This window comes from Scyliorhinus torazame, chromosome 2, assembly GCF_047496885.1.
Source record: "Scyliorhinus torazame isolate Kashiwa2021f chromosome 2, sScyTor2.1, whole genome shotgun sequence".
Lineage (NCBI taxonomy): Eukaryota > Metazoa > Chordata > Chondrichthyes > Carcharhiniformes > Scyliorhinidae > Scyliorhinus > Scyliorhinus torazame.
The window spans coordinates 379,811,347-380,388,062 of record NC_092708.1 but is presented as its reverse complement, the minus strand read 5'-3'; the positions used below and the strand labels follow the sequence as shown (position 1 = coordinate 380,388,062).

Genomic DNA, 576,716 nt, shown 5'->3' with positions numbered 1-576,716 from the left:
CCACATCCCTACCCTCTGGGGGCATCATAATCACATTAACAACCTTCTTACGTTGGCCGCCAACTGCCTTCCTTTAACAAATCCCGTCTGGTCCTCCCCAATTCTGTCCGGAACACAGTCCCACCAACTGCCTACCCTTAACGAATCCAGACTGGTCCTCCCCAATCCTGTCCGGAACACAGTCTTCAATCCTGGAGGACATAAGATTTTGGGCAGCAATTTGGCATCCATATTTAGTAGGGAGATCGGCCTGTAGGACCTGCGTAGCTCCAGGTCCTTATCCCGCTTCAGGATCAATGAGATTGTGGCCTGTGACATCGTCGGGGGAAGCACCCCATGTTCCCTTGCCTCATTGAATGTCCTAATCAACAGCGGCCCCAATATCCCAGAGAACGTTTTACAGAACTCCACTGGGTACCGGTTGGCCCTGGAACTTTACCCGACTGCATGGCCTTCAGCCCCTTTGCTATTTCCTCCAACCCGATCGGGGCCCCCAGCCCTTCTACCAACCCCCCCTTCGGGAAATTCAGCTCCCCTAAAAAGTGCCTCATCCCCTCCGGCCCAGCTGGGGTTTCCGACTCATAGAACTGCAAAACTCCTTGAACGCCCTATTAACCCCTGCTGAATCTCTGATCAGGTTCCTGTCCCCGTCCTTTACTTTCCCCATCTGGCTGCTCCTCCCCGGCTGCCTCACTCTTTCTAAGCTGTTGCGCAAGCATTCTGCTAGCCTTCTCCCCATGTTCATAGATCCCCCCTTGCCTTCCTCAGCTGTTCCACCACCCTCACTGTAGTTAACAAGCCAAACCCCGCCTGTAGCCGCCGTTGCTCCCTTAGAAGCCCTGCCTCTGGGGTCTCCGCATACCTCCTGTTGACCTGCAATATCTCCTTTTATCAGTCGGTCCGTCTCTGCTCGGTCTACCTTCTCCCTGTGGGCCTGTATCGAGATCAACTCCCCTCGAACTACTGCCTTCAATGCCTCCCAGACCACTGCCGCCGGAACTTCACCCGTTCATTGACTTCCAGGTAGTTCCGAATAAATTTCCTCAGCCGCCCACACACCTCTTCATCAGCTAAAAGTCCCACATCCAGCCTCCAGTGCGGGTGCTGGCTACTCTCCTTGCTAACCTGTAGGTCAACCCAGTGCGGGGCATGATGTGAGATTGTGATCGCCGAATACCCAGTGTCCACTACCCCCATCAGTAGAGCCCGGTTCAAAATTTAAAAAATCAATCCGGGAGTACACTTTATGCACGCGTGAGTAGAAGGAGAATTCCTTCACTCTCGGCTGCCCAAATCTCCATGGGTCCACCCCCCCACATTTGCTCCATGAACCCCATTAGCTCCTTTGCCATTGCTGGCACCCTGCCCATCCTAGAGCTCGACCGGTCCAACCCGGGTCGATAGCGGTGTTACAGTCCACTCCCGTGACCAACTTATGAAAATCCAGGTCCGGGATCTTCCTCAACATCTCTTTATAAACTCCACATCATCCCAATTTGGTGCGTACACATTCACTAGCACCACCGGCAACCCCTCCAGCTTCCCACTGACCATAATGTACCGGCCTCCCACATCCGCAACTATTCTTCCCACCTCAAATACCACTTGCTTATTAATCAGGATCGCGACCCCTCTAGTCTTCGAGTCCAGCCCCAAGTGAAAAATCTATTCGACCCATCCCTTCCTTAATCTAATCAGTTACTTTAAGGTGCGTCTCCTGTAACATTACCACGTCCGCCTTCAGTTCCCTCAAATGCGCGAACACGCGTGCCCTCTTAACCGGCCCATTTACCCTCTCACATTCCATGTGATCAGCCTAGTTGGGGGGCTCATCGCCCCCCCATTGCCAATCAGCCATCACCTTTCTTGGGCCAGTCTCCAGCCCGCGCCCCACGCATCTGCCGGCCCGCCCCCAAACAGCCTCCGCCCCCGACATCCTTTCTGTCCCACAGCAAACGTCCGTCCCCCCAATCAGCAGAACATTTCTCCCCCCCCCCCCCTAGTAACAGCACTATGTAAACCAATCCCTTCAACAATCATAAAATCTGCTTACCTCCCCACTGCACTTCCATGAGCTAGCCCGCCCAGCTAGCTGGGTGATCTCCGCCCATGGCGCCAGACATTCTCCCACCTGTTGTTCCCTACCCCCCACTCAGACACACACATTCAAAAGTAAAGCAATCCCATCACAATTGCCCGAAAACCCCCCCACGAGAAACAAAGAAAAGATCAAACGGAAGATCCAACATCTAACAAACACACCTCCAACCCCCATCAGTGCAAATGTAAACTTTAACTCACTCAGCTCTGCAACTGGCCCCAAATCAATACAGAAGGCATTACAGCTAACGTCCAAAAAACAAGAAACTTTTTAAACATAAGCGCTGCAGCAAAGTTCAAAGACCTCAGTCCGCCCGCCACCAGTCCTTTCATTCTCGAAGTCCATCACTTCCTCGGGCGACTCAAAATAAAAATGTTGGTCCTCATACGTGATCCGAAGGCAGGCCGGATACAGCAGTCCAAACTTCACCTTTTTCTTAAAAAGGGTCGACTTTATCTGATTGAACCTCGCTCTTCCCCTGGCTACATCCGCACTCAGATCCTAATAGATCCGCAGGATACTGTTCTCCCATTTACAACTCCGTGTCTGCCTGGTCCACCGTAAAATACGCTCCTTGTCCAAGTACCTGTGGAATCTCACCACCATTGTCCTCGGGGGAGGGGTCCTACAGGTTAGCAAGGAGAGTAGTCAGCGCTCTGTGAGCCCTGTCCACCTCCATGGGTCAGGAGAATGTCCCATCCCCCAGTAACTTCTCAAACATGCCCGCCATGTATGCCCCAGCGTCCGCTCCTTCGGACCCTTCCGGGAGACCGACGATCCTCAAGTTCTGCCGGCACGACCAATTCTCTAGGTCTTCCACCTTCTTTATTACTCATTGTTGATTACAGCATCCCTCCATGACCAATATATTTACATTGCCTCCTTGCCTATTAGTCAACCTGCATGAAGTGTCATTACCTATGGTGTGCGTAGGTTAAAAGGAATCACACCTGGGGGCCAATCTCGCCCGCAAACAGATAATTATCACCAACTAGGATTATGGATTATAACTGCCAATAACGATAGGACCAGTCGCCAGCACATCTGTTCTTTTCTCAAGAATCATTTTTTAAATGGGCAGCACGGTGGCGTAGTGGTTAGCACTGCTGCCTACAGTGCCGAGGATCCAGGTTCGATCCCGGCCCCAGGTCACTGTCCGTGCGGAGTTTGCACTTTCTCCCAGTGTCTGCGTGGGTTTTACCCCCACAACCCAAAGATGTGCAGGTTAGGTGGATTGGCCATGCTAAATTGCCCCTTAATTGGAAAAAAAAAAAAAATTGGGTTCCCGAAATTTATAGAAAAAAAATTGTTTTTAACACCAGCCCAAATGTTGGTCCTTCCCCCCTGGTCCTACCATGCTATGCATTTGACCCTCTTCATGCAACCATTGATCGCATTTTAGAATGCAGCATCCTCGCAACCACCAGTTCTCACTAGGCTAATGGTATTTGGTTGGCATATTACACTGTGCAAGTGTTGAGACTCATGGAATAAGTCCTCGTGCCAAACCATTTACCCCACTGTGCTAGAAAATGCATGCAGGAATGTTCTCCATGATTATTCATCATCATCCTTTCAATATTCACTGTCTAGACTCTCTCAACAAGAACAGTAGGACCCGGGAGACTAACAGCACCTGTGCAATCATAATGCCAGCATAGGTTACTGAAGAAGCAGAGGAAGTTATCATAGTGTGCCATCACTCCTTTCATACGTACATCCAAGAGAGCCTCTCTGAGCTCCAGTGTCCTTTCTACCAGTGTACCATGCTCCTTCAAGAAAGTGCACAAGAAGAGACTCAGGTTCTGAATAAAGTTCTGCTCATCATCCTTTCCATTTGCATATGCAAGACGAATGTTAGTATTCACAGGTAGCATCTGAAAGAGATTAAAGCTTGGGGATTGAATTGAATAAGCACATCCACTATTATTTCTATTTGTCGCAATTGTAACTCAAAATGAATGAGCACTGGCGGAAACGTATAAAAAACAGTGATCAATGGGCGGCACGTGGCGCAGTGGTTAACACTGGGACTATGGCACCGAGGACCCGGGTTTGAATCCCAGCCCCGAGTCACTATCCGTGTGGAGTTTGCACATTCTTCCCGTGTCTGCATGGGTTTCACCCCCACAACCGAAAGATGTGCAGGTTAGATGGATTGGCCATGCAATTAATTGGATGGGGGAGGGGGGGGGGAAACTCGGGGACTCTAAATTTATTTTATTTTTTTTAAACAGTGATCAGATTTTGTTCTTTTAAAAAAAAAAAAATCAATGGAGTTCTTTTTTGATATCCTCATCCTCGAGTGGAATGTGTCAGTAATTGCAAATGACTAAACGTACAGTGTCATTCCGAGGACAGGTCCTTTGGAGCCAAGTTAAACGCAACACGTTATGCAAAATCTGTTCTATCGAGTCGGGAAACTACCATTTTGCTGATAAATCTAAATCAGATTACGGCACTGGGGTTCACAGAAAGCATAACCTTAAGGCAGAGCACTTCACAATCAACAAATCATAATGGTCCAATATTACATTTCCCGAGCTTATTGAGTGCATCGTTTTACACCTTTACCCAACTATACCAGAGCATCCTGTAATGAGCTTCTGGGTGGCAAGAGATACGAAAGGAACAATTGCAGACAGCTCAGGAGTGGACCCCCAAAGCAAATCCTGGAAGTCAGCTTGGTTTCCCAGGCTTTCCATGACAGCAGGCAAAAGCGAGCATGGACTGGGGAGTCTTGGCACATTGCAAATTAAGTGAGTTCTGAGATTTCTCTGATCAGATGCCAGGCCACAAAAAGTCCAACGTACCTGTTTGAGCTGAATGAGTGTTAATGTAAACAACGAGACGAATTGTTCATCATACTGACTGACACTAACGCCAGCAATTTCCGTCAAACACTTCAACGTCACGTTTCGAAACATGGGCACATTCAGAAACTAGGCAAAAAGAGTGGGGGGAGGGGAGAAAAAGTTAAAAGAGGCAGTTATCTTTAAACGTGTGCAGGTTTTGCATCCAAGGCACTTTCTGGTCAAATTTACCATTATAAATTCCAAAATCAAATGGAACACGTGGTGCACACGAATTCCTGGCACAACTTAAAACTTTAGTAATTCTGGATGTACACATGGTAGAATCAAACTGTAAACAAAACTTGAAAGCACAAGGCTTTCGTGTTGATGTTGTTGTTAACAAATCCTGTGTTAAATGGTCATGAAATCCCTCAGCATCAGAATTTTCCAAACTCATTGGAAAATTCTCCAGTTGATGCGGAGGGATTTCATAAACATGAACACAGCAACAACATTAACATTAAAAAATACCTTAAGAATTACTCTATCAGGTGCAGTTTATTGCTTTGCTATCACGTGCATATCCAAAAAGTTGCACAAACACTTTCTAAATGCCCTGTACAAACTTGCAATAAAATAATTACAATTTCCTACCAGTGGAGATGCTGCACCATGATGCTTTGGCCATTTCTTTATTTTATTTTGTTTTTAAAATAAATTTGGAGTACCCGATTCTTTTTTGTTTCCAATTAAGGGGCAATTTAGCGTCATCAATCACCTAACCTGCACATCTTTGGGCTGTGAAGGTGAGACCCACGCAGACACTGGGAGAATGTGCAAACTCTACACTGACAGTGACCCAGGGCCGGAATCGAACCCGGGACCTTGGTGCCGTGAGACAGCAGTGCTAAACACTGTGCCACCATGCGGCCCCTGCTTATGCCATTTATAATGAAAATACAAATAAAGGCGGCACAGTGGTTAGCACTGCTGCCTCACGGCACCGAGGTCCCAGGTTCGATCCTGGCTGTGGGTCACTGTCCGTACGGTGTTTGTAATTCTCCCAGTGTTTGTGTGGGTTTCACCCCCACAACCCAAAGATGTGCAGGGTAGGTGGATTGGCCACCCTAAATTGCCCCTTAATTGGAAAAAATGAATTGGGTCCTCTAATTTTTTTTTTTTAAATACAAATAAGGGAAGAACATATATAATTTCCAAAAAGGGAGTTAACTATATTTGTGTTTTCTTATCCAATTACCTCCATCATCTAACCCCACTTCACCTGAAGAATACACTTGGTCTGGATGCAATACATAGAACATAGAAAATACAGCACAGAACAGGCCCTTCGGCCCACGATGTTGTGCCGAACCTTTGTCCTAGATTAATCATAGATTATCATTGAATCTACAGTGCAGAAGGAGGCCACTCGCCCCCCCCGAGCCCGCACCGGCCCCCGGAAAGAGCACCCCACCCAAACTCAACACCTTCACCCAACACCAAGGGCAATTTGGACATTAAGGGCAATTTATCATTGGCCAATTCACCTAACCTGCACATCTTTGGATTGTGGGAGGAAACCGGAGCACCCGGAGGAAACCCACGCAGACACGGGGAGGACGTGCAGACTCCGCACAGTCAGTGACCCAAGCCGGAATCGAACCTGGGACCCTGGAGCTGTGAAGCAATTGTGCTATCCACAATGCTACCGTGCTGCCCTTGAGAACAAATAAATCTACACTACATCATTTAACCGTAATCCATGTACCTATCCAATAGCTGCTTGAAGGTCCCTAATGTTTCCGACTCAACTACTTCCACAGGCAGTGCATTCCATGCCCCCACTACTCTCTGGGTAAAGAACCTACCTCTGATATCCCTCCTATATCTTCCACCTTTCACCTTAAATTTATGTCCCCTTGTAATGGTTTGTTCCACCCGGGGAAAAAGTCTCTGACTGTCTACTCTATCTATTCCCCTGATCATCTTATAAACCTCTATCAAGTCGCCCCTCATCCTTCTCCGTTCTAATGAGAAAAGGCCTAGCACCCTCAACCTTTCCTCGTAAGACCTACTCTCCATTCCAGGCAACATCCTGGTAAATCTTCTTTGCACCTTTTCCAAAGCTTCCACATCCTTCCTAAAATGAGGCGACCAGAACTGTACACAGTACTCCAAATGTGGCCTTACCAAAGTTTTGTACAGCTGCATCATCACCTCACGGCTCTTAAATTCAATCCCTCTGTTAATGAACGCGAGCACACCATAGGCCTTCTTCACAGCTCTATCCACTTGAGTGGCAACTTTCAAAGATGTATGAACATAGACCCCAAGATCTCTCTGCTCCTCCACATTGCCAAGAACTCTACCGTTAACCCTGTATTCCGCATTCATATTTGTCCTTCCAAAATGGACAACCTCACACTTTTCAGGGTTAAACTCCATCTGCCACTTCTCAGCCCAGCTCTGCATCCTATCTATGTCTCTTTGCAGCCGACAACAGCCCTCCTTACTATCCACAACTCCACCAATCTTCGTATCATCTGCAAATTTACTGACCCACCCTTCAACTCCCTCATCCAAGTCATTAATGAAAATCACAAACAGCAGAGGACCCAGAACTGATCCCTGCGGTACGCCACTGGTAACTGGGATCCAGGCTGAATATTTGCCATCCACCACCACTCTCTGACTTCTATCGGTTAGCCAGTTCGTTATCCAACTGGCCAAATTTCCCACTACCCCATGCCTCCTTACTTTCTGCATAAGCCTACCATGGGGAACTTTATCAAATGCCTTACTAAAATCCATGTACAGTACATCCACTGCTTTACCTTCATCCACATGCTTGGTCATCTCCTCAAAGAATTCAATAAGATTTGTAAGGCAAGACCTACCCCTCACAAATCCGTGCTGACTATCCCTAATCAAGCAGTGTCTTTCCAGATGCTCAGAAATCCTATCCTTCAGTACCCTTTCCATTACTTTGCCTACCACCGAAGTAAGACTAACTGGCCTGTAATTCCCAGGGTTATCCCTAGTCCCTTTTTTGAACAGGGGCACGACATTCGCCACTCTCCAATCCCCTGGTACCACCCCTGTTGACAGTGAGGACGAAAAGATCATTGCCAACGGCTCTGCAATTTCATCTCTTGCTTCCCATAGAATCCTTGGATATATCCCGTCAGGCCCGGGGGACTTGTCTATCCTCAAGTTTTTCAAAATGCCCAACACATCTTCCTTCCTAACAAGTATTTCCTCGAGCTTACCAATCTGTTTCAAACAGTCCTCTCCAACAATATGGCCCCTCTCATTTGTAAATACAGAAGAAAAGTACTCGTTCAAGACCTCTCCTATCTCTTCAGACTCAATACACAATCTCCCGCTACTGTCCTTGATCGGACCTACCCTCGCTCTAGTCATTCTCATATTTCTCACATATGTGTAAAAGGCCTTGGGGTTTTCCTTGATCCTACCCGCCAAAGATTGTTCATGCCCTCTCTTAGCTCTCCTAATCCCTTTCTTCAATTCCCTCCTGGCTATCTTGTATCCCTCCAATGCCCTGTCTGAACCTTGTTTCCTCAGCCTTACATAAGTCACCTTTTTCCTCTTAATGCTACAGATGGGCATGTGGAATTCAAAATGTGGTTAAAATGTTAAAAAACCGAATCATAAAACAAAATTTACCAGATTTCACGCAATAATATACAGAAGACATGCGTCAACCTTGTTCAGTTGTCTCCTCAGAGGGACGACTGGGATAAATTCCACACACGTCAGTAAAATCCAGCTCCAATTCTTCACATTGCTCAAGTGTTGTCAGATTGCTTGTCCAACGTCTATGCTTTTTTTTAAATAGCCACAATACCCTCCAGTTAAATATTGAAAAATCAAAATCACCACCTTCGGCTGCAAAATGCCAGGGAAAGATTTTCTCCAAGTGCTGCATCGAATCACGGAGCGGTTACAGCACAAGGCCATTCAGCCAATGGCGTCGGCCCGCTGCAGGGGCAATGCACCTAGTGCCACTCCCCTGCTTTTCCTCCGTGCAATGTTTTCCTTCTCAAATAATAATCCAATTGCCTTTTGAAAGCCTCAATGGACTCTAGCACCTCACTGCGTGAAAAGGGTTTGCCTCAATTTGCCAATGACCTCAAATCTGTGCCCTCTAATTCCCAATCCTTCCAGTTTCTCATATTTACACTGCTGAGATCCCAGAGCACCTATTAAACCCTCCCCCCCTCTATTAAACCCTCCCCCCCCTCTATTAAACCCTCCCCCCCCTCTATTAAACCCTCCCCCCCCTCTATTAAACCCTCCCCCCCTCTATTAAACCCTCCCCCCCCTCTATTAAACCCTCCCCCCCCTCTATTAAACCCTCCCCCCCTCTATTAAACCCTCCCCCCCTCTATTAAACCCTCCCCCCCTCTATTAAACCCTTCCCCCCCCTCTATTAAACCCTTCCCCCCCTCTATTAAACCCTCCCCCCCTCTATTAAACCCTCCCCCCCCTCTATTAAACCCTCCCCCCCCTCTATTAAACCCTCCCCCCCTCTATTAAACCCTCCCCCCCCTCTATTAAACCCTCCCCCCCCTCTATTAAACCCTCCCCCCCCTCTATTAAACCCTCCCCCCCTCTATTAAACCCTCCCCCCCTCTATTAAACCCTTCCCCCCCCTCTATTAAACCCTTCCCCCCCTCTATTAAACCCTCCCCCCCTCTATTAAACCCTCCCCCCCTCTATTAAACCCTCCCCCCCCCTCTATTAAACCCTCCCCCCCCTCTATTAAACCCTCCCCCCCCTCTATTAAACCCTCCCCCCCTCTATTAAACCCCCCCCCCCAACCACCTCTTCTCCAAGGAGAACAGTTGCAGCTACTCCAATCTTTCCACTTTAATTGAAGTACCTAATTTCTAGAACCAATCACGTGAATCGTTTCGATAATCTCTCGGATGCCTTCATACCCTTCCCTCAAGTGTGGTGGCCAAAACTCAACGCAATACTCCAGTGCAGGCTTAACCAGGCTTAATCAAGTTCAACATATAATGTTCTTGCATGTTTTCTATGCCCCCAATGATAAAGCCCAGGATGCTGAATGTTTCATTCACTGCGCTTTCAACCAACCTCACCACATTCAATGACCTACGCACAAATACACAAAAATGCAAGTTGTTGGTATCGAGTGCATAGTCCAGGCAGAGTCATCGGAGACCAGGAATAAACATCCCCAGAACTTGCCCTCAAAAGATCACTAGAAATCTTTATTTTCGTTGCAGCGTTTAGCGTATGCCTACAACTTGGTGTGTGTTTGTGGCTGTAACAGCAGTTACGCTGATACTACTCAACAGCCAATTTACAAGATAGGCTAAGGCACTCTTCAAAAAAAAAAAAAACCAAGTGCAGGAGTTTCCAAGAGAAAAAAAAATCTAATTGCCTCACACTGTTCTCCAATGTGCCTGGTTTTATTGCTCCTCATTGAACAGAAGTCATCGGTAGCCAAAATGGCATCAGAAAACAGGATATCACTTCCGGGTGCGGCTATGCAGAGCTAGGTCGCATATTCGGCAGCTCCTGCTTGGAACTGACTTTTGGGCTCTTTTACAGGGCCCCCACGGCATTTGTTTGACATTTCCCGGTGTGGGAAGAAGGCTGCAATATTCCCCCGACAGTGTCCCCCAGGAAGGGTATGTCTCTGGGTTGCCAGACACGGCAGAAACAGTAAAACATTTGGCTGCAACTGCAGGATAAACAGGGCCTCTTCCAGCATGCAGGCGGGGGAAGGGCAAGCTTAAAGCTGCAAGCTGACCTGAGGGCCTGTATCAAAGGTGAATTCTAGCAGCAGAGGGAACAACTGTGAAAAGACCTCATCAAGGCCACTGAAGGGACTTCCGGTTGCGGTGATGCCTAGCTAGCCGCACGCTTCGGCGGCTCCAGCTCCGACGGACCTTCAGGCTCTTTTAAGAGCCCCAACGGGGAATTTTTCGACGACGCAACCCGGTGTGGGGTGTGTGAGAAGGGAGTCCCCCCCAAACGAAGGAGGAAAAAAACGGCGGCGGCGGCTGCAGCGCGAGGAATTGTCGACCAAAGAGTCAGAAAGAGAGAAGTACAAGATGGCGGCGGAGAAAGCGCAGGCGACATGGGGGCCTGAGCAGGATGAAATTGTGAGACGGTGCGTGGAGCTGCTGAAGAGGGAGGTGCTGACACCGATGCTACAGGCAATTGAGGGGCTCAAGGAGACATTAAAGACCCAGGAGACAGAGCTCCGCGTGGTGGAGCAGAAGGTGACAGATATTGAGGACGAGATCCTGGGCCTGGCGGTTAAGACACAGACGCACGAGGCACTTCATAAAAAGTGTACTGAAAGGATCGAAGCCCTAGAAAATGGAGCGCGAAGGAAGAACCTTCGGATACTGGGTCTCCCTGAGGGTGTGGAAGGAGTGGACTGTGGAGCGTACGCAAGTACGATGCTGAGCTCACTGATGGGTGCTGAGGCCCCTACGGGCCCCTTGGAGGTGGAGTGGGCAAATCGGAATCCGGCGAGAAGACCAAAAGCGGGAGAACCACCCAGGGCGATAATCGTGCGATTTTACCGCCTTAAGGATAGAGAAGAGGTCCTGAGATGGGCTAAAAAGGTGCGGAGTAGCAGATGGGAGAATGCAATCGTAAGGGTATACCAGGATTGGAGTGCGGAGGTGGTGAGAAGGAGGGCGAGCTTCAACCGAGCCAAAGAGGTGTTGCATAAAAGGAAGGTGAAGTTCGGATGCTGCAGCCGGCAAGACTATGGGTCACGTATCAGGAGAGACACCATTATTTCGAGACGGCGGAGGAAGCATGGACCTTCATCAAATAAGAGAAATTGGATCGGAACTGAGGGACTGATGCTGCAGGAAATGTTATTGTTAATGTTATGGTTGAAGTTAATTGAGAAGTAAATTGGGAAGGGGGGAGACATTGGGGAAATGTGGGTTGCTGCTGCGGAAATCCAAAAGGAAATGGCTAAAGAGTGGGTGGGCAGGGATGGTGTGCAACGCTGGGGGAGCGAGCGGGAGCGCGGAGGCGGGATATGGGACTGGCCTAGCTAGAGAAGGTAATGGCTAGTCGACACGGGAGGGGGGCATGTAGCCCCCTAGTGAGGCTGATCACGTGGAACGTGAGAGGCCTGAACGGACCGATAAAAAGGGCCCGAGTGCTCGCGCATTTGAAAGGACTAAGGGCAGACGTGGTTATGCTCCAAGAGACGCACCTAAAGGTGGCGGACCAAGTTAGGCTAAGGAAAGGATGGGTGGGACAGGTGTTCCACTCAGGACTGGACGCAAAGAATAGAGGGGTGGCCATTTTGGTGGGGAAACGGGTAGCATTTGAAGCAAAGAACATCGTAGCAGATAGCGGAGGTAGATATGTAATGGTGAGTGGCAGGCTGGAGGGAATGGAGGTCGTGTTGGTTAATGTGTATGCCCCAAACTGGGACGATGCGGGATTTATGAGACGGATGCTGGGGCGTATACCGGACCTGGAGGTAGGAAACTTGATTTTAGGAGGGGACTTTAATACGGTGCTGGACCCGGGGCTAGACAGATCCAGCTCGAGGACCGGAAGAAGGCCGGCAGCGGCCAAAGTACTTAAGGGGTTTATGGACCAAATGTGGGGAGTGGATCCATGGCGATTTCTTAGACCTAGGGCTAGGGAGTTTTCCTTCTTCTCTCATGTCCATAAAGTGTACTCCCGGATAGATTTTTTTGTTTTGGGAAGGTCGTTGATCTCTAGGGTGGAAGAAGCTGAGTACTCAGCCATAGCGGTTTCGGATCATGCCCCACATTGGGTGGACCTGGAATTAGGAGAGGAAAGGGAGCAGAGAACACTCTGGCGATTAGATGTGGGACTGATGGCGGATGAGGGAGTGTGTGCAAAAGTGCAGGGGTGTATTGAGAGATACCTGGAGGTCAATGACGACGGCGAGGTCCCTGTGGGAGTGGTATGGGAAGCACTAAAAGCGGTGGTCAGAGGAGAGCTGATCTCCATTGGGGCCCACAAAAGGAAAACAGAGGCCAAGGAAAGGGAAAGATTACTGGGGGAGATTTTAAGGGTGGATAGGGAATTTGCAGAGACCCCGGAGGAGGAATTGTACAGGGAGAGGAGACGACTCCAGACGGAATTTGACCTTCTGACCACCAGAAAGGCGGAGGTACTGTGGAGGAAGGCACAGGGGAGGAGGTATGAATATGGGGAAAAGGCTAGTCGCCTGTTGGCTCATCAATTGCGAAAGAGGGCAGCAGCGAGGGAGATAGGAGGAATTAGAGACGAAAGGGGAGACACGGTGCCAAGGGCAGGAAAGATAAATGAGGTGTTCAAGACCTTCTATGAGGAACTGTATAGGTCTCAACCCCCAGAGGGAGAGGAGGGGATGCGGCAGTTCCTGGACCAATTGATGTTCCCGAAAGTGGAGGAGCGGGGGGTGGTAGGCCTGGGGGCACCGGTTGGGATGGACGAGGTTATTAAGGGACTGGGAAGCATGCAAGCAGGGAAGGCCCCAGGACCAGACGAGTTCCCGGTGGAGTATTACAGAAAATATGTGGACTTGTTGGCCCCGTTGATGGTGAGGGCGTTCAATGAGGCCAGGAAAGGGGGGACACTACCCCCGACGATGTCGGAGGCGACGATATCGTTAATTTTGAAGAGGGATAAAGATCCGTTGCAGTGCGGATCCTATAGACCCATTTCATTATTGAACGTGGACGCCAAATTGTTGGCAAAGGTACTGGCATCGAGGATAGAGGACTGTGTCCCGGGGGTGGTGCACGAAGACCAGACAGGGTTCGTAAAAGGGAGACAACTGAATGTTAACATGCAACGACTATTAGGGGTGATAATGATGCCCCCAGTGGAGGGGGAGGCAGAGATAGTGGCGGCAATGGACGCAGAGAAGGCATTTGATAGGGTGGAGTGGGAGTATTTATGGGAAGTGTTAAGGAGGTTTGGGTTTGGGAACGGGTTTATTAGCTGGGTTAGATTTCTTTATGGGGCTCCAACGGCAAGCGTAGTTACAGGTCGACATAGATCGGAGTATTTCCGACTATATAGGGGAACAAGACAGGGATGCCCGCTGTCTCCATTGTTGTTCGCGTTGGCAATTGAACCTCTGGCCATGGCGTTGAGAGACTCCAGGAAATGGAGAGGGGTGATTAAAGAGGGAGAAGAACACCGAGTCTCGTTATACGCGGATGACCTATTGTTATACGTGTCGGACCCAGCGGGGGGGATGATAGAGGTTATGCGAATTTTGAGGGGGTTCGGGGATTTCTCGGGGTATAGGCTAAACATGGGGAAGAGTGAATTATTTGTGATACATCCAGGGGACCAGAGTAGAGAGGTAGAAGGCTTGCCTCTAAGGAAAGTGGAAAGAAACTTCAGATACCTGGGGATTCAGATCTCTAGGAGCTGGGGAACCTTGCACAGACTTAATCTGACACGGTTGGTAGAACAAATGGAGGAGGACTTCAAGAGGTGGGACATGCAGCCTCTATCGCTGGCGGGCAGGGTGCAAGCAATTAAGATGATGGTCCTCCCGAGGTTCTTATTTGTATTTCAATGTCTCCCTATACTAATCACCAAGACCTTTTTTAATAAAATAGACAGGAGCATCACGAGCTTCGTGTGGGCAGGGAAAGTTCCGAGAGTAAGGGGGGAGTTCCTTCAGCGTAGTAGGGACAGAGGAGGATTGGCACTACCGAACTTGGGCGATTACTATTGGGCCGCCAATGTGGCAATGATACGTAAATGGATGATGGAGGGTGAGGGAGCGGCGTGGAAAAGACTGGAGAGAAAGTCCTGTAAAGGGACGAGTTTAGAGGCGCTGGTGACGGCGCCGCTACCGATCTCACCTAAAAAGTTTACCACAAACCCGGTGGTGGCGGCAACATTGAATATCTGGGGACAGTGGAGGCGACAGAGAGGGGTGCGGGGAGCCCTGGTGGGGTCCCCAATCAGGAACAACCATAGGTTCGCCCCAGGAAGAATGGATGGAGGATTTCAGAGCTGGTACCAGTTGGGAATTAGGAGGGTGGGAGATTTATTTATAGATGGGACTTTTGCGAGCTTGGGAGCATTGGAGGAAAAGTATAAGTTGCCCCGGGGAAATTTCTTGAGATATATGCAGGTGAGGGCGTTTACTAGACAACAGGTGAGGGAATTTCCGTTGCTCCCGACACAGGGGATACAGGACAGGGTGCTTTCAGGGGTGTGGGTCGGAGAGGGCAAGGTGGCAGAGATTTACCGAGAGATGAGGGAAGAGGGGGAGGAGTCGGTGGGCGAACTAAAAAGGAAAGTGGGAAGAAGAACTAGGGGAGGAGATAGAGGAGGGTATGTGGGCTGATGCCCTAAGCAGGGTAAATTCCTCTTCCTCATGCGCCAGGTTTAGCCTGATTCAATTTAAGGTGCTACATAGAGCACACATAACGGGAGCAAGATTGAGCAGGTTCTTTGGAGTGGAGGACAAATGTGGGAGGTGTGGCGGGAGCCCGGCAAACCACGCACATATGTTTTGGGCGTGCCCGGCACTGGAAGGGTATTGGAAGGGAGTGACGGGAGTGATTTCGCGGGTGGTGAAGGCCCGGGTCAAACCAGGCTGGGGGTTAGCTCTATTTGGAGTTGCGGAAGAGCCGGGAGTGCAGGAGGCGAAAGAGGCCGACGTTGTGGCCTTTGCGTCCCTAGTAGCCCCGCGCAGGATCCTACTCATGTGGAAGGAGGCGAAACCCCCCGGACTGGAGGCCTGGGTAAATGATATGGCGGGGTTCATTAAACTGGAGCAGAAGGGTATTGGAAGGGAGTGACGGGAGTGATTTCGCGGGTGGTGAAGGCCCGGGTCAAACCAGGCTGGGGGTTAGCTCTATTTGGAGTTGCGGAAGAGCCGGGAGTGCAGGAGGCGAAAGAGGCCGACGTTGTGGCCTTTGCGTCCCTAGTAGCCCCGCGCAGGATCCTACTCATGTGGAAGGAGGCGAAACCCCCCGGACTGGAGGCCTGGGTAAATGATATGGCGGGGTTCATTAAACTGGAGCAGATAAAGTTTGTCCTGAGAGGATTGGCTCAAGGGTTCACCAGGCGGTGGCAATCGTTCCTCAACTACCTAGGGGAACGTTAGAGGGAAGACAGATGACCAGCAGCAGCAACCCAGGGGGAAGGAGGGGGGGGGGGGTTAGTTTAGTTTAGGTCAAAGATAAAGGGGTTTTGTTACTTGTGTATTGTTAAAAATTTCTGTATTGTTATTGTTGCGTTTGCTTTGTAAGAGGGGAAAAATTGTTGTTTGGGAAAAAAATTTCAATAAAACATATTTTTTTAAAAAAGAAAACAGGATATCTGGTTATATCATGGGCACTTGGACAGGCAAAGCAATCAACAAATCTCACCTTGTACACCAAACTGGAGATTAGTTTAGTTTCAAAGATGTAACCTAAAGGGATCCAATTCAGAAACCGCAGCAATGTCTCCAGTGTTGCGTGGACTAAGGGGGCATTCTGGGAGTTCTCCTGCAAGTATTTAAAATATATAAAGTATTATGACACGGGATTGCACAGAGAAAATAAATACAGCGAAAGAATCTGGCTTTAGACATCATGAAGTAGGCTTCCAGTCTGGAATATGTTAACAGAAAGGCTTTATCAACAACTTTAACTAGTACAGGTTTACAGTAGATGGGTAGATGGGAAACTGACCACAGGTTCTAGGTCTCAACCTAACTGTGGCCATCTCCAGGCTGACCCTGGGTCAGGTGTCTTCTTACATCACTACGGGCAGGACTCAGTCCCATATTAACCCTTTATGTACTAGACCCTTCTACTACATACAAGATGTTAGAAATCTCAATTTAAAGAGAAACAGATAGAAAATGGGCAGATGACCTGAAAGTGAAGGAAGGAAGATTTGAAGTTTCAAGTCGGGTGGGTCTGATGAATGGCTACTTTCCACTTTACTTGATCCAGTAATATTTACTCACCATCACAAACTGACAGAGCTGAAATATCTGCGAGAATTCATTGCACATACTGTGGGAAGACAAAAATGAAATATAAGAAAGACGATGACAAAGCTCTTCAAAAAACAAAAAAACAGGCGCTGTCAAACAAAGTTAGAAAGCAGGGTAGGGACTATCCAGCAGCTCACGCCGTTGGGATCTTCGCTCCCACCAATGGCGCATCACTGCCGCGGGTTTCCCGGCAGAGAGGGGTGCATTCAACAGGTAGCCCCGTTGAAAATGGCAGGGCCAGAAGTTCCCACCATCGGTTAACAGCGGGCCACCTCCCACCGCCATGAAACACATGGCGGGTAAATCCCGACCATGGTTTTGCTTACCGATTCTGGTGGTACGGGGGAGACAAGACTTTACTCCATTAATTGGCAAAACCCAGGCACAGGCACTCCAAGTCCAGAGGGATGAACCCGAACTAAAGCACACCCAAAGTTCACATTCCCAATTGCTGGTCTCGGGACCTCCAACTGCAACTATCCATACACATACAGATTTATGCTGGCCCATCGTTAGACAGGGAGACAGACCTGTTCAGTTTCCCTGGCCAGTCTCAACAAAACCCCATCCCTCCCCCACAGGGCCACTACTGTCTCTCGCCATTCAATTTGTTCTCACTCGAGCACGGACCTCTGATCTTCTCGCAACACATTTTGCTACCCGACCTTTGCACTAATAACATTCTTCAGTTCCTATTGGCACCAGTAACAGCCACTTCGTCTCAAGTCCATGACATCTTTGTCAATTTCTCCTTAGCTCCAACCCGTCACTGACATTCCATTCTGCCCCTCCAACTATCTAATTGATCACATTTCTATCCCTCATCAGTTCTGTCAAAGGGTCATACGGGCTCGAAATGTTAACTGTGTTTCCCTCTCCACAGATGCTGCCAGACCTGCTCCACCATTATATGTTTTTGTCTCGGATTTCCAGCATCCGCAGTATTTTGCTTTTATTGGACAATACTGGAGGAAGAGAGTTCACCACCCTCGAGAGAAGACATTTCTCGTCATCTCAAGTCTTAAAGTGGGCGACCCCTTATTTTTAAACAGTGACCCCCTAGTTCTCAAATCTCCCACAAGAGGAAACATCCTCACCACATCCACTCCGTCAATACCCCTCAGGACCTTAATAGGCTTTGATCAAGTCACCTCTTACTCTTCTAAACTCCATTGGATACAAACCCGAACCCTCTTCAACCTTTCCTCACAAGACAATCCCTCCATAACTGGTATTTTGAAAGTTGTCTAATTAGCCCCACTGCTTTTTATTCAAGCAGGGGGTTGCACATTTGTCCTCCAAGTACATAATTAATTGCCTTTCAAATGTCAACTACGGTATCTGCTTCCATCACCCTTTCAGGCAGGGTATAAATCCTGCTCAACTATGGCCAGGCCAGATCGCTAGTCCTGGATATGTTTCCACCCATAGTCAAGAAAGCCTGCAGCAGAGCAACAACGACTGATCGCATGAGGAAAGATGCAGGAAGCTGGCAGGGGACCAGCCTCCCAACCCGAGCAGCCGCTTTCAGCTTGGGGGGGGGGGGGGGGGGGGGGGGAAGAGAGAGAGAGAGAGAGAGAGAGAGAGAGAGAGAGAGAGAGAGAGAGAGAGAGAGAGAGAGAGAAATCTTGGGGAAGGGGAATATTTGACGAACCTGTCTTTCAAATGCTTGGCTTTCACCTGCGTCATCTGCCCGCTGGAGAAATCAAACACCTCTTCGCTGAGCAGTTTTAAAATGACCATGTTGTTCTGGCACAGAGATTCACTGGTTTTGCTTGCTCCTACTATATCACTTATGAACGTGGGCCAGTTTTTGGGCCATTCATGTTTAAGTATCTGCAATTTTTAAAGAAAAATGGAATTAGGTTAACTAAAATCCCAAAAGAAATTCCACATTCCTTACCGCCCAGTGATATTTCCGGGGAATTCCATATTCTATTTATCCATTATCACTTTTTAAAAATAAATTTAATGCACCCAATTCTTTTTTTTTTCCCCCCATTAAGGGGCAATTTAGCGTGGCCAATCCACCTAAACCTGCACATCTTTGGGTTGTGGGGGGGCGAGATCCACTCAGACACTGGGAGAATGTGCAGACTCCACACGGACAGTGACCCAGGGCCAGGATCAAACCTGGGTCCTCAGCGCCGTGATGCAGCAGTGCTAACCACTGCGTCAGCGTGCCGGCTATCCATTCGTCACTTTCACCAGCTTACATCTGGCAAAAACAGAAGTCAGGTGGCGATGGCAGCACGGTGGCACAGTGGTTAGCACTGCCACCTCACGGCACCAAGTTAGACCCCGGCCCCGGGTCACTGTCCGCGTGGAGTTTGCACATTCTCCCCGTGACTGCGTGGGTCTCAACCCCACAACAACCCAAAGATGTGGCAATGCATTTGCTGTGCCGACTACATGAATTCCACTTGTATCACCTGTGGTGTTTGATGGGGTGTAGGCTCTTGCTATGGCGCTCTGTAAGTCTGGCCCACAACACCATCCCCACCCCAGAACATGAAAAAACAAGCACATGCCCATTTTAATTTTCATGTCCCATGGTCCAGCCTACTCAAGAGGGCCACTCGAGGCAGACAGGTGGGGCGGCCTCATGTGGACCAGTAGAAGTGGCTGCGCAACTGCAGGCCGTCTGAAGCGGACCCCGGTGACAAATTGCAGGTCGGAGCTTGGATGAGCACAGCTCCCGTGTTTAAGCTCATACACATGTAATCCAAACTTGGACCTGATGTGATGGAAACCATCATGCGGCATTAAAAGGATGCCAACATTTACAGAATTATCTTTTGAAATCTCCGGTATAAATTTAGCACAAGTACATTCAGATCAGTATGGTATCTCAATGCTTATGCAAGCTGAGTGACATTGTATCACGACACCCTGGGCTAGCATGCAGTCAATTCCAGCCCCACTTTGCATCAACTTTGAACCTCATGCTCAAAAGGCACATCCTGATTATGGATCCATGTACCAAAAATAATAGAGTAAAATGGGAACCAAGGAAATAAACAGGAAGGACACTTACACTTTCCAATATTCTCCCTTCACACTTTCCAATATTCTCCCTTCAACTCCAGAGGACTGTGTTGGGAGTCCAACTCCCCAGGGGGAGTTGCTCCCACAGCATGTTGTCCATGTAGCCATTCTTCATGGCTGTATGAAGGGCGTCATGTTCAAGTACAGATGAACATTCCAGAAGCGAAGCGCATTGTACAGCCATGAGGAGGGAGATCTCCAGGTGTTTAGACCTCATACAGGTAAATTGTAGCATCATCACCAAAGCCAACAGATACCAATCAAATTCAACACAGGCCAAAAATATGGATATTTGGTTATGGCTCCTTCTCACATTGAAGAGTGCCATGACCAATTAATTGGAGAGCATACTCACAGATTTTTATATTTATGATACCAGCAGAGTTTCGTTGTGGCACCCTGGATGTAGGGAGAGATGGCAATCTCTTCATCCACAGGTAGGCAACAATTAGCGAGGCCGAACGTTAATAGAAGCCAAACCTGTCCCCCAAACCCCAAACAAGAGAATGCAGATTCATGAAGTATCCACACCGCACTATTTGCTCACATTAAGGCAGCTGGTCAAAACTGACCCTGCTCTGGTCAAAACTGACCCTGCTCAGTCCCAGGGGCATCACCCAGGAGGGACAAAGCAGAAACCAGGCAGCCCTGTCCTGAAGTTAAACATACCACAGCAACATCTCAACCCAATCTCCCCCAAAGCGTCAACGCAAGATCCACCAAACCTGCACACTGTAGTTTGCAATATAACACTTTACCAACCTGGACAAGAATCATATTCAGTTTTCCAAGATAAACTTTATCTTTCTAGAAAAATAAAGAAAAGGTAGAAACGTGTTAGATATTGCCTGCAAAGAAGCCTATCTGGCCTCCGTACTCATTTTTAATTTAAACATACATCCCAGTAAAAAAAAAATATAGCGGCAAAATTACTTCCATTCTGAGCCAGAGTAACAAGAGCTCTTGCCCCAAACATGGATGTGAATGACAGACAAGGAAAGGATCCAGTTAAGATTTTTGTGTACCCATGGTTCTAAAGCCTGCCGTGTGCTCAGCACTTGGTAACCATATCGTGAAAGCAATGGAAACGGCAAGGATCAGATGGGAGTGATGGGGAACCGGGGAAAAATCCAAGATTCGAGATTTAAGAAGGAATTAGCAAAAATAGCACACTGACATAATACAAGAAATGGGAAATAATATTTACTTTACCTCCAAGGTCTCTGAAGATGTTTTAATGATTAAACCAACAACATATTTTTTTATTCCTGAAACAAAAAAAAAAAAAAGGTGGGAAATATTGAAGAGTGGCTTTTTTTAAACTTAAAAAAAAATTCCTGGAAAATAATAGGAAAACGGCACAACTCACCTTCACATTGGTTTCTTGGAAGTATTTTCCAACGGGTTTTGATCACATTTTCTAGTATCTGCAAGGCGTAGTACTGAGAAAGAGATTTTAAACCATCAGTGTCACTTTAAATGTCTTTTAGGGAAGGAAATGAATAGAAGAATGAGAGGTGACCTTATTGAGGCATATAGGATTCTCAGGGGGAATGCGGGGAGGATCATAGAACATAGAAAACACAGTGCAGAAGGAGGCCATTTGGCCCATCGAGTCCACACCGCACACCGACCCAACCAACCCCTCACTTCCACCCCATCCCCGTAACCCAATAACCCCTCCTAACCTTTTTTTGGACACTTTAAGGGCAATTTATCATGGCCAATCCACCTAACCTGCACGTCTTTGGACTGGGGGAGGTAACCGGAGCACCCGGAGGAAACCCACGCAGGCACAGGGAGAACATGCAGACTTCGCATAGTGACCCAGCGGGGAATCGAACCTGGGACCCTGGCGCTGTGAAGCCACAGTGCTATCCACTTGTGCTACCATGCTGCCCTCTTGATGGTTCCTCTTGTGGGAGAGTCCAGGACCAGAGGGGCATAATCAAAGATTATAGGGTTGCCCAGTTAAGACAGAGAGCAGGAGGAATTTCTTCTCTCAGAAGGTAGTGAATCTGTGGTATACTTTACATTAGAGGCTGGGTCGTTATGTTCAAGGCCGACATTGACAGATAAATCGGTAAGGGAATCAAGGGTTATGAGGGTAAGGTGGGAAAGTGGAGTTGAGAATTATATCAGATCAGACATGATCTCACTGAACAGCGGAGCAGACCCAATGAACCAAAAGGCCTTCTTCTGCTCTTACATCTTATGGTCTAAATCTGCATCTTTACATGTGACTCCAGGCCTACATCAATGTGGTTGACTCAAATGCCCTCGGAAATGGCTGAGCCAGCCACTCAGTTCAAGGGCAATTAGGGATGGGCAACAAATGCTGGCCCAGCCCAGCGCTGCCCACATCCCACGCAAAAACTACCGGCCTCACTTTTGATCCACAACCCACCTACCCCCCAACAAAATGCAGGTCAACCTGAATAGCTATCCCCGAACAGATCATGCGCCAAGTGGTAGCATCAGATCAATGCTGCCACTGGTGGGGAGATAGAATTACGATCATTCAGAAGGTGATCAAAGAAGGGTGGCTGGAGGGGAATTCCTCAGTTAAGCTTTTAACACACCAACTAAATTACTACAGTGTATCAACAGCCGAGGCAAGACAAGGTCACATTTCTCCTCTCTTCCTTCCCGACTTATCTCTACTATTCCAAGCTGTTTGGGCAAGAACTTTCACAAAGACATCCCAGCATTAGTTGTCCATGCCGACAGCCATGTTACAAGCATACAATGAGATCAGCCGTGATTTGGCGATCAGTGACCTACTCCTAATTCGTAACAGCAACCCACATCCCCACCCCCACCCCCGGTATCTTGATAAGCAAGGGGGTGAAAGGTTAAGTTAAAATACAATTGTAAACTTAAATATTTACAAGTTAAAAATGTTTTACAAGTTAAAGAGGACAGATGCTCGCCATCTTACAAGGCAGCCCATTCCTTAGCCACCTTTAGACTCTTGGCATTGGCACTCTGTTTATCAAAGTGCTGGACAAGTGATCCCAGAGAGAGAGAGATGCGATAAAATCATCCATCGGGCTACTCTTCAGCTTTAGCTGAAATCCAAGAGAGCGCGAGGTGGCAGATACTGGGTTGGCATTCCCCGAGTATACCAAAATTCCCTGAGTATACCAGAGTCGGGGACGATCGCACTGCAGCATTGAAGGGTTTGATAGCTCAATCAACACCGTTCATCTGTAAGGTCTTCTAGGCTCAGAGATCAACAACTTTAGATCAGAGCCTCTGCCTCCATCTTTTTCAGTCTGCTGTTTTTTTTGTTTTGATAGCCTGTTTCTTTTTTTTTTTTTAAAAAGAAAAAAGGTCCTTTCACGTTGCATTCGGATAACTGCTAAATAGCCCTTCACGCACCCCTCATGTGGACGCAACCTTGGTTTACTGTCCCCATCATCACTCTCTTTAACTTTTGCTTAATCTCCACTGCCCTCCACCTGGTCACAAGAGTTTCCCTTTTTTGTTATTCCCAGCCCTCCCCTCTTCCGACTTAAAAAAATTCAATCTACACGGGGCAGTGGTGCACTGCTGCCTCATGGCACCGAGGACCCGGGTTCGATCCCCGCCCCGGTTCACCGTCCGTGTGTAGTTTGCACTTTCTCCCCGTGTCTGCATGGGTCTCGCTCCCATTTTTTAAAAAAATCTTTCTATTGAACAGTAATCAATATGAAATATTGACTACATCTCTCTCTTCACAATTGCTGCCTGATATGCTGAGTATTTCCAGCATTTTTGGTTTTGGGATTTCCAGCATCCGGCGGGGAAAAATTCCCCTTGGTCGGGAGCTCAGAACAAAGGGAGGGGGGGGGGGGGGAGAAATAACCTTGGGTGGAAGGAGTTCAAACATTTGAGTTCAGCCATAATCTTACTGAAGTGACAGAACAGTCTTTGGCCCCCTGCCGTTCCTAAATTGAAGATCCGTACCCCCTAAATATTCCAATGGAAATATATGGTTGAAGCGTTACTGCTGGAAACTGTAATAGAGCTTTTTAAACCAACAGTCACAACATAACTGGGCAACAGTGCAAGGATTTATCAAGCAATCTGCTGCATCTGTTGGCCGTTTTTGCAACCCCTCTTTTTGCTGCTGTTTAGCAGTTCACCTCAGCATTCCCGCTCGCATCCTTCAAAAGTCGCCACTTGCAAAAGCAGCGAGGCGTTGAGCTATTTTTCCCCCTCCCCCCCCAAAAAAAAGTTAACAGGGTATCTTTTGCTTTCCCTTTGGGAGGTTTTGTAGCCAATACAGTTTGCACTTTCTTACTTACCTTCGTATTCATGTTCTGGGAAAATTCTAGAATGGTATCTACCCTGGTCCAAGCATCTGGATGCTCTTTTAAATGAGTTAATATTTCTTGTGCCATTCGTTGCTGGGGGGGGGGGGGGGGGGGGTAAACAGAAAAGCACAGAATTTAGGAGAGTACATTTATGTCTTTGAAGCCAAAGTCAAGTGCCAAGAGAAAGATCACCACTCTGGTCACCCAAGGGTGTGGTTACTCTTACCTGTGGGCCCTCTCCATGATACAAGCAATTTACAACATTATCCAGCAGATTAATGTCGAGCTTCTGATTGAAGTCCAGAAGCTGACGTGCAGGATGGTCGGTTGTCATAATTGTTGGCATGGGGTCCTGCAAAATAAAAGTTAAAAGAAACCGGTCAGACAACAGTGCAAAGCTGCCCAACTAAGACACTATTTCTCCTTTTCCTTGCTGTCCCACCATTACCCAATTTCAACCCCTCTTATTTCAGGTAATGTACAACATCACTACACCTCAGAAGTACTTCATTGACTTTGGGAATCCAAGACATTATAAAATTGCATTTCTCTTCTTTTTCTGCTCTACAGGCTTAGGTTTAGACAGAAGAGAGCAGCCTCCATGAGGGGTATTCCGATCCCAAGCCAGTTGAAGAATGAAACTATACAAGGAGAGGTCATAGTAATAATTTTCTTGATAATAGATTTATTTGTTCACAAGGAAGCATTACATGTGTCTGATTTTTACTAATCCATTCAATGTTGCAGCATTCTCTTTTGAGTCCGCCAGTAAAGTAACCATTAACAAATTATCTAATTAAACAGCCAATGAGTTCCTTCTTCGATGATCACTCGCTAACGAATGTCCACCTAAGAAACTCCAGATCATTGGTCATGGGTTCGGGGTGTCCTTGCATGGCTGGTGAGCCTGATCCGAGGACCACATCTTCAACAGCACACTTGAGCAGGTGTTTCTGGAAGGTGGGATCGGTCCTTGCACTAGAGATAGTTGGTATTTCTTTCCCAGGCTCCTGTTCCAGGTCTCGTCGGGTGCCCGCAAAGAATTGAGTCCCTTTAAGTCAAGAGGTTCCTCCAAGTAGGTCTCTTCTGAGAAAGGGTCTCCCTTTGACATCTTTGTTGTATTTCTTCAGGCAAGCCTCCAGGGTGTCTTTGAAGCACTTCCTTTGTCCTACTCTTGTTTGGGAGCCTTCCTTGAGCTGAGGGAAGATGATTTGCTTTGGCAGTTGGGACTCTTTCGTGGTCGGGCCAGCAGAGTTGGTTTCAGATTATCATGGCTTTGATGCCGGTGCAACTGATTCCTTCAGGAACGCTAATGTTAATATGCCCACCCTCCCAGTTGATGCAGAGAATCCGTCTCAGACAACATTGATGGTTCCTCTCCAGGGCCTGGAGGTGGGTTCCGCAAGCAGTCCAGGTTTCTGAGCCGTACAGAAGATGACCGCCTTGAACACGAGGACATTGGTGTCAGCACAATGTCATGGTTGTCAAAGACTCTTGTCCTTGGGCATCTGAAGGGTGCGCTCATGGATTAGATACAATGTTAGATCTCTGCTCCGATGTCAGGTGGCTCCCCAGCTAGGGAAGTGTTCCACGTTTGGGAGGGTTCCTCCATTGATCCTGCCAGTAAAGTAACCATTCATAAATTATCTAATTGAGCAGCCGACTGGCCCTATTGTTGGGCACATCAACAATAATTTTTTTAAAATAAACAAGTTTAAAATGTTATTTTCTGGGTTGAGGAAGCATCGCAACCCCTGCAGTGCCCAATTGTCACAGAAGGCTTCAATTCAAGCGTGACAGTAGCCACTACATGCTCTCTGTCCAAGGACAACCAGCCGTGAAGGCAGCGTTGCTCTTATCTGCCTTAGTTTTATTAGCTCTAATTCTCTCACCTTTGCTCACGAGTCGCCAGGTATCTTTCTGATACCGCCACGTGGTTCAAGTTCAAGTGATGATTAATAATGCAGCACACCGCTTAGTAAGAATTAAATCAACGGTCATTTATTATAGACAGCAATTAATACTTATACAATAATGCTACTTCTAGACTAATACCTACAACTAACAGGCCAATACTTAACTTTGGGAATGGCCCACCAGGTCAGGGAAACGAATGGTTTTTCCGAATTGGTCCTGAGCCCGTGGGATTCAAAGGCTGATAAAGGTCGATGGTTAGGAGCGTCTATCGGGTAGCGATCGCTGGAGTCAAACTTACCTTTTGTTTGACGAAGGTTCTTGCAAAGGTTGCGAGCAGGAAGAGAAGGGTCGATCTGAACTTGGCCCCTAATTCTATAGTTCCTAGGGGCTTCCCGCCTCTCGGGGCGGACCTTGACCCTGGTTCCAAGTGATTGGACTTGGTCCCAATCACTCGGTTCGATATGCTCCAATAATGGGGCGATTCCTTGATCGGGGGGTGGTTGCCCACCTTTCTTTGTGTTAGCCTCTCTTGGTGCCGAGAGGTCTGGAGTAGCTTTATGTTGCTAATGTGTAGCAATTGTTCCCGGGGATGGCTGTTTACTATGCAGATGGCTGGATTGTTGTGATGTTAATGGCTGCCAGCATCGATCTGTCTGGATTCCCCCAGAGGCGAATACACTGTTTTACCTGCAGCCGTCCGTTTGAGTCCTGTTGGCTGATTTTCCCATCAGCCTCTGCCGTTCGCCATTTTGGATCGGGGTTTGACCAATTTAATCGGGAATCAGCCATTTTACGTGGTTACAGCAGCCACGGAAAATGGGCAGACAGTCAAGCTGGAAGAAGTCTCTCTTTATACTTTTGCCTCGGCCCTCGACTTACCAACAAGTGTCTCAGCTCACCTGACCCTCTTTATACTTATAAACGGTGGGGAAAGTAACAAAATAAATTAAAGTGACAGCTCTGCTAGTCTAAAGGGCACTGTAATGAATGACAAAACCTGAAAGGAAACTGGTGGGATCAAGAAATGTTGCTTTGGAGGCTCCACGGTCATAGGGGGCTTCAAGCATACCGCTGGACACCTCATGCTGCCTTTCCAAAGATACCCCGTTGCGAATGTAGCTGTGGAAGAGGGTGCCTGGAAGAAGTCTTTCTTTACAAGTGCTCCAAATATTTAATTTGCCCTTCATTTGTGCGTTTGAACAATATAACTAGCATACCACGAACAAGGAACATTATGCGGTTAAGAAAGCAACAAAAGTTCCTCACCCGATCAGCATGTATGAGGAACACCACTTGTATTTGGCAATGCTATATTTACAACTGGAGTACACTGCATCGCTTACTAAGGCAGATAGAGCCAAGATTTTTAACAAGTTACTTGACCTTAGATGCTGGCGAGTATGGAAGATGGGGTGGTGGAAGGAGGGAAGCACATTTGTCTTGCTTTTCCTTAGAATCATAGAATTTATAGTGCAGAAGGAGGCCATTCGGCCCATCGAGTCTGCACCGGCCCTTGGAAAAAGTACCCTACCTAAGCCCACACCTCCACCCTATCCCCGTAACCCAGTCACCCCACCCAACCTTTTTGGACAGCAAAGGGCAATTTAGCACGGCCAATCCACTTAACCTGCACATCTTTGGACTGTGGGAGGAAACCGGAGTGCCGGGAGGAAACTCCTTGACAAGGGGGATTCCCTGATATTACGATCCCAGACCAGACCCCAACAGCAGCTAGAATACTGGACAGGAACTCCATTATTTATTTCAATTTTGTAAGACTGTGAGGAAAGGATACTTCGCTCCGGGAGTGATTGCATAAATAAATAGGGATATGATATTGTTAAAACAAACTTTATTACTAACACAGTATTACAATCTTTATCACACTAGAAAATAACTTATAATTATCCCTTAAATAATATCCCTTAAATAATGCTACACAATATCGTGACTGCAATACCCTTAATTGCCATCTTTATTCCCACTTAAATAAAAAAGGGGGAAAAACATCTCAGCTCACAATCCACTGTAGGAATTCAAGAATACTTGCTTTACAGAGATGTTCCTTGAGAAAGAAAGGGAGATCTCTTGACTCTGCTTTAAGACAAGATCTGACTCCTGTCAGACTCATGCAGAAACTCTGGCTGTATAATCTGCACTGACCAGGTTATCCTACAAAATGCTTGATGCCTTAGCTCCATCCAGTAACGACATCACCGTAACAAGCTGAAATCTAATTAATTCCACAGGGAATACCCTTAATCAAAACAAAGTTCCATTACCCCAAGTTTTTCCGGGTGTTTAATTGCACCGCTGGCTCTCTTCCTTTCAAACCATGTGGCATCATTTGTGGCCAGTGTCCCTGAAAAGGGGGCATGCAGCACCCACGGGCACTTCCATGCCAGGTGGGCACCGCAGGGTCTGTGGTACTTTGCAGACTTTTAAAATCACATTTTGGTGTGAATTCTTAACTTTCCCTTTTCTCTGTGCTTGTTTGGGCAGTGCCCCTTTAAAGGGCGTCCCCTCTTAATTTATCCCTTAATTTGTTTCATTTAGTTTAATTTAGTTTATGGGCAACATGGTAGCACAGTGGGTAGCACTGTTGCTTCACAGCACCAGGGTCCCAGGTTCAATTCCCGGCTTGGGTCACTGTCTGTGCGGAGTCTGCATGTTCTCCCCGTGCGTACGTGGGTTTCCTCCGGGTGCTCCGGTTTCCTCCCACAAGTCCCGAAAGACGTGCTGTTAGGTGAACGGGACATACTGAATTCTCCCTCTGTGTACCCGAACAGGCTCCGGAGTGTGGTGTCTAGTGGCTTTTCACATTAACTTCATTACAGTGTTAATGTAAGCCTACCTGTGACAATAAAGATTATTGTATTATAAACGGTTGAATTCAAAAGAGTTTAGACCTCGATTCTTTTAAACAGGACTGCAGCAGTCGAACACTAATCCAGGCTTTTAGCCCTCACCTGAACCAAACAATAGTAATATAATACATTTGTCACACTGGAAATCAACCTGACATGAAAAACCACCAGCAGGTCATCTGGAATCACGTCTGTGCTTGACCAACAAGGACAGGGGCAAGCGCACCTAATCCTCCTTCCACCAAGTCAAGAAACAGCAGCACTGCCCCCACCCACCTGGAGTAATGATCATATCGCTTGCTTTAATGATGGTGGTCGAGGAGTAAATATTGAACAGAACGCCAGAGAGAACTTCCATGAAAGAGAGGTGTGGGGTCTTTTATATCCATTTGAGGAGGGGTGGGGGGCAGGCAAGGCCCCAGTTCCTTCAATATCCAACAGTGCAGCATTCATCGAGAAGTGCACTCAATTGTCAGTTTGGGTTACATGCTAACATTTTTCGAATGGGACTTGAGCCCACAACCGTCTGACTCAGAAACAAGAGTGCTACCACTGTATCAAGGTTGGCACGTTGACAGCAAACACGTGACACAGCCAAGAAAAACAATGGAGCATAAAGAAAACAAAATTTAATCTGGGTTAGATTAATTACTCGTGTTTCGATTTGCAAGTTACAATGGTATTCTATTGTAATATTAAAATGTAGCCACCACCTCTCAAATCCGATTTGGAGCAGATAAACTAGATGCTACAATCAGCTGGAAAATGTGAATAATTTTTGGACAAGTGCACACAGAAGCCCAGTCATTGTAAATTGTGTCTTGGAGTTTTGTAAAGCCACCTACTAGAGACAGCAACTTGAAATGGTTCTCAGTTATTCCACCCTCTCCTTTTGTATTATACTTCCACTTAATAAATAAAAAAGTGCTGCATTTTCCTGCCTCTTTGTTTTAGAAACAATGACCACAAATAGTCACGGCAGTGCTCTAGATCCAGAATGCAGAGCAGCGATCATCTACCAACCAACCCCACAAATGGGGGCTCCACAGTTCAGGTAGACAAGGGATGGTTCACCCACTTACCCTTGTGCACGATGATGAATCAGGCTACAGAAGGGAGCTAGATCACTTTGGTTGCATGATGTACCGAAAACAACCTCTCTCTAAATGTTGGAAAGACCAAGGAACTGATCATCGACTTCAGGAATCGCAGCACTCCCATCTACATCAATGGCTCCGAAGTGGAGATGGTCGATATCTTTAAGTTCCTGGGGGTCACCATCACCAATAGTCTGTCCTCGTCCACTCACATTGATGCAACAGTCAAGAAAGCCCAACAACGTCTCTACTTCCTACGGAAACTAAAGAAATTTGGCATGTCTGCATCGACTCTCACAAACTTCCACAGATGTGCCAGAGAGAGCATCCTATCCGGCTGCATCACAGCTTGGTATGACAACTGCTCTGCCCAAGATCGCAAGAAATTGCAAGAGTGTGGTGAACTCAGCCCAACGCATCACACAAGCTTGCCACCCTCCCATTGATTCTGTCTACACCTGCCGCTGCCTCGGGAAGGCTCACACACAGGCGTCGGCCTCTTCCAGACCCTTCCATCAGGCAAAAGATACAGAAGTCTGAAAACCCGCACATCCAAACATAGGAACAGCTTCTTCCCCACAGCTACTAGACTCCTCAACGACTGTCCCTCGGACTGATCTTGCTTATGTATTGCTTGTGGCGGCCCTTGTTCTGCACTCTAACCAATCACTATTTGTTGATGTACCACTTGTCAATGTACTCTCTCGATTATTCTTTTGTCTACTATGTACGTACTGGGATGTTCCCTTGGCCGCAGAAAAATACTTTTCACTGTACTTCGGTACATGTGACAATAAATATCAATTAATCAATCTCCGAATGTGGCAGTTACCAACAGCGGTTCCAGGATCAAGTTTAAAAAATCTGGGTTATCAGGAGCAACACTGTCGTCTTCTTTCCTGGATTAAAAAGCAGTCAAGCAAACTTGATTCTCGCCCCTCTGACTAGAGGCGAATACAAAAACAAAATCAACGTATAATATTGGGTGCCAAAATCTCTCTATTGTGACAGGAAGCCTTATCCTGAATTTTTCTTTTTAAAAGTAGATCGGTACGTCCAAACAGATGAGCAAAGAGCAGGCCAGAGGCTAGGAATTGGGCAGTGAGTAACTCATCTCCCCACTCACCATAGCCTGTCCACAAGAGACAAGTCAGGAGTGCAACGGAATACTCTCCACTTGCCCGAGGAATGTAGCTTCTACAACACCCGAGAAGATCAACACCCTCGAGGATAAAGCAACCCGCTTGATGGCACCCGATCCGCCACCTTAAAATCTCGCTCCCTCCGACAACGATGCATCGTGGTACCAGCATGCACAATCTGTAAGATGCACTGCAGCAACTCACCAAGACCCCTTCGGCGGCACCTTCCAAACCCAAGGCCTCTACCACCTGGAGGACATGAGCAGCAGATGCATGGGAACACCACCCCTCCAAACCCTACACCATGATTTGGAACAACTCGACATTTCCACACTGTGGCTGGATCAAAATTCTGGGGCTCCCCTTCCAAAGCACTATGGGTGTGCCTACACCACATGGACTGCAGCAGTTCAAGGTGGGAGCTAAGCACCACCTTTTTTTCAAGGGCAATGAGGGTGAGCAACATGGACTGCCACAATTCATGGCAGCCGCTCACCAGGGCAATTAGGGATGCGTGATGAATGTAGAATTTGGTATGCATTATATTTAATATTTGTGGCAGTAATGTTATTTAAAACCCTGGTGTGTCTACGAAAGCTGTAGTTAGGGTAATGTAAAAAGTGAGGTAATTACTGATGGAACACTTAGGTGGTGGTGAGCTGCCACCTTGAACAGCTGCAGTCCATGTGGTGTAGGTACACACCCAATGCTGTTCGCATGAGGAGCTCCAGGATCTTGATCCAGCCACAGTCCAGGAATTTTGAGACAGTTCCAAGTCATGGCGGTGTATGGTTTGGAGGAGTGATGTTCCCATGCATCCGGATTCCCTGGAGTGTAGATGGTTTATGAGGGAGTGGTATTTAGTCCTAGCTCAGCAGACCATGGAACTCAGTGGGATACAGATAACGCAATTAACGAGAGGAGCCAATAGCTTTGCCATCCACTAAAATATTTTATGTTGAACAGCGGATAGGATTTGAGCCCGACAAAACGATAGCACAAGTGGATAGCACTGTGGCTTCACAGCACCAGGGTCCCAGGTTCGATTCCCCACTGGGTCACTGTCTGTGCGGAGTCTGCACGTTCTCCCAGTGTCTGCGTGGGTTTCCTCTGGGTGCTCCGGTTTCCTCCCACAGTCCAAAGATTGGCGATGCTAAATTAGCTGGATTGGCCATGCTAAATTGCCCTTAAGTGTCCAAAAAGGTTAGATGGGGTTATTGGGTTACGGGGATAGGGTGGAAGTGAGGGCTTAAGTGGGTCGGTGCAGTCTCGATGGGCCGAATGGCCTCCTTCTGCACTATATGTTCTATGTAAAACAGAAGAGTACTGGATCTGCTTCTGAAAGGGTCTCTCTCTAAAGTATCTACAAAGAAGATCACATGTAAACCTGTTGTGTTAACTTCAAAGTGGCATTTGAATTGTATTGGTTTGCTCAATTGGAATTAGTGGCAGGTGTAGATAGTAGGTCCCCCCCTCCCCCTTTTGTTTAAGAACTGTTTAACTGGTAATTGTCAAACTATTTTCCTTGACATTAATGTGGCAAATTCTGCGTTTCAATTAAAGTTTGCTTTAACATAAAAAATTATCTTAATTGGTCCTTTCTCACAGTTTACAAATAGAAAGATTGTTTGAGGTTCCCATCTGGTATCCTAACAAAAGCTGGGGTCTGGTATCCTAACAGATGGGCAACATGGAATGCAGCACCACCTTCACAAGGGCAATTAGGGATGGGCAACAACCACTCATCTTGCCAGCCATGCACACATTCGGTGAAAGATATTTTTAATAATCCAAAAAAAAAAAGGGAGAACATCACTGGAGTTCCATCATGTTGTAGAATATTGGCATGAATACAATTTCCTGCAATATAGAGCCAGATTGGAATTCTACAATTTCACAGTTCAGGATGCTATTCGATCTGCCTCTGCCAGATCACTCAAAGCAACACGTTCATTCCTCTTGCGTCATCACCACGCCACACCTTTTCTGCTTCCTTTTTTAAAAAAAAAAGTTATAATGGATTCTCCATCACTACAGTCCCTGGCGGGAGATTCCTAGTGCCAACAATGCACTTTGCATTAAGACGTCCCATCACTCCATTCTTTTCATAACTGCAAATCCACTTTCCAACCAGTGCATCTGCACTCACCGCCCAACTTTTTTCAAAGTTAATTCAAAGTGGAGTTTTATCATATTTCTTTATCCTCTGTAAACATTTCTCCAATTCCTCTCCGTAACTTAAGCTTCACATGGCTGAAACCACATTTAATCTAATTTTTCACCTCTCCAGTCTTGTCACTGAACTTAATGTGCCCAAAATTGAACCCATTATTCTGACTGAAAAACCAATTCAAATCATTGATTAGTTAACGTCACTTTTTGTTTTTATGCTGCCTGCATTCCCCCCCCCCCCCCCCCCCCCTCCGTGGCACTCACCTAAACAGCTCCCAGTCTGCCAAGGTTCCTAGGCTGGTTTTTAAATCCCTCCACTTCTCTACTCACCTCCTCCTCTTCCAATACTACAGCCTTGCGATCACGCTGCAACTCCACCACCACTCCAGTTCTGGACTCTTGTACGTTCACCGCACCATCTTGGATTCCAAGCTCTGAATTCCAATCCTCAAAGCCCCTCTCTCTTCTTTCAAGATGCCCTTTAATATTACCTATCTCACAGTCTTAATGTCTTGTGTAGCTCAGTATCAAATATTGTTTGAGATTATTCTCGTGAAGTAACTTGGGACATTAAAAGTGGGAGCATTCCACGCCCTGATTTACAAAACTATTATCCCATATTACATTTTTAAATTATATCAAAATCTCCTTTTTGACAGATTTGTATATCTAATCCCAAGTTCCTCTGCTCCTCCATGTTTTACAATGGTATACATTGTCCCCATTTCTCCACCATCATTACCTCTCTTAGAGGTTCATAAGATTTTTAATGGGACATGGGTCAGTGAAAGATGTAGCAGAAGCAATCAGCTGTGCGTGACCTATTAAATAGTATTTAGGGGACAGAAACAGGCTCTTTGGATCAACTGGCATATGTCCCAGATGGGCCTCCTCCCTCTTCATCTAACCCCATCTACATTTTGATTCCTTTCTCCCTCACGAGTTTATCTGGCTTCCCCTCAAGTGCATCTTTACATTCATCTCAAAATTTTCCAGATAGGTATGAGCTCTTTTAAGCTCTAGTTTCATTCTAACTGTGCAGGTGTGGTTGGATGCATCAAAGGAGTGCAGCCAGCAGAAATCATTTCGTTAAAGAGTTTGACTGATTTGGGAACCATTTCTGCTAATTCAGGGTAGTATTTGGAATACGGAATGACATTTCTGGGAGCAACGCCAATTCCAAACCAGTAGGGCCAGTGCAGAAACACCAGCAGCAGTACACACCTAGAAAGACAAACACCCTTTCCGCGAACCCATTTGTCCGAAGGGAGAACACAGTCCAAACATTGCCCATGCATGTATTTCTACAAAATTTTAACTAAGACAAGAAACCTTCATTGAAATGTCACATCAGAAGATGTGGAACATGGAAGCCATAATAATGTCAGGACAAATAAAACCCAACATTCTTCAGGGAATATATATCAAAAAATAATTAACTCCTCCCACGACAATCATGCTTCACCCAGGTATACAAGTCCTCAAGGCAATGGCATCTGTCCAAATTGTTGTTTTCCCAAAAGCTTGCCAATAGGTCAATGACTTTTATCAGTACTTGAAAGATTAATCTCAGTTTTTCTCTCCAAAGAGGTGTTTTCCTGCACTTTTCCCTCTTATATTTGATCTATTGCATCACATGTGTAAAACAACACAAAACACTTCAGGGAGGGTCAATTGAAAGCAATTTGTCCTCCCAAGCCCCTGGCTTATCAGGCAATGTTTACTTATTCAAATGTAACATTTAAATGAAACCATGTCTGGGTTCACACAAAGAACCTGCTGTAAAACATTTTTTTTTAAAAACAACCAAGGACTAAATTGGTTGGATTACACAACATGAAATCCAAACAATCTTAAATATTTAAGACAGCACAGATCTCAGGCTGCAACATAGATCAGAATGCTCAGCGATACAATTTCCCAATTAAAATGGGGCAGCACGGTGAGGCAATGGTTAACACTGCTGCCTCACAGCGTAAGGGTGGAGCTTGCACTTTCTCCCCGCAAGAGTTTCCTCCTTCGCACAGGCCAAAGATGTACAGGTTAGGTGGACTGGACATGCTCAACTGCCCCTTAGGGCGAGTTCCCAGGAGGGGGGTTATGCCTAGGTGGGGTGGTCTCCCAAAGGGTCGGTGCAAACTCGATGGGTCGAATGGCCTCTTTCTGCACTGTAGGGATTCTATGATTCTAAAAGTTGCTCATGCTGTGATCAGTCACAAATTAAATTCCCAGGCGGTATAATTTGACTCTTTATTTCCCCATCTTCAGAGTCTCTCACTTATTAATTAATACTCCATTTCACAGGAAAGAACTTCTTACTGTTGCATAGTGCCTTTCTGAGGAAAAAGGTCAGCACAGATGTTACCACACCTATTTTATTGTGTGCATTGCTGGTAAAAGAACAGTAAACTCTTCTGCGGTACTGGAGAGAGTACAGAGCTCAGGTGGGTGTAAAATATCCTATTTTGAAGGAGGTGACGGAATCATCATTGGTGTCCTGACTAATATAGGAGTCATATCGGACTCGAAACATTAACTCCTTTCTCTCTCCACAGATGCTGCCTGACCTGCTGGGTTTTTCCCAGCGTTTTCGGTCTATATTTTAGATTTCCAGCATCCGCAGTATTTTGCCTTTGAGGGTATAATTTGACCAACTGGAAATCTTTTCAAAATTGAAAACTTAGTGGAATGGGAGAATGTCCCAGTGGTACACTATGCTCAACTTCACAATCAAGGAATTAGCAACTCAACATATTTAGCTCCCCTCGGATGTATTGTAGCAATAAATTAGACATCTCAAGTTTACAATTCTCCCCAATTGTAACGGAAACCCATTTCTTTTAATGAAGTTGCCATCAGCTTCGAGAGCAGAAAATCCATGTCCTCATTTTCCAAGCAGACAGGTTGGCTTTACATGAAGGGCAACCTCCATTGAGAGATTGGTATTACCTAATTGTGACTAAGTAACAAGAAATGCAATCACAGGCAACAGTTTCAGTTTTCTCACAGTTCAGTGTCCTAGATTAGAATGTTACATCAAGAGAGGGAGGATAAATTATTCCAGTCCCAATTATTTTCACTACAGGGATGGGGGCAATTTGCATCAAAAGTACAATTCCGGGCAGCACAGTGGCTAGCACTGCTGCCACATGGCTCCGAGGACCCAGGTTCAATCACAGTTCCGGATCACTATCCGTACTATTTTCCTGGTCTGTGTGGGTCTCACCTCCACAACCCAAAAGATGCGCAGGGTAGGTGGATTGACCATGCTAAATTGCCCCTTAATTAGGAAAATTACAATTTTGAAAAAATAATTTCCTTGCAAGGGGGAATTAAATGCTTGTAAATAAAAATAGGCACAGAAAAAGAAACTAGTTTAATGCCAGAGTTATGATGAGATAAATTATATGGGATTTTCTCCCCCGTGTAAACTAGTACCTTGTACTGGTCCTATTTTATTTGTAAGCATCTAATTCCCCCTTATAAGGAAATTATTTTTTCTAAATTTTAATTTTTCTAACTAAGGGGCAACTTGGCATGACCAATCCACCTACCCTGTACATCTTCAGGTTGTGGGGGGTGAGGCACACACAGACACGGGGAGAATGTGCAAACTCCATACGGACAGTGACTTAGGGCCCTCAGTGCCGCGAGGTAGCAGTGCTAACCACTACACCACAGTGCCGCCCCTTACAAGGAAATCATGAACCGAGTTTCAAGAATAGGGGTGCACTGTGGTTACGCATCAGGGACACAGGCTAGACTCCGACCTTGGTTGACTGTGTGGAGTTCACCCAGTGTGGCCGTGCTTTTCCTCTGGGTGCTCCGGTTTCCTCCGACAGTCCAAAGATGTGCAGGTTAGGTGGATTGGCCGTGTCAAAATTATCCCTTCCAAAAAGGTTAGGTGGGGTTACTGGAATAGATTGGGGGTGTGGGCCTAGGTAGAATGCTCCTTCAGAGGGTAAATGTAGACTCGATAGGCTGAATGGCCTCCTTCGGCACTGTAGGGATTCTATGGTTCTAAGAATACTTGTGACAAAGAATTCCATTATAACTACCTTTTTAAAAAAATCCTGGGGCTGGTTTAGCACACTGGGCTAAATTGCTGGCTTTTAAAGCAGACCAAGGCAGGCCAGCAGCACGGTTCAATTTCCGTACCAGCCTCCCCGAACAGGCGCCAGAATGTGGCAACTAGGGGCTTTTCACAGTAACTACATTGAAGCCCACTTGTGACAATAAGCGATTTTCATTTTCATGTTGCCTTCTTTTTGAGCATTGCTGGGGGGAAAAAAAACACTGTGTTGGAAGATTTTTTTCCCCCCAGTCATCAGGCCAATTGGCAAGAATACCAAATGTAAAGGGAAGAACAATTGATACTGCATAGGAATGGCATTTGGCTGGCAAGTGGACTCTGATTCGTAGAGGTGTTGCTACGGAGAATGCACCAGTTAACTGATGATAGTTTGCTTTGAGAATGATCTTAAATTTTTACCCTCATTATCATCTCATTGATTGGTCACAATAATTCTTCATAACCCTTAGGATCTACATCAGGTTACGAATTTACCTTCTGTTATGGTCCCAGTTGATGTTATAACTGGGTATGAAGATCCCAGAATGGAACCCTAGCTCAAAAGACCATATATTTTACTTTAGTTTTATAGAACATGGAGGAACAGAGTCACGGGACCGCTAATTAGTTTTAACAAGAAAAAAATTGGATGATCCAGTACGCCTTTATTCCTTGCAGTTTAACAATTCCACACAGGTTTTAGGATTAACAGTGATTACAAAGTGCATCTTAATCTACAATGGTCCCAATTCCTTTTCAGCACAAAATAGGATTGCAGGTGAATACACTCTCCACTCTGAACCACGAGTGAATGTTTGTGGATGTCTCCTCCCAGATGATGGTCATGTCACATGAGAATTTTCAAATTTCGCTCCCAAAAACACACTTTAAAATCTTCTCTTGCAATAATGCTTTCCCTTAGCGGTTTGCATTCTGAAATCCAACCCAGGTTTTCCAAATTGCACTTTTAAACAAAGCCTCCACTACAAAGCTTCCATTTCACTTAGCAGGGGATCCAGTCCAGGATTTTATATGAGCCCCCCTTTTTAGTTTTCCTTTGTCTGAACTGCTTTTGCACAAACTCTGAGATTCAGTCATCAATTTCCACAGTTATTTCAACTCGCATTCCACAGGCTTAGCAAAATCTCAAACCTGAAAAGAAAATGCAGATTTCTTTCTGGTGCTGACTTCTTCTCAGTTCAGTCTGTCTTTACCGAACAGTGCTCTGTTAGAGTACCTTTAATCTGCGATATCTTAGAAACTTCTCTTTCTTTCTCTAGTTTCCTTAATTTCAGATCTCTGCACTTTAACTGTTACTCCATGGTATGGTTTTTCTTCTAGCAAAGCAAAGAGCGATAGCCTTCTAAAGCAAATGGTTCTAGCAAAGCTGCCTTCCCTCTCACTACCCATCTCCAACTGCCCACACATTCAGCTAAAATTAGAAAAAAAGTTCTCAACCTTACAAGGCCCCAGTTACTAAGCAACCGCTGCTGGTTTATTTATTCTTCATGCAGTAGCCTTCTCCAAGCACAACAGAAACACAGTTGGAACTAACCAACCTCCACACATACAGCCACCTATGTCCAGCATGAATCTAACAGCCACCTATGTCCAGCATGAATCTAACCATAAACCTTCCAGGCACAGAAACATTAAATTAAACCAATGTTAAACTATATCTTATTTTTAATGTTTACCAATACAAACTTCCTTTGCTTTCTTAATACTTCTACCCTAACCTTTCCAGTCCCTCTTCACAACTGAAACAACCTCTCAAGTCTTGACAGGTGTCCATGTAAACAGGCAAGCAACATTTCCATTATTTTTATAATTCCTGTAATTTGGTGCCCAAACTTGCTTATTTCATCTTCCATACAAAACACAGGAGGAACACCAATAGCCCTTCCCACCATCCAGGGCCCTTAACATCCCCATATATCAACCATTAAGTGTACGGATTCCAAATTCACATAACCAAAGCTCAAGTATAGCAGTCTCTCATAGATGAGTGGCAGATCAAGAGCAATAAACGCTGGACTAGTCAGCAACAGCTACATCACTTGAATAAATAAAATCTATAATTTTATTTGCCTTTTTACACTCAATGATATATGTTGCCACTTTTAATGGAGGTAGGTACATAAATATCACAGTACCATTGCTGGTCTACTCAAAGTCTTTAATCGTGCTTAGTACTTCTTAAGTTGAACTGTATCTGCCATTCATCTGCCCACCTATGCTCCAGATTTAGCTTTTCACAATTTGAGCCCACAATTTATCAAACACTCCATTTGAAACAGTAAATTTTCCCTCAATCCCCAAATCCAGATTATTTAAACTTTACAGTAATAAAAAGGTACAACAGATCTTGAGACGGTGGTGGTGAGCTGCCTTCTTGAACCACTGTAGTCGCGGAGATGTAGGTACACCTACAGTGCTGTTAGGAAAGGAGTTCGACCCAGCGACAGTAGAAGAATGGCTTTATAATTCCAAGTCAGGGTGGTGAGTGACTTTGGGGGGGGGACGACTTCCAGGTGGTGTTCCCACGTATCTACTGCTGTTGCCCTCATCTAAATCATGGATTTGGAAGGTGCTACATAAGAACTTAAAGAGATCAAGGAATATGGGGAGGGAGGCAGGATCAGGATATTGCATTTGATGATCAGCCATGATCATAATGAATGAAGGAGTTTGCATATTCTCCCCGTGTCTGTGTGAGTTTCACCTCCACAACCCAATAGGTGTGCAAGGTAGGTGGATTGACCACACTAAATTTCCCCTTAATTGGAAAAATTAAATAATTGGGCACTCTAATAAAAAAAAAAAAAAATTTTTATTTTTATTTTTTAAATGATCATAATGAATGGTGGAGCAGGCTCGAAGGGCCGAACAACCTCCTCCTGGTTCTATTTTCTATGAGCCTTTGTGAGTTCCTGCATTGCATCTTGTAGATGGTACACACTGCTGCTACTGTGTGACAGTGGTGGGCGGAGTTTGTGCAAGGGATGCTAATCAAGCAGGCTGCTTTGCCCTGGATGGTGTCAAGCTTGTTGTTGGTGCTGCCCTCATCCAGGCCAGTGGAGAGTATTCCATCACACTCCCGACTTGTGCATTGCAGATGGTGAACAGGCTTTGGGGAGTCAGGAGGTGAGTTACTCGCCGCAGGATTCCTAGCCTTTGACCAGCTCTGGTAGCCACAGTATTTATATGGCCAGTTTCTGGTCAATAGTAAACCCCAAGATGTTGATAGTGAGGATTCAGCAATGGTAATGCCATTAAATGTCATGGGATGATGGTTTGATTCTATTATTGGAAATGGTCATTGCCTGGCACGTGTGTGGCACAAATGTAACTTTCCACTCGTCAGCCCAAGCCTGGATATTGTCCAAGTCTTGCTGCATTTAGACATGTATTGCTTCAGTGTCTGAAGAGTTGAGAAAGATGCTGAACATTGTGAAATCATCAGCAAGCATCCCCACATCTGACCATATGTTGGAAAGAAGGTCATTTATGAGGCAGCTGAAGATGGTTGGGCCTGGGACACTATCCTGAGAAACTCCTGCAGCGATGTCGCAGGACTGAGATGGCTCACCACACTTCGTTTGTGCTAGGTATGACTCCAACCAGTGGGAAGTTTCCCACCACATTCTCATTGACTCCACTTTTGCTAGGGCTCCTTGATGCCTTACTTTTTTTTTTTTTAAATATAAATTTAGAGCACCCAATTCATTTTTTCTAATTAAGGGGCAATTTAGCGTGGCCAATCCACCGACCCTGCACATCTTTGGGTTGTGGGGGCGAAACCCATGCAAACACAGGGAGAATGTGTAAACTCCACACGGACAGTGACCCAGAGCCGGGATCGAACCTGGCCCTCAGCGCCGTGAGACAGCAGGGCTCACCCACTGTGCCACCGTGCTGCCGTCTTGATGCCTTACTCAATCAAAAACTGCCTTGATGTCAAGGGCAGTCGTCACTCTCGCCTCACCCCTGAAATTCTTTTGCCCATGTTTGAACCAAGGCTGTAATGAGGCCAGGAGACGAGTGACCCTGGGTTGTACACAAACCGAACGTCAGTGAGCAGATTATTGCTGAGTAAGTGCCGCTTGATATCACTGTTGATGATCCACTGGGTGACAGCGCTGGTGTGCCCATTAGAATAATACAAAGTATGCTTCCATTTTGACCGACTTCCCTTCAGCCTCAATTCCTCGGTCAGTTTCGAACAGTAGGATATGGAATATGGCACCTGTAACAATCACAAGGTCTTATCTAAAGATCGGGAGAGGAGCATTCAAATTCCATAATAGCTGCTGAGCAATTTAAGTCCGGTTAATAAAAAAAATTGGAATAAGAAGCTAGTATGAGCAATTGTGATCATGTAACTAAAGGACGGGCATAAAAACCTATTGGTTCACCTAAATCCTTTAGAGAAGGTTGGCAGTTACAGCAGGCGGTGAAGAAAGCTAATGGCCTTCATAGGGAGAGGATTTGAGTATAGGAGTCTGGATGCCTTGCTGCAGTTATATAGGGCCTTGGTGAGGCCACACTGAGTATTGTGTGCAGTTTTGGTCTCCTAGTTTGAGGAAGGACATTCTTGCTATTGAGAGTGTCCAGCGAAGGTTCACCAGCCTAATTCCCAGGATAGCAGGACTGACATATGAAGAAAGACTGGATCGATCGGGCTTGTACTCACTGGAGTTCAGAAGATTGGGAGGTGTTCTCATAGAAACATAAAAATCCTGAAGGGACTGGATAGGCTAGATGCGAGAGGAATGTTCCCAATGTTGGGGACGTCCAGAACTAGGGGTCACAGCCTCAGAATAAGGGGCAAACCATTCAGGACTGAGATGAAGAAGAACGTCTTCTCTCAGACAGTTGTGGAATTCATAGAATTTATAGTGCAGAAAGAGACCACTCGGCCCATCGAGTCTGCACCAGCTCTTGGACAGAGCACCCTACATCTCCACCCTATCCCCGTAACCCCACCTAACATTTTTGGACACTAAGGGCAATTTATCGTGGCCAATTCATCGAACCTGCACATCTTTGGACTGTGGGAGGAAACCCACGCAGACACGGGGAGAAAGCGCAGACTCCGCACAGACAGTGACTCAAGCCGGGAATCGGACCTGGGACACTGGATCTGTTAAGCAACCACAGAAAGCTGTTGGGGCCAGTTTGTTGGATATATTCAAGAGGTTATGGAGAGAAAGCGGGAGTGGGATACTGAATTTCCATGATCAAATTGAATGATGGTGCAGGCTAAAGGGCTGAATGGCCTACTTCTGCACCTATTTTCTATGTTTCTAAAATATACCACTCTTATGTGGTTTGGCCTACATCTGACTCAAGACCAATAACAATGTGGTTGACTCTTCAATGCCCTCTGAAGTGGCCTAGCAAGCCACTCTGTTAAGGACAACTATGGGCAATAAATGCTGGCCTTGCCAGTGATACCCACATCGTCAATGAACTACCTTTAATTTAATTCTCACTTCCTTTGAGAAAAGTATACATGGAACCTTACCAAATTTTAAAAATCAATACCAGCCACTCAATCTTTTTCCAAGGAATTCTATCATACATACAAAAAAAGTAAACTTCATTAAAAAGACCTTCATAAACTAGACACAGTGTTGAGATAAAAGCACCAAATCCTACATTGCAAGTGTCAGAGTTTGTTATACTCTCACCCGAGGGGCCCACTCCAGATGTTTGAGCAGATAATAGATTGATACTCCTACACAATACGAAGGGCACTGCTGGAGATGCCATTCCTTGAAACAGGATATTAAATGGAAGTCCCGTGTTCCCCCTTAAATGGGTATAACAGATCTGTGGCACCATACAGGCACCCTACGCAACATTTATACCTCAAATCAACACCACCAAAATCCATGTGGTTGTTGTTCTCACTGCAGCACGCAACTTGGTTGTGATTCCTTACATTTGTTGACCTTGGGTAGGGTGCTCTTTCCAAGAGCCGGTGCAGACTCAATGGGCCGAATGGCCTCCTTCTGCACTGTAAATTCAATGATAATCTATGATTAATCTAGGACAAAGGTTCGGCACAACATCGTGGGCCGGAGGGCCTGTTCTGTGCTGTATTTTTCTATGTTTTTCTATGTAATTACGAAATGTGACCAAACTTCAATTCAGACTTCTAGTGCTTAACAACATCCGTTGCAACTTTTGCAAACTTATGCTGGGAACTGGTTTCCGCAATATTGAATGTTAATAGCAGCGAACGCCCTGCTGGCTCAGCTGGTAGCCTATAGATTTTCTTCTCCTTTATAACACAAACATATACACATGCAAATACTTATACAAGCACACACGTACTTTGCAACAGAAGTGCCCTGCACAACCAACAGCAGGAACACCGTCCAATTCTCCCTTTCCCTATGGCGAAGGTCCAAAGACCAATTGGAGTTCCCAAACTATACCACAGCCCAAAGCTCAAGTTATCTAACAACAGATCAAGTTTGGTGTCTTACGATCTATGCTTCTCAGTACAACCAGGCATCTGTTTAATACCTTCAACTATCAGGGAATTCCGTGGACAACATGGTGGCGCAGTGGTTAGCACTGCGTCCTCACGGCATTGAGGACCCGGGTTCGATCCTGGCCTCGGATCATCGTCTGTGTGGAGTTTGCACATTCTCCCCGTGTCTGCGTGGGTCTCACCCCCACAACTCAGGGATGTGCAGGGTAGGTGGATTGGCCACGCTAAATTGCCCCTTAAATTGGGAAAAAAATAATTGGGTACTCTCAATTTATTTTTTTTAAACTATGACCTACAATCAAGGTGATGTTGGTTGTAACTAGGCAAGAAACAGTACAGGAATGTAATTAAAGTGGACTACTCCACTGCCGTATGTCTACTTCTGCCTTGCTACCCACTGGATATCAAATACAGTATATTCTCGTTAGTTTATCTGGCTTCAGACAAAAGAATCATAACTCTCCAATATCCTGACGCATAACGCCATGGCCTGGACCCACAAATGGCAAAAGGGACAAACTAGCTCCCACCACTAACACGAAGCCATCTCAAACCTATCCGAATTGCATTATTTCAGATACAAAGCAATACGAAGCTTTGCGAATGCTGGCCCGTGCTAAATAAACAGGTGTCAGGAGCCACCTCTTTGCAGCATCGCACCGTAAACTCTCCCGTATCAGTCCTGCAGGTGCCTTGGCTCTTGAACTCCAGGCAATAACAACCTCTTTGTAGTCCGTAAAACAGTAATAAAGTGACATTGTGAACTTCTATCCAAGAACGATCTTAGCTTCACATTGAATTGACATCCTGATTGTTTACGAATATCTCTTTCTGAAATGTTCTATGCCAGATACCTCAAGTTTAACAAAGTATCCATCTTCTCTGGAGTTGGCCGGTTACCTTTGGGACAGAAACCGTCCATTGTTCCCTCTCCCAATACGCGGATTGCTGTTAGGATCTTTCATTTATCAATTTTTTCTTACCACCTCCTCATTGCCTTCCTGTTACCATTCACCTTGAAGGTGCTTTTTCATACGGTATACAATTATTAACATTTGTGTCGAAAAGCTGTACACATTGGCCTCGAGAAATCACGGGGTCAAGGCGTAGATTCTTAGAAATCGTTTCGCAGTGAAAGGATTTATACATTCTAGCACAGCTGTTCTTAAAAGTCCTTAACTACAAAAATGAACTAACCCAGTCAAAGCAGAGCCATGTAGATGGGTGAACGTGGAAAACAAGAAATTTGGAAGATTAATTAAATCATGCCAGTGTTTTTCAAAATCACAATTTAAGTAATCAAAACAAACAGGAAAAGGTGTACATACATAGAAGCTCAACTGTTGCAAAATAAATTATATAATTTCTGACATGATTATTTCAGAAAACCGTGGAAAGTTCTCGAAAATAGTGAAAACCTGGTGAGTGCAAAACCTGCAAGGTTCTAGAGTTTAAGAAAATGTGCTTGAACTGTTAACTAATAACGTAAAGAAATAACATAATGCAAGGTCAGTTAAGCTAGGACGAGGTAAAACAACAGACAAGACCAGGAAATTCTACTCATCCTGCACACATCCGAGTTGAGGCCCTGGTGTTCCAGAGCAAGGCTAGAGTGGGCCACATCACAACAGCCAACCTACAAAGCTGGAGGTTGTATATTGTATGGTCATGTCCGAGGGATGGCCCAATGTTCTGACAATACATTGAATGTATAGTGCAAATTTAACCATGGTAAATCTACAATCTTGAGCGGTGAATACAACTTTATAACTGAGCGAAGCTCAGCCAATTCTGCAATACTATGATAATTCAGTCACCACGGTGTCGGTAATGTTTTTTGCTGGTACACATCCAATTATTTGTGTGTGATTCACATTAGTCAACATTGAGATAGTTTTACAGTAATCATAGATGTTAACCCATAAGTAAAGATGCACTGGTTAATACATGGCTGCCCAATTACATAATTGTTAGCTTTGTAAATAGTAGCCTATTTACACTTTGCTCAAGTGTTGTATGGAGTCCTGGTGTAAATGATTTGCACTGGTTAACTACCAATAAGTTGAACTGGGATGTGCGGGCAAATTCAATTACAAATCTTATAAACTCAAGGCATCTGTATTTGTTGACTAAGGAGAAAAGATTCAACTTGTCACTGTTGTACGCAAATCAGTCAAATTTTGGGCACATTTCACAGCATTTAGCATTGAAAGGCTGACAAGTGAAACCATATGAAAATCGAACTGAGCCGCTGGGAATGGGTTCCGGTATTTGCAGGCGAGGGATTTTATCCGGAAGCGGGTACCGTCCTTCCCTCACCTGCCGCCCCAGGGGCTACAGGACAAGGTGGTATTAAGAACAGGGGTGGGGGGTGGGGGACGGGGGGGGGGGGGGGAAAGAGAGAGGAGGACTTCCGGTGACGGCGGGCGGGAGGCAGCCGCACATTGGAGGGCTCCCGTTCAGGAACGGCATTTTCGGGGGTTAACGCCCGGTCCTAGGGCCAGCGAAGGCAGTAAAAGTCGGGAGACAGCACAGGGGAGGGGAATGTCAAAGACCAGCAAAACAACGGCCGTGAAAAAAGCGGCTGAAAGTCCGTCGGGGAGTGAAAGGTCACCGCAGGGTCAGTAATGAAAATGGAGGCTAGAGCACCAGGGGAGGCCGCATTGCTTACGGCTGAAGAAATAACTACGGTGATGGCTGCGGAATTCGAAAGGCAGTTTGCAAAATGCATGGAGACGGTGAGGAAGGAGATGAGGGAGGTTTTGAGTGCGCTGGTGGAGGAGGCGATTTCCCCGGTGACTACGGCGGTGGCGAGCGCAGTGGTGGAGGTGCGAGAGCAAGGGGAGGCGCTGAAGGAAGTGGAGGAGACGTTATTGCAGCACGATGATCAACTTGCCTCGATGGGGAAGGAGATGTGGAAGGTGATGGACATTATCAAGGATCTGTGAGGAAAAATGGAAGACCTGGAAAACAGATCCAGGCGACAGAATTTGAGGACTGTGGGGCTGCCCGAAGGAGTTGAAGGACCGAAGCCGACTGAGTATTTTGCCGCGATGCTGGCAAAACTATTGGGGGAGGATCCCTCCCGATATGAACTGGATCGGGCTCATCGGTTGTGGAGGCCTGTACCAAAGGCAAGTGAGCCAAGGGAAGTGACTCTGTGCTCCCGTAGGTACAGTGTGAAGGAGAAGGTCCTGTGCTGGGCCAAGCAGAAGCGGGTGGTGCAGTGGGCTGGAGCTGGTATACGTGTATACCAGGACTTTACGGTGGAGCTGGCGAGGAGGCGGGCTGCCTTCAACCCGGTGAAGAGGGCACTGTACATTAGCAAGGTGCAGTGCGGCATTGTATATCCAGCGAAGCTGAGGGTGACATATAAGCTCAGGGACTTTTATTTTGGAACGGCGGAAGCAGCGGAGGAGTTTGCGAAGGCAGAAGGACTGTGGCAGAACTAAAAAATGGCCATGTGCCGATGTAACCTCATGACTGTATTTTCTTCTTTTTTGTTTCACTGTGTGCGGGTGCAGGGGCTAAAGGAGCCAATATTGTATATATTTGGACAAGGGAAGGGATGGGACTGTCACTCGAAATGAGGGCTCTTTGGGGTGTAGGTGGATATGTGGGGTGTGTGTGCTAAAAGGGGGCTTTCCTAGGGCCGGGCAAGGGGGAAAGGGACCCGGGCGGGGGCCTCCACGCTGGCCGGTTTAAGCCGGCCAGTGAACGGGAGTGAGGTGGGGGGAGAGGCTGCAGCCATCGGAGCCTGGCAGAACAGGGTCCGAGGGGTCTAGCCGGTGGAAAGTTGGGGGGGGAAAGGAACCAAGGTTGGGAGGAGGAGTTTTACAAGAGGCAGTGGACGGGAGGAGCTGGAGACTTTTTTTGGGGGGGGGGGGGGGGGGATGTACAACTCTTGGGTATCATGTACGGTACTCTTTCAGAGGCTGGATGGCATTGAGTGTAGGGGGGGGGGGGGGTGGGGGGACTCTATAGGTCAATGGTGACCATGGACGGTCCCGGACTCCTTTTTCTCCTTTGTTTTTTTGTTTCCACCGTGGGAGGGTTTGGTTTATTGGATGCATATATTGACAGGTGGGCTGTTGTTTATGGTGGTGGGAGGATGGGATAATTGGCATTGTTAAGGGGATTGATTTTGTATTTGTTGGGAGGTTGCAGCCTTTCATCGACTTCTTCGAGAACAGTTAAGATGTCAGCAGTTGGGGGAGGTTTAAAATGGGGAGGTATGGGAGCTGGGGGCTGGTTGGTGGGGTGTTAGGCATTTAGTTGAGTTAGTTATTTGCAGCCCTGTTGGCTTGTTTTGTTCTGTAATTGTGTTTGTTCTATAAATGCCTCAATAAAATATTTTTCAAAAAAGAAAGGAAAATCCAACAGACCCAGGTCGAATGGGTGACTGTCTTTTGTGGAGTTTGCACTTTTGCCCCATGTCCAAGTGGCTTTCCTCCAAAATGTCCAAAGATGTGAAGGTTAGGAGGATTTGCCATGTTAAATTGCCCCTTTGTGTCCAAAGGCATGCAGATTAGGTAGGGTTACAGGGATAGGGCATGGGAGAGTGGGCCTTAGGTAGGGTACTCTTTCAGCGGGCTGGTACAGACTTGCTGGGACGAATGGCCTCCTTCTGTACTGTAGGAATTCTATGGTTATAGAACTCCAGAAGTGCGTAATTCCATCAAACCAATTTGAAAATAGTGCACCTAATAACAAAACATTTAAAAAACTATTTAACCCATTATTTATCAACTTCATCCAACACTGCAACTTTCTATTCCAGTGATTGTTAGATTGTAATTGAATTCCAACTAATTTGCGGTCATAAATTCATTACCAAACAGGATCATATCAGTTATATATTGCTTCAGAGTCAATGGCCCAGATCTTCCAGTCTCCTGTGGAAGTGCTGACACAATAGCTCCATGGGAATCACTTGGGAAGGTTGGGGAAATTAGCCTGCTGTCAGGCAGCCTCTGAAAAGTCTTCAACTTCGAGTTAGAGTTAGTTGGTTCTGACTTACTTCTGCTCAGGAAGAGCAATTGCCTTGCACTGGGAACCTTCTGAAAAAGCAATTGTAATTGCAAACTTTGGATGGTTCTGATATTACATCAAAGTAAACCCACTTCTAGCTTCTGGGTACATCCCCCAACTGGCACCCCAACAGGACTCTTTCCTCCAACCCCCCGCCCCCCCCCAAATCGAGCCAAATGCCAAATCTCCCCCAACTGCTGACCGACCTGCCACTGCCCCCAACCACCCCTAGTTTCAGAGGTCCTGGAAATAAAGGGACATGTCTAATGTACCTGCGATCGAGCAGCCCTCGGGCATGTGCTGCACGACACACATTTCACCAGGCTCCAAGTTTGAAGGTCGGGCGAGATATTGCTTGCCTGGAAATCCAGGCAATCCTATCTGGCAGAGTGCCAATCGGAGTCGATTGCCACTCTATCGAAAGTTATGGCCCATGATGTCTCAACAACACAAAGTAAAGATACTTCATTTTCTAGTCACCTTTACTCTACAATAACTCGCATTATTAAATACCATGAATATTGTCAAACATCCCAAGGCACTTCACAGGCAATTCTGTAAAAGATGACATCAAGCCAACCAAATATTACAGGAGATATTAGAGCTGAGGAACAAAACCTTGTAAAATAATAATCTTTTTAGTGTCACAAGTAGAATTTCATAGAATTTACAGTGCAAAAGGAGGCTATCCGGCCCATCGAGTCTGCACCGGCTTTTGGAAAGAGCACCCTACCCAAGGTCAACACCTCCACCCTATCCCCATAACCCAGTAACCCCACCCAACACCAAGGGCAATTTTGGACACTAAGGGCAATTTATCATGGCCAATCCATCTAACCTGCACATCTTTGGACCGTGGGAGGAAACCGGAGCACCCGGAGGAAACCCACGCATACACGGGGAGGTTGTGCAGACTCCGTACAGACAGTGACCCAAGTCGGAATCGAACCTGGGACCCTGGAGCTGTGAAGCAATTGTGCTATCCACAATGCTACCGTGCTGCCGTAGGCACACATTAACACTGCAATGAAGTTACTGTAAAAATCCCCTAGTCGCCACATTCCGACGCCTGTTCGGGTACACTGAGGGAGAATTCAGAATGTCCAATTCACCTAACAAGCATGTCTTTCGGGACATGTGGGAGGAAACCGGAGCACCCGGAGGAAACCCAGGCAGACATAAGGAGAACGTGCAGACTCCGCACAGATAGTGACCCAAGTCGGGAATCCACCTGGGACGCTGGCGCACTGTGCTACCATGCCGCCCATAAGAGACAGGCTTTAGAGACTACCTTAAAGGGCGGCACGATGGCGCAGTGGATAGCACTGCTGCCTCTCGCCGTCGAGGACCCGGGTTCGATCCCGGCCCACTGTCCATGTGGAATTTGCACAGTCTCCCTGTGTCTGCGTGGGTCTCACCTCCACAACCCAAAGATGTGCAGGGTAGGTGGATTTACCACGCTAAATTGCCCCTTCATTGGAAAAAAAAATTGAATCGGGTCCTTTAAATTTATATTTTTTAAAGTATCCGTGAGGGACCAAAAAATTGGCAGATGTGGGGTTGCCCATTTTGGCAGCAAGAACAGAAAAACAGAACCTTATCTAAATGGAGAGAGATTACAGAAAGCCAAGGTACAGAGAAATCTGGGGGTCTTTGTAATAAATCACAAAAAGCTAGCATGAAGGTACATTAGAAAGGCAATCAGAATGTTGGTCTCAATTACAAGGGGAGGGACCGAGTATAAAAGTGGAGAAGTCTTGCTACAGCTGTACAGACATTGGTGAGACCACCTAGAGAGCGGTATACAGCTTTGGTCTCAATACTCAAAAGGAGGGACAGTTATATTGGAAGCTATTAAGGCAGCACGGTCGCGCAGTGGGTTAGCACTGCTGCCTCACAGCGCTGAGGTCCCAGGTTCGATCCCGGCTCTGGTTCACTGTCCGTGTGGAGTTTGCACATTCCCCCTGTGTTTGCGTGGGTCTCGCCCCCACAGCCCAAAAATGTGCAGGGTAGGTGGATTGGCCATGCTAAATTGCCCCTTAAATTGGAAAAACTGGATTGGATACACTAAATTTATTTTTAAAGAAAAATGTTGGAAGCTATTCATAGAAAGTTCACTAGACCCACTCTTGGGATGAAGGTGTTAGGAAAGGTTGAGCAAGCTGTGCCTGAGTTTAGAAGAATGAGATGTGATCTTATTGAAAAGATTCTGAGTGGGCTTGACGGGGTAGATCCTGAGGACGTTTCCCCACGTGAGGGAATTGAGAACTAGAGGGCATGGATTAAAAACATGAGATCTTCCATTTAAGACAGAAATTAGGAGGAATTTCTCCAAGAAGGTGATTAGTCTTTGGAATTCTCTTCTCCATAAAGAAATGTAGGCTGAATCATTTTTGAAAAATAAATTTAGAGTACCCATTCAATTTTTTTCCAATTAAGGGGCAATTTGGCGTGGCCAATTCACCTACCCTGCACATATTTAGGGGTGAGACCAACGCAGACACAGGGAGAATGTGCCGAAGATAACTAGTTAGCGCCAGATTTATTTATTTTTTATTTGACAATTGTGTCAAGGGTTATGGGGGAGGAGGCAGTCAGGGAAGTAGAGTTGAGGCCACAATCAGATGATTGAATGGTAGAGCAGTCTGAGGGATAGAATGGCCGACGCTTGCTCCTAATTCTTATGAACATTTGATACCGACATATTAAGGCAGGTGAGCCAAGGTTTGATCAAACCAAGGAAAAGAAGTGGAGAGGTTCAGGGAGGTAATTCAAGTCCACTTGTCACTCCATGGCCACCAATGGTTCAGTGATTAAAATTGGGGATACACAAGAGGTTAGAATTAGAGAAGTGCAAATATTTTGGGAGGGGGTTGCAGTTGGATGAGATTATAGAGATAATAAGGGCAAGGCCATGGAGGGGTTTTGAACAACCTCAAGTTAGTGGAGGATAGAACATGGAAGGTCAGCCAGGAACAGAATGGAATAGTTAAGCTATTTTGCTGGTAGGGACAGCTGGTTTTCAAACAGTCGTGCCAGACTGGCTTCAGCAGTCACAGGATGTGGAATTTTACGCTCGTTGAAGAGAACGGAGAGGTCACTCTCAATCTTGCTTTTTGACTTGAACAATTTTTCATTGAAGAAGGGTTTAAGAAGTATGACCTGAGGGAGGGATGTTGGAGAAATAGAACTAGGTATTCTTAGTGGATGGGGTTGTGGGCTCAAATACAAAATCGAGTTGGCAAATGGCTGGTTCAGCCTCATTTGCCAGGGAGAGTGATAGAACTGGTGAATAGGGAACAGAGTTTGCCATGGGGACCAAAGACCTGTGGGGAGATCACTGGGCCAGCAATTTGTAGGTCCAGGATCCTGGGTTCAATCCAGAATTGAATGATAGCTTCATACCATTACTGATGCCATCATCAATTGTTGTACAAAGCCATCTCATTCACTGATGTCCTTTGGGGAAGGAAATCTGCCGTCCTTACCCCGTCTGGACTACATGTGACTCAGTTGGCTGGACAGCTGGTTCATGATGTAGAGAGGCGTTAACAGCGCGGGCTCAATTCCCGTACCAGCTGAGGTTATTAATGGAGACCCTGCCTTCTCAACCCTGCCCCTTGCCCAAGGTGTGATAGTCCTCAGGTTAAATCGCCACCCATCAGCTCTCCCCCTCAAAAGGGGAAAGCAGCCCACGGTCATCTGAGACTATGGTGACTTTACTTACACGTGACTCCAGTCCCACAACAATCTGGTCGACTCTTCTGCACTCTAAAATGGCCTAGCAAGTCACTCAGACCAAGGGCAATTAGGGATGGGAAACAAATGCTGCTCTTGCCAGGGACGCATCCCAAGTGATATATAAAACAAAGGCTTTGGTTTTCCCAATACCCTATTTGATTAGAGGACATTTCATCCAGTAGAACAAAGAAAAGTACAGCACAGGAACAGGAACAGGCCCTTCAAGCCCGTGCCGACTAAACTAAAATCTTCTACACTTCCTGGGTCCGTACCCCTCTATTCATGTATTTGTCAAGATGCCCCTTAAATGTCACTATCGTCCTTGCTTCCACCACCTCCTCCGGCAGCGAGTTCCAGGCACCCACTACCCTCGGTGTCAAAAAACTTGCGTCGTACAGCTCCTCTAAACCTTGCCCCTCTCACCTTAAACCTATGCCCCCTAGTAATTGACCCCTCTACCCTGGGGAAAAGCCTCAGACTATCCACTCTGTCTATGCCCCTCATAATTTTGTAGACCTCTTATCAGGTCGCCACTCAACCTCCGTTGACCCAGTGAGAACAAACAGAGTTTATTCAACCGCTCCTCAGAGCTAACGCCCTCCATACCAGGCAACATCCTGGTAAATCTCTTCTGCACCCTCTCCAAAGCCTTCACATCCTTCTGGTAGTGTGGTGACCAGAATTGAACACTATACTCCTAACTAAGCTTCTGTACAGCTGCAACATGACTTGCCAATTCTTGTACTCAATGCCCCAGCCAATGAAGGCAAGCATGCCGTATGCCTTCTTGACTACCTTCTCCACCTGTGTTGCCCCTTTCAATGACCTGTGGACCTGTACACCTAGATCTCTGACTTTCAATACTCGAGGGTTCTGCCATTCACTGTATATTCCCTACCTGCATTAGACCTTCCAAAATGCATCACCTCACATTTGTCCGGATTAAACTCCATCTGCCATCTCTCCGCCCAAGTCTCCAAACGATCTAAATCCTGCTAAGTACTACATGCAATCTGACAAAAGTGGAGTTGAGGGATGCCGACGGATAAAAACTGACCAAGGCACTGCAGAGAACTCCCCTGGTCGTCTTTGAATAGCGTCACAAGATCTTTTGGCGCTGCTCGAGTGGGCAGGTGCAATTTTGGTTCAATATCTCACACACAAAACCGCACCTCCAGTAGTCCAATTTATCTTTTGTCCTTTTGGAATATAATAAGTACATTAAACTTCTGAGTTTATCATGCAGGGGCAGAGAAAATAGCAGAACTTGGCGTTCTGTTTCTTTTAGTAGCGAATTGGGCTTAAAAACATTGGTTACAAGGGTTAATTTTTTTCATTTAAATGGCCTGATAAGGCTGAAAGGCCCAAGTGGTTTTAATTGGTTCAATTTGTATCACCATTCTGCAATCCCAATTATATTGTTTGAGGAATTAGAAATATCATGCATAATTTAAAGAGGGTCTTGATTATTCACCAAGTACTCATTTTTCAGGCTTCGTTGCTAGCGTAGCTCAGGCCATCAATCTGAACAGGGAAAAAATGTGCACCCGTAGCTTTCTTCAGCCTAAGAGTCACTGAGCCCTTTTTCAAACTCCCAACAAACAAAATGTTGTTTCAGTAAAACATTTTTAAAAAGGGCATCTGAAATCCACTTGAATTGTGAAAAATAAACACTCAGGAATATAATTACAGATTTTTTTTAATTTGGGTGGCACTTGTATCTGGAGAAAGCAATTTGGACTGTAAAATAAATAAAGATGAAGTAATGGTCCTTGCCGGTCCATTAGCCACTACAGGTAATTTTTGAAGCAACTTAAGCCAATATGCTTTATTTTTATTACCTTGAGTATTATTTCACTTATTGCGAACAATCTTCTGAAGGAGCTGAGTGACAACACTGACATGTGCAGAACTCTGTCGCTGAGAGCTGGACGGTCACACACACACCTCCACTCGAGAGCAGCACATAACACCAGTTGATATTTAGTTGAGGGACAACTACCTGCATTGTTGGAGCTGCCATTATTTAGTCAAGGAGAGAGAGAGAGAAAAACAAAGCTAACGTTTAGAGTCTGTCTGATTCTTCTTCAGGGCGAAGTCATACAGACTCGTGTTAACTCTGTTTCTCTCTCCAAAGATGCTGACGGACCGGAGTCTTTCCAGCATTTTCTGTTTTTGGTTCAGATTTCCAGCATCTGCAGTATTTTGCTTTGACTCTACTGCCTAGTTTCAGTAAATCCCCATTTGAAGAGAAAGAAATTCTTGTAACAACCTAGCCAGCAGCTCTCCATTGGCAGACACCTGTCTAGTCACCTCATAGATGCATAGAACATACAGTAGAGAAGGCGGCCATTTGGCCCATCGAGTCTGCACTGACCCACTTAAGCCCTCACTTCCACCCTATCCCCATAACCCCTCCTAACCTGTTTGGACACTAAGGGCAATTTAGCATGGCCAACCCACCTAAGCTGCATGTCTTTGGGCTGTGGGAGGAAACCAGAGCACATGCAGACACGGGGAGAATGTGCAGACTCCGCACAGTGACCCAGCGGGGAATCGAACCTGGGACCCTGGCGCTGTGAAACCACGGTGCTAACCACGTGTGCTACCTCGCTCTTGTATGCAAAATGGCTGCCACCACTGCCTGCATTAACAGCAATTCTATTCCCAGGAGTGTTCTGTTTGAAGGCAGGTCCTTGGTTCATTCATCCTGTTTCCTGTGCAAATTATGGTTTCGCCATTGCCTTCTACTCTTTAGGCTGGGCTAGGAGGCAGACCCAAAATCTACCTCAGCCACAATGGGAAATTCTTTGTAAAATCAATTTACAACAAGGGTGGCACAGTGGTTAGCACTGCTGCATCAAGGTGCTCAGAACTCGGATTTGATCCTAGCCCCAGGTCACCGTCCGTGTGGAGTTTGCACATTCTCTCTGTGTCTGCGTGGGTCTCATCCCCACAACCCCAGAAAATGTGCAGAGTAGGTGGATTGGCCACGCTAAATTGTCTCTTAATTGAAATAAGAGTTAATTTATGAGATGTCAGTGTCACTGGGCCATCTCATCGGGCATTTAAGAGTCAACGTCATTGGAGCCACATGTGGACCAGACCGGATGAGGACCTTTCCATTCATGAACCAGATGGGTTTTTAATGACAAATCCACAAGGGTTTCTTGGATTTTTATTTGATTTCAAATTCCCCTATCTGCCGTGATGGGATTTGAACCGCAATGTCCAGAGCATTACCCTGGGTCTCTGGATTACTAGTCCAGTGTTAATACCAGCACACCCTTTAAACCCACGGGCATTATTCTCAATCACAACTGCACTTCAGAAATATACTGGAGTACATTTGCGGGGGGGGGGGGGCTTAGAAACAAAATGGTTCATAAAATGTTTTATTGATTCTTTGTGCAACTTCCACAATTGGGTGCTCCCACCACGTTAAGAATTAAGGCATGCCAGAAGTTGAACTAAATGCAAACCTTTTAAGGTGCAGAATGAAGTAGCATCAGATTAGTCCTATTCCTTACATGGTTTGGGTCCTCGATGAAGGACTTAATGATAATGTGTATCGGGTACCTCAAGTGCCTGCAATGTAAGAATAGTGTACTGGTTCGTAATTTCCATAACCCGAGTGTGTCATTACATGGTTGTATGCAGTGTGTTTGTACCATTACCTGGCTTACATGCGAAATTTTCAACGCAAGGCACAACTGCAATCCAGCATTTGGCTGGTCCCTTTGCATTCATTCAGGCCACACCAGCTTCACACTGGAACTGTGCTCCGAGTAACTGATACACACGCGGTCCAAAAACGACCATTTGAACATGGTACCATTAAAGACTTGGATTGTTTTCATGTTGATTTTAAGAGTATGAAGCTACTATAAAATATTCGATTTACAGCATGCAGTTACACTAAACCGTAAACGGGGCAGCACTAAAAAGTTTAATGAATTTGCCACGCCTGTTTGCATTTGAAATGTTTTAAAACTCACAGGATTGCCAAGAACCAGTTAACTACACGTGCGCAGACACTGCAATGTGGCCTTGCACACCAATAAGGATTTGAATTCAAGACTTCCTTGCGCAACTTTGCGGCGAGGGTGATCCAACCTACTGGAGAGACCGACAGCTGCAGGGCCAGCCAGAGACAGCGTACAAGGAGGCACTCTTAAATAAAAGACCCAATAGACAAGGGCCCGGAAGGCGGAAACTCCTGCCGCACCCCCGAGTTTGGAACGCCTTGTCTGTAATGTTCAAAACGTGGTTTTAAAAGGAGTTTTCACAATAGCTCCAAGGAGCGTCACCGAAACCGCGCAATCCAAGTCCCACCCGGGGGAGGAAAGAAACACGAGTCTCAAAACAAAGATCAACTAAAAAAAAATACAACACAAACAAGGGCAAATAAATCAGAACCATTCATCTCCACCTTCCTCCTTGGATTGTGCATTTGTCTTTTTTTTAAAGTAGCAAATTCAGGACAGGATTCTAACAGGAAACAGTTTTCCTTGTGTGTTTTTTTTTTAAAAAGGAGACACAAACAGCACCAGAGCTACATTACACAAATAACTAGTCTGCAAAGAGCATGCAATGCACAAACAGTAATTAAATTAAATGAAAGTTTATATAACCGTAGTAAGGGGTCCAGGTCAAAAAGTTCAAAACAAAAGTGCAAAGTTTAAGTAAATCGGAGACTAACAGTTGCCCTAACCAGTTTTTTTTTGGGTGGGGGTGCATAAAGAAAAAATACTTTTTAATACACTTTATAGGTTAATCGCAGATAGTAGCTGCAACTTCATGTTCGTGCAGGCAGGATTTTCAAAAACGTTAAAAAAAAAAACATACAAATTAAGGTGAGTTTTAAACCATTCATTTTTTTGTATCGTTAATAGACCATTTTTTCAAAACCCACACTGGTTGTACAGCACACAGGCGGATTTCAATTAAGCCTTTTTCTTTCGTCAAGGATTGAACTGCTATCACCAGAATAATGGGAAAATAGTACTCTGCAGTTGATAAATGAAATAATCTACACAGGATATATTTTTTAAAGGCACGACTCGTGCTTCTCTGAGGGCATTTACCGCCCTCCAAAACAAACGATAGTGAAAACGAAAGACACTCCCCTAAACGTGTCGAGTGCCAAAATACAGGCCCCATTCCCCCTGAAATAAAACCCCATGCCCGATAGAGAGCCAAGTCTTCCACTTACCTAATGGTTGTAAATCTCTCCTGGAGATTGTCCTGAATGGAGTTACAATTTATCCCGGACGAGGAATAGATTTTTTTTTAAACACCACACAAATCAAGCTGCCCTCCAATTCAGGAGCAATATAGAAAGAAGTATCTTTGGTCTGCAGTAAGAAGTCTTCACTTGGCAACAGTTGCACCAATAGATGATGATAACATAGAAGATATTTTTTCTCTGGTGTCACGCGTGCTGTTTTCCTCCCCTCTCCTCTCTCTCAAAGCAGGAGTTGAAAATAAATTAATCTTTTAAAGATGTGCACAAACTTAAAGAGTCTCGCTCCAGCTCCTTGAACCTCCCAGTGGATCTGAAAGCTGTTTTTTTACACAAAGTGCAGCAGGATGGTTTATTAAATAAAAACGTATCCGTGCCTCCCGGACTGACTGTAGGTAGCTTTTTTTTATCCCCCTCTCCTCGATGCTGCTCGTCTTTTCCCCTCACACAAAAAATCCAACAACCGGTTGCAACCAGTTCTCACTGGGAGATTCCATCTTCATGTAGTCAGCCGGAAAAAGACGGAAACACACGAAGCTCCACCGAAAGCCCCGCCAATTCAAAACCCCTAATTTTTTTTCCCCTCAGAAAATATATCCTATTTGCTAAATGCATTTATTGTTCCGGTCCAACATTTTATTTGCCCCCCCCCCCTCCCCCAACAAGAATTTATTTTTTTAACTCCCAGTTACAATTTATGAGTTAGGTTTTAATCCACACACCCATTTCCCAAACCTACGCCTGGTGAAATACATGTTGCACCTATTGCAAGACGAATTTATGTGTATTTTTTCATAAATCACCCCATGAATGATGCATTTGGATACAACTGATGGTGTGGTGGGAGCTCATTTGTTATTTTTCAGTCGCAGGTTTTTACCGCGCTACATTGTAGCAGCCGCCACAATTCCACACATGCAGACGGGTATTTTTTCAGTCATTTTTTTTGTTGTTGTTGCTGGGGATGGATTGCTTGGCCTTTTTTAAAAAAATAAATAATTATATTTGTGCATCTAGTCTGTTCCAGTTTCATCCACTTCACTCTCTCTCGCTCCACCCGCGCAATTTATATAAGGTAACAATCACACCCCGCTCTTACTCATGAATGGGACTCGTCACGAGTAACGCATAAGCTGATTTTATAATGTAACGTTGGGAGGGGGAAGGAAGGAAGGGGAAACACTGGACTACATCCCACCGATTGCAGAAGCCTTTCTTTCTCTCGTGCCCAGGCGTGTTGTTTGCCATGAATCAGAGGTTTTTGTGCGGTTTGGGGAAAGGGTCTGCACCTCTCGCTACCCCTGCAATGGAAAAGGAGCCTTTGAGATGTGGTTATTTTGTGTGGCGTTACTTGGTGTTGGCTCAAACGCTGGCGCACACACGCTGGCACGCCCCCGGAGATACCAATCGTCCGAAGTTATTCTGGAGTCGTCAGGAATCAATTACCCTTGCAGTGTGTTGTAGCAAATATAGAGGCATTAATCACAATTTGTATGTTTTTTAAATTCTCTGATTGCTTTGCTTTTAGTTGCAACTTTTTTGGGGGGGAAATTACTGAGTGGGTGGGGTTGTTGGGGACTGTGAGACACACAGCTACCTCGACGGACCCCCCCCCCCCATGGCGTGAATGCAGAGTGGGGTGAAAATGGTATTGCTTCCAGTACCAGCCTCCCCGAATAGGCGCCGGCCTCCCCGAATAGGCGCCGGAATGTAATTTCATTTGAAGCCTACTTGTGACAATAAGTGATTTTCATTTCATTTCAAATACTAAGGATATCTTTTGATTTGTTGTGCAAACTTGTCTTCACTCAAATGTGTTTTGATATGTTAATGCACCACAGTTTTTAAACGCACGTGTTCTTTATGAATCAACTAAAACTACCCCTCTGTTGGCAATGAAATGAGAGATCAAAGTGCAATTTTTTTTTAAAAATCATTTATGGGATGGGGACGTCGCTGGTTAGGCCAGCATTTATTGTCCATGAGCTGGCTTCTTGAACCACTGCAGTCCATGTGGTGTAGGTACACTCGCAGTGCTGTCAGGGAGTTCCAGGAATTTGACCCGGCCATATTGGATTGGATTGGATTTGTTTATTGTCATGTGTACCAAGGTACAGTGAAAAGTATTTTTCTGCTAGCAGCTCAACAGATCATTAAATACATGAAAAGGAAATAAAAGAAAATACATAATAGGGCAACACAATGTATACAATGTAACTACATAAGCACAGGCATCGGATTAAGCATACAGGGTGTAGTGTTAATGAGGTCAGTCCATAAGAGGGTCATTTAGGATTCTGGTGTCAGTGGGGAAGAAGCTGTTTTTGAGTCTGTTCGTGCGTGTTCTCAGACTTCTGTATCTCCTGCCCGATGGAAGAAGTTGGAAGAGTGAGTCAGCCGGGTGGGAGGGATCTTTGATTATGCTGCCCGCTTTCCCCAGGCAGTGGGAGGTGTAGATGGAGTCAATGGATGGGAGGCAGGTTCGTGTGATGGACTGGGCGGTGTTCACGACTCTCTGAAGCTTCTTGCGGTCCTGGGCCGAGCAGTTGCCATACCAGGCTGTGATGCAGCCCAATAGGATGCTCTCTATGGTGCATCTGTAAAAGTTGGTACGGGTTAATGTGGACATGCCAAATTTCCTTAGTTTCCTGAGGAAGTATAGGCGCTGTTGTGCTTTCTTGGTGGTAGCGTCGACGTGGGTGGACCAGGACAGATTTTTGGAGATGTGCACGCCTAGGAATTTGAAACTGCTAACCATCTCCAACTCGGCCTTGTTGATGCTGACAGGGGTGTGTACAGTACTTTGCTTCCTGAAGTCAATGACCAGCTCTTTAGTGAAGGAAATGCGATATATTTCCAAGTTGGGGTGGTGAGTGACTTGGGGGGGGAACCTCCAGGTGGTGGGGTTCCCAGGTATCTGCTGCTCTTGCCCTAGATGGTAGTGGTTGTGAGTTTGGAAGGTGCTGCCTAAGGAACATTGGCATGTTCCTGCAATGCATCTTGTAGATGGTACATAGGGCTGCCACGTCGGTGGTAGAGGGATTGAATGTTTGAGGAAGGAGTAGCAATCAAGTGGGCTGATTTATCCTGGATGGTGTTGAGCGCCTTGAGTATTTGGAGCTGCACCCACCCAGGCAAGTAGAGAGCATTCCATTACACTCCTGACTTGTGCCTTGTATATGGTGGACAGACTTTGGGGGGGCAGGAGGTAAGTTACTCATCGTAGGATTCCTAGATTTAGGAGCAGCACGGTAGCACAAGTGATTAGCACTGTGGCTTCACAGCGCCAGAGTCCCAGGTGCTCCTGTTTCCTCCCACAGTCCAAAGATGGGTTATTGGGTTAGGGGATAGGGTGGAAGTGAGGGCTTTAGTGGGTCGGTGCAGACACGATGGGCTGAATGGCCCCCTTTTGCACTATGTTCTATGTTCTAGTCTTTGACCTGCTCTGGTAGCCACAGTATTAATATGGCTAGTCCAGTCCAGTTTCTGATCAATGGTAACCCCCAGGATGTTCATTGTGGGGATTCAGCAATGGTATTGCTATTGAATGTCCAGGGGCGTTGGATAGATCCTCTCTTGTAGGAGATGGTCATTGCCTGGCACTTGTGTGGCATGAACGTAACTTGCCACCTGGATATTGTCCAGGTCTTGCTTCATTTGGACATGGACTGCTTCATTATCTGAGGAGTCGCGAATGGTGCTGAATATTGTGTAGTCATAGAACATAAAGTGCAGAAGGGGGCCATTCTGCCCATCGAGTCTGCACCGACCCACTTAAGCCCTCATTTCCACCCTATCCCCTAACCCAATAACCCATCCCAACCCTTATGGACACTACAGGTAATTTAGCATGGCCAATCCACGTAACCTGCACGTCTTTGGACTGTGGGAGAAAACCGGAGCACCCGGAGGAAACCCACGCAGACACGGGGAGAACGTGCAGACTACGCACAGACAGTGACCCAGCGGGGAATCAAACCTAGGACCCTGGCGCTGTGAAGCCACAGTGCTAACCATATGCTACCGTGCTGCCCACCTCTGCCAACATCCCCACTTCTGACCTAATCATGGAAGGAAGGGGGGTCAGTGATGAAGCAGCTGAAGATGGTTGAGACTAGGACACTAACCTGAGGAACTCCTGCAGTGAGGACCTGGAGCTGAGATGATTGACCTCCAACCACCACAACCATCTTTGTGCCAGGTATGACTCCAACCAGAGGAGAATTTTCTTTCTGATTCTCATTGTCTCCATTTTACCTAGGACTCCTTGATGCCATACTTGGTCAAATGCTGCCTTGATGTCAAGGGCAGTCACACTCATCTCACCTCCGACATTCAGCTCTTTTGTCCATGTTTGAACCAAGGCTGTAATGGGTCAGGAGCTGAGTGACCCTGGCAGAACCCAAACGAAGCGTCAGTGTGCGGGTATTGCTGAGTAAGTGACATCTGCGATGCTGGGGACCTCCTGAGGAGACCAAGCTGGATTATCCACACGGCACTTCTAGCTGAAGATTGTTGTAAATGCTTCAGCCTGATCTTTTGCACAGATATGCAGGGCTCCTCCATTATTGAAGATCGGGAAATTTGTTGGGATTCCTCCTCCAGTGAGTTTTTAATTGTCTGCCACCATTCATGGCTGAATGTGGCAAGACTGCAGAGCTTAGATCTGATGTGCTCATTGTGGAATCGCTTTGCTCTGTCTCTTAATTGCTGCTGATGCTGTGTGGCACACAAGTAGTCCTGTGTTGTAGCTTCACCAGGTTGGTACTTCATTTTTAGGAATGCCTGGTGTTGCTCCTGGCATGCTGCCCTGCACACTTCATTGAACCTGAGTTGATCCTCTGGCTTGGCGGTAATGGTAGAGTGGGGGATATGCCGGGCCATGAGGTTGCTGATTGTGGTTGAGTCCAATTCTGCTGCTGCTGATGGCCCACAGCGCCTCATGGATTCCTAGTCTTGAGTTGCTAGATCTGTTCAAAGTCTAACCCATTTAGCACAGTGGTAGTGCCACACAACGCGATGGAGGGTATCCTCAATGTGAAGACAGGACTTTGTCTCCACAAGGACCGTGCGGTGGTCACTTCTCATGATACTGTCATGGACAGATGCATCTGCAGCAGATTGGTGAGGATGACGTGAAGTCTGTTTTTCCCTCTTGTCGGTTCCTTCACCACCTGCTGCAGTCCCAGTCCAGCAGCCATGTCCTTTCGGACCCGGCCAGCTTGGTCTGTGGTGGTACTCCCAAGCCAATCTTGTTGATGGACATTGAAGTCCCCCATCCAGAGTATATTTTGCGCCCTTGCCATCCTCCGTGCTTCCTCCAAATGGTGTTAAACCTGGAGGAGTACTGATTCATCAGCTGATAGTGGGCGGTACGTGGTAATCAGCAGGAGGTTTCCTTGTCCATGTTTAATCTGAAGCCATGAGACTTCATGGGGTCCAGAGACTATATTGAGGACTCCCAGGGCAACTCCCTCCTGACACTGTGCCGCCACCTCTGCTGGATCTATCTTGTCAGTGAGATTGTCTTTGTGTTTTTGTAGCAGTTGAATACAACTGAGTGGCTTGCTCGGCCATTTCTTAAGATACTTAAGAGTCAACCACAAATATACTTTTGCATAGAATATATCTGAACCTACCCAGGTCATTGTGATATTGATTTATATAATTTTTAATTGCAATCCATCCAGTGAGAATTTTTAATTGAAACACCCTACTTCCACTTCGCATTAAACTTGTGCGAGAGAAATGCTTTTTGGTGCCAATCCTGAAAAATAAACTTGCCCTTCTAGTCCGTGAACTTGAGCCAAATTTAATCTCAGTGGGTAGGACGCGTGCCTCTGAGTGACAAAGTTATGGGTTCTGTCATGACATCCACATCAGCATATCATGGTGCAATCACACACACACACTGATGGACAGGTAGTTGGACCAACCAACACACACACAACATCGCAGCCAATCACCAGTGAGAGCACACGCACTATAAAACAGGGAACACCACAGTTCCCGCTCATTCTACCAGGAGATAGCTCTGAGCACAGAGCTCACAGCGTGCCACTCAGACATAGACCATGTGCTGAGTGCCTCACTAAGATAGTGATGGGGCTGGGTCCACAGGTTAGCTGGTGAAGTACGAACCACAGCCAGAAGTTAACAGTTATTATTGTACAGACTAATAAAACAGAGTTGTACCATCTACAACCGTGTTGGTTCGTTTGTGTATCGGAACACCCAACATGACATGATACCAGGACTGGAAACTGGCCAGCGACTGTGAGACCTACCTGCACCTCTTCAGAGATCCGCCATCCTGTGCCATGGACACCATAAGCCCGCCGCAGCCGCTCCAAATCGCTGGAAATCTCAGCGTCAACTGGAAGCTGTTTAAACAGCGCTTCCAGTTCTTCCTAGAAGCCACAGACAGGGAGAATGCATCGGACACCAGGAAGATCGCCCTCCTCCTCTCCACGGCGGGGCAACACGCCATCCACATCTACAACTCCCTGGCAGTCACGGAAGGCGAGGACAAGATGAAGTACAAGACGGTCCTTCTAAGACTTCCAGTTGCGACTATGCGGAGCTAAGTCGCACATTTGGCGGCTCCCGCAAAAACGGACTTTTGGGCTCTTTTCAGGGCCCCCAACGGCACTTTTTCGACGTTTCCCGGTGTGGGAAGGAGTCGACAACAGCTCCCCGTCAGTATATGGCTTCAACTAGGAGCGGGGCGACAAAAAAGGTGGTGGTGGACCCAAAGAAGGTACGAGGGAAGAAGAACAAAATGGTGGCGGGCAGAGACCAAGCAGCGTGGATGCAGTGGCTGGAGGAGCAACAGGAGGGTATCCAGCGCTGCTTCAGAGAGATTAAAACGGACCTGCTAGAGCCAATGAAGGCTTCTATTGATAAGCTGCTGGAGACACAGACGACCCAGGGAGAGGCGATCCGTGAGGCTCGACAAAAGATCTCCAACAACGAGGACGAGATCTTAGGCCTGGCGGTAAAGGTGGAGGCGCACGAGGCGCTCCACAAGAAATGGCAGGAGCAGTTCGAGGAGATGGAGAATCGGTCGAGGCGGAAGAATCTGCGGATTCTGGGCCTCCCGGAGGGGCTGGAGGGGCCGGACGTGGGGGCCTATGTGGTCACCATGTTGAACTCGCTGATTGGAGCGGGGTCCTTCCATGGGCCCCTGGAGCTGGAAGGGGCCCATAGAGCGCTGGCGAGGAGGCCCAAGGCTAACGAGCCTCCGCAGGCGGTGCTAGTGAGGTTCCATCAGTTCGTCGATCGGGAGTGTGTGCTCAGGTGGGCCAAGAAGGAGAGGAGCAGCAGGTGGGAGAACGCGGAGGTTCAGATATATCAAGACTGGAGTGCGGAGGTGGCGAAGAGGAGGGCCGGGTACAATTGAGCGAAGGCGGTGCTGCACAGGAAGGGGGTGAAGTTTGGCATGTTGCAGAGCCGGTGGGACTGTGGGTTACCTACAAGGACCGGCACCATTATTTTGAGTCTCGGGAGGAGGCGTGGGCCTTTGTTCAGGCCGAGAAGTTGGACACAGATTGAGGGTCGGGACGGGCGATTGGGGACTGCGGTTGATATGCTATGTTTATTTTTGTTTCGAGGGGGGGGCCTTTGTATTGCTCCAGGTTTCTCTTTCTTTTTCTCTGTGTTTTTCTCTTTCGGGTCGGTGAGGGTGGCTGGGGCGGGTTGGGCACTGTTTTGGTTGGGTTGGTTGGGGGGGCTCTTTGAGGGGGGTAGGTAAACGGAATGGGGGGGGTGGACGGCGGTGAGATGGAGCCCCGTGGGGGAGGGGGAGGGGGAGGGGGAGGCCCGAGTCGGGGGGGAGGGGACCGGGCCTGTAAAAGGAGCTGCGTCAGAGGTGGCGGGACCTGGTAGGTGGAAAGCGGCGGCTTTTTCCTGCGCTGAAGACTGGAGGGGGCGGGGCCGGGGCGGGGAAGCGAGGGTTGTTTCCCGTGCTTAGAATGGAAGGGGGAGGGGGAGAGCCTATGGATGGGGACGGGAGAGGAGGGTGTGCCACACAATGGGAGGAGTCGAAGGAAAGGCGGGTGTGGCTGGGGTCAGCAGGAGTCAGCTGACTTGCGGAAGTGCAATGGGGGGAGTAAATCAGCTAGGATGGGTCCTAGCCGGGGTAGGGAGTGGGGGGTTGGGTAGGGGGGAATCGAGTTGCTGCTGTTATGGTCAAGGAGGAGCTGGAGCGAGGGGGGGGGGGGGGTCGAGACGGGGGTATGCTGCTGTGGGGAACGGGCCGTGTGTGGGGTGCGGGCGCGTGGCTGGCCGAGGAGGGGTCATGGCTAGTCGGCGGGGGAGGGGGGCGGGTAGCCCCCTGATTCGGCTGATAACCTGGAATGTAAGGGGACTGAATGGGCCGGTTAAGCGGGCCCGCGTGTTCGCACACCTGAAGGGGCTCAAGGCGGTTGTGGTTATGCTTCAGGAGACACACCTGAAGGTGGCAGACCAGGTAAGATTGAGGAAGGGGTGGGTAGGTCAGGTGTTTCACTCTGGGCTCGATGTCAAAAATCGAGGGGTGGCGATCTTGGTGGGAAAGAAGGTGTCATTCGAGGCGTCGAGCATTGTGGCAGATAATGGCGGTAGGTACATAATGGTAAGTGGTAAGTTGCAGGGAGAGAGGGTGGTACTGCTCAATGTGTATGCCCCGAACTGGGACAATGCGGGTTTTATGCGGTGTATGTTGGGTCGGATCCCAGACTTGGAAGTGGGGGGCCTGATAATGGGGGGAGTCTTTAACACGGTGCTGGACCCGGCACTGGATCGCTCCAAGTCTAGGACGGGTAGGAAGCCGGCGGCGGCTAGAGTGCTGAGGGGGTTTATGGACCAGGTGGGAGGGGTGGACCCTTGGAGATTTGCAAGGCCGGGGGTTAGGGAATTTTCATTCTCCTCACATTTCCATAAGGCTTATTCCCGAATCGACTTTTTCATCTTGAGTAGGGTGTTGATAGCGAGAGTAGAGGATACTGAGTATTCGGCAATAGCCATTTCGGACCACGTCCCGCATTGGGTGGACTTGGAGATGGGGGAGGAGAGGGACCAGCGCCCGCTGTGGCGCTTGGAGGTGGGGTTGTTGGCGGACGAGGAGGTGAGCGAGCGGGTCCGAGGAAGTATAGAGAGGTACCTGGAGACCAACGACAACGGGGAGGTCCGAGTGGGGATTGTATGGGAGGCACTGAAGGCAGTGGTGCGGGGAGAGCTGATCTCCATTAGGGCCCACAGGGAGCGGGGGGAGAGGGAGAGGCTGGTGGGGGAGATGGTGAGGGTAGACAGGAGGTATGCGGAGGAGCCCGAGGAAGGATTGTTGAGGAAGAGGTGTAGCCTCCAGGCCGAATTCGACCTGGTGACCACAAGGAAAGCGGAGGTGCAGTGGAGGAAGGCCCAGGGGGCGATTTACGAGTATGGGGAAAAGGCAAGCCGGATGCTGGCGCATCAGCTTCGGAAGCGGGACGCAGCTAGGGAGATCGGGGGAGTTAAGGACAGGGGAGGGAGCGTGGTGCGGAGTGGGGTTGGCATCAATGGGGTCTTCAGGGACTTCTACGAGGAATTGTACCGATCCGAGCCCCCACTGGAGGAGGGAGGGGTGGGCCGCTTCCTGGACTAATTGAGGTTTCCAAAGGTGGAAGAGGGACTGGTGGTGGGATTGGGGACCCCGATTGGGCTGGAGGAGCTGACCAAAGGGATGGGAAGCATGCAGGCGGGGAAGGCACCGGGGCCGGACGGTTTCCCGGTCAAATTCTATAAAGAATTTATGGACCTGTTGGGCCCACTGTTACTTAGGACCTTCAATGAGGCAAGGGAGGGGGGGACTTTGCCCCCGACGATGTCCCGGGCACTTATCTCCTTGATCCTGAAGCGGGACAAGGATCCCCTGCAGTGTGGGTCTTACAGACCGATTTCCTTGCTAAATGTAGATGCCAAGGTGCTGGCGAAGGTCTTAGCCACGAGGATTGCGATTGTGTGCCGCAGATCATTATGATGACCAGACGGGGTTTGTGAAGGGGAGGCAGTTGAACGCGAATGTGCGGAGGCTTTTGAACATTATCATGATGCCGGCGAGGGAGGGGGAGGCGGAGATAGTGGTGGCGATGGACGCTGAGAAAGCCTTCGATAGGGTAGAGTGGGGGGTACCTGTGGGAGGTGCTGAAGAGGTTCGGGTTTGATGAGGGGTTTGTCAGATGGGTTAGGCTGTTGTATGAGGTCCCGATGGCAAGTGTGGCCACAAACAGGAGGAGGTCCGAGTACTTTCGGTTGCACCGAGGGACGAGACAGGGGTGTCCCCTGTCCCCCGTGCTCTTCGCACTGGCGATTGAACCCCTGGCTATGGCACTGAGAGAGTCGAGGAACTGGAGGGGGTTGGTGCGGGGTGGGGAGGAGCATCGGGTGTCACTTTATGCGGACGACATGGTGCTGTATGTGGTGGACCCGGTGGGAGGAATGCCGGAGGTAATGAGGATTCTTAGGGAATTCGGGGACTTTTCGGGGTACAAGCTCAACCTGGGGAAGAGCGAGCTGTTCGTAGTTCAGCTAGGGGACCAGGAGAGGGGGATTGGCGCGCTCCCACTAAAAAAAGGCGGAGAGGAGCTTCAAGTATCTGGGAGTCCAGGTGGCCAGGAGCTGGGGGGCCCTGCATAGGCTTAATTTCACAAGGCTGGTGGAGCAAATGGAGGAGGAGTTCAAGAGGTGGGACGCGTTGCCACTGTCCTTGGCGGGTAGGGTGCAGTCAATCAAAATGACGGTGCTCCCAAGGTTTTTGTTCCTGTTCCAGTGCCTCCCCGTGTTTATCCCGAAGGCTTTTTTCAGGCGGGTTAACAGGAATATAATGGGGTTTGTGTGGGCGCGAGAAGGGTGTTCCTGGAGCGGAGTAGAGATAGGGGCGGGCTGGCGCTGCCCAACCTCTGTGGATACTACTGGGCCGCCAATGTGACGATGGTGCGCAAGTGGGTGATGGAGGGAGCCGCATGGAAGAGGCTGGAGACGGCATCTTGTGTGGGTACGAGTCTGGGGGCGCTGGCAACGGCGCCGCTGTCGCTCCCTCCAAGGAGGTATACCACGTGTCCGGTAGTGGTGGCTGCCCTCAAAACTTGGGGGAGTGGAGGCGGCACGGGGGAAGTGGGGGCCTCGCCGGGTACCCCACTACGGGGGAACCACCGGTTCGCCCCAGGAAGATCAGATGGAGGGTTTTCAGGGTGGCACAGGGCAGGGATACGAAGGTTGGGGTACCTGTTTGTGGACGGGAAGTTCGCGAGCCTGGCTGAGCTGGAGGAGAAGTACGGGCTCCCCCTGGGGAACACCTTCAGGTACTTACAGGTAAGGGCGTTTGCCAGACGGCAGGTGGCGGCATTCCCGTGGCTACGGCCACGCACAGAACAGGACAGGGTGCTCTCGGGGGGGGGGGGGGGGGGGGGGGGGGGGCGGGGGGGGGGGGGGGGGGGGGGCGGGGGGGGGGGGGGGGGGGGGGGAGTGGTGAAGATCTCGGAAACTTACCAGGTGATGCAGGAGGAGGCGGAGGCCTCGGTGGTGGAGATAAAAGGTAAGTGGGAGGAAGAGTTGGGAGAGGAAATTGAGGAAGGGACGTGGGCAGACGCCCTGGGGAGGGTGAACTCTTCCTCATCGTGCGCGAGGCTCAGCCTCATACAGTTTAAGGTGCTGCACAGGGCACACATGACCGGGACAAGGATAAGTCGGTTTTTTGGGGGTGAGGACAGGTGTGTTAGGTGCTCAGGGAGCCCAGCAAACCACACCCATATGTTCTGGGCATGCCCAGCGCTGGAGGAATTTTGGAAGGGCGTAGCGAGGACGGTGTTGAGAGTGGTAGGATCCAGGGTCAAGCCGGGCTGGGGGCTCGCAATATATGGGGTGGCAGAGGAGCCGGGAGTGCAGGCGGCGAAAGAGGCCGGTATTCTGGCCTTTGCATCCCTGATAGCCCGGCGAAGGATTCTTCTTCAGTGGAAGGATGCGACGCCCCCAAGCGTGGAATCCTGGATCAACGATACGGCGGGGTTTATTAAGTTGGAGAGGGTGAAATCTGCCTTGAGAGGGTTGGTACAAGGGTTCTTTAGGCGGTGGCAACCGTTCTTAGACTTCCTGGCAGAACGGTAGACATTGGTCAATGGTAGCAGCAACTCGGGAGGTGGGGGGGGGGGGGGGGTCACTTTACTTTTTTGTTTTTGTTATTTCTACTGGAGGGTCTGAGGGGGTGTATATACTTGTTGTATTAAGTCGGGGTGTTAATGTTAATTTATTATTTATGTACAGGGTGGGAGGGGGGTATGGAGGGTTGTTTTTCTGGACTGTGTTTTGTACTTAACCCTGTTGGGTTTCTTTTTCATTTTGTTATTGTTATTTTATGAAAACCCTTTAATAAAAAATTATTTAAAAAGAAATAGACGGTCCTTCTAAAATTTGAGGAACACTTCAGCGTGGAAGTTAATGAGAGCTTCGAGAGGCACCTGCAGGGTAAGGATGAGCCTTTTCAATCTTATTTGACATACCTCCGTATCCTCGCGCAGTCCTGCGGCTATGAGGCCGCCTCCGACTCCATGATTCGGGATCAGATCGTTTTTGGGGTCACCTCAGACACCCTACGCCAGCAGCTCCTCAAAATAAAGCGCCTCACCCTAGCCACCGCCATCGAAACCTGCGTGCTCCACAAAAATGCGACCAGCCGGTACTCCCAATTCCAGGCGGCCGAATCGGCACAGCAGGGGTCCCACGAGGCCGAGCGTGTCCAGTCGATCGAGCTCCCCCCAGCCCGCGGCCCGGACGAGGGCAGCCATTTTGCGCGCTTTCCGAGGCCTCCCGCATTTGTACGCGCCAAAAGAGTGGACGTCGACGCAGAGGGACGTGATGCGCAGGCGCGCTCCACGCAGGACCGCACCGCGCATGCGCGGTGGCGCAACGAACGCCATGACATCACGACGTGCGGCAACTGTGGATCCGCACACTTAAAGCGGCAATGTCCAGCCAAAACGCGACTGCCTCCGCTGTGGCAGGATGGGCCACTACGCTGCCTGCTGTCGAGCAGCTCAACCTGCCAACCCTCAGCAATTCTGCCAGCCTCGCAGGGACGTGCGGGCCATTCAGCCCACATACACTGAGTCATACCATGATGACGTGCAGACCAGTGATACCGACGACCGGGAACCCTTCCGCGTTGCAGTAATAAACAAGAACCGGATGTCCCCAAGTAGGACCCACCAGCCGATGCCAGTGCACAGTATTTATCCGGGTGATGAATGGTGTGCCACCCTAACGGTCAACCGATCACCAATCACATTCCGCTTAGACACTGGTGCCTCCGCCAACCTGATAGCATGGTCAGCCTTCCACACCTTGAAGGTCAAACCACCGATTCGGCCATCCCACTGTCAGCTGGTTGATTATAACGGTAACGTTATCCCGGCCATGGGGTCCTGCCAGCTCGAGGTTGCACACAATTCATACACAGCCACACTGTCTTTTGAGATGGTTGGATCCTCGAAGGACTCCCTGTTAGGCGCACAGGCGTGCAAGATCCTCCACCTCGTTCAGCGGGTACACACTCTGTCTCCAGAAGGCACGTCCGATTTCCCGGATACAGACTTTAGGGCGCAGCTCCACTCGCTCCTCGCCCACAACCAGGAGGTTTTCGAGGGCATGGGCACACTGCCCTACACTTACAGAATACGGCTCAAACCGGACGCCACCCCGGTCATTCACGCACCTCGTAGAGTCCCTGCACCACTCGAGGACCGCCTCAAGCAGCAGCTGCAGTACCTGCAGGACCAAGGAATGCTTTCCCGGGTCACGGAGCCAACGCCATGGGTCAGCTCCATGGTGTGTGTAAAAAAGCCCGCCGGCGAGCTCCGGATCTGCATCGACCCGAAAGACCTGAACAATAACATCATGAGGGAACACTACCCCATACCCAAACGGGAAGAAATCACGAGCGAAATGGCCCGGGCTAAAATTTTCACCAAGCTTGATGCCTCAAAGGGCTTTTGGCAGATCTAACTGGATCAGTCCAGCAGGAAGCTGTGCACTTTCAACACTCCCTTTGGCAGATACTGCTATAATAGGATGCCGTTTGGCATCATCTCGGAATCCGAGGTGTTTCATCACATCATTGAACAGATGATGGAGGGCATCGAAGGGGTACGCGTCTATGTTGACGACGTCATCATCTGGTCCACCATACCACAGGAGCACATCAGTCGTCTCCAGCGTGTCTTTGCACGGATAAGAGAACACGGCCTGCGCCTCAACCGAGCCAAGTGTTCTTTTGGCCAAACTGAGCTAAAGTTTCTGGGGGACCCCATATCCCGGTCAGGGGTGCGTCCGGATGCTGACAAAGTGGCAGCTATTGCAGCCATGCCGCAGCCGGCAGACAAGAAGGCAGTGTTACGCTTTCTCGGGATGGTCAACTTCCTGGGGAAGTTTATTCCCAACCTGGCCTCGCACATAACAGCTCTTCGCCACCTGGTCAAGAAGACAATGGAATTCCATTGGCTGCCCGCACACCAGAAGGAATGGGAGGAGCTCAAGATCAAGCTCACCACCGCCCCGGCATTGGCGTTTTTCGACACTACTCAGGACACAAAGATTTCGACTGATGCCAGCCAGTCTGGCATTGGGGCGGTACTCCTGCAACGGGACGACACTGCATCATGGGCCCCGGTCGCCTATGCCTCGCGGGCCATGACCCCCACAGAACAGCGCTATGCGCAGATTGAGAAGGAGTGCCTGGGTTTGTTTACCGGCATCGATAAATTCCACGATTATGTGTATGGTCTTCCGCAGTTCACTGTGGAGACCGACCATCGCCCCCTGGTCGCCATCGTTCAGAAGGACCTCAACGAGATGACCCCTCGCCTCCAGTGCATTCTGCTCAAGTTCCGGAGGTATGACTTCCAACTTGTCTACACCCCGGGAAAGGACCTCATCATCGCGGATGCCCTGTCCAGAGCAGTGAGCACACCGCCCGAATCGGAGGGGTTCGTTTGTCAGGTCGACGCACAAGTAGCCTTCACATCGGCCAATCTGCCGGCTACTGATGCACGTCTGGTCCACATTCGCCGTGAGACTGCGGCTGACCCATTTCTACAGCGTGTAATGCGCCACATGACAGAAGGGTGGCTCAAGGGGCAGTGCCCACAATTCTACAATGTCCGGGGCGACTTGGCCGCCGTTGATGGTGTCCTCCTAAAGTTGGACCGGATTGTGATCCCACACAGCATGCACCGGCTTGTCCTCGAACAATTACACGAAGGCCATCTCGGGGTTGAAAAGTGCAGGCGGAGGGCCCGAGAAGCTGTGTACTGGCCGGGCATCAGCGACGACATCGCCAACATGGTGCTCAACTGCCCCACCTGCCAAAGGTTTCAGCCGGCGCAACCCCCTGAGACGCTTCAGCCCCATGAGTTGGTAACGTCCCCCTGGGCAAAGGTGGGTGTGGACCTCTTTCATGCGCTCGGCAGGGAATACGTCATAATTGACTATTTTTCCAATTATCCGGAGGTCATAAGCCTGCACGACTTGACATCATCAGCTGTCATCAGAGCATGCCAAGAAACCTTCGCTCGCCATGGCATTCCGCTCACTGTCATGTCTGACAACGGGCCCTGTTTTGCAAGCCAAGAATGGTCTTCTTTTGCCGCTTCATATGGCTTCACACACGTGACGTCCAGCCCTCTGCATCCCCAGTCGAATGGCAAGGCGGAAAAAGGCGTCCATATCGTGAAGCGGCTCCTCTGCAAGGCTGCTGATGCCGGATCCGATTTCTGTTTAGCCCTGCTGGCCTATCGCTCGGCCCCACTGTCCACAGGCCTCTGGCCAGCCCAGCTGTTGATGGGTCGTGCCCTCAGGACCACTGTGCCGTCCATTCATGTTCCTAAATCCGGCCATGCTCCAGTACTGTAAAGGATGCGACAGCAGCGTGCTCAGCAGAAGGTGGCACGTGACGCTCGGGCAACTGAACTTCCTGCCCTGACGCCCGGAGACAACGTCCGCATACAACTACCGGAGGGTGGCTGGTCGGCAACCGCTGAGGTTCTCCGCCGCGTGGTTCCCCGCTCGTTCCTGGTTCGCATGCCTGATGGCTCCATTCGCCGGCGTAATCGGCGGGCCCTTCGGCTGCTTTCGCGCTCGCTATGTGATCATGCCCCGGTGCCAAGCCCTCCTGTTGTCCCTGATGTCGACTTCGTGCAGCTTCCTGCCACTCTGCCTATTCCTCTCTCGCCCGTGGCCAGGCCCATTCCTCAGCCGCCGGATCCTGACCCACCCTTGAGGCGGTCAACCGGAATTCGTCGCCCAACTAATAGACTGGACTTATGAGCCTGTTTGCACATTGGACTCCCTGAATTGTTTTGCAATAATGTTAACGTGTTTCTTTCTTGTCGTTCCAGAAGTTCTCTGTCGATATTTGATGATTGCATTTGTTTGTGATACAACCTCTTTGCTCTGTTGCACCTGACACCTTCCTATGTATATAGTTTAGCCTCATGTACATGTTGTAAATATTGCACACACATACTCAGATGCACTCAGTACACACCAATATTTATTACCATGTAGGCACATATCCTTGTGAAAAGAGGGGATGTCATGATATCCATATTAACATATCATGGTCGGCGCAACATTGAGGGCCGAAGGGCCTGTACTGCGCTGTAATGTTCTATGTTCTATGGTGCAATCACACACACACACTGATGGACAGGTAGATGGACCAACCAACACACACACAACATCGCAGCCAATCACCAGTGAGAGCACACGCACTATAAAACAGGGAACACCACAGTTCCCGCTCATTCTAACAGGAGATAGCTCGGAGCACAGAGCTCACAGCGTGCCACTCAGACATACACCATGTGCTGAGTGCCTCACTAAGATAGTGCAAGGGCTGGGTCCACAGGTTAGCTGGTGAAGTACGAACCACAGCCAGACGTTAATAGCTATTATTGTACAGAATAATAAAACAGACTTGTACCATCTACAACCGTGTTGGTTCGTTTGTGTATCGGAACACCCAACACGACAGGTTCATTTCAGGGACTTGAGCACAAAATGTAGGCTGACACTTCGGTGCCAGCTTTGAGGGAGTTGTTGGCTTTTAGATGCAACATTAAATTGAGGTCTTGTCTGTTCCGTCAGGTGGACATAAAAGCTCCATAACAGCATTTGCAAGAAGAGCAGCACAGCACCTCTGTGTCTCATGACCAATATTTATTCATCAACTAAGCCTAAAAAAACAAGCGACGCAGTCATTATTCCATTGATATATGTGGGCACCCTTATTGCGTTAAAATTGGCTGTCGTCTGCTACTTTACAAAAGTGACCACACTTCATTGGGTGTCAAGTGCTTTGAGAACTCCTGCGGTAATTAAAGCCATTATATGAATGAAGTCTTTCTTTCTTGCCCCATTGACCTGCTTCACGAACAAATTGAATATTTCTCTTTTTAAAGCATACTCTGAGGAAACTGAAACTGAGGTTCATCTATTTGCCAAAAAACACTCCCATTACCTTGGAAGCCTCTCCACCTGTCTAGGCATAGGTTGGGTAGAGAGAAAGAACTGATATTTATATTTATATTGTTATTCATTCATGGAATGAGAGGTAAGGCCAGCATTCAATGCCCAATCCTAAATTACCCTTCAGAAAGTGCTGAGCTGGCTTATTGAAGTCCTACAGTCCGTGAGCTTTGGGTACTTCCACGGAGCTGTTAGGTAAGGAGTCCCAGAAGGGCAGCACGGTGACGCAGTGGTTAGTACTGCTGCCTACGGCGCTGAGGACCCGGGTTCGATCCCGGCCCTGGGTCACTGTCCGTGTGGAGTTTACACGTTCTCTCCGTGTCTGCGTGGGTTTCACCCCCACAACCCAAAGATGTGCAGGCTAGGTGGATTGGCCACGCTAAATTGCCCCTTAATTGGAAAGAAAATAACCAGGTACTCTAATTTTATTTTTTTTAAAAGGTAAGGAATCCCAGGATTTTGATCCAGTGGCAGTGAAAAACTGGTGCCATATTTCCAAAACAGGACGATGTGTGACATAGAGGTAAACTTGCTGGTGGTGGCTGCTGCCTTTGTTCTTGTAGATGGGGGATTTAGGAGGTGTTGTTATAGCAGCCTTAACGAATTGCTGCAGTGCATTTGGTATATGATACACACTGTATACGATACACACTGCTGCCGCTGTGCACCAGTAGGCAACTGCTTTGTCCTGGATGGTGTCAAGTTTCTTGAGTATTGTTGGAGCTGCTCTTATCCAGGTAAGTGGAGAGTCACGTGTACATTGCAGGTCAAGGAAAGACTTTGGGAAGTTAGGAGGTGAGTTACTCACCACAGAATTTCCAGCCTCTTTCCTGCTCTTGTAGCCAGAGTGTTCGTGCAGGTGGTCCAGTAAAATATCTGGTAATAGTGGCCTCTAGAATGTTGAAGGTCTTTGATTTAGCAATGGTAATGCGACTGAATGTTAAAGGAGATTGTTGACCACTTGCTTCTTGGGAAATGGCCATTACCTTGTGTGGCACAAATGATAGTTCTCATTTATCAGCCCAAGCCTGAATCAAACCTGTCCCAAGCTTACTGCATGTGGACGTGGACTGCTTTGGTGTCTGAGGAGTTGCAGATGGTTTTTTAAATAAATTTAGAATGCCCAATTCATTTTTTCCAATTAAGGGGCACTTTAGCACTTTAGCGTGGCCAATCCACCTACTTTGCACATTTTTGGGTTGTGGGGGCGAAACCCACGCAAACACGGGGGGGGGAATGTGCAAACTCCACACGGACAGTGACCCAGAGCCGGGATCGAACCTGGGACCTCGGCGCCGTGAGGCCACACTGCGCCACCTTGCTGCTCCCCAGGAGTTGCAGGTGTAACTGAACACTGTGCAACCATTAGCGAATCATGGAGGGGAAAGTCATTGACGAAGCAGCTGAAGACGGTTGGACCGAGGAGAATGCACTGAGGAACCCCCAGCAACGATGTTCTGGGGCTGAGATGTTAGGCGTTTCCCCCTTGAGTCTCATTTACTTCAATTTTGCCGGGATTCTTCGATACCACAATTTGTCAAATGCTGCCTTGATGTCAAAGACAGTCATTCTTCCCTCTTGAGTTCAGCTCTTTAGTCCATGTTTGGTCCAAGGCTGTAATAAGATCTGGAGCCAAATGGTCCTGGCAGAACTTAAACTGATCATTGATGAGCAAGTTGTTGCTGATGACACCTTGCAGATGATTGAGAATAGGCTGATGGGGTGGTAACTGACCAGATCCAATCAGTCCTATATTTTGTGGAGAGGACATATCTCAGTGACGTTCCACTATATGGGGTTGATGCCCGTGTTGTAGCTGTGCTGGAACAGCTTGGCTAGAGGTGCAGGTAATTCTGGAGCACAAGTATTCAGCACTACAGCCGGGATGTTATTTGGGTTCCCGACTTTGCTGTATGCAGTGCCTTCACCCTTTTTTGTATTGTGTGGAGTGAATCAAATTGGCTGAAGACTGGCATCTGTGATGATGGGGACCTCAGCAGGAGGCCAAGATCCACGTGTCACTTCTGCCTGAAGATGGTTGCTGATGCTGCAGCTTGTTTTTAGCAGCCAAGTGCTGGGATCTGCCATTATTGAGAGTCGGAATGTTCATTGAGTCTCATCCTCCCATTGTTCAATTGTCTACCATCATTCTTGGGCATTGAAGTCTGCCACTCAGTGAATATCCTGTGCTTTTGCCATCCTCAATGCTTCTTCCAAGTGGTGTACAGCTTGGAAGAGTACTGATTCATTAGCTTAGGGAGGGCAGTATGTGCTAATCAGCAAGATGTTTCCTTGCCCATGTTTGACCTGATGCCATGAGATTTCCTGGTTATACGTAGTCAATGTTGGGGACTCCCAGGGTAACCCCTTCCTGACTCTATACTACTGTGCTGCCAACTCTGGTAGGTCTGTCCTGCCATTGGGATAGGACATGTCCAGGGATAGTGATGGAGGAGTCTAGGATGTTGGCTGTATGGTATGATTTGGTGAGTCAGTCTGTTGTTTCATTAGTCTGTGCAACAGCTGTCCCATTTTGAGCCCAAAAAGGATTTTGCATGCTTGATTGGGCCTGCCATTGTTGTTGCTGATGCCTTGCTTGATTGATGGCAGGTGGTCCTTCTTATGTTATTCTTAGTCAACTTTTTCATTGTGGCTTGCAGTCAAGGTCAAAGCTATAGTGATATCATAGTTGTGTTGTAATTCATCGACTAACCACTAGGAGTCTCATTAGTATACAAATTAATGTTAGAGTCAGGTGACCTCAGACTGTCTAGGGAGCTGGAAGAGAGTTTGCTTGTGCATGTTCATACTGTTATTCATCTGTTGTTTTGTATATATTTGACCCACAGTTAATGTTAATAAATCATTTATAGCTTTACCTACAAGTGTTCTTGTAATATAAATCAAGCCATCCGACAAGAACACTACATGGTACCAGGACTGGATCGTATTAAACACTGAGAAAAACTATCAGCCCGCCACGAGGTCCACAGGGATTTGCAGATTTTGCAGATTGCAAGAATGAACCACATGGAGTCATTGAAGCCACTAATGAGTCGCATATTTCGCAGATAATGTGGACAGCAACTACCGTGTGTTTAAACAACAATTTAATCTGTTTCTTCCTGCAGTAAATTTAAGAGATCAATCAGATTTGCGTAAGGTAGCGATGCTCCTAACAGTGGCAGGGCCCAAAGCAATTGCTGTGTTTAATATGTTTAAATTTGCAAACGATGAAGATAGCAAATATTTTAACGAAGTAATTCGAAGAGTTGATGAAAATTACACCTCCAGAAAGAATGACATTGATGAAATCTGTGTTTAGATCACGTTTGCAGAAGACAGAAGAGTCCATAGATCATTTCATCCCTGATTTAAAGTTAAAAACTAAAGCCTGTAATTTTTCTGCGGTCGAATCTTCCATGATTCGCGACCAAATTGTGTTTGGTGCGAATGAAAATAAGCTAAAGGTACTGTTGCTGAGGGATTTGGAGCTATCCTTGGAACAAACAGTTAAGTTTTGTCAGGCTCACGAGCTAGCAGCACAGCATTCTAAAATGTTTCTCAGTAATGGCAGCATCTTCTTGGAGGAAAGCACACCGGTTGCTGCCCTTTTTCCAAAAAGGCGGGAAACTTCCGAAAAAAGGCGGGAAAGTACCTGCAGCTCCTCATAAACCAATAAACAGGTTAAAGATCAGGACAAGTATTTCTGTGTAAAAGATGTGGTCAAAGGCTCAAATTAAGGCAGTGTTCAGCGTTTGGTGAGTTTTAACATAGATAGACATAGAACAATACAGCGCAGTACAGGCCCTTCGGCCCACGATGTTGCACCGAAACAAAAGCCATCTAACCTACACTATGCCATTATCATCCATATGTTTATCCAATAAACTTTTAAATGCCCTCAATGTTGGCGAGTTCACTACTGTAGCAGGTAGGGCATTCCACGGCCTCACTACTCTTTGCGTAAAGAACCTACCTCTGATCTCTGTCCTATATCTATTACCCCTCAGTATAAAGTTATGTCCCCTTGTGCCAGCCATTTCCATCCGCGGGAGAAGGCTCTCACTGTCCACCCTATCCAACCACCTGATCATTTTGTATGCCTCTATTAAGTCTCCTCTTAACCTTCTTCTCTCCAACGAAAACAACCTCAAGTCCATCAGCCTTTCCTCATAAGATTTTCCCTCCATACCAGGCAACATCCTGGTAAATCTCCTCTGCACCCGCTCCAAAGCCTCCACGTCCTTCCTATAATGCGGTGACCAGAACTGTACGCAATACTCCAAATGCGGCCGTACCAGAGTCCTGTACAGCTGCAACATGACCTCCCGACTCCGGAACTCAATCCCTCTACCAATAAAGGCCAACACTCCATAGGCCTTCTTCACAACCCTATCAACCTGGGTGGCAACTTTCAGGGATCTATGTACATGGACACCTAGATCCCTCTGCTCATCCACACTTTCAAGAACTTTACCATTAGCCAAATATTCCGCATTCCTGTTATTCCTTCCAAAGTGAATCACCTCACACTTCTCTACATTAAACTCCATTTGCCACCACTCAGCCCAGCTCTGCAGCTTATCTATATCCCTCTGTAACCTGCTACATCCTTCCACACTATCAACAACACCACCGACTTTAGTATCGTCTGCAAATTTACTCACCCACCCTTCTGCGCCTTCCTCTAGGTCATTGATAAAAATGACAAACAGCAACGGCCCCAGAACAGATCCTTGTGGTACTCCACTTGTGACTGTACTCCATTCTGAACATTTCCCATCAACCACCACCCTCTGTCTTCTTTCAGCTAGCCAATTTCTGATCCACATCTCTAAATCACCCTCAATCCCCAGCTTCCGTATTTTCTGCAATAGCCTACCGTGGGGTACCTTATCAAACGCATTGCTGAAATCCATATACACCACATCAACTGCTCTACCCTCATCTACCTGTTCAGTCACCTTCTCAAAGAACTCAATAAGGTTTGTGAGGCATGACCTACCCTTCACAAAGCCATGCTGACTATCCCTGATCATATTATTCCTATCTAGATGGTTATAAATCTTGTCTCTTATAATCCCCTCCAAGACTTTACCCACTACAGACGTGAGGCTCACCGGTCTATAGTTGCCGGGGTTGTCTCTGCTCGCCTTTTTGAACAAAGGGACCACATTTGCTGTCCTCCAGTTCTCTGGCACTATTCCTGTAGCCAATGATGACATAAAAATCAAAGCCAAAGGTCCAGCAATCTCTTCCCTGGCCTCCCAGAGAATCCTAGGATAAATCCCATCAGGTCCCGGGGACTTATCTATTTTCAGCCTGTCCAGAATTGCCAACACCTCTTCCCTACGTACTTCAATGCCATCTATTCTATTAGCCTGGGGCTCAGCATTCTCCTCCACAACATTATCTTTTTCCTGAGTGAATACTGACGAAAAATATTCATTTAGTATCTTGCCTATCTCTTCAGACTCCACACACAATTTCCCATCCCTGTCCTTGACTGGTCCTACTCTTTCCCTAGTCATTCGCTTATTCCTGACATACCTATAGAAAGCTTTTGGGTTTTCCTTGATCCTTCCTGCCAAATACTTCTCATGTCCCCTCCTTGCTCGTCTTAGCTCTCTCTTTAGATCCTTCCTCGCTACCTTGTAACTATCCATCGCCCCAACTGAAACTTCACACCTCATCTTCACATAGGCCTCCTTCTTCCTCTTAACAAGAGATTCCACTTCCTTGGTAAACCACGGTTCCCTCGCTCGACGCCTTCCTCCCTGCCTGACCGGTACATACTTATCAAGAACACACAGTACCTGATCCTTGAACAAGCTCCACTTATCCAGTGTGCCCAACACTTGCAGCCTACTTCTCCACCTTATCTCCCCCAAGTCACGTCTAATGGTATCATAATTGTCCTTCCCCCAGCTATAACTCTTGCCCTGCGGTGTATACTTATCCCTTTCCATCATTAACGTAAACGTCACCGAATTGTGGTCACTGTCCCCAAAGTGCTCTCCTACCTCCAAATCCAACACCTGACCTGGTTCATTACCCAAAACCAAATCCAACGTGGCCTAGCCTCTTGTTGGCCTGTCAACATATTGTTTCAGGAAACCCTCCTGCACACACTGTACAAAAAACGACCCATCTATTGTACTCAAACTATATCTTTTCCAGTCAATATTTGGAAAGTTAAAGTCTCCCATAATAACTACACTGTTACTTTCGCTCTTATCCAGAATCATCTTCGCCATCCTTTCCTCTACATCCCTAGAACTATTAGGAGGCCTATAAAAAACTCCCAACAGGGTGACCTCTCCTTTCCTGTTTCTAACTTCAGCCCATACTACCTCGGAAGAAGAGTCCCCATCTAGCATCCTCTCCGCCACCGTAATACTGCTCTTGACTAGCAGCGCCACACCTCCCCCTCTTTTGCCTCCTTCTCTGAGCTTACTAAAACACCTAAACGCCGGAACCTGCAACATCCATTCCTGTCCCTGCTCTATCCATGTCTCCGAAATGGCCACAACATCAAAGTCCCAGGTACCAACCCATGCTGCCAGTTCCCCTACCTTGTTTCGTATACTCCTGGCATTGAAGTAGACACACTTCAAACCACCTACCTGAACACGGGTCCCCTCCTGCGACGTCAAATCTGTGCTCCTGACCTCTATACTCTCATTCTACCTTACCCTAAAACTACAATCCAGGTTCCCATGCCCCTGCTGCATTAGTTTAAACCCTCCCAAAGAGCACAAACAAATCTCCCCCCCAGGATATTTGTGCCCCTCAGGTTCAGATGTAGACCATCCTGTCTGTAGAGGTCCCACCTTCCCCAGAAAGAGCCCCACTTATCCAGAAATCTGAATCCCTCCCGCCTGCACCATCCCTGTAGCCACGTGTTTAAATGCTCTCTCTCCCTATTCCTCATCTCACTATCACATGGCACGGGCAACAACCCAGAGATAACAACTCTGTTTGTTCTAGTTCTGAGCTTCCATCCTAGCTCCCTGAAAGCCTGCCTGACATCCTTGTCCCCTTTCCTACCTATGTCGTTAGTGCCAATGTGGACCACGACTTGGGGCTGCTCCCCCTCCCCCCTAAGGACCCGGAAAACACGATCCGAGACATCACATACCCTTGCACCTGGGAGGCAACATACCAAACGTGAGTCTCTCACGCTCCCACAAAATCTCCTATCTGTGCCCCTGACTATAGAGTCCCCAATTACTAATGCTCTGCTCCTCTCCCCCCTTCCCTTCTGAGCAACAGGGACAGACTCTGTGCCAGAGGCCCGTACCCCATGGCTTACCCCTGGTAAGTCCCCCCCCCACAAGTATCCAAAGTGGTATACTTGTTTCTCAGGGGAACGACCGCAGGGGATCCCTGCACTGACTGCTTTTTCCCAGCCCCTCTTACAGTTACCCACCTATCTCCAATCTTTGGTGTAACTAATTCCCTGAAGCTGCTATCTATGACCCCTTCTGCCTCCCGAATGATCCGAAGTTCTTCCAACTCCAGCTCCAGTTCCCTAACTCGGTCTTGGAGGAGCTGGAGATGGCAGCACTTCCTGCAGGTAAAATCAGCAGGGACACTAACTGCATCCCTCACCTCAAACATCCTGCAGGAGGAACATTGCACTCCCTTCCCTGCCATTCCTCTAACTTTCTACCAAGATCTGGCTAACAACTAAATTAAATTTTTTATAAAAAATAATAATAATATAATAAAATATGGTACTTACCTCAGACCAATGGGTTTTATTGTTAGGTTAGAGGAGGAGGGCGGGTGGGAGACACTACACGTGTAGTGTCTCAGGTTTCCTCTCCACCAGAATTTATTGGTGAGGGTCTTCCCAGACGTCCGCGGGTCGACTTCCTGTTCCCGCCTAAAACAGCTCCTGCTGAAATTGACTAACCAGCCAGCTCCACTCCCGCCGAAATTGACTGGCCTGCCCCTGCAAAGACAAGTGCTTTTAAAGGACAGACTTACCTCCCAGCAGCCACTTCCGCACTGCTCCCGCTGAAACTGACTCACCAGCTGTTCTCCCGCCGAAATCGACTGGCCTGCCCCTGCAAAGACAAGTGCTTTTAAAGGACAGACTTACCTCCCAGCAGCCACTTCCGCACTGCTCCCGCTGAAACTGACTCACCAGCTGTTCTCCCGCCGAAATCGACTGGCCTGCCCCTGCAAAGACAAGTGCTTTTAAAGGACAGACTTACCTCCCAGCAGCCACTTCCGCACTGCTCCCGCTGAAACTGACTCACCAGCTGTTCTCCCGCCGAAATCGACTCCAGATTTGTTCCAGATGCAAAGGAAACAATCACTTTGTTCAGAATAGTTACTCTAAGCTCAACCCCAGATCAGTCAGCACAGTGGAAGACACACCCGCCAGTGATGAAACATCATTGTTTGTTGGAGTAATAACAGAGATGAATAATTGTTTGGAGACATCAAAATTTCTCCACCACTTAAACAAAATGGAAACTGATGCAACATGAGGACAAATGGCTGCTACCACTTGAAGTGAACGGTACAGTGGTCCAATTGAAGTTAGACACCGGTGCCAAAGCCAATTTAATCAGCATTTAAAAAATCAAAACATTCAGCCGATTTGAAGCAATCACAAAATATCTCTGAGAGATTATAATGGTTCAAGCATGAAATGTTATGGTGCTTGTGACCTGAGTGTGGTATTGAAGAACACAGTTTATTCAGGCCCATTCTATATTGTATGCAAGGGCTTTGATTCATTATTAGGTGATCAGTCCTATGATGAGTTAGGTCTAGTGCAGTTGGTATATAGCATCCACAAAAGATTGGATAAACACTCCAACGGTTCTGAGAACATTTTCAGCAAATTCAGCAATGTGTTCACTGATTTTAGTGCACTACCATTCACCAATGAGATACAATTTAAAGTTGATGCATTATCCAAAGCAATGATAAAAACTAATAGTAGTAGTGATATTGCTGAAGATGTAGATCTGCATAGCAAACTCATTAAAATTAAAAAAATTTTTTTAGAGTACCCAATTCTTCTTTTGACAAATGAGGGGCAATTTAATGTGGCCAATCCACCTACCCTCCACATCTTTGGGTTGTGGGGGTAAGACCCACGCAGACACCGGGAGAATGTGTAAACTCCACACGGTCAGTGACCCAGGGCTGGGATCGGAACTGGGTCCTCGGCGCTGTGAAGCAGCAGTGCCAACCACTACGCCACCATTCCGCCTCGTCAATCTCATACCACCGTATCAGATACAAAACCACAAGTTATCAAGCAGATAGATTAACCTATCAATGGGGTAAATACCATGGTATGTTTGATACAAAAAAATGGTGATGTTCGCAGACGTGGCCATGCTTCAGGGGACACATCTGAAGGTGGCAGATCAGGTCAGGTTAAGGAAGGGATGGATAGGACAGGTGTTCCATTCGGGGCTGGATGCGAAGAATAGAGGGATGGCAATATTGGTGGGGAAGCGGGTGTCGTTTGAGGCCAAGAACATAGTAGCGGACAATGGAGGCCGATACGTGATGGTGAGCGGTAGGTTGCAGGGGACGGAGGTGGTACTGGTGAATGTATATGCCCCGAACTGGGACGATGCTGGATTAATGAAACGGATGTTGGGGCGTATTCCAGACTTGGCGGTAGGGAGCTTGATAATGGGTGGGGATTTTAACACGGTGCTGGACCCAGCTTTAGATCGCTCCAGGTCGAAGACGGGGAAGAGGCCGGCTGCGGCCAAGGTGCTTAGCGGGTTTATGGATCAGATGGGGGGAGTAGATCCGTGGAGATTTGCCAGGCCTTTGGCCAGAGAATTTTCTTTTTTCTCCCACGTGCATAAAGCCTACTCCCGGATAGATTTTTTTGTTCTGGGCAGGGCATTGATCCCGAAAGTGGAGGGAACGGAGTATTCGGCCATAGCCATTTCAGACCATGCCCCGCATTGGGTGGAGCTAGAGCTGGGGGAGGAGAGGGACCAACGCCCGTTGTGGCGGTTGGATGTGGGACTGCTGACAGACGAGGAAGTGTGTGGGAGGGTGCGGGGGTGTATCGAAAGGTATCTGGAGGCCAACGACAACGGGGAGGTGCAGGTGGGAGTAGTATGGGAGGCACTGAAGGCGGTGGTCAGGGGAGAGTTAATCTCCATCAGGGATCATAGGGTGAAGAGAGAGGGCAGGGAAAGGGAGAGGTTAGTGGGGGAGATTTTAAGGGTGGACAGGAGATATGCAGAGGCCCCTGATGAGGGACTACTCAGGGAGCGATGAAGTCTCCAGATGGAGTTCGACCTGTTGACCACAGGGAAGGCAGAGGCACAGTGGAGGAAGGCACAGGGGGTGATATATGAATATGGGGAGAAGGCGAGTCGGATGCTGGCACATCAGCTCCGTAAGAGGATGGCAGAGAGGGAAATAGGTGGAATCAAGGATGGCAGGGGAACTACGGTGCGGAGTGCGGTGAAAGTGAATGAGGCATTCAAGACCTTTTACAAGGAGCTGTATAGGTCCCAGCCCCCATGGGGAAAAGAGAGGATGCGACGATTCTTGGACCAACTGAGGTTCCCGAGGGTGGAGGAGCAGGAGGTGGCTGGTTTGGGGGCGCCAATTGGGGTGGAGGAGCTGGCTAAAGGACTGGGGAGCATGCAGGCAGGGAAGGCCCCGGGGCCGGATGGGTTCCCGGTGGAGTTTTATAGGAAGTTTGTAGACCTGTTAGCCCCGTTGCTGGTAACGACCTTCAATGAAGCAAGGGAGGGGGGGACCCTGCCCCCGACAATGTCGGAGGCGACAATCTCTTTGACCTTGAAGCGGGATAAGGACCCATTGCAATGTGGGTCGTATAGACGGATCTCGCTCCTTAACATAGATGCTAAGTTGCTGGCAAAAATGTTGGCTATGAGGATTGAGGACTGTGTCCCGGGGGTGATTCACGAGTACCAGACGGGATTCGTAAAGGGTAGGCAACTAAACACCAATGTGCGAAGGCTCCTAAATGTGATAATTATGCCATCGGTGGAGGGAGAAGTGGAGATAGTGACAGCCATGGACGCGGAGAAGGCCTTTGACCGATAGAGTGGGAGTATCTCTGGGAAGTGTTGAGGCGGTTTGGGTTCGGGGGAGGGTTTATTCGATGGGTTAAGCTCCTGTATAGAGCCCCGGTGGCGAGTGTGGTCATGAACCGGCAGAGGTCGGAGTATTTCCGGCTGTATCGAGGGACGAGGCAGGGTTGCCCCCTGTCCCCTCTGCTGTTTGCATTGGCAATTGAACCTTTGGCCATGGCGTTAAGGGAGTCAGGGAAATGGAAGGGGGTGGGCCGAGGGGGAGAGGAACATCGAGTGTCGCTGTACGCAGACGACCTGTTGCTGTATGTGGCGGAGCCAGTGGAGGGGATGGTTGAGGTCATGCAGATCTTAAGGGAGTTTGGAGATTTTTCGGGCTATAAGCTCAACGTGGGAAAGAGTGAGCTCTTTGTGGTGCATCCGGGGGATCAGGGAAGAGGGATAGACGACCTACCGTTGAGGAGGGCGGAAAGGAGCTTTCGATACTTGGGGATTCAGGTAGCTAGGAGCTGGGGGGCACTGCACAAAATTAATTTGACGCGGCTGGTGGAACAGATGGAGGAGGATTTTAAAAGGTGGGACATGTTGCCACTCTCGCTGGCGGGCAGGGTACAGTCAATTAAAATGGTGGTCCTCCCAAGGTTTCTTTTTGTGTTCCAGTGCCTTCCAATCGTGATCACCAAGGCCTTTTTTAAGAGGGTAGGCAGGAGCATTATGAGTTTTGTGTGGGCGAGCAAGACCCCGAGGGTAAGGAGGGGGTTCCTGGAGCGTAGCAGGGATAGAATTTGGGTGGCTACTACTGAGCAGCCAACGTGGCGATGATCCGTAAGTGGGTGATGGAGGGAGAGGGGGCGGCGTGGAAGAGGTTGGAGATGGCGTCCTGCAAAGGAACGAGCCTGGGGCCGCTGGTGACGGCATCGCTGCCGCTCTCGCCGACAAGGTACACCACGAGCCCGGTGGTGGCGGCAACGCTAAAGATCTGGGGGCAGTGGAGACGACACAGGGAGTGCTGGGAGCCTCGGTGTGGTCCCCGATTAGGGATAACCATCGGTTTGTCCCAGGAAGGATGGACGGGGGGTTCCAGAGCTGGCATCGGGCAGGGATTAGAAGAATAGGGGACCTGTTCATTGATGGGACGCGTTCAAGTACATGCAAGTGAGGGCGTTTGTGAGGCGGCAGGTGAGGGAATTCCCGCTGCTCCCGGCACAGGGGATTCAAGATAGGGTGATTGCGGGCGTATGGGTCAGAGAGGGCAAGGTGTCGGTGATATACCAGGAGATGAAAGAAGAGGGGGAGGCTTTGGTAGAGGAGCTGAAAGGTAAATGGGAAGAGGAGCTGGGGGAGGAGATTGAAGAGAGGCTGTGGGCTGATGCCCTAAGTAGGGTTAATTCCTCTTCCTCGTGTGCCAGGCTTAGCCTGATACAGTTTAAGGTAGTGCACAGAGTGCATATGACAGGGGTGAGGCTGAGTAGGTTCTTTGGGGTGGAGGACAGATGTGGGAGGTGCTCAGGAAGTCCGGCGAACCATGTCCAAATGTTTTGGTCATGCCCGGCACTGGAGGGGTTCTGGAGGGGAGTTGCGGGAATAGTATCTAAGTTGGTGAAAGTCCGGGTCAAGCCAAGCTGGGGGCTAGCACTATTTGGAGTAGTGGACGAGCCGGGAGTGCAGGAGGCGAAAGAGGCCGGCATTCTGGCTCTTGCGTCCCTAGTAGCCCGGCGAAGGATCTTGTTAATGTGGAAAGAGGCGAAGCCCCCCAGCGTGGAGGCCTGGATAAATGATATGGCAGGGTTTATCAAGTTGGAAAGGATAAAGTTTGCCTTGAGAGGGTCTGAGCAGGGGTTCTACAGGCGGTGGCAACCGTTCCTAGACGATCTCGCGGAGCGTTAGATGAAGGTCGGACAGCAGCAACAGCAACCCAGGGGGGGAGAGGGGATATCTTTCATGGGTGTGGGGGGGGGGATGGTTTTTTTTTTTTTCTGGGGGGCATTTGAGCAGGAAAACACATGAACGATCCGGAAAACTGACACGTACGGGAGGAATCCAATGTACAAAGTTCTGTATCATATTGATTTGCCATGTTCATGTCTGGCTGTGCGAGCATTCCCTTTCTTTGTTGTTACGGGGGGGGGGGTTGTTTGTATGGCTGAAAATTTTGTTTAAAAACTTTTAATAAACATATTTTAAAAAAAAATTTTTTTTTAAATTGCCTCTTAATTGGAAACAAAATAAATTGGGGACTCTAAATTATTTTTTTAAAAATTGTTATTATTAGTGATGAAATTGCGAGAATAGATGATTCAGGCAGTTGGGCGAGAAAAGCCATTGTACTTGAAGAAGTAGCAACTCATTCCTACAATGTACAGACAGAGGAAGGGCTGGTTTTAAGATGAAATCGTCGCACACTCTTGAAAATCGGAGAAGATTTTCACAACAACGTGATGGCTGACGAATCTGTGCCAGAATCAACATCATCTGCAGTGTCAGGTAGTTCAGCAGTCCCTGAGCATGAGATTCTCATGGAGAACATTGTCATGGAGAACATTGAATGTACAAGTTCTGAGCAGCAAGATCAAACCTTGAGTGGAGTCAGAAGAAAACCTGATCGACTCAATTTGTAGATTTATACTAATTGTACATACTATGCTTGCTGTTCTTGTGTGTGTGTATGTGTATATATTTGTAAAACCAGTTTTAAAAATAAATTAAAAATTATAGTGTTAGAGTCACAGGATAATGATATCACATGTAAATATACCGATGATAATGTGTTAATTTATTCCTTCAAAGGAAAGGGGATGGAGTGATATCATGGTTGTGTTGTAATACAACGACTGATCACTAGGAGTCTCATTAGTATATAAGTGAATGTTAGAGTCAGGTGACCTCAGACTGATTAGAGAGCTGAGAGAGGTTGCTTGTGCATGTTCATAATGTTATTCATCTGTTGTTTTGTATATATTTGAGCCACAGTTAATGTTAATAAATTATTTTTAGCTTTAGCTACAAGTGTTCTTGTAATATAAATCAGGCCATCCGACAAGAACATTACAAAAGTAGGCAACTCACCAAGGCTCTTTCAACAATATCTTGCAAACCCAAGACCCCTACCTTCTAGAAGGCCAAGGGCAGCAGATGCATGTGAACACCAACACCTGAGTTCCCCTCCAAGCCACAAACCACCCTGATTCAGAAATATATTGCTGTTCCTTCACTGTCACTGTATCAAACTCCCTTCCTAACAGCACAGTGGGTGTACCACATGGACCCCACTGGTTCAAGAAGGAAGCTCGCCATCACCTTCTCAAGGGCAATTAGGGATGGGTAATAAAATCTATGGCCTAGCCAGCGACACCCACATCCTGTAAATGAATATAAAAAAAGGGGAGGCTGGCAAATTTTTTCCCCAAAGGATGTTAGTGAACTCGATTTTTTTTAATGACAAACCGGTTGTCTGATGGTCACCATTATGGCTACTCGATGTTTATTCCAGTTTATAGTTAATTAAGTGGATTTAAATTTCCAGCTGTTGTGAACTTGTGTCCCTGGATATTTATTCCAATTCTCTGGATCAGCTCAGTAACAAAGATACTACTGCTGTAATGTTTTTGATATTTGCACTCAGGGGGTCCCCACAAACAGCAACGTGATAATGAACAAACAATCTGTTTTAAATAGGTTATTGTAGGATAATAATAGGCCATAACACCAGGTGAACTCCCTTGTTCTTCTTAATAGTGTCATAGTATCTCTTAGGCCAAGGTTTTGGTCGTCTGTTGTAATTAAAAAAACATTAATTTATTATTTAAAAAAAAATTCCAATGAAGGGGCAATTTATTTATTTATTTTATTTTAAATTTAGAATATCCAATTCATTTTTCCCAATTAAGGGCAATTTTAGTGTGGCCAATTCACCTACCGTGCACATCTTTGGGTTGTGGGGGCGAAACACACGCAAACACGGGGAGAATATGCAAACTCCACACGGACAGTGATCCAGAGCCGGGATCGAACCTGGGACCTCGGTGCCGTGAGGCAGCAGGGCTAACCCACTGCGCCACCGTGCTGCCCTCTGAAAGGGCAATTTAGCGTGGCCAATCCACCTACCCTGCACATCTCTCGGGTTGCTAAAGGTAGACAAGTCTCCTGGCCCTGATGGAATGCATCCCAGGGTACTAAAAGAGATGGCTAGGGAAATTGCAAATGCACTCGTGATCATTTACCAAAATTCACTAGACTCTGGGGTGGTCCCGGCTGAATGGAAATTAGCAAACGTGACACCACTGTTTAAAAAAGGAGGTAGGCAGAAAACAGGAAATTATAGATCAGTTAGCTTAACTTTGGTAGTAGGGAAGATGCTGGAATCTATCAAGGAAAAAATAGCGAGGCATCGGGATGGAAATTGTCCCATTGGACAGACGCAGCATTGGTTCATAAAGGGCAGGTCGTGCATAACTAATTTAGTGGAATTTTTTGAGGACATTACCAGCGGTAGACAACAGGGAGCCAATGGATGTGGTATATCTGGATTTCCAGAAAGATTTTGACAAGGTGCCACACAAAAGGTTGCTGCATAAGATAATGATGCATGGCATTAAGGGTAAAGTAGTAGCATGGATAGAGGATTGGTCAATTAATAGAAAGCAAAGAGTGGGGATTAATGGGTGTTTCTCTGGTTGGCATTCAGTAGCTAGTGGTGTCCCTCAGGGATCAGTGTTGGGCCCACAATTGTTCACAATTTACATAGATGATTTGGAGTTGGGGACCAAGTGCAATGTGTCCAAGTTTGCAGACAACACTAAGATGAGTGGTAAAGCAAAAAGTGCAGAGGATACTGGAAGTCTGCAGAGGGATTTGGATAGTTTAAGTGAATGGGCTAGCATCTGGCAGATGGAATACAATGTTGACAAATGTGAGGTTATTCATTTTGGTAGGAATAACAGCAAAAGGGATTATTATTTAAATGATAAAATATTAAAACATGCTGCTGTGCAGAGGGACCTGGGTGTCCTAGTGCATGAGTCGCAATAAATTGGTTTACAGGTGCAACAAGTGATTAAGAAGGCAAATTGAGTTTTGTTCTTCGTTGCTAGAGGGATGGAGTTTAAGACTAGGGAGGTTATGCTGCAACTGTATAAGGTGTTAGTGAGGCTACACCTGGAGTATTGTGTTCAGTTTTGGTCTCTTTACCTGGGAAAGGATGTACTGACACTGGAGAGTGTGCAGAATCACAAGATTAATACCAGAGTTGAGGGGGTTGGATTATGAGGAGAGGTTGAGTGGACTGGGACTGTACTCGTTGGAATTTAGAAGGATGCAGGGGGATCTTATAGAAACATACAAAATTATGAAGGGAATAGATAGGATAGATGCGGGCAGGTTGTTTCCACTAGCGGGTGAAAGCAGAACTAGGGGCATAGCCTCAAAATAAGGGGAAGTAGATTTAGGACTGAGTTTAGGAGGAACTTCTTCACCCAAAGGGTTGTGAATGTATGGAATTCCCTGCCCAGTGAAACAGTTGAGGCTCCTTCATTAAATGTTTGCAAGATAAAGATAGATAGTTTTTGAAGAATAAAGGGTTATGGTGTTCGGGTGGGAAAGTGGAGCTGAGTCCACAAAAGATCAGCCATGATCTCATTGAATGGCGGAGCAAGCTTGAAGGGCCAGATGGCCTACTCCTGCTCCTAGTTCTTATGTTGTGTGGGGCGGGGGCGGGGGGGGGGGGGGGGGGGACCAAGCAGACACGGGGGCAATGTGCAAATTCCACACAAGACAGTGACCCGGGACCGGGATCGAACCCGGGTCCTCAGCGCCATGAGGCAGCAGTGCTAACCACTGCACCACCGTGCGGCCCTTGCTGTAATATCTCTTGCCTAGGGTATAGCACGGTGGCGCAGTTGTTAGCATTGCTGCCTCACGGCGCCGAGGTCCCAGGTTCAATCCCGGCTCTGGGTCACTGTCCGTGTGGAGTTTACACATCCTCTCCGTGTTTGCGTGGGTTTCGCCCCCACAACCCAAAGATGTGCAGGCTAGGTGGATTGGCCACGCTAAATTGCCCCATAATTGGAAAAAATGAATTGGGTACTCTAAATTTATTTTAAAAAATATCTCTTGCCTGACTCAGTGTTAGATTTTGTTTGATAAATCTTCAATGGGAAATTATATTACATTAAAGGTACGATATACATCAGAGATCAGTTTCCGTCACATCTCAGCCTGACCTGATAGTTACACACACTTCCACTGAGAACCACAAAGAAGCAGGAGTGGCTAATTTACCCCCTTTCATCCAAGGGAGGCCAAAATGTGTAGGTCTTTAACTGGAAAAATATACAGTGCATGAAAATATTGTGTCTATCATTTATATATGATTTGGCTGGATAGCTGGTTTGTGATGCAGAGTGAAGGCAATGGTGCTGGTTCAATTCCTGTACTGGCTAAGGTTATTCATGAAGGCCCCACCTTCTCAATCTCGCCCCTCGCCTGGGGTGTGGTGATCCTCAGGTTAAATCACCACCTAGTCAGCTCTCCCCCTCAAAGGGGAAAGCAGCCTGTGGTCACCTGTGAATTACTTTTAATAATAATCTTTATTAGTGTCACAAGTAGGCTTACAGTAACACTGCGATGAAGTTACTGTGAAAATCCCCTAGTTGCCACACTCCGGCGCCTGTTTGGATACACAGAGGGAGAATTCAGAATGTCCGATTCACCTAACAGCACGTCTTCCGGGACTCGTGGGAGGAAACCGGAGCACCCGGAGGAAACCCAGGCAGGCACGGGGAGAACGTGCAGACTCCGCACAGACAGTGACCCAAGCCGGGAATGGAACCCGGGTCCCTGGCCCCGTGAAGCAACAGTGCTAACCACTGTGCTACCGGACCTTAACAGCGATGTAAAATTATTTCGAATCAAACAGGCCATTCGGTTTTAATGATGGGGGCAACATTTTCATGTAGTCTATATATTTATTTCAGCTGAACAGCTACAAAGCCTAATATTCAGTGAGCTGGCAGCTACCAGACTGTCAGAAGCGATGTTAGCATCCTTTGGGTGAAGGGGGGGGGGGGGGGGGGGGAAGGAATTAGCCAGACTTGCTGTCCTGTTAGACCCACTGCCCTGCTCTTCCCCCATATCTCTGAAGTCCGTTCGTTTTGAACGGTTACTCCAGTGGCGATTGAATCTGCGCCCATCATTATGGCGAGACAGCTCGCTGCACGGTAGGGTGGTGAGAAGGAAAGGCCAGGGAGCGGGGTTGTGACAGCGGCCTGGCTGCAGGAGGCGGCAATGTAGCAATGTAGCGGAGGGGGCGGGGCTGCCGCGGCGCAGGCGCAGATGGTGTTGGACGCGGCGGCGGCTGAGGGGCAGTGAGAGGGGGAGGGGGGCAAGGCCTAGGACCCAGGGCCTGCAGCCGCGGGTCACCAGCCGGCACTCTCGGTGCGTTCTCCCCAGTAAGTCTGCCCTGACCTGTGTTGTTAAGACATTGTCTTTTTAATCCACTCAGTCGGAAGGAGCACTTGTTATTTTGTATATCTGTATCATTGTTTTCATTGGAAACCATGTTACCAATAGAATTCGTCCTGTGGAGATGTTAGCTTCCTCCCTCTCCCCTCACCCACACTGTGCAACTAGACGGGAATTCAGAACCTTACTCTTGCCTCGGCGGGGGGGTTGGGGGAAGCACCCTGTCAGAGTGGGGGGTGGGGGGTAGCACCCTGTCAGAGTGGGGGGGTGGGGGGGTAACACCCTGTCAGAGTGGGGGGTGGGGGGGTAGCACCCTGTCAGAGTGGGGGGTTGGGGGAAGCACCCTGTCAGAGTGGGGGGTGGGGGGTAGCACCCTGTCAGAGTGGGGGGTGGGGGGTAGCACCCTGTCAGAGTGGGGGGTGGGGGGTAGCACCCTGTCAGAGTGGGGGGTGGGGTGGTAGCACCCTGTCAGAGTAGGGGGTGGGGGGGTAGCACCCTGTCAGAGTGGGGGGTGGGGGGGTAGCACCCTGTCAGAGTGGGGGGTTGGGGGGGATAGCACCCTGTCAGAGTGGGGTAGGGGGGGTAGCACCCTGTCGGAGTGGAGGGGGGGGTGAAAGCACCCTGTCAGAGTGGGGTGGGGGGGGTAAGCACCCTGTCAGAGTGGGGTGGGTGGGGGGGGGGGGGTAAGCACCCTGTCAGAGTGGGGTGGGTAGCACCCTGTCAGAGTGAGTGGAGTGGAATGGGGGGGGTGGGGGGTTAGCACCCTGTCAGAGTGGTGGTGGTGGTGGGGGTAGCACCCTGTCAGAGTGGTGGTGGTGGTGGGGGTAGCACCCTGTCAGAGTGGGGTAGGGGGGGTAGCATCCTGTCAAAGTGGTTGGCGGAGGGGTAGCACCCTGTCAGAGTGGGCATCAGAGCACAGGCGATCTACCAGGAAGCTGAGCTTAAGATGGAGAAGCTGGGTTTGCCCTCCCTGTGAGAGCAGATTTAATAACGAGTACATAAGAGTTTATGGGTGCTCAGAGGTTTTGGTAAAGTAAGGAGAAACTTTTGCCACTGGCAGGTGGGGCAGTAACCAGTGATTTGCCATAATTGGCAAGAGGACCGGGGTGGAACTTGATTTTTGTTTAATGGGTGAGAGGTCATGACCGGGCGTACTCTTCCCTAGAAAGGGCGAAGGAAGCAGATTTGTGAGGAACATGCACAGAGGGGAAAGGGGGCAAGAGCAGGGTCCTGGGGCTAATGGAAGAAGGCTTTGAAAGGGCCAGTCCAGACACACGGGGTCATATAGCCTCCTGTTGCAATGTTACGATTCTATAACGGCGGAGTTCTTGTGTTTGTTTATAGGGTGTCGTGCAGTGATAAGCAACCTAGGCCAGTGAGTGGGCTGCATGAGTGGCCCTCCTTCATCTCAGTCGGCCACAAGATTGAAATCGGGCTTATGCACTGTTCATGACCCCGTGGATAAGATTAAATGTATTTAATACATGTTGAATATTTCATAATGAGTTATAGAAAATGCTTAATGATTTATATATTAATACTACCATCAACTTCAAATGGTTAAAAACAAAGTAAGTATTTATGCTTTGGACACCGCGAGTGTGCGACTCTCACAGTCAATGTTGTAAACAATCAGCACGCATCTCAGTTCACTCGCCCTCGCTTTACGTTCGTATCACTTCCAGTCATACCGGTTGGGAAAAAAAAGCGAAACAAAATCAGCAAAATCTGGCAACCCTGCACGTGGTGGGCCTCACTCAGAACCCAGGTGGGCCGCATGTGGCCCCGGGGGGATTGCCCACCACTGGTATATTGTCTCTTACAAGGGCAGAATTTATTGTCCATCCCTAATTGCCCTTGAGAAAATATCAGTGAGCTGCCGCCTTGTTGAACCACTGAAGTTTAAGTGGTGTAGGTGCACCCACAGTTATATTCTGGAGGGAGTTCCAGAACAGGCCCAGTGGCAGTGAAGGTGTTTCTGGTGCCTCGGTTAATGTTGGGTGGTCCATCCAATTTTATTCTTCAACTTTCCTTGTAGCAATTTGATACAATGGCTTGTAGGGCATTTCAAAGTCAACTACATGACTTTGCATCTGAAATCACAGGTAGGCCAGACCAGGTAAAAATGGCAGATTTCCTTTCCCGAAGAAAATTAAGTGAACCGGATGGATCTTTACAACAATTGATGATAGTATCATGGTCACTGTTTTATGATCATTATTATTGAGATTAGCTTTATATGACAGATTAATTAATTTAATTTAAATTCTTGCGGCTGCTGTGGTGGGATTTGAACTTGTGTCTCTGGGACATTAGTTGATTTGGATGAAAATGTCGAACAGGAAAAGACCAGCTTGTTCATGTGGCCTGTTCTGTGCAGTTGTCAGGGCAAGTAACTCCTAATGCCCTTCCTTGGAACAGGTGAAAAACCAAATCAGAAAGCATTAAGATTCTGAGCTTTTACTTACTTAATGCCATTTGCCTTTCTTATTTTCACTAACCTTCTCCCTCTCTCTCAAGGGGACATAAGTGGGACCACGGTTCCTCAGTTCCTCTGATCTCTGGAACCTCACAAATTCTCAATTGGTCAATGTTCCCCTTGACATCAATGTCAGCTAGCAGTTTGATCTTGAGTGAGTTGGAAGGCATCATAATAGAGCCCCAATGCTGTCTTCACCATATCTCCATATTCTCTCTCAGGTTGCAGGACAGTGATTAAAAATGTGACCCTAGGCTGATCTCCCACTACCCTGCTGCCCCATGAGTGCTTTGACGTGAATTGCAGTTCACTCGCTTGCTCTTTAAAAATAATTAATGACGGAAATGCAACAGCCATACACACAGCAAGATCCCACAAACAGCCCCAGGGTAGTAACCAGATCATCTGCTTTGGTGTTGCAGGCTGAGATATAAATATTGTCCAAGGAACCTACTCCTCTTCAAATAGTGCCACGGAATCTTTTGCATCCACCCGCGAATTCACGCAGATTTGGTTTAATACCTAGATAAGAGATGACACCGCAGCACTTGTTCAGCAATGCACTGGGAATGTCAACCTGGATTACATGCTTACCGCTCTGACTTGGGGGAGAGAGTTCTGAGCCATCACTGATGCCATTGTTTTGGGATGGCTGGATTGTGAAAGTGCCACAGCAATGAGAAGGAGTGGGGCTGAGATATTGATAGAAATCAGATTTTGTGGTTAGCTATAGATGAGATAGATAGAAGGTTTAATGAAGAAATCCTGGTTGGAAAAATCCTTTAATCCTTAAGAGTAATTAACTAAATCAAAATATATTAACCATGAGAGTGAGGAAAAAGCTGACTAGCTGTGAACTGATCAGATAAGACACACCATTCTCACATTTTGCAAGTTGTTTGAAGACCGCTAGCGAGTGCAAAGCCAAATAGCAGAAAAGACCCTTTGCATTATGGAAAACTGGGCTGACATCCCAGTTCCGTTTCGATGGTAACGGCTAGTCAGCCCATAGTGATAATTTCTTGTGGGAAATGTGTTTCGCTCAGACCATCATGGAAAATTACAGCAAATCGTTTATCTCTTAAATTTGACAGACAGACACTTTGGTCGAATTAAGTGAATTATAAATTAGCTAAAGCCAATCACAGCCGTAAAGAGGGAGAAACTTTAAGCTCCTTAAAAGATAAGTTGTCGGGACGAGAAAACACTTTTCTATTGCGGAATCATTCTTACCTAATCTCTGAAACCTATTCTCTTGCTTGCTTTGCAAATCACCATTTTTGCTTTTGTTTCGTTTTGTACTGTGCATCTTGATTTGAAGAAATTATCACCAACTATAATTGTATTTTAAATTCAATTCAACTATCTGTATTTGCGAAAGTCAATCAATCTGACTAGCTTGCTGCAGGGCTAGTCGGAACTTCCTAAATTTTGTACCTGAAATTGACTTTACCAGTAGACACTACAAGCTGATAAAAATAAAGTTTCAAATAACTTTAGCAATATTGCAGTCTGGAGTCTCTGTCATTTGGGAACTGAGAAGGGATGATGCATATCCAGGGTTCCGAATAGACACACAGATCCATCAATTGGCGTAGTCGGCGAAAGGAGGGAGAAGTTGGCGTAGGTCGGACAAAAGGAGGGCGAAATTGGACCAAGGACCGTGCCGTAGAAGAGATGCCAATTCGTTAACGAAGAGGCCCGAAGGCAGAATCGCAGATTGGAAGACCGGAAGACTTCGATCCGAAGTCTGGGGTAGAGTAACGCACTATGCTACACCTGACCTGTGACCAGAGTGAGTGCGAGATGCTGACATTAGGTGTCTGGAAGGGGAAGTGCTCCTATTCCCTGATCCTGTCTACTTTCACTTTGAGCGGTAACACCTCAATTTCGTTACGTTTTGTTTAAGAGATTTTTCTATTTCAGCGAGGCATGCCTTGAAGATCAGTAAAGAGTGTTAATGCGAAGAAGCCTCGCCAAAGAAAACATCTTCTTGTATAATTGAGGTAAGAGTGCCTTTGAAAAGGCTGTGCCTGAGTCCCAAAAGATGTGGTTTGAGATGGTACAGAACAGGCAGTGTGTTAACTTTTTTGAAAAGGAAAACATTGTACTAGGGCAGTGTGGGGGGGGGGGGGGGGCTGAGACGTATTATGTAGCTCCTCTTACAGAGCTGGCAGGGAACGATGGGGTGAATGGCTTCCTTGTACAAGGTTGGCACAGTAGTTCGCACTGCTGCCTCACAGCACCAGCGACCCGGGTTCAATTCAGGCCTTGGGTGGCTGTCTGCGTGGAGTTAGCACGTTCTCCCTGTGTCTGCGTGATGGGTTTCCTCCAGGAATTCTGGTTTCCTTCCACAGTCCAAAGATGTGCAATTTAGGTAGATTGACCATGATCAATGTGCAGGGTTACAGGAATAGGGTGGGGGATTAGGTCCAGATAGAGGGCTCTTTCGGGGACTCGATGGGCCTAATGTCATCCTGCACTGTAGGGATTCAATGGTTCTGTGTGTAAATTTGGTGCAATCTATATATTTACTACCTTGAGACGTTTTAATAAATTAAAGATGCTTTATTGGGACATGTCTGCATACAATATAAGAATCCACAGATTTTCCAGCTATTTCTTTGGAGGGAGCAGCAACTTATGGAACGGAGAAGCTAAAATTCTAGGAGCCTACTAGAAAACAAACAACTGTTACAATCCCGTTCGGGACCAGCAGCTTTATGTTCAAAGTAGACAAAGTTTGAAAACCCCATTGCCTGTTGTGGCTCCATCTCTTCTCGTTGTTAACCCCTTAAGTAATTTATAGCCCAACCTTTTAAGTATTATATAGACTCCAAGCTGATTTATCCCATTTTGGACAGTTAAACTTTAATCATCCAAAAACTAACATTGCCTCTAAAATATGGGCGGCACGGCAGCACAGTGGTTAGCACTGCTGCCTCACAACCCCGGGGACCTAGGTGCAATTCTGGCCTCTGATGTCTATCTGTGTGGAGTCTGGACCCTCTCCCCGAGTCTGCGTGGGTTTCTTCCCAGTGCTCCGGATTCCTCCCACAGTCCAAAGATGTGCAGGTTAGGAGGCTTGGCCCGTGATCAATGCGCATGGTGTGGGGATGGGCTTGGGTGGGGTGCTCTTTATGAGGATCGGTGCATACCCGCTGGGCCGAGTTTCCATCTCCTGCACTCTAGGGATTCTATTGACATGAACCATGAAGTAAATGCTTTCACACAACTAACAACACCTTACCGATGAGAGTTATAAAACTGGCCTGTGAGGAGGTGCAGCATGTGTACCTGATTGTAACAGTTGTGCTGGAAGCTGTAAACCATTAAGCCACCTCTGGCACCTCTCCTTAGTGGAATGAAGTTACCGTCTACGATACCTTTCCCAAGAAGTCATTATGTTCGTCTGTGCTTGTTGCCGATTTAGTCGTGCCTTTCAAGCAAGGGGCACCTCGATCATATCCTCCCCGTCATCCCACACACCTAGAGCAGGAGAGGGGATTGGAAGGGTGTGTCCCAAGTGATTTTTTTTTTTTTCACCTCTCTTCCCTAACTAGAAATTGCTGAGGTTAATTAAAATGCTCAACCCACCACCGGCATCCCATTGGCTGAGATCAACTAAACTTGCCGCAGAGCTCAGTGATTGCAAACCATGACCCATGAGAGGAACCGTCATGCCTTTCAAAGTTTAACAATAAAGCAAATTGTGTGCTTCTCTTTCCAGAAATCCGAGGCTGAATCTATGTTGTCAGATGATCTAGAATCCAAACCCGAGGTAAATTGCAACACCGTTTTAATTTATTGACTCAAGGTTCCAGTTCATATTTCAAGGCTGTTCAGTTAAAATCCATTAATCGCAGGATGTTCCAAACGCTCAACAAGTCAATGAAATACTTTTGAATTGCAGACGCTGTTGTAAAGCAGCAATAGATTTGTGCACAGCAAGCTCCCACAAAGAGCCTGGAGGGGACGCCAGATAATCTGTTCCACTGATGACTTGGTTAGGACACTAGGGGAGGGGGGGGGAGAGAGAAATTCCCCCGCTCTACACCGAATAATGCAAGAGCATCTTTTATATCCATGCAAAGGGACAATTCAATGCCTCTTCCAAAGGATGGCACCTCTGACAGTGCAGCACTCCCTCAGTAGTGCACTAGAGTGCCAGCCTAGATTGTGTGTGCAAATCATTGGAGTGGGACTTAAATCCATAATCTTCTGACTCTGAAGTGAAAGCGCTGTCTACTGAGGCATATACAAACACAGATATTCAGATATTGAAACACAAGAAGCCCACAATTGGTTAATCATTATTTGGCAGATTTGGCCTGAATGATGTCAAGCATTATCACGACCATTGTCCTCTGTTGATTCCTCCGAATGCTCTAGGATTATTCTGGAATTTTGATTAATGCCTCTGTGAAGTGGCCTGGGGTGTTTTTGCTATATCAAAGGCGTTATATAAATGCAAGTTTATTTTGTAGTTGTTGGAGGAAGGCCAGGAGTAACCACTTCTTCAAATTGCTTTCTGCTACCCACTCCATGGTGAACTCCACTATCAAGAGCTCATGGATATCTTTGGAAGCTTCACACCATGTGTCTGCTGCTAGCTGCCCTTCCTTGCCCGATCCTCAACCTCTTCAGTACCTCACTGACAACCTCAGGACTGATATTTCCAGAGCCACAAATTTATTTATTTAATTATTTTTAAAACTTTAGAGTGCCCAATTTATTTCCAATTAAGGGGCAATTTAGCGTGGCCAATCCACCAACCCTGCACATCTTTGGGTTGTGGGAGTGAGACTCACGCAGACACGGTGAGAATGTGCAAACTTCACATGGACAGTGACCCGGGGCCAGGATCGAACCCGGGGCCAGGATCGAACCCGGGTCCTCGGCGCCGTGAGGCAGCAGTGCTAACCACTGCACCACCATGCCGCAATGCCAGAGTCACAGTTGACATCTTTGTAACTTCTTTGTTGACCGCAGCCTCCCTACAGTGTTTGTTATCATTGTATTGTACAGCACAGAAGAAGGCCATTCAGCCCAACCTGCCTCTGTTGGCTCTTTGTAATGAACCTACCCATCCATGGGCAGCACGATAGCATTGTGGTTAGCACAATGGCTTCACAGCGCCAGGATCCCAGGTTTGATTCCCGGCTTGGGTCACTGTGTGCAGAGTCTGCACGTTCTCCCTGTGTCTGCGTGGGTTTCCTCCGGGTGCTCCGGTTTCCTCCCACAATCCAAAGATGTGCAGGTGGATTGGCTATGCTAAATTGTCCATCCTATCCAAAAAAGGCAAGGTGGGGTTACGGGGATAGGGTAGAAGTGTGGGGATAGGGTGGAGGTGTGGGCTTAGGTAGGGTGCTCTTTCCAAGAGCCGGTGCAGACTCGATGGGCCGAATGGTCTCCTTCTGCGCTGTAACTTCTGTGATCCTCTTCCAGTCCAATCTGGAGAGTAGCACTTGAATTCGTAACTTTCTGACTCTGAAGACACAATGCTGGCACTATCAAGTAATGAGACCTAAACCAACCTGGAGAGTAAAGGAGACGTGGCTTCAGATATTTTCATGACTGCAGCATCCGTGATTTAATGTAACCTTTTGAATTGAATTCTCAGTCTTGGCTTAGTTTTATTTTTATTATGTCACTGGTTATCGGAGACATTGCCGTGTGCTTAGGTCTTGCAGCTCATGTCCTGACCTGTTTTATTTGCAGTTGCTGGTACAGTTTGTCCAGAATACCTTCATACCCTTGGGCAAAGGGTTCGAGGAGCCAGAACAGGGCGCTGCCCGACGTCTGCCTCCAAGCAAAGCCAGTGAGAGCACGCTAGAAAACCAAGCCCCTGTCTCGGGTAAGTGGAGCGAAATTCTCTCAGAAGTGGCAATGTGAGAGCCTCTATTAAGAAGCAGGGTATATTAAGGGCAGCATGGTGGCGCAGTGGGTTAGCACTGCGGCCTCACGGCGCCGAGGTCCCAGGTTCGATCCAAGCTCTGGGTCACTGTCCGTATGGAGTTTGCACATTCTCCCCGTCTTTGCGTGGGTTTCGCCCCCACAACCCAAAAATGTGCAAGCTAGGTGGATTGGCCACACTAAATTGTCCCTTAATTGGAAAAAATGAATTGGGTACTCTAAATTAATAAAAAAAGAAAAAAAAAGAAGCAGAGTAGATTTAGATCATTTTTATGAGTTGCGCTTATTGCGATGATACCGCCAGTGATGGGCAATGGGCCGGTGTTTGACTTTGACCCCCCCGGCCCACTCTTGGCTTTGAGGCAATGTTTCCGACATTCCGAACCAACAATGTGGCAAACGCCCCTTATTCCACATGGCCTCCCACGGCCTCTCCAATCAGAAAGGTCAGTTTGCGAGAAAGGAAAGGGCAGAAGTACAGAGGAGACAGACAGACAAGTTGGAGATGAGGGAGCAAGGGAAGAAAGTGAGAGCACGCAGGAGACCGGAGGAGTTGGTTGTGTGGTACACAGATTGAAAGCAATACAAAATGGATTGGAAGTTGGGTGTTTAATCTCCGTTCAACCCCATTCAAAATCTGCTCCATTAAACTCTTGTGGTCAAAATGGCCAACGGCCTGAATTTTAGGCCCGACATACGCTTACAGTTAAGAGTTGGGCACTTTTACATTAAAGCCTCAGTCAGCACCACAGGCAGGCCTGATGGGAATTCGGTCAGCCGAGTTCGAATATACTGGACACAGACTGACGTGTCTGGGCCTGCCCTGTAAACAAGACATCGGATGGTAATCGGTCCCATTCAAATGGATCGATTGTTGTGGATTGCCCAGATGAAGCCAGACTTTCCCCCCCCGCCCTGAGACATCATTGGCCTGAGGGCCAGGAAACTTCTGGAAGGGCGTGAAGAGGGGGATAAGAATCCCAGGGACGCTCCCCAGCGAAGACTTGACCCGATCTTAGGCACGTTATAGTTGGGATCATTTGGGGGGGGCTAACTGTTTTAGGGTTTGAAAAGAAACTTGGGTTAAATTGTGAACTTGTGTCTGTCCTTTGTTCATCGCACAATTGAGGGTACCCGGGTAAAACGTTTGAATAATAAAGCGATGAGTCTGAATTCCGTTGAGACAACAGTGGCGTCACTGGGCGGGAAGCTTTAAGACCATATCCTTCAGGGGCTTGCCTTGCTGGTCTACCACATAGATGCCACACCCTGGCTTTCTGTTCTCTTTCCCCACCCTGGATATCTACAGATATTTTGGGAGCCTGTTTTTCTGCTTCCCTGGATCCTCCCCCCCCCCCCTTTTGCTTTGGCACAAATGGCCCCTTGGGGTTGCTTATTGTCGGGACCAGGCACGATCCGTAGCTCAAGTTTTCCACTAAGAAGGTGGGGGCTCGGGTAGGCTTTACTGCAGTGTCGTGGCCCTGGAGCACGAGGGCCCAGCACACTATATGGTTTTGACTAACCATCCCGTCTTTAATCCGGCTGGCCAACAATAATCGTATGGGGGTGTGCTCCGTGAGAATGGTCAATGGGTTCAGGTTAAAGACATCGCTGAAATGTAGCGCCCAGAAAACAGCTGCAAGGTGCTTCTCGCAGGCTGAGAAACCCGTTCGACTGGGGTTAGGAGCCGGGTGGCACAGGCCACCGGTCTGAGTCCCCAGTGGCGCTCTTTGTACAAAAAATCTTTTTATGCTCCTCATTTTCAACAATCTCATCAATAAACAACCAAAGAAAAAACAAATAGAATAACAGACCCTCACACACAAACTGCTTCCCCCCCCCCACCTCTCAATATACAGACCAAAACATCCACCCGTACATTCCAGGTTAAAAACCCCCCACAAATTAACAATCAATCCGTAAACAGTGCAACCAAAGACAATGCCTCCAACCCTACCTTCCCCCCTTCCTAATGTTCAATGGCAAAGAATTCTCAGAAGTGCATAATACACAGCCCCCATGAGTTGTGAAACCCTTCCTTTATCCCCTTCTGCTGAGACTTCACTTTCCCGAGAGTGAAAGAAATATAAGTAGCCCCCCCCCCCCCCCAACTCTCCGGGCAATCAGCGAGGCAAAGGCTAACTACCTCCCGAAAATGGCTTCTAGGGGCCCTGGTTCCAAGTTCACGAGCGCTACCCCCAAGATGACCCTGAAAATCCTCCCTCCAACAAACCCCTCGCATTCCACATACTATCCACCTCCCATCCACCATCCTCATAACTCCAGGCTATGCCCACTGGGCTCGGTCTGCCCTGTCCCATTGTTACCATCGAGCCCCCCCCCCCCCCCCCCCCCCCCCCCTCCCAGAATCCTCCCATCCACTTCCTCTCAAAAACACCTCACCCAGTAGCAGTCCCCTCCCCCAACCTTTGTCCCGTGGCGCTCTTGCAGAAGTATGGCTACAAGTGCGTTGTCCGTGGCCACTACCTCCAGCGAAAAGGGGATGTCTGGGATGGGTACTTGCACTGCTGGGGTCTGTGCTAGGGCCTGTTTTTGCTCTTGAGACAGCGTGGTCCATTCCCACAGGCATTTTTCTTTCGGAGGTCTGAAAGGGGAACGGCTTTGGTGGCGAAAGCGTTGATGTGGTTTTGGCAGTACCCCACCAAGCCTAGAAAAGAGCTCGGGCAAGCCTAGAAAAGAGCACAACGAGCTCATGTGTTTGACAGGGGAAGACATGTTACAGATTCGATCTGTTTCCTCGCTATTTCGTGCTTCCCCTCTGTCACTACTTTCCCCAAGTACGAGATCTGTAATCTCAATCTGGCCTTTCTTGGGGTTAATCTTTAGGCCGAACGTCGTGAGGAGGTTCAGCAGATCTTCCAACAGTTTAGGATGTTTCCCGTTGGGGAGGCGGTGGCCTGATGGTATTGTCACTGGACGAGTAATCCAGACACCCAGGGTAATGCTCTGGGGAAGCGCGTTCGAATCCCTCCACGGCAGATGGTGACATTTGAATTAAATGAAAACTCTGGAATTAAAAGTCTAATGATGATCATAAAACCATTGTCGATTGTCGGAAAAACTCATCTGGTTCGCTAATGTCCTTTAGGGAAGGAAATCTGCCGTCCTTACCTGGTATGGCCTACATGTGACTCCAGATCTACAACGATGTGGTTGACTCAGTTCGAGAGCAATTAGTGAAGGATAACAAATGCTGGCCTTGCCTGCAATGCCCACATCCCATGAAAGAATAAATGAAATGAAATGAAAATCGCTTATTGTCACAAGTAGGCTTCAAATTAAGTTACTGTGAAAAGCCCCTAGTGGCCACATTCCGGCGCCTGTTCGGGGAGGCTGGTACGGGAATTGAACCGTGCTACTGGCCTGCCTTGGCCTGCTTTAAAAGCCAGCTATTTAGCCCAGTGCGCTAAAGGGGCTGGTTTAGCACCCCCTAAAGGGGGGATTCCGATCTGGAGAAGAAGATCGTCTACTTGCTGAACCAAACATTTGGGTTTTGAAAACCCTTCAGACCCTTTGTGAGTCTCTGGTGAAATGTGGAGGGTGAGTTACGGAAGTCCTTAGCCAGGCACGTCCAAGTATATAGTTGCTCCTGAAAGGTGAAGGCAGACTTCTACTGGCATTGCTGGTCTAGGGAAATCGACTAAAAGCCATGGCTGATGTCCAACACCGTGAAATACTTGGCGTGCGGGGCTTGCCTCATTGTGGCTTTGGGGCTGGTCGCTACTGTGGGGCAGTGATTGGGGTGGTTAGATTCAGTTCCCGGTAATCGATAGTCAGCCTCCGCGAGCCATCCGATTTTCTTGCCGGCCAAACTGGGGAATTATTGGTGGAGGCAAGGGAACACAGGACTCCCTTTGCAATAAACTGTTGATTACTTTGGCTGCCTCCCCTCTGCTTACTTGGGGAAGTCAAATTGTCTTTGGGGTTTTAGATCGGGCCCTTCTATAATGACGTCCCCTGTCATCTGGCCACAGTCATGTTTGTGGCTTGCGAATGCCTGTGTGTGCTTTGCGAGGATTCTCTGGGCACCCGGGTCATCCATCATGTCGGTGGGTTTTATCCATACCTCCCTGATGGTGGAAATCTGGTCTATGTAGTGGCTACTTCTGCGGGGCCTCACTTTTCTGGGCCATCAACCATATGCAGCTGGGTTGAAAGAGAGATTACATTTCCGCATGAAATCGGGACCCAGGATATGTTCTGCTTCGTGGTGAAGGTTGACAAAGATGGCTGAGTGATAGCACACCACGTCCCCCCAATCTGAATTCTAAAGGGTCTGTCTCGGACCCTTCCTGTCAATGTCCTGTAAAGCCACTTAAAGTGATCTTCTTGTGGGTGCACCACATGTTATCCAAGGTGCAGAATGTATTAAGGGTAGTGTTGGGATCCTCCCATGTCCCACAGGATCACAACGGGGCGGCCTCCTACCTCCCCTTGTACCAGGGGAATCCCTGCACTATCCCATTTGGCGTTCCACACCCACGTCGGTGAGGCCTGGCACCGTCATCCCCTGGGCTCTTTGTCTAGCCGAAGGTACAGGCTGTATAGGTTGTCGGTTTCCTCTGTCGGGTGGGTCCCTCCGGTGGTCTGGGTTGGGATCTTTGTTCTGGAAACCGCTGGTGTATTCGCAGCTGTTGGCAGGGTGCCCTACACTCTCAAACATAGTGGGCCGCCTGGCCACAATTGTAACACCGCCCCTGCGGATGCCTTTCATGAGTCAGTGCAGACTCAATGGGCTGAAGGGTCTCTTCTGCATTGTGGTATTCTGTGATTCTGTGAATACCTGAGGTCCCCTCGGGGCTGATCTCTGCTTCTAGCGTTGGGAGATTCATATGGGGGCCGGTATCCTCTGTAGTTACCTCCCCTGTTCCTGTTTCACACACCCCTCATTCCACCACACCGAGCTGGGTTGGGTTTTTTTTGGACGGGGTACATTTTACTCGCCCTCGTGTTTGGTCTTTTCCACCTCCTGTGTACTTCCTCCTCCCAGGCGAGGGTGATTGTCTGGATTGCCCACACTTCATCATGTGCGTCGTCGGCTGGGTCAAAATTCTTACATGCCTTCCGACTCCCTTCGGTTGCATGGGAGACGAGCGTGGATCGGATGTGTTCATTCAACTGGGCTCAGGCCAGCTGCCCAAATTGGCATAGATTGCATCCACAGGCGACTGCCGTATGCTGTCAGGTGTTCCTCTTTTTATTTTTGCCGAGACTTACTCAGGCTGTCCACTGGGTCCACAGCAGTCAAAATTGCCGCCTTCATTTCATCTGGTGTCTACCCGGCTACATTTTGGGGATTGGGCAAGGTGGAGTGTATCGTGCGGTACTCTTTGTGGTACTCCTTCTTGCATTGAACCCAAATTGATTCTTGTGTAGACGGCTGGCTTGGATCGTCTGCCCTCGCCCCTCTTACTCACTTTACAGTTTCACCCACTGTCTGGCGTCACCTAATTCCTGTTTAAATTTTAAACTCGCCGCCCCCGGCAGAGCTGTTCCAAACAACTAGCGATCGCAATCGCCTTACTTATCGTGGAGGCCCATCTGCCCAACTTTTTATGGGCGTGGTCCCAACAAATTTTTCCTTCAGATCCCAGGTCCGGTATCCGGGTGGTAACCCATTTGGGCCATTTCCTGTTCAAATATCTCCTGAATGTTCCTTTCCATTCGGCACGGTTTGCCATTTTTAACACACTCTCTCTTCCCCACGGGTTTGTCACGGGTGTGTGGGTAGGGGTCCAGCTGTCACTGAATTCCCTCTACAGAGTTTACACAACTCCCTTGACTATCCTAGTTGCAACTACGTAGTCTGTTCACCTCATGTGGCAGACATCTGGTTTATGGCCCAATTTACTGAATCAGGCCGGAGGTCTGTACTCTCGTCCACCCACTTGAATACTGGCCGTCACGTGGGGTGACTGCCCTCTTAATTCAGGTTCAGGCTGTGTATAGCCTGTGGTATTATCAGGTATTGCAGTACCCGAGAGGCTGAAGACCATTGGTTAAACCTAGGAGTTTACGACCTCGTTTTACTAGTAATTGATCATGCATCAATGTTGGAGAATACAAGGTTGGTGGGTTCGAATTCGGAACAACTAGATCACTTCTTATCGAACCCCCCAGGGTCGCCACCCTGTGGATTCAGGACAAGCACTGATTTAAATTGTACCCGTGAAATTCGCAATCTGGAAAGTGATGTCACCCGAGTAGCATATCGGGGAGAGGAAGAAGACTGTGTCAAGACCTCGCTAAAACAATGCAGGGTGGGGCGTCAACGCGCAGCGTCGCCAGCACCGCACCCTGCATCAGGCCACACATCCCTGCTAGGATAGGTTTGATTGAACGAGCAGATAGACACCAGAGAAAGAAAGTGGTGATGAACTCCAGCAAGGAACTCGGGCCGACTCTGGGAGAGTACTTTGAAAAACATGACACGGGTATGACACTTCTGCTGGAGAAATTGCAGCAGGTTCGGACACAGTTGGCGCACAATTGGCGCACAGGAGGACCCCCATCAAAGTGGTGCAACAAACTGGGGCAATCAAAAGAAACATCAGTGAGATCAGAGTCACTACCTGGTGGGAGGACTTCTGGGATTGGGGCTCCAACATACAAATACACCTCTGGGTTCAACTTCCGTTGCACCAGGCTATAATATGCATCTTACCCATGGTTGTCTATTTAACCATCCTCACGACAAAGCTTGCCTGCTGGAAAAAGGGACTAAGGTGCCTGGATGCAGGAACAGCGTACCGGCACCGCAACCAAAGACTATATGAAGGACTCTCTCATCTGAATGCTTTTTTAAAAATAATTTATTTTCTTTGTACTATATGTCTTTCAACCGAATTATTTGAACATAAGCAGCTTAATTTAGTATTTTGTTTCTGCCTATGGAATGTATATATGTTGGGTTGGGGATTAGAATTAGGATTCTGATACTTGCCCGTATTGGAACTCGGTTAGAATTGTGTGATCCGGTTGGCTGACGCTCACTGGATCAATAATCGGTCCCATTCAAATGGATCGATTGTTGTGGATTGCTCGGATGAAGCCAGATTTTCTGGAACCTAGATTTCCCGCCATTACCACATATCGGATATGTTTACATGCAGACAGTGTGTCTGAGGTTGGACCCTTGAAGGGGGGGTGGGGTGAAGTTCCTTGTGTCCTGCAGAGTTGCAATTGGCAACTCCATTGGGTGCACGGGGAGAATGTGCAAACTCCACATGGACAGTGACGCGGGGCCGGGATTGAACCTGTGACTTCGGCGCCGTGAGGCAGCAGTGCTAACCCACTGCGCCACCGTGCTGCCCTATGGATTCTATTCCAAGAAGTATTTGAGGTGAATAGTGTAGATGCATTCAGGGGAAGCTAGATATAAAAATTTAAAAGAAAGGAATAGGAGGATATGTTGATGGGGTTAGATGAAAGGATCTGCTGTAGTTGTTCCACAAACATGTGCCATGGTATCTGTCCCTCTGTATGTAGCACTCTATGTGTCTCCAATCACAATCAGCCCATTCTCACCCAGCTTCATTGCCCGGATGTGAAGTCCAGTTCTGTCCTGTGTTAGTATAAAGGCCTATTTGTTTCAATTAGTTGCTGTATAGTTTTCAAACTCACTTGCGTAATAAGATCGCAACAAATGCCTGCAGCTGGGCTGGAAGTGATTTTTGTTTCTGACAGGCTTTCATTAAACCCTCTCTCCTGGAGAGTTGGGGACATTTAAATAGGGAAACTTGCAATCAGCAAATTGCTAATTTTTTTTGAAAGCAGAAAATATGATTTTAATATCCCACTCCTCCACCCTGTGATTTCCTCTGATTGCTAAAGACCGTAGTTCTCGCTAGACTGTTCAGCTGCCTGCACTCGCAACCAGTTAGGCCTTAACAATGGCCCCGTCGGCTCTCGAACAAATGTCACAAAAATCTCATGGTACTATTTTGGAGAAGATGAAGGGAGTTCTCCCCGGCGCCCAGGCCACGATTTATTCCTCAATCAACATCACACTCAAAACGCAAGACTACCCAGTCGTTATCACAGTGCTGTTTGCGGGAGCTTGCTGCGTGCAAACTGGCTGCCGCATTTCCTACGCTTGAACAGTGACTGCAGTTCAATAAGTCGATTTCAGCGGGAGCGGTGCGCAAGTGATTTCTGGGAGGTAAGTTTCTCCTTTAAAAACACTTACCTTCACAGGAGCAGGCCAGTCGATTTCAGCGGAGCGGTGCGCAAGTGATTTCTGGGAGGTAAGTTTCTCCTTTCCCTGAGTGACAGAGATACAGACAGTGAGAATTTGCTAGTTTGGTGCAGTAAGGTAACCAGGAAAGGTAAGTGGCTAATCTAATTGTGCTGTTTTTCAGTTAAAAGTGCAGGGTAGTGTCTGATTGGCTGAAGCTGCCCCCACCATAAACTTAAATTAAACTAATTAATTAATTAGTGATGGCTGGTCAGGTGATGTGCTTGCGCTGCTTGATGTGGGAGCTGGCAGATCCCATTGCGAGCTGCAGCGACCACATCTGCAGTAAGTGTTGGCTGCTCGAAGAGCTACGGCTCAGAGTTGATGAGCTGGAGTCTGAGCTTCAAACACTGAGGCACATCCGGGAGGGGGAGACATACCTGGACACTGTGTTTCAGGAGGCAGTCACACCTGTCAGAGTAAGTAGTTTAAATCCTGCTAGTGGCCAGGGACAGCAAGGTGTGACTGCAAGTCAGGCAGGTAAAGGGAACCAGCAGTCAGGAACTCAGGAGCCTCAGCCCTTGACTCTGTCCAACAGGTATGAGGCACTTGCTCCCTGTGTGGATGGCAAACAGTGTTGCAGGAAGGATGAGTCAGCTGACCAAGGCACCATGGTTCAGCAGGCCATTCAAGGGGAGGGAGTAAATAGGCAAGTTGTAGGGGATTCTATTATCAGGGGGATAGATAGTATCCTTTGTGAGCAGGATAAAGAGTCCCGCATGGTATGTTGCCTGTCTGGTGCTAGGGAGCGGGACATCTCTGACCGGCTTGAAAGGATACTGGAGAGGGAGGGGGAGGATCCAGTTGTTGTGGTCCATGTCGGTACCAACAACATAGGCAAGTCTAGGAAAGAGGACCTGTTTAGAGATTGTAAAGAGCTAGGATTCAAATTAAAAAACAGGTCCTCAAGGGTCATAATCTCCGGATTACTGCCCGAGCCACGTGCAAATTGGCATAGGGAGGCAAGAATAAGGGAAGTTAACATGTGGCTGAAAGAGTGGTGTGGGAATGAGGGATTCCTTTTCATGGGACACTGGCATCAGTTTTGGGACAGCGGGGACCTATACCGTTGGGATGGTCTCCACCTGAACCGAGCTGGGACCAGTGTTCTGGCGAAAAGAGTAAATAGGGTGGTCAATAGGACTTTAAACTAAAGATTGGGGGGAAGGGAAAGTCAGGGAACCAAGAGGTGAAGTAATCAGTGGGAAGCGTAGCTGCTTAGGAATACAAAAAAGCACGAAAAGACAAAACTCAGGAGAGGTTACGATAGTCCCCATCCCACAAAATATGACACAGTGTATGGAAAGGCTCAGTAAACCAAGGTCCACCACACTAAGAAAACAAAAAGGGACGGTCAATAGAGAATTAAAGGTGCTATATTTAAATGCGCGCAGTGTACGGAACAAGGTAGATGAGCTTGTGGCCCAGATTGTGACTGGTATGATGTGGTAGGCATCACAGAGACATGGTTGCAGGGGGTTCAGGACTGGCATTTAAACTTCCAGGGATTCACAACCTATCGAAAAGACAGAGAGGTGGGCAGAGGGGGCGGGGTTGCCTTGTTAATTAGGAATGAAATTAAATCAATAGCACTAAACGACATGGGGTCGGATGATGTGGAGTCTGTGTGGGTAGAGTTGAGGAACCACAAAGGCAAAAAAACCATAATGGGAGTTATGTACAGGCCTCCTAACAGTGGTCAGGACCAGGGGCACAAGATGCACCACGAAATAGAAAGTGCATGTCAGAAAGGCAAGGTCACAGTGATCATGGGGGACTTTAATATGCAGGTGGACTGGGTAAATAATACTGCCAGTGGACCCAAGGAAAGGGAATTCATTGAATGTTTCCAGGAGGGCTTTTTGGAACAGCTTGTGATGGAGCCCACGAGGGAACAGGCCTTTCTGGACTTAGTGTTATATAATGAGCCAGACTTGATTAAAGATCTTAAAGTAAGGGAGCACTTAGGAGGCAGTGATAATAATATGGTTGAATTCAATCTCCAATTTGAAAGAAAGAAGGTAGAATCAGATGTAAAGGTGTTACAGTTAAATAAAGGTAACTACAGGGGCATGAGGGAGGAACTGACGAAAATCGACTGGGAGCAGAGCCTAGTGGGAAAGACAGTAGAACAGCAATGGCAGGAGTTTCTGGGAGTAATTGAGGACACAGTACAGAGGTTCATCCCAAAGAAAAGAAAGGTTATCAGAAGGGGGATTAGGCAGCCATGGCTGACAAAGGAAGTTAGGGAATGCATCAAAACAAAAGAGAAAGCCTATAATGTGGCAAAGAGTAGTGGGAAGTCAGAAGATTGGGAAGGCTACAAAAACAAACAGAGGATAACAAAGAGAGAGATAAGGAAAGAGAGGATCAAATTTGAAGGTAGGCTAGCCAGTAACATTAGGAATGATAGTAAAAGTTTATTTAAATACATTAAAAACAAACGGGAGGCAAAAGTTGACATTGGGCCGCTCCAAAATGACGCTGGTAATTTTGTGATGGGAGACAAGGAAACAGCCGAGGAACTGAACCATCTTTGAACTTGAACTGACTAACTGGTTGTGTGGTCATTTGATCGATATACGGGAAAGCCTTGTGGTTCAGTAAGAGAAATAGAAACACCCACAGTATTGGCGACGCTGTTGGGACATAACATCATATCATAAAAAGAGCCTCAGTGTCATATTGGCGACTCTAAAGAGCAACATTATTGGTGACGCTGGTGGGGTAGTATTTCCTTAAATTGGCAGCACCAGATAGGAGGAGCCAGGTCGGGGAGTCCAATAAATGTGACACCAGGGGCGAAATTCTCCGGTATCGGCGCGATGTCCGCCGACTGGCGCCAGAAACGGCGCAAATCAGTCGGGCATCGCGCCGCCCCAAAGGTGCGGAATCCTCCGCATCTTGGGGGGCCAAGCCCCAACCTTGAGGGGCTAGGCCGGCGCCGGACTAATTTCCGCCCCGCCAGCTGGCGGGAAAGGCCTTTGCTGCCCCGCCAGCTGGCGCGGAAATGACATCTTCGGGCGGCGCATGCGCGGGAGCGTCAGCGGCCGCTCACGGCATCCCCGCGCATGCGCTGTGGAGGGAGTATCTTCCGTCTCTGTCATGGTGGAGACCGTGGCGAAGGCGGAAGGAAAAGAGTGCCCCCACGGCACAGGCCCGCCCGCGGATCGGTGGGCCCCGATCGCGGGCCAGGCCACCGTGGGGGCACCCCCCGGCGCCAGATCGCCCCGCGTCCCCCCCCCCCCCCCAGGACCCCAGATCCCGCCCGTGCCGCCTTGTCCCGCCGGTAAGGTAGTTGGTTCAATCCACGCCGGCAGGACAGGCATCCTAGCAGCGGGACTTCGGCCCATCCGGGCCGGAGAATCGCGGGGGGGGGGGGGGGGGGCCCGCCAACTGGCGCGGCGCGATTCCCGCCCCCGCCGAATCTCCGGTGCCGGAGAATCCGGCAACCGGCGGGGGCAGGATTCAAGCCAGCCCCCGGCGATTCTCCGACCCGGCGGGGGGGTTGGAGAATCTCGCCCCAGCTCAGGGTTATACCCACTGGAGTTTGTGGACAAACTCCTCTCAATCTGTCCACAAGCTAATTAGATCATGAAGACGGGCAATTAACTGTCTCTTCAGCGCCACATTCTGGCTTGAACAGCCAGCACACCTGTTTTCTGAGCTATCAGAATTCACCATGGCGCCTGAGGTGAGTTCACAGGGGGCAGAGCATCATCTGTGAAACTGACAGGCTAGGAAGCATTCGACGAGTGAAAGTGAAGAGCTGCAGCCAAAGCCAGTTGTGAGGCTCCTCTCAGAGCCTGCTGCTGTTGTTCGACAGGTGATCGCTCACCTGGACCTCTGTTTCCCTGCTCCCAGCCTGCAGGAAGGGCATACTGGCACTGGAGCGGGTCCAGCGGAGATTCACACGGATGATCCCAGGAATGGTAGGCCTAACATACGATGAACGTCTGAGGATCATAGAACATAGAACAATACAGCGCAGTACAGGCCCTTCGGCCCACGATGTTGCACCGAAACAAAAGCCATCTAACCTACACTATACCATTATCATCCATATGTTTATCCAATAAACTTTTAAATGCCCTCAATGTTGGCGAGTTCACTACTGTAGCAGGTCCTGGGATTATATTCATTGGAGTTTAGGAGGTTGAGGGGAGATCTAATAGAAACTTACAAGATAATGAATGGCTTAGATAGGGTGGACGTAGGGAAGTTGTTTCCATTTGCAGGGGAGACTAGGACCCGGGGGCACAGCCTTAGAATAAAAGGGAGTCACTTTAGAACAGAGATGAGGAGAAATTTCTTCAGCCAGAGAGTGGTGGGTCTGTGGAATTCATTGCCACAGAGGGCGGTGGAGGCCGGGACGTTGAGTGTCTTTAAGACAGAAGTTGATAAATTCTTGATTTCTCGAGGAATTAAGGGCTATGGAGAGAGAGCGGGTAAATGGAGTTGAAATCAGCCATGATTGAATGGTGGAGTGGCCTTACTATGTCTTATGGTCTTAAGTACTTCACTGCCTGCAGAGTGCTCTGAGGAAACCTGACAAAGGTGGTGTATATATGAGCTTATCTTTGTCTTTTCCAGGTGACCCCACTGCCTCTGACCCTGCGGTGCCGATTCGAGCTGAGGCACCTGATGCCAGGAGCGCAACTGCTCCCAGTGAAAAAGCGGATGGGAGCGCCCCATGGTATCTCCGAGTGCAAGAGTTGGCGCATGACAGTCTCGTAGCTGCGACCAGGGCAGAACTGGTGAAGGACTCAAAAGGTTTTTTTTGGTCACGTATGCTGCTACTTAAACCCCCCCCTAACCTCACCCATTCCCAACGATGCAGTAATTGCATCCCGTACAAGCACTATGAATTTATTTTTTGTTTTTAACTTCAGATTTTCGGACTATTATTTTGGCATCGCTCACGATACGGTTATTTTTAACACCCTGTTCTCTCTAGCACATCCTCTCCTGTTTCCGCTGTCACTTGGTTGATTTGCTCAAATCGCACCCCTACCCCTCTGCATCCCATCTCTCCTGGGGATGCAGACTTGCTTAAGGCGTGGGCCGCACTCCAGTTTCTCCCTTGCAGGAGCAGTCGTTTGTGCCTAGGGGGCGATTCCACATTGGGGGTTATTGCTGCTGTGTCCAAATTGCTCATTGTCCATGGGCAGGTCCCCTTTTTTTTTTAAGAAATAAATTTAGAGTCCCCAATTATTTTCTTTTCCAATTAAGGGGTAAATTTGTATGGCCAATCTGCCTACCCTGCACATCTTTGGGTTGTGGGGGTGAGGCCCACGCAGATATGGGGGCAATGTGCAAACTCCACACGGACAGTGACCTGCGGCCGGATCGAACCCGGGTCCTAGGTCTCCCTTTTCAACATTGAACCTTGGATTTGGTCTTTTCACCCTGCACCCCTCTCCCCCAAAGTTTTTTTAAAAAATGTTTCCCCTCTAAGACGTAAAAGAGAAAGAACAAACTTCTGTCTCGGATCTTTCACCGCTCAGGAGAGCCCCAAGGTGCCTCTTATTATTGGCTGCCCCTCCCAATCCAGTCGAGTAGCCATTGAGTCCCCACTGTTGCAATTTCCCACCACCCTCCCATTGCATTTGCAGCAATCTGCCCGTCCGCTGGTTGTCGGTGTCCCAAGGCTGCGGTTCTGATCTGAGCTTTGCGTTCGCAGGAGGGTCCGCAAACAACGGCAACGCATCCAGCTGTAAGGAGGACCTGACACCTGACCTGCAGCACGCCCCTGCACCAAGTGAGAAGACCCTCAAGTGCTGTTACGATGGATGTAGCAGGACCTTTCTCTGGCACGCACACCTGAAGTATCACCTGAAAACACACAAGTGAGTTCAAAAGCTTATTTCCTGGCCACGAACCATGGCTTTGCATGCGGTTGGGAGCAGGGGGTCAATATATGCCCCCCCCCTCCCTGGTGAGCTCCATGCGTGGTTTTCTCGGGGGCTGTTGTTTGATTTCTAGAGCTAAATGATTTAAGCTAGAAAACGAGCTGTTTCCCGGAGCGGGGATTTGCATTCTCATTCTCGGCCTCCAATGCAGGATTTTAAAGAGACCGAGAGATGGTGCTGGACAGGTGGCCAAGAATCCAACAACAATTAAAATGGTTTCCTTCCACTCGCCCCCACCCTGCCACTGTACCCCCGTGGCAGGTATTAAAGAAAACTCGAGGTCTGGAAGCTCGGGATCTTCTGATCGGACTGGTCTCCCAACTTTGTCTACACTATCTCCCCCCCCCCCCCCCCCCCCCCCCCAATTAAGGGGCAATTAATTTAGCGTGGCCAATTCACCTAGCCTGCACATCTTTTTGGGTTGTGGGGGTGAGACCCACGTAGATGCGGGGAGAATGTGCAAACTCCACACGGACAGTGACCCGGGACCGGGTTCGAACCCGGGTCCTCGGAGGCGCGAGGCAGCAGTGCTAACCACTGCATCACCGTGCCACCCTCTTTTTTCTACACTATCAAAACATTTTTTTAAAGCAGAAAACAGGCGCATGATGGTAGCCGAAGAAAAATGTACACCGCCACACACTTATACAGCAGAAGTTAAGGGACGCTTTATAAATAATCGTTTTTTAAAAAAAGAGCCGCTTCATTGTGTCCCATCCGCAGTGTCTGCCCAAGAAAAAAATCCTCACCTTCCCCCCCCCCCCCCCCCCCCCCCCCCCCCCACACACACAATAGAAATCATCAGATTTTTTTTAACTTCCAAAGCGAGGGGGTAAAAAGGAGTCTACTATCCATTGACTCTCACGCTCTATGGTTCTGCTCTGAAGAGAATTGTTTCCATCTCTTTCTCTCTCTCTCCAACTTGTGTAAAAGTGTATTTGTTGTCTCGATCTCATGCTCACTGTTCCAGTTCCTCCAATAACAGGTTCCCTCCCGCTCTCCTGCCTTTGCTGCTCCTCCAATCATAAGAACCTATGATAATGGGGGAACTGGGCAATTACGGTAGTGCAGTGATTAGCAATGTTGCTTCGCAGCTCCAGGGTCCCAGGTTCGATTCCCGGCTTGGGTCACTGTCTGTGCGGAGTCTTCACGTTCTCCCTGTGTCTGCGTGGGTTTCCTCCGGGCGCTCCGGTTTCCTCCCACAAGTCCCGAAAGACGCGTTGTTAGGTGAATTGGACGTTTGTGTACCCGAACAGGCGCCGGAGTGTGGGGACTGGGGGCTTCTCACAGTAACTTCATTGCAGTGTTAATGCAAGCCTGCTCATGACAATAAAGATTATTAAGTTAAACCATGCTCATGAAGGAACTATGATCATGATTATGATCTCAGATTCTGTCTCTCCCATGCTCTCTGCTTTTCCAGTCAAACTCTGCGTTATTTTCCTGCTCTCAAGGATTGTACCTGCAATTGTTCAGCTCCATTTGGACTACGCAGGAGCCATAATGTAAGTTAATATGTATGGGGGGGCTTTGCCCTGATCTTCGATATTTCGCAGGTTACTTGTGAGGTTCTATTAAGGGTGAATTCTCCCGTTGCCCATGTTCTTTCAGCATTGGTTGAGCGGGCTGGGTGCTTTTTCTTTCAAGAGAAACCGATGTGCTGGCTTTCGTTTTACTCGGGAATATTTTCTCCTCCTCTGTTGCTTGCGGTTCACGAGTGAAGAAAACAGGGGTAAACCCATCCCCAGGCCTTTACCATGTGGCCGAATGTATAGAGTCACCAGGAGTTGCACAAGTCCTCGGGATATTGGACTCGGCAGTGAGCTCTGCCACCACATCATTCTCTCTTACTGGCTTCATGTAGTTCTTTCCATCCACCAAGTAAATCCCATCTTTCCACACAGGAACGATCGCTCCTTCACCTGCCCAAAGGAGGGATGCGGGAAGAGTTTCTACGTGCTTCAGAGGTTAAAGGTCCACATGAGGACACACAACGGGGAGAAGCCCTACATCTGCCCCGAGGCCGACTGTGGGAAGAAGTTTACAACAGCCGGCAACTTAAAGAACCACATGCGAATTCATACTGGTAATTGGCATTAGCACGCCAACATGTTTTTAACGACACTGGCGGCACGGTGCTGCAGTGGTTAGCACTGCTGCCTCATGGTGCTGACTACCCAGGTTCTACCCCGGCCCCGGGTCACTGTCCATGTGGGGTTTCCACATTCTCCCCGCGTCTGCGTGGATCTGACCCCCATAACCCAAAGATGTGCAGGGTAGGTGGATTGGCCACGCTAAGTTGCCCCTTAATTGGAAAAATTTAAATGTAAAAAAATTGTCAGAAAAACCCGTCTGGTTCACTTCCTTTAGGGAAGGAAATCTGTCGCCCTTACCCGGTCTGGCCTACATGTGACTCCAGACCCACAGCAATGTGGTTGACCCTCTGAAATAGCCTAGCAAAGCCACTCAGTGCTGGGGCAATTAGAGATGGGCCACAAATGGGCAACCTTGCCAGCGACGCCCGTATCCCATGAAAGAATGCATTTTTAAAAGATCCCTTTTTGGCCAGTTATAATTTGCTGCTGTGTTTTTCTTTTTGTTAGGGGAGAAGCCATTTGTTTGTGAAGCAGGAAGCTGCGGGCGCTGTTTTACAGAATACTCCAGTCTTCGTAAGCACATGGTCATACACTCAGGTATGGAGCTCGCGATTTCTGTGAGATTAGCAAGACGTTAACCGGGGAGAGGGACTGCTTCTGCCTCCTAGACTAGAGGCACTAGGGAAGAATGCCCTGTTACCGAGAAATAATTAGCATTACCTCATTTCCTTCTTTTTAGTCCCCCTTCCATGTTCCTTATTTTATCCTTGTTGCTCCTCCTATCCTTGTTCCTCAGGCTCCTGTTATTTTTGTCTCGCTAAATTGCAAATAGTTAAAAATGTAGCTGCCCACCTTGAGTTATCCGTCCAAAAATACCTAGCACCTTCGACCAGCTGCAATTTCCTCCACTTAAATTTGGGAAGACCAAAGCTATCCCACTTCAAACTTTGCCCCTCTCACCACTGCCTCAGGTTTGACCAGAGTGCTGGCAATCTGAGCACCCCATGTCCTCCATTAATGAAACCACCTACTTACACCTGTATAACATTAGCCACCATCATACTAGCGGGTTGGGTACAGGTGGTTAAAATGAATGTGCTGCTGTGATTCCTGTTTATTTTTCAATGCCTGCCGATTTTTTTAGAGAGATTGACGGGATGATTACCTCGTTCATATGGGGAGGGAAGGTGGCCAGAATTAGAAAGATTCTACTACAGAGAGGTAGGCAGGCAGGGGGTCTGGGTCTTCCGAACCTGATGTATTATTACTGGGCGGCGAATGTGGAGAAGGTACGGAGCTGGGTCAGAGGGGTTGACTCCCAATGGGTCAGAATGGAGGAAAGTTTGGGTAGGGGGTCAGGATTGAAGGCGCTAGCGACAGCGCCGCTCCCGACGGCCCTGGGGAGATACTCAGGGAGTCCGGTAGTAATAGCTTCGTTGAGAATTTAGAAGCAGTTTCGACAGTACTTTGGGTTGGGGGCAGGGTCAAGGGAAATGCCGATTTGGGGGAACCATAGATTTGAGCCAGGGAAGTGGGATGGAAATTTTCGGAGATGGGAGGAGAAAGGAATTAGGATACTAAAAAAGATTTGTTTCTTGGGGGTCGTCTTGCGGGATTGAAGGATCTAGGAGCGAAGTATGGGCTGGAGCACGGGGAAATATTTAGACACATGCAGGTTCGAGACTTTGCCAGGAAGGAGATACAGAGCTTCCCAGTAGAGCCGGCTTCCACATTGCTGGAGGAGGTGCTGACGTCAGGGGGACTGGAGAAGGGGGTAGTATCGGCGGTTTATGGGGCTATTTTGGAGGAGGAGAAGGCGCCGCTAGAAGGGATCAAGGCAAAGTGGGAGGAAGAGTTGGGAGAAGGTATGGAGGAGGAGTTCTGGTGTGAGGTGCTCCGGAGAGTGAATGCCTCCACCTCGTGCGCGAGGTTGGGGCTGATACATCTGAAGATGGTGTATAGAGTGCACCTTACAAGGGCGAGGATGGGCCGGCTCTTTGAGGGGGTAGAAGATGTGTGTGAATGTTGCGGGGGGGGGTGGCCCACAAACCACGTTCATATCTTTTGGTCCTGTCCAGAACTGGAGGATTACTGGAAGGAGGTTTTTAGGGTAATCTCTAAAGTGGTGCACGTGAAACTGGGCCCTCGGGAGGCCATATTCGGGGTGTTGGACCAACCGGCTTTGGAAACGGGCGCGGAGGCAGATGTTGTAGCCTTCGCCTTGTTGATCACCCGAAGGCGGATCCTGTTAGGGTGGAGATCAATCTCTCCACCCTGTGCCCTGGCATGGCGGGGGGACCTGTTGGAATTCTTGACGCTTGAAAAGGTCAAATTTGAACTGAGCAGAAGGATGGAGGGGTTCTACAATTCATGGGCGTTGGTCATTATGCACTTTCGAGAATTGGATAACATCGAACATTAGGGGGGTTGGGGGCTGGGGGGAGAGGGACTGTATGTGTTAATGGCGACTATGGGTGATTCCTGGTTCCTTTTTGTTATTTGTTTATGTTAACATTCGGGCTAATGTCTGGGGTTTGGTGGGAGGATGGGATCGTTGTTATTGATATGGGGGTTGACATTACATTCGTTACTGATTATTGTTTATTATGTGCAAATTTGGGAGAAAATGTGAAAAAGGAGAATAAAAATATTTTTGAAAAACATTAACATCATCTCTAACTCATCCCGTCAGCTGCTGAAGCTTTCATCTGTGCCTTTGATACCTTTTTAAACGCAATCGGGTCAAAGTATCAACTTTAACCGTTCGGTACTGTCCGAACCAGTGCCCCATCCTCCACATTCTGTAAACTTCAGCCACTCCATAACTTTGCTAATGCCCATGTCCTCATCCACACCAAATCCCTTCTGGCTTCATGCTGCAGCTTGAACTTGCTGTGATGGGGGAGAGGGACATTGAATTGTGTAAAATGTACAGCACAGACCCAGCAGTCCATTCTGACCGTATCCTTCTCTTGGACCTCCTCCCGTTCTTCCCCCTCCAATACAGAACCCTCCATTCCCTTCTCCCCCACATGCCTCTCGCCTTCCCTTAAATGTATCTTCACTGCTCGCTGCTACAACACCGTGCTAGCGAGCCCCACGTTTCACCAACCTGAGTAAGGGGCATTAAACTACTTGCGTACGGAGAGCGCCATGCTCGGTGGAATGTGCTGTCAATGAATAGCACAAAAACAGGATCGTAAAGAGATGTGTGATTGAATTACAGGTGAGAAGCCGTACCGGTGTAATATCTGCAGCAAGACTTTCTCTCAGAGCGGCAGCAGGAATGTTCACCTGCGGAAATACCACAATGTCCTCGTGCCCCTCAGCGACCAAGAAGAAACCACAGGTGGGCGGTGGCGGAAGGGGGCCGGTGCATTTAGCGAGGGATCCCAGTGGTCAGGAAGGGATCATTTGCCCACTTATTAAACCCTGTTGCCTCCAACCGTCTAGCATTCATAGATCATGTGCATAAGGAAGTGAGACTTCCCTTTACCCTGCCCAGACAATGTGCTTCTACCCTCACACCCCTCAACTCAGGCGAGCAATCCCTAACTGCCTCAGTATGATTTTTTTTGTTTAAATCTCTTGCTTCAGACGAGTGTATGACCTTTGTAGTGAAGCTGTTCATTCAAGGCCAGTTCATCTTAAGTTAAACTGCTCGAGTAACAAGGTTAACCTATCATACCAAATATGATATCCAACAGAGAGATGGTCAGATTTAATCTCAATATGGAAAGGAAGAGGACCCTAGACCCCAAGATGGCTAATGCAGTACTTGCATGTTATTTAACGCATTCATTGGATAAGAACCTTGCGGGCAAAGGTCAGCATTTATTACCCATTCCTAATTGCCTCGTGGTGAGCCGCCACTTTCAACCACTGTAGTCCCATCTGGCCCCACAGGGCAGTAAGGGAGGGACTCCCATCCAGCGACAGTGAAGGGACGGCCAATATGTTTCCAAGTCAGGAGGGTATGTGACTTGGAGGGGAACTTGCAGGTGGTGGTGTTCTTGTGCATTGTGTATTGAGGTGATAGAACTCATGGGTTTGGAAGGTGCTGGCCAAGGCAGCTTGGGAGCTGCGGGGCATCTTGTAGACTGTACACACTGCTATCACTGTGTCAGTGGGAGTGGAGGATGGAGGTGTTGGATGGGGAGCCATTCAAGTGGACTACTTCGTCCTGGATGGTTTTGAGCTTCTTGAGGCGTGTCAAGACCAGTGGTGAGTACCGGTACACACGCTCAAGTTGTCTGAAAACGGGACATGTTTTTGAATGTGCCATACATTTTTCTTCACTTAACTTAAATTACCTGGACAATTCAACCTGACTGTAGACCTGTTATCCACTTGGCCTCTTGCACTCCTGCCTATTTGCACGCTCCATAACCCGGATTGACCCGAATCACCCATGGCCCGAAATCCTAGCATAGCCTTGGTCCCAACGCTGCCGGTTTGGAGAGACTGTACTTGTATTCCACCACTCATTTGAGCCTTGTAGATGGTGGACAGACCTTGGTGAGTTAGGGAGTGTGAGAATCACTAGCCTCTGACCTGTTCTTGTAAACACGGTTATTTATCTGTACGGCTAAGTATCTGGTCAACAGTAACCCCTCCCCAAATATTGGTGGGAAATTCACTGATTTGCGATGATGGTGAGTGTCAAGGGTGTTACAATCTCTGTACAGACTGATGTCCTTTTCTAAAATAAATTAATCTTTACGAAAGCAATGCAAAGAAAACAGATTTATAAAATTTCCCTTTTTAAACACTTTTTACTGTGACAAACTTTCTAAAATCAGCATTATTCAAACATTAACAGGTGAAGGATATTTCAAATAAAAAGGTAATTTTCACTTTAAATAGTCGGTTCAGCAAAGCAACTCCTTCTGCAGTTACAAGCACTCTCATTACTTCCCACACAAGTGTGGAAACGTGCAGTCTTTCCAATTCTGCCTCCACTATGTAGTTCTCTCACTTCCCGTCCAAACATTTAGTCCTGGAGTCGCAATCCCTGGCAGCCTTTTCCTCTTTGCACTAATGTATCCCGAGCTGCCAAACAGGAAAGTGGCTGACACAGCCCCACTGAAATTAGCTTCCTATTTACCCATTGCGTCTTAGCTGTTCTTCCCATGGCAGTCCCAGGTCACCCCAGCATTTCTCGGATGTCATAATCGGGGAAACCAAGTGGTCCTCTTTCAGGATGCTCTCCAGCCCACTTTGGCCTTAGAGGGACTTTACACAAAAGAAAACCTGCATCTGAAAGCGTATGGGTTGTCACAAGGGGAAGTACCCAACCCTTTGATCCCTCCTTATCAAATTGAAAGAAAAGGCAAGCAATGCTACAAAGATTAATGAGGGCCAGTTGGGAATTTTTAAAGAAACCACGACTTAGAACATAGAGGGAGGAATGCAAAAAAATTAAAAAAGGCAATTTTTTGTGAGTATCTAAAAAGGAAGATACTTGGTCCCTTTGAGGATGAGAGTGCAGGATTAATAATGGGTTCACAAGGAAATGGCAGGAACTTGGAACAAGCATTTTGTGTACACTGTAGAAACATGAGGCACCCCAAGAATAATACAAATTCAAGATGCAAAAGAGAGAGAGAGGAACTTAAAACAGTCACAATCACGAGAAGAAAACGTACTAGGAAAGCTAGTGGGAATCAGGTTAACGATAGGTCAATATTAGCAATAATAATATAATCTTTTATTGTCACAAATAGGCTCACATTAATACTGCTATGAAGTTACTGTGAGAAGTCCCTAGTCGCCACATTCCGGCGTCTGTTCGGGTACACAGAGGGAGAATTCAGAATGTCCAAATTACGTAACAGCACGTCTTTCGGGACTTGTGGGAGGAAACCGGAGCACCCGGAGGAAACCCACGCAGACACAGGAAGAACATGCAGAATCCGCACAGACCGTGACCCAAGCCCGGAATGGAACCTGGGACCCTGGCGCTGTGAAGCAACAGTGCTACCCACTGTGCTACCATGCCACAATAGGTTGACCAGTCCCTCTATGCGTTTGGATAGCATGCAGGCAGAAATTGTAATACAAGAGCCAAAGCATATTCCTCCCACCCCTAGCATTGGAATATTTATCAACATTAAATACATTTTCCTTGTTAGTTGTCATGAACTGATTCCAAATCTGGCACCCTTATCCCAGCTGAGATCAGTTTACCCAACAGCGAGTGAGGATTGTATGTGGGACCTTTATGTGGGGAAAATTGAACTGAGATCACAATCAGATTGGGCCATGATCTTATTGAATGATGGAGCAGACTCAGGGCCAAATGACCTACACTTGCTCCTGTGATCTTATATTGCCATTGTTACAATCCCAGTTCATATACAGGGATGGGAAGATCACAGAAAGGCACTTTGGCTCGAAAGGCTAACTTTTTATTTATAAAACATGAGGAACAGAGTCACAGGGTCGCTAATTATTTTTAACAATAAGAAAAAACATGAAAAATTTGGGTTATCCTACAATAGTCTTTACTTCCCCCTTAGCTTAACAATTCCACACAGGTTTTAGGATTAACACAGATTACAAAGTACATCTTAATTTCCAATGGTCTCCTCTCTCAACCCCAAGTGAATGTGGATGTCTCGTCAGAATTCACCCCCCCCCCCCCAGATGATTGTCATGTGAGAGTTTCTGAACTTCACTCCCCAAAACACACTTTGAAATCTTATCTTATAATTATGCTTTCTCTTAGCGGTTTGCATTCTGAAATCCAGACCAAGTTTTCCAAATGACACTTTTGAACAGAGCTTCTGCTCCACTTTTAACAATGAGTCCAGTCCAGGCTTTTACACCAACCCCTTTAGGATTCCTTTGCCTTGACTGCTGTGCAAACAGCTCAAAATTCTTTAATTCTCAATTCCCCGATTGTATTAAAATTGTCCGTTTTAACTTTGAGAGGATGTTGACACACTTTAAATCTAGGCCGGAATTCTCAGGCTGTTTGGATTCCCTTTTCTCACCAGGAGCGTACCCCCGCCTGTGGGTTACCCGGCGGTGTGGGGTGGCTTCAGTGGGAAATCCCACGGACAAGCTGTGGGAGTAGAGAAACCTGTCGCCAGCGAACAGCACGCCGTCTAGGAAACATGCAGCCGCAGGACCGGAGTATCCCGCCCCTGGTTACTGCAATTGTCTCTTTAACTCAGAACACTTTGTTAACTCTTCTTTGAATTCGTCTGAACAATACCTTGATCTTTGTTCACTGAACTCCAGACTTCTTGGACACTTCTCTTCATTTTTCTAGTTGCCTTAACTAGCTAAACTTTAGGGGCGCAATCTAAACAAATTGCAACAGAGTCCTGTGTAAAGCCCGTTTAGTTGGGTGTTTCACAGTGCTCGCAGAACCGAGAAAGGCCACGCTATCGAACAGGACTCTGTTGCAATCCGGGAATGTCCCACCGCGGACGCACGTAGACCCATTTCCTGCATCGAAGAGCTCCGCTTGCCGGAGCTCCTCAGTGTAGGAGGAGATCGGGCACCATTTAAAAATGGAACCCTGATCACCCTGCGTGATCCCAGGACCCCCAAACGCTGAACTCCCCTCTTAAGAGGGTCCATCTGGCACAGACAGGGCACCCCCAACCCGGGCATAATGCCAGCCTGGCACCTTTGCACTGCCAGCCTGGCACCTCAGCAGTTCCTCGTGGCAGGCTGGCATGTGGGTGGCATTGCCAGGATTCCGGTTCCCAGGTGGCACCAGCAGTGCCACCATGCCCTGAGGCCAACCTCCAATCCCTTTGGAGACCCCCCCTCCTAAGTGCCATTCCACCTGGTCCCCATTTGTGGGGACCAATACTGAACGGCACTCGCCTAAGGCCTCCGAAGCGAAGGGGTTAGATCCCATTGCCTCGGGTAGATCAGGTGAGCTGCATATTAGAGTGAGGCCAGCGCAATGGGCAGGATTCAAATCACGACATCTCGTGAGATCCTGTTATCTCTTGCGAGGCGTGGCGAGCCACGTAGATCCCAGAAGAGGCCTCTCCTGGCATATACCAGCGGTGTTGCAAACGGGGGCGTTATGCAGCTGGTAGATCGCGCCCTAGATAGCCAACATCTGCTTTTTTAACCATTGCTCTTTAGTGTGGCTTTTATTCTAGGAAGGCTGAGAGAGATGTTCCCTCTTTAGCCTTCTCAAACCAACTACTTCTAGCAGAGCTGTGCGCGTGTCCTTCTCTCTTACAACCTATCTCCCAACTGCAATCAAATTGGCTAAACCAAAACCTAAAAGCTTCTCTCCCTCTGGCACCAGGTCCCTGTCTGTGTGGAGTTTGCATATGCTCCCCGTGTCTGCGTGGGTCTCACCCCCACAACCCAAAGATTTGCACGCTAAATTGCCCCTTAATTGGAATTTTTCTTTTAAAAAGCCTCTCTACCTTACAAAGCCCCAGTTGCTAAGCAACCGCTGTTGGTTTATTTATTCTTCACGCCATAGCCTTCTTTAAGCACAATAGAAGTACAGTTGGAACTGAACCAACCCCCGATGCGTACAAACACCTTTGTCCAGCATGAATCTAACTATAGGTTTTAACTTCCGAGCACGGAAACATTAAATGACACTTTAAAAAAAAAAAAATTTAATTAAAAAACAAAAACTTTTAGAATACCCAAATCATTTTTTTTTTTCAATTAAGGGGCAATTTAGTGTGGCCAATTCACCTACCCTGCACATCTTTTTTGGGCTGTGGGGCTGAAACCCATGCAAACAGGGGAGAATGTGCAAACTCCACGCCGACAGTGACCCAGAGCCGGGATTGAACCTGGGACCTCGACGCCGAGGCAGCAGTGCTAACCACCTGTGCCACCGTGCTGCCCTATTAAATGATACTTTATTTCCAATGTTTACCAATACAAATATAAATCCCTTAAAACTACCTTTGTTTTCCCAGCACTATGTTTGGATAGACTCAATGAGCCACCAAAGGAGAGTCTGTTGTCTGAGAAAAAGAGTGCGTCACTGTCCTTCCAACTAGTTGTCTTTCGATAAGAGTTGCCTGCAGCATAGTGCCCGCTGTATCTTACAGAAGGTGGTTATATCATACGTGACAGTTCTTTGTGGTGACCTTCCCATTCTCCCTTCTGTTTCTTCAAAAGCAAACCCACTGGCCGACACTGATGCGGCAAATGAGCCAGAGTTACCTACTGGACTTCCGGTAGCCACGGCTACTGTGGCACCACCATCAAGCCTGGAAACACAGCCTTTGGTGTTACCACACAGTATACTTGGAGCGGAGGAGGGTATGTGCTCAATCACATTTACCAACTCGAGTTGAAAATTGAAGAGTTATATGCTTTGTTTATGCCATTTTTTTTTTTTTTTGTTCCCTCTTCCAGTGTTGCGCACCTTGCCTGAAGGGTGCACTGGGAAACCTACCTGGGTTCCTGAGCTGGTGGCTACTCTGCAGCTGCCTATAGGCTGACCTGCTCGATCATTCTTCCCTTCTCTCCCTCCCGTTGAACAAGCCCCTTTGTTGAGGACTTTGCCCCCGGATGAAATGGTTTCTCTCAAGCTACCCTGTCCACTCCCTTAAACGCGTTAAATTAGATCACCCCCCGTTTTTTTGGTGTTGAAGTCTATATGCAGCTGAAAGCAAAAATACTACAGATGCTGGAAATATGAAATCAAAACAGAGAATGCTGGAATCAGGGCAGCACGGCGGCGCAGTGGTTAGCACTGCTGCCTACGCTGCTGAGGACCTGGGTTCAAATCCCTGCCCTGGGTCACTGTCCATGTGGAGTTTGCACATTCTCCCCGTGTCTGCGTGGGTTACCCCCCACAACCCAAAGATGTGCAGGGTAGGTGGATTGGCCACGCTAAATTGCCCCTTAATTGGAAAAAAATATATAATTGGGTACTCTTTTAAATTTATTTAAAAAAGAGAATATGTCGGAAACACTCCAGCAGGTCTGGCAGCATCTGTGGAGAGAGAAAAACGTTAACGTTTCGAGTCCAGATCGGCCTCCTCTTTCGAACTCTCGATGTAACCCGCCTCTTTCGAGGCGATTGTATTGAAAATGTTTGTCTGTTTTCTTTTTCTCCCACCAGGAGTGCTACCTGAGACTTCCCCTTCGATTTCCTGCACGGCGACCACGGCATCCGTCGTGGTTCTACCCCAGCCGCACCACCTGGTTACCATAGCGACCACTGGACATTCTTATGAGGAGGTGGTTACCGTGATAATACAGTGAATGCCGGTGGGCTCTTTTTATTTTGAGCTGGAGGCGGTGCGTTCCACAGTGCCTGAGGGATGTTGCAGTGGTTAAGCTGCTGCCTACGAGAAGCAGACTGTCCTCCTTGATCCCAGCTTCACTGCTTCTCTCGTTTAATAACATGACTAACTTGGGCATGGATTCACCTGTGAGTATGCAAGAGAAAGAGAGCAGTAACAGTGGGTATGATTCTCTTTATCTCGTTCTTCCTGAAGTATTTACCCATGAATGCAAAATCCTGATGACGTGCTGCATGAACGAAACTAAGCATATTTTGACCACTTTTCTCCTTGGAGCAGTGAAGACAAATAACTTGTCCAGTATTTATTTGCTGTGAGCCATTTGCTTCCACTCGCTGAGTTACAATGAACTTTCGTTAGCCAGTGACATTCTCAGCAACTCAACCTGTGGATCCGGTAATGAGTGGTACTCGTCGAACCCTCGGTATATCCAGTCCTCCATGGCCCAGGCTCAGTAAGTTGTCCTCTTAAGGTTTGTTCCTGCGAAGCCACTCGTGCCATCCTCCGAGCTGTGTACCTCCACCATCCCAAGAGCTACAGCAAGCGTGGAGGAGTGTGTGGCCTGTGACCCCCAAGTGAGGGAGCTGCTGACTGTCCCTTTCCAGCGAACAGGTAGGTTTAGTGATGGATTTCAATCAAGGCTTTGTGCGCACCTCATTAAATGTCCCCTCCCCTCCCACCCCCAGCCCCCAACTAGAATCCAGTTCAAATGGGCGGCAATGTAGCACAGTGGTTAGCACAATTGCTTCACAGCTCCAGGCTCGATTCCAGGCTTGGGTCACCGTCTGTGCGGAGTCTACACGTTCTCCCCGTGTCTGCGTGGGTTTCCTCCCACAGTCCAAAGTGCAGGTTAGGTGGATTGACCATGCTAAATTGCCCTTAGTGTCCAAAACGTTTGGTGGAGTTACTGGGTTACAGGGATAGGGTGGAGGTGAGGGCTTGGGTGGGCTGCTCTTTCCAAGGGCCAGTGCAGACTTGATAGGCCGAATGGCCTCCTTCTGCACTGCAAACTCTATGATTCTATGAAATGCTAGCTGCATGTGTGTGGCTCTAGAATGATAGGTACAAATGAGTTTTGCTATACTTATGTTGAACAAACGATGGTCATGCTACCAATCTTGAGACCAGCATTCAGAACCCCTAAGGAGCCTGACCCGCTCAAGTGTAATATGGTTAGGGGTGTGCGCCTCAGAGTTCCCCTTCACTGCAATCTACACTGAGCTCTGGACCAAATTATGTTGAAGGGCAGCAAACACATGGGTGCTCCTGCCCCCCCCCCCCCCCCCCCGCTCCCCCACTTGAACCTTCTTGATGTGGTCCAACAAGTGTCAAGAATTGGATAGGAATAATAAAGAACAAGATGGAACAATATGGAATAAAAACAATGGCCCTGCTTGGCTAGCTGGATGAATGTCAGTGAGCCATACAGACTGAATTGCCCAAGTCTCAACCCTGTTCTTGCCGAGATCGGTAGTGGGACGGGTATCAGTTGCCAGATCAGCTGCGGTGGGGGTGGGGGGGGGGCTTCTCCTGAGCATGCTTCAGTGACTCCCTGATTAAATGTGAATGCGAAATGACCACCGAATGAAGCGGGGCTGTGATTTCCCTCTTGGAATAGCCTGACTCACAAATGAAGAATGGTCACTAGCATGAACGGGGTCGTGACTTGTCCAATGGAATTGTCCCCTCTCAGCACAGGTTGGCTTGGCACCTTCGGGACAGGGAATTAGAAATGCAAAAATCTAATGTTTCAGGTCTAATGTCCGCGTGACATCTTTGATTGTTCACAAGAAAAATGGCACTGCAGAATTTAGAAACACAATTAGGAAATGTATATATTGTACCCCAGTAATGGAGGGTCCAAAAGCCTCTCAAACCCTTGCCTTGTAACTATGAGATGGTCATCAGTTTCTAGTTGCAATATTCCGTGTGAAGGAATTTCGTTCTGCGTTTCAATAACCGTTAAAGTTTCCTAAACGGTTGAAGCCATTGGGATTCCAAAATCAGGAACACTGACTGACTGACTGGGAGCAGCATTGAACTTTATTTTGGCCATGCCGAAGTCTGATCTCTCTTGGAAGACTTCATTTATTTTTGGTTCTAATCACACTCCTGTTTTATTTTGTTAAGAGGCGTGTCACTGTCCTCGGTGACGGATGGGTGTACCTGCAATGAGCAGGAGCACTTCATATGTCTGCAATATGCTTTTGAAGCAGATAATTTGTGTTTGGACAACTCAATGGTACCAACGTCCACTTTTCTAAATAAATGACTGTAAATCTGAAATGTTGTTCGGCCTCTGTAAAGTTTTTTCTTTTAAATGTTAAAATTGTGTCTCCCTAACGCTTTTAAGCACGGTGGGCCCCAGAACACTTGTGGGCGTATAGACGGTTGAGTGTTGGAAGGTGATTATCTGTGGAGTTTCTCGCTGTCCTCGTCTGACAACCAGGGGTGCAGGAGGTCGGGCCCTGTTTCCTTTTCTTCCTCCCTCCAGGTTTAGCTCTCCAGCACCGCTCTGGTTACAACACCGGACTCTGCCAACGGAGGCTGCAAACCGTCTACCTCGCCCCTCAACTGTGACCTCTGCTCTGGAAACTGCTTTGAGGTGTTACTTGGCCGGTGTGAGTGCTTCGGAAGTGTATAATCTTGGGGGCGGCACGTGACGCAGTGGCTAGAACTGGGACTACGGCGCTGAGGACCCAGGTTCGAATCCCGGCCCTGGGTCACTGTCCGTGTGGAGTTTGCACGTGTCCGCGTGGGTTTCACCCCCATAACCCAAAGATGTGCAGGTTAGGTGGATTGGCCACGCTAAATTGCCCCTTAATTGGAAAATATAATAATAATTGGGTACTCTAAATTTATATACATAAAAAAGAAGTGTACAATCTTTCCCCAGTTTCAGAATTCGGCTTTGGTAACCATCAACTAAGTTCCGGTGAAATTCGGATTGGAGTTCAAGCTATTGTCCTCTCATACCCTGCGTAGCTTTCTCATGCGTGGATAGCACATTTCAGGAGGTGGCCATCCCACAGAGGGACTGTGTGACATAGCCAGTCATGCACAAAAGAGCAAGTGGGTGGGCCGTTCAGGAGTATTTGGTTCAGAGTACTGATGGAAAGAGGTTTCCTCCAGTGAGTGCAGCCCGGGCAAACAGATCCTGGCAGCATTGAAGGCTCCGCTTTCCAGGGTAGGAATAGGAATATCAAGATTAATTAATAATCTTTATTGTCACAAGTAGGCTTACATTAACACTGCAATGAAGTTACTGTGAAAAACCGCTAGTCGCCACACTCCGGCGTCTGTTCAGGTACACAGAGGGAGAATTCAGAATGTCCAATCCACCTAACAAGCATGTCTTTCGGGACTCGTGGGAGGAAACCGGACCACCCGGAGGAAACCCACGCAGACACGGGGAGAACATGCAGACTCCGCACAGACAGTGACCCAAGCCGGGAATTGAACCTGGGACCCTGGCGCTGTGAAGCAACAGTGCTAACCACTGTGCTACCGTGCTACCCAAGCCATAGTTATCATGGATTCCAGAGTTAGAGGAGCAGACATGCATTTCTGTGGCAGCAGGTGTGATTCCAGGATTGTTGCCTCCTTGGTGACAAGGTCAACCAATCATTTTGGAAGACATTGGGAGAGAGATGGCCAGAGTCCCTGGTCCATAACGTAGAAAAAAGATTGGGGTCATGCGGGCACATTTTAAGGATTAAGAAACCAGGGTTACTCCCAAGGCCATGCACTCGTGAATACAGAAACAGGAGCATAGAGCAGATGAAGGTGTCTGGAGAGGTGATGCAGGAGGGTGAGTTTTTACATTCAGGCATTGGGACCAAATGCGGGCAAGGTGAGATCGGTACAGGCCCAATAGGTTCCAGCTCAACAAGGCTGAGGTCGCTATCCTTATGGGAAGGTTTGCCCTGAAAACGAAAGGCAGAGAATTAGCGAGGTTGAAATTAAAGGAAAAATCAGAGCATGAAAGAGTACAGGCGTGGAATGCACTAGTACAAAGCGCAAGAGGAAAGAGTAGACTCGCAGAGACTCGATGTTTGGAGGTGGAGGATTCAGGTAAGGTTCTTCATGAATACTTTGCTGTTCTCTTCAAAAAAGACGGGGCTGATAATTATGTCATTGTTAAGAAGAAAGTGAAATATTGGATGGCATAAACATTGTAAGAGGGAAGGTAACAAATATTTTGACATCTTTGCAAGTAGATAAACTGCCAGGCCAAGAAATATATTCCAGGTTGCTGGAAGAAGCTAGGGGCCATCCTATTTTAATCCTCCCTGGCTCCAGGCATGGAGGGTGTCAGACATTTGGAGACCGCGAACGTTGTACGTTCGGTTAAAAAAGGGATATTTTGTGGGATGTAGTCACTGCTGGCAAAGGCAGCATGTGTTGCCCATGAGAAGGTGGTGGTGAGTGTGCTGCCTTGAACTGCAGGCCATCTGGCATGGGTACTCCCACAGTGCTGCTGGGAAGTTCCAAGATTTTGATCCCGTGAAGGAATGACTATTATCGTTCCGAGTCTTAGTGGTGTGTGGCTTGGGAGGGAAGCAGCAGATGGCGGTGTTCCTAGCCATGTGCTGCTAGTGTCCTTCCGCGGTGGATGTGGTTTACGTGAGGTAATGCATATTCAAAGGTGCAATCAAGCTAGAGAATGCACAATACCTGGGATGATATTGCATAATGTGGAGGATCAGTGGTACCTTGGAGTATTTGTCCACAAATTCTTAAAGAATGAGGTGTTTAAGAAGGCATAGGGCAATCTTTCCTTAAGCTGAAGCATTGTGCGTAAGAGCAGAGAAATTATGCTAAAACTTGCAGCTTGACTACTGGGAAGGGTGACTTAATTGAAGGGCCTAAAATTATGAAGGGCTGAAATAGAGTAAATAGACATGATTTATTTACCTTGGCAGATGCGGCATACATTTAAAGAGATCAGGAAATATTTTTTCACCCACAGGGTGGTAAGGATCTGGAACTCTGTCAGAAAGAGTGGTAGAGACACATACCCTCATCACATTTAAAAGGATGCTTTGTTGAAGAGTCGTGATGTGTAGGGCTATGGACCCCATGCAGGAAGGTGGTGCAATGACGCTGGATAACTGCATCAATGCCATTGACACGATGGCCGAATTGTAGCTTCCTGTGTCGTAACGTGTCTATGCCTGTAATTTGCCTGTGCAAAATTGTATACTGTGCCCAAGGTCTATTGAGTCAGAAAGCACACCGTTTCTGCTGTTGAATGATATATGATTCTGGGACCAACTTTTGAGTCTCGATTAGTGTTACGATGTTGTAACTGGACAGGAAGATCTCAGAATGGAACCCTGGCTCAAAAGACCATAACTTCTTTAAAAATAAGACATGGAGGAACAGACTCAAAGGACCATTCATTCATTTTAACAACAAGGAAAGACATTAATTAAAGGCAAAAATATTGAATTATGATACAATACGGCCTTACCTCCCCCCCCCAGCTTAACAATTGCACATGGGTTTAGGACTAACAAATATTACAAAGTGCATCTCAATCTAAAATGGTCTCATTAACACAAAGTCCCTTTTAAGCACACAGGATGATTGTGCATATACACTATCCACTCTGAACACCAAGCCAAAAGGCCGGAATCGAACCTGGGTCCCTGGCGCTGTGAGGCAGCACTGCTAACCACTGTGCTACCCTGCCATGCTGAGTTGAAACGTTAACTCCTGTTTTCCCTCTCTGCAGGTGCTGCCAGACCTGCTTGAGTTTTTCCAGCATTTTCTATTTTTGTTTCAGATTCCGGCATCCGCAGTATTTTGCTTTTATTCAAGGGAAGGAATGATGGAAACAGACAGTAGCTGGACATCACTTTAATTATATAGATACAATGATAATTGCTTTTCAGAGTGAGATTTTGAGACTGTTAAAATTAAAATCAGTCTTGCTAAATGAACCAACACAGGAACAACTGATCAGAACGGCAATGATCCGTATCTAAGTTGCTTAATTCCATTCTGTGCATTTGACATCTGATCTTATTCTCCTGCCAAACCGATGGTTCTAAACTTGCGCAAGTGTTATCAGGATCCAAATTTTGAGCTATAATAATGTACCTTTGATTAGGGTCAATTTATGATATACAATATATGTCATAATATACACCAGTATATCATGGTGCGGACACACAGTGGGACCAATCTCAACACACAACACCGCAGCCAATCACCAGTTAGAGCACACGCACTATAAAGACAGGGGGCATCAGAGTTCCCGCTCATTCGAGTTGCAGCTAGCTAGGAGGACAGAGCTCACAGCCTGTAACACAGACATTCACCATGTGCTGAGTGCATCGACTGGTTAGGACAAGGCAAAGGTCTTCAGTTAAAGCTAGTATTGTGTTAACCCACAGTCAGAGTATGTTAAACAGTTAATGATTCAATAAAATAGTGTTGCACTATTTCAAGTGTTGGTGACCTGTATGTGTTCCACGGATCCAGAACACCCAACACAACAATATACATATTCCATAGAAAACAATGCGAGTTGACCATCTTACAAACATGGATGTCTCACTGATGAATGGATATGGTGTTATTTTTCAAGATAACTGTCAATCACAACAATGACATCAACAAGAAAATGGGCAGGAAACAAGAATGTTAACAGAATATAGCTGTAGTGGACCTTTCTGCATTCTTTGGCAAGAGCCTCATTCAGAAAGCTTCTAAGGTTAGCACAAAGGTGAAAATACAGGCCTCACAATTTTCACGCCACTTGTTATGACTTGCCAAAGAGTTCATATTTGCATTAGTGTCTTGATAATAAAGTAGGAATTTTCAAGTTTAAAAATTGGATCAAAACACTAAGCCCCCCCCACAATGTATATCAAAAGTAAAGAAATTATTTGGGACAAGTCTTTTATTTTTGGATGGCAAATCAGTTCAAAGATTTTGCTGAGGCAAACTCTGGAAAAAATTATCTTCCTGGCCTGAGGACGTGACCTTTGGAAATAAAACTCGGAGACATTTGGATGAATAAAGGGACGCAGCTTCTGACATAAAGAGCTGAGATTATTACAGCTGATGCCATGGAGGAGATTTTGCTTGATAAAGATCCTGTCAAGCGCCTTGGGCTATTTTGCTGCAACAAAGGTGCTATGTAAATGCAAGTTAGAGGATCAGAGCCCAGAGAGAATAATGCACAATTCAACAGTGTTGCTACTGTGCTCAGAGCCTCCTCGTGTAAGGAGCAAAAAAACCCACAAACAATAAAATGTATTTTCTTATCCGTTACAATAAATATAATAGCATTGCTGCTGCCGCGTGCTTATGTGCAAAGAATATAATTTTTGAAATGTTGCATCTTATTTCCCAGTTTTGACGCGTTTGTGAAGCCTGACTCATTCTTTAAACCTTACCTCCACTTTTCAGTCTCCACAGCAATAAGGATTATTTTCTTCTCACTGCAATTTAAAAAACCTGCTTTGAATCAGATCAGAAAGGTCGAGTCTTTCAAATTAAAATAATTTTTAAAAAAAGTTTTGAATGGATAGTTACTCAATTAAAAAAAAAAGGTTCCAGTTAAAGTTATTGGATGGGTGTCTTAAACAATAAATATTACTTCCTGCAGCCAAAACCTAGGAACTAGTAGCCTAACAGGATTTAGCAAACCATAGCCAGAGGAGAAGCCTGCTTATTAATGTACTGGAACTGAAAGTGGTGCAATTGCAAGGGTAATTAGTAATTATTAGTATTATTAGTAATAATAATCTTTATTGTCACAAATAGGCTTACATCAACACTGCAATGAAGTTGCTGTGAAAATCCCCTAGTTGCCACACTCTGGCATCTGTTCGGGTACACGGAGGGAGAATTCAGAACGTCCAATTCACCTAACAGCATGTCTTTTGGGACTTGGGGGAGGAAACTGGAGCACCGGAGGAAACCCACACAGACACGGGGAGAACGTGCAGACTTGGCACGGCCGTGACCCAAGCCTGAAATCGAACCCAGGTCCCTGGCGCTGTGAGGCAACAATTGTTTCACAGAGGCCTAAAAGATATATTTAAGGCTAGGCCGAATGATCCAAACTGCAGGAAGGAAGATGATAAAAGGGATGGCAGCCCTCCATCTTGTGAGATGATGGTTCGCGCTGGGATGGTGAACTCTGTTAAGCATCATCTGCTGTGACTCAGGGGCCCTACTTTGGCATTTTCAGTGTCTGCCGTATTGCAGAGGAAGACAGTGGGCTGAGAAGATGCATGATTCTCTGACCTCTGTTTTCTCGAGGCTCAATTCCTGGTCAGCTGAGATTTTTGTTTCTGCTTGCCTCTTACAATGTCCTTGAAAACAATCAGCCTCCAGAGGTCACAGCCATCAATGATTGTATCCCAGTTGTCAGTGTCAATTTCCGCCATCTTCAAATGTCACTTGCAGGTGTCCTTGTTGCTGAGATATTGATGTCCAGGAGGTTGTGATCCAGTGGCCAGTTTATTATACAGATGGTTTTAATTATATGGCCTTCATCAATCCGATGAATGTGGCTGAGTCAGTGCAGACACCATTGGCTTAGCAATGAGTGTAAATTGATGGAATTAACACACTCCAGGACCACTGAATCGGTGACCTTGTCCTGCCGAGAGATGCCAATGATACGGCAGAGACAGCAAAGATGGAAACTATTCAGCCAATTCTTCTGCCCAGTAAATGTTGTCCAGGTCTCACCAATATCGAGGAGTATGCTGAGAACATGGGCTTGGTACATTCTTTGTTTGGTGTCCTCCGTTATGTTGCTATTAGTTAGCCTGTGGTGATTTCAGCATCAAACTACAGAATGCTAGTGATTGTGGAAACAATCAAATATCTCCAATGTCATGTTGTCACTGCTGATAGATGGTGGTATAACATCCTGGACCTTGGTATTTGTCTTCCTGATGCTTATGGCCAAACCAAAACCTTTACGTGTATGAGTATCTGTCCGTTTGCTGCTGAAGGAATGAAAGGGGAATCCTTAAGTTTTCTTCAACAATTGTGTGATAGGATGGAGAATTACTGATTAAAAAGGAATTTTCGGAGTTTATTGGAAATGTATTTTGTACCATTATGCAATAGAGCGGCTGAAAGTGTAATATTTTCAGTGATTTGGTTGCTTATTCATTAAATGTGATTGCAATCAGCAAATTTGTCTTTTACGATTAGGGGGCAATTTAGTGTGGCCAATTCACCTACCCTGCACATCTTTTTGGGTTGTCGGAGTGAGACCCATGTAGACACGGGGCGAATGTACAAACTCCACATGGACAGGAACCCGGGGTCTTCGTTGTCGTGAGGCAGCAGTGCTAACCACTGCGCCACCGTGCCGCCTATGGAATCATTTTAATGTTAAGGAAGGATAGGAGAAATTTGAAGGGCTGTTGGGAAAGAATGGGGAGTGGGTCGAATTGGATAGCTCTTGCAATCTGATGGTGTAATGGTCCAAATAGCCTCTTTCTATGAAACAGCATACTTTGCTTCCAGGTTTATCGACATTTTCCAAGGGTGGCCTGTCACACACATCAGATGCAGAACATTACGTTAAGTAGGTAAATAAGATAACCCAGAGATTTGGATGTCCAATCAGGTACAACTTGTGAAATATTACATTAACTGATAAAAATGAAATTCAATGGTTCATCAATGCTATCTCGGCTCTAGAAAACACAGTATTTTAAGGTGCATGTGCTTGGACTTTGGAGTGACCTATTTCCCAGAAATGTTGGTAATAGGCTCACTGTTTTGTTTGCTAATGTATTGAAGCCAGAATCTACAAACTGGAGGACTGCAATTGTTTCAGTACAAGGCAAGAAGAGTCTCTCGATGTACAAAGGCAACAAGAGACGGTTAGAATTATTCGTACTATTCACAGGTTTAATTTTATCTTACGTAAGAATTAAGACTATTTTGCTTGTCAGAGTAGGAATCGTCCTCTTGCTCCCCATTCTCTTCACCTTCGCCCCTGTTCTGAATATTTATTTCTTCATCTATTTCCACTTGTTTGATGCTTTCCAAACACTCGCTCGTCTCATAACTCTCATGCTTTGCTCTGCAATGGATGAAAATAAACTGTCTTTAGTTCTTGATTGGATTCAAGGAGCATTAGTGGGATCTTCAACAGGAACAGTTAATATGAAATCCATCCCATCACTGATGCTAACTTGCCATATTTTAGATGAAGATTTGTGTTTTTCCTTGAAAGCACAGCTCTGAATCTTGTCACAACTTGAGGTTTTGAAAATTCAGAATTGAATTTTACAAAATAAAACACGAGTCTCCATGTAAAACATATCAAATTGGCATCCATGCTCAGTAAGCAAAACTGAAGAACCCAACAAGTTGTCATTCCTATTTATGACTAAGAAATTCTGTATATCAATAACTTTGCACCCCGACTTCCGGGTGCGGCGATGACCAGCTAAGTCGCACATTTTGGCAGCTCCCGGTGGAACGGCCTTTTGGGCTCTTGATAGGAGCCCCAACGGCAATTTTAACGGCTAAAAACACCGTGCGGTAAACCAGAAGGGTGTTCCCCCTGGACACAGATGGAAAAAGGAGAGGAAAGTGGCCGGATTGCAGCGGATCCTTTGGAACAACGGCAAGGAAGGCAAGCAAAAACCAAGATGGCGTCGGAAGGTGGCAGTTTCATATGGGGCCCTGAACAACAAGAGTTCTTGAAATGCTGCGTGGAGGAGATAAAAAAGGAAATGAAGAAAGAGTTGTTGGCCCCGATACTACAGGCGATCGAAGGGCTAAAGGAGGAACAAAAGACCCAGGAGCAGGAGCTTCGGGTCGTGAAGGCGAAAGCAGCCGAGAATGAGAATGATATACAGGGCCTGGTGGTGAAGTCGGAGATACAGGAGGCACATCAGAAACGATGTGTGGAGAGGTTGGAGGCACTGGAAAACAACGCAAGGAGGAACAACCTGAGGATTCTTGGCCTTCCTGAAGGTGTGGAGGGGGCGGACATCGGGGCATATGTGAGCACGATGCTGCACTCGTTAATGGGAGCGGAGGCCCCGACGGGTCCGTTGGAGGTGGAGGGAGCGTACCGAGTTATGGTGCGAGGATCGAGAGCAGGAGAAACTCCCAGAGCCATAGTGGTGAGATTCCTCCGTTTTAAGGATAGAGAAATGGTCCTTAGATGGGCGAAGAAAACTCGGTGCAGTAAATGGGAGAACGCGGTGATCCGCGTTTATCAAGACTGGAGTGCGGAGGTGGCGAGAAGGAGGGCGAGCTTTAATCGGGCCAAGGCGGTACTTCATAAAAGGAAGATAAAATTTGGAATGCTGCAACCGGCAAGACTGTGGGTCACATATCAAGGGAGGCACCACTACTTTGAGACGGCGGATGAAGCGTGGACTTTTATTGTAGAAGAAAAACTGGAATGAGTGGACTATGAAAAAGAACGTTTGGACAAAGTGGTGGGGCGAATGTGGGGGGTGAAGAGGGGTTTTATGTTCTAATCCTGCGGTATGGTAACTTTTCTTTCTCCCACAGGTGGTGATGGGGGGAGGTGGGGAGGGAGAGGAGATGGGGCGTTGGCCATGGGAGGCGGGGCCGAGGGAGAAGCGCGGGCTTGGTTCCCGCGCTATGATAATTATGGCGGGAATAGAGAAGCAGGAAGGAGGGGGCGTCGCACGGTGCGAGCCGTGGTCACGGGGGGAAGCCGAGGTCAGCCAGAGTTTGCTGACTTCTGGGAGCAACATGGGGGGAGTGATTACGCTAGCGGGGGGTCTAGCGGGGGGGGGGGGGGGGGGTGGGAGGGGGGAATTACTGGGTTGCTGCTGCTGGGGAAAGGGGGGAGTGGGTACGGGAGAGGATGGGCGGGGGGGCACCGCCTGGGGGAGATACAGCTGCGTGGGAACTGGGTGAGAAGCTGGAAAAAGATGATGGCTAACCGGCAAGGGGGGGGGGGGGGGGGGGGGTGGGAAGCCCCCCAACTCGGCTGATCACGTGTAACGTGAGAGGGCTCAACGGGCCGATAAAGAGGGCACGAGTACTCGCACACCTTAAGAAACTTAAAGCAGATGTGGTTATGTTACAGGAAACGCACCTGAAACTGATAGACCAGGTTAGGCTGCGCAAAGGATGGGTGGGGCAGGTGTTCCATTCGGGGCTGGATGCGAAAAACAGGGGGGTGGCTATATTAGTGGGGAAGCGGGTAATGTTCGAGGCAAAGACTATAGTGGCGGATAACGGGGGCAGATACGTGATGGTGAGTGGCAAATTACAGGGAGAGATGGTGGTTTTGGTAAACGTGTATGCCCCGAACTGGGATGATGCCAACTTTATGAGGCGAATGCTAGGACGCATCCCGGATCTAGAGACGGGAAAGCTGATAATGGGGGGAGACTTTAACACGGTGTTGGAACCAGGGCTGGATAGGTCGAGTCCAGGACTGGTAGGAGGCCGGCAGCAGCCAAGGTGCTTAAGGATTTTATGGAGCAGATGGGAGGTGTGGACCCGTGGAGATTCAGTAGACCTAGGAGTAAGGAGTTCTCGTTTTTCTCCTATGTCCATAAAGTCTATTCGCGCATAGACTTTTTTGTGTTGGTAGGGCATTGATCCCGAAGGTGAGGGGAACGGAATATACGGCTATAGCCATTTCGGATCATGCCCCACACTGGGTAGACTTGGAGATAGGGGAGGAAACAGGAGGGCGCCCACCCTGGAGAATGGACATGGGACTAATGGCGGATGAGGGGGTGTGCCTAAGGGTGAGGGGATGTATTGAAAAGTACTTGGAACTCAATGACAATGGGGAGGTTCAGGTGGGAGTGGTCTGGGAGGCGTTGAAGGCGGTGGTTAGGGGGGAGCTGATATCAATAAGGGCACATAAAGGGAAGCAGGAGAGTAAGGAACGGGAGCGGTTGCTGCAAGAACTTTTGAGGGTGGACAGACAATATGCGGAAGCACCGGAGGAGGGATTGTACAGGGAAAGGCAAAGGCTGCATGTGGAATTTGACTTGCTGACTACAGGCACTGCAGAGGCACAATGGAGGAAGGCGCAGGGTGTACAATATGAATATGGGGAGAAGGCGAGCAGATTGCTGGCACACCAATTGAGGAAAAGGGGAGCAGCGAGGGAAATAGGGGGAGTGAGGGATGAGGAAGGAGAGATGGAGCGGGGAGCGGAGAGAGTGAATGAAGTGTTCAAGACATTTTATAAAAAATTATATGAAGCTCAACCCCCGGATGGGAGGGAGAGAATGATGGACTTTTTGGATCGGCTGGAAATTCCCAAGGTGAAAGAGCAGGAAAGGGTGGGACTGGGAGCACAGATCAAGGTAGAAGAAGTGGTGAAAGGAATTAGGAACATGCAGACGGGAAAGGCCCCGGGACCAGACGGATTCCCAGTTGAATTTTACAGAAAATATTTGGACTTGCTCGCCCCGGTACTGACGAGGACCTTTAACGAGGCAAAGGAAAGGGGACAACTGCCCCCGACTATGTCTGAAGCAACGATATCGCTTCTCTTAAAGAAGGAAAAGGACCCGCTACAATGCGGGTCCTACAGACCAATTTCCCTCCTAAATGTGGATGCCAAGGTCCTGGCCAAGGTAATGGCAATGAGAATAGAGGAATGTGTCCCGGGGGTGGTTCACGAGGACCAAACTGGGTTTGTGAAGGGGAGACAGCTGAACACGAATATACGGAGGCTGTTAGGGGTAATGATGATGGCCCCACCAGAGGGTGAAACGGAGATAGTAGTGGCGATGGATGCCGAGAAAGCATTTGATAGAGTGGAATGGGATTATTTGTGGGAGGTGTTGAGGAGATTTGGTTTTGGAGAGGGGTATGTTAGATGGGTGCAGCTATTGTATAGGGCCCCAGTGGCGAGTGTGGTCACGAATGGACGGGGATCGGCATATTTTCGGCTCCATAGAGGGACAAGGCAGGGATGTCCTCTGTCCCCATTACTGTTTGCACTGGCGATTGAGCCCCTGGCGATAGCGCTGAGGGGTTCCAAGAGATGGAGGGGAATACTTAGGGGAGGAGAAGAACACCGGGTATCTTTATATGCGGATGATTTGCTACTATATGTGGCGGATCCGGCGGAGGGGATGCCAGAAATAATGCGGATCCTTGGGGAGTTTGGGGATTTTTCAGGGTATAAATTGAACATGGGGAAGAGTGAGCTGTTTGTGGTGCATCCAGGGGAGCAGAGTAGAGAAATAGAAGACCTACCGTTGAGGAAGGTAACAAGAGACTTTCGTTACCTGGGGATCCAGATAGCTAAGAATTGGGGCACATTGCACAGGCTAAATTTAACGCGGTTGGTGGAACAGATGGAGGAAGATTTCAAGAGATGGGATATGGTAGCACTGTCAATGGCAGGGAGGGTGCAGGCGGTTAAGATGGTGGTCCTCCCGAGATTCCTCTTTGTGTTTCAGTGCCTCCCGGTGGTGATCACGAAGGCTTTTTTTAAAAGGATAGAAAAGAGCATCATGGGTTTTGTTTGGGCCGGGAAGACTCCGAGAGTGAGGAAGGGATTCTTACAGCGTAGTAGGGATAGGGGGGGGCTGGCACTACCGAGCCTAAGTGAGTACTATTGGGCCGCTAATATTTCAATGGTGAGTAAGTGGATGGGAGAGGAGGAGGGAGCGGCATGGAAGAGATTAGAGAGGGCGTCCTGTAGGGGGACCAGCCTGCAGGCTATGGTGACAGCCCCATTGCCGTTCTCACCGAGGAACTACACCACGAGCCCGGTGGTGGTAGCTACACTGAAGATTTGGGGACAGTGGAGACGACATAGGGGAAAGACCGGAGCATTGGGGGGGTCCCCGATAAGAAACAACCATAGGTTTGCCCCGGGGGGAATGGATGGGGGATATGGAATGTGGCAAAGAGCAGGAATAACGCAACTGAAAGATCTATTTGTGGATGGGAAGTTCGCAAGTCTGGGAGCGCTGACCGAGAAATATGGGTTGCCCCAAGGGAATGCATTCAGGTACATGCAATTGAGGGCTTTTGCGAGGCAACAGGTGAGGGAATTCCCGCAGCTCCCGACACAAGAGGTACAGGACAGAGTCATCTCAAAGAAATGGGTGGGGGATGGTAAGGTGTCGGATATATATAGGGAAATGAGGGATGAAGGGGAGACTATGGTGGATGAACTAAAAGGGAAATGGGAAGAAGAGCTAGGGGAGGAGATCGAGGAGGGGCTGTGGGCAGATGCCCTAAACAGGGTAAACTCGTCGTCCTCGTGTGCCAGGCTAAGCCTGATTCAGTTTAAGGTATTACACAGGGCACATATGACTGGAACACGGCTCAGTAAATTTTTTGGGGTGGAGGATAGGTGTGCGAGGTGCTCGAGAAGCCCAGCGAATCATACCCATGTGTTTTGGTCATGCCCGGCACTACAGGAGTTTTGGGTGGGGGTGACAAAGGCGCTTTCAAAAGTAGTAGGAGTCCGGGTCGAACCAAGCTGGGGGTTGGCTATATTTGGGGTTGCACAAGAGCCGGGAGTGCAGGAGGCGAGAGAGGCCGATGTTTTGGCCTTTGCGTCCCTAGTAGCCCGGCGCAGGATATTGCTAATGTGGAAAGAAGCCAAGCCCCCAGGGGTGGAGACCTGGATAAATGACATGGCGGGGTTCATAAAGCTAGAGCGGATTAAGTTCGTCCTAAGGGGGTCGGCTCAAGGGTTCACCAGGCGGTGGCAACCGTTCGTCGAATATCTTGCGGAAAGATAGATGGGGGAAAAAAGAAGGCAGCAGCAGCAGCCCAGGATTTGGGGGGGGGGGGGGGGGAGGGGGAGGGATGGGGGGGGGGGGCGGGGGGGGTGTAGCCTGTGACAAGGCAGTTGCCAATTAGGGCTAGTTTTCATTTTTGTTATTTAATATTTATTTATTTTTTGTTTTTTGTTTATATAAAAAAGGTCATTGTTATCTGTATTGTTATAATGTTGTGTAAAGGATGCACAATGTACTGTGTTGGTTGACCAAAAATTTTCAATAAAATATTTATTTAAAAAAAAAACTTTGCACCCTGTTTGCCATATAAGATAATGTAAATTGCAAGACTAAAGGGTAGAGAGAAACTATTCCGGTTTGGGAAATCAAGAGGGAACATATAAGCTGGGATTCTCCGAGCCTCCGCGCCGCAATCGCGCCCCGCCGCGGGGGCGGAGAACGGGGCTTCGGACCTGCGACGCCTTCCCGCGATTGTCTGGCGACCGGAGAATCGCCGCACGAGCTCGGTCGACGTGGCGCCGGTTGGGGGCCGTTGAAAGAGGCCCCCGCAGCAATTCTCCGCGGACGACCGGCTAACTTCCCACCGGCAGGGTTCACTTATGGTTCCACCCGGCGGGAGCTCGGAGTCGCAACTGCGGTGGCCGTCCTGGTGAGGGGGGGGGGGGGGGGGGGGATCCATTACCAGGGGGGGCCTCCACGACAGCCAGGCTCACGATCGGGGGTCACCGATCAGCGGGCGCGCGTGATCTGGGGGGGTGGCCAACTTCTTCGGTGCCAGCCCGATGTGTGGGTCCACCATGTCACACACGGGCGGCCGCCACGCACATGTGCGGACCCGCGGCTGGAAGTGCAGGGCTCTGTATCAGCAGCCGGAGCAACGTAGAGCACTCTGGGGCCCTGGAAGCCCCCTAAAAAAAAAACGGAGAATCACCCTGGACTTTCTAGAATGAAGTCCGGAGTGGTGATTCGCACCCATTTTCTCGCGGGCGTGGTGATACAGCCCCATTATTGGAGAATCCCACCCAAAATCTTAAAACTAGAGCTAGGGCATATCAGAGTGATTTAGGGACAGGAGGGTGGTGCAATGGTAGCACTGCTGCCTCATGGCGCCGAGGTCCCAGGTTCGATCCCGGTCCTGGGTCACTGTCCGTGTGGAGTTTGCACATTCTCCCCATGTTTGCGTTGGTTTCTCCCCCACAACCCAAAGATGTGTAGGGCAGGTGAATTGGCCTCGATAAATTGCCCCTTAATTGGAAAAAATTAATTGGATACTCTTAATTTTTTTTAAAATGACATTTTTTTTTTTTTAAAAGCAAGCACTTTTTCTACACAAATGTAATGGAAGTCTGGAATTCTCTCCCCAAAAAATGATGGATGCTGGAAGAATGGAGCTTTCAAGGATATTGATAAAATATTGCTAGGTAAAGGTATCATGGAACTAAGGGGCTTGAGTGGAGGTACAAATCATCCATAATGTAATTGAATGGAAGAGCAAGTTCAAGTTATTAAATGGCCTCTTCCCGTTTCTGAAATATATAAATGATTGTACAGTTTTATTTGCGTTGATTGATACAAATGTAGCTGCAACTTTATCCTTCCTGGATCTATATATTTTAATTGGGAAACCCAAGCGAAGGTTCAGCTTCAACCTTAGTTCTGTATAATACCATACAAGTGGCCAGGAACTGGGATGCCCTGTACAGGCTCAACTTAACCCGGCTGGTGGAGCAGATGGAGGGAGAGTTTAAAAGGTGGGATATGCTCCCGCTTTCCTTGGCGGGACGGGTGCAGACTGAAGATAATGGTTCTCCCCAGGTTCCTCTTCGTATTTCAGTGCCTCCCCAATTCCATCCCCAAGTCCTTCTTTAAGCGGGTGAATAGGATTGTTACCTGATTTGTGTGGGGGAATTAGACCCCGCGAGTCAAAAGGGTATTCTTGGAGTGTAGCCGGGGGGGGGGGACTGGCTCTGCCGAACTTCTGCAGTTATTATTGGGCGGCCAATGCGGCCATGATCAGGAAATGGATGATGGAGGAGGGGGCGGCGTCGTGTAGAGGCACCAGTCTAGGGGCACTTGTTACGGCTCCGCTGCCGTTCTCGCCGGCGCGATACACCTCTCATCTGGTGGTGACGGCAGCACTAAGGATCTGGGGGCAGTGGAGGAGACACAGGGGAGAGGAGAGGGCCTCGGTGTGGACCCCGATACGGAATAACCACAGATTTGCTCCGGGTTGGTTGGATGGGGGGGTACCAAGGCTGTTATAGGGCAGGTATTAGGAGGATGGGGGACCTGTTTATAGACAGGGTTTCCCCCAGCATGCAGGCGCTGGAGGAGACGTTCGGCCTGCCCCCGGGGAATGCGTTCAGGTACCTTCAGGTTCGGGACATCCTTGGAAAACAGGTGGGGACATTCCCGCAGCTGCCCCCATGTAGGATGCAGGATAGGGTGGTGTCTGGGTAGGGGAGGGGAAGGTGTCGGACATATATCAGGAGCTGCAGGAGGTAGAGGAAGCCTCAGTGGTGGGAGGAGGAGCTGGGCGAGGAGCTGGATGAGGGCCTGTGGGCCGATGCCCTGAGCAGGGTGAACTCCTCCTCATCATGTACCAGGCTCGGATTAATCCAGTTTAAGGTGGTGCATCGGGCGCATATAACTGCGGCAAGAATGAGTAGGTTTTCTGGGGTGGAGGACAGGTGCCCGAGGTGTGCAGGGTGTCCGGCGAATCATACCCATATGTTTTGGACATGCCCGGCGCTTAAAGGATTCTGGCAGGGGTTTGCAAGGGTGATGTCTAGGGTTTTGGATGCTCGGGTGAAGGCGAGACCAGCGGTAGCGATACTTGGGGTGGCGGAGGATCCGGGAGTGCAGGAAGCGAAAGAGGCCGAGGTCCTGGCCTTTGCCTCCCTGGTAGCCTGGAGACGGATTCTGTTAATGTGGAGGGACTCGAAACCCCCGAGTGTGGAGACCTGGGTTAGCGACATGGCGGGGTTCTTCAGCCTGGAGCGAATAAAGTTCGCCTTGAGAGGATCCTTGATGGGGTTCTCCTTTCCTTGACTTCCTAGGGGGGCAGTAAGTGCCAACAGCAGCAGCATCCTGGGGGGGAGGGACGGGGGGTACTGTTGATATAATGTGAGTTGGGCATGGAGACAAAACCCACCTTGTTCTGTTTAAAAAAATATAATTCTGTTTTGTAAGTAGTTTCATTGTAAGCTTGGGGCTATGTTTATTGTTATTTTTTATTACTATCTGTATTTCTATTGTTGTTATATAAAAACGCTCATTGGAAAAACTTTAATAAAACATTTATTAAAAAAAAAAAAGTTCTGTATAATACCCGTCTCTCTTTCTCAAGCCTTATCCTCCTGTTTGGAAAGACCACATGGCAATATTTGATGGTGGGCAGGAGACCATCTTCAAAATACCACTATATTTGCAGACTTCTGTTGTCCCCAACCTTGTTTGGTTCCTTGTTCTCGTGTTGAATTCTCACAGTGATTGTCTCTTGGGGTTACTAGCCCATTATCTCCCCGTACCTCCCAAAAGCCGGACACCATAATGTGCTGTAGGAGCCAGTGTCCGACACTTCAGAGAAGATTTAATGGAGAAGGTTATATTGTGTAAGGGTTTGGGGTAATTTTTTATTGAAAGCACTGGCCCCGAGCCTCAGCGGGGTTCTGCTGAACTCCTGCTTGTGGCTTCCTTGGTGAACAGCAGAAACCCACCAAAACTGAGGTTAAAAAGGGTGGCACAGTGGTTAGCACTGCTGCCTCATGCCACTGAGGACCTGGGTATGATCCCAGCCCCGGGTCACTGTCCGTGTGGAGTTTGCACATTCTCCTCGTGGGTCTCACCCCCACAACCCAAAGATGTGCAGGGTAGGTGGATTGGCCACACTAAATTGCCCCTTAATTGGGAAAAAAAAAGAACTGGGTGATCTAAATTTATATTAAAAAAAGAAATGAGGTAAATAGCCTTTGAACAGGTAACAATGTTTCTGCAGGGCCTCTGTTGATCTCACTGGAGAATATTCCATGCACCCCTTTCCATTCTCCCCATCTTTGAAACCTTGAAAAAAGAAAGTGTACAGTCTGTTATCTGACAGGATACAACTTATTATTTCCCTCACCGAGACCTACTATTTTGTTCTCTTACAGGTGGATCTGACCTTAGTTATGGGTGCTTGGGGAATGAAAAGTGACTATTTGTTTCAACTGCTCACAAGATGATGCCCCCCCCCCCCCGCCCTTCCGAGTGATGAGACCTTATTTCCAGTAATCTGATACGGCAGAAATTCATAATGGAGTTTTCTTTCACCAGCACCCCGCACGATAGCTCGGAAATCTCTAATGCGTACGGACAAAATGTTCTACCTGCATTCACCACCAAAACTACTGTCTTCACCATCAGATATTGACAGAGGAATATCCTCTGCATTTCTTCCTTTATCCTGGACAAATTCTTCATCCACCCCAGCTTGCCGCAATGTTTCACGGTATCGTCTCTCAGCTTCTGATGCAGCATTTTTCTGAAGATAGAAATGAACATTGTAGCGCTGAGCAGAGATCAATGGCGCACTCTTTCACATGGAGATGTTAAATTTAAATAATTTTCAATCTGCTGTTTAATTATCTCCCCTTCCCCCTCCTGTATGCATTGACTTCCTTGTTCAATAATTTTACTGCTGATGGTGATACTGGGTGGCACAGTGGTTCCCTCACAGCGCCAGGGACCCGGGTTCAATTCTGCCTTGGGTGACTGTATGGAGTTTGCACATTTGAGTTAGATATATATCTGATAAAAAATGGGTTAAAGGGATATGGGGAACAGGTAGGGAGCTGGGTTTGAGACCAGGAAGAGATCAGCCATGATCTGATTGAATGGTGGAGCAGGCTCGAAGGGCTAAATTGGCTACTTCTGCTCCGAATTCCTATGTTCTGCCCATGTGCGTGGGTTTCCTCCGGGTGTTCCAATTTCCTCCCACAGTCCAAACATGTGCAGGTTAGGTGGACTGACCATGTTAAATCGCCGCCTAATGTCCAACTGTTAGCTGGGGTTACAGGAATAGACCTGTGAAGTGAACCTAGGTAGGGTTCTATTTCAGAGGGTCAGTGCAGACTCAATGGGCCTAATGGCCTCTTTCTGTACTGTAGGGATTCTATGGTCACCTATGGGCACCTCAAGTGGCCATACTTCTAAGATCCTCTCAACAGGTTTTTTTTAATAGAAAATATTTTATTGAGGCATTTATAATGTTAACAATTTTAAACATCAAATTTCAACAAAAAAACAATAATATAACCAACAAACCCCAGCGAACATAGCTTACACAAACAATGCCACCTTCCTCAACCACTCCTCCGTTGGTTCTCCTAGCCGTACTCATCTCTCCCATGCCTCTCTCCCTCTCCCCCCCTCCCCCCGCTGCTGACAGTTTAATTTTTCTCAAAGAAGTCGAAGTTGGTTCACAAACTTGTGACCTTACATGAGGCCACCTCCACCCGCTCCCATACCGACCCCTCTCCCACTATCCACTTGAAAAAATGAAAATCGCTTATTGTCACTAGTAGGCTTCAATGAAGTTACTGTGAAAAGCCCCTAGTCGCCACATTCCGGCGCCTGTTCGGGGAGGCTGTTACGGGAATTGAACCGTGCTGCTGGCCTACCTTGGTCTGCTTTCAAAGCCAGTGATTTAGCCCTGTGCTATCCTGACCATCGCAATATTCACCGCCCAGTAGTACGAACCGGTGGTTATCACATATCGGCGCCCTCACTCTCAACAGGTCATTGATCCGAAACATTAACTCTGCTTCTCTCTCCACTCCAGGTGCTGCACGGTCTTCGGAGTACTTCCAGAACACTCTGCTTTTGATTTCAGGTTTCCAGAATCTGCAGTATTTTGATTTTTTATTTGTAGCTCTGCGCTTTATTCCTCACAGCCATTTAACTCCTCACCTGAGTGACTTGTTCAAAGAGGTAGGGTCTGCTGCGGACTCGTCTCTTCATCTCCTCCAGTTCCTTCTCATACTCTTTCGTCCTCCTGAGATCTCTCTGCCTAAAAACAAAATGACAACTGATTAATTGGAGTTTGGGGACATCTAGTTTTTGCAAACTACAAGGACAATGAAGGACTAGTTATTCCGCCTTTGGTGTTGGTTGACAAAGGCCCATCTTTTGGTAGAACTCTCTGGCTTGTGACTGAAATAATGCCATGCGATCTTTTACATCCAACTGAACAGCGATCATAGTAATTAGACATGATGTACATTAAGTGTATAAAGTAAGGAGAAATTCAGTTTGCCCCCTGGAAACGCTTTCAGATATCTTCAGGTATGCGCCTTCCTCAAAAAACAGGTGGTGACATTTCCGTTGCTACCCCCACGCGGAATACAGGATAGGGTGGTCTCCAGCACCTGGGTAGGGGAGGGCAAGGACATCTACCGGGAACTTCTGGAGGCGGAGGAAGCCCCAGTGGAGGAGCTTAAGGGCAAATGGGAGGAGGAGCTAGGTGGGGAGCTGGATGCAGGCCTATGGGCGGACGTCCTAAACAGGGTCAATTCCTCTTCATCATGTGCCATGTTTAGCTTAATCCAGTTTAAGGTGGTCCACCGGGCACACATGACGGCAACCAGGATGAGCAAGCTCTTTGGGGTTGAGGATAAATGTGCGAGGTGTGCGGGAAGCCCTGCAGATCATGTCCATATGTTCTGGGCATGCCCGCTCTTAAGGGATTCTGGCAGGGATTTGCGAAGGCAATGTCCAAGATCTTGGACACGCGGGTGGTGCCGAGTCCAGAGATAGCGATCTTTGGTGTGTCAGACGATGCGGGAGTTCAGGAAGCGAAAGGGGCCGGCGTATTGGCCTTTGCCTCCCTGGTAGCCTGGAGACGGATCCTTTTAATGTGGAGGGACTCAAAGTCCCCGAGTGTGGAGGCCTGGATTAGTGACATGGCTGGGTTTCTCAGTCTCGAGAAAATAAAGTTTGCCTTGAGAGGGTCCATGACGGGGTTCTCTCGGAGGTGGCAGCCGTTCCTCGACTTCTAGGAGAGCAGTAAAGGTCAGCACGGGGGGGGGGGGGAATTGTTCCAAAGTATTGTTCCTTTTTCTGTATATATGGTTAACATTTATTTTATGTTAAATGTTGTTAATGGTTATGCAAAAAATTATGTTTTGATAAAAATTTGAATAAAAATAATTGTTTTTAAAAAGTGTATATAGTAGATAAGATATTTTAAGATATTTGTATTTCTATACAGCAAAATAAAAATGGGATAGCAAGAACCGAACAAACCTATACTGCTTCAATGTTTTTTTGTAGGTCTCTGCTAGACTTTGATGAGGATCCATAGCTTTAGCCCGCGTCAATAATGTTTTGCTCATGTCTTGGGTATTCACTTTGTACTTCTCCATCCATTGAGCTTTCTCCAGTTCTTGCTTGTCCCGGTTTTCCAGGGATTTTCTATGGGACAAAATCAGATCAACTAAATGACAATGTTTCCAAGTGCTTATTGATTGCGTGCCGACCCAAAGGTGGAATTGTCATTTTGCCCTTTCTGCCTGCCAACATGTTCGTTTTATCAGATTTTAGCCTAATTAGCTGGAAGAATGAGCCCAACAGAATGGAAATGTGATGCAAATAATGGATAAGTATTTAACTATTAATTTCCATAATTTGCATCATTTTCTTTCTTTGTGTGCCACACACTATTTCTGCACCAAGAGTATGGATGTGCTATTTACCTTTTGGTCTCCGGTTAAACTATCAGTTTTCATCTAGCAATGATTTGTCCTGGGTGAACCAGATCTATCTCCATCTCATTCTCAACAAATAGAAACCAGAGCAAAAACCAGAAATATCGGCCGCAATATTTACAGGGCTGTATGTTCAGAACTGGGGATGGGATATTGGGGGGAGAAATTACATATGGGGAAACCTGGAAAACAAATGTCTTGGATTTTTTTTCTATAGGTTTCCCGTACAACATCAAGCCTGCCTGACATATTGGCTGCCTTTTGGGTAGCAAAACACTGCACCAGAAGGATAGGTTGGAGGAACTGGTGGAGAGGGATTGCTGTAGCAGGATCTAATGGGGATAGGAGAGATCATTGGTGGGAGTTGAAAAAAATGCTATTGAGAGACAGAAATCAGGTGAGTCTCATCATGCCAGGGATGGGGAAACAGATCAGAGATAAGAGACAGGGTTAGATAGATCATGGATTTACAGGTTATTGATCTGAGATGAGACACTCCTGCTCCTCTAGGCCCACAAGCAGTGCTGGAAAATAGCTAACCTAATATCCAACCCTTCTTGGATCCTTTTACCTGTCAAGTTTCCTCGGGTCAGGAAAACTGCGTTTAAAATAAAAAGTTTGTTAAAATGGAGGCACACAGTCTCTTTAAAAGGTTTACCAACTGATCCGCCCCCGAAAGTTGTTTTGATTACCTCGCCTCCATTAAAATTTAAAGTTGGCAGTTCCACATCAGGTTTGAAATCTTAAATTTTTACTTTTTATGTGATCCAAACACACCTTTTTTGGGAGCGTTACCTCACACGGTGCCGGAGATGTCAATTCCAACCCCTTTTTAAAATAAATTCAGAGTACCCAATTATTTTGTTTTCCAATTAGGGGCAATTTAGTGTGGCCAATCCACCTAACCTGCACATCTTTGGGTTGGGTAGGGTGCTCTTTCCAAGAGCCGGTGCAGTCTCAACGGGCCGAATGGTCTCCTTCTGCACTGCAAATTCTATGTCTAAATTCTATGACACGGGGAGAATGTGCAAACTCCACACGGACAGTGACTCGAATCCGGGTCCTCAGCACCATAGGCAGCAGTGCTAACCACTGTGCCGCTTGCCGCCCCAACCGCCTTCCTGACTGCTCACTCAGGCTGCCGCACAACATCAGTGTCCTGTTTGACTCCCAACTGAGCTTCAAACCTATAACATCCAATGTGTCTCCAAAACTATCTTTTTGCACCTTGAAAGCAGCACCTACATTGCTAACTCAGCTCGCTGTCACAAAGTGCCAAACACGTCTTTGGCAACTCAAGGCTCCATTTCTCCAGTGGTCTCCACTTGCCACCTCAGATCCATTTTGCAGAAACTCTATTTATCTATCATTCTGCCAATGGTGTGCTACCCTATCCCATGTCCCATCTACCTATCATATCTGTTCTTGCCATTCGCCAGTGACCCAGACTTTAACATCGTTATTCACGTTTTTAGGTGCCTGCATGGCCACACTCCAGTCCACCTCTACCGCTTTGTTTTAGCCCTACACTCATCCTGCACGTCCCTCTCTTCTGAATTTGGTCCATTATGTGTCACTACTCATCACAGTGCATCCTTAGGAAATGAAAACTTGAGCCATCAAATCGGGCACCTAGAACTCGATTCTAAAATCTCTGCACTACACATTATGCCTTCAAAATCCTCCTCAAAACGTGCAGCTTCCACCGTGCCTCTAATCACACCCTCCAAACTCTCCCATTTCCTACTTGGTGCTCTCTAAATTCCTGGAAAGCCATTTGTGCTTCAAAGGTGCTACATAAATAGATATATAGGTTGTAAGCTGATATCTAAATTTAAGTGGTTGGCTGCTCAAAGTGTAAATTGTAGTTGGCTGATATATAAATATGAATTGTTGTTGGCTGTCGTGCGAGAGTTAGTTATTGTTGGATGTTTCCTGAGTGCAAGTTATATTTGGCTCCTATGTATTTCAGTTTTTGTTGGCAGTAATATAAGTTAAAGTTGCTTTTGTTGTTCCTGGCTGTGTAAGTCTAAGTTGCTAGCAATTTTGCAAGTAATGTTGATATTGGATACGATACGTTGCTGTAAATGCAAGCTGTTTTTGGCTGCCAGGTAAGTAAGTTGTTGCTGAATGTTTCATACGTGTGAGATGTATTTGGCTGCCATTTAAGTGTAGGTGTTATTTGCGGCTATACAGGTGAACACCACTGATGTTGTTGCCTGATGTACGAGCATCTCCCAGCTTCACTTGTCCAGGAGACCCACTTCTTGCTCTCTCCAACCTATTTTCACCAAACTACTTTAAAAAAAAATTTTAGAGTACGCAATTCATTTTTTCCAATTGAGGGGCAATTTAGCATGGCCAATCCACCTTGACTGCACATCTTTAGGTTGTGGGGGCAAAACCCACACAAACACTGGGAAAATGTGCAAACTCCACACGGACAGTGACCCAGTGCCGGGATCGAACCTGGGACCTCGGCGCCGTGAGGCAGCAGTGCTAATCACTGCGCCACCATGCTGCCTTCACCAAACTACTGACCACTCAACTTCTTCCTGAACTATTCTAGCTGATATTGTTAGCTTTTCCCTCTCCTCAGGTACTCCTGCTCCCTTCTAATTTGCCATCATCAACCTCCTTCAAAGGAAACTCATCACTGACTCTGTATTGGGGTGGTTACTGTAGTTTGTACGGCAAAGGCAAAGTACTGTGCTTGCCACAATTTGAATTATAAACAAAAAATGCTGGAAATAGCAGCTGAGGCCTGTAGCACAATCAATCACTCACGAGGCGAGATGAGATGAAGTCAATCGATGGCTTTATTACGCAGATTTGTTCCCCAGCAGCTCGATTACAGAATGCGGCTGCTGGGAGATCCTGGGTTCTTATACTCCGTCTTACTGGGTGAGCCAGTAGGCGGCAGATCCAATCAGGACCCAGTGTCTATCCACCAATGGCCTCTTGGCATCACAGGGTACTGTAATACCCCTAATACATACCACCATATTCACTCCTTGTTAAAAAATAACCCGACGGGGTGGTGGGTCGTATGGTGGTAGGGGTTTACAAGGTCGGTACTGGGATTCCCTTATTACAGTGGCTATGCATCGATATCAACTGTTAACTATTTACAATATCGCTTTTACTGGGCCACTGAATTATTTACAGATCTTGCTTTGTCACGCAGATTCGATGAGTCGAATGGGTGCCCTGGTCGTCCTTGCCGATCGTCTCAGCCCCGGTGGTGGTGCAGGTGCTGGCTCGGGCACTGTCGTCTCTGGGAGCGTCGCGATGTTTGTTCCTGTTTCACTACTCCTGGGCGGGCACGGGAGAAGGACCGATCCACCCGGGAAGGGAGCGGCTGTGGGGTGCGCCGGCGGGAGGGAGGGGGTGATTGGTGTTGGGGGTGTGTGGGCAGCTCCGGCGGGCACTAGGTCCCACAGGGAGACCGTGTCCTGTCGGCCGTCGGGGTATGCCACGTAGGCGTATTGAGGGTTCACATGGAGGAGATGAACCCTCTCGACCAACGGGTCCGATTTGTGCGCCCGCACATGCTTTCGGAGCAAGATGGGTCTCCCGGGGCTGCCAGCCAGGTCGGGAGTGACGTTCCAGAGGAGGACTTCCTAGGGAAGACAAGGAGACGCTCGTGAGGTGATTGATTAGTTGTGGTACACAGCAGTGACCGGATGGAGTGAAGGGCATCCGGGAGAACATCCTGCCAACGGGAAACTGGGAGACTTCTGGACCGTAGGGCCGGTAGGACTGTCTTCCAGACTGTTCCGTTCTCCCTCTCTACCTGTCCGTTACCCCTGGGGGTTGTAACTGGTCGTCCTGCTCGAGGCGATGCCCTTGCTGAGCAGGAATTGACGCAGTTCGTCGCTCATGAAGGAGGACCCCCTATCGCTATGGATGTAGGCGGGGAAACCAAACAGTGTAAAGATGGTGCAGAGGGCTTTAATGACTGTGGCTGCGGTCATGTCGACGCAGGGGATGGCGAAAGGAAAACGGGAGTATTCGTCAACCACATTCAGGAAGTACGTGTTGCGGTTGGTGGAGGGGAGGGGGCCTTTGAAGTCCAGACTGAGGCGCTCAAAGGGACGGGAAGCCTTTATCAGGTGCGCTCTATCTGGCCTGAAAAAATGCGCTTGCACTCTGCGCAGATTTGGCAGTTCCTGGTGGCTGTTCGGACCTCCTCGATGGAGTAGGGCAGGTTGCGGGTCTTTATGAAGTGGTAGAACCGAGTGACCCCCGGGTGGCAGAGGTCCTCGTGGAGGGTTCGGAGACGGTCCACTTGTGCGTTGGCACATGTGCCGCGGGATAGGGCATCGGACGGCTCGTTCAGCTTCCCGGGACGATACAAGATCTCATAGTTATATGTGGAGAGTTCGATCCTCCCCCGCAAGACCTTGTCGTTCTTGATTTTGCCCCGCTGCGCATTATAGAACATGAAGGCTACCGACCGTTGGTCAGTGAGGAGAGTGAATCTCCTACCGGCCAGGTAATGCCTCCAATGCCGCACAGCTTCTACTATGGCCTGGGCTTCCTTTTCCACTGAGGAGTGGCGGATTTCTGAAGCGTGGAGGGTACGGAAGAAAAAGGCCACGGGTCTGACCGCTTGGTTTAGGGTGGCCGCCAGAGCTACGTCGGATGCGTCGCTCTCGACTTGGAAGGGGAAGGACTCGTCGATCGCGTGCATCGTGGCCTTTGCGATATCCGCTTTGATGCGGCTGATGCGGGCCTCTGTCGACAGGGGGAAGGTAGTGGACTGAATTAGCAGGCGGGCCTTGTCCGCGTAGTTGGGGACCCACTGGGCGTAATAAAAGAAAAAGCACAGGCAGCGTTTCAGGGCTTTGGAACAGTGAGGGAGGGGGAACTCCATAAGGGGGCGCATGCATTCAGGGTCGGGGGCTATGACTCCATTAAGCACTACGTAGCCGAGGATGGCTAGACGGTCGGTGCTAAACACGCATTTTTCCCTGTTGTAGGTGAGGTTCAGGGCGTTAGCGGTCTGGAGGAATTTGCGGAGGTTGGCGTCGTGGTCCTGCTGGTCATGGCCGCATTTGGTGACGTTGTCGAGGTACAGGAACGTGGCCCGTAAACTGTGCTGGTCAACCATTCGGTCCATCTCCCGTTGGAAGACCGAGACTCCGTTATTGACGCCGAATGGAACCCTTAAAAAGTGGTAGAGCCGCCCGTCTGCTTCGAAGGCAGTGTACTTGTGGTTGCTCGGGCGGATGGGGAGCTGGTGATATGCGGACTTAAGGTCCACGGTGAAAAATACCTTGTACTGTGCAATCCGATTGACCATGTCGGACATGCGGGCGAGAGGGTACGCATCCAGCTGCGTGTACCTATTGATGGTTTGACTATAATCTATGACCATCCTCTGCTTCTCCCCGGTCTTTACAACTACCACCCGAGCTCTCCAGGGACTATTGCTGGCCTGGATTATGCCTTACCTCAGCAGCCGCTGGACCTCTGACCGGATAAATGTTTGGTCCTGGGCGCTGTACCGTCTGCTCCTAGTGGCGACGGGTTTGCAATCCAGGGTGAGGGTCGCAAACAGGGAAGGCGGTTCAACCTTGAGGGTCGCGAGGCCGCAGATAGTAAGTGGGGGTATAGGGCCGCCGAATTGGAACGTTAAACTCTGGAGGTTACACTTAAAATCTAACCCCAGGAGTGTGGGAGCGCAGAGGTGGGGGAGGACATAAAGTTGGTAATTCTTAAACTCCCTCCCCTGCACCGTGAGGTTTGTGATGCAGAACCCTTTGATTTCTACAGAATGGGATCCCGCTGCCAGAAAAATCTTTTGAGTACTCGGGTGGATCGAAAGAAAACAGCGTCTTACCGTATCCGGATGGATAAAACTTTCCGTGCTCTCAGAGTCGATCAGGCATGGCGTTTCGTACCCGTTAACCAGCACCGTCGTCGTTGCCGTTTGGAGCGTCTGGGGCCGCGACTGGTCCAGGATCACCGAAGCCAGTCGCGGTTGCTGCATCGGGGCGTTTTCTTCAGGCCCCGTGGAGCCGTCCATGCTGGGGTCCTTGGCTGTCAGCCAAGATGGCGGCGTCCACGGATCGCACGCGGTCGGGGGCAGACAAGATGGCGGCACCCATGAATCGCATGTGGCCGGAGGAGCACAAGATGGCGGCGCCCATCCCCCCCGCATGGAGTCCGGGGCCCAAAATGGTGGCGCCTGTTGGCCGCACATGGATCATTGGGGGGGGGGTTGAGTCTGTGGTCCCAGTTCTCAGAAGATTGCGGTGACCCCCCGGGACTGGCACACCGCTGAATAGTGCCCCTTCTTGCCGCAACTTTTACAGATGGCCGAGCAGGCCGGGCAGCGCTGCCGGGGGTGTTTCGAATGCCCGCAGAAGTAGCAGCAGGGCCCCCCTGGGTGGTCTGGTGCTCTGGCCGCGCAGGCTTGCGGGGGGATGGGGGCTGCCGGGGAGTCAGTCGTGGCAGGGGTCCACGGAGCCCAAGGGGCTGCCGTGCGATCAGGGGCGTAAGCACGGGAGTTCTGCGATGCCACATGGAGCGAGGCAGCAAGGGCCCGTGCCTCCGTGAGCCCCAGTGAGTCTCTTTCCAGCAGTCGCTGGCGAATTTGGGGTGAGGTCATACCTGCTACGAAAGCATCCCGGATTAGGAGTTCTGTATGTTCGATAGCCGTAACCGGTGGGCAGTTGCAGTTCCTTCCCAGTATTAGCAGCGTGCTGTAGAACTCGTCCAGCAATTGCCCTGGGATTTGCCGTCTCATCGCGAGTTGGTGGCGTGCGTAGACCTGGTTGACGGGCCGAATGTAGATCCCTCTCAGCATTGTGAGCGCCGTCGGGAAATCCTCCGCGTCTTTTATGGGCGTGTAGATCTCCAGACTCACCCTGGAATGCAGGACCTGCATTTTCTGGTCTTCTGTAGATCTGCCGGTGGCTGTTCGGAGGTATCCCTCAAAACACGCTAGCCAGTGTTTAAAAGTGGCCGCTGAAGGGAAATGCATTTAGATATATGTAGGTGAGGGCTTTTGTGAGGTGACAGGTCAGGGAATTCCCGTTATTCCCGGCACGAGAAATTCAAGACAGGGTGACCTCCGGTGTATGGGTCGGGTAGGGCAAGGTTTCGGCAATACACCAAGAGATGAAAGAAGAGGGGGAAGCACTAGCAGAAGAGTTAAAGGGTAAATGGGAGGAGGAGTTGGGGGAGGAGATCGAGGAAGGTTTGTGGGCGGATGCCCTGGGTAGGGTTAATTCCTCCTCCTCATGTGGCAGGCTCAGCCTGATACAATTTAAGGTGGTTCACAGAGCGCACTTGACGGGGGCGAGGTTGAGTAGGTTCTTTGGGGTAGAGGACAGATGTGGAAGGTGTTCAGGGAGTCCGGCGAACCATGTCCATATGTTTTGGTCATGCTCGGCACTGGAGGGGTTCTGGAGAGGAGTTTGGAGCATTATCTCAGGTGATGAAAGTCCGGGTCAAGCCAAGCTGGGGGCTAGCAATATTTGGAGTAGTGGATGAGCCGGGAGTGCAGGAGGCGAAAGAGGCCGGAATTCTGGCCTTTGCGTCCCTAGTAGCCCGGTGAAGGATCCTGCTATTGTGGAAGGAGGCGAAGCCCCCTAGCCTGGAGGCCTGGATAAACAACATGGCTGGGTTCATAAAGCTGGAGAGGATTAAGTTTGCCTTGAGAGGGTCTGCGCAGGGGTTCTACAGGCGGTGGCAACCGTTCCTAGACTACCTCGCGGAGCGTTAGAGGAAGGTCGGTCAGCAGCAGCAGCAACCCTGGGGGGGGGGGGGGGGGGGGAGGGGGAACGAGAGATTGTTTGAGGGGATGGATGAGCAGGAGATAACCTGGAGGGTGGGGGAAACTGGCACGTGCGGGCGAGAGCCAGTGTATAAAGCTATGTAAATATACCATTTTGCCATGTATACATCTTGCTCAGTGCGATTTTGTGTTATTTTGTTACCGGGGGGGGGGGGGGGGGGTTATTGTTTGTAAGGGGAAACAATTGTGTTGTTAAAAAACTTCAATAAATATATATTTTTTAAAAAATTGGCCGCTGAGTTTGCCGCGTGGGGGCTGATTCGCAGACACTCCGGGGCGATCCGGAGCTCCATAGTCTTTTAAAGTGTGCGTAATAAATTGCAGCACAAGCAATCAATCACGAGGCGAGATGAGATGAAGCCAATCGATGGCTTTATTCCACAGACTTGTTCCCCAGCAGCTCGGTTACAGAATGCGGCTGCTGGGAGAACCCGGGTTCTTAAACTCCGCCTTACTGGGTGGAGCCAGTAGGTGGCAGATCCAATCAGGACCCAGTGTCTGTCCACCAATAGCCTCTCGGCATCACAGGGTACCGTAATACCCCTAATACATACCACCACAAGGCCCATCCCCAATTTCCCTTTCACCTCCAAAAGAATTTGCGCCCAACTTGCCCACAAATCAACGTTTGTAGCCTGAACGCATCAGTTCTGATGAAAGGTCATTGATCGGAAACGCTAACTGTTTCTCTCTCCACAGATGCTGCCTGATCTGCTGAGTATTTCCAGCATTTTCAATTTTATTTCCAATTTCCAGCATCTGCATTCTTTTGTAATAGTGATTAGCAATTGCTTTCTTAAGAATGGGTGGAAGTGTGCCCTGGGGGTCAGTATTAGAGTTACTGTTTTTATATGAACATACAAACTAGGAAAACGCCCGTTGAGCCTGCTCTGCTATTCAATAAGATCGGATTATGGCCTTGTGCTATTTTTCTGCCTACCCCCTATACTCTTTGTCTCCCCTTTAGTCAAGAATATATCTACCTCTGCTTTAAATATAATCACTAAGGGCAACACGGTGGCGCAGTGGTCAGCATTGCTGTCTCACGGCGCCAAGGTCCCTTGGAGAGATCAAACATGGGTTTGCGGCGCTGTGAGGCAGCAGTGCTACCCACCAATGCTACCCACCATGCCGCCACACGTCTAAGCTTTCTTAACATAATTACTGACCCAAAGGAGAATTTCCATAAACTCTAGGGTACTATCGCAAAGTAGTTATGTTATTGGACAAGCAATCCAGAGGCTTGGACTAATAATCCAGAGATGGGTTCAAATCTTATCACAGCAGCTAGGAAGTTTAAATGTAATTCATTAAATTTGGAATAAACAAGTTGAATCATTAAATCATTACAGCACAGAAAGAGACCGTTTGGCCCAAGATTGTCTGAGCTCTCTGTAAGAGCAACTCATCTATCCCACACACCCATTTTCCCCATAGCCCTGTCGATGTTTTCTCTCCAGAAAATTATCCATTCTTTTTTGAAGGCTTTGATTAAATCTGCCTCCACCACTCCCTCAGGCCCTAGATTCCAGATACTAAACAGTCACTGCTTAAGAAAGATTTTCTGCATGTTGCTGTTGCTTCTTTGGCCAGTCACCTCAAAGGAGTGGCCTACGGTTTTTGATCCTCGCGCCAAAAGGAACAGTTTCTCTGTATTTAAAAAAAAAATTAAAGTACCCAATTCATTGTTTTTTCCCAATTAAGGGAAAATTTAGCCTGCCCAATCCACCTACCCTGCACATCTTTGGATTGTGGAGGTGAGACCCATGCAGACACGGGGAGATCTCCCTATCTATTCTGTCTAGACTCTTGATAGTTTTGAACATTTCTATCAAACTTCCTCTTAATCTTTTCTTCTCCAAGGACAGCCCCAGCTTTTCCAATCTATCAATGCAACTGAAGTTCTTCATCCCTGGAACTATTCTCTTCAAATCTTTTCTGCAGCCTCGCTAATGCTTTCACATCCTTCCTGCCAAATGAGTGTTGTGTACAGGTTTATCATAGCTTCCTTGCTTTTGTACTCTATGGCCCTATTTATAAAGCCCAGGATTCCGGTATCACTAATGGTGAATTCTCCAGAAAATGAAACCACTACGCTGTCATATAAAAATTCATCTGGTTCAAATTTCCATTAGGAGAGGAAATCTGCCGTCCTTATCTAGTCTGGCCTATACGTGACTCCAAACCCACAGCAATGTGGGTTCCTCTTAGCTGCCTTCTGAAAATGGCTCAGCAAGCTACTCAGTTGTATTCAGAAGGAAGCTCACCAACAACTTCACAAAGGCAGTGAGGGATGGAAAGAAACGCCGCCCTTGGCAGCAACAGCAACATTCCAGGAAGGAATTTTAAAAGTTCTGTGGGGCAGACTTCACAGTCCATTATTTGGTAAATGTATTTTCGATGGTCCGTGTGGAGTTTGCACATTCTCCCCGTGTTTGCGTGGGTTTCACCCCGACAACCCAAAGTTGTGCACGGTAGGTGGATTGGCCACGCTAAATTGCCCCTTAATTGGAAAAAATGAATTGGGTACTCTAAATTTATTTATTTTTAAATTGTATTTTCGATGTATTGAAAAGAAAGCATGGTTGCACTTACCATGAAGGTTTATGCTTAACTTCCAATTTTGTATTACCTGACAGCTGATTGCCTTTTTCTTGCAGCATCTGTTGTGTAAGTGGGAAGCGTATCAGAAGATAGTGAATTAATGCCACTGAAAGAATTGCTTCTAGTCAACCGAGTCTTTACTTTCTTAGGAGAATCCTGTAAATGAGACAGCAAAGGAACCATTTTATGCTTGAAAAGTGTTATGCAATTTCCATAGTTGTTTAATACACGATCTTAAAAGAAAAAAAGGACCCATTATTACACTTGCCCTGAAGTTGGATAATTAAGTGCAGTTAAATGAATGTTGTTAAAACCAAAGGGAGCCACAAATATGCAATCTGAATCAAGGGCTTCAGTTAACGCTAAAGCCACCTTCTGAACTCTAATATTTGATTACACAGTTTACTCCTGATAATTCAAAATTATATTTTGCATTAATAAACCCTAAATCATCCAATAATCTGAATACAACCATGCAAATAACGCAACAGAATGTCATAAAGATGATGATTTGGATTAGAAAAATTTGTACTAAGAACAGACTGTATGCAAGTTGATATCATGGTGGTAGGGCATGTTGAAGAGAATCAGGGAATATAGAGGCTACCTTTTGCCAAGTGCATAAATCGGCCTGCCTGAGGGACGGTCGGTGTGGCTAGAGATTTTGCCTTCCTTAATGCAGGATCATTGACCCAAATTTGATTTTGCTTTTTCACAATGGAGCTATATTGCAAACCTTAGAACTATCAAACTGCCAGACAGCTGACATTTTAAGTTAAAAAGTACAAATTCTGTTTCTTACTTTCATTCTGGAGTATTTCAGTTACTCCCACAATATTTCTCACCGGAATTCCATCCTACAGCCAGCTTTATTTCACATATGTAGTCCAGAATGGTGCAGATATGACTTCCGGTTGTGGCTATGCGGAGCTGAGTCGCACATTCGGTGGCTCCCGCAAAAATTGACTTTTGATCTCTTTTCAGGGCCCCCAATGGCACTTTTTCGACGTTTCCCGGTGTGGGAAGGAGATTACAACAATTCCCCGATAGTATATGGCTTTTATCAGGAGCGGGGCGACTAAAAAGGTGGTGGTGAACCCGAAGAAGGTGCGAGGGAAGAAGAACAAAATGGCGGCGGGCGGAGACCAGGCAGTGGGCAGAGGAGCAACAGGAGGGTATCCAGCGCTGCTTCAGAGAGATTAAAGCGGACCTGCTTGAGCCGATGAAGGCTTCTATTAAGCTGCTGGAGACACAGACGGCCCAGGGGGTGGCGATTCGCGAGGCCCAACAAAAGATCTCTGACAACGAGGACGAGATCTAGGCCTGGCGGTAAAGGTGGAGGCGCACGAGGCGCTCCACAAGAAATGGCAGGAGCGGTTCGAGGAGATGGAGAATCGGTCGAGGCGGAAGAATCTGCGGATTCTGGGCCTCCTGGAGCTGCTGGAGGGGACGGACGTGGCGTCCTATGTGGTCACCATGTTGAACTCGCTGGAGCTGGAAGGGGCCCATAGAGTGCTGGCGAGGAGGCCCAAGGCTAACGAGCCTCCGCGGGCGGTGCTGGTGCGGTTTCATCGGTTCGCTGATGGGGAGTGTGTGCTCAGGTGGGCCAAGAAGGAGAGGAGCAGCAGGTGGGAGAACGCGGAGGTTCGAATATACCAGGACTGGAGTGCGGAGGTGGCAAAGAGGAGGGCCGGGTACAATCGAGCGAAGGCGGTGCTGCACAGGAAGGGGGTGAAGTTTGGCATGTTGCAGCCGGTGCGACTGTGGGTTACCTACAAGGACCGGCACCATTATTTTGAGTCTCCGGAGGAGGCATGGGCCTTTGTTCAGGACGGGAGGTTGGACACGGATTGAGGGTCGGGATGGGCCTTTGGGGACTGCGGTTGATATGTTACTTTTTGAGGGGGGGTCCTTTGCTCTAGTTTCTTTTTCTTTGTGTTTTTCTCTTTCTGGTCGGTGAGGGTGGTTAGGGCGGGTTGGGCACTGTTTTGGTTGGGTTGGTTGGGGGGGCTCTTGGAGGGGGGTGAGCAAATGGAACAGGTGTGGATGGCCGGCGGTGAGATGGGGCGGAGGCCCGAGACGGGGGTGAGGGGACTGGGCCTGTAAAAGGAGCTGCGTCAGAGGTGGCGGGGCCGGGTAGGTGGAAAACGCGGGCTTTTTCCCGCGCCGAAGACTGGAGGGGGCGGGGAAGCGAGGGTTGTTTCCCGCACTTAGGATGGAAGGGGGAGGGGAGCCTGTGGATGGGAAATGGAAGAGGAGGGTTGTCACACAATGGGAGGAGTCGAAGGAGAGGCGGGAGTGGCCGGGGTCAGTCGGAGTCAGCTGACTTGCGGAAGTGCAATGGGGGGAGTAAAACAGCTAGGATGGGTCCTAGCCCCGGGGGGGGGGGGGGGGGGGATCGAGTTGCTGCTGTTATGGTCAAGGGGGAGCTGGAGCAAGTGGGAGGGGGGTCGAGACGGGGGGGGTCGAGACGGGGGGTCTGCCGCCGTGGGGAACGGGCCGGGCGTGGGGTGCGGGCGCGTGGCTGGCCAAGGAGGGGTTATGGCTATTCGGCGGGGGAGGGGGCCGGGTAGCCCCCTGATCCAGCTGATAACCTGAAATGTAAGGGGACTGAATGGGCCGGTCAAGCGGGCCCGCGTGTTCGCGCACCTGAAGGGGCTGAAGGCGGATGTGGTTATGCTCCAGGAGACACACCTGAAGGTGGCAGACCAGGTAAGATTGAGGAAAGGGTGGGTAGGTCAGGTGTTTCATTCGGGGCTGGATGACAAAAATCGAGGGGTGGCGATCTTGGTGGGAAAGAAGGTGTCATTTGAGGCGTCGAGCATTGTGGCAGACAATGGCGGTAGGTACATAATGGTAAGTGGTATGTTGCAGGGAGAGTGGGTGGTACTGGTCAATGTGTATGCCCCGAATTGGGACGATGCAGGTTTTATGCGGCGCATGTTGGGTCGGATCCCAGACTTGGAAGTGGGGGGCCTGATAATGGGGGGAGACTTTAACACGGTGCTGGATCCAGCACTGGATCGCTCCAGGTCTAGGATGGGTAGGAAGCCGGCGGCAGCTAGAGTGCTGAGGGGGTTTATGGACCAGATGGGAGGGGGGTACCTGTGGGAGGTGCTGAAGAGGTTTGGGTTTTTGGAGGGGTTTGTCAGGTGGGTTAGGCTATTGTATGAGGTCCCGATGGCAAGTGTGGCCACAAACAGGAGGAGGTCCGAGTACTTTTGGTTGCACCGAGGGACGAGGCAGGGGTGTCCCCTGTCCCCCCTGCTCTTCGCACTGGCGATTGAACCCCTGGCTATGGCACTGTGGGAGTCGAGGAACTGGAGGGGATTGGTGCGGGGTGGGGAGGAGCATAGGGTGTCGCTCTATGCGGACGACTTGCTGCTGTATGTGGCGGACCCGGTGGGGGGAATGCAGGAGGTAATGAGGATTCTTAGGGAATTCGGGGATTTTTCGGGGTACAAGCTCAACATGGGGCAGAGCGAGCTTTTCGTGGTTCACCCAGGGGACCAGGAGAGGGGGATTGGCGAGCTCCCACTAAAAAGGGCGGAGAGGAGCTTCAGGTATTTGGGGGTCCAGGTGGCCAGGAGCTGGGGGGCCCTGCATAGGCTTAATTTCACAAGGCTGGTGGAGCAAATGGAGGAGGAGTTTAAGAGGTGGGACGCGTTGCCGCTATCCTTGGCGGGTAGGGTGCAGTCAATCAAATAGACGGTGCTCCCAAGATTTTTGTTCCTGTTCCAGTGCCTCCCCTTGTTTATCCCGAAGCCCTTCTTTAGGCGGGTCAACAGGAGTATAATGGGGTTTGTGTGGGCGCGAGGGACTCCGAGGGCGAGAAGGGTGTTCCTGGAACGGAGTACAGATAGGGGGGGCTGGCGCTGTCCAACCTCTGTGGGTACTACTGGGCCGGCAATGCGACGATGGTGCGAAAGTGGGTGATGGAGGGGGAGGGGGCTGCATGGAAGAGGCTGGAGACAGCGTCTTGTGTGGGTATGAGTCTGGGGGCGCTGGCAACGGCGCCGCTGCCGTTCCCTCCAAGGAGGTATACCACGAGCCCGGTGGTGGCGGCTGCCCTCAAGATCTGGGGGCAGTGGAGGCGGCACAGGGGGGAAGTTGGGGCCTCGGTGTGGACCCCAATACGGGGGAACTACCGGTTCGTCCCAGGGAGAACAGATGGAGGGTTTTTGGGGTGGCACAGGACAGGGATACGAAGGTTGGGGGGCCTGTTTGTGGACGGGAAGTTCACGAGCCTGGGTGAGCTGGAGGGGAAGTACGGGCTCCCCCCAGGGAATACCTTCAGGTACTTACAGGTAAGGGCGTTTGCCAGGTGGCAGGTGGTGGAATTCCCGCGGCTGCTGCCACACACAGTACAGGACAGTGTGCTCTTGGGGGGGTGGGTGGGAGTGGGGAAGATCTCGGAAACTTACCAGGTGATGCAGGAGGAGGAGGCCTCGGTGGTGGAGGTGAAAGGTAAGTGGGAGGAGGAGTTGGGAGAGGAGATTGAGGAAGGGACGTGGGCAGATAATGCCCTAGGGAGGGTGAACTCTTCCTCATCGTGTGCAAGGCTCAGCTTCATACAGTTTAAGGTGCTGCACAGGGCACATATGACCGGGACAAGAATGAGCCAGTTTTTTTGGGGTGAGGACAGGTGTGTTAGGTGCTCAGGGAGGCCAGCAAATCACACCCATATGTTCTGGGCGTGCCCAGCGCTGGAGGAATTTTGGAAGGGCGTAGCGAGGACGGTGTCGAGGGTGGTAGGATCCAGGGTCAAACTGGGCTGGGGGCTTGCAATATTTGGGGTCGCAGAGGAGCCAGGAGTGCAGGAGGCGAAAGAGGCCGGTATTCTGGCCTTTGCGTCCCTAGTAGCCCGGCGAAGGATTCTTCTTCAGTGGAAGGATGCGAGGCCTCCAAGCGTGGAATCCTGAATCAACGATATGGCGGGGTTTATCAAGTTGGAGAGGGTGAAATCCGCCTTGAGAGGGTCGGTACAAGGGTTCTTCAGGCGGTGGCAACCGTTCTTAGACTTCCTGGCAGAACGGTAGACATTGGTCAATGGCAGCAGCAACTGGAGAGGGGGGGGGTCTTTATTTTTGTTTTTGTTATTTACACTGGAGGGTCTGAGGGGGTGTATACACCTGTTGTGTTAAGTCGGGGTGTTAATGTTAATTTATTATTTATGTACAGGGGGAGGGGGGTATGGACGGTTGTTTTTCTAGACTGTGTTTTGTACTGAACCCTGTTGGGTTCCTTTTTCATTTTGTTATTGATATTTTATGAAAACCTTAATAAAAATTATTTAAAAAAAAGAATGGTGCAGATATACATGTTCTTTCCACCTAAAAGCAGACACCACAAACTACTGGAGAGGTATCGCCAGTGGTGGCAAACCAGCTGGCAAGAAAGTCCAACAGCAGCGTCCTCTCTCAAGGCAACCTGCCCAGCAAAGAGGCACTAAAAATCAGTTCCACTGTGTAGGACATGTTGTTTGTATGCCTGACACCAAACTCCTGAAACAACTGCTCGATGGGGAACTCAATTGCAGCAGGAGATTCCCAAGCAGGAAAGCTTTCAGGATGTCCTCAAAGCACATCCCTGCTGACAAAATGGAGGAGGCTCACCCAGGAAGGCACCCGACACATTGAAAACCTTTGTTGGGAACATGCAGAGATGAAGTCTAGACATCGGAAGGAGCGCACAGACCTCCAAACAAGTCATATACTCATCCCTTCAAACACCACCATCATGCATTGTACTTATCAGCTACCTCAGAACCCATCAAACTGGAGTGAAATCAAGTCATGTCGATTCCAAGGGACTGCCCAGAAAGAATGACTTGTAAGTAAAGTCCCAAGGGGAATGTTTCCAGGGTGATTCTCTGCTCTTCTGCCATAGTTTTGGCAGAAGATTGGGTGAAACACGAGAGAAAGGCAGAAACAATGGCAAGAAAACCAAGCACTAATGGTGGGAAATTTACACTGTCATGTTATAGCCCCACAAGTGAAGGTGAAGATCCATCTCTCTGTATCCAGGTAAGGATTTCTGGTACGTATGTGGCTGTTGCAATTAATTCTCATAATACACATGCTTGGACAGGATCTCCAACCATTGGCACTGCAGTGAAAAACATACCTTTGACACAATGTCTTCACTTGTGTGGCTTTGCCGCTGTGCTAACTTTGACGTATGGAGTTCAAAAGGCTCACATTTTGTTGTCTCCTTCACCTGTTGCTTTCTTCTCGATTCTCTCTGAAATGCTTTGGCGAGTTTTGCATAATCTGGAACTATGTGATTTATCCTTGGCTTAAATTTTGGTCTTTCTTCTAGGAATCCCAGCTTTTCACGTTGTGTTTTTGTGGAGCTTGATCTGGCCTGCTCTTTTTTGTAAGGATGAAGATCTATAGGTGAGCAAGCACTTTTCAGCAAGTCGGCAGCTCGCATCTGTATCCGGATCTTTCTGAACAGTTCCTCTTCTTTAAGATTAAAAAGGTAGAAAGAATGTATTTTAACAGAGAGATTCTTCTTTTTACTAAAAAACATTTTATTAAGGCATTTGTAACTTTATAATATTAACAACAGAAAAGAAAGCGAATCCAAATATAAACGTAGTACATACATCATTTCCATCCCTACAAGTCCCTCCTACTTAACAGAAAATAGCCTAACTTCCCCCGCCCCTTTAGATTTTTGCCTCTGCTGACAGTTAATTTTCCCTGAAGAAGTCGACAAACGAGTGCCACCTCCGGACGAACCCTAGCGTTGACCCTCTTGGGACGAACTTGATTTTCTCAAGACTGGGAAACCCAGCCATGTCGCTAACCCAGGTCTCTGATTTTGGGGGCTTCAAGTCCCTCCATGCTAGCAGTATTCGTCTCCTGGCTACCAGGGAGGCAAAGGTCAAGACATCAGCTTCTCTCGCCCCCTGGACTCCCGGATCTTCCAACACTCCAAAAACCGCCACCTCTGGACACGGCACCACTCGTGTTTTTAGTACCACGGACATGACATCTGCAAAACTCTGCCAGAATCCCCTAAGCTTCGGGCATGCCCAAAACATATGGATCTGATTTGCTGGCCCCCCCCGCATACCTGTCCTCTACCCCAAAAAATTTGCTCATCCGGGCCACTGTTATGTGTGCCCGGTGAACTACCTTAAATTGTATCAGGCTAAGCCTGGCACATGATGAGGATGTGTTAACTCTGCTCAAAGCATCCACCCACAGACCCGCCTCTATCTCTCCCTCTAGCTCATCTTCCCATTTGCCCTTTAGCTCCTCTATCTGAGTTTCCTCCGACTCCCTAAGTTCTTTGTACATGTCCGATACCTTCCCCTCTTCCACCCCCTTTCTGGAAACTACCCTGTCCTGTATCCCCCGTGGTGGTAGGAGCGGAAAGGTCGAAACCTGCCTTCGCAAAAAATCCTGTACCTGCAGATACCTGAATTCATTTCCTGCTGGCAGTTCAAATTTCTCCTCTAAATCCTTCAAACAAGGGAAGCTCCCATCTATGAATAGATCCCCCATCCTCTCAATTCCTGCTCTCTGCCATCTCCGAAACCCCCCCATCCAGCCTTCCCGGTACAAACCGATGGTTATTTCAAAATGGGGCTCAGACCGATGCTCTCTCCACTCTCATATGTTTCCTCCACTGCCCCAGCCTCTCAGGTCCGCCACTAACACCGGGCTTGTGGAGTACTGGGCCAGCGAAAATGGGCGAGGTGCCGTTATCAATGCCCCCAGACTTGTGTCCTTGCATTATGCCGCCTCTACTCGCTCTCTCACTCTCTCTCTCTTCCCCCCCCCCACTTCCTAATCATGGCTATATTTGCCGCCCAGTAATAGTTGCTAAAGTTCAGCAGTGCCAACCCACCCCTACCCTCGTCTACGCTCCAGCAACACTTTCTTCAACCGCCCACACAAAGCCCAAAATCACCTTGTTTCACTGTTTAAAAGGCCCTTGTGATAAAGATGGAGAGACATTAAAAAACGAACAGAAATCTGGGGAGGACCGTAATTTTCAGGGTCTGTACCCTCCTCGTCAGTGACTACGGGAGCATGTCCCACCTTCTAAAGTCCTCCTTCGTTTGCTCTACTAGATGGGTCAGTTTTAACTTATGTACTGTCTCCCATTCCCATGCTACCTGGATTCCCAGATAGCAGAAGCTCCCTCCCACCACTCTAAACGGCAGCTCTCCCAGTCTCCTCTCCTGCCCCCTTGTCTGGAACACGAACATCTCACTTTTCCCCATATTCAATTTATACCCGAAAACTGGCCAAATTCCCCTAAGGTCCGCATAATCTCTCCCATCCCCCCTAATGGGTCGGAAATATACAGGAGCAGGTCGTCGGCGAAACCCTGTGTTAACAGAGAGATTCTTAGCAATGATGTTGGATTAATATGTGATATCATGGCACCCGGGAGGGATTAAACAAAGATTCAGACTCCATACTTGAGTGGCACCTCAGCTGTACTGATATGGAGGGTATAAAGCAGAGGCCTCTTCTGTTAGGGATAGTTGTCTAAGATTTCAGTTTGGGCAATTCCGAATCTCACATAAGAATGCTCTTAAGTGCCACATGAAACTGACAAGAGGGTTATTAATAATTAATGATCTAATGTGTTGGGCATTTAACAGCTGTATATAATACAGCATGTGTGTTTGGTTTGTTCCTGAGATTTCTGCAGCAAATTTCCAACCTAAGCCATTTTGTACACTTAAAGAGATTGGATCAGATCAAGGGCCAGAAACAAAATTGTAATAAAGAGCAAAATAAACCTAATTTGTGTCACTGGCTGCTCTCAAGACAGCTCCTATTTCCACCCAAGAGCTGTATAGGCAGATGCTAGAGATCAGGTTACCATCCCATCTGGAGATGGTCTGTGCCATGGGGTATTCTGTTTTGGTTCCTGATGTGTACCATGCCCAGAATATTTCAGCACAATGTAGATCAGCAATTTTAGTGCAATCAGATATCCACCTTACCTTTTAATTTCTCGCTTACTGTTGGATCTTGAACAGACCGAGGAATTTTTTTTATTTGTTTCTCCGATTTTGCTGTTTCTGACACTGCTGTGCTGTGCTGTAGTTTCAATTTCTCCTTGCTCTCTTCCTCCTTCTCTGTAAAAGTAAATGGTTTCTGTGTGGATATCAGAAACTCTCTGCGCTTCTCTCTTTCTCTCCTTCTCCTTTCCTCATTCCGTTCATTCATTTCTTCATAAAGTTGCAGATAAACGTGGGCGGGCACAGGAAGAGCCCGGAATTTCTTCTGGCATTCTTCCTCTTCCTCCTTCTGTCTTTCCACTAGCTCCTTGCGTATTTCCAGCAATAACCTGGATTTGAGAAACTGAGCCTTGTTTTGACCTTCCCGCATCGTCATGTTGAATGGCTGAGGGACTGCACAAAACAATTCAGTTAGAAAGTGCGTAGAGAGTCATGCAACAGTGAGGGATGCTATACAAGGTCTTCTGCAGGTTTTAAACAATCAACAAATCATTTAATGTCTTTGCTATAAATGACAGAAGAATATCAGCCATCAGTCTACACCACAGATTGGGCAGCACGGTGGCGCAGTGATTAGCACTGCTGCCTCGCACCGCCAAGGACCCAGGTTCGATCATGGCCCGGGTCACTGTCCGTGTAGAGTTTGCACATTTTCCCCATGTCTGTGTGGGTTTCACCCCCACAACCCACTGATGTGCAGGGTAGGTGCATTGACCACACTAAATTGCCCCTTAATTGAGAAAAAAAAGAATTGCATACTATAAATTTATTTTTTAAAAGTCTACACCATAGAAACAAGCCATTTGGCTCCATCTGGTCTCTGTGGGTGATTATTCTCCACATGAGCTGGCGCCATCTTTCTTTACCTCACCTGATCAACATATCCTTCTATTCCCTTCTCCCTCACGTACTTAATGTATTTGTATTTCCTTTAATTCATCTATTTTATCTACTTCAACCATTCAATGTGGTAGCAAATTCGTCATTCTAACCACTCTAAGTAAAGATATTGGTCCTGAATTCATTACTGGATTTCTGAACAGAAGAACATAAAAAAATAGAAGCTAGAGTAAATCATTCGACCCGCCAAGCCTCACAAACCGATTTTGGTCCATTTTCCATCCCTATCACATCTGTCCATCCTATTCAGGCATATTGTGCTGAATATTCATACAACAATTATCATTTTATTGCAAGTAATGTGGGGGATGATTGTCATGTGAGTGTCCCTTTAAGAAAAGTTTAGTTTTTTATCATGGGACTTGCAGCACATTGGGCTGTGGCTGTCAGGTGAGAAGAGTTTTTTTTAGGTTTCAGTTTCAGTGCTTTGGACTGCAGAAGGAGAAAGAAGTGTTTTCCCTGTTTTTCTCTGTTTTCATTTTCAAAGCTGTTCCAGTAAAAAGCCCATTGGTTGTGGCTAACTGCCTTGGTAACTTTAAAGATATAGTTGCTTTCCAGAAGGTGTTTGAATCTGCTGTTTGGAACTGGATCAGAATTTCAGGAAATGGACCAGTCCCATTAAAGTGAGAATACAGTGTGCTGGGCTACGCCCTTGAAAAGGGGTTTTGGTTTAATTGGATTTTGTTATTGAATTGGAACAGCTAAGGGGGAATTCATGAAGAGTTATATACATAGATTACTGTAGCTGTGTGGTGTCTTTATGTTTGTAATTGATAAAAATTCTTGCTGTGTTTTTATATATAAATAAATATATATATATATATATATATATATATGTTAACTATATTCTTAGAATAGACCATGTTTTGATTAAAAGTCTGATGAATCACACCTGCAGTGAAGGCTTTTGTGCTCATCCTAGCCAAATTCAACATAAAGGTTGTAGGTCAGGTGAACTTCATAATACACTTTGGAGTTTCTAAGCCCTGGCCCATAACAAAATGTTGGCATTGTGGTAATGCCACTAGACTAGTAGTAATCCAGAGAACCAGGGTAATGCTCTGAGGACACAGGTTCAAACCCCAACATCACACCTGTTGGAATTTAAATTCAATTAATAAATCTGGAATAGAGAGCTAGTCTCAATCAACTCTAATAAAAGCAAATTACTGCAGATGCTGGAATCTGAAACAAAAACAGAAAATACTGGACGCTCTCAGCAGGTCTGACAGCATCTGTAGAAAGAGAAGGGAGCTAACGTTTTGAATCTGGATGACTCTTTGTCAAGGCTTTGATATTTTTGTCAGAGCTTTGACAAAGAATGATCCAGACTCAAAACGTTAGCTCCCTTCTCTCTCCACAGATGCTGTCAGACATGCTGGGAATGTCCGGTATTTTCTGTTTTTGTCTCAATCAACTATCAGTGACCGTCATAAAATTCCAGTTGGTTTGCTAATCTCCTTCAAGGAGGGAAATCTGCGATCTTTATCTGGTCCAGCCTTTGTGACTCTGGACCCACAGCAATGTGGTTGACTCTTAACTGCCCTTTGAAATGGCCCAGCAAGCCACTGACTTCAAGGGGGATTAGGGATGGGCAACAACTGCTGGTCCTGCCAGTGATGCCCACATCCCATGAAGGAATAAATTTGAAAAAAATACATGATTTTAGGTGGCATTGCGAAGGAAAATCCAGCCCCCGATATATTTATTTTAACTTTTGTGCAGGTAGTTATAATTCCTCATTCCCAACTGTTAATTAAGCTACTGGAGACTTAGGCACAATGCTAAAAGCTACTTGGACATAAAATACCTCTGAAATATATATATTTTTTGATATGTCACTCTTAATACATTTCTCAATCTAATACAAACAAAGTTGTTTGCTCTGGAAAGCTTGGTGTCCGTGTAGATCAGTACCTCCCGAGCTGGGGTAACCGGACATTGGGCATCCAAGTAAAAACTTCAGAAGTGTGTGAAATAATGTGAAAATGCAAGCTAGGAGACAGGAGGGAAGAGTGGTCGGTGCAAGTGCAGGTGGGCCGGCTGTCCCACTAACAGGGGAGCATGCATGGCGGAGCGCTGAAGTAGCATGAAAGTAAATACCTGTTTTCCTAAAAACAATATTAAAACATACTTTATATGCAGCACTATGCAGCACTTTCATATTTATGAGTATTACATAGTACAATTTAGAATAGGTCCATGATACTAATCTAACCAAAATGTTTCCAAACCACATGGTATTTTAAATACGTTTGGGAAATGTTTCACCTGTAAACTGCAAGATGCAATCTGAAGTAACACTCTTGGGTCTGTTGGACTTCTTCATCTGCAAATGATTCTTTTTCGCATTCGGCTCTGCATCACCTAAACTGCGGTCTTCATTCATAGAGTAGGAATTTCTCACCATTGTGTGTCTGACAAAGGAAGAATAGCGGAGAGTAAGGTTAAAAAAAATGAATAAAATGGCGAAGCTTGTTTGGCGCTAGTGTATATAACCCAGACTAGATAAATGTGAAAAGTTCACGGTCGTGCTTTCGGTATCATACAGTTTGGAATAGTTGCAGAGTCTGAATGAAATCTCAGTTTGGAAATCCTAGGTAGAGGTTATTGAAGGACATTGTGTGGAAATAAGAGAAAATTGATTTATTACTAAACTACATTATCATTTATTTCAGGTCCAATTTCTCTTACTGTTCTGACTGAAGGACAACTGGAGATAAAGGGATGGTGAGGGAATATAGATAAAACGAACTTGCAACGTTTATGTTTTGATATAGAAGAGACTACGCTATTAACAAAGGAATCTTAGACTAAAAGCACCCAGTGACACTTTGTCAGTTCTCTGCTTTATTTGTAAACATTCACTGAAATTCCCACATGCTGTCAGGTAAGAATTGGGTTCATGGCCACGATTCACGAGTACAAACCCACATCCATCCACTCAGTGGCACAGGACATAAGAGTTCCGAAGTGCTGCATCAACAAAGTCCATATGAGGTCAGCTTTAGCCACATTAAAGCCTTCCGGACTTAACATTGAGTTCAACAACTTCAGACTGTGAACTCTCTCCTCCACCTTCACACCTCTTTTTAAAATTTCTATCAATTTATTTTAATTTCTTCCATTGATCTGTTTTTCCCCTCTCCATTGTTCCCCTTCCCTGCACTCCACTTTGGGCCAACTGTTCCTAGTTGCCCTTTGACACACTGCTCACCTTTGTTCTGCTATTCACACATTCTAATCTCTTTATGTGCCACTATCAGCACCCTTCTTAGCCTTAATCACCCCCATTTACATTCCTTTTGTCTTCTTTGTCAATCTCCTCCTATCGCTGGTCCCCTATCCAGCCCCATCGCTCCATGCCCTCCACCACAATATAAATTAGACCCTATTTCCAGTTCTCTCTAGTTTTAACAAAGAGTCATCCAGACTCGAAACATTAGCTTCCTATTCACTTCATCAATGCTGTCAGACCTGCTGAGATTGTCTAGTATTTTCTGTATTTGGTAGCAAAAAAATATTTTGCTTCAGAGTTTAACAGCTATTTATTTATTTGATAATTAGGATCATAGATTGGATTTGTTTATTGTCATGTTACTGAGGTACAGTGAAAAGTATTTTTCTGCGAGCAGTTCAAACAGATCATTAATTACATGAAAATAAAATAAAATACAAAGAAAATACATAATAGGGCAACACAAGGTACACAGACACTGGCATCAGGTGAAGCATACAGGAGTGTGGAACATTGATGACTCCAAGATTGTTCATTTTAACTGAATGATTAATTGTGCATCCTTTGGCAGCACAGTGGCGCAGTGGTTAGCACTGTGGCCTCATGGCGCCGATGTCCCAGGTTCGATCCCGGTCCTGGGTCACTGTCTGTGTGGAGTTTGCACATTCTCCCCGTGTTTGCGTGGGTTTTGCCCCCACAACCCAAAGATGTGCAGGGTAGGTGGATTGGCCACACTAAATTGCCCCTTAATTGGAAAAAATGAATTGGGTACTCTAAATTTAAAAAAAAAACTGTGCATCCCTGATTTTAGTTGTCGCACCACTGGTGGTTGTACTTTTTGGCCCCAAGTTCTGGAATTCTATTGCTAAACATTTGGACCTCTCTCCCTCTTTTCAGGTTTTTCCTAAAATCTTTCCTTTTAATCAAGCTGTCCTGATATCCTCTGTGTTCAGTACCAGAAAAGTTATTGATGATGCTCTTGTTCGGTGCTTGAGGATGTTTGCTATGTTAAAAACACTATATAAATGCAAGTTGTTGTTGAAGCACCAAGCGTGAACAAAAGGGGCTAAATTAATTAACGCAAGATGGATTTATCTACTGTCACCTCCATGGACTACTTACCCAGGTGAATGCAGCTTGCAGGGACTATTCATCACAGGAGTTTGTCCTTCATTAATCGTGAAAAACTTGTCTAGCTCCTCAGTCAGCTCCGAACTTCTCATGTTACCTTTATGTTCCACATTACACTTATTTTTTTGTTGCTTATAGTGCTTGTCTAGAATGAGCAGCCTCTGCCTACATGCGTTCTTTAAGGTCAAAAGCTCTTCATAGTACTGCTTTTCAAACAGTATTTGATCTTGCTCCAAAATCTCCATTATTTCAGCTTCATAGAACTTGTTTGACCAGCAATCTGAAATGAATCTGCCCGTTTCAGTTATATCCTGCCAAAAGATCACACGGCAATTATCATTTTACCGCAATTAGTAAGAAACCATAAATGTTGTAAATCTATAATAACGAGTTAATCTTTTTGGATGAGTCTAGCACCTTCATCTGAGTTCCCTTTCAAACACTAGGCGTAGGAGCAGAAGTTGGCCACTCACCCCATTTGGTCTGCTTCAGCATTCAAGAGATCATGACTGATCTGATAGGATAATTCACAACACCACTTTCCCGCCTTATCCCCATAACCCTGGATTCCCTCACTGACTAAAAATCTGTCTGTTTCAGCCTTGAACATCCTTAACGACCCAGCCTCTATAGTCCTGTGATAAAAAAAATCCACAGATTCTACCCCGAGAGGAGAAATTCTTCCTGATCTCTGTCCTAAATAGGCGACCCCTTACTCTGAGATTATACTCGCTCCTGGATTCCTCACACAAGGGGAAACAACTTTTCTACCCTGTCAAGCCCACTGAGAATCATACATATCTCACTAAGGTTGTCTCTCATTCCTTCAAATCTCCAAGAAGTACATGCCTAACCTACTCAACCCGAGAGTCCCATACATACCTTAATGTTCTTAGGGCATCTAGTGTCACCCATATCTCATAATTTTTTTAAAATTTAGAGTACCCAATTAATTTTTATTTCCAATTAAGGGGCAATTTAGCATGGCCAATCCACCTAACCTGCACATTTTTGGGTTGCAGGGGTGAAACCCACACAGACACGGGGAGAATGTGCAAACTCCACACGGACCGTGACCCAGGGCCAGGATTCGAACCCGGGTCCTCAGCGCCGCAGTCCCAGTGCTAACCACTGTGCCACATGCCACCCCTCCATATCTCATTATTAATTTAAAAAGTTGAATTAGTTTTAAAATATTTGTGCTAAGAAACTACCATATTTCACCTAAAGTGCCATAAGTTTTTTTTTGAAAGGCAACAGTTTACTTCAGCTTTACCTAGCAGCCTTCATAAAGTGACCTCTCCCCAAAGGTAGGAGTTGGAGACTGACGAGCAATCTACAAAATATTTTCCTCTTCCACACACAAAATGCTAATTTTCCTCAAACTATACATTTCTAGTTACACTAGGATATTGCAACAATGGCCTTAAAGGGAAGGTCAATCAGGGCAGCTAAATATCACAAGTATTTTCCTGGCTATTGTCACACCTCAACCACTTTTGCATCTCTTGATAATTTCCTTGCAAACTTGTTTCCGTGCATCTTTCCCACTATTTGGTAGGCTATAGCTAATTGTCCATCTGCCATGGTCGGATTTGAACTCATGGCTCTGGATTACTAGTCCAGTAAAATAATCACTTTGCTTAGTGTAAAAATTATTTAAAAAAATAAGATAGATAAGAGTGTAGATGCCAGCAATCTGAAATAAAAACAAAATGTGCTGGGAATAGCCCCAGAAAGTCAAATCAGACTCAAAATGTTAACTCTGTTACTCGCCCCACGGATGTTGTCAGACGTTTTCCAGCACTTCCTGCTTTTGTCCCAGGGATCTGTCTGGTGAACCTTTGCTGCACTCCCTCAATGGCAAGCATATCATTGCTTAGGTAAGGAGTACTCTGGGTACAAGGATCCATACAATATATTGGACTATGTAACGTAACTATGTTTCTCTCTCAGCAGATGCAGCCAGATCTGTTGAGTTTTTATAGTAATTTGTTTTTTAATATTTCAGATCTCCAGTATTTTGCTTTTATTGTAATGGTTATGATATTGGGTTGGGACAATAATCCTGAATAAACACAAACATGTACCGTCACGGTTGGCAGCTGTAATTTAAAAAAATATATATCCAATTTAAAAAAAAAAAAACAATTATGGGGCAATTTAGCGTGGCCAATCCACCTAGCCTGCACATCTTTGGGTTGTGGGGGGTGAGACCCACTCAGCCACAGAGAGAATGTGCAAACTCCACACGGACAGTGACCCAGAGCCGGGATCGAACCTGGGACCACGGCGCCGTGAGGCAGCAGTGCTAACCGCCATGGCACCGTGCCACCCCCCCCCGCCACCAGTAATTAAATGTATCGCCCAGATGCTCCAGCCCAGAGTGAACCAGCACATCCATCCTTTCCAAGCCAACTGGAAGGGAGAACCACTCATTACTCAATGGGATGATGCGATTTTCAACATTTTACATCTGGTTTAAAAACATTTTCAAAGCAAATGACAGGTGGGGGGGGGGGGGGGGGGGGTGGGTGGGGGAAAGGGGAACACTTTTCTCCCCCTCCCCCCCCCTTCCAGGTTTGCATACAACAGACTCCCGGGCAATCCTGGAGGGTTGGCAACCCCCTTACGGTCGCCGGGAGGGTGTTTCCATGGCAACCGACAAACAACCCACCCCAGGGACTCTGAGGAGACGGACGGACCGCACCGACCGACGGGCAGGGGCTCGGTAAAAGGGTGGGGTGCAGAGACATGAGGCCGCAGCCCGGGCTGCCAGCGAGTACCGGGCCGTGTCCCGGCCCCGGCCCCGTTATTCAGCTAGAAAAATGGCCGGCTTGCGACTAACGGCCGCGCCACCTTCTCCGCGCCGGCTTCCCACGGTCGCTTTCCCAACCACAAGCCCCGCGGCATCGAAAGGAATAAAATAAAATTCCGAGTCACCTTCAGCCCCGGGATTTAAACCAAACACACCGGCAACCCCGAGCGCCGTCGCCCTCCCTGCCGCCGATTGGCCGGGAGGCGGACCCGAGCTGGACGCCGATTGGGCCAGCGGGCCGTCACTCACGCTCGGGCGCCGCCCCCATTCCAGCCGCCGCAACGGCTATTGGCTCATCCGTACCACGTGCCCCCCCCCCCCCATTCATGAATTGTTTCACACCAGGTGCTTCCTGGTAAGGACTTGCAAGGATGTCAGGGCACTTCGAGTGGCAACAGAAGGTGGGTTAGGCAATTCAATGAGATCATGCCTGAGACTGTGGCCTAACTCCATATACCTGCCCTTGGCCCATATCCCTGAATACTTTTGCTGAACACAAATCTGCCTGTCTCAGATTTCAAATTAACAACGACAGTGTGGTCGATCGGATCAGCTCATAGGACTCCAAGTGGGGTTTAACCAGGGTTTTGTAGAGCTGCAGCATAACCTTTGTACCCCAATCCTCTAGATATAAATGCTAGCATTCCATAGAAGATGGAAGGATGCTGTATGGAGTTGTTGGGCCAATTTCTCTGCTGTTAATGTGTGTATATAGTGTATATACGGTGTATGTATGGTATATATATGGTTATATATGTGAATAACTGATGTTGGTTGAGGTTAAATATTGGCTGGTACACTTGGGAAAACTTTTCTGCTGTTCTTCAAAATAGTACCAGGGGATCTTTTATATCCACCTGCGAAGGCAGATTGGGCCACAGTTTGACATCAGTTTGAAAGTTGATACCTCCAGTAGTGCAGCACAATTTATAATGGGCTGGAAATGTCAGCCTGGATTATGTGTCAGGTCCCCTCAGTGAGGCTTGAACCCAAAGATTCAGAGGGAGTCATGACGTTAAATCACACTGCAATGTTTCAGACTGATATAAATCATGAATAGTACAGCACAGAAAGAGACCATTCAGCCCATGGGAGTCTGTGCTGGCCCTTCCACCTAAATCCTTTAATTTTTCAATGATGCTGACTGTCCACAGCACAGAATTTATTTTTGAATATATATCCAGTCATAAGTGGAAAATTGCAATTAAACGTTTCCTTAAACGTAAATTGCGCCAACACCATTCAGCATTTTCAATACTGGGCTGCTGCGCATGACCGGAAGTCTACTGGTGAAGGTCGCGTTACGATTGGCTGAGTGACTCATCGCCCGGAAGCTAAACTCACTCCTGCCCCGCACCGCCATCTTTGCCCCGCACCGCTGGAAGGTGACCCGTCTTATGGAGGCCACCCACTTGCTGATTCGGTTGCCATGAGCCTGTGGAGAGGAGTGCGTTTGGTTTGCGGCCTCCGCGCCCATGGACGGGCTTGGCTGTCGGCAAGCGGAGGCTGTCGGCGATGCTCCTCCGCGTCGGAGCAGCCGGAGACCGGGCCTCCCGAGTTCTTCGATGTGGTGATCTCGGGCGGTGGGATGGTTGGCACCGCCATGGCCTGCGCCCTAGGTAGGACCCGGGGTACCGGCCCTCCCCATAGACCGGGGCCTCGGAGGTGAATAGGACACGGGCAGATTGTGAATAGGTGCTGGTAACAGCGCTAAACCGGAGGAGCAGCCCCACATATCCTGAGTTGTCGCTTTCCCTGGAACCACCCTTTGAGTTCAGCAACTTCAGACTGTGAACTATTTTCTTCCTTTTGATTTTTTTTGCTAAGTGCCAGTCTGTTCAGGTTTCTGCTTCTGCCATTCACACTGACCCGGGATCCAATGCTTTTGTTTCTTTACTACAGCCATCATCACTCTCTTTGCCTTTTTGTTCCTTGACATCCTTGTTATTTAGTCGCTTCTGTCCTCTCACAGTGTTTTTCAAACTTAACCCACGTCGGCTGACCTTCGCGACCCATCATTTTCTCTCACCTTTAATGCTAGATGTGAGCCTGCTTGGTCCGAACGATCTCACTCCATATCAGGTTCACAGGATAAGAAGGCTGCATATCGGGTGCAGGATTCAGCCAGTTCCTTTGTGCCATCTTCATCTATGTGAGAATGGAAAATCCAACCTTGCACATATAGGTCGTTGTGAAGGGCAAAAGCAACAAAATGCTTGTTTTACTCAGCTCCGCATACTCCTCAGAGACACTACTCCAGAATGCTGACTGCCTCATTGACTTGTGTTGTACTTTTAACGTGCTACCACAGCTGAGGTGCAGAAGTTCAGTTGCTTCATTTGGAGTCAGCTGCAAGTTAAATGATTCTGGAGTCTCAAACTCAAAGGGATTTTTCACCCAACCCTTCTCTCTCAAAATATTCTCCTCTGGGAAGTAACAACAAAACTGTTGATCAGCGCAGCCAAATGCGACTGAATAAGGCTTGCCAATCCATTTACAATTTCCTCACTAATGCTGTTTTCTTCGATGTGCCACAGCAGTGTGGGGTACATGTAGTAATTTTGGCTTTGCACTCGCAATTGCCAAACTTTCAATGACTTTTGGAAAGCTTTGATTTCTTCAGTGCTGAAAATAATCATCATCCTTCCCTTGCAATTTGAGGTTCAGTTCATTTAGAATTGAAAAGATATCTGCAAGGTAAGACCTAGTTAGCATCCAAGCCTCATCAGCAAACAAATCAGCCAGTGGGGACGATTTCTCGAGGAGCAAAGCGTGGATTTGGAACCTCCGTTCGTAAACTCTTGACTAGCACCTGACCCCTTGACAGCCAACATACTTCTGTGTGGAACAATAAATGTGTGTGCTCGATCCCCATATCGGAACACACAGTCTGGTATTGAGTGCGCTGCATTTAATGAAATTCACAACTTTCCCAATTGCTTTCAACACCACTTCAAGATTGGCTGGAAATTTTCTTTCAATGCCAGTGCCTCACGGTGAATAAAACAATGATTCCAAACAATGTCCTGACAAGCTGCCTCTTAATCCTTATAACTCCGCTGTTCTTCCCTGTCATGTTGGCTGCTCCATTGCTTGTGATTCCTCTGCAACGAACCCAGTTGAGCCCGTACTTTCCAACCCGTAACTGATCAATGCTTCAAAAATCTGTGCACCAGTCGTGTGGGTTGGTAATGTCAGGTAACACAGCGAATCCTCAACAAATTCATTGTGCCAAACATACCAAATGTAAACTAGCAACATTGCACAATCTGAAACCTTTATACTTCCATCCAGTTGTATTGAGAACTCCTGTGGTGATTTCAAATGATAAATAAGCTGGGCTTCTAAATTCTCAGCAATATCTCAAACTTTTTTTTTGAAGTCCCAACTTAGATTTTATTCAAAATAAACAATTTGGAAAACAGGATATCACATGGCTGCCATCCTCAAGGACAGTAAATGTTAAATTGTCAACACTGCCAGTCCTTTTCTTCGCGATCACTACTTTATTTGTTTGCTGTAAGCCTTAGCTGCTCCTTTTTTGTTGTGTTATTTAGCAAACCGCATGTTTCTCAGGAACTTGCGATCTACTCCTTTCAGGGGTTCAAATCGATAAGACTTGGGCTTTTTGACCCCTGTCCTGTGCCACTTGCTGGACTGATTGTGGTTGGTATGATTCTTGGACTTGGCCATGACTCTTACCTGATCTCCTCCTCCACCACCTAACCGGAAAAGAAAAAAAAGCGCAATATCTTAAACTCAACGAGCCACTGTGTTATCACCAAGTGGGATGCATTTCACTTTTTCAGCTAACCTCTCATCTAGGACTGTACAAACTATGTCTAATGCTGCAGGGAGAATTAATCCCTCTGCTACATTGTGGGGAAGAGGTTTGTCCTTGAACTCGCCATGTTTAGTCTTCAAATGCCTTTGAAGTTTTGAGGGTTTTAAACTTTCATTTGCCAGTACTTCCCTGCATATATCATGCGTGGGCTTCGCATCCTGATTTGCATTGGCACAATTAATAAATCCATACTTATAAAAAACCATCTATGTACTGCTTTGTGCCCAATTTCAACCACTTAATGGGCTGTTCAACAGAGGCCCTGGAGCTCACACCAGCACTGCTTTGTCCTGTTGTGGACTCTCCTGAGCCACTCTCTCCAGCAGATTTTGTTGTGAGATCCTGGCCTGTCTGTGTCTCTGGCCCTTTCTTCCTTATTACAAAATAATCCATTTAAAATGTTTCAGCCGTGTTGCTTGTATGCTGTTGACAGAATGGAGGAATCTCAATTGTGCCCAGATCACATGACATTAGTGCTCGGGGTGCGTGACCTGCTCTCTGACATCGCTTCAGGCAGGAAGACTGCATCGAATTTTTAAAAAAATCTTCTGGGTCAGCGCACCGACGTCAGGAGGAGGTGGTGTTTCTCGTGGTGCTCTGGGCCTGCGTACTGATGAGCGGGCACGCATGCGCAACACGCCCGCATTCTGAAAGTCGGTTGCAACTGGCATTTTTAAAAGGACATTAATTCCCCGCGATCGGGTACGCCGCGATAGATGGCTCCACGACCTTCCCAACACCCGCCCATGACCCACCCGTGGATTGCGACCCCGACTTTCAAAATGGCTGCATTCTTATATCCCTGGCCTTCCCCTTTGTTCTGCTTGACCCCCCCCTTTCCAGAAGCATAACCCCTCCTCACATCTTCTACTGTTATTGAATTATCCCCTGTGTCCTGGTCAATATTGATCCCTCAATCAACATCGCAAAAAGCAGGCTATCTTGTCATTACCCATATTTCAGTTTTTGGGATAAAAGCAAATTACTGCAGATGTTGGAATTTGCAACTAAATCGGAAAATGCCAGACACTCTAAGCAGATCTGACAGCATCTGTGGAGAGAGAACGGCGAACGTTAGGTCGCTTCTCCACAGATGCTGTCAGACCTGCTGAGATTGTCTAGCATTTTCCGTTTTTGTTTCTGCTTGTGGGAGTTTGCTGATGCAAATTGTTTGCCGCATTTCCTACATTAGCTCGGCTTCAAAAGTACTTCATTGGTTGGAATGTGCTTTGGGATGTTGTGAGTTGGTTTGCAGTCTCCTAAAACTTGCCCGCCACTGATGTTAGGTTAGCTGACATGTTACTGTGGGTTTGGCAAAAGGGCTATAACATTTGGTCCTCTTGTACCACCGCCATATCCAAGAAGGATTGGAACATTCTCGCCAGAGACGCCACAATTTCTACCCATGTATTTCTCAGTAACTGCAGATGCACTCAATCCAGATCAGGTGATTCTTCCACTGAGGACTGAGGTACTTTTGTCCTATCCCTTTATCCTATCCAGTTTTGAAATTACCAACTCTTTTATAGCTATATTCATAGATTCATCTTTAGAGGACAGATGCAAAGTCCTCATTTAATACCACAGCTGTGCTGTGTGCCTCCATTGGAATATCTCTTCTTTTGGTTCCACTCTTCCTCCGACTGCTAAGAATGGAAGGCTTACATTGATATAGTGCCATTCACAACCTCAAACCATTCAAATGCTTTTTCCAAGTGTAGTCACTGGATGCTCTCTGTTAAAGTGCACATTACATCAAGCCAGAAATATGTGACAAATGAGTGGTTAACCATAAAAACAGGAAATTTGCAGCACAGGAGGAGGCCGTTTTGCCCCGTGTCCATTGCAGGAACATTCAGGGAATTTAATGTTATTTACTGTATTTTAAAATCAAATACATTTGGAATGATCTTTACACAGTGACCGTCTTGCAGAGTTATGTCAAATAATATCCAGATTAATATTTGCATTACATGATCTTTATTTATCTGCAGCTTATGATGAGAATCTATCAGAGAAAAAGATCCTGTTATTGGAGGCTGGAAATCAGAAAGCAGATGGAAAGCTGCCAGAATTGCACAGTAACCGAGTGAGCGCACTCACACCAGGCACTGCAGCCTTCCTCAGCCGTATGTTTCCGTTAACCCGTCATACGTTATATTTTGCTGTGTCGCGCTGAAATTATTAATTTGTGGGCAGGTAGCGGAGCAGAGTACTCAGGCTGGTCAATGCTCTTGAGGATTGCAGTTGCGTTTGGTTGCTAGCTGGCAGGTATACTTCAATCTCATCTCGTGCTGGCCTGCCTCTCAGGCAGTGGTTCCTAAACTATGTTCCAATATGACCCCATTTTAACTCTTGAAAATATGCTCGACCCTAGACATCTACAAAAGCAAAATGGCAATGAAGCAGTAGATTTCTGTATGCGATTATTAAAGTTCATATATTATAGATCAACATATAATTCATCATATAAATATTGAAATCCCAGGCCCTGGGTAACCAGGCTGCCGCTGGTCGTGAAATCCTCCATCATCTTCCATCGCCGCTGCTCGCAGAAGCCACCCTGGGAAACCTCTGTTACATTTACTTAGTCGTATAGTTACCTCTCAGCACACCTGATCAGAGCCGCCATAGCCAATCCAGGAGATTAATCTTATTTTTATTTCTCGTGACCCCATTCACCATTTCTGTCACCCCAAATGGTGTCGCAACCCAGTTTGGGAACTGCTGCTCTGTGCAAACATTTGAGAAGCTAAGCTTCTAAAAGGATGTGTTCTTATTTGTGTTCATCACCGCGATGAGACTAAAGTGCCAAAGAATCAGCATTGAACATTTTTCTTTCCCAGTAATCCAACGGTTTTGCTTGTGTGTACATACTGCACAAAATACCAAAAGAAACCTCTTTCATTACTTCAGCTTTACATTTTTATCACCTTAATCTCTTTGTAGGTTTTGGAGCTTGGGATCATATATGCAACAAGAGATGCAAGCCATTCAAGAGAATGCAGGTAAAACCCTCTTATTCCTTCAGTGGGATTTGTGCCTGAGTCATTTTTTTAATTAAAAACTATTTCCAATTAAGGGGCAATTTAGTGTGGCCACTCCACCTACGCTACACATCTTTGGGTTATGGGTGTGAGACCCACGCCAGAGTCATTTTCTACAGGTTATTTGTGTTCAGTTTGTGTTTTTTTATGGTTAGAAGAAAGCCCCCACTGATGACTGAGAGTTTGGCAATTAAGGAGCTGATTCATACACAGGAGGAAGGTTCATGTTTCCAGCCCTGCCCTGTGAGGTAGTGTTGGTGAGTTGCCGCAGTGCATCTTGTACATGTAAATGGTAACACACTGCTACCACAGTGCGCCTGTGAAAGAGGGTGTGCTGGTCAAGGGGGCTGCATTGCACTGGATGGTGTTGAGGTTATTATAGATATAGAATTTACAGTGCAGAAGGAGGCCATTCGGCCCATTTTGTCTGCACCGGCCCTTGGAAAGAGCTCCCTAGCCAAGCCCACACCTCCACCCTATCCCCATAACCTAGTAACCCCACCCAACATTAAGGGCAATTGTGGACACTAAGGGCAATTTAACATGGCCAATCCACCTAACCTGCACATCTTTGGACTGTGGGAGGAAACCGGAGCACCCAGAGGAGACCCACACAGACACGGGGAGAACATGCAAACTCCACATAGACAGTCACCCAAGGCTGGAATTCAGCCCGGGTCCCTGGAGCTGTGAGGCAGCAGTGTTAAGCCCTGTGCCAACCCATGACTCAACACCACCTTCACAAGGGCAATTAGGGACGGGCCACAAAATTGCTTGCTGAGCCCACGTCCTGTGAAAAACTAAAGAAATTCTCCAGTGAAGATGGATTGGATTCCAGAGCACTGGGAGTTCATACCTGCATGGCCAATCCACCTAACCTGCATATCTTTGGACTGTGGGAGGAAACAGGAGCACCCGGAGGAAACCCACGCACACACAGGGAGAAAGTGCAGACTCCACACAGGCAGTGACCCAAGCCGGGAAACAAACCTGGGACCCTGGAGCTGTGAAGCAATTGTGCTAACCACTATGCTACCGTGTTGCCCTATTGTGTTGTTGGAGTTGCACTCATCCAGGAAAGGGAGAGAGTATTCCATCACACTCCTGACTATTGCCTTATAGGTGGTGGACGGAGTTTGGGGAGTCGGGAGCTTAGTTATTTGCTGTGTAATTCCCAGCCTCTGACCTATTCTTAATAACAGTATTTAAAAAGCTGATCTGGTTTAATTTCAATTCTCTCTCTCTCTCACCCCCAACCCTGCCCAAATGTTGATGGTAAGGTAATTCCACTGAAGAGCGAGCTGATTTCAGCCAAGGTATTATTGGCAATGTTGAAATGACTTTGATTCTCTGGGAAATTTGGATTCCTGATCACTTGGCTTGTGGCCTTTGCAGAAGGGGTTCCTGAGGACAGTGTTTGAGGCCTGGTCATGTTAGCTGTTTCATCAATGACCTTCCATCCATCATAAGGTCAGAAGTGGGCATGTTTGATGATGACTTTTCAGTACCAATTGTGCTTCTCTAAAGACTGAAGCAGTTAGTGTCCACATGCAGCAAGACCTGCACAGTATTCATGCATAGGCTGATAAGGGGCAAGCAACATTTGTACCACACAAGTGCCAGGCATCTCCAACAAGAACGAATCAAACCATCTCTCCTTGGCATTCAACAGCATTATCATTGCTGAATTCCCCACTACCGACCAGAAATCTAATCAAGCCAGTCACACAAATACTGTGGGTATAAGCAGGCCAGAGTCTGGGTATTCAGTGGCACGTAACTCACCTTCCATCTCCCCAAATCCATTTCACTGTTGAAAAGGCACAAGTTGGGGGTATGATTGAGTAGTCCCTACTTACTTGCAGCCTCAATAATACTCAATAATATTCATGACGGGCAGCACTGTGGCGCAGTGGTTAGCACTGCAGCCTCACGGAGCCGAGGTCCCAGGTTCGATCCCGGCTCTGGGTCACTGTCCGTGTGGAGTTTGCACATTCTCCCCGTCTTTGCATGGGTTTCGCCCCAATAACCCAAAAATGTACAGGGTAGGTGGATTGGCCACACTAAATTGCCCCAAAATAGGAAAAAATGAATTGGGTACTCTAAATTTATTTTTAAAGTTTTTTAAAAAGAAAAAAAAATAATACTCATGAAGCTTGCCTCTCACCAGGAAAAAGCAGCCCTCTTGATCAACACAACCTCTACCATTGGTGTACAGTGCCAGCAATGTGTGCTATCTACAAGATGCACTGCAGCAATTCACCAACACTTCTTTGACAATATCTTCCACATTTATGACCTATTGCCTAGAAGGGTGAGAGGCAGCAGGTGCATGAGAACACCATCACCTGCAAATTATCTTCCCCCACTGGCTACTTTTGCAGGCAGCAGAGGGTAGTTTGTTCCTGGGGAACTTCACTGCAGCAAGGAGTCAGTATCTTCAGGTGAGGAGTGAAAATTGGCGAGAATGATTTCTGTTAGTCATTTCATGGCTGGATGAGTAAATAAATGGAATGCTGTTGTTAGGAAGGGTACAGGCAGACCAATAACTGAAATGTGCTGAGTTACCTGATCTTGAGTGGGGAAAGGAGAGGCACAGTTTGGTCTCAGCGATTCTATACTAGAGAGGGGGAAAACCAGCTGGAATTCTCACTATCGTCACTATCCACTAAAATTTGATGCTGGACATCACCAGAGGACAGAATCCAGCTCAGCAATAATCACGATCTTGTTTCCCCACTCTGTCCCCAATCTTCATCATCCGGGCTGTGTAAAGAAAGGACAGTTAAATGAGGCACCTGAGGCCTCTATCTGTGAAACTGTAAAAAAAAATCGAGACTTCAGAAGATGGTTGGCAAAGGGAGAACATGGAAGAAAGGACAGGATAATAGCATTTCCAAATGATCACAGAAGTCTTACTTAACTGATCTTGTCACTTAATTTATTGGGTCAGAGGTTGGAAGTGGGGGCGATTAGAAAACTGAGAAGGGAAAATGGAGACTTAATCAGGATTTTATAAATTCCTAAAGTGATTTGCGATAAATATAGGAAGCACTTCATGGTAAATTATAAGTAAATATCAAAATGAAGTAGTAACCACCTGCAAAACTGCAGAATGTCGACTAGTTTAAAACCAGGGGCTGTTTAGCACAGGGCTAAATCGCTGGCTTTGAAGGCAGGCCAGCAGCACGGTTCAATTCCCATACCAGACTTCCCGAACAGGTGCTGGAATGTGGCGACTAGGGGCTTTTCACAGTAACTTCATTTGAAGCCTACTTGTGAAAATAAACGATTTTCATTTTTCATTCATTCGTTTGAAGCATTCACTAGAGGAAAATGATAAATGTAATTTCTCAAATGGTACAGGGATATAAGGTGGGAAAAGACATGGAAGTACATCTGTCGAATGACCTAATTGACGAGCTGAACAGGCTGGTTGCTCCTTGTTCCTCTTGAGTGGTTAACTTATGCCATGTTCTGTTGCTTCATCATTGAATCTATAGTGAGAGTGAACAGTGACCTTGAAATTCAAATGTTTTCTACTCAGGTCTGGGATGAGTGCTCAGATGCGATGATTACATTTGATAAAGCTGACCTGTTGGAGGACATGGGTTTCATCGTTGAGAACGATGTGATATTGTCAGCCCTGTCTAAACAGCTGACTGCTGTTGCTGGTAGGTATTGACCGCCTTGAAACTAAGATGTTCTGAAAAACGTTCAAAACCAACCAGTGTGTTGAGGTAATTGCAATGTTGTGGGTTGAAACCTGTGAAAAGTGTGATACGTCTGTACTTGTAATTTTTCTCCTGCTTGGAATTTTACACCGCCTTTCGAAAGGTGCAGACTTGTGATTCTCTCGCGTTTAACCCACCCTCTGGTATCTTGCCTTCACATCAATCTTCGAACGCGACATTAAAGTCGATGCTCAATCTGAGCTCTCGTCTGACCTTGCCATTGTTTTAAACAAGAGTGGGAATTTATCCCAATATTCTGTCCAGTGTTTATCCCTTAAACAACATCACTAAAACAAATTATCCGGTCACTTTCATATTGCTCTTTTGAGTCTTTCTTAAGTCTTACTTAACTGATCTTGTCACTTAATGTATTGGGCCAGAGGCTGGAAGTGGGGACAATACACATTGTCTTGGTGTGTATAAATGTTGCATTTTCTTACATGCAGCAGTGACAGCACAGTGATTTCGACCATTGTACTCTTGGCACACTGACATTATGACCTTCCATTATTTAGCTGAAATCTGCCATCTCAGATGAGAAATCACATCTGGAACTTTCTTGAATGTTTCTACCCATTCTTGGGTCGTGAAAAGTGCAGTATAATTTTTACTTTTTTTTTCTTGAATAGTGACTGCCAACGGACTTGCTAATTGGGGAAGAGAGTATGACTGCTTGACGGGGGAGACGCTGAAGTTGTTTATCCTGGCAAGGCATATGAACATACAAACTAGGAGTAGGCACTACGCCCCTCCATCCTGCTCCGCCATTTAATATGATCATGGCTGATCTGATTGTAACTTCAACCCCACATTCCTGCCAACCCCCGATAACCTTCCTCCTGTTTATCAAGAATCTATCTAGCTGTGTCTTTAAAAAAAAAAGACAAATTCCAAAGACCCATGACACTCTTGAGAGAAAGAAGTTCTCATCACTGTGTTAAATGAGCAACTCCTGGGGCAGCACTGTGGCGCAGTGGTTAGCACTGCTGCCTACGGCTCCGAGGTCCCAGGTTCGATCGCTGCCCTGGGTCACTGTCCATTTGGAGTTTGCACATTCTCCCCGTGTCTGCGTGGGTTTCGCCCCCCACAACCCAAAGATGTGCAGGCTAGGTGGATTGGCCACGCTAAATTGCCCCTTAATTGGAAAACATGAATTGCGTACTCTAAATTTATTTTAAACAAGAGCAACCTCTTATTTTTGAACAGTTATCCCTAGTTCTAGATTTCCCACGGGAGGAAGCATTCTCTCCACATTCACCCTGTCAATGCCCCTCAGGATCTTAAAAGGGTTTGATTAAATCGCTTCTTACTCTTCTAAACAATAGTGGATACAAATGGATCTCTTCAACTTTTCCCCATAAAATAACCTGCCCATTCCTGGAATTTGTCTAGTAAACCTTTTCTGAACTGTTTCTAGTGCTTTAAATAAGGAGAACAATACTGAACACAACTCCAGATAGGGTCTCGACACTAATCTGAAGCTAGAATCTAGAACATGGCGCTAAAGTGCCAGGATAAGGGGCCAATAATGTAGGATTGCAATGAGGAGAAGCCTCTTCACTCAAAGCGTTGTAACTCTTTGGAATTAAAAAAAAAATTAGAATATCCAATTCGTTTTTTCTGTTTAAGGGGCAATTTAGCATGCCCAATCCACCTACCCTGCACATCTTTGGGCTGTGGGGCGAAACCCACGTAAACACGGGGAGAATGTGCAAACTCCACACAGACAATGACCCAGAGCCGGGATTGAACCTGGGACCTCGGCGCCGTGAGGCAACAATGCTAACCATTGCACCATCATGCTGCCCTCTTTTTATTAAATATATAAATTTAGAGTACCCAATTATTATTGGGGCAATTTACATGGCCAATCCACCTAACCTGCACATCCTTGGGTTGCGGGGGTCAAACCCACGCAGATGCGGGGAGAATGAGCAAACTCCACAGTGACCCAGGGCCGGGATTCAAACCCAGTTCCTCAGCGCCGCCTTCCTATTGCTATCCGCTGCGCCACCATGCTGCCCTCTTTGGAATTCTCTATCCCAGAAGGTTGTGCTCCATCTCTGAATATATTCTAGGTTGAGATGGCCAGATTTATAATTTTTCAGGGAATCGAGGGATTTGGGAAATGGGCAGGGAAAGTGCACTTGAGGCAGAAGATCAGCCATGATTGTGTTGAATAGTGAACCAGGTTCGACAGGCCATATAGTTTACACCTGCCTCAATTTCTTATCTTCATAGTTGAGCCCAATGGACTCTGCAGGTGCACACCCTGCTGGTGATTGGAAGTGGGAATCTTTGCCGAATTTTGTTTTCTACCATTGTACTCTTGAGACACTGACGTTATGACCCTCCGATTATTTAGCTGAGATCTGCTAGCTCAGATGAGAAATCAAATCTGGAGTTTTCTTGCATGTTTCAATACTGTATGAGGTGGTGCCATTGCCCTATAAAGTCTTGGGTGTCTCTTGTATTGCAGATATAGAGTGGCTGTTCATTCATGAACATCAAAAGAATGAATGGGGAAAAGTAGCTAAAAGTATAATAATCAATTGGTTTTAGTTAAACTAAAATTATTAAGAGGAACGCTTCCAGCTACAGACGTCCTGCACAAGTTTGGAGTCTTTTACCAATTCTTTGGCTATACGGTTGACTCTTAACTGCCCTCTGAAATAGCTGAACAAGCCACTCCGTTCAAGGGAAGTTAGGGATGAGCAATAAATTATTTTTTGAAAAAAGATAAGTGAATGGGGACTTCATGCAAATTGGATAGAGCGGCAGAGTTTTGGATGAGCTGATGTTTTCAGAGGGTCTGGAATGTGTTGGAATAGTCGGATCTGGAGGTCGCAAAGGCGTGAATGAAGATCTAACTAATTGAGACAGTGGGGAAAAATGGGTGATATTATAAAGGTTGAAGTAAGGCAAATTTGCTAAGATAAAGATGATGTTGACATATGTATTGATTTTCCCATGGGACGGATTCACTAACAATAACTTGTAATTATATAGTGCTTTCAATTGAGTAAAATGGCCGAAGGCACTTCACAGGAGAATTAGCAAGCATCAAGCCACACAGGAAATATTGGGGCAGATGGCTGTAACCAAGAAGTAGATTTTAAGGAGGAAAGAGATTTAGGGAGGGAATTCCAGAGATTCCCTCGGCAGCTAAAGGCAAGGCTGGCATAGCTGGAGCGATTAAAATGGGATGCACCTTTGGCCTGATTTAGAGAAGCACCGATATGGAGAATTGTGGGGCTGGAGGAGGTTACTGAGGGCTGACTGAGGGATTTTAAAACCAGGATGAGAATTTCTAAAATTGAGGTGTTTATTCATGTGGAGCCAGTGTAGGTCAGCAAGCACAGGGTGGTAGGTTAATGGGAATTTAGAAGACTGATGTGAGTTAACTCCAGGGCAAGTAGTAGAAATGTAGAGAAGCAAGGATAAAATAGTTTGTGCTTAGCTTGGTGCTGTTTTTCTCAGACAGGGTGCATGTGTTATACAGGAATAAAGTGGTCAACTACACATGGCCAGAGCCCTACCCATCATCTGATACCAACCCATGGGTTCAAATCGAACTGGCTGATGGACGTAAGCTTCAGACAACTTTACTGGTAAGCAACAGTGAATCCTTACTGTGGAGATTTGATTTGATTTATTGTCACATGTACCGACGTGCAGTGAAAAGTATTTTTCTGCGGCCATGGGAACGTACGCAGTATGTACATAGTAGACAAAAAAGAATAATCAACAGAGTACATTGACAAATGGTACATCGACAGTGATTGGTTACAGTGTGGAACAAGGAACCAAACAAAGCAAATACATGAGCAAGAGCAGCATAGGGAGTCGTGAATAGTGTTCTTACAGGGAACCGATCAGTCCGAGGGAGACTCATTGAGGAGTCTAGTAGCTGTGGGGAAGAAGCTGTTCCTATGACTGGATGACTCTGCAGTTTCTTGCAATCGTGGGCTGAGCAATTGTCATACCAGACTGTGATGTAGCCGGATAAATCACAACCAAGTGATCTGTAGTCTGATTCGTCGTTGTTTGAGATACGACTCACTACAGTTGTATCATCCGCAAACTTATAGATTAAGTTGGAGTTAAATCTTGCAAAGAGGTCGTGTGTATAGGGAGTACAGTAGAGGACTGAGCACACATCCTTGCGGGGCACTGGTGTTGAGGACTATTGTGGAGGAAGTGCTGTTGCCTATCCTGACAGCTCTCTATGGCACATCTGTAGACGTTTGTGAGAGTCGATGCAGACATGCTGAATTTCTTTAGCTTCTGTAGGAAGTAGAGACGTTATTGGGCTTTCTTGACTGTTGCATCAACGTGAGTGGACCAGGACAGACTGTTGGTGATGGTGACCCCCCAGCAACTTAAAGCTATCGACTATTTCCACTTTGGAGCCATTGAAGCAGACCGGGATATGTGTTGTGCTATGCTTCCTGAAGTGGATAATCAGTTTCTTGGTCTTTCGACATTTAGGGAGAGGTTGTTTTCGGTACACCATACAACCAAGTGATTTATTTCCCTTCTGTAGCCTGATTCGTCGTTGTTTGAGATACGACCCACCACAGTTGTATCATCTGCAAACTTATAGATTAAGTTGGAGTTAAATTTTGCCAAGAGGTTGTGTGTGTATACGGAGTACAGTAGAGGACTGAGCACACATCCTTGCGGGGCACCGGTGTTGAGGACTATTGTGGAGGAGATGCTGTTGCCTATCCTGATAGATTATGGTCTGTTGGTGAGCAAGTCGAGGATCCAGCTGCACAGGGAGGGATCAAGTCCAAGATTGCAGAGTTTGGTTATTTGTCTTGTCGGGATACTGGTGTTGAAGGCGGAGCTGTAGTCTATGAACAGCAGTCTCACATAGGCATCCTTTTTGTCAAGGTGTTCGAGTGTTGATTGTAGAGCCAGAGAGATAGCATCTGCTGTGGACCGGTTGCGATGATGGGCAAACTGCAATGGATCAAGACCATCTGGGAGGCTGACGTTGATCCGTCTCATGACTAGCTGCTCGAAGCATTTCATGATAACAGACGTCAGGGCCATCAGTCGGTAGTCATTGAGGCAGGCTAACTTGTTCTTCTGTGGTACTGGTCTGTCGTCGTCTTAACTGGAAGGATCACTTCAATATGAAGTCCACTTCAGTGGGCACTGCAGTCCTTGGGGATCTTGCCTGATCTTCACAGGATATGTTGGCAGGACCCATGATATTGGGTCCAAAATCGCAGCTGCTTCTGATCCTGCCCTCACCTGGAATCCCCTCATATGTTCTTTGTGACATTAAACCTGACCAATTCCCATGTTTCCTGCTCTCTCTTCATTCTTCCCAGCTTGAGGTTTTGTTGTTGTGTCCCTGACCTGTTGTTATGACCCACACACAAGTACATTTTAAGCCTGGACCCTTCTTGCTCTGAATTGTCGAGTTCCACACCACGTGGTGAAATTATCTACACTGGAGGCTGCTTTTCACCCTTTATCCTGAAGCTGAAAAACTTTAGCTTTCCTAACTTCCCATCCCTCCCCTCCGAGCAGGGAGGGTAGGAGAGGTTGAGATGATCTTCTCCCTAATTGTGCCACACTGATTGGGCTGTCCAATTATCCCAGAACTAAATTTATACTTGATATATCAAAATGAACATTAACACTGATGTAAGATCTACTTGGCTCTCTAACATGAAAGTGGAATGGAATGTAAAAGTGGGAACGTTCTAGTGCAGCTATACGGGGCTTTGATGAGAACGGACCTGGAATACTGTGCACAGTTTTGGTCTCCTTATTTGAAAAAAGACATAACAGCATTAGAAGCAGCTCAAAGGAGATTCACTCGACTCATTCCTGTGTTGAAGGGTTTATCTTGCAAAGCGATGTTGAACAGATTGGGTCCATAACCATTGGTGTTTAGAAGAATGCAAAGTACTCATAGAATTTACAGTGCAGAAGGAAGCCATTCGGCCCATCGAGTCTGCACTGGTTCTTTGAAAGAGCACCCTACCCAAGCCCACACCTCCAACCTATCCCCATAACCCAGTAACCCCACCCAACACTAAGGGCAATTTTGGACAGTAAGGGCAATTTATCATGGCCAATCCACCTAACCTGCCCATCTTTGGACTGTGGGAGGAAACCGGAGCACCCGGAGGAAACCCACGCACACACGGGGAGAACGTGCAGACTCCGCACAGACAGTGACCCAAGCCGGGAATCGAACCTGGGACCCTGGAGCTGTGAAGCAATTGTGCTAACCACTATGCTACCGTGCGGCCCTAAAGTGAATGGCCTACTCCTGATCCTATGTCCCATGTTTCTGTCTGGCTTGAGGGTGTGGTACCTGATCACTCCATGGTGTTGATTAAATGATTGTTTTCTATTCAGTTTAGCTTGACCACATTAAAGGGCTGTATCTCTCCTCCACATAGATTGGAGCAGATGGTCCAAACTCAATGGCGCGGGAGTCCGCTGGTATTCAGACCGTGCACTGGAAGTACGATCAGTCTGCTGTAGTTGCTACCCTTCGCCTTGCTGAAGTAAGTAGACCCCTTTTGTCTTTGCTCACTTCTGGGAATGGATTTGGATGATTCGTTCATATCTGTGCCGAACCATTCCATTTGTAGATTTAAGTGTTGGTTGCTGTGGCTACTTGCATTGGTATAAATGACCAGGGTAGTGAGTGTTGATGGGGTGGGGGTTGGAATTGTCCTGTCATTGCTTATATAACTATTTGTTCTTCCTTCAAATCTTCAGCCGACTGACAACAATGTGGCTTGGCAGCGGTTTCTGGTGACTGGGCCAATCGCAATGCTTCCGGTACACTTCACTTTCACTTTGAATTTACTTTTTGTATTAAACTACACATTATCTGTAATCATTGCACTAAAAGCACTTGCCCTAAGATCACAGGCCCTTGATCAAAATGATCCCAGTAATGCAAACCGTCCCATATTACATAGCATTTACAGAGCAGAAATGGGTCGTTTGCTCAACAGGTTGATACCATTGTTTATGCTTCACGTGATTATTCTACGTTTAACCTGATCAGCCTATCTTTCTCCCACATGTACTTATCTAACTTCCCTAAAATGCACCTGTACTATTTAATCATGGAATTTACAGTTCAGAAGGAGGCCCATCGAGTCTGCACTGGCCCTTGGAAAGAGCCCCCTACTTCAGCCCACGCCTCCACCCTATCCAGTAACCCAGTAACCCCATCTAACCTTTTTGGACACTAAGAGCAATTTATCATGGTCAATCCACCTAACCTGCACATCTTTCTGGATAATAATCTTTATTTGTGTCACCAGTAGGCTTACATTAACACTGCAATGAACTTACTGTGAAAAGCCCCAGTCCCCACACTCCGGCGCCTGTTCGGGTACACAGAGGGAGAATTCGGAATGCCCAATTCACCTAACAACACTTCTTTCTGGACTGTGGGAGGAAACCGGAACACCCGGAGGAAACACACACTGACATGGGAGAACATGCAGATTCCGTACAGCCAGTGACCCAAGCCAAAAATTGAACTTGGATCCCTGGCACTGTGAAGCAACAGTGCTAATCACTGTGCTACCGTGCCACCATTTGGGGAGGCAGTGGTATCGTGGTTTTGTCGCTGGATTAGCAATCCAGGGTAATGCTCTGGGGACCTTGGTTAAATCCGACCATGGCAGATAGTGAAATTTGAATTCCATAAAAATCGAATAATGACCATGAAACCATTGCCAATTTAGTTATAGACAGGAAAGGATCCATGGTTCGCCTTCCACCATTCTGATAGGTTTTGATGGGGATTGTTGACTCGTTATGGCAATCTTTATTAATTAGCTTACAACAGATCCAGACTTGAGGCGAGGGCCCCTACCCCAATGGAGAACTCTTTAGACCCAATGTCACCACCTCCAAAGCATTATAAGCTGCACTTAACCATACATCTTGACTCAAATTACTCATGTACTGAAGACCAAAAGTGTTGTTTCTTGCAAGATATCCATCGCATTTATATTTGAATGATGCAATATTGGGTGGGCAGAAAATGCACTCAAGGCCCTAGAATCTGTAAAGACAAAAGGCAAGCTAAGGTTACAGCCGTGGATCATCTGGAAGAAGGCACACAGATCCTATTTAGTATCAACATTTAGTCCATATTATGTCATTTTCCATAGATCTGCAGCAGCACAGTTGACCCACACATATTTCACACTGTACACACCTCACTTGCACACACTGTGCAAGGAGTGCAATGCACACTGAGTCAATTCTTGTGGGAACTGTGACCCAGATGTGAGTGATTGCTCACATTCACATTGCGCACAATTTGTGTAATCTGTTTTGATATCCCGGCATGAGAATGATTGTGACATCTTACACACAACCCTTGAACCTAACTCTGTTTTCCTCCAGCTCTCTGATCATCTCAGTTCCTTGGTGTGGTCAACTTCCCACCAGCATGCATCTGACTTGCTCAGTATGGACGAAGAAACCTTCGTGGACGCCATCAATTCAGCTTTTGTAAGTGGTGTGTGCAGATGGGCCAGCCCAGTGCACCGTTGAACTGCAAGTTTGCATGTTGGATATCGGTCCGTGCGGAGTGCACTGAATTCCACTCTGGTGACACTCAACCACAGCGCCTGAGGGCGACAGACAGGGGAAAAAAAAAAAAGAGGCTTGCTGTTTCTGATTGTCATTATAGTCAGACTGGGCTCTAATGTCGATCCATCCATCTGTATTATTAGTAATGCTGCAGAGGCGTGCTGCCTAACTTCCGGCTGCCAAAGATTTTGTTCCCATCTTCATAGATTATCATAGAATTTACAGTGCAGAAGGAGGCCACTCGGCCCATCGAGTGTGCACCGGCTCTTGGAAAGAGCACCCTACCCAAGGTCAACACCTCCACCCTATCCCCATAACCCAGTAACTCCACCCAACACTAATGTTTGTGTCCACATTTAAACTACACATCTAAATATTCAGAGCTGAAACATGGGGCTGGATTATCCTCCCTGCCGCGCCACATTTCTGTTTCACCTTGCCTGTGGGATGTTCCGTTACGCCAGTGGAGAATCCAACCCAGTATGTCTGTAAAGCGCTGCCTGTAGAAACAAAATGCAATTGCAGGTTTTAGCCAATAGGCGGTACAGTGGAGCAATTTCTGAAGTCTTCCCATTTTACTGTAATTTATTCATCAAATTGAACCAGGCAACACAATGGACAATTTATCAGCAATTATTTAAATTTATTATTTTAAAAAATCCAGCCTCTCTATTTACTGTATGGACTCTAAAATGGCAACCAGAAAGCAAGTTTTCTCCTTCACGTGGGGATAGAAAATTGAGGGAAAAAGAATAGAAATTTCTGTTTCTGTGGGTTTTTTAAAATTGATCACATTTTATGTATTAAGTGGACTCCTGTGAAGATGCACACTACGAACTATGTCTCAATACTTTTTAGCACGGATATTGTGGCGAGTAACTCATAGTATCATAGAATTTACAGTGCAGAAGGAGGCCATTTCATCCATCAGTCTGCACCAACCCACGCAGATACGGGGAGAAAGTGCAAACTCCACACACACAGTCACCTGAGGCGGGACTTGAACCCGGATCTATGGAGCTGTGAGACAGCAGTGCTAACCACTGTGTCACTGTGCTGCCCATCTCCTGACTCCTCAAAGCTTGTCCACCACAGGTGTATGATGGAATACTCCACTTGTCTGGGTGAGTACAGCTCCAACAGCACTCAAGAAGCTCGACACCATCCAGAACAAAGCAGCCCGCTTGATTGACATACCTTCCACAAGGATTCACTCCCTCCACCACTGACACACAGTGGCAGCAGTGTGTAACACCTAAAAGATGCACTGCAGGATCTCACCAAGGCCCCTTAGGCAGCACCTTCTAAACCCACGACCACTAGCATCAGAAGGACAAGGGCAGTAGACATATGGGAACACCACCACCTGGACGCTCCCCTCCAAATTACTCACCATCTTGACTTGGAAATATATTGCTGTTCCTTCACCGTCGCTGGATGAACATCCTGGATCATGCTCCCTAACAGCACTGTGGGTGCACCTACAAAACACGGACTGCAGCGGTTCAAGGCAGCAGCTCACCACTACCCTCTCAAGGGCAGTTAGAGATGGGCAACAAATGCTGGCCTAGCAAGCAAAGCCCACAACCTATAAAAAAAAGATTGTTACTTTTTAATATTGTCTTGAGCTCCCAAACTGAATGTGCTCCTGATGTGAAGGAGGCTGGAGACTCACTTCAATACTGCAGCCATATTTTTATGGTGTCTTTTCTCTTTGTGTATTTACTTGTGCTGTGGCAGCGGTCCTCCGGCAACTGGGAGTCCACCACTGTTGAGTGATGGTGGCTGCTTATACTTGGGGTGGTACATTTGGAGGGGTGGTTAAGTGGGCAATACAGCTGAACACAGTGGTCATTTACACCTACTGGGGAATACATTTAAATTTAAAGTACCCAATTCATTTTTTTTTTCCAATTAAGGGGCAATTTAACATGGCTCCTACCCTGCACATCTTTGGGTTGTGGGGGTGAGGCTACACCTGGAGTATTGTGTTCAATTTTGGTCGTCTTACCTGAGAAAGGACGCACTGGCGCTGGAGGATGTGCAGAAGAGATTCACTAGGTTAATTCCAGAGCTGAGGGGTTTGGATTATGAGTAGACTGGGACTGTACTCGTTGGAATTTAGAAGGATGCGGGGGGATCTCATAGAAACATATAAAATTATGATGGGAATAGATAGGATTGATGCGGGGAGGTTGTTCCCACTGGCGAGTGAAAGCAGAACAAGGGGGCATAACCTCAAAATAAGAGGAAGTAGGGCAGCACAGTGGCGCAGTGCGATAACCCTGTTGCCTCACGGCGCCGAGGTCCCAGGTTCGATCCCGGCTCTGGGTCACTGTCCGTGTGGAGTTGCGCATTCTCCCTGTGTTTGCGTGTGTTTTGCCCCCACAACCCAAAATATGTGCAGGCTAGGTAGATTGAACACTGTCCAATTAACCAGCTCCTTAATTGGACAAAATGAATTGGGTACTCTAAATTTTTTTTAAAAATAATGGGAAGTAGATTTAGGACTGGGTTTAGGAGGAACGTCTTCACCCAAAGGGTTGTGAATCTATGGAATTCCCTGCCCAGTGAAGCAGTTGAGGCTCCTTCATTAAATGTTTTCAAGATAAAGATAGATAGTTTTTTGAAGAATAAAGGGTTATAGTGTTCGGGCGGGAAAGTGCAGCTGAGTCCACAAAAGATCAGCCACGATCTCATTGAATAGCGGAGCAGGCTCGAAGGGCCAAATGGCCTACTCCTGCTCCTAGTTCTTATGTACTTATGACACAGGGAGAATGTGCAAACTCCACACGGACAGTGAGCCAGAGCTGCGATCGAACCTGGGACCCGGCGGCGTGAGACAGCAGGGCTAACCACTGCCACTGTGCTGCCCCCACATGGTCTTCACTTGGATTCAGCTATATCATCGTAGACAAAATCAGCAATTTAGCATGTGAAAGATGGCCCGCAGTTTTATCACCCTTTCACAAGTTGTCCCCTCCATGCTATGGTAATGTTTTGTTTTGCAATGATTTGGGCTAAAATCCTGAACTCCTCAAGAAAAATGTTATTGATTTTTTTTCTTCTTTTGTAGTGGAGTAATGAGAATCATTCTGAATTCATTGACACTGCAAGCTCCATGTTAAGGACAGCTTTTATGTTCCTGATGCCATCAGGTACATCAGTGCGGCAGCTACCACCAAGCGTGGCTCACGTCGACCCAAAAAGCAGGACCATGTTTCCACTTGGACTGGGGCACGCCACAAAGTATGTCGGACCACGGGTTGCCCTCATCGGGTAAGATAATGGGTATTTGTTTTTCACTCCCCCATCTCCTTGCCTCATGACCAGACCGAAAATGTCCAGGAAATCAGCTTGCTTTCCTGGTCTTGGGTGATGCAGCGCATGGTCCTCTGGGACTTACATTTCACGGTGTGTAAATTGGACTGGAAATAAATTCAGTAGTAACTTCCAAAAGAAAATTGGACCTCTACTTGAATGGGGAAGCATGGAGAGGGGGAGTAATTGTTTTTTCTTACGGAGAACCAGCACTGGTATAATGGATCAAATAACCTCCTTCTGTTCTGTAATATTTTGCATTTTAGGCAGCAAGTGACAAAGATGTCACTGGAGAAACTAGTTACTAAACTAATTATGCATGAGCTTAATTAGCGCGAGCCCAACATTAATGAAATGACCTGGTTTAATGACTTGTTCTTAAACAAAATATCTTGGGTTTATACAGTGCATTTCATGACCGCACAATATCTCAAAGCACTTCACAACAATTAATATATTTTTGAAAATGAAAAGAGGAAAGAGAGTTTATATTTCCATAGTATTTGCATGATCTCAGGTTTTTTTTTTTAAAGTAACCAATACTTTTTTTCCCCCCATTTAGGGGCAATTTAGTGTGGCCAAGGGCAGCACGGTGGCGCAGTGGGTTAGCCCTGTTGACTCTCGGCGCCGAGGTGCCAGGTTCGATCCCGGCTCTGGGTCACTGTCTGTGTGGAGTTTGCACATTCTCCCCGTGTTTGCATGGGTTTCGCCCCCACAACCCAAAGATGTGCAGGGTAGGTGGATTGGCCACTCTAAATTGCTCCTTAATTGGAAATAATGAATTGTGTACTCTAAATTTATATAAAAACAAAAGTGGCCAATTCATCTACCCTGCACATCTTTGGGTTCTTGGGGTGAGACCCGCGCAGACACGGGAGAATGTGCAAACTCCACACGCACAGTGTACCGGGGCCAGGGTCGAACCCGGGTCCTCAGTGCCTTAGGGTGCAGTGTTAACCACTGCGCCACCGTGCCGCACTAGGGTCCCAGGTTCGATTCCCACTTGGATCACAGTCTGTGCGGAGTCTGCACGTTCTCCCTGTGTCTGCGTGGGTTTCCTTCAGGTGCTCCGGTTTCCTCCCACAAGTCCCAAAAGGCGTACTTGTGAGGTGAATTGGACATTCTGAATTCTCCCTCCATGTACTCGAACAGGCACCAGAGTTTGGTGACTTGGGGATTATTAGTTATTATAATAATAAAAATAATCCTTTTAAATATGCCAAAAAGCGGCAATTCCAAAATCATTACAATGCTCAATAAATGTGAACCTTCTGTATAGTTTATTTTTATTTATTTATTTTTAAAATTTAAAGTATCTAATTCATTTTTTTCAAAGGGGCAATTTAGCATGGCCAATCCACCTACCCTGGGTTGTGTGGGTAAGACCCACGCAGACACGGGGGAAATGTGCAAGCCTTCTGTATAATTTAAACAGCAAACAATGTGCATTAGTGTTAAACTTTCCTTTAATTAGAATGATGCGAAAGAGGCACTGAGGACCTGGGTTCGACCCTGGCCCCGGTACACTGTGCGTGTGGAGTTTGCACATTCTCCTGTGTCTGCGCGGGTCTCACCCCAACAACCCAAAGATGTGCAGGGTAGATGAATTGGCCACACTAAATTATTATTTTTGTTTTTATATAAATTTAGAGTACACAATTCATTATTTCCAATTAAGGAGCAATTTAGAGTGGCCAATCCACCTACCCTGCACCTTTCCTTTAATTAGAATGATGCATTGTGGATAGCACAATTGCTTCACAGCTCCAGGGTCCCAGGTTCGATTCCGGCTTGGGTCACTGTCTGTGCGGAGTCTGCACATCCTCCCCGTGTGTGGTGGGTTTCCTCCGGGTGTTCTGGTTTCCTCCCACAGTCCAAAGATGTGCAGGTTAGGTGGATTGGCCATGATAAATTGCCCTTAGTGTCCAAAATTGCCCTTAGTGTTGGGTGGGGTTACTGGGTTATGGGGATAGGGTGGAGGTGTTGATCTTGGGTAGGGTGCTCTTTCCAAGAGCCGGTGCAGACTCGATGGGCCGAATGGCCTCCTTCTGCACTGTAAATTCTATGAAAAAAGCAGCCTTTGCATGACTGAGTCCTTGGGTTCTTGTGACCTAATAGGAAAAATGGTTTCACTCTTGGAATAAATGTTCTCTTGACCTGTAAATTCTCTCTCTCTAGTGATGCTGCTCACAGAGTTCACCCACTAGCAGGCCAGGGAGTCAATCTGGGCTTCGGGGATGTAGCCAGCCTCTCTCAGCATCTCGGTGAGGCAGCCTTCAATGGCAGAGACCTAGGTAGGAGATCCTTTATGTCTCTGAATAGTGCAAGTGTGAATGCGGTTATTTTCCATTGATGACTGGCAGAAAACACAAGATTATCTTTCTGAGAATTCTCCCCTTTTAAGGGATTCGGTTTCTGGACTTTACAGTGCAGTTTGATGCCTGGGTATCCCACTGGGTGCTCATTTCTAAATTTCTAGATTTTTTTCCCTTCCCCGATTTGAGTCTGAGGTGTGTGTGTAATTGGTACGTTTTTGCCTACCTCACAAGCCTTGCTCTTTGACGGTTGAGGGCATCGAAACTTTGTTTGACTGTATCTTCACCTGACATTCCTTCCCCGTGCATGCTGCCCAATGCCACTGGATAAGGATCAGGGACACTGGCCTATTTATAAAAAAAAAAAAAAATTTTTTTAAATCCATTCTTTCATTCAGGGATAATTTGTTTTTGTAAATTTAGAGTACTCAATTCATTTTTTCCAATTAAGGGGCAGCTTAGCGTGGCCAATCCACCTAGCCTGCACATCTTTGGGTTGTGGAGGCGAGACCCACGCAAACACGGGGAGAATGTTCAAACTCCACACGGACAGTGACCCAGAGCCGGGATCGAACCTGGGACCTCGGCGCCGTGAGGCAACAGGGCTAACCCACTGCGCCACCGTGCTGTCCTTCATCCAGAGATGTTGTTGCCATTTTCAGTGCCACACCTGATACCAGCTCAGCACCGATCAGAGATTGAAACTGGTACCTTTGAGTAATGGCACTAGTGTGGGCAAATGCTTTACCCAATGGGCTTTCACTGGGATGATTCTGTCAGGGACTGCTTTCTTTTAGCAGTTTCCTTTAGCAGTTTTAAAGAGTACTTTAGGCTTTAAGTCATAAAGGGAAAAGGGTTATAATTAGTTGTTATCTGCCATTCTCGCTAACTTTCAATCTTATTTAAAATGCTTTTCTGAGCACTGTTAACTTTGATAGAATTGAGTTGACCGTACTGTGTTTTAGCCAACGCCTTCATCAGCATCTTCTCCTGTTCATTCAGGCTCCACCAAGCACCTGAATGCATTTGAAACTGAGCGTCAGAGACATAATCTTCCTGTCATGGCTGCAATAGACCTGCTGAAAAGGCTGTATTCAACCAAGAGTACACCGGTAGTTTTGCTGAGGAGTTTTGGGCTGCAGGTGACAAATGCCTTTGCACCTCTCAAGGTAATCAATGAAACCATTTTGTTGTAAGCATGTGATTTATGGAATAAGACAAGGGTTTGGATAGTGAAAGATTATTTCTACTGGCCTATCAAGTGATAGGCAAGGGCAGATAAATGTGCTTTGTAAATGTGTTTTAACATGAAGTGCTATCAGAATATGGAGTTCACTAGCACATGTGGCTATTGTTTATTAAGTAAACACGCAGAGGAGAAATATTAAGAGTGCAGAAAAGTAGTGGGTCATTTAGCCAAGATTGCTCTTGCGCACCATCTGGAGGCCATTTCAAGTATTTTTTAAAAACTACTGAGGGAGGAAAAGAGCATTTGACCAAAACTGGCTTGAGTGATGTCTTATTTTTATTTTAAATAAAACCTTTCCATCGTTTTCCAGGAACAAATCATGGCATTTGTCAGCAGGTGAATTGTATTCTGCAACTATCCTGGATTAGTTCTGGCTCCGGAGGATGCTGTGCGTTCTGGCTGCGCGGAGATTTTTGTTTTGGGTTCCCGCTGTTTGCTGTAAAGGACTGATTTGTAATCTTTTGTAATTTATTGTGTTTGAATCTATTACATGGTAAATATTGGATTGATTTATACCATCTTAAAATATTTCTTGCCGGTCTGCATCCACTATACAGTCTGTCACCAAGCAGCATGTCGCACCAGTGGGAATGGTGCGAGCGCTCCAGAAACATTTAGAATGACCTAAACATCCACACAGTCACTGGTGAAACCTGTTCACGGTTTCTGGAAATCTAGTGCATTGTTAGATTGAAAGTTCAACGTTATGAATCTCAACAAATTGATTAAAAAAGTGAAGTTGATGCATCAATTGAATGCTTGATTGTTCTACTGTTAAGTAGTCCTGCTTTAGGCTAAAGTATACACTCGCATCACTACCATTCACCCTGTGCAGAGGGAGGAGGACCTCATCAACGTCCTGCTCCTAGGCCTAGCCAAGCTGGCTATTAAGTCCAGGCAGCAGACAGTCAATGGAGTCATCCATCCAGACTAGTTAACCCCCTTCCATGATTATGTTCGCTGCCAGATGTCCCTGGAAAGGGAGCATATTGTGTCTGCCTGCACCATCAAGGTCTTCCGTGCCCAGTGGGTACCACAGGGATTGGGCTCTTTATTGACCCCTTCAATCACATTTTTTGATGTTTTAAGTTTCTTGAGATTGTTTATTTAGATGCAGTATCCCTTAAGGAGTTCTCCCTCAGTGTTTTGATGTAGTTTAAGTTTATTTGGTTAACAAAAATAAACTGATCACAAGTCACTAGGGGGGGCACAGTCGCATAGTGGTTAGCACTGCTGCCTCATGGCGCTGAGGACCCAGGTTCTCAGGACCTGCGTTTTCTTACAATTCATATTGGAGCAGAAAGCGTTTGGTTTCAGAGTTCAACTTCTGATCTTCCAAAGTGCTGTGATTTTTAAAACCGCTCAATATCTGTTTGAATGCTGTGAATTGCAGGGGCTTAACAGATGAAAATCTTATTTTATAATCTCTCCTGTGTTGTTTTTTGTCAATTTATCAATGCCTGTCAGTGAATTACCTTGATAACACCTTAATACTGTTCTGTGAAGTTATTGCACTCCCAAGGCACACTAATTGTCCTGTTTAAATATAAATCATGAGATAATGCAACTATTTTATTACTGTACGTGTTGCGAATGAGATCTTCCTTTCAAATCAGTTTTTTCCTCCTATCTTTTTTACTCTATTAAATAAATTTTTGGAACCAATAGGTTTCAGGAATTGTCTTTGATGTTCTTCAGTGACAATCCATACTAATCAATGTGATTTATTACAAGTTTAATTTCTTTTTTGTTTTGCCCTATTTCAATCTCTTATATTAATGCACTGATTGACTTGTACTAAAAGATTCACCGCTTTTATGATCCTTCATGCCTAAATTTCTGTTAATGTTCCCTGTGTATAAAGGTCTATTGCAATAGGATTAAAGATTAATATTTAGGATTAATATTTAGCATCCAATGGCTGAGAAGCTATGTCTAGCCGATCTATGTCACACCATGTTGCAACACAAACAGCCCACCTATAATATCCTTCCTTGTGCTTTATTAATGAAAATAAGTTTTAAAAAATAAATTTAGAGTACCTAATCCTTTTTTTCCAATAAAGGGGGCAGTTTAGCGTGGCCAACCCACCTACCCTGCACATCTTTGGGTTGTGGGGGTGAGACCAGCGCATGTGCAAACTCCACACTGACAGTGACCCGGGGCCGGGATCGAACCCCGGTCCTCGACACCGTGAGGCAGCAGTGCTAACCAGGAAATTAATTTATTTTGGTTTAAAAAAAAAACTTAGGTTTAAATAGGGCCATCCCAGCTTTGTATTTGGGTTAGAGCAGTGTATAATTGAGGAGTCTTAGAAACTATGTATATCTCGTTAATTTAGATGGGTTTCACATTGAAGAAACCAAGTTCAAATGGGGTAAACCAACAAATAATGCTCTACAACACCACCTTATCTGCACAAGCTATTTAAGAGGTTGGGGTGCTGCCGTGAAATGCTCCTATCTGTGAGAATGCAGATTGTTCTGCTGAGTATTCTGGCGATGTAGCATGAAGCAATGAATACAGAGCACACAATGTATATTCAGTCACTTAATTTAAAAAAAATTAAATATATAGATAATTCATAGAACATGTTAAAAATTGTCTGGTAATATACAATTGAATTTACACCACAATGACATTGAGAAATTAAAAAGTGTCGATGTTCTGCATTCCTCTCAAAATCACTGATATAAAATATTCATTAATTGCAGCCTTCATGCAGTTAAATAATGTGCAATATACAATTTTTAAAAATAAAAGCACCAAGAATAATTTTGTACCATTGAATCTAGCATAAATTCCTTAGTTCCCAGAGATCAAGGACAACTGCAAGGAGTTGGCACACATCAGCCACATGTGAGGTTATCCTTGTTTGCCTGCTTTCCAGAGTCACTAGCATAGAGTTGGCTGGAAGCTTGGCTGACCAATGTGGTTTTCATTTTCCAAGATGGTACTTGGACACAAGTCAGTCTGATGAGCTAAGCCAGCTGTACAGACCAGGAAATGCATAAATAGGTTCTCTTGGCACTATGCGCCACTGTGAAGGATGTCAAATTTAAATTAAATGTTTCTTTTAAACATTTTATCAGCTGATTGTTTCCTGTTTTTTTTTTTTTTTTTTACACAGTCCTACCTTTAAATCGGAAATAGTACAGAATAAGCATAGTAATCTGTAACCTGGAAATTCTTACAGAAACAATGTCACAGTGCTGCAGGTTATCATAAAGGAGTCGCAACGGAGATGAGAGTCTAGTTAAGGCAGGACCGTACACGTACCAAAGTGGTTGAAGTACTTCACATGAATCCTCTCTGAAATTCAAACTTATCCAAGAGTTACATTTTATACACTGAGGTTCAATGTGAGCCATCTATCACAGTTACAATTGAAAATCTAGATTTTAATAAATACTTGTGGTATTCAAGGGAGACGACCCACCCCTCCCAACTTCTTCAGTGCTTACTTTAAATTATTTTTAATTTTCCCTCTCTCTCCGCCATCTCCGATGCTGGTCTCCTAGCATCAATAAAAACAGATCCAGGTAAAACAAATTACTTTAACCCGGTCACTAGGTGACACACAAGCTTGGTTGAGGATAGCAGTCTCCTATTAATTTTTCACAGGTTGAAATGCCTATCTCTGCCTCTTCCTCCTCAGTTGGCACAGCCAATACTGGTTCTGAAACGTTCCAGAAGCACCTCCCTTTTTAAAATGATATTGCAATCAAAGTCAAATCAAGACATAACCAACCCCTATTTGGAATCAAAGCTGGCGTTTTGGTGTAAGACAATTTTGAACATGATAATTAAAAAGAAGTCTAGTCACAATATCCCTATCCTCGCACCCATGATAATCAGTAATCACGGTTTGTTTTTGTTTCTTTATTCTTTCATGGGATGTGGGCATTGCTGGCAAGGATAGCATTTGTTACCCATCCCTAATTGCACTTGAACTGTGTGGCTTGTTCAGCCATTTCAGAGGCAGTTGAGTCACAGGTAGGCCAGGCAAGGATTTCCTTCTCTGACTGACATTAGTGATCCAGATGGATTTTTTACGACAATCTAGTATAGTTTTATAGTCACCAGTACTGGTGACAAGCTTTCAATTTCAGATTTTATTAACTGAATTCAAATTCCATCAGCTGATGTGGTGGCCTTTGAACCCATGTTTCTGGACTACTAGCCCAGTGACAATACTGCTAAGCTACTCTTTCCTACCTATTTAAAAAAAAAAAAGTGGTATTCAATTATGGTTTAGAACTGATCTACAATTTAACATCTTTTCATGCTGATTTGAATTTGTTACATTGGGAGTGAGCACTGTCCAAATTAAATTGTTAATACCAAAATGGATTAAAGTTGCTCCCGAACCTCCAATGGAAGAAGGGAGTATGGCACAGTGATCACTTTGAAATGTTTAGGGACCAAGGAGTTGGAGGGTTTCCACAATCAATTCATGGGATGTGGTGTGTCGCTGGCTAGGTTAGCATTTATTGCACTTGAACTGAATGGCTGCTGGGTCATTTCGGAGTCGACCATGTGATTGAGTCACATGTAGGCCAGAGCAGGTAATGATGACAGCTGATGATAGCCTTCCCTAAAAGACATTAATTGTTGTACAAACCCATCTGGTTCACTAAACAATAGTTTCATGGTTTTCGTTAGACTTTTAATTCCAGATGTTTACTGGATTCAAATTTCCCACTTTCTCATGGATTAATGAGACCCTCACAGCGACGGGGACATGATTGCTGATACATCTTTGCCAGATTGTTCTCAGTGGGTGGAATCCAGTTGGGAATTATTTTCTCTTGACGGTAATAAAAGAGTTCATACTTTCGAATAGTGACACAATCATGCAGATCAGCATCCCCGTAATATAAATAAGTCTTTTATTATGTTTGCTTTGCAATTCACGGAGTGGTCTTCAGTGATTGAATGAGATGGAATGCTGCTCCTAGTGCCCAGCTAGTTTCTATATTATTGACTTTCTTGGCCAGCTGTGAAAATAGGAAATGGAAGAATGAGAAATGTCGCAACAAAATAAATCTCCATCTGGAGCAAGGCATGAAGAGGCAAACAAGTTGGATCAGAATGGAGTTGAAAGAGTCAAAACAAAGACTATAAGATTCTTCAATTTTACTCCTGAGACAGAATTGTTTTGGATTGAGGAGTAACTTGCCCCACCATGAAAAAGATTGCGTTAACCCTGTTCCTGATGAATGATTCACAGCCATTTGATGCACTGTGGAGCATTGATTGAATGGAATTGGGCTGCCTGCTATCTCTGGGGAGGACGTCCCATCTCCTAGAACTAGCAGCAGTGGCCACTGCTGGGTCTACACAAGAGTCCCAGAGAATAAAGTACTGGGAACCCAGGATATATTCCAGTCTCTTGCCAGGAGAGCAGGTTACAGGAGGATGGGATTAACCTTGGATGGGGCTCCCCAATCAGAAAACGGGGCCTGTGAGGGAGACGTGCACCGCCCCTTTCCATCTCCTGCTACCTCCCTCTTGCCCAAGGCCCTAGTAGGGCTTAACCACTGTCACTGACCATCTTCCACCAGCTTAAGCATTGTGGCTGGGTCCTTTCGGGTTTTATCAATGTTATTTGGAATAACATTTTGAAACTATTTTCTCGTAACTTATGGATACCGTCTCCACCTTGATTATGTTTTTTTTTTAAAAGAGTAAAACAAGGATGTAAAACTTAAATTCAAAATTGGCAGGGGAAAGTGACTTTAAAACCTCTGAGCAATGTGAAAAGATACATTGAGCCGCTAACAACCTTTCTGGCAATCTGCTTATGGCGCTCCTTGAATCCTATTCAGAACAGGCACTATGCGTACCTGTAGTTCGGTGTGATCATAAAATCCAAACCCTTCCTTGAGTAAGGCAGTGATATACGTTAGATCCATGCATAGAAAGGGACTGCCTGTGGTTGCTTCATTTAAGTCTTCGCACACTGAAGATTTGAAAGTTCATAATTAGACTGCAGGAAAACAGGAGTGGTTGACTTTTACTCTGGCCTGTTAAAGACTATTTGCGAACACATCACAGCTGGCTATCACTTATCTCTTTCTTAAATGTACATGTTTTGACTCCTTTAAATGGGGCAATCCATTCGAAATACACCATTTGGCCCAACAGGTTCATGCTTCACATGAGTTTTCACCCTTCTTTATCTAACCTCAGCGTATCTTTCTAATCTTTTCTCTCTCATCTACTTATTTAGCTTCCTCTTAAATGCATCTAGCTATTCACCCTAACTGTTCCATGTGAAAAGTTTCATATTTGACCTAGTTGCTAGAAAAGTTTCTCCTGAATTTGTTATTGGATTTATTAGTGCAGATCTTCTGTTTACTAGCCCAAGTTCTAGACTCTTCCCACAATTGGAACACCTTTCCCACGTCTATCTCCTCAAACCTTGCCAAAATTTTTAAGACCTTTATTAGTTCATCCAGCTGTATTTTCTGGAGGAAAAAAAGAGATTCTTCCTGTTCAGTCTTTCCCAATAGATACAATCTCTAAGGAAATTGAGTAAATTGTCATTTGAACCTTCTCCAGTGACTCCGGGACAGAAACTGTGCTTGAGGAATGTTTGAGGAGAAAGGCAAATTAAGCCTTGCTTTTAATTTGACACCATCACATATAAAGTTACAAAATATACACCTCGTGCTTGCAAATTTGTTTTTTTGCATTTTCATGGAATGATCCTTTAAAACAGGTTTAGATTTCTTAACAATACCTAGCAGAGTTTAAGGCTCGGGATGGGCGTGTGTTGCTGGCAAGGCCAGCAATTATTGCACATTCCTCGTTACCCCTGAGGTGGTGGTAGTGGGCTATCTTCTTGAACCGTTGCAGTATGTGTGTGGTTAAGGTATTCCCCTCAAATATTATTAGTTTGTTCACCTTCTGTCCATTTAGAAAGACAAAACCTCTGACAACAAGCAAAAATTGTCCCATCAGAAAGAAAATAATTCATGTTGAAAAAGGTCTGCGTTCCCCATACAATCTTGCTTTGGAAGTTAGTTTTCGTTCTAACGGAATCGGGTGGGATTCTACGACCCCCCCGCTGGGTCGGAGAATAGCCGGGGGCAGGCGTGAATCCCGCCCCCGCTGGTTGTCGAATTCTCCGGCACCGGATATTTGGTGGGGGCGGGAATCGCGCCGGTCGTCGAGCTCCCCCCCCCCCCACCCCAACCCGGGCGATTCTCCGGCCAGTGATGGGTCGAAGTCCCGTTGCTGGTATGCCTGTCCCGCCGGCGAGGATCAAACCACCTCTCTTCCCGGCGGGACTAGGCGGCGTGGGCGGGCTGTGGGGTCCTGGGGAGGGGGCGATCTGGACGATCTGGCCCCGGGGGGTGCCCCCATGGTGGCCTGGCCCGCGATCGGGGCCCACCGATCCGCGGGCGGGCCTGTGCCATGGGGACACTCTTTTACTACGCGCGGTCGTGTAGGTCTCCGCGATGGCTGATGCATCGGTGACCCCCCCCCCCTTGCGCATGCGCGGGGACGAGGTCAGCGCGGACTTCCGCCGCCCGGCAAAGTCCTTTCGGCCCCGACTGGCGTGGCGCCAAAGGCCTTTCCCGCCGGTCGGCGGCGCGCAAACCACTCCGGTGCGGGGCTTGGCCTCTAAAAGGTGCGGATTCCGCACCTTTGGGGCAGCCCGAAGCTGGAGTGGTTCACGCCACTCTATCCCGCCGGGACCCCCGCCCCGCCGGGTAGGGGAGAATCCCGCCCCACGTCTTTCAATTAAAGAATGCAGTGTAAAGCGTTTGCAGGAAATGCTGCAATGAGTAGCCTGTTCTGAATGACAACCAGTTCTATTTAATTAAGGAGGGTAGAAACCTTTTGCAGAACTGCCTTAAAACATCGAATATTCCCACATACCTTCCACTGCTTTCATTTCAAAATCCTTCACAAGTATAATGCCACCCTTCTCAACATCTTAAAAAAAGAGAGAAATAAAGTTTTTGAAAATGGTCTTCAGACATATGCAGGACAAAAAAAAACAACATTCTAGCTGCTCACGTACCAATCATTCCTGCATCCACAGCTCGGTCATAGTAATATGAGAAGGCATAGAAATTCATGCTTTTGATTTCATCTTGCTGGTCAAGTTTCTTTTGTATCACCTTTATAACTTCAGTGTAGCAGGAGTGGAAGCCAGGGGAAACTGTGATTACAAATACAGAAAAAGATAAAAGACTTGCATTGTGCCCTTCAGCCAGTGAAATACTGTTGAAATGTACTCAAATGTTGTAATGTAGGTAATGCAGCAGCGAGTTTGCACAAGGCAAACTCACAAACAGCAATGTGGTGATGACCAGATAACCTGTTCTGGTGATGTTGATTAGGAGATACATATTGACCAAGACAACTGGGCTAACTCCACTTCTGTTCTGCAAAAAGGGATATTTTACCCCGAGACTGTGCCTCCGTTTAACGTCCCATCCAAAATACGGCACCACCAACAGTGCAACGCTCCTCCAATATTGCACTGGAGTATCGACCTAAACCTTTGTGCCCATGTCTCTGGAGTAGGACTTAAAATCCACAACCGTCTCAGTCGCAACAGTACTACGAACTGAGCAACAGTTGACGCAAACAGGTCATTCCATCAGATTCATAAAATTTCCCTTTTCTAGACAAATTTTAATGGCCCTCACATTATGTACAGATCAGGAATAAATCATGGTTCAATCTTCATCTGGATGGTACAGTACCTCGACATGTTCTTGCATATTCAAAAAGAAAAAAGTACCATTAGGACAGCTAGACATATTCTCTACTTCAGAGTGGATCGCAACACAAGTAGAAAGAAAGTAGTCCCAGTGCAAGAGTCAAATCCAAGCAGTTTTATACACATTATCTTAACAGATTTGCCATTCCACTTTCAACTAGGTGAAGTATCCCAAGTTAAAATTTACAATTTGTATTTTGTTTAATTTTAAAACTAAAGCTAAAAATGGTCCCAGTTTGATGTGTTGGACTGTCATTGCCATCTAGAAGTGGTACTGAGTTCCTTGATATGATGTAGGGCCTGAACCTACAATAATCGCAGTAGAGGTCTTCGTTAAAAAAAAAATGTTTAAATGACAACTAATCCGTTAAATCCTGGAGAGATTTCTACAGTCCCCAACAACGTGGTTTGACTTCAGCTGTGCTGAACATCCAAGATGGTTCACCACTCGATCAATAAATGCGATGTAAAAGATTGTGTACTCTTTGTTGAACGCTGTGCAGCACTAATCAATTAATTTGGGAGCATGATATTTTATTCATGAAGGTTCAGTTTACAGAAATATTGAATCAAGTTCTGTGCAAAGTCACGGTTGCTTAATTGAGGGACAGCATTATCCTACCTTCTTTCATTCCTCCAAACTTATAGTTGACTCCTCCAAATTTCCATTCAGCTTTTAAAGACTGTGGTAAGCATGAACTCCTATATCTTCTGCTCTCACCGTCTGTACGGACAAATGGTCAGTGTTTAGAAGGATACAATAAATCAAACTAAGGAAACAAGTGCAATTGTCTACAGTGATAGTCACGCATTCAAACGTCCAACCTCGAGAAAGGGACAAACTCACTTAATTTTGTTCCATCACAGATGAGTGTAATGAGATTTAATCTCCAAGGTTGACAATTTTTGGTCACCGATTCATTCCTATTTATTAAATTGAATGGCAGGTTGGGCAGAGAAGTACACAAACCATTAAGTTCCATAGAGTGTTGACCATCTCAATTCACAATTCGTCCGCAACAGTCACTAGGAAGAGCAGTGGCCCCAGGAGGTTCCCCTCTTTTAGTGAGGGGAGAAAGGGAGCCGCCACCTCAGGCTCATCTGCAGTAATAATCTAGATCAAGGCAGTCTTACTGTGTCACTGCATCTGAATTAATAATCGTTTCTACCTCAAAAACAACAATATCCCAGGAACAAATTCTATCACTGCAAACTGAACTGAGAAAAACGAAACTTGTGCCATTTCTATGACAAGAAATGGAGCCACTCCAATGGCCCGAGCATCTCCAAATCAATCTGGAGTGATTTTACCTTCCAGCCTGTGCAGCGCTGTTTAGTCTCAGCCAGGGCGATGGTGGGGCACCACAATTGGCCTCAGCTTATCTTGCATTGGGGGAGCAGCAACAATAAGGAGGGAAATGCATGGAACTTGAGCAAGACTAATACAGGGCTTGGTTTAGATGTGCCCATCATTTGACTTTTAAACCATTGTGCTATTTCTGTATTACTGTCACAGCACCTTCCAAACCCACAACCGTCACCACCTCAACTTGGAAACATATCACCGTTCCTTCATTATGTTGCTGGTTCAAAGACTGGGATTCATTCCTAACAGCATGGTGGGTGTACCTACATCTCACACACTGTAGCATTTCAAGATCATAGAATCCCTACAGTGCACAAGGAGGTAATTCGGTCCATTGAGTCTACACTGACCCTCCGAAAGAGCACTCTACCTAGGACCACACCCCCGCGCTATCCCCACCTAATATTTGGACACTTCAGGGGCAGTTTAGCGTGACCAATCCACCTAACCTGCACATCTTTGGACTGGGAGGAAATCGGAGCACCCAGAGGAAACCCACAGAGACACGGGGAGAACATGCAAACTCCACATAGACAGTCACCCAAGGCTGGAATTCAGCCCGGGTCCCTGGAGCTGTGAGGCAGCAGTGTTACCCCTGTGCCAACCCATGACTCAACACCACCTTCACAAAGGCAATTAGGGATGGGCCATAAAACTGCTGGCTGAGCTCATGTCCTGTGAAAAACTAAAGAAATTCTCCAGTGAAAATGGTTTGGATTCCAGTGCATTGGGAGTCCATATATACAATTTGTGCACAATTTACTTCAACTTCCAGTGCGTCAAATTCTGTCCAACAACAAAAAGCTTACCTGGACTCCGAACTCAATGAAGCATCAGAGTAAGCAAAAATGATTAGAGAGAAAACTGGAGCGGGGCAGAATAAGTCTAGAAATTAGTATTTTTCTTTGAACTACAAAACCAAAAAATATGTAGGCAGGAATTAAAAGAATATTGCACACACCTTTTGCATCCAATGCTCCCAGGACAGCAAGTCTTGCTACTTTCAGTCCAAAACCTAAATAACTAATAGTCAGGAATAAATCAGGATCTTCTGCAAGAATCATACTGATATTAAACATGCATTATAATTTTATTTCTGCAAAATTAGATTAAACTATTTTGTTTCAATGTTGATTGCTGCTACCAATCTTTGGGAGCCAAAGTAAGAGGAACCTTAACCCACTTTGGAGAGAATGGCTAATCTGGCAGTGTGTCAGCAGTTTTATGGTTAATGCACCAGTGCCTTCCTCAAAATGGGCTCGGCAAGTATATTCACTGCACCACATGGAATGTAATGTTGCTGATCAGAAAGGTCCAAGGTGGGACTTCCGGGTGCGGCAATGACCAGCTAAGTCGCACATTTCGGCAGCTCCTGTTGGAACGGACTTTTGGGCTCTTAATAGGAGCCCCAACGGCAATTTAAACGGCCAAAAACACTGTGCGGTAAACCAGAAGGGAATCCCCCCCGGACACGCATGGATAAGGGAGAGGATAGCGGCCGGATTGCGGAGGATCCTCTGGAGCAGCGGCAAGGAAGGCAAGCTCAAAGCAAAATGGCGTCGGAAGGTGGCCGTTTGTTATGGGGCCCGGACCAACAAGAGTTCCTGCTGCGCTGTGTGGAAGAGCTGAAAAAGGAGTTGAAGAAGGAGTTGTTGGCCCTGATATTACAGGCGATTGAAGGGCTAAAGGAGGAGCAGAAGACCCAAGAGCTGGAGCTTCGGGTCGTGAAGGCAAAGGCTGCTGAAAATGAAGACGAAATACAGGGCCTGGTGGTGAAGACAGAGACGCACGAGGCACAGCACAAAAGGTGTGTGGAAAGGCTGGAAGTACTGGAGAATAATTCGAGGAGGAAGAATTTAAGAGTTATGGGTCTTCCCGAAGGCGCAGAAGGGGCGGACGTCGGGACATATGTGAGCACGATGCTTCACTCGCTAATGGGATCGGAGGCCCCGACGGGCCCTTTGGAGGTGGAGGGAGCTTATCGAGTTTTGGCGCGAAGACCGAAGGCTGGAGAAATACCTCGAGCTATAGTGGTGAGGTTTCTCCGCTACAATGACAGAGAGACGGTCCTCAGATGGGCGAAGAAAACTCGGAGCTGTAGGTGGGAGAACGCAGTGATCCGCGTATACCAGGATTGGAGTGCGGAGGTGGCGAGAACGAGGGCAAGTTTTAATCGGGCTAAGGCGGTGCTTCACAAAAAGAAGATCCAGTTTGGAATGTTGCAACCGGCGAGACTGTGGGTCACACACCAAGGGAAGCACCACTACTTTGAGACGGCAGAAGAGGCGTGGACATTAATTGTGGACGAGAAGCTGGAATAGTCTGGCGAGAGAAATAACTTTTGGGACAAAGTGGTGGGGTGATTATGTGGGGCGAGGAAAAAGGGGGGGGGGGGGGATGATTTTTCGATTTGTTAATCTTGCGATCCTGTAACTTTTCTCTCTCCCCCCATGTTGGGGGGGGGGGGGGTGTATGAGGAACTGTGGGCGTCGGCCATTAGGGGCAGGGCCGAGTGGGAAACGCGGGCTTTGTTCCCGCGCTATGGTAATTATGGCGGGAACAGGGACGCAGGAAGGAGGGGGCCTCGCACAGTGGGGGCCGAGGATAAGGGGGGAAGCCGAGGTCAGCCAGAGTTCGCTGACTTCTGCGAGCAACATGGGGGGTGCAACTACGCTAGAGGTGGATCTAGCGGAGGGGGGAGGGGGGTTAACTGGGTTGCTGCTGCTAAGGAGAAGGGGGAGCTGTTATGGGATGGGGTGGCCGAGGCGGGAGGGCGCCGTCGGGGGGATACACGGGTACGTGGGAACCGGGTGAGGAGCTGGGTTAAAAAAGGGGATGGCTAGTCGACAAGGGGGGGGGGGGGTAAAGAGCCCCCCAACCCGGCTGATTACGTGGAACGTGAGAGGGCTGAACGGGCCGATTGAAAGGGCACGGGTACTCGCACACCTAAAGAAATTAAAGGCAGATGTGGTTATGTTGCAGGAGACGCATTTGAAACTGATAGACCAGGTCAGACTACGTAAAGGATGGGTGGGGCAGGTGTTTCATTCGGGGTTGGATGCGAAGAACAGGGGGGTGGCTATCTTGGTGGGGAAACGGGTACTGTTTGAGGCAAAGACCATAGAGGCGGATAGTGGGGGTAGATATGTGATAGTGAGTGGCATATTGCAAGGGGAGGCGGTGGTTCTGGTGAACGTATACGCCCCGAACTGGGATGATGCAAATTTTATGAGGCGTATGTTGGGACGTATCCCGGACCTGGAGGCGGGAAAGTTGGTAATGGGGGGAGACTTCTATACGGTGCTTGATCCAGGGCTGGACCGGTCGAGGTCCAGGACCGGGAGGAGGCCGGCAGCGGCCAGGGTGCTCAAGGACTTCATGGAGCAGATGGGAGGGGTAGACCCCTGGAGATTTAGTAGGCCTAGGAGTAAGGAGTTCTCATTTTTCTCCCATGTTCACAAAGTATACTCACGGATAGACTTTTTTGTCTTGTGAAGGGCACTGATTCCGAAGGTGACAGGGACGGAGTATACGGCCATAGCCATTTCGGACCACGCTCCACATTGGGTAGACCTGGAGGTAGGAGAGGAAAAAGAACAGCACCCACTCTGGAGAATGGATATGGGCTTATTGGCAGATGAGGGGGTATGTTTAAGGGTGAGGGGGTACATCGAAAGGTACTTGGAGCTTAATGACAATGGAGAGGTTCAGGTGGGAGTGGTCTGGGAGGCGTTGAAGGCGGTGGTTAGAGGGGAACTGATATCCATAAGGGCACATAAAGGGAAGCAAGAGGGTAAAGAAAGGGAGCGATTGCTGAAAGAACTTTTGAGGGTGGACAGGCAATATGCGGAGGCACCGGAGGAGGGACTGAACAGGGAAAGACAAAGGCTACATGTGGAATTTGACCTGCTGACCACGGGTAAGGCAGAGGCACAGTGGAGGAGGGCACAGGGTGTACAGTATGAGTATGGAGAGAAGGTGAGTCGGCTACTGGCCCACCAATTGAGGAAGAGGGGAGCAGCGAGGGAGATAGGTGGGGTGAGAGATGAGGAGGGAGAGATGGAACAGGGAGCGGAGAGAGTGAACGGGGTGTTCAAGGCATTTTATGAGAGGTTATATAAGGCTCAGCCCCCGGAAGGGAAGGAGGGAATGATGTGTTTCTTGGATCAGCTGGAATTCCCTAAGGTGGAGGAGCAGGAGAGGGCGGGACTGGGAGCACAGATTGAGATGGAGGAGGTGGTAAAAGGGATTGGGAGCATGCAGGCGGGGAAGGCCCCGGGACCGGACGGATTCCCGGTGGAATTTTATAGGAAGTATATGGACTTACTGGCCCTGCTTTTGACGAGAACCTTTAATGAGGCTAGGGAAAGGGGGTAGTTGCCCCCGACTATATCGGAGGCAACAATATCGCTCCTTTTGAAGAAGGAAAAAGACCCGCTGCAGTGTGGGTCCTACAGGCCCATTTCCCTTCTAAATGTAGATGCTAAGCTCCTGGCCAAGGTGATGGCGACGAGGATAGAGGACTGTGTCCCGGGGGTGGTCCACGAGGATCAAACTGGGTTCGTTAAGGGGAGACAGCTGAACACGAACACACGGAGGTTGCTAGGGGTAATGATGATGCCCCCACCAGAGGGGGAGGCGGAGATAGTGGTGGCGATGGATGCCGAGAAAGCATTCGACAGAGTGGAGTGGGATTATCTGTGGGAGGTGCTGAGGAGATTTGGTTTTGGAGAAGGGTATATCGGATGGGTACAGCTGCTGTATAGGACCCCGGTGGCGAGCGTGGTCATGAACAGACAGAGGTCTGATTACTTCCGTCTTCATAGAGGGACGAGGCAGGGGTGTCCCCTGTCTCCGTTACTGTTTGCATTGGCGATTGAGCCCCTGGCCATAGCACTGAGGGGCTCCAGGAAGTGGAGGGGAGTACTCAGGGGAGGAGAAGAACACCGGGTATCCTTGTATGCGGATGATTTATTGCTGTATGTTGTGGACCCAGTGGAGGGGATGCCTGAGATAATGCAGACACTCGGGGAGTTTGGGGAATTTTCAGGGTACAAATTGAATACGGGTAAGAGTGAGTTGTTTGTGGTGCATCCAGGGGAGCAGAGCAGGGGAATAAATGACTTACCGCTGAGGAAGGTAACAAGAGATTTCCGGTACTTAGGGATTCAGATAGCCAGGAGTTGGGGAACCTTACATAGGCTTAATTTAACAAGATTGGTGGAACAGATGGAGGAGGATTTTAAGAGATGGGACATAGGGCCCCTGTCACTGGTGGGTAGGGTGCAGGCGGTCAAAATGGTAGTCCTCCCGAGATTCCTCTTTGTGTTTCAGTGCCTTCCGGTGATGGTCACGAAGGCTTTTTTCAAGAGAATTGAGAAAAGTGTCATGAGTTTTGTGTGGGCCGGGAAGACCCCGAGAGTGAGGAGGGGGTTCTTGCAGCGTAGCAGGGATAGGGGGGGGGGCTGGCACTACCGAGCCTAAGTGAATACTACTGGGCCGCCAATATCTCAATGGTGTGTAAGTGGATGGGAGAAGGGGAGGGAGCGGCGTGGAAGAGATTGGAGATGGCGTCCTGCAAGGGAACCAGCCTACAAGCAATGGTGACGGCGCCGTTGCCGTTCTCCCCGAAGAAATACACCACAAGTCCAGTGGTGGTGGCAACATTAAAAATTTGGGGGCAGTGGAGACGACATAGGGGAAGGACAGGAGCCTCGGTGCGGTCCCCGATAAGAAATAACCATAGGTTTGTCCCGGGGAGAATGGATGGGGGATTTGGAGCATGGCAGAGAGCTGGGGTTGTGCAACTGAGAGATCTGTTCATAGATGGGACGTTTGCGAGTCTGGGAGCGCTGACGGAAAAATATGGGTTGCCCCAAGGGAATGAATTTCGATACATGCAACTGAGGGCTTTTGCGAGGCAACAGGTGAGGGAATTCCCTCAGCTCCCGATGCAGGAGATTCAAGATAGAGTGATCTCAGGGACATGGGTGGGGGATGGTAGGGTGTCGGATATATACAGGGAAATGAGGGACGAGGGGGAGATCATGGTGGATGAGCTAAAGGGGAAATGGGAAGAAGAGCTGGGGGAAGAGATTGAGGAGGGGCTGTGGGACTCGTCGTCCTCGTGCGCCAGGCTAAGCCTGATACAATTCAAGGTTTTACACAGGGTGCATATGACCAGAGCAAGGTCGGGGTAGAGGATAGGTGTGGGAGATGCTCGAGAAGCCCAGCAAACCACACCCACATGTTTTGGTCATGTCCGGCACTGCAGGGGTTCTGGGTGGGGGTGGCAAAGGTGCTTTCGAAGGTGGTGGGGGTTCGGGTCGAGCCAGGCTGGGGGTTGGCTATATTTGGGGTTGCAGAAGAGCCGGGAGTGCAGGAGGCGAAAGAGGCTGATGTCTTGGCCTTTGCGTCCCTAGTAGCCCGGCGAAGGATATTGCTCATGTGGAAGGAAGCCAAACCCCCGGGCGTGGAGACCTGGATAAATGACATGGCAGGGTTTATAAAACTAGAACGGATAAAGTTTGCACTAAGGGGTTCGGCTCAAGGGTTCACCAGGCGGTGGCAACCGTTCATTGACTACCTCGCAGAACGATAAAGGAAACGGGAAGGTAGCAGCAGCAACCCAGGGGGGAGGGAGGGCTCGGGCGGGTCCTCAGGGATGTTTGTGTATAGATATTTGTACCAGGTTATGTATATTGGATTGTTTGATTTTATTTTTGGAGAGAGATATTATTTTTGATATGGCAGTTGCCATTTAGTTTATACATTATTTATTTATTTGTTAAAACGGCCACTGTTATTTATACTGTTTTATTGTTGTAAAAAGGAAAACCTTTGTATTGTTTTGTTTGGCCAAAAATCTTTGCATAAAATATATTTTAATAAAAAGAAAGGTCCAAGGTTCAAAATCTGGTCTTTGGACTAAATGTCGTGGTTGGCAAGTTTGGGGCTGTTGGATAGGAGGGGAAAAGGAAACAAAAAGGTTCTCTTTCGATCATCAACAATTGAGCCCAGATAGAAAGTGCACGGACATGCTTTGAGTGAGGACAGAAAAGGATCAGGTGTAATGTTCTCATTACATCTACCGTCTAAGCTCACAATGGAAGAGAGGTCTGCTCTGCCATTAATTTAAAAAAAAATTTAGAGCACCCAATTCATTTTTTCCAATTAACGGGCAATTTTAGCATGGCCAATCCACCTATCTGCACATCTTTGGGTTGTGGGGCGAAACCCAAGCAAACACGGGGAGAATGTGCAAACTCCACACGGACAGTCACCCAGAGCTGGGATTGAACCTGGGACGTCGGCGTTGTGAGGCAGAATGCTAACCACTGTGCTGCACCTGCTCCGCTATTCATTAGACCATGGCTGATCTCGCCTTTCCCCATATTCCTGGATTCCTTCAGCCCCAAGAGCTATATCTGATTATTTCTTGAAATTACACATTTTGGCCTCGACTACTTTCTGTGGTAGCGAATTCCACAGATTCACCACTCTCTGGGTGAAATAAACTTCTCCTCACCTCAGTCCTAAAAGGTTTACCCCTTACCTTCAAACTATGACCCTTAGTTCTGAACTCCCCCGCCATCGGGAACATTCTTTCTGAATCTACAGGTTAAAATTGTTTCCCTGGTGGAGAATTCCAGAACCAGGGGACATAGATTAAAGATAAGAGGTATAATGGGGACATGAGGAAGAACTTTTTTTTTTTAAAACGCAGAGGTTAGTTTGTGAAGGCAGAAACCCTAAACTCTTTTAAAAAGTATCTGGACCGGAGCAGCACGGTGGCGCAGTGGTTAGCCCTGCTGCCTCACAGCGGCGAGGTCCCAGGTTCGATCCCGGCTCTGATCCCTGTCCGCGTGGAGTTTGCACATTCTCCCCGTGTTTGTGTGGGTTTCGCCCCCACAACCCAAAAATGTGCAGGGTAGGTGGATTGGCCACACTAAATTGCCCCTTAATTGGACAAAATGATTGGGTACTCTACATTTAAAAAAGTACCTGGACCTGCACCTTAAATGTTCTAACCTACAGCGCTATGGACCAGGTGCAGGAAGGTGGGAATAGAAAGGGCACCTGGGTGTCCTCGGGCTGGACAAGATCAGCCGAATGGCCTCCTTCGGTGCTGTATCTTTTGTATGATACCTCGCCTAATCCTGTTAAACTTTTATAAGTTAGACATTTATAAATTTCTATGAGATCTCCTCTCTTCTAAACCAATGAATATGATCCTAACCAACTTAGTCCCGCCTTCCCAGGAATCAGCCTGGTAAACCTTCGCTGCACTCTCACCACAGCAAGACTATCCTTCCTCAGACAAGGACACCAAAACTACACAGAATATTCCAGGTGTGGCCTCACCAATGCCCTATACAATTGCAGTGAAACATCCCTGTTCCTAAACTCAAATTCTCCCGTTATGAAGGCCAACATACCATTTGCCTTCTTTACTGTCTGCTTACCTACACACTTATTTTCAGCGACACCAAGGTTTTGCTGAGTATCCACTTCTCCCAATTTACACCCATTCAAATAATAATCTGCCTTCCTATTTTTGGTACCAAAGCGGAGAACCTCACATTCATCCATGCACGTGTGCACTCACTCAACCTGTCCAAATCCTGTTGAATCATCTCTGCATTCTCCTCGCAGCTCACCCTCCCACCCAATTTTGTATAATCTGCAAATTTGAAGATAATACATTTAGTTCTAATATATAATCTGAACAGTCGAGGTCCCAGCACAGATCCCTACGGTGCCCCACTAGTCACTGCCTACGAATCTGAAAAAGACCCATTTATTCCAACTTTTTGCTTGCTGACTGCTAACCAGCTTTCTATCCATCTCCAGACACTACCCGGAATCCCATGCGCTTTAATTTTACATAGTAATCTGCTATGTGAGACCTTGTCGAAAGCCTATGAAAGTCTAAATAAACCACATCCATTGGTTCCCCCTGGTCAACTCTACTAGTTACATCTTCAAATAATTCTAGTATATTTGTCAAGCATGATTTCCCTTTCGTAATGCTGACTTTGTCTGATTACACCACTGCTTTCCAAATTCCAAGCCCCTCAACATTCAGGCTTGGATTGTAAGTGGCAAAGTAGCATTCACACTCCACAAGTGTTAGGCAATGATCATTGCCAACAAGAGAGAATCTAACTCTCTCATCTAACCCTCTCTTGACATTCAATAGCATTACCATCACTGAATCCTTCACCATCAACATCCTGGGGGTGGTGTGTGTGTGTTGGGGGGTGGGGGTGCTTTACCATTAACTGAAAAACTGAACTAGACCAGCATTATAACACAAGAGCAGCTCAGAAGCTGGCATTCTGCAGAGAGTAACCCACCTTCTGACTCCCAAAAGCCTGTTCACTATCTACAAGGCACAAGTCAGCAGTGTGATGGAACACTTCACTTGCCTGGATGAGTGTAACTCCAACACTCAAGAAGCTGGACACCATCAGGGTAAGGCAGCCCGCTTGATTATCACCCCATCCACCACCTTAATCACCCATTGCCTTCACTACTGACGCACAATAGCAGTGTGTACCATCCACAAGATTCACTGCAGCATCTCACCAAGGGACCTTCAAAATCACCTTCCAAACCCAAGACCTCCACCATCTGGAAGGACAACAGGAGCAGATGCATGCGAACACCACGATCTGCAATGTTACCTTCAGCATCGTGCCTTGGAACTATATCGCTGATCCTTCACAAATCAAATTATTGGTGAAAGAATAAAAAACACATGCATTCTAGTTCTGGTTCAAAAAGCCTTCCCAATACCCAGGTTAAACTCACTGGCTTACACTTCCTGGGCTTACCCTGACACCCTTGTTGAAAGAAAAAGGACAAAATACGTGCAATTCTCTGGTCCTCCGGCACCACGCCTATATCTAAGGAGGATTGGGAGATTACATACAGCCAGTTCCTCCACAATTTCCACCCTTACTTTCCTCAATTGAATAGAGGCTGCAGGCTTTTGTGAAATAATAATCTAGTATGAGTCAATTTGGTCACCTAGATGCAAGATAAGAGGTAGCAATTGGCTATAAAAGAATCACAAGGCATCAAACTAGATAAACAGATGATCAATCTTAGGAGATGCGGAGATACAGACATCAACTAGTAGTATAGAACGTCCATCCATACTAAATATAGTAACAACAGGCCAAAGGGGAAAAATACAAGATGCAGTGTGCCTGAAATGTGCATGTCCAGGATTCTATTAAAATTGGGCTTCAGGTTTCATGAATAAATGTAACAAGGTGCCTGTATGTCATACCTCGAGAGGCAGCTAGCACACGTCAACAGATCCACTTTGAACTACCTCCCTCCTGGGCAGTGGCCTTCGGGTAAGTGTGGGAGGAGGAGAATGAGGGAGGAACGACTGATACGCAGTCATTCTCACGAGTGCTATGGTGTCACAGATTAGAAGAACTCTTGTTTCTCTTGACTCCACATGAAGGGATTTTAAAAACAAAACTTGCAAAGCACATCATGGCAGGAAAATCTGAGTGGAGGAGGCCCAGCTCAATGTGACCAGTGGTTAAGCGTTAGGCCCCTTAACATATACAACAGGCCTAACATTTGTTTTAGGTGACCATCAGAAATGCCTGCAAAATTGCCTGATTCAATACTGGGTAGGACACATTTCAGAAGTCTTTGGGACAGAGGACATATACCCTAGAAAATTGTTTATGTCCCCAGATGTCAAGGTCCAATTTCTCCCAAAAACTTTGGACTGGTGTCAGGAAATTCTTCACACAAGAAATAATCAACACCAGGAATGGATTTTCAGATGTAGTGGAGGCAAACCCAATGGAATTATTTAGAGGAGCTTGAATAATAACTGATTGACCCAAGGACCCAGTTAACATCATATGTTAATAAATTTACACCTAGGAATAAATCTTTGTTCTTAAAAAATGGTCAATACTTAAACATACAATCATGAGTGCAAACAGGTGGGATTTCAGACAATTGCATTCAGGAAGACCTTAACCGGATCACCGAGATGAACAAAGATGCAGAGTACCAATTAGCTAGAATTACGACCAATACTTTTACAACAAATATAGTGCACTCAACAACACCAAATATTATTGGTTGCATTTTTATTGCAATGATTGTTGAAAGTCTAATATTATGAAACACACCTGTGGGTGTAGAGTCTGTAGGAACTGTTAAACATATCAAAGGAACTGATGTATTCCTCAGGTGCAGCATGAAGTGTACTCTGCAAGATTGAAAAAACATGTCAGCTCAACACAAAAAGGTTAAATACAAATATTCCTCAACACAAAAAGGTTAAATACAAATATTCCCTCCCTGATTCCTCTTTGACGCAAGGCTGATACTGAAGTTGAGTGAGCTGGGCTCCTGCCCATTACACCATATTGGGATTGGGTTACATTAAAAAAACAAGATACACAGCACGATTATGCTATCGTGATAAGATTGAGATGAAAATCCAAAGGATAACAAGAAAAAGAAAAGCCACACGGAAAGACTTGTTCTTTAGCCTGCAAATGCTGAGTGAATGTTTCTGTCTCTACAATTAACAATGTGGTGCTTCTGGAATCAGCAAAAACAGTATTACAACACCTTACAACAGACACTTCACAGGAGAGAAATAAAAAGAAAATCTTTCTAGGAGTCAACCATGGCTCAGTTGGTCACATTGTCACCTGTCAAAAAGGTTGTGTGTGTTCAAGTCCCATTCCAGACACTTGAGCACAATATCTGCGGGAGTGCTGTACTGTTGGAGCTGACATCTTCTGGGTGACATGTTGAAGTCTGTCGACTCTCTCAAGCTGCCATAAATAATCTCATCCAAAAGCAAAATATGGAAATCCGAAATAAAGAGTGAGAAATACCCAGCAGGTTGGACAGCATTTAGTGGAGAGAGAAATAGAGTTAACACGTCAGGTCGACGACCTTCCATCAGAACTCAAAATTATCTAATTGCAGTGGGTTTTGACCAACACAATTTAAAGAAACTATTTCCTAATGTATTCCTAAACTATTTCCTAATTCCTTTCTGAATTGATCAAGTAAACCAATCAGTTATGGCTGGCCATTTCAGGTTTTTAATCCTAAGAGCAATTTAGCGTGGCCAATCCACCTTCCCTGCACATCTTTTTTGGGTTGTGGGGGTGAGACCAATGAAGACACGGTGAGAATGTGCAAACTCAACACGGACAGTGACCCGGGGCTGGGATCGAACCCAGGTCCTTGGCGCCGCGAGGCGGCAATGCTAACCACTGTGCCGCCCTCCATCTCAGTTGGTTAACAGTGTGGAGCTTAACACTGGACAGCCTGGGTTCAGGCACCTTACTGGCGGGGATAGTTCTTGGGGCAAGCCTCTTCAACTTGCCCCTTGTAAAATTAACAGCCTTAATTAACGATCCTCTGAGACCAAGAACGTTACATGAAGAAAACCAAAAACAAATAGATAAGGCAATGAATGGAAACTTTGGATGTGACACCCATTTCCAGTGAATGAAATAAACTAAATATATAAACACCTTGCTTGCCTCAGTTTAACATTGGAGGGGTAGAGGAGGAGGATTTGAAAGACTCATCTACACAACAGTTTTATCTCCTGAAGTTTCAATTATAAACAAGTGCTTGTACGACAACTTTTAGAAACTGAAAACTTGCGAACCCACAGATTGGTGTTGGGGCCAGGAATCATAGAATTTACAGTGCAGAAGGAAGCCACTCGGCCCATCGAGTCTGCACCGGCCCTTGGAAAGAGCACCCTAATCAAGCCCACATCCTATCCCCGCAACCCCTCCTAACCTATTTGGACACTAAGGGCAATTTGGCATGGCCAATCCACCTAACCTATAATATATTTGGACTGTGGAAGGATACCGGAGCAGCCAGAGGAAACCCACGCAGACATGGGGAGAACGTGCAGACTCCGCTCAGACAGTTATCTAAGCCGGGATTCGAACCTGGGATGCTGGAGCTGTGAAGCAACAGTGCTAACCACTGTGCTACTGTGCCGCCCAAATGGAAAGGAAACTCCTTGCTAGATTTAACAAATTTCATTCCTCGTTGGGTCAGGATCTTGCTTTACTTACCTCAGTCTGTGGGAGGAAAGTTATCTGTGTGGAAGCACCTCCCAAGTCCAGGATTCCCACCGTGTTTTCATTTGAACCGTACAAGTGACCTATAAAATAAATTAAAGTCAAATTCTGGTTTCAAAATGCTGCTAGAAATCTCCCTGTGAATAAAAAACCTTACTTGCTACTATAATGGAAATACTGGCAATTCGGCTCGATAAACCTGCCCATTTTAAAAATTAATCTTTAGCCCACTGAACTAGTCTTCTCACCATATAGTGTTGTATGGCTTCCAAAGTTGGGCAATTAATGGGAGTTCTGGCAGAACCCAGAGAAACATTGTTATGGTTAAATCATGGACGATTATCTTTGCAAGGTTTATATTAAATGGTGACACAAACTGCCGTGAATTGGAAATCTTTGGATGTTATTGGGATATAAATCTTCAGAACAAAAATACCCAGCATTCTTAACTATAGTTAGTTTTCAATGTTAAAACGATGAAGTCACGTACCAGTCAAGACGTTTACGGTGATCCAGGCTAAAATTCCTACAAAAATAAGAAACTATAATCAACACAAACACTAAAAATATCCATGTAAACAGTTAATACCCGGGCAGGTAAGCGAACGCAAAACAGGAGGTTGCTCTTTAGCCCTCCCAACTTGGTCCTTTTAAATTTTCTCTCCAGAACTCACTGGATCATTACACTTTGCTCCTCTCTCAGTATTACCCTCATGAATTAAGAATTGGTCCATTAATTTTTTATAGGAGTACTTCACCAGGTTAATGTGTGCAAGTGACATTTAGTTTATGGTTTCAGTATCTTGATTGTGCCCTTTGGCTCTTTTTGCAAACAACCCATTGACTTTTTGTTGCACATTCCTCTCCCAAATGCAAACATTTGCCTTTCAATGATAAGATAATTGGCAAAACCTTGTGGGGAGGGGAGAAGATGAGAGTTTTTTTTGAAATGATAAATAACGGAGAAAGTGGTAATGATCTACAATGCACTGACAGAACGGAAAGAAGCTGATATAACAGCAATTTACAAAATAAGGAATCGGATATATACTTGAAGGAAAGAAAATGCAGGCAGGGGAGTGGCCCCCGTTGCACACCACTTTCAAAGAGCCATACAGGTTCTATTCTGTCTGACACTATAAAAAACACAGACAGCTTCATAGTCACCTCATCCAGCCAAAGTCTGAACCCACTATTTTGCTGAATCTATTCCAAACCCTCCTTTCATAAACTAGGCAAATAAATCTATCAAGTCGTTTCACAATCTGTGGGAATCCAAAGTCAATGTTTACAATGATGTGGAGATGCCGGCGTTGGACTGGGGTGAGCACAGTACGAAGTCTTACAACACCAGGTTAAAGTCCAACAGGTTTGTTTCGATGTCACTAGCTTTCGGAGCGCTGCTCCTTCCTCAGGTGAATGAAGAGGTCTGTTCCAGAAACACATATATAGACAAATTCAAAGATGCCAAACAATGCTAGGAATGCGAGCATTAGCAGGTGATTAAATCTTTACAGATCCAGAGATGGGGTAACCCCAGGTTAAAGAGGTGTGAATTGTCTCAAGCCAGGACAGTTGGTAGGATTTCGCAGGCCAGATGGTGGGGGATGAATGTAATGTGACATGAATCCCAGGTCCCGGTTGAGGCCGCACTCATGTGTGCGGAACTTGGCTTTAAGTTTCTGCTCGGCGATTCTGCCGGGACCTGGGATTCCTGTCACATTACATTCATCCCCCACCATCTGGCCTGCGAAATCCTACCAACTGTCCTGGTTTAAGACAATTCACACCTCTTTAACCTGGGGTTATCCCATCTCTGGATCTGTAAAGATTTAATCACCTGCTAATGCTCGCATTCCTAGCATTGTTTGGCATCTTTGAATTTGTCTATATATGTGTTTCTGGAACAGACCTCTTCATTCGCCTGAGGAAGGAGCAGCACTCCGAAAGCTAGTGACATCGAAACAAACCTGTTGGACTTTAACCTGGTGTTGTAAGACTTCGTACAATGTTTACAATGGCAACAAATTTGGTTTACCGATATTCCAAGAGGCTAAGCACTTTGTGTTATACAAACTGAAACCTGAAGTGACAGAGACAAGTGGAGTGAATGAGACGGAATTTGGCTCAGAGATTCAATCAAAATTTGACATAAACTACAAAATTTGTTTAACTTTATCGGAGTGGGGCAGCACAGTGGCGCAGTGAGTTAGCTCTGTTGCCTCACGGCGCCTAGGTCCCAGGTTCGATCCCGGCTCTGGGTTATTTTATCTTTCTCCTCCTGTTTTCCCAGCCATTTCATCCCCTTTTTGCTTTCTCCTTGGCCAGAGTTAACTTGCCAACTAATTAGAATACTTTTCTCCTGGAGTACCAATTGTGATCAATTGAAATTTGGCATTCTTACATTTGTCCTGATGGATGGAGACAAAAAAAACCTGGCAATATCTCGCTTTTCAACACTAGTGTGATACAAGTGAAAAATGTCGAAGTTGTAACTTAAATTGGGCAGTAGGTGGCACAGTGGTTAGCACTGCTGACTCACTGTGCCAGGGACCCAGGTTCAATTCCCGGCTTGGGTCACTGACTGTGCGTATTCTGCATGTTCTCCCCGTGTCTGCGTGGGTTTCCTCCAGGTGCTCAAGTTTCCTCCCACAAGTCCCGATAGACGTGCTGTTAGGTGACTTGGACATTCTGAATTCTCCCTCAGTGTACCCGAACAGGTGCCGGTGTGTGGCGATAGGGGATTTTCATAGTAACTTCATTGCAGTGTTAATGTAAGCCTACTTGTAACACTAATAAAGATTATTATAATAAAGATTATGATTATTATTCTGCTAAACTAATGTAGACTTCAAGTGATGGTTAGTTGCTCAAATTTACACAGGATCATAGAATTAAATCATCCCTTTCAATCTTGAATGATGTAGTAGAAAATGTCCAATTCTCCAGACCTAACTCCCAATATAGACACACAATTATTAGTAATAAAGGAAACACATAAGCACATTGTGGATTTTGGTGCCAACCTTCATATGTCCCATTCATTATAGTAACACAGTCTTCCGGTACTAGAAAAGGAGAGTCCTCAAATAGTTCCTGGACCTAGATTGAGAATACACACATCAGCACAATGACTGATTTATTTTACACTATATCCACATCTGATATATATATATAATATATATATATATATATATATATAATTTCTTCCATCTTTTTCCAGCTCCCTCAAAGTTAAATTCTCATTCCCACTGCTTCCCCTCACCACCCACCCAAATCTCTCCCCCTCCCCCCCCCCTCCCGCCGCAAACCACCTCTCTGAAGAATGATCCTTCCTACCAGGATACAGTTCCATTGAGGTTGAGAGGATTGGCTTATGAGGAGAGACTGAGTAGATTCGGACTATACTCAATTGGAATTTATGAGGGGGGATCTTATAGAAACATATAAAATTATGAAGGGAATTGATAAGATAGAAGCAGGGAGGTTGTTTCCACTGGCGGATGAAACTAAAAAAACTAGGGGGCATAGCCTCAAAATAAGGAGGAGCAGATTTACAACAGAGTTGAGGAGGAACTTCTTCACCCAAAGAGTTGTGAATCTGTGAAATTCCCTGCCCAAGTAAAGCAGTTGAGGCTACCTCATTGTATGTTTTCAAGGCAAAGATAGATAGATTTTTAAACAGTAAAGGAATTAAGGGTTATGTGAGCAGGCGGGTAAGTAGAGCTGAGTCCATAAATAGATCACCTATGGCCTTATTGAATAGCAGAGCAGGCTCAAGGGGCCAGGTGGCATACTCCTGCTCCTAGTTCTTATGTTCAGTGTCACACACAAGCAAGTTCATTCTTGGAATGTGGATGTTGCTGGCAAGGCCAGCATTCATCATCCATTTCTCACTGTCCTGAGAAGGTGGTGATTAGCCTTTTTCTTGGAGCACTGGTGGCTTAATACAAGTGACTTGTTTTAGAGGACAGGTAAAAGTTAAGATGTGGAGATGCCGGCGTTGGACTGGGGTGAGCACAGTACGAAGTCTTACAACACCAGGTTAAAGTCCAACAGGTTTGTTTCGATGTCACTAGCTTTCGGGGCGCTGCTCCTTCCTCAGGTGAATGAAGAGGTCTGTTCCAGAAACATATATATAGACAAATTCAAAGATGCCAAACAATGCTAGGAATGCGAGCATTAGCAGGTGATTAAATCTTTACAGATCCAGAGATGGGGTAACCCCAGGTTAAAGAGGTGTGAATTGTACCAAGCCAGGACAGTTGGTAGGATTTTGCAGGCCAGATGGTGGGGGATGAATGTAATGTGACATGAATCCCAGGTCCCGGTTGAGGCCGCACTCATGTGTGCGGAACTTGGCTATAAGTTTCTGCTCGGCGATTCTGCGTTGTCGCGGGTCCATCTGACCTGCAAAATCCTACCAACTGTCCTGGCTTGGTACAATTCACACCTCTTTAACCTGGGGTTACCCCATCTCTGGATCTGTAAAGATTTAATCACCTGCTAATGCTCGCATTCCTAGCATTGTTTGGCATCTTTGAATTTGTCTATATATGTGTTTCTGGAACAGACCTCTTCATTCACCTGAGGAAGGAGCAGCGCTCCGAAAGCTAGTGACATCGAAACAAACCTGTTGGACTTTAACCTGGTGTTGTAAGACTTCGTACAGGTAAAAGTTAAGACAGGTATATATGCCAGTCTGGGTAAGGAAAGCAGGAGCGGATTTCATTTCCTAAAATAAAACGTTGGTGAACCAACGGGATATTTCTGACAACTTCATGGTCATTTTTTTACTTCCAGATTTTAAAAATATAGGAAACTGGATTGAAATTCTCAAACCTCCATGATGAGTTTTGAACTTTGTCCGTATCTTGTTAGTGCACTGATTTTTACTGCTCCAGTTGAAAAGACAGATCAGTCTGGGTTGAGGATTTCTCCCTGGCCAGAAACAATATTTTTTCCTCAAAAGGTGACAGTCCACCATGCCATTCAAAAATATTACAAAATTTAAATGGTGAAAAATCTGTGAACAAAGCCTGGAATTTACAGTAACTGTAAAAGTCAAATTATTATTTTGTTACACGGGATTTTACTGTCAGCTTGGGAATGACATTCTGTGAATTTACCCGCTCCATGAAAACTGTAAACAAGTGGCCATGCCTGTAAACTTTAGATAAAAGACATCGGGATGGTCCAACATACTGAATCTGGCTCATTTTCATTTAATGGTGAATAAATACTGCACCAGTGTGCCTGAATGTCTACAATAGTTCTGCTATATTACAAGGTCACACCTCTAAAAGCAAAGCTTGTGCTTTCTGCTCAGGAAGCAGTCGCAGTCCTCCCGTGGCTTTTAGTACCACTGGGGTAGTATGCCAGTGGGTTGAAGGTATTGTCTGTTTTGCCACGTCCAGTAGTTCACGCACAGTCTCCGCACCCTAAAATACAATACAGGACTTTAAACAACAAGGCCTTCCTCTGTATGTCCCACACAATTCATTAGCTTGTTAATTAAATACAGAAATTGATCGAAACCAAAGCATAATAAACAAAGCCCCATGCTAACATTGTTGCTAATACAGATAGGCAGTGTTTGACTTTACACAATGCCTTTTTATGTGGTGATTCATTAAAATGCAGTCAGTTTTCCCCAAGATGATGATGGAAACACCCAGAGTCAATGATGCTCAAGTTAGACATATATAGAAAATATATATATATTTATATTTCTAACAAGGGGCAGCACGGTGTCACAGTGGTGAGCACTGCTGCCTCACGGCGCCGTGGTCCCATGTTCGATCCCAACTCGGTCACTGTCCGTGCGGAGTTTGCACATTCTCCCAGTATTTGTGTGGATTCTGCCCCCACAACCCAAAGATGTTCATGGTAGGTGGATTGGCCAAAATCTTCAATTTTTTGAAGAAATTAATTGGGCACTCTTATTAATTTAAAAAATATATATATTTCTAATAAGTGAAGAGGGTACTCAGTAGAGCACATACCTCTGCCACAAATTACACAGTTGCTCTTTGACGCTTTTCCCTGCCTGGTTGATGCTCTGCAACTACAAAGCTACAAGAAATTTTAAAAAATGTTTCCATCTCACGGAGGAGGCCTCTGGGCAATCCGCATCCAACAATCTGCTCTGAAAACTCTGCTCACATTTTCACAGCCGTGACAAATTGCAGCACAACAGCAGAGATAATCCACGGGATTTTAAAACAATCCACATTATTTTAAAAGTCAGTTGGCCCTGTCCATTAACAGATCCTTTACAAGTTACAGGATCTGGATCTTCGCCAAAAACTAGTCACGTCTATCTTTGGCTATACCCTATGTGCGTACCAGGTTTCATTGAAATCAGTCCAATAATGTTTGGAGATATACTTTTTAAGCTGATGAACAGGCAGTGTTGTTGAACAAAACACAGAGGAACTGCTAAATGGAAAATCAGCTAGTTCACTGTATCATCCTGGTGCTCCTGTAATACCACAATAATGGAGAAGCTAATTAATCATGGCAACCACTAGTCTGCAGATTCACACAAGGAGAATAAAATTCCAGCGGTGAAAAGTTTTGGGAACCACCCAAGCAAAGAACACTTCTCAGGTATCAGAAGAAAAAGGAAAGGACCCACTTCTCTTCTCCACATTTCCCAGGAAGAAAGGATTGGATTGGATTTGTTTATTGTCACGTGTACCGAGGTACAGTGAAAAGTATTTTTCTGCGAGCAGCTTAAAAGTACATGGGAAGAAAAGGGAATAAAAGAAAATACATAATAGGGCAACACAATGTATACAATGTAACTACATAAGCACCGGCATCGGATGAAGCATACAGGGTGTAGTGTTAATGAGGTCAGTCCATAAGAGGGTCATTTAGGAGTCTGGTAACAGCGGGGAAGAAGCTGTTTTTGAGTCAGTGCATGCGTGTTCTCAGACTTCTGTATCTACTGCCCGATGGAAGAAGTTAGAAGAATGAGTAAGCCGGGTGGGAGGGGTCTTTGATTATGCTGCCCGCTTTCCTCAGGCAGCGTAAGGTGTAGATGGAGTCAATGGATGGGAGGCAGGTTCGTGTGATGGACTGGGCGGTGTTCACGACTCTCTGAAGTTTCTTGCGGTCTTGGGCCGAGCAGTTGCCATACCAGGCTGTGATGCAGCCAGATAGGATGCTTTCTATGGTGCATCTGTAAAAGTTGGTAAGGGTTAATGTGGACATGCCGAATTTCCTTAGTTTCTTGAGGAAGTATAGGCGCTGTTGTGCTTTCTTGGTGGTAGCGTCAGAAAGGAGAAGAAATAAGGCACAAACCAACTTTCACTTCTGCAACTTGGAACCTTTCCCCCGGTGTGCAGCAATTAAAATGGACAGAATTAACCCTTGCCCACTGTTACAAGAGGTGTTGAAAGTTCCACCTTTCTAGTTTTTGTTTTACACCTCACATTTTCCCAGAAAAACCAGCAATCCGAAAATTCACATTTGAAGCTGGCTTCATTGCAGTTGCTTTCACGGCACTAATTCATGTTACAGAACACTGCAAACGCACTCAAAGGGTCATTTGGAACCCACCTGAATAAGTCAATTTGTCCATAAAGAGTTGCAGTACCCACCTGCTCAGGGTCATCTACATAGGCTGACAGACCAGGCTTTACTGATTCAAAGATTTCATTGTCCACTTGAGGGGGTTCTGTTTTAAAAACACGTCTGTTATTTAATTGAAAGTTATGCAGAAATTTTACAGGCCACAGCAAATTTTGCAAAAAGCATTCATCTCAGATCAGATATCTAATGAGAAGGAAGAAATGGTTTTATGCAGTCTTTTATATTACTCAAACGGGTTTCAAGTGTAATGAATTACTTTGGAACGCAGTGACTTATGCAAGCACTTATGTAATGCAACAGCAAGATTCCACCAGCAACAAGGAGATGACTAATGAATTAATCCATTATTGGCGGAATCCTTTGAAGCAGTATAGGTCAGGATACCGAGAAAAACACTTTCTCTTTTTTGAATAGAGCCATAGGGATCTAATCATTATTTCTGATTGCGATGCAGATTTTTCCCATTCTACTGTTGTTGTGATCAGTTACTGGGAAGCATTCAAATCGGGATCTACCTTTAGAACCATAGAAGAGTTATGGTACGGAAAGGGGTTACAACATTTCAGATGGTGATCTAGGCACCTTTTAAATGAGTTGCACATTTCAACCTCAGTGAATTCCAGATGTCCATCAACCTCTGGGTGAAAAAGTATTTCCTCATGACCCCTCTAATTCTTCAACCAATTACCTGTAATCTATGTCCCTGGTAATTGAACCTTCTGCCAGAGAAACAAGTCTTTCCTGTCTACCCTGCCTAGGCTCCTCAATCGGGTGACCTCTTAGCCTCCTCTGTTTTAAGGAATACAACCCTAGCCTGCCCAATCTCTCCTCAGCTGCAATTGTCAAGCCCTGTCAACATTCTTGTAAATCTCCTCTGTACTCTCTCCAGAGCAATTATGTTCTTCCTGTGATGTGGTGACCAGAGCTGTACACAGAATTCCAGCTGTGGCCTAACCAGTGTTTTATACAGTTCCATCATTACATCTCTGCTTTTGTATTCAATACCTCGCCCAATAAAGAATTCCATATGTTTTCTTAACAACCAGTCCTCCACTTTCAAGGACCTGTATACATGCACTCCCAAGGTGTCTCACTTCCTCAACCCCTCTCAATATCTTCCTGTGTATTGAGTATTCCCTCGCTTTGTTTGCCCTCACCAAATGCATTATGTCACACTTTACAGATTGAATTTCATTTGCCACATCTCTGCCCACTTAAGCCAAACCATTGATATCATTCTGTAATCAACAGCTATCCTCTTCACTATCAACCACACAACCAATTTGTGCCATCTGAAAATTTCCCAGTCATGCCACCCACGAGTTTTTAAATCATTAATATATACAACAAGCAGCAAGGGCCCCAACACTGAGCACTATGGAACACCACTGGTAACTGTTTTCCATTCTCAAAATTATCCAGCGACCATTATCCTTTGTTTCTCGTCACTGGGCCAATTTTGGATCCAACCTGCCATCTTCCCCATGAGATCTCACTTTTTGGACCAGCCTGCCATGTGGTACCTTGGCAAATGACTGACTGAAATCAATATAGACAATAGCCACTGCACTACCCTCATCAATCCTCGTTACTTCTTCAAAAAAATTCTACTAAGTCAGTAAGACACGATCTTCCCTTAACAAAACCAACAAGTAAGCTATATCATTATAGTTTACTGATAATATGAGACACCAAGTTATTACATTAATAGCCTAGCTGGTGCCAAGTCTTCGAAAGAACTTTAATGTATATATTTAGTTCTTAGCGCTTGCAAGATAATATAAATAATTGTTGAAGTCGGAGTTATTTCTTTCCAAAAAAGGAAGGAAGTTGTGCAACATTTACCGCAAAACTGAATTTATTTTAGGACCATTGAGGAACTGGGATTTTACATACCTGAAATATACAACAAGACCCAATCTACAGAGGCAAGTTTATTTATTTATTAATTTTAATCAGGAACCTCAAAAACAGAAAAATAAATGCTAAAAAAAAAAACCAAGTAACAGAAATGATTAGGATCCAAGCCAATTGGGTGAAGCCAAAACCTTTAAACCTTTTCTTTATTGGAGAGGGATTACTGACTTGTTCAATCTCACAGTACTCCTCCCACTGAGAACCTAGCAAAATGTTGTTCTCAAAACAAAAAGCAGACCAGCATCTGTAAAAAGTCCAACTCAACCAGCATCCATCAACAGCTAGACATGCAAACAAGACAGGTTTAACGCAGGGAGGCTTAGCACGAAATTAAAACTATTTTGAGGAAGGGGACATTTATGATCTAGACACAAAGACTTCTCTCGTGTCTAGTCGTCCAGTTAGGTTGGGCACGGAAGCTTACAAATATTGTTTGTATACCTGCTGTAATTATGTGTGCTTGCTATACCGCTGCGAAAGATAAAATTAAGGACATTAAGTAACAATTTGTTCATTGGACACTACCAGAAATCTGGCAGCAGTAGAATTAAATATATGTAGATGCAACTGCGTCAAAAACAAAAATCAGGGAAAACCTCAACTTCACAATAAGCCACTGCCTCATTACATAGGAAAATGTAAAGTGATGCACTCACCAGGGCCTTTCTGAATGAATGAGTATATGTGTATGCGCGTCCCGGTGCTTCCAGCATCAAACATGATTCCATAAAACACGTTGGATATATTTACAGAGGTTAGCTTTGAAGGCAAGATATTCGGATTTTCAATTCCATACTGTGGACTGTAAACATCTGCTTCTGACAACGTAATGCAAGCCAAGGAAAGAAGGAACCCCAGATCAAAGAGGCCCCCCGGGAATTTCATCTTTTCCTAGAGGAGGAACTGTTGGCAGTGGAGGTGGAGATCAGGTGGCGAATCTAATCGGACTTTGCGAATCTGCAACAAGAAGTTTTTGTTAAACAGTTTCTGTTGGGTTTACTTATTGGCAGCTTCCCCATGAGGGACACTTTTTAAAAATCCTTTGCACTCGTCAAAGTTTGCATAAAAGATGTGTGTGGGAAAAAAGTTGGATCAAACATTACGAGTTCCCATATGTGTATCTTACCAAAAATTACATTTTAACAGAAATAAATGTTAAATTATAAATGTACTAAATTGAATAGTGAGTGTAGTAACTACATTAATTAATCTGGCAGGGTTTGCAACTCTGCTTAGCTGAATTTAAGCAACAGAAAAGTGAAAGACAGGCACAGTTATAAGCATGCATAGTTTCTCTCATCTTTCAAACAAAATGATGGTAAAACATCCACCTTAAAACAAAGGTCTTAAAACTCAAAAACAATTCTGGTTTTCTTCTTAAATTGGAGCAATGCAGGTTGTCATAGACTTTTCAAAACTCAGGGTCAGTTTGATCAATGTATAGATCTTACCGCTGAGATGAGCTCTGAATGCAACTTGATGCTGTCTCAACAAACAGCTACTTGTAGTGTATGTCTAACTCTGATCCAACACGCAGCATTTGTCCCTCCCAGTCACTCAAATTAAAGATGCTATGAAAGATTACTTGTCTGATGTTACACAAGTTTATGGAAAACAAAGCAAAATAAAATACAGAGACAAGCCAAAATAAAAATAAACCTCTAAACATCCAGAAGTAATGATCAAAGTTTGAAGTGCTGACTCCCTGTGGGATGGCTACTTTGGGGTTAGGACCATTTAAGGAACGGCTCTCAATAAATACAAAATGGCCATGAGGGGTGGGATTAGTAATTCAGTTCGTAATGGATTTTTCAAAGAAGAGACAGTGCTAACCAGATAATTAAAGGGCTAATCAAGTGGCAGAGGAAAGGACTGCAATCTTTAATTAAATATAAAAAGAAAATTGGAAGCAGTCATTACCAAGTTCAAACAGGGTGATAATGGTTGACAAACCTAAGGGAGTTTTTCTAAAGAGGTGGTACATGGGGGAATGGATTTTAAGAAAGCCTGACAAGGAAAGCCTAAGGGCAGCACGGTAGCACAAGTGGAGAGCACTGTGGCTTCACAGCGCCAGGGTCCCAGGTTTGATTTCCCGCTGGGTCACTGTCTGTGCGGAGTCTGCACGTTCTCCTCGTGTCTGTGTGGGTTTCCTCCGGGTGATCCTGTTTCCTCCCACAGTCCAAAGACGTGCAGGTTAGATGGATTGGCCATGCTAAATTGCCCTTAGTGACCAAAAAGGTTAGGTGGGGTTATTGGATTACGGAGATAGGGTGAACGTGAGGGCTTAAGTGGGTCGGTGCAGACTCGATGGGCCGAATGGCCTCCTTCAATACTGTATGTTCTATGTTCTATGAAACACATGCAAGATGATTGAAGAAGATTGACAAGTATGCAATTGGGGAATGTCACAAATTGGATTAAAAGTTGGATTAAAAGGGAGGAGACAGAGAGCAGGCACTAGGGAGTAGTTTCTCGCAATGTTTGGAAATGGGATCTCTTCTGGGACTACATCTGTTCCTATAGACATCAATAATTTGGATATAGGGTGAGACAAGAGTGGTTTCCAAATGTGCAGATGATTCTAAAATAGGAGGAAATGATTCTGTAGAAAGGGATGCTGAAGAATGAGCACAAGAAGTGGAAGATGACATTCAATGTCACCTTCACAAGCCATAGAAGTGTCCCAAAAGAATAAGACTATAAATAAGTTTGGGGGATTGAGTTTTATGGCATTGGGCATACAATATGCAAGTTATAACATGAAAGTCGCCATAATCCCAGAGGACCATAGACTGTTGAGAAGGCGGGACTTTCATGGATGCCTGTATGGAATTGAACCCGCACTTTTGGCGTCACTTTGCATCACAAACCAACCGTCCAGCCAACTGAGCTAACCAACCTCTCCATGCTATGACATTATGGTGAATTTATACATTAGTAAGCTGGTGTGGTATGTAGATTTCAATTCCAACCTATAGGAGAGACGTTGAGGAAAGTGAGAGCATGGCACAGATTCACTGAGATGTAGCCTTGTTTGAGGAACCACAGACATGAAGATGGCTCTTAAAAAAAGGATCTGTTTTCAATGGAACAGCAGGGGTTACCAGATAAGTTGTTCGGTGTTTAAAATTATAATTATAAAGGGATGGAGAGTGTTTCTAATGGTTTTTAAAAAATTTAGAGTACCCAATTATTTTTTTCCAATTAAGGGGCCTAGTGACACTGACAATTCATAAAATAACATTTTTTTTTAAATTAAGGGACAGTTTAGCATGGCCATTCCACCTACTCTGCACATCTTTTTTGGGTTGTGGGGGTGAGACCCACACAGACATGGGGAGAATGTGCAAACTCCATACAGACAGTGACCCGGGGCAGGGATCGGACCCGGGGCAGGGATCGAACCCGGGTCCTCGCCGCCGTGAGGCAGCAGTGCTAACCACTGCGGCACCGTGCCGCCCTAAGTGTTTCTAATGGTTGAGGGATGTATAATGAAGAGGCATAGATACAGCAGAGTCCTACAACAGCAATGATAATCTGTTGGAATGGTGTGGGTTGAAGGATAATTATTCAAATCGTACCATAAGATTTTTTAACTTCCATTTAAGAGGTCAGACCTGATTTAACTAAGAACTCGGTGAGGCCCAAGGCTGAATCGGCAGAAAATATATAGAAAAAGTGGACACTTTTTAGACAAACCTATCAATAAATAATCCAACACTCTGGATTTTCACACTCTCATCCACATGAGCATCAGAAAATAAAAATTTAATAAGTGAATGTCAGAGTTTTGTGAAAATAATGTTTTTGATTTGGGTTATAATAAAACTGTACTAGTCTTAAGGCATAGAAACTAACAGAAAAATGATATCCAAAGCAGTGACACTCACCAAGAGAACTCCACTCACTGGCTGTGGAAAAATACTGACTCAAATGTACTGTGATCTCTAGTTTATGGACATACCTTGACCCTGATTTTAAATGGTTGAACCCAAGCTGCATCAACAAAATATACCCTGTAATGCATTACTTTGTTCTGTTTTGGCATTAGTGATAGTTAAAGAAGTTAAGATTACCGTTTGATTTTGGAGGGCAGGGTTGAAGAGGCAAAGCATTTGCTGATTACAATAGGTTTGTGTGCCAACATCAGATACACGGCTTTTCGCAACTTGAAATGGTCATCTAGCCAAACAAAAAAAGTCAATCATTCCGATTTACATCTTCAAAATTAGTCATTTCTTACACCAGATTTCACTTCATATCTTTTTGTTCCTTCCAGCAGAAAGCTCAATTTTCTTTTGAAAAGAACAGTTCCCCACATTAAGTTGCAGTTTATTCATGTAAATCCAGATCATTACTCAAAGCAGCAATTATGGTTTATTCCAAAGAAGGCCACACATTAGCTATGCCTTAAAACCCAGCAATTACTTGATAATTAAACTCTTGCACATGCAGATGTCAAACACCGGAGGGCTTTTGAGTTTTGGTGTTTAGTGAAATGTTTCCTACTGAATCTGCAACAGAAATCTATCAAGATTTGAGGTCTTAGACCCCCACTATTCAATAGCTACTACTGAAAAGTACCCATGCAGATATTGGGCAAAGACTGATTTAGGATTGGCTGTAATTCCCCGACAGTCAAATAATCCAGTGACACTCAATCCCTGGTTAAGTTAAGAGTGGACATGGGAGTGAAATAGCAGATGGGTAGGGGCTGGCTTTTTCAGAATTTTGCAATTAGAAAATAAAACCACCTAGACACAGGTATAGGCAACAGTGCTACAAAGTTTGCGGATGATAAGCATCACAAGGTACGGGACAGTTGGAGGCTTCAGGATGAGTTAGACAGGATGGTGAAACGGAGAAACATAGCAAGATGGAGTTCAATGTGGAGAAGTTTGAAGTGATGCACTTGGCGGGACTAATATGGAAAGATAGTACTTTATATATGGCACAATTTTGTAAAGAGATGAGCAGAGAGAACTCGGTGTCTAAAGACACATATAGGTGGTAGGGCAAGTTGATACAGTAGTTTAAAAAAACATATTAATTACTTGTGTTTATAAATAGAGGAAACAGAATATTAATCATGAATATAGATCACGCAGTCTGCCACAACCCCCACAACCCAAAGATGTGCAGGTTAGGTGGATTGGCCACGTTAAATTGCCCCTTAATTGGAAAAAAAATAACTGGGTACTCTAAATTAAAAATGAATATTGATCATGATGGACGTTTCAAATCACTGGTCAAGCCTCATCAGGAGTACCTTGGCTATTATGGGTATCACATTTCAGAAAAGATGTAAACGGTATTAGAAAGAATATGGACAGCATTTACCAGGGATGAGAAACTTCACTATGTAAGAAAAGTTAGGATTGTTCACCTTGGGAATGAGAAGGTGACACAGTAGAGGATTTCAAAATTAAGAGAAGTTTTGATAGAAGAGATTCGCTTTGGTGTGACTCTGGACAAGTCGCTGCCATGTTCTGATGCCTGAACCTCGGAGCAGAGACCCAGGCTGTAGGGAGGGGTCAAGGCCCAAGATCCCAAGAGCAGGAGCACAGGCCAGGGTTGGAAAGCTGCCAGCTGTTGAATGGGTGATGAAGAGTGAGTAACCCAAGGCAGGGGAGAAAGGGAGCAGGACACCCGGTTCCATCGTCAGCTCACCACCCTTCCCCTCCATTGGTGTTCTAGGACAAGGATTCAGCCTCTGCTAACTAAGGAAGAAGCTCCAGGCCCAAATGTTGCCTTGGATGGTTGAGTTCCTGCCCTGGAGAGAGTGAGAGAGACCGAGAGAAAGAGAGAGAGAGACATGGGAAAGGAGAGAGAAAGAGAGAGAGAGAAAGAGACAGAACGAGAGAGTGGGAAAGGAAAGCAGATGAAAAGTTGAGCTGAATTTCAAGTGTGCCATGGTTCAGACACACAAGCTATGTTACTCATTCAGGAAAAGCAAACAGCCATTGCATTAAAGCAGTGGGTGAACTGAACCTTTCTGCATTCTCTTAAAAAAATAAAATTGGTTGGTTTTCGTATGTGTGGCCCACATTGATTCTATTCTGTCAAGAGTTTGAGTCACCCTTGATAAGAAAAATAAGGTCCCCACCCCTGCCTTAGACGGTGAGTGTTAACCCATCACTAAATCATTAGACACATTAATGCAGGTCTTTTCACCCAATGCTGGTTTTCAGCAGAGATTACTACGTAGCAATCGTGACCTGGAACTCTGGTTGATTTTCATTCCTTACTAGTTCAGAGATTATAGATTGTTATAGAATTTACAGTGCAGAAGGAGGCCATTCGGCCCATCGAGTCTGCACCGGCTCTTGGAAAGAGCACCCTACCCAAGGTCAACATCTCCACCGTATCCCCAGTAACCCCATCCAACACTAAGGGCAATTTTGGACACTAAGGGCAATTTATCATGGCCAATCCACCTAACCTGCACATCTTTGGACTGTGGGAGGAAACCGGAACACCCGGAGGAAACCCATGCACACACGGGGAGGATGTGCAGACTCTGCACAGACAGTGACCCAAGCCGGAATCGAACCTAGGACCCTGGAGCTGTGAAGCAATTGTGCTATCCACAATGCTACCGTGCTGCCCTAAATGCGGTAGCATCCTGGTTGATTTTTATTCCTTACTAGTTCAGAGCTGTGGCAGCCTACCCTGGTGCTGCCCTGACTGAGATCAGCTAACTCAGCACCAAGAGAAGACTAAACCTATATCTTTCAAGGACATTTCTTTTAAGTTATAAATGGCAAAGAGGTCAATTGCACTGCTCATCTTCCAAGTAACTGAAAGAAAATGAGGAAACATCATAAAAGATGGCAGCCAGACCCATCAAGCTCCTTCCATGACATGGGAACATGCATTGACTTTTAGTCTATACATTTAACTACCACAGGGAACATTTGCATTAACATTCTCTGATCAATCCCAATCTACCATTGAACCCTCCTGGTCTTCTGTTCTTCCAACATTCCTCGTCTCACACCACTTAACAGCTACAGAAGAAAATGGCTTCATTCTGTGTTATACTGTCCCATGTTTCTACGATACAGTTAGATGAGTGACAGACATGGCCAGAATCATGTCACTCACTCAAGATAACTTGCAGACGTAGAAACAGCGCGCGCGCGCCGGGGGGGGGGGGGGGGGGGGGGGGGGAAGAAATTAACCTAGAGGAAGGGAGTCACTGATCATCTGTAGCAGTAAAAAAATAAAACATAATACTGTTAAAATAGACAAAGAACCACCAACATCAGAGCTACATCATCATTTTGTAAATGCAACATGGCACTAATCCATATATTCTAAAAACATCCCATATTTGATTAATCATAGTTATCATAGAATTTACAGTGCAGAAGGAGGCCATTCGGCCCATCGAGTCTGCACCGGCTCTTGGAAAGAGCACCCTACCCAAGGTCAACACCTCCACCCTATCCCCATAACCCAGTAACCCCACTAATGATTTGTGCGGAGTTATCCAATTTCAGCCCGGACAGTAGCTGAGTAGAGCTTTGGATAATAAACAAGTTTTAGTTCCTTCCAATGTTTATCAAGTGATCTCTATGGAATAATTATGGACATCAAAACAAAGACAGGCTCAGACACAGATATGGTGCCCCTATAATCCACGAGCGGACTAACACTCACATTCTGGATGAAGAGCACCACACAGCAAGTCACTGGACACACACCAGTATAAGTTACCATCATTGAATTACCTGGCAAGCTCTGTTACACTGTTCATAAATGAAAATGAAGGATATCTCTAAAATAAATTCAGAAAATATTACCATCGTGAAAGATAAACCAAGTTTTTTAAAATGTCATTCAGATTTTTGGGAGAAAACCCCTACCAAAAATGTCAATAATCAAGGAGAAAATAAAATAAATACTTCAACAAGATCAAAATGTTCGGATCTTCATATTACAAATAACTTCCATGTGAGTGAGCAAGTACCCACAAGACCTTCCTCCATTCTTCCACATAGCACTGAATTAGTCAGCACCTGATTAAAGCTTTGAAAGCATTTTGTCTCATTCCTCCTCCCTTTAACAAGATTTCTGCTTCCGCCACTGTTTCTGCCTGGAGGACATCACCAATCCAAGTCAAAGTATTTAGTTGATGATTTATTTTAAATGTATGCTCCATTCATTCCTCCTCCCAACAAAGCAGATCCGAACAGCAGCAGGGAACTTGCTGAGATCTGAGTGAGGCCAGCTGCAAACAACAATAAACTTCAGACTAAACGGGAAAAGTGACAAGAGAAATCAAACCTCAGAGAGCGGGCAGCAGCCTGAGCTGGCACTGCCTTGGCATGAATTTGTGTGGCACGCACACTCTGACAGACAGACACACACACACACACACACTGACAGACAGACACACACTGACAGACACACACTGACAGACACACACTGACAGACACAGACACACACACTGACAGACACAGACACACACACTGACAGACACACACTGACAGAGGCACACACACTGACAGAGGCACACACACTGACAGACAGACACACACACACACACTGACAGAGACACACACACTGACAGACACACACTGACTGACAGACACACACTGACTGACAGACACACACTGACTGACAGACACACACACTGACTGACAGACACACACACTGACTGACAGACACACACTGACAGACAGACACACACTGACAGACAGACACACACTGACAGACAGACACACACACACACACACACTGACTGACAGCCACACACACTGACAGAGACACACACACACTGACAGAGAGACACACACACACACTGAGAGACACACACACACACTGAGAGACACACACACACTGACTGACACACACTGACTGACAGACACACACACTGACTGACAGACACTGACAGAGACACACACACACACACTGACTGACACACACACTGACTGACACACACACTGACTGACAGACACTGACTGACAGACACACACTGACAGACACACACTGACAGACACACACTGACAGACACAGCCTGTGGATTGGGTATAATAATGAACTCCTGGCACTTGTGGCTGTGGGATTGGAGAGACCTCCTCTCCCTTCCAGGCAGAAACTTCCAGAGCAGCCTCTGCGCCAACTCTAGTGACAGGAGGAGTGGGAGCAGAGCTCTCACCAACCGCCCAATACAACCTCATCCTCGCGCCACCGCAACTGCACGAAACACCGCTCAGATCGACAGCAAGACTCCCCCCGCTATGGAGGCGATCGGCGTGAACACTCACGGGGCTGAAGCTGTCCTCATCCTCACCAAACTGGTGGAGGGGGAAATACCGGCTCCGGCTCGCCCTTCTCATCCTCGGCCCGCCCCCGAAAGAGTCTACGTCACGCGCGGCTTGTGTTGAACGTCACGCCCGCCTTACGCAAACGTCACCCCGGAGCAGAGCTGACTTTGCGCATGCGCCTCCGTGCTGGCGGCGGCCACCGTTTCCATGGTGACGGACGCACATCGGAGTGGCTTCCTTAGTTTACCCCCTTAATCATCAGTCAACGGGCTTTTAATAGATATATATTTGTGTGTGTGTGTGCAAAGCCAGGGACAAATTGGAGCCGAGGAGGATTATTTGTCGCAGAAATAGCAATTGGAGCCGGGTTGCTTCCAGCTACAGCCATCTTGAGAAACCCATTGTGGTCAAAACAAGAGGGGGGAATCATTGAAGTGGCTCCCTCAAACAGCAGCCAAAAGGAAAGGGAAGGATAACATTGTGCTGAGGAATCACCTCAGGCTTACAGACACGACCGTCCACCCTTGCTTTCTACCTCAGCCCAACATTGTGTGGACCCTTTCCTGGGGCAATAGGCAAAGGGTTTGATTTTCCAGTGTGTGTGAGGGGGGTGGATTGGAGAGTCTGCACAGCAGGAATCCTCACAACACTGCAACTCTGAAGCTCACTGCAAGTCACCATGCCGAAGAAAAAAGGCAAAGGGTAATCTACCTTCATTTTCTTTTAAATGAACTTTTAAAATTAATTTTAGAGCTTGTACAAAGTTTTCCCTGTGTTCTCTGCACGCAAACTATTTTCACGAAGAAGCCTTCAAACCATTACTTTTTTTGTATTTAAAAAAAAAAGTAACTATTAATGGGGGATAGGGCTTTATGGTGAAGTATAATTAAACAAAGACACCACCCTGAAAACGCTGAAAAAAATAGCTGGGAGCAGGTGGCATGTTGATCAGCATCTGTAAAGAGAAAACAGGTTGACACTTTGGATTTGACCCTTTTTCTCATTTTTTCTCATTTATCCGAAACACAGATTAATTTGTTTTGTTATTGTTCAAAGATTGTGTATTGTAGAAACATGGCAAGTAGCGTATAATACAAGGGATGTCAAGTTTGTTGGAAGAATAGCTACCAGTTTAAGTTACCTGTATATTACTCCATTGATCCCATGTCAAGCAACTAAACATCTTCTGTTGGCTCACTGCATCGTAGTAACAAATTTATGGGGGCATGATGCAAATTGCGATGACACAGTTGGCTGTTTCTGTAATCTAATGAACAATGCCTTTTTACTGTATTAATTTAATGTATCATAATGGGGATAACAATTCATTTATCGTTGTTTCATGTCCTTTTCTCCCCGAGCTTTCTCTCTCTGATTTGCTAGATCAAAGATGGAGAACTGGTCTCGGGAGAGAAATAATCTGGAAAGATAATTGTTGTCCAAAGACCGTGTGTACCATCAACTGTTTCCTTCCTAGTAAAACTTAAGGTGCTGGTCATGGGCTTAGCAAGAATGTCTTCCATAATTAACTAGCTTGTCAAAATTTAGTGAATTAGGCTCATGCATGAGGACTGTGAAATTGGATGGAGTAAAAAAGGGTTGACATTTGAGAAATTGTATAAATATTTTAGAGAGGAAAGATATAAACTAACTAGAAAAATACCTCCATTACTTATGGCACAAAATTCCATTACTTCAAATGCCGCCTGTATGCTATTAAAAAAACAAAATAATGCAGATACTGGAAATCTAGACCAAAACAGAAAATGTTGGAAATGTACAACAGGTCAAGTAGCATCAGTAGGAAGAGAAACCGAGCTAACAGACTGAATTTTTGTTCTGGGTCAGGACTCTGATATTGAGTGAATTTCTGGATTCTGCAGTAGCGCAGTGGTTAGCACTGCTGCCTCACGCCGCCGAGGACCTGGGTTCAATCCAAGCCCCAGGTCACTGTCCGTGTCTGCATGGGTCTCACCCCCACAACCCAAAGGTAGGTGGATTGGCCACGCTAAAGTGACCCTTAATTGGAACAAAAAAGAAATGGGTACTCTAAATTTATTAAAAGAAAATTCTGGATCCTGACCCTGGATTTTGTTTTCTTTAACCTCCCCAGTGCTACCCAAAAATAAATCAAAAAATTAAACTTGCACTCGTCCTGAGCACCACCTTCAGGACTGACAGATTGGCAGTCCCATTATCAGAAAGAGAGAGAGGTGCTTCAAGATGGAAGCGCTTTTAAATTTTCACAGAAGGCCACAGCTGGTGGAGGAGCAGCCCTGCCAGAGGACAGCCAATGGCCACTGCCATGGCCGATGGCTAAGGGGTGCAGGGAGGCTGGGGTTCAGCAGTTGGACGGAGTGCTTTTTTCAAAAATGTTTGTTTATCCATTAAGAAAAGAAAACAAGGATGAAAAGGTCACTTCAAAATTTGCCAATGAATCAGATGCAGAGAAGGCAATGGCAAATGCTGCTTTGTGGGAATCGAGACTGAATGCACTTGATAAGTCGCGAGTGGAGTACCGTGATACAGCACGAACGCTTGCCAGGACCAATGAAACCTTAATGAACGATCGGTTTCAAGTGGAGAGGGATGCCATGGAAGTGATCTCATACTTGAAGAAACAGGACTTGGAGAAAGAGGCAATGGTAATAATCTTGGATGTTTTCCTGACTATTTTAAAACTTAATACTGTTTTCCAGAATATTTTAAAACTTAATACTTTTAAAACATTTTTTTCACCCCCCCCCCCATCACATTCCTTGTGACATATGGCCATTGTGCCACCTGGAAGGTTTTGCGTTTTGGCCTACGTTAAGGCTGTTCAGTAGCTCGGCACTGCAAGAGAAACCTGCTGCAAATGTGTCTCTTTGAGTACAGGCCAAGCTATTGCTTAGTGCATATCATTGATGACTTTGTCCAGAATAATTTATTATGTGGAGAACTAGAGGTGCGAACTGGCAAGATAATATTAAGTGGTTAAGTTACTGGGGCAACACCCCCGGGAAATGCCTTTAGATATATGCAGGTGAGGGCTTTTGTGAGGAGACAGGTGAGGGAATTCCCGTTGCTCCCGGCACAAGAAATTCAAGACAGGGTGATCTCGGGTGTATGGGTCGGGGAGGGCAAGGTGTCGGCAATACACCAGGAGATGAAAGAAGAGGGGAAGTGCTGGTAGAAGAGTTGAAGGGTAAATGGGAGGAGGAGCTGGGGGAGGAGATAGAGGAAGGTCTGTGGGCTGATGCTCTAGGTAGGGTTAATTCCTCCTCCTCGTGTGCCAGGCTCAGCCTGATACAATTTAAGGTGGTTCACAGAGCTCACTTGACGGGGGCGAGGTTGAACAGGTTCTTTGGGGTAGAGGACAGATGTGGAAGGTGCTCAGGGAGCCCGACGAACCATGTCCATATGTTTTGGTCATGCCCGGCACTGGAGGGGTTCTGAAGAGGAGTGGCGGGAGCAATATCTCAGGTGGTGAAAGTCCGGGTCAAGCCAAGCTGGGGGCTAGCAATATTTGGAGTAGTGGACGAACCGGGAGTGCAGGAGGCGAAAGAGGCCGGCATTCTGGCCTTTGCGTCCCTAGTAGCCCGGCGAAGGATCTTGCTAATGTGGAAGGAGGCGAAGCCCCCCCAGCGTGGAGGCCTGGATAAATGATATGGCTGGGTTCATAAAGTTGGAGAGGATTAAGTTCGCCTTGAGAGGGTCTGCGCAGGGGTTCTACAGGCGGTGGCAACCGTTCCTAGACTATCTCGCGGAGCGTTAGAGGAAGGTCGGTCAGCAGCAACCTGGGGAGGGGGGGGACTGCCTGGGAGGGTGGATGAGCAAGAGATAACATGAAAGGTTGGGGAAACTGGCACGTACGGGAGAGAGCCAGTGTACAAAGCTATGTAAATATATCATTTTGCCATGTATATATCTTGCTCTGCGCGATTTCTCATTATTTTGTTCCGGGGGGGGGGGCGGTTATTGTTTGTAAGGGAGAAAAATTGTGTTAAAAAACTTTAATAAATATATATATTTTTAAAAAGTTACTGGGGCAACAAATCTTCACCACTTGAACAACTAGCAATTGGGTCATTAATGTTTTCTGTAAAATCCAATTTTCTTTTAAGTTCTTCCCTCAATCTAGTACTACAGTTATATATTATTCAAAGGAACCAGAACTTTCAACATGACACAAAGTCATCAACTAAAATGTTTTTTAAAAATTCTTTCTTGGGATGCAAGTGTTGCTGGTAAGGCCAGCATTTGTTGCTCATCCCTAATTGCCTTTGAGAAACTGGGGCTTACAGGGTTACATGACGAAAACAGGCTGCATAATCATGGCTTGTATTCCTTTGAGTATTATGATCAAGGTATTACAATGTTAAAATAACTTGATGGGTGGGGTACAAGCAAAAAAACTTTTTTCTGGTGAGTGAATTAAGAACAGGGATTTTGTGGCACAGAGGTAGTGTCCGTCCCACTGTACCTGAAACTCCAGGTTCAAGTCTCACTTCATGATTTGACGGCCACGGAAGGTGCATTCATCGTGTGGCCAAATAGGTCGATCTTGAGCCAGTAAAATCTTCCAATATGCCTGATGGCGGTAAGAGAGCAGGAAAATTTCCTGGTCAGCCAATGACAAATAACTTTGCCAAACATAACACTGGATCAATCCAATGGAAGTCAATGGGCACCAAATATCTCGTAGGGCATTGTACCTGAAGGAGGGGAAGAAAGAATCAAGAACAAAGAACCATATCTTAAAATTAGAGATAAGGCTATTTGGGAATGAAATTGGAATGTATTTTTCACACAAAGAATAGTAGCAATCTGAAAGTCTCTCATTTAAATAGGACAAATTAGGCTTTCAAAATTGGGAATGAAGGGATATGGGGCAACGGGTAAATGGCATTTAGGTGAAGATCAACTGCAATCTAATTGAATGACAGAGCAGGCTCCAAGGACTGAATGGTCTACTCCTATTCCTATGTCCCTGAATATTTTTTGCTTTGATTAGTTCAAGTAATCCTGCTGGCATGATGGCTAAGGTGTTCGTGAACTAACATGGCAAATTTTGTGCCTTGCAATTTGGAAGAATGTGCCTGCAGGAAGGGAATGAAAATTGAAGGCTAATTGGAATTTGACAGTGATCTAAGATAGTTGAATCTTGTCAATGTAATTGAAGGATTTTTGTATTTTACAGATCAGCAAACTGCAGCAGCAAATAGTGGACCAAAAGCAGCAAGTGGTTGAGGACAATAAAAAATTGGTAAGAAGCTGCAGTGTTCCAGTTACAACAGTAATTATGGGACGTGTTCAAAGAAAGCACTGGTTTTTGAGAATGGTGGCCAATTCTGGGTACCACACTTTGGGAAGGATGTCAAAACTCAGGAGAGGGTGCAGAGAAGATTTGCTAAAAGAGAAATTTACTAGAATAGAACAAGGATTGAGGGATTTTAGTTATGTGGCGAGACTAGAGTAGCTGGGGTCATTCTCCTTAGAGCAGAGAAGGTTGAGAAGATATTTGATAAAGATATTAAAAATCATGAATGGTTTTGATAAGGTAAATAGGATAAACTGTAGAAGGGACCAGAGGTTGCAGATTGGCAAAAGAACCAGAGGTGACATGAGGAAACCTCTTTTTTTACACTGTGATATTTTGTGATCTGGAATGTGGCGTGAGAAAGGTTGATAGACGTATATGAAATAACACTCAAAAAAGAACAGGATTAATATTCAAAGGGAATATTTTTTTTAAATAACAATGGGGAAAAGAACAGGGGATTAATTCAATAGCTCGACGAAATAGCCAGCATTGTCACTTTGGGCCGAATGGTCTCCTGTACTGTATCATTCTCTGATTCAATTAAATTAATTTTCTTTGACAGTAGCGAAAGGAAGGACACTGTACCATTTGGACTTATGCCTACATGTAAAGTTGTGTTGATGTCTTCTCACCAGTCCCACTGGACGCCTCAAAACATTCAAGCCAATATAGTACTTTCGAATGTAATCATTGTCATGTAGGAAGTGACAGGAATGGCAGAAAGCAGCAAAACAGTGGTAAATGATTGTTTTTCAGGCTGGAGGACTGTAAACTGTGCTATTCCCCAAGGATCAGTGATAGGATCGCTGATGTATATAAATTACCTGGATATTGGAATACAGAGTAAAATTTCAAAATTTGCCTATGATTCCAAACTTGAAGGTGTAGCAAGCAGCGAGTATTATAGACTTGACAGGTGTACAAGATTATGACAGGTTTAGATAAGGTAGACAAAGAAAGCTGTTCCCATTACGTCTGGGGGTACAGATTTTAGGTCTGGGTAAGAGTTGCAGGAGGATTTGAGGAAGAATTTATTTTACGCAGAGAGCAGTAATGACCTGGAACTCTCTACCTACAAGGATGCTGGGATGATTTCAAAAGGAAATTAGGTGGGCACTTTTGTAGGGCTATGGGAATGGAGCAGGGGAATGGGAGTGAAGGCAGAACAACATGGTTTGATGAGCTGAATGACCTCTTTCGGTGCTGTAGATACTGTATTACTCCATGTGACACCTGGGTTTTTCAGGTGAATATAGTTGGATCGATAACGAGTGGGGGGGAAAAACATTTAAAAGATGTGCACAGTGTGCTATCTGTGAAGACATCCACTGCGATCATTGTTAGCTAAGCTTGCACTCACACTGTCGTCTTCCTTCAGTTTGAAGCTCACACCCAACAGATGGATCAACTGCAAAACAAAATGTTGCAAAAGACGAAAGAAATACAGCTGATCCAAGAGGAACTGAACAGGGTCAAGGAGTTTAGGAAGAAACAAGTTTTCCTGGAAAATGAATTGGATGATGTGAGCCTGTTTAGATTTCCTTGTTATCCCAGTCTGAAAACCAGAATTGTTCGGAAACTGGACATTTTGGTGGTAGAGAACTTTAGTGTTTGAGCCATTGTGCACTATTTTTTTTGTATGTTTGAAAAATGCTTGCCCAGACTTGAACAGGAAAAGCCATGCTCAAAAGGTGGTGATTGACTTGCTGTGGTACATTGGGCTATCTTGAGAATATCTTCAACCATCGATGTTCACAAAGAAATCAATCTGAATAAAACAATTTGAGTAACCGGACATTTTTGAAATGCCATGCAAGTTGCGGGGGCACAGTACAGGTTGGATGTCCAAAATCTGGGAAAATCTGAACTCCAGCCTGGTCTCGTTATCGAGGGTGCTGGATTTTGGACATCGTACCTTTATACCTGCACCTCAGAAGGGCTTTACACCTCCTCTGAATGGTGGGAAGATGTGAGTGGTAAACATTTATTTTCCCGCACGATTTTCATCACTGTTGCACCTTTCACAATCTCAGGATGGTCCAAGGAGCTTTACAGCTAATGCAGTGCTTTTGAAATGTTGGGCACGATTCAGTGTTGGGACGAGGTTGTTGAATCTCGCTAGAGACCTCCATCGGGAATTGCGCCGCTCAAAACATCTCTGAAGATTCAATGGAATCTCACGAGAGGTCAAGTTCTGGGCCTGAGGCTGCTGAGACGGGTCAAAAAATCGGGGCAGCCTTTAAAAATAGTGCCCCAATCCACAAGTAGTTGTCTACTAAAGTGTGGTCTTGATGGGGAGTTCCTTGCCGAGGCCCAAAAAAAAGACAAATTGCCATTGAATAGCGGGGCAGCGCCGAGAAACACCCCTCTAAATGCGCCATTCAGCGAACTTTAACTTAAGTTTGCTGCATCACACCCATAGTCGTTTTTAGAACGTAGTTAACACTGCAGCCAATTTGTCTACAACCAGCTACCATAAACAGCAACAAGATAAATGACCAGATGATTCGTTTTAGTGATGATGGTTGGGGTGAATATTGACCGAGGCACTGAGGAGACCGCCCCTGCTCGTGCCTTGGGATCTTTAACGTCCACCTGAGAGGGCAGATGGGACCTCGGTTAATATCTCAGTTGAAGTGTATCATTACTTGGGAAAGGGATGCAAGTTTCAGGGGTGACAAAAGGGAGACCGACAATAAAAAAAATTCTCTTCTTGCAGATAAAGGACATAATGAACCTAACAAACAAAGAACACAAAGAAACACTGAGGCAACTGGAAAGCAAGTTTTTTGAAGAAAAGGTATGTGAAGAAGCTATCCTGAAAGTAATTTATTTCAGCCTCTCAGGATTCAGTAAAAATGTTTTACAGTAAGGTGCAGAGTTGCTGGTGACAAATAGTGCTCATGAAGCAATAGAATATGTACTTTTCCCTTCTGTCTTTCCCTCTTGTGTCCTAGCATGGTGATCTCCGAGACCAGAGTCTCAGAAGACCAAATTCTTCCGTCTAGGACTCGAGGGCTAGGAGGGAAGATAGGGAGGGGGTGGTTTGCAGGAGAAGATCAATGGCGAGTCACCTTGACTCTTTTAGTGGATAGTGAATGACATTTGCAGAAGCCTCTGTGTATAAGGCTGTTGGTTGGGAACAGCAATGCTGCAGAAAGAACGTGAAACAAAAAGAATATAAAATGTTTTAAATAGAAAGATAATACTTCAGCAACCTCGGGAATTGTGGTTAGCACAATTGCTTCACAGCTCCAGGGTCCCAGGTTCGATTCCCGGCTTGGGTCACTGTCTGTGCGGAGTCTGCACATCCTCCCCGTGTGTGCATGGGTTTCCTCTGGGTGCTCCGGTTTCCTCCCACAGTCCAAAGATGTGCGGGTTAGGTGGATTGGCCATGCTAAATTTCCCATAGTGTCCAAAATTGCCCTTAGTGTTGGGTGGGGTTTCTGGGTTATGGGATAGGGTGGAGGTGTTGACCTTGGGTAGGGTGCTCTTTCCAAGAGCCGGTGCAGACTCGATGGGCTGAATGGCCTCCTTCTGCACTGTAAATTCTATGTAATTGAACCTGCTTTCCTCTTTATAATTCTCCTTTTAAAGGAACTTTCTCATTTCCCATTTAAAAAGTAATGCACTGTGCTGCAGAAATGGCAGAGAAAATCAACAAGGGTACTTTATCCTCGTGCATTATAATTGTTAAGCTAATGACAAACTTCAAGCTTAAATGAAGTGTCCACGATAATGTTTTCTTACTTTTTAGATGCGACTGGAGAGGGAGGCTGAGCAGAGACTAAGTCAACTGACTGAGCAGGCTCACACTGAAGCTATCATGTACGTTACTCCTGGATGGATTTTCTGCATGGATGTGGTTTCATTTAGTAAAAGCAATAAATAGTTATAATGGAATTTTGCAAACACTCTGTAGATGTGACTAAAGGGCTTAATTTTCCCATGGTATCATTTGAATAGCATCTGCATTTTAAGGCTCTGCTTTGGATTTTGGGAACCCTGAAACTAGAGGGGAACAAAGGAGACACTGAACCCAATAATAAGGTGCTTTTACTTTCTTGTTCCTGCTCCAAATAAAGTTTAATAGGACCGTTCACCACTTTATGGCCAATTACGTACTTAAAATCACTATTGCGCTGTAGGAATTGCGGCAGCCAAAATGCACCCAGCAAGGTCCCACAAACAGCAGTGAGCAGATAATCGGTGTTTAGATGATGGTTGAGAGATAGACATAGAATTTACAGTGCAGAAGGAGGCCATTCGGCCCATAGAGTCTGCACCGGTTCTTGGAAAGAGCACCCTACTTAAGCCCACACAACCACCCCATCCTCGTAACCCAGCAACCCCACACAACCCCTTTGGGCACTAAGGGAAATTTAGCATGGCCAATCCACCCAACCTGCACATCTTTGGACTGTGGGAGGAAACCGGAGCACCCGGAGGAAACCCAAGCAGACGGGGGAGAACATGCAGACTCCCCACAGACAGTGACCCAAGCCAGGAATCAAACCTGGGTCCTTGGAGCTGTGAAATGACAGTGCTAACCACTGTGCTACCGTACCAAGATAGGTATTGGCCATTTTATATCCATTTGAGAGCAGACATTTAACATCACATCTGAAATACAGCACTACCTACAGTGAATCTGTGAAGTTGTTTCTTTGGTAACCTTGGATGAGCACAGCCTACGCATTTAAAAAAAAAAATTTAAGTGCCCAATTCTTTTTTTTCCCCCCAATTAAGGGGAAATTTAGCGCGGCCAATCCACCTACCCTGCACATCTGTTGGGTTGTGGGGGTGAGACACATGCAAACACGGATAGAATGTGTAAATTCCGCACAGACCGTGACCCAGAGCCGGGATCGAACCCGGGTCCTCAGTGCCATGAGGCAGCAGTGCCAACCAGTGTGCCACCCTGCTGCCCCAAGAATCTCCTTTTCAATGCGGGCCTATTTTGTGTTCACTGCTGGTTGACATCCTGGACATTGGCAACTAGTCATTTCTGCTTTCTCTGAGGCATTGTTGTGTGCAGGACAGATGATGAACCATCACAAGCTAAGGACAGCAATTTCCATCCTTGTGCTGTAATACATTGAAACACCACTGTCCAGCAGTTGCTTCACTGCATTCTCCTGAGCAACGTATCTGCAGAAGATTATGCCAGTTTCTGTGCTGCAGGGTAGATCCTATTGAATTGATAAGGCCTTAATTTGTGTTAGTAACTAAATATTACTTCCATCCAATTCTAGCTTTGGATACACATTTAACAATGCTAGTTTTGGAGGAGTGATACTTTTTAAAAGGTTGCTTGCTAAAAGGTAATACAGTATGGGCAGTGAGCAGGAGAATGTGGTTAATTAGGTGTGTAGAAAGTCACCAGTGCAAACTTGATGGGCCTATTGCCTATGATAGCAGTTCTAATTCTTTAGTTAATCAAATCCTGTTCCCTTCCACAGGAATCTCAATGAAAGAACTCGCTGTGTCTTTAAAGAAAATATAAGGCTAAATGAGATGGTGAAGATCTATAAGAATGATGAAGAACATATGAGGGAGTCTCACAAGATTCTAGAAGAGAAAAGCATACAGCTTGAGAGTGAAAAGGTGTTGCATTCATTGAAGACTAAGTGAAGCATCCGCTTTTTGTAAAACTCATCTGTTAACAGAATAATGTGGAGATGCCGGCGTTGGATGGGGTGAGCACAGTAAGAAGTCTTACAACACAGGTTTGTTCCGAATCACTAGCTTTCGGAGCACAGCTCCTTCCTCCTGGTGAATGAAGAGGTGGGTTCCAGAAACAGGTAATTAACATCGCGCGTCAATCGCCAGGCAGGAATGTTCCCTTCCAGTCGGGGAACACTTCAGCAGTCAAGGGCATTCAGCCTCTGATCTTTGGGTAAGCGTGCTCCAAGGCGACCTTCAGGACGCGCTACAACGCACAATCGCTGAGCAGAAACTTATAGCCAAGTTCCGCACACGAGTACAGACCTGTAAAGATTTAATTACCTGCAAAGACTCTCATTCATTGTCTTGCATCAATGACTCTGTCTATATATGTTTCTGGAACCCACCTCTTCATTTACCTAAGGAAGGAGCTGTGCTCCGAAAGCTAGTGATTCAAAACAAGCCTGTTGGACTTTAACCTGGTGTTGTAAGACTTCTTGCTGAACAGAACAATAGTAACTGTACAAGTTCAGAAAGCGGTCTTAGCTGCAAGTTTGGAGATCTAGACTGAAATTAAGTGATTCAGTTTAGTCCTGCAATGTATTAGTCCTCTGTACTAGGTAGTTTTGGGAACGTGTATTCCGCACTGCAGTGTTTTCTGGTGGTTTTGATCCAGGAATGGTATTTTTTAAATGCATTTGTTATTGTTGAATACTCATACATATTAATATAGCGAATATCGGTGCTAGGGAGCGTAAGATTTTTCCAAGTTGGTCTCCCAATGTCCATGTCAATTATTAGGAGTGCAGTTACTTGATCGTTCTTCGCACAAATAAAAAAGCCCCATTTTGGAATTAAGTCATATAAACCAAAAGGCCAATGGTAGAGGTACTGTAATTAATTTCAACACCTCTAAGCTAGACAGGGTAGAAAGTCAGCAAGGGTTTATGCTCTGATCTATGTCAGTAACCATTATTGGCTCTCAATTAAGAATAGCTTTGTGCTGATGACCCCTGTCCCAACCCCACCACCTTTCCAGTGAATTTTTCTGTTGTGCTGTAAGTGTCGATATCGGAGCAGAATTAGGCCATTCGACCCATCGAGTCTGCCCCGCCATTCTATCATGGCTCATGTGTTTCTCATCCCCATTCTCCTGCCTTCTCTCCGAAACGTCTGAGAGTAGGTATGAATACAACTGGAACAAAGATCCTGTTATCTTAGTGCAGGGTTTACCAAACTTTGAGCTGTGGAACTCCTTGTGACCTTCCAAAGAGCATTGGGGAATCCCAAACAATCTCATTATATCAATGCCCTTTTTTTTGTCATAAATTAAATGCAAACACAGAAATCACATGTAAAATAAGTATTTTATAGTTATATGCATGTATATACTAAGAATTAGGAAGAGGCACACAGTCGCAAACCAGCTATGCGGCCCCCTCCATATGAACCTCTGGCCAAGCCACCATCCCATAGCCCCTTAAAATTAACCCCTGGAAGGCATACCCAATTTAGGAGTGGCTAACCTAGTAATAATTTAAAAGTTCCCTTGTTAAAAAAATAATTCTTGCCTTTACCATCTGCTTGATCCTAGGGCCGCCGGCTTGGTCCAAGGTCCCTTCCCGTCGCCTGTCTTCTGAGCCACCTTCGTTGTTGGCTGCCGATTATTCTGCCCCGAAAAGGCGAGATTGGCCTAGTTGAATTGTTCAATCAGAGCAAAGTTTCTTGGAGCATCCAGTGCAAAAAGAGGCTTTGCTCTGATTGGCCTATTTGTTTTCTCTAATAATTATTTTAAAACTTTGCACGCTTGAGCCAGTGTTTGCAGGTCACGCGTCAGCCGCCAGTTTCACGGACCCCCTGAAGGGGCTCGCGGACCCCATTTGGGGACCTTTGCTTTAGTGAGACTATAATTTTAGCCACACAGTGACCTAATAATACAGTATCAAATAGCACCACTTAATGGTTTTGTGCAAGGTCACTGGTTCTCACATTTCAGATAACAGATGGAACTGAGACTAATTAAAATCCTGGAATCCAGCATGGTAAAAATGCAGTTTTACTTCTGGAGTCACCATAAAACAATAGTCCTGGTTTTACACACTGAGCTCACTGGTGAAGCAAGCATAAGAAAATAAGGAAGGTGAGTAAAGGCCTTTGAACTCTGAAGCTCAGTGTTTCCCAGAATTTAACATTTTAAAATAATCAAGTTTTTTGCCACCAGTATCCATTTGAGTGTTTTTTAAATAAAAAAAGGGGTGCCACAGCAGCACAGTGGTTAGCACTGTTGTTTTACAATGCCAGGGACCTGGGTTCGATTCCTGACTTGGATCAGTGTCTGTGCAAAGTCTATATGTTCTCCCAGTGTTTGCATGGGTTTCCTCAGGGTGCTCCAGTTTCCTCCCACAGTCCAAAGATGTGCAGGTTAGGTAGATTGGCTATGCTAAATTGTCCTTAGTGTCCAAAAAGGTTAGGTTGGGTTACTGGGTAACAGGGATAGGGTGGAGGTGTGGGTTTAAGTAAGGTGCTCTTTCCAGGGGCCGGTGCAGACTTGTTGGGCCGAATGGCCTCTTTCTGCACTGTAGATTCTATGAAGACATTTCATGTGTATTTTTATTCTTAGTGATGAATGTATTTTTTCCAAATACCTGTTTTAAAACTATTTTTTAAACTTATTTAAAGTTGTATCATGTTGCTCTTATTAGCCTTAGTTTATAGAACATAGAACATAGAACAATACAGCGCAGTACAGGCCCTTCGGCCCACGATGTTGCACCGAAACAAAAGCCATCCAACCTACACTATGCCATTATCATCCATATGTTTATCCAATAAACTTTTAAATGCCCTCAATGTTGGCGAGTTCACCACTGTAGCAGGTAGGGCATTCCACGGCCTCACTACTCTTTGCGTAAAGAACCTACCTCTGACCTCTGTCCTATATCTATTACCCCTCAGTTTAAAGTTATGTCCCCTCGTGCCAGCCATATCCATCCGCGGGAGAAGGCTCTCACTGTCCACCCTATCCAACCCCCTGATCATTTTGTATGCCTCTATTAAGTCTCCTCTCCTTCTTTCATCCAACGAAAACAACCTCAAGTCCATCAGCCTTTCCTCATAAGATTTTCCCTCCATACCAGGCAACATCCTGGTAAATCTCCTCTGCACCCGCTCCAAAGCCTCCACGTCCTTCCTATAATGCGGTGACCAGAACTGTACGCAATACTCCAAATGCGGCCGGACCAGAGTTCTGTACAGCTGCAACATGACCTCCCGACTCCGGAACTCAATCCCTCTACCAATAAAGGCCAACACTCCATAGGCCTTCTTCACAACCCTATCAACCTGGGTGGCAACTTTCAGGGATCTATGTACATGGACACCTAGATCCCTCTGCTCATCCACACTTTCAAGAACTTTACCATTAGCCAAATATTCCGCATTCCTGTTATTCCTTCCAAAGTGAATCACCTCACACTTCTCTACATTAAACTCCATTTGCCACCTCTCGGCCCAGCTCTGCAGCTTATCTATATCCCTCTGTAATCTGCTACATCCTTCCACACTATCGACAACACCACCGACTTTAGTATCGTCTGCAAATTTACTCACCCACCCTTCTGCGCCTTCCTCTAGGTCATTGATAAAAATGACAAACAGCAACGGCCCCAGAACAGATCCTTGTGGTACTCCACTTGTGACTGTACTCCATTCTGAACATTTCCCATCAACCACCACCCTCTGTCTTCTTTCAGCTAGCCAATTTCTGATCCACATCTCTAAATCACCCTCAATCCCCAGCCTCCGTATTTTTTGCAATAGCCTACCGTGGGGAACCTTATCAAACGCTTTGCTGAAATCCATATACACCACATCAACTGCTCTACCCTCGTCTACCTGTTCAGTCACCTTCTCAAAGAACTCAATAAGGTTTGTGAGGCATGACCTACCCTTCACAAAGCCATGCTGACTATCCCTGATCATATTATTCCTATCTAGATGATTATAAATCTTGTCTCTTATAATCCCCTCCAAGACTTTACCCACTACAGACGTGAGGCTCACCGGCCTATAGTTGCCAGGGTTGTCTCTGCTCCCCTTTTTGAACAAAGGGACCACATTTGCTGTCCTCCAGTGCTCTGGCACTATTCCTGTAGCCAATGATGACATAAAAATCAAAGCCAAAGGTCCAGCAATCTCTTCCCTGGCCTCCCATAGAATCCTAGGATAAATCCCATCAGGTCCCAGGGACTTATCTATTTTCAGCCTGTCCAGAATTGCCAACACCTCTTCCCTACGTACCTCAATGCCATCTATTCTATTAGCCTGGGGCTCAGCATTCTCCTCCACAACATTATCTTTTTCCTGAGTGAATACTGACGAAAAATATTCATTTAGTATCTTGCCTATCTCTTCAGACTCCACACACAATTTCCCATCCCTGTCCTTGACTGGTCCTACTCTTTCCCTAGTCATTCGCTTATTCCTGACATACCTATAGAAAGCTTTTGGGTTTTCCTTGATCCTTCCTGCCAAATACTTCTCATGTCCCCTCCTTGCTCGTCTTAGCTCTCTCTTTAGATCCTTCCTCGCTACCTTGTAACTATCCATCGCCCCAACCGAAACTTCACACTTCATCTTCACATAGGCCTCCTTCTTCCTCTTAACAAGAGATTCCACTTCCTTGGTAAACCACGGTTCCCTCGCTCGACGCCTTCCTCCCTGTCTGACCGGTACATACTTATCAAGAACACGCAGTAGCTGATCCTTGAACAAGCCCCACTTATCCAGTGTGCCCAACACTTGCAGCCTACTTCTCCACCTTATCCCCCCCAAGTCACGTCTAATGGCATCATAATTGCCCTTCCCCCAGCTATAACTCTTGCCCTGCGGTGTATACTTATCCCTTTCCATCATTAACGTAAACGTCACCGAATTGTGGTCACTGTCCCCAAAGTGCTCTCCTACCTCCAAATCCAACACCTGGCCTGGTTCATTACCCAAAACCAAATCCAACGTGGCCTCGCCTCTTGTTGGCCTGTCAACATATTGTTTCAGGAAACCCTCCTGCACACACTGTACAAAAAACGACCCATCTATTGTACTCAAACTATATCTTTTCCAGTCAATATTTGGAAAGTTAAAATCTCCCATAATAACTACCCTGTTACTTTCGCTCATATTATTTATTACCTCTAATTCTGTCACCTTTGCTCACAAGTCGCCAGGTATCTTTCTGATACCGCCACGTGGTTCAAGTTCAAGTTATGATTAATAATGCAGCACACCGCTTAGTAAGAATTAAATCAACGGTCATTTATTATATACAGCAATTAATACTTATACAATAATCCTACTTCTAGACTAATACCTACAACTAACAGGCCAATACTTAACTTTGGGAATGGCCCACCAGGTCAGGGAAACGAATGGTCTTTCGAATTGGTCCTGAGCCCACGGGATTCGAAGGCTGATACTGGTCGATGGTTAGGAGTGTCTATCGGGTAGCGATCGCTGGAGTCAAACTTACTGTTTCTTTGTCGAAGGTTCTTGCGAAGGTTGCAAGCAGGAAGAGAAGGGTCGATCTGAACTTGGCCCCTTACTCTTATAGTTCCCAGGGGCTTCCCGCCTCTCGGGGTGGACCTTGACCCTGGTTCCAAGTGATTGGACTTGGTCCCAATCACTTGGTTCGATATGCTCCAATAATGGGGCGATTCCTTGATCGGGGGGGGTGGTCGCCCACCTTTCTTTGTGTTAGCCTCTCCTGGCACCGAGAGGTCTGGAGTAGCTTTATGTTGCTAATGTGTAGCAATTGTTCCCGGGGATGGCAGTTTACTATGCAGATGGCTGGGTTGTTGTGATGTTAATGGCTGCAGGTTTCGATCTGTCTGGATTCCCCCAGAGGCGAATACACTGTTTTACCTGCAGCTGTCCGTTTGAGTCCTGTTGGCTGATTTTCCCATCAGCCTCTGCCGTTCGCCATTTTGGATCGGGGTTTGACCAATTTAATCGGGAAGCAGCCATTTTACGTGGCTACAATCACCATGGCTATGCTTCCTGGGTGAATTTCAAGTAACCATTTTGCGTTTATTTTGTATCATTTAATATTTTGTCTATGTCAATAATGACACTTTGAACTGAGTTCTTTCCAGACAAAGAGCTTAAATTTCTCTAATCTTACCTCATAACTGGTCTTTACTCCTTTCATCCTCTTTAGTGCTTACATGCTTCAATGTTTTTATAAGGGTCGCAATCAATTGACATTAAAACATCATGTTTCTTGTTCTAGGAAACTAATGACCTATTAGTGAAAGAAAAAGTGTCACACTCAAGGAAGCAGAGAAAAATGATCAGCGAGCTTCAAAGGAAAGTGGAGAACTTGGAAAAGGCACTGGGACATATGGCATCCGAGTTTGAGGCAGAAAAGGAGGAAATCAAACGAGAAACTGAAATTAAAATGGCAACTGGCAAGATAGAGATTGAAAGGCTGCAAGCAGTGATTAAGTTGAAAGACAAGGAGATGAACCGAGTGAAGAAGCTGGCCAAAAACATCCTGGACCAGCGCACTGAGGTGGAACTGTTTTTCCTACAAGCCTTGGATGAAGTGAGGCAGAAGATCTTCCATAGTCGGGCTCACTACAAGCAAGCGGCCCAAATCGCATACCAGAAATTAATGCTGGATGCAAGTACTGGCAAGGAGGATTATCCCAAAATCAGGACCTTTAACAAGAGCGAGCATAGCACAAACTGTGTGTATCAAGATATGGAAGATGCTGATAAATGGTATGTTAAATTCCTAATGATATTTTGCCTTGTGTGAGGCCACATGTATGTAATAAAGCTGCCAACATGTATTTATAATTCCCAAACTTGGCCAGATTCAGAAACACACATCCTTAATAAGTCAGCCAGTCAGTTCAGGGGATTAAGAGATGCAACAAGAGTTATAAATCTATAGAACTAGACAGCATGGTGGCACAGTGGTTAGCACCGCTGCATATGGCGCTGAGGACCCGGGTTCGATCCCGGCCCCGGGTCACTGTCGGTGTGGAGTTTGCACATTCTCCCTTTGCCTGTGTGGGTCTCACCCCCACAATCCAAAGATGTGCAGGGTAGGTGGATTGGCTATGCTAAATTACTCCTTAATTGGGAAAAAAAATAATTGGATACTTTAAATTTATTTTTAAAAATTTTAATCTACAGAATTTGGTCAATTTATATCAATCGTGTGCTTCTTACAAACAGCATTTTGCCCTCAACCTGTTACTTTTATTCCTAAATAAAACCTTTTTTTCAGCATGTATATTGGAAAAGTGAATATCTCTGACTTAACTTGGGAGCAGAAAGAAAAAGTCTTACGCCTACTGTTTGCAAAGATGAATGGATTGAAAACAAATAGGTATGTTGAATTGAAATGTTGATACCTTGATCATTAACTCCAGAACATCAGATTGAGCTGCAATGCTCAGAAATAGTGGCCTATATAGTACCATCATATTATATACTTTAGTGTTATGTAGGCGGCACAATAGCACAGTGGTTAGCACTGTTGCTCAACAGCACCAGGGACCCGGGTTCGATTCCCGGTTTGGATCGCTGTCTGTGCTGAGTCTGCATGTTCTCCCCGTGTCTGCCTGGGTTTCCTCCAGGTGCTCCGGTTTCCTCCCACAAGTCCCAAAAGACATGCTTGTTAGGTGAATTGGACATTCAGAATTCTCCCTCTGTGTACCCGAACAGGCGCCGGAGTGTGGCAACTATGGGATTTTCAGAGTAACTTCATTGCAGTGTTAATGTTAAGCCTACTTGTAACATTAATAAAGATTATGATAGAATTATAGAATCCCTACCGTGCAGGGGGCCATTTGGCCCATCGTGTCTGCACCGGCCCTCTGGAAGGGCATCCCACCGAGGGTCAGGTCCCCTTAACTCAGTATATCCCTGTAACCCAGTAATCCCACCTAACCTTTTGGACTTAAGGGTCAATTTAGCATGGCCAATCCACCAAACCTACACATCTTTGGATTGTGGGAGGAAACCGGAGCACCTGGAGGAAACACGCAGACATGGGGAGAACGTGCAAACTCACAGTAACCCGAGGCCAGAATTGAATTCGGGTACCTGGCGCTGTGAGGCAGCTAGCCACTGTGCTGCCCATAAAAAAAATATTTGCGAGACTCTGTAGGGGGAAAGATGTGCACGGGGCAGCTCCCACTGAAGGACTAAACTTTCAAGGTTTTTTTTTTTTGTTTGTTTGTTTAGTCCCAAGGGTATTTTTATTCTTGGTTAAGAGAGAACCCACACAGCGCTCACCGGGGAGGTACGAGCAGGAAGAAAAAAGCCGCAAGAGTCCGGACCGACGGTAAGGCGAGGCCCGTGGGAGAAATAAATGTGCGAGAGGAGCCAGAGAATTTTTTTTAAAAAAGGTGCGGGAGGAACTGGAGCCGAAGGCTCAGAAGCGGCCGAGGAGAGTCGCGTCCCCAAACAGAACTAGCGCCCAAGAGCGCACCGGTTCCAAGACCGGGAGAGAATCCAAAAGTAGGCCCGGCAAACGAAACAGAGCACGTGGGAAGGGAAGACCATCAGGGTGTATCAGGACATTGGGGCGAACCAGGCCAAAAAAAGGGCTGAATTCAACAAGGCGAAATCAGCACTGCACAAAAGCAAGGTAAAATTTGGGATGTTATTCCCAGCCAAACTCTGGGTAACATTTGAAGGGAAAGAGCTGTATTTTAACAACCCAACAGTGGCTGATGAGTTCGTTAGAGCGAACAAACAGGGGAGGAGCACACGCAAGCGCAATGAAAACAGCGCGGGAGCTGAGTGAGCCGGGACTCTGAAAACAGCGTGAGAGGTGAGTGAGCCAGGACTCTGAAAACAGCGCGGGAGCTGAGGGAGCCGGGACTCTGAAAACAGCGCGGGAGCTGAGTGAGCCGGGACAGTGAAAACAGCGCGGGAGCTGAGGGAGCCGGGACTCTGAAAACAGCGCGGGAGCTGAGTGAGCCGGGACAGTGAAAACAGCGCAGGAGATTTAAAAAGCGCGGGAGCTGAGGGAGCCAGGACTCTGAAAACAGCGCGGGAGCTGAGTGAGTCGGGACTCTGAAAACAGCGCGGGAGCTGAGTAAGCCGGGACTCTGAAAACAGCGCGAGAGCTGAGGGAGCCGGGACAGTGAAAACAGCGCGGGAGCTGAGGGAGCCGGGACTCTGAAAACAGCGCGGGAGCTGAGGGAGCCGGGACTTTGAAAACAGCACGGAGTGAGCCGGGACAGTGAAAACAGCGCGAGAGCTGAGGGAGCCGGGACTCTGAAAACAGCGCGGGAGATTTAAAAAGCGCGGGAGCTGCGAGTCGGAGCGGAGATTTTAAAACATTTCCTAGTTTCGGGAGCCGTTCAGAGGAGGAGGAGCAGTCTCTGTCAGGGAGAGAACCTGAGAATATCTAAGACACTCAGAGGGTAAGAAGGTAAGTAAGTGATTTTTACTCATTTTTACTTTTATACCTTTTTCAAATTGTGTGTGTCGGGGGGAAACTGAAGTGACATCACAGAAAAGCTGTGGCCTGAGTGGCTGGTTGGGAATCTACACTAAATTAAAAAAATTAAGCATTGGTAACTAATTAAACATAATTACTTAATTATAATTTTAGAGGGATATCTAAGCCAGAGATCGGAGAGTACTATATTTAGCTTTCGCATTTCCATTAGAAATCTAGTGCTAGGAAACAGATAGTTAACAGTAACTTTGAATTTTTAAATTTTTTTTAAATTAATTGACGCAATGTCAGTTAGAGGGGTGCAGTGCTCTGACTGTGAGATGTGGCAGGTCCGGGAGGCTTCCAGCGTCCCGGATGGCTTCATCTGCAGAAAGTGCACCCAACTGGAGCTCCTCACAGACCGCATGGTTCGGTTGGAGCAGCAATTGGATGCATTTAGGAGCATGCAGGTGGCGGAAAGCGTCATAGATCGCAGTTATGTAAATGTGGTCACACCCAAGGTGCAGGCACAGAAATGGGTGACCACCAGAAAGGGCAGGCAGTCAGTGCAGGAATCCCCTGTGGTTGTCACCCTCTCGAACAGGTATACCCCTTAGGCTATCCCCCCCCAGACAGTATCCAATCAGGGGAAAACAGCAGTAGCCAGAGCAGTGGCACCACGGCTGGCTCTGATGTTCAGAAGGGAGGGTCAAAGCGCAGAAGAGTAATAGTAATAGGGGACTCTATAGACAGGGGCACAGATAGGCGCTTCTGTGGACGTGAAAGAGACTCCAGGATGGTATGTTGCCTCCCTGGTGCCAGGGTCCAGGATGTCTCCGAACGGGTAGAGGGCATCCTGAAGGGGGAGGGCAAACAGGCAGAGGTCGTTGTACATATTGGTACTAACGACATAGGCAGGAAGGGGCATGAGGTCCTGCAGCAGGAGTTCAGGGAGCTAGGCAGAAAGTTAAAAGACAGGACCTCGAGGGTTGTAATCTCGGGATTACTCCCTGTGCCACGTGCCAGTGAGGCTAGAAATAGGAAGATCGAGCAGCTAAACACGTGGCTAAACAGCTGGTGTAGGAGGGAGGGTTTCCGTTATCTGGACCACTGGGAGCTCTTCCGGTGCAGGTGTGACCTGTATAAGAAGGACGGGTTGCATCTAAACCGGAGAGGCATAAATATCCTGGCCGCGAGGTTTGCTAGTGTCACACGGGAGGGTTTAAACTAGTATGGCAGGGGGGTGGGCACGGGAGCAATAGGTCAGAAGGTGAGAACATTGAGGGAGAACTAGGGAATAGGGACAGTGTGGCTCTGAGGCAGAGCAGACAGGGAGAAGTTGCTGAACACAGCGGGTCTGGTGGCCTGAAGTGCATATGTTTTAATGCAATAAGTATTACGGGTAAGGCAGATGAACTTAGGGCTTGGATTAGTACTTGGAACTATGATGTTGTTGCCATTACAGAGACCTGGTTGAGGGAAGGGCAGGATTGGCAGCTAAACGTTCCAGGATTTAGATGTCTCAGGCGGGATAGAGGGGGATGTAAAAGGGGAGGCGGAGTTGCGCTACTGGTTTGGGAGAATATCACAGCTGTACTGCGGGAGGACACCTCAGAGGGCAGTGAGGCTATATGGGTAGAGATCAGGAATAAGAAGGGTGCAGTCACAATGTTGGGGGTTTACTACAGGCCTCCCAACAGCCAGCGGGAGATAGAGGAGCAGATAGATAGACAGATTTTGGAAAAGAGTAAAAACAACAGGGTTGTGGTGATGGGAGACTTCAACTTCCCCAATATTGACTGGGACTCACTTAGTGCCAGGGGCTTAGACGGGGCGGAGTTTGTAAGGAGCATCCAGGAGGGCTTCTTAAAACAATATGTAGACAGTCCAACTAGGGAAGGGGCGGTACTGGACCTGGTATTGGGGAATGAGCCCGGCCAGGTGGTAGATGTTTCAGAAGGGGAGCATTTCGGTAACGGTGACCACAATTCAGTAAGTTTTAAAGTATTGGTGGACAAGGATAAGAGTGGTCCTAGGATGAATGTGCTAAATTGGGGGAAGGCTAATTATAACAATATTAGGCGGGAACTGAAGAACATAGATTGGGGGCGGATGTTTGAGGGCAAATCAACATCTGACATGTGGGAGGCTTTCAAGTGTCAGTTGAAAGAAATTCAGGACCGGCATGTTCCTGTGAGGAAGAAGGATAAATACGGCAATTTTCGGGAACCTTGGATGACGAGAGATATTGTAGGCCTCGTCAAAAAGAAAAAGGAGGCATTTGTAAGGCTAAAAGGCTGGGAACAGACAAAGCCTGCGTGGAATATAAGGAAAGTAGGAAGGAACTTAAGCAAGGAGTCAGGAGGGCTAGAAGGGGTCACGAAAAGTCATTGGCAAATAGGGTTAAGGAAAATCCCAAGGCTTTTTACACGTACATAAAAAGCAAGAGGGTAGCCAGGGAAAGGGTTGGCCCACTGAAGGATAGGCAAGGGAATCTATGTGTGGAGCCAGAGGAAATGGGCGAGGTACTAAATGAATACTTTGCATCAGTATTCACCAAAGAGAAGAAATTGGTAGATGTTGAGTCTGGAGAAGGATGTGTAGATAGCCTGGGTCACATTGAGATCCAAAAAGACGAGGTGTTGGGTGTCTTAAAAAATATTAAGGTAGATAAGTCCCCAGGGCCTGATGGGATCTACCCCAGAATACTGAAGGAGGCTGGAGAGGAAATTGCTGAGGCCTTGACAGAAATCTTTGGATCCTCGCTGTCTTCAGGGGATGTCCCGACTGGAGAATAGCCAATGTTGTTCCTCTGTTTAAGAAGGGTAGCAAGGATAATCCCGGGAACTACAGGCCGGTGAGCCTTACTTCAGTGGTAGGGAAATTACTGGAGAGAATTCTTCGAGACAGGATCTACTCCCATTTGGAAGCAAATGGACGTATTAGTGAGGGGCAGCACGGTTTTGTGAAGGGGAGGTCGTGTCTCACTAACTTGATAGAGTTTTTCGAGGAGGTCACTAAGATGATTGATGCAGGTAGGGCAGTGGATGTTGTCTATATGGACTTCAGTAAGGCCTTTGACAAGGTCCCTCATGGTAGACTAGTACAAAAGGTGAAGTCACACGGGATCAGGGGTGAGCTGGCAAGGTGGATACAGAACTGGCTAGGCCATAGAAGGCAGAGAGTAGCAATGGAAGGATGCTTTTCTAATTGGAGGGCTGTGACCAGTGGTGTTCCACAGGGATCAGTGCTGGGACCTTTGCTCTTTGTAGTATATATAAATGATTTGGAGGAAAATGTAACTGGTCTGATTAGTAAGTTTGCAGACGACACAAAGGTTGGTGGAATTGCGGATAGCGATGAGGACTGTCAGAGGATACAGCAGGATTTAGATTGTTTGGAGACTTGGGCGGAGAGATGGCAGATGGAGTTTAATCCGGACAAATGTGAGGTAATGCATTTTGGAAGGTCTAATGCAGGTAGGGAATATACAGTGAATGGTAGAACCCTCAAGAGTATTGAAAGTCAAAGATATCTAGGAGTACAGGTCCACAGGTCATTGAAAGGGGCAACACAGGTGGAGAAGGTAGTCAAGAAGGCATACGGCATGCTTGCCTTCATTGGCCGGGGCATTGAGTATAAGAATTGTCAAGTCATGTTGCAGCTGGGCCTGTTCCTGTGCTGTACATTTCTTTGTTCTTTGTTGTTGTTCTTTGTTGAAAGACATGGGGACGGAAAAGGAAGGGAAAACCAGAACAAAGAGCGGAGTACAGACCGCAAACAAGGACAATGGACTCATGAACTGTGCACATGTGTTTTATGCCTTGCGCGGGACTGTGCTGTCTTGTCTCAGAGCTTCTCTCTGCTCTCAATGCAATGGGAGGGGTGGGGGGGGGAGCGAGGGAAATGAGGGTGAGGAAGGCAAACTGGAAGGTGAGACAAGGGCCAGTAGGAGAAAGGTTAAACAGGGCCAGAACTGGGTGAATACTGGTAGGAGGGCCACCGTACTAGCGTGGAGAGCAGGAAGGAAGGAGTGAGGGCTGCCTCTCAGGGGAGGGGGAGCACCTGGCACAAGGAGGGGTGAGAACGCAGGGGGGACACACAAAGGTACAGGGGCTGGGGGAGGAGTCTGGGGAGAACGCAGAACAAAAGAGAAGCAAAGAGAAAGGTGAAATAGTGAAGCAGTACAGACATAGGCCTCGGCGGGCATGGAGCAGGCGAGGAACCAAGAGGGCGCCGCAAACAGCCACTCGAGAGGGCATCAGGGCGGAGGGAGACCCCGGAGCGCAGGGGCACACCCGTGTGGCGTACACGCAGCTGGTGCCCGCATTGGGTGCCCCCTGGGCAAAGGGAAACCCCTGAGCGCTGAGGCCCGCCCCCATGGTGAGAGCGGTGACCCTGGACATTTTGGACGGCCCCCTAGCAAAGGGAAACCCCAGAGTGTAGGGGCGCGTCCACCAGGACCGGGGGGGTCAGAAACTCCCCACCAGAATTGTTACCTGGAATGTAAGGTGACTCGACAGCCCAGTGAAAAGATCTAGAGTGTTCGCCCACCTAAGAAGCCTAAAAGCAGACATAATCTATCTACAAGAGACGCACCTGAGGGAGAAGGACCGACTGCTGGTAAGGAAGGGCTGGGTGGGACAGACATACCACTCATGCTACGGGGCTAGAGGGGTAGCAATATTAATTAGCAAAAGGACGAGGTTTACGGGAACCAAGAGTTACGGACCCAGGAGGAAGGTACGTCATGGTCAGCGGGGTCCTGGAAGGAACGCCTGTCGCATTGGTAAATGTATATGCTCCCAACTGGGACGACTCAGAATTCATAAAGAATACCATGGCGGAAATCCCCGACCTTGACACACACCGACTGATTATGGGGGGGCGACTTTAACTGCGTGCTGGACCCACTGCCCGACTGATCAAACCCCAGAACGGGGAAAACGTCTGGCATGGCTAGGGAGCTAGGGGCCTTCATGGAACAGATGGGGGCGGTGGACCCACGGAGGTTCTTGCACCCGGGAGAAAAGGAGTTCTTGTTATTTTCGCAGGTGCACACCCGTATAGACTTCTTTGCAGAGGGGAAATTGGTGCTTCCAGGGATCACGGGAACGGACTACTCCGCGATCGTTATCTCTGACCACACTCCACACTGTATGGATGTGAGGTTGGAGACAGGCTGGGCCCAGTGCCCCACATGGAGGCTGGACACGGGACTCCTGGCCGACGAGGCTTTCTGTCAAAAAATATTGCAGGCCATAGGCGATTATGTTAGGAACAACCAAAACGTGGAGGTCTCACCCTCCATGTTTTGGGAGGCACTGAAGGCCGTGATCAGAGGAGAGATCATAGCCTGCAAGGCAAGTAGAGATAGGATAGAGAGGGTGGCCAGGCAACAGCTAGTGGACTCCATTCCGGAAGTCGATAGAAAGTACTTCGAGGCCCCGACCGTAGAGCTGCTGGCGGAGAGGAAAAAGCTGCAAATTGACTTTAACCTGCTATCCACTAGGAAAGCAGTGTACCAACTCCGCCAGACACGGGGGACCTTCTACGAACACGGAGCCAAGGCTGGCCGCCTATTGGATCACCAGCTGAGAAAGCAGGCAGCTACGAGGGAAATAGCGCAGGTTAAGGATAGCAAAGGCAGGCTGGTAACAGAGCCAAAGGAGGTCAATCGGGCATTCGAGACCTTCTACCGGAGACTGTACACCTCCGAGCCCCCCGACGGGGATGTGGGAATGAAATAGTTCCTAGACAGACTGGAACTACCAGTTGTGGGGGAAGACCGACGGGGGGAGCTGGAAGCACCAATAGACCTGGGAGAAATCATGAGAGCATCAGCTCCATGCAGGTGGGGAAGGTACCGGGACCCAACGGGTTCCCGGCGGACGTCTACAAAAAATTCGCACAAGTCCTGGCCCCACACCTAAGGGACATGTTTGCGGACTCACTGGCAGGGGGCACCCTGCCCCCCACGCTAGCACAGGCCACAATTTCACTGATGCCCAAAAAAGATAAAGACCTGATGGAATGTGGATCATACAGACCCATTTCACTGCTGAAATTGGACGCGAAAATACTCGCAAAGGTCCTGGCCAAAAGCCTGGAGGGCTGCGTAGCAGAGGTGGTTGCAGAGGACCAAACGGGCTTGGTCAAGGGTAGGCAGCTCACAGCGAACATCAGGCGGCTGCTGAATGTGATAATGACCCCCCCCCCCCCGGGAGAGAATACCAGAGGTGATTTTAAAAGATCGCGGCCTAATTTCGGGAGCCGTTCAGGGGAGGAGGAGCAGTCTCTGTCAGGGAGAGAACCTGAGAACATCTAAGACCCTCAGAAGGTAAGCAAGTGATTTTTACTCATTTTTACTTTTATACCTTTTTCAAATTGTGTGTGTGGGGGTGGGGGGGGGGGGGGGAAGAAACTTAAGTGACATCACAGAAAAGCTGTGACCCGAGTGGCTGGTTGGGAATCTACACTAAATTAAAAAAATTAAGCATTGGTAACTAATTAAACAATTACTTAATTATAATTTAATGGGGTATCTAAGCCAGAGATCGGAGAGTACTATATTTAGCTTTCACATTTATATTAGAAATCTAGTGCAAGGAAACAGATAGTTAACAGTAACTTTAAAAAAATAAATAAATACATTTTTTTTTTTACTTTTAATTTACTAATTAATTGACGCAATGTCAGTTAGAGGGGTGCAGTGCTCGGACTGTGAGATGTGGCAGGTCCGGGAGGCTTCCAGCGTCCCGGATGGCTTCATCTGCAGAATGTGCACCCAACTGGAGCTCCTCACAGACCGCATGGTTCGGTTGGAGCAGCAATTGGATGCATTTAGGAGCATGCAGGTGGCGGAAAGCGTCATAGATCGCAGTTATATAAATGTGGTCACACCCAAGGTGCAGGCAGAGAAATGAGTGACCATCAGAAAGGGCAGGCAGTCATTGCAGGAATCCCCTGTGGTTGTCCCCTTCTCGAACAGGTAGACCCCTTTGGATACTGTCGGGGGGGATAGCCTATCAGGGGAAAACAGCAGCAGCCAGAGCAGTGGCACCACGGCTGGCTCTGATGTTCAGAAGGGAGGGTCAAAGCGCAGAAGAGTAATAGTAATAGGGGACTCTATAGACAGGGGCACAGATAGGCGCTTCTGTGGACGTGAAAGAGACTCCAGGATGGTATGTTGCCTCCCTGGTGCCAGGGTCCAGGATGTCTCCGAACGGGTAGAGGGCATCCTGAAGGGGGAGGGCAAACAGGCAGAGGTCGTTGTACATATTGGTACTAACGACATAGGCAGGAAGGGGCATGAGGTCCTGCAGCAGGAGTTCAGGGAGCTAGGCAGAAAGTTAAAAGACAGGACCTCGAGGGTTGTAATCTCGGGATTACTCCCTGTGCCACGTGCCAGTGAGGCTAGAAATAGGAAGATCGAGCAGCTAAACACGTGGCTAAACAGCTGGTGTAGGAGGGAGGGTTTCCGTTATCTGGACCACTGGGAGCTCTTCCGGGGCAGGTGTGACCTGTATAAGAAGGACGGGTTGCATCTAAACCGGAGAGGCATAAATATCCTGGCCGCGAGGTTTGCTAGTGTCACACGGGAGGGTTTAAACTAGTATGGCAGGGGGGTTGGCACGGGAGCAATAGGTCAGAAGGTGAGAACATTGAGGGAGAACTAGGGAATAGGGACAGTGTGGCACTGAGGCAGAGCAGACAGGGAGAAGTTGCTGAACACAGCGGGTCTGGTGGCCTGAAGTGCATATGTTTTAATGCAAGAAGTATTACGGGTAAGGCAGATGAACTGAGGGCTTGGATTAGTACTTGGAACTATGATGTTGTTGCCATTACAGAGACCTGGTTGAGGGAAGGGCAGGATTAGCAGCTAAACGTTCCAGGATTTAGATGTTTCAGGCGGGATAGGGGGGGATGTAAAAGGGGTGGCGGAGTTGCGTTACTGGTTAGGGAGAATATCACAGCTGTACTACGGGAGGACACCTCAGAGGGCAGTGAGGCTATATGGGTAGAGATCAGGAATAAGAAGGGTGCAGTCACAATGTTGGGGGTTTACTACAGGCCTCCCAACAGCCAGCGGGAGATAGAGGAGCAGATAGGTAGACAGATTTTGGAAAAGAGTAAAAACAACAGGGTTGTGGTGATGGGAGACTTCAACTTCCCCAATATTGACTGGGACTCACTTAGTGCCAGGGGCTTAGACGGGGCAGAGTTTGTAAGGAGCATCCAGGAGGGCTTCTTAAAACAATATGTAGACAGTCCAACTAGGGAAGAGGCGGTACTGGACCTGGTATTGGGGAATGAGCCCGGCCAGGTGGTAGGAGTTTCAGTAGGGGAGCATTTCGGGAACAGTGACCCCAATTCAGTAAGTTTTAAAGTGCTGGTGGACAAGGATAAGAGTGGTCCTAGGATGAATGTGCCAAATTGGGGGAAGGCTAATTATAACAATATTAGGCGGGAACTGAAGAACATAGATTGGGGGCGGATGTTTGAGGGCAAATCAACATCTGACATGTGGGAGGCTTTCAAGTGTCAGTTGAAAGGAATTCAGGACCGGCATGTTCCTGTGAGGAAGAAGGATAAATACGGCAATTTTCGGGAACCTTGGATAACGAGAGATATTGTAGGCCTCGTTAAAAAGAAAAAGGAGGCATTTGTCAGGGCTAAAAGTCTGGGAACAGACAAAGCCTGTGTGGAATATAAGGAAAGTAGGAAGGAACTTAAGCAAGGAGTCAGGAGGGCTAGAAGGGGTCACGAAAGGTCATTGGCAAATAGGGTTAAGGAAAATCCCAAGGCTTTTTACACGTACATAAAAAGCAAGAGGGTAGCCAGGGAAAGGGTTGGCCCACTGAAGGATAGGCAAGGGAATCTATGTGTGGAGCCAGAGGAAATGGGCGAGGTACTAAATGAATACTTTGCATCAGTATTCACCAAAGAGAAGGAATTGGTAGATGTTGAGTCTGGAGAAGGGTGCCTGGTCACATTGAGATCCAAAAAGACGAGGTGTTGGGTGTCTTAAAAAATATTACGGTAGAAAAGTTCCCAGGGCCTGATGGGATCTACCCCAGAATACTCAAGGAGGCTGGAGAGGAAATTGCTGAGGCCTTGACAGAAATCTTTGGATCCTCGCTGTCTTCAGGTGATGTCCCGGAGGACTGGAGAATAGCCAATGTTGTTCCTCTGTTTAAGAAGGGTAGCAAGGATAATCCAGGGAACTACAGGCCGGTGAGCCTTACTTCAGTGGTAGGGAAATTACTGGAGAGAATTCTTCGAGACAGGACCTACTCCCATTTGGAAGCAAATGGACGTATTAGTGAGAGGGAGCATGGTTTTGTGAAGGGGAGGTCGTGTCTCACTAATTTGATAGAGTTTTTCGAGGAGGTCACTAAGATGATTGATGCAGGTAGGGCAGTGGATGTTGTCTATATGGACTTCAAGGCCTTTGTCAAGGTCCCTCATGGTAGACTAGTACAAAAGGTGAAGTCACACGGGATCAGGGGTGAGCTGGCAAGGTGGATACAGAACTGGCTAGGTCATAGAAGGCAGAGAGTAGCAATGGAAGGATGCTTTTCTAATTGGAGGGCTGTGACCAGTGGTGTTCCACAGGGATCAGTGCTGGGACCTTTGCTGTTTGTAGTATATATAAATGATTTGGAGGAAAATGTAACTGGTCTGATTAGTAAGTTTGCAGACGACACAAAGGTTGGTGGAATTGCGGATAGCGATGAGGACTGTCAGAGGATACAGCAGGATTTAGATTGTTTAGAGACTTGGGCGGAGAGATGGCATATGGAGTTTAATCTGGACAAATGTGAGGTAATGCATTTTGGAAGGTCTAATGCAGGTAGGGAATATACAGTGAATGGTAGAACCCTCAAGAGTATTGAAAGTCAAAGAGATCTAGGAGTACAGGTCCACAGGTCACTGAAAGGTGCAACACAGGTGGCGAAGGTAGTCAAGAAGACATACGGCATGCTTGCCTTCATTGGCCGGGGCATTGAGTATAAGAATTGTCAAGTCATGTTGCAGCTGTATAGAACCTTAGTTAGGCCACACTTGGAGCATAGTGTTCAATTCTGGTCGCCACACTACCAGAAGGATGTGGAGGCTCTAGAGAGGGTGCAGAAGAAATTTACCAGAATGTTGCCTGGTATGGAGGGCATTAGCTATGAGGAGCGGTTGAATAAACTCGGTTTGTTCTCACTGGAACGAAGGAGGTTGAGGGGCGACCTGATAGAGGTCTACAAAATTATGAGGGGCATAGACAGAGTGGATAGTCAGAGGCTTTTCCCCAGGGTAGAGGGGTCAATTACTAGGGGGCATAGGTTTAAGGTGAGAGGGGCAAGGTTTAGAGTAGATGTACGAGGCAAGTTTTTTTACACAGAGGGTAGTGGGTGCCTGGAACTCACTACCGGAGGAGGTGGTGGAAGCAGGGACGATAGTGACATTTAAGGGGCATCTTGACAAATACATGAATAGGATGGGAACAGAGGGATACAGACCCAGGAAGTGTAGAAGATTGTAGTTTAGTCGGGCAGCATGGTCGGCACGGGCTTGGAGGGCCGAAGGGCCTGTGCTGTACATATCTTTGTTCTTTGTTTATGATCGTCTCCCTGGACGCAGAAAAGGCTTTTGACAGAGTCGAATGGAGCTACCTCCTCGAGGTACTGGAACGGGATTCACTGCCTGGGTGAGGCTCCTGTACAACGCTCCCAAAGCGAGTGTTCGAACTAACTCCACCAGCTTGGAATACTTCCAGCTACAGAGAGGAAGACAGGGCTGACCCGTCCCCACTCTTGTTTGCGCTAGTGATCGAACCCCTGGCGATAGCCCTGTGGGACGCAAAGAGCTGGAAGGGAATCCGGAGAGGAGACAGAGAACAGAGTCTCACTCTATGCAGATGACCTGCTCCTCTATGTCTCAAAGCCACTGGAGGGACTGAAGTCAATACTGCAAATGCTAAGAGAGTTTGGAACCTTCTTGGGCTACAAACTTAACCTGGGCAAAAGCGAGACATTCCAGGCAGCACGGTGGCGCAGTGGGTTAGCCCTGCTGCCTCACGGTGCCGAGGTCCCAGGTTCGATCCCGGCTCTGGGTCACTGTCAGTGTGGAGTTTGCACATTTTCCCCGTATTTGCGTGGGTTTCGCCCCCACAACCCAAAAGATGTGCATGCTAGGTGGATTGGCCATGCTAAATTGCCCCATAATTGGAAAAAATGAATTGGGTACTCTAAAATTATAAAAAAAGAAGCGAGACATTCCCAGTGAACCCAAAAGGGGGACAAGAGCTGAAGGGGCTCCTGTTCAAAACGGCCCAGAACAGATTCTGTTACCTGGGGATCCAAATAGCCAGAGACTGGACACAGATCCACAAGTGGAACCTGACCAGCCTGGTGGAGGAAGAAAGAAAAGACCTTCAACAGTGGGGCTCACTCCCACTCTCCCTGGCAGGAAGAGTGGAGATGATCAAGATGAACGTACTGCCAAGGTTCCTCTTCCTGTTTAGATCCATCCCGATCTTCATCCCCAAGGCCTTTTTCCAAAACATAGACAGGCTAATCATGGCGTTTGTGTGGGGGGGGGGCAAGAACTCGAGAATTCCCAAGCCGACACTGCAAAGAGGGAAAGTCAGAGGGGGCCTGGCTCTACCGAACCTACAATACTACCACTAGGCAGTAACGGCAGAAAAAGTGAGGGGATGGGTACAAGAACCCGACACATTGGGTACAAATGGAGGAGGCATCCTGTAAAGGAACAACCCTCCGGACCCTGGCCACAGCAGCATTCCCATCCTCCTCAACAAGGTACACAACGAGCCCAGTGGTAGCGGCCACGCTGAGAACATGGACCCAGTTGAGACAGCACTTCGGGATAACCAAAATGTCCCTTATGGCCCCCATCTGCGGTAATCACAGATCCCCCTAGCCATGTTAGATATCACCTTCAAAAGATGGAGGCAGGACGGGGGCACACTGACGGTCGGGGACTTCTAGGGCGCAGACTGGTGACACTGGACAAACTGACGAGGAAGTGGAAACTAGCAAGAGGACAGGAATTGAGACATCTCCAAATAAAGCACTTCCTCAGCAAAGAGACAGTAGGGTACTCCGGGGCCCCAGAAAGCACACTACTAGAGGACCCGATAGGCACAAGAAGCGAGAAGGGGAGGCTATGTGGGAAAATATACGGACAGCTACTGGACAGAGCCCAAACACCACTGGACGGGACCAGACATAAATGGGAGGACAAACTGGGGACAGAGGTAGGATGGGGACTCTGGAGCGAAGCACTGAGCAGGGTGAGCTCCACCTCCTCCTGCGCAAGGCTAAGCCTAATGCAGCTCAAAGTGGTGCACAGAGCGTACCTGACCAGAACCCGAATGAGCAGGTTCTTCCCCGAGGTGGAAGACAAATGTGAACGGTGCCAGAGGGGCCCGGCCAACCACACCCACATGTTTTGGGCTTGCCCCAAGCTTGCTGGATTCTGGACAGCCTTATCCGAGGCAATGTCCAAAGGGATGGGGGTGAAGCCATTCCCAATAGTGGCAATCTTCGGGGTATCGGAGCAGCCAGAGCTACACATGGGGAAGGGGGCCAACAACCTTGCTTTCGCTTCCCTAATCGCACGCTGGAGAATCCTGATCGGCTGGCGATCGGCAGCACCACCCAAAGCTGCAGACTGGCTCGCTGACCTCTCGGAATTTCTCCACCTGGAGAAGATTAAGTACGACATCCGAGGAAGGCTTCCTGGATACTTGGGGGCAGATAGTCGGCCTGTTCCAAAACCTGTTGAGGCCAGCAACGAGGAGTAAGCCAGGAAAAAAAAAAAAAAATGAAGAACCAAAGGACTGTGCAACCCCGGGGGGGGGGGGGGGGGGGGCGGGCGGGCGGGGGGGGGGGGGGGGAGAATGGGGAAATCACAAGAGAAGAGGAAGGGTGCTGAAACCAATGGGGGGGGGGGAGGAGGAGAAGGGGGGATATCATAGACCGATCCAGAGGGCAGCAAAATGTACGTAGTTAGTCAAATGAAGGACAAAACAAACCTCTCTGTAAAATAAAGCAAATTAGCATGGGCAAGAAAAATGTAATGTATATAAGTAACAACTGTTTATAAATGAGAAAAGCCAATTGAAAGATTTTCACAAAAAAAAAAATATTTGCGTGTCACCCTGCCTCCCTTAACTCCTTTCCACCATCTACAAGGTACAAGCCAGATGTGTGATGGAACATGCTTTGCTGATCGGAATTAGTGCAGCTGTAACAATATTCAAGAAGCTCAATATCTTCTAGGTCAAAGTAATTTTTTTTGCTTAGGACGAGTGCTGTTGGCAAGGCCAGCATTAAAATTACTGATCTAAATTAAGTTTGTTTAAAAATAGGATATATTTTCTGACAGGTGACATTCAATTGGTTGGCTATTGGGAAGATTACTGTTCCCAAGCAGTATATTGAAGTAAATATTGAAGTAAAGTTGCAACAAGGTGTCGACAGCTACATGAGTAGGTAGCTATTAATTTGAAAAGAGATGATTCTAACATTTGGGTTACCAACTCCATATATCAGGGCAGCACGGTAGCATTGTGGATAGCACAATTGCTTCACAGCTCCAGGGTCCCAGGTTCGATTCCGGCTTGGGTCACTGTCTGTACGGAGTCTGCACATCCTCCGTGTGTGCGTGGGTTTCCTCCGGGTGCTCCGGTTTCCTCCCAGTCCAAAGATGTGCAGGTTAGGTGGATTGGCCATGATTAATTGCCCTTAGTGTTGGGTGGGGTTACTGGGTTATGGGGGTAGGATGCTCTTTCCAAGAGCCGGTGCAGACTCGATGGGCCGAATGGCCTCCTTCTGCACTGTAAATTCTATGATAATGGATGCTGAAGAAGATACAAAAGTAAACAGAAAAGTAATTTCCTCACATCTGTCCAAAATGCGGCTCTCTAGTGAGGTCAAATCTATTATTGCCAGAGATTAATACTTTATTACTTCACTTCCCCTTTCACCAATAGGTCACACGCTCTTGTAAAAACAAGGGCCTGGATTTTTGATCCTGGGTCAGGTGCATAGTCTCCCAACTCAAAGAATCTGACCCGAGGGGGTGAAAACAAATAGAGGCCTCGGAGTCAGCTGGTTGGAAGGTCGCTTCTGTGCTCTGCCACTATGAAACATTGGAGAGAAAAAAAATCTAAAAACAGAGCACTCAGTGCCCCATCCATACCTATGCCACCACATGCCCCTGTACCTCTCCATTATTAAACTTTTGCCTGTCTACCCATCCTCTCCATGCCAACCTGTGTCTCACCTTCCTGGAACCTTCCATGTCAAAGGGCAGCACGGTAGCACAGTAGTTAGCACTGTTGCTTCACAGCGCCTGGATCCCAGGTTCGATTCCCGGCCTGGTTCATGATCTGTGCGGAGTCTGCACGTTCTCCCGGTGTCTGCGTGAATCTCCTCCGGGTGCTCCAGTTTCCTCCCACAAGTCCCGAAAGACGTGCTCTGTTAGGTGAATTGGACATTGAATTCTCCCTGTGTACCTGAACAGGTGCCACAGTGTGGCAACTAGGGGCTTTTCACAGTAACTTCATTGCAGTGTTAATGTAAGTCTACTTGTGACAAGATTATTATTATGCCCCTGTATCCAATCCCATACTCTCCATGTCAAATCTATGCCCCTGGGTCAAAAGACTTCACATAACCCCCCCCATGCCAACCAACCTCTTTCCCTATATCCATAGTTATGCTCCTGTACCCATAGCAAGCAATTTCTAACACTTAAAACTTTTGAAAAAAGACATTTGAAAGGCAAGTCTTTTAAATATTCTCGTAGATCCTCTAGTTCTGATTACTCCCTTTCTCGACAGATCCCATGAACTTGATAGGAATAAGTATGCACACGTTTTAAGAATTTGAAAGGGCACGGACCTCCCCCAAAGGGACCCAGATCCAAAGTACTGTACCTCTCCAAAGGTATCCAAACCAATCCAAATCCGCCAAGTTCAGACCTGGTGTAAACTGCAAACAACGGGAGTCACATTCCTGATCTATTAAAATTTAATGGTTTAATTGGCCGGCTACCTGTGCATGTGTGAACCCCAACCCAATTTATTTCCGCAAAAAATAGGAAGTGCTGTGTTGGGAGGCAGGATTTAGAATTTTCAGGCTCTGGAAGGTAGTCAATGTATGCGCAATAGATCCCACTTTAGTGTGCTTTTTACTGTATGCGTGCTGTACAAGGCACAATACAGGTCATGGTAATCTTAGCCATCTTCTGAAACACCATCATTGCTCCAGCACTGTCTGCATCCACACCACTAGTTTAGCAGGTGATGAGCTCCATCTTGGGGGCAGAAAAAGAGTGAACACGGGTTGGGAAATCGCCTTTGCTGTAGATAGAATGATGGAGCCTTTACTCTGTATCCAGGCTAAACCTGATGCTGAAAGGACTCACTGCACACACCACGGAGTTAAATTTCTCAGTCGTGGGTTTTTTGATAAATGATTTTACATTTGCTTTGTTGTGAAGTTTGGTTATTCAGTAGGATAGAATTTAATGTTGTGCAAATAAAAACATAATTTATAATCTATGTCTCATTTACTTGCAGTCCAATGAAGAAACAACTTCCGGATTATAAAGTGATTGTAAATGAACCAGAAGCAGCTAGGTAAGGATCGGATCACGAAAGATGTGTCTCGCAAACCAAAGTCTTGTGGGAAACATGATTTAATTATATATTTCCATGAGACTTGTAATTCAGAGTTGCAACGCACTATGGAGGATGCAGGATCACAAATGATTGAGGATACACCCACATGTTGGTGGCCTGAGAATGATTTCCCTGCAGCTGTTTTCCCATCTTTCCTCCACCAGATAGCCTATCATTACCAGAGGGTGAACTTTGACTGCCAGTACAAGTGGCTGTATCATCTTGAAAATGGTGGGACATCACTGGGGTTGTGGTGGGTGGGAGGGAGAGGATCAGGGAAACCTCCAGCATTCAGTTTTTCGAAAGTTGAAGTATTTCCTCTTTTATTGTACACAATTGCAGGGCATTTGTGGTTGAAAGCACAGTAAAGATCTACCAGTACTGCTCAGAAACTGGTATAGGATGGGGGAGTGAGAACAGAAAGAAACCGCCCCTCTGATTTTACCCTCACTTTGCCTCTATTGGAAAACACTACTTCAGTAAAGGCAGGATCAAACCCAGAAGAAATCTACCACTTCCCAGGTAGAATTACAGGTGGAGAATGTTTGAAGATGAAAATCAAAGAACTGACCAGCATATAACAACATAAAATAAAGCTGCACAGTACACTAATCAATACACAGAGAAAAAAAATGAAAGATCCTTTCAGATCCCCTGAATGACCAGTGTACGCCCAACATTTTCTTTTCATGCAGTAATAGGGAGTAGTTAATACATCAGAATCACTGTACAGTTTAGAAATCTTTCACAAATGTTGTGCTGCATAGATGTTGTTCCCTATTGACTAGCCCACTTTTTTTGATTATTTTCCGATCTGTATAATACTGGGGAATGGGCTGCAAGTTTGGAAAGAAACACATTTTACTTCAGTGGAAGCATCGTGGGTAGCCAGTACAGTACATTTTAAAATTATAAGATTAGTTCCTCCCATTTTTATAACTCTTTCTGCAATGTCTCAAACAAAGATGCTAATACCCTGGGCAGTAGATGAGGGCTGATCTCTGCTCAATATCACCATTGAGCACTAGTTCAGAATACAAAAAATTGCTTTTGTTAAGCAAACAATACATTAATGGAGAACATTGCACCACATTGAGTCCTATATTGCACCACATTGAGTCCTATAGCATAGTAGTCTTAAGAAGTTAATGAACAGATTCTAGGGAAGGAAGTTGGACAGAAAAGTAGCAATTTGAGAAGTTGAGGACGAGGTCTGTTCAAGAAACTCATAATTTTTACAGCTTATTTTGGTTTCTACATGTTTTTTAAGTTTGTCCATCTCATTGCTGACAAACATTATTTTCTTCACAGAGCTCAAGATGAGACATACAGTCCTACTTTTATCACTCAAGCTGCTGTTGAGCACGAATCGAGCCTGGTCAGCAGCATGTCAGATAAGCTGCCTAAAGAAATCATATTACCAGATATTATGTCAAAATAAAAGAACCAAGCATTGCTTATTACATTTGTTTCCCAAAATATGTGCAGCAGAAAGCAAATCATGAAATTAAAAATGCAATTTAAAATGTGCATAGTTTTTGGCTTTTAATTTTTTTAATGACTGAAGTGTTAGGGCAATTTAAACATGGCAGGACAGCACACAAATTAGGGACAGAAATAGGTCACTCAGCCCTTAGAGCATGCTCTGCCATTCAGCAAGATCTTGGCTGATTTGATTGGAACCTTATCTCCTCATTCCCGCCTATCCCGAAAGCCACGCACTCCCTTGCTTATCAATAATCTATTGCTGCCTTAAAAATATTGAAAGACTGCTTCCACGGCCTTTTGAGGGAGAGTTCCAAAGACTCAACCCGCAGAAAAAAATGTCTCCTCGTCTGCCCTAAATGGGTGTCCCCTTATTTTTATAGTACTAGATTCTCCCACAAGATAAAACATGCTTTCCCCATTGAAATATACAAGATCCTGAGGGCCTTGACATGGTCAATCAAGTCAGCACTAACTCTTCAAAACTGCAGCAGATGGACACAACCCGAGCTGGTCCAACTTTTCCTCCTGAGGCCAACAGCACTGTGGGTGTACCTACACCGCATGGACTGCAGCCGTTCAAATCAGCTCACCACCACCTTCAAGTGCAATTAGCAATGAACAATAAATACCAACCTAGACAGCAACCACCCACATCCCATGAATTAATTTTTTAAATACTTAGAAATATATAAAATCGGGCTGCACGGTGGCACAGTGGTTAGCACTGCTGCATCACGGCACGGAGGTCTAGGATTCGATCCTGGCCCTGGGTCACTGTCCATGTGGAGTTTGCACATTCTCCTCGTGTCTGTGTGGGTCTCACCCCCACAACCCAAAAAGATGTTCAGGATGGATGAATTGGCCATGCTAAACTGCCCCTTAATTGGGAAAAGAAGAATTGGGTACTCTAACTTTAAATATATAATAGATATAGAAAATAAGAGTAGGCCCTTTGACCCTTCTCCATCATTCATGATCATGGCTGATCACCATCCCCACTCCCCACCATATCCTTTGATCCCTATAGCCCCCAGAACTATATCTAACTCCTTCTTGAAAACATTGTTTTGGCCTCAACTGCTTTGTGAAACTCTTCCAAATAATGCACAAACACCTGGCTGTAAATCATTCAAACGTATAGAGGAGGATTAAATGCTTTAAGACTGCTTTCTTCGGACCACAATCAATATCATGAGAACACGATCACCTCTATGTCACTCTGACTTGCCCATGTTCTTCCATAATCATATTCAAGTATGGAATTTCAGAGTTTTGATCTTACCACCACTGTGTTGGTCCACTCATTCAGGGGAAACTAGGGACAGGCAATAAATGTAGACTTGTCAACATTTCCTACATTCAGCAAGCAAATAATAAAATTCTGCAGATAATAATAAATCGCTTACTGTCACAAGTAGGCTTCAATTAAGTTACTGTGAAAAGCCCCTAGTCGCCACATTCAGGCGCCTGTTCGGGGAGGCCGGTATGGGAATTGAACCCTCACTGCTGGCATTGTTCTGCATGACACCAATCCATAGTCTTCCTGCATAAGGAATGCTCATATACATAAAAATTATTTTATTTTAATTGTGCAGTGCACCTCACGACTTTCCACCAGCTAATGGGGCAAATCAGGAGTGTGATGGAATACTCTACGCTTGCCTGAATTAGTGCATCTCCATCTATGCAAGAAGTTCAACATTACCCAGGTCAAAGCAGCTTGCTTGATTGGCACCCTATGTACCACCATAAACCAATTTCACAACTTGTACACTCCGGCTACAATGTGCATCATCCCCAAAATACATTGAAGCAACCCACCAAAGCTTCTTTGACCTAATTCCAAACCCACAGTTACCATCACCTAAATTAACAATGGCAGAAGGCACACGGGCATATCACCTCTGTCAAGTTATACACTATCCCGATTTGGAAATATACTGTTCCTTTATTAATCACAGGGTAAAAATCCTAAAACCCCCTACAGCAGCTCACGAGAACCAAGCTCAACTAAGACAATGGCTGATCAACACCTTCCCAAGGGCAATTAGTGATGAAAAGAAATGCTGGCGATGCCAAGTTACTGATGCTTACTCTTAATTGTGAAAGAGAGGAATGATTGATCCCAAGTACAGATAGTTAGGTAAATGGAAACTCCTATGTTTAGAACTAAGCTAATCTTTAAAATGTTTCCTTTGCAAGAAAAATACTTGCTTGGCCTTTAGGTAGGAACGGGACTATGCTTTAAACTGCAAACGTGACCAATTTGTATTCACTTAATGTTAAAACAGCTCTTGAACACGAGTCAGGAGAAGATCCTATTACCAACAAGCACCTACAATGACTGCATGACCAAGGTTGAAAACTTGCAAGGTAAAAAAGTGGGCATCTTCTCTCAAAGCACAAGATGTCAACCATCTGCAGTTTTTATCTTTTATTCATAAACTTGTTATTTGCAGCAAAACATGTTCATCCCTTCTGATTTGATCATTTTGGCAGCATTTTTTTAAAAATGAGACTGCATGCACATATATTCCACTGTCCCTGAACTTGCTGTTCTTTGCCGGTTCCTGACCAGTAAGGAAAGTGTCACAAGTTAAATTACGGAGTAGCAATCTTGAACTTTATTGTTTTAAACAACTTGTGAGTTTATTTAAAATTCACACAAGATATCACATCTCACTCAACATTACTCCAGATTATAAGTAGCATTTGTTTTTTATTTAATGTTTCATCTAAAAAAAGCATATTATTTTCTCCACTCCCCCCATGAAGACATTAACTCGTGATGGGACATTGGGATCCCAAAGACCATACCCAAGTAGCCATTCTTCTCGTGTATTCATGGAGGGAAGGGAAGGGAAGGAAAACACAACCTATCCCATCCAGTTCCTTCCCACCATTGGCTTGCACATACTTTTCAGGAGGGAATTCCGAGAGGAAGACAGCAAGTGTTTTCCCGACTGTTTTCCTTTTCCTACCTCAGGTGTATTCAAGGCAATCTCTGAGCTAGTTGCAGCCTTTGCGGAGATTAGCTAACTCTTTGGGATCTTTTAGTTTGCACAGCTCCATCACCTTTACCAACCAAACTGTCAAAGGAACTGCAAGAGGAATTTTAGGCACCATTGTGATTTTAAATTTTGACATTCCATAGGATCCAGAAAATCCCGATTTTTATTAATGTTCTTTTCTGAAAACCCCTAGGTGTTTTGATATCTGTAAAATCACAAAGCATTTATAAAAAGTTTAATTTATCAACTTGCAGCAAGAGTTTTCAACATGATTAGTCAGCTACATCATGCTCAAACAAACAGGAACATTGCTTCATGTATAACCAAGTGATTTTTCCCCACCTTGACGGGAGAAAAGTTCAAACAGTTTGTTCAGTGTTATATACTGCATACTTCAAGCCTGATTTAACTGGCTAGCTTATTTTCCATATTAATTCACAACTTTCAATAATCACATTGTGTGCTCACAGATAGCAGTGTCAGTTAATGTTAATCTTCTAGAGCTCCCTAAATTCTGGAATGGTCCACATACTGGAAGATAGCGACATAAACCCATTTTTCAAAAAACGAGGTAGGTATAAAAGGAAACTAATGGCCAGTTAGCCTGACATCTGTAGCTGGAATCTATCATTAGGCACATGGTAACAGGGTACTTAAATCATAATATAACTGGGCAGTCAACATTTATGAATGAGAAATCATCTGTTGGAGTTTACAGTTATAACTAACAGAGTAGATTAAGAGGAAAAATTGGTGGCAATGATGTATTTCAATGTTTAAAAAGAGTGTACTAAGGTGCCATATGAGGTTATTACATAAAATTAGGGCTCAGGAGACTGGGATTGATTAGTACTGAGGATTGATTAACCAACAGTAGAAAAAACTGGTTTGATGATGGTTTGATTTAACTGCAAAGATAAACGCTTGGATCATAGCTATTTACAAACTATATCAATGGCGTAGATGTTGCAACATATCCAAGTTTGCTGACGATTCAAGACTTGGCGGGAGCATACAGAGGCCAGAAGGGATATAGACAAGTTAAAAAAGTAGGCAAGAACGTGATAGGTGGAACATAATGTGGAGAAATGAGAAAGCTTTGAAAGGTAAATTAAAAAAGCACATTTTTAAAAGTTGGAAAGACTGGGAAACGTTTACATTCATAGGCAACTGGGTGTCTTTGTACAAGAATCGTAGAAAGTTAACATGCAAGTACAACAAGCAATTAGGAAGTTAAATAGTGTTAGCTTTTATTACAAAGGGATTGGCGTACAAGAATAAGATAAGTCTAATTTCAATTATACAAGGTTTTGGTGAGACTACATCTGGAGTACTGTGTATGGTTTTGGTCTCCAATACTCAAGGGAGGCTACAGTTTTCCCTAGAGGCACTGCAAAAATTCACTAGGTTGGTTATAGCAATCGGAGGATTGCCCTATGAGGAGGGGTTGAGCAGACTAGATTTAAGAGTTTAGAAGAATGAAAGATGATCTCTGTGAAACAAATAAAATTGTTCAGGGAGTAGAACTGAGAATGTTCCCATGGCTGGGGAGTCTAGAACCAGGAGGCCACAATCTCGAAATAAGCTACCCACCAGACTGTGATGAGGAGAATTTTTTCCCGCACTCAAAAAGGAACATACTACAAATGGGTATGGTGGATAGTCAGTTGTCAAGTTTTGTTTTAAAAGTAGAGTTTTGGATACCAAAGAATCCAGGGATAGTGTGGGAAGGTGGAATTGAGGTAGATCAGCCATGATCTGATTGAATGGCAGAGAAGACCAAATGGCCTCAACCTAGTAATTGATCATTTAGATCATGAGCAGAAAGTGATGTCCATCTAAAAAAAAAACACTTGTGCATAATATTGCCACCCTCATCTTAGTCAACAACAACTGGGTTGCTGTCAGTTTTGTTTTTGAGGGCCATGACATTCAGAGAGTGAGCTGTGACATTCAGTTTACCATGCCTGTCTGAAATAGATTAGTAGGGATGTAAAGAAAAAGCATTAAAAATTCCATTGTTACATTAGTGCTTTTTACTAAATCACCGCTTCTAATCTGGGACCTTCCTAAGAATTGAGCATTTCACTGGATGAGAAATGGTGTCACTGCAGCAGCTCATATCAAACTCCACTTTGACAAAGCACACATTAGTCCAAGGCACCTGATTAAGGATCAATTTCTTACTGAAAAGGAATGTGGAGGCAAAAAACTTAAGACTCCTAAATCTAATCACATTTCATCATCACCTAATCACAGGACTAAAAATTGCCCAGTTACATTTTCTTGCCCAATAAAAAGTAACTGTACATGGAATCCTGCAATTAAGTATGAAACAGCTCAGAAATATTGTCAACTATATTTTTTTCCACCTGGAGTTTAAATAGTGGTTTAAAACAACCCAACAGGTAGTTGTGGGATGCATACTTGCAAGTCAGCTAGCTTTTTAAGTTACGTCCTCAACACGCTAGAAATAATGGCCAAATTACTCCCCAGTGCATGTGAATCATATTGAAGAAAAAAATACACTGCGCATGCAGTTCAAATTGAGGGGGGGAAAGTTGAACTTTTTGTTTAAAATCAGTGTTTATATCTAGATGTGTGGTACGTGATCAGAATTGAGAACTTCTCCAGCAGATCAGAAATACTTAAAGTAGGGACAGCATTCTGCACTTTGTGACATTAATGTTCAAAATTGCTAACAGTCAAAATGAAACAAATGACTTCCATAATTTTCTTTTCATTCCCTCTTACCAATCCCCTGGTGTATAAAATCTCCCAGGCAACACAGGTATATGTTGCTCTAACCTACCCACTCCTGCCCAAATACTCATAAGTTAGGTCCAAGACATTAGTACTGAGGGCTATGTTGGACGTGCAGCTTGCCATTTTAGTGAAGTGAACTTAACGTCCCATCGTTGGCATGACAACAGATGGGCCGGTTAAGGTTGAATCTTCTTCCTTCCACTGGGATGTGACTGTCTTTACTTGAGTGTAGAACTGAATACCCTGGGACAAAATTGAAAAACAGAAGTTAAAGATTGCATGCATCATGGTTCTTGGGTTTCAGAGTTGGGCTCAAGTATTATTTCAGGTGTCGAACTGTTGAATTCTAAGAATGACCTTAAGACACCTACATTTTCAATCAAATTGTTTGATCCGGTTCAAAGGTTGCCAACCCTCTGGAATTCTCCAGAGTCTTCAAGAATATGCTTTTCGGCGGGAATTCAGCTGTTGGAGTGGGCGGAGCTACAGAGCCGAGCGGTGAGTATTTAAACGAGCTGCTTCGCGGATTCGAGTCTTTTCGGCGGGAATTCAGCTGTTGGAGTGGGCAGAGCTACAGAGCCGAGCGGTGAGTATTTAAACTAGCTGTTTCGCTGCTTAAACAGCGGCCACTGGGCCTTTGGGGATAAATTTGAAGAGTGACATCATAGCAAAGCAGTGACCTGATTGGCTGGTAAGGAAAGTGCTCCAAATAGCAGTAGCTGGGAGAAATTTAACTCTTTGTGTGTTGGTAAGTATTGTGATTGGTAAGTAAAATCTTTATTCCTTTCACTTATTCATTATTTGATATTATATTTGTAATCAGTTAAGGAAAAGTGTAAAAATGGCAGGAGATCCCAGACCTGTGTTATGCGCCTCATGCTCAATGTGGGAGTTCAGAGATGTGGCCGATGCCCCTGACTCCTTCATGTGCGGGAGGTGTGTTCAGCTGCAGCTCCTGTTAGACCGCATGACGACTCTGAAGCTGCGGATGGACTCACTTTGGAGCATCCGCGATGCTGAGGAGGTCATGGATAGCACGTTCAATGAGTTGGTCACACTGCAGATTAGGATTGGTGAAGGAGACAGGGAATGGCTGACCAAAAGGCAGAGAAAGAGCAGGAAGGCAGTGCAGGTGTCCCCTGCGGTCATCTCCCTCCAAAACAGGTATACCGTTTTGGATACTGTTGGGGGAGATGACTCATCAGGGGAACACAGGAGTAGCCAGGCTCATGGCACCGTGGCTAGCTCTGCTGCACAGAAGGGTGGGAAAAAGACTGGCAGGGCTATAGTCATAGGGGGTTCAATCGTAAGGAGAATAGACAGGCGTTTCTGTGGTCGAAAACGAGACTCCCGAATGGTATGTTGCCTCCCGGGTGCACGGGTCAGGGATGTCTCAGATTAACTGCAGGACATACTGAAGGGGGAGGGTGAACAGCCAGTTGTCGTGGTGCATATAGGCACCAACGATATAGGTAAAAAATGGGATGAGGTCCTACAATCAGAATTTAGGGAGTTAGGAGCTAAGTTAAAAAGTAGGACCTCAAAGATAGTAATCTCAGGATTGATATCAGTGCCACGAGACAGTCAGAGTAGAAATTCAAGAATAGTCAGAATGAATACGTGGCTTGAGAGATGGTGCAGGAGGGAGGGGTTCAGATTTTTGGGACATTGGAACCGGTTCTGGGGGCGGTGGGACCATTACAAATCGGATGGTCTACCCCTGGGCAGGACTGGAACCAATGTCCTAAGGGCGCTTTTGCTAATACAGTTGGGGAGGTTTTAAACTAATGTGGCAGGGGGATGGGAACCAGATTAGGAAGTTAGAGGTCAGTAAAGAGGCAGCAACTAAAGCCAGTAAGGTACTAGATAATAAACTCATTGTGACTAAGGGGAAGAGTAGACAGGGAAGAGATGAACGCAAAGGGACAGGTGTCTGAGGTGCATTTGTTTTAATGCGAGAAGTGTAGCAGGTAAGGCAGATGAACATAGGGCTTGGATTAGTACCTGGGAATATGATGTTATTGGTATTACTGTGACTTGGTTGAGGGAAGGGCAAGATTGGCAACTAAGTATTCCAGGGTATAGATGCTTCAGGAGGGATAGAGAGGGAGGTAAAAGGGGTGGAGGAGTTGCATTACTGGTCAGAGATGATATCACAGCTGTGATTAAGGAGGGTACTATGGAAGATTCGAGCACTGAGGCAATATGGGTAGAGCTAAGAAATAAGAAGGGTGCAGTAGCATTGTTGGGACTTTACTGCAGGCCTCCCAAAAGCGAGCGAGAAGTAGAGGTACAAATATGTAGACAGATTATAGAAAAATGTAGGAGCAATAGGGTGGTCGTGATGGGAGATTTTAACTTCCCCAACATTGAATGGGACTCATGTAGTGTTGGAGGCGTAGATGGAGCAGAATTTGTAAGGAGCATTCAGGAGAGTTTTTTTTTTTAAGAACAATATGTAAATAGTCCAACTCGGGAAAGGGCCATATTGGACCTGGTATTGGGGAATGATCCCGGCCAGGTGGTTGAAGTTTCAGTCGGTGATTACTTTGGGATTAGCGATCACAATTCCGCAAGTTTTGGAATACTCATGGACAAAGACGAGAGTGGTCCTAAAGGAAGAGTGCTAAATTGGGGAACGGCCAAGTATAACAAAATTCGGCAGGAGTTACGGAATGTGGATTGGGAGCAGCTGTTTAAGGGCAAATCCACATTTGAAATGTGGGAGTCTTTTAAGGAAAGGTTGATTAGAGTGCAGGACAGACATGTCCCTGTGAAAATGAGGGATAGAAATGGCAAGATTAGGGAACCATGGATGAAGGGTAGAATTGTGAGACTAGCTAAGATGAAAAAGGAAGCATACATAAGATCTAGGCGACTTATAACTGATGAAGCTTTGGAGGAATATCGGGAAAGTAGGACAAATCTCAAACGCGCAATAAAGAGGGCTAAAAGGGGTCATGAAGTATCTTTGGCTAACAGGGTTAAGGAAAATCCCAACGCCTTTTATTCGTATATAAGTAGCAAGAGGGTAACTAGAGAAAGGATTGGCCCATTCAAGACAAAAGAGGGAATTTATGCGTGGAGTCAGAGGAAATGGGTGAGATTTTTAATGAGTATTTTGCATCGGTATTCACCAAGGAGAGTGACATGACGGATGTTGAGGCTAGGGATGGATGTTTAAATACTCTAGGTCAAGTCGGCATAAGGAAGGGGGAAGTTTTGGGTATTCTAAAAGGCATTAAGGTGGACAAGTCCCCAGGTCCGGATGGGATCTATCCCAGGTTACTGAGGGAAGTGAGGGACAAAATAGCTGGGGCCTTAACAGACATCTTTGCAGCATCCTTGAGCACGGGTGAGTTCCCGGAGGACTGGAGAATTGCTAATTTTGTCCCTTTGTTTAAAAAGGGTAGGAGGGATAATCCAGGGAATTATAGATCTGTGAGCTTGATGTCAGTGGTAGGCAAACTGTTGGAGAAGATACTGAGATAGGATCTATTCACATTTGGAAGAAAATAGACTTATCAGTGATAGGCAGCATGGTTTTGTGCAGGGAAGGTCATGTCTTACAAACCTAATAGAATTCTTTGAGGAAGTGACAAAGTTAATTGATGAGGGTAAGGCTGTAGATGGTCATATACATGGACTTCAGTAAGGCGTTTGATAAAGTTTCCCATGGCAGGTTGACGGAAAAAGTGAAGTCGCATGGGGTTCAGGGTTTACTAGCTAGATGGATAAAGAACTGGCTGGGCAACAGGAGACAGAGAGTAGTGGTGGAAGGGAGTGTCTCAAAATGGAGAAGGGTGACTATTGGTGTTCCACAGTGATCCGTGCTTGGACCACTGTTGTTTTTGATATACATAAATGATCTGGACGAAGGTATAGGTGGTCTGATTAGCAAGTTTGCAGATGATACTAAGATTGGTGGAGTTGCAGAAGATTGGTGGAGTTGCAGATAGCGAGGGGTACTGTCCGAGAATACAGCAAAATAATGATAGATTGGAGAGTTGGGCAGAGAAATGGCAGATGGAGTTCAATCCAGGCAAATGAGAGGTGATGCATTTTGGACGATCCAATTCAAGAGCGGACTCTACGGTCAATGGAAGAGTCCTGGGAAAATTGATGTACAGAGAGATCTGGGAGTTCAGGTCCATTGTACCCTGAAGGTGGCAACGCAGGTTGATAAGAGTGGTCAAGAAGGCATACAGCATGCTTGCCTTCAGCGGACGGGGTATTGAGTACAAGAGTCGGCAGGTCATGTTACAGTTGTATAGGACTTTGGTTAGGCCACATTTGGAATACTGCGTGCAGTTCTGGTCGCCACATTACCAGAAGGATGTGGATGCTTTAGAGAGGGTGCAGAGGAGGTTCACCAGGATGTTGCCTGGTATGGAGGGTGCTAGCTGTGAAGAAAGGTTGAGTAGATTAGGATTGTTTTCGTTGGAGAGACGGAGGTTGAGGGGGGACCTGATTGAGGTCTACAAAATTATGAGAGGTATGGACAGGGTGGATAGCAACAAGCTTTTTCCCCCCAAGAGTGGGGGTGTCAATTACAAGAGGTCACGATTTCAAGGTGAGAGGGGGAAAGTTTAAGGGAGATGTGTGTAGAAAGTTTCTTACGCAGAGGCTGGTGGGTGCCTGGAACGCTCTGCCAGCAGAGGTGGTAGAGGCGGGCACGATAGCATCATTTAAGATGCATCTAGATAGATATATGAATGGGCGGGGAACAGAGGGAAGTAGATCCTTGGAAAATAGGCGACAGGTTTAGATAAAGGATCTGGATCGGTGCAGTTCGGAGGGCCGAAGGGCCTGTTCCTGGCTGTAATTTTTTTTGTTCTTTGTTATTAACGTCTGGGACACAACTCACCAGAAAAATCAGAAGGCGGATAACTTTTTTTTAATAAAACGTTTTCTTTGAACATTCCTATCCATTATAAATTTACCACACATGAGAATAAAGGCTGTTGACTGACTAAAGAACAATCCAATTGGGTGCTCCAGAGTCCACTCACTTTCCATTGGGGTTTAAAGAGAGCGTTCCACGATGATGGACATGAGATAGGGCGGTTGGAGACAGGGGACCATTGGAGGAAACCTCCAGGAATATGTCCAACCAGAATTGGCAACCCTACTTCACTAGCATTTAAGTACATCTGAAATACTGGGGCAAGTGGGACTGGTTTAGCACACTGGGGCTGGTTTAGCACACTGGGCTAAATAGCTGGCTTTTAAAGCAGACCAAGGCAGGCCAGCAGCACGGTTCAATTCCTGCACCAGCCTCCCCGAACAGGTGCCGGAATGTGGCGACTAGGGGCTTTTCACAGTAACTTCATTTGAAGCCTACTTGTGACAATAAGCAATTTTCATTTAATTTCATGTAGCTGTACCTTTTACACAGAATAAAAAATGTAAAGTTCTCCAACCATAATGATTAGGTGTGAAATCTACTGGTGAGATGCCACTGTAAACTCCTGGTCCCTCACTGGAGTGGGCACGCTAGTAACATTCCTGAGGGCACCTGCACTTCCCAGGTCTCAGGATTAGAGACGGAACAGGGCTACAGAAGGTTGGGAGTTGGAAGATTCAATACCCTATTGCATCAAAGAGAAGCAGGCTAAACACATCCTGTGAACTTTATATTACTGATGCCTAACCTGCTCTGGTTTAGTGACTAACCTGTTTGCCATAGAAGTTGGTATCACCCCTGAATGAGCCTCTTGATCCAGTAAACGAGAACATGGGCAATGGAACTGGGATAGGCACATTCACTCCGATCTGAAAAGGATATAAAAAAGGCACAATTTACTAAACTGGGCCAAGTACTAACAGATGCATCATATCAAAAAAACGGGTACCAACCATGTCTGACGGAGCACAATGCAAATTCCTGTCCGAGACTCCAAACATGGCATGTTGCCACTTTAAACATGTCATTGTTGGAAAGTTGGGAGAATGGTTAGTTGGATAAAGGAGGAAATAGGAGAATTAAGAAAATAATAATTGTCACAAGTAGACTTACATTAACACTGGAATGAAATTACTGTGAAAATCCCCTAGTCGCCACATTCAGGCGCCTGTTCGGGTACACCGAGGGAGAATTCGGAATGTCCAATTCACCTAACAGCACGTCTTTGGGGACTTGTGGGAGGAAACCGGAACACCTGGAGGAAACCCACGCAGACACAGGGAGAACGCGCAGACTCCGCACAGTGAAGCCAGGAATCGAACCTGGGGACTTGGCGCTGTGAAGCATCAAAGCTAACCACTGTGCTACCCAAAAGGAAAGCCAGCTGGCCTTTACATTTCTAGTGCAGGCCTAATTTCAGGTTAGCCTGTCCTTTCTGCTTGGGAAGAGAAGATAAATTAAATTGTCATTTCACTTATGTGATAGACATTTAACATAACTGCACAGGACAGTTATTTTGGAGATTACACATTTCATTGTAAAAGTCAAGTTAAAACTGTACTGATTAAATGGGAGCACAGCAGCTTACACTATAAAACCAGAGGAGCATTAGACCTTAAAGTATAATTTAAAGAGCCTGGAGTAGACAATTAATCTTTGTTTAATATTTTCTTGCATATAGAAAAACAAAGTTCTGAAATTCTATTATAATAACTTGGCCAGCTTAAGTTTAACATGTTGACCATTCATTGCTCTAGTTTCCTCTCAAATGCAAGACTACGAATGTACATTTGTACTGGTAGAAGAGAGAAACAGATGGCTGGGCATCACAAGCAGCTCTATAGAAACCAACTTGAACAGCACAGGCAATAGTCCAGAAACATGTCATTATGATAGCACCACTTGCTCAGTTATTAAAATGCAAATCACACATTTATCTACTAACACGTGTACCCAGCTCAGTCAAATCATCGACCTGGAGACCAATTCAAATAAATCTGTGTTAACCCATTTTGCAAACACGTGGAGCTATGTTTGAAAACACACCTGTCCCACATCGACCTGGTGTGTGAATTTGCGTGCTGTGGCACCGTTGGTGGTGAAGATGGCAGTGCCGTTTCCATATGGATTTTGGTTGATGATATCAACAGCTTCATCTAGCGTCTCTGCTTCAAGAACAACTAGGACCGGTCCGAAGATCTCTTCAGTATAGCACTTCATTTGAGGCTATGGAGAAAGAAAAAGTCTCAATACAGGTTTTGCAAAGATGCACACTTGCTATTGGTACTCTTTGCAGTATACTCAGACCTGTCCAATTCTACTTGGCCTGCAAATATTCCTTTAAAAAAACAAAAACACTATCCTGCTCCCTTTTAAAATGATTTATCAATTCTGATTCAAAGGCTGTGGCAAAGAATTCGACTCAGAATATAAATAAAATGCGAAGATATTTGTACTCTTCTTTTTTTGTGAAAACTAAATTTGTACCTTTCAGCACCTAACCCTAATGTGGAAAAATCCATAACTATTTACCTCATTATCAGTCTGAATGTTGAAAACCTTGTCAGATTTATTTAGGCTGCAGTGAAAAAGCCTCAACATGTCAACCTACCCAATAATCTTGATTCCTCATCGTAAATAGAACCCCTACTGCACGTGTCCCTACTGGAAAAGAAAAAAATCAAAAGACATGGCCGGACTGGACACAAACTCCATCAACCATCCTAACTGAAGATTGTACAAGCTCAACATCAGCTCTTTTGCTTTTGTTTCTTAAATATATTGCCCATTTGCCTTTAAAAAAACTTTGTCTGTCACCTGGTAAATCTGCTCTTCTTCTGTTCATTTCTGTTTAAAATCATAGAATTTACAGTGCAGAAGGAGGCCATTCGGCCCGTCGAGTCTGCCCCAGCTCTTGGAAAGAGCACCCAACCCAAGGTCAACACCTCCACCCTATTCCCATAACCCAGCAACCCCACCCAACACTAAGGGCAATTTTGGACACAAAAATCTTACCATTTAAATCTTACCACTTAAAGAATTCTGCTAATGCTCTTATTTTTAGGATGTATTATTTTGTCTGTTCTCTATATTTAATTGCACTGCCACCATCTGCCCATCCACATAGCTTATCTATGTGCTGCAGTCTTTTACAATTTCAGTTTAAAAAAATAAATTTAGAGTATCCAATTCATTTTTTCCAATTAAGGAGCAATTTAGGGTGGCAAATCCACCTACCCTGCACATCTTTGGGTTGTGGGGGTGAAACCCACGCAAACACAGGGAGAATGTGCAAACTCCACACAGACAGTGAACCAGAGCTGGGATCGAACCTGGGACCTCGGCGCCATTTTTACAATCTCAGTTTAGCTGTCACTATGTCAAATTGAAATCTTTGCCTTCTTCCTTGAAATATATACTCAAAGAAGAACCTTAACACAGATCACCGCACCCTCTTTCAACCCTCCAACTATCCCCATCTGTGGTCACATTCCATCCAATCCGGATTACTTTTGTCACAGGTCCCTCACAAATACGTAAAAAAAAAAAATCACACCAATGCATCGTCAAAACAATCGTAACGGCATATTATTTACAGGTTGTCACAACGTCGGTGACCCTAGTCCCCACGGTCGCATTTCCATATACATAGAATGTTGTATTTACATTCATTGTGACGAGGAGAGTCAGGGGGAGGCTGTACTGCTTACATTTTCGAGGGTGGGGGAGGCTGTACTGCTTACATGCAAGAGGGGCCTGCATCTTCCCCCACCCCCGCCAAAGTTGCTGGCTACGAATAGATCCTTGAAGAGGTTGGCAAACTGTCTCCACGTGTCACAGAATCTCTCCTCGGAACCCTGATTGAGAATTTTATCTTTTCACGCTCTGAGACTCTAGGAGGTGCTGCCAACTTCCATCCCAGCAGAAGTCTCCGCTGGGTGATCAGAGAGGTGAAGGCCAGGACGTCTGCTCTATTCCGTGTGAAGAGGTCTGGATGCTCAGACACCCCGATAACTGCCACAAATGGGCGACGGTTCCAGTTTAACTCCCACAACCACTGTACACGGCCTTGAAGAATGCTGTCCAGAACCGGTCAAGTTTGTAGCAGGACCAGAACCTGTGGGTATGATTGGCCGGGCCAGCCCGGCAACGCTTGCACTGGTCCTCCACCTCCGGGATAAATCTGCTGATCGGTGACCTGGTTAGGTACATTCTGTGCAGCAGGTTGAGCTGCACTCGGCTTTGCCCTGCGCATGAGGAGTCGGAGTTGACCCTGTTCTATACCTCCAGAGTCCTCCCCCTATCTCCACACCCAGTTCCTCCCTCCATTTCCGTCGCATTTCGTCCAGTGGGGTCCTGGTCTCGAGTCGTCTATATATATCGCCACATTGGTCTCCACTCAACCAGTCCAGCACTACACAGTAAGACAGTGGTTAGCACTGTTGCTTCACAGTACCAGGGTCCCGGATTCTATTTCTCGCTTGGGTCACTGTCTGTGGAGTCTGCACTTTCTCCCAGTGTCTGCATGGGTTTCCTCTGGGCGTTCCGGTTTCCTCCCACAAGTCCCAAAAGACATGCTCGTTAGGTGAATTGGACATTCTGAATTCTCCCTGTGTATCCGAATAGGCACAGGAGATGGGGGCCTCCATAGAGATACTACCAAGTTTGAAGTGGCGCTTGAACTGGTTCCAGGTCTTTAATGTGGCTGCTACCACAGGGTTCCTTGAGTGTGTTGATGTATGGGCGGGGCGGGGAGTGAAGTGGTGGCCAGTGCCTGGAGAAACATCCCTGTGCAGGAGGCCTCTTCCATTTGGACCCATTCCGTCTCTTTCAGCCACCCCCTCATCCATTGCGTTTCCCGCTCACTGGTAGAAGAGGAGGTTCGGCAGGGCCAGGCCTCCCACGTGTTACCCACTCTGCAAGGTGACTTTTTGTATCCTCGGGACTCCCCCAACTGCATCGAGTGAAACTCTGCTTGTTGCCCCCTCTTTGAACGTCCAAAAGGCTGTAAAGTGCCTAATCGCAAGATGAAATGCTGCTCCTCCAGCTTGCATCAAGCTTTACTGGAAGACTGCAGCAGGCCAAGGACAGAAATGATGGCGAATTAAAATCCAGGCAGCCGAAAGCTTGGGACCATGCTTGCGGACAGAGCGGAGGTGTTAATGTTCTAGTAATTGGGTAAATGAATTAATTATTAAATCTTCTCCCATCTAAATTAGCTCAATTCCCAGAACATGCATGGAACTACAAGCATCCCTGGAGTTACTTCCAATAAATACGCACAAATTGTTTTAATGCAAATAACTATTTGCACAGCTACATTGTGCCTTTTGTCATGAGAGATAGCTGGCTTGGACACGTGGCCACTTTGAGCAGCAAAGAATGATACCACTTGAAAGCTTGATCTTAGCCAAATGATGACTGGCAAAAATAAATAAATCCGTGTTATTTTCACCTTTACTGATGCAAGGATGGTGGGCCCTACAAAGTTTCCATTTTCGTATCCTTTCACCTGGATCTTCCTGCCGTCCAGTAGCAACTTGGCACCCTCCTCCACCCCGCTCTGGACCAGATCACACACGCGGGTCTTTGCCTGAGGGGAGACAAGAGGACCAAGGTCGGAGCCTGGCTGGTCACCTGGGATCAGGGAGAAAACAAAAGATTACACATGCGATCAGCCAATCACCTTTGCCTTACATAATGCGAGAGGAATCTAGAGTAAGCAGTTAGGCTGTAATTAGATCATATGTAATTAGATCATATAAAATTAGAGCATACAATAAGCATTTTGTGGCAGCATGGTGGCACAGTGCTTAGCTCTGGTGCCTCACAGCTCCAGGGCCCCAGGTTTAATTCCAGCCTCTGGTGACTGTGTGGAGTTTGCACTTTCTCCCTGTGTCTGCGTGGGTTTCCTCCGGGTGCTCAAGTTTCCTCCCATAGTCCAAAGATGTGCATATTGGGTGGACTGGCCATGCTAAATTGTCCCTTATTTTCCAAAAGGTTGGGTGGGGTTACTGGGTTATGGGGATAGGGTGAAGGCATGGGGTGCTTTTTCCAGGGGCTGGTGCAGACCAGGTGGGCTGAATGGCCCCCTTCTGCACTGTACATTCTATGAAGCAGGTTCCTCTGCATTGTTCCTCTCTCTTATCACAAACTCTAATAGAGAATATTGCCAACAGTCTGGTAAGGACGGCTAGCAAATACAAGTTTAATTACCTTAATTAGTGAAATAATGGATTTAGCTAGCTTGTATACATTTAATAAGATTGTTCACCCAACAAGATCATTTTGTCACACTGAAGAATTTTAAGCTATTTTGGTTACGAGGCGAAAAAGGTAAAATGCAAAAGGTAAATTTCAGAAAAATCATTTTGGACCAGTTCATGATTAGGGGTGTTTCTGGTATTTCTTCAGTGCCTTTGGGTTAAAACTCTGGTCCACTAAGGACTGACAAAAATGCCAATTCTGACCCCTCAATCTTGGTGGTGGGAGGACATGCTTTATATTTACTCTGAAAAGTCTGTTTCATATGATTGCAACTATAGAGAACAAAAACGTGACTGCAAGAGGCCTTGCGGTCCATTCTGCATTCCACATCTTGGCTCTGGGACCGCACAGGGCTACTTTCACTTTTCCATCAAATTTCTCTTTGTTCCATTGCATTGAAAGCACAATCGCACCTGCATTGACTCGCAGTTTCTTTGCCCTTTCCACCAGCTCAGGCAGCCAATTTCTAGCTTTCCCAACCAGGACAGCAGTCGACAGAGCCATGCAACGCTGTCCAGCTGCACCAAAAGCTGCTCCAGTAAGCTGATTCAGAGTGTTCTCCTTGTTGGCATCCGGCATCACGACACCGTGGTTCTTAGCACCCTACAAGGAATTCAGATAAAGGAAAGTGAAATGAAGGTACTTCTTCTGTATTCTCCAAGGGCTACATGGCAAAAATCATGCTCAAACCACTATAGTAATTGGAGGCAGAAATCTCTTTTTAAAACCTTCACAGCACAGACAGGAACTGGAAGGTTGAACTCCTAGTACACTAATTAGTATAACTAGGAAAACAATGCTTTCATACAGAATAACCTCTTCTGCACTACCATATGGTGATGGTAAAGGTTTGTTCTCCTGCCAGCTACAATTTGGAGTAGGACTTGCATTTTACCAGGAGAAAATTATGATCTCCCCCAAGTCAGAAGTGGCTAGATCATATATGCGCAGACCATTGCCCATACTGCTCGGGTTAGATGCTTGCACAGTCTAGGGATCATGTTTCTTGTGATTCTCTCTTTTCTCTCCCCAACCACAAGACCTGTGCTTGGCAGCCCGACCACAACAGAGAACTGGAACTCAGCAACACAGTAGAAGGTAAAGGACCATCGCTGCGGGAAGTAAATACCTAGCATGATCTCCCAAGAGCACCAAAAAAAAAAAATCAAACTATTTACTAACTGTCCTATTCTCCGCCTTTCCCACTGGTACTTTGTTACATTAGCAATTTTCTGCAATAATCTTCTCACCTTTCTCCAGCCTCTTTACTAGCTTATGTACAGTAGTAGTATATGGCATAACTCTTTCAGGTGTGAATTTAGGAAAGATGTCTTGCATGACTGACCCTCTGTCACTGCAACAGCAAAAAAAAGTGAGGTGATACAATGCTATTGACTGGGCCTCCCAATTATCGGCATTAATTCAACTGAACGGGCAATGAAACTATAAGACAATAGGGGCATGTTAAGGCACCGTGACTACCAGGATCGTTATAGATTAAATTGAAAACCAAATTTTTATTTTTAATTTTTAAAAGGAATTAAATAACCCTTCTTGTTCTTTCGATCTCAAATCAGGTAGTACGCCAAATCAGGTACTACGTCAAATAAGGTAGAGAGATCAGCATCCTTGGTATAAACTATACAAGAACTGGATCACGTTGCTGGAGTAAGGGATGGAAGGCTGGTAAAACGTGGAGGCTGCACAATTTAAACTTACAATCGTAGGAAAGGAAAGTTATAACATCTCTGGGGAAGGGGGTGGGGCAGGGAAGAAAAACAATTAAATTAAGTTTCAATACAATGGGGAGGGGGGTTGCAGAAGCAAATTTTGTACTTGACCTAGCTGCTCCAAGAGAACCATTAAAACTGGCTACGTGCAGGAGAATGATAAGGATATTCACCATGTTTGATTGGACTCTCTTGCCATTTTTGGAACCTCTTGTGTAGATGTACTCTCCTGCTTGATTGGAACCAACAAAGCTGATAGCCTTTATAGCAGGATGGTCACAAATGAAGTTTACAGCTATAGAAAAAGTAAAAAATAAATGGCGTTACATTGTTCTCCATTTTTGCAGTCTACAGTCTAGAGGCAACACAAGAACAGGGGTCAGGAGGTTGATTGAGAAACAGAACAACCCAAAGGTATTACTTTTTTTTGGCCTTGTGTCTCAAATGAGCACATCCTATATGAAGAAAATCAGCAATAATTCATTACCCCATATAGCTAAACATGATATTTAAAGCTAACTTAAGTGCCGTAAATAAAGTGCCATTTTTCCCCCTCTCTACACAAAATAACGAGTGAAAAATCACAGGCAGCGTTCGAGGGAATTTTAAAAATATGTATTAACAGCACGGTGGCGCAATGGGTTAGCCCTGCAGCCTCACGGTGCCGAGGTCCCAGGTTCGATCCCGGCTCTGGGTCACTGTCCGTGTGGAGTTTTCATATTCTCCCCGTGTTTGCGTGGGTTTCGCCCCCACAACCCAAAGATGTGCAGACTAGGTGGATTGGCCACGCTAAATTGCCCCTTAATTGGACAAAAATGAGTTGGGTACACTAAATTTTTTTTTTAATTAAAAAAAAAAAATTATGTATTAAGATTCTCAAAGAGAAGTTCTTCATGTGCCAGACAAGGAAATGAAGGACTTCACGGTATCTGTACCGTCTAAAAGCCCAAGTATGGTCCAAATTCCTTTAACGCGAGTGGAAGCTCAAAATAATTTGGAGAACAACAGGTCATTCAAAAAGACATGCTGTGGCCATCAAAACAAATATACCAAATTTTCATATGACTAATCCACACTCTAGGGTCAATTCCAACCACAAGAAACTAAATTAGTGGTAGATCTGTGGTGGTGAACTGCAAAGGGAATTCATGTTAGATTCACGGCCAACCTCACTCACTTCACTTAGAACCCCTAGCAATGAAGACTTTCAATGTCATAATTATTTACCAAGACTGTTGTAGAGCTTAGATAGGTGTTGGAGTATGTTTAGGGATTGGCACAGGCCAACTTCAGATTTACAGGAATGTTGAATTTCCTACCATCATGTTGCCCATGGATAATATTAAGGGTTCCATCTGGAGCTCCTGCGTCCTGAAACAACTTGGCCAGCAACATGGCTGCTCCCGGCACACGCTCCGAAGGTTTGAGCAGGAAGGTGTTCCCGCACACCATTGCCATAGGGTACATCCAGAGTGGAATCATGGCTGGGAAATTAAAAGGAGTGATGCCAGCACACACTCCTATCGGCAGACGGTAAGTAAAGGTGTCCATATCTTTGCTGATGGAGGGCAAGGTCTCACCCAGCATTAGCGATGTGATACTGCAAGTATGTTCAACAACCTCTGTAGGGATAAAAGCAAAGATATCACCAAGTATTACAACGGAGGACAAATTGAAGCCTCCACGTTTTAAAAAAAAGATATATATTTCTATTTAAACAAGATTTTCATTATTTAAAAAAACACAACAAATCCAAACCCCGTACTATACCAAATGCCTACTCAATCGTCCAGCCCCCTCCCCCCCCTTCAAGAGAAATCAAAACCGTAATTAAATATAAAAAGCCAACACCCCCCAAACAGTAATCAGTTCCCTGAAAAAAATAGATGAAGGGTTGCCACCTCAAATAGAACCCATCCACCGATCCCCTCATGGTATACTTGATCTTCTCAAGGTGCAAATTCCATCAGGCCTCCCAACTAAGCCGAGGCCTTTGGTGGATCTTCTCAAGGTGCAAATTCCATCAGGCCTCCCAACTAAGCAGAGGCCTTTGGTGGCATCGGGGACCTCCACCTAAGCAGAATTCACCTCCGTACTATTAGTGAAGGCTTGGGCATCTGCAGCACTGGCCGGTCCGATACTCCAGAAATGGCCACCAATGGGCATGGTTCCAACTGAATGCCCAAATCCCTGACATTTAATCAAAAAAGACCCAGAATGCACAGAGGCACAAGGCAGGGATGCCCTGGCAATTGAGCCATTGGAAATTGCTCTTACATCAGCGAAGGGGTGGAGGGGGATCCAAAGGGGAGACACAGAGCATAGAGTCTCACTTTATGCGGATGACCTGCTCTTCTACATCTCAAACTCCCTAGCCAGCATGGGGGGGGGGGGGGGGGGGGGGGGGAGAATGATGGATCTCCTAAGGGAGTTCAGAACCGTCTCAGGTTACAAATCTAACCCGAGCAAGAGCAAAGTCTTCCCTGTGAACCTGCAGGGGAGAGAACCAGAGCTGGGGAAGTTGCCGTTCAAAGTGGCCCAGACCAAAGTTCGATACCTGGGGGTCGAAATAGGCTACAACTGGACATGGATCCACAAATGGAACCTAACAAGTCTGGTGGAGGAGGTAAAAAGGGACCTACAGGAGGTGGGACTAACATGCTGCCCAGGTTCCTTTTCCTGTTCAAACCCTCCCAAATCTTCAGCCCCAAGACCTTCTTCACTCAAGGGGACAAATTAATTATGGCGTTTAGATGGGGAGAAAAGAGCCCGAAGATCAGGAAAACGGTTCTACAGAGATGGAGAAACATGGGCGGCCTGGCCCTCCCGAACCTCCAATTCTACCACTAGGCTGCCACCGCAGAAAGGGTACAGGGATGGATCAATGAACCGGAGACGGAATGGGTCAAGATGGAGGAGAGTTCCTGTACAGGGACGTCCCTCAGAGCACTGGCCTGGGTCGCATTCCCATTCCCCCCAGTCAGATACTCAAAAAGCCCAGTCGTAGTGGTCACGCTGAGAACGTGGCACTACTTCGGTCTGACCGCAATGTCCAACATGGCCCCGCATGTGCAAAAACCACAGATTCATCCCTGCAACAATGGATGCCTCCATCAAAAAGGTGGGGACAGGACGAAGAGACACTGATGGTAGGGGACCTGTACACAGACGACAAAGTAGCGACCCCGGGGGAACTCATGGGCAAACGAGCTAAGATACAGACAAATCAGAAACTTCCTTCAAAAAGAGACGACGACATTCACCCAGAAACCAGGACACTCATTGCTGGAGGCACTCCTGCCGTGGGCTTATTAAATGCTGCATGCCTTCTGCCCCAACATCTTGGTATATTCTGTGGCATGGCCCTCCCATCTACAGTCTTGATGGTCCTTCGCCCACCTCAGAACCCGCCCCTTATCCAATTAACAATGAAATCTGACCATGATGGCTCCCTAGATCTGGCCTTCTGCCTCAGCGACTGATCCAAAAGATCCCCTCGCCCATCAACTTTTCAAACATCTTAGACGCATATTCCATGAAATTTGAGCACTCCAGGCCCTCTGGCAGCCCAACGATTCTTAAGGTTTGGGAACTGGAGCGGTTCTCAATCTTGCCCTTAAGCACTCTAGGCTCCTCAGCCAACAATGCCATCTCTGCCTCCAGGGAGACAATCCGACTACTATGGTCCGAAAGCACCACCCCCAACTTCTGTATTGCCGTCCCTTGCCCCTCTATTCGTCAATCCATCTTGCCCATGGACACCCAAATTTGGGCCAAAGCCCTCTCCATTGCCTTTTCCAGATCCTCAGTTACCGTTTGCCGCCTGCTTCTTAAATTTATTGGTCAAGAAGTTAACCAACATCTCAGTCAGCCACCGAGGGGCCAACGACACAGCAGACCCCTCCACCATGTCCCCTCTGCTGAGGCTCGAGGAACTTTTGAGCCTGACGACGATCCATGCTCGACTTCCGCCTTGTGTTATATTTACTGGATAGGACTCATTCCATCAAATATCACCAATTTCCTCCCAAAACAAAAGGGGAAAAAAATCACTCATAAACAGGGCAAAAAGGGACAAAAACAAAGTACCCTGGCGGGAGCCACCTTGTGTGCGACTGCTAACCATGTAGCCGTCGCTGGAAGTCAAGCCTCCACATTTAAAAAAAAATTTTTTTATCGAGTCATTGGAGTTTTAAAAGCAAAATAAGTAAAAGAGAAATAACCAGAATAGACAATTTTGACATTCTTCATAAAATAAGGCACAAAAAGATGGAGGAAAAATTATTTAGCAAATATGAGAGGATTCTGGAATCATTCAAGATGCTTGTCACAGATTTGGAGGGAAGGGCACCACATATTATGATGGAGTGGGTCAAATAACACCCCTTCCTCGTCTGTAACTATACAAGTGAAACTTATGGAGCTTAAAATTTCAGCAGGAAATCATTGATATACATTTACTTCAGACTCTACACGTTACTCACGCAAGCCTCTGAAAACATCTCCTTCAGCATCCGCCAAGGTTTTTCCTTGCTCTTTTGTGATGAGCTTGGCAATTTCAGCCTGTTAATAAATTTTTTAAAAAGACTTGTTTTAACTTATTTTGGGAGGGGAGAGAGAGAGAGAGAGAGAGCCAAGGTTAAGTTAGAAATTATTAAAACTATGGTGCCAAAAAAACTAAGTGATTATCAGAAGAGACAACACTCTGCCAGGGAATAGATTATCAGAAGAGACAACACACAGCCAGGGAATAGAGAGATGAGGGATTAGCCCAGGATATGAAACACTAGGCGCTCCACAGCACTGCTACAGGAAAATGGCGAGGGGAAGACAAATACTTTCCCAGTGAGAAGGAAAGAAAAGGCAAAAATCTGATGGGGTGCGAGATTCTCGCACATGGAAGGGGTTAACATTAGCCCCTAGGTATTTTTGGCTTGTTCTTAAGCAGCTCTAAGCATCTTCAGACCTGCACCTTCCTGGAAAAATCAGCAAGTCGGAGACAATCTTCCCTTCAAAACAGAATTTGTGAACTCTCTCAGTAAAGGGACTAGTAAATATGAGGAAGATTTGCAAATAATTCTGTGCTTCCAGAGTCCATTTGCCTGTTCACAGGATTCTCCCAATCCCATCACCCTCCATCATATTGAAGGCTTTCCCAAATATTAATTATCGCATGTGCTGTATGACTTACCATATTGTCTTTGATGAGTTGCTGGTACTTTAGAAAAATCTGTTGCCGACTCAATACCGATGTCTCTGACCATGAGGGGTAAGCACGCTGACAGGAGTTCACAGCAGCAAGCATCTCCTCCTGAGTGGTCTTTGGGACTTTGCTAATCACCTCATTTGTTGCCTAGAAAATAGTACGGTCAGAAATAGGCGGAAAATTATCCCAGAATGTCCATTATAAGCAGAAGCAGACTTCAGAAAATGAAAAATGTGAAGCACAAAATTTTGGTTTTTATCCTGTTTAAATGTTTGAACTGTCAATACATTTTTTTTCTCTTTTTTAAAATAAATTTAGAGTACCCAATTCATTTTTTCTAATTAAGGGGCAATTTTTAGCATGGCTAAACCACCTACCCTGCACATCTTTTAGGTTGTGGTGGCGAAACCCATGCAAAAACTGGGAGAATGTCCGTGTGAAGTTGCACAGTGACCCAGGGCCAGGATCGAACCTGGGACCTCGGCACCGTGAGGCAGCAGTGCTAACCACCGTGCCATTGTGCTGCCCTGAACTGTCAATACATAACTGCAATTTTCATACAACTTAATTCAAAGAAATTACAAAATGATTCAATTATAGCACTGTGAGGCGCTCTGCTGTAAAGCATGAAGACAAACTCCCTGGACTTGCATCTCTGCTTGAACAGGGAAACACCAGGCAGAAACTCCTTTGCTTCTCATCTCAGTTGAGAGAGTTTAAAAAAATATTTTTAACAATCCATGCACACCCATGAAAAAGCCTGCCACTTTTCCAGTGTCTTTTTTTGGTCCTCCAACAGACCAGTCGTCTCTGCTGATTAACATATTGTTCCTACATGTTTTACCAATTTCACCTTGTGCTCCATGGATATTTCAAAATCTAACTTTACTTTTAAAAACTAAGTACGAAGTCTTACAACACCAGGTTAAAGTCCAACAGGTTTGTTTCGATGTCACCTTTAAAAACGAAATAAGAGAAAAATTTCACAGCATATACACAAACACAGTAATGCCTCAGCACCATGTTTCCAGGCCCAATAACCTGTGTGGGCTATTCAGCTACATGTTCTATAATTCAGTCAGCTAGATTTTTCATGTAAAAATCAATATAAAAACAGAAGACTTACAGGGTTGTGGATGTCAATCCATTCTGAAGTGTTTGATTCAATAAACTTCCCATCAATAAATAATTTTGTTGTTGGCTGCAAAACAAAATGGGGCAGAATGCAACTAGACAGCAAAATACAGATACACTTGACCTGACTCGATTAAAATCAGTGGACTGGGGAAATAACAAACACTATTTAAAATATTTTAAAATTGCAGACAGCAGAATCCTATTGCCGACAATTTCAACATACATTTCATGGAATCTACACCAAAGGTACAAATTGCTTGAAAACCTTTTTAACTGTAGGCAACTTGAAATGGTCCAGTTTAAAGAAAAACAGAAAATGGTTTAGTTTTTCACCAGAATGTCTTTTTCACCAAAAGTCAGTCATCTTGGCGGATTCTATGATTTGTGAAGAGGGGCCCTTATTTAACCAAGTACAATTAGTCCCAAATGAATTTGCTAACGGATTACTCAGGAATGGCTGATCCAGTCGAAGGGAAGTTGCATGTGAGAATCAAGGATTGAAGTAATTTAGCAATCCACGCACACCCATAAAAAAGCCTGGCCATTTTCCAATTCTTGAAATGGAACATATACAGTGAATGAGATTTTCCATTATTATAGCACAGGGCACTTTGTACAAACTCCCCATTTACTATAACTATCCATTCAATGGCCTGCATTCATCCAAAGATCTTCTGTATGATGAGATGGGTCACAACCACTGGACATCCATGACTCTTTTACAAGGATACCTGCATGCGAGATATGAAGGTAGCAGATATTGACACAGATAACTAGGAGGCAGTCGCTGACGGCAGCAACATCTAGAGGTTGACTGGAGAGGTGAAATAGGAAGCTCAGATAGCCAAGACAAAAGTCCAGAGTAAACAGGCCAGCACCTGCACCTTTTCACCCAGTCTTCCTCTTCAGCAAATGTGGCAGACACTGCCATGTCAGAACAGGTGATGTTTAACATAGTTGACCACCATGGCGCAAACCATTGTCTCATGAGATGGAAGACTGCCAAGAGTACTTGCAATGGAGTGCAAAGACAGTTTTGAACATGACCAAGTAATTGTACTGCAACAGCAGAGTTCGGCAGGGAAAAAATATGCCAGATGCACTGAACAGAATTATTTAAATGTAATACTTTAAGACTGTGCGTGTGAAAGAGTCATGGGCGTGTGAAAGAGTCATGGAGTCAAGTTTTACAGCACCGAAAGTGGCCCTTCAGTCCATCAAGCGAGAAAGTGAAGGGCAAGATAGGGAAAACACCAACAGAAAATTGGAGCAAATACAAATTCCACCAAGCAGAAGCTAACTTTCTTTTAAATATACGTGAGCGTGAAAAAATTGCAAGGCTATGGTGAAAGAGCCAGAAGTGGGACTGACTAAATTGCTCTTTGAATGAGCTGTACAGATCAGAGGGCTGAATGGCCTCATTTGGTACTATTCTATGATTTTAAATAAGGTAATGGGCTCAAGCCAATAGCACAGGACAACTGTGAAAACTAAGCCAAAATATTTAAAGTTCCCTCACTCTCCACCTCAAACTTGGCCCTCAACTGCCCCATCCCTATCTTCTTGCTTCTGATATATCAATAAAAAGCCTTCTTGTTGCCAGCTGGGTTTGTTTTGCGAATTCGCTCAGTTTCTAAACTCTATTGCAGTTTTCCTATACATCTTTCACATGCCCAGATTTTCATAAACTGCACTTTATGTGCTAAATGCTTTTCCAAAGAGTTTCCAGATTTGGTCTAAATTTCCTATGCCAGTCATGAAGCAGTTACGGCATTGCAACGTAGGCGCAGCTGGGAAATGCTGGAAACTAGAACTGGAGGAGCGATGTAGATTTCAATAAAATGGAAGGAAAGGTGTCACTAATATTCATCAAGTAGTTGCTTCATTGGTAAACTGTTACACTTACTTGAAAACGCTTCACCAAATAACCTTGTCACTTGGGTGAGAAATTAACATTTATTAAACTTTAGTTACTTTCAATCAAAGTCTGCTCTCCACCTAAAATGCAAAGCAAGGAAATTATACAAACAACGAGCTTGTCCATGAGCAAGGAGGAGCAGAGCAGCATAGAGTCATTAACAATATTGTTCAGGGGCAGGAACTGCATTCAAGATAACTGGAACAGTTAACATCACTTTTAACAGACAATGAGGATAATACAACGGAAATTTGATAGAATTTAACAATTATTTTCTTTCAACAAACTTTATAGGGCAGTTGGAGCTAGTTGAAACTTACCCCAGATGATGAATAGCACATACGTCCCAACGGTGGAACAATCTGAAACGCAAAGCAGAAAAGAACATTTATGTATCTTGACAACGCAAAAACTCCCCTTCACTGTTTCAGCTGCATAGAAATGTCTGGATTTCCAATCTTTATACTGCCCATCTCAAACTCATGGTGGACCAGTTCCCACTCCCTCCCAGCCTAGCTTCTTTCTTTTTGGAGCTAGTTTCAATCTTTTCTCCATTTTAATTTAGATTAATTGCCCTACGTGCTTAAGATTCTTCTCCATCATCCCCCCCCCCCCCCCCATATTCCCTGGTTTTGAAAAAAATATTTTGGGGGTCTACTATGGTATTGTGTGAAGCAGGCTTGTGATGGCTGTGAGAACTTGTGTGAGACGACTTTAATTAAGCGGGGAGGATGGGGCGAGTATCTACAAAGTTATGGACATCAAAGGAGCGAGGTGTGAAAGACATGCAGACATTTACTTGAAGTAAATATGCTCAAGTTGGATGTTCTGCAAGTAAATATGATATGGGTAGAAATTTGCATTTGGGGATAAAGAAAGTTAGTTATGTTCAATTGTTAAATTTCAAAGGAAAATCGAAAGGGATGACAACTTGGGAAAGGTCGCAACTAAATACGGTTAAGGTTATTAAATTTTATTTTACCCAAGAGCATAAAGGGTTTTATATTCTGGGAAAAGTAAATTTTGAAGAAGGACATGGACTATGGGAAAGGATGAAAGAAAATATATTTTAAAATGGTCGAGAGCAGCATTGGAAATGGCCATGTATGACCTCCTGGAGTGTGCTTTGTGCTGGACAGAACTTTGTGTGAAGAGAATAAATAGCCTTCAGCCAACCCAAGAAAGTGTCTATTTTTCCTGAAAGCAGTTTAAGTTTTTTTTGAATTTCTACGGTAGAGAGAGAAGCCCTGCGACCTATCTCCCCTACAGCAACAGTGGGTTGCCTTGAGGAAACATTACTGGAATTTGTAATAGATTAAATATTTATAGGGATTGTTGCCTAAAGGAGTATTTGTGAGTCAACCTTGTAGAAATTATTTTGGGGGGGGGGGGGGGGGGGGGAGATGTTCTAAAATACTAATTTTAACTGGGTAAATTGAATCTAGTGTGTTTACGTTTTTTCTTTTGCCAAGATGTATTTTAATTTAATATATAAAATCGCCAATAGTGTTACTGTAATTTGTGTTTCCTAACTTCAGAACACACATCTTCTCATGGAGTACAGATACAAGTGCTGCGATAGCTTGTCAAGTTTGTTTGTGATTTGGTTTGCATGGCACATACCACCTGCCAGATCATAACTTTCAAATAGAATATGCTTGACATTCTAATGTCAGAGGGTACACAGCCATTCCGTGAAAAGGTCATCCCAACCTTAAATGAATCATTCGCTACACAGATGCTGCCCAACCAGCCGAGTATTTCCAGAATTGTTTTTGTTTCAGGGTTTCCAGTTTCGGTAGTACTTTGCTTTTGTATAGGTGCACAACCATGTATATCAACATGCAAACAAGCAAATTAAGAGCAGGAGTAGGCTATTTGATCCCTTGAACCTGCATTCGATAAGCTTATGGCAGATCTGATTGTGGCTTCAATTCCACTTTTCTGTCTACTCCCCAAATCCTTCGACTCCCTCAAGGCAGGTTTTATGATTTCTCTCAACCTTCATTGATGAGTAAAGTACCAGTGGAAGCTCATTACCTATCCATGATAGGTTGGCAATTCACCATGCGGAAGAAACTCCATGGTCAAATATCAAACCCATGATTGCTCTGTAGCTGTGCTAAGTGTGCCATCCCTCGACATGGCAGCATGGTAGCACAGAGGGCACCACAGTAGCACAGTGGTTAGCACTGTGGCTTCACAGCACCAGGGTCCCAGGTTCGATTCCCTGCTGGGTCACTGTCTGTGCGGAGTCTGCATGTTCTCCCCGTGTCTGCGTGAGATTCCTCCGGGTGCTCCGGTTTCCTCCCACAGTCCAAAGACGTGCAGGTTAGGTGGATTGAAATGCTAAATTGCCCTTAATGTCCAAAAAGGTTAGATGGGGTTATTGGGTTAGGGTGGAAGTGAGGGCTTAAGTGGGTCAGTGCAGACTCGATGGGCCGAATGGCCTCCTTCTGCACTGTATGTTCTAAGATCCAATTCTAGATTGCAGGGGTCTAGGTTTAAGATCGGCATTAACTTGCATATCTTAAAAACAAAGATTTTTTTGGCAATTTCATCTATAGTTATTGAAAATGTAGCAGAATATCCCGAAGCTTTCATTTTCCATGTCTGTATTATTACAGCCCTTTTTTAAAAAAGTATAATAATGGAAACTGAAAAATCTAAATCCAAACTTCAAAAAGTAGCAAAACAAAGTAAGCGATAGGAGGGAAATTTTACAATAACATAACACACATTACATACACATCCAGTGGTATAATTTGGTTCAGTGAGGCTTCTGAAAAGCCCTTGGTCACCAGGATCCAAAATCCACTTACACACCCACAGCACAAAGATCAGATGTTTCAGTTACTTTAATTGGTGGGTAGAATTTGAGGGTATAATGCCCCTTTCTGGAGAATTGTGGGGGGAAAATGTGGAGTAAATTCTTTCAGTGGACCTTAAAAACAGAACATTAAAAATGTTTTAGAAAATGTTACAACACAGGACCACTTGTGCCAAAAACAGCATGCGGATCAAATCCAAGCTCTGCAGTCCTGCACATTCAGCCATGAATGATTGTGGACAATTACACAATCACTGGGAATATTTGTAGAATCTACTCCTCCATTCTCAATAGTGAAGGAGCCTAGCACATCAAATGCAAAGTTTTATTCCTTAAATTTAGAGTACCCAATTATTCTTTTCCCCCAATCCAGGGGCAATTTAGCGTGGCCAATCCACCTACACTGCTCATCTTTGGATTGTGGGGGTGAGACCCATGCAGACGTGGGAAGAATGTGCAACTCCATGCGGACAGTGACCCGGGGCCGGATCGAACATGGGTCCTCAGCAATGAGGCAGCAGTGCTAATCACTGCACCACCGTGCCGCCCTTTCAAATGCAAATGTTAAGGCGGAGGCATTCGCAACAATCTTTAGCCAGAAGTGCCAAGTGACCTCCTCTGGAGGTCCTCAGCATCATAAGATGTCAGTCTTCAGCCAGTTCGATTCACTCCACATGCTTTCAAGGAACAGCTGTCATCAAATATCTCAACCCTGGAATACTGTTGCAGTAGCTCCTCAGGGTAGTGTCCTAGACCCAATGATCTTCAGCTGCTTAATCAATGACTTTTCTTCCATCACAAGGTCAAAAGTGGAGATGTGCGCTGATGACTGCACAATCTTCAGCACCATTCGCCACTCCTCAGATACTGAAGCAGTCCATGTCCAAATGCAGCAAGACCTGAACAATATCCAAGCCTGGACTGACAACATTCGTGCTACCCAAGTGCTGAGCAATGACCACCTCCAACAACAGAGAATCTAGTCACCACCTATGACAGTCAATCGCATTACCATCGTTGATTCCCCCACTACTGACATCCTGGGCGGCACGGTGGCTCAGTGGTTAGCACTGCTGCCTCACAGCATCAGGGACCCAAGTTCAATTCCAGCCTTGGGTCACTGTGTGTATTCTCCCAGAGTCTGCACGGGTTTCCTCCGGGTGCTCCCACAGTCCAAAGATTTGCAGGTTCGGCGAATTGGCCATGCTAAATTGCCCCTTCGTCTCCTCCAAGGTTGTGCAGATTAGAATACGGGGTTATGGGGATAGGGCGGGTGGACGTGGGTAGAATGCTCATTCGAAGCGCTGGTGCAGACTTGATGGGCCAAATGGCCTCCATCTGCACTGTAGGGATTCCACAATTCTGTGATGTGACCATTAACCAGAACCTGAACTGGACTAGCCATTTAAATACTGTAGGTACAAGAGCACGTCAGAGGTTAGGAATCTTATGGTGAGCAACTCGCATCCCGACTCCCCAAAGCCTGTCTACCATCTACAACAGTGATTTTCAAAGTGGGGATCATGATGGGTCACAGGGTGGTGTGGAATGGGTCATCAATAGGTCAACAGAAATGGTCCCCAAAGATCGCCAAACAATTTTTTCTGTTTTCTCTCTAGTAAATTCTCACTATAATACAGCGTATGACAATACGAGGCTGATGTAGAAGCCAGTGCCATTGACTCCTCGTCTCTCTGGGCCAGTGTAGTTGGGGCATTTTGCAGTCAAGAGGTCTGTAAAATTCTCTTTGAGTGGCATTTCCTGCTAGGTGTTCAGCGTCAGGATCTGTATTATTTCTTGAGTTCAGTGTGTCACTAACAAACCCCCTGCATCTTTTACCATTCCCTCAGTTAACCCGGACATACAGCCTCCTCCAGCCCTACATGCCCGTGTCCATTCCTTCCACTTCCGAATTCTCTCTCCGCACCGGGGCTCTTGTCCTTCAAGCATCCATCTCTGCTGTGTGGTACATGGATTCCACAAGCTGAATTGGTTCCTGTAGCACAAGGACTTTAAAAAAAAAAAACACGGACTTCAATTATTCGCCAAGGATGGCATTAGCTGGTGACTAAACTACACTCAAGTATACAGGAGCCAGTAAAATGTTGCACTTGTATAGAATGGAATGAGTCTTCACGTTTTGCATATTGGTCAGCTAAGTTGTGCCCAGCATTGTTTTTTAGTATGTTTTCAGTCTGTTACATATTTACCTGGGAAACGGTACTGACAGGCATCCAGTGACATTCTGCCTGAGCATGCTTTTAGTTCAGCCATTAGGGCTCCTGTTTCTGAAGTGGAAGTTTTGAGTTTAATTTCCTATTCGAGGTAGTGTTAGTTTTTGAACGAGTGAACATGACGTTGTTAAAACTGCAATATTGAGCCTATTAATCTTTCCAGTGCTTCCAGACAATTCTCCAAATGCTAACAATGTGTGTGAAGATAACAAATAATCAAATAATCCTGAGTTACACCCTTTAGCACAGTGTAAGGGTGGAGCTGTCGTTTAAGGTGAAACAGCAGCTCAATTTACAATTTTACATTTAATAACACAGAAATGCCAACAATGATTGTGAGGTTTTTAAAAGTAACTATGGAGAATGTTTTGTGAATGTAGCGTGGGTCACGAGAGTCGACCAATGTGGCGTGGGTCACAAGAGTCGGTCATTCTGTAAAAGTGGGTCGCTGGGAAAAAGTTTGAAAAACACTGATCTACAAGACACAAATCAGGAGTGTAATGAATACGCTCCGCTTGCCTGGATGAATACAGCTCCAACAAACGATACCATCCAGGACAAAGCTGCCCAGGTAATTGGAACTCATCCACAAACATTTATTCCCTCCACTGCTGAAGCATAATGGCAGCATTAGGGGCTGGTTTAGCACTGTGGGCTAAACAGCTGGTTTGTAATGCAGAACAAGACCAGCTGCGCAGGTTCAATTCCTGTACCGGCCTCCCTGAACAGGCGTCGGAATGTGGCGACTAGTGGCTTTTCACAGTAGCTTAATTGAAGCCAACTTGTGACAATGAGCGATTATTATTATTATTATGCACTGCAGGAATTCACCAAGCCTCCTGAGACAGCACCTTTTAAACCCACAACCATCTCAATGGACAAGTGCAGCAGACACAGGAAAACACCACCACCTGGAAGTTCCCTTGAAGTCTCACACCACCCCAACTTGGAAATAGATCACCCCTTTATTGCTGTATCCAGGAACTTCCTCCCTAACTGCACTGGTTGCACCTACACCATAGACTGCAGCAGTTTAAGAAGGCAATTCACCACCACTTTTCAAGGGCATAGGGATGGGCAATAAATGCTGATGCAGACAGTGACATCCACATCCCAATAACTATTAAATGGACAAATGAGGTTGGATATAATAGGAGCAGCAAACTTTGGATAACTAACATTAATGGAGGGTGGAAAATGGAGGCTAGTCAGGGCCTCAATGAGGTGTCAAAAGCAAATGAAGGTTTAACATTAGATGGGTTCCAGTAGTGGGAGGCAGGTGATATAAGAGGTGGAAATGTGAGGGAATAGAAATGATAGAGGCTCAGCAAGATGCTGAGGATTCACCAGAAGTGAGGTCAAGAAGACTGGCGTGTCAAGAGTATGGAGTTGGCATTTTTGTCATGATACAAAGTCAACACCTTTTACCATTTCAATGTTTAACCAGAGGCTCAGCTGAGACCGATCATAGAATCATACAACCACGGATATAGGATAAGCAGTCTTGCAACACAGGCAATGGAGGGATTGCAAAAGATAGTGACGAGATGGAGTTTGGGCCATGAACATGTGCAAAAGCTGACCCCCCCCCCCCCATTTCTGTGGATGCTGCCAAAAGGTAGAATGTCGGTGAGGAAAAAGGAATGAGCCAGGGATAGACTCATGAGAAACTCCAGCCACAAGCTTACTGGGGAAGGAAACATGAACCATTTCTGGAGACACTCTGGCTATGACTAGACAGACAAGAGTGGGACCATGGGAGCACAGTTCCATTAACCAATGTTGAAATCCCCCAAAAGTTTAGAAACAGGCGATATCCTCTACGACTGACCACGATGTATTATGTTATTTGTTACTTTGATCAGAGTTGTTCAGCACTGCTGCCTCATTCGAGAGATTCAAACATAGATTTGTGGATATTCACCGCTCATTTTTGGTGACCGAGTGTCTAACTGAGAAATACAAACTTATCAAAAAACGTTGTTAGAATGAACATTCTTTCCCAACATAATCATAGTTTGTGTACCGAAACCAAGAGTTTATACTCAGTTGATAGTTAAAGGAACGCTTTTACTCATTTATAAACTAAGTCTCTATTATTTCTGTCAGAAGAGCCTTTCCCGCTGAAAGCCTTGACCTTGAAAGTTCACTGGGTACTTCTGATTATCTGCTTTTTGAAGCATGAAATTATTACCAACAATATGCAGCTTTAACCCAGTAGGTGAACAAAGTTCCTTATTTTTGTCTAATTTAAAATGCAATTTTATAGCCAAGGCAACAGGTAGGCAAGTTGTTACCAAGTATCTGACCAACATTATCCCACCAATAACAGCCTGATTTCATCACTTCATCCTCCTTCAAAGTGATGAGGGGGGTTCAAGTATTTCACAATGCTCTACGTCTGCACTAAATATTCACCAAAATGGAGCTCAGAATCAAGAAATCCCATGACATGGTGCACTGAAGCAATAAAACAGTCAATGAACCTTATACACCACCAGAACCTGGCACAGAGACGGCTGCTTCTTAACAGAAACATCGTAATCTTAAACTGTAGACAGGCTGCAGAAATCACAGGTGATAAAGAATCTTTGGTCTTCGGTGATCACTCACCAACGAGTATGATTGTCCACTTAAGAAACTCCCTGTCACTGGTCGTGGCTTCTGTGGGTCCTTGCATGTCCTTGGCTGATAAGCCCAAGTCTCTAACCACACACTTGGCAGGTGTTTCCCAGAGGTGGGATTGGTCCTTGGACTTGAGATCGCTGGTATTCTTTTCTCAGGCTTCTTTTCCTGGTCTCCTCCTGCCATTGGGTATTCTTGCAGAATTGTGTTCCTTCAATCAGGAGTTTCCTCCAAGTAGGTCTCTTCTGAGCAAAAGTCTCCCAGGCGTTGATGTCTGTTACATTTCTGGAGGTAAGCCTCCAGGATGTCTTTGAAGCGCTTCCTTTGTCCTCCTCTTGTTCAGGAGTCTTCTTCGAGTTGGGCAAAAAAGATTTGTTTTGGCAGTACATCGAACTGCCATCTTGACGAAAGAAATTTCTCGGGTACTTTGTTTCCAGCTCTTGAGCACTGTTTTTTTGTGTTTGGGGGGGGCGGGGGGAAAGAGAGAGAGAGAGAGGGAGGGTGGGGCACTATCCAAACACACAAGAGACAGAAAAACAAAATTAATGAAAATTCAAGAAATCGGTACCCAAAGATCAGTGAGCTTGTATTGTTGCATGTTGATTTAAGCACAAAATGGACACAAACCAATCCTCAAAACATAAACAAGCAGACAAACAAAAATCCTACCAACTGTACAAATTTGTGGATAACAGACTTGTAGGAGCAGACATCTTCCAGAAGCAGCTCACCCAACACACTAGGTCAAATCCAGCCAGGTATTACAATTGAGAAAATGTTTAAGGTGGTTCAATGATTGGAAGACTAGCCCTCTTATCCTTGCCCACTCCCCACTTCAAATTTGTGCTGGGGTGGGGTCAGTTTATAAGAACTCATGGTAATCATTATTGGCAAACTTCACATCCCATGAGCAACTAAAGAAAAGTTACTGTTTAATCTAATAAATTCAGAAGCAACAGATTTAGCCAGAGTGTGAAATTCCCTATCATAAGAAATTGTTGATGAGATAGCAGATGCATATAAGGGAAAGCTAGATAAGTACATGAGGAAGACGGGAATTGAAGGATAGACCGCCAGAACTAAATGAAGAAAGATGACAGGAGGTTCATGTGGATCATAAATATCAGCATACAATGGATGAGCCAAATAGACCTTATGTGTGCTTAACAGCTGTAAAGTTAAACAGCAGGGGAAGGGAGAGAAGCTTCAGAATTAGAAACAGCAGACGGCTTGTGGCGCAGTGGTTAGCACTGGGATTACAGCTCTGAGGACCCGGGTTCGAAACCTGGCCCTGGGTCACTGTCCATGTGGAGTTTGCATATTCTCCCCATGTCTGCGTGGGTTTCACCCCAACAACCCAAAGATGTGCAGGTTAAGTGGATTGGCCACGCTAAATTGACCTTTAATTGGAAAAATAAAGTAATTGGGTACTTAAATTTTAAAAAAATAATTAGAAACGGCGCAGGGAGGGGCGGACCCGACCTATTAAACCAGGGGAAAAAGAAGGAACTTCAGAGCAAGAAACAGCGTGGAGGGGCGGAACGGGTCAGTTAAAACAACAGGGGAAGGGAGAGCAGCTCCAGAGCAAGAAACAGCGCTGAGAGGCAGACACAGCCAGTTAAAACAGTGGAGGAAGCGAGGACAGATTCAGTGAGAAACAGCGTGGAGAGAGGCAGACCCGGTGAGTTAAAACAGCAGGGGGAGGGAGAGAAGCTTCAGAGTGAGAAACAGCATGGAGAGAGGCAGACCTGCTCTTGCGAGCAGGATGGGTACAGGCGATCAAAATGAACGCGCGACCCAGGTTCCTCTTCATATGTAGAAACCATCTTGCAGAGGGGGCGACACGTGGGAGGTCTGGCTCTGCCAAAACTCCTATTCTAGTACTGGGTGGCGAACGCAGAGGGTGAGAGGGTGACTGAAGGAGCTGGAGTGGGTCCAAATGGAGGAGGCCTCTGCACGAGGACATCTCTCCGGTACTGGCCACCACTTCCACTCCTGGTCCCCATGCACACACACACTCAAGGAGCCCTGTGGCAGTAGCCATATTAAAGACCTGGAACCAGTTTAAGCGCCACTTCAAACATGGTATTTGTATGGAGGCTCCCATCTGCAATAACCATAGATTTACATCAGCGAAGATAGATGCCATGTTTTGGGCTTGGAAGGAGAACAGAGCGACCTTGAGGGAGAAGGACATGTACGTGGAGGGTAGGATAGCAACTGTGGGGAACTATCGGAGATGCTCCAACTCCTGAAAGGAAACAAGCTTTGGTACTTGCAGCTGCGCGACTTTCTCCGTAAGGACACAAGACATTCCCCCAGTTACTTGGACACACAATTCTAGACAAAATGGTAGTGCTGGACGGCTGAGTGGAGACAAATGTGGTGACATATTCCTGGCTGTAAGTATGCGGTTTTGATTGTTGTTGTTTTTTTCTTTTTCCTCTGTTTGTTCGGTCTTGTGTAAAGTTTCGTATTGCGTTAAAACTCCAATGAAAAGGACTTCCGGTGGCGGCTATGAAGGTGTAGGTTGCACATTTGGTGGCTCCCGCTCGGGTTGGACCTTTGGACTTTTCCCCCTGATTTTTTTACCGGACTTGATTTGGAAAATTGATGGTAGAGGCAATTGTTGATTGGATTCCCACATCGGTGCATGGAGAGGCAGACTAGAAGTGTTCTCAAAGGAAGAAACAGATGAACAGAGAAGGCTTGGGCTGAAGCTGCAGCAGGAGAAAGCATGGCGGATTACCGGAGTCCTGGCTTGTCGACCCAGCGGTCACGGAGCAGCTGATGCAATTTATACAGAAGGGCTTCACCAAGCAGAAGCAGGAATGCTTGGACCTGATTAAAGAATCAATTGCGCGGCTGGAGCTCAGATTGGATGCCCAAGATCGGTCGATCCAAAAAGTAGAGAAGGCGCTGGCTGAGCAGGAGGAACATCAAACTGCATTGGAGTTAGAGGTGGGGATGCTGAGAGACCAGCATAAAAGGCTCCTGGAGAAGGTGGAGGACCTAGAGAATAGATCCTGCCGGCAGAACCTGAGAATCGTTGGTCTCCCAGAGGGGTCCGAAGGAGTGTACGCTGGGGCATACATAGCGGGCATGTTCGAGAAGTTGCTGGGGGATGGGACGTTCTCCCAACCCATGAAGGTGAACAGGGCGCAGAGCGCTCGCCAGGAAGTCACGAGCAATGGTGGTGAGATTCCACAGGTACTTGGACAAGGAGCGTATTTTACAGTGGGCCAGGCAGACACGGAGTTGTAAATGGGAGAACGGTATCCTGCAGATCTATCAGGACCCGAGTGCAGAGGTGGCCAGGAGAAGAGCGGGATTCAATCAGATAAACTCAAAGGTGAAGTTTGGACTGCTGTATCCAGCTCTGGGTCACGTATGAGGAGCAACATTTGTATTTTGAGTCGCCCGAGGAAGCAATGGACTTTGCGAAAAGGAAAGACTGGTGGTGGACTGAGGACTTTGAACTTTGCCGCAATGTTCAAGTTAAAAAAGTTCTTTGATTTTCAGACGTTATTTGTAATGCCTTCTGTATTGATTTGGGGCCAGTTGCAGAGCTGAGTTAAAGTTTACATTTGCACTGATGGGGATGGAGGTGTGTTTGTTAGATGCTGGATCTTCTGTTTGATCTTTTCTTTGTTTATCGTTTTATTTTCTAGGGCAATTGTGTTGGGACTGGTTTTTTGTTTGAGTACGTGTGAATGAGCAGGGGGGGGGGGGGGGGTAGGCAACAATAGGTGGGAGAATGTCTGGCGCCATGGGCGGGGGTCACCAAACTAGCTGGGCGGGCTAGCTCACGGTAGCGTAGTGGGGGGTGAGCAGATGTTATGGTTGTCGAAGGGGTTGGTTTACATTGTGCTGTTATTGGGTGGGGGGAGGGGGAGGAGGGGGGAGGGGGAGGGGGAGGGGAGGGGGAGGAGGGGAGGGGGGGAGGGGGGGGAGGGGGGGGAGGGGGGGGAGGGGGGGGAGGGGGGGAGGGGGGGAGGGGGGGAGGGGGGGAGGGGGGGAGGGGGGGAGGGGGGGGGAGGGGAGGGAGGGGGGAGGGGGGAGGGGGAGGGGGAGGGGAGGGGGGAAGGGGAGGGGGGGAGGGGGAGGGGGAGAGGGGAGGGGGAGAGGGAGGGGGAGGGGGAGGGGGAGGGGGAGAGGGGAGGGAGGGGGAGGGAGGAGGAGGAGGAGGAGGAGGGGGGGAGGAGGAGGAGGGGAGGGAGGAGGAGGGGAGGGAGGAGGAGGGGGGGGGGGAGGTGTTCTGCTGATGGGGAGGGACTTTTGCTGTGGGACCAGAAAGGAGGTCGGGGGCAGAGGCTGCCTGGCAGCGGGCTGGTGGAAGCATGGGACTGGCCCAAGAAAGGTGATGGCTGATCGGCAAAGGGGGGGGGGGGGGGGGGGGGGGGGGGGGAAGAGAGGTGATGAGCCCCCCAACTAGGCTGATCACCTGGAATGTAAGAGGGCTAAATGGGCCGGTTAAGAGGGCATGTGTGTTCGCGCATTTGAGAGGACTGAAGGCGGACATGGTAATGCTACAGGAGATGCACCTTAGAGTAGCTGATCAGATCAGATTTAGGAAGGGATGGGTCGGACAGGTTTTTCACTCGGGGCTGGACTCGAAGACTAGCGGGGTCGCGATCCTGATTAATAAGCGAGTGGCGTGTGAGGCAGGAAGAATAGATACGAATGTGGGAGGACGGTACATTATGGTTAGTGGGAAGCTGGACGGGGGCAGGTGGTATTAGTAAATGTGTATGCGCCAAATTGGGATAATGTGGAGTTTATAAAGAGCATTGGAATGAAGGTTACAAGTCTAAGTCAAGCAAGGTTAAAACATTACAGAAAACAGGACAATGAACATTTGAGGAGTCAGCTGCAACTTTTAAGGAGCTGGATTAATAGTTGATTATCGAGATTGCAGAAACATTAATGTGAATGATTTAATCCACCTGGAAATGTAGCAGTCCCAAGAGTCAGAGTCAACAAATGTGTGTGAATGGGGGAAGGGGAGAGTGAGAGAGAGGCTGGATGGGATGAATAAATAAGTTTGCATAAATATATATACAAGGGAGAAAGTGAATAATGGAGTTAGGCAGCTTTAAATTGAAAATCTCCTACAGCAATCGAAGAGGAAGCCACAAGGTGTGGAAGATTGGTTACACAGTGGTTAGCACTGCTGCCTCAGCACTAGGATCCCAGGTTTGATTCCCGGCTTGGGTCACTGTCTGTATCTGTTTCCTCCCACAAGTCCTGAAAGCTGGTCAGGTGAATTGGACATTCTGAATTCTCCCTCCGGGTACCCGAACAGGCGTCCGAATGTGGCGACGAGGGGCTTTTCACAGTAACTTCATTGTGGTGTTAATGTAAGCCCACTTGTGACAATGAAGAATAATATTATTTGCCCTGAGGGCAATCACTTGTGCTGCTGTTGTAAGATGGCCATTTAAAAGCAACCTGCCAGAATTAGATCAATGCTCTTGCCTCTTCCCACCTAAAAACAATCTTCCTCCCTTACAACATTTGGATGAGAGTGAATCCTGAAACCATGCCACATATTCCCAGAGAATGAGAAAGCTGTTGCACAGCGGAGAACCAAGGGCAACCCTTCCACCATGTTTGAACCAATAACTAGGGAGCTCCGGTGGACGCCCACTAAAACCTGCCCTAAAGGCTGTGCAAATGACAGCAACAACCTACTACTTTTCCTTCCGGACGATGCTAGCGTAAATTACAGGAGGAACAAATGTAATAAAGAAAGAAAGAAAGACGTTGAACAGTACTGGTGGGCAGCGCTCATTAAAATCTTGCAATGAAGAGAATTAGCTTTGACGTCCGTCCCACAATCTGAGGTTCGGGGGGGGGGGGGTAAACCTCCAGCCTCAGCATGCAGCATGGTCACAACCGCAATCCGAGCAGGGGGAAGTTTTATTTTGGCAAAGCCACTGTCATGCAGATCACTAACCAGGTGGACACGACAACGAAGCAGTGGCCGGGGACGGGCGAGAGGCTGACACGGTTCCCGAGGGTCTGTGACTCTGCGCACACACTAATGGCGACTGGGTCCCCTTGCCGGGGGGGGGGGGGGGGGGCATCAAACAAATTGATGCAAAAATTGCCGAAAACGGCAAAGTGGAATAAAGGGACATATAAAAAAAGGAAAAGTCTGTTTTTTCAGCGTTGGGTGGAGGGAGGCGGAATGGGGAAGGAGGGGCTCGCTGATCGGAGTCCGCAAACTATTTAAGAAGCGGATTTTAAAAATAAAGCGCAGGAGGAGTAGATTTAAAAGAGAACGCGCGGACTGCCAGGGGCAGCTCACAGTTCGTTGTGCGAGAGGCACTAGAATATTCTGCACGCCGGGGAGCTAACAAAATGGAAAACACGCGCGCGCATGACCTTCATTCTATCGCCTCCCTCCCGTTTTCTCACTCGCAGCCGGGGTTTACCTTAGGCCTGAACGCCGTCCGGATGATTGCCGCCATCGCCCACAACCGCCTCCCTGAAAACAAATGGTCCGACTGGACACGGCCCACCTTCCCCTCCCCCACTCCCTGTGCCCCTCCCCCCGTGCCCCGCCCACCTTCCCCTCCCCCCGTGCCCCGCCCACCTTCCCCTCCCCCCGTGCCCCGCCCACCTTCCCCTCCCCCGTGCCCCGCCCACCTTCCCCTCCCCCCGTGCCCCGCCCACCTTCCCCTCCCCCCGTGCCCCGCCCACCTTCCCCTCCCCCCGTGCCCCGCCCACCTTCCCCTCCCCCCGTGCCCCGCCCACCTTCCCCTCCCCCCGTGCCCCGCCCACCTTCCCCTCCCCTCTCTCCCCGCCCACCTTCCCCTCCCCCCACTCCCCGTGCCCCGCCCACCTTCCCCTCTCCCCGTGCCCCGCCCACCTTCCCCTCCCCCCACTCCCAGTGCCCCGCCCACCTTCCCCTCCCCCCACTCCCCGTGCCCCGCCCACCTTCCCCTCCCCCCACTCCCCGTGCCCCGCCCACCTTCCCCTCCCCCCACTCCCCGTGCCCGGCCCACCTTCCCCTCCCCGTGCCCCGCCCACCTTCCCCTCCCCGTGCCCCGCCCGCCTTCCCTCCCCCCTCTCCCTGTGCCCCGCCCACCTTCCCCTCTCCCTGTGCCCCGCCCACCTTCCCCTCCCCCCACTCCCAGTGCCCCGCCCACCTTCCCCTCCCCCACTCCCAGTGCCCCGCCCACCTTCCCCTCCCCCCACTCCCTGTGCCCCGCCCACCTTCCCCTCCCCCCACTCCCTGTGCCCCGCCCATCTTCCCCTCCCCCACTCCCTGTGCCCGGCCCACCTTCCCCTCCCCCACTCCCTGTGCCCGGCCCACCTTCCCCTCCCCGTGCCCGGCCCACCTTCCCCTCCCCGTGCCCGGCCCACCTTCCCCTCCCCGTGCCCGGCCCACCTTCCCCTCCCCGTGCCCGGCCCACCTTCCCTCTCCCCGTGCCCCGCCCACCTTCCCTCTCCCTGTGCCCCGCCCACCTTCCCCTCCCCCTCTGCCCCGCCCACCTTCCCCTCCCCCCACTCCCAGTGCCCCTCCCACCTTCCCCTCCCCCACTCCCTGTGCCCCGCCCACCTTCCCCTCTCCCACTCCCTGTGCCCCGCCCACCTTCCCCTCCCCCACTCCCTGTGCACCGCCCACCCACTCCCCCACCCATCTTCCCCTCTCCCACTCCGTGCCCCGCCCACCTTCCCCTCCCCCACTCCCTGTGCCCCGCCCACCTTCCCCTCTCCTACTCCCTGTGCCCCGCCCACCTTCCACTCCCTTGCCCCGCCCACCTTCCCCTCCCCCACTCCCTCTGCCCCGCCCACCTTCACCTCCCCCACTCCGTGCCCCGCCCATCTTCCCCTCTCCCACTCCGTGCCCCGCCCAACTTCCCCTCCCCCACTCCCTGTGCCCCGCCCACCTTCCCCTCTCCGACTCCCTGTGCCCCGCCCACCTTCCCCTCCCCCACTCCCTGTGCTCCACCCACCTCCCCTCCCCCTCACTGCGCCCCACCCACCTTATGCTCCCTGTGCCCCGCCCATCTCACCTTCCCTCTCTCTGTGCCCCGCCCGCTTCCCCCACTCCATGTGCCCCGACCCCGCTCCATGTGCCCCGCCCACCTCCACCTCTGCCCCCTCCAGGTGCCGCGCCCACCTTCCCCCTCCCCTCTCCATGTGCCCCGCCCACCTGCCCCATCCCCTCGGCGCTCCATGTGCCCCGCCCTTCTCGAAGCCGATTGATTCCTTCCTGCGGCAAGTCGGGACCCGTCCGCGGTTCCCATTGGTCCCCCAACGCCCCCTTCAACTGCGCACGCGCATGACACCCGAGCGGAAAAACTCGACGGGAGGAAAAAAAAAGTTTCCCCCCCTACCCCCTCCGCATTCCCGTCCACGTCTTATTTAAAATCGGAAAGTAAGGTTTTCGTGGAAAAATATCGACCATGTGGCTGGGCGTGTTGTTCTGCCGGTGACGGTTGGGTCACGTGACGGTGCTGGGAAGATGGCGTCGCCGAGTGCGGGTAAATTCTAATTTGTTTCTGAGGGAGACAGAGAGAGGAGAGCGGACATTCCTCTCCTGGCCCCCGGCTACTCCCATCCTCTCAGAATCCCGGCCGCGGAAGAGAGCGAGAGAGAAAAACGTGCTTTATGTATAACGAAAACAACCCTTGTTGTGATTCTTTTCTCTTTTTAAGATGTTGGCATGTAACCACAGCAACCCCCCCTCTAGCCAGACCTGTCAGCCTGGGATTGAGGTGTTCAGGAGTGAAGCTGATTGCGAAAAGGGATGGGGGAGGAGGATCAAAACTTACTCAATTAAATATGGGCGTTATTTCCCTTCGCCCCCGAGTCATTTACTTCGAAGGAGGGGGTTATATCTGGAAAGTGAAGTTATATTGTTGGGATTTGACTGGTCTCGGGGAGGTTTTTATTTTGGCCCAGCGCACCGCAGTGTCACCCTCAACGTTTGTGATAATCGTGGGTGGCACGGTAGCACCGTGGTTAGCACTGTTGCTTTACAGCGCCAGGGTCCCGGGTTCGATTCCCAGCTTGGGTCACTGTCTGTGCGGAGTCTGCACGTTCTCCCCGTGTCTGCGTGGGTTTCCTCCGAGTGCTCCGGTTTCCTCCCACAGTCCAAAGATGTGCGGGTTAGGTGAATTGGACATTCTGAATTCTCGAACAGGCACCGTGTGAGTGTGGCGACTAGGGGCTTTTCACAGTAACTTCATCGCAATCTTAATGTAAGCCTACTTGTGACAGTAATGAAGATTATTATCATCAAAGCAAAGTGTCGCTGTTCAAAGACCGGAAGGACTGGCAGCATCTGGGGGGTGAGAACCCGAGCTAATGCTTCCAGTCCAATATGACTCCTTCGGAACTCTCTTGAGTCTAGTACGACTTCTTCCGAGGAAGAGTCATGTTCAGTGTCTTATTCGGCTCCTCTTAATTCGCCCAGAGGGGATCCCAACGGCACTTTTTTTTTTAAACCCACGCTTGGCATTTAATTATTATTGTTTTCAAGATCATTCTAAGCCTGCACTGATTTAGTCCGCTCGACAACTCTTTGTTTGATCATGACTTCCTTGATAGTCTTAAAATCATAGAACCGTACTGCGCATTTGGTCTGTCGTGCCTGTGTCAGTTATCTTCCACTCCCCTGTTCTTTCCCAGTGGTTCTTTTACTTTTATAAGTATGCACTCGCATCCATTTTATAAGTCTGTTTCCAACAGTACACTGCATTTCAGATAATAATTGCTGTGTAAGGAATTTCTGCATTCTCTCTAGGTGCACCCCACCCCATTGCCCTTTTTTGCCAATAGACCAAGTCTGTATCCTGCCAGTGGAAACTATTTCTCCCCATCTATCAAAATTCCACATGATTTGAACACCAATATGAACGTCCTCTTCTAAAGAGAACGACCCCAGTTTCTAGTCTCTCCACAGAGACAGAGGAGATTTAATTGAAATGTACAAGGTTGTGTGTGTGTGCCTCGATCGAGTGGCTGGGAAGGACATTTTCCCTTTGCAGAGAGATAAATAACTGGGAGGCATATATTTAAAGTGATTATGTGGAGATGCCTGCGTTGGACGAAGGGCCTGTACTGCGCTGTATCGTTCTATGTTCTAACACCAGGTTAAAGTCTAACAGGTTTATTTGGAATCACTAGACAGTGATTTGTTCTTTAAGAAAATGCTGGCGGTTTTGGCCAAGGTTGGGTATCATGACCGGTACAAGCTAGGAGAGCCGAAGGGCCTGTCCCTGTATTGTATTGTTCTTTTTTCTTTAGGGTTTTGGCCAAGGTTGGTATCATGACCGGTACGAGGCTTAGAGGGCCGAAGGGCCTGTACCGATGCTGTAGTGTTCTTTGTTCGTTGACAGAAGGATGGGAGGGGAGGAAAATCGCTTTCACCAGAGGGTGGTAGGGATCTGGAGCTCACGGCCTGAAAGGGTAGTAGAGGTAGAGAACCTCAACTGATTTAAAAGGTGTCTGGATGTGCAGGAGATGCCTGTAACTTCCAAGGCTATAGGCCAAGTGCTGGAACATGAGATTAGGTTGGCTAGCTTGTTTTTTCGCTGGTGCAGACACGACTAGCAGAGTGACGTGTAACATTTTCTACATTTTCAGAATTTTCTATATATCTGAAAGGAAGGAAAGCGTAGAGATTTGAGGCGAGGGTGTGGGAATAGCAGTACATGAATTGCTCTTTAGAAGATCCAGCACGGACATATGGGGCCAAATGGCCGCCTTCTCTGCTTGTACAGTTCTATGATTTTAAGTGGAGTCCTTCGTCTTTGGCACATCTGTTAATTGCTACTCTGCAGCCAGCTTCTACCCTTTAACCCTGCTTCATTTCAAGGTTATGCTTGGCCCTGGTCCCAAAGTGGAATGCCATGAGCGATTGACTGGTCCATGAATATTAAAAATGTACTGGATGTTCACAAACTATCAATGAAAATTTGTCAATCTCCCTAACAAAGATGCGAAGTGTGGGCTTCGAACATTAACAACAGGGCAGATATAATGGCAGAATGCAAGATCTTTTAAATGGATGCCGAATCATATCTGCATAACTGGCCCATTCAAAACCTGCCATGTAACCCCATTTTAGTTGAAGACAAGTGGATAGTAGAAATTGCTTCCCCAAAAAGTTGTTGAGGTTGAGGGGTGTGAATTGAAAAATTCAGAATTGAGATTGGTAGATTTTTAGTAGGCACGGGTGGTTCTTAAGGGATATGGAACCAAATGAAGTGAACAGAATTAAGATACACAAAGGCCATGATCAAACTGAAAGGTGGAAGAGGCTCAACAAACTGAATTGTTCCTATGTTTCTGCGAGCCTTGACTCCTTTACTAGTCAATTGCCTAGCACATTATTTAGAAAGAAACTTGGTATATGCAGATGTCTGTCCATCTTCCGGTATTGTTAATCATTTTAAGTCAATATTTAACATTGAAACTTTTCATCTAAACATAAAATGCCTGCCAGTCAGTCGTTTGTGGCGAGGGTTCAAGTTTCTAAAGTCTGTGTCACATTTTTTAAAAACAAATTCCGATTAAGAGGCAATTTAGCGTGGCCAATCCACCTATCCTGTACATCTTTCAGTTGTCGGGCTGAGACCCATGCAGACACAAGGAGAATGTGCATATTCCACATGGGCAGTGAATCAGGGCCGAGATCGAACCTGGGTTCTCGGTGCCACGAGACAGCAGTGCGAACCACTGCGCCACCATGCCACCCATATTTGTCAGCATCTCGTGTATATAAAAATGCTTGCCATTGTAAATTTACTGGTGAGCATCACCACAGGCAATTTATTAGCTCTCTATTAAAATCCTTGCATTGGTAACATTCATTTTATTAGCATATTTAAATTCTGCTAAATTAATGGGTAATGCTGTAGTGGTAATTTCTGTTCTTCTATTGTGCTCCAGAGATGGCGCTGTATCCCTTCTCTGTTACAACAAATACAGCCATGAGACAGCAAGACAAGAAATGCACTAGTTTGCTGTAGACCTCAAGGACTAAAGTATGATTACAATACTTGTGTTCTCTACTTAAATCCAGTATTGGAGCTTTGAAAATTGGTTATGAGATTCTGAAAGGACACCGCAGGTTCAAATGCTGATGTCACAATTTGAATGTGCTAACTCTATGTCTAATTTTTCTCTCCGGGGGGCCAAAATAATTGTGGAGAATTCATGGTTCCCGTAAAGCCTTGCTGTTGGTATATTAAAGTCACTGGGCCACCTATGTGTATCGTGTAAAATACATGACCTTCTGGCCTTTCATTTATATTCTGGTTCGATGTCATCAGGTGCAGATTTGGAGCAATCTTTGCTGAGCTTCGAGAAACTAGATCGAGCTTCACCAGATCTATGGCCAGAGCAAAGTAAGATATTTCTGTAATGATTTTAAAATCCTTTGAATACTGCTGATGCTTGTATATTTTCAAAAATGGTTATCTCAAACTGATCAATCACAGCGTAATGTGGATTAGTGTGGAGCCTCATGTGGATTAAGTATGTCATAGAGGGACCTCCGGTGACAGGGACTTATTTTACCCACAAGAAAGGAAGAGGAAAGGTGCACTTTGCCAGCGAATGGAAGCTTAAGAGACCACAGAGAAGATAAAAGCGGAGGAAATGGTCAAGAGCAGCGAGTCGGCGGATCCATAAGGCAAGGGGCCCCTGGCCACCCCAGAGAGAAATTTAAAATACCCCGGAACAAAACTCCGCTACCTGGGGATCCAGGTAGCCCATGACTGGACACAGACCCACAGGTGGATTCTGACCAGTCTGGCGGAGGAAGTTAAAAAGGACCTGCAGAGATGGGATGCACGAACTTGCAATACTACCACTGGGCAGCCACAGCCAAGAGGGTGAGGGTATGGGTAAGGGAACAGAGCAGGGACTGGGTGAGGTTGGAGGGGTTCTCCTGCACAGGAACAACTCTCCGAGCCCTCACCATAGCCCAAGTAAACACCAGGAGGGTACCCAAGGAGAGACCGACGAAGGGGGTCAAAGGACCCCCACACAAAGCCATAAGAGTAAAATGAGTGATAGAGAATCCATCTACGGCAGAAGAAAGAGCCTAAGACAGGACCCAAAAATAGAAGGGACAACAAAAATAGGAGGGGGGGGGAAGAGAAGAGGAGGTGCCCAAAAAAGGAAACAACATGTAAATTCCGTTTCTGTTTCAATCATCTCCTGTACAGTGTACACTTTTTTAAAATAGTTAGAGTACTCAATTCAATTTTTCCAATTAAGGGGCAATTTACTGTTGCCAATCCACCTACCCTGCACATCTTTTGGGTTGTGTGGGCGAAACCCACGCAAACACTGGGAGAATGTGCAAACTCCACATGGACAGTGACCCAGAGCCGGGATCGAACCTGGGACCTCGGCATCGGAGGCAGCAGGGCTAATCCACTGCGCCACCGTGCTGCCCTTGCAGTGTACAAATATAAAATTCAATAAAAATATTGATTTTACAAAAGTATGTCATAGAGTTTTACAGCATAGAAAGAGGCCCTTCATCCATCATTTCTGCATCAGCCATCAAGCACCTATCTATTTTAATCCCATTTTCCAGCACTTGGTCTGTAACCTTGTATGCTATGGCATTTCAAGTGCTCATTTAAATGCTTCTTAAATATTGTAAGGGTTCCCACCTTTACCATCCTTTCAGGCAGTGAGTTCCTTATTCCCACCACCCTCTGGGTGAAAATGTTTTTACTTAAATCCCCACTAAATTCCCTGCCGTTTACCTTAAATCTAATACTCCTGTTTATTGACCCCTCTACTGAAAGGGAAAAGATTCTTCCTAATGACTCTATCTATATCCCTCACAATTTTGTAAACCTCGCTCAGGTCCCCCCTCGGTATTCTCTGCTCTAAGGAGAATAGTTGCAGCCTAACCAGCCTGTCTTCGTAGCTGAAACGCTTTAACCCAGGCAACATTAGAGTGATTCTCCTCTGCACGCTCTCTAGTGCAGTGGGATCTCGCAAGACCACGATATGATGCAAATGATGCATCATCAATGGAGTGAGCTGAACATTTCACGGAGGGAACAATGCATGCCATGTTGGAGCCCACAGTGAGTAAATTACATCCCACAGGACAATACATGGAGTAGATTTGATGGCACAAGATGGTTGCATTCCACAGCAACACTATGGGGCTGAAAAGTCACAGGTAATTGCACAGGTTGAACATTGCACACTGTAGTAAAAGATGTTTCTTAACTGGCTACAATTTACAGTCGAGCCCTATGAAAGGTGATAGAAACATATGAAAAAAGGTAGATGCGGTTAGTATGAGCAGGAATATTTGCTATATCAGTAATAAAAGAGGTGACTAAGATAAACTCAGTATATAAAGTGTATTGTTGGCAAGTGTAGTTCTGTAAAGAGGAGGGGGGATAGTTAATATACTATTCTTGTGCTAGGATTTAAGCCAAGACTGTTGATGATACAAGCCTCCTGCCTGAGCTGGTTGGAAGAATCCTATGTGAAATATGTTTGTGAGGTCCAAATTCAGTCCCTAGTGTGTGAAGCTGGACCAAATTTGATGGCTTAATTCTGAGGTGACGTAGTTGATATGAGAAACTGAGAAAATTCAGACCAGTACTGAAAAGGTGTCCAAATACTGGGACAAACATTAGGCCAGAACAAGGATATTTTCTGCCTATGTCCTGTGATGTATCTGCCTTGGGAGTCTCAAGTGAAACTGTATTCTGTTCTTTAGTACTGACACTTCTCACATTGATATAAACATTTAAAAAATCACCCAATCTCATTGTCTCTTTCAGTGCCAGGGGTTGCAGAGTTTGCAGCATCTTTCAAAAGTGTAAGTATCTTTGCAATTTGATGTCTGATAAATGATCAGATGTGTTGTCGGCAATATTGCTTGTCTCTGTTATTATGGTGTTGTACCGTTTTGTTGCAGACCATAAGCAATCTGAGAATTGGGAGCACAAAAAAAAGCTATTCAGCCACTTGAGCCTGCTCTGCCATTCAATTAGATCCTGATCTTCTACCTTAATGCCATTTTCTTGCACTATCCTCACATCTCTTGATATCTTTACTCAAGTAAATAGTAAATAATTTTGTACAAAATTGAAATCCCTTTTGAAGTAGGATATCCTGTTTGCAAAAACAGGAGGAATATCACCTCCATAATTGTAGACAGCTTGGTTCCTATACGAACAGTAAAAGCTCAGGCTTTTCAGTTTCTTTAGTTTCTAGTGCAGATATATTTATTGCTGCCATTTTTTAATTAAATTGAAATAAAACTGCCAAAAGCAGTTTTTTAAAAATGAAACTTATTAATGGAATTAGATGGCTAGGATATATTTTCTCTTTTATATCCACTTGAAACTGTGTTGTAGATAATATCACAAGAACATAAGAAATAGAATGCCATGTGGTGCTTCAGGTCTGTTGCAATATTCAGTATCCAACTATCCCAATGAGTAGTAGCATCAATCCGAAAGGTGAAAATGCAGTGTTAATTCCCTGTGCCACCCATTCCCATAAATGATTTTCTGGAAGCAAGATATAAAATTCAGTCAACAAAGCATGAAATGTAAGGAACATTTAAAAATTAAGACTAATTTCCATTTTTGTTTTGTAGCCTATTACCAGCTCTCCACCCAAATGGATGGCAGAACTTGAGAAGGATGATATTGACATGCTTAAAGGTATTTACTGTGCTTAATCTCTGCATTAATTAGCTGCTGTACAACCGAGGGTGGTCTAGTGGACCAGAGCCTTTTGGAGTATTAAGGCATGGTGCTCTAAATGGAAGCCATGAAGAAGGAATTACTTCCATTTATGCAACATGTTTCAAAACCTTAGAACATGGTAGAACGCATTACAAGGAAGGCAAATGGTAAAGTTAGGGCTAAGAATATGAAATATAATCACAAAGAACATATAAAGTATAGGGGGAAGGTGAAAAGTATTAGAGTACTAAAAATGAAAATATTTTTTGAAAAAGCAGACACTATAAAAGCAAATAAAAAGGAAAAGTGTAGTTAAAGTGAGAGTAAGTTGACTCCGTTAATGAAGGGAGTTCAAATTTGAAAAGGAAAGATATGACTGAGCTATTTAGTATCGATTTTTAGACAGTCATAACTTGTAATACTTGAGAGGGATAGATAATCTTTATTGTCACAAGTTGGCTTAAATTAACACTACAATGAACTTACTGTGAAAAGCCCCTAGTCGCCACATTCCAGCGCCTGTACGGGTACACCGAAGGAGAATACAAAATGTCCAATTCACCTCACAGCACGTCTTTCGGGACTTGTGGGAGGAAACCGGAGCATCCGGAGGAAACCCACGCAGATACCGAGAGAACGTGCAGACTCCACACAGGAAGTGACCCAAGCCGGAATTGAACCTGGGACCGTGGAGCTGTGAAGCAACAGTGATAACCACTGTGCTACCGTGCCGCCCATTCTCTAACTATAAAGAGGAATTTTAAAAAAAAATTTCCATGGCCGGTTTCAAACCCGGGTCCTCAGCGCCGTAAAGCAGCAGTGCTAACTACCGTGCCACCCAATTTTTAAAAAAAATTAGCATAGGTCTTTTGTCGCTGGTTGGACCAGCATTTATTGCCCATCCCTGAGGAAATTTAAGAGTCAACCACTTTGCTATAGATCTGGAGTCACATGTAGGCCAAACCAGGTAAGGTCAACAGATTTCTTTCCCGAAAGGACATTAGTGAATTAGATGGGTTTTTATGACAATCGACAATTGTTTCATGGTCACCTTTAGATTTTTAATTTCAGACTTTTATTGAATTCAAATTTCACCATTTGCCATGGTGGGATTCGAACCCAGAGCATGACTCTGGGTCTCTGGATTACTAGTCCAGTGGCAACACCACCATGCCACAGCTTCCCAATTTGGTTAATTCAATAAGCCCTGATGAGATGCATTACAAAGAACAAAGAAATGTACAGCACAGGAACAGGCCCTTCGGCCCTCCAAGCCCGTGCCGACCATACTGCCCGACTAAACTACAATCTTCTAAAAGAACAAAGAAATGTACAGCACAGGAACAGGCCCTTCGGCCCTCCAAGCCCGTGCCGACCATACTGCCCGACTAAACTACAATCTTCCAAAAGAACAAAGAAATGCGACTGCAGTTGCTGTTAATGCTGAAGTTGAACAAGCCAGATCCCAGGTTGAAATCCGTCTTGTCCAATCTTAATCTGTTATTTCTTGCATCGCCGAAATGAGAAGGAAAATCTAATGAACGCAAAAGCACAGGACTGCAGTGATAACCTTTAACATTTGAAGAATAAGATTGTTGATTAATAAAATAATGAAACCTAAGCACACAAGATAAAAGATACCCAGTTAGAAAAATCTTACAAATTAAACCCCAAAATGCTTTATAAAAGTACATAATAAAACTACATTTTGGCAATAGACTATATTTTGGCAACAGACCTTATAGGTTCTTAACCATAAACTCCAGGAAAAATTACCCAAACCGAGTAACACTTTTTTTTTAATAAAATATTTTATTGAAAATTTTTGGTCAACCAACACAGTACATTATGCACCCTTTACACAATATTATAACAACACAAATAACAATGACCTATTTTATAAACAGAAAATTAATAAATAACAAAAATGAAAACTAACCCTAATTGGCAACTGCCTTATCACAAGTAACACTCTCCAAAAATATAATTTAACAGTCCAATATATAATTATCTGTAGCAACGACCTATACATATTATACAGTATATATTAACAACCCTGAGAGTCCTTCTGGTTTCCCCCCCCCAATCCTGGGCTGCTGCTGCTGCCTTCTTTTTTCCATTCCATCTATCTTTCTGCGAGGTATTCGACGAACGGTTGCCACCGCCTGGTGAACCCTTGAGCCGACCCCCTTAGAACGAACTTAATCCGCTCTAGCTTTATAAACCCTGCCATGTCATTTATCCAGGTCTCCACCCCCGGGGGCTTGGCTTCTTTCCACATTAGCAATATCCTGCGCCGGGCTACTAGGGACGCAAAGGCCAAAACATCGGCCTCTCTCGCCTCCTGCACTCCCGGCTCTTATGCAACCCCAAATATAGCCAACCCCCAGCTTGGTTCGACCCGGACCCCCACTACTTTTGAAAGCACCTTTGTCACCCCCATCCAAAACCCCTGTAGTGCCGGGCATGACCAAAACATATGGGTGTGATTCGCTGGGCTTCTCGAGCACCTCGCACACCTATCCTCCACCCCCAAAAATTTACTGAGCCGTGCTCCAGTCATATGCGCCCTGTGTAATACCTTAAACTGAATCAGGCTTAGCCTGGCACACGAGGACGACGAGTTTACCCTGCTTAGGGCATCTGCCCACAGCCCCTCCTCGATCTCCTCCCCCAGCTCTTCTTCCCATTTCCCTTTTAGTTCATCTACCATAGTCTCCCCCTCGTCCCTCATTTCCCTATATATATAGAACATAGAACAATACAGCGCAGTACAGGCCCTTCGGCCCACGATGTTGCACCGAAACAAAAGCCATCCAACCTACACTATGCCATTATCATCCATATGTTTATCCAATAAACTTTTAAATGCCCTCAATGTTGGCGAGTTCACCACTGTAGCAGGTATGCGCTATCGCCAGGGGCTCAATCGCCAGTGCAAACAATAATGGGGACAGAGGGCATCCCTGCCTTGTCCCTCTATGGAGCCGAAAATATGCAGATCCCCGTCCATTCGTGACCACGCTCGCCATCGGGGCCCTATACAACAGCTGCACCCATCTAACATACCCCTCTCCAAAACCAAATCTCCTCAACACCTCCCACAAATAATCCCACTCCACTCTATCAAATGCTTTCTCGGCATCCATCGCCACTACTATCTCCGTTTCCCCCTCTGGTGGGGGCATCATCATTACCCCTAACAGCCTCCGTATATTCGTGTTCAGCTGTCTCCCCTTCACAAACCCAGTTTGGTCCTCGTGGACCACCCCCGGGACACATTCCTCTATTCTCATTGCCATTACCTTGGCCAGGATCTTGGCATCTATATTTAGGAGGGAAATAGGTCTATAGGACCCGCATTGTAGCGGGTCCTTTTCCTTCTTTAAGAGAAGCGATATCGTTGCTTCAGACATAGTTGGGGGCTGTTGTCCCCTTTCCTTTGCCTCATTAAAGGTCCTCGTCAATACCGGGGCGAGCAAGTCCACATATTTTCTATAGAATTCGACTGGGAATCCATCCGGTCCCGGGGCCTTTCCCGCCTGCATGCTCCTAATTCCTTTCACCACTTCTTCTACCTCGATCTGTGCTCCCAGTCCCACCCTTTCCTGCTCTTCCACCTTGGGAAATTCCAGCCGATCCAAGAAGCCCATCATTCTCTCCCTCCCATCCGGGGGTTGAGCTTCATATAATTTTTTATAAAATGTCTTGAACACTCCATTCACTCTCTCCGCTCCCCGCTCCATCTCTCCTTCCTCATCCCTCACTCCCCCTATTTCCCTCGCTGCTCCCCTTTTCCTCAATTGGTGTGCCAGCAACCTGCTCGCCTTCTCCCCATATTCGTACTGTACACCCCGTGCCTTCCTCCATTGTGCCTCTGCAGTGCCCGTAGTCAGCAAGTCAAATTCTACATGTAGCCTTTGCCTTTCCCTGTACAGTCCCTCCTCCGGTGCTTCCGCATATTGTCTGTCCACCCTCAAAAGTTCTTGCAGCAACCGCTCCCGTTCCTTACTCTCCTGCTTCCCTTTATGTGCCCTGATTGATATCAGCTCCCCTCTAACCACCGCCTTCAGCGCCTCCCAGACCACTCCCACCTGGACCTCCCCATTATCATTGAGTTCCAAGTACTTTTCAATGCACCCCCTCACCCTTAGACACACCCCCTCATCTGCCATTAGTCCCATGTCCATTCTCCAGGGTGGGCGCCCTCCTGTTTCCTCCCCTATCTCCAAGTCTACCCAGTGTGGAGCGTGATCCGAAATGGCTATAGCCGTATACTCCGTTCCCCTCACCTTCGGGATCAACGCCCTTCCTAGCACAAAAAAGTCTATTCGCGAGTAGACTTTATGGACATAGGAGAAAAACGAGAACTCCTTACTCCTAGGTCTGCTAAATCTCCACGGGTCTACACCTCCCATCTGCTCCATAAAATCTTTAAGTACCTTGGCTGCTGCCGGCCTCCTTCCAGTCCTGGACTTCGACCTATCCAGCCCTGGTTCCAACACCGTATTAAAATCGCCCCCCATTATCAGCTTTCCCATCTCTAGGTCCGGAATGCGTCCTAGCATCCGCCTCATAAAATTGGCATCATCCCAGTTCGGGGCATATACGTTTACCGAAACCACCGTCTCCCCCTGTAGTTTGCCACTCACCATCACGTATCTGCCCCCGTTATCCGCCACTATAGTCTTTGCCTCGAACATTACCCGCTTCCCCACTAATATAGCCACCCCCCTGTTTTTCGCATCTAGCCCCGAATGGAACACCTGCCCCACCCATCCTTTGCGTAGCCTAACCTGGTCTATCAGTTTCAGGTGCGTTTCCTGTAACATAACCACATCCGCCTTAAGTTTCTTAAGGTGTGCGAATACCCGTGCCCTCTTTATCGGCCCGTTCAGCCCTCTCGCGTTCCACGTGATCAGCCGGGTTGGGGGGCTTCCTACCCCCCCCCCTTGTCGATTAGCCATCCCCTTTTTCCAGCTCCTCACCCGGTTCCCACGCAGCTGTATCTCCCCCAGGCGGTGCCCCCCCCCCCCCGCCCATCCCCTCCCATACCAACTCCCCCCTCTCCCCAGCAGCAGCAACCCAGTAATTCCCCCCTCCCACCCTCCCCCCCCCCCCCCGCTAGATCCCCCGCTCGCGTAATTACTCCCCCCATGTTGCTCCCAGAAGTCAGCAAACTCTGGCCGACCTCGGATTCCCCACGGTGACCTCGGCTCGCACCGTGCGACGCCCCCTCCTTCCTGCTTCTCTATTCCCGCCATGATTATCATAGCGCGGGAACCAAGCCCGCGCTTCTCCCTTGGCCCCGCCCCCAATGGCCAACGCCCCATCTCCTCCACCTCCCCTCCTCCCCCCATCACCACCTGTGGAAGAGAGAAAAGTTACCACATCGCAGGATTAGTACATAAAACTCCTCTTTCCCCCCTTTTTAACCCCCCTCTTCGCCCCCCACATTCGCCCCACCACTTTGTTCAAACGTTCTTTTTAATAACCCGCTCATTCCAGTTTTTCTTCCACAATAAAAGTCCACGCTTCATCCGCCGTCTCAAAGTAGTGGTGCCTCCCTCGATATGTGACCCACAGTCTTGCCCGTTGCAGCATTCCAAATTTTATCTTCTTTTTATGAAGCACCGCCTTGGCCCGATTAAAGCTCGTCCTCCTTCTCGCCACCTCCGCACTCCAGTCTTGATAAACGCGGATCGCCGCGTTCTCCCATTTACTGCTCCGATTTTCTTTGCCCATCTAAGGACCATTTCTCTATCCTTAAAACGGAGGAATCTCACCACTATGGCTCTGGGAATTTCTTCTGCTCTCGGTCCTTGCGCCATCACTCGGTATCCTCCCTCCACCTCCAACGGACCCGCCGGGGCCTCCGCTCCCATTAACGAGTGCAGCATCGTGCTCACATATGCCCCGACGTCCGCTCCCTCCGCACCTTCAGGAAGACCAAGAATCCTCAAGTTGTTCCTCCTTGCGTTGTTCTCCAGTGCCTCCAACCTTTCCACACATCGTTTCTGATGTGCCTCATGCATCTCCGTCTTCACCACCAGGCCCTGTATGTCGTCCTCATTCTCGGCTGCCTTTGCCTTCACGACCCGAAGCTCCCGCTCCTGGGTCTTTTGTTCCTCCTTTAGCCCTTCGATCGCCTGTAGTATCGGGGCCAACAGCTGTTTCTTCATTTCCTTTTTGAGCTCTTCCACACAGCATTTCAAGAACTCTTGTTGTTCAGGGCTCCATGTTAAACTGCCACCTTCCGACGCCATCTTGGTTTTTGCTTGCCTTCCTTGCCGCTGTTCTAAAGGATCCACTGCAATCCGGCCACTTTCTCCTCCTTTTTTCATCCGTATCCAGGGGGGATTCCCTTCTGGTTTACCGCAGTGTTTTTAGCCGTCAAAATTGCCGTTCGGGCTCCTATTAAGAGCCCAAAAATCCGTTTCACCGGGAGCTGCCGAAACGTGCGACTCAGCTGGTCATCGCCGCACCCGGAAGTCTTGCCGCACCCGGAAGTCCAAACCGAGTAACACTTTAATGAAAGTACAGTTCACAGCTTCCCAGAACTATTCAAGACTGATGTGGTTTTCCAAACGGAGATCCAAAACAAACCTGTTTCTCAGGACAAATATTCCCCTGGCCCAAAGCGGAATTGCTTTTCTTCAATAAAAGACTCTCTCAGCTTTTCGGCACACTCCAAGTGCACTACAACTGAACCCCTGTTATATCTACCCTTTTAGGGCAGCACGGTGGCGCAGTGAGTTAGCACTGTGGCCTCACGGCGCCGAGGTCCCAGGTTCGATCCCGGCTCAGGGTCACTGTCCGTGTGGAGTTCGCACATTCTCCCCGTGTTTGCGTGGGTTTCGCCCCCACAACCTAAAAGATGTGCAGGTTAGGTGGATTGGCCACGCCAAATTGCCCCTAAATTGGAAAAAAAATGAATTGGGTACTCTAAATTTATTTTTAAAAATATATACCCTTTTATCTTCATTCTCCATTGTCTTGAAACACCCCTTTGAAAATCCTGGTTTCCAAAAATTAAAATCTTTCATGTTCCTATTTTACCTCTATTTTGAGTAAATAAAATTTTAAAAATGGCTGGCCCTGTTTGCTCACAAAGCTCCTGTAAAATGCAAATATTCTTTGGCACCTTTGAGATTAGTTTGAAATGCAACTTAGAAATCAATTTCAAAACTTATCCCCAAAAGCTAATTTCAGATCTACTCTGTTTCATTGTAAATTAACTCCCAGTATAAGGCTTCATTACAAATGCAAAAAGAAAACCCCATTAATCTTTAGATTCCACAGACAGTCTGACTCCCAACAATCTCTCCACTTCTCCTTTGCTTTACTCTGAACATGCACAGGCACAGTTTTACACTTACCTAGACAGAATAAATACACAAACACAGAAGTATAAAAATGTACATATCATCACAGGAACTAGCCACCATTTTCCAATTTTTTTAAATATGCAAGTTTAGTGTGTGGCTTAAATCCTGTTTTGAAACCCTGCATTATCATTTCTGTTAAAACATGTTTTGTCTTAATTTTGCCATGACTGTTTGGCATCTGTTTCTCCATTGTAAAACCTTGGAATGTTTTGTATTGAAGGGTCATAAAAAATAGATGGAAAATAATGGCTTTATGTATTTTTGTTTTTAATCTTTTAATAATATTCCACAAAACTTGCATTGATTTTGAAATGCAGTTTAATTATTGTTAATTTATTATTTAATGGGATGTAGGTGTCACTGGCAAGGCCAGAATTTGCTGCCCCTTCCTAATTTACCCTGAACTGAGTGGCTTGGAAGGTCATTTCAGAGGGCTATGCTTTCACATGAGGGCCAGTAAGGATGATAGATTTCCTTCCCTAAAGACCCGGTTTAAAAAAAATAAATTTAGAGACCCAATTCTTCTTTTCCAATGAAGGGGCAATTTAGTGTGGTCAATCCATCTACCCTCCACATCCTTCAGTTGTGGGGGTGAGACCCACGTAGACAAAAGAAGACCCAGTTGATAGTTTCAGGGTCACCATTATTGAGACTAATTTCCAATTCCAGGTTTTCTATTTTTTTTAAATGAATTTAGAGTATCCAATTTTTTTTCTCCAATTAAGGGGCAATTTAGTATGACCAATTCACTTACCCTGCACATCTTTTTGTGTTGTGGGAGTCAGATCCACGCAGACACGGGGAGAATGTGGAAACTCCACACTGACAGTGACCCGGGGCTGAGATTGAACCCAGATCCTCGGCGCCATGAGACAGCAGTGTTAACCACTGCACCACCATGCTGCCCTAATTCCAGATTTATTAATTGAATTTAAATTCCACCAGCTTTCTCTCTGTCTGTCCCTGTCTCTCTCTCTTTTTCTCTCTCTCTCTGTTGTGCTGTAGGCTATTTGCTAAATTGTGTATTTGTGTTTTCACCCACTTAACATTTTCAACATATCTGATTGATATCACTTCTATAATGTACCCTAATAAAATACATTTGTCATCACAGAGTTAGGAAGTCTTACTACTGCTAACTTAATGGAGAAGGTACGAGGACTACAGAATCTTGCTTACCAGTTAGGATTGGATGAATGTAAGTGTATGTTTTCAATTGGAAATCATTATATGAAATAATATTGCAAGAGTGGAATAATCTAATTGTTTGAATAATGGCAAGTTTAAATGCAGATGATGGATCACAGACTGTTTAAAGAACATCGTTTCTGTTGGTTAAAGGCTGCCCAAGACTCTTGCTTCTTAGTAACAATACTGTCTTCTACTCCCAGCCCTCTTTTCTCCTTGTTTGCTGTATTGTCACCATGTGTTTGTCTTGAGGAATCGGGTATGACAATCACAAATATCCCAATTCTAATTTGAAGTAAAGATAGTAACAGGATTAAGGTCCAATGAAGTGATCCATTCAAACATTAGTTAAAACAGCACCGTGAAGATTAATTGGTTTCCATTTGCATTTTTGGGCAATAGCACAACATGGTGTAAATCAAGGATATAGGTACAAATGAGCTTTGGCATGGCACATTCAAATGTAATTGTGATCTTTGCTTGTTCGTGGTTTGAGGGGAATGTTAAGAAGGAGAAAAATGGACTTCCGGGTGCGACTATGCAGAGCTAGGTCGCATATTCGGTAGCTCCCGCTTGGAACGGACTTTTGGGCTCTTTTACAGGGCCCCCACGGCATTTGTTTGACATTTCCTGGTGTGGGAAGAAGACTGCAGCATTTCCCTGATGGTGTCCCCCAGGAATGTTATATCTTCTGGCTACCAGACCCGGCGGAAACAGTAAAAGATTTGGCTTGAGCTGCAGGTTTAGACAAAAGCCTCTTCCAGCATGCAGGTGGGGGAAGGGCAAGCTTAAAGCTGCAATCTGACTTGACTCTATCAAAGGTGAATTCTAGCAGCAGAGGGAACAACTGTGAAAAGATCTACCAAGGCCATTGAAGAAGCAGGGACGAGGCTTCCGGTGGCGGCCATGGAGGAGTAGGTCGCGCATTCGGCAGCTCCCGTCTGGAACTGACTCTCAGACCTTTTTCAGGAGTTTCCATAGACTTTTTAAACGGACCAGAAGTGTAACGGCCAAAGGAGCGGCACTGGAGCAACGGGAGAAGCGAGGGAAAGAAAACAAAATGGCGGCGGCCAGGGACAAAGGGAAGCTGCAGGAGTTCATCAAGCACTGCTTCGAGGAGCAGCGCGAGGAGATGCGCAAGGAGATGTTGGCGCCTATGCTTTCGGCAACTGAAGGACTCGGGATCACCCAGAAGGCCGACGAAGCTAAGATCCAGGAGGTACAGAAAAGAGTCAGTCAGAACGAGGACGAGCTCGTGGGCCTGGTGGTGAGAGTGGAGCAGAACGAGGCGCTACACAAGAGGTGGGCGGGAAGACTCGAAGACCTGGAGAACAGGTCAAGGAGAAAGAATCTGCGAATCCTGGGTCTCCCTGAGGGAGTGGAGGGGGCTGATGCCGGGGCATACGCGAGCACGATGCTCGAGGCGCTGATGGGCACGAAGGCCCCTTCGAGGCCGCTGGAGTTGGACGGGGCACATTGGGTGCTGGCGAAGAAGCCCCAAGCAAATGAGCCGCCAAGGGCGATGGTGGTGAGGTTCCACCAGTTCACGGACAGAGAGTGGGTCCTGAGATGGGCCAAGAAGGAGCGGAGCAGTAAGTGGGACAATGCAGAGATCCGAATATACCCGGACTGGAGCACGGAGGTTGCAAAGCGGAGAGCGGGTTTCAACCGGGCCAAAGCGGCCTTGTACCGGAAAGAAGTGAAATTCGGAATGCTGCAGCCAGCGTGACTGTGGGTCACATACAAGGGCCAACACTATTACTTTGAAACGCCTGAAGCGGCGTGGACCTTTGTACAAGCTGAAAAGTTGGACTCTAACTGAGAGTTTGTGAGGGTGGGGGGGGGATGTTTTTGGGTTTGATGTGTGATGGTTGTTGTATATAGGGGGTCAATCACGTGCAGGAAATGTTACATGGGCTGGGGGAGAGAGACAAGGCCGCGACAGGAGCTGCGCCAGAGGGGGCGGAGCGGGCTTTGGAAAGCGCGGGGTGTTTTCCCGCGCGCAGGAAGAAAGGCGGGAAGGGGAACGAAGGAATGCATATGGATTGGGAGACTCCCACGCGGGGAGGTAAATGGGACAGCGGGGGAAGCCGGGGTCAGCAGGCGTCAGCTGACTTACGGGAGTGACATGGGGCGAGCAAAAAAGCTAGACAAGGGTCTAGCGGGGGGGGGGGGTTGCTGCTGCACTGGCCGAAAGGGAATTAGACACAGAAGAGGTGGTCGGGACGGGGATCCCCCCTCTGGGGGACTGAAGGGTGAGGGAGGCGTGGACACGGGACTGGCCCAGAAAAGGAGATGGCTAGTGGGGGGGGGGGGGGGTGTGGGGGGGGGGGGGGGTGTGGGGGGGGGGGGGGGGGGGGGGTGTGGGGTGTGTGAGAGCCCCTCCAATCCGGCTGATAACGTGGAATGTGAGGGACCTGAATGGGCCGGTGAAGAGGGCTCGAGTGTTCGCGCACTTAAAGGGACTGAAGGCGGACGTGGCCATGCTCCAAGAGACACACCTGAAGGTGGCGGACCAGGTCAGGCTAAGAAAGGGATGGGTAGGACAGTCATTCCACTTGGGACTGGACGCGAAGAATAGAGGGGTGGCAATATTGGTGGGAAAGCGGGTGTCATTTGAGGCCAAGACTATTGTAGCGGACAATGGAGGGTGATATGTAATGGTGAGCGGTAGGCTGCAAGGGATGTGGGTGGTCTCGTAAACGTATACGCCCCGAACTGGGATGATGCAGGATTCATGAAGCGCATGTTGGGCGCATTCCGGACCTGGAGATGGGAGACCTGATAATGGGAGGGGACTTCAATACAGTGTTGGATCCAGCACTGGACCGCTCCAAATCAAGGACTGGAAAGAGGCCGGCGGTGGCCAAGGTACTTAGGGGGTTTATGGATCAGATTGGGGGAGTGGACCCATGGTGGTTTGCAAGGCCGCAGGCCAGGGAATTTTCTTTCTTCTCCCATGTACACAAAGCCTACTCCCGGATAGATTTCTTTGTTCTGGGTAGGGCGCTCATCCCGAGGGTGGAGGGGACGGAGTATTCGGCTATAGCCGTTTCGGACCATGCCCCACACTGGGTGGAACTGGAGCTGGGAGAGGAGAGGGACCAACGTCCGTTGTGGCAGCTGGATGTGGGACTGCTGGCGGGCGAGGTGGTGTGTGGGAAGATGAGGGGGTGTATCGAAAGGTACTTGGAGGCCAACAACAACGGGGAGGTGGGGGTGGTTTGGGAGGCGTTGAAGGCGGTGATCAGGGGAGAGCTAATTTCCATTAGGGCTCATAGGGAGAAGACAGAGGGTATGGAAAGGGAGAGGTTAGTGGGGGAGATTTTGAGAGTGGACAGGAGATACGCAGAGGCCCCGGAGGAAAGATTACTTGGGGAAAGACGACGGCTCCAGACGGAGTTTGACCTGTTGACCACAGGGAAGGCGGAGGCACAGTGGAGGAAAGCGCGGGGGGCGACCTAAGAGTATGGGGAAAAGGCTAGTCGGATGCTGGCACACCAGCTCTGTAAGAGGATGGCAGCGAGGGAAATAGGGGGAGTCAAAGATCAAAGATGGAAGGGGAGCCACGGTTCGGAGTGTGACGAAAATAAACGAGGTATTCAAGGCCTTTTATGAAGAGCTGCACAGATCCCAGCCCCCAGCGGGGGAAGAGGGGATGAGACGATTCCTAGATCAGCTGAGATTCCCGAGGGTGGAGGAGCAAGAGGTGGCTGGTTTGGGGGCACCAATTGGGTTTGAGGAGCTGAGCAAGGGTTTGGGGAGCATACAGGCGGGGAAGGCCCCGGGACCGAACGGATTCCCGGTGGAGTTCTACAGGAAGTACGCAGACCTGTTGGCCCCGCTACTGCTGAGGACCTTTAATGAGACAAGAGAGGAGGGGACCCTGCCCCTGACAATGTCGGAAGCGATAATTTCTTTGATCCTAAAGCGGGACAAGGACCCACTGCAATGTGGATCGTACAGGCCGATCTCGCTCCTCAATGTGGATGCAAAGTTGCTGGCAAAAGTGCTGGCCACGAGGATCGAGGACTGTGTCCCGGGGGTAATCCACGAGGACCAGACGGGATTTGTAAAGGGCAGGCAACTAAACACCAATGTGCGGCGGCTCTTTAAACGTGATAATGATGCCATCGGAGGAGGGAGAGGCGGAGATAGTGGCAGCTATGGACGCGGAGAAGGCCTTTGACCGAGTAGAGTGGGAGTACCTCTAGGAGGTGCTGCGCAGGTTTGGGTTCGGGATAGGGTTTATCAATTGGGTTAAGCTCCTTTACAGAGCCCCGATGGCAAGTGTAGTGACGAACCGGCGGAGGTCGGAGTACTTTCGACTGTACCGAGGGACGAGGCAGGGGTGCCCCCTGTCCCCCCTGTTGTTCTCATTGGCGATCGTACCATTGGCCATGTCATTGAGGGAGTCTAATAAATAGAAGGGGGTGGTCCGAGGGGGAGAAGAGCATCGTGTGTCGCTATATGCGGATGACCTGTTGCTGTACGTGGTGGATCCAATGGAGGGGATGGTGGAGGTCATGCAGACTCTAAGGGAGTTAAGGGAGTTCTCGGGCTATAAGCTCAATGTAGGGAAGAGTGAGCTCTTTGTATTACAGGCGGGGGACCAAGAAAGAGGGATAGGGGACCTACCGCTGAGGAGGGCGGAGGGGAGCTTTCGGTATCTGGGGATCCAGATAGCCAGGAGTTGGGGGACCCTACATAAACTGAATCTGACGAGGTTGGTGGAGCAAATGGAGGAGGATTTCAAAAGATGGGACATGTTACCGCTCTCGCTGGCGGGTAGAGTGCAGTCAGTCAAAATGGTGGTCCTGCCGAGGTTTCTGTTTGTGTTTCAGTGCCTTCCCATCGTGATCACTAAGACCTTTTTTAAGAGAGTAGGCAGGAGTATTATGGGGTTTGTGTGGGCGAATAAGACCCCGAGAGTAAGGAGAGGGTTCCTGGAACGCAGTAGGGACCGAGGAGGGTTGGCACTGCCAGACCTGGGGAGCTACTACTGGGCAGCAAATGTGGTGATGATCCGCAAGTGGGTTATGGAGGGAGAGGGGGCAGCATGGAAGAGGATGGAGATGGCGTCCTGTAAAGGAACGAGCCTGGGGGCGTTGGTGACGGCACCGCTGCCGCTCTCGCCGACAAAGTATACCACGAGCCCGGTGGTGGCGGCAACGCTAAGGATCTGGGGCCAGTGGAGACGGCACCGGGGTGCAATGGGAGCATCGGTGTGGTCCTCGATCAGGGGTAACTACTGGTTTGTCCCGGGGAAGATGGACGGGGGGTTCCAGAGCTGGCATCGGGCGGGGATTGGAAGAATGGGGGACCGGTTCATCGACGGGACGTTTGCGAGCCTGGGGGCACTGGAGGAGAAGTTCGAGTTACCCCCGGGAAATGCCTTTTGTGAGGCGACAGGTGAGGAAACTCCCGTTGCTCCCGGCACAAGAAGTTCAAGATAGGGTGATCTCGGGTGTATGGGTCGTGGAGGGCAAGGTGTCGGAAATACACCAGGAGTTGAAAGAAGAGGGGGAAGCGCTGGTAGAAGAGTTGAAGGGTAAATGGGAGGAGGAGCTGGGGGAGGAGATCGAGGAAGGTCTGTGGGCTGATGCACTAGGTAAGCTTAATTCCTCCTCCTCGTGTGCCAGGCTCAGCCTGATACAATTTAAGGTGGTCCACCTTGCTCTGCGCGATTTCTCGGTTTTTTTTGTTACGGTGGGGGGGGGGGGTTATTGTTTGTAAGGGAGAAAAATTGTGTTAAAAAACTTTAATAAATATATTTTTTTTTAAAAAGGAGAAAAATTAAGATTTAAGAAACAAAGTAAAACAGGGAGTTGATTAGGGGCAGAAATGTGGGCAAATGATGAGATGCAAATTTGCCTATCAGTGAGACACAAGTATTTAACATATGTGGCTAGAGAAAAGAATGGGCTGTAAAGGTGGTAACTTCAAAGTGTAGAGGTAAGGAAATGAGCACGTGCCTGCCAGAAACTAACTCCACAGGGTGAATAACATCAAAGGGGAAAAAAATAGTATAACTATAGAATATTAGCTAAGGAGGGGGACATACAGCTAAATCAGAAATGCAGCAAGCTGCAGATTGTCTCGTGAAAGAAAACCGCCATTTTCCACCTTTGCTGAACCTGAAGATTATTTCACTGGCGTGGCCACCTTTACCTGGTTGTGGTAATTATTTTCTGGATTTAGCTCATCGAGTTACTTAATATTGGCTGTTTTTTGGGGAAAGGGGTGTCTCCGAGTTCAAAGTAAACGTTGGTAGCTAGGGATAGTCTCATGTAAACGTATGTGTTTATAGTCATCTGTATACTTCAGTGTCATCGTGCATCATAGTCATTGTCTTGTTTTTGTCTTTTAAGTTAATAAATATACTTTTTTAATTGCTCACATGGGCAGTATGGTGGCGTAGTGGTTAGCATTGCTGCCTCATGGCGCCGAGGTCCCAGGTTCGATCCCTGCTCTGGGTCACTGTCCGTGTGGAGTTTGCACATTCTTCCTGTGTTTGCGTGGGTTTCGCCCCCACAACCCAAAAGATGTGCAGGGTAGGTGGATTGGCCACACTAAATTGCCCCTTAATTGGAAAAAATAATTGAGTACTCTAAATTAAATTTTTTAAAAATTAATAGCTCACATATGACTGGACTGTTCCTCACTGGGATGTACATCGTTCCTCACATTATACCCTAAACCACATAAATCACCACAAACCCAGGTTCCAAATTACCCTTCTGGGTTTGGGATACCCTCGCGTTTAACATCAGCGTGCTTCATCGCAGTAATGTGAAGAGCAAGCATTAAGGCTGGTTTAGTGGGTGCAATATAATGTGGACGTTTATATATCTAAAATATCAGCATATAAAAAGATAACTGATATGTTCAAGAACAGATCTTATTAGCCGAGAGTTACCTGGCTTGTGCACTGTTGAGGCTATTGATATTATTGAAGGAAAGGAGCCAGTTCTTTCACATGTATATTGCAATTCTGTGGTGGGTCCTGGGAATTGTGGTAGCACTAGTGTAATTTAGTTGAGATGGAGTTGGGGCGTGTCTAGGGTAGAATGGTACAAAGCTGTTGAAGCTAAGCTATTAAGTGTGTTGGTGAATGTTTTGCATTTTTGTTAATCAGTTAGATATTATCTTGGAGCATATCATGAAGAGAAACCTGGTGGCCATGTCTCCTGGGAATATTCTTTTTGCTCGGATGTGGATGGGATTGGGGCGGATGGAAGATGGGGAAAAGTTTGTGCTGTATGATTATTTATAATAATATTTGCTTATTGTCACAAGTAGACTTCAATGAAGTTACTGTAAAAGCCCCTAGTCCCCACATTCCGGCACCTGTTCGGGGAGACTGGTACGGGAATTGAACCTGCGCTGCTGGTCTTACTCTGCATTACAAGCCAGCTGTCTTAGCCCACTGTGCTAAACCAGCCCCTAGAAAATTAGAAACCAGACAAACACAGATTTGACAATAAGGCAAAAGAAAAAAATGGCTTGGTCATGATGAAGATATTTTATGAAATAGATTTTATAGTCTCAGCAAAATTAAACAGAGCCAATGGTAGTTATGGTAATACTGACAATACTGATTGAATATTGCATAAAAGCTTTTGTATTGTCTTCATTGCAGAGTAATATGTATCACTATTCACATGAGGGTATAATAATATGGAGAATAATGAATCCCTGGGAATGATTACAAGGCAGTAAATTGAGTTTAGTTCATTTCCTACCTTCTCAGAGCAGTGCTTGTAGAGTTTACAACTGTTATAGATACCCAAAATTAGATTACTATGTTGACATTGTTCTGGGGCAGCTTTAATAATGTGGATGGTGACTGAAAATGCATTCCACCTCAATCTGTGATAGTGTTAATAACTGAACGTATAATGATGAGAACATAATTACTGCAAGTTTATTGAGAAATGATTAGTTGATTAAATCAACAAGAAGTTATTTGACTGCAATCTTCTTTGAGGCTTGACTGGGTCATTATTCGGGTGCAGGGCTCGTGATTCCCGAGGTGTCTGCATCAATTCCAGTAGAGATAGGTGAAACACAAATTTCATTCTGCCGCCTCATCTACATGATATCGTGTAGGGCTGAGCATCTGCTTTGCTACTAGCTGCCTCTGTGCTCAGCAGGGAGTTATGCAGCATTAAAGAGAGTACGTGGTTCCGTCAACCTTTTGCTTTTAAAGGCAATCTGTCCCTCTTGTAAGGAAGCTACACAGAACGGAGGCGGGCCTTTTAAACAGGTCTCATTGGCACTGGGCCACCTGCGATCAGCATCCAGGGAGTGGCAGACCGACTGCAGCTTATACCTTCCACCACCACCACCCGAAAGAAGAGTGTGCCTTATGGGGGAGTTATGGTGGCACAATGGTTAGCACTACCACCTCAGTGCCAGGGACCCGGGTTCAATTCCGGTCTCTGGTGACAGCCTGTGTGGAGTTTGCAAGTTCTCCCAATGTCTGCGTGGGTTTTCTCTTGGTGCTCCGGTTTCCTCCCACAGTCCAAAGATGTGCAGGTTCGATGGATTGGACATGCTAAGTTTCCCTTTAGTATCCAATGGCTAGGTGGGGTTACAAGGATAGGGCAGGGATTGGGCTATGTGGGGTCCTCTCCCAGAGGGTCAGTGTAGACATGATGGGCCTCCCTCTGCATTGTAGGGATTGTAAGTAAGTAACCAACCAAAATGGATTTCTCCTAAGGCATTTGCGGCAAGCTGGAAAATCTCCCAACACGTGCTATCTGTGCAGAACAAGGCCAGCAGCACGGGTTCAATTGCCGTACCAGCTGAGAATTCTGAATTCTCCCTCTGTGTACCCGAACAAGTGCCAGAATGTGGCGACTAGGGCTTTTCACAGTAACTTCATTGCAGTGCTAATGTAAGCCTACTTGTGACAATAAAGATTATTTATTTATTTATCTGGCTTGTGAGCAAAAATCCGGACCTATGTTTTCAAGTCCCTAGGGTGGGGCTTGAGTCCACGACCTTCGAACTCAGAGGTGATTGTTACTGAGCCAACACTGACATTAGTGATATGGGATTTTAAGAATAGTAGTGGATTCGCTGATTATCTTTGAACATCCTTCTGTAAGTAAGACTTTGTGTTGAAGTGGCTCCAAGGTGCCATGGCAGGCTTGGTAATTGACACTTAGTTGCTTTCAGCAGTACCATATGCACACTTGGCCCCAAGCTTTAGCTCTGTTAATTTGCACTGATAGTATCTGGACTTTGATAAGTGGAATGCGAGAGAGATTACTCATTCCATACTGGGTAAATTGAATCATAAATTAGAGACTTTTAAGCATGGTGATGGAGATTTGTATGTGCCAGACATACCACTGAATAACATTTCTAAACCTGTAAACTTAAGAGGAATTGATTGCAGCAGTTATCACCACAAGGTGGTACCACTGCCTCAAATTTGTAGCTCGAGTGTCAATTCAACTGGCTTGTGGCAAGGTAACAGCAAAACTATCTAAAAAAGACTAGTTCATTTAAAGTGTAGTTCCCTTGATTGTGCTGAGGCATTAATTTGAGCCTATCTTCATGGAGAAAACAACAAAATGCTCTTTATTTTAACAGAATTTAGCATTTGGAGGATTGGAAAATCCCTGGGAGTCTTTTCAAGGCACTGACCATTGAATCCAATTAACCCATTAAGGGAAATAATTTGAACCAAGCAGACCAATTTGTGAAACATTTGTAGCTACATGAAGTACAAACTAACGGAGCAATTATAATGATGAGGTATTTAGAATTTAATTTATGGGGCACGTTGAGCATAGCTGTGTTGTTGGAGGGCTCACTAAAGTAGGTTTATACTGATTTCCGCTCTTTTTTTTTTTTTGTTTTGAGGTGGAGTGAAAACTGAGTGACTCCCATTCTCAAGGGTCATTTATATTTCACCATGGCCTGCCTGTTCATTCATCTCTTCTGCAACTTTTTCCTCGGTCTTTGCATGTCCCAAAAATGTGTGCCATTGATTAGTCACATAACCATGTCTGCACCTTTTTAAAAGATGCAGACATTCCTTCAAAATGATTGAGTCTGATTAGCAACCCAGAAGATATACTTTGGGGCAGCACGGTAGCCTTGTGGTTAGCACAATTGCTTCACAGCTCCAGGGTCCCAGGTTCGATTCTGGCTTGGGTCACTGTCTGTGCGGAGTCTGCACATCCTCCCCGTGTGTGCGTGGGTTTCCTACGGGTGCTCCGGTTTCCTCCCACAGTCCAAAGATGTGCGGGTTAGGTGAATTGGCCATGATAAATTGCCCTTAGTGTCCAAAATTGCCCTTACTGTTGGGTGGGGTTCCTGGGTTATGGGGATAGGGTGGCGGTATTGACCTTGGGTAGGGTGCTCTTTCCAAGAGCCGGTGCAGACTCGATGGGCCGAATGGCCTCCTTCTGCACTGTAAATTCTATGATAATCTATGATATTTTTCACAAATTAAAATAGTGTTATGGGCCAGGGTTTAGAAAATCCCAAAGTGTATCATGGAGTTCACCTGACCCACAACTTTTAATAGATTGTGGTATGGGGAGCACACGGCTCACTCTACAGGTGTGGTACAGCAGAAATGGAAAATATTTTTTAAAGCAAAACAATGTTTATTCTATGAACTCAAGTTAACCTTTCTAAAACAAACTTTGAACATCTTAGCAACCAGTAAATCAAATACACCCCCCAAAGAATACATCACTAAGTAATCTGTATGCTGTCCTTTTCACCAAGAAGACTTAACAAACCTTTAAACAGAAGCACATCAGGGTTTACATTCAATACTGAAAACATTTATAGTTCTGAATCCACCAAATGGTTAAGAGATAGTCCTTCATGGCAGAGAGCTCAACAATACAGCTGCTTTGGCTGACTTCAGCTGCAACACACTGAAAAATGAAACCAAAAAGACAGGCACACCCAAGCTTTTCTCAAAAGTGAAACTAAAAAGCAGAACCAGAGCTCGGCTCCACCCACACTCTGACATCACTGCAGTAACATGAGCAGCCAAACATTTCTTAAAGCGACATTCTCATGACAATAGTGATAGGCATTTTACTTCCGAGATATTCCTTGATTTTTCACAGGATTGCCCATGAATATGAATTACATAAGTACGGATGTCATTTACAAGTCACTTTTTCACTCTAGACATGATTATTCCAACACATTATTCCATGTTGACCTGCCACCTTGAATCCTCCTCAAATCTGAGTTCATCCCAAACTGCTGCTTGTATCTTAACTCGCACCCGTTCCCATTCATCTATCACCTCTTTGTCTGCTGGTATATATTGGCTCCTGCCTTGCTTTTCAAAATTCTCCTCCTAGTTTTCAAAACCCTCCATGATCTCACCCCTTCCTATCTCTGTTACTTCCTCCAGCTCTGCTCTCCTCTGAGATCTCTGCACTCCTCCAGTGCTGGCATCTTACACGTCGCCAATTTTCAGCATTTCACCAATGGTAGTGATGCCTTCAGTTTCATAGAATTCATAGAATTTACAGTGCAGAAGGAGGCCATTCAGCCCATCGAGTCTGCACCGGCTCTTGGAAAGAGCACCCTACCCAAGGTCAACACCTCCACCCTATCCCCATAACCCAGGAACCCCACCCAACACTAAGGGCAATTTTGGACACGAAGGGCAATTTTAGCAAGGCCAATCCACCTAACCTGCACATCTTTGGACTGTGGGAGGAAACCGGAGCACCCGGAGAAAACCCACGCACACACTGGGAGGATGTGCAGACTCCGCACAGACAGTGACCCAAGCCGGAATCGAACCTGGGACCCTGGAGCTGTGAAGCAATTGTGCTATCTACAATGCTACCGTGCTGCCCCTAGTTGCCTAACGATAAGCTCTGGAATTCCCTCTATAAACCTCTTTACCTTTCTTTCTTTATCTAAGTACTCCTTAAAACCAACCACCTTGACCTAGCTTTTGGTCACCTTCCCTAATATCTCCTAATTTGTCCCGGTGTCTCATTTTGTTTGACGACGCTTGTATGAAACGCCTTGATATGTTTTAATATATTAATGCAACATGTTGTTATGATCGAACCCTCTTCTCGCCAGCAATGGGATGCTTCACTTCACCAGATAGACATGACTTGCAAAATGGAATACAGAGTAAAATTCAAAATTTGCTGATTTTGCCAAACTTGGAGAGGGGGCAGACGTTGAGGGTGATACGAATGGACTGGCAGGACATGAACTAACAGAATGGATAGACAAGTGGCAGATGGAATTGAATAGAGGGATGTCTGAGGTGACGTTCTGTGGCAAAAGGACGAGGAAGAGGCAAAGTATACTTAATGGTGCAGTCCTAAAAGAGTGTGCAGCGACAGAGAAGCTGGGGAGGTGAATATGCATAGATTATTGAAGGTGGCAGTACATATTTAGAGAGAACTTGGCAAAGTATATGGGATCTAAGGCTTCATAATAGAGGTATTGAGTACAAAAGCAAGTAAGTTATGCTGAACATTTATAAAGTTCTCTTAGGCCACAGTTTGAAATGAAATGAAAATCACTTATTGTCACAAGTAGGCTTCAATGAAGTTACTGTGAAAAGCCCCTAGTCGCCACATTCCGGCGCCTGTTATGGGAATTGAACCGTGCTGCTGGCCTGCCTTGGTCTGCTTCCAAAGCCAGCGATTTAGCCCTGTGCTAAACAGCTCCTGAGTATCGTATCCAGTTTTAGTCATTATACTTAAGGAAGAATATGCGGGCATTTAAGGGGGTGCTTTACAGAGCCGTTATGGACTCGATGGGCCGAATGACTCCCTTCTGTGACTAAGTGACCCTGTCTCCATGACCTTGAGGAGGATTCCACCTTTCCCTGGGACACCTGGCGAATGTGGTTATTTGACTGAGTATCCATTGCTATGGAATGGAACACTTGGCTCTTTTACCAGCAAATTCTTCGGGACAGAATGGGTGCATATGCTGGTCTAAGTTTTAATATCTATTTCAGTTTCTCTAACTAGCCATCCTTGTAACCCTTCTTAGTAAGACTGAAAAATAGTGGCATATGATAGGATTGTGTTTTAAATTGGTGAGGATTAGGAAATGGATTCAGGCTGTCCAATTTCACTCAAAGATCCAACTGAACTTCCTTTACAAAAAAGTGCTCATGAATAAAGATAAAGAATCCAGAGAGATCAGGACCTTTAGGAATATTCCTTCTTTAGACTGGGTAAAAAATGGTTATTTATTCATAGTCCAACCATGGAGCCATTTTCACTGGTCAGTGAGTTGGTAACTCGAAAGCATAAATTTAAGGGTGTCAAATAAAGAATGAAGGCATTAATCAGGAAAGGTTTTTTTTAATGCAGAAAGTTGATAGGATATTGAACAGTGGTGTTAGCAGAATCCTTAATAGATTTTAAAATGGAATTGGATAAACACCTGAAAATTTTAAATGAGTGCTATTCTGCTTCTATTTGTTGTTTCTCCAGATACTAAAAATAAATGTTTTTCATTTAATTTGATTCAGTTTTATAGTACTTATGATCTCCTGGATATAGGTACCTGGTGGGTTCAGTGTTTTTCAGGACCGTTGTCAGGGTCACATCTTTGCAATGGTAAACTCGCCGTGTCAGTACTTAAAATTTTTGTGCAATTTTTGTACAGCACAGAAGGTGGCCATTTGAAAGAGCTCTCCAAATGGTCAAAATCCACCATTCTTGCCCCATAGCTCTGCAGATTTTTCCCTTTTTTTCCCTTTTTCAAGTATTTACCCAATTCCCTTTTTTTTTCAAGAGGTATTTTTGAATGTGCTTCCATCGCCCTCTTCGGCAGTACATTCCAGGTGCGCGCGTGCGCGCACACAGGACCCCCCCCCCCCCCCCCCCCCCCCCCCAGGTTCTTTTTGCAATTGACTTAAATCTGTATTCGTCTGATTTTGACCCTCCTGCGAATAGAAACCGTTTCTCGCTATGTACTCTTATCAGAATCCCATATTATGGGGTGGCACAGGTGGGACTACAGCGCTGAGGACCCGGGTTCGGATCCAGGCCCTGGGTCACTGCCCGGGTGGAGTTTGCATATTCTCCCCATGTCTGCGTGGGTTTCACCCCCACAAGCCAAAGATGTGCAAGGTAGGTGAATTGGCCACACTAAATTGCCCCTTAATTGGGGAAAAAAAATCATTGGGTACTCTTTTTTAAAAAAAATAAAATAAAATAAATTAATTTTTTTAAATCCCATATTATTTGGGACAGATGTTTATTACAGATTCTCCATTTATAACAAACTAGCAACCAAAAGACGAACGTTACACAATACAATATAGCCAAAACCCAACCAACCATATAAATCCCATCCAAAAGAAGAAAGTAAAAAAAAACTTCTCCGCTAAATAAAACTAACCCCCCCCCCTCCCTCCAACAACTGATGGTGACCAATTCCTTAAAGAAGGTGATGAATGGCTGCCGCCTCGTGTAGGACCTCTCGACCGACCCCCTAATGGTGTACTTAACCTTCTCCAGATATAGAAAATCCATAAGGTCACCCAACGACGCCGAGGCACTGAGCAGAATAGAGGACCTCCACCCCAGTTGAACTCTCCTCCGGATTAATAACGAGGCAAAGGCGAGGACATCTGCATTCTTCCCTTTCTGCAGCCCAGGCGCCTCTGACACCCCAAAATTGACAAGCGGACAAGGCTTCAGATCGACATTTAAAATCGTTGACATGGTACTAAAGGAGGAGACCCAAAATCTTACCAGCTTGGGATGACCGAACATATGGGTGTGATTAGCAGGCCCCCTAGAACACTGTTCGCACTTATCTTCTACCCCCGGAAAGAAACCACTCATCGTAGCCTTGGGTAGGTGAGCCCTATGTTAAACTAGAGCAGGCTGAGCCGTGCACAGGAAGACGTGGAGCTTACCCTGTGAAAGGCTGCACTCCTCACTTCCTCATCCAAAATAGGTCCCAGATCTCTCTCCCACTTCGCCTTCACCCCATCCACTGGGGTCAACTCCACTGCCATGATCTACCCATCCAGCAGAGGGCAGTAGAGCGGAGCTGCTGATTGGCTGTTGGGGAAATTTGCATACCTCCGTTGAGGTCACCCTAACTTGAAGGTGTACCTGAGCAAGAGACCCGAGCTGTTCAAGTGAAGACAAGCATCCGGCTGAGGGCAGTAGAGCAGAGCTGCTGATTGGCTGTTGCGGGGGAAATTTGCATACCTCCGTTGTGGTCACCTTAACGTGAAGGTGTACCTGAGCAAGAGACCCTAGCTGTTCAATTGCAGACAAACATCCAGCAGAGGGCAGTAGAGCGGAGCTGCTGATTGGCTGTTGTGGGGAAATGTGCATACCTCTGTTGTGGTCACCCAAACTTGAAGGTGTACCTGAGCAAGACAAGCATCCAGCAGAGGGCAGTAGAGCAGAGCTGCTGATTGGCTGTTGCGGGGAAAATTTGCATACCTCCATTGTGGTCACCCTAACTTGAAGGTGGTTTGTGGATGAGCTGTTGTCAAGTGACACTTAAACCCGAAACACTTCTTCAGTGTTTCCTTCCCTACCCCCTCCTCTAACCAAAAAAACAACAACCGCTGTTAAGATCAAGAGGAAGGCTCAAGGGCAGGTAGAAGTAGAAAGAAGTTGAACCGTGACGTCACAGCCTGCAGGTCAGGGATTGGCTGGTGACTGGTAAGTAGTTTTTTCTTTTATTTTCCCTCAGGTGTTAGCGTGCAGGGCGCAGAGGTTGCTGAGTGAGTGCTTGCTGAGAAGGGGAGTGAATAACAGGTAAGCTCTTTCTTTTTTTTAATCTAGAGGGTATGGCACGGAAGGTCGTGCAATGTTCCTCCTGCAGAATGTTTGAGGTGAGAGACACCGTCAGTGTCCCTGCTGATTTCATCTGTGGGAAGTGCACCCATCTCAAGCGCCTCAGAAACCGCGTTAGGGAGCTGGAACTGGATGAACTTCGGATCATTCGGGAGGCAGAGGTGGTCATAGATAGAAGCTTCAGGGATGTAGTTACTCCAAAGAATAAAGATAGATGGGTGACGGTGAGAGGGGCTGGGAGGAAGCAGTCAGTACAGGGACCCCCTGTGGTCGTTCCCCTTAGTAACAAGTATACCGCTTTGGATACTGTTGCGGGAGGGGACTTACCAGGGATAAGCCATGGGGTACAGGTCTCTGGCACAGAGTCTGTCCCTGTTGCTCAGAAGGGGGGAGAGGAGTAGAGCATTAGTCATGGAGACTCCATAGTTAGGGGGATAGATGGGAGATTCTGTGGGAACGAGAGAGCCTCGTGGTTGGTGTGTTGCCTCCCAGGTGCCAGGGTGCGTGATGTCTTGGATCGTGTTTTCGGGATCCTTAAGGGGGCGGGAGAGCAGCTCCAAGTCGTGGTCCACATAGGTACCAACGACATAGGTAGGGATAGGGATGTAAGGCAGGAATTCAGGGAGCTAGGGTGGAAACTTAGATCTAGGACGAACAGAGTTATTATCTCTGGGTTGTTACCTGTGCCACGTGATAGCGAGATGAGGAATAGGGAAAGAGAGAAGTTGAACACGTGGCTACAGGGATGGTGCAGGAGGGAGGGTTTCAGATTTCTGGATAATTGGGGCTCATTCTGGGGTCGGTGGGACCTCTACAAACGGGATGGTCTACACCTGGACCAGAGGGGTACCAATATCCTGGGGGGGGGGAGGAAATTTGCTAATGCTCTTCGGGATGGTTTAAACTAGTTCAGCAGGGGCTTGGGAACTTGAATTGTAGCTCCAGTATACAGGAGGTTTGAGAGTAGTGAGGTCATGAGTAAGGTTTCAAAGTTGCAGGGGTGTACCAGCAGGCAGGAAGGTGGTTTAAAGTGTGTCTTCTTCAATGCCAGGAGCATCCGGAATAAGGTGGGTGAACTTGCGGCATGGGATGGTACCTGGGATTTCGATGTTGTGGCCATTTCGGAGACATGGATAGAGCAGGGATAGGAATGGTTGTTGCAGGTGCCGGGGTTTAGATATTTCAGTAAGCTCAGGGAAGGTGGTAAAAGAGGGGGATGGGTGGCATTGTTAGTCAAGGACAGTATTACGGGGAAGAAAGGACGTTTGATGAGGACTTGTCTACCGAGGTGGTATGGGCTGAGGATAGAAACAGGAAAGGAGAGGTCACCCTGTTGGGGGTTTTCTATAGGCCTCCGAAAAGTTCCAGAGATGTAGAGGAAAGGATTGCAAAGATGATTCTGGATAGGAGTGAACGCAACAGGGTAGTTGTTATGGGGGACTTTAACTTTCCAAATATTGACTGGAAAAGCTTAATAGTTCGAGTACTTTAGATGGGTCCGTTTTTGTCCAATGTGTGCAGGAGGGTTTCCTGACACAGTATGTAGATAGGCCAACGAGAGGCAAGGCCGTATTGGATTTGGTACTGGGTAATGAACCAGGACAGGTGTTAGATTTGGAGGTAGGTGAGCACTTTGGTGAGAGTGACCACAATTCGATTACGTTTACTTTAGTGATGGAAAGGGATAGGTACATACCGCAGGGCAAGAGTTATATCTGGGGGAAAGGCAATTATGATGCAATGAGGCAAGACTTAGGATGCATCAGATGGAGAGGAAAACTGCAGGGGATGGGCACAATGGAAATGTGGAGCTTGTTCAAGGAACAGATACTGCGTGTCCTTGATAAGTATGTACCTGTCAGGCAGGGAGGAAGTGGTCGAGCAAGGGAACCGTGGTTTACTAAGGCAGTTGAAACACTTGTCAAGAGGAAGAAGGAGGCTTGTGTAAAGATGAGACATGAAGGTTCAGTTAGGGTGCTCGAGAGTTACAAGTTAGCTAGGAAGGACCTAAAGAGAGAGCTAAGAAGAGCCAGGAGGGAACATGAGAAGTCTTTGGCAGGTGGGATCAAGGATAACCCTAAAGTTTTCTATAGATATGTCAGGAATAAAAGACTGACTAGGGTACGAGTAGGGCCAGTTAAGGACAGTGGTGGGAAGCTGTGCTTGGAGTCTGAGGAGATAGAAGAGGTGCTAAATGAATATTTTTTCATCAGTATTCACACAGGAAAAAGACAATGTTGTCGAGGAGAATACTGAGATTCAGGCTACTAGACTAGAAGGGCTTGAGGTTCATAAAGAGGAGGTGTTAGCAATTCTGGAAAGTGTGAAAATAGATGAGTCCCCTGGGCCGGATGGGATTTATCCTAGGATTTTCTGGGAAGCTAGGGAGGAGATTGCTGAGCCTTTGGCTTTGATCTTTAAGTCATCCTTGTCTACAGGAATAGTGCCAGAAGACTGGAGGATAGCAAATGTTGTCCCCTTGTTCAGGAAAGGGAGCAGAGACAACCCTGGTAACTATAGACCAGTGAGCCTTACTTCTGTTGTGGGCAAAGTCTTGGAAAGGTTTATAAGAGATAGGGTGTATAATCATCTGGAAAGGAATAATTTGATTAGAGATAGTCAGCACGGTTTTGTGAAGGGTAGGTCGTGCCTCACAAACCTTATTGAATTCTTTGAGAAGGTGACCAAACAGGTGGATGAGGGTAAAGCAGTTGATGTGGTGTATATGGATTTCAGTAAAGTGTTTGATAAGGTTCCCCATGGTAGGCTACTGCAGAAAATACGGAGGCATGGGATTCAGGGAGATTTAACAGTTTGGATCAGAAATTGGCTAGCTGGAAGAAGACAAAGGGTGGTGGTTGATGGGAAGTGTTCAGACTGGAGTCCAGTTACTAGTGGTGTATCATAAGGATCTGTTTTGGGGTCACTGCTGTTTGTCATTTTTATAAATGACCTGGAGGAGGGCGTAGAAAGATGGGTGAGTAAATTTGCAGATGACACTAAAGTCGGTGAAGTTGTGGACAGTGCGGAAGGATGTTACAAGTTACAGAGGAACATGGATAAGCTGCAGCGCTGGGCTGAGAGGTGGCAAATAGAGTTTAATGCAGAAAAGTGTGAAGTGACTCATTTTGAAAGGAATAACAGGAAGACAGAGTACTGGGCTAATGGTAAGATTCTTGGCAGTGTGGATGAGCAGAGAGATCTCTATATCCATGTACATAGATCCCTGAAAGGGTTGTTAAGAAGGCGTACGGTGTGTTAGCTTTTATTGGTAGAGGGATTGAGTTTCGGAGCCATGAGGTCATGTTGCAGCTGTACAAAACTCTGGTGCGGCTGCAATTGGAGTATTGCGTGCAATTCTGGTCGGCGCATTATAGGAAGGATGTGGAAGCATTGGAAAGGGTGCAGAGGAAATTTACCAGAATGTTGCCTGGTTTGGAGGGAAGATCTTATGAGGAAAGGCTGAGGGACTTGAGGCTGTTTTCGTTAGAGAGAAGAAGGTTAAGAGGTGACTTAATTGAGGCATACAAGATGATCAGAGGATTGGATAGGGTGGACAGTTCCTCGGATGGTGATGTCTAGCACGAGGGGACATAGCTTTAAATTGAGGGGAGATAGATGTAGGACAGATGTCAGAGGTAGGTTCTTTACTCAGAGAGTAGTAAGGGTGTGGAATGCCCTGCCTGCAACAGTAATGGACTCGCCAACACTAAGGGCATTCAAATGGTCATTGGATAGACATATGGACGATAAGGGAATCGTGTAGATGGGCTTTAGAGTGGTTTCACAGGTCGGCACAACATCGAGGGCCGAAGGGCCTGTGCTGCGCTGTTATGTTCTATGATACCCAAAATATTTCCCCTACCAGATTCTGCTAAGGATAGAATCCTCCTCAGCAGGGACGAATGTGGTGCCATGGGAAATGGCGGAAAGGCCTTTCGTACAAAATTACAAATCTGTAGGTATATGAACAAATCCAATCCAGCGACTCAATTTTGTTGCCAGCTCCTTCTGGCTTGCAAATCGCCATTCCACGAATAAGTCCCCAAATCTCTGAAGACCCCTCTGCCCCCCACAATCTAAACGTTGAGTCTAAGTTCGACGGTACAAATAGATGGTTATCACAGATAGGGACCAATGATGACATGGATCTAAGCCCCAAATGATGCCTAAAGTGCTTCCATATCCTTATAGAGGACACAACCACTGGCTTTGAAGAATATTTCGCCGGAGAAAACAGGAGTGAGGCCATCAGCAGCGAACATAGACTGGAGCCCCTGCACAAACCCTTCTCCATCCGCCCCAAAATGGCTCTCGGACCTCTAAACTACGCCAAAATCTTCTCAATCTTGGCCGTCCAATAATACAAAAGTAAATTGGGCAACATGAGACCCCCCTCAACTGCCTGTCCCTCTGAAGAAATGCCCTACGAATCCTTGGTGTCGTACCTCCCCATGTAAAGGAAGTTATCAACTTATTGACCCTAACAAAAAAGGATTTAGGAAGAAATGTGGGAAACACTGAAAAAGAAATAAAAATCTCGGGAGGATATTCATTTTGATAGCCTGGACCTTGCCCGCTAAGGACAGGAGAAGGTTATTCCACTTTGGAAGTCGGACTTGACCTTGCTCACCAGACTCCCAAGGATCTCAAAAAGGTACCCCAGTCCACCCTATCAAACGCCACCTCGGCATCCAAGAATACAATCACCTCTGGCTCGGGCATGGGAGAGGGGGACAATATTCAACAACCGTTGATTATTGGCCAACAACTGCTGACCCTTAGCAAAACCTGCCTGGTCTTCCACAATCACCTCCCGGGAACAAAGCTTGTCTGATCTTCCACAATCGCCTCCGGGAGACAGGACTCCAGTTGCAACGCCAGCACCTTTGCCAGTAGTTTGGCGTCTGCTTTTAATAACGATATGGGTTGATATGACCCACATTCCATGAGGTCCTTGTTCTCCTTCAGCATAAGAGAGGTAGAAACCTGCGAGAGCATCACTGGCAATGAACCTGGGGGAAGGAATCATTGAACATGTCCACCATCGACGGAGTGAGTTGGCCCGCAAACCTCTTATAAAACCTGATAGGGAATTCATCTGGACTGGGAGCTTTACCTGTTTACATCAATCCCATACCTTTTAGAATCTTCTCGAGTGCCGCAGCTGGCTCACCGTCTTTCCTGTAGATAGCAGATCGAACTGCGCCTGCAGCTTTTTCCTGCTCGCCAGCAGCTCCAGGGTAGGGTCACATGAGTACCGGTGGTCTACCTCAAGGATAGCCACCACCAGCCACTGCCGCACTGTCCTTGCAGCCCTATCTATATGTGCCTTGTAGGAGATTATTTCCCCTCTAATAACTGCCATAAGGGCTTCCCGCAGCATGTAGGGTGAGACAGACTCATTTTTGTTGAACCTAACATATTCCTCAATGGTAGGAGACGTGTGCCCACAGAACCCTTTTCCTCTAACAATGCTACATCCAACCTCCACGGTGGGTGTTGCGCGGGGCCCGACTCCAGAACCAGGTCCACAAAATGTGGAACACATTACTCAATGGCGGGAGACGTGTGCCCACAGAACCCTTTGTCCTCTAACAATGCTACATCCAACCTCCACGGTGGGTGTTGCGCGGGCCCGACTCCAGAATCAGGCCCACAAAATGTGGAGCATGATCCAAAATAACTATATCCGAGTACTCCACCTTCCTTACACAAGAAAGAAGAGAACCACCCTATCAAACGCAGAAAAAAATCTATCCTAAAATAAACCTTGTGGACATGAAGAAAAAATGGAAAATTCCTTATCCCTTGGGAGTAAAAACCGCCAGGGTCCTGCCACATCCCATCTGCTCCATTGAAGCTAACAGTGCCTTAGCCACCCCCAATTGAGGCAATGATTTAGGCCTAGATCGATCCGACTTAGAATCACGTACGCAGTTTAAATCTCTTCCAAAAAGAAGTCCATAGGGGCAGCATGGTGGTGCAGTGGTTAGCACTGCTGCCTCAAGGTGCCGAGGACCCGGGATCGATCCTTGCCTCAGGTCACTGTCACAATAGTACCTTGGGGAGTAACTTTTTTTTTCTTTTTAAAAAAAAATATCTAGAGTACCCAATTCATTTTTTCCAATTAAGGGGCAATTTAGCGTGGCCAATCCACCTAGCCTGCACATCTTTGGGTTGTGGGGGCAAAACCCATGCAAACATGGGGAGAATGTGCAAACTCCACATGGACAGTGACCCAGAGCCGGAATCGAACCTGGGACCTTGGCGTCATGAGACTGCAGTGCTACCATGCGCCACGTGTTGCCATTACATTTGTATTGTTTATTGTTATAAAATTATAAATGCCTTAATGAAATTTTTTTTTTTTTTAACACAATGAAGGCTGCTCATTTATGTTCTCCGAGATCACATATTTCATCATTGTTTTCATCGCATCAGTCCTGGTGACGATACTGCTTAAATCCAATCAATGGTCTTTGCAGAAGAGTGGAGGACAGCTAACTTTATTTAATCCCACTCTCCTGAAACTGTATTTATGTGAAGATTTTCCAGATTAGTTGTGGAATACACTTGGAATTCATCTCTTTGGTTGGACTGCTTTCGAGTGGAGACATGGATCTTCTTTCTCTTTGACCTTTGGGCCTTGTGGTGTCTTAGTGCTGGGTGGATGTTCGTCATGATTGATTGAACAAGTTTAAGATCTTTTTGAGAAGACATGAATCGAGTGATACAGACATCAGTTAGACCTTTGACCCGAACAATGACATTCAGGGATATGTCAATGCTTTGATCTAGGATCCCTCCATCAGGTTTTGTATTTGTCCTCCTGTTGGAAGAGCGTTTTTGTCATAATGAGATCATGCTGAGCACATTTTGTCAACAGGAGGACACCACAGGGCTTTTCCCACCCTGAGTTCCCTAATGGTTCTACTCCAGACATTGGAGCCACAGCCAACTGCTGATGACAGTGGTGTATCGGTTACGGCTGAGCTGTGGATGAAGAGTCATGAGTCTTTCATTTATACCACTGGGCAGCTCTGGTAGTGCATCCAAGATCCTATTGCGGATGGCAAAACCAACTCTGTGACCACAAGGGTTGTTGTCAGTCTTTCCTTTCCTGTAGAAAGTGCATCCCCGTGCTTGTTCCTTCAGCTGTCCCTCCCCGGGAAGGGAGTTCTCACAGGGAGAGTGATGTCAATTTGGAGCCTTGATAACTCGCGTGTTACGATTGCAATTCTTCTTTCCAGATGGTCACTCTTGAGATTATCCATGAGTGTTCTAACATCAAAGTTGCAAAATTTAAAGTTTTCATTTATCTTGATGAGGAAGATGGTAATCCCAAAGACTGTGGTTCCCCAGCTCGGAGAAAGTGCCTATATTCAGGCATCTTTTCTTGACCTCTCCCATTTGGAGTGAGCAGAGGGCATCCTGAAAGGGATGGCTCAATCACAGGTGCTGCTGCCCAAAGGCAATTCGGTCCCAACACGGGTGTCTAATGACCTTCATGCATCTGCCATCTATGTGCAGATTTGTGACTAGGGACTTCCAAGTTCTCAGCTGTGCCCCCACCACCAATTCTTCATTGCCACATGACTTGCAAAATGGACCCTGGTAGAAGCCTGTGGTTGACTTTATTTAGCATTGGAGACCTTGGAGCGCTGTCATTGTCCACACGTCCCCGAGGGGTTGGTGGTCAGATTTCAGTGATGTCGCGCCACGATATCCAGGACCACCTTGCCCCTGCAGCCTTCTTCCATTTTCGTAGCCAGTGAAAATGTACAATCTTCCTTCACTTGTTTTTTCTTTTGAGGACATTTTTGACCAGACCTAGCCTGGCACCTCCCCCTCTCCTCTGACCTTGCCACATGTGTGGCCCTACCAGGAGCAAGGAATCATTGGAGCAGCGTTCACATCCAGGCGGCAATCCGTGGAGAAGATCTCAAAAACACTCCATATGGATCAAGAAAAGGCAGTTAAACATCTTTGGGCCTAACCTTTACGGTGTATATAACACGCAGTCATACTGCTGTTAACGGAGTCAATTAGCTGAGTTGGGGCAGAATAAAGCAGTCCGTCAGGTGACTGAGACTTTGGAAACTCCTGAAGATGATTGAATAAGATTCAGTTTATTTGGCGCAAATGTTTTTCGGGAGTAAAGTGGTATAGATTCATGGAACCTGCTAAAGTTTAAACAAAGCAGCCATTTTTACAGAGATAGACAACCAGCAATTTGTCACAAAAGAGTCTGTGTTAGTGTTTGGCCTCCATCCAAATTTTAACCATAATCCCAAATGCCTGTCTTGATCGCATATCCCTTTATTTTCCATTTCCTGCAACCACCCATCTAACCTATTCTTAAATGTTATCATCATTCACTAAATCTGGTTATTGCGCGCAAACCGCACACACACAATAAATCGTCTGTATGGAAAACAAATTTTCTCCTGCTCTTTGTCCTAATTTGTTTGCTTTTAATGTTAAATATATTCCCCACTTGTTCTTGATCCCTGAATGGAAGCAATCGGTTTCTATTTACTCTGTCCCACCTCTTTAGTTTGTACTTCTCTATCAAGTTATTCCTCAATCTCCTCTGTCACAATGAAAACTTGAGAACAGCCCCCATATTCCAATTCTCACCGTCAAAGGCAAAAGACAAATCTTGATATGTTTGTTAGTCATCTTTAAGGCCCCCCCCCCACAACTATCCTAATTCACAAACGTACGTCTTTTAGAGATTAAATTCCCATCAATAATTTTAATAAAATAACAAGTGGGCGTGCAAAATGTAAAATGATGTCTACCTTCACACTAACCATTTTGATACTGTTATCCACAGGAATTTTACCCAGAGGACCTTTCCTTACCTGTCAATTGCTTTTTGCATTAAAAGTAGGTTGTGGGGGCTATAAGAAATTTAGGATTTCTCATTGCAGATAACCAGTATGTCTATAAAATGCTTTTCCTTGTCGTCAAATGTGTATTTTGTTAGCAACAGGCTAGTGGGCAGAAAGATATTCTTTCTGTAATATCTGTTGTCACCTTTGTTTTATGAGGGAGGAAAGAGCAATCCAGAATTATGGCAGGAACTGAAAGCATGTTTCTTCCTCTTTTCCAACACGCATAACCATTTAGCTGGTATATGTGCTGACAATGCTGCTTCTCAGTAATGACTACCGATTATGATTCACAGTGATTTGACCACAATCCTTGTGATATTATCCATCAGCTGTATTAAATAGACTAGACATTGTAATTTTCTACGGCACCTACTTGTGGGGTGGCGGGAGGGGGTACAAATGGAATAACATCCTCCCCACCAATTCCAATGAAACTAGAAAAATATTTTTCTACGGTATTTTTGGTGTCTTTAGACTTCTTGATGTTTTACGTTGGAAGAAAGCTGTGGTTCGCCCACTTCCCCAGGGATGATACTTGTGCGCAGACGCAACCCTAGAATGGAGAGAGGTGAAAGAAAGGAAGCCAGCAAATAAAATAAAAACTTGCCTAATGCCGTCTGTAACAAAATTAATTAACAACAATAACAGCTTGCATTTATATCGCACCTTTCACGTAATAAAATGTCCTATGGTGGATGCAAGAGGATAATGGAATAGAATTTGACACCAAGGGCAGCACGGTGGCTCAGTGGTTAGAACTGCTGACTCATGGCGCCGAGGACCCGGGTTCGATCCCAGCCCTGGGTCACTGTCCGTGTGAAGTTTCCACATTCTCCCCGTGGCTGCATGGGTCACAATCCAAAGATGTGCTGGGTAGGTGGATTGGCCATACTAAATTGCCCCTTAATTAAAAAAAAAAGAATTGGGTCTCTAAATTTATTTTAAAAAAGAATTTGAGGCAGAAAGTTAGAGAGATATAAGGAGGGAATTCCAGACCTTGGGGCCTACTCAACTGAAACTACCCCCTTTCCCTCACCAATGGTAGAATTATTAAAATTGGGGATACGTGTTGCCAGAATTAGATGAGCGCAAATATGTTGGTTGTTGGACTAGAGGAGATTAGGGAGGGGCAAAGCTGCAGAGATATTTGTAAATAAGGAAGAGAATTTAAAGTTAGATGAAGTTGTTTGACTGTGAATCAGTGAGTACAGAGGTGATGAGCGAGTGGGAGTTGGTGCAAAAGCATGTGCAGTTTTGAATGAGTTTAAGTTTACAGAGAGTAGAATGTGGGAGGCCAGCAAAGGAGTGTTTTGGAAAGTTGGGTCCAGAGTAACAAAGGCTTGAATGAGGATTTCAACAGCAGATAAACTGAGGCAAGGTCGCATTTGGGCAATGTTATGGAGGTAATAATAGGTGGTTATTTTTAAAAAAAAATATTTTTATTCTCCTTTTTCACATTTTCTCCCAAATTTACACCCACCAACAATAAACAATAATCAGTAACAAATATGTCAATCCCCATATCAATAACAACTATCCCATCCTCCCACCAAACCCCAAACATTAGCCCGCATGTTCACACAAACAAATGACAAAAAGGAGTTAGGGATCACCCATAGTCGCCATTAACACACACCGCCCCCCTCCCCCCAACCCTCCCACCCACACGCCCCAACTAATGTTCGGTGTTATCCAGTTCTTGAAAGTGCATAACGAATAATGCCCATGAATTGTAGAACCCCCTCAGTTCAAACTTGACCTTCTCAAGAGTCAAGAATTCCAACAGGTCCCCCGCCACGTCAGGGCACAGGATGGAGAGATTGCTCTCCAACCCATCGGAATCCGCCTTCGGGCGATCAACGAGGCGAAGGCTACAACATCTCCCTCCGCACCCATTTCCAACCCTGGCTGGTCTGACATCCCGAATATGGCCTCCCGGGGGCCCGGGTCCAGTTTCACGTGCACCACTTTAGAAATTACCCTAAAATCCTCCTTCCAGTAATCCTCTAGCTTTGGACAGGACCAAAACATATGCACGTGATTAGCCTCTCTCTCTCTCTCTCTCTCTCTCTCTCTCTCTCTCTCTCCGGAGCACCTCACACCAGAACCCCTCCTCCATATCCTCTTCCAACTCTTCCTCCCACTTTGCTTTGATCCCTTCCAGTGTTGCCTTCCCCTCTTCCAAAATAGCTCCGTAAACCGCTGACACTACCCCCTTCTCCAGTCCCCCTGTCGTCAGCACCTCCTCCAGCAATGTGGAGGCCGGCTCCACCGGGAAGCTCTGTGTCTCCTTCCTGGCAAAATCTCGAACCTGCATGTATCGAAACATTTCCCCCTGCTCCAGCCCATACTTCGCTCCCAGCTCCTTCAATCCTGCAAATCGACCCCGAAGAAACAAATCTTTTAATGTCTTAATCCCCTTCTCCTCCCATTTCCGAAAATTTCCATCCTACCTCCCTGGCTCAAATCTGGTGGTTCCCCCAAATCGGCATTTCCCTTGACCCTGCCCCCAATCCGAAGTGTTGCCGAAACTGCCTCCAAATTCTCAATGAAGCTATTATAACCGTACTCCCTGAGTAATAATAGGTGGTCTTATTGATTTACAGTAACAATATTTGGTGACTGGTTTCAGAGTAGCATTGGCCTGTGAATTCTTTTACGCAGAATTGAGGGAAAAGGGTACATAGTGTAACTAGGATAGGATATAGATCTAGATTTCTTGGGACAGTACCTGATGCACTTTCTCCTTGCATTAATTAATCTGTCAGTTCACAATATTCCATCCGGTTTAGTGCGTTACTCTGGCTTTTATTAGTCTCAGTTACAGAATTGCTCATGCAGACGAGCAGGAGGATTCTGCTAGTGAATTCTTACAGGTCTCCGTTAAAAATAAAATTGAGACTGTAGTTACTCGTGCCAGCAGCTCAGATTTGCACTTGACTGCATATCAAGCGAGCATCAAGTGCACTGAGGGCCCGTCTAAGTGACGCTGATTAAAACATGAGGGTCCCCTGTGACTGTGCAGCTGCCGTGCCGCTGGTGGTTCCTGCCACTCGAAACTCAAATAATTACATGAATCCCCAGTAGGATTGATGGGTTTCAGTAAGCACGTGGCACATCTGTTACGCTGTGCCTAATGAATTGTTCTGCAGGAAGAGGCTGCAGCTTGTCATCACATCTCCTTGTCCCTCAGGGGCTCTCTGCTTGTTTTCTAACTAATGTTATTTATAGTAATTGAATTCAGATTACTCTCCTGGGTCTTGTGAATACATTGATAGTTAAACACTTGTTGGTTTTGGCAAGATCCTGATTTAAGAAATTCTGATAAGGGTTTAATAGACCAAAGTGGAAGTTGGCTTGAGTTGTCAGGGCACAATTTTTGGATCGTACTGATCTTGAGTATTAAAATATTTTAAAAGCCAATCATGAATTTACCATTTTGGTTGGATCAAAACTGTTTATGTGCAATTTTCAAGCAAATATTTGCATGCTCCACCTGCCGTCTTGACAGGATGTGGAGGCTGCAACATGGGAGAAATCATAAAGTTAAATCAAGACAACGCATTGAATCAGGTTATTGCAAAACAGCCTTTCATCTTCTCCCAGACATTTTCAAAAATAGGAAGATTAGAATGCATTTGAAATCTGAGCTTTTTCATGAATGTTCGAAGAAAGCATTGTGTCATTCTGTACCAGTATATACATCTGTAATGTTTTTTTAAAAAGTACTTGTGTATGGTTTACCAATGCCGATCCTTCATTGATCTTTCTGAGCACGGCCACCGTCGTGTTGGTTAGTATAGCAAGCAAGTGAAACTGGTATCTAGAAGACATATGGAGGAGACAGAGCATTACAAAAACATAAATAAATGAATCCCTTGCACGAGAAAAAAACAATTGGAGTTTAAATTCAGTATTGTCTCGAGCACAATTGTGAACAGTATTAGGAGCATTTCCAGGAACACAATAGAGCCAGTGAAAGGGGTCAACAAGAGCCTTGTGGGTGTTTTCAAACCCATCTGGTCACCATTGTGACCTACAAAGAACTTATCACTGTGACACTGCTGACCATCTTCACATCTCACTCTGCCTTGCCAACTGGCACTGAGAGCAGCCCCTAATGTTTCACCTGATACTGAATTAAATCTGATCCAGAAGTCAACAAATTATTTATATAATGGAAGGTACTTTCTCACAGAAAAGTCTCCTTTTATTATTCGTTCGGGGGATGTGGGTGTCGCCGGCTGGGCCAGCAATTGTTGCCCATCCCTAATTGTCTTTGTAACTGAGTGGCTTGCTCGGCCATTTTAGTGGGCAGTTAAGAGTCAACCACATTGCTGTGGATCTGGAGTCACCTGTAGGCCAGACCGGGTAAGGACGGCATATTAGGGAACCAGATGGATTTTTCCAACAATCGACAATAGTTTCATGGTTATCAATAGAACCTTGAATTCCAGAATTTTATTGAATTTAAATTTCATCATCTGCCATTCGAACCCAGGTCCCCAGAGCATTATCCTGGGTCTCTAGTCCAGGGTAATGCCACTCCTGACACTGCATGTCCCAGTGAGAGAGATTACAGCTCGGGAGAAGAGGAGGCTTACATGCTTATGACAAGAATTAAACACTACAAAATGCCAGAGGTGCACAAATGAGTTCATTAGCTTCTTCTGTTCATCTGTATGGAATGACACCAAAGCTAGTGTCTTACATAAGGATAATACAGGCTGGCGTATGTTACAGAGGATAACACGTGCTGAGTAGTGTCGTGTTTCACAGAAGATAATATATAGCCTGGACTTTGTACAAGACTAATATGTCAAGGAGTGAGATGGTATCATAAACCACAGGAAGAATCTGGAGTAGTTTATTTGTGCTATTTGAACATCAAAAAGTGTTAACTTCTTGGAGCATGTTCAATAGTTTTTCAGGGAGTGTTCCACACTTGCATGCTGCCTCTTTATCATTACACTGTGCCTTCTGCACCCTTCTCATCCCAGAAGTGTGACTTTAATTCAGTATTATCTTTGGTTTTGAGATACAATACAAGCAACAGAATTTGGTGAGTTGTATTTTTGGCAGGTGTGGAATAAGAGGCTGATAATGGGCAGTGGAATGGTGCATCTCATGTCGAGTGTTGTTAATTGGACTTTATACTTCATCCTTCAGATCGTGTTGCAAATTGCTGGAAATGCATTTTAGTAATGGTGCAGCATTGTCAATATCAGATCTGTGACCTTGTAAACATAATGCCCAGTAGTCTAGCTCCTTAACGAATAAATCATAGAATCCCTACAGTGCAGGAGGAGGCCATTCAGCCCATCGAGTCTGTACCGGCCCTCTGAAAGAGCACCCCACCTTGGCCCACTCTCCCGCCCTATCCCCATAACCATGTAACCCCACCTAACCACATCTTTTGGACACTAAAGGACAACTTAGCATGGCCAATCCACCTAACCTGAACATCTTTGGACTGTGGGAGGAAACCGGAGCACCCGGAGGAAACATACCCCGACACGGGGAGAACGTACAAACACCACATAGACAGTCGCCCAAGGTCGGAATTGAACCTGGGTCCCTGACACTGTGAAGCAGCAGTGCTAACCCCTATGCCACCGTACTACTCAACCAAAAGGTCGAAAACAAAACAACCAATGGAGGTAAATAGGCTGAATATGAGTCAAATTAGGAGCAGAAGAAAACTAGAGAGGGGAAAGGAGTGGATTAGTAGAGAGAGAGAGAAGACGCAAAGGAAAGTGAACTTTTTTTTTGAAGATCAGCCAAAAGACGACCATATTGTACCCAGTTATATTTGGGAATTGTTACGGGTTTTGATCCTTGAAAAGCTAATTGCATAGAAATGTGAAATGCACAAACATTCCGAACATGAAGTATATAGAACCAGTGGCCCTGATTATCAGGTTCAAAAACAGTACTGCATTCAAGGCAACATGAATTTCTATTAATTTTAGCTTCTACCACCCTGGTAGTCACATGATAGAATGATAATGATGCCGTTGACAAATCATAGCAATGTATTTCAATCAAAATTAGTTTGGGAATTACATGAGGAAAACCCCGGTGGCTTTGGGAACCATAGGCCTAAAATCATCTTGTTCTTTCCAAACACACTACACAGACCATGTCGCATCTCAAATCACACAAATCTTTAAATTATTTTCAGAAACAAATCCTCTAATTTGCATTCCTGAATGTTAAAACAACTTTGCTCCCCGAAACTGAATGCCACCCAACACTAACCAGATTGGCAAGATTGCCAAACGATACTGCTAATTCAGATTTTAAAAAAATTAATAACCTATAGGATCAATTCACTACCTGCTGGCATGAGACTCTACTGTTTTTTCAGTCCCTTTCTAGGCCTCCAAATTAGAGTGTCATGCCAAGATCATAAATCATGATATTAACAGGGTTCTTACAACATGAATTATCAGCTGTAAGTCCTTTTTTAAAAAAAAATTTAGAGTACCCAATTCATTCTTTCCAATTAAGGGGCAATTTAGCGTGTTCAATCCGCCTACCTTGCACATCTTTGGGTTGTGGGGGCGAAACCCACGCAAACACTGGGAGAATGTGCAAACTCCACATGGACAGTGACCCAGAGCCTGGATCGAACCTGGGACCTTGGCACTGTGAGACTGCAGTGCTACCACTGCGCCACCGTGTTGCCCATCAGCTGTAAGTCCTGACAAGATTATTACTTTGCTATTCATTCAGTGGATGCGGGCATCTTTGTCAATGCCAGTACTTAAACCCATCCTGAATTGCCCTTGAGAAGATGGCAGTGAACTGTCTTCTTGAACCGCTGCAGTCCATGTGGTGTGGCTGCACCCACAGTACTGTTAGGCAGGGAGTTCCAGGATTTCGATCCATTTTAGGATTAATTTGTATTAACAATGTAAGACTAGCAATTCCATGAAAAGCGATTCATTTCAACGAAGAGGCTCACAGCAAGGTTTCCATTTTCTCATTTTGCGAGGCTAATGGCAGGGCCACGCAAATCATTCAGTGATGTGTGGAGAATCAGAACTCTTATATCTTTACTTCGCCACAAATTGCCGGATTACTTACAAACTAATAATGGTGAGTACCATTAATTTGCCATTATTATCTATTCCGTGAATTGTCCCCATGGTAAACGCCACACTCCTTTTACTGTGTGAGTATGTTAGAAACCTATGCAGGCATGTCTTGTTCCTGTTGTCTAAGTTTGACCTCCAGCAGTGGTCAATGAGCAGATTTTATGACTTTTAAGTCCCCAGAATGCAAATTAAATGACAAAGAGGATCAGCTATTTGCGAGGGATTTTATCTACTCTGCTTAACTTTCCTCCACAAGCATTTAACAGTTTGTCATATATAAAAAAAAATCCTTTTTATTTTTCCGCAGAGAATCAGATTAGAAAAAGGAGAAGCTGATGGCTAAGAGGATTAACCGAGGAATGAATGTGGTTTGATCTGCAATGGGTTCATTAGGTCCCTGATTTCTTTTTGTGAATTTGTGTTTCTGGCTTCCTAATGAAGCTCTTTAGAAATAAATCACCTGTTTGAATGTCCATCAGCCTGCTAGGCATTATGAGATTGAGGAAATGCAGTGTTGTTATTTAGTGAAGTCCTCTCTTTGGTCAGTTTATATAATTTTTAGCTGATTTGCACTGTGATTTTCTGTAATAACTTTCCTTGTATCTACAATTTTTCTTGCAAACACAGCACACAAATGGCTGTTTATGAATCATTCAGCCTTTTCTCTGCTAATATTGTAAATCTAGACATTTCAGCAATCTTAACAATTATATATGAGCAAAATTGTTTAATCTAGTTGTATTTTGAAACAGGGCACTGAACCATGACTGTATTAAGAGATTAATATATAAATTAAGATTTCTGAATACTGCATTTGTTTACATCTAATTGAGTACCCCAGATTGTTATCTTCTGTCATGGGGTGCATAGGCATGCGTGCAGCAAACAAAAAAGAATTGGGTACTTTTAAATTTATAAAAAATAATGAAGAGTAAAGGTTTAAGAGTAAAGGTCCTTCCACTTTTTTTAAATAAATTTAGAGTACCCAATTCTTTTTTTTCCAATTAAAGGGCAATTTAGTGTGGCCAATCCACCTATGCTGCACATCGTTAGGTTGTGGGGGTGAGACCCACACAAACACGGAGAGAATGTGCAAACTCCACATGGACAGTAACCTGGGGACGGGATCGAACCCGGGTCCTTGGCATTGTGAGGCAGCGGTGCTAACCACTGTGCCACCGCTCCCCCCACTTTCTGCAGTGTGCTTTAACCTCATTGACAGTTCTGCCAATTTAAGGCAACTTGCTTTGAACATGGGTATAGGAATCCACTAAATAATGTCAATGGTGATGTAGTTGCTAGCACTCTTGCCTCCGAGCCAGAAAGTTGTGGATTCAAGACCTACTCGAGAGATTTAAGCACAAATATCTTAACTGACACTTTAATGCAGTATTGAAGGAGACTTTAAAACAGAGGGCCCCATCTCATACGGATGAAAAAAAGGGTCCTGTGATGCTATTTTGAAGAACGTGAGTGGGGCACACCATCTGCATGAGGACACAAGACTCCTCGAACAAGCGCTTTCCTTGGTGCTTCGACACAGCAACTGAGCCCCAGGAGGGCAGAGGAAACATGTCAAGGACATCCACAAAGCCTCCTTGAAAAAGTGTAACATCCCCACTGACAGCTGGGAATCCCTGGCCCAAGACCGCCTGAAGTGGAGGAAAAGCACCTGGGAAGGAGCTGAACACCTCGTTTTAATGCTGAGGGAAGTTTGAAGCCAAGTGTCAATAGTGAAAGGAGCTCATGGCAGCCTGGGCACCCCACCCACCCGCTCCTCAAAGCACCATCTGCCCAACCTGTAATCGAGACTTAGTCACGCATTAGAATCCTCAGTCATCTGAGAACTCATTTTTAGTGTGGAAGCAAGTCATCCTCAACTTTAAGGGATTGCCTAAGAAGAAGATGCTATTTTAATGAAGTGATGTGGAGATGGTGGCGCTGGGCTGGGGTGGTCACAGTAAGAAGTCTCACAACACCCGGTTAAAATCCAACAGGTTTATTTGAAATCACAAGCTTTCAGAGCCTTACTCTTTCATCGGGTGATTTTTAAAGAAGAGCAGTTATTATCCCAATGCCTTGGCCAAGATAGTATCTTCCCCGTGTCTGAGTGGGTCTCACCCCCACAACCCCAAAAAATGTGCAGGGTAGGTGGATAGGCCACGCTAAATTGCCCCTTGATTGGGGAAAAAAAAGAATTGGATACTTTAAATTTATTCTTAAAAACTATACTGCAGGAGAAGAGGATGCGGATTGGTTGGTAAGTCAATTGCAATAAGTCAAAGTATTGCTATGGGGAAAGCAATGGGAAAACAATATGGTCCCCAAGCTCCTGGGTGAGCCTGAGCTTCCAATTGTCTGTTGTTTTAATCCTCCACCTTGCTCCCTCTTTGGGATTTCTGTCCTTGACCTGCTGTAGTTTTCCAGCAAAGCTCATGCAAGCTCAAGGAACAGCACCTCCTATTTCAACTGAGCACTTTACAGTCTTCTGGACTCAACATTGAGTTCAACAACTTTGGATAGTATCTTCCGCCCCCATCTTTTTTTTGCTGTTTTTTCTCTCTCACTTCTTTTGCTTTCATTGACAGCTGCTCTTCAAGATTCTGCTAGTCACTCCTGCTCTGGACACCTCTTTTGTTTATTTGCCTGTCAAATTATCACTCTGTTTGGCCCTGCACTAAGAAACCTTTTGTCATTTAATCTCTCCTAACTACCACCCAGAGACATTCCCTTTTTGTTGTTCTTCCCAACCTCCCTCTTTCACTTGCTCAAACTCTATTCTTACTTTTTTTTTACGGTTCCCAGTTCTGATGGAAGGTGAAGATCTGAAACCTTAGCTTATTTGTTTTAATTAAAATGCTTAATTGTAGCATTATTCTATTAGCCACCAGTTCCATTGTGGCAGTCCAACCCATCATATCCAGAAACGAGTGCATGAATTGCTGTCAGTGAATGGTCGGACATTTGCATTTTTATTTCTAATTGTATTGTTTCCTAGTAATCGACTATGATTAGCATTAAATCTGCAGGGGTTATGTAAATACTTCGCGATAAACACTTTCACCCATCAGTTGCATAGAGCCCATTGGGAGCGATTACAAACCCAAAACTTAAAAACCGGTGGCATGAAAGTCACAGCATATAATTTTGTGAAAACACATTTGAGAATGAATGTTGAATCTCATCTCAGGTTCCTGTTGCAGTTTATAATATATTGACATCACTGTTTTGTAATGCATAAGGTGCTGAATGGCTTACTTATGTGCTCTATGATTCTAATCATTCCCAGCTAGCTGTACATAAGGCATCTGAACACCTTTATTCGATGAAGGTCTATAACGGAGCCTGAGGTATCCAGTGGTTCATCTATAAGCTGACTGAACCCTGAATACTGTTCGGTAATCACTTTTGTGTATTTGTTCTCTCTATGTTCTAAAATTACTATTCTGCTATCAGTGAAAGCATTTGTTTTTAATAGAATTCAACAATGTAATCTTTGCTCTATTTTGAATTGAGGTGTTAAAATTAGCTGGAGTCCTGGAGACGGTTAAAACTGACAAATAAAATATATACAACACAAGTATAAAATAAAATTATAACCATAGCTAATGACAAAAGATTAGCTGCTTATCTCTTGGGGTAGGGGAAGAAATTAATTAAACCTATTAGTTCATATATAGTTTGAGTTTACTGAATCAGCCTGTAGTACTTTTTCAGGAAATTCAAGGAGAAAACTTATTTGCATAAGTAAATTGAAATTAAAGGACTTGTCGGCTAATAATCATAGCATCATAAACCTTGCAGAGTGTTTAATGAATGAATCCAGACTGAAGACCCATTAATATGGACACCTTAGGAATTCACCAAGGGAGGCCGGCGTTGGAATAAAGAGGAGCAGGCCCGTGGGAAATCAGGCTTCACGTCTGCATTTTAAATATCGTTGTGAGGTATCAATAATTGTGTAATTGAATCCTGAACACAAACATCAGAATCAGGTGGCAAGGGAGAGGAAGGGGCTGACTTTTTCTCTCCACTGTGCACACTCTGTGTGATCAGCCTGGAGAGAATGGGCTTTAAATCCATTAAGTAAAGATTACACACTGTAGCATCTCAAAATGGCATTTTAACTACATATCCACTACTACCTTTTACTGCGTAGTTACTTAACCTGTTTTCTGCCAACAAAAAAATGGAATGGTACACAGCCACTATATAGCTCAAGATTCTACGTCAGATTTTTTTCCACTATGACATTGAGTAGAATTATAGAATCGCTGTAGCTCAGTATGTCACAAAATGGCAAGCTCCAAAGCTTCTGTGGTGGGGGGGGGGTTTACTTCAATCTCCTCTTTGCCCTCTCCTCTGCTATTCCATAAATCTTGATAAAGTGTTAGGCAGTGCAGGCAATTGGCTTATCCACCATTGGGGTCAATGGCACTACATGATCGGCAAGCACCAGTTGTGATTCATGCAGGGCATGCATTGGGATTGGATACTTCACTGCCATGCTAGGTACTTCACCCTCCCATGGCATTCGGGTAGTCTGGTGAGATCTGATCCAATGCACCCAGCTCTGGCAGTAAGGTGGAAGTGAAGGCCACTTGTTTGGGCGTCAGCTGCACCACTTGTCGAGCATGCAAGTTTTTTCTATTTGTTTGAGAATCAGCTGCACCACTTCTCGAGCGCGCACTCATTTTCCAATACATGCAACTGCTATTTTTGCTATAAACTATTATGTATCCGACCTCTTTCTGTGCCGTAAAGCTCTGTGACTCCACTCCACCTTAAATTCCTTCTGGAAGTACTGCATTGTACTTGCCTTCTTTGGTGTGACAATGGAATAATAGTTTCATATTTGTGATTTATGGCAATATTTGGACATCCATCAAATGCTCACTTCTAAATATTTATTTGTAAATACACATGAAATCCACTGAATCTCAATAGTTTACAATCTTCTAATTATTTTCATTATTCTGTTTAATCTGTAAACTGCCTGAATTCTTTAATAAATTACCAACTTGTAATCACTCGTGGATAATCCTTATTCTCCACATGATAACACAGTGCAATGTGGGCACGAGCCTGAGGGTGCTGGTGATGGCACCGCTGCCGCTCTCGCCGACAAGGTACACCACGAGTCCGGTGATGGCGGCGATGCTGAAGATCTGGGGGCAGTGGAGGCGACACAGGGGCGAGGTGGGAACCTCGGTTTGGTCCCCGATTCGGGAGAATCATCGGTTCGTCCCGGGAAGGATGGATGGGGGAATTCGGAGCTGGCATCGGGCAGGGATTAGAAGAATGGGGGACCTGTTCATCGATGGGATGTTTGCGAGCCTAGAGGCTGCAGGAGAAGTTTGGGCTACCCCCGGGAAACGCTTTCAGGTACATGCAAGTGAGGGCGTTTGTGAGGCGGCAGGTGAGGGAATTCCCGCTGCTTCCGGCACGTGGGATTCAGGACGGGGTGATTTTGGGTGTATGGATTGGTGAAGGCAACATTTTGGAGATTTACCAGGAGCTGAAGGAAGAGGAGGAGGCCTCGGTGGAGGAGCTATAGGGCAAGTGGGAGGAGGAGCTTGGGGAGGAGATAAATGAGGGTCTGTGAGCTGATGCTCTGAGTAGGGTTAATTCTTCCTCCTCTTGCACCTGGCTCAGCCTCATACAGTTCAAAGTTACTCACAGAGCGCATCTGACAGGGGCGAGGTTGAGTAGGTTCTTTGGGGTGGAGGACAGATGTGGGAGGTGCTCGGGGAGCCCGGCAAATCACGTCCATATATTCTGGTCATGCCCGGCGCTGGATGGGTTTTGTAGAGGTTTTGCGAGGACTATGTCCAAGGTGGTGAACGCCCGGGTCAAGCCGAGCTGGGGATTGGCATTATTTGGGGTATCGGACGAGCCGGGAGTGCAGGAGGCGAAAGAGGCCGGTATTCTGGCCTTTCCGTCCCTGGTAGCCCGGCGGAGGATTTTGCTACTATGGAAAGATGCGAAGCCCCCTAGTGTGGAAGCTTGGACCAACGACATGGCAGGGTTCATCAAGCTGGAGAGGATAAAGTTTGCCTTGCCAGGGTCTGTGCAGGGGTTCCTCAGGCGGTGGCAACCGTTCCTAGCCCATCTCACAGAGCGTTAGGAGAAGGTCAGCAGCAGCAGCAGCCCAAGGGAAGGGGGGATTTCTTTTGGCGTGGCGTTTGGGTGAAGGTGGGGGGTTTCCCTATTTGTGTTTTTAAATGTTCTATGGGGGAAATTCAATGTATAATTTCTGATTGTTGTGTTCTTGTTCCTTTCTTTTTGTTGGGGGGGGGGGGGCGGTTTGTTGAAAATTTGTTGAAAAACTTGAATAAATATATATATTTTTTAAAACCACAGTGCAATAATCTTAACTTCTGTCACATTTACATATTTAGCACGTTCATCGTCTGAGCTAAGGAGCCTTGTGAGTGACTAGATGGAGTTCTTTAAGCCCCCCTTCAAGTTTAGTCAGCAAACTCCTCTCGACAATGTGAGTCCTTGTTTGACTGCACCAAAGCTGCAGCCTGGTTGATCTTGGCAACCCCACTGATGTTCAGTGGCCACGCAGAGGGCTTGGCATGTCTGGAAATGATTTTAAAGGGCCCAGCTTTGCCATGGGAGATCAATGCCAGGTGAACGAGCAGTGGGGTCTACGATTAGAGTGTGGTTTCTGGTGGATGTTTTCTCCAGCCAGTCTTCCTACCCGAGGTCTTCGACTGTTAATCCTCGGCATGGTGGGTTTAACCTTCCAGATTGGCTTGAGGGAAGGCGTAATGCTTGTGTGTTGAGGCGATTCTTGAATAAGGGTGGGCTTGAGTTGAAGTAGACCTCCAGTAGCTTGCCTCTTGCAATTGACCTCCTGATGTTAAGAGTGACAATGTTGCTCAGGACCGGTAGCTGGGAGGTGATTTTGTCAAAGAGTACCTGTGCTGATGTACGTTGTTGAGTTGCACATCAGTACATTTGGTGTGGGTAAGTTAGTACCACACTAGTATTCTGCAGTTGAGAATCTGATGGCAAGAACAGAGGTCCTTAGGGTCTTGGCCTGTGATGCTCATGAGGTACCGGCCAATTTATCAAGGAGGCTATTGCAGGTTTTAATTTTTTCTCCTACATCGGAATCATCTTAAAGCTACAGGACCTTGAAGTGACAGTACATTGGTGCAGTAACACTTGAGCATGTGTAATGAACAGCATAACAACTAAGGTTTGCAACATCCAGCTATTGACATTCCAACTCATTCCAGTTTCTGACTTCAAGTTTTGGCTTTTAGTTTTATGCTTATGGAACTTCTGCAAAATTAACTTGAGGCAAAGACAATGTTGGGGGGGGGGGGCACATGAATTTTCATCACACTTTTCATTCTTACACATTTTCATGTATCCCTAAGCCGTTGCTTATTTCACCATTAGAAGAAGTGCTAAAGTAGTCTGGTGACAACTCATTTATTGTTTTTTGTCCTCCCTTCCTATAAGTAGCAAACGTCAGGTTTGAAAATTCTACAATAATATGGATGAGATCAAATGCTCACTGAACGAAGAAAGTGTTTATCTGTAGGGGAAGAGATGAAGCCCCATCTGTACTCCACAGGCACTGTGTCTTGGCACTGCGTTGTATTAGTGACACAATGCTACTCAATGTAGAGAGTTTAAAGTATCAATTGGAATATGATTGTACAGATTAACTTTCCCTCTCACCCTGCTTCTATGTAATCAACATAGGGCAGTATTCATGAACAAGTAGGCTAACGGTTTCTTTCTACATTGAAGCACATGGCTTCCACTCTGTTTCCCTTGGGAATTTTAATATTATGGATGCGTCCAGGTTTATGACTCCTGTGTTTTTGTGCGTCAAACTAATACTCCAGTGACTCTGCTTTGGATCTTTTTCAAGTTTGCAGAGCTCTGCATTAATTAATAAAAATTTTCATCTGCTCAAGTCAAATTTAGTTTTTGAAAAACAAGATTAATATTTAGTATTTATGCCTGTACCATTATATTTGTATTTGGAGATGAATATTCTATTAATTTAGGAAAACAGTTGAGTATTTGGGACTGTTTAACCATCAGTAAATTGGTACTTAAACACTGGTTTAGCATCTTGTTAATGTTACACTCATCAAGCCTCCAATTTGTGCAGATTAAATACATTTGAGTGTTTATTATTAAATCCAATGTTAGCATCATTCCTTCTAATGATCAGATGAGCTGGCTGTACGATGCTGTAAAATAACAGCTGGCTTGATGACAAGAGGCTTAGTAGCTGTTTAATTTTCTGTTGATTAAAATGTTTAATTGATGATATGCGAATTTCCGTCACTGCCATACAAGACAATGCAGGATCTCATTAATCCTGCCATTTGCATGAGAAATGGAGCTTGCAGCGTCCCAGTAAAATGTTATAATTATGACTTACTTAATGCTTTCCCTCTTAGTTGAAATTGGCTAGTTGTTCCCCACTAGGGTCAATGGAAATTCCTGAATCCTTGAGGTAAAATAATTGAAAGTTGAGAATCCTGCTCTTATCTTCAGATCCATGTACAAGAGAAACCCATCCTACCTTTTTAAGTCCTGTCTCTATGTGCACCTTGTGCTTCTCCGACACTGAACCTCTTTCCTTAAACTACATCACCTGAGATTTGTCAGCTGTGCTCCAGGCCATTTCTCTTCCTTCAAATGATGTAACATATCCACCACTGGCAACCATTCCTTCAGCCAGTATACCCCAAACTCCATCCTTTGACATTTCCACCTTGTCATCTCCTAAACCCACCTCCCTTTCTCCCTACTGCTTTCAAAAGGATTTTGAGATTTCTTAATATAGGATGTGTGCTGTGTAATTGTCATTTGTGCCATTGACGCCATATCACCAGATTACTGGGGCCCTGATCCTGGCATTAAAAAGCCAACTCGTGTTATTGCCTACATGTGTCCCAGTGTTATTGCCTACATGTGTCCCTGTTGTCTTAGTGTTGCTTCTATCTATCGGGTCTGTCTGTTCTCTCCTTTCACTTCGGAAATGCTAATAATGGAATGCTAGGAGAGCAACCTCCTGTGGATTCAGCTGGAGGAGAGATCTGTTCAGGGCCACAGCCAGCATGTCAAAGGTGGCTTTTGCAGTGAAATAATGGAGGTATGAAAACATTGTTTTATTTGAATAGCAAATACTTATGCTTGACTATGGACTGCTACATCTACGGAGGCCACAGAACCTGAGAGGACATTGGTGCTAGACATGAATACATAATATCAGCTTAAACCTAATGAGCAGATGTAACATCTAAGTGTGATGAGAATGATTTTTACCACTTTGACATCACCTGCCTCTGCCTCAGGTCAGCTCAAACTCTCACCTCGGCCGTTTATCCCTCCAGACCTTTCTGTTCCATTGCACTCCAGGCCAGCATCCTACATTCTTGTCCTGCCGCCCAGTGGGGATCACGCTGACCTTCCTGCCTGTCACCAGACTTAGACTCCAGCATTGAAGATTCTGACCAACTCGTAAGATCTTCCGCAGGCAACATTGATGGTATGACCTCAGTGCTTTGAGGTGCTTCCTAGACATTGTTAAGGGATCTTGACTGGTAGACCACGAACCTGGTTTCAGTTTTGATGTCACAATCGTCAAAACACTCACTTCCTCAGGTGGTCAAAGATTTCACCAGCAAATTTCAGGTAATGCTGGATTTCGTTATCAATGTCAGCTTTCTATGAAAGATAACTTCCCAAGGTGCTGGAAGTGTTCCACATTTTCCAGTCACTCATCATGAATCCTAATCAATGGGGCTAGGTCGGTGTGTGCATTTGGAGCTTTCTGATGGAAGACTTTGGACTTGTGAATGCTGAGTATAAGTCCCACCTTTTCAAATGCCTCAGTAAATACATCGCGATTCTCTGGAGATCTGTTTCTGACACAGCACTTACTGCAGCATCATCAGTGTATTTGAGCTCAATGACTGAGGTCAGAGTGGTCTTAGGTTTTGATTGGAGACATCTGATATCAAATAACTTGCTATTCATTCGAAAAGTAAGCTGCACTCCAACGGGGAGCTTGTCTCGAGTCAGACAGAGCATGGCATCAAGGAAATTTTTATTTTAAAGAGTTGGTGCAATGTTACAGCCTTGTTTGACTCCTGTCTTAACCTCTAAAAGGGCTGTAATGAGTCCATTGTTGAAGATCACCGCTTGTATATCTTCATGAAGCAGGCGAAGGATGGTGACACATTTTGGGGGACATCCAAACTTCAACAGAATCTTCAAGAGTGACTCCTGATTTGCAGAGTCAGCAGCCTTTAATCAAGAGATAAGGAGGGTATGAATGAGGGTTTAAACAGCAGATGAGCTGTGATTGGGGCAAAGTTACGGAGGTGGAAATAGGCGATCCTAGTGATGGTGAAAATATGTAGTTAGGGTGGCGCGGTGGTCCTGGCCCCGGATCACATTCCATGTGGAATTTGCACATTCTCCCCTTGTCTGCGTGGGTCTCACCCCCAGAACCCACAGATGTGCAGGGCAGGTGGATTGACCATGCAAAATTGCCCCTTAATTGGAGAAAAATAAAATAAATAAAAATATGTGGTTGGAAGCTCATCACAGGATTAAATATGACACCAAGGTTGTGAACAAAGTGGTTTAGTCTTAAACTTTAGTCTTTCCAATGTTTAATTGGAGGAAATTTCTGCTTATCCAATACTGGATGTTGGATGTGCAGTCAGATAATTTAGCAACAGTGACGAAGTTGAGAGAGGTTCTGGTGAGGTAAAGCTGCAAGTCATCAACGTGCATATGAAAGCTAATGCATGGGTTTCAGATGGTGTTGAGAGGCATCATGTTGATGTGAAATAAGAGGGGGCCCTCCTTTCCACTTTTCCTGTTCAATCCCCGTATCCCATGAGCCCTGAGAAATCAAAAATGTTTCAAATCTGCCTTAAATATAGTCAACGATGGAGTGTCCACAACACTGGGACACAGAATTGACAACACTGCTTGAAGATATTTCTCCTCATCTCAATCTTAAATGATCCTAAGACTGTGTTCCTGTGTTCTAAATTTCCCAGCCAGGGGAAATTTCTCAGTGTCTACCCTATCAAGCCTTTCAGAATGTTGTATGTTTCAATGAGATTACCCCTCATTCTTCTAAACTCCAGAAAGTAGGCCCAATTTACTCAGCCTCATAGAATGATCCTTTCATCACCACACTGTGACATCATGGCTTTGCTTGTCTAGCTACTAACCATGGCTAATATTAATGGCAGTTCAACATTTCCCAATTATAGTATGGGTGGAGTTGTCCCTTAAGGTCTTAGCAAAAGGAAATTAGATTGGCATGCAATTACATTTCTGAATAGTCCTGCATGCTCCAAAATCATTTTACTTTTATATTAGGTTAAAAAAAAATTACTTGCGCAGCGTAAATTGCAAATGCAAAATGGCTTGATACAAAGGGGCTGTTTGTGCATGTATCTCTTGGGAATGCTATTTCTTCCTATCTGTTAGAAGATGGATACTAAATTATAACCCTGGTGCTCATTGGGCCTCCTGCCTGAGTGGGTGAGGGTAGGAGAATGTCATAATTTAATGATATTGACATATTGCAATGTGGGGAAATCTATCATCTTAAAGTTTATTGTGTTTATTCTTTATCATTTTATATCATACAGAAAATGATGCATTCAGTAAAGTTTATTAGTCTTACCGAGCTTGTTTCTTCCGCAGACCATGTACTGACGAGTCTGAATTATATCTCACTTCTCTAATTACCTGAGGGAAATTTGTGGAAAATTTACACAAACTCCAAAGATAATAAAGAAAAATTCCACACTATCCACTAATGTTGACATAGGGTAATAGCTTACACTAAGGAAGAATGCAACATAATGCAAAACATTTTAAACTTTGCAGTAAAGGTGGTTAAGTGGAAAGTGTACTTTAACAGAGATAAGTAAGAGGTAACACATTTTGTTAGGGAAAGCAGAAACATCTTCACCTTAGAAAATGGGAAACTGAGTGAGATAGAAAAGCGAAGGATTCCAAGGATATCGATGGACAAATCATTAAAAATTGCATTGCAGGTCAGCAAAGCAACAAAAAAACAAAGACAAATATCGAGAATTGATTTCCAAGGGTATAGAATTCAAAAAGTAGCTAAATTACATAAATTTATGGCATCACGGTGGCGCAGTGGATAGCACTGGGACTGCGGCACTGAGGACTTGGGCTCGAATCCCGGCCCTGGGTCACTGTCCGTGTGGAGTTTGCACATTCTCCCTGTGTCTGCGTGGGTTTCGCCTCCACAACTCAAAGATGTGCAGGTTAGGTGGATTGGCCACGCTATATTGCCCCTTAATTGGAACAAATAAATTGGGTACTATAAATTTATATATATATTTTTTTAAAAATTGGGTAAATTTACCTGGGATCTTGGTCAGCCTGCATTTAGAGGGTACTGTGCACAGTTGTCCTAATACTATAAAAAAAACAAAAGCACTGGAGAAAGTGCAAAAGATTTACACAGATGGTACCAGACTTAGATATTAGAGCTATCAGGAAAGATTGCACTGGTTGGGGCATTTTTCTTTTATAAAGGGAAGATATGTAGGTGTTCTGATAGAGATCTTGAAATTTATCATAAGATCATAGAATCCCTATGGTGCAGAAGGAGGCCATTCGGCCCAACAGGTCTGCACTGACCCTCTGAAAGAGCACCCTACCTAGGCCCACCCCCCACCCTATCCCCCACCTAACCTTCTGGACACTAAGGGACAATTTAGCATGACCAATCCACCTAACCTGCAAATCTTTGGACTGTGAGAGGACACAGGAGCACCCGGAGGAAACTCACACAGACACCGGGAGAAAGTGCAAACTCCACACAGACTGTGACCCAAGGCTAGATTTGAAGGTGGGTCCCTGGTGCTGTGAGACAGCAATGCTAACCACTGTGCCAACATGTAGGGGTTAGACTGGCAAGACGTGGCGAGGTCACTTGGTGCATCATGCAAAACTACAGACTACAGGCTATAAGTACAAGATAGTTACTAGTAAGTCCAAGAGAGAAATTAGATATTTCTCTACTCAAAGCGATTAGAAGTGGAACTTTTTTTAAAAAAAAAAAACTATTTCATGGGATGTGGGTGTCGCTGCAAGGTCAGCACTTGTTGGCCATCGCTAATTGCCTTTGAACTGAGATGCTGGCTAGGCCATTTCAGAGGGTGGGCATTCAAATCTCCACTGACATTGGCAATCGGAAGATCCCACTGGTGGGAGGGGCCAGAAAACCCCACCTGATATTTCAGGTCAATGACTTTTCATCAGAACTATATATAGAAGTTGTTGTTGGATGGCACAAAGTCATCTCATAGGGCACAGATGACTTCTGCATCAAAAAAAACGGAACTCCTTTTGCCGGAATATATCTGGTACCACAACAGCTAGGAGCCAGTAAAAACCGATGTCTCCTGTGAATCAACTTATACCCCCTTGCCTGGTATATAAACCGATCCAACAACCTCATTATTTCCTTCCTCCATGTTTGGGAGACGCTGACCACATTGATTATAATCTGAACCAACCGTATACATATTTGCTGCTCTTTGTATAAATGTGTGTAATTATGATCGCTCTGACTGTGCCGAAGTTTGGGGATGTGTTGCATTATATGTAAAATACCCTCTTAGAACTAGTGTCCTCATGTATTTTTTCTGTAGTTTCTGCCTTTGTTATTTTGGGTTAAAGAATTGTTGTTTTTTTGTTCATAAATTTAGCGTACCCAATTCATTTTTTCCAATTAAGGGACAATTTAGCGTGGCCAATCCACCTAGCCTGCACATCTTTTGGGTTGTGGGGGTGAGACCCACGCAAATACGGGGAGAGTGTGCAAGCTCCACACGGATAGTGACCCAGAGCCGGGATCGAACCTGGGACGTCGCGCCATGAGGCAGCAATGTTAACCACTGCGCCACCGTGCTGCCCACTGTTGACTGGTTCCTGCAAAAGTACAAAAAGGTCTTGTATCTGTGAAAGGGACGTCATAATATTCTTTTTTAAAATATTTTTATTCAGGGCATTTTCATTTTATATACAAAACGTCAACACTCAATCCAACATTCTACGATTCTCGTTATAAACAACCCACCTACCATACCCCCCCAAATTCCCCATTTTGTAACTATAAAAAAAAACAATGATTACCAACACTTAAAGAAGGAGATGAACAGCCTCCACCTCGAGTAGAACCCCTCCTCCGACCCCCTAATGGCAAATTTTATGTTCTCCAAATGTAAAAATTCCAACAGGTCACCCACCCACTCTGCTGTCCTTGGCGGCTCCGGAGCCCGCCACCCTAACAAACTCCTTCTCCGGCTATCAGGGAGGCAAAGGCCAACAATCTCTCTCTCTTCCTGCGCTCCGGGGTCTTCCGATACCCTAAATATCGTCACCCACAGGTTCAGGCTACTTTTACCCCTAAGATTTTCGACATTGTCCCCAAAAGTGTGTGTGTGTGCCATAAACGAACGGGGAAAATGGACGTCCCTGCCTTGTACTCCCGTGTAAACGAAAATACCCCAGACTTGTGTTAGTGTGAACACTATCTGTGAGGGCTCTGTACAACAACCTAATCCAGTCAATAAACCCCGGTCCACACCCAAACCGCCCCAATACCTCCAAATGATACTCCCACTCAACCCGATCAAACACCTTCTCCACGTCCGGGGAAATTATTACCTCTGTTTCCTGACCTGCGGGGGCTTCATCACCACAGTCAAAAACCTCTTTACATTGGTCGACAATTGTTGCCTCTTCGCAAACCCCATCTGGTCCTCAGCTATCACCCCCCATACACAATTCTTCAAGCGTGTTGCCAACACTTTAGCCAACAATTTCACAGTTGCATTTAGCAAAGATATTGGTTGATAAGAATCACACTCCTCCGGATCCTTATCCTTTTTCAAATTGAGCGAAATCGAAGGTTGTGCCAATGCGGGTGGAAGTTTCACCCGGGCTAAAGAATCATCTATTAGATGAGGTCGCAAACTTTTATAAAATTCCGCTGGGAATCTGTCCAGGCTCAAAGCCTTCTGAGACTGCATTGAATAATAATAATCTTTATTGTCACAAGTCGGCTTACATTAATACTGCAATGAAGTTGCTGTGAAAATCCCCTAGTCGCCGCAATCAGGCGCCTGTTCAGGTACACGAGAGAGAATTCAGAATGTCCAAATTACCTAACAGTACCTCTTTCGGGGCTTGTGGGAGGAGACCGGAGCACCTGGAGGAAACCCACGCAAACACGGGGAGAACGTGCAGACTCCATACAGACAGTGACCCAAGCCGGGAATTGAACCCGGGTTCTTGGTGCTGTGAAGCCACAGTGCTTACCACTGTGCTACCAATGGACCTCATCACCTTCTTCAGCCCAAGTGGGGCCTCCAGTCCCCGCACGTTCCCCTCTTCCACTACCGGGAAATCCAAACCATCCAGGAACTGTTTCATGTCCAAGTCTCTACTTCCCCCTCCCCCAGGGGCTCCGACCTGTACAGCCCCCGATAAAAGGCCTCAAACACTCCATTCACCTGACATGGGTCAGAGACCACCCTGTCCCTGGGGTCCTTTTTTTGCCCAATCTTCCTCTAAGCCGCCTGCTGCCTCAGCTGGTGTGCCAGCAACCTATTGGCCTTCTCCCCATGTTCAGAAAATGCCCCCACACCCAACACGACAGGCTAACTGCCTTCCCCATCGACAACAGTTCAAACTCCCTCTGGAGCTTCTTCCTCTCCTTCAATAACTTTTCCTCTGGGGTGGCCAAATTCTGCTGGTCCACTACCAAAATATCCTCCCCCAACCTCTGTCTTTCCATCCTCTCTACCTTCTCTCTATGTGCCTTAATCGAGAATAGCTCTCCCCTAATTGCCGCCTTAAACACCTCCCAAAATGTGGAGGGAGAATTATAGAATTTACAGTTCAGAAGGAGGCCATTCGGCCCATCGCGTCTGCACCGGCCTTTGGACAGAGCACCCCACTGAAGCCCACACCTCCACCCTATCCCTGTAACCCAGTAACCCCCACTTAACCTTATTGGACACTAAGGGCAATTTATCATGGCTAATTCACGTAACCTGCACATCTTTGGACTGTGGGAGAAAATCGGAGCACCTGGAAAAAATCCACACAGACACGAGAACGTGCAGACTCCACACAGACAGTGACCCAAGCTGGGAATCGAACCTGGGACCCTGGAGCTGTAAAGCAACTGTGCTAACCACTGTGCTACCCTGCTGCCTCGTTATTATTGAGAGACCTCATTACTATTATCGATCTTGTCATACGTGCCTATGACTGCCCTAATCCTCCCGCATACCCTCTTATCCGCCAACAGTGCCACATCTAGCCTCCATGGCAGTCGCTGGATAACCTCCTTCTCCACACATAGATCCACAAGTGCAGCGCGTGGTCTGATATGACAATCGCTGTGTATTCCGAACCAACCACCCCTGGGAGCAGTGCCTTATCCTTAACCCAAAAGTCGATACTGGAGTACACTCAGTGTACATTCAAAAAGAAAGAAAATTCCTTCGCCCTCGGATGCCAAAACCTCCACGGATCCACATTTCGCCCCCCACCCCCACCCCACATCCGCTCCATGAACCCAAGCAACTCCTTCGCCACCCTGATACCTTCAGTGATTTGGGGCTCAACTGGTCCAGCCTAGTCATGATATGTTATTGATGACTAGAATTAGGAGAGATGTGTTCTGGTGTGAAACATGGTGCAAAGATCTTATCCTAGATTCTTGTGGGCTGTGCGAGCACTCGCTACATGGGAAGATGTGCGCAATTTTACCCTGCTTTCACAGCCTCCTCTCCCTCACTCTCCGGTTTAACCGTTGGTACATATTGAGGCACCAAGTTTAGTGATTAAGCGGAACCAACTGTATTGTTGTTCTCCTGTCTTTTTCAGTATTCATGTGTGCTGAGACATTTGTGCCGATCCTGAGGTTTTGTTGTGTTATTTGTTAAAATGGAAAAACTCCAATGAAAATACAACTCCTGTCACTTCTCTATCCATTGCTGCTCGGTGTCCTCTGAAATCCTATAAAGCTCCTTGGGATGTTTGTCACGTAGATAGTGCTATTAAGTGTAAATTGTTTTTTCTTTTTAACAAAAAATTCAATACACCATAAAATCAATGCTGTGTTAGAAACAAGATCACCTACATCATGGTAAGCTTCAGCAAAAGAAATCAAGCACCAGCTTGCATTACTGATTTCTTCTTATGCACTCAATATTATTTTAACCCGCCAAATCCTCTCAGACGCCTCTTATTTATATTAATCTCAAAGCAGAATAGAGGTTTGAATTTGATTAACTATTAGCACCTGTAATTATAGTTGCATAAATATAGCAAATGTCCCAAAAGTGTCTCTGGGGGGTACCAGATAAGAAAGGAATTGTACAGCTAAAGAATTCCTGGGTATAAATGGGCGACAGACCTGCAATTGGGTGAACCAGGCTCACAGAAAGAGCAGCACAATTTTACAAGATTTTCATCAAGAATAATTTTCTGTAATATGATAATTACTTCACCAGCTTAGTAATTACAGGTCATCTTCATTTGTTTCCTATCAGTTAATTCTGATAGCTTAATTCCTTTTAGGGAAATTGGTGGCCAGCCGCCACTGATTATTTTGTTAAGTGTTATTTGAATAGACAGGACAGAGAGTTATTAATCAGCCCGTTTCCAATTAGCATCATGTTTAACCCAGTGATGGACACCCCAAGGTGAAGTATTCATAATGCCTTTTAGATTGCTATTAGTCAATTTAGCTCCTCTCAACTAAATCATAATTAAATATCTTATTTCTTAACACGTTCACTCATCACAATGTCTTTGTCCTTTTAAAAGCTGCCTCAAGATGTTAATTTGAAAGTAATACAAAAATAACTGCTGGAAAATGCAAGTTTATTCCAACATTACTACTATGAAAATATTAGCTCAGAGTTCAGTATATGAAATAAAAGCCGCAGTACAATTAAAATGTTGGATAATAAACCTGATTTGACCATTTATGCACTATTATTACAATAGACAGCAGGTGGTGTGCACAAAAATGTACTTGGGATTGCTTCTATAAATGTTTACATTAATGCCATAAAATACTGAGTCACATCAAAGTTTAAGCAATCAGGGAATCAATCATTGTCAGCTACATTTTTAGTTTTGAAAACATTTTGTAAGTCACACTAGTTTAAAAATTTGCGGTTATCCATTACATTATATAGTATATTACAGTTCAAATGGTATTGGATGTAGGCCGCCTTTGGATTGGAAATGCTGGCATTCATCTTGATTAGTCAATAAGAGATGTTATTTGTAGCAGAGGCCAAGATAGTTATGTCTCATTCTGCTCTGTCTCTCCTTCCCAACCCTCATGACTTCTCTCTCCCCTCCTATTTCTCACCTTCCTCTCTTCTCTCTCTGTCTTACCCATTTCACCCTCCTTTCCTGTCTTGCTCTCCCCTTTTCTCTCCCCTCTCTCACTCTTGGCCATGACTACATCTAAACATTCACTAATACAAAGCATTTAGATTATGACATTGCCTTTTTGAATAATGAAACATCTTTTCGAGAAGTTGGGCCGAGTTGCTTTTCGCCTGTAACAAGACTGTCCTTAGCTCACTGCTATTTGTTCATTTATCTTGTATGAATTGTTCTTTGCAGAATTCAATACGTTGTTTCTCCAGGGTCAGAGGATAATTAGTTGGCATTCTATTGTTTGTTAAAATCTTATCAGTTTATCCATGTTTAGGTCTGACTGTTCTTTCCAATTATGCAGTTGATTAATGAATTAAAATATTGCTTGTGCCTTTGCAATGACAATCATTTGAAATAAGACAGTGCAATCAAGTTTGTGAATTTAGGCTCCGATGAAAAGTCATCGACCAGAAGCATTAACTCTTGCCATAGTTGCTACCTGATCTGCCGAGTATTTCAAGCAATTTAAAAAATATATAAATTTTTGTGGATTTCATGAATGTCGTTAGTTAGTTTAAATCCCCCTTTCTGACCTTTTCATAATTTGCTATGTATACAGTTTGATCCTACAATATCAGAAACCGATTATAACTGGAGAATGAATGGTCTATTTCTGACCAAGGTGGGAGGTTAGTTTTCTAGCGACCAATGTTAAAAAAAAAAAAAGGGGTGTCATCATGCCTGTTTCAAGTTGTACTGACTCTGTTTTAAATGCAATCCTCTCCACTTGCATCATCCACGTCAGAGTAGCCTGCTGGGAAGGGGAAATTGCACTAACCAGTTGTATTGCCAAAGGAGACAAGTAGGCTCAGTCTATAATATTATTAAGCGCGTGGACTATTTCAGGCAGTTCTCTAAGTACTTACCCTGTACTTAACAATTTAAACATTGTTAATTTCAAGCAAAGCTGGGTCCTCAAACAAGTTCAATCATTTGTACAAACCTCATTAAAGTGCAATTACCGTCCTGATGAGAATTTGGATGCAAGTGCCAACAATTACAAGCGGCACTGGTTAATTGGAGACTTACTGCCTTTTTAAAAATATGTTGGTTATTGCACTTGTTTTTTATACCCATGGGCAAAATGTGTCATTACTAAAAACACCCACTACAAACAACAGAAGTTCTCCAGTCTTGAATACTGTATCATATTTATGGACTGACTGAGAACTCGGCGTATATTAAACAACTGACACCCTTTTGTTCATGTTGGAAGACATTTAATGCTTTATTTTGTGAACATAATGCATTAAGTTAAATAATCTACACTGTCACTAGTAAACAAAAAGACCAGAGTGCAACTTGAAAATTAAATCAAAGGCCCCCATTCAAAATTACTATTAAAAACAAATACCAGCCAGTTAATTTAAGTTAGTTCAAGACTGCAATCTAATCTCAGGATTCAGATGATAAAATCAATTTAGGTTACTGCAGAAGTAATCCTGTTTTTCTTTCTATCATATTCTGATCTGACATAGACGTATTTTTCTATTAGGGAACTAGAGGAGTGCATAATGCTAGTAAAAAAAAAAACATTGCATGAGTGAATACTGATCATTAAATGTAGTAGTGGCTGGTGGCACGATAATATCAATGGTTTCCATTGCTGTGATATCCTGAAGCACTATGATGGTAAGCAATGGTTAAGTCCTTTTTCACTTCTTATTCTTAAAAAGATTTTCAATTCCTTTCTTTTTCTGAGAGTATTAACTTTAATTAGGGCTATGATTCCAAAACCTGTCTAGTAACTTCGTATGTGTCCTGTGTCAGCCTCACCAGTAAGTTTCTGCAGGTTATCTAAAGCAAAAAGGTTGGAAATACACAGCAGACGAAAGTGAAATCGTCATCCAGTGAGCTCTGGTTTTGTTTGCCCTACATTTGCTTCTCATGAGAATGTACCTCCACTGTACCCAAACCGTCACCTCCTTAAAGGCATTGACCCATTACACCTTTGCCTTCCAATCTTCCTGGGACGGGTCTGTTTTCAACCTCCTCCAATCAAGCACTTTTACTCTAGAGTTCTTCCCGTCCATTGCCATAGCTAATCTCAATTTTATGATATTGTAGTCCATTGACCTGACGTTTCTGCCAATGTTACAGCAGACATGTGTACGGCCCAGTTGTTCAGTGACCCAAGGAAGTTTTCAGCAATTGTGTCTGAGGTGTTGATGCTGAATAAATGTCTATGATTTTGATTCAGTTCAACCTCACTGTTTAATATGTAAAATAAAACCTAACATTCTGTCAGTACTCAACGCTGCTGCCTCCGTTTATAATGCAATGGGAACATCTTGATTAAATTAGAGCAGTGTATTGACAGCTAAAGTCTATCCTCCATGATGTATAACAACGATTATTACTTTTCAATGAAATATTTTCTTTGGGAACAGGATAGTACAATACAACTTGCATTTGTGTGACATCTATAACAGAATTAAGTGTCCCAGAGCACTCACATCAGAGAGAATGGAACAAATAGTAGAGAAGGAATTGGCAAAGTTAATTGCATCCATTATAATGGCTTCTAAGGAAGCTTTTAAAGGCAAAAAGAAAAGTAGTAAGACAGAGATCTTTGGGGAAGGAGTTCCAGTGGGTTGATTGAAAACTCTCTCACTGAACTGGAACATAAGTGATACACACCAGGCAGGAGTCGGGGGATCACATTGCATGGGCAGAAATAATGGGCTCAAGATGGTTGCAGAGTTGGGTGAGGGCAGGTTATTTGTTAAGTAGGGATTTAGAAACAAATTCAAGGGTTTTGAATTTGATATGTTGGGGTACAGAGAGCAAATAAATGAAGATTAAAATGGATTTGGATTTGATTTATTGTCACATGTACCGAGGCACAGAATGTATTGTTCCGCGCACAGTCCAGAAAGATCGTCCCATACGTGAAAAAAATTAGGGCATACATGTAAATACATAGACACAGGCATTTGGTGAGCATATGGAGTGTAGTACTATATAGAGAAGATGTTTGAAGAGATCGGTTTAGTCCATAAGAGGGTCGCTTAGGAGTCTGGTAACAGCGGGGGAGAAGCTGTTTTTGAATCTGTTAGTGTGTGTTCTCAGACTTTTGTATCTCCTGCCCTATGGAAGAAGCTGGAAGCGAGGATAACCTGGGCGGGAGGGGTCTTTGATTATGCTGCTCGCTTTCCCACGGTGGGAGGTGTAGACAGAGTCAATGGATGGGAGGTGGGTTCACATGATGGACTGGGCTGTGTTCACGACTCTGAAGTTTCTTGCAGTTTTGGGCCGAGCAGTTGCCATACCAGGCTGCGATGCAGCCAGATAGGATGCTCTCTATGGTGCATCTGTAGAAATTGGTAAAAGTCAATGTGATGTGGACATGTCGAATTTCCTTAGTTTCCTGAGGAAGTATAGGCGCTGTTGTGCTTTCTTGGTGCATGAAATGATGACCTACATGTAAAAAGAGATAGCACAGTGGTTAGCAATGTTGCTTCACAGCGTCAGGGTTCCGGTTTGATTCCGGCTTGGGTCACTGTCTGTGCGGAGTCTGCACAGTTCTCCCTGTGCCTGCGTGGGTTTCCTTCGGGTGCTCCGGTTTCCTCCCACAAGTCCCAAAAAATGTGCTTGTTAGGTGAATTGGGCATTCTGAATTCTCCCTCAATGTACCGAATCAGGCGCCGGAGTGTAGCCACTCTGATTTTCACAGTAACTTCATTGCAGTGTTAATGTAAGCCTACTGTGACAATAATAATGATTATTATTATAAGAAAGGTGCACTCTAACCATACACCTGTCCACTCTGGCTTTAAGTGAATGGAATATAGGGTAGAATAAATGTCTGGCTGTGCCTGTTTATCTGATCACAACTACAAAACAAAATTCAGTGTAATTTTTTCTTCCTTTGTTGTGGATGATGTTGGCAAGACTAATATTTGTTGCCCATTCCTAATTTCCCAGAGAAAGCAGTGGCAGGTTGCCACCTTGAATGTGTGTGTGAATGATAATTGTTTTTACAAATGACTACTGGGCTTCTGAGACATTACAATTCCATCAGGTAGTGTGAGATTAAAATCAATTCCAGTTCAGTGTTGGTAGGCAGAACAGACATTGGTAAGCCAGATGAGCTTTTGCAAAGATCTGACAGGTTTTGTGATTATTATTCCTATGGTACCAGCCCACAAATTACAATGCCATAACGTTGGTTGCAAACCTAGTACTGTAACCACCATGCCATGTACCCGATATTGAAACTTTATTACACAAGATATTGGAATTGCACTTAGGATGAAGGTTGAGTTAATGACAATAGGTTGCTCAAATTTCACCAACTGTGGCTTCTTCTGTCATCCAAAACCTTGGTGCGTTTTCAACTGGCATGTTGCTCCCATTAACCTATTATTTATTCACAATTATTGGCTTGAAAATGTCAGACTGCTAAGAGATTTGGTGGTTACAAAAGCCACCTTGGAGCTCAGGCTGCTCTACACATTGAGGAAACTCCACAGCAATGTAATTGGTGTTGTCAGTTATTGATAGGTACAACACTGTCCCCTCCATGTTTGTTGACAGGTGCCAGTGGCAGGAGTCGGAATATTGACTAAACCTTGACAGCTGATTGAAAAACAAGCTGACCTTTTCATCTCAGTGCTGGGCACTTGAAAGCTGCCTGTCAATAACCCCTAATTTCAGATTATTATACAGGTACATGAAACCAGGCCTAAACTGGAGAAATATAAAGCCTGCAATGAAATCACTAATTTTATTGTAACTTCAATGAGGTAAGTTAACATTTCTGCCCCCCCCCCCCCCCCCCCCCCCCCCCCCAGAAAACATGTTTGATTAATTTTCTTGCTTCTTGAGATGAGAAATGTCAATGCTGTTGAATGGAACATCTTTGCACTTTTCACAGCCAGTGCTGTGTAATGTAGTTGGAGATCCACTGAAGCTCCTCTGCTCAGTTGTGAATGGCCTTTTGTTTTATTGTTTTTTTCTTACTGTAGATTGATAGATGCTGTTAAGCATGAGAAAGGAGTAAAATAGCTCAGATTGATATGAGAACAGACGATGAAACCATTGAGGGACTAATAATAACAGCATTGAGATTCTTTTTTGGATGCTTGGGGGGAGAGGTGTTGGCATATCTGGGATTTGTGCAGGAAAAGTACACTTTGGGGATTTTCCTGTGCTGTAAGATTCTTTGATTCATTATATAGCAGGGAAGTGGAAGTAAGCTCTTTCAAAGAGCCAGCAAAGAGGCACAATGGATTGAATGGCCCCTTTCAGTGCTGTACAATTCAGTGATTGATTGTAGCATCAGGTGTGATTGTCTTCTCATTCATATTAATGGGGAGGTGAACACAGAAGTGGAAATCCACAGCCTGTATTTCTAGGTTGCTACCAGTGCAGTTGAATATCAGAAAGTATTGGGCTCCCAATAGATAAATTGCTGGATTGAGGAAGGAGCATCTTTGACTTCTCCGCAAGACATTTACGTGACTGGGAGAGGGTCGAATGTTCTGCATTTGGAGATCTCACCCATTATTTGCAACAACTCCTCTTCGAATTTGGGAATTAATTTATGGAGACCTCCTGCAATTCAGATTATTTATTGGCGGCAGAGGGGGCTGCCCTTAGCCGCCGGCGGAATCTTCTGGAAACCCGCAGTGGGGGTTCGCTGTCAGTGGAACCGGAAGATCCCATCGGCGAGATCAGCCGGAACATTCTGGCCAATATCTTTTTGTTTTTTGGATATAGGCAGTGCCCGCAAAAGCCACATTTTTATTTTCTAACCCTAGTTATAGTCAGGAGGTGATGGTAAACTTTCTCCTGAACAGCAACAGATCTTGTGCTTATGGTGATAGGTAGGAAATTTCAGGATTATTATTCAGCTATGGTGAAATATCCTAAAGTCGGAATTGTATGCAATTTGGAGGGGAGCTTACAGCCACTGGTATTCCCATGACATTGCGAACCTTATTCTTCATGGTGGAATAGGGCAGGTACTGTCAAAATAACCTTGTTGAGTTGATGTAGTACAACTGTGGATAGCATATACTGCAATCATAGTGCATCATCGTTAAACGGTTCAGTGGTGACTTACTAGACATTGATGCTAAGGTATTTGGTGGTGGTGCCATTGATTATCAGAAGGTTGTTGGGCTTTTTCTTGTTGGAGATGATAATTTTCCTCATCTTATAATAAAGGAAGTCGTTAAGGATAATTGGGCCATGGACACTTTCCTGAGGATCCTCAGCAGTGCAGTTGTAAGCTGCTCATTGTGTCCTTCGTGTATCCCATTAATGTCACACAATACAATGATGGTTGTCACTCCTGTCACAGGCATGTCTGTAAAAGGAGGCTCTTGAGGATGAAGTCAACCTCCTCATGATGATCCATATTGCAGCTATGTCCATCAGAACTTGGTGCGTTTGAGGCGGCATGGTGGCACAGTGGTTAGCACTGCTGCCTCACGCCGCTGAGGACCCGGGTTCGATCCCGGCCCCGGGTCACTGTCCATGTGGAGTTTGCACATTCTCCCTGTGTCTGAGTGGGTCACCCACACAACCCAAAAGATGTGCATCGTAGGTGGATTGGCCACGCTAAATTACCCCTTAGTTGGGGGGGAAAAAATCAGAACTTGGTGCATGTGGTCGCAATAGTTCAGGTTGTATGATCCAGTGGCGGCATTAGATTGATCAAACTCATTTTCACACTTTGTCGTGATGGTACTGAATTCAGTACCCCAGGTTGTTAATCCAGCAACATAACCACCATAAATCCATGCCCTTTTCTAGGAGGAGTGGAATTGATGGCAAAATCCTTTTTATTATGATACCATGTGTTCTTACATTCTTTCAAATATTTTATTTTTCAGCACGAGAAATGACCAGAGGGAAATTTTTAAACATTTTGGAGCGGCCCAAGAAGCAGCTGTGAAATTCCAACCACTTGCTTTTGCAAGACGACCCAGCACTTGATCAGAGACAGTAAAATGTCCATTGCAGATCTACAGATGCCTTCCTCGGCTAATTCTCCACATATCATCTGTTCAAACAACCTATGTAATAGAGCAACACCAGATTCTATTTTATGGATAACTTACCTTTTAGCCACAAGGCAGATTGTTTTTAAATGGAGACAGACTACAGTTGATATTTGTATGGTGTAAAAGGGACAGAGTTTGGTTTGTTTTTCATGTATGTCAATTAATGATATCATTACCACGGCGCCGAGGTCCCAGGTTCGATCCCGGCTCTGGGTCACTGTTCGTGTGGAGTTTGCACATTCTCCCCGTGTTTGTGTGGGTTTCGCCCCCACAACCCAAAGGTGTGCAGGCTAGGTGGATTGCCCCTTAATTGGAAAAAAATAATTGGGTACTCTAAATTTATTTTAAAAAATTAATGATATCATTATATAGTGGTGTATTAATCTAGATGCATTTCCCATAGTTTGTTTTGGATCTGTTATTCCCTTTTAACATGCAGTAAAATAAGTCCTGACATTGTAGTTGAGGTTACGCACAACAATAGCACTTTAGTTCAAAAAATGTGATTTTATCAGTGCATGTCCATGTTTGGGTAGCAATTAATAGTATACCTGATGGGGGGAACATTGCAACAAAACAATACCTGGGATATAGAAGAAAACTGTTCTCCACAAGCCACACCCGAGTATATTTTACAGAACAATGCAAAGGGAGCATATTTGTAAGATGTAACAACATTTGTAGTTTGAGGTGATGTTGATAGACCTTTCAAAATTCTCTGTTAAAGCTTTGTGAGGCCATCTCATGCCTTTACTGTATTTTTGCCTTTTAACACATTGCTGTGTATGTGTTATATAAACAGTGATCAAATATATAAAGGCTATGGTGAAATGATTGTGTGGTACCCGAAGGAGCGATAGATCAAGAGAGAAATGTTTAGATTTAAATGTTCAAAAAAAAACTTGTGCTGGCATTAAATTACATCTCCCACCTAAATGTTCCAGAATTGTGACTACCAACCAAATAAAACGTGGATATTTTGTGCTAAAGAAAGCAAATAACATGCCAGCTTAATTGCAAAGGAATTTAAAAAGTGCCATTGCCACACAGAAATCATTTTGATCTCGAGAAGAAAGATGTGAAGTATTCTGAAGCTGTAATGATATCCAAGAATGCATATTGGTGTGATTCAACAATGGGTGAAGCGTTATTGATTAAATGAATGATTTATGTGTACTTTGCAAGGAAATAACTGAATATTCCACTGATTTTTATCCTTTTGATATAAGGAAACATTAGGACACTAATTAGGACAGGAACTCTGGAAGAATTCTCCCTTTCCCTGGGCCACGTCCAACTTCTTCCTGGCTACACAAGTTCTGTGATTGACCTGCAAGAGGTACAATTCAGGTGGTTTGCAAACTGCGTCAATGAACGACTGAATTTTGGGAGGGGACTGGCATTGAGAAAACAAATATATTTTAAACCAAATTTTTATCCAAGATTTTATATTTTAGGTGGAGAACATGAAGATTGGTTAAGTGGTATACTTGAACATAATGTCACACAACTGAAATTGTGTCACTTTGTGTGGAGGGGGGGGGGGGGGGGGGGGGCATGCAGAGAGTGTAGCTTTTTGCATTGAATTTCAAACGTTGCACACAATCCCGCTCAGTCAGCCCAATCTCATCAACACATTATTTGGGTTTGTTCAGCGCAGGCTTCAGGTATAATGGAGACCACCCTTTAAGGTTGCACCCTGGTACATGATGAACAAGGCTGAGCTGAAGTCCGATTTTAGGACTACAGTTTGGGATAAAGTCAAAGGATTAGATAGACAAAATTACTGGGAACTGTGTAGTGGTCTAGTCTAGAGGGCATCTCAAACACGAGGAGCTTGGGTCTTAAGTGATTACTTGTGAAGGGTTAGACATTTTGTCTGGATTGTATGAATCATTGAAGCCTCCTTCCACTCCGTTACATGATGTTTAACAGACCATTGATGTTCCATGTATTAGTCTTAAGCTTAGTTTTCCAGATATTTTAAGAATATGAAACTGGACCTACTTACATGAATTGTGCACAAATGAGTGGAATGTTTCTACTATATATTTTATTTTTGAATTAATAAACATTCATTATTTTTAAAAAGACTTCTCAAGGACTACATACATTAGAAATATATGCATTGGACATGTTTTTACTTCTCTTTTATGTCCTAACAAAGAGCTCACAATCGCTGTGTGGTCAAGATGACGAGGGTTGGGCAGCACGGTGGCACAGTGGTTAGCACAGTTGCCTCACGGCGCCGAGGTCCCAGGTTCGATCCCGACTCTGGGTCACTGTCCATGTGGAGTTTGCACATTCTCCCCGTGTTTGCGTGGGTTTCTCCCCCGCAACCCAAAGATGTGCAGGGTAGGTGGATTGGCCACGCTAAATTGCCCCTTGGAAAAAGATGAATTGGGCAATCTAAATTTTTTTTTTTAAAAGAAGATGACGAGGGTTGCCGGTATCTGGGGAAATGTATGAGTTTCTACAGAAGGAGGAGGAGTAAAAGGCAAAAAATACTGGAAGAGAATCAGTGAAAGGCATTGAAAACAGATCTGCTGGAGCAGTGAATTTGCTAACCTTAATTACAAATGTAATGGCCACGAAATAGCTGCAGCAGAGTACCTTGCATAAAGCAAATTGAACTGGGCTGTTTTTTCTCACCCTTCAGATTGCTTTCTGTTAGCGCCACAAAATACTGAATGTGCAAATTGATAATGCCGATGTCAACATCACATTGGGAATCTCATGAATGTTGTGCCCAATGGTCAACTTCTTTAACGAATGAAATACAATGAACAAAATAGAGCAGGCGATGGAAAGGAAAAAGGGTGAATTCAAGTCCAGTCAGAGACAGAGAGAAATAAAGAGAGGAAAACAGTGAGTTATAAGAGAGAAGAGTTGAAACAGAAAAGAAAATATTATGATCAAGAAAAATAGTTTTGCTTTAGTTAAAATCTAGCCGGGTGGCACGGTTATACAGTGGTTAGCACTGCTGCCTCACTGTGCTGAGCACCCGGGTTTGATCCCGGCTCCAGGCCACTGTCTGTGTGGAGTTTGCACATTCTCCCCGGGTCTGCGTGGGTCTCACCCCCACAACCCAAAAGAATATGCAAGGTAGGTGGATTGTCCATGTTAAATTGCCCCTTAATTGGAAAAAGATAATTGGGTACTCTAAATTTAAAAACAAAAAAAAACTACTAAAAGAATCAAAAAGCCAAGATCAACTACGAAAGGAAACTAGCAGAAAACATAAACACTGATACCAAGAGCTCCTATAAGTATATAAAGAGGAAGAGAATAGCTAAAGTAAATGTTGGCCCTATGGAGGAAGATACTAGTGAGCTAATAATGGGGAACACAGAGATGGCGAAGGCACTGAACCAAAATCTTGCCTGTCTTCACGGTAGAGGACAATAAAAATTTCCAAGAACAGCAGTTAATGCAGAGGAACTTAGTGCAATAACCATTACTAGGGAGAAGGTATTGAATAAACTAATGGGTCTAAAGTCCGATAAGTCTCCAGGACCTGAAGGCCTGCACCCTAGGGTGGCAGCAGAGATAGTGAATGCATTGGTTATGATATTTCAAAATTTCCTGAATTCTGGAAAGGTCCCAATGGATTGGAAACATGTAATGTAGCTCCCCTATTCATTAAGGGAGAGTGGCAAAAAGTAGGACCAGTTAGCTTGAACTCTGTGGTGGGGCACTTGCTGGAATCAATCATTAAGGAGGAGATGACTGAACATTTGGAAAGACAAAGCTCAATCCACCATCGTCAGCATGGTTTTATGAAGGGTAAGTCATGCTTGACAAACTTGCTTGAGTTCTTTGAGGACATAACCAGCAAGGTGGATAATGGGGAACCTGTGGCTGTGGCATATCTAGACGTCCAGAAGGCGTTTGACAAGGTACGCATAAGATTGATCCAGAAGGTGAGATCGCAGGGGGTTGGGTGTAGAGTACCAGATTGGATTGAGGATTTGCTGATTGACCGAAAGCAGAAGGTCAGGTTAAATGGGTCCTTCTCTGGCTGGCAAATTAACTAGTGGGGTGCTGCAGGGATGATCCTCGGACCTCAACTGTTCACAATCTGTATAAATGATCTGCAAGCAGGGACAGAGTAACATAGCGAAATTTGTGGATGACACTGATATAGGTGGGAAAGCAGGCAGTGAAGAGGAGATACAGATTTTACAGACGGATATAGATAGGCTAGGAGATTGGGTCAACATTTGGCAGATGGAGTTTAATGTGGATAAGTGGGGTTATCCATTTTGGCTGAAAAAATGGGCAAATTATTATCTAATGGAAAGCAGATTCAAAATGCGTCTGGGCAGAGGGATCTGGGTGTCTTTGTTCATGAATCACAAAATCTGTATGCAGGTACAACATGTAATAAGAAAGACAAATGGAATATTCGCGCATTTATTGCAAAAGGACTGGCGTATAAAAGTAGAGAAGTATTGTTGCAATTGAATAGAGTATTGGTGAGACCACACCCGGAGCACTGTGCCCAGTTTTGGTCTCCTTATTTGAGGAAGGATGTGGTGGTATTTGAAGCAGTTCAGAGGAGGTTCACCTGATTGATTCCGGGGGTGAAGGGGTTGGTGTATGGGGAGAGATTAAACAGTTTGGGCTTATACTCTGGAGTTTAGAAGAATGAGAGGGGATCTGATCGAGGTATATAAAATACTCAAGGGAATTGATAAAGTAAATGTGGACCAAATGTCTAACCTTGTGGGGCATCTAGAACAAGAGGTCAGAGATATAGGTTGAGCGGCGGTAGATTTAAAACTGAGCAAAGGAGGCACTACTTCTCGCAGGAGGTGGTGAATTTGTAGAGGCTCTTGACAACTTTGCATTTTTCCTGTGTTTTTGAGACATGGTGAAGCAGCAAAATAGTCCAGCAATTTGAGGTGAATTGGGACTTGTGACAATTCGTTCCTTCGCCCCAAATTGTTGGATTTTTAAAAAAATCCTATTAAGGCCGAGTGCCACGAACCTGTCATTATTTTTCCAGCATTATCTGTTCTGATATTCCTGATAATACATCCTCTGATACTCTTCTAACTATTATGCTGGAAGGGAGTTATGATGCATCGCACTGAAGCACCAACAGGCAGACTGTTGGGTGAAGTGCTGCAGTTTGGATTCCTCTCCTCTGTCAAGTTCTACATCCCATGAGCGGGAATCGAATGGAAAAATCTCCAGTGCGTTGTTCCTGTGTGACTTGTGGCAGCCGGGCAAGAGAAACATTGCTGCTACTTTGGGCCTGGAAGGATTCGGAAGCAACAGATAAGGGGATTATCAACAAGTTTGACGGTTTCAGCTAGCACTGTTATACACTCAGTTTCCCTACCAATTTAGGGATTTCATCCAGAGAGTGAGCTGCACGCACCAGGAAAGTTCCAAGTTTAGTCTTCGCTATATTGACACCGGCCTTGGTAGAATTGGCCTCGGAACTCCTGGGTAAATTGCTGCCGGCAACACATCTGACAATGCAGCACACCCTCTGAACTGAAAGTCAGTCTAAGTTATCTGTGCCGGCTTGAAGTCAGTGTTCCAACTCGAGAAGTGTTAGTGCCCACTGATTCAGCCGATTTGAAACATTTTGAGTCCCACATGCTCTTGGGAAAAGTGCAGATTAAAAGATTGCGTGATTTTGCAAATTAAATTTAAAGATACAAGTGAGAATTTTCAGCACTGTGTTAATTTAAGGGAGCATTTTTAGATTTAGGCCTTGAATCATGCTAATTGAACTGTTCTGCGAGGAAATTTAATTGTAAAAGATCCTCTGGAGATTAGGAAGATAAATAATTTACACGGTGAGTTACGATGATCTGGAAGAGTTGGTGGATACAGAATAATGTCTTTCAAAAGGGTGATGGATAAATATTCTAAATTGAATCTTAGTAGGATGATGGGAGAAGAGCAGGGGAGCTGGACTCCCCTGGCACAGGCATGATGGGCAGAATGACCTCCAGGGCTGTATCATTCTATAGTTCTGTGTAAGGATGTTTCAGCAGTTTAATTTTAGTCTGCATTGTGTTGAAGTGCTAGTGCTTTTGTTCATCTGTCTGGAGGAAGTCACCGGTCTCCGGTCTCCTTCTGCACTGTAAATTCTATGGTTGCTGTTACAATTACCGGACGCTCCGCATATGGACAAAGTTTGAGCCTAAACTCTGGATAACATTCAAAATGGTTGCAGCACGGTAGCACAATGGTTACTTCACAGCTCCAGGGTCCCAGGTTCGATTCCCAGCTTGGGTCACTGTCTGTGCGGAGTCAGCACGTTCTCTCCGTGTCTGCGTGGGTTTCCTCCGGGTTTTCTCCCACAGTCCAAAGACGTGCAGGTCAGGTGGATTGGCCATGCTAAATTCCCCTTATTGTCCAAAAAGGTTAGGTGGGGTTGCTGGGTTACAGGGACAAAGTGAGCTTAAGTAGAGTGTTAAGTATGGGGCTGGTTTAGCACACAGGGCTAAATCGCTGGCTTTGAAAGCAGACCAAGGCAGGCCAGCAGCACGGTTCACATCCTATACCAGCCTCCCCGAACAGGTGCCGGAATGTGGCGACTAGGGGCTTTTCACAGTAACTTCATTTGAAGCCTACTTGTGTCAATAAGCGATTTTCATTTCATTTCATTTTTCTTTCCAAGGGCCGGGGCACATTCGATGGGCCGACTGGCCTCCTTTTGCACTGCAAATTTTATGATTGTGTAGTAGTGCTGATGACAGTATGCTATCTTCAGGGCAGTTATAGCATATTTACATTGAAACTCCCTTGCGATAACAGTGCACTTGAACCCCAATTTCAATAGAGTGTGCCTGCATAACAGCTTAACCTTTTTCCACTCCCCTCTCCAACCACCCTTTGGCCACTTAATGAGATTGCCAATCGGTGCTGAATTTAGCATATTGTCTTTCTGTGGGCCCTCATGCACTAGAAACTGGATTGGGACTAGCCAAACCCATTTCACACAGGCCCCTTACAGCCAGCAGAGGGAGGAGAGTTTCACCACCTCAGGCAGCCCGGGTTTAAATCTAGTTCTCCGAGATGAAGGCTGGAGCTTGTTCCCTCTTTCACCAGGCTTCCAACCCCAATCGTTTGAGAGTTTACTCTCTTTTCCTACTTGCAGCCAGTTTGCAAACATTTTCCAGGTTCTTACTGTTTGTTCTGTGGACGAAGCTGCAGGGAACAGCTGCTGCTTTAATAAATACTTCAGGTTTTTTTTTAATAACATAATGCGGTGCAGAGAGCTTTCCAGGCAATGTGGTTTTTCAGTTAAGCAGTCAGCCTCCCAATTACTTACTAAGGCTAATGCTGTGTTTTATGGTGGAAATAAATTTGCTCTGGATTTGCCGTTCTCCCAAGAGTAGATCTTACTTAGTACAAAGGATTAGAGGGTGAAAGGTTTGATGATTTATCGTGATGACTTGATCAAACAACTAATCTTTGCTGTGTTCTGGCGGAATCTCTTATAAAACTGGGTGGGTGGGTGCAGCATTCCCTTCTTTACAAACCCTGGAGGTGCATGCTATGTGTTCTCCCAGCTCCTCCACTGATGGAAAGAGAAACTTCCACTTATCTCACTTATTAAATATCTGAAGGTGCGTCACATGAAATTCTAGAAGCATAGAATTGGAAAGAATAGAACGGTAAATCTGATGCAGAACTTTGTTTAGGCCACTCTTGAACTGTTGCCCTTATTTTGAGTTCACATTATAAAAATGATACAGAGGCACTGGAAAAGACACAAACACCTTTACAAGATTGTTACCAGAACTGAGAGGAATGATTGGACAGACTGGGCTGTTTTTTTTCAAAGAGAAGGTGGAAGTCTTGAAGATTATGGGAGCCAGGAGGCGAGAGAGGCTGATGTTTTGGCCTTTGCCTCCCCGGTAGCCTGGAGACAGATTTTATTGGCGTGGAGGGACTTGGAACCCCCAAAATGGGCCAGTGTCATAGCCGGATTTCTCAGGCTTGAGAAGATCAAGTTCGCCCTGAGAGGATTGATGCTTGGGTTTGCCCGGAGGTGGCAGCCATTTATTGACTTTTTGAGGGGAAATTAAGCTTTTTTTTTGTAATATATTTTATTAAAGCTTTCAAACAGAATTTTTCCACATTACAAATCAACATAAAAATAACACAATAGCTGATAAATAACATTATTTAAATAAAGTAGTGAACTAACAAAGTAACAAAAAATACTGCTCCCCCCCTGGGCTTCTGCTGCTGACGATCTATTTTCCCTTAACGTGCCGCGAGATAGTCAAGGAACGGTTGCCACCGCCTGGAGACCCCCTGAGCCGATCCTCTCAGCGCAAATTTCATTCGTTCCAGCTTTATGAACCCTGCCATGTCGTTTATCCAGGCCTCCAGGCCGGGGGGTTTCGCTTCCTTCCACATAAGTAGGATCCTTCGCCGGGCTATCAGGGACGCAAAGGCCAGAATATCGGCCTCTTTCGCCTCCTGCACTCCCGGCTTTTCCGCTACCCCAAATATCGCTAACCCCCAGCCTGGCTTGACCCGGACCTTCACCACCTTTGAGATCATCTTTGCCAATCCCCTCCAGTACTCATCCAGTGCCGGACATGACCAGAACATGCGTGTGTGGTTCGCCGGGCTTCCCAAGCACCTCCCGCACCTGTCCTCCACTCCGAAGAACCTGCTCAGCCTTGCTCCCGTCATGTGTGCCCTGTGTAGAACCTTGAATTGTATCAGGCTAAGCCTGGCACACGAGGACGAGGAATTTACCCTACTTAGGGCATCAGCCCACAGCCCTTCCTCAATCTCCTCCCCCAGCTCTTCTTCCCATTTTCCCTTCAGCTCCTCCACCAGCGCCTCCCCCTCGTCTCTCATCTCCTGATATATTTCGGACACTTTGCCCTCCCCGACCCATACCCCGGAAATCACTCTATCCTGGATCCCCTGTGTCGGGAGCTGCGGAAATTCCCTCACCTGTTGCCTCGTAAACGCCCTCACTTGCATGTATCTAAAGATATTCCCCGGGGGCAGCTCATACTTTTCCTCCAGCGCTCCAAGGCTCGCGAACGTCCCGTCAATAAACAAATCTCTCAATCTCCTAATTCCTGCCCGATGCCAGCTCTGGAACCCTCCGTCCATCCTTCCTGGGACAAACCTATGGTTAGTCCTGATCGGGGAACACACCGAGGCACCCATCACCCCCCTGTGTCGCCTCTATTGCCCCCAGATCCTTAATGTTGCCGCCACCACTGGGTTTGTGGTATACCTTTTCGGGGAGAGTGGCAGCGGCGCCGTCACCAGCGCCTTTAGGCTTGTTCCCTTACAGGACGCCATCTCCAGCCTCTTGCACGCCGCCCCCTCTCCTTCCCTCATCCACTTACAAACCATCGCCACATTGGCGGTCCAGTAGTAGTCGTCCAGATTCGGCAACGCCAGTCCCCCTCTGTCCCTGCTACGCTGCAGGAACCCCCTCCTTACCCTCGGGGTCTTCCCTGCCCACACGAAACTCACAACGCTCCTGTCTATTTTCTTGAAAAAGGCCTTCGTGATCAGAATGGGGAGACATTGAAACACAAAAAGAAACCTTGGGAGGACCATCATTTTTACCGCCTGCACTCTGCCCACCAATGAGAGCGGCAGCATATCCCACCTCTTGAAATCCTCCTCCATCTGCTCCACCAGCCGCGTCAGATTGAGTTTGTGTAGAGTTCCCCAGCTCCTAGCTACCTGAATCCCCAAATATCGGAAGCTCCTTTCCACTCTCCTTAACGGCAGGGCGTCTATTCCTCTTCCCTGATCCCCAGGGTGTATTACGAGAAGCTCAGTCTTCCCCATATTTAGCCTATATCCCGAAAAATCTCCAAACTCCCTCAATATCTGCATAACATCTGTCATCCCCTCTACAGGATCCGCCACATATAGCAGTGGGTCATCTGCGAAGAGTGACACTCGATGTTCCTCTCCCCCTCTAACCACCCCCCTCCATTTCTTAGAGTCTCTCAACGCTATGGCCAGTGGTTCAATTGCCAACGCGAACAGTAATGGGGACAGGGGGCACCCCTGCCTTGTTCCCCTATGTAACCGAAAATACTCCGATCTTTGCCGGTTTGTGACTACAGTTGCCACTGGGGCCCCATATAGGAGTCTGACCCAACTGACAAACCCCTCCCCGAACCCAAACCTCCTCAACACCTCCCATAGATACTCTACCCTATCGAATGCCTTCTCTGCATCCATCGCCACCACTATCTCTGCCTCCCCCTCCGCTGGGGGCGTCATCATCACCCCCAACAGCAGTCGCACGTTGACATTCAATTGTCTCCCCTTTACAAACCCTGTCTGGTCTTCATGCACCACTCCCGGGACACAATCCTCGATCCTCGTCGCCAGCACTTTTGCCAGCAGCTTGGAGTCTACATTCAGGAGTGAGATAGGCCTATATGACCCGCATTATCCCGCTTCAGGATTAGTGATATCGTCGCCTCCGACATTGTCGGGGGTAGGGTCCCCCCTTCTCTGGCCTCGTTAAAGGTTCTCGCCAGCAGCTGGGCCAACAAGTCCACATATTTCCTGTAAAATTCCACCGGGAACCCGTCTGGTCCCGGGGCCTTCCCTGCCTGCATGTTCCCCAGCCCTTTAGTCACCTCATCCACCTCAATTGGCGCCCCCAGACCTGCCACCTCCTGCTCCTCCACCCTCGGGAACCTTAGTTGGTCCAGAAACTGTTGCATTCCCTCTTTTCCCTCCGGGGGTTGGGTCCTATATAGCCTCTCATAAAAGGTCTTAAACACCTCATTTACCGTCCCTGCTCTCCACTCCGTAGTTCCCGTTTCATCCCTAACTCCCCCAATTTCCCTCGCCGCTATCCTCTTGCGAAGTTGGTGGGCCAGCAGCCAGCTCGCCTTTTCCCCATATTCGTATCTCATCCCCTGTGCCTTCCTCCACTGTGCCTCTGCCTTTCCTGTGGTTTGCAGGTCAAACTCCGCCTGAAGTCTTCGCCTCTCTCTATATAGTCCTTCGTCCGGGGCCTCCACATATCTTTTATCCACCCTCAAAATCTCCCCCACTAATCTCTCCCTTTCTTTGCCCTCTTTTTTCTCCTTGTAAGCCCTAATGGAGATCAACTCTCCCCTAACCACCGCCTTCAGCGCTTCCCATACTACCCCCACCTGGATCTCACCGTCATCATTGGCCTCCAGGTACCTCTCAATACATCCCCGCACCCTTCCACAGACCCCCTCATCCGCCAATAATCCCACACCCAGTCGCCAGATTGGGCGCTGCTCCCTCTCCTCTCCTAATTCCAGATCCACCCAGTGTGGGGCATGGTCTGAAACGGCTATGGCCGAATACTCTGTTCCTGCCACCTTCGAGATCAGTGCCCTGCTCAAAACAAAGAAATCTATTCGGGAGTATACCTTGTGGACATGGGAGAAAAAGGAGAACTCTTTGGCCAACCGCCTAGCAAATCTCCACGGATCCACTCCCCCATTTGCTCCATGAACCCCCTAAGCACCTTGGCCACTGCCGGCCTTCTTCCGGTCCTGGATCTAGACCGGTCTAGCCCTGGATCCAGCACAGTATTGAAATCCCCCCCATTACCAGGCTTCCCACCTCCAGGTCCGGGATACCATCCGCTTCATAAATCACGCGTCATCCCAGTTCGGGGCATATACATTTACCAGCACAACCTCCTTTCCCTGCAATCTACCACTCACCATCACGTATCAACCCCCGTTATCCACCACTATATTCCTAGCCTCGAACGACACCCGTTTCCCCACCAATATCGCCATCCCCCTATTTTTCGCGTCCAACCCTGAGTGGAACACCTGTCCCACCCATCCTTTCCTTAACCTAACCTGATCCGCCACCTTCAGATGCGTCTCCTGAAGCATGACCACACCTGCCTTCAGTCTTTTTAAGTGCGTGAACACTCGGGCCCTCTTAATCGGCCCATTTATGCCTCTCACATTCCACGTGATCAGCCGGATCTCTTCCTTCCTATGCCTATCTTCCCGCCATCATCTCCCTAGCGCGGGAAAAACCCCGCACTTTCCTGGATCGGCCCCGCCCCCCATGGCGCAGCTCCCCCATTCCCCATCCCCCCTCTCAGTCCCTTTTTCCACCGGCGCCCACATTTCTCAGTGTCCCCCCCCCGTCAAGAGGAGAAAAAATCCCCGTCTATCGTCTCGATATTATAAACCTCCCATTCCCCAATTTACACTTCTGTACATCAACCTCGTTGTCTCCCCCCCAACATCAGTCCCTCAGTTCTGGTCCTGTTTCTCTTCTTGGATGAAGGTCCATGCCTCATCCGACATTTCAAAGTAGTAGTGCTTGCCCTGGTGCGTGACCCACATTCGCGCCGGCTGCAGCATCCCAAATTTTATTTTCTTCCTGTGAAACACCGCCTTGGCCCGATGAAAGCTCGCCCTCCTTCTCGCCACCTCCGCGCTCCAGTCCTGATACACTCGTATCACCGCATTCTCCCACCTGCTACTCCGTACCTTCTTGGCCCAGCTCAAGACAGCCTCTCTGTCAGTGAAGCGGTGAAATCTCACCACTATCGCCCTTGGTAGTTCTCCAGCCTTTGGTCTTCTCACAAGGACTCGGTGAGCCCCTTCCACCTCCAGGGGGCCCGAGGGGGCCTCAGCTCCCATTAGCGTATGGAGCATCGTGCTCACATAAGCCCCAACGTCAGCTCCCTCCATTCCTTCGGGGAGACCCAGAATCCGGAGATTCTTCCTCCTCGAGCTGTTCTCCAGGACTTCGAGCCTTTCGATACACCTCTTATGTAGCGCCTTATGCGTCTCCATTTTTACCACAAGGCCCTGTATCTCATCCTCATTTCCGGCTGCCTTTGCCTTCCCCCCACGGAGCTCTGTCGCCTGGGCCTTTTGTGTTTCTTTTAGCCCATCGATTGCCAATAACATCGGCGCCAGCACCTCCTTCTTTAGTTCCTCCACACACCGTCGGAGGAATTCCTGCTGGTCCAGGCCCCATGTCATCTGGGCTCCATTCGCCGCCATCTTGCTTCTTCCTTCTCTTCTCTGCCGCTGCTCCAGAGGATCCTTCGTAATCTGACCACTACCACCGGTCCTTTCCATACACACCCGGGGGGGGACCTTCCTTCGTCACCCCACACTGGGTTTGATCCGAAAAAATTTCCGTTGGGGCTCCCGAAAAGAGCCCAAAAGTCCGTTAGAACGGGAGCTGCCGAAACATGCGGCTTAGCAGTGCATCGCCGCAACCGTAAGTCCCTGTATGTAAGCTATGATGGCTGGGTCTGGTTGTTGGTTGGGTGGGTGTTATTTACTTTACTTTGTTGTTTTTTCTCTTGAAAATTGTTGTTAAAAATTATAAATGCTTTACTAAAATATTCTCCAAAAACATAAAGATAATGGAAGAATTTGGTACGGTAAGGCACAGGGAAGTTGCTTCCACTTGGAATGGGAGTCCAAAACTAGGGGTCAGAAATATTAAGCGAACCCCAGAAAATGCTGGAAAGACTGAAACAGGTCTGACAATATCTGGAGAGAGAATCAGAGGTAGCATTTTAGGTCAATGACTTTTCTTGAGGAAATTCAGATTTCCAGCACCTGAGGTATTTTGCTATTGTGTTAGGGTGGCACGGTGGTGCATTGGTTAGCACTGCTGCCTCACGGCGCCGAGGTCCGAGGTTCGATCCCGGCCCTGAGTCACTGTTACCGTGACCGCTACCCCACAGCTACCGTACCGGGGCCTGCACGGTGGCTCAGTGGATTAGCACTGCTGCCTCACGGCGCCAAGGACCCAGGTTCGATCCCCGCCCTGGGTCACTGTCCATGTGGAGTTTGCACATTCTCCCATGTTTGCGTGGGTCTCACCCCCACAACAGAAAGATGTGCAGGGTAGGTGGATTGGCCACGCTAAATTACCCCTTAATTGGGAAAAATAGTGTGGTGAACCACGTATTGCTACTATATATATATTTACCGTTATTCGTTACTTGTCCTACTGTTATCCATGTTCACTGTTGTTCTTATTCACTGTTACTTACTGTTGTTGTGTTGATGCTTCTGTTGGCTCCACCTGCGGCTCCGCCCCTCGGGGGAGGTATATAATTGGCAGACCTGTGGCCAGCTCTCAGTGCGGGAGCAGCAGCAGGCTGGCATACGTCTTAGCTTAGTAAAACCACTATTCTCTTCTACAACTCGACTCGTGTGAATTGATGGTCCATCAAATAGCAGAGGGACATTCAAGGGGAATCTAGTTTAAATACATGTAGGAGAATGGAATAAAAGGCTATATTGATGCACGAAGTAAGGTGGGAAGATGCTCGAGTGGAACGTAGACATTGGGGTGGACCTATTGGACTGAGCAGCCTGTTTGTGTGCTGTGACTAGAACCTAAAATAATAGTTTAAGGAGCTGTTAACTATCAGGTGGGGAATTGCAGCAGCCCTTTACACAAACCAACATCCCGCAATGAGATAAATGATCAGTTCATCTGTTCTTGACGATAATATCTGGGGGAGAAAAGTTGACTAGGAAGCCGGGTCGGAGAATCGCCAGGGGGCAGCGTGAATCCTGCCCCCGCCAGGTCGGAGAATCGCCAGGGGGCGGCATGAATCCTGCCCCCGCCGGGTCGGAGAATCGCCAGGGGGCAGCGTGAATCCTGCCCCCGCCGGGTCGGAGAATCGCCAGGGGGCAGCGTGAATCCTGCCCCCGCCGGGTCGGAGAATCGCCAGGGGGCGGCATGAATCCTGCCCCCGCCGGCTGCCGGATTCTCCAATCCAGAGATTTGGCAGTGGCGGGAATCGCGCCGCGCCAGTCGGCGGCTGCTCGCAGCGCCCCCCCCCCCCCCCCCCCGGAGATTCTCCGGCTTGCGAATGGGCCGAGTGGCCAGCCGTTTTTTGCCGGTATGCCGGCGTAAATTAGAGTAGGTCCTTACCGGCGGGACCTGGCGGCGCGGGCGGCCTCCGGGGTCCTCGGGGAGGCGCGGGGGATCTGGCCCCAGGAATTGCCCCCCACAGTGGCCTGGCCCGCGATCGTGGCCCACCGATCCACGGGCGGGCCTGTGACGTGGGGGCGCTCTATTCCTCCGCATCAGCGGGTGTGGTCCTCCGCGATGGCCGACGGGGAGATGATCCCCCCCCTGCGCATGCGCCGGGGTGACATCAGCACGCACTGGTGCTCCCTCGCATGCGCCAACTCGCGCCGGCTGGCAGAGGCCCTTCGGCGCCGGTTGGCGTGGCGCCAAGTCCCTTCCCCGCCGGCCGGCACGGCACAAACCACTCCGGCGCCGGACTAGGCCTTGAAGGTGCGGAGGATTCCGCACATTTGGGGCGGCCCGACGCCGGAGTGGTTCACGCCACTCCTCGGCGCTTGGACCTCCCGCCCCGTCGGGTAGGGGAGAATCCCGCCCCACGTTCTTCGAATAGTGCCAGGGAAATTATTTACACCAACAAGATACACCAGAGGGCGGCACGGCGGCGCAGTGGTTAGCACTGCTGCCTCAATGCGCTCAGGACCTGCTTTCGAACCCGGCCCCAGGTACACTGTCCGTGTGGAGTTTGCACATTCTCCCTGTGTCTGCGTGGATCACGTACCCAAAACCCAAAGATGTGCAGGGCAGGTGGATTGGCCACGCTAAATTACCTCTCAATTGGAAAAAAATTATTGGGTGCTCTAAAATGTATTTTCCAAAAACTAGATACATCAGAATAAACAGACAGGCTCTCGATTTAATATTCCATTTGGAGCTGGCATTTCTGCAAATACGGATAAGTGACCATTACAGATCAGAGGGAAATATTAGGCTTTTCAATAGCACCAAATTCCATGACAATTTTTTTTCATAAATGTAGAATACCCAATTCTTTTTTTTTTCAATTAAGGGGCAGTTTAGCGTGGGCAATCCATCTACCCTGCACATCTTTTGGGTTGTGGGGGAAATATCCATGCAGATACAGGGAGAATGTGCAAACTCCACATGGACAGTGACCCGGGGCCGGGATCGAACCCGGGTCCTCGGCGCTGTGAGGCAGCAGTGCTAACCATTGCGCCACCGTTCCGTCCTCAATTCCAGTACAATCTTTTAATAAGTTTTGCTACAGCGGAAGAATGGTATAGCCAAAATGGAGTGTCCAAAATGGAGTGAAAGGAAATTTGACCTGGAGGCAAATTATGGAGAACGTTGACTGTTTGTTCCATAGCTGGTGTTGCGGAAGTGCAGATCTATGAGGAGGCTAAAAAAGCTTGGTCCTTTAATGTCAATATTGGGTGGTGTACCATTCCTAAAAAGAGATAATGACCAGGTTGAACACTGTGTACATTAGGTGGAGGACCTGGAAAAAGATAATAGAAGGAGATGCACTTTAACTATTGGATAGACAACGCAAAATTATTTACCACAAAATCTTACGTCACCCAATTCCATATATACTGCTCAGCAATGCCAAGTCGCCACATATTTAAGATTCAATTTAAAATGCTCGTCACACAAAATCGTACCTCAAGTTATTATATCACAACAAATGACATAATACGCGATTACCTTCACAGGTCTGCAGGTTGGATGTGTGTCCTGTTACTATGCCTACACTTGTTACTGTGGTGTCAGCCATAACTCAGTGGTTTTGAGTCAGAAGTTTGTGGATTCAAGTTCCAATCCAGATACTTGACCATATCATCTTGGCTAACAGTACAGTACAGTACTGGGGGAGCATTGCGTAATTGGAGGTGCCGTATTTTGACTGGGATGTTGAACCAATGCTTCACCTCCCCTCTACAGTAAAAGATTATTTTTTTCCCGGTAAAGATTCTTTGGTATTATTTCAAAAGCATGTGATCTCTCTGGTGTCTTGCTTAATATTTATCCCTCATGAAACATCACTACATTATGTGACCTGGGCATTTTTAATTTTTTTATTTTTATTATAAATTTTGAGTACCTAATTCATTTTTTTCAAATTCAGGGGCAATTTAACATGGCCAATCCCGCACATCTTTGGGTTGTGGGGCTGAAACCCACGCAAACACGGGGAGAATGTGCAATCTCCACAAGGACAGTGAACTGAACTAGCCGTATAACCACTGTGGCTACAAGAGCAGGTCAGAGGCTGGGAATCCTGTGGCGAGTAACTCACCCCCTGACTCCCCAAAGTCTGTCCACCATCGATGAGGCCCCCATAAGGAGTGTGATGGAAAACTCTCCTTGCCTGGATAAGAGCAGCTCCAACAACACGCAAGAAGCTTGACACCATCCAAGCAAAGCAGCTCACTTGATTGGCATCCCATCCACAAACATTCACTCCCTCCACCGCTGACAAACAGTATCAGCCGTGCGTACCATCTATAAGATGCACTGCAGGAACTCGCCAAGGTTCCTTCCAAACCCATGACCACTATCATCTGGAAGGACAATGCAGCGATACATGGGAACCCCACCCCCTGCAAGCTCATCTCCAAGCCACACACAACCCTGACTTGGAAATATACCACTGTTCCTTCACTGTTACTGTGTCAAACACCTGGAACTCCCTCCCTAACAGCATGGTAAGTGTACCTGTACCACAGGGACTGCAGCGATTCAAGAAGGTATTTAACCACCACCCTCTCAAGGGCAATTAGGGACAGAAATGAATGCTGGCCTAGTCAGAGAAGCCCATTTTCCATGAATGAAAGAAACATAACTCATCCCTGCACGACCCAACAGCAGAGTATTGTTACTCAACCAGGCTCAAGAAACACCACACAAACGTACCAGATAGCCACCTCCAAGAAGCTACAAGTATTACTTCTGGGATATTGAGACCAACACAGCTTGAGCGGCTTCTTGTCATTTCCGCAAGGAAAACCTGCTCCTGAAAGAACACCATTGGCTGACAGCAAACAAAGCATTTCCATTGACCTCAAAAACCCACGCACTCATCTGGCATTTCATAGTCCCGGCTAGAGCAGGCTCCACATCCCAGAGACTGACTGCAGCCTTACCTCGTGATAACGCAACTCCTGGTCGATTGCAAACACCGCCAATCGCAATTTGGTAACTGACCCAAGGAGTGAAGTCCCGGGTTTCAACCTACAACTGCTTGAAGGCACTGCTAGGGGAGACGTGGTCACTTGCTCCACAAGGGAAACACGAGTAAGGTGAGAAAATTGTGGCTGTGGCCACCCATGTCAGGCCCTCGCCCACATCTGTCTTTCCTGAGATACCCATTCCTGGCGGCATCACAACCGGTCACAGTGCATCAGCTGAAGCCTTTAAATGGTCATCAAACTATAACTGCTTCCCCAGCCATTTGAAAACAAAGATTTGTGCTCCAAACTGATTGTAGCGCTCCAGATGTAGTCTTAACTGAGACTCTGTTAAACTGAAGCATAATCGCCTGGCGACTCTGTCAGGGCCTGCCTCATGCTGGCATGAAAAATATTGGGACATTCGGGGCATTTTAAAGTGGTCTTTTCTGGCAGACAGGGAGGCAGAAAGGGATGATCTCTGGAAATAGGGTCTGCTGGTGGTTTGGGAGTGAGAACGAGAGAGAGCTGAACTGGGAAATAAAGTGAGGGGGCGCTGTGGAAGGTGAATTGAGAACAGGACCTTAATGAAGAAGAGGGACAAGAGGCTTAAGGCAGAGGGAGAGGGTCTGAGGGGTTCAGCCAGTCAGAGTCAGCTTGCCAACCAATCTACAGCCTTTTTCTCCTGTAAGCATCCATGGCCTGCCCCTGCCTTGAACCACGAAGATACATTGTGGTGATAGTGGGTCCCTGACCCAACCCACTACTGATGGCAATTGATGCACTACCAATTGCCACAAAGACGAGAGTAGTGGAATAATCGAGGCTTTATTGAGCAAAGATGTTGTGCCTCCTGTAGCTGGAACTAGAATGGCTGCAGCACCGGCGAGCACACACATTTATACTCCGCCTACTGGGCGGAGCCAGCAGGCAGGGATTTACCCATGTACCTCTACTATACGGCCTTACCGTAATACATGTAATACTACTTAGTGGTGACTACCACAGTTATACTGCCTAAAGAACCCCAGCCCCACCACACACACACACACACACACACATGCAAACAAGCACGCACCCACACACACACAATAACAAGCATGCGCACACACACAAACAAGCATGCATACACGCACAAACAAGCACGCGCACGCACACATACAAATAAGCACATGCACACACACACACACACACTATTTGCAAACATATCTCAACTTGCATCTTTTGGGAAACAAAATCAAAAAAGTCTGTTTACGAACAGCTGGGATCAATATTGCCACTTTAATATATTTTAAACGTTTCTCATAATAAAAATAATCACAGCTAGGCAATATAATCTCGACTTTTAGTTAAAAACCTCGATAAACCATTTGCATTTACGGCGCACGTTCTTTGCACTCCTGAAATAGAAAATGAGGATTAAACTGCCCGAGAATGATCTGATCTTTAATCTGGAGTGGAATCACACACAATCTCTAAAACTGCGGCTGTAATCAGTTTTGCAGCTAGTGACTTACCAATGAAAATCATACAATTTAACCATTTGCATGGTGTGTCCCTGTTTTTACCTTTGAATAAAACTCTGATTAAAACTCACTAACCTAGACTTCAGGCCATTCCTGTTACTGATGACCCAATCCGCCCTCTTGGCACATCTTCACCACTCCTCTTCCATTTTCTGGGGCAGTTATTGTCTCCACAACGCTTCTCTTTACTTTGCCATCAGCTCCACTTCTTTCTGCCAATCCCCTTGGTATTTTTCTATTTTTAAAAATTTTCCAATTAAGGGGCAATTTAGCGTGGCTAATCCACCCACCCTGCACATTATGGGTTGTGGGGGTGAGACCCACGCTGACACGGGAAGAATGTGTAATCTCCACATGGATAGTGACCCGGGGCCGGGATCGAACCCGGGTCCTCGCCGCCGTGAGGCAGCAGTGCTAACCACTGTGCCGCCAGTCCCTGTGTATTTTCTGTGTAAACTCTAACTATACCATAGATCAGAGCCCCCAGCTAGCACTCCTTAGCACTTCTGTATTTCCTCTTATCCATTGTATTATATTCACTACACATGTAGAGGTCCTCTCTACTCTGCGGAGAGAGACAGAGACCAAATGTAGTTTGGGTTGATTGCTTTATGTTTGATGCTCTCTCTCTCTCTCTCTCTCTCGAGTATGAGCCTGAAACCCTGTGATTCCCCATTTCAAATATTTTTTATTCCATTTTCTACCCAACATTTGAATCTTTCATTCCCTGCTGTGCTTCAACTAAAGTCAGCATGAAGTGCAAAAGCATAGAATCATAGAATTTACAGTGTAGAAGGAGGCCATTCGGCCCATCGAGTCTGCACCGGCCCTTGAAAAGAGCACCCTACCCAAGCCGATACCTCCACCCTATCCCCGTAACCCCACCTAACCTTTTTTGGTCACTAAGGGCAATTTAGCATGGCTAATCCACCTAACCTGCACATCTTTGGACTGTGGGAGGAAACCGGAGCACCCGGAGGAAACCCGCGCACACACGGGGAAAACGTGCAGATTCCGCACAGATAGTGACCCAAGCCGGGAATCAAACCTGGGACCCTGGAGCTGTTAAGCAACAGTGCTAACCACTCTGCTACTGTGCCGCCCATGGCTGCGTCTTGGCAATCTGCAGCCCTCTCGTGTGAGCATCATCTTGAGCAACTTCTCTCGCCTTTCCCAGTCCACCCATTCACATTCCACTTCATTTGATTTTGGAGGTGCTTTCAACTCCTTGTTGACCTTCTTGACTGCAGTAACTATGGCGCAACACGTTGTCCTGCTCCACCCATTTCCACCATTTTTAAAAATTGAAATACATTAAACTTTTCTTTACAAAAAAAAGTTACATTTACTTGCTGTTCCCCCTCGCCATCTTTGTTTCATTCCACCCTGCAAAGGAGCGCAGTTATCACAGTTTCCAGTTCTATCAAAACAGTGGTTCTCAAGCTGGGATGCACAGCCCCTAGCAATCTGCAGTGACCTTCCAGGGTCTTCAGCTTGACCATTGAGCAACATGCACAACCGCCCAAAGTCAAGAATAAGTGATTGAGTGGTGGCTGGAGGTGGGCTCTGCTTCTCGTCACCCCTACATGCCCAACCCCCTCTGTCCCCATGCTCCTGCTCCCCAAGTGGGTCCTCAGTGTTCTATTCTCTCTCCAGACTCCAGATCCCACTGGGCTCCTATTGCGCCTCTGTTCTCCTTGTTCCCGTCCACGCTGCATCTCCTCCTCCTTCTCCTCCTGTCTCCAAGCTCCTGCCAAGGACAGCGAGACACAGCCACACCCATCTCACTCATATCAGCAAATGAAGGCTCGCCAGCTGATTCGCCGGGACCGCGCTCGCCAGCCCCCTGCCAACAAGGTCGAGCAGCACTTAAGCAGCACTTGCTCAGCCAACCCCAGCCAGCTCGCAACAATGGCGCCCAGGGTCTGGCCCCAAGATTCGGGGATGCAGATCGGGGGAGGCTCCTAGACGCTGTGGAGACCAGGAGAGATGGCCTGTTTGTCCGAGGGGGCAGGAGGGTCAGCCATAGGGCAGCCAATGCCACCTGGGATGAGGTGGCGGCGGCTGTGAGCTCGGGGGGGGGGGGGTTGGGGGTGGAGGGGGTGGCGGTGGCAAGAGGACTGGCCTCCAGTAAAAGGTCAATGTCCTACACCAGGCAGCATGAGTGAGTAGACACCAATGCCCACTCCACCAATCCTGATACCCTTTCACTCCACGGGAGCATCCATACCCCCAACACTCCATGCAACTCCCAACCCTCCATCCACCCCTCCCCCTTCAACCCCCAACCCTTCCTCCACTCCCACCCCTTGAACCCCCCCCCACCTTCCCTTCACCCCCCCCCCCCCCCCACCACCACTGTGAACCACGCGTGTGGCGAACGATGCCCTCTCTGTGTCTCCTCAGGAAAAGCTCTCCCACAATCACCGGGACTGGGCCCAGACTGGCGTTGGGGTGCCAGAAATTATAATCCTCACTACATTGACGGAGTGGGCCCTGGAAATGACCGGTGTGGCCGAGGACAGATCGATCACCAACGCGGAGGCTGGCGGACGCCGCAGAGGTGAGGAACCACCGGGCCCCACCCGGAGGACCTGTCAAACGCGAGATGTTATTGCCTTACGGACTGGCCCATCCCTCCCACTGACCACATGTCCATTCTCCCGCAGGTCCTCCAGCCGACGGCCCCAGCCCATGCCGGCCCCTCTTCAGCCTCCCAGGAGAACACCTCGGAGGGGAACTCAGAGGAAGGCACCATCGAGGCGTCACCTGTCAACCCCACCCTCCACCAGCGCAGAGACACACACCTCGGTGTGAAATATTATTGGACAGGCGCCTGGGGCACAATGTGGTGAGCACCACACAGCTGGTGATGCACATCAGGTGGAGGCAGGAACCCCCAGGCGAGACAGCACTCGGAGGTCTTCTGGGTCCCAGGACCTAGATGGGTCCCAGCTTGATGCTGAGCCTCTGGAAGTGGGTTAGCCGGAGCTGATGGAGACAATAGGGAGTGGCCGGACATTCAGAGGGAGATGTCAGCATCACTCAAGCAGATCCATGGCTGATAAAATTTGCTCCCTTGCCTGCCACAGCAATCTGGGATACAACTCATCTGGACCTGCATATTTGTCCACTTTTAAGCCCGCCAAAACCTCCACACTCCCTATTTCAAACTGTTCAGGAACCTCACAGGGTGGCATTGTGGTCAGCACTGTTGTTTCACAGCACCAGGGTCCCAGGTTTGATTCCCGCTTGGGCCACTATCTGTGCGGAGTCTGCACATTCTCCCTGTGTCTGCGTGGGTTTCCTCCAGGTGCTCCGGTTTCCTCCCACAAGTCCCAAAAGACGTGCTTGTTCGGTGAATTGGACGTTCTGAATTCTCCCTCTGTGTACCCAAACAGGCGCCGGAGTGTGGCGACTGGGGGACTTTCACAGTAACTTCATTGCAGTGTTAATGTAAGCCTACTTGTGACACTAATAAAGATTATTATTGCAAGACCTCTCCCCGAATTCTGGGAAGTTGAAGAAACAGATCATGGTAAATCTCCATTGTGCCTCGGAAATATCCCAATAGGTGGGTCATGTCGCCAGGGTTTACTAAATGTCACTTTGAAAAGCTGTTCTGAGCTAACAGCTGAACTGGAACATTGATACAACAGGGATATGAATTTTTTTTTTCAACCGAGAAACTTTAAACAGGAAATCCTAACTTTCAAAACCTAGGGCAGCACGGTGGCGCAGTGGGTTAGCCCTGCTGCCTCACGGCGCCAAGGTCCCAGGTTCGATCCTGGCTCTGGGTCACTGTCCGTGTGGAGTTTGCACATTCTCCCCGTGTCTGCGTGGGTTTCGCCCCCACAACCCAAAGATGTGCAGGATAGGTGGATTGGCCACGCTAAATTGCCACTTAATTGGAAAAAATGAATTGGGTGCTCTAAATTTATAAAAAAAGAAAGAAAATGTTTTTTTAAAACAGGTCAACGATTTTTTTTAAAGCTGTATGAAGTGACAAGTTCTGCCGTGACCCAGCCAAGATTTCCCAGAAAGATAGAAGCACACCTCACGTACCAACACAGCAAGAGCAGTGGTCTGTACGAAGAGTGGTAATTAGCACAATAACAGCATGTCCACACCATCCGGGAGCCACAATTTATTCCACGCACTTGTTTAAATCAGGAATGTAAGTAAGTGTGACATCCACCGAGCTTCCCTGCACGCACCATTTCTCACTTAATGAGGCTTTAAAACCTGGGACTCACACAAGCGCTGCATAAAAATAATATTCCGCATTGTTATCATTTTAACCAGACCTGACATAATTACTGTGGCCGTTTCTCCTTTAATTAGCACACTTCTAACGCGGAAGCAACGAGCGCCCTGCTAAAAGCAATCAGACAGCCATGCTGAAGGAGAACAAAAAGAAGGCCCATTCAGAATAATTAGACAAGACAATGGCCCGGTCTATTCTCAGCTGGGGTTTGCCATGAAGACCTGGGCCATTTTGGCCAATACTAGCAACGCACGTTACGCATCACATCAGGCCCCTAATAAGCCCCTAATTGCTGTTCTAATTCACACGCTTCCCAAAACGGACAGAGCATTCCTGCAACTCTCTTTTAAAGTTTCAATGCTGGCACCTCTTTTTTTTTAAAGTAAAAGGTTTGAAATGTTGTTTTTGTTCTAAGTATTTTAATTGACCGCCGGGGCAGATGTCCCCCACCCCCCCCAACCAACCTGTTTATGTTTAAGCAGAAGCACAAGAGTTGTCATCCTTCGAGGGAAGCAATAAATAAATCAAATCACGGATAAAGTCTAGCTAGGTTGCCCCTTTGGATCCTCTGGTCACCAGCCACCAGCGGGTTAGGTGCTGCTCAAACTATCCAATCAGGAGCTGTGTGATTCAGAGGAAACATGAAGGGTGGGCAAATCTGTGGAAAGGTGGCCCTAGTGCAACAAAGGATTTTGGAGGCAAATGGCCAGATGCTGCATCAAGTCCTGCTCACACACTCCGTCCCTGTTCAACAGCCCGGGTTCCTTCCCTCTCTGTGGGACACCCGTGGGCCTTTTTTCAATGTCGAAAGGTGTTCTGAGCCTGAAGCTATCAGTTCAAGGCCCAATCCAGGAGTCTTGAGCACATAACGTAGACCCACACTTCAGGGCAGTGCTGAGGGAGTGCTGCAATGTCAGAAGTGATGTATTTTGGGTGGGACATTAGACTTGGGTTCCTGGTGATAGCAATGGTCCCATGGTACCTGTTTGACGAATAGGGAGGTTCTGTTTGGTGATTCGGCCAACATTTACCTCTCAACAACATCAATACAACAGATAACTTGGGTATTATCTCATGGCTGTTAGTGGGAGTTAGTTGTGCATAATTTGTTGTTGTTTTTTTCCCATTACAACATGGATTACACTTCACTAATACATTACTGACTGTTGGGCAGCGCGGTGGCACAGTGGTTAGCACTGCTGCGTCAGGACGCCGAGGGACCGGGTTCGATCCCGGCTCTGGGTCACTGTCTGTGTGGAGTTTGCGCGTTTGCCCTGTGTCTCCGTGGGTCTTACCTCCACAACCCAAAGATGTGCAGGGTAGGTGGATTGGCCACATTAAATTGCCTCTTAATGGGAAAAAAAGAATTGGGTACTCTAAATTTTATTTTTTTTAAATACATCGCTGGCTGTGAAGTGCTTTGGAATATCCTGGGCCCATTTGAGGGACTATATAAAATGTTGGTTTGGTGGCCGTTACCTCCATCCTCGGGGGGAAGGTATAGGAGACGAGAAAACTGCTCCCCTTTGGTACGCAGAGTATTATTATCTGGGGCAATTCATTCCAGGCCAAAGATTGGCCTGTGCTGTGCAGAGAGGTGGAAGCTTGAAAATGTAGCGTCTGAAAGATTAGGTGGGTTTACTGGATTACGGGGACAGGGTGGAGGTGTGGGCTTAAGTAGGGTGCTCCTTCCAAGGGCCGGTGCAGACTCGACGGGCCGAATGGCTTCCTTCTGCATTGTAGGTTCTGTGATATTCTATGAAGTAGCGAAAGGAATTTGCAGTCAATTATTAGCACTGTCAGTTCCTGCTAAATCTGGTATGGTGCAAGCTTGAAGCTTTTTCTCTCCTCCAAGTTGGAAATGCAAAATAATTGATTTGTACAAGTTGCTGAGGTATTCTATAAAACTCTTGCATAGTTAAGGCAAATGATTGGCGCAGTGCGATATTCTAGAGCAATTGCAAGACGTTTCTACAATTAAAGCATGTCATGCGGAACTGGAGAATGGCATGGAGCTGAAAAGCTCTCATTTGGCTGACAGGCACGATGGGCCGAATGGCCTCATTCTGCACCATTAACAATGTGTGTTTCTGTGTGCTGTTTACCTCTCAAGCACCATAAGCTTGCATCGTTCCCAGGGACAAAAGAAAAACTGATCAATGTTGCAACAAATCATCTATACAACACATGCTGCTTATGGTCGCAAAGGGGAGTTTAATTAGTTACTGGTCGATTCAGTGAGCTGACTATCTCACATGTGCAGAAACCCATCGCCACGTTTGAATTTCCAAATTGTAAAATGTCTATGGCCCATAATGGAGTGCATGCTCTCTTCCCAAAGGAATCTGTCCTACACAGATTCCCTAAAAGTAGCAACACAGGTGGCCAAGGTGATTAAGAAGGCATACGGCACGCTTGCCCTCATCATTGAGTTGGGAAATCATGTTGCAGCTATATAAAACCTTGGTTAGGCCGCCTTTGGAGTACTTTGTGCAATTCTGGTCACCACATTATCAGAAGGACATGGAAGCTTTGGAGAGAGTGCAAAGAAGGTTCACCAGGATGTTGCCTGGTCTCGAGGGTGTTGGCTATGAGAGGTTGAATAAACTAGGATTGTTTTCACTGGAAAGACGGAGGCTGAGGGGAGACCTGATAGAGGTCTACAAAATTCTGAGAGGCATAGACAGGGTGGACAGTCAGAGGCTTTTTCCCAGGGTGGAAGTGTCAATTACAAGGGGGCACAGGTTCAAGGTGAGAGGGGGAAAGTTTAAGGGAGATGTGCAGGGTAAGTTTTTCACGCAGAGAGTGGTGGGTGCCTGGAACGCGCTGCCAGAGGATGTGGTGGAAGCAGGCACATTAGCAACATTTACGAGGCATCTGGATGGATACATGAATAGGGAGGAAATAGAGGGATACGGACCGAGTTAGGGCAGAAGGTTTTCGTTTAGTTAGGGCATCATGATCGGCACAGGCTTGGAGGGCCGAAGGGCCTGTTCCTGTGCTGTACTTTTCTTTGTTCTTTGTACACACCAAATTTCAACCAGCTTAGGTGAAGATCAGCAGATTGGAAACCCGTGCAGAAGTATTGCTAGAATTTAACCAGTTTAAAACCACCACAGAACACTGCTAAGCATCCCAGTGCCTGTGCAGCTTAACTCCTCATACCCATCAGGGCTATTTCATTTAGTGTCTCTCAGTAATCTCTTGTTATTGAATTTTTTTCCTGGCTGAAAGGAACATAATTGTTGTTACTATCATTCCTTCATGAATAGGATGGATAGGACTCCGACGGAGAATTCTTTTCTTATTCAAAGGAAAAAAATAGAAGATTCAGGGGCAATTTTTGCTAAATAATTTGGATGATAAAGAGGTGACCCATTCGAGTCTTTAGCAGGAACACCTGCGTTTAGTACAAGGCATCATCTGGTTAAAGGAATCAAAGTCAGTGCCAGGAATGGCTGCCCAGAAGCTTGTTAAATAGTCGTTTGCCAACAAATGCCAGTTAGCACTCATTATAGAGGCATTTTGGTGGCTCATATTTCGTCTAAATCCCCCACTAACAGTGAAGACCTTTTGGGAGTAAGTACTGCACTGGTGCAGTGCACTGAGGCACTGTAAGCAACCTCATGTACTGCACTCATTTGGCAAATGTGTTCACTCTCCGTTTACACTTCTCAATTCCGAGATGTCCCTCGTGTATCTTCTTAAGTACGTCCTTACAAAGAGATTGAGGTATAAGTATAGTGTTCAAACAAAGTAGCACTCCATTAATGACACTGAGGTCAGATCTTATATTGTAGAACCCCATACATTGACCTCTGGACCAGTGTGAGTTGATGTTCTTCATCACCTCTTGAAGAGTTTGATCCTTCCTGCTGTTCTTGGATCTCACATAGTTTTGTATCTGATACTGGTAGTAGTGTGGAAATAAGATTGACATGCAGATCTACATCTTCAGCAACATCACTACTAATATTGTGTATCGGCGCTCTCGATAATGCATCTGCTAAGAACAAATATTTGCTTGGCATGTAGATGAGATTAAAGTCATAATGTTATAACTTCATCATCAATCTCTGAATGCGCGGAGACATCAGGTTGAGATTCTCCTTGATGATGTCAACCAAAGGACGATGATCTGTCTCAACTGTGAAAATTGGAAGACCATATACGTAGCGGTGGAATTTCTCCAAGCCCATAACTGAACCCAGGGTTTCTTTTCGATTTGAGCATACCTGTGCTCTGTTGTCCCCATGGATCGTGATCCATACGTGACTGGTTCCAATCGTCATGCTCGAGTTGCAGAAGAACTGCTCCAGACCATCTTTGGACTGATCTGTTGACAATTGTTCATGCTGCTCAGTCAAAGTGAAATCCGTTGTCTTGTGCAGGAGATCACATAGATGTGTTGTTTTTGTTGACAGGTTTGGAATGAACTTTCCTATAAAATTGATCATACCCATCACTCTTTTTTTTTTAGAAAATATTTTATTGAGGCATTGATAATTTTAACATTTTCACATTTTAACAACAGAGATCCACCACATGCAAAAACCCCACAATAACCCCAGCCCTAAACCCTAACTGCCCATACATTAGATCACCTGCCCTTTCGTCACTTCCATGCCTCCCCCCCCCCTTCCTGCTGACGGCCAATTCTCCTTGAAGAAGTCAATGCATACCCATCACTCTTAAGATGGCTTTCTTGTCGTGGCATGTTGAGAATTGCTTGGATTTTGTCCTTGTCAGGCTCTTCTATGGTTGAGCCCCAAATGATGATATCATCCACGTACACAGGCACACCTTCGATGCCTTTGATTATGGGCTCCACAGCATGGTGAAAAGTTTCTGATTCTGAAATTATGCCAAACGGCATTCTCAGAAAGCAATACCGTCCAAAAGGTGCATTAAAAGTGCAGTACCTCTAGATTTGTTCCTCTAGCTTTATCTGCCAGAAACCTTGAGATGTGTCAAGTTTCATAAAGAATTGTGCACCAGCCATCACCAAGCACATGGATACAATACAGAATGGGACGGGATAAACTATGTTCTTCACCACCACACTCAGGTCACAAGCACCATATCATTTAATGCTGAACCATTATAATCGCTCAGAGATATTTTGTGATTTCTTCTAATCTGCTAAGTTTTTAGACTTTTGAATTAAGTCATGCTGATTAAATTGGCTTTGGCACCAGTGTCCAATTTTAATTGGACCACTATACCATTCACTTCAAGTGGTAGTAGCCATTTGTCTTCATCAACAGCATTTATTTTAAATGGAGTATCAGTTTGCATCATTTTAAGTGCTAGAGAATTTTATGATGTCTCCAAAAAATTCTTCTTCACTGTTATTACTCCATCAAATAATGATATTTCATCACTGGAGACTGTGTCTTCCACTGTGCTGACTGATCTGGGGTTGAACAATTCCGAGCAAAGTGATTTTCTCCTTTGCATCTGGAACAAAACTTGCCAAACAATGGACACTGCCTTAATTTGTACCTTTGACTACATCTTTAACACAGAAATACATTGTCCTGATCTTTAACCTGTTTGTTGGTGTGTGTGAGGAGCTGCAGGAACTTTCCCGCCTTTTTTCTGACGTTTCCTGCCTTTTTGGAAAAAGGGCGGCAACCGGAGTGCTTTCTCCCAAGAAGACGCCGCCATTACTAAGAAACATTTTAGAATGCTGTGCTGCTCGCCCGTGAGCCTGACAAATCTTAACTGTTTGTTTCAAAGACAGCTCCAATTCCCACAGCAACCGTTCCCTCAGCTAATTTTCATTCACACCAAACACAATCTGGTCACGAATCATGGAAGATTCCACTGCAGAGAAATTACAGGTTTTAGCTTTTAACTTTCAATCACTGATGAACTGATCTATGGATTCTTCTGTCTTCTGTAAACGTGATCTGAACACATAGCGTTCATAAATTTCATTCTTTCTGGGGGTGCAACGTGCATCAGGCCTTCAAATTACTTCATTAAATTTTTTACTATCTTCATTGTTTGCAAATTTAAACACAACAATTGCTTTGATTGATCTCCTAAATTTATTACAGTAAGAAACAGATTAAATTGTTGTTTCAAAACACGGCCATTGCTGTCCACATTACCATGAAATCGGAGACTCAATGGTGGCTTCAACGACTCCATGTTGTTAATTCATGCTGTCTGCAAAATCTTCAAATCTCTGTGGACCTCATGAAAGGCTTGTTTTTTTTCAGTGTTTAATAACATCCAACCCTGGTACCATGTAAGGTTCTTGTCGGATGACCTGCTTTATATTACAAAAACACTTGTAGCTAAAGCTATAAACGATTTATTAACATTGACTGTGGTGACGGGCGGCATATGGCACAGTGGTTAGCATTGCTGCCTATGGCGCTGAGGACCCGGGTTTGAATCCTGGGTCACTGTCCGTATGGAGTTTGCACACTCGCCCCGTGTCTGCGTGGATTTCACCCCCACAACCCAAAGATGTGCAGGCTAGGTGGATTGGCCTACACATCGCCTCACTCCGCACTCTCCACCCTATCTCCCCCCAACTTCTCCTCCCATTGATTCTTGATCCTCACCACCTGCGCTCCTTCCTCCCCCAGCTAACCATACATATCACCAATCCTGCCTTCCCCCATCACATCCGGGATCAATAGCCGCTCCAAAAGGGTTTATTCTGGCAGCTTGGGAAACCCTCTCCATTCCTTCCGCGCGAAATCCCTCACTTGCACATACCTGAATTCACTTCCCTTCGGCAACTCAAACATCTCCCACAACTCCTCCACACCTGTAAACTTCTGTTCCAGGGACAAATCCCTCTCCCTCACCAGCCCCATCTCCCTCCACTTCCCATACATTCCATCTATCTCCGCCGACTTAAACCTGTGATTTCCACACAACAGTGTCAGCACCGACATCCCCTCCTTCCTGAAGTGTCTCCTCAGCTGGTGCCACACCCTGTTCGTGGACTGTACACCCGGCTCACTGTGTACCTTCCCGGAGCCAGCGGAAGCGACACCATCACCATGACTCTCAGGCTGGAGTCCCTACAGGACTCCTCCTCCATCCTAACCCACTCTAACCCCTCCCCCTGCCACCACTGTCTCACCTTCTCCACATTAGCCAACTAGTAGTAATGCAGCAGATTTGTTAGAACCAGCCCCCCCTTTTGCCTCTGCCTCTGTAATAAGGTCCTCTTTGCCTTGGGTACTTTCCCCGCCCATACAAACTCCAAGATCACTGCCTCCAATTTCTGAGAAAAGCCTTAGGGGTTAAAGATTTGGAGGGTCAGGAATACAAACAGGAACCTCAGCAGCGCGTTCATCCTAACCACCTCGACCATCCCCGCCATGGTCAGGTGCAGCATATCCCACCTCCTAAAATCCCCCCATACCTCCCCCATCACCATTGTCAAGTTCCACGTGTGCATCATCATCCACTCCCCCATCACCTGGACTCCCAGATACCTGAACCTATCCCTGGCTACCCGAAATGGCAATGCCCCCTGGTTGGCTCACCGATCCACCTCATTCACCGTGAACACATCACTCTTCCCGACGTTTAACTTATATCCCGAGAAGGCCCCAAACATCTCCAGTATGCCCATAATTCCCCCATAATTTCCAGCGGATCCGATACAAACAACAAAAGGTCATCTGGGTACAGCCACCCCCAGTGTTCACGACTCCCCCTCACGATCGCCTGCCTCTCCACTGACCCCCTGAGGGCCATCGCCAAGGGCTCTATCGCCAGTGTGAGCAGCAGCTGTGACAGCGGACACCCTGAGCGGGATTCTCCAACCCCCCACCGGGTCGGGGAATCGTCGGGTGGCGGCGAGAATCCCGCCCCGCCGCCCCAATACCGGCTGCCAAATTCCCCGGTGCCAGGGTTTTGGCGGGGGCGGGAATCTAGCTGCGCTGGTTGGCCGCCGCTGGCAGCGGCCACCCGGTGATTCTCCAGCCCGCGAGGGGCCGAGCAGCCGCCCGTTTCCGTCCGGTCCCGCCGGAGTAAATCAAACCAGGTCCGTACCAGGGGGACCTGGCTCTACGTGCGGCCTGCGGAGTCCTCGGTGGGGGTGCGGGGGGATCTGGCCCTGGGGGCGGCCCCCAAGGTGGCCTGGCCCGCGATCGGGGCCCACTGATGCGTGGGCGGGCCTGTGCCATGGGGGCACTCTTCCCTCCGCGCCGGCTGCTGTCATGGCCGGCGCGGAGAAGAACCCCCCTGCGCAAGTGCTGGGATGACGTCAGCCCACGCTGGCACTCACGCGCATTCGCCAACTCACGCTGGCCGTTGGAGGCCCTTCGGCGCCGGTTGGCGCGGCGCCAACACTGCCGGCGCCAGCCTAGCCCCTGAAGGTGCGGAGGATTCCGCACCTTCCGGGCGGCCCGACGCCGGAGTGGTTCATGCCACTCCTCGGCGCGGGTACGGCCCGCCCCGCCGGGTAGGGGTGAATCCCACCCCCTGCCTCATTTCCCTCTGCAACCCAAAACCCCGCAAACTCATCACATTTGTCAGTCCCCTCGTCACTGGGGCCACATACAGCAGACGCACCCACGCCATTAACTTTGGGCCAAACCCAAACCTTCCCAAGATCTCAAACACATACCTCCACCCAACCTGATCCAAATCCTTCTCTGCATTTATAGAGACCACTACCTCCGGTACCCGCCCCGCCGACAGGGTTATAATCACATTTGACAACCTCCTGATGTTACTGGAGAGCTACCTGCCCTTAACAAAACCCATTTGGACCTCAGCGACCAGCCCGGGTACACACCCCTCCATCCTCCCCACCGCTAACTTCCCCAGTTCATTCACACCCGTGTTTAACAGTGAAATGGGCCTATATGCCCCACACACCAACGGGCCCTTCCCCTTCTTCAGGATTAATGTAATGTAATGCCTGTGTCAATGTCTCCGGCAGCTCCACCTTTTCCAGTGCTTCACTAAACATCCGCAGCAATTGTGGTACCAACTCCGTTGTGAACAAAGTCACATCCAAACCCACAGGTCGCCCCCTCCAAAAGAAAAAGCACAACACACAACTGGAGGGGGTGCGCAGTTACCCCCTTACAAACCTATAGCCCCCCCGTAAAAAAACAGAAACCCACTGCCCAAAAGCCCCCACCCTCTGGCCCCCCACGATACCTGCATCATTCAACCTTTTCACAGTAACTTCATTGAAGCCTACTTGTGACAATAAGCGATTGTCATTATTATAATGCAGTGAGTATAGGGTTGTGCTTATAATGCTGTGAGTATAAGACTGTGTTTATAAAACTGTGCATATAAGACTGTGTTTATAATGCTGTGAGTATAAGGCTGTGTTTATAATACTGTGAGTATAACGCAGTGTTTATAACACAGAATAAGGCTTTGTTCTAATGCTGTGAGTATAAGGCTGTACTTATAATGCTGTGTGTATAAGACTGTGTTTATAACACTGTGTGTATAAGGCTGCGTTTATAACACTAGGTATAAGGCTGTGTTTTTAACACTGTGAGTATAAGGCTGTGTTTATAAAACTGTGCATATAAGACTGTGTTTATAATGCTGTGAGTATAAGGCTGTGTTTATAATACTGTGAGTATAACGCAGTGTTTATAACACAGAATAAGGCTTTGTTCTAATGCTGTGAGTATAAGGCTGTACTTATAATGCTGTATGTATAAGACTGTGTTTATAACACTGTGTGTATAAGGCTGCGTTTATAACACTAGGTATAAGACTGTGTTTTTAACACTGTGAGTATAAGGCTGTGTTTATAAAACTGTGCATATAAGACTGTGCTTATAATGCTGTGAGTATAAGACTGTGTTTATAACACTGTGTATAAGGCTGTGTTCATAACACTGTGAGTATGAGGCTATGTTTATAAGACTGTGCATATAAGACTGTGCTTATAATGCAGTGAGTGTAATGCTGTGAGTATAAGACTGTGTTTATAACACTGTGAGTATAGGGCTGTGTTTATAACACTGTGATTGTAATGCTGTGAGTATAAGACTGTGTTTATAACACTGTGTGTATAAGGCTGTGTTTATAACACGAAGTATAAGGCTGTGTTTTTAACACTGTGGGTATAAGGCTGTGTTTATAACACTGTGTGTATAAGGCTGTGTTTATAACACTGTTTGTAAAAGGCTGTGTTTATAACACTAAGTATAAGGCTGCATTTTTAACACTGTGAGTAGAAGGCTGTGTTTTTTAACACTGTTTGTATAAGACTGTGTTTATAACATTAAGTGTATGGCTGTGTTTTTAACACTGTGAGTATAAGGCTGTGTTTATAACACTGTTTGTATAAGGCTGTATTTATAACACTAAGTATAAGGCTGTGTTTTTAACACTGTGAGTATAAGGCTGTGTTTATAACACTATGAGTGTAATGCTGTGAGTATAAGAATGTGTTTATAACATTGTGTGTATAAGGCTGTGTTTATAACGCTAAGTATAAGGCTGTGTTTTTAACACTGTGCGTATAAGGCTGTATTTATAACACTGTGAGTATAAGGCTGTGTTTATAACACTGTGTACAAGGCTGTGGTTATAACACTGTTTGTATAGGGCTGTGTTTATAACACTAAGTATAAGGCTGTGTTTTTAACACTGTATAAGGCTGTGTTTTTAACACTGTGAGTATAAGGCTGTGCTTATAATACTGTGAGTATAAGGCTGTGTTTATAACACTGTGTATAAGGCTGTGTTTATAACACTAAGTATAAGGTGTGTTTATAACACTGTGTATAAGGCTGTGTTTATAACACCAAGTATAAGGCTGTGTTTATAACACTAAATATAAGGCTGTGTTTATAACACTAAGTAGAAGGCTGTGTTTATAATGCTATGTGTATAAGGCTGTGTTTGTAACACTAAGTATAAGACTGTGTTTAAAACGCTGTGAGTATAAGGCTGTATTTATAACACTAAGTATAAGGCTGTGTTTTTAACACTGTGAGTATAAGGCTGTGTTTATAACACTATGAGTGTAATGCTGTGAGTATAAGAATGTGTTTATAACATTGTGTGTATAAGGCTGTGTTTATAACACTAAGTATAAGGCTGTGTTTTTAACACTGTGAGTATAAGGCTGTATTTATAACACTGTGAGTATAAGGCTGTGTTTATAACACTGTGTACAAGGCTGTGGTTATAACACTGTTTGTATAGGGCTGTGTTTACAACACTAAGTATAAGGCTGTGTTTTTAACACTGTATAAGGCTGTGTTTTTAACACTGTGAGTATAAGGCTGTGCTTATAATACTGTGAGTATAAGACTGTGTTTATAACACTGTGTATAAGGCTGTGTTTATAACACTAAGTGTAAGGTGTGTTTATAACACTGTGTATAAGGCTGTGTTTATAACACCAAGTATAAGGCTGTGTTTATAACACTAAATATAAGGCTGTGTTTATAACACTAAGTATAAGGCTGTGTTTATAACGCTATGTGTATAAGGCTGCGTTTGTAACACTAAGTATAAGACTGTGTTTAAAACGCTGTGAGTATAAGGCTGTGTTTATAACGCTATGTGAATAAGGCTGTGTTTATAACACTGTGTGTAAGGCTGTGTTTATAACACCAAGTATAAGGCTGTGTTTATAACACTAAATATAAGGCTGTGTTTATAACACTAAGTATAAGGCTGTGTTTATAACGCTATGTGTATAAGGCTGCGTTTGTAACACTAAGTATAAGACTGTGTTTAAAACGCTGTGAGTATAAGGCTGTGTTTATAACGCTATGTGAATAAGGCTGTGTTTATAACACTGTGTGTAAGGCTGTGTTTATAACACTGTTTGTATAAGGCTGTGTTTATAACACTAAGTATAAGGCTGTGTTTTTAACACTGTGAGTATAAGGCTGTGTTTCTAACACTGTTTGTATAAGGCTGTGTTTATAACATTAAGTATAAGACTGTGTTTTTAACACTGTGAGTATAAGGCTGTGTTTTTAACACTGTGAGTATAAGGCTGTGTTTATAATACTGTGAGCGGAAGACTGTATTTATAACACTGTGTGTATAAGGCTGTGTTTTTAACACTGTGAGTATAAGGCTGTGCTTATAATACTGTGAGTATAAGACTGTGTTCATAACACTGTGTATAAGGCTGTGTTTATAACACCAAGTATAAGGCTGTGTTTATAACACTAAATATAAGGCTGTGTTTATAACACTAAGTAGAAGGCTGTGTTTATAATGCTATGTGTATAAGGCTGTGTTTGTAACACTAAGTATAAGACTGTGTTTAAAACGCTGTGAGTATAAGGCTGTATTTATAACACTAAGTATAAGGTTGTGTTTTTAACACTGTGAGTATAAGGCTGTGTTTATAACACTATGAGTGTAATGCTGTGAGTATAAGAATGTGTTTATAACATTGTGTGTATAAGGCTGTGTTTATAACACTAAGTATAAGGCTGTGTTTTTAACACTGTGAGTATAAGGCTGTATTTATAACACTGTGAGTATAAGGCTGTGTTTATAACACTGTGTACAAGGCTGTGGTTATAACACTGTTTGTATAGGGCTGTGTTTACAACACTAAGTATAAGGCTGTGTTTTTAACACTGTATAAGGCTGTGTTTTTAACACTGTGAGTATAAGGCTGTGCTTATAATACTGTGAGTATAAGACTGTGTTTATAACACTGTGTATAAGGCTGTGTTTATAACACTAAGTGTAAGGTGTGTTTATAACACTGTGTATAAGGCTGTGTTTATAACACCAAGTATAAGGCTGTGTTTATAACACTAAATATAAGGCTGTGTTTATAACACTAAGTATAAGGCTGTGTTTATAACGCTATGTGTATAAGGCTGCGTTTGTAACACTAAGTATAAGACTGTGTTTAAAACGCTGTGAGTATAAGGCTGTGTTTATAACGCTATGTGAATAAGGCTGTGTTTATAACACTGTGTGTAAGGCTGTGTTTATAACACCAAGTATAAGGCTGTGTTTATAACACTAAATATAAGGCTGTGTTTATAACACTAAGTATAAGGCTGTGTTTATAACGCTATGTGTATAAGGCTGCGTTTGTAACACTAAGTATAAGACTGTGTTTAAAACGCTGTGAGTATAAGGCTGTGTTTATAACGCTATGTGAATAAGGCTGTGTTTATAACACTGTGTGTAAGGCTGTGTTTATAACACTGTTTGTATAAGGCTGTGTTTATAACACTAAGTATAAGGCTGTGTTTTTAACACTGTGAGTATAAGGCTGTGTTTCTAACACTGTTTGTATAAGGCTGTGTTTATAACATTAAGTATAAGACTGTGTTTTTAACACTGTGAGTATAAGGCTGTGTTTTTAACACTGTGAGTATAAGGCTGTGTTTATAATACTGTGAGCGGAAGACTGTATTTATAACACTGTGTGTATAAGGCTGTGTTTTTAACACTGTGAGTATAAGGCTGTGCTTATAATACTGTGAGTATAAGACTGTGTTCATAACACTGTGTATAAGGCTGTGTTTATAACACTAAGTATAAGGTGTGTTCATAACACTGTGTATAAGGCTTTGTTTATAACACTAAATATAAGGCTGTGTTTATAACACCAAGTATAAGGCTGTGTTTATAACACTAAATATAAGTCTGTGTTTATAACACTAAGTATAAGGCTGTGTTTATAATGCTATGTGTATAAGGCTGTGTTTGTAACACTAAGTATAAGACTGTGTTTATAACACTGTGAGTATAAGGCTGTGTTCATAACGCTATGTGTATAAGGCTGTGTTTGTAACATTAAGTATAAGACTGTGTTTATAATGCTGCGAGTATAAGGCTGTGTTTATAACGCCATGTGTATAAGGCTGTGTTTATAACACTGTGAGTATAAGGCTGTGTTTATAACGCTATGTGTATAAGGCTGTGTTTGTAACATTAAGTATAAGTCTGTGTTTATAACACTAAGTATAAGGCTGTGTTTATAATGCTATGTGTATAAGGCTGTGTTTGTAACACTAAGTATAAGACTGTGTTTATAACACTGTGAGTATAGGCTGTGTTTATAACGTTGTGCGTATAAGGCTGTGTTTATAACGTTGTGAGTATAAGGCTGTGTTTATAACGCGATGTGTATATAACACTGTGAGTATAGGGCGGCACGGTGATCAGCACTGCTAACAGTTCGATCCCAGCCCCGGGTCACTGTCCTTGTTGTGTTTGCACATTCTCCCCGTGTCTACGTGGGTCTCACCTGCATTTTCTTTTAAATGTAGAGTACCCAATTCATTTTTTTCCAATTGAGGGGCAATTTAGCGTGGTCAATCCACCTACCCTGCATATCTTTGGGTTGTGGGGGCGAAACCCACGCAGACACGCAGAGAATGTGCAAACTCCACACGGACAGTGACCCGGGCCGGGATCGAACCTGGGACCTCGGCGCCATGAGGCAGCAGAGCTAACCACTGTGCCACCATGCTGCCCTTGGGTCTCACCTCCATAACCCAAAGATGTGCAGGTTAGGTGGATTGGGCCACGCTAAAAAGTGCCCCTTAATTGGAGAATTGCTTTTAAAATAACACCTTGTTTACACTGTAAGTATAAGGCTGTGTTTATAATGCTGTGTAGAGATTGCTTTTTTTCTTCTTTTAAGTGCTAACCACTAGGCCACCATGCTGCCCGTGTACTAATTGCTTGGTGGTACGGTGGTGCAGCGGTTAGCACTGCTGCCTACCCCGTTGAAGACCCGGGTTCGATAACTGGGTACGCTAGATGTATTTTTTTAAAGTACAGATTGTTGCCTATATTATGCTGTGCATAGAATTCTGTGTCTATAATGTATTGTCTAGAATATGGTGCACATAATACTGAGTGGGAGCCGGTTAGCTCAGTTGACCAGCTTGTGGCTTACAGTAACGTTAACAGTACAGGTTCGATTCCTGCCCCAGCTCTGGTAGAGGCCTCTCCCCGAGAATGAAGGGCAGCACTGACAAAAACTGCCAAGATAATCGTTCAGGACAATGAATTTCAAGGACTTCCCTTGAAGCACACACACACAACATGTAATGCTGTGTATATCATTTTTATCTAAACCGATTGAAGGCTCCTAAGATCGCCTAAATCAGCCTGAAACAAAATCATTTCCCCCCAACTCGGCTGTGTTTCTAACGTTAAGGAACCAAACAGGTCCCTTTCTTTGTAAAGCTTGAACTATCTCCGCGGCAGCCAAACCTTAGAATGATTACTAACTGATCCCGAGTTCCAAAAGTGCATTGTTCCAGCAGCGACCGGTCTGTTCTGACAGCCGATAGGCAGCTTCACAAAAGGTGGGTAGGTTCCTTTCGTCTAGCTTTTATTTCTCCCCTGTGATATTTATTTTTTAGCGTCTTGAGACAGGAAACTAACTTTAACCATTGTGTGACTTATCTGAGCCACTATTACATCCCCTTTGATGGAAAGTTTCCACGCAATTTCTGCGTTTTTGGAGTGACATGTGTGTTATAAATATTAAAACATTTTTGTCCGATTTTTACTTTACAGCAGCATCCATTATCAATAGCTTATTTGCGGAGATGGAATGCAGTATTCAGTCCAAGGTTAATCGCTGCAGTCATTTTTCCCCAACGACCCACTTGTCAGTTTCAGGTCAATTTCATACATTTTAAATGGACTATGTCATGGGGAATTTCTGATTGGATCTGGATTCAGACTGATCAAACCTATTTCACTTAGGATCCTTTACACTGGGCAGACACAAGATTTTTAGGTCCATCCGTCTGGATTGAAACCCAAAGCCCAAAGGTAAAGGGACAGGTTTATTGCACACTGTACTGTACTGCAGCTGCAAAAAAAAATAGACCATTGCCCTCTTTGGGCTGGATTCAAAATTGCGGCATTTATACACATACCTACAAACATGCGAATTAGGACAAGGACTAGGCCCCTCGAGCCTGCTCTGCCATTGAATAGGGTCATGCCCAATCTGATTGTAACCTCAGCTCCACATTCCCATCTAACCCCGATAACCTTCTTTCACCCCTAAGGCGGCACGGTAGCACAGTGGTTAGCACTGTTGCTTCACAGCTCCAGCGTCCCAGGTTCGATTCCCAGCTTGGGTGGGAGCTCTGTGCGGAGTCTGCACGTTCTCACCGTGTCTGCGTGGGTTTCCTCCGGACGCTCCGGTTTCCTCCCACAAGTCGTGAAAGACGTGCTTGTTAGGTGAATTGGACATTCTGAATTCTCCCTCCGTGTACCCGAACAGGCGCCGGAGTGTGGCGACTGGGGGATTTCCACAGTAACTTCATTGCAGTGTTAATGCAGGACTACTTGTAACAATAAAGATTATTATCGTTGTTAATCAAGAATCTATCTTGCTCTTCCTTAAAAATACCCAAAAGCTCTGCTGCCACCCCCTTCTGAAGAACAAAGTTCCAAAGACTCACAACTCTCTGAGAGAAAGAATTTTGCCTCATCTTCGTCTTAAATGGGTGACTCCTGGGGCGTCATTCTCCGCCGGCGGGAGTCTCCGTTTTGCCGGCGCCCGGGGGTTTCCCGACGGCGTGGGGCTGCCCCACAATGGGAAACCCCATTGACCGGCCGGTGTTACGGAGACTCCCGCCAGCCGGTCGGGGCAGAAATGTGGCGGGGCGGGTAGGAGAATTCCGCCCCTGATTTTTAAACACTGACCCCCTTGTTCTAGATTCTCCCACAAGAGGAAACATCCTCTCCACTTCCACCCTGTCAGTACCCCTCAGGATCTTGTATGTTTCCAGCAGATACAAGCCTAGCCTGTCCAACCATTCCTCCTAAGACAACTTACAGTTGCTCAATCCACTGGGAATGGTTAGAAATGCAGAACCGGGGCAGCACGGTGGCGCAGTGGTTAGCATTGCTGCCTATGGCGCTGAGGACCCAGGTTCGAATCCTGGCCCTGGGTCACTGTCCGTGTGGAGTCTGCACATTCTCCCCGTGTTTGCGTGAGTTTCCCCCCCACAACCCAAAGATGTGCAGGTTGGTGGATTGGCCACGCTAAATTGCCCCTAAATTGGAAAAAAAAAAGAATTGGGTCCTCTAAATTTAAAAAAAAGATGAGCACCATCTGAATGGCCCAACTCTGAAAGATTATTGACCTGAAATGTTAACACTGGTTCGCTCACCGCCGATATTGCGAAGCCTGTGAGTACTCCCAGCATTTTCTGTTTTGTTTCCTAATTTTAAGATTATGTCCCTTGATCTGGACTGCCGCAACAGAGCAAATAATTTTTCTCTATCCACCCTTTCAAATCCTTTAACCATCTTAAGCAACCTCAAGTAGATCATCCTTAAGTTACAGAGAGCTGCCTAACCTGCTTGCCTGGCAATACAAAAAAAGAAAGAACTTCATGGCCTCGGAATATCCCAAAGTGCTGTACAACCAATGACGTACTTTTGAGTGTAGTCGCTGTTATAATGTAGGAAATGCGGTAGCCAATTTGTGCACAGAAAGATTCCACAAACACCTACGTGACCATGATAATTTATATGGGGCTGAGAGCACCCATCTTTGATTCTTTCTCTGTCCTACATTATCTAATTTTTAAAATCACAGTGCCAAAACAGCCTATGCCCCCATCAGTAGCATGAAAAGACAAACAGAGGGCAGCATGGCGGCACAGTGGTTAGCACTGCTACCTATGGCGCTGAGGACCCGGGTTCGATCCCGGCCCTGGGTCACTGTCAGTGTGGAGTTTGCACATTCTCCCCGTGTCTGCATGGGTCTCACCCCCAAAACCCAAAGGATGTGCAGGTTAGGTGAATTGGCCATGGCAGCAAGGTGGTGCAGTGGTTAGCACTGGTGCCTAACGGCGCCGAGGTCCCGGGTTCGATCCCGCCTCTGGGTCACTGTCAGTGTGGAGTTTGCACATTCTCCCAGTGTTTACGTGGGTCTCACCCCCACAACCCAAAGATGTGCAGGGTAGGTAGATTGGCCACGCTAAATTGCCCCTTAATTGGAAAAAATTAATTGGGTATTCTCAATTTATTTAAAAAAGGTGAATTGGCCATGCTTAATTGCCCCTTAATTGGAAAAAAAAATTGGTTACTCTAAATTCATTTTTAAAAAACGAAAAGACAAATAGTTTGTTTCTGCAGATGCGTTCTCACCAATGCCTTGTATATCTGTACCAAGACTCTGTCACTCTTACGCTCCATTCCCTGTGTAACAAAAGCTAATTCGCCTTTCTAATTGCTTGCAGTACCTGCTTCATGCTCATGGAGCCCAGATTCCTCTGAATTTCATTCATGATTTGCTTCCGCAGGAGTCAGAGGGGCATAGACAGAGTAGATAGTCAGAGGCTTTTCCCCAGGGTAGAGCGGTCAATTACTAGGGGGCATAGGTTTAAGGTGCGAGGGGCAAGGTCTAGAGTCGATGTACGAGGCAAGTTTTTTGCACAGAGGGTAGTGGGTGCCTGGAACCCTCTGCCGGAGGAGGTGGTGGAAGCAGGGACGCTGGTGACATTTAAGGGGCATCTTGACAAATACATGAATAGGATGGGAATAGAGGGATACGGACCCCGGAAGTGCAGAAGATTTTAGATTAGACGGGCAGCATGGTCGGCACAGGCTTGGAGGGCCGAAGGGCCTGTTCCTGTGCTGTACTTTTCTTTGTTCTTTTTTCAACTTGCTTTACTTTTGTTTCTCATAATGTGAGAAAGGCAGTTAACTTCAGGGGATATTTTGTTCTTTATTCTTTCATGAGATGTGGGCGTCGCTGGGCTGGGCCAGCATTTGTTGCCCATCCCTATCTGCCCTTGAACTGAGTGGCTTTGCTCGGCCATTTCCGAGGGCGGTTAAGAGTCAACTGCGTTGCTGTGGGTCTGGGGTCACATGTATGCCAGACCGGGTAAGGACGGCAGATTTCCTTCCCTGAGGGGCCATTAGTGAACCAAATGGCCTTTTTTACTACATCGATGATCAGCGTCATGGTTGCCATTGCCGAGACTAGCTTTCAATTCCAGGTTTATGCATTGAATTTAAATTCCACCTGCAGTCACGGTGGGATTTGAATCCGTGTCCTCAGATCATTCGCCTGGGCCTGTGATGGCAGTGACATCACAACGACATCAATATTGCGCCGCAACAGGAAGATATGGCTCCATGAACTATTTTATAACTGGTATCAGGACTGCTGCGTGGAGGTGTAGGAGCAGTGATTTATGTCCGAATCAGTCAGGTGTGTGAGACCTGCAGTGGATGGTGTTCTCCCGAAGCCTTGTAAGAACATAGGAGCAGGAGTAGGCCGTTTGGCCCTTCGAGCCTGCCCCACCATTCAAGTTGATCTGCTTGTGATCTCAGCTCCATTCCTCATTCTCGGTGGTGGAGTTTGGCGGGTTTGAAAGCTACTGCCAAAGAAGCCATGTCAAGTCACTGCACGACATCCCGTGTAGATTGTCTGTTCTTCTGTCATGCACAAGGCTGGTGAAGGAGGTGGTTGTTTAGACAGTCAATGAGGTACCAATCCAGCATACTGCTTTGTTCTGAGTGGCGTTGAATTTCTGGCATGTTGTTTGGGCTGCACTCGAGTGGAGAGTATTCCATCACAATCCTGACTTGAGCCTTGCAAATGGTGGAGAGGCTTCCAGGAGCCAGGAGTAGAGTGACATGCTGACATGATCCACTCCAGTAGCAGTGGTATGTATGTGCCTGATGCAGTTGAGTTTCTGGTCAATTATGTCCTCCGCATTGTTGATGGTTGAGGAGGTAGTTAAGTGCTGTCTTCTTGCAGGTGATGATTGCCTGACACTGATGTGCCACAACATTACTTACTATTCATTAACCCCAGCCTGGATATTGTCTGGATCTTACAGTGTGGATTACTCCATTAGTAGTCTGAGGAATCCTGATTGGAGCTACACATTGCATTCAACAGCAAACAGCCCCACTTCTCAACTTATGATGGAGGAATGGTCATTGATGAAGCAGCTGAACACTGCTTGCTACTACAGGACTTTGTGCTCTGAGGAACTCATGCAGCAACGTTGTGGGGCTTGTCATGATATCCACATCAGCATATCATGGTGCAATCACACACACACTGATGGACAGGCAGTTGGACCAACCAGCACACACACAACATCACAGCCAATCACCAGTGAGAGCACACGCACTATAAAACAGGGAACACCACAGTTCCCGCTCATTCTACCAGGAGATAACTCAGAGCACAGAGCTCACAGCGTGCCACTCAGACATACACCATGTGCTGAGTGCCGCACTAAGATAGTGATGGGGCTGGGTCCACAGGTTAGCTGGTGAAGCACGTACCCAAGCCAGCAGTTAGTTGTAACCGTTGTTTAGATAATAAAACAGAGTTGTACCATCTACAGTCGTGTTGGATCATTTGTGCAGCAGAACACCCAACATGACAGGGCTGAGATGATTAACCTTCAATGGCCACAACTATCTGTGATGTGTTTAGTCACTGGAGAGTTTACCTTTGATATCCATTGACTTTGGTTTCCCCCGAGTCCCTTGATGCTGCAATCAGTCAAATGCTGCCTTGGTGCCGTAGCCTCCACTCTCACCACACTCCTAGAATTCAGCTCACATCTATTTTGGGGCCAAAGCTGTCATGATATATGGAGCTGATCCTGGCTGAATCCAACTTGAGTATCAGTGAGCAGGTAATTGAGAGTGAATGTTACATAGTAGCATTGTTGGTCACAATTTTGCTGAGAATAAGCTGATAGGATGGTAATTGGGCGCTTGGATTTGTTCTGCCTTTGACGGCAGGATGTATCAGGGCTTTTTCCACATTGTCACATCGAAGCCAGTGTTGTAACTGTAGTGGAATAGCTTAGCTAGAGGTACAGCTAGTTCTGGAGCACAGGCTCTTAGCAGGGAGGTTAACGGGGCTTGTGGCCTTTGCTGTGTTTAGTGTACTCAGCTATTTCTCCCCCCCGCCCCATGCTGCAGGCATTACTGAAGACAGACATGGCCCAAATCTCCCTTAAATGTATTGATGTTATTCGCCCCGACTACTCCAGTGGTTACATGCTCCACATTCTAATCACTCTTTTTCTAACGATTGGTAAAACTCACACCCAGTGGCACTAAGCTTGAGGTCTCTTTAGACTTGAGCAAATTGAAGAGCATTCAGCTTGGGAAGCAAGCCAGGAGTTTGAACTGAGGTGGAACTTTCCTGAAGTCAGAGCTTGTTGGAGCTCGGAAGCAATTATAGAGCAAATTCCCAAGGTCGGGGCCTCTATGCACCCGTGCAAAGTTCCCCTCCCCCCAACCCCTCACAACCCCTCAGCCCCCACTTAACAATCAAGGCAAGGATACCACTGGCTCCTGTGAAGCGACCAGACTTTGTTCCTTTAGGAACACAATGTAAGTATGTGGAGACTTCTTGTTGGTGGACCTGTCACTTCAGTAGAAAGTAACAGATGGAAATGGATGACTGACCTGGATCTGCACTGCAGGAGTTCCGGAATCATCCGGCACCGACACATTGGCTGACCTCCAGAGCAGAGGACTGGGACGAATGTCCATTCAATCATTCTCCAGACATTAATTAGCTGTCAATTACAGCAAATTAATCAACTCCTCGCCTAATTAAGCAATGTCAAGAGGCGGGCAAGAAACAGGCCTTTGTGTAAAATGCATGAGAAAGCACTTGTTGGCAAACTCACTTTTCATCAGCAATGCATCTCTTGCTTCATTTAGCATGTGGAACTAGGACTCAGTCTGGGGGGAGAAAAACAAGGAAATTAAAAATAATGCCCAACTGCACTGGCTGTGTTACAGAGCATTGAGAACACACAGCCATCTGTTTAGTCAAAGCTAAAATGATCAATTAAATCCCTGCAGGATTTCTGTATGTATGTATAACTTTAGAAAGGAAGTCTCTATTGTCCCGGCAAGTTTAATCACAAAGTAGTTGAACGCCTACAGGCCTGTAAGGTCCACAGCCTCAATTTCCCCTTGCCCGAGCTGAATTGGCTATTCCTGGGTCTAAATCCCAGGAGGAGGGGCAAGAATTTGATTCAGTATAAAATTTGCAACGTTTTACATGCTCGATCGCTATCCAGACACCTCCTGATTGGAAAACCTGCCTCTGGATAACCTCCGGAGCCAGTTTGGCAGTGATGCCTTTCAAGTTGAATAGCCTGCCTGGCTTCACAAGTGACAGAGCAGAGGGCAACCGGCTCCCGTGTCTCAGAAATATCACGTTTCTGAATAAAATTACAAAGTCTGCAAAGGGTAAAAAAGAGAGAATTTTACCACAGACCCCCCCCCCCCCAATTTTGTAAGTTTCAGCATGATTTTGGCGAGTACCATAGAATACCCTTTCAAAGACGATGGGCTAGAAATTATTGCGCGCCATTTTCTGGGTGTGGTAGTCATGATTTGCGTAGTGCCCCATTGCCTTGGAGATAGACAGCATGCAAACTTCCTGCCGTCTCTCCATTTGAATGATAGGAGCGTGAAGCCCCCATGGTGCTAGCTGGCCATATGCTCAACAGGGGGCTTAAGAGCATGCAAGGTGAGCACATGTTCCACCCAGCCTCCAGCGCTTAAAGGCGGTCTGTCCCTCTGAAAGAGAAGCTGCACTAGGTCAGCGAAGGCTACTTTTAAATGGCATGAGAAATTGAGTGCTAATGACACGTTTAATACTTTCGCAAGTTCTTTACACACTCAGAAGAGAACAGGAACAAATAATTTAGTTTTACATCAAGGATGGCGAATAACTGAAACCGACTGCATAGGGAGCTGTGAATTGTGGGTAGAGTTGGTCAGCTCAAGGGATTTGAATAGATATTTGGCAAAAAAAGATGGGATTATAGGGGAGGAAAGCATTTTAAAATTCATTCAATGGATGTGGGAATTGCAGGCAAGACCAACATTTATTTCCCACCCCCTCCCCAGCCCCATCCTAATTCCCCTTGAGAAAGTTGTGGCGAGCTACCTTCTTGAACTACGACACTCTGTGCGTTGACGGTACCTCCGCAGCGCTGTGGTGCGGGGGTTCCAGGGATTTGGCCCAGTAACAGTGAAGGAATATTGGTGGATTTCCAAGTCAGGATGGCATCTTCCTGGATATTCTTTTGAGCTACGGGATCCACCCTTTACACGACAATTGTCTCTTGCAGGGCGGTATAGTCCTGCGTACCTACTAGAGTTAGCTTCTAGTACAGAATGAAATGGGAACTGACCTGAGATGAAGACACCATAATTAGGTCACTTATATAATAATGTAAAGAAATCCCAACCTGCTCCAGATGTAATCCTCAACTAAGCACATTATTTCTTCATAAACTTGCCTTCGTCATCCAGATTTTACAGCAGGAACTCTCTGCAGATCATTAATCCATTTTTCTTTTTAAAAATAAATTTAGAGTATCCAATTCATTTTTTCCAATTAAAGGGCAATTTAGCGCGGCCAATCCACCTCCCCTGCACATCTTTTAGGTTGTGGGGGCGAAACCCACGCAAACACGGGGAGAATGTGCAAACTCCACACGGACAGTGACCCAGAGCCGAGATCGAACCTGGGACCTCGGTGCCGTGAGGCAGCAGTGCTAACCACTACGCCACCGTGCTGCCCTAATCCATTATTCTTGAAGTCATTTCTGACATGTCCTAATCTGTGAATAAAGAGCTTCAGTTAGCAGTTATTTGGGAACAGCCTTGGATGGGATGACTTTATGTTGGATTTCCCTCCTTTCCTGTAGGCGGTATTCAGGCTCCCTTTCAACGTAAAAATCTCCACCACCTGAATACGTGTTGGGTGATATTTCTATATTGTTGGCTTGTGTGGGATTTTATAATTGTGAGTAAGTATTGCACTCCAATTGGTGCTGTCTGATAGAAAAATCCTACCTCCCTGCTCTGATGGTGTGGAACTCCCCCGGTACTAATGGCAGGAGGGGAAGGAATTTTTCTTTGCTCCAACAATTATTCTTCCCTGACCAACGGAATAAACTTGCTGCCCTTTCATCTTAATCCAATTTGTGAGATGTGGCTCTGAGCAAAAATGGCCACTGTATTTCCCTAGCTTTCAAAAATAATCAAATGTAAATAGCGAGACGTTGGGCAGGGCTAGATGCTGAGAGGCTGTTTCTTGGTTGGAAGGTCTACAACCAAGGGAGGAAGGGGCAGCCATTTTTGAGATAAGAGCTTCCTTCACTCCAAGTGTTGTGAACTGTTGAAATGCTCCAACCCTGCGAGGCTGTGGAAGCTCGGAAAACAAGGCGGAGATCGATTTTTGGGCATGAAGGGAATCTAGGGATGAGGGGATAGAGCAGGAATATGGGGCTGATGTGGAAGATCAGTCATGGGCTTTCTGATGGGAGAGCAGGCTCGTGTGGCCTACTCCTGCTCCTGGCTTTTCTGTTTTCATGAAATGTTTTGAGACATTTCTGAGATGTGATACAAGTGTATATAAATGCAAATCTGTCTTTCTTTCCTGATGTCACAAGAAATATCCAAAGCATTGTGTTAAGACCATGCAAGCCATGAAATTGCCCCCAAAAAGTAATCCTGTGTGGATCCAGCTGGTACGGTGTATGAGGCAGTAGGCCAAACATTTTCATAAGGTCCCTCTGAGGTAAACACAACCCTGGCGTTAGATGCAAACTAAATGCTTATCTCACTACCAATGACATCTGCATCACCTCCGTACACCCTTCCTACAATACCTTCTTGTGACCTCTTTAAGGATGCATTGAAACCACAATTAGAATATTGATTCTTTTCACCAGCACTTGTAGAAAGAACTTGGATTTATATAACCTTTCACATCCTTCGGACATTCCCAAGTGTTTCAAAGTCAATGAATTAAGGGTAGCATGATGGCGCAGTGGGTTAGCCCTGCTACCTCACGGCGCCGAGGTCCCAGATTCGATCCCGGCTCTGGGTCACTGTCCGTGTGGAGTTTGCACATTCTCCCCGTGTCTGCGTGGGTTTCACTCCCACAACCCAAAGATGTGCAGGGTAGGTGGATTGGCCACGCTAAATTGCCCCTTAATTGGAAAAAATGAATTGGTACTCTAAATTTATAAAAAAAGAGTCAATGAATTATGTCCGAAGTTCAGTCGCTATTTTGTTGTTGGAAAACTAGCCTGCAAATTCATACACAACCAGGGCCTCCAAGCATTGAATGAATGCTTAATTAATCTGCTTTTTTTTGGTGGTGTTTATTGCTGAACACTCTAAAGCTTTGCTTCCAACTCGAATCCAGTCTACAACCAGGATAAGAGGTCAGCCATTTGAGTACAAGGTACGGGGCCCTAAAACAAACATTTCCACAAGGTCCCTGCAAGGCAGGCTCCATCCCTGGGTCTAGTTGTACTTATCTCCATCAAAAGTGGTTAACGTGCTTCTGGATTCCTTATTGTTCCATGTCACTGATATAATGATGCACACGTGTTGTCCCTATTCTTATTGCTTTCCAATGCTATATGGCTGTTCCCTCTGTATCTGGGGTGAGTGTATTTCTTTATATGCAATGAAAAGTTTGCTCTTTACATTTATCAAAAATGTCTGAGCGTCACCACAATAAATGATTATCTTTACCTTACATTAGAAGGAGACGTTGCGTTTTCATGGTACCTTTCATGACTTCAGGACATCCCAAAATTATTTTCAGCCAATGAGTTATATCTGAAGTGTAGCCACTGTTGTAATATTCATAAGTTCATAAGATATAGGAGCAGAATTAGACCATTTGGCCCATCGCATCTGCTCTGCCATTCGATCATGGCCGATATCACCCTGGCCTCAACTCCACCGTCCTGCCCGTTCTCATTACCCTTCTACCCATTACCAATTTAAAATCTGTCTAAACACCTCCTTAAATTTACTCGCTGTCCCAGCATCCACTGCACTCTGGGGTAACGAATTACACAGATTCACAACCCTTTGGGAGAAGTAGTTTCTCCTCAACTCTGTTTCAAATTTGCTACCTCTTGTCCTGAGACTATGACGTCTCGTCCCAGAATGCCCCACAAGAGGAAGCATCCGCTCCACGTCTACTTTATCCATACTTTTTATCATCTTGTATGCCTCAATTTGATCTCCCCTCATTCTTCTATCAATCTCTCTTCATACGACAAACCCTCATCTCTGGAATCAACCTAGTCAACTTCCTCTGAACTGCCTCCAATGCCACTACATCTTTCCTCAAATAAGGGGGCCAAAACTGTGCACACTACCCCAGGAAAGTTGGAAACGTGGCAGCAAGCTCCCACAAGTGGCAATGTGTTAATAACCAGGCAATCTATTTTTAGAGATATTTAAAGGGTAAAGGTTGGCCAGACCACAAAGGGAGAACTCATTTTCTCTTCTTTGATATAGTGCAATAGGATTGCTCTAATCGGTATGGGAGAACAGACAGGATTGTTGGCTCCCAAGGTAAGTTTCTCATCTAGTTCCTCTGTAATAGGTAAGATATTCAGCTCCAATACAGAAAGCACCATCCAAACCCATGATCGCTACCATCCAGAAGGACAAGAGCAGCAGATACCTTGGAACCCCACCACCTGGAGGTCCCCTCCATGTCACTCACCACCCTGACTCAGAAATATATCGCCGCTCCTTCACTGTCGTAGGGGCACCAGCCTGGAACTCCCTCCCTAACAGCACTGTGGGTGCACCTACACCTCAGGGACTGCAGCGGTACAATGAGGCAGCTCACCACCACCTTCTGGAGGGCAACTAGGGATGGGCAATAAATGCTGGCCTAACCAGCGACGCCCACATCCCGTGAATGAATTTTAAAAGACAATAATACATGGACAGGCTGACAGAGGTTAGCTCAGAATTCAGTCCAGTGCTGTGTTCTTGATCCCTCATTGGACTCAAATTAATTTATCTGAAATAAACCTTTTCTTTTTCCAAATGAAATATATATTAAAAGAATTAGGGCAACTAGAAAAATTAATCTTGTAAAGAAAGCAATTTCAAAGATGAAATTACAAAGTGACGCAGTGGAGAACAGAAGTCAGGAACAAGAAGGGTGAAGGAACAGAAGTGGAATTTGAAGAGGATTGCCGTCATTTTATTTTTGAGTGATTGAGCCCAGGGGGAGGACAATCTAGTTTTTGAGCATTGTGTTCAGAATTGTCCAAAGTGAAAATTGGCCATCATTTTGTTATTCACGGGATGAGGGTGTCATTGTCAAGGCCAGCATTTCTTGGCCAATTCGAATTGACCTCGAATAAGTGGTGGTTGGCCATCTTCTTGAACCACTGCCGTCCATGCCGTGCAGGTGGGCCACCTTCTTGGTTGCTATTGTCCATGTGGTACAGGAAACCTCGCAGTGCTCTTAGGCAAGGAGCTCCAGGATGTTGACCCAAAAGGCATTGATGGGACAGCCAATATATTTCCAAGCTGTGGAAATATGGACTGTGTGACTTGGAGGGAACGTGGAGGTACTGGCGATCGCATGCATCTGCTGCTCTTGTCCTTCCAGTAGGCAGAGGTCGCGAACTTGGGGAGGTGCTATCGAAGAAGTGAGTCATTGCAATGCCTCTTCCAGATGGTACCCACTGTTGCCACTGTCCACCTGTGGCGGAGGGTGTGAATGTTGAAGGTGGTGGATGGGGCCATAAGCAAGGGAATTTCTTTTCCCTGGGTGAGATCAGGTTTCTTGTGTTGCGGGAGCTGCAGTCATTCAGAGTCATTCAGAGATAAGGGAGTGTATTCCATCACACCCCTGACTCGTGCCTTGTGGATGGTAGAAAGGCTTTGGGAGTCAAGAGGTGAGTCACTCTCTGCAGAATTGCTAGCCTCTGACTTGCTCTTGCAGTCACCATATGTATTAATGTGATGGTCCAGTAATGGTCAATAGTAACCACATGATGATGGGGGATTCAGCAATGGTAATTTCATCGAATGTCATAGGGAGATGGTTAGGATTTCTCTTGCTGGAGATGGTCATTGCCAGATGCTTCTGTGGTGCAAATGTTACTTACCACTCATCAGCTGAGGCCTGAATGAAGTCCAGAGAATGAGCCTTTCAAGTTGCTCCATGCTGAAAACGATGCAGGGTTTTTTCAGACAGTGTAGTTACCTCTTGCCAAATCAAAAATCGAACGGGAACACGTAGCCGTGGTGGTGAAAATACATCAGTAACATTAATTATCCATCTTAGCCTCCTTTTGAGGTCCCCAACATCACAGATTCCAGCCCTCAGCCAATTCAATTTGCTCTATATGATATAGACCATAAGATGTAGGAGCAGGAAAAGGCCATTCGGCCTTCCTAACTGCCTCATGGGAACAAAGGTGCTAGGATCGACTTCCCCAGTTTCCTTGCAGATTAATGCACCAGCCATTGCAATGCAAAGCTAAAGGGAGCAGAAGGTTGCAGTTTGCGGGTTCATGCTGAGATGTCGCGTCATTGGAATAGTAATTTGGGGGGGTTGGTGGGGCCCTGCAATTGGCGACAGCCGTCCAGAGCTAAGGAGCGAGGAGATTGGCCAGCATTCCTTCTCCTGTTCCTTGTTCAATTACAACAACCAACTTGCATTTATATTAGCACCGGAAGTGCAGTGAAATGTCCCAAAGCGTTCCGCAGGAGTGTTCTCAAAACAACAAATTGACATTGAGCCAAACAAAGAGACAATAGAACATGTGACCAAAGGTTTTAAGGAATATCTGAATGGAAGAGAGAGGGTGTCATAATATACACCAGTATATCATGGTGCAGCCACACACTGATGGACACACAGTGGGACCAATCAACACACACAACACCGCAGCCAATCACCAGTTAGAGCACACGCACTATAAAGACAGGGGGCATCAGAGTTCCCGCTCATTGGAGGTGCAGCTAGCTAGGAGGACAGGGCTCACAGCCTGTAACACAGACATTCACCATGTGCTGAGTGCATCAACTGGTTAGGACAAGGCAAAGGTCTTCAGTTAAAGCTAGTATCGTGTTAACCCACAGTCTGAGTATGTTTAAACAGTTAATGATTCAATAAAATAGTGTTGCACTATTTCAAGTGTTGGTGACCTGTATGTGATCCAGAACACCCAACACATCATAGGGGGGGAGGTTTGCGGAGGGAATTCCAGATCTTAGGACTTCAGCAGCTGAAGGCCTGGCCACCAAAGCTGGAGCAATGAAGACCACAGATATGCAAGACAGCAGAATGGGAGGAGCGCAGTGTTCGCAGACGGTTGGAGGTAGTTAGAGAGATAGAGCAGGCTATGGGAGTTTAAAAACAAGAATGCAATTTTAGATTTGATACATTACCATTCCAGATGCCAATGCAGCACAGTGTGCAGAGGGGCAATGAGTGATTGGGACTGATTTATGTGAGTCCTTCCCTGGAAAATGTGTGTACGTCTCCATGGAGATGGAGGCTGAGTGCAAATAGGATTGGATTCACCTGTCGCTTCCTGTCGCTAGTAATTTCAACTCAGCGTACTGCTCTCATGTCCGTCCTTGGCCTGCTGCAATGTTCCAATGCAAACTGGAGGAACAGCACATCTTCCGATTAGGCACATTATAGCTTTTTGGACTTGGCATTGAGTTCAAACACTTCTCACCTCCATCTTCAAACCATTTTTATTTCCATCAATTCATTTGCATTTCTTCCATCGATCTGCTTTTCCCCCGCCATTGTCCCCCACGCCACCCCACTTGGGCCATCTATTCTTAGTTCTCCATTGACACACTGCTTCCCTTTCTTCTGCCATTAACACATTCCGATCTCTTATTGATGATTATCACCACCATTTACATTCCCTTTGTCTTTCTGTCCACAACATCTTTGTCAATCTCCACATATTGCTAGCCCTCTATCCAGCCCCACGGCTCCAAGCTCCCCCCCCCCCCCTAGTGCCCTCCACTCCACCCCTTCCCAAGTCTCCTCCCCCCACCCCCCACCCCCCCACCCCCACTACACACACACAACAGTATAAATCTCAACCTTTTTCAGCTCTCTCCAGCTTTGACAAAGAGTCATCCAGACTCAAAACTTTAGCTCAGTTCTCTCTCCAGAGAGACGCTGCGACAACGGATGAACGGACATCACGCGACAATCGCCAGGCAGGAATGTTCCCTTCCAGTCGAGGAACACTTCAGCAGTCAAGGGCATTCAGCCTCTGATCGCCGACTAAGCGTTCTCCAAAGCAGCCTTCAGGACGCCCGACAACGCAGAATCGCCGAGCAGAAACTTATAGCCAAGTTCCGCACACATGAGTGCGGCCTCAACCGGAACCTTGGATTCATGTCGCATTACATTCATCCCCCGCCATCTGGCCTGGGCTTGCGAAATCCTACCAACTGTCCTGGCTTGAGACAATTCACACCTCTTTAACCTGGGATTACCCCTCTCTCTGGATCTGTAAAGACTTAATTACCTGCAAATGCTCACATTCAAAGCATTGTCTGGCATCTTTGTCTGTATATATGTTTCTGGAACCGACCTCGTCATTCACCTGAGGAAGGAGCAATGCTCCGAAAGCTCGTGATTGGAAACAAACCTGTTGGACTTTAACCTGGTGTTGTAAGACTTCTTACTGTGCCCACCCCAGTCCAATGCTGGCATCTCCACATCCAGAGATACTGTCAAACTTGCTGAGATTGTCTAGCAATTTCTGTTTCTGTTCTGGAATCATCTGGGATAAAAACAGGAAAACTCAGCAGGTAAGGGCACGCATCTGTGGAGAGAGAAACAGAGTTAGCGTTTCGAGTCCGTGCATGACTCCTCTTCAAGACTGTTTCACTCATAGGACTTGATCTCATGTCCTGGGTGAATTAACCTGGACCTCTGCATTGCTACTGCAGGGACATTTCCACTGTGCTACCACCTCCTATCACAGCAGTGACTACTCCTTGAGAAGTACCACATGAGCTGCTACGGATTTAGGAGTCCTGAAGTCCCGTGGCACAGTGGTTAGCACTGCTACCTCACAGTGCCAGGGACCCAGGTACAATTCCATCCTCAACTGACTGTGTGTCGTTTCCACCTTCTCCCCATGTCTGCGTAGGTTTCCTCCCACAGTCCAAAGATGTGCAAGTTAGGCTGATTGGCCCTGATAAAATTGCCCCTTAGTGTCCAAAAGGTTAGGTGTGGTTGCGGTGATAGGGCGGGGGAGTGGGCTTAGGTCAGATGCTCTTTCAGAGGGTTGATGCAGACGCCATAGAACCATAGAACCCCTTCAGGCAGAAGGAGGCCTTTCAGCCTATCAAGTCTGCACCGACCCCTCAAAGAGAACCCTACCTAGGACCACTCCCATGCCCTATCCCCACAGTTCCACCTAACCTGCACACGTTTGGACTGTGAGAGGAAACCGGAGCACGCAGAGGAAACCCACACAGACACGGGGAGAATGTGCAAACTCCACACAGTCACCCGCTGTGAGGCAGCAGTGCTAACCACCGTGCCGCCCCTCGATTTGCTGTATGACCTTCTTCTGCACTGTAGGGATTCTATGATTCTAGGTCATTAAAGGCGCTGCAAGGGGCCAAGAATATTTCCAAGGGGCGTTGTGTGATTTACTCTCACTGCCTGACTTGAGAGTGGAGAGACTAGAAAGTGAAGCAATGGTTTCAGGGTGAAGGAGCACAGGTTTTGGAGCATTAATCTGACGGCTCCCAGCCCAATGGCCAAGCTGGGAGAGCCAGCAGGGGGGGGGGGGGACGCTGTTACTTTAAACGTAAATCAGGGGTTCGAGGCAAAATGCGTCAGTGAATAATTTGAGCTGAGGAACTTTCCCTAATAACGATGGGAAAGCTGATTTAAGAGTAGACGGATGCTGCAGGATTGCAATGTTAATGAGACTCAATAAAAAAAAAATAGCCACGGAACAAAATCGAGCAACAGCTGTTTGCTTTTTAATCTCTAATGGTTAGATCTGCCCTGGAATAGGATAGAACAAAGAGCAAGCTAAATCTTCACATAATCTACCACATTATTACTGCATCCTCCTTATGCATGTAAATCAAGACCAAGTCATTTTAATTTCAGGGCGGAGTGTTTAAAATCAACCATAAACTTTCAGATCAGATTAGGTCGGGATTTAATCCCTAAACCCTGTGTCATTAACCCTGTGATTGCCAGGGTTGCAAGTAAACCCAACTCCACTGGAGGGAGGGACATACACTGCCAGCCATACAGCAAGGCCCACTCTGGCCTCACATTGTTGACTCCCCCCCTGTAAATTACAATGGGAAATCATACATCCGCTTTGGTACTCCCAGTCCATTCGAATTTCACTCAGAGCCATAGGATCCCTAGAGTACAGAAGGAGGCCATTCAGCCCATCGAGTCCGCACCAACCCTCTGAAAGAGCACCCTTCCAAGGCCCACTCCCCCTCACTGCCCCCGTAACCCAACCTAACCTTTAGTCACTAAAGGATCATTTAGCATGGCCAATCTACCTAACCTGCACATCTTTGGACTGTGGGAGGAAACCGGAGCACCCGGAGGAAACCCACGCAGACACGGGGAGAACGTGCAGACTCCACACAGACAAGTCGTCCAAAGTCAGAATTGTACCTGGGAACTTGGCGCTATGAGGCAGCAGTGCTAACCACTGCGCCGCCCCTTGTTCTGTGTCCTTTTGATTTGCTTCTGCTCATTCATTCTCCGCTGTAGCATCTGTGTAAATGTGGTTGTGTATCCAAGCATGTACATGTACATACAAATGTGTGTGTGTTTATATATGTGTTACATATGTGTGTGTGTGTACATGGCCAGAGAAAGAGGAGGTGGAGTGGGCTCTTCAATGTTACTTCACCATTCCTCATTACCATGGCTGGCCTTTGACCTCAATTCCACCTTCTCACTTGATCCCTCTCTCCCATGGTTCCCTTCCAGACCCAAAATCTATCGATTCCAGTCTGGAGCGTTGTCAACGAGAGGGCATGCACAACCCTCTGGAGTATATATTAACATTTGAAATAGGAGCAGAAGAAGGCATTCGGCCCCTCTAGACTGCTTTGCCATGGTAGCACAGTGGTTAGCACTGCTGCTTCACAGCGCAGGGTCCCAGGTTCGATTCCCGGCTTGGGTCACTGTCTGTGCGGATTCTGTACGTTCTCCCCGTGTCTGCGTGGGTTTCCTCCGGGTGCTCCGGTTTCCTCCCACAAGTCCCGAAAGACGTGCTGTTCGGTAATTTGCACATTCTGAATTCTCCCTCTGTGTACCCAAACAGGCGCCGGAGTGTGGTGACTAGGGGCTTTTCACAGTAACTTCATTGCAGTGTTAATGTAAGCCTACTCGTGACAATAAATATTATTATGCTGTTGTGTGTGTGTGGGTGTGGGGGGCGATGTGGAGCAGTGGGGCTGGATAGAGGGCCAGCAATAGATGAAGATTGACAAAGATGTTCTGGACAAAAAGGCAAAGGGAATGTAAAGGGGTGATTAAGACTAAGAAGGGTGCTGATGGTGGCACATTAAGAGATCAGAATGTATTAATGGCAGAACAAAGGTGAGCAGTGAGTCAAAGGACAACCTGGAACAGGAAACACATGACCCAGGTGGGGTGGGGTGGGAGAGGGGGGGGGGGGGGGGGGGGGGGGGGGACAATGGTGAGGGGAAAACAGACTGATGGATGAAATAAAAATAATTTGTTTGAAATAAAAGTAAGGTGAAGGTGGAGGAGTGAGTTCACAGTCTGAAGTTGCTGAACTCAATATTAAGTCTGGAAGGCTGTAACGTGCCTAATCGGGAGGTGAGTTGCTGTTCCTCCAGTTTGTGCTGGGCTTCACTGGAACATTGCAGCAGGCCAAGGGTGGACCTGTGGACGTGTGAGCTGGATGGTGAGTTGAAATGGCAGCGACAGGAAGGTCTGGGTCCTGCTTGCAGACAGACCGGAGGTGTTCTGCAAAGTGGTCACCTAGTCTGCGTTTAGTCTCTCCAATGTAGAGTAGGCTGCATTTGGGAGCGGCGAATGCAAAAGACCAGATTGAAGGAGGTGCACGTGAAGCGCTACCTCATCTGAAACAAGTGTGTAGGTTCTTGGATGGTGAGCAGGGAGGAGGTAAAGGGGCAGGTATCGCACCTTCTGCGATTGCATGGGTGGGTGACGTGGGAAGAGGGTGAGGTGTTGGGGTGCTGGAGGACTGGACCATGGCATCCCGGAGGGAACGGTGGAATGCTGACAGGGGGAGTGAGGGGAAGATGCATTTAGTGGTGGCATCATGCTGGAATTGGCGGGCCTGGCGGAGGATGATCTTTTGAATACGGAGGCTGGTGGGGTGAAAAGTGAGAACTTGGGGGACTCTAGCCTGGTTCTAGGAAGGAGGGGTAGGGGTGAGAGCAGAGTTGCGGGAGATGTGTCGGACACGGTTGACAACCATAGTGGGTGGGAAACTACAATTAAGGAAGAAAAATAGAAATAAACCGAAGCAGAAGCAAAATCGTACAGCATCATGAATAACCAACACCCACTACCCCCCCCCCCCCCACTCCTCACCTTCTCTCATCCTGCCTTACCCATTTTAACCCCCTTCGCCCCCCCCCCCCACTTTGCTGACTCACCAATCCTCCTTAAAGAATGGCTTCCACCTCCGAGCGAAACCATCAACCGGCCCCCTCAGGAATTCCACCAGGTTATTCACCAACACCCCCACTTTCGGCAGCTCCGACTCCCTCCATCCAAGCCAGATCTGTCTCCGGCTACCAGGGAGGCAAAGGCCAAGACATCGGCCTCTCTTGCCCCTTGGACTCCAGATCTTCCGACACCCCGCATATTGCCACCTCTGGACTCGGGGCCACCTTTACCCCCAATACCTCGGACATTACGTTCGCAAATCCCTGCCAGGACCCCTTTAGGTTCGTACATGCCCAGAACATGTGGACATGATTCACGGGCCTCCCTAGGTACCTCCCACACCTACCCTCTACCCCTTCCAAAAGCCTACTCATCCTTGTAACCCAGGAAAGGACAGCACCCCTCTCTTCACAAAATCCCGAACCAGCAGGTACCTAAAACCATTCCCCCAGGCTACTCATGCTCTTCCTCCAGGTCCCCCAATTTCACAAAACTGCACCCTATAAATAGGTCTCCGAAGTACTTGGCCCCTGCCTGCCGACACCCCCGAAACCTAGCATCCTGCTCCCTGGTGCAAATCTATGGCTATCCCAAAGCGGTGCATACATCGAGGCTCCCTCCAGTCCCAAATACTGCCTCCTCAAGGCCGACACCACCACTGGACTCATGGAATGTCTGGCTGGCAAGAATGGCAGTGGTGCTGTTAACAATGCCCTAAAGGACTTCGGGGTGCGGCGATGACCAGCTAAGTCGCACGTTTCGGTACCTCCCATTTTAACGGACTTTTGGGCTCTTATCGGGAGCCCCAACGGCAATTTTCGAAGGCTAAACCCACTGTGAGGCGACATAGAAGGGAGTCCCCCTGGATGTGAATGGATAGAAGAGATAATAGTGGCCAGATTGCGGAGGATCCTCTGGGGCAGCGGCAAAGAAGGGCAGTGAGAAGCAAGATGGCGGTGGAGGGAGGCCAGTTGGTATGGGGCCTGGAACAGCAGGAGTTCCTCCGGCGATGTGTGGAGGAGCTCAAGAAGGAGGTGCTGGCGCCGATGCTGCAGCTGATTGAGGGGTTAAAGGAGGCGCAGAAGACCCAAGAGATGGAGCTCCGTGGAGTGAAGGCAAAAGCTGCCGAAAATGAGGACGAGATACAGGGCTTGGTGGTGAAGACGGAGACGCACGAGGCACTGCATAAGAGGTGTATGGAGAGACTGGAAGCCCTGGAAAATAGCTCGAGGAGGAAGAACTTAAGGATCTTGGGTCTTCCCGAAGGGGCAGAGGGAGCGGACGTTGGGGCGTATGTGAGCACGACGCTCCATACCTTAATGGGAGCTGAGGCCCCGACGGGCCCCCTGGAAGTGGAGGGAGCGTATCGAGTCCTTGTTAGAAGACCAAAGGCAGGAGAAATACCTCGAGCAATAGTGGTGAGGTTCCACCGCTACAAGGACAGGGAGATAGTCCTGAGATGGGCGAAAAAGACACGGAGCAGCAGGTGGGAGAACGCGGTGATCCGCGTGTATCAGGATTGGAGTGCGGAGGTGGCGAGAAGGAGGGCGAGTTTCAATCGGGCCAAGGCGGTGCTCCACAAGAGGAAAGTGAAGTTCGGAATGTTGCAGCCGGCAAGACTGTGGGTTACATACCAGGGTAAACACCACTACTTCGAGACGGCAGAAGAGGCGTGGACATTTATTGAAGAGGAGAAGTTGGACTAGATTGGAGAAAGAGTGTTTGAAATGAAGTAGTGAGGTGGTGGCAAGGGACTGTGAATCAGATGGGGGAAAATGTTCTTTCCCTTCGAAGGGGGGGGGACACACGAAGAAATGTGGGCGCCGGTGGGGAAGGGGAGAGGGAAGGAGAGAGGGAGCTGCGTCATCAGGGGTGGGGCCGAGAGGGAAGCGCGGGCTTTGTTCCCACGCTATGGAAATTGTGGCGGGAAAAGGGGGCGCAGGAAGGAGGGGGCCTCACATAATGGGAGGCTAAGGATAAACGGGGGAAGCCGAGGTCAGCCAGAGCTTGCTGACTTCCGGAAGCAATATGGGGGGAGCAACTAAGCTAGAGAGGGATCTAGCCGGGGGCGGGGGGGGGGGGGGGGGTTAACTGGGTTGCTGCTGCTAAGCGGAAGGGGGAGCTGTTACGGGATGGGATGGTCGGGACGGGAGGGCGCCGTCGGGGGAACCGGGTGAGGAGCTGGTCTAAAAAAGGGGATGGCTAGTCGACGAGGGGGTGGGGGGGGTAAAGAGCCCCCCAACCTGGTTGATCACGCGGACCGTGAGAGGGTTGAACGGGCCGATTAAGAGGGCAAGGGTACTTGCGCACCTAAAGAAGCTAAAGGCAGACGTGGTCATGCTTCAGGAGACGCACCTGAAACTGGCGGACCAGGTCAGATTAAGAAAAGGATGGGTGGGACAGGTATTCCACTCAGGCTTGGATGCAAAAAATAGAGGGGTGGCAATACTGGTGGGGAAACGGGTATTGTTTGAGGCGAAAACCATAGTGGCGAATAGTGGGGGTAGATACATTTTTTTTTTTTTTTTTTTTTTTTTTTTTTTTATAAATGTTTTATTGAAAATTTTTTCCCAAACAACAATTTTTCCCCTCTTACAAAGCAAACGCAACAATAACAATACAGAAATTTTAAACAATACACAAGTAACAAAACCCCTTTATCTTTGACCTAAACTAAACCCCCCCTCCCCCCCCCCCCCCCCCCCTCCCTGGGTTGCTGCTGCTGGTCATCTGTCTTCCCTCTAACGTTCCCCTAGGTAGTCGAGAAATGGCTGCCACCGCCTGGTGAACCCTTGAGCCGATCCTCTCAGGGCAAACTTTATCTGCTCCAGTTTAATGAACCCCGCCATATCATTTACCCAGGCCTCCAGTCCGGGGGGTTTCGCCTCCTTCCACATGAGTAGGATCCTGCGCCGGGCTACTAGGGACGCAAAGGCCACAACGTCGGCCTCTTTCGCCTCCTGCACTCCCGGCTCTTCCGCAACTCCAAATAGAGCTAACCCCCAGCCTGGTTTGACCCGGGCCTTCACCACCCGCGAAATCACTCCCGTCACTCCCTTCCAATACCCTTCCAGTGCCGGGCATGCCCAAAACATATGTGCGTGGTTTGCCGGGCTCCCGCCACACCTCCCACATTTGTCCTCCACTCCAAAGAACCTGCTCAATCTTGCTCCCGTTATGTGTGCTCTATGTAGCACCTTAAATTGAATCAGGCTAAGCCTGGCGCATGAGGAAGAGGAATTTACCCTGCTTAGGGCATCAGCCCACATACCCTCCTCTATCTCCTCCCCTAGTTCTTCTTCCCACTTTCCTTTTAGTTCGCCCACCGACTTCTCCCCCTCTTCCCTCATCTCTCGGTAAATCTCTGACACCTTGCCCTCTCCGACCCACACCCCTGAAAGCACCCTGTCCTGTATCCCCTGTGTCGGGAGCAATGGAAATTCCCTCACCTGTTGTCTAGTAAATGCCCTCACCTGCATATATCTCAAGAAATTTCCCCGGGGCAACTTATACTTTTCCTCCAATGCTCCCAAGCTCGCAAAAGTCCCATCTATAAATAAATCTCCCACCCTCCTAATTCCCAACTGGAACCAGCTCTGAAATCCTCCATCCATTCTTCCTGGGGCGAACCTATGGTTGTTCCTGATTGGGGACCCCACCAGGGCTCCCCGCACCCCTCTCTGTCGCCTCCACTGTCCCCAGATATTCAATGTTGCCGCCACCACCGGGTTCGTGGTAAACTTTTTAGGTGAGATCGGTAGCGGCGCCGTCACCAGCGCCTCTAAACTCGTCCCTTTACAGGACTTTCTCTCCAGTCTTTCCCACGCCGCTCCCTCACCCTCCATCATCCATTTACGTATCATTGCCACATTGGCGGCCCAATAGTAATCGCCCAAGTTCGGTAGTGCCAATCCTCCTCTGTCCCTACTACGCTGAAGGAACCCCCTCCTTACTCTCGGAACTTTCCCTGCCCACACGAAGCTCGTGATGCTCCTGTCTATTTTATTAAAAAAGGTCTTAGTGATTAGTATAGGGAGACATTGAAATACAAATAAGAACCTCGGGAGGACCATCATCTTAATTGCTTGCACCCTGCCCGCCAGCGATAGAGGCTGCATGTCCCACCTCTTGAAGTCCTCCTCCATTTGTTCTACCAACCGTGTCAGATTAAGTCTGTGCAAGGTTCCCCAGCTCCTAGCGATCTGAATCCCCAGGTATCGGAAGTTTCTTTCCACTTTCCTTAGAGGCAAGCCTTCTATCTCTCTACTCTGGTCCCCTGGATGTATCACAAATAATTCACTCTTTCCCATGTTTAGCCTATACCCCGAGAAATCCCCGAACCCCCTCAAAATTCGCATAACCTCTATCATTCCCCCCGCTGGGTCCGACACGTATAACAATAGGTCATCCGCATATAACGAGACTCGGTGTTCTTCTCCCCCTCTAATCACCCCTCTCCATTTCCTGGAGTCTCTCAACGCCATGGCCAGAGGTTCAATTGCCAACGCGAACAACAATGGAGACAGCGGGCATCCCTGTCTTGTTCCCCTATATAGTCGGAAATACTCCGATCTATGTCGACCTGTAACTACGCTTGCCGTTGGAGCCCCATAAAGAAGTCTAACCCAGCTAATAAACCCGTTCCCAAACCCAAACCTCCTTAACACTTCCCATAAATACTCCCACTCCACCCTATCAAATGCCTTCTCTGCGTCCATTGCCGCCACTATCTCTGCCTCCCCCTCCACTGGGGGCATCATTATCACCCCTAATAGTCGTCGCACGTTAACATTCAGTTGTCTCCCTTTTACGAACCCTGTCTGATCTTCGTGCACCACCCCCGGGACACAGTCCTCTATCCTCGATGCCAGTACCTTTGCCAACAATTTGGCGTCCACGTTCAACAATGAAATGGGTCTATAGGACCCGCACTGCAACGGATCTTTATCCCTCTTCAAAATTAACGATATCGTCGCCTCCGACATCGTCGGGGGTAGAGTCCCCCCTTTCCTGGCCTCATTGAACGTCCTCACCATCAACGGGGCCAACAAGTCCACATATTTTCTGTAATACTCCACCGGGAACCCGTCTGGTCCTGGGGCCTTCCCTGCTTGCATGCTTCCCAGTCCCTTAATAACCTCGTCCACCCCAATCGGTGCCCCCAGGCCTACCACCCCCCGCTCCTCCACTTTCGGGAACCTCAATTGGTCCAGGAACTGCCGCATCCCCTCCTCTCCCTCTGGGGGTTGAGACCTATACAGTTCCTCATAGAAGGTCTTGAACACCTCATTTATCTTTCCTGCCCTTCGCACCGTGTCTCCCCTTTCGTCTCTAATTCCTCCTATTTCCCTCGCTGCTGCCCTCTTTCGCAATTGATGAGCCAACAGGCGACTCGCCTTTTCCCCATATTCATACCTCCTCCCCTGTGCCTTCCTCCACAGTACCTCCGCCTTTCTGGTGGTCAGAAGGTCAAATTCCGTCTGGAGTCGTCTCCTCTCCCTGTACAATTCCTCCTCCGGGGTCTCTGCAAATTCCCTATCCACCCTTAAAATCTCCCCCAGTAATCTTTCCCTTTCCTTGGCCTCTGTTTTCCTTTTGTGGGCCCCAATGGAGATCAGCTCTCCTCTGACCACCGCTTTTAGTGCTTCCCATACCACTCCCACAGGGACCTCGCCGTCGTCATTGACCTCCAGGTATCTCTCAATACACCCCCGCACTCTTGCACACACTCCCTCATCCGCCATCAGTCCCACATCTAATCGCCAGAGTGTTCTCTGCTCCCTTTCCTCTCCTAATTCCAGGTCCACCCAATGTGGGGCATGATCCGAAACCGCTATGGCTGAGTACTCAGCTTCTTCCACCCTAGAGATCAACGACCTTCCTAAAACAAAAAAATCTATCCGGGAGTACACTTTATGGACATGGGAGAAGAAGGAATACTCCCTAGCCCTAGGTCTAAGAAATCGCCATGGATCCACTCCCCCCATTTGGTCCATAAACCCCTTAAGTACCTTGGCCGCTGCCGGCCTTCTTCCGGTCCTTGAGCTGGATCTATCTAGCCCCGGGTCCAGCACCGTATTAAAGTCCCCTCCTAAAATCAAGTTTCCTACCTCCAGGTCCGGTATACGCCCCAGCATCCGTCTCATAAATCCCGCATCGTCCCAGTTTGGGGCATACACGTTAACCAACACGACCTCCATTCCCTCCAGCCTGCCACTCACCATTACATATCTACCTCCGCTATCTGCTACAATGTTCTTTGCTTCAAATGCGACCTGTTTCCCCACCAAAATGGCCACCCCTCTATTCTTTGCGTCCAGTCCTGAGTGGAACACCTGTCCCACCCATCCTTTCCTTAGCCTAACTTGGTCCGCCACCTTTAGGTGCGTCTCTTGGAGCATAACCACGTCTGCCCTTAGTCCTTTCAAATGCGCGAGCACTCGGGCCCTTTTTATCGGTCCGTTCAGGCCTCTCACGTTCCACGTGATCAGCCTCACTAGGGGGCTACCTGCCCCCCTCCCGTGTCGACTAGCCATTACCTTCTCTAGGCCAGTCCCATATCCCGCCTCCGCGCTCCCGCTCGCTCCCCCAGCGTCGCACACCATCCCCGCCCACCCACTCTTTAGCCATTTCCTTTTGGATTTCCGCAGCAGCAACCCAGTTGTCCCCCCCCCCCTTCTCCCTCCCTCCTCCCCTCCCCGCTAGATCTCTTTCTAGCTTGATTGCTCCCCCCATATTACTTCCGTAAGTCAGCTGACTTCAACTGACCCCGGCTACTCCTGCTCACTCCTCGACCTCCCCATGTGGGGAACTCCCATCCGCCTTGCGCCTGTCTTCCCGCCTTATTCTTTCTGGTGCGGGAACATCCCTTTACCTGACCCGCCTCTTATGGCGCAGCTCCCTTTCCCCTCCCCCTCCCCTTCCCCATTCTCCAACTATGTCCCGTCTTTCCCCCCTCACCGGCGCCCACATTTCCCCAATGTCTCCCCCCTTCCCTGTTTACTTCTCAATTAACTTCCACCGTAACATTATCAATAACATTTCCTGCAGCATCAGTCCCTCAGTTCCGATCCAATTTCTCTTCTTTGATGAAGGTCCATGCTTCCTCCGCCGTCTCGAAATAATGGTGTCTCTCCTGATACGTGACCCATAGTCTTGCCGGCTGCAGCATCCCGAACTTCACCTTCCTTTTATGCAACACCTCTTTGGCTCGGTTGAAGCTCGCCCTCCTTCTCGCCACCTCCGCACTCCAATCCTGGTATACCCGTACCACTGCATTCTCCCATCTGCTACTCCGCACCTTTTTAGCCCATCTCAGGACCTCTTCTCTATCCTTAAGGCGGTAAAATCGCACGATTATCGCCCTGGGTGGTTCTCCCGCTTTTGGTCTTCTCGCCGGAATCCGATTTGCCCACTCCACCTCCAAGGGGCCCGTAGGGGCCTCAGCACCCATCAGTGAGCTCAGCATCGTACTTGCGTACGCTCCACAGTCCACTCCTTCCACACCCTCAGGGAGACCCAGTATCCGAAGGTTCTTCCTTCGCGCTCCATTTTCTAGGGCTTCGATCCTTTCAGTACACTTTTTATGAAGTGCCTCGTGTGTCTGTGTCTTAACCGCCAGGCCCAGGATCTCGTCCTCAATATCTGTCACCTTCTGCTCCACCACACGGAGCTCTGTCTCCTGGGTCTTTAATGTCTCCTTGAGCCCCTCAATTGCCTGTAGCAACGGGGTCAGCACCTCCCTCTTCAGCAGCTCCACGCACCGTCTCACAATTTCATGCTCAGGCCCCCATGTCGCCTGCGCTTTCTCCGCCGCCATCTTGTACTTCTCTCTTTCTGACCCTTTGGTCGACGATTCCTCGCGCTGCAGCCGCCGCCGCCGGTTTTTTCCTCCTTCGTTTGGGGGGGACTCCCTTCTCACACGCCCCACACCGGGTTGCGTCGTCGAAAAATTCCCCGTTGAGGCTCTTAAAAGAGCCCGAAGGTCCGTCGGAGCTGGAGCCGCCGAAGCGTGCGGCTAGCTAGGCATCACCGCAACCGGAAGTCCCTTCAGTGGCCTTGATGAGGTCTTTTCACAGTTGTTCCCTCTGCTGCTAGAATTCACCTTTGATACAGGCCCTCAGGTCAGCTTGCAGCTTTAAGCTTGCCCTTCCCCCGCCTGCATGCTGGAAGAGGCCCTGTTTATCCTGTAGTTGCAGCCAAATCTTTCACTGTTTCTGCGTGTGTCGGGCAACCAAGAGACATACCCTTCCTGGGGGACACTGTCGGGGGAATATTGCCGCCTTCTTCCCACACCGGGAAATGTCAAACAAATGCCGTGGGGGCCCTGTAAAAGAGCCCAAAAGTCCGTTCCAAGCAGGAGCTGCCGAATATGCGACCTAGCTCTGCATAGCCGCACCCGGAACGTGGGGGTAGATACATGATGGTGAGTGGCAGATTGCAAGGTGAAGCGGTGGTGCTGGTGAATGTATATGCCCCGAACTGGGATGACGTGAACTTTATGAAGCGTATGTTGGGGCGCATCCCGGACCTGGAGATGGGAAAGTTGATAATGGGGGGGGGACTTCAACACGGTGCTGGACCCAGGGCTGGACCAGTCCAGATCTAGGACCGGGAGGAGGCCGGCAGCGGCCAAGGTGCTTAAGGGCTTTATGGAGCAGATGGGAGGAGTGGATCCCTGGAGATTTACTAGGCCAAGGAGTAAAGAGTTTTCCTTCTTCTCCCATGTCCACAAAGTTTACTCCCGGATAGACTTCTTTGTCCTGGGAAGGACGCTGATCCTGAAGGTGGCAGGAACGGAGTATTCGGCTATAGCCATTTCAGATCATGCCCCACAGTGGGTAGATCTGGAAGTAGGAGAGGAAAAGGAACAGCGCCCACTCTGGAGACTAGATATGGGACTGTTGGCGGACGAGGGGGTATGTGTAAGGGTGAGGGGATGTATTGAAAGGTACCTCGAGATTAATGATGACGGAGAGGTCCAGGTGGGAGTGGTCTGGGAGGCGCTGAAGGCGGTGGTTAGAGGGGAGCTGATCGCCATAAGGGCCCATAAGGGGAAACAAGAGGGTAAAGAAAGGGAGAGATTGTTGAGGGAGATTTTGAGGGTGGATAGGCAATATGCGGAGGCTCCAGATGAAGGGCTATACAGGGAAAGACGGAGATTGCACACGGACTTTGACTTGTTGACCACGGGTAAGGCGTAGGCACAATGGAGGAAGGCACAGGGAGTGCAGTATGAATATGGAGAGAAGGCGAGCCGGCTGCTGGCCCAACAACTTAGGAAGAGGGGGGCGGCGAGAGAGATCGGAGGGGTTAGAGACGAGGAGGGAAAGATGGAACGGGGAGCGGAGAGGGTGAACGGGGTGTTTAAGGTATTTTACGAGAGGCTATATAAGGCTCAACCCCCAGAAGGGAAAGAGGGAATGATGCGTTTCCTAGACCAACTGGAGCTCCCGAATGTTGAGGAACAGGAGATGACAGGACTGGGAGCGCAGATTGAGGTGGAGGAGGTGGTAAAAGGAATTGGGAACATGCAGGCAGGGAAGGCCCCAGGACCGGATGGGTTCCCGGTGGAGATCTATAGGAAATACGTGGACCTGCTGGCCCCACTTCTGACGAGAACCTTTAATGAGACTAGGGAAAGGGGGACACTACCCCCGACGATGTCGGAGGCGACGATATCGCTGATCCTGAAAAGAGACAAAGACCCGCTGCAGTGCGGGTCATACAGGCCTATCTCCCTCTTGAACGTAGATGCCAAGCTTTTGGCCAAGGTGATGGCGCCGAGGATAGAGGACTGTGTCCCTGGGGTGGTGCATGATGATCAAACGGGGTTTGTTAAAGGGAGGCAATTGAATGCTAATATACGGAGGCTGCTGGGGGTGATGATGATGCCCCCACCGGAGGGGGAGGCGGAGATACTGGTGGCGATGGATGCAGAGAAAGCATTTGATAGAGTGGAGTGGGACTACCTGTGGGAAGTACTGAGGAGATTTGGATTTGGAGAGGGGTTCATTAGATGGGTTCAGCTCCTGTACAGGGCCCCGGTGGCAAGTGTGATTACAAATAGGCAACGATCTGACCACTTCCGACTATATAGGGGTACAAGACAGGGATGTCCCCTGTCCCCATTACTGTTTGCGTTGGCAATTGAGCCACTGGCCATAGCGCTGAGGGGCTCTAGGAAGTGGAGGGGGGTACTTAGAGGAGGAGAAGAGCATCGGGTGTCATTATACACGGATGATTTGTTGTTGTGTGTCGCGGACCCAGTGGAGGGGATGCCTGAGATAATGCAGACACTCAGGGAGTTTGGAGAATTTTCAGGATATAAATTGAATATGGGGAAGAGTGAACTGTTTGTGATGCACCCCGGGGAACAGGGCAGGGGAATAGATGATTTACCGCTGAGGAGGGTAACAAGGGATTTCCGGTATTTAGGGATCCAGGTGGCCAGGAACTGGGGAACCTTGCATAAGCTTAACTTGGCACGACTGGTGGAACAGATGGAAGAGGACTTTAGGAGGTGGGACATGGCGCCCCTGTCATTGGCGGGCAGGGTGCAGGCGGTTAAAATGGTGGTCCTTCCGAGGTTTCTTTTTGTGTTCCAGTGCCTCCCTGTACTGATTACAAAGGCCTTTTTTAAGAAGGTGGACAAGAGTATTATGAGCTTTGTGTGGGCTGGAAAGACCCCAAGAGTAAAGAGGGGGTTCCTGCAGCGCAGTAGGGACAGAGGGGGACTGGCACTGCCGAGTCTAAGTGATTATTATTGGGCCGCCAACGTGTCAATGATATGTAAGTGGATGAGGGAAGGGGAAGGAGCGGCGTGGAAAAGACTGGAGATGGCGTCCTGTTGGGGAACTAGTCTAAAAGCACTGGCGACGGCACCGTTACCGTTCTCCCCAAAAAAATACACCACAAACCCAGTGGTGGTGGCAACTCTGAAAATTTGGGGGCAGTGGAGACGACATAAGGGAGTGACGGGTGCCTCAGTGTGGTCCCCGATAAGGAACAACCATAGGTTCGTCCCGGGAAGGATAGATGGGGGATTTAAATCTTGTCAGCGAGCAGGAATTGCGAAATTGAAGGACTTGTTCTTAGACGGGACGTTCGCGAGTCTGGGAGCACTGACAGAAAAATATGGGTTGCCACCTGGGAATGCATTTCGCTATATGCAAGTGAGGGCATTTGTGAGGCAACAGGTGAGGGAATTTCCGCAGCTCCCGGCGCAAGAGATCCAGGACAGAGTGATTTTGGGGGCATGGGTGGGTGATGGTAGGGTGTCAGATATATATAGGGAAATGAGAGACGAGGGGGAGACGATGGTAGAGGAGCTGAAGGGAAAATGGGAGGAGGAGCTGGGGGAAGAGATTGAGGAGGGGCTGTGGGCAGATGCCCTAAGTAGGGTAAACTCTTCGTCCTCGTGTGCCAGGCTCAGCCTGATACAATTCAAGGTTCTACACAGGGTGCATATGACTGGAGCAAGGCTGAGTAGATTTTTTGGAGTGGAGGATAGGTGCGGGAGATGCGCGGGAAGCCCGGCGAACCACACCCACATGTTTTGGTCATGTCCGGTATTGCATGGGTTCTGGGTGGGTGTGGCAAAAGTGATTTCAAAGGTGGTGGGGGTCCGGGTCGAACCAGGCTGGGGGTTGGCTATATTTGGGGTTGCAGATGAGCCGGGAGTGCAGGAGGCGAGAGAGGCCGATGTTTTGGCCTTTGCGTCCCTAGTAGCCCGGTGAAGGATTCTACTTATGTGGAAAGAAGCTAAGCCCCCGGGTGTGGAGGCCTGGATCAATGACATGGCAGGGTTCATAAAATTGGAGCGGATAAAGTACGCACTAAGAGGTTCGGCTCAAGGGTTCACCAGGCGGTGGCAACCGTTCCTCGACTATCTCGCAGAGCGATAAGGGAAAATAGGAAAGGTAGCAGCAGCAACCGGGGGGGGGGGGGGGGGGGGGGGGGGGCTCATTTGGGTCCTCAGGGGTTTTATGTGTGTGTTTATATATTAGTTATTTATATTAGATGTTACGAAGTTACTATTTTAGTTACTATTTCTGTTGTTTCTTATTTTGTTGTTGGCAGTTGCCGTTAGTTAGTATTTTTTTTTAAACGATCAATGTATATATTATTACAAAGTTGTAAAATGGGAAAATTTTGTTTGATCGAAAAACTTTAATAAAATATATTTATTTAAAAAAAACAATGCCCTCAAGCTCGTTCCCCTGCAAGAAGCCGCCTCATCTGTCCCCGCGCTGACCCCTCCCCCACTACCTATTTCCTAACCTTGGCGATGTTCGTCGCACAGTAGTAGTTCATTACATTTGGACGGTTAGCACTGCTGCCTCACGGCGCTGAGGTCCCAGGTTCGATCCCAGTCCTGGCTCACTGTCCGTGTGGAGTTTGCACATTCTCCCCATGTTTATGTGGGTTTCGCCCCCACAACCCAAAGATGTGCAGGGTAGGTGGATTGGCCACGCTAAATTGCCCCATAATTATAAAGAATTAATTGGGTACTCCCAATTTATGTTTTTTAAAGTTCATTGTATTTGGCAAAGCCAACACCCCACATACCCCCACCCTCCTTGCCCCCACACCAAAAATATCGTCCTGATCTGTGGGGTCTTCCCTGCCTACATAAACCCAGAGATCAGCGCATTGACCTTTTTAAAGAATGACTTCGGGACAAAGATCGGGAGGTTCTGAAACACGAACAGGAACCTTGGCAGCACCGTCATCTTCACTATCTGCACCCGGCCCGCCAGCGACAGCGGCAGCACATCCCTTCTCTTAAAGTCCCCCTTCATCTGCTCCACCAACCGAGTCAGATGCAACTGATGCAACTGCGCCCAACCCTGCATCACCTGACTGGCCAGGTATCTAAAGCTCGCCCCCACTACCTTAAACGACAACTCCCCTAACCTCCTCTCCTGCCCTCTGGTCTCTATCAGGAACATCTTGCTCTTTCCCATGTTCAACTTGTACCTGGAGAACCAGCCAAAATCCTCCAAAACCCCCATAATGCCCCCAATGCCACCCAGTGGGTCCGAAATGCATAACAGCATATCATCCACGTACAGCGAGACCCTGTGCTCCGGTTTCCTCCCACAGTCCTAAGGTGTGCAGGTTAGGTTGATTGACCTTAGTGTCCAAAGGTTAGGTGGGGCTATGGAGCTGGGGCAGGGGATTGGGCGTAGGTAGGGTGTTCTTTCGGAGATCCAGTGCAGACTCAATGGGCCGAATGGCCTCCTTCTTCACTGTAGAGATTCTACGATTCTATGATTCTAAGTCCTGGCATGGTACTCAAACCCAGAGCTTCTGGTGCAGAGGTAGGGGTGCTACCACTGTGCCACAAGACCTCCTTACCTACTCCATTTACTCCATCTCATTGCCCACTCACTTACCCTGTCAGGTCGCTTTGCAGCCTCTTTGGATACTCCTCAGAGATTACTGTTCCCCAGTGCAAGGCATTGGCAATTATTGGATGTATTACTCACAGTACATTTTTCTAAGTCATTAATATAATTCGTAAATAGCCGAGGCTCCAGCACTGATCCTTGTAGCACCCTACTGGATGCAACCTGGTAACATGACAATGCCTGAACTCTGCTTTCTGTCCATTAACCAATCCTCTATGCCACAATATGACTCCAACCCTTATGCTGTGCAATAACCGTTGATGTGGCACATTATCGAATGCCTTTTGGAAATCTAAATATATTCCATCCACTGGTTCCTCTTTATCCACTCTCTAGTTCTCTTCTGATAATAATAAAGTTGTCATCCATGATTTCTCTTTCACAGGGTTGATTCTATTTAATCATTCAAAGATTTTCTAAGGCCCAGATTTTGTCTCCTGAAGTTACTTTGAAGACACAATCATGTTCACTTTTAACAGTCCCAAAGGGTGCCGAACCTATCCCAAAGTAATTTCATTGCAATGTTACTGTAAGCCTACTTGTGACACTAATAAAGATTATTATACTTATTATGCTTAATAAGTACATAAATTCATTGGAACAACCAAGCTGTCAAAGAAGTGTCAAAGCCGTCAAATAATTGTTAAGCGGGCAAAGTATTGTCAACACAACCAGACAACTGTCATGCTGGCAAAGAATTGTCAAACTGTCAAAGAACTGTCTAAACTAATTTGAACTGTGAAAAGATTTACCTCTGTTGGGTTTTAAATTTGAGAAAAATATGGAGTTTAAAAAAAATCTGTACCTAATATTTAATTCTGCCTTTGATATAAACCCTATCACCGTAGGATTTGTGCTGTAATGACTGATTTTTCAAGCTAACATAATCACAGTGGGATGCCTGTTAAGTGAGCACTTTGATTGACAGCTCCCAGTGGCTACTAGATAGAAATATTTGTTTCCATAAGGGATTAGTCCCAGGACTATATCCAAAGGGGTACCTTACCTCTCAAAAGGGGTACCCTGGCTATCCAAATGAATCCATCATGTCCAGATCAGCTCTTTTGGTGTAATCTGCACATGTCAGATTTCACTCCACTGACCTACCAAAATCCCACTTACGTGGAAGCAGCTGATGATTTAAATGGCTCCTTGAACCAGACATGCAAGAATCCCGGCCCAATTCTAGGCCTGATCCTGCGAAAATGGGAAATTACATGTTTGGGGATGACACTTAGGATTTTCAAAATTTTGGTACTTTTGCCATAAAGGAAAATCTCTCCATTGTGTCGAAAATCTGGGCCTACGTGTCTTGTTAGAATCTCCTTAATAATGTGTATACATGGATTGTATTGGTTTAGTGTCATGTGTACCGAGGTACAGTGAAAAGTATTTTCCTGTGAGCAGCTCAAACAGATCATTTAATACATGAAAAGAAAAGAAAAAGAAAATACATAATAAGGCAACACAATGTGCACAATGTAACTACATAAACACCGGTATCGGGTGAAGCATACAGAGGTGTAGTGTTAACCAGGTCAGTTCATAAGAGGGTTGTTTAGGAGTCTGGTAACAGTGGGGAAGAAGCTGTTTTTGAGTCTGTATGTTTAGATGTGTGTGAGTGTGAGTGTGTGTATGTGTAGTTGTGTATTTTCTAGATGACTGATGTCAGCTAACTGGCTCCTATTTCCCTGTTTTCTCTCGCCTTGTCTTTCTTGAATAGCAGTGCTATATTTGCTATCTTTAAAATCGTTGGTCTGTTCGACAATCTCAAGAATTTTGGAAAATTGCAAACAATGCACCATGATCTCTCCAGCCGGCTCTTTTAGAACTCAGTATGATGACCATCAGGTTGAGGGCAATTGTTGGTTTTCAGTCCTTTTAGTTTATCTAGCACTTTTCCTGTTAATTACATCAGGCTCCTCACTCTCATTGGCCTCTTGGTTCCTCATTTTTTGGCATGTTTTTGTACTTTCAGCTTAGAAGACAATATTAATTGAAGGCAAAATATTAATTTAATGTCTCTGCCATTTCCTGATTCCCAATTATAATTTCTCCCAAAATGTACTTTTGCTATTCCCTTTCTTTGTGATGCTCACCGAGGTTCTGATCATCTATTTTAATATTCCTGGCTGGTTGACTCAATTGATATTTTCTATTGTTATCATTTTTTTGCTTTTTGTCTGCTGCATTCTAAATCTCTCCCTGTCCCCAGGCTCACTATTATTCTTCACAACATTGTAAGCCTAGTCCTTTAATCTAATTCTATCCCTTTTTTCAGTCAGCCACAGATGCGTCACTTTTCCTGTGGAATTTTGTTTAGCAATTAAATGCATTAAGAGTTGGGAATTACTTCTTTAAATGTTTGCCGCTGTTTATATATTACCATATTATTGTCCCAAAATGAACCTTAGCTGACCAGTCCCTCATACTTATGCAATTAACTTCATGTAAGATTAGGACTTGATTCAAATTTAAATACATCACTCTCAAATTTAGTCTGAAATTCTATCACATTCTGATCAGTCCACCCTGTAAGATCATTTACCAAGAGCATTACCCTGGGTGTCTGGATTACTTCTCCAGTGACAATACCACTATGTCACTGCCTCCTCCTATTCATCCAATCTTTTAATGATAATCATTATTTAATAAACTTGGGCAGCACAGTGGTCAGTGGTTAGCATTGCTGCCTCACGGCACCGAGGTCCCAGGTTCGATCCCGGCTCTGGGTCACTGTCCGTGTGGAGTTTGCACATTCTCCCCGTGTCTGTGTGGGTTTCGCCCCCACAGCCCAAAGATGTGCCAGGTAGGTGGATTGGCCATGCTAAATTGTCCCTTAATTGGAAAAAATGCTCTAAATTTTTTTTTAAGAGGGGGAAAAAATGTATTTGATAATTTTTTTTATTATTATTGTCACAAGTAGGCTTACATTTAACACTGCAATGAAGTTACTGTGAAAATCCCCTAGTCGCCGCACTCCGGCGCCTCTTCGGGTACACGGAGGAGAATTCAGAATGTCCATTTCACCGAACAAGCACTTCTTTAGGGAATTGTGGGGGGAAACTGGAGCACCCGGAGGAAACCCACGCAGGCACGGGGAGGACATGCAGACTCCGCACAGACAGTCATCCAAGTCGGAAATCGAACCCGAGACCCTGGTGCTGTGAAGCAACAGTGCTAACCACTGTGCTGCCGTGCCTATAGATTGAAGTCCAATGCCGGTATTGCAGATAAAGAGCTTTAATTTTAAATTATTACCATTTTGGACCTTAATTCCTGGTGCATTATTCCTATTAAACTTTACAATCCTTCCTGCCACACTCTACTTCTCTTTATCTAAATCGCTACATTGCTTTATTGCTTTGATTGTTCTCTTTAGGTTTCTATAGTTCCCCTCGTCTGAACTGTCCCCTCCTTTTATTAGTTTCAATCCACATCCACTGCTCCAGTTATTCCATTCTCATGGATACTGATCCCACGGCGTAAGTGGAGTCCATCCCGATGGAACAGCTACCGCTTTCCCCAGTATTGGTGTCAGTGCCCCATGATGTGAATCCCCTTCTTCCCACATCAGCGTGAGCCACACGTTGAAGTCTCAGATCTGCTTAACCCAACTCACATGTGACTCAAGCAGCAATCCCAGATTATTACCTTTGAGTTTCTAGTTACAACTTTAGAATCTAGCTTCTCAAACTCCACCTGCAGAACCTCTTTCTTATCTCTAGAAATGTCATTGGTTCCCACATGGACCAAGACAACTTAATCTTCCTTCACTCACTCTAAGTTCTTCTCGAGCATTGCAGACTATCCTTGACCCTGGATTCGGGCAGGTAATACAGCACTTTGTTACTCCCAGTCGCTGCTGGGGAGAACAGCTGCGATTCCCTTGACCATACCAACCCTACAACGAGTACATTCCCTTTTCTCTCCCCCCTACTTGGAGGTTCCCTTATACCACAGTCCCTTGGCCAGTTTGCTCATCCTCCAGTCATCCTTGTTCTCATCCACACAGGGAATAGGTAACGTCTACCTATTGGACAAGGTCAAGGGTCAAGGCTCCTCCATCACCACATCCTGAATCTCCATAACTTAAAAAAAAATTTTAGAGTGCCCAATTCATTTTTTCCAATAAGGGGCAATTTAATATGTTTAATCCACCTACCCTACACATCTTTGGGTTGTAGGGGCGAAACGTGGGACCTCGGCGACGTGAGACTGCAGTGCTAACCACTGAGCCACCGTGCAGTGCTAATCACTGACTCACAGTAACAGCCTCCTGTCCCTGTCCAGTGACCAACTTTACAGTATCTAAGGGGTAAAACGGTCTCAAAACAAAGTGACCAGGTGACTTTCTCTCTCCCTGATGCCTTGCAATGTCGAGAGCTCAGACACCAGTCCAACAACTCTGAGCCAAAGTGAGGGTGGCACGGTGGCACAGTGGTTAGCTCTGCTGCCTCACAGCGCTGAGGACCTGGGTTCAATCCCGGCTCCGGGTCACTGTCCGTGTGGAGTTTGCACATTCTCCTGTGACTGCGTGGGTCTCATCCCCGCAACCCAAAGATGTTCAGGGTAGGTGGATTGGCCACGCTAAATTGCCCCTTAATTGGGGAAAAAAGAATTGTGTACTCGGAATTTAGAAAAAAACACTCTGAGCCAAAGTTTCTCAAATTGCAGACATTACAGCAGACGTAACTGTGTGGGATCTGACTGGCTCCTTCCCATTGCAGTTACAACACCTCACCTATCAACCCACTCCCCCATGTCTATCTAACTCTAATTTATTTAGTTAAAATTATTACTCATGTAATTATTTCTGTTTTATTACTTAATTATTTTAATTATTTCCCTGGTTGATTTCATACATTTTCTGTGTTGCATTTAAGCCACTTCCCTAGTGTAGAGAGAAAGCAAAACTGCAATAATTACCAACCAATCACCAATAATTACCAACCAATCATCCAGTGACAGAACTCCTTCATTCATTCCTGTTGATTTTGAATTTTTCATTGCACAGGTTCCTGCTCTCACTGTGTAATCCCAGATTCCTGCTCTCACTGTGTAATCCCAGATTCCTGCTCTCACTGTGTAATCCCAGGTTCCTGCTCTCATTGTATAATCCCAGATTCCTGCTCTCACTGTGTAATCCCAGATTCCTGCTCTCATTGTATAATCCCAGATTCCTGCTCTCACTGTATAATCCCAGATTCCTGTTCTCACTGTATAATCCCAGATTCCTGCTCTCACTGTGTAATCCCAGATTCCTGCTCTCACTGTGTAATCCCAGGTTCCTGCTCTCATTGTATAATCCCAGATTCCTGCTCTCACTGTGTAATCCCAGATTCCTGCTCTCATTGTATAATCCCAGATTCCTGCTCTCACTGTATAATCCCAGATTCCTGTTGTCACTGTATAATCCCAGGTTCCTGCTCTCACTGTTGTAGCCACCTGAATTGGCCACTTCCCGACTTAAAATGGAGAACCGCAAAGGCTGAAGGGAAATTCAGCCAACACAGGCAAAAACTAGCAGGTGCAGGTTTACTGTGTATTAGACTCTGCAGAAACCCAGACAGCATCGATACAAGCAGCCATCTGCATAGTAATGTAGCAGCCATCTACACAGTAATGAGCGATCCCCTGGAACAATCGAAACATTTTAAGGTAAACAAGGCCAAGCCAGACTCCTCGGCGCCAGCAGGAGCCAACACAAAAGAGGTTAACGGACACTTAAAGACCGCCCAACGATCAGGGAACAGCTCCAGTATTGGAGAAATCAAACCAAGCGATTGGAACAAAGTCCAATCACTTGAAACCAGGTACGGGGTCCGCCCCGAAGGGCGGGAAACCCCTGGGGACTATAAGGTAAAGCCCCCAAGTTCAAATCGTTCTTCTTGACAGGGTCACTCAGCAATGCGAAGCAACCCTTGACAGTGACCTGCCGGCGACCTCCAAAGAAGTAAGTCTCAAGTCAACGCTCGCTACGAGATAGGCGCTCCTAGCTACCAGTCCATACCAGCTTTTGAATCCTGCAATTTCAGGACCCGAACGAAAGGCCATTTGTTCCCCTGACCTGGTGGGCCAGTCCGAAGCTAAGTATAGGCCTGTTAGTGATGAAATAGCCTAGAAAGTAGAGTTTATGCATGAGTAGCGATTTACTGTGGATAATAAATGTGTATTGATTTGAATCTTACTAATTGGTGTGTTGAGTTATTGATCTTTACTTGAACTTGAACCTCGTAGCGGTATCATAAAGATACCTGGCGACTCTAGAGCAAAGGTTATAAAACAGAGCCAATTGAACCAACAAAAAGTTAGCAACATATTACTGGCAACATCCTGACGGGACCCGATCTAGAAGTGGCTGAACCACTCCGGGAGAACCCAAAATTTGAATTAGAAATCCAATTGGGAACAGAAAACCACAAGTGTTCAAGTAGTTCTGATCAATCCTCATAATTCGGAAGTGTGTTAATGCATGCGTAACTAACAGGGCGATAAGGTAATACTGATAGATTTTTTGTTGCGACAAAACTGTCGGGAGTTTGTATTCCGGAAAATAGCGAAAGCCGTACCCGTAATTACAGCACCGCCTTAATACCCCTTCTTCCAAATTTCAGGAGAAGCATTAGAGAGGAAAGATGGCAATGCAGGCAATGCAACGCCTCATGAACGCCGAAGAATTCTTGGTCGCAGCGACCAGCAGTAGAGTAGGACAGTGTCCCGTGTGGGAAGAGGAAATCAGAAAGTACCTCAAAGGGAAAGGATGGCCCCTTTGGAGCGAATTCTGTGAAAATGAGGAAACAGGTCCCGGGAGTATAGGACATACTTGGTGGGAGAACCTGAGTGAAATCCATAAGAAAAGCTTGGGAAAAGCTCGCAAGCCGTTGGCAATCGTGTCCTGTTTGGCACAATTGCGAGGCACAGAGGAGGTCGTTCGGACTCTCCGTAGAGAGATAGAGGAGACACATCGAATGAGTAAGGTCGATGTGGGCGAGATAGAGAAAGAGAACCTAGAATTAAGAAGGAAGTTAGCAGCAAAGGACGAAGAGGTGGATGATGCCAAGAGGGCACACCAGTCTTGTCTGGTGCACCTAAGCAGCTTCCAATCCCAGTACAAAAAGGCCTATCAGGACACGCAACGTGCAGTCCTGGTATGAGAGGAAACAGAGAAGCAGGTAGAGGCATTGAAAAGGCAGTGTAGCGACCTGAAGGCAGCATTAAGAGCACTCCATACTACCACCACGGAGCACAGACAAAGCTCACTAGATCACGCAACGTGCCGGAAGCATATTGCAGAACTGCAGTCTTTGCTTTCCGTTCAGAAAGGATTCCAGAGCACCTTTGGATCCCAGTTAGATGAGGAAGACGGCCCTGATTGGGAAGAATTAAATGAGACCGCGCATAGATATGTTCAGGGAAAATGTGCGCAAGGAAAGCCCCAGAAGAGAAAAGCGCCCCAACCCCCCACAGAGCAGATAGTTCAGGCACCAATGAATCCAGTAACCACCCACCGCACAGTCTCATTGGAAGGAGGCATGGAATTCCTGTACATGACCCCCTTAACCGTGACCCAATTACGGGACGCGTGGGAGAAAATCACACCGTTCCTCCCCACCTCAGACCCCCACCACTTCTTTGCTAGAGTAAAGCAGCAGGCGACCATGTACGGCCTGGACGAGCGTGAGCACGTGAAGGTCACAGTTTTGAGTTTAGACCCTTCAGTCGTAGCAGCCCTTCCCGACCCACAGAATGTAGGAGGAGGCACCCTTGAGGAAATGCACGCAGCGATCCTAGACGCTGTCATGATATTCAAACACACACATCATGATAGACAGACCAACAGACAAATCAGCACACATAACACGACAGCCAATCACAAACAAGGACAGAGACAGTATAAGACAAGAAACACGATACCTGGTGGCCAGTCCATCTAGAGACCAGGACAAGGACAGGACCTGATTAACAACACACTCAGGGAGTCACCACGTGCAGAGTATCAAGACAGATCTGTAAATAGCAAGTTGGAATAAAACAGCGTTGTACCAATTGCAACCGTGTTGGTTCATCTGTACCTCAGAGCACCCAACACCACATGGTACCAAGTGAGTGGATCGATACCTGCCGGCAAATCTGCCATCCTGAGCCATGGACATCAACAACAAACCGCAGCAGTTGCAAGTCGCTAGGAACCTAGGCACCAATTGGAAACTCTTCAAGCAGCGATTTGAACTGTACATGCGAGCCAACGAAAAACAGGGTGCCTCGGACGAAACAAAGATTGCCATGCTCCTCACTACCACAGGTCAGCACGCCATCGATGGAAACAACTCCTTGGTGTTCGCGGAAGGCGAGAACCAATCCAAATATGACACGGTCCTCCTCAAGCTCGACCAGCACTTCAACGTTGAGGTAAATGAAAGCTTTGAGAGGTATATCTTTCAGCAGCGCCAGCAAGGTAAGGATGAGCTCTTTCAACCCTTTCTGACGCACCTCCGCATACCCGCGCAGTCCTGTGGTTACGGCAACACCTCAGAGTCCATGATCCGGGACCAGATCGTTTTTGCCGTTGCCTCCAGTGGCCTACGCCAGCAGCTTCTTAAAATTAAATGCCTGACCTTAGCATCTGTGGTGGAAGCCTGTGTCCTCCATGAAAATGCGACCAGCCGATATGCCCAATTTCAGGCGACCGAATCGGCACGGAGGGGGTCCCTAGCGATCGAATCGGCAAGCCAGGCCGCCCACGAGGCAGAACGCATCCAGGCAATCGAGTATCTCCTGGCCCGCGGCCCGGACGAGGGTGGCCGTTTCGCGCGCTTTTCGAGGTCTCCCGCGCTTGTGCGCGCCAAAACCAACGGCAACATCGAGGGACGCACTGCGCAGGCGTGCCCGATGCAAGACCGAACTGCGCATGCGCAGTGGCGTAACGAACGCCGTGACGTCATGACGTGCGGCAACTGTGGAGCTGCACATTTAAAAGGGCAATGTCCTGCAAAAAACCGACAATGCCTACGCTGTGGCAAGATGGGCCACTACGCTGCCTACTGTCGAGCGGCTCAACCGATGGATCCTACACATCTCCGACAACCTCGCAGACACGTGAGGACCGTCCAGCCCACACATCAGGACATCCAACCCAACGACACAGATGACCAAAATGCCTTCCGGGTTGCGGTCATTGATGTGAACCGCGTCAACACCATCAATCCGGCCGATGAATGGAGTGCCACCCTGACGGTCAACCGATCGCAGATCACTTTCCGCCTGGACACTGACGCATCCGCCAACCTCATAGCATATTCAGCATTCCATGCCATTAAGGTCAAACCACCTATCCAGCCATCCCGGTGCAAGATGGTCGACTACAACGGGAACGTTATCCCGGCCATGGGATCCTGCCAGCTCCAGGTGACACACAAAACGCACACGGCCACACTCTCGTTTGAAATAGTTGGCTCATCGAAGGATTCCTTGCTGGGCGCACAGGCATGTAAGGCTCTCCACCTTGTACAGCGAATTATGTCTCTCTCTCCAGACGACACATCTGACTTCCCGGATGCTGAGTTCAACGCAAATCTCCAATCGCTCCTCGCTCACAACCAGGAGGCATTTGAAGGCATGGGAACACTGCCATACACATACAAAATTTGCCTCAAACCGGACGCCATCCCGGTCATTCACGCACCTCGCAGGGTTCCTGCGCCACGTAAAGACCGCCTCAAGCTGCAGCTGCAGGATCTCCAGGACCAAGGGGTCCTATCCAGGGTCACGGAGCCCACGCCATGGGTCAGCTCCATGGTGTGTGTCAAGAAGCCCTCTGGCGAGCTCCTCATCTGTATAGACCCAAAAGACCTAAATAATAACATTATACAGGAACATTATCCCATACCTAAACGGGAGGAAATCACCAGTGAAATGGCCCAAGCCAAGATATTCACCAAACTGGATGCTTCTAAAGGATTTTGGCAGATCCAACTGGACCCGTCCAGCCGAAAGCTATGCACCTTTAACACCCCTTTCGGCAGATTCTGCTACAACCGGATGCCATTTGGCATCATCTCAGCATCCGAGGTCTTCCACAGAATCATGGAGCAGATGATGGAAGGCATCGAAGGGGTGCGCGTATATGTGGACGATGTCATCATCTGGTCCACCACACCGCAGGAGTACATACATCGTCTCCAACGTGTTTTTGCCCGCATACGGGAAAATGGCCTGCGCCTCAACCGAGCCAAGTGTGCCTTTGGCCAGACCGAATTGAAGTTCCTGGGGGACCACATCTCCCTGTCAGGGGTCCGTCCGGATACAGACAAGGTGAGCGCCATCACAGCCATGCCGCTACCGGCCGACAAGAAGGCTGTACTACGATTCCTGGGCATGGTCAACTTCCTCGGGAAATTCATTCCCAACCTTGCCTCCCACACAACGGCTCTGCGCCATCTCGTAAAAAAATCCACAGACTTCCAGTGGCAACATACACACCAGCTGGAATGGGAGAAGCTCAAATACAAACTTGCCACGGCACCAGTGTTGGCGTTCTTTGACACGTCTCGTCCCACCAAAATCTCAACTGATGCCAGCCAGTCCGGCATTGGAGCAGTGCTCCTACAGAGGGATGACACGTCGTCATGGGCCCCGGTTGCCTATGCATCACGGGCTATGACCCCCACAGAGCAGCGCTACGCGCAAATCGAAAAAGAATGCCTGGGCTTGCTAACTGGTTTGGACAAGTTCCACGATTATGTATATGGTCTTCCACGATTCACGGTCGAAACTGACCACCGCCCCCTGGTCAACATAATAAACAAGGACCTGAACGACATGACCTCTCGCCTCCAGCGCATCCTACTTAAACTCAGGAGGTATGATTTCCAACTGATCTACACTCCAGGGAAGGACCTCATCGTGGCGGATGCCCTATCCCGAGCAGTGAGTACACCACCAGATGCAGAGGGGTTCGTATGTCAAGTCGAGGCACAAGTGGCCTTGACAGCGGCAAATCTGCCGGCTAACGACTCCAGTCTGGCCCGCATACGCAGAGAGACAGCGGCCGACCCCCTTTTACAGCGAGTGATGCGCCACATGACGGGAGGTTGGCTCAAAAGGCAGTGCCCACAGTTCCATAATGAACGGGACGACCTAGCCATCATTGATGGGATCCTTCTGAAGCTGGACAGAATCGTCATTCCGCACAGTATGCGCCAGCTGGTTCTCAATCAAATACACGAAGGCCACTTGGGGGTCGAGAAGTGCAGACGGAGGGCCCGAGAGGCGGTATACTGGCCGGGCATCAGTGACGATATTGCCAACATGGTGCTCAACTGCACAACCTGCCAAAGGTTTCAGCCGGCGCAGCCTTCTGAGATGCTTCTGCCCCATGAGCTGGTGACGTCCCCCTGGGCGAAGGTGGGTGTCGACCTATTTCACGCGCTTGGCATGGACTATGTTATCATCATAGACTACTTCTCCAATTACCCAGAAGTCATACCCCTACACGATCTGACGTCGTCTGCAGTCATCAGGGCCTGCAAGGACACCTTCGCTCGCCACGGCATTCCGATGACTGTCATGTTGGACAATGGGCCCTGTTTTGCCAGCCATGAATGTCCTTTGCCGCCTCATATGGCTTCACACACGTAACGTCCAGCCCTCTGCATCCCCAGTCCAATGGAAAGGCGGAGAAGGGTGTTCACATTGCCAAGCGGCTCCTCTGCAAGGCTGCTGCTGCCGGATCGGACTTTCACCTCGCCCTGCTGGCCTATCGCTCGGCCCCGCTAGCCACGGGTCTCTCGCCAGCACAGCTGCTGATGGGTCGCACCCTCAGAACAACTGTGCCTTCCATCCTGGCACCAACAACGGACCATGCCACGATACTGCATAAGATGCAACTGCAGTGTGATCGTCAGAAGAGTTTGTACGATACAAGGGCAACTAATCTTCCCCCCCTGGCCCCTGGAGACAAAGTCCGCATTCATCTACCAGATGGTGGCTGGTCAGCACCTGCCGAAGTTCTCCGACGCGTGGCTCCCCGCTCGTTCCTAGTACGCATGCCGGATGGATCCGTGCGTAGGCGCAATCGGCGAGCCCTTCGCCGCCTTCCACGCTCGCAACGGAACCGTACACAGACGCCGGGTCCTCCACTTGTTCCTGATAGTGACTTTGTGGAGCTGCCACAGACCATGCCCCTTCCATCGCCACCCGTGGCCAGGCTCGCACCTCAGCCGGTGGTTCTCGACCCACCCTTGAGGCGGTCAACCCAAATTCGTCGCACACCTACTAGACTGGACTTATGAGACTGTTCACACGTCAAAGTTTAGCAACTATTGTATTGTAACATGTTACTGTTTTATCATTCCAGATCTCGTTTGACCGGTCCACACTTCAAAGTTTTTTCTTGTTTTGTTATGGTACAACCTCGTTAGCATGACACACCCGACATCGCCCCATGTATATAGTTACGCCACATGTACATGCTGTAAATATCACGCACACACACTTTTAGCTGCACTCAGGACACATTCATATTTATAACCACGTAGGCACATAATCTTGTAAAAAAGGGGGGATGTCATGATAGTCAAACACACACATCATGATAGACAGACCAACAGACAAATTAGCACATATAACACGACAGCCAATCACAGACAAGGACAGAGACTGTATAAGACAAGAAACATGACACCTGGTGGCCAGTCCATCTAGAGACCAGGACAAGGACAGGACCTGATTAACAACACACTCAGGGAGTCACCACGTGCAGAGTATAAAGACAGATCTGTAAATAGCAAGTTGGAATAAAACAGCGTTGTACCAATTGCAACCGTGTTGGTTCATCTGTACCTCAGAGCACCCAACATCACAGACTCGATCGGCTACATCAGAGGTGACCCCTGACAGGTAGAAGGCCTGAATAAGTGCAGGCAGAAAAAGACAGAACACCCCACAGCGTTTGCTGGACGCCTGTGGATTCATTTCACAGCAGTTTTTGGTAACTTAGAACGTGCCCATTTGTCCCAAGACGGTATGGCCAAATGGACCCGCACCCTTATCTCCCATGCCACAGAGGCAGGACAAAAAGCCTGTACGAATTATGACCCCTCAGAGGAAGCCCACAATGAGAAATGGGTTTTAAAAAGATTGTCCCGCACCTGGGAGCAGTCTGTACAAAACAAACCCGCAGTTTGGAAACCCGAGGAACAGCAGGCAGAGCAGGCAGACATGCATCCAGTTAGGACGCACCAGAACCCCGCATGGGTAAATGAGGGAAATAGCCCACAGCAGCCTAAATCCCAGGAATGCTACAATTGTGGACAGTTAGGACATCACGCACGAGAATGTCAAGCCCCCCTGAAACAGCCACGGAATCAGCCCACCAATGCCCCCTGAACCAGCAAAGACACCAACAGCCCCGACCCCCCCACCCAGGGAACCATACCCAAGGGAACAATGCACCAGAGAGCCTGCTCCACCTTATGTGCCCCAGGGATCATGTTACAACTGTGGGCAGTCAGGACACTTCGCCCGAGATTGCAGGAGACCCCCCATCATCTAGACTAGCCCCCAGATATGAAAGAGAACACCACCCACAGTAGCTACAAGGTCCCAGCTGCCCCATGCAAACTGTGAGCGCTTACCCACCACTTCTCATGGCAGCGTTACCTCAGCAAGGCCACTTCATTTTTGTTTCGCTCCTCCTTCCTCTCTTCTTCGGTCACGATGCACTCCCTCCATATGCTAGTTACACCCCAGCCCAAATGTGATTTACGATGTCCTGTATTCTGATGGAACCTGCACCATGTTTGTTGTATGTTTGTTCGTTTAATGTACATGTTAAATGTTGTTTGTGAATTTAAAAGTTTTCATGGCCCCACGCCGCCACTCTTTTAACGCCCACTGGCTGTTAAAGGTACAAGTTTGTCCCAGACAATAGTTCAGAGGAACTAGTCTGTCAGCAGACAACAATCATAACTACTCTCCTGATTCGAAGGTAATCACGAGAGGCAGCCCCACGACGACCACCAGCATTGGTCTCCACCCTGCCTGAGGACCCCCCCTCTGGTCAACTACGCACGGGTAGAGCACACACGGCATTGGTCGCCGTCCTACCCGGGGATTCCATCCAAATCTTAACCATCGCGGCCCATACGCACCTCATTTCGGCACTTTTGGTTCAAAAAGTTTTGTTTTGTTTTCAGGCAACCTACCCTATGCTATTTACATCCTCAAACTTTTGGATGGTAAATCGCACAGCCTGCGAGACGGCTCGCACTGTTTCAGTATTTTTAAGTGTGTCTTGTCCTGAATATTCGGTTTAAAAAAAAAAAATGAGGGAGTCACACATGGTGACAAATTGTAAAGGGAGAATTGGCACTAAAGGACAGACATACTAACAGACGAGATATTAAACCAAGATAGTAACAGACACTATGCTTGATCCCACAGAACCCCAGAAGCTCCAGGAGAAGAGACGAAACGGAAAGGAAGAGAAGAGAAGAGAAAGAAGACAACAATGAAGACGGCATACATGCTTTTCGTTATTGCAATGTGTACCCGGTTGCGCGCAAACGCGAACCCCCTGACCCCAACCCCCCCCCCCCCGACCGTTAATGATTCACTTCCCCATAGCACCCAGAGCCCAGTAACAGGCAACTCCACACCATCATGCTGTGATAAGCTCATAACGTAGCTTTCCTACGTAGTCGAATCCCTATTAGTGTTGGCGATACTCTGCAGCATCGTGCAGACTATCCGCATGAGGAAATGGAGAAGGAGAGCCTACCGCGCTCGCACCCCGGTATACAGGATAAGATCCCCTATTTTCGGTTATGACCAGACCCCCGACCCCCGCGATCTATAATAAAGGACATTCGTTTGCGTTCTTTTTGTGAATAAAGAAATATGTTTCATGAGCGATTGTACAATCCTGAGCTTGACTGCCAAGCCAGGAAAAATGTGAATAATGCTGCTATGATTTTGTTTGTATCATTAAGGAAGTTAGTATGATTGAATGTTTGAGTGAGTGTAGTTTAGTGAGGACAGTTAGAGGTACCGTTTTTCTTATTATGTAATGCATGTCCCTGGTTTCACATAGCGCCACTTAGAATGTTAGTTAAAATTTTCTTGCATAGTTATGGTCAGTGTAGAGGCCATAGAAGAGTGCTCGCCGGGTCAGGGAATGAAGACAACACAGTTATGTGATCCTTCACGCTTTGCGTTAGGATCACAAGGAGAGAGTATAGCCACCTGAGTTGGCCACTTCCCGACTTAAAATGGAGAACCGCAAAGGCTGAAGGGAAATCCAGCCAACACAGGCAAAAACTAGCAGGTGCAAGTTTACTGTGTATTAGACTCTGCAGAAACCCAGACAGCATCGATACAAGCAGCCACCTGCATAGTAATGTAACAGTCATCTACATACTAATGAGCGATCCCCGGGAACAATCGAAATATTTTAAGGTAAACAGGGCCAAGCCAGACTCCTCGGTGCCAGCAGGAACCAACGCAAAAGAGGTTAACGGACACTTAAAGACCGCCCAACGATCAGGGAACAGCTCCAGTATTGGAGAAATTGAACCAAGTGATTGGAACGAAGTCCAATCACTTGAAACCAGGTACAGGGTCCGCCCCGAAGGGCGGGAAGCCCCTGGGGACTATAAAGTAAAGCCCCCAAGTTCAAATCGTTCTTCTTGACAGGGTCACTCAGCAACGCGAAGCAACCCTTGACAGTGACCTGCCGGCGACCTCCAAAGAAGTAAGTCTCAAGTCAACGCTCGCTACGAGATAGGCGCTCCTAGCTACCAGTCCATAACAGCTTTTGAATCCTGCAGTTTCAGAACCCGAACGAAAGGCCATTTGTTCCCCTGACCTGGTGGGCCAGTCCGAAGCTAAGTATAGGCCTGTTAGTGATGAAATAGCCCAGAAAGTAGAGTTTATGCATGAGTAGCGATTTACTGTGGATAATAAATGTGTATTGATTTGAATCTTACTAATTGGTGTGTTGAGTTATTGATCATTACTTGAACTTGAACCTCATGGCGGTATCATAAAGATACCTGGCGACTTTAGAGCAAAGGTTATAAAACAGAGCCAATTGAACCAACCAAAAGTTAGCAACATATTATTCTCACTGTGTAATCCCAGATTCCTGCTCTCATTGTGTAATCCCAGATTCCTGCTCTCACTGTGAAATCCCAGGTTCCTGCTCTCACTGTGTAATGCCAGGTTCCTGCTCTCACTGTATAATCCCAGGTTCCTGCTCTCACCGTATAATCCCAGATTCCTGCTCTTACTGTATAATCCCAGGTTCCTGCTCTCACTGTATAATCCCAGATTCCTGCTCTTACTGTGTAATCCCAGGTTCCTGCTCTCACTGTATAATCCCAGATTCCTGCTCTCACTGTGAAATCCCAGGTTCCTGCCCTCACTGTATAATCCCAGGTTCCTGCTCTCACTGTATAATCCCAGATTCCTGCTCTTACTGTGTAATCCCAGGTTCCTGCTCTCACTGTATAATCCCAGATCCCTGCTCTCACTGTATAATCCCAGATCCCTGCTCTCACTGTGAAATCCCAGGTTCCTGCTCTCACTGTGTAATCCCAGATCCCTGCTCTCACTGTATAATCCTAGATTCCTGCTCTCACTGTGTAATCCCAGGTTCCTGCTCTCACTGTGTAATCCCAGATCTCTGCTCTCACTGTATAATCCTAGATTCCTGCTCTCACTGTGTAATCCCAGATTCCTGCTCTCACTGTGAAATCCCAGGTTCCTGCTCTCACTGTGTAATCCCAGATCCCTGCTCTCACTGTATAATCCTAGATTCCTGCTCTCACTGTGTAATCCCAGGTTCCTACTCTCACTGCGCAATCCCAGATTCCTGCTCTTACTGTGCATTCCCAGATCCCTGCTCTCACTGTATAATCCCAGGTTCCTGCTCTCACTGTATAATCCTAGATTCCTGCTCTCACTGTGTAATCCCAGGTTCCTACTCTCACTGTGCAATGCCAGATTCCTGCTCTTACTGTGCATTCCCAGATCCCTGCTCTCACTGTATAATCCCAGATCCCTACTCTCACTGTGTAATCCCAGATCCCTGCTCTCACTGTGTAATCCCAGATCCCTGCTCTCACTGTGTAATCCCAGATTCCTGCTCCTACTGTGTAATCCCAGATTCCTGCTCCCACTGTATAATTCCAGGTTCCTGCTCTCACGGTGTAATCCCAGGTTCCTGCTCTCACTGTGTATTCCCAGATTCCTGCTCTTACTGTGTATTCCCAGATCCCTGCTCTCACTGTATAATCCCAGATCACTGCTCTCACTGTGTAATCCCAGATCCCTGCTCTCACTGTGTAATCCCAGGTTCCTGCTCTCATTGTGTAATCCCAGGTTCCTGCTCTCACTGTGTAATCACAGGTTCCTGCTCTCACTATGTAATCCCAGATTCCTGCTCTCACTGTGTAATCCCAGATTCCTGCTCTCACTGTGTAATCCCAGATTCCTGCTCTCATTGTGTACTCCCAGATTCCTGCTCTCACTGAGTAATCCCAGGTTCCTGCTTTCACTGTATAATCCCAGATTCCTGCTCTCACTGAGTAATCCCAGATTCCTGCTCTCACTGTGTAATCCCAGAGTCCTGCTCTCACTGAGTAATCCCAGGTTCCTGCTCTCATTGTGTAATCCCAGGTCCCTGCTCTCACTGTGTAATCCCAGGTTCCTGCTCTCACTGTGTAATCCCAGATTCCTGCTCTCACTGTGTAATCCCAGATTCCTGCTCTCACTGTGTAATCCCAGGTTCCTGCTCTCATTGTGTAATCCCAGATTCCCGCTCTCACTGAGTAATCCCAGATTCCTGCTCTCATTGTATAATCCCAGATTCCTGCGCTCACTGTGTAATCTCAGATTCCTGCTCTCACTGTGTAATCCCAGATTCCTGTTCTCACTGTGTGGTCCCAGGTTCCTGCTCTCACTGTATAATCCCAGATTCCTGCTCTCACTGAGTAATCCCAGGTTCCTGCTCTCATTGTGTAATCCCAGATTCCTGCTCTCACTGTGTAATCCCAGATTCCTGCTCTCACTGTATAATCCCAGGTTCCTGCTCTCACTGTGTAATCCCAGGTTCCTGCTCTCACTGTGTAATCCCAGATTCCTGCTCTCACTGTGTAATCCCAGATTCCTGCTCTCATTGTGTAATCTCAGATTCCTGCTCTCACTGAGTAATCCCAGGTTCCTGTTCTCACTGAGTAATCCCAGATTCCTGCTCTCACTGTGTAATCCCAGATTCCTGCTCTCACTGTATAATCCCAGATCCCTGCTCTCACTGAGTAATCCCAGATCCCTGCTCTCACTGAGTAATCCCAGGTCCCTGCTCTTACTGTGTAATCCCAAATCCCTGCTCTCACTGAGTAATCCCACATCCCTGCTCTCACTGTGTAATCCCAGGTTCCTGCTCTCACTGTGTAATCCCAGGTTCCTGCTCTCACTGTGCAATCCCAGATCCCTGCTCTCACTGTGTAATCCCAGACCCCTGCTCTCACTGAGTAATCCCAGGTCCCTGCTCTTACTGTGTAATCCCAGATCCCTGCTCTCACTGAGTAATCCCAGATCCCTGCTCTCACTGTGTAATCCCAGGTTCCTGCTCTCACTGAGTAATCCCAGATTCCTGCTCTCACTGTGTAATCCCAGATTCCTGCTCTCATTGTGTAATCTCAGATTCCTGCTCTCACTGAGTAATCCCAGGTTCCTGCTCTCACTGAGTAATCCCAGATTCCTGCTCTCACTGTGTAATCCCAGATTCCTGCTCTCACTGAGTAATCCCAGGTTCCTGCTCTCACTGTGTAATCCCAGATCCCTGTTCTCACTGAGTAATCCCAGGTCCCTGCTCTTACTGTGTAATCCCAGATCCCTGCTTTCACTGAGTAATCCCAGATCCCTGCTCTCACTGTGTAATACCAGGTTCCTGCTGTCACTGTGTAATCCCAGGTTCCTGCTCTCACTGTGTAATCCCAGATTCCTGCTCTTACTGTGTATTTCCAGATCCCTGCTCTCACTGTATAATCCCAGATCCCTGTTCCCACTGAGTAATCCCAGATTCCTGCTCTCACTGTGTAATCCCAGATCCCTGCTCTCACTGTGTAATCCCAGATCCCTGCTCTCACTGAGTAATCCCAGGTCCCTGCTCTTACTGTGTAATCCCAGATCCCTGCTCTCACTGAGTAATCCCAGATCCCTGCTCTCACTGTGTAATCCCAGGTTCCTGCTCTCACTGAGTAATCCCAGATCCCTGCTCTCACTGTGTAATCCCAGGTCCCTGCTCTCACTGTGTAATCCCAGATTCCTGCTCTCACTGTATAATCCCAGATCCCTGCTCTCACTGGGTAATCCCAGATTCCTGCTCTCACTGTGTAATCCCAGGTTCCTGCTCTCACTGTGTAATCCCAGATTCCTTCTCTTACTGTGTATTTCCAGATCCCTGCTCTCACTGTATAATCGCAGATCCCTGCTCTCACTGAGTAATCCCAGATCCCTGCTCTCACTGTGTAATCCCAGATTCCTGCTCCCACTGTATAATTCCAGATTCCTGCTCTCACGGTGTAATCCCAGCTTCCTGCTCTCACTGTGTATTCCCAGATTCCTGCTCTTACTGTGTATTCCCAGATCCCTGCTCTCACTGTATAATCCCAGATCACTGCTCTCACTGTGTAATCCCAGATCCCTGCTCTCACTGTGTAATCCCAGGTTCCTGCTCTCATTGTGTAATCCCAGGTTCCTGCTCTCACTGTGTAATCACAGGTTCCTCCTCTCACTGTATAATCCCAGATCCCTGCTCTCACTGTGTAATCCCAGATTCCTGCTCTGACTGTGTAATCCCAGATTCCTGCTCTCACTGTGTAATCCCAGATTCCTGCTCTCACTGTGCAATCCCAGATTCCTGCTCTCATTGTGTACTCCCAGATTCCTGCTCTCACTGAATAATCCCAGGTTCCTGCTTTCACTGTATAATCCCAGATTCCTGCTCTCACTGTGTAATCCCAGATCCCTGCTCTCACTGTGTAATCCCAGATCCCTGCTCTCACTGAGTAATCCCATATTCCTGCTCTCACTGTGAAATCCCAGAGTCCTGCTCTCACTGAGTAATCCCAGGTTCCTGCTCTCATTGTGTAATCCCAGATTCCCGCTCTCACTGAGTAATCCCAGATTCCTGCTCTCATTGTATAATCCCAGATTCCTGTGCTCACTGTGTAATTTCAGATTCCTGCTCTCACTGTGTAATCCCAGATTCCTGTTCTCACTGTGTGATCCCAGGTTCCTGCTCTCACTGTATAATCCCAGATTCCTGCTCTCACTGAGTAATCCCAGGTTCCTGCTCTCATTGTGTAATCCCAGATTCCTGCTCTCACTGTGTAATCCCAGGTTCCTGCTCTCACTGTGTAATCCCAGATTCCTGCTCTCATTGTGTACTCCCAGATTCCTGCTCTCACTGAGTAATCCCAGGTTCCTGCTTTCACTGTATAATCCCAGATTCCTGCTCTCACTGAGTAATCCCAGATTCCTGCTCTCACTGTGTAATCCCAGAGTCCTGCTCTCACTGAGTAATCCCAGGTTCCTGCTCTCATTGTGTAATCCCAGGTCCCTGCTCTCACTGTGTAATCCCAGGTTCCTGCTCTCACTGTGTAATCCCAGATTCCTGCTCTCACTGAGTAATCCCAGGTTCCTGCTCTCATTGTGTAATCCCAGATTCCTGCTCTCACTGTGTAATCCCAGGTTCCTGCTCTCACTGTGTAATCCCAGATTCCTGCTCTCACTGTGCAATCCCAGATTCTTGCTCTCATTGTGTAATCTCAGATTCCTGCTCTCACTGAGTAATCCCAGGTTCCTGCTCTCACTGAGTAATCCCAGATTCCTGCTCTCACTGTGTAATCCCAGATTCCTGCTCTCACTGAGTAATCCCAGGTTCCTGCTCTCACTGTGTAATCCCAGATCCCTGCTCTCACTGTGTAATCTCAGATCCCTGCTCTCACTGAGTAATCCCAGGTCCCTGCTCTTACTGTGTAATCCCAGATCCCTGCTCTCACTGAGTAATCCCAGATCCCTGCTCTCACTGTGTAATCCCAGGTTCCTGCTCTCACTGTGTAATCCCAGGTTCCTGCTCTCACTGTGCAATCCCAGATCCCTGCTCTCACTGTGTAATCCCAGATCCCTGCTCTCACTGAGTAATCCCAGGTCCCTGCTCTTACTGTGTAATCCCAGATCCCTGCTCTCACTGAGTAATCCCAGATCCCTGCTCTCACTGTGTAATCCCAGGTTCCTGCTCTCGCTGAGTAATCCCAGATTCCTGCTCTCACTGTGTAATCCCAGATTCCTGCTCTCATTGTGTAATCTCAGATTCCTGCTCTCACTGAGTAATCCCAAGTTCCTGCTCTCACTGAGTAATCCCAGATTCCTGCTCTCACTGTGTAATCCCAGATTCCTGCTCTCACTGAGTAATCCCAGGTTCCTGCTCTCACTGTGTAATCCCAGATCCCTGTTCTCACTGAGTAATCCCAGGTCCCTGCTCTTACTGTGTAATCCCAGATCCCTGCTTTCACTGAGTAATCCCAGATCCCTGCTCTCACTGTGTAATCCCAGGTTCCTGCTGTCACTGTGTAATCCCAGGTTCCTGCTCTCACTGTGTAATCCCAGATTCCTGCTCTTACTGTGTATTTCCAGATCCCTGCTCTCACTGTATAATCGCAGATCCCTGCTCTCACTGTGTAATCCCAGATCCCTGCTCTCACTGAGTAATCCCAGGTCCCTGCTCTTACTGTGTAATCCCAGATCCCTGCTCTCACTGAGTAATCCCAGATCCCTGCTCTCACTGTGTAATCCCAGGTTCCTGCTCTCACTGAGTAATCCCAGATCCCTGCTCTCACTGAGTAATCCCAGGTCCCTGCTCTTACTGTGTAATCCCAGGTCCCTGCTCTCACTGTGTAATCCCAGATTCCTGCTCTTACTGTGTATTTCCAGACCCCTGCTCTCACTGTATAATCCCAGATCCCTGCTCCCACTGAGTAATCCCAGATTCCTGCTCTCACTGTGTAATCCCAGATCCCTGCTCTCACTGTGTAATCCCAGATCCCTGCTCTCACTGAGTAATCCCAGGTCCCTGCTCTTACTGTGTAATCCCAGATCCCTGCTCTCACTGAGTAATCCCAGATCCCTGCTCTCACTGTGTAATCCCAGGTTCCTGCTCTCACTGAGTAATCCCAGATCCCTGCTCTCACTGAGTAATCCCAGGTCCCTGCTCTCACTGTGTAATCCCAGGTCCCTGCTCTCACTGTGTAATCCCAGATTCCTGCTCTCACTGTGTAATCCCAGATCCCTGCTCTCACTGGGTAATCCCAGATTCCTGCTCTCACTGTGTAATCCCAGGTTCCTGCTCTCACTGTGTAATCCCAGATTCCTGCTCTTACTGTGTATTTCCAGATCCCTGCTCTCACTGTGTAATCCCAGATCCCTGCTCTCACTGAGTAATCCCAGATCCCTGCTCTCACTGTGTAATCCCAGGTTCCTGCTCTCACTGTGTAATCCCAGATTCCTGCTCTTACTGTGTATTTCCAGATCCCTGCTCTCACTGTGTAATCCCAGATCCCTGCTCTCACTGAGTAATCCCAGATCCCTGCTCTCACTGAGTAATCCCAGATCCCTGCTCTCACTGTGTAATCTCAGATCCCTGCTCTCACTGAGTAATCCCAGATCCCTGCTCTCACTGAGTAATCCCAGATCCCTGCTCTCACTGAGTAATCCCAGATCCCTGCTCTCACTGAGTAATCTCAGGTCCCTGCTCTCACTGTGTAATCCCAGGTCCCTGCTCTCACTGTGTAATCCCAGATTCCTGCTCTCACTGTATAATCCCAGATCCCTGCTCTCACTGAGTAATCCCAGATTCCTGCTCTCACTGTGTAATCCCAGGTTCCTGCTCTCACTGTGTAATCCCAGATTCCTGCTCTTACTGTGTATTTCCAGATCCCTGCTCTCACTGTGTAATCCCAGATCCCTGCTCTCACTGAGTAATCCCAGATCCCTGCTCTCACTGTGTAATCCCAGGTTCCTGCTCTCACTGTGTAATCCCAGATTCCTGCTCTTACTGTGTATTTCCAGATCCCTGCTCTCACTGTGTAATCCCAGATCGCTGCTCTCACTGAGTAATCCCAGATCCCTGCTCTCACTGAGTAATCCCAGATCCCTGCTCTCACTGTGTAATCTCAGATCCCTGCTCTCACTGAGTAATCCCAGATCCCTGCTCTCACTGAGTAATCCCAGATCCCTGCTCTCACTGAGTAATCCCAGATCCCTGCTCTCACTGTGTAATCTCAGGTTCTTGCTCTCACTGAGTAATCCCAGATCCTTGCTCTCACTGAGTAATCCCAGATCCCTGCTCTTACTGTGTAATCCCAGGTTCCTGCTCTCACTGTGTAATCCCAGGTTCCTGCTCTCACTGTGTAATCCCAGATCCTTGCTCTCACTGAGTAATCCCAGATCCCTGCTCTCACTGTGTAATCCCAGATCCCTGCTCTCACTGTGTAATCCCAGGTTCCTGCTCTCACTGTGCAATCCCAGATCCCTGCTCTCACTGTGTAATCCCAGATCCCTGCTCTCACTGAGTAATCCCAGGTTCCTGCTCTCACTGTGTAATCCCAGATCCCTGCTCTCACTGAGTAATCCCAGATCCCTGCTCTCACTGAGTAATCCCAGGTTCCTGCTCTCACTGTGTAATCCCAGATTCCTGCTCTCACTGTGTAATCCCAGATCACTGCTCTCACTGTGTAATCCCAGATCCCTGCTCTCACTGTGTAATCCCAGGTTCCTGCTCTCACTGAGTAATCCCAGATTCCTGCTCTTACTGTGTATTTCCAGATCCCTGCTCTCACTGTATAATCCCAGATCCCTGCTCTCACTGAGTAATCCCAGATCCCTGCTCTCACTTTTTTAATCCCAGGTTCCTGCTCTCACTGTGTAATCCCAGATCCCTGCTCTCACTGAGTAATCCCAGATCCCTGCTCTCACTGAGTAATCCCAGATCCCTGCTCTCACTGTGTAATCCCAGATCCCTGCTCTCACTGAGTAATCCCAGATCCCTGCTCTCACTGTGTAATCTCAGGTTCTTGCTCTCACTGAGTAATCCCAGATCCCTGCTCTCACTGTGTAATCCCAGATCCCTGCTCTCACTGAGTAATCCCAGGTTCTTGCTCTCACTATTCTGTCCCAACTCCAGCTAGATATGAGTATATGTGTGTCTGAGTGTGTGTATTTGTCTGAGTGTGCCTGCATGTGTGTGGATACGAGTGTGTTTATGTGTGTGTCAGTATGTGTAGTTCTATCAATATATGTGTGTATATGTGGGTGCATAAAAATGTGAGTGTTTTTGTGGTGTGGATGTATATGTATGTTTGGCAAAAGAGTAATGTGTTTCTTTGTGTGTATGTGTCTGATTGTGCATAATAGCTGTTCGCGTGTGCATATTTTTGTGTCTATGTGTGCGTTTGCGTATGAGTGTCTGAGTGGAGAGCGATGGGAGCTGACGTTTTGAGTCAGGGTTACACTGTGTCCAAGCTAGGGAAAACTAGATTCTAACATCCGCAGTAATTTGCTTTTATTTTAGTGTCTGAGAATATATGTGTGAGGGATTGTGTATATATGTGTCTGAGTGTGTGTGTGTTTGTCATGTATCCTTGTGTGTGTATGTGGGTCTGAGGTTGTGTATATGAGTGCATGAGTGTTTATATGAATGTGAAAATGTGTGTGCACATGAGTGTATGAATGTGTATACATGAATGTGTGTGTGTGTTTCTATTGTGACAGCTGATATAAGCAGTGGGGCATTCAATGCGGACACAAAAACACGTTCCTTGCTGGCTGTGTTGTGAGGTTGTCTAATGATTTACTGATTCTCCAGCATCCAATATCCACCTGTTAACAGAGTCCTTGCTGTTTGCACTCTGCACGTTGCCTCCTGCACATCACCTTCAAACCCACTACAGTCGGCATTCTCTCTCTCCCTAGTCCACTGTTTTTGTTCTTTTCTCTCTTCCTCTCTTCCAGATTTTCTCTATCGCTGCCTCTCATTATTTCTTGCTTTCATTTCCCTCCCCAAACCGTCTCCCGTTTCGTGATCTCATCCTCTCTATATTCCCCCGTTATTGTAGTCGCTTTGTCACAGTATATTCATATCATCTGTTAATATCCTATTGAAATGCCCCTGTCCTATTAAATGCCATGTTAGTATTTAATTTCTCGTGTCTGGTGTCCTCTTTGATTCCGTTCCCATTTAAAAAAATATATTTTCCATTAGCTCTGTCTATATTTTTTCATAATGCCTCTGTGTATTTTATATTCTATCTGTTACGTAGTCACGGCGCCTTTTAACAGCCTGGCCTGTTGGTTATTCGATCTGCATCCACTTTATTTTGATATATTAATGCTTTTTGTCTTCCTTTCCGAGGTTTACTCTATTTCTCCCCCTCTTTTTCTGTTTGGCAGACATGTATCTCTCCCCCTGGCCCACACCCCGTCGGAGAAACGGGATTAAACGAACGAGCCTTTTTAATAAAGCCACCGAGGACACTGCGTTGTGCTGACCAATTATTCGCCAACGATTTTAGGGGAGAGATAAAATGAAAGATAATGCCATAATTACTGATTAGTGGGGCTTACTGTTATATAACTGGAGCATTTCCCTCGTTGGGATTAATCTCTGTCAATCCGGTCGAATCGTGGAGGGAGATCACCCTCCCCGTGCGTGTGTGTGCGCGGATTACACTGTTTAATTTCTGTCCATCTCTCCCTCTCCCTTTTATTTCTGCGTCCTTCCAACCCTCGCTTCTTCTGTTTCTTTCTGCCGTTCCCATTCGTTCTTCTATTTCCTCTATCTCCTTTTCTCTCTATTTCTTTCCATCTGTTTTTCTATCTATTTTTCTATAAAATCCCAATAACTCTTTCGTATTTCTCTCTCTCTCTCGCTACTTTCCAATCTCGTTATTTTCGATAAATTGACACATTCCCCCTTAGAAACAAAACTCAATTGACCCCCCCCCCCCCCCCCCCCCCCAACCACACACACACACACACAAACCCTCCCATCATTGTACCAACAGCACTCCCCATCCTGGCTCATTGTGATCCAGAGAGACCTGGTCTAATGTTTCCCAATAGGAAATTGATCAGTAAATATGGGCTTTTAGGCAGTAATTATTTTTTTGATGAAGGGACGAACGAAAGCGGTTCGTATATTGTGCCCAGCAAAGTAAAATCTAATAAATAGCAAGTAGATAATTCGACATCAGAGCGCCTCCTTCACTAAACTGCAACAAATTACGACAAGATAAACTGATTTTACTCATAACATTTAGAAGGAGGAATTTATCCGATTTTTTTTTAAATTTCCCCCCCCCCCCCCCGGGAACTGATGTCAGGATTAACGTTCTCTGATTATTAGAGAGAGAAAGAGAGAGAGAGAGGAGGGTTAGGAAGTGGGTGATCGCCTCGGAAATCAAACACCCAAATTATGAAACTTACAAACGCGCGTTGATTTTTTTTCTGTGTGTGTTTTGGGGTGGGGGGGGGGGGGGGGGGAAGAAAGTCACAAAAATGAATGACTCCACGGGGGGAGCAGACTCAGCGATGGTGGGAAATGAAATTAAACCTTCAACCCTTGTATGAAAAATGTAATTCCCAATTCGTTCTCCCCCAGAACTGTCAGAAAATGCAGCATTTTTCCCGAAGAGAAAGTAAATGCGACAATCGTTTGAAATTTAATTTTGCAAAGCATGCGAAACTGTGCTCAAATTGATATACGGTTTTTTTTAAGATTGGCGGCGAGTGATTCAGACGCTGGTTGAGATTCACAATTAACCGTTAACACAATCAGGCGCATTCTTATATTTATTAAGTATTGGGCGTTTTAATATAATTATTGATTTCACTGGTGTGATTATTAAAGAGTAACTCGTACAATTGGGCATTCCCACGTCCATTTCCCACTTTCTGTGGTTGTTAGTCTGGGAATCGGGCGGATCAGATTTGATCAGATGGAGATGTCGCTGGGTGTCCAGCTGGGAGTCGGGTTCAAATGGAAACGAGAGTTCTCGGTACGGCAGACCTGAACGAATACATTCACCGCCGACCATAAAATATACATTATTCTTGTTTTTAAAAGCGGCAAATCCAATCATTCGTCTTTGACTGGAGTCCCCAATCAATCCTAGTCCCTCTAAATTCCCGAATCGCTGGAGGTGCTGCAAACCCGCCGTTTAACCTTGTCCAGCCTGCCCGGGGAAATACAAATCAGACAGGAGCAAGGCGGAGGCAAAGGGAACTCTCCCATCAAACACAACACAATCATTTGGACGTGTGTGTGTGTGTGTATGGGGGGGGATGTGTGTGTGTGGGATTTGGGTGTCTGGGTTATGTGTGTGTGTGGGGGGCGGGTTATGTGTGTGGGATGTGTGTGTGTGGGGGGGGGCGGGGTTTGTGTGTGTGTGTGTGGGGGGGCTCGGGTGTGTTGTGGGGGGTTGTGTGTGGGGTGTGTGTGTGTTTGTGTGGGGGTGGGTGTAGGGATGAGGGGAGGTTGTGTGTGTGTGGGGGGCGGGTTATGTGTGTGGGATGCGTGTGTGGGGGGGGCGGGGTTTGTGTGTGTGTGGGGGGGGGCTCGGGTGTGTTGTGGGGGGTTGTGTGTGGGGTGTGTGTGTGTTTGTGTGGGGGTGGGTGTAGGGATGAGGGGAGGTTGTGTGTGTGTCTGGGGGGGTTGTGTGTGTGTGTGTGGGGGGAGGGGTTATGTGCCTGTGTGTGGGGGGGTTATGTGTGTGTGTGTGTGGGGGGGGGGGAATGTGTGTGTGTGGGGGGGGGGGGGGAATGTGTGTGTGGATGTGTGGGGCGTGTATGTGTTTGTGTGTGTGGGGTGGTTTGTGTGGGGTTAGGGGTGGGGGAATGTGTGGGTGTGTGTGGGGGGTATGTGTGTGGAGTATGTGTGTGTGTGTTTATGTGTGGGGGTGGTTTGTGTGTAGGAGGGTGGGGGGATGTGTGTGTGCGTGGGGGGAGGATATGTGTGTGTAGGTGTGTGGGGTTTGTGTGTGTGTGTTTATGTGTGGGGGTGGTGGGGGGGATGTATGTGTGTTTGTGTGTGGGAGGTTGGTTTGTGTGGGGGTAGGCGTTGGGGTGGGGTGGGGGCACGCTAATCAATTCTAATAGATTAACTGGACGAAAGCCCAGGAAGACTCGAGCTCAATTTGAAACAATATCTCGCGGAGAGACAAATCGTACCTTCCGTGCAGTTTATGTGTCACATCAGCCTCTCGGATACAGGAGCCCGGTTCAAATGGAAATCATACTTTGCCAGGATGGCGATTGAGGCCCGACAGATTGCAATTAACGTGTGTTTCATTGGTCCTGGCGTGTCTTGTTGATACAGTAAATGTGCGAGATTCGTTGGAAAATCTCCTGGGGTACTGAGGGAGAGAGAAAGAGATGGAATATGATGTCTAGCGTCCCGCTAAAACACACTCTTTCCCCGTCCATACATGTCTATATGGGTTTGTAAACATTTACAGATTGTATTTAGTCTGCTCCCTCCACCAAATAATTTCCATTTGAAAGATTGCTTCGATATTTGTCCCTCTGATCATTCCACTTTATTTTTGGACGGGGTTGTGGGGGGCGGGAGAGGTGCAGGATAGAAATTATTCTCAGACGGTTGGATAATACACTTGTAGGGGACGAGGAGAGTTGAAAGAACCCGCGCAGACATATGTCCAGAACGAAGAAGAAATGGACAGAATTGAACTGGAGAAGCGGAGGGCTAGGGCGTTCCGAATGGTTACTATTCTAAATTATTAGATACTAAACTGTGCAGAGCACCGCTCCGAAAGAAAGTTGCCCAGAGATGTAGTGGAAGAGGAAACAAAGTGTTGCGGAGTAGATTTACTGTTAAAAAGATTGGGGGGTCTGGTTAGATTGGAGTTGATTGTCTTAGAGCACAGATAGTTGGGAAGGGGGGGGGGTTGCTGATGGAGGTGTATAAAGTTATGGATAGGGTGGATGGGGGAAGAATTTTTCCTCTTAGCGGAGGGGGCTAATAACCAGGGGACATACATTTAAGGTAAGGGACAGGAGACTTGGAGGGGATTTGAGGAAAACCCTTTTCACCAGAGGGTGGTGGGAGTCTGGAAGTCACTGCCTGAAAGGGTGGTAGTGGTGGGAACCCTCACAACATGTAAGAAGATGAGCAGTAGAAACGCCATAGCATCTGAGGACCGAGTGGTGGAAAATTGGATTAGAGTAGATAGGTGCTCGATGGCTGGGACAGATGGGCCGAAGGGTTTATTTCTGTGCTGTAAAATCTCTCTGACCTTATGGATAGATGTCAACATTCAGCGTTACAGATGTAAAAACACATTCTGCGATAGAGGAGGACGATGCTGCAATGTTTGGGCTCTGTTACTCGAGTCGACATAAACGAACACCTTCCCCTCCCCTTACCCAGCACAAGACAAACACACACATTTGCATTCCTGTCAGACACACCAATAACAAAACAAACGACGTGCTTGAAATATGGATGGTTGTTGCAATTTAGTTATTGTTTTTTTCTGTTGTTTACATTCTCAGAATAAGCGGACGGGATCTGGGCGGTTGAGGGGGGAGAGAGAGGGGACTTGTTATTGTTTTATTTTTCACAACAGCCCAAACACTCAAGGCAGGGATTTATGCCGGGGAAGGGACTGTGAAAGGTTTCCTCCGCAGATTGAGTGAAAGTGGGGTTTCTGCCCAGGGAGGGAGGGTGTTCCTGGATTCCTAATTGATCCCGTGCCGCTGATTGGTCGCTTATGTTGTTGCCCGCCCGATGGGTTTGTCCCGTTAAATAAATAGGGAATTTCTAAAGGGATGAGAGCATTGCACATTGGACGGTGCACTTGGGACCAGTGGAGTGGGAGGGGAGGGGAGGGGGGAGAAAGAAAGAAAGAAAGTGAAAGAGAATTGAACCCCTGAGCTGAACAATTTGCCAACATGACAGGCAAAGAGGAAATGGTTTCAGAGAATTTCAGCAAACCCAAAACTCTTTGCATTTCCCACAACCTGATAGGCATCGAGCGGCCGAAGGGCGCCCCAGGCTCGGGGAACACGTCGAGGTGCACAGGCTTCGGCATCCAGGAAATCCTCGGGCTGAATAAAGAGCCGCCCGCGCCAGCGCGGATGATCTCCGACTCGCTGCCGGCCACGGCTCACCTGGTGGCGGCCAGGACCGTGCTGACACCCGCTGGGTTGGGGCTGGTAGGCGCCGCCGGGCTGCCGGCCTTTTACGGGCAGTCCGCCTTCCTGGACGTGTTGTCGGAGCACCCGGGGATCCGGCACGCTGCTCCCCCCGCTCACCTGCAGCCCCTGCGCCGAGGGGCCATCCACCTGGACACCAGTCAAGAAGTCAGTTCAGGTGAGAGTTCCCATCCACCCCCCCCCCCCCCCCCCCGCTCCCTTCCAGATGTACCCAGAGGTCACCCCCTCACCTCAATAGGTCCAGTGGGAGTAAGAATCTCGGTGGGAATAGGATGACAATAGTTACTTTGAAAATATGCGGGCAATTGAACTATCCAAAGCGAAATCGATTTAACTCTTTGAAGTTTCCGCTCCTGCGATTGAATGATGAACTGAAAAGATTGGCCGGTCAGAATGTTTAAATTCTGCAACAAACTTTTTGTTTTGAGAGCCAAAGGTTTTCGTTTCCAAAAGGCTTTAATGTTCGATCTGACCAGATACAGTGTAGAGCGGTTGAACTTTTATGAGATTAAATGCAATGATTGAACGGGATATTGACGCCACAGACAGACTAAACAAGAAACCGTGGATGTCAATAAACGTTGGCAGGCATTTTGCTGATGGTCCCACTTTCTAATATCAAGCCAGTGTTTTCTGGAATCTCCCTGCTGTTCAAATGCACCTTTTGAGCGCGATAATTGCTGCTGTTTGCATCTGATATTGGGACGGGTCTGGTGGAATGGTAAAAGTTGACAGAGGTGATATAGCCGGGGGAGATTCACACAGGCAACTCTGAAAAGAAATGTAAATTAGAATATTGTTGCACTTCGTGAATCGGGGAACGCCGCACGTGTTTAGAACTGGAAATATCTAATACAACTGGTTGAAATTCGAACCCGAAGCCCAAATACAAAGCTTTGAAATTGCTGCGTTTTAAATTCCACGCAATTGCACATCCGCAGCAGCATTGCAGAGCATAAACCTAAACTCTTATTGCCCGTTAAAGCTGGCGACAGCACTCAACTGTGGAGTGGGTTTTGTGTCTTGGGTCAATGCTTTGGAAGTTGAAACGGTAACAGCATCTCGCATCGACAGGATAATGTCCTGACTCCCGGACCCAAGAGGGGCGGTATCACATTGCTCAGTCGAAGCGGGGAGTGCGCTCCCCAAACACTTGTTGTTAAAACTCAAGGATGTTGTTTGTACATAAAAATACCAACACATGGGGTGTGTTGATAAGATTTAATCTCTGGGTGGAAAATGCAGAATTGTGTGTGTGTGTATAAATATATCGAAAAATACCTATCCGATACACAGTACCAGTACACATTGACTCATCTTTAAGAAATACACAAAGAGAAGTGTTTCTATTTAATAATCAATAATTTTATATTTCTATTTACCTGCCAGGCATGCACTGTACCAGGCACGCAAGCCCCCCCCCCCCCCATTTTGAGGTTGCTAATTAGAAGTTACACTAAATACACTGAGGGATTTTGTAAATTGTCTCATTATCTCGTTTAGCAGTAATATGGGTGTGACGCGTGTGTCCCACATTGACACGGTCAGAGTTTATAATGTCGGCGTTTCCAGAGCGTGGGTTGTAAAATTAACGCCTTGTTCAGTTAGTAGGACATCGCACAAGTGTGGCAGTGACTGGTTAAAAAGTTCCACCACAATATTGGAGTCTTCGTTTTAAGTCAGAAAGTGAGAGTCAGTGGCCTGTGAGATTTGGAGTGGGGCAACTGTCTGGAGATTCTGGTTCACTCAGAACTCAATGCTTGGCGTCTCAGGACTGCGGCTGTTTCATGTATACCACTGATTTCACTCAGTTCATTACGATACAAACTGTAACACGCGCACATTTTGAATGTGTGGATTGAATTTTCGGTCTTCATTCCTGGCGGGCCGCCACGTTTTCATTTAATTCCGGGTTGTGAAGCCTGGTCACAGATGATATTTCTGTTGTTTGAGATCTAAATGCAGAGGATTCGCTTGTATACACACGCGGATTGGATTTAATGCTATTTTTAAAGACAATATGGGATATGGCATTCAAGAGATTATAGAGGGTGCAGGGTGTTTGGGATACTGTGTCTATTAATGTAGATATTAGGGTTGCACAGGGTGGCGGGATTTGTAGGAATTTGCGTTGTACATATGGTGCTGGATTTGTAAACCTGTCCAGGAATCTGGCTGCCGGGAGGGTAGGACTATACAATTATATAGTCAAACTCGCTTTGTGTGCAGAATATATAGGTTTGCATCGGTGCACGGCGGACGAATTGCATTGATTACAAAACGACTACATCGATGTCAGTTTATAGAACAGTATATATCATTCCATTGAGTATAGTTCATAACAATGTGTAGGAAATTGAACGCGACACCGAATATCGTACTCAATTTGATATGAGGCCATGTATGATGCCGGCTTTACAGTATGGTGCTGGGTGTTAGCACTGTATATAATAGATTAAATATAGAAATTTGCACAGGATATATGATTTGCGTGTTTTAATAGAACGATGAATAAGATCACGTATGATTGTACGTAACGCTACCTGCATAACGTGCAGATTACATTCGGTACAAAATGCTCCAATTATATGGCGTTCGACGCATATAATTGTGAGATGTGTGATACACATGTATAGGATATATATACAATGTTGTCGGGTGAGAATGGACATTTAAGGGTATTCCGCATTTATGTAAGACTATCTGGCTAACACTGGGCATGGGGGTAATTAACTTTATACAACTCAACGAGTCAGAGAATATAGAGAATGTAAACTATGGAATTGTATACTTTATGACTGTCTGCTGTTATGTTTGACAGTGGTTGAATATAATGCACGGTGTATAAAATCGTTGGATAATGTAAGTAATCTATCCGAGAGTATGGATTGTGGATGGGGTACACGGTTTTGGATCTATAGGTTTATGAATACGATTCACAATGTGTACCCTACTTCCTATACTATTAAGTGTACACAATTCTTAAGGACGTGCAGGATTAGACAGGGTTGTATAGAATGCAGGGTATTGCACAGAACACTAGGCAACTCCGGGACATGGGACAGGAGGACACAAGTTATTGGGGAAACGAAGGTTCAGAAATGTTCACTCTTATCTGCTCCAGTGGTTAGAATCATAGAGATTTTACAGCACGGAAAGAGGCCATTCGGCCCATCGTGCCTTTTGTTTCAATTGAAGACCCATGTGTGGACTGCAACTTGGTGGCAACTGTAGGATTGGGTAGGGTGACCCTGTCCATTGTGCAGAGTGACAAGCATGTACATTATATGTGGCGCTGAGTTGATAGAGCGCCGAGGACTATGGGGTAGGGCGGGCAGATGTCACAAACAAGTATATGTTGACATTGTATCGGCTGACGAATGTTGTAGCAGGTGGTGAGTGTCTATAGAATACCAGTTGTAAAGGGCTATATGGGACGCTGGATAACTAGGAAGGTATAAAACACTGAACACAGCAAAATGTCTTCAGAAACATCCCGTGGGATGGGGGGACTGGGATGGTGAGACTGTATCAGGAGTGAAATGGAAGTAGGTGACCAGAAGTGCTGCGGAAGAGGCCACTGCGATGTGAAGGAGTTTGGGGAGAGTTCTGAAGGCAGCTCCTGTCTCTGCTGCCCAAGGGAGAGTGAACATCGATACAGGAACTCCCACAGCAGATCTGAAGTGGCAGAAGGGTGTGAATAGGATCATTAGAGGGCATAACAACAGACGGTCAAAATAACATGTAAACTCTAACCCATACGCGGGTTACATTCTCCATATTCCCGGAATCCTTGAGTCACATATAGTTGTACCCGCATTACCTAGTATGCACATATTCAACCAGCACTCTACAATATCATACATATCGCATGCTGAGTGCCCTGCCCTCAACACATCACCGTACAACATTTTGCAATAGCGAACAGAGGCAGAGAGATTGAGACCAGAAGGAGTTAGCTGTGGATGTGGATTTGTGCTCATTGAGGAACGAACAGGCAATATAAATCGGTCTGGGGGGTTGGGAGGTTAGAGATTAGAAGGTCAGAGATAAGAGTGTATATTTCTACTGGCGTATATATCCAAACATCCTGTACAAGAAGATGTGTATTTTGGGTTGCATAACATATTTGGGCTGTATATGATGCTGAGTGCATTGAGATTTGTATATGATGCTCAGAATATAGAGATGTGTATATAATGCTGTGCACATAAAGGTTTATATATGATACTGAGTGTATAGAGATTTATATACAATGTGAGTATATATAAATCTCTGTACGGTGCTGAGTGTATAGAGATTTGCATATGATGTGGAGTGTATAGAAATTTGTATACAATGCTGAGTGTATAGAGATTGGTATATGATGCTGAGTATGTAGAGATTGGTCGCTGGTGCTGAGTGTATAGAGATTGGTATATAATGCAGAGTGTATAGAAATGAGTGTACAATGCTGAGTGTATGGAAATTTGTGTACAATACCGAGTGTATAGAGATTTGTATGTGATGCTGAGTGTGTGGGGATTTGTACACAATGTTGAGTGTATAGAGATTTGTATTGAGTGTATAGAGATTTGTATATAATGCTGAGTGTATGGAGATTTGTATATTATGCCCAGTGTATAGCGATGTGTGTACAATACTGAGTGTAGAGATTTGTATTGAGTGTATAGAGATTTGCATGCAATGCTGAGTGTATGGAGATTTGTATATTGTGCCCAGTGTATAGCGATTTGTGTACAATACTGAGTGTAGAGATTTGGATTGAGTGTATAGAGATTTGCATGCAATGCTGAGTGTATGGAGATGTGTATATAATGCTGAGTGTACAGAGATTGGTAGGGTATTAGCTGTAAAGATGATGGATTGGGGGCTTCAGTTTACGGTTGTTATAGAATCTGATTGTATAAACATGTATAGGATGTTGGTGTGCAGGTTACTGGGTCCATAGAATTATAAAAATGATGCTGTTGCTCTGGGTTGCAGTCATTGTTTACCCTCTGCATTCTGTATATCCACAGTCGACAGTCAGCATAAACACGCCGTTTCCCAGATAAACCACCTTATTTGTTTGAACCACACACCCCATCTTAGGAGAAGCAAGAAACGGATCCAAATCAATTCAGTCCGTTGTAAACAGGGAATATTATTGGATTGGGTTACATCCTATGAGCGAGTGTGCTGAGCCAGATACAAACCTGTTGCCGGTGGCCTTTGGAGCAAAATGACAGTCCTGTGAACAGGGAGCAGCCCCCTGGATTGCACCATGTACACACACACAGTCAGCTTGTGGTGGGGAAAGGGCCTGAGGGGAGGGAGGGAGGAGGGAATGGGGGAGGCGACATTAGTGGAAACTGCTCATTACTAGTGCGAGGGATGGGGGGGTGGGGGGGGGGGTTATTTGGTGCGAAAGTTGTGCATTTAGACCTAGAGATGGGAACCGTTCCGACAATCCGGCGTGTAGATCAACCTAGCAGGACACGAGGGGCTGGCTATTGTCAGTGTCCACTCTTATAATAATCACAGGGATTTCACGGGGGTGGGGGGGGGGGGAGATTTCACAGCAACCCACCCCACTTTCAAAATCCATAGGGGTAGATAGAAAGGTTGTGGAGGACTAGAAGCCCGGAGGATCTGACGTTGGGGGAAGGAGGGGCTCCATATACCATTGAACGGAGTATCGGAGAAACGGGAGTGCAGCTGGTAACCAGGAAATAGAAGGGGAATAACAATACCATAATGTCGACTGGGAAAAGAGGTTTATCGGGAGCGGGAGGAGCGTGCGGGTGGCACTGTGCAGATTCGATGGGCCAAACGGCCTCCCTCTGCGTCGTAACTGTTGTGTGATTAACAATATCCCACAGGAGTACACGGATAAGCCTGAAGCAATAGGGGCTGCGTAGGCATATCACACAGGAATAACTCTCGGAGTAACTGCTTTCCGGGAATAATAAAACGATACAGGAGCCATAGGTCTGTGCGAGATTCCAGGAGAGCGCCATGGCTGTGAGAAAGTATAGTTGAGGTGTACAAGGGTGTGCAGGAGTAACAGACTCAAACAGGCACAGAGCTTGGATGTACAGAGATTTGTATACAATGATGCGGGTATAGAGATTTGTATACGATGCTGAGGGTATCGAGATTTGTATACAATGCTGAGGGTATAGAGATTTGTATACAATGCTGAGGATATAGAGATTTATATACAATGCTGAATGTATCGAGATTTGTATACGATGCTGAGTGTATAGAGATTTGTATACGATGCTGAGTGTATAGAGATTTGTATACGATGCAGAGTGAATAGAGATTTTATACGATGCTGAGTGTATAGAGATGTATATACAGTGCTGAATGTATCGAGATTTGTATACAGTGCTGAATGTATCGAGATTTGTATACAGTGCTGAATGTATAGATTTGTATACAGTGCTGAATGTATGGAGATTTGTATACAATGCTGAGTGCATGGAGATTTGTATACAATGCTGAGTGTATAGAGGTTTGTATACGATGCAGAGTGAATAGAGATTGTATACGATGCTGAGTGTATAGAGATGTATATACAGTGCTGAATGTATCGAGATTTGTATACAATGCTGAGTGTATAGAGGTTTGTATACGATGCTGAGTGTATAGAGGTTTGTACACCATGCTGAGTGTATAGAGGTTTGTATACGATGCTGAGTGTATAGAGGTTTGTATACGATGCTGAGTGTATAGAGGTTTGTATACCATGCTGAGTGTATAGAGGTTTGTATACCACGCTGAGTGTATAGAGGTTTGCCATATGATGCTGAGTGGAAAGTATAGTTGAGCTGTACAAGGCTGCGCAGGAGTAACAGAATCGAACAGATGGAGGAGTAACCAAACCATCCTGAAATGGATCGATTTTGCAGGAGTTACTGGTTCTGTCGGGGCTACTTAGAGCTGGGAGAGATGACCCTGTGGCTGCCACGCACCCCGGATGAGATCCACACAAAAAACTTTACTGTACCGCCATGAGAATCTTCAACTCTCCTGGTAATGATACCCGTTCAATCAAACCCACCCCTCCCGCTTCCCAAATCACAGTGATATTTTAACATTGACTATTATTTGTTACGGAAGTTAAACCTGGGGAAACACCTAGAATCCAACACTCAGGTAAAGCTAATTTCAGTGAAAATTGGAAAAAAGAGAGCAGTATAAATCCTTCCTCCCCAGGGCAGGACAGGGAGGGGGGTGGGGAGGGGGGGATATGAAACCTCGAAATACTGACATCCAGAATAACAAAAATTCACAGAAATGTCTAAACACACGAAGGGACTGAGGGGAATCTCAGCTGGAGTGGCAGGGGTTGAATGTTGGGACAATGATGGGGAGCAGGTTGCAGAATAATGGCAGCTGGATATTTCCCGGGATTGGAAATTCTGAACTGGGAGGACCATTCTCTGTTCCCATCAGAAACTCCCAGTAAACCGGTGACACCAGGAATCTCGCTCACGTTCCGTCCCATTTACCCGATTGGCTTATTGAGAGGCTTCTACAAGAAATAAACCTCGAAGAACGAACCTGCCATCGTCCCGTTTAACCAGAGATCCAGGGGCCTCAACAGAGAAAGTACTGGATGGTTTGATTTATTGATCATTGAATGAAGGATTTGGGGAGATCAGTAGCTTCATCACATTAGAGGGGAACAGCAAGTTTATCTGTACACCTGTTTATAATATATAAGGAGAGGAATCTTCTCTCTACGGAATGGATTGGATAATCCCATAAATTATAATTGTTAGCCCCATTCCTCCTCATCATAAATGTAAATCGCTTTACTCTTTATCCTGATCCTACCCACAGTTAATCTACAACGATAAGCTGCCTAAACAGCTCCCATCTGTCCCCTTAAAGTGAACAGAAAAGGAGGTTTTGTGCGTCCCTACCTCTGCTCCAGGAGCTGCAGGCTCGAGTCCACCGTTAGCTCTTGTTGATCTTAATGCGAGTTAATAATCAGCTAGGAATCCTTCCATTGTGTGTGTGAGCTGATGTTTGAAAACAGACCATTCCCTTATGAAGAGGACAAGCTACTTTAAGAAACAACATTTTGAGGATAGGGTGTATGGATAATTTAAGACTAGTTTGTAGTGAGTTGCAGCGTTCCTTGTAAAGAACAGGTAAATTTGAATTAACGGTTCCCAAAGGCAATTCAGTCCATTGTACTCTTTGAGAGAACTATCCATGCAGAGGCGAAGGGGTCACCCAGCCTGATCCCACTTTACCCCAGCCCTCCCTCCCCGCCAGGGACTGCTCCAGCTCTGGTAATTTTCGTTACCACTTGCCTGGGTCTATTGTAAACTCGTTGATGGAGATTGCTTACTTTGACTGGTCAACAACACCATTATTGTTCTGATCCTGGCACCAGTAGCACGGTAGAAGGTGAATTAGACGCACTTTAAAAAAACTCGAGTAATTTCTCTTACCATTGCTGAAGAGACACATTGCCAAAGTTTTTAAATATTGCACTCATCAGGACTAACACAGGCATGGCAAATTTCAAACAATCGCGCGATTGTCTGAATTTTGAACTCCACGAAACTGCGGCGACTCTTTGAAATTTGGCGTTCTGGCATTTGTCGTGATGTGTAAGAGGAAAATCTTCAGCAACATACCCCTGTCTACCCACAATATTCTGTCCTGCCAAGGCAATTTCCATTCAATAAATCCACATTTTTCTTGCCCCAGGATGTCCTTTAGCCCCTGTGGGAAACCCCAGCCCCTGAGAAGTGGCATTCGAGTCCAGCGTTCTCCAGGAGAAGGCGTTCCACTGTGTGAGGTTGGGTTCAAACTTGTTGAAATAGTTTTGAACGAGGTGACAATATTCATGTTAAATAGCCCTCCACACAGCCACACAAAAACACACACACTCAAATATAAATACACACTTACAGACTCACACATATAAACACACACCTACAAACACACACTCATATAAATACGTACCTACAGGGAGTTGCCGAGTCCCTGAAAGCTGCCGGGGTCGAGAAATTCACAGAATTATTCTGCTGATGGAGAAGGGTTTTTGAACGGGGTTTTCCTTAAATCGTTAAAATACGATTTCTCCCCCCCCCAAAAAAAAAATCGTCGTTAATTAGCGTTAAACGTGACTGGAATAATACTTCCCCAGTCGGATAGGGACAAACCTCTCTCCCCTTTTCCCTACACACAGTGAGTAAACGGTGAGCAATGTCCAGCATTTTATATTTCCAATGTAACATTTCCGAGAGTAATACTGGGCGGAATAATTCTGGCATGCACCATCCATATCGAAATTCCTGCCCCCATGGCTTCCTTTCCAGTGGGAGGGGAGAGATGGGACCCGCAGGTTAGGCCGCTGTCACTGCAGATTCCCGTCCTTTGCGAATGTACTTTTTAGAAAATGAGCTCCAGAATGTCTGTTTATTCCCATTTTAAAAGAGAAACGACATAACAAGGCAATTCAGTCCATTGTACCTGCTAGCTCTTTGAGAGAACTATCCATGCAGAGGCGAAGGGGTCACCCAGCCTGATCCCACTTTACCCCAGCCCTCCCTCCCCTCCAGGGACTGCTCTAGGTGAGAGCCAGCACCGTAACCCACAGCGTGGAACTCAAACTGATCCCCTGCCTCTGCTCTGCCGGGGCCGGGGGGTGGCGGGGGGGGGGGCGGGCAGGCAGCTTTTCAACATGTTGTAAAATAAACTGAAACGGGTTTGCTGGATTGGTTCCAACTCCCCATTTCCACTAGAGGTTGCAGGAAATAAACATCAATGAGATTAGTGAGCAAACGTGAATCAAAAGACAATTAACACCCTCCACACGGCCACACAAAAACACACACACTCAAATATAAATACACACTTACAGACTCACACATATAAACACACACCTACAAACACACACACACACTCATATAAATACGTACCTACAGACACACACATACACACTTACAGACACACATTCATATATAAATACACACATACAGACACACACACCTACAGACTCTCACTCATATAAATATGCACCTACAGACATACGCACTTACAGACACACACATAAGTGAAATGAAAATCGCTTATTGTCACAAGTAGGCTTCAAATGAAGTTACTGTGAAAAACCCCTAGTCGCCACATTCCGGCGCCTGTTGGGGAGACTGGTACGGGAATTGAACCGTGCTGCTGGCCTGCCGTGGTCTGCTTTCAAAGCCAGCGATTTAGCCCTGTGCTAAACCAGCCCCAACAGACACACACATATAAACACACACCTACAGGCACACACTCATATATAAATACACACCTACAGACAAACACACACATAAATACACACCTGCAGACACACACACATACACACTTACAGACACACATTCATATATAAATACACACCTGCAGACACACACACATACACACCTACAGACCCACACTCATATAAATATGCACCTACAGACATACACACTTACAGACACACACATAAATGCATACCAACAGACACACACATATAAACACACACCTACAGGCACACACTCATATCAATGCACACCTACAGATAAACACACATAGAAATACACACCTACGGACATACACACACACACATACATAAATACACACCTCCAGACACATTCATATATAAATACACATCTACAGACAAACACACATAGGATTACACACCTACAGACACACACACATATAAATACACGCCTCCAGACACACATTCATATAAATAGACACCCACAGAGAGACACTCATATATAAATACACATATAAAGACAAATACACACAAATAGATCTCTACACACACACACAAATACACACTAGAGAGACACACACACATGCACACCTACAGACACAATTACACAACTATGGACACACACACACATATAAATACACACCCACAGACATGCACACACATACAAATGTAAATATATATATATAAATACACAACTACAGACCATGGACAAGCACACACTGTCACATGCACTGATAGATATACAGGCAGATACATGTATGCATAAATGTGTATCTATTATATACCTAAATGCACATTACATATACAAAAGTACACTTTAAAAGACATATAGGCAGCCACACAGTGCCTCCGACACATATGTGTATACATATACAGGCAGACACATGGGTATGCATATATGGATACACACACACAAATACACAGACACACACACACAACAGATACTTCTGCATATACAATACTTGAGGTTAGAATCACTTTTTTCCATCTATTTTGATGATTGCTGTAGTGAATTTGCTGTACTTAATTATGCTTTAAAATCATTTAGTAAGAAAGAATTCTGTAAATTCCAGCACAAAGCACCAACCAATGAGTAATGTAGCCCCAACCTTGGGTATGACGCTAAGTTTTTCATTTATACCTGATATCGAACACACCATGACAAGAGGAAAATGAATTGAAAATACAAAGAATAAACTTTCGACCTTTCTAACACGGTGTTTTATCTATGTGGTATTTCATAATGCGATGCTTAAAATACATTTTGACATATGTGTTTTTTATCAAAGTTATCCATGATATTTTAAAAGCGAGATTATTAAATCTTAGATAGGTTGAGTTAGATTAGAGATTGGTCCTAACTCTGTGACACTCTGGTGAGATACTGCAGTCTTGGTCTTGTGCAGTTGTCACTGGGCACACAGTATTTTTCTGTTGGCCCTCAGCAGTTTTCTTTTCCATCAGTTAGAAACTCAGACCGGAGCCTCAGTACAGAACATGGGGGTAGTGGTGGCATCGTGGTTACATCATCCAGAGCACCAGTTAAATGCTCTGGGGCATGGGGGTTCAAATCCCACCATGGCAGCATTTAAATTCAATTAATAAATCCGGAATTGAAAGCTAATCTCAATAATAGTGACTATCGTCAATTGTATAAAAACCCATCGGGGAGGAAATCTGCCGTCCTTACCCGGTCTGGTCTACATATGACGCAAGGCCCACAGCCATGTGGTTGACTCATTAAGTGTGCTCTGAAATCACCAAGCAAGATATTCAGTTGTATTCAAGAAGATGAATCACCACCAGCTTCTCAAGGACAATTAGGCATTGGCAACAAATGCTTAGCCATATTCCATGAAAGAACGATGTAAAAAAACACTGCAAAGGTTAAGTGGAATAGAGATGAGGTAAATCAACAAGTAGTATTGATGGTTGGGTGGACCAGGTTTGAGCTAGAAAAGCCTAAGGGAAGATTGAGCAAAATATAGAATGGCAGACATTTAAACAAGGAAAACCCCTATTGCCCTCCCTATGCCACGAAGGTGAAGACTACCATGGTTTTGAGTGTATTGCAGACTGCTTACACTCAAAAATGTTATATCTGAACACAAGATCTAGAAGCAGAAGTAAACCTTCTGGCGATTGAGGCTGTTCCACTATTAAATATGGTCATAGCTGATCAATGATTTCAACTTCATTTTCCGCCCACTCTCTGATCCTCTCAAAAATCTGTCTTTCTCACCTTAAATATACTCGACAATGGAACATCCAGAGCCTTTATGTAGAGAATTCAAAAGTTTTTGAGTGAAGAAATTTTCCCTTATCTCATTCATAAACAACGTGCCCCGATCCTGAGACTGAAGAAACCCTCTGTCAAGAACCTCGATTGTTTCACTGGGATCATCTCTCGCTTTTCTTTATTGTCCCTAAAAATAAATTTAGAATACCCAATTAATTTTTTCCAATTAAGGGGCAATTTAGCGTGGCCAATCCACCAACCCTGCACATCTTTGGGGTGTGGGGGCGAAACCCATGCAAACACGGGGAGAATGTGCAAACTCCACAGTGATCCAGAGCCGGGATCGAACCTGGGACCTCGGCGCCGAGAGACAGCAGTGTTAACCACTGTGCCACCGTGCTGCCCTTTCTCTCACTTTGCTATACTCATGAGAGTATAGGCCCAATTTACTCAGACTCTCGCCAAACCCTCTCATCCGAGGCAACGATCTAGTAAATCTTTGCTGCACTGTCTCTAATCCAGGTTAAGTCTTACCACAGCTCTGGACAATTGTAACAAGACGTCCTTATTCAAGCACTCCAATCACTTCAAGTTAAGAGCCAACACACCATTTCCCTTCTAGTTCCTTGCTGTAATTGCATGCTAGCTTTATGTTCTTTGTACAAATTAAACCAAGCCCCTTGGAACATCAACATTTATAAGTTTCACATCTTTAAAAAAATATTCTGTGTTTCTATCCTTCTTGCCTGTAATGATGTACACAGACTTTGTTAGAAACACGGAAGGTATTTTTCAATAAGAAAAACTGAACAGAGGCCAGCAGCCCCACAACTGCCCTAGAGCAGCCCACTAGCTGATCTAGTCCCTACATGTCTCCTGGACGTCCTCTGCCCAAGAGAAGACTCCACCTCCTGGGGTGATTACTCACTCTCAGTCCCAACTGGTCCCCCAAGCCAGGTGACCCTCTTCTGCTCTGTGGCCTTTAAAGGGACAATCACCACAGATCACCATACTGCCAAAGTGAACTTAACACTGTCCACCTGCCACCTTGATGTTCCTTAACTTGCCTATACCTCTTTGTATCCACCTCACAGCTTATATTCCCACATAGCTTTGGTATCATCAGCAAAAGGCAGACACACTCTATCAGTCTCTTTGACCAGGTCCTGAATATAGATTATTGGCGGGATTCTCCGGTCTCCCAGCTGAGGGTATTCGGTGGCGGGAGTGGGCATGCCATTCGCTGGTAGCGGGAATCTCTGTCCAACCGCTATCCATAGGAATTCCCATCGAAGCCACCCCATGCTGCCGGGAAACCCGCCGGAGGGGATGCGCTGTTGACAGGACCAGAGAATCCCGCCTTCAGCAAACAGCTGGAGAATTCCGGCGTATAAATATCGGAGGCTTCAGCACTGATTCTTGTGTCACTCCACAAGTCACAGCTGCCAATTTGAAAATGCCCCATTTCTCCCTACTTCCTATACATTAACCAATCCTCCATCCATGCTAATATCTTTCCACCAAATCCTGGACTTTGTGTATTAACCTTTTATTTAGCATGTTATCAAATGTCGTTTGGAAATCCAAGTATACTCCACCAACTAGATTCCCATCATCCAACTTACGGGTTGCATCCATTGAAAACTCTAATAAATTTGTCAAACACAAATTTCCCTCTGGTAAAACTATGTTGATTTTGTCTGATCTTAAGATGATCTTCTTCATTTTAAAAATAAATTTAGAGTGTCCAGTTCTTTTTTTTCCCCAATTAAGTGGCAATTTAGCGTGGCCAATAAACCTACCCTGCGCATCTTTGGGCTGTGGGGTGAGACTCACGCAGACACGGGGAGAATGTGCAAACTCCACACGGACACTGACCCAGAGCCGGGATTGAACCTGGGACCTCGGCGCCATGAGGCAGCTGTGCTAACCACTGCACCACCGTGTTACCCTACCATACAATGATCTTCTAAGTGCATTTTAAGACTTAACAGATTCCAGGTGTTGGGCTAATTTCAGCTTTGGGGCTTTTTGCAAAACCACCTCCCTGAAATAGTTTTCACTAGGATGAACTTAGTCTGTAGAAAATGTGCCTTTATCTGCTCTTGTTTAATACCTCCCAACATTCTGCTTTTATATAGAATATGGATATATTGTGACCACCCTGGCTCTAAGCCCGAATGTTGTAATTTAAGTCCCACTCCAGGACCTGAGCACAAAACTCAAAGAGTTTTGAGTGAGTGCTGCACAGTGGGAGGTGCCGTCTTTTGGTGAGACAAACAAAGAACAAAGAACAAAGAAATGTACAGCACAGGAACAGGCCCTTCGGCCCTCCAAGCCCGTGCCGACCATACTGCCCGACTAAACTACAATCTTCTACACTTCCTGGGTCCGTATCCTTCTATTCCCATCCTATTCATATATTTGTCAAGATGCCCCTTAAATGTCCCTATCGTCCCTGCCTCCACTACCTCCTCCGGTAGTGAGTTCCAGGCACCCACTACCCTCTGCGTAAAAAACTTGCCTCGTACATCTACTCTAAACCTTGCCCCTCTCACCTTAAACCTATGCCCCCTAGTAATTGACCCCTCTACCCTGGGGAAAAGCCTCTGACTATCCACTCTGTCTATGCCCCTCATAATTTTGTATACCTCTATCAGGTCGCCCCTCAACCTCCTTCGTTCCAGTGAGAACAAACCGAGTTTATTCAATCGCTCCTCATAGCTTATGCCCTCCATACCAGGCAACATTCTGGTAAATCTCTTCTGCACCCTCTCTAAAGCCTCCACATCCTTCTGGTAGTGTGGCGACCAGAATTGAACACTATACTCCAAGTGTGGCCTAACTAAGGTTCTATACAGCTGCAACATGACTTGCCAATTCTTATACTCAATGCCCCGGCCAATGAAGGCAAGCATGCCGTATGCCTTCTTGACTACCTTCTCCACCTGTGTAGCCCCTTTCAGTGATCTGTGGACCTGTACTCCTAGATCTCTTTGACTTTCAATACTCTTGAGGGTTCTACCATTCACTGTATATTCCCTACCTGCATTAGCCCTTCCAAAATGCATTACCTCACATTTGTCCAGGTTAAACTCCATCTGCCATCTCTCCGCCCAAGTCTCCAGACAATCTAAATCCTGCTGTATCCTCAGACAGTCCTCATCGCTATCCGCAATTCCACCAACCTTTGTGTCGTCTGCAAACTTACTAATCAGACCAGTTACATTTTCCTCCAAATCATTTATATATACTACAAAGAGCAAAGGTCCCAGCACTGATCCCTGTGGAACACCACTGGTCACAGCCCTCCAATTAGAAAAGCATCCCTCCATTGCTACCCTCTGCCTTCTATGGCCTAGCCAGTTCTGTATCCACCTTGCCAGTTCACCCCTGATCCCGTGTGACTTCACCTTTTGTACTAGTCTACCATGAGGGACCTTGTCAAAGGCCTTACTGAAGTCCATATAGACAACATCTACTGCCCTACCTGCATCAATCATCTTAGTGACCTCCTCGAAAAACTCTATCAAGTTAGTGAGACACGACCTCCCCTTCACAAAACCGTGCTGCCTCTCACTAATACGTCCATTTGCTTCCAAATGGGAGTAGATCCTGTCTCGAAGAATTCTCTCCAGTAATTTCCCTACCACTGAAGTAAGGCTCACCGGCCTGTAGTTCCCGGGATTATCCCTGCCACCCTTCTTAAACAGAGGAACAACATTGGCTATTCTCCAGTCCTCCGGGACATCCCCTGAAGACAGCGAGGATCCAAAGATTTCTGTCAAGGCCTCAGCAATTTCCTCTCCAGCCTCCTTCAGTATTCTGGGGTAGATCCCATCCGGCCCTGGGGACTTATCTACCTTAATATTTTTTAAGACACCCAACACCTCGTCTTTTTGGATCACAATGTGACCCAGGCTATCTACACCCCCTTCTCCAGACTCAACATCTACCAATTCCTTCTCTTTGGTGAATACTGATGCAAAGTATTCATTTAGTACCTCGCCCATTTCCTCTGGCTCCACACATAGATTCCCTTGCCTATCCTTCAGTGGGCCAACCCTTTCCCTGGCTACCCTCTTACTTTTTATGTAAGTGTAAAAAGCCTTGGGATTTTCCTTAACCCTATTTGCCAATGCCTTTTCATGACCCCTTCTAGCCCTCCTGACTCCTTGCTTAAGTTCCTTCCTACTTTCCTTATATGCCACACAGGCTTCGTCTGTTCCCAGCCTTTTAGCCCTGACAAATGCCTCCTTTTTCTTTTTGACGAGGCCTACAATATCACTCGTCATCCAAGGTTCCCGAAAATTGCCGTATTTATCTTTCTTCCTCACAGGAACATGCCTGTCCTGTATTCCTTTCAACTGACACTTGAAAGCCTCCCACATGTCAGATGTTGATTTGCCCTCAAACATCCGCCCCCAATCTATGTTCTTCAGTTCCCGCCTGACATTAGATAAAGAGCCTGTCCACCTCTCTGGTGGATGTAAAGGATCCAATGGCACTATTTCTAAGAAGAGCAGAGGGGGTTATCCCCAGTATTCTGCTCAACATTCTTCCCTCGATCAATATCACAAAAACATCTGGTCATCACCGCACTGCTGTTTGTGGGAGCTTGCTGTTAGCAAATTGGCTCCTTTATTTCCTGCATTATTACGGTGGCCATACTCCAGTGACTACATTTCAAAAATGCTTCATTGGCTCATAAGGAACTTGGGTCATCCTATGGTTGTGAAAGGTGCTATGCAAATGAAAGTTTTTAATTTAGATTCAAAAGCAGCCAGCTGCATCACTCATTTAAATCCTTAGAAAATTCACTGGGAGATGATGGTGCAGTGGTGTCATCGACGGTGCAGACTAATGCTCTGGAGACAAGGTTCAAGTCCCACCACAGCAGCTGGTGGAATTTGAACTCAGTGGGTCACGTGGTGGCACAGTGGTTAACACTGCTGCCTCACAGCACCAATGACCTGGGTTCAAGTCCGACCTCGGGTGACTGTCTGTGTGGGGTTTGCACTTCCTCCCCGTGTCTGCGCGGGTTTCATCCGGGTGCTCCGGCTTCCTCCCACAGTCCAAAGATGTGCAGTTGGTGGATTGGCCATGATAAATTCCCCTTTGCGTCAAAGATGTGCAGATTAGGTGGGGTTATGGGGTTGGGGTAGTGGGCCTCGGTAGAGTGCTCTTCGGGAGGTTCGGTGGAGACTCGATGGTCCAAATGGTCCAAATGGTCCTTCTGCACTGTAGGAAGCCTATGAATAAAATCTGGAACTGAAAGTTCGTCTCAGCAATGGTGATCATGAGACTATCATTGATTGTCGTAAAAACTCTTCTAGTTTGCTAATGCCCCTTTTAGGGAAGGAAATCTGCCGTCCTCACCCTGGTCTGGTCTCCAGACTCCAGTGATGTAGTTGACTCTTACTTGCCCTCTGAAATGGCCTTGTAATCCGCTCAGAGCAAGGGCAGTTAGGGGTGGGCAATAGATGGCGGCCTCGCCAGCGACACCTCCGCCCCATGAGAGAGAAGCAAAGTTCAGGGAGTTTAGTAAATCACAGTCCATGTAAGCTAATCACCTGATTCCTCACTCCTCTCGCCAGGCTTATCACTGACAATACATGTTGGAAACTGGATGGGGGAGAGTCATAGAGTTTTACAGAACAGAAAGAGTGAATGGTCAACATTATTGACAACACAAAATGATTGCTCTTGATTCTGTTAAGTCTGCACACATTAACTGGTCCACACTATGTTGAAAGGGAATCAAACTGTTTCCTCTTACTCCGCCATAGGAGAAACCTGAAGGACAGTTTCCCATTAGATAGTTTACATTTTCCCATCAGATAGTTGACATGACTGTTCAATCTGCAGTTTGCCATTGAACTGGTGTTTAGCAGCTCAGCAATAATAATGTTAGGTGGAAAAGCTTTCCGAGTATGAAGCCATTAACCTACACTAATTCTATACAAATATCAGTAAAACATGTTCTGCATCCATAGAATTATGGAGACCTGAGAGTGAATAATAGGCTGGAATCTAATAAGAACTTCATACAATGTCATACGGATTGAGAGCAAATAGGCTTTCATGACTTTGTTGATATAGACCATAAGACATAGTAGCAGAATTAGGCCATTCAGCCCATCAAGACTGCTCCACCATTCAATCATGGCTGATATGTTTCTCATCCCCATTTTCCAGCACTGGTCAACTTATTAATCAAGAACCTATCTATCTCTGTCTTAAAGACACTCAGTGACTTGGCCTCCACAGCCAAGTTGTGATGCAGCAGTGCTAACCACTGTGACATCTAGTCAGTAGAGAAGATGTGTGGAAAGATCAGTTCAGTCCATAAGAGGGTAACAGCGGGGAAGAAGTTGTTTTTGAACCTGTTAGTGCGAGTTCTCAGACTTTTGTATCTCCTGCCCGATAGAAGAGGTTGGAAGGGAGAATAACCCAGGTGGGAGGGACGGGTCTTTGATTATGCTGCTCACTTTCCCAAGGCAGCAAGAGGCATAGATAGAGTCAATGGTCATAATCCCAGATGACCATAGGCTGCTTTCCCCGTTGAGGGGAGAGCTGACTGATTTAACCTGAGGCGAGGGGCAAAGTTGAGAAGGCAGGACCTTCATGAATGACCTCAGCCGCTACAGGAATTGAACCCGCGCTGTTGACGTCACTCCGCATCACAAACCAGCCGTCCAGCCAACTGAGCTAAAAGTGCTGCCTCATAAATGGCCTAGTGGGCAGCACGGTGACACAGTGGTTAGCACCGCACCTCACAGCGGCAGAGGCCTGGGTTCAATTCCCGCCTCGGGTGACTGTTTGTGTGGAGTTTGCACTTTCTCCCCGTGTCTGCGTGGGTTTCCTCCGAGTGCCCCGGTTTCCTCCCACGGTCCAAAGGTGTGTAGGTTAGGTGGATTGGCCATGATCAATGGCCCCTTAGTGTCCAAAGATGTGCAGGTTAGGTGGGGTTCCAGGAATAGGGCCGAGGAGTGCGTCTAGGTAGGGTGCTCTTTCAGAGGGTAGGGGTGCAGACTCGATAGGTTGAATGGCCTCCTTCTGCACTGTAGGGATTCTATGGACAGCTCTGATTTAAAGATTATTCAACCATTACCAGTTTTGAATTTTCACACAAAATGAAATAGTTTCCCCATTCTGCCAGGAAATAATCATACACAGGCTGGTAATAACTTAGTTCAATGTTTCTCTAGTGTTCAGAATCTGAGAAATGAGCCGACTCTATCTTAGCTACACCAGAAACAGACTTTCTGGTTCATCCTGTACAAATCCGCAGGTTTGTGGCTGAGGAAACATTGTAAAACAAAGTGGTGACATTAATGCACTAAACATTTTGGAGTTCAGGCCAGAAGTCAAACCGAGTTGGAATTCAGGTGCAAACAGACCAGATAGCTGGAAGAACAAACCTAAATGACAAAATATATTGATATAATTTAGCAAACGTACTAAGATGTTCCACAGGAGCATTATCAATTAAAGTTTGACACCAAATCGCATGAGCAGACAACAGGACAGATGAGCAAATGCCTGCTCAAGGAGTGTTAGCTGTTAAGAAGCGCCTGGAAGGAGCAGAGAGAGGTGGAGAGTTGGGGAGGTTGAGACTTTCAGATTGTTGAGTACCGCCAGCCAAAGGGAAGGAAGACTGTCAACGTTGGAATGATAAAAATTGGCGTTGCAGGAGGGTCTGGAATCGGGAGCAAGCAGAAATCACAGTGGCTATCGGGGTGGAGGAGATCAGAGAGAGTGGGGAGGCCTTGTCGATGTTTGAAAACAAGAATGAGAGTTTTAAAATTGAGCTGTTGCTCGGCTGGGAGTAGCTACGTTGCATTGATTTGATTCTGCAGCTAACTGGCAGCTGGCTTCTGTGCACATTCAGCACAATTCTGATGCTTTGGGTATCTATCGAATGCTACCAGTAAAAAAGCTCAATAAAGTACACACTTCCAAATTAGATTTGGTTTTCGAAAACAAATGGAGCTGACAATTAAGGAGGACAAATTTAAAACATCCAGAACTCTGAGATTACTGCGCTATTTCAGCCACAGCGTGACGTTGTGGTGGGTTTCACAAAGCTCATGAAGGTCTCTCCAAACCTGTTCACTGTCCTGGATTACAGCAGGTCACTCAGCCCTTGAGTCTGTTCCATCATATTCCACCAGCTTTGACAAAGGGTCATCGGGACTCGAAACGTTCGCTCTATTCTCTCCCTACAGATGCTGCCAGACCCGCTGAGATTTTCCAGCATTTTCTTTTTGGTTTCAGATTCCAGCATCCGCAATAATTTGCTTCTAGCCACCATACAATCTGATCATTTACCTCTTAGCCTTATTTACCTGCCTTTGATCTAGATACTGTTATATAAAAACACTGGGCGCGATTCTCCGCTCCCGTGCCGGTTGGGAGAATCGCCTGGCACGCCATTTTTCCACGCGACGCCGCTCCGACGCCCTCCCAAGGGCCGAGAATGGCCCTGTCGTGTTCTGCATGGCGCAGGTCGGAGAATCGCCTGAGACACCCAAAATGGCGATTCTCCGCTATCCCCGCTATTCTCCGGCCCCGACGGGCCGAGCGGCCTGCCCAATACGATGGGTTCCCACTGGCGCCGTCCACACCTGGTCTCTGCCAGCGGGAACAGCGTGGGAATGCTGGGGGGATGGCCTGTGGGGGGAGGAGGGGGGCTCCTGCACTGGGGGGGGGCCTCAAACGGGGTCTGGCACGCGATCAGTGCCCACCGATCGGCGGGCCGGCCTCTCTGAAGGAAGACCTCCTTTCCTCCGCACCCCGCAAGGTCCATCTGACATCTTCTTGCGGGGCGGCCTCGGGGAGGACGGCAACCACGCATGCGCGGGTGACGCAGTTACGCGGCGCCGGCCGTGTCATTTATGCGGCGCCGCTTTTACGCAGCACCAATGCCCGGCGTGCGCTGACGACGCTGCTTTTGTGACACGCCCCCCGAGTTCCTCGCGGCCCCGCTCCTAGCCCATTTTCGGGCCTTGAATCGATCGCGATCAGGGCCGTTTCGCGCCGTTGTGAAACTCTACGGCATTCACGCCAGCGTGGGCACTTGGTCGCGGGAGCGGAGAATCATTTCATCCCATCATTTTATCTCAATGCAAAAACATTCCATGTTTGACATCACGGGCTGGATTCTCCGTTCCTGAGGCTAAGTGCTGATGCCAACGGAGGATCCGTGGAGTTCCATGTCAGAACAATCGGGGGGGGGGGGGGGGGGGGGGGGGGGGGGGGGTGGGGGGGTGGGGGGGGGGGTGACCTATACGACCCAGGGCACTAGGTTTACAGCGGGCTACCAGCAGCATGTGAGCCGATGGCTGCCTTACCGGCTGCGGTAATGGTGTTGTGTGTCCGTCCATCCAGACCCCACAGTCCGCCTCCTGGCCATCCCCCACTACTCCCCCCGGCCCTGGCAAAAGCCCCCCCCCCCCCGGCCAGTGGCACGATGTCGGTGAAGTATGGCGGTGCTGGACATTGTCTGTACACCCTCTCTCTCTCTCAGCGGCCACCACGCCAGGTACAAGATTGTTGAGAGCACTCATGGACTGAGCCATCGGGAACTCGGCCAATCGGAGGCGGAGAATCGTGGCTGGGCCCACTAATGAGATGCCAACGGGGTTTCAACTACCCACGGCATGCGTTGCAATGACACCGTTTTCAAAGAGGCGGAGCATCGCAATCCGGCATCAAACAAGCGAGCCACGATTTTGGCGTGGGGAGCTATTCTCCTCCCCTCGCCCCCCCCCCCCCCCGCGCCGCCCCCCCCCCCCCCCCCCCCCCCCCCCCCCCCCCGATTTTGGCGTCAGCCAATGGAGAATGCTGCCCCACATTTTTGTGGCTGATGTTTTGCATATTGTCATGTGGACCATTTAATAAGTTCTTATTTTGATTCATCCTGATTTTAACAGACATTTGTTGTTACATGTCACGGGTGTCTTGCACTTTTATCACTTTTCATAGCCTAACCTTTGCTCTCATCCCTTTTAATTTTCTGTTATGTCCATCCTGCCTCCTCCTAAATGCTCCATCACCCACCCTCCCCACCCCACCATCTTGTTGCTATAAACTCCTTTCTACAGCCCTGATTATACTTTCCACGAGGACTTTGCCACCTGCCCTGGATGAGGTGAAGCCTGACCAAGGTACAACTCCTTCCTGTCCTCTGTTCTATTACAAGTGTCCCACAAAATGCAACCGCATCCGTTCAACATAAGCCTCCCATAACACACTTACTTTCTGATCTGTTTGCCCTTGTCTCAATTAGCATGTGGTTCGAGTAGTAATCCAGAGGTTACCGTCCTCGGAGTTAATGATAATAATAATCGCTTATTGTCACAAGTAGGCTTCAATGAAGTTACTGTGAAAAGCCCCTAGTCGCCACATTCCGGCGCCTGTTCAGGGAGGCCGGTACGGGAATTGAACCCGCGCTGCTGGTCTTGTTCTGCATTGCAAACCAGTTATTTAGCCCACTGTGCTAAACCAGCCCCAAATTTTTAATTTTATTTCTAGTTTTTCACTTAGAAATGGACCCGTGACAATGTTATTTTGAGTGATCAGTATCTGGAAGACACATGGTAATAATTAAACAGGAACTACTTAGAACCCAATTCTGCTATTCTCTTCTGGCTCTCCTCTTCGTTGAGTTTTGATGCTATTTATTTCCAAACACTGGCCGAAATTCTCCGTCTGTTCACTGGAGGTGAGATTCTCTGTTTCCGACGGCAGCGCGTCCCCGCCCATGGGTTTCCCGGCTGCGCGGGCAGCAGTGGGAGCAGAGAATCCCACGGCCACTGAACAGCACGCTGCATCCCGCTGCCGGGAAATACGCGGCAGGGAGGCCGGAGAATCTGTTAAAATAGTTGCTCCATGTGTTTGAAATCAGTTACATCTCAGTTGTGTGTTTTGGATCAGCTGGGTTTCGAGGCTTTTTGGCTGTTTGTTCATTTATAAGAATAATCTTTTCGGGTGGGAATGATGTGCTTTGTGTGGGGCTGATGGCCTTAAGTGGCTCTGATTGAATATTTAGGTAAGTATTTTGGAGGAGCAGCACGGTGGCGCAGTGGTTAGCACTGCTGCCTCACGGCGCCGAGGTCCCGGGTTCAATCCCGGCTCTGGGTCACTGTCCGTGTGGAGTTTGCACATTCTCCCCGTGTTTGCGTGGGTTTCGCCCCCACAACCCAAAGATGTGCAGGCTAGGTGGATTGGCCATATCTTTTTATTAAAACAGTAAAAATATATACAAGGCCAAACGGTACAAACATTAATTCTGTGTTGGAGAAACAGGGCACCCTCCCCTCAGTACCAATGTACGGGGAGGGGCTGGGGGGGGGATACTCTGATTATTAAAACAGTTCACAACACGTTTCTACAAAAAACAAACGGTACAAGCACTAAACTTTGCGCTGGAGAGACCAGATACCCTCGCCTCTGTATCAACAGAAGGGAAAGGAAGGGGGATGGTGGGGAGAGAGGGGAAAGGAGGGTGGTGGGGAGGGAGGGAGTCGGAGTGTTGATGAAAGGGGGGACCAAATAGGGCACAGTCTGAACTATCTACAGAGGTAGGAAAACAAAAGAACCTTCAATTATGACGTGCCAGATTCTGGGAGTTCCCCAGACTGGGTGAGGGGCGACACAGTGTCAGGCACGAGTAAGGCCATGCTAAATTTCCCCTTAATTGGCAAAAAATGAATTGGACAAGCTAAATTTGGAAAAAAAGGTAAGTATTTTGGCAGGCGTCGATATATTTCAGCATATCTGTGATAGGTTTTCTGGGGCGTTAGGCTGTGGTTGATAGATTCATGTCGGTTTGCAAATTGAATTGAATGGATTTGGCTGGCTTAAAAATTGCAATTGCTCAGCTTTGAGATATATTTGGCAGAAATGATGGTGGATGTGTTGGGTTCAGGTTGGTGAATGTGGGCGGGTTTGTTTGGTTCAATATTTTATTTGGGTTTGACCGTTTTACGTAGGTTATTTGATTTACGGCGTGTTTGACTGAACATGGGTGTGTATTTAGTTTAATTTTGCATAATTAGATGTATTTGATATATTTCGGTGAGTTCATTATATTTCATAGATAGGTTTTTATGATGGGTACATTGGGTGAGCTTAGGTTTTTTTAATATGTTAGTTTGGGTTAGTTCTTGCACTTGACTGCATTTCATGGTGTTCTTTGATGTGGTTAATTGTGTTTGAATGGATTTGATAATACTTTCGGCTGTGCTCGATGATATTATTGGGTGGGTACCTCGACATAGGTGCTGAATTTGGTCGGGATTGAAGAGTTTTTAAATGTGTTTGTGTATCTGAGTGGGTTACATGAATTAATTGGAATGATAATTGGAAGGGCTGATTAGGTAATTGAGGTGTTTAAATGATGTATTTAGTGCTGTGTTCGGATGGCAATATTGAACATACAAGTCTGATGTGCTGGCGTGGTCCATAAAGAAGAAACAGAATCATATGTACAACCTAACCGTTTCCACATTTGTTTATCACCCTCAGGAGCGTCCTCCTGTAACCTTATGACGTCTTGGATGGTTGGCATTGGCTTGTCAGAGGCAGACCTATTTATTGCAGAACGTTTAGTCTGACTTAACATTTTAGGCACCATCACTTGCTGAATTTGCGCGGCTGTCCGCGCTGCACAATCTGCTCTTTCATTACCAACGTCAACTGGGGTCAGTTTGTATGGGCAGCGCATTTAATGACGTAAATCTGCGCGGGCATAAGGAGGGCCTGCAGTAGGTCATTAACTAAACCCTGGTGGGATATTTCCGTGCCGGCCGAGGTATGGAATCCCCTATTCTTCCAGAGCTGTCCGAAGTCTTGAACTATCCCGAAGGCGTATCATGAGTCAATATAAATATTTACCCGGCGATCTGAAGTGCGTACTCTGTTGGGTCTGAATGATCCACTGCCCTCCTTACCATAGGCCCCAGATCCTTGGCATGGTACTGGTCATGGACCTGACGTGTAACATGAGGGCTTACAGAAGCTGACTGTGGCCATAAATGTGGTGATATTGTTACAAAATCGGCTGTACCTTCTTTTCCCGTGACTGTGGCTGTAATCTTGACTGGCCATTCGGTCCCAATTAATGGCCGGTATTTGTCCTCCAAGTCCCTGTTCTGTCCGGTTCTGTCATAGGCCAGGGTAACGTGGTGCAGTGAATGTTCAATGTCTAACGTCCACCACTGGGGCGTGATAGAAATATAGCACTGTTGTCTCATCCTCCATGATTTATCCGTTACCCCTTCGTCTCCGCACTCTAGCTGCAGCTGGAAGATACACAGTAAATCTCGGGCCAACAAGTTACAGTCCAATCCAGTAGTTACCACAAACTGATGATCTGTAGACTTATTATCATAAGTGACTGTCACAGGTTCAGAAATAGGATACTCACACACCTGTCCTTGGAACCCCGACAAATGCTGGGTGTGGTCGGATAGTGGGAGTCAAAGTTCTGATTGCACTGAAGACATGGCTGCTCCAGTGTCGATTATAAATGGGTAATGTTGAACTCCTATCTGCAGAGAGATAATAGGTTCCCTGTCCGATTGGAGAGTCCTTATGACTAAATTAGCTAGTCAATCTTGTGTTGGGAAAGGGTTTGCCTGGGAGAAGTCGGTGTACCTCGTCTGTCCTCTCCTTGGTGGGTACCCCCTCCTTTGGGTCGGGTACTCTCCTTCTGCTGCCCGTCTTTTAAAGGGGCATTCCTGATGCCAGTGATCTGTACGGCCACAATTAAAACATGCATTGTTCCCTCTATATCTGCCCCTCCTCTTTTCCCAGTAGACCAATGGCCCCTCAGAGGGGGCGGCAGTTGTAGAGCTGTTGGTGCATACGGTGGGCCATAAAGAGGGGCTGAGGGTCCATTTGGGTGGGTTTGATATCCTCCCCCGTGTTGATCCACCCACCCAAGGTCACAATATTGGGGTTCCAGCTGGTAAGCCACTGTATCTGCCGCTGTTTGGAGTCTCAGATCATCCTTTTTCATTACATACTCAGTCTTAATCTTTGTAACTGAGCCTCCTTCCTGGCCTACACCCTCCTTCCAATAAAATCTGACTGCCCGGGCCATCTGGGAAGGGTCGTTCTCTGTCCAATTCATGTTATTACATTTCACGGCAGTAGCCGCGGAAGGTGGTAGGCAATGCATTAACATAGCACAATATTAAGGGGAATTCTGACCATTTTGGTACAGCAAGTCGCCTGACTGCCCACGGTAGATTTCATTAAAACGTTCCAGAAATTCCTCTGGCTCCTCAGTCTTTTTAGGTTTGAGGTCTAAGATAGCAGAGATGTTTATGGGCTTTTGAAATGTGGCATTCAGCGCATTCAGGGTTTGTGCCCGTCTATCATTGTCCAAGACATGGGCTTGCTGAAGTGCGGCGTGGCTAGCATAATTCAAGTGGTTGAGATGACTGCGATACTCTGCTGGGGTTAAAACCTGCTGGACTAGGGCCCAGATGTCCCTAGAATCAGCTTGATAAACTGAGATGGTAGTTCTCAGATAGACCACTAAAGCAGCAGGAGATTTCTTCTTGTCTGGGATTGCAGCCAGAATAGCCATCATCTCACTGGGTCTCCATGGGAAATAAACATCTATCGTGGGCTGGGCTGCTGCTGTTGCAGCATCAGGGTTGGGTATTTTCCTAATCGCCAACTGTCTCAGAGTCTCACTAGGGGGCGCTTTAGCGGATTCCTCTGGCTCTTCAAAGACTTCAATGTCCTTCCCTTCCACTAGGGGGAGCTCCGGCTCCTCAGAACTATTCCCGTCCTCTTTCTTTGTTCTCATACTTTTCTGTCCTACCGTATCGGTCTTAAGGGATCTAGGTGGTATGCGTGATTGTTTCTGGATAGGATCAGGCCCCTCTCTCATTGTCCGAGATCGGGTCCTAGAGCTAACTGGGCTTGTGGAACAGAGCTCCCCTTCTCTAACGGACGGTGAAGGTGCAGAAATAGGACCCAAACTATCAACCGAAGGGACTGGAGAGGCTGGCATGATTTGAATCTGGGGAGCAGTGACTGGATATAAATTATGATACCCTGGTGGTTCTGGAATTAGTGTAGACAATGCTACTGGTGCAGTCGGGACTCTACCCGACATGGTCCAATTCTCTAGGTCATCATCTGCCTCTGTAAATGCAAGGCCAGTCATTGAACTACGTAGCCCATTTTTTAACTCGAGTCTGCCCCGCTAGGTGTCTCCCTCTCTTTACTTGCGCGTTTTTTGAATGCACACTCCAGAGTTTTCTGGTTCCCCCCTTCACTAATTGGAAACCCCATTTTAAGGGCATTTTCTTGCCAACTTGATAACATGATCTTATCCCTCTCCTCTTGACAATATTGTCTCCATAATCCAATTAACTCTTTTGCTTTCATACTTTGGCTCTTTTTCCAGATTTCACCCTGAATTTTCTTAATGATGTCCAGATCTTTGTGCCCCCTAGTGGCCATTCGTCACCCAATTTCTTGGGTGGATTTTGCTTTGGATATTGAAATGAAATGAAATGAAAATCGCTTATTGTCACAAGTAGGCTTCAAATGAAGTTACTGTGAAAAGCCCCTAGTCGCCACATTCCGGCGCCTGTTCGGGGAGGCTGGTACGGGAATTGAACCGTGCTGCTGGCCTGCCTTGGTCTGCTTTAAAAGCCAGCGATTTAGCCCAGTGTGCTAAACCAGCCCCTTATTGAATGTTGAATGTGGGGATATTGAATGGGGGTGTCATTTTGGGTGTCAAAGGGCTAACTTGATTGGATTCAATGCACATTAGATTTGGTTGGCTATATTTGACAGTGTAATAGGTGGAGTTTTGTGGTATATTTGGGCACACGTGTGCTTCTGATCAGTTCGCCTGGACCCCTAGAGCTTTTCTGGTTTTTGGGTATTTTGCATTGATTTGCTAGTGTACATTGATCGGTGTGATAGTGGCATTGGGTAGATTTAGTGTATAAAGAGCATCATAGAATAAAGCAGCAGAGTAGAAAGCCATTCAGCCCATTGAGACTGTTCTGACTCCAAGAGCTATCCAATATGCCCCAACTCCCCTACTCTTTACCAATAATCATGCAAATATTTCTCCTTCATGAATGTACGACGGTTTTGGTCCACATGATGGTATATTTGAGGGTGTATTGCTTTATTTTCTAAATTTTAGTTGGGTTTGAGGGACCATTTTGGAGTGCTGCCGGGACTATTTTGAGTTGGTTTGCTGGTGTGTTTTTGGGCGGGTTGTGAATGCACTGGGATAGGTTTGCTACAATATATGGTAGGATTTTTCAGAACATCAGGTTTGACGGTACATATGGGTAGGGCTGCTGTACCATTTTCAATGGATTTGTCGATACACTTGTATAGAACTAAAGTATTGAACAGCATTGATGCATTTTGCTTGTTTTAAATGTTCCTCTGTTTTTACACTGGGTTTGAGATTGAGGCAGATGGGTTTACAAATATATTTTGAGAAGGTTTGCTTGTAAACTGGGCAATTCAACTATATAATTGATGTTTTTGTGGTTTACCCATGAGTAAATCCAGGTTCGCTCTCATCATAGTTTGGATTATCCTGGCGTCAGTCCCTGCTATTGTTTTGCGATTAACAAAATTACACCCCTTGGAATGTTGCATTTCAAAGGAATCACGCCCACTGCTGCCAAATGAATGAAATTGATCAATATAGCGGCCGATTGTAAACTATTTTAAAATATGTGAATGGGCTCTGGCTGAATTTCACCAAGTACCAGTCACCCCTGGATCTTCACTCTGCACCATTACTAGACATGGAATTGTTATACTTAGGGAGAGAAATACTGGCAAGAATTGCGACACAGTTCCAGTTTATAATTAGCGGTGATATTAACAAATAGATTATGTTGGAATATATGATAGAATACCCCCCAAATCTGAAAAGCTTCTGATCACTCACCGAATTTGACACACTCCTAGGGTCCCCTTGCAAATATTTAAGCACTGCTAGAGAACTCCTACCGACACAGTGTTAATTACATTGATACACTCCTAGAAACCCTCAGCAAATATTAGCATTCCCAGCATTTTGCCTGCAGATATTGACGCACTCATGCCCGTGCGCAATATTTATCCATGCTCAAGGACCCTGTTCAAATGGGCCTTATAACTCCAAAAAGCAGGAAAACTGTTCTATAATTCTGGATATTGTTTTATTAACGGAACGCAATATTGAGATAACTTTGCTGTTGATTCGACAAATCTAAAATGACACAAAATCTGGCCCCAGAAATCCCAGACTTCCAGCCTGAAAATATTTACTTTAATGCTGACTGAACTTCTCACCTGTCAGTTTAAAGAGAATGATCCCATAGCACATTCAATGCCGAGGAATTAAAAAGGAATAATAGTTTTATACATCTTTGAAAATATTCCTCTCACCCTCCCAATTTTGCTTCTAATTTCTCCAGCCATGTAATTTACCGTTTTACAATTTACAGCGATCATTTTAATTAAAATCGCTAGATTGCAGTGCTTAGCACTGCTGTCTCACTGCACCGAGGATCCGGGTTCAATCCTGGTCCTGGGCCACTGTCCATGTTGAGTTTGCACATTCTCCCTGTGTCTGCGTGGGTCTCACCCCCCACAACCGTGGGCAGCACTGTAGCATTGTGGTTAGCACAATTGCTTCACAGCTCCAGGGTCCCAGGTTCGCTTGGGTCACTGTCTGTGCGGAGTCTGCACATCCTCCCCGTGTGTGCGTGGGTTTTCTCCAGGTGCTCCGGTTTCCTCCCACAGTCCAAAGATGTGCAGGTTAGGTGAATTGGCCACGCTAAATTGCCATTAGTGTCCAAAATTGCCCTTAGTGTTGGGTGTGGTTACTGGGTTATGGGGTTAGGGTGGAGGTGTGGACCTTGGGTAGGGTGCTTTTTCCAAGAGCCGGTGCAGACTTGATGGGCCGAATGGCCTCCTTCTGCCCTGTAAATTCTATGAAAATTCTATGAACCCAAAAAGATATGCAGTGTAGGTGAATTGGCCACGCTAAATTGCCCCTTAATTGGGAAAAAAAAGAATTGGGCATTTTAAATTTATTTTTTAAAGAAGAAAGCTTTTGGGGGCACTCTGTCAAATATTCCAAAATAATCTGTTTTTTAATATCAATACTAATTATAAATTGGTGCTGTCTCATATTTCTTGTCAGTATTTCTCTCCCTGAATGAAACCGATTCCAGGACATCTCCAGTTGTGTGTAACAAACTCAGAAACATTTCTGCGTGTTTTTAGAATCACATTTCCGATGTTGCTCCAAAAATTCCACAGAGCCCTCCTCTGATTTCAGATTGTATTAACACATTCATCTCAAACTGAGGGACTCAAATTACGGTTGAAGAAATGCAAAGTGTGGCCACACTTTGTTTTTGAAGTAAAAATAACTCTTATTTTAACTGGCTTGTCTCAAGGCGATGGTAATCCATAATGTTTCAGGGAGTGTCAGAGGGGTTTGAAGGAGATGTTTAACCATAGAATTCCCACAGTGCAGTAGGAGACCATTCGGCCCATCGGGTCTGCACCGACCCTCTCTGAAAGTGCACCCTACCCAAGCCAACAAAGCTGCCCAATCCCCGTAACCCCCATAGCCCCACCTAACCTACACATCTTTGGACACTAAGGGGCAATTAGCACGGCCAAATCCACCTAACCTGCCCATACTTGGACTGTGGGAGGATAACCGGAGCACCCGGAGGAAACCCACGCAGACACGGGGAGAAAGTACCAAAGTCCACACAGACAGTCACCCGAGGCTGGAATAGAGCCTGGGATCCTGCACTGTGAGGCAATGATTTAAAAGAAAGGCACAGAGAAATTAATATAACCTATCGTTACAAGATACAATTGAATTTAAAAGTAAAAGATTAATTTCACTGCGATAAAAATTCCTTTGGTTGCATGATGCCCAAGTTCCTTTTTAGGAAGGTGCAAGAACTTCCATTGCGGAACCCCCGTCCATTTTATTAATCCGTTTGCCAGGCGTTGACAGCTGGATCTTGGGTCACCGCCTCTCCCAGTGGGTGAGTGTTCAGGCTGGGATTAAACAGGGGCCAAGCCACTTGGTGAAGTCCAAACCAAGACACAAAGCTTGGGCGGGATTCTCCGCGAACCGGCAGGGCATGCCACTCCGGCGCTGAGGATGGCGTGAACCACTCCGGAGTCGGGCCGCCTCAAGGTGCAGGAGTCCTCCGCACCTTCAGAGGCTTGGTGCCAGGCTAACTGGCACCGAAGGGCCTCCGCGAGTTGGTGCATGTGCGGGGAGCGCCAGCGTGTGCTGGCGTAAGCCTAGCGCAAGCGCAGAGCGCGGTTCCATCGCCGCGCCAGCCATCGCGGACTGTTACAGCGGCTGGCGCAGAGCGATAGAGTGCCCCCACGGCACAGGCCCGCCCGCAGATGGGTGGGCCCCGATCACGGGCCAGGCCACCATGGGGCCAGATCCCCCGCGCCCCCCCCCGAGGATCCCGGAGCCGCCCTCAGAGCCAGGTCCCGCCGGTAGTACCTGTTGTAATTTTATGCCGGCGGGACTGGGTGAAAACGGGCGGCTACTCGGCCCATCGCAGGCTGGAGAATCGCCGGGGGGGGCCACTGCCAACGGCCCCCGACCGGCGCGGCGCAATTCCCGCCCCTAACCCCCGCCAAATCCCCGGCGCCGGAGAATTCGGCAGCCGACGGGGGCTTTATTGAGAGAGTTTAATGCCTTTGTTCAGTTGCACAGTTTTCCTCCCACACACCCAGTGTCCCAACTGTCCCCAATTTATATGTACTCCAAGTACTGAAATAAAACAATGTCCTTCACCTGTGTATCATAACAATATTAACATGCCATTAACATGGGGCATCGGTGTGTGAGGGCGTGGGTGGGGTAGGGTGGGGGTGGGCGGGGGGGGGGGGGTGGGATCTGGGGTGAAGATACCTGAGGTATGGATGGTGTTGGGAGAGTCGGGGCAAACATTGCTGGGGTGTGTCGTACTTCGTGTAACACAAGCTGCTACTTGATGCAGTCTGAACTAAAAGATGCTCCAGACTTTGAAATGAGTTCAACGTGTTTATTGAACTATTAACACAGTTCTTAAATGAGTTCGACTCTCTGCTAATCTAGCTGTAGTAACTCAATCAAACTATACCAGCTTGCTCTAAGCCACATGCTAGGGTGTGATGATACTGCTGATCAACCCTGTCTTACTCTCTAGGTGTCTGTCTGTGGAAGAGACAGCAGAGACAGCCTGTGTGCTCTGTTCTTTTATATGGGCCGTGTAGTGCTCCCTAGTGGTAATGCCACCTCTGGATGTCCTGATTACCCATTGGTTGTGTCCTGTTCTAATGACGCATTGGTTGTATGTCTGCATGTCATGGCATCTCTGGTGTTCTGTCTAGTGGTTACTTAGTTGTAGTGTATTTACATTAACCCCTTGTGTATATACAGTGATGCATATAACTACATCCCCCCTTTTTTCGTGTTACATATTTTCTATACTTTGTTAAAGAAAATTGTACAAAACAGGTAGATAAATGATGACATGTACAAGTTGTGATGATATTGATGATTATACAATACCAATTAACATTTATGATTCCAAACTTTAGGAATTGGTACGGTCAAGTGGCTTGCTTGTTTTGTTGTTGAAGTTGTGATGTTGATGCTGTAATTTTTTTGTGAATGCTGTCAGTGTTCCTGTGATCATGAGGTGTTTGAATGGTCGATTCACATCATTGTCTGATTTGGACTCTGTTTTTTTTCTATGCTTGTGGTAGCGATTCTGTACGTCATCTTTCCTGAAAGCTGGTTTGCTTATTTGTAGTGGTGCAAACGTGAATCGGTGAGATTCGGTGTCATGCCATGGTATGCCTGCACTCTTGCCATTGTCTTGAGCTGTGCTGTCACATTGTCCTTCATGTGCAGAGTTGCACCATGTCGTACAAGTCGTTGTTCTATTGTTGTTGTTTTTGTTGTGCTTGTTGTTGCTGTTGTTGCCTTTGTTATGCTTCTTGTTGTTGTTTTTGTTGTTGTTTTTGTAGTTTTTGTTGTTGTGCTTGTTGTGTTCAATGACCGTTCCATGTGGATAATTCAAGTCATTCTCAAAGTTACTTGTGTCAGTGTCCTTTGTGGTATCTGACGCTTCATTGAGTGTTTCTTCTTGAGGATTGTGAGAACAACCGGATGTTGCATTGATCTTGGTGACATCACTCCTTTGTGGTTGATGTGATTCCTCTTTGATTCCTTGGTGCTCCTTTTCTGGAGTCATTTCTGGTTCACTTGAATCATCACTGATTTCTCGTTGCTCCTCTTTTGGAGTCATTTCAGGTTCACTTGAATCATCATTGGTTTCTTGATGCTCCTCGTCTGGAGTCAAAATCTTCAAGACGGAGAAGATCTGCTCAATGGAGTCGTGCAGTGGTCTCGCTGTGGAGTATGCCATCGCTTTCTGTGTGGAGTCGGGGACTCTTCGTGGTGCGTGGACCACTTTTCGTGGTGCGTGGACAACTGGTGTGGCGTCAGGCCGCTCTCTGTGGTCTTCATCTTCTTCTTGGGTATTTGACAGGTTGCTGTCATCCAATATTTCGACGAGCTGCCATGGCATCATGGTATTGGATTCATCAACCATGAGTAGAGTCGTGTTGAGCTTTGCAACTGTGTTGCTGATGCAATGATCCTCAAATCTGAAGAACTCATCCATATCTGAGTAGTATTCTTCCTTTTAAAAAAAAATATATATTTATTAAAGTTTTTTAACAACACAATTTTTTCCCCTCACGAACAACAACCCCCCCCCCCCCCCCCCCCCCCCCCGGCAACAAAACAACACAAAATCGCACCGAGCAAGATATATACATGGCAAAACGGCACATTCACATAGCTTTATACACTGGCTCTCGCCTGCACGCGCCAGTCTCCCCCACCCTCTATGCTGCCTCCCGCTCATCCATCCCCCCAAACAATCCCCCCCCCCTCGCCCCCGGGGGTTGCTGCTGCTGTTGATCGACCTTCCTCTAACGCTCCGCGAGGTAGTCTAGGAACGGTTGCCACCGCCTGTAGAACCCCTGCACAGACCCTCTCAAGGCAAACTTAATCCTCTCCAGCATTATGAACCCAGCCATGTCGTTTATCCAGGCCTCCAGGCTAGGGGGCTTCGCCTCCTTCCACATTAGGTCTGAGTAGTATTCTTCAATGTACAAATCATCTCTTTGTGGTTCGGATTTGTTATTGTGCTCGCTATGTCCAATGATGAAATCATCTTCTGAATAGTATTCTTCACTGTACAAATCATCTCTTTGGGTGGTGCTAACTGCTTGTTCCAGGGTGCTGCGGAGGTTATTTTCAACTTCTGGTAGAAGTTCAGACATTGTTCCGCCTTTCGAGGTGAAAGAATTGTGTTTTGTGGCTTTAAAACTCTTCTTTTTAATTTTCGGACATTTCCCCTTTAAGTGGGTGCGGTCCGGGCCGCTGACGTCATGACGCTCGTGATGTCATGACGCTCGTGACGTCATGCGTAGGACTCCATTGCGCATGTGCACGCCGAGGTTCGCTCTTTTCTCAACTGCGCATGCGCGGCTTCTCACGCATGCGCTGGGGTGGGCATGCTGGGGTGGGCGTGCTGGAGTGGGCATGCTGGAGTGAGCATGCTGGGGTGGGCATGCTGGAGTGGGTATGCTGGAGTGAGCATGCTGGGGTGGGCATGCTGGGGTGGGCATGCTGGAGTGGGCATGCTGGAGTGGGCATGCTGGAGTGGGCGTGCCAGAGTGGGCATGCTGGAGTGGGCATGCTGGAGTGGGCATGCTGGAGTGGGCATGCTGGAGTGGACATGCTGGTGTGGGCATGCTGGAGTGGGCATGCTGGGGTGGGCATGCTGGTGTGGGCATGCTGGAGTGGGCGTGCCGGTGTGGGCATGCTGGAGTGGGCATGCTGGTGTGGGCATGCTGGAGTGGGCATGCTGGGGTGGGCATGCTGGTGTGGGCATGCTGGAGTGGGCATGCTGGGGTGGGCATGCTGGTGTGGGCATGCTGGAGTGGGCATGCTGCGGTGGGCATGCTGGTGTGGGCATGCTGGAGTGGGCATGCTGGTGTGGGCATGCTGGAGTGGGCATGCTGGGGTGGGCATGCTGGTGTGGGCATGCTGGAGTGGGCGTGCTGAGGTGGGCATGCTGGGGTGGGCATGCTGGAGTGGGCGTGCTGAGGTGGGCATGCTGGGGTGGGCATGCTGGAGTGGGCGTGCTGAGGTGGGCATGCTGGGGTGGGCATGCTGGGGTGGGCATGCTGGGGTGGACATGCTGGAGTGGGCATGCTGGAGTGGGCATGCCAGAGTGGGCATGCCAGAGTGGGCATGCTGGAGTGGGCATGCTGGGGTGGGCATGCTGGAGTGGGCATGCTGGGGTGGGCATGCCAGAGTGGGCATGCTGGAGTGGGCATGCTAGGGTGTTCTGAACGAGTCTATCCACTCAGAGGTCTGTTGTGCCTTGGTTTGTTTCTTATTTATCAGAAGGGAAATTCCATGCTGTAAAATAGATCCTTAAAATTTGAATCAGCAGTGCGGTTTAAAAAAAAAATTGTGCATTGATCCGGGGGAGGGTCAATGGAATTGAATAGGGTATGTTCCATTCTGAAGGCTGGATCTGTTTAAATCTTGTGGTCTCTATTGGAATATGAAACATTATTGTTTACTAAGCGTCAGGGACTGATCCCAACAAATATCTTTTTTTAAATTAAACTGACAGTGGAAGGTTATTTAATTTGTTTTCCCACAGTGAATCATAGCCAATTCCCTTTGGAAAGCCATGATTGAATCCATTCCCATCACATTCTCAGGCAGTGCATTCCAGATCCTAACCATTCACTACTAAAAAGGGTTTCCCCTCATTTTGCCGTTGCCAGTTGTCACCTTAATTTGATGCCCTCTGCTTCTTTACCAAAGGGCAGAGTTTCTCTTCATCCACACTGTCCAGGCCCCTCCTGATCGCGAACCCCTCGATCAAATCTCCCCCCGACCTTCCTTCCTCTTGGGGGAACAGCTCCTGTTTCTCCAACCTATCCTCGTCCCGGGAACCATATCATTATCATAGAATTTACAGTGCAGAAGGAGGCCATTCGGCCCATCGAGTCTGCACCGGCACTCTGAAAGAGCACCCTACCCAACGGCACACCTCCACCCTATCCCCATAACCCAGTAACCCCACCCAACACTAAGGGCAATTTTGGACACTAAGGGCAAATTATCATGGCCAATCCACCTAACCTGCACATCTTTAGACTGTGGGAGGAAACCGGAGCACCTGGAGGAAACCCACGCACACATGGGGAGGATGTGCAGACTCCGCACAGACAGTGACCCAAGCTGGAATCGAACTTGGGACCCTGGAGCTGTGAAGCAATTGTGCTAACCACCATGCTACCTTGCTGCCTAATACGTCCTTAAATACTTTTTTGCACCCTCTCTAACATGGACACATTCTTCCTGAAGTGCAGTGCCCAGAATTGGACATAATGCTCCAGTTAAAGCTGAACCAATATTTTATAAACTTCATTATAACCTGCTTGCTTCAGTACCCTGTGTCTCTCTTGATGAAATCCAGAATTGCAAATGTTTTTTAATTTTTATTGTCAACCTGCTCTTACACCCCAGGACTCAAAGTTCCTGCACCCGCTTTAGAATTCATGCTACATTTAGTGGTCAGCACTGCTGCCTCACGCCGCCAGGGACCCGGGTTAATTCCAGCCTCGGGTGACTGTTTGTGTGGAGTTTGCACTTTCTCCCAGTGTCTGCGTGGGTTTCCTCCGGGTGCTCCGGTTTCCTCCCACAGCCCAAAGGTGGATTCGCCATGATAAATTGCCCCTTAGTGTCCAAACGATGCCTAGGTCAAGTATGGTTAAGGGTTATGGGGATAGGGTGGGGGAGTGGGCCCAGGCAGGATGGATGCTCTTTCAGAGTTTTGGTGCAGACTCGAGGGGCCAAATCGCCTCCTTCTGCGCTGTAGGATTTTTAAATCAATTGTCCTCAATTGATTAAACAATTAGAAGAGCAAATTTAATAAATATTTTTTTTAATGGGCACATGATTTGAGAAAGTAGGCAGCTGACCACGGCAGTATCGATAAAAGTGACTACTGCACAGTCTTTGTGGAGACAAAGTCCCGTCTACATTTAGGATACCCTCCATCATGCTAAATAGGATATACTTCAAACAGATCTAGCATATCAAGACTGGGCATCCATGAGGCGCTGTGGGTCATCATCAGCAGCAGAATTGTACTCAACCACAATCAGCAACCTCATAGCCCGGCATATCCCCCACTCTACCATTACCACCAAGCCAGGAGATCAACTCTGGTTCAATGAAGAGTGCAGGAGGGCATGTCAGGGGCAACACCAGGTGTACCTACAAATGACAACCTGGTGAAGCTACAACACAGGACTACCTGTGTGCCAAACAACATAAGCAGCAAATAATAGGCAGAGCTAAGCGATTCCAGAATGAACGGATCAGATCTAAACTCTGCAGCCCTGCCACATCCGGCTGTGAATGATGGTGGACAATTAAACAACTCACTGGCAGAGGAAGTTCCACAAATATCCCCATCCTCAATGATGGAGGAGCCCAGCACATTTGTGCAAAAGACAAGGCTGAGGCATTCGCAACAATCTTCAGCCAGAAGTGTCGAGTAGATGATCCATCTCGGTCTCCTCTGGAGGTCCCCAGCGTAACAGATGTCAGTATTCAGCAATACGATTCACTCCACATGATACCATGAAATGACTGAAGGTACAGGATACTCAAAGGCTATGGGCCCTGACAATATTCCTGAAATAGTACTGAAGACTTGTGCTCCAGAACTTGCCGTATCCCTGGCCAAGCTGTTCCAGTACAACTACACCATTGGCATCTACCTGGCAATGTGGAAAATTGTGTAGGTGTGTCCTTTACACAAGAAACAGGACAAATCCAATCCAATGAATTACCACCATATCAGTCTACTCTCCATCATCAGCAAAGTGCTGGAAGGACTCATTGTCTGGGTTCTGCCAGGGTCATTCAGCTCCTGCCCTCAATACAGCCTTGGTTCAAACATGGACAAAAGCGCTGAATGCCAGAGGTGAGGTGAGAGTGACTTCGCTTGACATCAAGGCAGCATTTGACCAAATATGGCATCAAGGAGCCCAAATAAATTGGAGTCAATGGGAATCAGGGGGAAAACTCTCCGCTGGTTGGAGTCATACCCGGCACAAAGGCTGTGGTGGTTGGAGTTCAATTAACTCATCTCTAGGACATCCCTGCAGGAGTTCCTCAGGGTTTTGCCCTAGGCCCAATCATCTTCAGCTGCTTCATCAATGATCTCCCTTCCATCATTAGGTCAGAAGTGGGGATCTTTGTGGAAGACTGTACAATGTTCAGCACCATTCACGACTCCTCAGATAATGAAGTAGTCCATGTCCAAATGCAGCAAGACCTGGACAATATCCAGGTTCAGGCTGACAAGTGGCAAGTTACATTCACAACAAACAAGTGCCAGGCAATGACTATCTCCTACAAAAGAGGATCTAATCTTCGCCCCCTTGGCATTCAATGGCATTGCCATCACTGAATCCCCCACAGTTAACATCCTGGGAGGTTACCATTGATCAGAAACTGAACTGGACTAGCCATATTAATACTGTGGCTACCAGGACAGGTCAAAGTCTCAGAATCCTACGGCGACTAACTCACCTCCTGACCCCCCAAAACCTGTCCACTGTCTACAAGACACAAGTCAGGAGTGTAATGGAATACTCTCCACTTGCCTGGATGTGTGCAGCTCCAACAACAAGAAGCTCAACACTATCAAGGACAAAGCAGTCCGCTTGATTGCTCCCCAATCCACAAAAATTCAAATCCTCCACCACTGACGAACAGTGGCAGTTGCGTTTACCATCTGTAAGATGCACTGCAGTAACTCACCAACGTTCCTTAGACAGCATTTCCAAACCCATGGCCATTACCATCTGGGCAGCAGATACCTGGTAACCCCACCACCTGGAGGTTCCCTCCAAGTCACTCACCACCCTGACTTGGAAATATATCGCCGTTTCTTCACTATCAATAGGGCAAAATCCTGGAGCTCCCTCCCGAACAGCACAGTGGGTGTACCTACCCCTCGGGGACTGCAGCGGTTCAAGAAGGAAACTCACCACCACCTTCTGAAGGGCAACTAGGGATGGGCAATAAATGCTGGGCCTAACCAGCGACGCCCACATCCCGTAAATGAATTTTAAAGAATGTAAAATTCCAGTGTTTTATCCAGTAGCTGCTGATATTGCACAGCCCCTCAATCCAAGCGCTATACTGTTATGCCCCGTGGGAAATGCTATTTACAAATATATTTTATGCATGAGACCACTTTCTGTTTTAACTCAGATTCTGAAGACATTTCATCGAGTGACAGGAAACTTTCCAAATCCAATCTGAGCCAAACGAAGAAGAGAAAGAAAAGGCGTCACAGGTAAGTATTGATGTTCACAGCCACGGCGCTAGCCAGATGTGCCCGTTTAATGGTACCGGTCATCACAATATAATTGTATTGTGTTTATAGTTGATGTGAACTGCATTTGCCTATCTGTACTCGATGCACACATCTGTGCCACATTCCAGCTGTTTACCTGTCTGTACAGTATTCCAGCTGTTTGCCTATCCACGCTGTATTCCAACTATTTACCTGTCTGTACAGTGTTCCAGCTGTTTACCTATCCATGCTTCATTCCAGCTGTTTACATTATCCATACAGTATTCCAGCTGTGCCTTTGTCCAGGCTTGTCCGTCGGGTGGGGGGGGGTGGGGGGGGGAGAATATGTGGCCATTCAGTCCATCAAGCACAAATTGGCTCACTGCCAAACAATCCAGTTAGTCCCATTGTCCCCCCCTATAGCCCTGCACATTTATCTCCCGGAGCCCGACTCCAGCCTTGGCCATCACTGCTGCTTCAGAAAGAGTCAAAGGTTTCACAGGAACGTCAGCAATTAGCACCAGGAGGTGACGTGGGAGAAATTAAGATGAAAAAAAGAGTAAACTGCAACATCTCATAAAAAGCCGGACGATGTGATGTGACACCCCTCCTTTTACGCACGAGCGCTGCATTATTAAGCAAATGAGTTGATACCTGTATCATAAGAGCAGCTTTGTCCAAATGTTTCTCTGCTGGTAGTACCTGGATAGGAGTGCTGAGGGGTTCTCAGTGTTATCCGTGTATGATGCCACTTGTTAATTCTCATTTCTTTCCAATTTTAAGGACCATTTTCACGTCTTACCAGTTGGAGGAGCTGGAAAAGGCGTTTAACGAAGCTCACTATCCGGATGTCTATGCACGGGAAATGCTGGCCATGAAAACAGAATTACCAGAGGACAGGATTCAGGTAAATTGAGAAAGAGAGAGAGAGAGAGAAGGAGAGAGGGGGAGAGGGAGTAACGGACACAGCCAGAATGACACACAAATTGAGAAAGCCAGATGGAGAAATGGAGCTCGGGAGGCCAGAGTGAGAGAAGGAGAAGGAGAGGGACGGTAGAAGAGAGACAGTCACAAATGGAGAGACAGAGAAAGACCGGTATAGCTTCCTCAGCATGGCAGAGCAGCAATGCCTCATGGAGCTCAGGTGTTCATAGCAGGCTGTTTCTGACTTATGCAGCCTCTTGGAGGTAAGGCCTGCTACTGTGGACCTGCTGGGCCTGCATTGCCAGTGACCAACATGGTGGCTCTTGCCTGAGAGTCCACCCCCTACTCTCCCTGGAGAACGTGTGGGAGAACGCTGGGGAAGTCAGAGTGTGAGGTTTGGCAGCTGAAGATGGGATATCACTCACCACCACTGCCCATATTAGGCAATTGAACCCCTTGATGCACAGTATCCAGATTGGAGGGAAGACACTTCCACTCCTTTACTTCCTCAACCCCTTCCATTCACGCCTATTTGGCTTGAGAGGCTGGCCTCATCCACAGGGAACAACACTTCACTTCAGTCCCTCAGCAGGACCTCCTGGGACGAGTCAAAGATCCCAGGCAGCATTCCCAGCTCTCCTTCCCATTGCCGTGTTTGCTAAAGACTCAGGAAGCAATGTTGAATTCAGTCACATTGATGGGATTTCCTTAAATAGAAACCTGGCTTTGCTAGAGTGTGGGTGAATCGTCCTTGAGGAGGGGGTGGTGAGCTACCTTCTTGAGCTGCTGACGTCCATCTGGTGTGAGTAGTCCCACAGTGCTGTTCAGAAGGGGGTTCCAGGGTTTTGATTCGGCGACAGTGATGGAACGGCAATATATTTCCAAGTGGCTTAGAGGGGAACTTGCAGGTGTTCCCATGTGCCTGCAGCCCTTGTCCTTCTCGGTGGTAGAGGTTGCTGGTTGAGAAGGTGCTGTCAAAGGAGCCTTAGTGGTTTCACGGGTTTGGGAGGTGCTGTTGAGGGAACTTTGGCGAGTTGCAGCAGTGCATCTTTTAAAAATAAATGTAGAGTACCCAATTCTTTTTATTTCCAATTAAGGGGCAATTTGACGTGGCCAATCCACCTACCCTGCACATCTTTGGGTTGTGGAGATGAGACCCACGCAGACACGGGGAGAATGTGCAAACTCCACACGGGGCCGAGATCGAACCTGGGTCCTCAGCATCCTGAGGCAGCAGTGCTGCTATGCATCTTGTAGATGGGCAACGCGGACTGTGCATTGGTGTTGGAGGGAGTGAACTTTTAAGGTGGTGAAAGGGGTACCGATCAAGCGGGGCTCCCTTGTCCTGGGTGGAGTCAAACTTCTTGAATGTTGTTGGAGCTGCACGCATCACGGCAAGAGGAGAGTATTCAATCACACTCCTGACTTGTACCTAGTGGGCGAGGTTTGGGGAGTGAGGAGGTGAGTTACTTGCTGCAAAATTCCCAACTTCGGACCTGGTATTTCAGATAAAGTATTTATACGCTGGTCCAGTTAGGTTTCTGTTCAATGGGCAGCACGGTGGCACAGTGGTCAGCACTGCTGCCTCACGGCACCGGGGACCCGGGTTCGATCCCGGCCCCGGGTCACTGTCCGTGTGGAGTTTGCACATTCTCCCCGTGTCTGCGTGGGTCTCACCCCCACAACCAAAGATGTGCAGGGTAGGTGGATTGGCCACGCTAAATTGCCCCTTGATTGGAAAATGTTTTTTTTTAAGTTTCTGGTCAATGATCACTCTCCAGGATGATGAGGTTGGGAGATTCATACTCCAATATACATGCTGTACTAAATAGGTAAACTTATCGGTAGAGTCAATTACATATGGGTGACGAGAGAGAAAAACAGCAGAAATAGATATAGACATTTGAGCATATATATGTCCAGCTAGAACTAGGGGTCACTGTTTAAAAATAAGGGATTGCCCATTTAAAACAGAGATGAGGCATTATTCCTTCCCTCAGAGGCTGGTGAGTTCCTGGAACTCTCTTCCTGAAAAGGCGGTTGAAGCAGAATTTTTGAATAGTCTTAAATCTGTAGCTAGACAGATTCTTGTAAGCAAGGGGGTGATAGATTAACAGGGGTAAGCGGGATGCAGCTTTGAGATTACTCGTGGGGCGGCACAGTAGCACAGTGGTAAGCACTGTTGTTTCACAGCTTCAGGGTCCCAGGTTCGATTCCCGGCTTGGGTCACTGTCTGTGCAGAGTCTGCACGTTCTCCCCGTGTCTGCGTCGGTCCCCTCTGGGTGCTCCGGTTTCCTCCCACATGTCCTGAAAGACATGCTGTTAGGCGAATTGGATATTCTGGAATTCACGCTCTGTGTACCTGAACAGGCGCCGGAATGTGGCGACTAGGGGCTTTTCACAGCAACTTCATTGCATTGTGAATGTAAGCCTACTTGTGACAATAAAGATTATTATTCTAAAGATTATCATTATTATTCTACTATCAAATCTGCCAAAATCTTATTAAGGGTAAATGATTTCCCCTTTGTATTCTAACCTCTCCTTTTCTTAAAGGCAGTCTCTGAAATATCCTCCCCTTGGGAACTCTGATATATAATGCATGAATAATCAATGAATGGCCACTCTGTCCCTTGCCATGTGCTGCCCCTTTAATTTTTGGACCTAATTCTTTTTTTTAAATTAAGGGGCAATTTAGCGTGGCCAATCCACCTACCCTGCACATCTTTGGGTTGTGGGGGTGAGACCCACTCAGACACAGGGAAAATGTGCAAGCTCCACAGGTTCAGTGACCTGGGGCCGGGATCGAACCAGGGTCCTCGTGCCGTATGGCAGTAGTGCTAACCACTGTACTGCCGTGCCGCTGGACCCAATTCTTTTGGCTCAGGCGTTTCCTACCTCAGACTCTGCCCCTCAGATTGATAACATCTGCAGGATCAACCGGGTGCCCTGTGTCTCCTGGAAGTCTAAAGAACTCTCACAGCAAGGAAGGGAATCCACTTTCACTGGACAATTTACTGAAGGGGGAGAAGGCAGGAAGTCACTGCATACAAGCCGACGCACCAAGTGCTGGAGAATGGGATTAGAATAGATAGGTGCTTGATGGCTTTGTGCTGTCAGACTTGATGACTCTAATGGCGGTGCAGGTTCGAAGGGCTGAATTTCACATGCTCCTTGTTTGTATGTTTGTATGTTTGTATGCACATACACTGGGTTGTAGGACAAACTCAGATCAACAAAATAGATAACTATGAACTCAAGAACATTCGTTATGTAGCACTTTTCAGGACCACTGAATGCCCCAAAGTGCTTTACAGCCAGCGAACTGCTTTTGAAATATAGTCCATGGTGTCATGTGAGAGTACCTTTAAGAAATGGGTGTTTATAAATGGGTGTGTATATAAATATCTGTAGTGAGAGTACCTTTAAGAAATGGGTGTTTACTACTGCAGTGATGTCAGAGAGTGGGTGGAGCTGGGCTGTCTGTCAGCTTTTTATATCCGTTTTTGAGCAGGCTGCAGGGTGTGTTTTAGTTTCGTTTTCAGTGTTGGAGCTGGAGCCAGACCAAGCAGGTGTACTGCTGTTCTCTCTGCCATCAAAAGAATTACAAATGTTCTCAGTAGTGAAGTTAAGCCTGATGTCTTTCTGTTTTGAAGGTTTTTTAAGTCTTATGGATGTTAAAAGGAAAGCTCAAAGGATTACTTAGTGTTGTATTCTTTGGGGGTTGTATTTGAATTAATAGTTGCTAAGATGTTCACTGTATGTTTTAAAAAGGTTAACTTGAGTTCATAGAATAAACATTGTTTTGCTTTAAAAAATACTTTTCGATTTCTGCTGTCCCACACCTGTAGAGTGGGCCGTGCGCTCCCCATACCACAATCTATTAAAAGTTGTGGGTCTGGTGAACTCCATGATACACTTTGGGGTTCTCTAAACCCTGGCCCACAACAATGGTGTGACGTAAGGAATAAAGATGTTCAAAATGGAAATGCTCTTGGGACATTGAAGCAGAAGAGAGACCTTGAGGTTTTACTGAACAGGTCACGAAAGCCAAGAGCACGGCATTGTCAGTCTGTTGGAACGCATAGCAAATGTGCCATTTTAGTTTTCCTATTTCAGTTCGTGGAGGGAATACAGTGAGTTGGGAAATGTTAGGGAGCGATTAATGAGGAAAGATTGACTGCTCCGAGTTCTTTCTCTCCTGCAAAAGGAAGGCTGAGACACAATAAGGTTGAAGTAGTTAAAATGGTGAAAGATTTTGACAAATCGAATCCAAGTCAGTCTATCGGTCATATGCAAAATTCAGGCCGCCGGTCAAATTTGCAAATTAAGGACAACCTTTTTAAAAATGGGAAATAGAGGAGGAGCTTTTCTACTATAAGGACGGCACGGTGGCACAGCGGTTATCACTGCTGCCATACAGCACCAGAGACTTGGGTTCAATTCCAACCTCGGGTGACTGTCAGTGCGGAGTTTGCACATTCTCCGTGTGTCTGTGTGGGTCTCCTCCGGGTGCTCCGGTTTCCTCCCACAGTCCAAAGATATGCAGGTTCGGTGGATCGGCCGTGATAAATTGCCCCTAGGTGGGGTTACAGGGAAAGGGTGGGAGAGTAGGCTGGGAGAGTGAGCAGAGGTAGGGTGCTCTTTCAGAGGGTCGGTGCAGACTCGATGGGCCAAATGGCCTCCTTCTGCACTGTAGGGATTCTATGAAGTATGAAGAACAGACCACTAAAGGATCGAACAGGAAACCTTAATGGTTTTCAGGAAGAAACTAGACTGGTTCTTGTTGTTAACTGGGACACAGAGTTACCAGGGTGTACCGAGGCAATGGGGCTAGATGAGCTGAAGGCCTTCCAGAGAAGCAGATCGATGAGTATTGTCTTTGGGCTGGTGACATGGTCATACCGCAGGCTTCACTGTTGTTCATGATGCAAGTTTAAATTGCCCCCACGTTATAAATGGATGATAAATCCACCACAGCAGATAATGGATGGACTGTGGATCAATATATGGATAGATACATTACAGACCCTGTGGATATAGATCTATTAAATAACCTTTATCATTTACCTGGTTCCAAATTAAATCTACAAAATAAATTTCACAATTTACTTTGAGAGAGAGACAAAACATCACATTTTATTTAGTGACCAAACTCAATGTGATATTAGTATTAGCATATCTTTGACAGAGAGATTACATGTTTCACAATATTGGGCTTCAAATGGTGGCAGTTGTCGAAGAATGTATACCCAAGAGTGAGTTCTGTTGGATGGACATATTAAGTCTGGTATCTTGTGCAGAGTGACTGTAGCCAGACGCAGGCATTTACTTCCAACTAGTTTATTGACACTATGTATAATATGCATTGGGGAGGCGATGGCATAGTGGTATTGTCCCTGGACTAGTTAACCACAGACCCAGAGTAATGCTTTGGGGACCCAGGTTCCAATCCCGCCACTGGTGATGGTGAAATTTGAATTCAATCAAATGTGGAATTAAAAGTTGAATGATTGTTGCAAAAACCCATCTGGTGGGGCAGCACGGTGGCGCAGTGGTTAGCACTGCGACTATGACGCTGAGGACCTGGGTTCGAATCCCGGCCCTGGGCCACCGTCCGTGTGGAGTTTGCACATTCTCCCCGTGTCTGCATGGGTTTCACCCGCACACCTCAAAGATGTGCAGGTTAGGTGGATTGGCCACGCTAAATTGCCCCTTAATTGGAAAAACAATAATTGGGTACTCAAAATTTAAGAAACCCCCCCCATCTGGTTGACTAATGTCCTTTGGTGAAGGAAATCTCCGGTGTCTGGTCTACTCCAGACCCAGTGCATTGTGGGTGACTCTTAACTGCCCTCTGCAGATTAAATCCTCTGCATTAAGGATGGGCAATAAATGCTGGCACAGCCAGCGATGCCCACATCCCACGAATAAATAAAATAAAATAAGGTGGGAAGGAGTTCAGGTGCTTTATCATAATATCAGATTCCTGGGAGTGACTTACCGGCTGGAATCTATCAAGTCATTAGATGGTTTATGTATAAAAAATTGGATATCTAGGAGTGCTAAAAGAAAGAAGGAAGAACTTGCATTTATAAAGCACACAAAGTCACCCAGATGCCCCAAAGTGCTTCACACCGAATGAAGTAGCTTTAAAGCAGAATCACTTTATGTCAGGAAACATTACAGCCTGGGCTTATAAACAGGAGTGAGATAAGTTATCAGATAAACTGTTCATTTGTTGCTGCTGTGGTTGCGGCCAGGCAAGTTTGCTGCTGTGTTGGAAGGTCTGGGTGGAGGGGAGGTCTCACTCAGGAACCCGAGTACAAAATCTAGACAGGCACTTCAGTGCAGAGCTGAGGGAGGGCAGCTGTGCCACGGTTGCTGCCGTTTGGATGAGGCGCTAAACCAAGGCCCCAGTTGCTTTCTTAGGTGGACACAGAAGATTCCATAGCACCATTCCCAAGAAGTGCCTGGGAATTTTCCTAGCATTCTCAACTAGCTCCCTCAACCAACATCACTCCAAAAACGCATGATCGCATTATGACCTCATTGCTGTTTGTGGGAGCTTGCTGCGTGCTGATTGGTTGGCTCATTTCCTACATTCCAACAATAACTAGAGCAAACTTCCCCCAGCCCGGTGGAGACGGCTCTGGAGACTTGGGGGGTGGGGGGGGGGGGGGGTTGTTGTTGTTGCTAGCAACCCGGCAGTCAGCAGCCATTTTTAGAATGTTGCCAGTGGTGCTGGGGTTCTCTGCTTTGCCTGCACCTCCTCAACTCACAGGAGGTGACAACACCGCGGGTGGCAGCACCGTGCTGGATCTGAAGGAATTGGCTGCTAGCCCCGTTGTCAGTATTGTGCCCACCACCCTGCCCCGCACAGCTCACCATCACCAAGTCTCCACAGTGGCTCTGTTGGTCGCTCGTCACTTCGGACACGTGGATTAAGCTGGCAGACAAGATGCGGCAGGGAATGGGGGTCAGGGCCAGGAGATGGCCCCACCTCCCAATTACATCCTAAATTGGCAAAATTCTGCCCTGTACTTCAAAAGTGCTTAATTGACTGTCTGATGCTTTGGAACACCCTGAGCTCGTGAAAGGTGCTGTAAACAAGTGAGTCTTTAGATTACGCAGTTAAATCCTGGATTGCAGCTTCAACCTTGAACCTTCTGATTCAGGGAATAATTCAACTACTGGACTAAATTGACATTTAAAGGCAGAAGTGCAATTGGGCTTAGATGGTAATATACTGTGTGAGTAAAGCCTGCGCCATCGTCTAATTGAGATATTTCCCTGATGGAGACAGGCGGTCACATTAAATTACTACCACCTGTGATGATATTACTATTACAGTTTTCTCCTGTCCTGTGACACACATCTGCAATCTTCTCCTCTGGATTTAGTTCCACAGAGAACGTTGGCAGAATATTCAAACAAAGGGGCACTTTGCAGATGTCCTTCCCTGAGTGCTGGTGCCTACACACCTTTCAGGAAGACCCTCTGACTAGTGCCCAGAAATGGGATCACAATTCGCATTGCCTATCCCAGGAATGACTGAAGCCACTCGTAACATTCCTCCTCCACTCTCCGCGGAGCTGAAGTTTAGGAATGCCCATTGAGCCATCGATGAAGTTTATCCGATAATACCCGGCTGATAATCCGAATTGAGCTGCTCCTAAACGATTGCTGATTTTGCTCTTTGAAGCTTCTGCAATGTTTCCCTGCACTGCTCTCCCTCCTTCATCACCTGGCAGTCTGTGATTATCCGACTGACATACTGTCCTAGATTACAACTCCCGGCTGCATTCAATATGCCCCTATTTTGCCATCCAAGACAAGGTACCAGTTAACGCTGTCTTTAATGTCTAATCTTGTATGGGTTTCTTTTGAGTGTTATTTATGCATTACCCTTGAAAGACCGATTGATAGGAACGTTGGTGTTATGTGCAGGAGAATGGACGTATCTCTGGAGTTTGCCTTGTGTCCTTACGGTTTAATGAATGATCAGATGGTGAAAGCTTCCCATTCCCTCAGCCTTGCAGTCCAGTGCTCAGGGCACTGGAATGTTCCTTGAACTCATGACCTTCTGACTCCGAGGCCCTTTTGAAAGCGGGTCCTGATATTAGACATCCTGTTGAAATTTTTCCTATTTTCCTCTTTAGTGTATATATTCCCGCACAATGGAATTTATATTACTCGTTTAATATAAACATACGAATTAGGAACGGGAGAAGGCCACTCGGCCCCTCGAGTCCGCTCCACCATTCAATAAGATCATGGCTGATCTGAGTGTAACCTCAACCCCACATTCCCGCCTACCCCCGATGACCTTTCACCCCCTTGTTAATCAAGAATCGATCTGCCGCTGCCTTAAAAATATTCAAAGGTTCTGCTTCCGCTGCCTTTTGAGGAACAGAGTTCCAGAGACTCACCACTCTCTGAAAGAAAAGATTTCTCCGCATCGCTGTCTTAATTGACCCCTTCTTTTTACATAGTGACCCCTTGGTTCTAGATTCTCCGACAAGACAAGAGGAAACATCCTCCTCTGAGAACTAGGGGTCACATCCTAAGAATAAGGGGTAAGCCATTTAGGACTCAGATCGGACTGACCTTGGGTGACTTTGCGGAGTTTGCACGTTCTCCCCGTGTGTGCGTGGGTTTTCCTCCGGCTGCTCCGGTTTCATCCCACAGTCCAAAGATGTGCAGGTTAGGTGGCTTGGCCGTGCTAAAATTGCCTTAGTGTCTAAAGAGAATGTGCAGGTTAGGTGGGGTGGAGGTAGTGTGCTCTTTCAGAGGGTCGGTGCAGACTCGATGGGCCAAATGGCCTCCTTCTCACTGTAGGAATTCTATGATTCCATGATTTTATAGAAGATCTCACTGTTCTCTTTCGAAGAATGGAGCTCCCCTCGTGTCCTGAACAACACCTAAAACAGATGATCTAATGTTTACTTTCATAGCTGTTTGTGAGAGCTTGCTGCGTGAGGATTGGCTGCTGCGTTTCTCACATATTGATGTGACCATCAATTCACACAAGACGAACAGTTGAAGTGAACAGTGGTTTTAATCAGCTAGATCTGTGCCTGCCTGCGACTGCTCTGTACTGAGTGCCGCCTACAGGCTGCAGATCTATATACTTCCCCCGAGGGGGCGGAGCCATAGGCGGAGCCCACAAGGGCATCAACATAATACAATACAATGTAATGCAATACAATGGTGAATGGTAGCACTAATACATTCACCACACATTATAACAGCGACTATACTTCAAAAAGTACTTAATTGGTTGGAAAATAATTTTGATATCTTGCGATTGAGAAATATGCTACACAAATGCCTCCCTTTGCTGTCCAAAACAGAGTTCCATAAGGGTCGAAAGGTTTGTTATCAGGAAGGAATATCAGATAATTGAAACTTTAATAAGTGGGGAAGGTAAGACACTTACCTATGGGCTAAGCAGTCAGGTTGTGTGATTGGACGGACCAATGGATTTACTGCTGCATGTAGTTAACTTGAGCTCCGTCTGCATTTTATGATTGGCACATCCATTCTTTAGCTTCACTGTAAGCCAGTCTGTGTAGTGTGAAGAGACCCTTCAATTCTATTAACCTGGATGTTGGGTGGTTGAAGTGAGAGGTGGCTGGGAAATGGCCTGAGTGAGCAGCAGTCAGGGTGAGGAACGCAATGTGAACCGTGTGATATCCAACCTATTTTAAATGGAATGATATCCTTTATTCACGAAAGTAGCAATCAGTGAGGGCAGCATGGCGGTGCAGTGGTTAACACTGCTGCCTCACGGCACCGAGGATCCGGGTTCGATTCCGGCCCCAGGTCACTGTCCGTGTGGGGATTGCATATTCTCCCTGTGTCTGCGTGGGTCTAACTCCCCACAACCCAAAGATGTGCTGGGTAGGTGGATTGGCCACGCTAAATTGCCCCTTAATTAGAATAAAAAAGAATTGGATACTTTAAAAAAAAAAAATTTTTTTAAGTTGCAATTAGCGTTGGAGGTATCAGACGATGTGAACCATTAACAAATTTATCTCATTTATGTGCAGTTTATGTTGAAATTTGATACATCATATCAAACGCTGCCTAATAAATAGACAAGCAAAGTGACTGCCAGCATTGTGGAATATTTGGTCCAATCGTGAAGTGAATGGTGGCCACCAAAAAACAAGATTGCGTGGGGGAAGGTAGCCTTAAAGGAAGATATTCTTACATTGAAGGCAGTAGATTCGCTGGATTGGTTCCTGGGGTGAGAGGGTTGACCTATGAGGCTGTGCAATTTGAGCCCATATTCTCTGGGGTTGAGAAGAATGAGAGGTGATTTCATTGAAACATACACAATTCTGAAGAGGCTTTATGGCGGGGTGGGGGGGGGGGGGGGGGGGGGGGTGGTAGAATCTGAGGAGAGTTGGCCAATGAGGAGAAAATTAATTACTCAAATGTTTGTGAACCATTGGCATTCTCAAGCGGAGATGGTTGTTAAGGCTGGGATAACCAGGGTTTTGGTATCTCTCGGGGAATCAAGGGACTATGGGGAGTGGGTGGGCAAGTGGAGTTGGGGCAGTGAATGAGCCAGGATTGTATTGAAGGCAGGATAGGCACGAAGGAACATATCCAGCTCCCATTTACGATGCTCTTAGGTTTGGAGTTGTGACATGTGGGAATAATTGTGTCCCCGTGACTTAACAAGAGGTCCATGGAACCCAAAAATCCTCAGGAATGATATCAGTTTCGTGATATTTTGTGCATTTAAAAAATCTTTTTCATGGAATATCGGTATCGTTGTCTGGACCAATATTTTTATTGGCCACATTCCTATAGGAAACAAATATAAGAACATCTGTAATCATTCTCAGTTGCAGGCAATTTGAAATGTTGAATTTCTTTTTCCCAATTAAGGGGGCAATTTAGCGCAGCCAATCCACCTACCCTGCACATCTTTGGGTTGCGGGGGTGAGAACCACGCAGACACGGGGAGAATGTGCAAACTCCACACGGACAGTGACCCGGGGCCGGGATCGAACCCAGGTCCTCGGCGCCGTGAGTCAGCAGTGCTAACCACTGCACCACCGTGCCGACCAATGAAATGTTGAATTTTAGCAGTGAGAAAACCCACTGACAGTATCTGCAAATATGAAGAATATCTGTGCCAGGGGTTGGAACACTCTTTGCTCCTAATGTTGGAAACCAGAATTCCCACATTACACTGGACTCTCCAGTTTCTTCTCCCCAAAAAAGGCAGGAAATAGCTCACAAGTCCATCTTTTCAGTCCTTTCCAGATATCCTTCATACAGTATCGACCCAGACTCAACACTGAATTTCATTCTCTCTGGTCATCCAATTTCCTGGGAGAGACAAATAAAAGGAACTGATTTTGGTGGGACAAAGGGAAAATTCCTCTCTGACCTCCAAAGGCCATAAAGCAAACGTCAGGACTCGGCAGAGCTCACTGCTGCGAGCTTCTGAGGACCTCATCCAACTCCGTTTTGAAAGGACTGTACACTGTTTGGTGACCCATTCAAGAGGTTGCTGGTTCCCTGAGAAATGAAATACTTCCTGGCATCTGGTCTAACTCTTTCTATGTTTTATATTGGGAGCACCATGATCTCCATCTCTAAAAGAGAGTCTTGCCCCCTAAGTCTCTTCAAGAGGTTAACTCTCATTATAACAGCCTTTAAGAGAGGGAGCCTCATTCTCATGTACCATTTTAAGAGAAGAAGCCTCACCCTTGTGTACCCCTTTAAGAGAGGGAGCCTCACCATCGTATAATCCTTTAAGCGAGGGAGCTCACCCCTTTAAGAGGGAGAGCCTAAATGAAGTTGAGTCTCACCAGTTGAAACCCCCTAAATGTCAGGAGCTACCTGATTCCTAAATTTAGCCAAGGAAGTCATGATGGAAACTGTTGGTTGAAATGGGTGTAGAGGTGGATTCTTTCTTAGTCAGCACTCAAAACCTACACCGAAACACTTTGCATCATCACAAACGTTGCATTCTAGTTTCTGCTCTCATTTCTTTATCCAAGGAAATGTCCTGTTCCTAGACTCAGCCAGCGTGATTCTCCACGTCAGGATTTCCCAAGCTTTCCCCTAGTCTGACACCATTTTAATGTTTCAGACATTGTGAGATCCACCAGGGTTGGGGCGGGTCACAATTCCACTGGAGGGCCAATGCAATTCCACTGGAGGGCCAACGCACTGCCACTGGAGGGCCAATGCAATTCCACTGGAGGGCCAACACATTGCCACTGGAGGGCCAACACACTGCCACTGGAGGGCCAACACACTGCCACTGGAGGGCCAATGCAATTCCACTGGATGGCCAACACATTGCCACTGGAGGGCCAATGCAATTCCACTGAGGGGCCAACACACTGCCACTGGAGGGCCAACACACTGCCACTGGAGAGCCAACACACTGCCACTGGAGGGCCAACACACTGCCACTGGAGGGCCAACACACTGCCACTGGAGGGCCAACACACTGCCACTGGAGGGCCAACACACTGCCACTGGAGGGCCAACACACTGCCACTGGAGGGCCAACACACTGCCACTGGAGGGCCAACACACTGCCACTGGAGGGCCAACACACTGCCACTGGAGGGCCAACACACTGCCACTGGAGGGCCAACACACTGCCACTGGAGGGCCAACACACTGCCACTGGAGGGCCAATGCAATTCCACTGGATGGCCAACACATTGCCACTGGAGGGCCAATGCAATTCCACTGGAGGGCCAGCATACTGCCACTGGAGGGCCAACACACTGCCACTGGAGGGCCAACACACTGCCACTGGAGGGCCAACACACTGCCACTGGAGGGCCAACACACTGCCACTGGAGGGCCAACACACTGCCACTGGAGGGCCAACACACTGCCACTGGAGGGCCAACACACTGCCACTGGAGGGCCAACACATTGCCACTGGAGGGCCAGCACACTGCCACTAGAGGGCCAACACACTGCCACTGGAGGGCCAACACACTGCCACTGGAGGGCCAACACACTGCCACTGGAGGGCCAACACACTGCCACTGGAGGGCCAATGCAATTCCACTGGAGGGCCAACACACTGCCACTGGAGGGCCAATGCAATTCCACTGGAGGGCCAACACACTGCCACTGGAAGGCCAACACACTGCCACTGGAGGGCTAACACACTGCCACTGGAGGGCCAACACACTGCCACTGGAGGGCCAACACACTGCCATTGGAGGGCCAACACACTGCCATTGGAGGGCCAACACACTGCCACTGGAGGGCCAACACACTGCCACTGGAGGGCCAACACACTGCCACTGGAGGGCCAACACACTGCCACTGGAGGGCCAACACACTGCCACTGGAGGGCCAATGCAATTCCACTGGATGGCCAACACATTGCCACTGGAGGGCCAATGCAATTCCACTGGAGGGCCAACACACTGCCATTGGAGGGCTAACACATTGCCACTGGAGGGCCAACACATTGCCACTGGAGGGCCCGGCTTGGATCACTATCTGTGCGGAGACTGTACGTTCTCCCCGAGTCTGTGTGGGTTTCCTCCGGGTGCTCCCGTTTCCTCCCACAAGTCCCGAAAGGCATGCTTGGTAGGTGAATTGGACATTCTGAATTCTCTCTCAATGTACCCGAACAGGCGCCGGAATGTGGCGACTAGGGCCTGCTCACAGATACTTCATTGCAGTGTTAATGTAAGCCCACTTTGTGACAATAAAGATTATTTAAAAAGTCCATGTAGGGCGAGAGGGAGATGTGGCAGCGCTATTGCCGGCAATGGGAGCAGCAGAAACTCCAGATGAACTGCGCTAAACAGGTGTCAATACCTCCCTCCCCTTCCCCTTCCCCTTCCTTCCCCCTCCCCCAGGCCCCATCTCAGTGACATCTGATTGAAATACAAGCAAGAGGGAGAGAGATAGAGATGTGATAAATTATACCAACCGATTCCTCACATCCAACTTATCAAGGAGTCGAGGACACGAGGTGATTTCTAAAATGATAACAGCCTTAATCAGGCAATCAGGAGGAGAAGATTATGTCCTGACCCTCGCCATCAATCTGCCAGCAATTTAATTTCATTTCCATTACAGGGTAATTCCGAAAATTTCCACCGCAAAATTAACACCCAATTTTCCCATTTTAATTAGTTAAATCAGAAGATGTAGCTCTCCCCCGGGAGGCTGTGAGGTGGGATCAGTTAAGATGAAAATGATAACTACATGGCTGTAATTAGGACGGGTCAATGCATCCTCTCCCTTGAGTCAGGCTAGTTTAATTTCCCGTGATATTTGAGCGGCTGTCGCTAAGCTGTGCCATCGATTGATGCAGAAATTAACTTATTTTTCAATCAGATTCCGGCTGCCCCCTGGGTCGCTGCATGTCTGCCTCTTTTGCAGCTGAAGTGATTTTTCATCAGCGGCTGTCTTTGATGGGGAGAGGAGCCGTCATGAATTACAAAAGAGGCTTCTTTTTTTTCTAGTGTCCCCTCCCCCCAGTCCACCCACCCTCCTCCCTCCCCACCACCAACCACCGCATCATCAGCAGCAACAACAGCTTAACAAAGTGGCAGTGCCTCGCCAGGCATTGAGCCGATATCTGTGGAATCTCTTACTGTTGACACCTCTCCAGCGGGAGCACTGACTGACACTTTAACAGGCATCAGCAGGTCAGGCAGCTTCAGCCTGACCCCCATGTTAAATCTACCTCTGGGGATAGCTTCCTACAATTAATTTTGGCGTTAAAAACTTAATTATTTGGTGCATTCGTTTTACATTGAAACTTGATAGGTTTTTTTTTTAGCCCCATGTCGTAGCCCATGTCACTGCAAAGTGGAAATGTCACCTTTAGTGTCAGTCTCAGTGGGAAATGGTGGCGGAGTGGTCATCTCGAAACCCGCCCAGGCTAGTGCTCTTCCGTCATGGGTTCAAATCCCACCCTGGCAGCTGGGAGAATAATAAAGTTGGGAATTGAAAGCAACTGTTGGTGATGGCGACCCCATCGACTGTCATCAAAACCCACCTGGTTCACTAATGACCTTTCAGGAAGGAAATCTGCCGTCCTTACCTGGTCTGGCCTACATGTAGCTCCATGTAGTGACGTGGTTGACTCTTAATTACACCCTGAATGGTCTAACAAAGCCACTCGGTTCAAGGGCAATTCGGGATGGTCTTGCCAGCAACACCCACAGCCCATGCGGACAGTGGTTAGCACTGCTGCCTCACAGTGCCAGGGACCCGGGGTCGATTCCAGCCTCAGGTGACTGTGTGGAGTTTGCACGTTCTCCCCGTGTCTACGCGGGTTTCCTCCGGGTGCTCTAGTTTCCTCCCACCGTCCAAAGATGTGCAGGTGAGGTGGAATCGCCCTGCTAAAATGCTCCTTCGTGTCCCAAGATGTACAGGTTAGGTGAGTTTGCGGGGAAAGGGTGGAGGAGTGAGCCTCGGTAGGGTGCTCTTTCGTAGAGTTGGTGCAGACTCGATGGGACCAGTGGCCTCTGCCTGCACTGTAGGGATTCATTGATTAAAGAATAATTTTAAAAAGTGGCGCCTGACTGGATTGCTCTGCAGAGAGCTAGCATGGACTCGACGGGCCGAATAACCTCCAGTACTGTAATGGCTGACTGACCTAAATGCTCGCTGTGCAGGATTTTGCATTTTGTTATTTATAAAACATGGAAGTCTACTTTGAATCTGAAAAGATTGAATTGTTCAGTAGTTTGAGTTAAGAAAATTAAATACTGTGATATTTAGACATGGTGTGATATTTATTTTTATAATGTGTCAAAGTGGGAGAATATGATAAATAGGGCAATTATCTTTTCGTTTTGTATAACACTTGGCTATAAATCACGAAGAATAACCAAATGCCTGACACAATTGAGAGTACAGATTCAGTTCAGTGTTACCATCCTGTTAAGATTCTTTAACTGTTTGACTGTTAGGCCATTCTGGCATTCATCTGATTGTGTTTGCTGCACTCCGCCAGCCCTGAGTGTTACAATATTAGCATCAGAGAGCTCAGGAAATGAAACAGTTATGCCTGACAAAGAAAAAAAAATAGTTCGTGAACATTTTTGCAGTTTTTAAGGCTAATTCCTGGCTTTTCATCTGTAAACTGGGATTCAGATCCATGCTAATTAGATCGATCCCACGAGTGAGCTGGACTGTGGGCAGTTGCTGTGTGGAACAGAATTCTCAATCCCTCATTCAGACGGAAGAGGTGGAGGTTAAAGCACAGTGAGCATGTAACCCACACCGAGGGAACGATAGCCGAGTTTGCATTGTGCCTGTGTTATTCAGGTACTCCTATGTTAAAATAAATAAATAACCAATTAAACTAGAGCAGATGAACCGAGGTACCAATTAAAGGGGCAGCCCTTAAAGGGATACTGCACAAAAAAACAAATCACAAATGAAACTTAAAACATGAAACCAAAACGTGATTAAGAGGGTGGATAAGGTACCTCGGTCCCTGCAGTGCCCATTGGGTATGGAAAGCCTTGCTTGCGCTGGTAGACACCGTGTGTTCTCTCTCTAGGGATGCCCAACCATGAATGCAGCCACAGTAGAGCGGCAGTAATTCAGGTTCTCCATACACCTGTGGTAATAAGCTGACCTCACCTGAAGATAGTTTGACGCTAACTGATTTAAATATTTCTCTGTTGCTCTGAGCCTGTCACTCAAGGCCCATTGAGAGCTCCGGCCACATGTGGCTGCTGGAAATACAAGCCCCAGCAAGCATTCAAGGGCTGTTGGCTGCCCGTCAAGCACTGACCGCATTTTCCATTATGGGGTAGATTCAGCAGGTAGGAGATGGTAGGATGATGATGGGTAGGTGCGACAGAGGCAGTGAAGGGCTAGTGGAGGAGTGGCATGGTGGGGCTGTGGTTAGCACTGCTGCCTCATGGCGCAGAGGTCCCAGGTTCGATCCAGGCCCTGGGTCACTGTCCGTGTGGAGTTTGCACATTCTCCCCGTGTCCGCGTGAGTCTCACTTCAACAACCCGAAAAGGCGTGTAGGGTAGGTGAATTAGCCACGCTAAATTGCCCCTTAGCTGGAAAAAAATAATTGGGTATTCTAATTCTTTTTAACAAGTGAAGGACTAGTGGTTGACACAGGGCAGAGGCAGCAATGGTGTCGGTTAACATCAATTTTGTTCCAATGTTGTTCCAATGCTATTTGCCTCTTTCAATTGTGCTCTAGGCATCTAGAACATACAAAGGGGCTCTAGTTATATTAGAACCCCCCCCCCCCCCCCCCCGTCCTCACATTTTAATCTTTTGGGGGCCATAATGGGTCATGCATACAGTTTTTGTCTGGACCTCCAACACTCAACTGGCTGGTCCTGTGCTGTAATGTGAGGTCTTGAGTCCGTTGCAGTAGGCCTCAGGCTTCTTGGGCCTGATATTGGTCCCCATGTGACCCAAGAGTAATACATTGAGAAAACCAGAGCACAAGTATAGAAATAACTCCCCACACGCTGATCGCTCTCACTTTGCTTCACAAATAGTTGCACATACAACAAAACTGTTCCATCACTCTACTTTAATATTCTAATCCATGTTTTCAAATCCCTCCACAGCCTCACCCCTTGGGTCTCTCTAGCATCCTTCAATCCCCCCCCCCCCCCCTCCCCAAGCCCGCCTAGATATCTGCACTCCTCCAATTCCAACCTTTGCACATAAACCCAATTTTAATTGGTCCACCAGTGATGGCTGTTCAGGTGCCTGGGCCCTCGCTCTGGAATTTCCCCCCAAAACTTTTCCGCTTCGATCTCTACTCCTCTCGTCTCCTTCCCGTTGCTCCTTAAAAGCTAATTCTTTGAGTCATCTTTTAGATAATACCTCTTTCTAGGCACCTCTGGGAATTGACTGAAAAGCACCTGGGGAGCGGGTCTAACTACGTACAAGTGCGAGATAATTGCAAATTCTTGTTGCTATGTTCACCTCTGAGCATTAGGCAGGAGGTTCCTTGCCGTTGTTATAACTCTCTCCTGCACCCCCAACAGGTGTGGTTCCAGAATCGTAGAGCAAAATGGAGGAAGCGTGAGAAGTGCTGGGGCCGCAGTAGCGTCATGGCTGAATACGGGCTGTACGGAGCCATGGTGCGGCACTCCATACCATTGCCGGAATCCATCCTGAAGTCAGCAAAGGATGGGATCATGGAATCCTGCGCTCCCTGGCTTCTCGGTAATTGTTTATTTTTCCACTGCTGGAGACACGTTGCGATGGAGGGTTTTTGAAAAGAAAACAATAATAAAATGGGGGGCTGGGTTGGCTAATGGATGTAGCTACAGCAAGCAATACAGGACCGCCCAGAAGGAGACTATTTAGCCTATTGTGTCATTGCCAGCTCTTTGAAAGAACAATCTAATTAGCCCCACACCCCTCCTCTTTCACCATGGTCTTTTTCAGATGTATAACCAATTCCATCTTACAGGTTAAAATTAAATCTGCCTCCGCCTCCATTTTCAGCAGTGAGTTGCAGATCACACAAGCTCGCTGCATCATAAACATTCTCCTCCTCTTCCCCAACCACGCCCCCGCCCCCACCAGTCCTTTTGCCAAATATCCTAAATCCGTGCCCTATGGTTACTGAGCCTCCAACCAATGGAAATGATTTCTCCTGATTTACTTCAGCCTGCCAGTGACCCTCCTTGTGCCTCTGGTGAGAAGGGGACTGCCACCCACAAGGGCCCCTTGACCTCATTGAGCGTTTCACCCCCCGCACCCCCCCCCCCCCCCCCTCAAGGTCTGACCCCTGCGGGTGCAATGCCTTCCCCTGGCCTCACCATCAAGACGCCTAGCCCTCTTATCCCACCCCACTCCTGGGTCTTAGTTCTCTTCTTGGCCATGAGATCCCTACACTTAACCTGGTCCTGAACTCCAGGACTTTGAATGTAGGGACTGCTTGTAGTACCAGCCCTGGCCACTGCTGCCACTGGTGCTGTTAGATCTGCCAGCCAATTAGATTGGCCGGTAACTCTCTGAGGCAGGACTTTCTCTCAATGAGGGCTGGAAGTCCCCAACCTCCGTGTAGCTAACACTCCTCGGACTGTTAAATGGCCGTGGGCCGCCGTAATCAGCAGCATTGTGTTCCCCGCTGGCTGTGTGGGTGGTGGCGGGTGTGGGGGGGGGGGGGGGGGGGAACCATGCCAACCAAATAACCAGCCCTAAGTCTCCCTCCAATAGTTTATTATTGGACAGTCATTGCAGTGGTAGGAATGTTGTTTTGGGCTGTGCTTATGCACATGTCTGGGACAGAGTGGAGAGAGTTTCACTCAATGCGCTGACAATGGGTGAAAAAAATCGTTTGAACACACTAAAACCATTGAAACATATGAGGGGTTTTGCCAGGGTGGATGTGGCGAGGATGTTTCCTCTTGTGGGAGAATCCAGAACAGGGGGGTTGCGGTTTAAAAATAAGGGGCCGCCCAATTTAAGACAGAAATTAGGAGAAATGAATTCCCTCACGGAGGACCGCGAGTTTCTGGAACTCTCTTCCTCAAAAGGTGGCGGCGGAAGCAGAGTCTGAATATTTTCAAGGCTGCGGCCAATAGATTCATGATCACGAAGGAGATGAAAGGTTATTGGGGGTAGGCAGGAATGTGGAGCTGAGGCCACAATCTAATCAGCCGTGATCTTACTGAATGGCGGGGCAGACTCGAGGGGCCGAGTGGCCCACTCCTGCTCCTAGTTCCTAGGTTCGTACGTATGGCAAACCTCAACTCGATGGACCTATTTCCCTCCAATTTGAAACGTTAAGAAACAGCCTTCACATTCAGCAGTTTGCTCTGTGCTTTCTTTGCTTGTTGATGCGTACATTTAAACAATTGCACATTAAATTGACTATTTCCTCGGGTGGATGTAGATGTTACAAGGGGGCATAACTATAAGGTTCGGGGTGGGAGATATAGGAGGGATGTCCGAGGTCGGTTCTTTACTCAGAGAGTGGTTAGGGTGTGGATTGGACTGCCTGCTGTGATAGTGGAGTCGGACACTTTAGGAACTTTCAAGCGGTTATTGGATAGGCACATGGAGCACACCAGAATGACAGGGAGTGGGATAGCTTGACCTTGGTTTCGGACAAAGCTCGGCACAACATCGAGGGCTGAAGGGTCTGTTCTGTGATGTACTGTTCTATGTTCTATGTTCTAAAGGGTGAGATTTTCCAGCCCATCCACTGGCAGGATCTTCCAGCCCCATGGGTTGACCGGCAGCGTGAGGGGGCTGGAAAATTCTGGCCAAACAATATGACAAATGCATGTTCTCCATTTTGGATTTCCTTTGCTTGCTCTGCAGTCCCATTAACCATCCCCTCCCTACCTCTCCTGTAGAAACCCACCAGACTTCATCAAAGTCACACCCATGAGGCGGTCAGAGGTGTTAATCACAAGGGTTTCCCAATCTTCAATGGATTGAGAGCAGCCATTAAAACCATTCGCAATCGAGAGCATGAGACACATCAACTGGATTTTAACAGCTGCATTATTTTGAATGTTTTTTTTCTCCAGAGGCAACGATATCACTGCGGACGGAGATCTCCCGCGGCAAACAATTCCGCCACAGTTTTTGTAACCACTGAGAATGCATGAACATTTTTTCAGAACTAAGAAAAAAAATTTAAGCCCGTTAGTTATACATCTAAACTGGATCAAACCAATTTCTGCCCCACGGTGTTTTTCCCCACTCCGTCACTGTTGAGGCGTAACAGCATTTTATCTCAGAGAGAGTACTGTTGTTTTGACAAAAATAAAAACGTGCAGAACGTATCTTTATCGGGCAAACATGGAGCCTTTCTCCTCTTTACATTCAGTGGTATCAAAATAAACAGCACCTCCCACAGTTCAGTTTGGGGGAGAGTTTATCAGACAGTTGCTTGACAGTACTGAACTGCAACGTTGCTGCAAAGTGACACATGTTACCGAAGCATTTTGTCTTACAATCCACCGGGACAAACTCAAGAATGCCAAATTTCAAACTGTGGTCATTTGAAATCTGCTATTCTTGTGTTTGCCCTGATTACAGCAAGATGAGAGGTTTCAGTGGCCCGTGTCACTTTGTAGCAATGTTAGGGTTTATTGGTTTCAAGCGAAATCCGGAATGTCCCGATCTACAAATAGTAGGTTGCACTGCCTGGATAAACCCTATTTAGAGATAGAAAGTCATCTGTCTCCTCACTGAACATTTATGCAGGCTAAGCAAGTCCTGGGTTGGAACATGAGTCTCAACAGTGACACCTGGGATGGATAATTTTTGAAAACGTACGGCATTTGAAGTCTATTCTCGGGTTTATGTTTCCCAAGTTTGGGTGTGACCCTGGGGATCATGCTCCCTTTTTACAAATGAGCTTATTCTCCAGTGAAACCTTTGTGTCTAATGACCTGACCTGACCTTGTAGTGTCTGTGTTAAATGAAGCCTTTAGCTCCCAGGTTCCTACTACAGTTTAATCTTGGCATCTTTCTTTGCTTACCGTTTTCAGTTCAAGATGGCTTACCAATGACCAGACGATTTTCTAAAACCGAGTACCAACAATTCTTTCTAGGAATGCACAAAAAGTCCCTCGAGGCTTCTGAGGTGGTGAGGAAAGTGGAAGCTGAGCACGGCAGTCAGCCCAGCCAGGAGGACAATGAGCGAGAGGTCAAGAGCAAGGATTCCAAGGCGGCCATTTCTAAAGAGGAACTGCGGGAGAGCAGCATAGCCGCCCTCCGGGCGAAAGCGCAGGAGCACAGCGCCAAAGTGTTAGGAACGGTGTCCAGTGACGGGCAAGGCAAGATGGCGGAGGAGGAACGGCCGGAAGAGATGAAGAGCGAGCAGTCAAAAGCAATGCAAGACGAGATGTCGACTGAAAAGTTCTGAACTTCAGACACAAACTTTTAGCTCTTTGTATCTCTGCAGTCAGTCTTTTATGATGCAGTGTTACCCCAAGACTGTTTAACGGAGACAAAGGTTACACAACATTGGCTCTGGCTTAACTTCCAGGGCTCCCTCCTTCCATTTTATTTTTGCGGAGTTTGCTCTTGACAGATGTGTGTTTTTTTTTTAACAATTTGTTGTTGGTATAATGACTTGTCATGTAAGTATAATCTATAATCATTCATTCAGAGTTACACCAAAGTGCAACACTGGTGGATTATGGTAGGTTTATTTTTCTTCCCTCGTTTTATTTCTCTAATGTGTTGAAAGAATGTACTTGGATGTTCCAGCATTAGTCTTAGTTGGAAATAATAACAAATCCCACATCCTCAATAACTGTTGATTCATTGTTTGTAGAACAGGCTTACAAGGGGCACCTTCTGATGAAAATATAACACACACGAGGCTATTCACCGAGGCCCAATTCAGAACCTTTTCTTTCCAACTCGCCCTCTATGTACAATTAGAAATTTGTCCATTTTAAAAAATGTTTCAGCTGAGTTCATGTTACGGTATTTAATTCCATAAATGACCGGTCTAAGCGTGAAGCAATGACCTTGCTGTGAGTTTGATTCAGATGGCAGAATCTATTCATCCTTTGCTGGCTCAGCTTCACTTGTCTAATGGCAGCCATCCTGGCTGCACTGGAATTAGTGACTGGGCTGACGGCGTTTGGCATTGCAGGCTCTGGTTTCGAGATGTGCTGCATTTTTATTGAAGTAAGGTTGTTTCTTATAGAAAGAGAGGAACCCCGAAAAGCTGAGTTTTTTTTTAAAGAGTCCTGCTAAGTGGTATTTTCACAATGCGTTGATGTCTTTTGTTTGATCCCAGTTTGCTCTCACCACCTTTGTTTTCCTAAAGGATGATGACTCTTCCAAAGGGGATGTTCCACGGTTCCTGATATCCCACTGGCATCTCAATTTTCCCAGTCTCAGCGTGGATATTGTGTATTTGGTGATGGTACCTAGCTACGGAGCCAGAGACTTTTGGGGTCAGTGGGGGGCAGTTTAACCCAAACCGATGAGGGGGGAAATTTGATTGGATCTGGCCTGCCGCCAATTTTAAAGGGATGCAATATGGCCGTTCGCGCTCGGTTAGGATATGATGATCCCTCAATGTGTCGCCAAAGTGTCTTCGTACATGGGCGGCACGGTGGCATAGTGGTTAGCACTGCTGCCTCACGCCGCTGAAGATCCGGGTTCGATCCCGGCCCCAGGTCACTGTTCGTGTGGAGTTTGCGCATTCTCCTGTGTTTGCGCGGGTCTCACCCCCACAACACAGGCTAGGCGAATTGGCCATGGAAAATTGCCCCTTAATTGGAACAAAATATTGGGTACTCTAAATTTAAAAAAATGTACCTTCACATCACGTCCCATTAGATTTTACTTCAAAATAGTAACGATTCCTGTTTAGTAACATAACTGGGTTGAGATTAGCGAGGTGTGTAAATATAGTTAAATAAAGCACTACCGCCACATTAGCGCGCAGTAATAATCATTCTGAAGTACAATGGGTGTCCATGGTGTTTGTGGACTGTAGGAAATAGCTTTGTAGGTCCAGCTATAGGTATTTCCCTCGCACATTTATCCCATTGTTCACACAGGAGACCTTTGGCTCCTACATGTAGCCACTGCACAAACCTCTTCCATTTGTTACCACTAATATGTGCCAGGATTGGGTGACCCACCCACCTAGGGGCTAATTGAAGCCTTTAAGTGGCCAATTAATAGCTTCTTCTTGTCACTGCTGGGACTTTTCCCGTGCAGGGGGGAGGTTAGAGCCAGGTGTCTTGGCCACCAGGTAAAACCTGGCAACATAGTTTCTGGGACATGGAGATGCCTTCTGTTCAGGCAGTCTGTGCCCATCCCCAAGGAATCCGTCCCCTATGTGTTCCCCCCCCCCCCCCCCCCCCCCGCGCCTTGTTGATCTTGGCCCTGCTCTCCCTCCTATTCACCATGTCCCGTTCGCCTGACCCCGACGAGACCAAGTCTTTGTTCCATCGGCCCATGGGTGTTGGGGAACGCTGCAGTCCCAGCAGTGGCCACCGTTACCAATGGCGCTGCTGGAACAAGAGGGACGCCAGCCATTTGATTGCTCAGCCACTCTCGGAAGCAGGGCCTCCTCTCTGATGGAGGCGGAAGGTCCGTCTCAAGCCTGTTAACGGGGCTGATGGCCAGTAAATGGCTGAGGGGTGAGCCAGCCAAATGCGGGCTGGCTCGCTCCTTGCTTTATGACATGGGGGTCAGCAGGGGCCTCTGATTCCCATGCAAAGTTCCGCCCAAATCTCCTCCTTACACGTCAACCATAAATGCCTCCCAATTAAAGTTGCCTCCAATCCTAACCTAAGTCTGCACTCCCAACTTTAGCAGAGCAATAATATGAGCCAATGGTTATAATGTGAGCAAGTGACCAAACTCTGCTCCTGACCATTGTGCCTTCCCTTGGTGCTGGAATGTGACGTCTGCATCTTTACCCTGGTCTGGTGCTTCTCCCAGGAGCTGACGTATTGGCAGGAGTCTGGGAGATTGTTGGTGCAGTCATCTACACACCACCACCATTAATAATAATCTTTATTAGTGTCACAAGTAGGTTTACATTAACGCCGCGATGACGTTTCATGTGAAAATCCCCGAGTTGCCACACAACGTTAAAATGACCATTAATGTGTGTTGAAGTGGACAATTGATAGGCGAATGGGCTGCACTCAAAGAAATGGGCACATTCCTGCCGGGCTGCTTAAGTAAGAGTGTGGAAATCGCCAAGAACTGAATATTAGCAAGAGGATTGCAATCTGAGGGTTTATTTCCTGTTGAACAGGTCAATATCGCCAGTCAATTTCCATACACTTTTCAGTTTGCGAGTTAAGGAAACGAGAGCAATCGTCACCTGAGATCAAAATAACATTTCACATCTCTAAATCAGAATTGCTTTGGTGAAGGGAACCACATGCATGGAGCATAAGTGTGGTACATTTTACCAGACCGCTGTCCTTTCACCCATAGCCCCCCCCCCCCGAGAACAGATGGGTGATGCAAATATCTCTTTCCCTCTTGGAAGAATGTAGGTTGGTCAATGATGGGCACCTCTTGGTTGAGCTTCGGACCAGATCCATGCCGGACAGAGGAAGTTATAAAACGAAGCTCCTGTTTATGGACCACAGCCCTTCCCCTGTAAGACCAGATTTGGAACTCATGGCAAGCAAATAAAGGAGTTACATTTACATTGGGGACCTGATCATTGTCAGACTGATCATGCTCGTGTCCCCAGGTCTAAATCGATTCCAGGCAGATTTTCTCTTGCCTGGATTCCGTAGTATAACTGGGGGGGAAATGGGTGCATCTCCGCAAACCTGTAATCCGATGGTGCTGAGCACTGGGGTTCGGACCATAGCTGAAGACATCTGCTCATCCGGGAACGTCGATGGACAAGAGTACAATGGCTGGTGGCTCGCTCAGGTATCCAAAGTCCTCCCTCAGCTCATTGCAGTTCCCAAACCAAGTCGATCCTTCCTCTTCCTCAACCATTATTTTCAGAATGCGTTCCATGATGGTGTGATATTAACTGAATGGAGCTGAAAAGTATTGGAATGTAAAACCTTTGTAAATATTGTACATACCGTGACCCAAGTTCTGCAGGGTCATTCTGAATATTGAAATATATTGAACTGTAGTTACTAAAATTATGTGTTTCTTGTTTAAATTTCTGTAAAAAAAAAACCTCCAGAAGATCACATTCACACGAGAAAAATAAATGGTGCAATGCGAATTCACTGAAATGATTAAAACTTGGATGTCGTGTTCTCCAGATTTTTGCAAGTGGCTTACATTCCAACAAGCAACGAACGATCTCTAGCCTAGGACGGTCTCATTTTGTTCATTATCAGTGCAGCAGAACCAGTTATACATGATTGCCCCTGTTAGGCTGCTCACTTCACATTACTAGACGCTCGAACACCAAGGGAGGCAGACTCCAATCTCCCGGTCCCCTTGTAAAACCCCAAACCACTTCTGGCCTTAGGAAGTCTTCCGTTGTGTGTGCCTGTGCGTTTTTTTAACATGTCACCAAAAACATGAAAAGGCTAGTGGTTAGCACTGCTGCCTCACGGCACTGAGGACCCGGGTTCGATCCCGGACCCGGGTTCGATCCCGGGCCCGGGTCATTGTCCGTGTGGAGTTTGCACATTCTCCCCGTGTTTGCTTGCGTGGGTCTCACCCCCACAACCCAAAGATGTGCAGGCTCGGTGGATTGGCCATGCTAAGTTGCCCCTTAATTGGAAAAAAACATTGGGTACTCTAAATTTAAAAAAACATAAGAAAGCATCACACAACGAAAGGCCATTTGGCCCATCAAGTCCATTCTTTCCACCTACACACCTCTCTGTTACTGGAATAAAAACAAAGAATGCTGAAAATACTCAGCAGGTTGTGGCAGCGTCTGTGGAAAGACAAATAGAGTTAAGGGGACGGGATTTACCGGTTGTTAACGCCGGAGGTATATTCCAGTCCCGCCGATGGCGCATGGGTTTCCCAAGGACCAGGGGTACAGTCAACGGAAACCCCGCTGACAAAGGCGGGACCAGAAAATTCTGCTGGTGGGCCGCCTCCGTCACCAAAAAACACGCGGCGGGTGCTCGGTAAATCCCTCCCAAAGTTACAGGTCCTTGACTCATCAGAAGTGGGAAAGGTTAGTGATGCAATAAATTTGTAATCATTATTGTCACAAGTAGGCTTACACTGACACTGCAATGAAGTTACTGTGGAAAGCCCCGAATCGCCACATGTGGGAGGAAAGCGGAGCACCCGGAGGAAACCCACGCAGACACGGGGAGGATGTGCAGACTCCGCACAGACAGCGACCCAAGCCGGGAATCGAACCTGGGACCCTGGCGCTGTGAAGCCATAGTGCTAACCACTGTGCTACCATGCCGCCCATTTTGAGCAAAGGGTAGGTGGGACGAGGACAAAAAAGGTCTGTGGGAGGCTGAATGTCAGGAGAAATTGAGTGACAAAAGAGTTAGTCTTGAGGAACAGCATCTCACCTTTCAATTAGCCAATTTACCTAACGAGGGTATACTGCACTGACAGAGGCGTCAACATTTTGGACGAGAGATTGTCGCCATTCTGAAGAAAAATAGGGGAGTTCTCCCTGGTGCCCTGAACAACATTGGTCCTTCAACCATAATCACAAAAGTGGATAGTTTGTTAAACCTTGCAGTGTATAAATTAGCTGCCAGATTTCCTACAGTGGATGCAACATATACTTTGGCATGTCCATATGGTTCTGAGAGGTATTTTATAAATTAAATAATTTTCTTTCACTCAGCGGGTTCAGACCGAGTCAGAAGGCGGGTCCCGATTCTTGGATTTCCACTCCCAACCTGCACGTAGCATTCCCGCCCTTGCCAGCTTGATCCATTTTAACTGCTTTGGTGGATACAATTGCCAGATGGCCTCACTATTAATGGCTGAGCTCCAAGACTGACTAATGCACTCAGCTCTCAGCACACAATGTTTATACTGCTGTAGACAGGAGTGCAAGCCTTGCTTGTTGACGTCATTATCTTTCTAATCTTTCTTTGAAAAGCTTTTTTTCAATGCATGTGTGTCAATTTAAACAAGATTAAGGGGCATGAAGTGGATAATAGAAATAATAATAATCTTTATTAGTACCACAAGTAGGCTTACATCAACATTGCAATGAAATTACTGTGAAAAGCCCCTAGTCGCCCCACTCCAGCATCTGTTTGTGTACACAGAAGAAGAATTCAGAATGTTCAATACACCTAACAAGCACATCTTTCGGGACTTGTGAGATGAAATCTGAACACCCGGAGTTAACTCACGCAGACAGTGACTCAAGACGGGAATCGAACCTGGGACCCTGGTGCTGTGAAGCAACAGTGCTAACCACTGTGCAACTGTGCCGCCCCTAAGGGATGGGGTTGGTTGGGCTTTGTGATGGGGGACTAAAGACAATTGATTCCCAATATTTAGCTGGTGGAACTTTCAGTTCAAGGACTTTGGAGAGTAAAGGAAAGGTTGCAAGGATGGGTGGGGTGGGGGGGGGGGGGCGGGGGGGTGGTCAAGGTTTTTTTTTTGGAGGAATGGGTGATGGCAGCAGATTTGGAAGAGAGTCAGGCAGTGTCTGATGGGAGAGCAGCATTAACAATGTCAGCTAACATGGGAGCCAGGAAGATAAGCTGGGTGTTCAGCAATTTCCTATGATGTGGAGATGCCGGCGTTGGACTGGGGTGAGCACAGTAAGAAGTCTTACAACACCAGGTTAAAGTCCAACAGGTTTGTTTCGATGTCACTAGCTTTCGGAGCGCTGCTCCTACCTTCATTCACCTGAGGAAGGAGCAGTGCTCCGAAAGCTAGTGACATCGAAACAAACCTGTTGGACTTTAACCTGGTGTTGTAAGACTTCTTACTCAGCAATTTCCTAGGAATAGCATTGAGGGAACAGTAGGTGGATCCGATCACTACAATAATGCAACAGTGATAGATAATGTTTCAAAAGCAGTTCATTGGCTGTCAAGTGCCTTGGGGCATTGTGAATTCATAAAAGATGCTCCCGGAATGGAGGAACTCCTATCTTGTTCCCTTTGATCACCTACCTGTTGTCTTACGTAACATGATAAAAAGATAATTCCATGTAACTTGACTAAAACCTATTAATGCCGGGGTCTGAGACTGAACAGAAGAGCCAAAATTAAATTTACATTTAAAATCTGATGATGTTGAATTTCACCATTTATGCATCTGGGAAGCTTTCTTTGAAATTTCAATGAATCACACATAATTAACCCATTCCTTGCACACGCCTGCCTCAGTTAATTAGGGCTTTGGCTACTTTACATTCTGGGAGGGGTGTGGAGGATGCTATTTTCTCTTTTCTCCAGGGGCCTCTCTCTTTCTCTGCACCGTATGCCGTTAGATGAATGGTTCCTGCTCTTCGGATAATTTCCCCTCTCTTCCAAATCTGCTGTTTTCACCCCACTCCTCAAGAAAACACCCCTCTGTTTGTGCAAATTGCTGTCTCATATTCCCACATCCCATTCCTCTTCCAAGCCCTTGAATGCACTCTGGTGCCTTCAAAATCCACGCATCATGGGCCATAAGCTGGCGCAGAGGCCTGCTCTTGAAATGAAAATCGCTTATTGTCACGAGTAGGCTTCAATGAAGTTACTGTGAAAAGCCCCTAGTCGCCACATTCCGGCGCCTGTTCGGGGAGGCTGGTACGGGAATCGAACCCACACTGCTGGCCTGCCTTGGTCTGCTTTAAAAGCCAGCGATTTAGCCCAGTGTGCTAAACCAGCCCTCTTGGGCCTCCATGAGTCAGACACTATGACCCTGTAGCCATCTGGGATGGCCACTTACAAAGGAAACATGGATACTTGCAAAGACTCAAGGGAAATATGGCCAATACAGGATTCAGGCAAACTCAGAACCTAAATGTATATTTGCTAACAGAGAACCAGACAGTATTGAAACCCCTAGCTGATTTGCATTCTAATGGCCCATTTCCCCAGGACAAAGGACTGGTACTCAGGTATCAGATACAATTCCAGACACATTGGCGCCACTCTCTTCACCCAGGAAGCCCAAACAGCCAAGGTCAATGACCATTCAGGACACGCCCAGCCATCAAGGCACCTGCCCCTTTATTGGCTCAAATCGAAGGCAGTAATCGAAGCCTGATGAATTATTGGGTCCAAAGCTAAGGACCGACCAAAAGAGCGCGAAACCCCTAAAGGATAAAGAGACACACTGCCATGTGTTCGATCTCTTTTGGCCCTGGCACACCGGCTCTCTTCGGCCCGGCCTATACCTGAAGCCAACTGCAGCACCACGACCAGAAGTAAGTTCAAGGTCAACGATCGCTACCAGACGGATGAGCCCAGCAGAACCAAAGTTACTTCTCCAGACCCAGCCACTCCAGATCCGAACAACAGTCTTGTTCCTCTGCCAAAGCCGGGTGCCTGAAGTTAAGTACAGGTTGTTGTAGTGTTAGGTATAATTTAGCTTGTAGTGTTTTTATGTTGCATGTGTGAGTTAATCTTGTGTGTAAATAAACTATTATTGAACTTGAACTAACTGATTGGTTGTTGGGTCTTTGATCAATATCTGGTTGAACCTTGTGGTGGTAGCATCTGATACCTGGCGACTCTGAAAAGCAATATCATATTTATTAATTGGCAACATTATTAAATTGAACATTTTGCATTGCTCCACCATACCTTGGGCAGCCTATCCCTAAGCTCTGGATTTCACTCACCAAATCCTTTTGCCTCCCTATTACACTCTCCTCCATTAAGATGCTTAACTCTTTGACCAAGACTTCCGGGTTGCGGCGATGCGGAGCTAAGCCGCGCGTTTCGGCAGCTCCCGCAAAAACGGACTTTCGGGCTCTCCAGAGGAGCCCCAACGGAGCTTTTTTCAGATTAATCCCGTGTGGGAAGGAGCAGTGAGGTCCCCCCCCTACAATATTTGGCAGGGAGCAGCGGTGGAGCAACGAGCAAAACGAGGGGAAGAAGGCAAGGTGGCGGAGGGCGGAGAGTGAGCAGCGTGGGGGCCAGACCAGCAGGAGTTCCTCATGAGATGTGTGGAGGTGCTGAAAAAGGAGGTGCTGGCGCCGATGCTGTTGGTGATCAAGGGGCTGAAGGAGACCCAGACGACCCAGGCGGTGGAGCTTCGTGAGGTGAACGATAAGGTGAACACCAACGAGGACGATATCCTGGGCCTGGCGGTAAAAATGGAGGTGCACAAGGCGGTGCACAGGAGGAGGGCCGAGAGAATTGAGGTCCTTGAGAACAGGTCGAGGAGGAAGAACCTCCGGATTCTGGGTCTTCCTGAAGGAGTGGAGGGATCTGATGCTGGGGCGTACGTGAGCATGATGCTCCATTCGCTGATGGGTGCGGAGGCCTCTCCGACCCCCCTGGAGCTGGAAGGGGCTCACCGGGTTCTGGCGAGGAGACCAAAGGCTGATGAGCCGCCAAGGGCAATAGTGGCAAGGTTCCATCGCTTCGTGGACAAAGAATGTGTGCTGAGATGGGCCAAGAAGGTGCGGAGCAGCAGATGGGAGAACGCGGTGATCCAAGTATACCAGGATTGGAGCGCGGAGGTGGCAAAGAGGAGAGCTGGATTCAATCGGGCCAAGGCGGTGCTGCATAGAAAAAGAGTCAGGTTCGGCATGCTGCAGCCTGCGCGACTGTGGGTCACTTATCTGGACCAACACCATTATTTTGAAACGCCAGAAGAGGCTTGGACCTTTATACAGACGGAAAAACTGGACTCGAACTGAGGGGATGTGGTTGTATATGGGGTTGTAAAAATGGGTAAAGAATATTTTGTGGGTGGGATGATGGATGGGGATGTGGGTAGAGTTCTGGTTAAAATTCCTAAAATTTCCTTTTTTCTTTTCTGTAGACAAAATGATGATGATGGGGAATGTGGGCGTCGGTCCTGGAGGGAGGTGAGACTCGGGGATGAGGGAACTGGGATGATGGCCGCAACAGGAGCTGTGCCACAGGGGGCGGGGCTGGTTCAGGAAAGCGCGGGCTTTTTTCCCGTGCCAAAAGGGGGGGGGGGGGGGGGGGGAGATGGAGGAAGGTAAGGAGGAGGAGAGACTCCCACACGGGGGAGATCAACGGGAAGGCGGGGGAAGCCGGGGTCAGCTGACTCACGGAAGTAATATGGGGGGAGCAAAAGTGCTAGATGTGGATCTAGCCGGGGGGGGGGGGGAGTTCTGGGGTTGCTGTTGCACTGTCCGAGGAGGAACTGAAAATAGAAGAGGTGGTCGGGGCAGGGGTTCCCCGCCTGGGGGACTGGAGGGTGCGGGAGGCGCGAGCACGGGACTGGCCTAAGATAGGAGAAGGCTAGT

The 576,716-nt window shown here is 46.6% G+C and overlaps 9 protein-coding genes and 1 long non-coding RNA gene across 23 annotated transcripts in view; 5 read left to right on the top strand and 5 right to left on the bottom strand.

Annotated features, from left to right (window-relative positions):
* LOC140404969 (exportin-1-like) overlaps positions 1-58,571 on the bottom strand; it is a 92,618-nt gene extending 34,047 nt beyond the window's left edge. Inside the window, exons 1-11 of the mRNA XM_072493570.1 lie at positions 58,024-58,571; positions 24,488-24,613; positions 24,253-24,354; positions 21,330-21,402; positions 21,173-21,228; positions 20,723-20,767; positions 18,567-18,748; positions 16,883-16,931; positions 16,296-16,415; positions 4,915-5,043; positions 3,820-3,978 (exon numbers count right to left, since the gene is read on the bottom strand). Of these exons, the coding sequence (XP_072349671.1) occupies positions 3,820-3,978; positions 4,915-5,043; positions 16,296-16,415; positions 16,883-16,931; positions 18,567-18,748; positions 20,723-20,767; positions 21,173-21,228; positions 21,330-21,402; positions 24,253-24,354; positions 24,488-24,607 (1,035 nt within the window). The 5' untranslated portion in view covers positions 24,608-24,613; positions 58,024-58,571. The remainder of the gene's footprint in view (positions 1-3,819; positions 3,979-4,914; positions 5,044-16,295; positions 16,416-16,882; positions 16,932-18,566; positions 18,749-20,722; positions 20,768-21,172; positions 21,229-21,329; positions 21,403-24,252; positions 24,355-24,487; positions 24,614-58,023) is intronic.
* Positions 58,572-94,013: 35,442 nt separating this feature from the next.
* LOC140404917 (zinc finger protein 410-like) lies at positions 94,014-150,726 on the top strand. 5 transcript variants are annotated; one of them, XR_011938599.1, is made up of 12 exons: positions 94,014-94,102; positions 98,521-98,600; positions 100,325-100,375; positions 102,316-102,451; positions 115,361-115,540; positions 116,451-116,616; positions 118,584-118,765; positions 119,283-119,372; positions 122,002-122,124; positions 127,902-128,045; positions 128,854-129,649; positions 150,581-150,726. XR_011938599.1 is itself a non-coding variant. In XM_072493568.1 (11 exons), the coding sequence occupies exons 3-11, from the start codon at positions 100,343-100,345 to the stop codon at positions 128,994-128,996; spliced, it is 1,197 nt and encodes a 398-aa protein (XP_072349669.1). In that variant the 5' UTR covers positions 94,014-94,102; positions 98,521-98,600; positions 100,325-100,342; the 3' UTR covers positions 128,997-131,323. The 5 variants fall into 5 exon arrangements, 2 of the variants coding, with proteins under 2 accessions (XP_072349669.1, XP_072349670.1); XR_011938597.1 differs by lacking the exon at positions 150,581-150,726 and adding an exon at positions 146,073-147,869; XR_011938598.1 differs by lacking the exon at positions 150,581-150,726 and adding an exon at positions 136,820-138,280.
* fam161b (FAM161 centrosomal protein B) lies at positions 134,888-180,216 on the bottom strand. 2 transcript variants are annotated; one of them, XM_072493546.1, is made up of 11 exons: positions 180,126-180,216; positions 177,174-177,493; positions 175,085-175,230; positions 171,896-172,306; positions 169,045-169,385; positions 162,947-163,074; positions 152,044-152,211; positions 150,709-150,808; positions 149,127-149,281; positions 138,953-139,112; positions 134,888-138,018 (listed from the first exon to the last, which is right to left on the bottom strand). In XM_072493546.1, the coding sequence occupies exons 2-11, from the start codon at positions 177,425-177,427 to the stop codon at positions 137,989-137,991; spliced, it is 1,893 nt and encodes a 630-aa protein (XP_072349647.1). In that variant the 5' UTR covers positions 177,428-177,493; positions 180,126-180,216; the 3' UTR covers positions 134,888-137,988. The 2 variants fall into 2 exon arrangements, with proteins under 2 accessions (XP_072349647.1, XP_072349654.1); XM_072493553.1 differs by having other exon boundaries at positions 134,888-138,015.
* Positions 180,217-181,344: 1,128 nt separating this feature from the next.
* coq6 (coenzyme Q6 monooxygenase) lies at positions 181,345-207,776 on the top strand. Its single transcript, XM_072493563.1, has 12 exons — positions 181,345-181,619; positions 185,839-185,973; positions 186,794-186,852; positions 190,439-190,565; positions 194,106-194,236; positions 197,057-197,164; positions 197,382-197,444; positions 199,038-199,145; positions 202,303-202,505; positions 204,726-204,841; positions 205,865-206,031; positions 206,422-207,776. The coding sequence occupies exons 1-12, from the start codon at positions 181,430-181,432 to the stop codon at positions 206,449-206,451; spliced, it is 1,437 nt and encodes a 478-aa protein (XP_072349664.1). The 5' UTR covers positions 181,345-181,429; the 3' UTR covers positions 206,452-207,776.
* On the bottom strand, positions 198,203-205,885 carry LOC140404958 (uncharacterized). The gene is made up of 4 exons (XR_011938600.1): positions 205,089-205,885; positions 200,620-200,814; positions 199,662-199,726; positions 198,203-198,690 (listed from the first exon to the last, which is right to left on the bottom strand). It is a non-coding gene; the product is annotated as an uncharacterized lncRNA (long non-coding RNA).
* A 3,210-nt stretch (positions 207,777-210,986) lies between the features above and the next one.
* Positions 210,987-248,224, bottom strand: entpd5a (ectonucleoside triphosphate diphosphohydrolase 5a). Of its 3 annotated transcripts, XM_072493564.1 has the most exons (15): positions 248,133-248,224; positions 242,934-243,039; positions 239,514-239,814; positions 236,949-237,025; positions 234,636-234,779; positions 232,365-232,440; positions 229,829-229,864; positions 229,333-229,421; positions 227,398-227,477; positions 217,185-217,246; positions 215,480-215,581; positions 214,150-214,290; positions 214,005-214,061; positions 211,961-212,076; positions 210,987-211,111 (listed from the first exon to the last, which is right to left on the bottom strand). In XM_072493564.1, the coding sequence occupies exons 3-15, from the start codon at positions 239,740-239,742 to the stop codon at positions 211,025-211,027; spliced, it is 1,296 nt and encodes a 431-aa protein (XP_072349665.1). In that variant the 5' UTR covers positions 239,743-239,814; positions 242,934-243,039; positions 248,133-248,224; the 3' UTR covers positions 210,987-211,024. The 3 variants fall into 3 exon arrangements, with proteins under 3 accessions (XP_072349665.1, XP_072349667.1, XP_072349666.1); XM_072493566.1 differs by lacking the exon at positions 242,934-243,039 and having other exon boundaries at positions 248,133-248,213; XM_072493565.1 differs by lacking the exons at positions 242,934-243,039; positions 248,133-248,224 and adding an exon at positions 242,748-242,796.
* Positions 248,225-248,339: 115 nt separating this feature from the next.
* Positions 248,340-285,806, top strand: LOC140404849 (basal body-orientation factor 1-like). The gene is made up of 11 exons (XM_072493562.1): positions 248,340-248,834; positions 250,525-250,777; positions 253,315-253,380; positions 254,816-254,959; positions 256,157-256,237; positions 257,195-257,265; positions 258,900-259,044; positions 265,391-265,884; positions 266,399-266,500; positions 284,175-284,234; positions 285,588-285,806. Exons 1-11 carry the CDS (start codon positions 248,812-248,814, stop codon positions 285,715-285,717), a joined length of 1,569 nt encoding a protein of 522 aa, XP_072349663.1. The 5' UTR covers positions 248,340-248,811; the 3' UTR covers positions 285,718-285,806.
* Positions 285,807-288,365: 2,559 nt separating this feature from the next.
* aldh6a1 (aldehyde dehydrogenase 6 family, member A1) lies at positions 288,366-326,934 on the bottom strand. 2 transcript variants are annotated; one of them, XM_072493561.1, is made up of 12 exons: positions 326,835-326,934; positions 313,026-313,067; positions 310,777-310,851; positions 309,636-309,797; positions 308,929-309,007; positions 305,764-306,066; positions 304,618-304,739; positions 303,128-303,317; positions 301,903-302,084; positions 298,494-298,673; positions 297,218-297,316; positions 288,366-291,784 (listed from the first exon to the last, which is right to left on the bottom strand). In XM_072493561.1, the coding sequence occupies exons 1-12, from the start codon at positions 326,868-326,870 to the stop codon at positions 291,680-291,682; spliced, it is 1,575 nt and encodes a 524-aa protein (XP_072349662.1). In that variant the 5' UTR covers positions 326,871-326,934; the 3' UTR covers positions 288,366-291,679. The 2 variants fall into 2 exon arrangements, with proteins under 2 accessions (XP_072349662.1, XP_072349661.1); XM_072493560.1 differs by lacking the exon at positions 326,835-326,934 and adding an exon at positions 320,383-320,595.
* A 1,648-nt stretch (positions 326,935-328,582) lies between these two features.
* On the top strand, positions 328,583-404,139 carry lin52 (lin-52 DREAM MuvB core complex component). 5 transcript variants are annotated; one of them, XM_072493524.1, is made up of 7 exons: positions 328,583-328,892; positions 332,691-332,765; positions 335,187-335,224; positions 336,011-336,077; positions 344,604-344,687; positions 360,386-360,450; positions 401,878-404,139. In XM_072493524.1, the coding sequence occupies exons 1-6, from the start codon at positions 328,874-328,876 to the stop codon at positions 360,418-360,420; spliced, it is 318 nt and encodes a 105-aa protein (XP_072349625.1). In that variant the 5' UTR covers positions 328,583-328,873; the 3' UTR covers positions 360,421-360,450; positions 401,878-404,139. The 5 variants fall into 5 exon arrangements, with proteins under 5 accessions (XP_072349625.1, XP_072349629.1, XP_072349633.1 ...); XM_072493528.1 differs by lacking the exon at positions 401,878-404,139 and adding an exon at positions 376,803-381,522; XM_072493532.1 differs by lacking the exon at positions 401,878-404,139 and adding an exon at positions 366,877-370,850.
* A 99,499-nt stretch (positions 404,140-503,638) lies between these two features.
* vsx2 (visual system homeobox 2) lies at positions 503,639-568,745 on the top strand. Of its 2 annotated transcripts, none has more exons than XM_072493504.1 (5): positions 503,639-504,144; positions 543,909-543,993; positions 544,777-544,900; positions 562,927-563,107; positions 566,464-568,745. In XM_072493504.1, exons 1-5 carry the CDS (start codon positions 503,724-503,726, stop codon positions 566,775-566,777), a joined length of 1,125 nt encoding a protein of 374 aa, XP_072349605.1. In that variant the 5' UTR covers positions 503,639-503,723; the 3' UTR covers positions 566,778-568,745. The 2 variants fall into 2 exon arrangements, with proteins under 2 accessions (XP_072349605.1, XP_072349595.1); XM_072493494.1 differs by having other exon boundaries at positions 503,640-504,144; positions 566,401-568,745.
* The last annotated feature ends 7,971 nt before the right edge of the window (positions 568,746-576,716 follow it).

Bases quoted from the DNA above. Each gene is read 5' to 3' on its own strand.
- LOC140404917 (XM_072493568.1), top strand. From the start codon at position 100,343: ATGTTGTCAGATGATCTAGAATCCAAACCCGAG. The intron at 119,373-122,001 runs GTATGGAGCTCG...ATTGAATTACAG, and splicing joins GCACATGGTCATACACTCAG to GTGAGAAGCCGTACCGGTGT. The intron at 122,125-127,901 runs GTGGGCGGTGGC...TTTCTTCAAAAG, and splicing joins CGACCAAGAAGAAACCACAG to CAAACCCACTGGCCGACACT.
- fam161b (XM_072493546.1), bottom strand. From the start codon at position 177,427: ATGGAGATTTTGGAGCAAGATCAAATACTGTTTGAAAAGCAGTACTAT. The intron at 169,386-171,895 runs GTAAGGTGGATA...TTAATCTTAAAG, and splicing joins AGTAAGCGAGAAATTAAAAG to AAGAGGAACTGTTCAGAAAG. The intron at 139,113-149,126 runs GTAGAACATTTT...CATCCATTGCAG, and splicing joins AGTTTTGGTGGTGAATGCAG to AGCAAAGCATGAGAGTTATG.
- coq6 (XM_072493563.1), top strand. From the start codon at position 181,430: ATGAGCCTGTGGAGAGGAGTGCGTTTGGTTTGCGGCCTCCGCGCCCAT. The intron at 185,974-186,793 runs GTATGTTTCCGT...ATCTCTTTGTAG, and splicing joins CACTGCAGCCTTCCTCAGCC to GTTTTGGAGCTTGGGATCAT. The intron at 190,566-194,105 runs GTAGGTATTGAC...TGTTTTTCTCAG, and splicing joins ACAGCTGACTGCTGTTGCTG to ACAGGGTGCATGTGTTATAC.
- entpd5a (XM_072493564.1), bottom strand. From the start codon at position 239,742: ATGAAATTCCCGGGGGGCCTCTTTGATCTGGGGTTCCTTCTTTCCTTG. The intron at 212,077-214,004 runs GTATGTGGGAAT...TCAAATCTTCAG, and splicing joins TGAAATGAAAGCAGTGGAAG to TGTGCGAAGACTTAAATGAA. The intron at 211,112-211,960 runs GTACGCATAGTG...CTATTTTCACAG, and splicing joins ATGATCACACCGAACTACAG to CTGGCCAAGAAAGTCAATAA.
- LOC140404849 (XM_072493562.1), top strand. From the start codon at position 248,812: ATGCCGAAGAAAAAAGGCAAAGG. The intron at 254,960-256,156 runs GTGAGCCTGTTT...CTCTTCTTGCAG, and splicing joins TGGAAAATGAATTGGATGAT to ATAAAGGACATAATGAACCT. The intron at 256,238-257,194 runs GTATGTGAAGAA...CTTACTTTTTAG, and splicing joins GCAAGTTTTTTGAAGAAAAG to ATGCGACTGGAGAGGGAGGC.
- aldh6a1 (XM_072493560.1), bottom strand. From the start codon at position 320,580: ATGGCAGGAGGAGACCAGGAAAAGAAGCCTGAGAAAAGAATACCAGCG. The intron at 298,674-301,902 runs GTGAAAATAACA...CTTTCTCCATAG, and splicing joins CCATCCTTGCATCAGTAAAG to CCTCAAATGAAGTGCTATAC. The intron at 291,785-297,217 runs GTTAGTCACTAA...ATTTTGTCCCAG, and splicing joins CCAACTTCTATGGCAAACAG to GGTATTCAGTTCTACACTCA.
- lin52 (XM_072493517.1), top strand. The intron at 335,225-336,010 runs GTAAGTATCTTT...TTTGTTTTGTAG, and splicing joins TTGCAGCATCTTTCAAAAGT to CCTATTACCAGCTCTCCACC. The intron at 344,688-401,877 runs GTAAGTGTATGT...TTTATTTTTCAG, and splicing joins CCAGTTAGGATTGGATGAAT to CACGAGAAATGACCAGAGGG.
- vsx2 (XM_072493494.1), top strand. From the start codon at position 503,724: ATGACAGGCAAAGAGGAAATGGTTTCAGAGAATTTCAGCAAACCCAAA. The intron at 504,145-543,908 runs GTGAGAGTTCCC...GTTTTAACTCAG, and splicing joins CAGTCAAGAAGTCAGTTCAG to ATTCTGAAGACATTTCATCG. The intron at 563,108-566,400 runs GTAATTGTTTAT...TACCGTTTTCAG, and splicing joins CTGCGCTCCCTGGCTTCTCG to TTCAAGATGGCTTACCAATG.